The sequence below is a fragment of the Muscardinus avellanarius genome (genome assembly GCF_963383645.1).
Source record: "Muscardinus avellanarius genome assembly, chromosome: 10".
NCBI classification, from domain to species: domain Eukaryota; kingdom Metazoa; phylum Chordata; class Mammalia; order Rodentia; family Gliridae; genus Muscardinus; species Muscardinus avellanarius.
In genome coordinates this window covers 33,933,671-34,510,386 of record NC_137796.1, presented here as the reverse complement: position 1 = coordinate 34,510,386, position 576,716 = coordinate 33,933,671, and positions in this window count along the sequence as shown.

Sequence of the window (576,716 nt, the reverse complement as noted above, 5' to 3'; positions counted from 1 at the left end):
TGCACAGAAAAATATTGCAGAAAATATAAATCAGATGCTTCCCCTAATCAACAGGAAGAGGCTGAGCTATAGAAAGGGACCTATAGTGAAGCAACTAATGTGACCAATCAGAGGGTATGGAATAGTGGAGGATGGAGCCTCTTTAAAACGCAGGAGGTACATAAACAAATGTATCAAAGTTAATCACCAAACAAGCATGGGATCGAGGGAGGGGGAGGGAATGGGATGGGGGCTGGAGGAGGGCTAATTGGATGATGTGTGCTTGTATATCCTCTCAAGTCTTGTACTCCAGTGTGATTGATATATGACTACAATGCACCAATTAAAAAAATTATAAAAAAAAAGAAAATTCTCTTTCCCAACTTTTCTGTCTTTCAAACCCAGGTCATTTTTATTTGCCTGTTTGTTTTGGGCTGGATGTTTTTCTCTGCCTCTTCTCCATCTTCCTTCCTACCTTTGGTTGCCCATTCAGATGATTTATACAGCAGATGGCTCTGTTTCTGTTAGACACGTCTGCTTCCCAGCACAACCTTCCCTGGATGTAGGACAAGGCAATTTGAACTTTGAAATATGATGGTGGAAGTTTGGGAGGGACAGGATGACAGAAGGGGATCCCTTTCTCTACATTGAGAGAGATACTGGATCACCATGTCAGGAGCCCTAGTCTGGACCCTGGGCCCCATATGCTAAGGGTAGGGAATGATGCTAGGGAGCTGGAGAACTTCAGTTCATCACCACTGATGCTCCTCTCCCCACTTCTCCTCTGCTCACTTCAAATAGCGCATCACTCTCCAGGGCTCTGGAAGGAAGAAAGTGCCCCATCTTTGCAGGTGCCGTACATGAGAGTTCTGGACTCCAGGTCCCACTTCTACAGTTTATGCTTTAGGAGGGTCCTAAACACTTCTAGAAATGACTCAGATTCTCTGCTCCACTGAACGATTCCTTCCTCCTATTCCCCATACTCTTTGATTTTATTAGCATTTTCTCATTAGTATGGAGGGAGGAAAGGAAGATAAAAGCATGTGATTACTCCTCCATATTGAGCTGAAAATCTATCCACAGGTTTAAAAATGGCATCATATCCTTGGTTCTTAAGTATTAGGATTTCAGAAATCCAGTCTCAGATGGAACACTTTGTTATACATTTATATGAAGGACAGTGAAACTGTTGAAATTGTGCAGGCTAATAGTGAAATCGACATTTGGGCACTGAATTAAAGGTGGGGAATGCCCTGCAGCCTCCTTGGCAAGCTCAGGATGGATTCCTAGGAGGGGTGGACACATTTCCTTCCCTCAAGAGTCACCACATGATCACCAGAAAACAGGATGGGAGGCTAGGGCAGAAAGAACTGGCAGGCGGCAGGGAGCAGATCTGCAAAGAGTGGTTCCAAGGGCCCACGTTATAATTTTCCTACACTCTTCACAACCAGCCTGGAGGCACGCTGCCCTTTAAATTCTGGAACCTCTTGGATCTGGATCTACCCATTTGCTCCAGGGGCATTTGTGCACGTTCCATCTACGAGAGCGGCAGCCTTTCTGTCTCCCTTCTGTCTTCAGGGGTGATGTGGCTGAGGGAGCATTTTCTGTCCTCATATGGCCCTGGTAACCACTACCTTGTCTAAGGCAGCGGCAGAAGGCAATATCTGGGAAGTCCTACCGTGCAAATGGAGACCATCATCCAGGCCTTCTCCAAACACCAAAAGATAGAGACACGGCAGACTTCAAACCCAGGGATAGGAGGAGTTGACTCCTGGCCTCCAGCCTTATCCAGGAGCAGTGGCAAGTAAAGGCAGAATGGCATGTGGGCCTCAGAATATGAAGTGGGGTGCAGGGGATACCCTGTCATTGTCTCTTCAGTGTTTCATATTGTGTCTTAGATAATTATCCCTCTGGAGTGGGTTTTACTTCCAATCTTAGAATTGTACAGCAAGTAACCTTATCTTGACAAAGATATAAAATGACTTCATTCTTAGGAAAGCATTTGCTTTACTTATTTTCCCCTTCACATGTCCAGATTGCTCTCTGGCCCTCACTGTCTTCAGAGATCAACTGTTGACTTACATTGTCAGAGCCATTGTTGAAATTTCTAATCCACCTCAGCAACATTTGGAGACTCTTGGGCCTTCCTTAATTTTTTTCAAGTCATCTTCCTGAAAGGATTTATACTTTTTTAACATCATATAAATGAAAATAGAGGATGTCCCAGGCATCTTGGGAGGTACAATGACTGCTGGTGAAAGGAGGCCATTGCGAAGACTGGATGGTGACAGCTATCTGTGGGCAGGTAGAAGAATGTGCATTCTTGAGTTAGTGCTTTTGCAGGAAAATCTCGTTGATGATCCCCTTCCCTTAAAAAATCCAAAACCAATGAGATGCCATTTCAAGCATAAGTATTATGGGCGGCATTCTTTTAGTCAAGAAATGATGTGTCCTAGTTTCCTCATCACTACCTGTACGCCCCCTTTGCAATGTGACTTTGCTGCTCCCACAATCAAAAGGCCGAATCTATTTTTCCACTTTCTAGAGTCTGAAGTAGAGACTTGCTCTGATCAATAGGATGTGGAAGTTCTTATCATAGTCCTCAAGAGGAGTTACAACTTCTGATTTTGTGGTGGCTCAGATGGGAAAGCCTGCGCAAATCTAGTAGAAATTGAGAATATACAGAGCAGAGATGGGCTACTGCCTCTGAGAATACTGCTGTGGTTTGGATCTGGAATATTCTCCTCAAAGCTTATGCGTTGAAGAATTGGTCTCAGTGTGGCATGTTCAAAGGTGGGGCTTTTGAAAAGTAATTGGGTCATAAGGGCTCTGATTTTATCATTGATTGCTGAAGAGATGGCAGAGAAGTGGTGGAAACTATAGGCTGCTGAGCCCTGGTTGGAGGAAGTAAGTCACTGGGACTTTTAGGGTCAGTGCCCTTGGGGACTATAGCTTGTCCCTAGCTTCTCTCCCCCTGTCCCCCTTTCTCTACTTTCCAGCTGCCATGAGCCGAGCAGTTTTCCACTACTGTGCTCTTCTGCCCTCTGCCATGGTGTTCTGTCTCACCTCAGGCCCAGGGCAATGAAGCCAGCTGATCATGGACTGAAATCTCTGAAACTGTGAACCAAAATAGATCTTTTCTTCTTTAAGTTGTTCATCTCAGGATTTTGGTCACATTGATGAAAAGCTGACTAATACAGATCACTGGATCAACTAGCACTCCCATAGTACAGCATGGATCACAGCTTTAGAAGTGACTCAGGCAAAATAAGCAGAAGAATCACGCTGCTCAGCCCAACCCCAAAGCTGACCCAGAGAATGACGAACAACTAAGATGGTATTTGTTGTAAGTAACTAGGTTTTAGGGTGGTTTATTATAGGTACAGACAATTGGTAATTCATGCAAACATTTACTACTTTTCCAATTTGCCTTTGCTTGTCAGGCTAAGTAATATTGCAATAGCAAAAAACAAAAAACAAACAAATAAACAAAAAAACTCCAAAGTTTTAGCAGCTTAGAATACCAAAGTTAACATCCTGTGCTTTGATTGGAGTCACATAGGAACTTTATTTTCCTTTCTCCATTCTCTCACATATGGGTTGCTATATCATGTATTTCTGGATGCCACAACAGAGAAAATGGAGCTCTAAAGACACTTTCACTAGCAATTAAGTTTTCTAAATCAAAGGAACACATCATTTATATGCTTGTTGGTGGGAACTGGTCATGTGGCTTCACTCAACTATAGGAGACCAGGAAACATGGTCCTGCAATATGCACAGGAGGTGGAGAGCCAGGTATATTAGATGAACAACATCAATGATGACTTGTAAGTCAACCTTGAAAGAGTAAATGTCAATGGGAAGTTCCACGATGCAGAAGGTGTGGAACAAGTGACAGGTAGCATACTATCAGCAATATGGGGTCAAATATCCTGAATACACTTAATCTTTTATTTAAGAATTTTCAGAACTGGCATCTGGAGACTCAACTGGTCTTTTTCTCAGTTTGTTTCCAAGATGGGCAAACCTCTTTATTCTGAGCAATGCTGTATCTAATAGCTAAAATCAATCTGATAGAATGTGGTAGCATTTTCTATACTCTTCTGCAGGAAATGAAGTCTTCTTGAGATCTCATAAGGAGAGATCTCCTTGAACATTTCACTTTAAAAACGAGAGTGTTCATACTCTGAAAGCAACCAGAATGCAGTGTTATGGTTTCGATACAGCTCAAGTGTGTCCTCCAAGGGCTCAAGTGTTAGAAGCTTGGTCTCTGGTGTGGGCTATGCTGAGAGACAGTGGACCTAGTCCAAGGTGGTTAGATCTCTGGGAGTACTTCCCAGGACCACAGTTAGTTTTTGAGAGAGTAAGACGAGCCTACCCATTCTCTCTGGCTTCCTGTCTCACCATCTGATCTCTTTCTCTCACATGTGCTTTCACCATGTGATGTTATTCACCACAAAATTCTCACCAGAAAAATATGAATTTCCATGCCTTTTAACCTCCAGAACTGTGAGCTAAATAAGCCTCTTTTGTTTATACATTACCCAGTCTCAGGTATTTTGTCAGAGCAGTGGAAAACACACTAATGCACAAAAGGGAGTTGGTTCCATACTTTATAAAAGCACTTTCACATCTTGTATATAACTTCATTACATAGTTCCTAGGTAAGAAAAGAAAGAAACTAAGAAAATGTCTTCTTTTCAACATAAGTTCTGTATGACTATAACATTTCTAAATGTTCTGCTTCAAATTATTGTTTTATCTAACTCTTATATCAACTCTTGGGGAAGAGTGAAGGTAATAGCCATTGTCATAGATGAGGTAGGAGTCCAAAGGTCAGACAACTCCAATGACACAGACACAGTATGCACCCAGGTCTCTAAAAGCGCTTTATAGTTCTCTTTCTCAAAGACTCTGTTGCATGAATGCCATTCTTCCTAGGTAACAGGTAGGAGTTTACTCTTTAGATGTTTTCTATAATGAGATAGAAGAATTCTGAGAGCTTTACAAATTTTAAATCTAATTAATCAATCTATCTGATTGCTTACTTGTATTATATCAAAAGATTATGAGACAGCCATGATTTGATAGAAAGAGATTAGAATGAAATTTATTTATATAGTAATTCCTGTGATAATTGAACTCCAATACATGCTAAAAACTTGTTGTACCATGCCATAATAGGAAGACATGGGCTTTGGCTTTCCTTATGAAGCTGATGATCATATGACATGGGTTAGCATACCATCTATGCAGTTTAGAGGTATCAATATATTTGGGTTTCTATAACAAAAAGCCTTAGACTGGGTAATTTATAAACAGTAAAAAAAAAAAAAAGTTGATTGCTCACAATTCTAGAGGCTAGAAAATCCAAGATCAAGGTGCAAAAGATGTGGTATCTGGGGAGGGCTTGCTCTGAGACCCCGTTGCTGCACACTCATGGTAGAGGAGCAAGGTAGGCCCCTCAAGCCTTTTTTAAATAAGGGCACTAATCTCATTCATGAGGAAGAAGCCCTCAAGGCTTAATCACCCTTTCTTCATAATATTATCACACTGAGTATTAAGTTCTAACGTGTGATTTTTTCAGGGGACACAACATAGCAAGGGAAGAGAAATAAACTAACAGAAAATATATACATATGTGTAAGTAGTACATGCATGCACATTATTACTATAAACTGTGGTAAAGAGCTATTGCAATATCTGGTTTCTAGGCCTACATTACCAAATGGCTTGCTGTGGGCCTCAGGCAAGCATCCTTCCCTCCTTTAACTTGTTTTATCATATGAAGAAGAACATTGCCTTTTATAGGCTGTCCTACACATGTCTGAATTTTTGGCTTCAAGCATATATTACTTTAGCAATACAGAAGAAGAAAAAAGACAGTAAATACTAAGAAGACAAAAACCAAGAAAAAGTGGAGGAAGAGGAGAAAGTAAAATTCCAGCATGGATCTTCTGTGATTTGCATATCTGATGCTTTGCAGAATTTCTTGACAGTGGGATTTTGTGTATTATTTGATTTGTTCTCTTGGGGCCTAGGCCACTGAAAGTGTGTTCTCTCTAATATGCTTAATATTCATACACAACAAATCATGATCCCATGTCTGTTGGGCAACGGACTCAAGCAGAGACATAAGTGATTGTTCATCAATGAGGGAGTGACAGTTCAGGTGCCGATCTGGTTTGTCTTGGCTGGGAGTACTCCTCCACCCCTTTCTTCTGTTCTGTCAGAACTGTTTTTATCTCGGCATTAACCCCCTTGTGTTCAAATATCTTATTCTGACTTTCCTGGCTTTTGTGTTTTGGGCAAGTTGTTTGAACATCTTTTTTTGGTTTAAAATTCTTTAAAAATGCCATGTGATTTCACTGATCTTACCAGAAACCAATAAAAACACATTACTTTAAAAATAACTCTCATAAAACCTCTTACTTGTGAAAAGCTTTCATTCTAATAAAAGTGGAGCTAACCAAAACCTTTTAAAACTGCTCCCAGGCATACATGGGGCTTGGCATGTCCAGACTATACTACCTCAAGAGGTAATGAAGATACCAGACCCCTACCCTGTCTGTAAGAACATGGGTCCAAGGTAAATGAACTCACCTACTTTTGAAAAAAAAATCCAATATAAGAATGGTAACACTCAACAGAAAGCTGCTCATTCTGCATCGGGCCAACATAGCCACAGGGAATCTACCATCTTTTCCGATGTGTGTGAGGTTGTGGTTGGTTCCCCCCCCCCCTTTCCTTTTAGTTTCCTAAATATAGAATTAATGGGTTGTAGGGAAAGTCAATGATTGCCCTTACTTGGATCTGGAGAGTGGAAAGAAAATGTCCCTTTTTTGTAGGCTTCAAAATTTCTTTTGGGTTGGCTCCATCACGTGGCACTCCCATGTTTAGGTGAGATTTATGTCAACTGCTATGAAGTCTGTGATGACAAGGAGATAGAAGACAGTGTCATTGACACAGGGCAGAGGAGGGGCTCCCACATGTGGAGGTGGACTGTCCCAGATGCCCTGGAAGAAGACTTAAAAAAAATAGACTCAGCCAGGCCTGGTGGTGCACACTTGTAATCCCAGTACTTGTGAGGCTGAGACAGGAGGATCGTAGGTTTGCAAATTTCAAATGCCAGCGCTAGTCTCAAAATATTTGACGTCTTTAGAACAGATTTGTTAGTATTAATTATAGCAACCTTTAGAGTGCATTTATCTGCATGTTTTAACTATATCTCCTCCTAGTCAGGCGTGGTGGCGCACACTTGTAATCCCAATACTTGGAGGCTGAGACCGGAGGATCGCAGTTGGCAGACAGCCTCAGCTACTTACTGACCCCCTCGGCAACTTAGTGAGACCCCGTTTCAAAATAAAGAATAAAAAATAGGACTGGGGTGTAATTCAGGGTAGAATACCCCTGGATTCAATCCCCAGTATCACATACACAAAAAAAGAATGAAGAGGCTCATATGCTATTATCCAGAGAGGTCTGGGGAGGGGCTCTAGAATTACATTATTTTTTATTTTCTGAAAAGATGCTGAGATGGCTTGGAGGTACAGTCTGGCAACCAGAGATGTAAAAACAGAAGACAGCAACAATAAAAGATAATTAAATAATTTCTACGCAAGAACCTGGAAGGAGAAACAATTTGCTGATGGATCTTTGCTGCTTTCTCCAGCTCCCTCCAAGATGTATTCTTTGATTAGGAGACCTTGAAACACTTCTTCACAAAAGATATCTGTGGCCAAGTACATATGGGAAAGGCTCCAGGGTGCATCCCTGATTTTGAGATCCCCAGGCTCTTTAAAGAGAATATAAAAGGTATAAAGCAATATGCTTAGTGATATTTAACCGAGTGCTTCTCAAATGAACTTGACCACAGGATCATTTCTTAACTATATATTAACATATTTCAGGACTTGGGGGATGTATTTACCTGAGTCCCTACTGGACAGCAGGGGCAATGCTGTTCCCACAGGAAATGACCAGGGTTCTCTCTTGAGAGACTTCCAGAAAGCATCCTGAGGATAACTCTCACTCTGGCAGAGCCTGACTCTTCCTGTGTTTCAAGTGAGCACTCGAGGGGAGAGTTCTTTGTATTTCTCAATGAGAGGGAGGTGACTTTATTTTACTTTATAGATGAAGGGGTCTATCAAGGTATTTAAAAAAATGTCACCCCACAGCCTGGCGTGGTGGCTCATGCTTGTAATCCCAGCGCTTGGGAGGCTGAGACAGGAGGATCGCACAGGTTCGAAGCCAACCTCAGCTACTTAGTGAGGCTCTCAGCAACTTAGTGAGACCCTGTTTCCAAATAAAGTATAAAATAGGTCAGGGAGTGTAGCCCAGAGATAGAAAGGCCCCTGAGTTCCACCTTCAGTAACACACACACACACACACACACACACACACACACACACACACACACAGTCATCCCATCTCAAAACCATAATGTGCAGGAGACCAGGACAACATTGTTGAAACTGAAAATATTCATTTAGCTTTCCTTCAGCCCTTCCTGATTCCCGGACAGATGGGAACCGCTAGCATTGCTTCCATGAAGTTACAAGTCAGCTTGCGCTCTCTGTCTAGCAGCTAACAAGAATGACAGCTGATGCCAGTCACGATGGCTCACACCTGTAATCCCAGTACCTGGGAGGCCTGAGACAGAAGGATCTCAGGTTCAAGGCTAGCCTTACTTAGACTGTTGCAACCAAGTAATAGAATGAGCTGTTTGCTTCTATAATTGGGCTTTTGTTAAAAAAGAAAAGAAAAGAAAAGAAACCTCACAATGACCAGTTTTAATTGGTTACCCCCTGAAATGTTTCCCCGCCACTTTCCTTCTAAGTCCTTGGGCTTGCACTGAGGCCAGAGACAACTGTGAGGGTCAAGTCACTTTCCCTCACCTCTGGGATTTTATTTCAGTTTAGTTAAAGCCTTTTACTTTCCAAAAAATGTTCTACACGGTAAAGAGGATTGAGACAATTTGGGCTAACAGCACAGAGACCCTGTTCTTTGAATTCTTCCAAGCACCACATACACAATGGTGAGTTTGTTTAGTCTTGGCAAAGTGCAACAGCCAGCAAAGCATTGCAAATAAGTCCTCTTAACCCCATCCCACTACCTCTCCTTCCTCCTTATACATACTGGTAATGTTGCTAGTCATACCTTCACATATGGACATAATGTCATTGGGGTTAGGAGAGAACCACACAGAGATGTTGCATGCATATAAGAATGTATCACTTTGAATCTCACTAGATATATAATTATAGTGCACCAATAAATTTCCAAAAATGAAAACTCTTCATGTTGCTAGGGGCAGGGGGTCTCCTTTCAAGAACTTGTTCTTCTCTTGTTTCTACTTGGCCCAGTCCCAGCCCATCTTCACAACTGGGAAACATGATATTCCTCCAACACGCTGTCTCTTCCTCATTCTGGATGCTGGGACTCCATTTGGCTTGGATATAGGGTGGAGTCAACACCGGCCAGCAGGGTATCTGAGCTTTCTGAGGGTCAATGTCAGGAAGAGCAGAAGTGTAAGAACATTAGATGCCACATACTGATTAATGATCCTTGTATTTTTCTCTTCCTCTTAGCAAAGGGCAGTGGGTACCACAGGCTCTTTCTCAGGAATTGCAGTGTTGAGCATTGCTGTTCTTTTTGGGCTTTCCCATCGCCTATTGTTCATCCAGGTCCAGTTCTACCAGGGATAGTTCTGGAACTCATAAAGCTCTTTGGATACCTATTGTTGCTTTTTTTTAAAAAAACAAGTAGATATTTTCAAAATCCATTTTTTCTCATCTAAAAGTTATATTGAGTCAAAAGGAAAATGGACCTCTGATCATTGTTCCTGAGCAGAATGGACACCAACTAAAAATGTTGCAACTAAAAATGTCCTTTCAGCACAAAAAGTAGAGGCTCCATCAGTCCTCGTGATTAGAAAGAGACGTGGAGCCTCTGATCAAGGTCTTTCAGAAGGCTCTGCTCTGCCTCCCAAGGAGCCATCTGCCTGCATTGTGTCTCTGGCTGGCTGGCAGCAGGCAGCTTTTGCTTCTGAGGTCCTTCCTTGTTGACACCTGTCATTTTTGCCACCCAGAAGCTGACCAGCTGAGATCCTGTGCGGAGCGTGTGACAGCCTTCAGGATCCAGCGCGTCTTCCATGTTCCAATTCTCTTGTTAATACAAACCTCTAAGGCCTTAAAAAAAACACCAAATATATTTTGTGTTCTTGGCAAACAGCTTTTCAAATGACTGTATTATTCATTTGCATTACGTTCAAAGTGCAGAGTTTTGTGTTACTTGGAGAAATAAATGAAAGAAAAGCAATATTGCTCTAAATCCCCCGTTTACAGCTTTTGGGGAGCCTGGAACAGCTCTGCCATAAAGCTCTGTCCTGGGCCGGCCCCACATCTCCTCTCCCTGGGGGTCTCTCTCTTTATCACTCTATCTGCCTCGGATGCACCAACCTAGTCATTTTGTGGGCTCAGCAAATATCTTGATCTGTTTTTGTGAATGCTTTCAGCTCGGTTAAAACTTAAAACACATTTTCCCCAAGCACTTTTTCCTCTTAATTTTTAAACTCGTATATTTTAAGGAAAATTTAGCCCATGTGTTTCTCATTATTCCTGATTCATTTGCACTTAACTCATCAAAATGTTGCTTTGCAAAACTGGTTTGCTCTCCAAGAAGACTCCTGAAGTCCTCTTGGATAGCCATCCTGCCCCTTCTTTTCTCTCTCCTCTGCTTTCTTTTTCCCCCCAAAGGTAACATTTCTTAGAAGCAGGAATTTTTGCCCCCAGCAGCAGAAATATTGGCATATTGTAGGAGAGGTTGGCACAGGTGTAGATTCTGGCTTGAAAACTTATTGTGTTTTTCATTCCTTTGCAGTATCCAGGAGAAACGTGTGGTTCTGCAGTGTGGAACTGTGATTTTCTGATATCTCGAGGAGGAGACTCCTGTGTACCGGAGAGGAGTGATCCAGGACTCAAGCTCATTTTGGGTTTCTCTCCATATTGACCTCTGTGCCTTTCACTCTTCTCATCTGTGAAATGAGCGAGGCAGTAGGACCTGTGACACAGAGGTTAAGTGTCCACTCTGCACAAGGCAGAACAGTACATGAAAAGTATTGCTATAAGCAACCTGGCTGCCCCATGTGGTACTACACACACAGGCAAGTGCAGTTTTGCATGCGAGGCCCACTGCCACCCATAATCACACAGCGTTTCTCAATAAGATGCTCAGGGTTTCTTATTTAAGTAGCCCTGAAAGTAGACCCTGAGATCAGATTCAAGGACAAGTAGTTTGTTGAAAAGGTTATTCTAAGAAATCCCAGTAGAAGAATGAAGAAATGAAAAGGTGTATTAGATTAGTCAGGGGCTGTTAGAAAAAACAGAACCAATAGTGTGTGTGTGTGTGTGTGTGTGTGTGTGTGTGTGTACACACGTGTGTGTGACAAGAGATGTATTTTAAAGACTCACATGATTATGGAGGCTTGGTGAGTTCAAAATCTGGTGAGACTCGGAGAAGAGCTACGGCTCAAGTCCAAGGACAGTTTGCTGGAGAACCTGCAAGAGTAGAGGGAGCTGTGGATGAAGGCCAAAGGCGCTGTGCTGGAGAACTAACACTTGCTTGTGGGAAGTCATCCTTTTCTTCTCTTCAGACTGGCAACTGATTGGATGAGACCCATCCACCTGATGGAAGATGATCTGCTTTACTGTATTAGTGTACTGATTGAAAGAGAATTTACATCCACATACATCCTTTAACTTATCTCTCATAGAAACATCTGGAATACTGTTAGACTGATATCTGAGTATCATGGCTCAGCTAGGTCCACACGTAAAATTCGCCGTCGCAGGAAGTGAAACAGGGAAGGGAAGGGAGCAGCAGAGGGCCATGCCAAGCAGGTTGCCTCTGTGGGCAGCTCGAGTTTCATTGACTGGGCAGCTGAGGAGGTGGCGAGGACCACACCCCAGCTGGAGCTGTCCCACTCAGAAGCACCTGCCCAGGGCTGCCTCACATGGTGCTGTGCACACAGGCAGGTGGCTCTGGTCTTGGAGAGAGGGAGGGTGGATGCTGGGTGGGTGGTGAAGCATCTGGCGATTCCTGGACGACATGCGCAGGGAGATGGCGTCCCTCCGCCTCTGTGGTGGCAGGGCCTGGCTCTGCCACACAGCTTCAAAGTCAAATAGAAAACAAGCTCAGTTTTAACAGCAAGAGATCCAGAAATAGTCCCTTCGAGAGCTCTCTGGATGCGTTGTGGGTATTAAATTTACGCAGTGAGAGAGAACAGACTCAGGACCTAGTTAGGAAGCCTGGGTTTAGTTGGAGATGGCCAGGAGTGTGCCTTCCATTCACAGGTGTATTGGCCACATCGTTATTATTTCATTCCAAATTAGTGGGAAGAAAAAAACTTTAACTTAATTGGGCTTTTAAAACAATGGGCTACAGTTTCAATTTTAGTTTCCTTAATTTTGAAATGACTAAAAAAAAAAGACATAAAACTTGCTTTTCTCTGGAAGAAGTATATTAGTAATTTGTATTTTGAACTCAAACTTTGAAGTAGTACGACAAAGCCTATACTTTACCTGGGATTCACCCTCAGCTTTGCTCACTCTGAGGCAGTTCAGGGTTTCTTGTTTGTTTGTTTGTTTGTTTGTAAACTAGAATTCCTTGTAAATGGATTTTCTGTCTGTTCTGTCTTTTTTGTAAATGAAAGGTGAAATTGTATATATCTGTCATGTATGATATTTGGAATATTAGTTGGAATATGCACGCTCTATGGAATGGCTACATTGAACGAATTAACATACCCAGTACCTCATACTGTCCACTCTTTGTGGTGAGAACATTTAAGATCTGTTTTCCTGGCAACTTTAAAGAACATAATTCATTGATATTAACTATGGTCACTGCGTTGTACAATAGATCTCTATTTTTCAACCACTTTATTGTTTTAAGATATCCTTAATTTTTGTTTTGCAGAAGGAGGTCTGGGCAGAATGCTTACTATTTTACCTATTGGGAAACTGAAGCAATTGGAAATAAATAACCTGTCTGAATCTTAGAGCTAGGTTTTCTTGAGCCACAATAGATAAAATTTATTCGCTTATTCACAATTTATCAAGTACTTGCCATGCACCTACTATGCACTGTTCTAGGCATGCAATACTGAACAAGATAGGTCAGGTCTCTTTCTTTCCTAAGGATATTTGTGGTCAAGGGAGGGGGTAACAGTAATAAACAAGTGAATAATGAGCCAATTTTTCATAAAGACTAGGAGAAAATTAAGAGATATCAAGTTAATGATCAAAAGAAGTAACTGGTTTATACATTGGTTAAGAAATTTATTTTAAAACAGGTGACATTTGAGTTGATACGAAATGATAAGAAAATGAATTGTAGAATATGCAGAAAAAAAACCATGATTGCAAAGGCCAGCCATCTCAGGTAGCACTGGGACTTGATTCTATAACAGGAAATGCCAGGAGCTTTCTGGAGGAGCTTATATTGATAAATGATGCTGGAAGGGCCTTGAGGTAAGTGGTCTTTTATCATGACTCCCTGTGACGCCTGCCTGGTATATACCCTATGTAATTCCCTTCTGCCGAGTTGGGGTTGGGCCAGCTGACTTGCTATCGATGAACAGAATATAGCAATGTGATGTAGATCACAAAGATGATCACTTCTATCTCTCTCTCTTTTTTTTTTTTTTTTTGTATTGTTGTCTTGAGAGAGAGGGTTACTTGGCAAGGATCCAAGGGTGGCCTTTGGTTAGCAGCACACAAGGAACAGTCCTATCGCCACATAAGTAAGCTGGGAAGTAGATACTGTCAGCAATTTGGATGAGACTATAGTCTCAGCTAACACCTGCCTGTGGCTTTGTGAGAGGCTCTGAGTCAGAGGGCCCTGCTAAATTATGCCCAGATTTCTGGCTCATGGAAACTCTGAGATTATAAATGTTTCTGTTTTAAGTCACCAAGTTTTGGGGGTTATTTATCTAATTGCAACAATAAAAAACTACCTTTGATGAAGCATTGACAAGATGCGTGTAAGATTTACTAGCCAGGTAGGTAGAGTCAGGTCTCTCATCCTCCACCAAGAACTTATCATTGGTGATTGAAAGTGCCTGCAATCTTGTTAATAGGACATTACTTTGAAATAGGTAAAATTCACACTTTGGAACTGCCCTCAACATCTCTGTGCACCTCTATATTTTAGTCCCTAAAACTAATTGAGAAGAGAGATCTATGAAATGCCTGCTTTCTGAAAAAATGAAATCATAATGAAATACATTCATCATTCTGGGTTCATGGGGGTTAATTCCAGGACCTTCTGTGGATACTCAAAATCTGTGAGTGCTCAAGTTCCTTGTATAAAATAGTGTATTATTTGCATAGAAACTAGGCACATTCTCCTGTGTACTTTAAATAATCTCTAGATTACTTATAATACCTAATACAATGCAAATGCTATGTAGAGAGTTGTTATTCTGCATTTTTTAGGGAATAATGACAAGAAAAATAAGTCTGTACATGTTTACTACAGACGCAATTTTCCCTCCAAATATTTTCTACCTACTATTGGTTGAATCCATGGATGCAGAACCCATGGGTACAGAGAGCTAGCCGTGCTATTGAATATACACTTGAAATCACCAAAGAATGTTTTAAGGGGAAAATAATCTTTGTGGGAACAAAGAATCCTGTGTGCACGCATGTGTGTGTGTGTGTGTGTGTGTGTGTGTGTGTGTGTGTGTATTTGTGTGTGAGAGTGGATTTGTGTGTGCTCACATGCTTATGTGTATATCCAAGAGGCGTGTGTGTATGTAAGAATCTGTGTGCGCCTGAGAAATGAAATCTGAGAAGAAGAAATTGAGTCAGACTGCGTACTTCTGTTTTTCACTCAAACACACTTAGTTTGCCTTCCAACTGCCCTTTCTACCAGATGTTGACATGTTAATTCTGGCTGCAGAAATGAGAAGGCCAATGTGATACAGACAAATTTAGCCCAACCAGCCAGAGTCAAATTATCCAAAGTTAGAAGTGATCCAAAGGGATCTAAGTGCTACACTGCTATTTGCTGCGGGGCTGCCCAGGGAGCTAGTTTAGCTCGGCATCTAACAGGCATTTCTGGCATTAGTATTGTTTCAATTACTAGACCATTCACATCTCAGCTGACACATGCAATGAAGCTTGCTCCTTGCCTGGTACATAATTTAAGGTGAAAAGAAAAGAGGGTGTGTTTCATCATGGTCTATCATATCTTTGTCTTTTGTTCTGGGAGGTATTTGCATACCTAAAGGGAAATGGCCTCTTTAATTTCTTTCCCTTCTCCTAATCAGCTGAGGCCTATTAAGAAGCGCTCTGTATCCTGTAATCAGACAATTTATACAGCATGCACCCTTAGGCAACAGCTATTATAAACAAGCTGGAGAAATCCTTTACAATAAATGATTAGCATGGGAAGACACCATTCATAATTAATTTTTTTTCCTGTTTTTGTTGGCAGATGGTCTGAGCATCCAAGCATGGCCTATTGCCCGAGTCTTTATTCTGAATAGAGCAGGGCAGCCTTGGGAAAATGCTGGCTGCTTATCTAACTCACTTTAAAAAATAATATAACCCCTCCCCCTCCTCCAGTCGGTACTTCAGGCTTGAAGGGAGCTTTAGGGAGGTGTTAGTGCATCACCTGACTGTACCTACCTGTCCTTTCATTGCCTTGCTCATTATAAGGAGTTACAACCCTCCTGGTGAACTGATTGCATTAAGGGGCTGAGCTCTCTGCTCCCACCATTTGTCATGTAAGTTGGTCATGCTCTCTTGCTCTGACTCTGGGCTCTGCCGTGCAAGCTGCTCTGGCCAATGGGATGTTAACAGATGCCATGCACACACAGGCTTGAAAAGCACATGTGTAATTTGACTTATCAACCTTACCTTCTGTTGTCACCAAATGAACATGTCCAGGCGAGCCTGATGGTTCTATTTCTGAAGAGAGACACATGAAAGAGAACTGAGTCCATTCATCTCAGCTCAGATGTTTCTAGATGGATCAACAGCTAGCCACCCTCCTACTTGTGAGCCAACCCAGGCAATCTCAGTCATATCCATCCTGGATAACTGAACCCTACAGATTTGCTAGCTAAATGAATGTATTGTATCCAAAGAGGTTTCATGGGTTTTAATGCTGCAGCATTATTGTGGCAGTAGGCATTTGATTCAACTCCCAAATTGATAAGGAATCTCTTAGGGCACAGAGAAGCAGGATTCGGAAACCCAAAAGTCTAAGCCTTCATGTATTGTGGAGCAAGTATCTTGCTCACAAGAGACCTTAATCACAACTGTGAGGAGAGTTCAAGTGGTTTGGAACTAGTGGTCTGCACATGTACACACACATGCGCAGGCACTCAGGGTTCTTGAGGTCTCAGTAAAGGAAGTTGCTACAGTGTCACTGTGGGGTAGAACTGAAAGGGAAATGGTGTATTCCCATCCTCACCTAGCTCTCTACTATTGTAAGAAAACTCTCCTAAGTTCCAGCACCCATGTGTTCATTACCTTCTTTAATGCCTCGTCTTTCCTCCTTGGGGATACCCTTCCTCTCTCTCTTTTTTTTTTTTTCTTCTCCTGTCCATCATTATTCTCCTGGTGCTAATCCATTAGGAGGTTTTACCGTTTTCCTCTTCTCTGAACTCCTTTTAGGTTCTCAGCATCTGTGCTATATGCACTAGCCTTTGGTTTGATACAGTTTTATATCAGGCTGCAACTATTCTACATCTTAATCCTTTGTTAATCTATAATCTCCTAGGCAGAAGGCTGTGACACCAAATGCTTGTACAGTATGAATACAAAATAAATGCTTCTGACATATACTAAGTGTCTCAAATCCATGATTAAGTAGATCAGGAGGTGTGCTGATGAGATTTGACAAAGTACTACCAATTTCCTCCCTGTTTTAGATTTTTCAAAGTTTTGTTTTATTTTGAAGTTCAATTTATTTTTTAATTGACATGTGCATAATTGCACCCACTTATGAGCTTGATATGAATTGATACATATAGATATTGTGAAATGATCAAGTCAGAGCAATCAGCATATTCCTCACTTACATATTTGTCATTACTTTATTGAGGGAACATTTGAAATGATCTCTTCTAAACATTTTGAAATAGATAATACATTATCGTTAACTATATTCACCCTACTTTCAAATAAGCTGTCAAATTTATTTTTTGTGCAAAAGAACACCTGAACTCTTAGCTATAACCTTAAAACTAGAATATTCTTAAAGATTGGAAATGAAAATGTATGGTTAACACATTCAGTAACATATTGAAGTATAATTATGTTTTATTTTTTAAATTTTATTTATATGTGGAACATATTGAAAATGGTATACATTTAGACTGTGCTTGGTGCTCCCCCCACCACTTTCCCTTTCTCCCCCCAACAATGAATGTCCAGGTTAACCATGCTATAGTAATACTTTCACACATATTGGGATGTACCTCCTCCATTCATCAGTCTCAGCCTTCTTCATCTCCTACCCTTCCATTTCAGCTTTGCTGAGGTTTCCCCTCCATTATCTGGAATCCCTCTGGTATTCCTAATACTCCCTAGTTTGGGCATATTAGAGAAAATATATGTCCCTTCTCTTTTTGTGCTTGGCTGATCTCACTTAACATAATGTTCTCCAGGTCTTTCCATCTTCTTGCGAATAGCATGATTTTGTTCTTCTTTGTTGCTGAATAGAATTCCATTGCGTGTATTTCCCATAATTTTGTAATCCATTCATCTGTTGATGGGAGACCTAGATTGGTTCCATATTTTGGCTAATCCGAATTGTGCTGCTATGAACATAGGTATGCATATGTTAAGGTGCTAAGACTCATCATTGTCTGGGAATGTCTTTAAGAGCCTTGTTGCAGTTGTTTGCTGATCGAGGCTGGTCTAACTGTGTTCACACTTGGAGGTGTAGATGCCATTGTAATTCATTTAACAACCATTCCATTAACACTACATCCCTTCGGTGTGGAGGAAGTCCCTATTATCTCAGGATAAGTGGTAGAAGAAAAATATTCTTGAGGATAAATCCACTTAAAATGGGGGACCAAATTTTATAAGGATGAAGAAGGGTCTCATTGAGTCTATATACTGAAAAAAGAAATTACTTAATCTTACATCTAACAAAATGGTGCCTATAAACACAACAATTTGTTGTCTCTCAGAATAAACAAAGATAAATTTAAGATATTTAGGGCATATTTTTCAACAAAATTATCTACCTAAGTTTTAATTAAAATATCATTTTAAGAAGTAATATTTGGAGTGAAAATATTGGAGTGTGCTATCAGTTTCTATAATGACCTCTATTAATTCTTTAATACTTAAATTATGATTTGAAATGCTTTTCCTGATAGTTACTGATTTTCTCTTCTTTAATTTCTAAATAGTCAAACTTTGAAAAGTTCTTATGAACTTTGAAAAGTTGGTGGGTTTGAGTGTGCTCCTAGTAGGACCTCATCATCATTGTCATCAACATCCTGGAATCCCTTACAGTTCTTGAGTTAACTTTGGGCTCTGTGGTTTAGTCAAAAACTTGCTCCAAATTACTGATAACTGATAGGAGGGTATGGGGTGGTTGTTAGTACTAAGCAGCAAGAGATGTTCAAGTGGAGACTACATTAAATAGTTAGAAAATTGCTTTGGAATGCTTTGAGATTTTGATGTTAACAAAGTTCCCTATGGAACTTTGACTGCATGCACTTAGATAAATGTTATGGATATAAAGTGTCCCCCAGAGAGCTCATGTGTTAGCCAGGTTTGGAGCTGGGGCCCGGCTGTGGGAGGTAAGGTCATTCGGTTGCTAGGCTTGGCGACTGTTCCTGTCCTTCACCCCTTTCTCCTCTGATGGCTTCTCAGCCATATTCTTTTATCTCTTCTTCTGAGAGGCGCAAATTCTTGACACTAATCTAAACTTTTCTCCCTTGGAAGGTGAATATCCTGCCATCACTTGGAGTTCTATAATAAGTGGTATTGTGGGAAGCTTTTTAGTTTTAGCCGCTTCTATCAATTCTAAGTAGTCTTGACCCTTCAAGAGAACAGGCAAACTTTTAAAAGGTGGCATCTGAGGAAACTCCTAATTCACAGATTTAATTTTTGTTTTAAAGTCTTCAGATGGTTATATTCCTAAGCGAAATTCTCTCTCTAATCATCTCTGCCTTGGGATTTCAGGGACAAAAAATCCCCTGTTCTTGCTCCCCTCCCTCCAAGGCAATTATGACCCCCTGGAGAATTTGTTTGTAGAGTTTATAGGAAAGAACAGTATATCCCTTGCAAACATCAATGAGAAGAGAAAGACCTTATATTTACAAAACTCTTTAGAGCTTAGCTTGCTTTATTCTTACACTAGTTCTAGAGTATATGTAGTGTATGTTGGTTCATATTTGGCTTAAAAAAAACCAACTTATAATTACTTCAGCAAAAATATGAATGTGTAGGTAGAAATCATATGAGGGGGAAATAATGCAAGTTTCAAGACCCAGATTCATTCATTAAACTTTCCTTGGGACCATTCCAGATTTATAATCTCCCCTCTTTCTAGAAAATAGCTCCACTACTCCCAAGCTTCACATCCTCATAGAGCCAAGTTAAGTGGAGAAGGGTCTGTGTGCTCTCTGACCCTGCCTGAGGTATTTTCATGGGTGTGCCAGCGGTGTTCTGGGGTCAGCCCACTTAAGTTGGTTGTGTGGATCTCTTCTTAGCTCCAAGTTCAGGAATATCATGTTGGTAGCTCAAACTAAGCCATGGAGGAAGCGTTTAGGCTGCAAGAATGATTGCTACAAATCTGGGCTTTTATTATTCACAGAGGCAGTTGTTAAACATTTCCCAGAACACCTAGGTTTGTGCCCATCTTTTAAGGAATTACCAGAAGGATGAACTTAAGTCTTTAATATGTGGCTTAAGCCCTGGATGTGGGCTTCAATCTCACTCAAATTCTATACCTAAATATGAAGGAGAACGGTGAGCCCAACTATATCTGGAGCACACTTACCAAGAAAAGAATGTCAATGGAAGGGCACTACCCTCAAAATAGATGCTCTCTAGAAGCCAAAAATATTGTTTCTGTTTTTCACATGTGGAAGCTGAGATGTAATTGATGCTAAAAGTTTTACTGGAGAGTGTTAGGTCTGATAGTAGAACCCAACTCTTCTGTACATCAAGTTTAATATCTTTTTTCCTATGTATCATTGTTCTTTCCTGACCTAGGGTCTACCTAACCTAAAGACAGGTAAGCTTTGTGATAACATGTCAGTGTCTTATAAAATCCTTCACGAATGATGTCCCAACAGCACTGAGGTGCCACTGGTGAGTGATAGAATTCCTCTGCCTGAATTCTCTACTGACTCTGAATTCAGACAAACTTCCCTTCCCCTTCCATCTTTTTTGCGAGTTCTCTGTACATATATTTAGATAAGATATATTTGCTCTCCAGCAGGAGATCTGATTTGACATACTTGCACCAGACACCTGATTCCTAAGACTGGATTCCATTAGTGAACTGAATGTTGGCATTCTAGGAAGAGCCAACTTGTTTCTGGAAAATGTATGGTTTTTTTTCTTTTTCTTTTAATTGGCATTGGATTTATCTTTGGAATCTGAGTTTCTAAAGTACTCTGCTATTAAACCATTTTAAACTACAGAGCATCAATTGTCTATAGGAATGGACAATTTGGTGCACTTATTCCAAGAGTCACCTTTTTCTTGCCCTGACAAACAATGATAATCAATCTAGGCACTGAGCTGAGACTAGGACTAAGACTTTGAGAAGATTCTCCAGGCAACTACTAGCAACTGATTGAACCTGACATGAACTTAAAACCTACTCTGGCTCCTTTGCTTTTATGGTATATACTTAATGATGAGTTATTTGATATATTCCCCACCATCTGAGTTTTAGCATAATTTGATAATATAGTACTTTATTATACTGTAACACTATCCTCACTTTTGATTCATATATGTTAAATGTTGTTTCCTACCCACAAAGTTTAAAAAACCAGGGTGCCTGAACTGTATTTTATACCATTTTGTAACCTTTCCAATGTCAAGATAGGTACAGACTAGGTGCTCAATACATATTTGATTGATTAATTGCCTAAGAAATTAGGATTAATCACCTGAGAGATTCCTTGTTTGATTAGCCAAATGAATCCAATAGAGTGGAAATCTAGAGAAATTTTTGCTTACATGGAACTATCAAAATCTTGAACTGTAAATAGTATGGTCAACCTGCAAACCTTTATTACCTACTCAGAAAAGACCTTTGGTGTAGCAGTGGAGCATACTAATAATTAGACATAATCTTGACCCTCACGGAGTTTAGGGTTTCATATCAAGAACAAGACAGGTCTAGACAATTATCAGAAATGTGAAAATATAAAATACTGTGAAGAACTGAGATGGATGGACCAGACAAGGTTAACCACTGAACACAGTAGAAAGAGATAGTAAAATAGGAAGTTACATCCTTCTCCTGTCTGATCTACCCAGATCCCTTCTTCCCACCTTCCGGATCCACCCAGATTCCTTCTGATTAAATACTTACTCTGGCCATGAGACTACTTGTAAAAGCTCGGATCTTTGATAGGAACATGACCTGAGGGAGCTCCTTCAGGGCTGGCTGGAGCTCAGACTCCATCTGATTTATACCCACGCTTATGTTCCTGCTCTTCTATCTTCTACTTCCCCTATATTTCTAGCAGTTTCTGCTGGGAGCAATTCCTTAATCAATCACTTGTATACAGTCTCTGTTCCACAGTCTGCCTTTGGGAACTTCAACCTAACAAATATTTTTATTTTTTGAGGTACTGGGGATGGACCCAGGGGTACTCTACCTCCGAGCTACACCCCCAGCCCTATTTTTTATTCTTTTTATTTTGAAACAATGTCTCACTGAGTTGCTAAGGGCCTAAGTAGCTGAAGCTGTTGGCGAACCGCGATTCTCCCGTCTCAGCCTTCCAAATGTTGGGATTACAAGCATGCACCACTACATCTGGCACAAGTGATATTTTTTAAATGAGACCTGGAGTCTGAGATATTTCTTTTAATGACAGGATTTAGCTGGGCACAGTGCTATGCCTTTGTAGAAACAGCTACTTGGCAGACTGAGACAGGAGAATTACTTGAGTCCAAGAGTTAGAAGCCAGCCAGCCCAAGTAACACAGCAAGATAAAAAAAAAAAAAAAAAAAAAAAAAAAAAAAAAAAAAAAGCAGCCAGCTGTGGGCACATGCTTGTAATCCCAGTACTTGGGAGGCTAGATAGGAGGATTGCATGTGCAAAGCCAGCCTCAGCAACTTAGTGAGGCTCTCTGCAACTTAGTGAAACCCTGTTTCTAAATAAAATAATAAAATAGGTCTTGGGGTATAGCTTAGAGGTAGAATGACCCTAGGTTCCATCCCCAGTACCACCAAAAAAAAAGTGAACAGAGTATAAGTCCCCACCCCAAACCTTCTCAAATGGAATCTTAGAGGGCAGGCAAAGAATCTGCTTTTAGAACAAGGCCCTCAAGTGAGCCTGTACTTTGTCTTAAATATAAAATGATTAATTTAATATTAATCAAACATAGTTTTGTTCATTATAGAGTTGGTATTTGTTATGATTTGGATATAGGCTATCCCCTTAAAGCCTCATGTATTGGCAATGCAAAAATGTTCAGAGGTGAAATAACTGAATCATGGCTCTAATCTCAACAATGGATAAATCCACTGAAGTTTAATAATTTGAGTGAATGAATGGGGTGGTCATTTAGGCCCATGGGACTGGCTGGAAGAGGTGATAATTGGGGGTGTGGCCTTGGAGAATATAATCTTCCCGGGCTGCTTCCTGTGGCTCTCTCTGCTTCGGGCCACCATTGAGTTAAGCTCAGCTTTTCTTCACCCTTCGTGCTGCTGTGGCGTCTCTGCCCCAGCGTTGGCTGTCTGTGGACTGTAGTCCTGAAACTGTGAGCCAAAGAGACCTTTTCTTCTCTATGTTATTCATGTCAGGTATTTTGGATATAGCAATGGAAAAGCAGACCAAAACACTATGCTAAGCAAATATACATCAAATATTTGAGGATGGGAATTAATGAAGTGGAATATAAAAAAAAAAAAAAACACCCAAATTGGCCTTGCCTCAGGCTTTGTGAAAGGATAGAATAATTTGACTCTAGAATCACTCTGATGTTCTGTACTGATAGTGTGTGTAAATGTGTGTGTAATGTCTGGGCATGAATCTTAGAAACATTTTTACCTCTCCAAAAGTGATTTTTTTTTCATGAAATTTACTCTAGAAGCCAAGTTCAGTGTATACTATTTTATTTTTCAAAAGAGTTTAAGCAATGAAGCCCTTTAATTGGAGGCCTAAGCAAAAGTTCCTTGTAAAGCACCAAAGAAGTCCAGAGCTGTTCTATTTAACTCAGGAGGTAGGGGATCTTATCTGCTCTGACTCCTTCATTATGCCCATCCTTAAGCCACAGTAGGGAAACAGTTGGCAAGGTCCAAAGTTTGTTCTACAGGTGGAGAAACCAAAGCCCTAAGAAGTGGATAACTTGTTCAAGACCACAGAGCTAGTGCCAGATGGTACCTTGGTACCTGGTATTCAATGAGGTTTCCACATTCTCTGGTCAGAGCTGCTTTCCCTACCTCCAGTTAGTTATTGAAAGGAGATTGTTCTGTTATCACAGAGACCTCCTGCAGTTCTGTTTGAGTGGAAGAAAAAAAGGTAGACTTTCGCTAGGCATAGTGGTGCACACCTATGATCCCAGTACTTGGGAGGCTGAGACAGGAGTATCTCAGTTCCAGGGTAGCCTCGGCAACTTAGAGAAACCATGTTTCAAAATAAAAATGAAAAAGATCTGGGAGCGTAGCTCAGAAGTAGAATGCTGGAGCAATCCTCAGTATCAAAAAGGAAAAATAAGACATTTAAACTAGGTCATGTACTTCTGGGAACTCAACATCTTGGAAATAGAAAGTGGCCTCAGCCTTGTTTGATCTGTTTGCAAAAGTATCGAACTATTCTAAAAGTGTCTGCAAACTTTTTTTCTGGTGCAAGAGAAGATTGAATATAAACTTAGCCCTTAGATTTATATGAAAATAAAATCATCAAATGGGCCCAATACATGACACAGTCCATCTCAAGTTGCATAAGGAACTCTGAAAGACCTGAGTTGTACATCAAAGCGGCTGATTTCAGTCACTCTCGCCTGTTGTTTCTTGTTGACTAGCTTTTTCTCCTAGTGCCCTGGTAGGACGTGCCTCCATCCATTCCTCTCATTCTTTCCCTGCCTTCAACCACAGGGAAAAGTCGCTTTGGGTCAGCCCCAAAGACTGTCCCTGCTGATTCACTGTGGCTTTCTCTGATCATTTGCCAAACCAGGGGACTTTTCCCTTGCCACCAAGCTGCTAGAAGTTCAGATGTACAATGGCTTCATTCCTCAAGTAAACAAACAACCAAAGTGGGAACTTGAGGATAGAGGGACAGTGTTTCTGGGGGCTGACTTCCTAAGAGAGGTAGGGACCTGTCAATCAATGTCCCGTGGTAATCAATTGGGAAGCAGGTCTGGACCTAAGTTGCTCGCGGGTCTCAGTAGAAGAATTTGGCGCTCTCTCTTCAGCTCCCCAGATGTGCTACCCATGGGCCTAGCTTTCTCGTACTTTTGACCTAATCCTGGCTTCCTTTCTTCCTACCTATGTGTGCCTCCCTGCTTTGCTTTAACTCCTGTGGCTCACAGTCGTCAGCCTCCTGTAACTTTGTCTCATGCGTGGTTGTTAAGGACACAGCCTCAGCTTGCAGCGTTCAGTCCTTCATCCTACTTTCTGGAATAAAGTTCTATTTGAATGTAGAGGAGCCTATATATTGCAGAAGTTCTCAGTGAAGTAAAATGAAGAATCCAGACATTAATCTTTTTGTAGAGCTAATATGTGGCTCAGAGTAGGATACCTTATACTCTAGTGAGGTCATGGAAAAGACCAGAAGATGAAGATGAAAGTACCTGGGTGTAAGAAAAAAAAGAAAAGAAAGTATCTGGGTGTCCAGACAATTGGGCTGTAGGGGAGACACTTGAGTGTGTGTGTGGGGGGGTCTTCAATGAAGGAAGTAGTGGCTCAAGACAAAAATGCCCCAGAAAGATCCAGGAGACCTGAGCTATAAAGTCAATTTCTCTGGGTTTACTAAGCTATGAAGGTGCTACTCAGTGTCCCGCAGGAACACTGTGCCAAGAATGGAGGACGGTCTCCCACTCTCTCAGCCTTCTCTTTTCCCCACTCACTTTAAAATGATGAACCTTCTGGCCTATCACAGTACAAGAACAACTCTAGCATCTCTAACTCTACCAAATGAAAAAGAATTTCCACCCGATTACCCATTGGGTACCAAATGCCAATCACTTGGAAAGTCTCAGGCTAGGCATCCATCAGAGCAGACAGAGGCTGATTCATGGCTCTCAAAGAGTGTCCACCCACACAGGCAAGCTTTTTCTTTGGGAGAGATTCATTTAAAAGAAACACACACACACACACACACACACACACACACACACACACACACTGCAGCTATTTCATTGGCTTGAGATTTGATCTTTCTTTTTTTCACTGGGGCAAAAGTCCAAGGGGCAAGAGATCTAGAAATGACCCTCATTAGCCTCATCTCAGCCTCTGGATTTTGGCTGCCCAGCCCTAGAAGAACTTAGGTCTAATTCTGGGTTTGGTTTCACTCATCTTAGGACTGGAAGTTGAATAAAAGGAAAAGTTTCTTGGCATTCTTAAGAGGTGGATGGGGGGCTGATGCTACAAGCAGATTCCTCTGCAGGGAGTTTCAACCTAATATCAAGACTGAGGAAGAAAGAGTGTGGGGTCCATAGGACTCAGAATAGAGGAATGTGTTTCACATGTAGGGGACAAAACACCAACAGGCCTATGTGGGGAGGCTGACCAGGAAGCACTCTGTGGCTTTTGAATGCCTCCCACAAGTAGAGAGAGAAAAGCTCCTTCACCCTGGACAAGTGCCCACTGAGAGTGAGGAGGCCGACCTGAGACTCCATGCTTATCCAGCTCTGAGCAGAATAAATGAAAGAACATCACTGATGTAGTAGTCTTTAGGTGTCACTGTCTTGACTCCCTTATTTGACAGAAACAGAGTGAATGAAAAGGACATCTCTAAAGGCTTGCACACACCATGGTGAAGGCAGACCTAGAACTCCACAAGCTGCTTCCCACTGAAAGTGAGGTTTTATTGTAGATCCAAGGAGGATAAATCTCTGAAATAAGAACCCAGAGACAGCCAGGCTTGGTGGCACATGCCTGTAATCCCAGTTCTTGGGAGGCTGAGACAAGAGGATCATAGGTTCAAGGTCAGCAATAAATTAGCAAGACCCAGTTTCAAAATTAAAAATAAAAAGGGCGCTGGGCGTGGTAGTATATGCTTGTAATCTCAGCATTTGGGAGGCTGAGACAGGAGGATCGCGGTTTGCAGACAGTCTCAGCTACTTAGGCCCTTTGCAATTCAGTGAGACCCTGTTTCAAAATAAAAAATGAAAAAAATAGGGCTAGGAGTATAGCTCAGAGGTAGAATGCTCCTGGGTTCCGTTCCCAGTACCATCAAAAAACAAAACTAAAAGAAAACAAAAATTGGGAGTGTAGCTCTGACAATGCCCCTGGGTTGAACCCCCAGTAATAAATAAATAAACAAATAAATAAAATAAATAAATAAGGGAGTGAGACAAAACCAATGTTTAAGTCTAAAGAGAGACAAAACCAACCCCTCATGGCCAAGACTAAATCAAGCCCTAATGACTTAAGGGTACAAATGACACAGGAATTCCAAAGCCTTCCAGTCATGCTGTCTGATAGTCCCCTTGATCAGACCCAGTGATGTTGAGGCTGCCAAGACCTTTGCTGTCAGCATCTTTTGTTAGTCAGACAGGTAAAGTTTTAAAGTAATGTGAATGCCAAAAAAGTCAAATAAAATTATGTTCTCAATTTTCTATAATTTTAAATGGCACTAAAAATTGGGTAAGGCTCTAATCAGTTTCATTTGGTTTATGCAGCCAAACCATCGTAAAGGTCAGAGGCCAATTAGATGGATGGCTGACCATCAGAGATCGCATGGAGCAGCAGGGCAGCCTCCCAGCCACTTCTGCTGCTTTATTTTGTCAGAGCAGTTGTCCCATAGTCTCTGACACCTGCTAATCTCACATCTCTAGGCTTTATCACTGCAGATGTGAATTTCTTCCTTGATCTCCAAATGGAAAATTCTCAAGGGAGGGTGGCTCAACTTGGGTTAACTGCTCATGTCTCCTTGATGAGCTCTTCCATAAATCTTTGCCAGAGGATGGATACACATCTGGGGGCCTCCACTGTTTTCTCATATTGCCTTCTTGTTTTTATATTTCCAGTGCCCTTCCTGTCTGAAGATGGGTTCCTATTTAGGCATGAAGATGGGGATATGGAATAGATTTTCTTTCTTCTATCATCTGTTAGTCATGGCAACCACAGAGCTATCTTGAAGAATTCTGAGACCAGCAGGAGGCTCCGTGCAGCGATGGATTAGCAATGCCTTTCACAGGTGTGGGAAGGTGTGACAATGGTGTGCATGCCACACTTTGTCATCCATTTGCAAGGGGCCTTGAAGGCTTGGAAGGAACTAGTGGCACTTTGGTCTCTGCCATAAGAGTCAGGTGGAAGATATGACAGCTAAGAGGTGATTACAACAGGGTAACAAGAGCCAATGTTATTGATAAGTATAAGGAGCAGAAGTAACACAGATGAGAGGAAAGAGCAATTATTCTCGCAGAATTGATTAATTTTCATTATTTATACTCCTTGGGGAGGGGATCCAAAAAAATAACATTTATCTTAAAGTACATTATTCTATTTTTCTTCAACTTATTAATGTATGTAGTGATGATGTTCACAGATTAATTTAATAAAATGATATTGTGCTGCTTGCATACACCAACCAGACAAGATTTGGTCTGGAAGTCTTCCCTAAGAGGTGACACACGGCAGTGGCCTTTGACTGCTCTCTGTCAATGAGCCATTTGGAGTTTTTTTTTTTACAACTAATGCATACATTTCAAAGTTATATTTGAAATAACACTCTCACTTTGTGAGATAATAAGTTGAGGATAATAAGCCCATGGCATTATGGTGTAACAACTCAGCTCCTGCCTCCTCTGCCCCCGCTTCCCATCAGACGTGAGATGTGAGGCCTTGGACAAGTCCCTGAACTCTGCAGCCCGCGGGTGCTCATGGGGTAACCACTGTGATCAGGTGACTGAGGAGGATCAAGACTTTAAACAGTGCCTGGCAGATGGAGTTCTCAATAAAGGACAGCCATTAATGTCAAAAGTCATCCCTGCACCCATATATATGAGAGAAGGCTGTTAAACATCTGGAAGATATGGATCCCGAGGCCAGATGCTTGGTCTCGCAGTACATCCAGATAGGAAATCTATTGCTAAGCCTGGGTTTGATGCCTCCCTTGCACAGAATCTGTATTTTGTAAGCTCAGAGAAGAGACCTAGAAATTGGTTTCAGATTTTTAGCTATGATGGAGAGCCAATAGTCCATCACAGAGCAAATCTGCCCCTTCCTGTACTTTGGCCAGGTCATGAGAACAGATGAATTCTGGCTATAGGACAGCAAGGTATTGGGACCACCTCAGGGCACCACAGCTCCCTGCGCACACGCACGTATGGGAACCCAGGTGTGTGATACACAGAGCCCAGATCACCTCCCCCTGGGCTTGGCCCAAACCACAATGCATTTGGCCTTGGGCCTGTTCTCCCTTTAAAATTTTAAGCCCATGAGTGTTTCTAGTGGGAATTTAATCCACATGTTATTTTATTCATTTGCATTTAACTCATAAAAACGTTATTTCTGAAGAGGTGGTAGATGGCCAAGAACCACTTCTTTCTTTCTTCCTCTTTTGTCTTTGTCTTCATTGTTACCATACTTCTTCTCAGCCTCCCCCTCTTCCTCCTCCTCCTTTTCCTCCTCCTTGTAATTTCTCTTTCTCAGGAAAAGGAATGACTTTACACCCCTTTTTGCTTGTAAAATATCTAAGACCAAATGTCTGAGGTTGCTTGACAATTAGTATCCATTGATCTGAGTAAGAGCCACAGGACTTCTCCCAGCGTCAAACTCGAGGCATTATTTCTTATTTCTATTCAGTGTTTGCTCAGAGGCTGTCATCATGGAGTACATTTAAGATAATGCTACTTCTCACTGTGTAACATTAGTCACTATGATGACTCAGTGAGGGTGGGGGTACAGCAGGTGGCTAGAAGGATGCTCTTTAACAAAGAGGTTCTGGAAATTTTGGGCTGAAGTACATTATCTTCAGACTCTTGAGGGCCAAGAAAGCTCTCCTTCTAACAATCATTGCTTTGGACTCAAGGGCAAACCAGCACATCTGGCTGTCTCCTCAGTATGTGGCTTGGAATGGAAGACCACCCAGTGGCCAGGGCACTTGAGCATACTTCTGGAGAGAGAGAGGGGCAAGATGGTCCCCCAGGTCTACTACAGGGAGTGAAAGAGAAGGAAAGCCTGGGCAAGGTCTGATGGCTTTTTAACATGTGTCTGTACCCTCTAATACATGTCCCTTTGAGACTGCCTTACACAACTCCTCCTCCTTCCATGGAGGAGAATCTAGGAATCTAGGAAGGAGACACCACAATCTGAGCTCAGGAATATTCCTCAAAAGAAGATCTCTCTCTCTCTCTCAGGAATATTCCTCAAAAGAAGATCTCTCTCTCTCTCTCTCTCTCTCTCTCTCTCTCTCTCTCTCTCTCTCTCTCTCTCTCTCTCTCTCTCTTCCAGTGAAAACAAGACCATACTTATTTTTCTTTTCTATCCCTCAGAGCACAAAAATTAGAGTTTGATAAAGAATAGATAGGTTCTCCACTGAAATTTGGTGATACCAAATATCACTGTGCTCTGTTTCCTGGAATATATAGGTAGATACATGGGTTTGAGATTTGAGCAATAATTTTAAACCTGAGACTTGAGTTCTTTTCATGAGGTAAATGGATTTCCCTTAGGATGTTTTCAAGGCAAATCCCTCTCCCACTTTTAATACCATGAAATCAGGAAGAAATCTTGCACCAGGACTCAGGAAACCTAGGTGGGAAAACCGATGATGCCTGACTCTAGTTCAGTGAGCACACTATTTTACTTCATTGCCCTTGAACTCGTTGCCATCATTTTAAAAACAGGGACGTATCAGCAGGGCACAGTGGCACATATATACCTGTAATTCAAGCTACTCTGGAGGCTGAGGCAGGAGGATTACAAGTTCAAGGCCAGCCTCAGCAACTTAGTGAGACCCTGTTTCAAACTAAAGAATAAAAATAGGGCTAGGGGTATAGCTTGGAAAGAGAATGCTCCTGGGTTCAATCCTTAGTACTGCAAAAAAAAAAAAAAAAAATCTTTGACTTAACTCATTTTAAGCAAACTGATAAGCAAGCTGACCCATATTTAGACTACTTAGAAGCAGACATTTTAGTCCTTTAGGAAGGTAACAGGAAGAGCACATGGCCCCAGAATGCCTGGGTTCAAAGCTCTCAGATATTCAACCTATTCATCTGGGAAGCAACAATGGTACTTATCTCATAGGTTATTAAGAAGAGTTACTGCATGACAATATCTTGGAGCAGCCCTCTGTCCATGATAAGGGTCAGTGAGCATTAGTTTTTATTATTAACCTATGCAATGTGCCAACTACACCGGTGGATGGTAAAGCCCATCTTTGGAGGGCCACTATGCTAATGTTTTCAGCCCAGGCCACACACATCAGGTCCACATCATAGTCAATGTTTTTGCAGAGCTCTCTAGTACCATTCTGATGTGCAGCGGTGGCTGAGAATCACCACTCTGCATGCCATCACCAACCTTGAAGGGTACTTTCTTTGAAAATCAAGCATACTTTGAAAATTTTATTTGCAAAAAGCATCACTGACCACTTGGCAAGACCTTATTCCCTTTGTAGGGGCATAAGATGCTTTTCACTCTTATTCTTCTTTCAGAGATGTGAAAAATATTTTTCCCCTATTTTCTCCTTTTCTTGAGAGCCCCTGATGGGGGCTGTGCACAGCACATGGGACTTGTTTCAAAAGAACCAGAACAGCCCCCCACCCACCATCTCCCCCTTACTCCCCCGCCCCCAGGAAAGAAGCATCTGATCCCCGCAGTCATTATCATTTTAATGTACAAAATGACATTATGCCGAAAAGAAGGGGTTCATAAATTATATCTGATTTTAGAAAGTTTTCCAGCCATTGTATAAATGACAGATCTATAAAAGAAGACTGAAAATGAATTTCAAATTAAAAAAAATAATTCCATGTTTTTATGGCAAGCTTAAAAAAAAATTCTCAGAACAAAATGTTTTCAAGGAGGGTGATTCAGGAGCCTGTGGAACTGAGAAGTGCCTGGAGGGAGCCCGGAGACTCTCCAGTGGGGCGGGGGTGGTGGTGGTGGAGGGGAGCCTGGGATCTGTCAGAACTGAGTGACAGTCACCAAGCCAGCGGGCCGCACTCAGTCCCAGAGGTCCGTAGAGGAACAGCTTAATTATCTGGTTTGAGAACAGCGAATGTGGAGGGTGTGCTGGAAACAGAGGTTCAAGGTGCTTTGACAGGCCTGGAGACCTCCACGCGCTTGATTGTGTGTTCCACCCCGATGGGGCCTGGATACAACACAGTAAAACTGGGCAGTTTTCCTCTATTTGCACCTCACCCATTATGTAAGGTCAGAAAAGCTACTGAGATAAAAGTTACTCTGAACTGCCCTCTCCTCTCATGGTGGTTTTGTGTGGTCCCCAGCAAGGCCAGGCAGCAAACCAGCACAGAAACCCTGGAGAGAGCAGGGAAGGAGAAGGGGAAGGTGGCCTTCACCCCAAGCCTGAGGGTCGGAGCAAAGAGGCTGATGTATAGCCATCATAAGGGGGATACCTCTGTCAGTCCTGCCCCTCAGTGGGCTGAGGGCTTGAAAGGTAAGGGTGTCCTTTCCTGAAGCCAAGAGGCTTCTTGGTCCCTGGAGCAAATATGTTGCACCTGCATGAGGCCAAGAGAGTGGTGTGTAGGGAGCAGATACTCAGATTGTGGCTTCTTCTGCATCTCATGCAGTGTTTCAGGTGACCAAGTTCAGCAGGCTAGCCACCATGGGTGGCAGGTAGTGGCAAAAGTCATGGGGTGCTGTCTGGACAGATGCTGCAAAGCTGGCATCCCCCTGGCCAGGTGCTTGAGCACAGGCTCCCGGGCACATGGAAATGCCCCCTTAGGGGCATAGAAACAGTAATAAACTAGACTAGCGGTCCTGCTAAGTGAGTGGGAGAGGTGGAGAGGAGAGGGACCTGAAGCCTTGTAACTGGAGACTTAAAAAATGGCCAACATTACTGTGGTCCAGAGACTCATGGGTCCATCTTCCCAGTTTTCTTTTCCCACTCATTTCATTCATTCAACAAATCATTCAGCTCAGTCCTGTGACAGAAACACAAAGAGTAGGAAAGTCATGATAAGTTTCCTTACCTCCTCGCTGGGGTGGAGATGAGCTTCCTCACCTCCTAGTTGGATGGAGATGAGTTTCCTCATCTCCTAGTTGGGACAGTCCCAGATTCTGGCAGAAGCGCATGGGATGGCCCACCCTCCTCCAAGCCCACATTCCAGAACCCCACAAGGACACCTCCCTGACTGGCCTTCAGTTGCTTCCGGCCCATCTTGCATTACGCATCTGACGGGCATCCTTTGCTTCCAGGTGTCTTCCTTAAAAGTATTTTCAAGGGTACAGAGGTCCTAGAGGTTCTGTGTAAAGAAGGCTACAGGGCCAAAGATGTTTGGAAAAATCTCTTCTTGGAGTCCCTTAATAAATCCTGGCCACGTAAGGCTCCTAGATGCTCCAGAGTGATGGGGTCTGTTTACTTTTGTCCACTGAAGCACTCCCTAAATGTATATGGCCACAGGCAGTTCAACCCACGACACTTATTAATATCATTTTGCCTCCTCCTTTGCCATTACAATCCCTGTCTTCTTTTGATGATTTTTTCCCCTTAGAACCTAGAACTTTCCAAAATTCAGTCACAAATTCATTCATTCATTGAATATACTCAGTCATCTGTGTCTGTAGGTCCCTTATCCAAGGACTCGACCAATCATGGATTGAGAATATTTTCAAAAATAATGTCTCAGCCAGGAGGATTGAAGGTTCAAGGCTAATTTAGTGAGACCCTCAGCAACTTAGCAAGACCCTACTTCAAAATTAAAAAATAAAATAGAGCTGGCCATGGTGGTGGATGCCTGTAATTTCAGTATTTGAGAAGCCAAGACGCGAGGATCGCAGATTTGAGACCAGCCTCAGAAATTTAGCAAGACTCTCAGCAAACTAGTGAGGCCTTGTTTCAAAACAAACAAACAAACAAACAAACAAACAAAGCTGGGGATGTAGTCAGAGGTAGAATGCCCCTAGGTTCAATCCTCAGTACCACACAAAACAATTTAAAATGATGAATAAAATAAAATAGGCCTGGAGGTACAGCTTAAAGGTAGAATGCCTCTGGGTTCAATCTCAAGTACCAAATAATAATAATTATTATTATAATAATAATGCATCTGTACTGAACATGCATAGACTTTTTCTTGTTATTATTTTTAATCAATACAATGTAACAGTTATTAATATAGCACTTGCATTATGTTAAGTATTATAGGTAACCTAGAGATAATTTAAATACACAGGAAGATATACATGAGTTATATGTAAACACTATGCTGTGTTTCATAAGGGACTTGAATATCCATGGATTTTGTTATTCATGGTGTATATGTGGGGGGAGTCCTGGAACCCCTTCCCCACGAATACAGAGGCACCACTGTATTCTACCTTGTCATCCCTACACTCATTAGAATTTACCCTTTACGAAGGCAGGGACACAAACACACATGCACACACGCAGACACACATATACACAATGCAACCTCCACCCATATACATATGTACACAGTGCACGTGTATACATGCACACATGCCTAGAACATAGCTTGCAACGCTGTAGCTCCCCACTCAGTACATACATGTCGGAAGAACTTACCTCGCATGCTTCCATCTGCCTGTGACAGAGGATACCAGGAAGAAGTAAAGATAGGACACCTGCTCCTGGGAAACACCACAAATACCTTTCATGGCTCACTGCTTGACTTTAAAACTTGTTGTGTCTGTGACCGTGGAATAAAAGGGTTTGGAAACGTGAATCAGCGAAGCATCTTGGATTAGATCATTCTGGATTATCCAGGTGAGGCTCACTATACATCAGTCCCAAGCTGTTTTGTTATAAACTCTGCCTTGTTTCAACCATTTTTTTTTTTTTGCCTTATAATAATCACCTTGAAGTCACTCAGACCTGGCCCTAAAACCCTATAAATACTCACCTTGCTTGTCCCTGTGTTGAGATTCTATCAGGGCGGCATTCTCTGTTAGTGCACTTGGTCGGATAAACTTCGCTCTGCTCAGCCAACACTTTTTCTGGTTGTCTCTGCAAGGCTAGTGACTGACAATTCAATTAATGTAGATGTAGTATGAAAGAGACCTGTTAATTGCTAATACAAAGGACCAGCTTTGCTAAACAGGCTTTTTTATAGGCTGGGAACAAACTTTTCTTTTTTTACCTTTTCTTTATTTTCTTTCTTTCTTTCTTTCTCTTTTCTTTCTTTCTTTTTTCTTTCTTTCTTTCCTTCGGTGGTACTGGGGTTAGAACACAGGGGCTTTCTACCTCGGGGCTATATCCCGAGATCTATTTTATATTTTATTTGGAAACAGGGTCTCACTAAGTTGCTGAGAGCCTCACTAAGTAGCTGAGGCTGGCTTCGAACCTGTGCGATCCTCCTGTCTCAGCCTCCCAAGCGTGGGGATCACAAGCATGCGCCACCACGCTTGATGGGAACAAACTTTTCTTACAGACCTCACCCTAGAATTCAGGGTCCTTTCTGGTCACATTTTCTACCATCTGCTCAGTCCTGGAAACCTCAGACACTAAGACTTTGGCTTTCCTTACATGCCACTGCTCCTAGCAAATCCTGCCAGCCTCGACCTCTTAAGTCTCACTTCTCTAAGATGATTTCTTCTTCCGGCAGTTTGCTGGCTTATCCATCCATCCTCCAAATTGCTCATGAGTTCGTTGACTGCATGTAGGCCATGGCGATCTTCTGAGAAGATGCCTGGGTCCAAGTGGTCAGGGGATAGCACGTGGGGATGCACAGCTTCACATTTCTCATTGGCCACAAAAGAATTAGGACCCTTCTCCGCCCTCCTTAAAGATCTGCCTTATAATTTTTAAGTCTGCCAGAGTTGCCTTAACAAATTACTACAAAGTTAGTGACTTCAAACAGCAAATATGGGTTATCCCACTGTCTTGAAGGCCCACAGTCCAGAATGAAGGCATTGGCAGGCAGGGCTCCCTCCAGGTCTTCCAGGGGAGAATCCGTTTTTTCCTCTTTCAGCTTCTGGTGGCTGTAGGACTTCCTCAGTTTGTGGCTGATGAACCAGTTTTTGCTGAGATTGTCACATGACACCTCTTCTCCTAGTGTGTCTTTTATAAGGGCACTTTACAGGGTTGTTAGAATTAAATATAGTAATTCATAAAATGTGTTTTGGAAAGAAATAAATGCATTAAAAATATGGACCATCGAGCCAGGTGTGGTAGAACATGCCTCTAATCCCAGTACTTGGAAGGCTGAGACAGGAGGACCACAGGTTCCAGGCCATTCTCAACAACTTAGTAAGATACTCGGCAGCTTAGAAAAAACTCTGTTTCAAAATAAAAAATAGAGCCAGATGTGGTGGCGCATGCTTGTAATCCCAGCATTTGGGAGGTTGAGACAGGAGGATCGCGGTTTCGAGGACAGCCTCAGCTACTTAGTGAGATCCTCTGCAACTCAGTGAGACCCAGTTTCAAAATAAAGAATACAAAATAGGGTTTGGGGTGTATCTCAGAGGTAGAATGAACCTGGGTTCCATCCCTAGACTGCAAAAACAAACAAACAAACAAACAAACAAACAAATAAATAAATAAATATAAAGGCTGGGAGTATAGACTGCTCCTGGGTTCACTCTCTGATACCTACTTAAAAAAAAAGAGTAAATAAATAAATAGGGCTGGGAATGAAGAATGCCCCTGGCTTCACTCTCTGATACCTACTTAAAAAAAAAAAAAAAAAAAAAGAGTACTGTCCATGGTTTCCAAAGTAAAGATATGGAATGCCTTTTAAAGAATACTATCATACTATTCTATTCTTTATATATCATATCCTGTGTGACAGGATTTAGAAGTGTTTATCTCACTTTGGATTTCTGCCTCCAAAATCCTCTCCTTTTTCAGAACTCGCAAACACCTTCAGAACAAAGTATTGAAGGCCTGTCTGGACCGAGCACACCACACCATTGCTACTCCTCTCCCACCGAATCCCACCTGCCAAGGCGGCCATGACCCCTCCCTGCCACGCGCACATCTGATGGCCGGGCTTCTGCTGAAGGATGCCCATGACGCTCCCCATTCCCAGTCTCTGCTGCCTGCTCCATTGTAAGATTCAATTGCCTTCTAAAGCATCTGTAATGCTTTTCTGACTCTTACCTGTATCGCCAAGTGCACCTGAATTTATTTGCCAGGGCTGCCACTGAAAGTGCTGTAGACTGGTGGATTCCACAGCGGAGGTTACTTCTTCAGCGTCTGGGGGCTGGCTGGCAGGGCTGCTGATGCTGGGAAGCCTCAGGCTTGCTTGGCTCCTGCATGGCTGTCTTCTCCCTGAATCTTCCCATGGTCTTCCCTCTGTGCACACCTGTCCTGATTCCCTCTTCTTCTAAGGAAACCGGTGGTGCTGGATCAAAGCTCACTGACAGGAATTCCTTTTATGTGATCACTTCTAAAATCCCTGTATCCAAATATAGTCACAGGCTGAGTCACAGGGAGCTGGGAGTTCACCATATGATTTTTGGGGAAATGCTTCAGCCCATACCAATACCCTAGTTATTTGTACCTACATCAGTCCTTCTTACCAGATCAGTATCAGTGAGACAGAGCACTCATCTTTTTCTTTTCCTTTCTTTTTATTCTACCCCCTTTTCAGTGCTGGGGATTGGACCCAGGGCCTTGCACATGGTAGGCAAGTGCTCTAACACTGAGGTACGTCCCTCACCCACCCCACCCCACCCCACCCCACCCATTATTTATTCTTGGAAATTCTGAGACCTGGAACTTGCAATCCTCTTGCCTCAGCATCCCAAGTACCTGGGAATTCAGGCATGTGCTCCTGCGCCTACTTGGAACGCTCCTCTTTTCCTCCTCTTGTCTCCATTCTCACTTTTTCTCCTCTTTTCTCACCTCTGTATGTCCTCTTCTTCAGCCCTCTTTCCCTTCCCTTCTCCCTCTTCCTCCTCAGTTCTTTCTCGTTGACTTGTTCCTTCTTTATAACAAGGACCATTTTTCACCTGTAAGACTCTTAATTGCATCATCTCATTTACCCTAGATAACAACCTATCGCCATTTTACATAAGTTCAGGAGTCTGGGAGGCTCCTAGCCTCCTGAAACTGAAAAAAGTGTTTTAATGTGTTTTTTGGACAATGAGGGCAAAGTTCAAATTCCAACTTATTGGGTGCCAGAGCTTTTACTCTACATAAAGTGTAGCCCCAAAGACTTCCTACCACCAGGATCAGATGCTTTGCACACAGTGGTATTATACAGATGTGTACTAAATGAATGAATGAGTGTTGAATCATTGGGGCCATTTAAAATATTTTAAAAATAGCAGAGGAGGAAAAGAAAGTCAGATCGTTTGAGCCTAAGCTATTTGCGCATCTGACGATTGTGGCACAAGCATCTAAACAGCACGTTTGTTAGTGGTCTGTGGGTTAATTAGTAGGTGCATGCTTCCTTCTGTGGAATAAGACCTCATTATCCTGTCTTTTTTTATTTCAAGTCTGACATTTATGAAAGGTGAACAGATATCCTATCTGTAAGAGCAGCCAGCCACTGCGGTGCTCCTGCCTTGACAAAAATACTTCTCCAAGTGTTTGTTTTCCTGAGAGTCTACACTAGTCGCTTTTTTGGCAAGACTTTTTTAAAACATGAAACTTGGGATTGCAGATGGGAGGCAGCGATCTGGCAGCTCCATCAAAGCTTCAGAGGGAAGGGGTGGGAGATCTTTCTCTGGGCAGTGACCTCTCTCTTATGTCCCTCTCTGAGATCCTTGACCCACAGAGGAGCAGGATGCTGCAGGAAATTCTGGTGATCACTCCTATGCACACGCCTGGAGCTCCCAGACCTGGGGGCCGGAGTTGGCTGATCAGACCACAGGTGTTGTTCATCATCTGCTGCCCGGCTGGATCCAATAGTGTCTCCTGGTAGAGGCTGGCTATTTTCCTCCCCCAAATTGGAGCCACTATTTTTGTTCTGAGCATCTAGATACTCCCCAGTGAGTTATGTTGCTTGTTTCCCCTCCCTCCCTCCCTCCCTTCCTTTCTCCCTTCCTTCTTTCTTTTCCTCCCTCCTTCTCTCCTTCCTTCTTTATCCCTCCTCCTCCTCCTCCCCGTCGTCCTCACTATCATCCTCGTCCTCTTCCTCCTCGTCCTCCTCCTCCTCGTCCTCCTCCTCGTTCTCCTCCTCCTCCTCCTCCTCCTCCTCCTCCTCCTCCTCCTCCTCCTCCTCCTCCTCCTTCTTCTTCTTCTTCTTCTTCTTCTTCTTCTTCTTCTTCTTCTTCTTCTCTTTCTCTCATACTAGAAGTTAAACCCAAGGGCATTCTATCTGCAAGCTATAGCCCTAGCCCTCTTTTTTTTTTTTTTTAATTTTGAAACAGAGTCTTGCTAAGTTGCTGAGGGCCTCACTAAGTTGCTGAGGCTGGCCTCCAATCTTTGTTTCTTCTGTTTCCGTCTTCCTACCACTGGGATTACAGATGTGCACCACCACATCCAGCTAGTGAGTGACTTTTAATAGCTAATGTTAATGGTAAAAACAGCTCACATTCAGAACTTTTATATGGAGAAACAAAAGACCCAGAATAGCCAAAGAAATTCTCATCAATAAGAAACATGCAGAAGGTATCACAATTCCTGTCTTGGAATTATACTACAGAGGAATAATAATAAAAGCAGCATGGTATTGGCACAAAGTCAGACACATAGATCAATGGAATAGACTGGAAGATACAGAAACAAATTCATACACTTAAAGTCAATTGATTTTCTGCAAAGGTGCCAGACACATATGTTAGAGAAAAGACAGCCTTTTCAACAAATGGTATTGGGGAAACTGGTTATCCAGTTATAGAAAAATGTAATTAAATCCTTACCTCTCTCACCCTGGACAGGAGTCAACTCGAGATGGATCAAAGACCTGGAAGTTTGACCAAAGACTGAAGCTACTGGAGGAAGGCATAGGTTTAACACACCAACATATGGGCACAGGTAGAAATAAAATTGATTTAAAATTGGGGACAGTTACCTAGATGCCAAAAAGCCAGGAAATGCTCAACCAAAGAGAAAGGTGTGTCAGAAGAACACAGGAGCCAGTGCAAAGAAGCACTCAATAGGCAATTGAAGTAACGTGATAAATAATAGTACTGATGACAACCCGCAGAACAAAATATATATCCATGAGTTCATACTGATCTAAATAAATGATTGAATAAAGCCAATTGGAATTCCTGCCTCTGTACCGTTTGGATACACCTTGTCCTTTGCCTGGAATATCTTCTCTCTCTACCTAGGAAGTTTTTGTGTGTCTTTTAAGACCAAATAAAAGTGTTTCTTGCTCTAGAAAATCTTCCCCAATCCTGTTGTTGTTGTTGTTGTTGTTGTATGGATGTGTGGTACTGGGGATGGAACCCAGGGGTATTCTATCTCTTAGCTATACCCCCAACCCTTTTTATTTTTTGCTTTGAAATAATGCCTCACAAGGTTGCTGAGAGCCTCACTAAGTTACTGAGGCTGTTCTTGAACTTGCAATCTTCCTGTCTCAGCCTCCCATGTAATGAGATTATAGGCATATGCCACCATGTCCAGCTTCCCCAACTTTTGGGCATTGCTGGTCTCCTTTCCCTGTTACCTGCCCCTGTATTTTGTGTGCATTTGTTTCATATCCTTCTCACATTATATTGCAATTGTGTCTGTGTTCCTCTATAGCTAGCCTGTGAATGTCTGGGAGTAGGTACCATGTCTTAGTCATCCAAGCATGGACCAGAGCCAAAATCACAGATCTACTTGAGGACTTGACTTGCTGAGGTGGGTTTGTCCTTCTCAGACACTGGTCCCATCATCTGTCTAAGTGTTCCACCCAAGAACCAACCCTTCTTCCCTTGCCTGTTTTCTCTAGTTCAATCAGTCTAACCAATCCTGTCCCTTCTACTCCAAAAGCATTCTTGATTTAGGATTTTTGTGCCACCTGCCACACACCCAAGTGGAAGCCACTAAGTGTCTTAGGAAACTTTCTTACTCGGCCTCTGCACCCTGCTTTAATCTGTTCTCAGCAGAGCACAGCTACAGAGCTCCTTTGTAAGTGTGTTTTGGAGCAATGCCCTTGCTTCAGTCCTTCTATTTTCCCCATATCTCTCTGGTAAAGCACGGATTCCTCCATGGAGTCTGCAAGCTATTCACTGTCCTCTGCAATCTCAGCTCACTGTTTTCTCTGCTTCTTTCAGTGCCTCCAGCCCTCAGACATGCAATGTTTCTGTTCATACACTCGCCCTGTCCTTCCCCTCCCCACTCTATCCTGATATTCTGTCTGGTTTCCACTAATGATGCTTCTTTTAATGAGTCAACTCTGCTACCTAATTCTGGGTCAGGTCCTTGGTTGGAAGTATTCATGGTATCTTTCCCTTTCATTACACCTTTGACTTAGATGACCAGCCATTCTGGTTTGTCAGGATGGAGGGGATTCCCAGGATGCAGAACTTCAGTGCTAAAACTGGGTAATTCTGCACTGGGTGTGGTGACGCACGCTTGTTATCCCCGCGCTTGGGAGGCGGAGACAGGAGGATCACGCAGGTTCGAAGCCAGCCGCGCTGGCATAAGAGACCCTGTTTCAAAAAAAAAAAAAAAATAGGTCTGGGAGTGTAGCCCGGAGGTAGAAGGGCTTTCAGGAACCCCAGTACCACCAAAAAAAAAAAAAAAAAAAAAAAAAACCTGGGTAATTCTGGGTCAAACTGAATCAGGTTGGTCCTTATTTGTTTCATTGTTCTACCCCTGCCCACAAGATTAAGCACCATAAAGGCAAAGGCAAGTGTGTGTGTGTGTGTGTGTGTGTGTGTGTGTGTGTGTGTGTTGTGTGTTGTACTAGATTGAACGCAGGGACATTCTACCCAGGCCTTTCAATTTTGAAACAGAGTCCAGCTAAGCTGCTAAGGCTGACCTCCAACCTGTGATCCTCCTGCCTTAGCCTCCCAAGTACTGTGATGACAGGTAAACACTACCATACCCAGCTAAAGGTCCTTGTGTTTTATTCACGTGTCTGTTCCAAGGCATAGTACAGTGCTTGACATATACTAGATGTTTAGTAACTATTGCTTGAATGCACAAATAGTTAGATCTTAAAGGATCCTTCCACCTTTTTGGTCTAAGATTCAATAAAGGTAAAACTAAAAAAGATAGTAATGAGAACAGTCTTTGCAATGGTTCCTGGGACAACTGGAGGGTGGATTATACTTGTGAGAAAGAGAGAAATGAGAACAAAGAGTTGTTTCTAAAGAGGATGGCTCCATCCAAACATAAAGAAGAGGAAGCAAGTAGTAATGACCTTAGTAAAAAGCGTCTGCATCCCGCTTCTCATGCGTTCCTTTTTAGAATAACCCCACCCCCAGGCAGGCTCTGATGTTCATCTCTCTTGCAAGGGAGAAGGGTGAGGCAGGATGGCAAGGTCTAGCAACAAGTGTGAAGCCACTCTGGGTGCAGGTGCTGGGAATGAATGTGCCTCTTTGCCCATCCTAGATTCTCTGTGCTTCTCAGTCTCAGGGCACTAGTGAGAGGAGAGGGGATCATAGAAAAGGAGGGGGGCACATGGAGGGGAACAGGGTCTAGATTTGAAGAAGGAAGTGGAGAAAGGCGTCGGGTCATCCAAAGAGAAATCAAGTAACAGAGAAAGCATAGGGGAGACACAACCTAAGTATTAAGACATCGTAGCTAAATGACCTGGGATTCGAACTTGGAAATTGTCTTTCTTCACAGAAGAAGAGAATTGAGTTATTGACTGCATTTATTTTCTCATGACACAAAAGGTAAATTAATCCTTTTAGAGCCCAAAACATGTTTTTATTACATTCTGAGAAAAACATTTTTTTAGATTTAGTGGCAGTAAAACTAGATTCCCCCCACATCTTGGATGAGAATGTGTGTCATTATTCATGTATAATCTAATTCCAAATGATTCCTTGTTTACAGTTTGTTTTTTGTATTTCCTTATGTAAGCAAGAATTAATACACTCAGACATGAAAGAAATAAGTTAAATTATTTTTACTGCTTCTCTTTAGGACAAACAATATGTCTTCTTTAACTCTCAATGACATGCAAAAGAGTCAGAGAAAAACACAAATAAACACCTATAGAAACAAAGACAAACATGCCAAGGAGATATGTGCTCTGGGGAGCTTGCCTCCTCGGCTTCCCCAGCACCTGCTGGGGACTTGGGACCTGGCTTGCCCTTCTCCACACCTACTTGATGCTGGCTAACCTGGGCCTGCAGTCTTGGAGAGCCTCTCCAGTTGAAAGTAAGGTGAGTTTCCAGATGTGTATGCTTTCTGCATATCTGGGGCCCACAGCTCCTGGTACAAAGGCTGGTTTTTCCTACCCTTTATGTTTCCAACCTAGAAAACTTCCAGTAAACTCTAGTGGGCACAAACAATCTGAATCCTGCATCAGTGTGCTAATTTTTCAGCTGGTTTATCAAGAGAATTTCAAAGCCAATCTAGGGATTTTAAAAGCCTTGTTTATTCCAGCATCTTGGCTATTGTGAATAATGCTGTGATAAATATCTAGGTGATAATATCTGTTTGAGATACTGATTGCAATGCTTTTGGATAAATACCCAAAATTGAGATTGCTGGATCATATGTAATCCTGTTTTGAATTTTTTGAGGAACTTCCATGCTATTTTCCATAGTTGCTGCATCATTTTACATGCCTACCATCAGGGAATATGGGTTCCAACTTCTCCATATTCTCACCAACATTTGTCTTTTATATTTTGGACAGCAGCCATTTTTTTTAAATGGTACTGGGCAGTCTACCTCTGAGCTATACTCCCAGCCCTGTTTTATTTTTATTTTTAAACAGGATCTTACTAGGTTGATTAGAGTCTCACTCCTTGCTAAGGCTGTCCTCAAACTTGCAATCTTTCTGTCTCAACCTCTCAGGTACTGAGGTTTTGATCTGCATTTCACTGATGATTAGGGATGTTGAACATTCTTTCATATACCTAATGGCCCTTTGAATGTCATCTTTGGAGTTAGTCAAAACCCCCTAAAAGCTCCAAAATAGCTATTCAAAACAGAACCACTCAAGTCTATAACTCACTTTAAACCAGATTGGTTTAAAAATCTTATATGTTTTGGAAGTTAACTCCTCATTAGATACATGGTTTGCAAATATTTTCTCACACTCGGTGGATCGTCATTGCTCAGGGTTCTTTCACCACGCAGAAGCTGTTTGGTGCTGGATACTCCCACTGGTCAATTTTTTCTCTTGTTGCCTATGCTACTATTGCCATATGCATGAAATCATTGCCATGACCATGCCATGAAGCTTCCCCCCTACATTTTTTCTGCTTTGGCAGTTTCAGGTCTTATATTTAAATTTTTATCAAGTGATGAATGTAAACAGAAAATATGCAATATACACACAACAGACTATTATTTAGCCTTAAGAAGGAAATTCTGAAATATGCGACAATATGCTTTTTCCCCCCTTTTTTATTTTGAGACAGGGGGTCTTGATAATTTGCCCAAATGGGTCTCAAATTTATGATCATCCTGCCTCATTATCCCAAGTAGCTGAGATTATAGGCATGTGCCACTGCCCTTTACTAAAATATAAGAACATGTATGCATCATGAGAACATTCAGCTAAGTAAAATAAACTGATCACAGAAGGACAAGCACTGCAGGTTCCTTTATATAGATATCTAAAGTAGTCAAACTGATAGACTCGGAGAATAGTGCGGTAGTTACCAGACTCTAGGAGAGAAAGAAATGGGAAATTGCTAATCCAGGCAGGGGCATAAAGTTTCAGTCATTCAAAATAAATGGTTCTAGAAAAGTGATGAACAATGTTATGCCTATAGTCAACAATACTGCATAGAATATTTAAACATTTGTTGAGGGTAGACCTTCTCTTAAGTGATTTAGAAAAATTTAAAAGCCAAAAAGTAACAACAAAACAAACAAATAAACAAAAAACCTTATCAACACAAAGGATACCTGAGGGCTCTAACTGGAGTGAGAGAAGCAAGCACTACCAGCTCAGATTTAAGGAGGTGCCCATTCTCAGGTCTCCATCCTGTGTCTGCATCACCCAACGGGTGGGCATCTTTTTCAATTTGGAGCATCCCCTCTGGCCTTACCCTGGTTACAATGCAAAGATGCCTCTGAGCGTGCGATTGTAAATTCATTTTTATACTTCCTTCCTGGAACTCCTTTCCTGATAATCTAAGTCATTTACATTTCAGGAGTCAGCTTAGTACATGTGTTGTCTTTTTAGAAATATGTTTCTGCCTCTTTAGTTCTTGTGCCAGTATCGCTCTTTTGCAGCCTTCATTATAAGAAAACACAGAGACTTTTTTATTCTTTAATGTAGAGATGAAATAGATAGCATATCTTTGAGAAGGATTATCAAATGTGGCAGTAACAGAGCTGTAAAGTTTGACCTTATGAATCCAAAATACGATGGCCGCTGGGAGCTGGAGGCCTCCTGTCTCCCTGGGTCAGTCTCATCATTCCATCGCCCCTGAACTCTCTTTGAAGACATAAACCGCCTTTATTTTCTCTCCAATTCAAATAATGTTTATTCCTTGTCATCTGTTGGTAGGTTTTGGCTCAGGGGACAGTTGGACCTTACACAGCTAGGTACCACTGTGAAACTAAGGGAAAATAAGAGAACAACTTGCTCAGTATATCAGATGCCACAGCGTTCTAAACAATCACTTAACCTTCAGCCCCAATACCCATGACAGCCAGGCAACAGGAGCCCCTTCTGTGGGCTGCATTGCGTGTGCATGTGTGTGTACGTGTGTGTGCACATGTTCTATGGCCCTGCTCTGGTTCTTTGTTGACATTTCTCTCCATGGTGAGAAAACTCTGGCGTAAAGAATATATGTCCATCTGGAACTCAATGTCCCCTCTTCCAGAAAGCATTTGGGGTACTTAGGACCTTAGGAGTAGCCTGTGGCAGCATACTCCTCTTTCCTGGGCCTGTCCTCTTGAAGGGGTATGAGGATACAGTGAGTGCCCCAGGCCCAAAAGATGGTGCTATAGATTAGATCAGAATTTCCCCCAAAGGCTCTTATTTATTTGAGACAGGGGGTCTTGCTAAGTTTCTCAGGCTGCTGCCTCGGCAATATCTCAAAGGCTTAGGCTCTAACTTGACTCCACAGGGTGAAGTGGGGGAGACTTTCAGAGGTGGGGCCTAGTGGGAGGTCTTCCGGTCCTTGGGGGTGTGCTCTTGGGGGAAATAATGGGACCCAGCTCCTCCTCTTCCTGTTCTGTTTGTTCGTGGCTTTGCATGGGCTCCTCACTGTGATTTGCTGCCCCATGATGGTAACAATCCAAGTGACCAGGAACTGAACCTCCAGAACTGGGAGCCCAAATACATCTTTTCTTTCTATAGGGTGATCATCTTAGGTGAACAATCTTAGGTTGTTGTTACAGTAATGGAAAGCTGACTAGTGTAGGTAGTTATAACTGGCTATGGGTTGGTGTGGGGTGAAGAGGTGTCTGGAGCAGGGTGGATACATCTATCTTGCACCTGAGGTCTCTTTATACGCTTTTTCTTTAGCCCTGCAAATGTTAGAAATGCAACTGGTCACACAACCATTTGAGGTGTTTATTATTGTTATCATCATCATCATCTCCATAAAAAGAGAGATTCAGAGCCTGGTATAGTGGCCCACTCCTGTAATCCAAGTACTTGGGAGGTTGAGACAGGAGGATTGCAGGTTTGAAACCAGCCTCAGCAACTTAGCAAGACCTTCAGCAACTTAGTGAGACCCTGATTCAAACATTTTTAAAATTTTAGAAATAGCTTGGAGGTAAAAGATTCCTGGGTTCAATACCAAGCATTAATAAAGAAAGGTTTAATCCAGGGAGATTAGGCTGTTTATCATTGTAGTATAACCTGTCCTGTCCCATTTTGTTGGATACAACAACCAGGAAGAAAAAAATACATTGTCCTGGGTGTAGTGGTACATGCCTGTAATCCCAGTACTTGCAATGCTGAGACACTGAGACAGGAGAATCACAAGTTTGAAGCCAGCCTCAACAACTTAGCAAAACCCTGTTTCAAAATAAATTTTAAAAAAGGGTTAGGGGTAGAACTCAGAAGTAGAACACCTCTGGGTTTGATTCCCAGTATTAAAGAGGGGAATAAAAAGAAACTAAGATCTACAAAAGTAAAGTAACATCCCCAAATGCCTGCCTGTTTATAAATCTAATATTTGAGAGGTTGAGTTAGGAGGTTAGAGGCTAGCTTCATCTACTTAAGATCCTCAGCAACTTAGGGAGACCAAGACCCTGTTTTAACCCATAATTCAAATGCTAATCTCTTCTGGAATTACCCTTGTAGACTAGAAGTAATGTTTAACTAGCTATCTGGGCATCCTGTGGCCCAGCCAAGATGACACATAAAATTAGCCACCAAAACCAGTCAGAACAGCCTCAGCCTTGAGCAGTGTATTGGGGGTGTTCTTATGGGTCAGGAGCTAGTTCACTGATTATGGATTAATCCTAGGGTCAAGGGGGACTGCTCGGTAGCTACAAAGATCTGAGAAACAAGAGTGACTTCATCAAATCTGGGGCTTTTCTCTCCCTTCCTTTCTTTCTTTCTTTCTTTCTTTCTTTCTTTCTTTCTTTCTTTCTTTCTTTCTTTCCTTCTTTCTTTCCTTCTTTCTTTCTTTCTCTTTTGGTGGTACTGGGGTTCCTGGAAGCCCTTCTATCTCCAGGCTACACTCCCAGACCTATATATATATATTTTTTTTTATATTTTTATTTGAAAACAGGGTCTCTTAAACCAGCGAGGCTGGCTTCGAACCAGCACGATCCTCCTGTCTCCGCCTCCCAAGTGCGGGGATTACAAGCATGCGCCACCATACCCGGCAAGTCTGGGACTTTTAATCAGGTTAAACAATGAGATGAACTCAGGACATTCCCCTAGACCTGTGCTAGCCAATACAGTATCTACTAGATTTATTGGACTACATAAAATTAAATACATTACAACTAAATAAAGTTAAAATTCAACTCCCAATCAATATAGTCACATTTCTGAGCCGGGCATGGTGGTGCAGGCTTGCAATCCCAGCATTCGGGAGGCTGAGTCCAGAGGATCGCGGTTCGCAGACAGCCTCAGCTACTTAGTGAAGCCCTCTGCAACTTAGCGAGACCCTGTTTCAAAATAAAGAATAAAAAAAAAAGGGCAGAGGGTATAGCTCAGAGGTTGAATACCCCTGGGTTTCATCCCCAAACCCCCACACACACCAAAAAAAAATAGTCACAATTTCTAGTAAGCAGTAGCCACATGTGGCTGGCAGCTATCATATTAAGCAGCACAAAACATTTCGATTACTGCAAAACACTCTTTTGGGTGGCACCGCCTCAGGCAATCTTTGAGTGGCCTTTGCTACCATAATCAACATCAAAAAGACATGCTGGCAACATTTTTGCCTTATTTCCAAGCATCAGATAATTTTTCTCATGTATGAAAACAGGATTAAAGTTTGGTAGTCAATATATTTGAGAAGTCTTGGATTAAACAAGTTAAATTGTGCTCTTGATCTTTAAACTCTTTAATATTCTAATGTGCATTTTGGATGTCCAAGAGGAAATGAAGGCAAAGTTTTCCACCTTATTGAAGCTACACTATATTATTATTATTATTATTATTATTATTATTACTACTACTACTATCTTTTGGGTTTGTTGTTCCATCTATGAGGTGTTCCATTCAAATAGAAAGTGAATATAAAGCCAAACTTGTGGAGACTCCTTTCTTAGGAGAGAAGTCAGGTCCCCCCAGACCTGTGTGCTGGGAGGCCCCAAGTTTGCACCACAGTGAGTCTCACATTGATACGGTCACCCTTGCCAAAGCACCAGTCACAAGGCAAGTCGCCTTGGTCCCTTCAGACCACACCAGCCACCCATTTTATGCCCCTGTGTGACATCAGCTGATTTGCAGCTAAATTGCCGAGCCACAGGTCATCCAAATCTGTGACTTAAAGAATCTGGGAGATAACACAAAGTGGAATTGCTCTAAGCAACTAAGTTTTGAGTAATTTCTTATGTAGTAATAGTTGCCAGAACAGAATTTCTCCAACATGAAATTCACAAAGTTAACAAATCAGTCACTTATCCTTAACTTAGATTTTTTTTCTAAAAAATAAATAAATAAATAAATAACCCAAAATGTGGTGGAACATACCTGTAATACCAGTACTTGGGAGGCTGTGACAGGAAGATCACAGGTTTAAGGACAGTCTCAGCAATTTAGAGAGATCCTGTTTCAAAGTAAAATAGGACTGGGGGTGTAGCTCAGAGGTATAACATCCCTGAGTTCAATCCCCAGTACCACCAAAATAAAAACAAAAGCTGAATGCCAAAGCAAAATATGCCAGACACACTGATTGTTACAAAGATGGAAGGAACGTCTCAGACTTCAATTGATATAGAGCAAAGCAAAGCAAGTTAGGAGGGAAATCCTAACTATATTAGTTACCCATTGTTGTATACCAAATTACCCAAAATATATTGACTTAAAGGAACAAAATAATTTCCAGTTTCTGTGGGTCAGGAGTTGGAATGCAGCATAGCCAGTGTTCTGGCCCAGAGTCTCTGTCAGCTGGGACTGCAGTCCACTGAGGTTCCAGATGGGGAAGGGTCCATCACCAGGCATGCTCACGTGGTTGTTGGAGGACTCGGTTCCTTGCAGCCTCAGGTCCTCCCTAGCTGTTGTCTGGAGGCCTCCTTTGTTTCTAGCCATATGGAAATCTCTCTTGAGCAGTCTACAACACGGCAAGAGAACAAATGAGAGGACAAGAAGAGGTGAGCAAGTAGAAGTCACGAACTTTTGCAACCCAACCCCGGTAATGACACCTTGCAGTCCATTCCTTAGACGTGAGTGTCTAGGTCCAGCTCTCACTCAGGAGACAGGCATTGCACAACAACACAAATGGCAGGGGTGACTATCAGGAGCCGGCACAGAGGCTGCCTATAGCCTTGACCTTCCAAGTGGCTAATAGGGAAGAGGTTGTAGCTTTACCTGGTGGCCAGCAAAGTTCTCACAGTGACATAGCAGAAAAAAGTGATGGCATTGCATTATGGAGAAAGTATATTTTATAATATATATAACACAAAATTTGCCTTCCTCACATATCTATCCTCATTCGCCTGTCACTTCCCCTGCTGTTTGGCTTGTGGATCGTTCCTGCCAAGTTCATGCAGCATTGCTTTCAAGGCACTGGCACCTCAAGCCGGATTCCCGTGGGAGCTTCTAGTAGCTATGCTTTCTTGGACAACCTCATGGGATCTTGTGATCTTTCCGCCACCTGTGCTCGTGTCGATGGACCTGAGGGAGACAGTGAGAACCTACCGACCTGCTCCGTGTCCATTAAGGACCTGTCTAAGGAGCACAAAATCGACTTTATTTTATCTTATCAGCTGCTGTACTGCTCCTTCTAGATCATGGGAAGCAAAGGGAAGTATTTCTCCCAGCCCAGAAGAAGAGAAGATTCAACATGCACACTTGGGTGAACATAAATAATCTCTTTCATCACGTTTATGAGATAAGGTTATAAGATTCTAAGGTGTCAAGAGGATAGCTTCTTAGAGGCTAAAGTGAACACGAGAAGGTGAAAAACTAGTCTATATAGTCCAAATTAGCCCCAGAAAAATCCTCTTAACTTCAATGTTAAAATCTCCTTAACAAAACAATGTTTGTGTGTACCTTGCAGGCTCTCAAAAAAAAATCCATCACATTGACTTTTCTTTGTTCTGAATTAGAAAAGATTATTGTTTCTTCAGTTGAAGCCCAGATAAAGTGGTTGGCTTGGTTTACTGCCCTTGTCCTACCAAAATATGCTTATTTAGTTATTTATTGCCCAGCGTGTTTACTAGAGCTCATACAAGTTACAAGAGTGTATGATGTGGTTTTACTACTGTATTAGTCCATTTTCCATGACTATAAATGAACTACCTAAGGCTGGGTAATTTGTAGAGAAAGAGGCTTATTGAGCTTACAGTTTTGAAGGCTGAAAATCTAACTGCATAGTGCTATCTCTGGTGAGGGCCGCTGGCTTGGTCACCTCTTGGTGGATGACCTGGTGGTAGGAATGTATGCAAAAGGAAGGGGTCACTTGGTGAGACAGGAGGCTAGAAGTGAGACCAAAACCAGGCTTGATCTTTTATAACAATCCTCTTTAGAGAACTACCGAGAAGTCTTTAAAGGACAGTGCTCAATGATTCAGTCACCTTGCCCTAGTCCCGCCTCTTAAAGGTCTCACTATCTCCCAACATTGCCCCACTGAGAACCAAACTGCCAACACATGAGCCCTTGGGAACACATTCAAACCATAATAAAATCATAGCAACTGCCTATTTTTTTAAACATATTTTATCAGTAACAAGGTAAACAAAGAAAGAAGAAAAAACCTACATATGGACTCAGAAAATCTAGAGTAGCTCAGGGGCTAGTAAAGTCATTCTGTAAAGAAACAGATAGCAAATAATTTAGGCTGTGCAGTCCAAGTTTCCTTTGTAATAATACTTCCACTCTGTCTTAGATCATGAAAGTAGACAGAACATAAATGACTGGTCATGGTTATGTATTAATAAAACTAAGGTGGTGGGCCAGACTTGGGGTGTAGATCGTGGTGTAGTGGAGTGATTACTTGTCTAGCCTACTTGGTGTTGAATCTCTAAGATGACACCTCCACATGCCCATAAGGCCATCTGGTCATTCATCTGTCTGCTCTCTGAGGCAACACACATTTACAGGCTCTGTCCACGTGACGGGCCAGCATCCAGGTGACGCTGAGGCAGGTCCCCAGTCAGGACATACTCCGTTTCTCATCTAATTGCCTCCTACACCCACCTTCATTCCAAGCTGTCTCTTTTACTTCTTAATTCCTCCTTGAGCTACAAGGAAGAAAAACAAACAAATAAGCAAATCTCCTTAAAACTAGATCTAAAAACTCTTTGCCCAGACAAGGAGTATGAAGTGGTGAGATAAAGAGGCCCTTTGAAAGGTGCCCCTAAGCCCATCTGCAACTTCCAAAGCATCTCTGCTTTTCGAAGTCTGTGGAGATGAGAGGCTCCCTTTGGAACTCCTATTGTGTCCTGAGCCATATTGTAAGACCTTTTTCTTGAGGTGGGGGATACATTGAGGATTGAACCCAGGCACATTCTACCTCCGAGACACAACCCCAGCTCTTTTTAAATTAAATGATTATTATTTTTTCTGAAACAGGGTCTCCCTGAGCTGCTAAGGCTGACTTGAACCTATGATCCTCTTGCCTCAGCCTCCCAAGTACTGGGATTACAGGTCTATACTATGACACTTGGCTTGGAAAATCTTTTTTGTTGATTCAAAGCCTTCCAACTGTTGGCACTTGTTCTATCCAGGAAAGTGTCAAAAGCCTTTACCATGCCCAGAGTCGTCCTCAGGTCATTCGGTCTGGAAGAACTTCTAATGTCGTCCCAAAACCTCTAAAAATCACACGAATGGCAAATACCGAGAGCCCAGTGCTATACCAAACACTGGCGCTGCCCTAAACACTGTGGAATGAGTGATGGAGGGATGGGTGTGAACGATGGCTTAATGTCCGATGTGGTAGAGACAGATGGACTGATGTATGAGAATATTTTTATGGAAGTACTAGATCCATCTGTGGGACCTTCGACTTGTCTTCTACCTCTTCTAGGAGTTAAGACAGCAGGGTTACTGCACATGGGGCTTGAGTAGGCCACGATGGTTTCACTGTGAGTGGCCTCTCCAGTGCTGGCTTGGCCTTCTAATATGCGCACAGAGATTCGCAGGCCTTTGGTTTAAACAGGTGCTGAAAGCCAGGGAAAGCCAAAATATTGTGTTCTTTCTGGGTCATGAACTGTTTGCTGTTGAAAACATCTGTATGGACAGGCGTATGGGCTAAACATAACAGAAGTGCGGCACATGATGATAGCAGTCTCTGGGAGGGAGCCCCCTGAGGACCCCAATAAAGTTGAGCTCTTGAGCACAAGCCCCTTGCTTTGGGCTACAGTGACAGGCAATGAATTATCCACGTTGGCTAAAAGGGCAAGGTCGCCTCATAACAACATTGCCCATATGCTGCAGCTAAATCAAGCCTGTCCCCAAATATTATTTGGGAAAGGTGTGTGTGTGTATGTGTGTGTGTGTGTGTGTGTGTGCGCGCGCGCGTGTGTGTGCGAGCGTGTTCAGAGAGATGATGATGTAGGCCCGCTTTCAAAAGCAAAAATCACCATAATTAAAGGAAATGCTACAAGTTCATTTCCGCCAAAAAAAAAAAAAAAAAAAAAAAAAAGGCAAGTGAGAAAGAGAAGAAGCTTAAAGACTAGATGTTTAGACAGGCCTGCAAGCCCCCTTGTGACCTTGCTCTGATATTTAACAAAACATTAATCTTCTTGCCAGCAATTATAAAGGATACAGTGATGTCGCTGGCTCTCGGAGAGTGAGTAATAGTAATTCCATTGTTCCCCTTTATTTATGCCTTGGCTGTACCAGGCAGATGAGGTAAGTTGGGGCTTTGATATGTTATTATTCCGCACTGGCAATACATAAAGGATGCTTACACAAATATCTGTCTGTTTCAGAGGAACTGTTTCACACCTCCTTACAACTCCAGATCAAAGCGTCTCAACATTTTATTATGAAATCATGAAAATCCTCCTCTAGTTTGCATATGAATTATAGTCTTTTTTTAAACCACCAGTGTGCCCCAGTGACAGTGGCTTTTGAACCGCAAAAGGGAACAAGGTGTTAGATATTTATTCCTTGAAGGCTGTGACCAGCGGGATAATCTTACCGAATGCTGCATGCCAGGGTCCCGGCCAAGATCTCTAGCAAACACAAAAGCCTGGGGGTGGGGGACCCTCAGGGCTATGGGGAGGGCAATGGCTTCTCATTCTCTTGTCGGGGAAACAAAATTTGATGTGAAAGCTGGCTTTTAGGAGAGAAGGAGGAAGGAAAGATTACGCACCTTGTAATTTTAAGCCAAACACAAAAAGCCATCTTCGCCTTCCCAAGATAAAATCAAATCCTATCCAGCGCTGGTGCAGAGGCCGCGCTCACTTAAAGTGATGACTCCTAAGTTGTAACTCAGACTTCTTGCTCCCATGGATCTGGTGAGTGGAGGAGAAGCTTCTTTCCTGGGATTAGCATATAAACTGGGCATCTTCCTTTTCAGTGGGCCTCCTTCTCTGGGGACAATTAATAATCTCCTTTGGAATGTGGATGGTGGGAGGGAACTTGCCTGACGGTTTCGATGTCTCCGGGATACATGTGTGCCGGCTGTGTGGACTTGTTTACTTGGGGGTTTTGTTTCCTATGTGGATCTATAAAGAGGGTGCAGATGGCAAGAAATCAAAGCAACTATATTTTAGTGAAGGAAGCTTTGTTTGAGATGAGAAAGAAGCTCTTTGCAGTTCCAGAAAATACATTTTATTTTATTTCGTCCCACTTTTATTATTTTATTTTGCTGTGCCTGCATGGCATGCACTTTACCACTGAGCTACACCCTCAACCGTAGAAGATATGTTTTGAACTTAACAAAATTCTATAGCCCTATTGATAGGTCTCTGGCTCTGATTAGCACCTGTGGTTTAGGGCTATGGCAGGGACTTGTCATATTGAGCATGGGAGGGAAGGGAGCTGTTTCATGGGGAAGAGAGAACAGGGAGGGATGGGAAATGTATATCTATACTCATGCTACTCCCCGTTTCTTAAAAGGATGAAAGTGCTATTTTATGAACTAACTGTAAATGATTGGTAATGCCACAAAGGATGCCGTGTTGGGAAGGATTCTGAAGTCTCGGCTGGACTAAAGGGGGTTGGTGAAGAATGGCTTGATTGATTAGTGATTGTCAAAAGGGGAAATGAAGTAATCGCCTTCTCAGGTCCCCAGGGAGTCCCTCCTGTTCCATGGAACCTTCCCTATCCTCTTCCATGGCTGAGTACCAATATGGCCCCAACCAAGGATCTTGTATTGGTTACCCAAGAAGATGAGACTCTGGAAGAAAGGGCTTGTGTTCTTTTCCCTTATCAAACAGCCCAACCCAGGATGCACTGATGGTGCTCAGCATAAAATCCAGTGGTGGAGCTCAAGTAATTTCATAGTTTGCTACAAAAGGGGCCGAGGGCGGATCCTCTACCAATCCCCACTCCATGTGCTCAGTCTTTGGGGATGCAGTTTCCTGTGACACCTATACTGGCTACTTTTTAAAAGTCTAATGAATATCCAAAGTCTCAACAAGAAAGAAATGTACTGATGACCCCAAATCCACAAGGGATTATTCTAATATTTGGTAGGAAGATAATATACTGCCCTGCCCTGCTACTGGGTCTATTGGTAATTTAATAAATGATACAAGCCAGGTGCAGTGGTACACCCCTATAACCCTAGCTAATTGGTGAAAAATTTTTAGGGGAAGTCCTGGGGATTGAATTCAGGGGTGTTCTACCTCTGAACTACACCCCCAGCCCTTTTCATTTTTTATTTTGAAACAGAGTCTCACTAAGTTGTTGAGGGTCTTGCTAAATTGCTGAGGCTGGTCTTAAACCAGCAAGCCTCCTATCTCAGCCTCCCAAATTCTGGGATTAAAGGCATCCACCAGTGGACCCTGAGCTATGCAAAAATTTGAAGTAGGAGCTTTTTGAGGCCAGCCTGGGCAGCATAGTGTGTGTGTGTGTGGGGGGGGGAGACTAATGTATCACTTTACCTTTTTCTTCTTCCTTTGTACTATTAAAAAATGAGTTCTTTCCAGATTTCTAATACTCAACGATAAGGGATAGTTTAGACTTTGATTCTTTTTTCCCCCCCTCTCGTTTATTCCCTAAATATTGTCAAATTGGTGATGAGTTCTGTCTTGGGTCTCTGAATGGTCCATTATTAAATCAAAGCTACTTAGAGCTACATCAGCAAAAGGTGTGACTTTCTTATTGCTTCTTAAGCAAAAGAGAAGAAAAGAAATCATTACAATTAAGAATTTGATAAGGACTGTGTAAAAATAGCTATTGACCAAGAAAGAAAGAACCACCCATAAGAATTTGCACCTGGGACATTAACATGAGTAATGATGTTCCCAGATTGTTTGCATAAAGGGTGCTTTCTTCTTACCCTGAGACGTGATACTGGTCTCATAACAAAACCTCGGGAGCCGAGTTGAGAGAAGCCTTCAGCCCCGTGCAGCAGCATCCTCATCAAGTAATTGATTGTGGCATCAATTACAGAGTCTACATTTTCAGGTCATCTTTTCCCAGCCAGAAAACAAGCTTGTAAAGAATCCCTGAGCCCTGGCCCTTGGTAGGCACCTCACTGTACAAAAGAAGTATCAGAGGTGGCCCTTCCTATAAAACACCTGCTAAGAGGGAGGGTCCCGGGAGAGGAAGGAGAATAAAGTGTCAGAGGGCACATATTTCTGCTTTCACTACTTTTAATATTAATAAAAATGATAACAACTGCATACATTTTGAGGGCTATGTCCCAGATACTGTACTAAACTTTTTATAGATATTTCATCCTAGACCAATCATAAAACATGGATATTTTTCTTCAGTACTGGGGATTGAACCCAGGGACATTCTACTCCCAAGCCACACCTCGTCAGCTCTATTTTTTATTCTTTACTTTGAAGCAGTGTTTCACTAAGTTGCAGGCAGCCTTACTAAGTAGTTGAGGCTGGCTGCAAACCTGTGATCCTCCTGGCTCAGCCTTCCAAGTACTGGTATTCCAAGCATGTGCCACCACGTCCTCCAAAATGGGTACTTTTATTGACATTTTGTGTGTGTGTGTGTGTGTGTGTGTGTGTGTGTGTGTGTGTTACTGGGGGTGGAACCCAGGGGCTTTTCTACCTCCCGGCTATACTCCTAGACCTATTTTATATTTTATTTGGAAACAGGGTCTCACTAAGTTGCCAAGAGCCTCACTCAGAAGCTGAGGCTGGCTTGGAATCTGTGAGATTCTCCTGTCTCAGCCTCCCTAGCGCTGGGATTACAAGCGTGGGCCACCAAACCAAGCTCTTATTGACATTTTTTTTAAACAGGCAGGAACCTGAGGCATCAAAGAACAAAGGTCTAAGACTTGGAAGTGTGGGGACCAAGTTTGATCATCTACACCCTGGAGCGCTTTTGCCTTCTGCCTTTGAAGGAACAACGGGACTCTGGAAATTTTGAGATCTTTTTCCTTTTGCAAGGTATAATATTGATATTTAGAATATTTACATAAAAGTAGAATAACTGTCCCTTCTTGAGAGGGACTGAGATTGCATTCCTTAGTGCGAAGTGTTCCGGGAGCGGGTCGGGTCTCCCGCCAACAGGATGTCCCCATGGTCCCCCCTCCTCGGCCCCCAGCCCAGCTGACACGTGATTGGATGCGCACAAAGGGAGGCATTCCACAGGCTGGGTTCTGAGCTTGTTCATAATTTGTTACATTGTTCCCCCACTTTGCTGCACGTATGAGATATGTAAGACTCCCGCGGGCCGGGGGACCACTGCGGCGCCGGGCACAATGGGGCCGAGCCCGGGCTGAATGGCGCAGTAACCTAGGGTTCCTCTGCCTTTGTGACTGCAGATGGGACGCTTCCAGCCATGGGGCCGGCCTTTGTGAGCGCAATTAAGCCCCGGGAGGGGGCGAGGGAGCGGGCTCTCAGCGCACGCGGGCCGCAGTTCCTTAGCCGGTGTTTCTGGGGCCGGAGCCGGCAGCAGGTACTTGGAGCCCAGGACGGCCGGGCTTTGACTCAGGGCGGTCGGGTTAGCGCTTCCCACCTGCAGGCTCAGACCTCCACGAGCAGGCTGGAGGAATCTGGTTTATAGGAAGAGCAAGTAGCCCATGGGGTTTAGGGCTGGGGAAAGCTGATGGAGGTGTACCAAGCTACCCTTAGGCAGGAGTAAGAAGTTCTGCGTTTCTGTTCCACAGTAACGATAATGTACTGTATATTAAAAAAAAATCTAGAAGACTAGGAATGCTTTCACCACCAGGAAATAATGAGTCCTGTGCAGTGGCGCACAGCTGTAATCTTAAAACTTGGGAGACTGAAACTAGAGGATCACTGATTCGAGGCCAATCTCAGCTACATAGGGAGACTCTGTTTCAACACAAAACTAAAAAAGGGCTCTCTTAATATCCTAATAAATACGCACAATTCATGTTATTGTGTATCAGTTAAAATAAATTTAAATATAGAAAATTTATTTATTTTTATTTATTTATTTTTGTGGTACTTGGGGTGGAACCCAGAGGCTTTCTACCTCCAGGCTATACTCCCAGACCTATTTTATACTTTATTTGGAAACAGGGTCTCACTAAGTAGTTGAGAGCCTAAGTAGCTGAGGCTGGCTTCGAACCTGTGAGATCCTCCTGTCTCAGCCTCCCAAGTGCTGGGATTACAAGCGTGCACCACCACGCCCATCTTGTGTATTTTAAACATTATATAAAGAAGCCTCTAAAAAATATTTTTAAAAAATGCAGCTGAACCTTTTTTTTTTTTTTTTTTGGTACTGAGGATGGAACCCAGGGACATTCTACCTCCGAGCTACATCCTCAGCCCTATTTTTTTTTTGTTATTGTTCTTTATTTTGAAACAGGGTCTCACTGAGTTGTAAAGGGCCTCACTTAAGTAGCTGAGGCTGTCCTTGAACTGTGATCTTTCTGTCTCAGCGCCCAAATGCTTTCGGATTACAAGTGTGTGCCACCACACCCGCCTGCAGCTGACCACTTTAAAGATGACGCCCACTCCTGAGCCACAGTGGGGCTGTAGTCCCTGGCCCAAATGACCCCGTGCCCTGGAGGCAGAGCTCAGGGTCCTTGTGAAGCAGCCATCCCTCCCTGCCTTTCCCCACCTCACACCGGGTCCTTTTGTCGACCTCATCTAATACTGTGCTATGCTCCATCCAGCATGCAGCCCATGTTGAGTAGCTGAGGCTGTCTGCAAAACTGGATCCTCCTGTATTGGCCACCCAAATGCTGGGATTACAAGCGTACGCCACCGTGCCCGGCTCCTGTTTTAGCAATTTTAAACTAAGCTATGGCAAATATCATAGATCTGTCCTCTGCCATATGCATGGAAGAGTTTCTCTAGGTAGAGACAAGAGTCAGATGCTGAGGTCTCACTGGATGTAGCTTTCTGCCACATTGGTTTCTCGAAAGCGGCAGTTTCAATACTTCCACACTCGTGTTTGTTCCCACTGCTTCACATCCTCATCAGAAATTTCTGTTTCAGATTTTATTAACTTTTTGTCAATCTGTGATATAAAAATATATACTTTTTTTTTTTTTTTTTTTTTTTTTTTTTACCATGGTGCTAGTTTCTCTGTTTACCACTAAGGTGAAACACGTCCTTTCTCGGTTGACCATTCATATTTCCTCCTTTGTTATTATCCATGTATTTAGCCCATTTTCTAGTGAATTCCTTTTTTTTTTTTTTTACTTAATTTTCAAGAGCTCTTTAAATATTCTAAATACTAAAACTTCTCTTGATTAGGCGATACATTAATCCTAGTAGTGATGTTTTATTTTCAGCCTATGTTGTTGCTTTACAGTGAACTAAAGTTCCTCATTTTAGTGTGGTCATGTCTATTAAGCTTTTGTTCTGTGATTATTATTGTTTATTATTGTTATTATTAGTTATTGGCTTTACATTAAAATTATCCACACTATCTACACCCAGTGATCATGAAGACAATTTCCTTAAAAACTTGACTGTTTTTCCCTTTATATTTAAGTGATTAGTTTTCTTAGGAATTTTGGCGCATGGTATGAGTTAGGATTTTTATGGGGTGAGTGGGTATTTGGGATTGAATCCAGGGGTGTTCTAACACAGAACTATATTCTCAGACCTTTTTAATTTTTTTTTAAAACAGGGTCTTGCTAGGTTACTGGCTTAGAACCTGTGATCCTCCCATCTCAGCCTCCCAAGTACTCAGAGTTAGGGATTTAATTTTAATTTTTTTCCAGGTAGAAAATCACGTTTCCCAGCACCACTTAGTGAATAATCTGTTCTCTTGCAAGGTAATGGAGATGAGGCACAATCTACTAAGTCCATGAAGAAAAGAGAACACAGAACCGGGAAGTAGGTAGCACTTGATGCGGAATGGCTTCCTTGAACAGGTCACCTTTGAGCTGAGCTCAGAAGGAACTAATCACATAATAACTTGTAGTTAAAGATTTCAGAGGTAAAAGTGAACGAAGAGCCCTGAGATGAGAATGTGCATTACCTGAGAAAAGAACATGAGGTTCAGAGAGGCTGGAAGACAGCAGGCCAGGGGATGCTTCTATAAGATGAGCCCTGGCTCATGAGTATCACCTTGCATGGGGCATTGTATGAAGTTTATTTTGAGTATGGTGAGAAGTGATGGCAAACTTCCATTAGGGAGATGGTGTGATTTACTTCATACTTGTTAAAGATCATATGGGCTGGAAGCTGAAGGACGCATGAAAAGAACCAATAATTGATATAGATGATTACAAAGACCAAGTGAGAGATGATGATGGTTAAGATGAAGTTGTGTTTAGGCAGGATGAGAAATTGAGGCAAGCCTCCCTGCATTTACTCATCTGGCCAAACTGCTAATGGAGAACTTTCCTGGGATGATTCTCAGAATTTTTTTTTTTTTCTTTCTTCTCTGTGCTCTAAGTCACCTGTCCTTCTTCCGTGAGTGCCCTTCCCCACATTTGTCAGAATCCTATCCACTCCTCCAGGTCCTGGTCACATGCTTCCTCCTTTACTTTTCTGACTCGAAGTGGAATAAATCTTTCCATCTTCTGGGATTTGTTCTCTGCATCTGCCTGGTGTTTCTTAGCCCAGTCTCATTTGTATTAGGGTTACTTGTATGCATTAACCTCTAGTCTTTATCTTGTTGCCAACAAGCTGAGTAACCTTAAGCCAATCCCTTTCTCAACCTTGGCCTCAGTTTTTCCATCTCCAGACAAGGGAAATTGGGTTCAACCTTCTCAAAAAAAAAAAAAAAAAGAAAGAAAGAAAAGAAAAGAAAAGAAAAGAAAAGAAAGAAAAGAAAAGAAAAGAAAAGAAAAGAAAAGAAAAGAAAAGAAAAGGACCCTGTATCAGCTCTCCCCTGCCCATTAGACTAAGCCTTTTGGACCAGGGCACCATATTTTCATTTTTATCATTCCACCCAGACTCTTATTGAGTAAATATTGGCTATTATAATCTAAGTAATCATCATTTACCAATAAGCATTTACTCTGAGTTCTAGAAGGTATTTTATGTAGGCTATAAAAAAGGGGAAGGCAGGAAATTGAGAATGCAGGTTGATACTTCTGAGTTCCTCTGCTTGCTCTGCTTAAATCAAAATTTCTGTTGGGTCCTTCCTGGGCCCGATCATATGAGTGGCCGCAGACCCTGCCTAGTTTTATTTTATTTTTGGTCATGGTAGCAGTCAGCTATGTGACTGTGTCATGCTTGTATCTGTCCACCCAGATGGGTGCTGTTAAACTAGCATTGTCATTAGCTTGACTTGACAATTGGTCTCATGCCTGGTTATTATCTAGTTTTTGGGGGGTTGTTGTTGCAGGCTGATTTAACTTGATGGGTTCCGGAGATGCCAGCAAAGAGGGACAGCATCTCCTCCTTGCCTGGATCCCAGGAGGCAGCTGAACAGCTTGTGCACCGGCCCTCGACGCATCGTGACTGCTGGATGTTTCACCAAGGACGGGCACTCAAAGATGCCACAGGAAAGCGTCCCTCTTCTTTGTAGCACTCTGTGGGTCACAGAATGCTGTTGCTGGGTTAGGTTTCTCCAAGAGGAGCTTCTGCTTGAACCTTGCATTCTTACATATGAAAGCTACAATCTCTGCTCTGTGGAGCTTTTAAGAGTGAGGTCATCAGCTTTGCACTCAGAAATCGGACACCAACTTGACAAATGTCTAAAAGTGGTGTCCAGAGCACTGTGGCCATAGGGAACACAACCTGAAGCTATCAGCAAAGGTACGTTTGAACAGTTGGCATTTGAAATAGGTCCTAAAAATGGACTGACATTTACTAAATGGTGACTGGCATTCCAGAAGGGTAAGAGAATATACATCACTGTAAAGAGACTTCATACAAAGTAAGACTCCGGTGAGCCTAGAAGTAGGGTGGCAAGAAGGTGGAGGTGATGCTCTGACTTGAACCTTAAACAGTGGGCAGCAGATTGCCAGCCAATATTTTTAGGCAGAAAGATTTAGCGTGGGTGGCAGTGTCAAAATTAGAGAGTCCTGGGAGTGACTGGAGCAGGGAGCCAGTCCAGGAGAAGTTTAGGTGAGTGTTTATTGTGGCCATATTCACAATAGCCAAGTTATGTAATCAGCATAGATGTCTGTAGGCAAATGGATAGATAAAGTGTGGTGTGTGTAGCAAGACGCTCAACAACTTAGACTTTTTCAAAATACAAAATAAAAAGGGCTGGGAGTATATCTCAGAAGTAGAATGCCCCTGCATTCAACTGGTAGTACCAAAAAAGAAAAGAAAAGAAAAAAGAAAGAAAATGTGGTATATATACACAAAGAAGTATTACTCAACCATAAAGAAAAACACAATCATGTCATTTGCAGAAAAATGGATTGAACCAGCTATCATCATATTAAGTGAAATAAGCCAGACTCAGAAAGACAAGTATCTCATGTTTTTGCTCATATGTGGAATCTATGGGGGAAGTGTGACAGAAAAGTAGAAAGGGAAGGTGTAGCAGTAGAAGTAGTTTGCCGAAGAGGAACAGGTTTAGGGGGAGTGGGGAGAGAGGTAAAAGAAATAGGGAGAGTGGGTATAAAAAGTATATTGTTTGGATGTATGAAATTGTCATAAAGAAATCCACTATTGTCTATGACTAATGTGTACTGTTACTAATCATAATGATAAAGAGGTTTAGGTGAAAAAGGACCAAGGCATTGAAGATGTGATAAAAAGGGACTATTTGAGAGATATTTATGGGTGAGAATAGTCAAGGCTTGCTGTCTACCAGACAAGAAAGAGGGACCGAGGTTGCTAGACTGGGCCCCTATAGACTTCCTTAATCAACCTCAGCATGTTGGTTTTGGTTTAAATTATCTCATAGCAACCTCAAATTCCTCAACATGGTACTGTGGGTAGACACAGATACACTGAATTGAAACCTACCTGTTATACTTGCTGCATAGTAGGACTCTCTTCTAGTTTCTACTTTGCAAAGCACAGAAATATTAAAGGTGAGAGTGAAACTTCCTCTCTAGAGGCTTTGGACCCCACTCAGCCTGTCTACCAACAGACATCTAAAGGGAAATTCTTTTCCATTAGAAATGGTTCAGGCACCATTCCACATGAAGAGGCAGGAGAATGGACTCCATAATTCTGTGTGTGTGTGTGTGTCTATGTAGTAGTAATAGTAATAGTAGTATTACTAGTAATAGTAGTAGGGATTAAACTCAGGGTCATCCCCCTTTTAGTTATACCTCCGGCCCTATTCTAAAATTTTGACCCAAGGTTTTCTACGCGCTGAAGGTCTTGCTAAGTTACTGAGTCTAGTCTTGAACCTGCACTCCTCCTGTCTCAGCCTCTTTTTTTTTTTTTTTTTTGGTGGTACTGGGGATGGAACCCTTCTGCCTCCAGGCTACACTCCCAGACCTATTTTATATTTTATTTGAAAACAGGGTCTCTTAAGCCAGCGCGGCTCACTTCGAACCTGTGTGATCCTCCTGTCTCCGCCTCCCAAGCATGGGGATTACAAGCGTGCGCCACCACGCCTGGCCTGTCTCAGCCTTTTAAGTACCAGGATTACAGATGTGCACCACCATGCTCAGATTTTGAACTTCATAATCACCGAAGTCTTTTCCAGACCTGAGATCCTTTGATACTCAGAGGAATGGTATAAGGGAAGGAAGCAAGATCAGCAAGTACAGAAGCCATGCAAGATGAGGGGCCATAGGGGGATTTACTCTCTCACTTTATAAGCATCTATTGAGAACCTCTTATGGGTCAAGCACTCTTCCGGGCTTTGAGGATACAATGGTAAACAGAGAAGAATAATGTCCCAACATTACATTCATAAAATTTACTTTTGAATTTGAGGGGAAAATTATATGTATATGGTCCCCAATTTATGATGTTTGGCAATACAATTTTTTTGACTTTATGATGATACAAAAGTTATATGCATTCAGTAGAAGCCTTTCTTCAATTTTCGACGTTGATCTTTTTGTAGGCTGGTATATGTGACATCAGACTCCGGAAATGCTGTGTCTTGGCAGTGAACTGCAGGCCCAGTTAGCCACGTGCTCACAGGGGAAGCAACCAACACATCACAGTGTACCATGTTGCTAAGCAACACTGCTCAGCAGGTTAGGGGTAGTGAATGCATTTTTTTGTGTGTGTGAGTCTGGGGATGGAACCCAGGTACATTCAACCTCCGACCCATACTCCCTGACCTATTTTTTATTCTTTATTTTGAAACAGGGTCTCACTAAGTTGTGGAGGGCCTCACTAAGTAGCTGAGGCTGTCTGAGAACTGCGATCCTCCAGTCTGAACCTCCTGAATGCTGGGATTACAAGATGAGCCACCATACCTGGCATGAATGCATTTTTGATTTATGACATTTTCAACCTACAGTGGGTTTAACAGGACAAGGTTTCATTGTAAGCAGAGGAACATCTGTATATATATACACATACACACAGATATAGTATATGTGTATAAATACATACACATATGTGCATATATATGTATATTCATGTGTTTATACATACATGCACACACACACACACACACACACACACATCAAGTTAAAGCCATGATTCCAGGCAGTGATAAGTAATGTAAGACTAAAAATGGGGCAGAGAGATGTGGGATGAACAATACTCAATTAGGTGGTCAAGGCAGGTCTCTCAGAAGATGGCACCAAGCAAAGACCTAAATGACAAAAAGAGCAGTGTGAAGTCGTGTTGTGTACATCCCAGGAAGAGGGAGCAGCACATGAGGGTCTCCAGGCAGGAATTTGCTCCTGCCTCTGAGGAACCTGGGAGAAGCGAGCCTGGCTGCCGAGTTGGGCAGGGACGCCATGGTAATGTGGTGAGGGTCACATCATTTGGAGCTTCCTAGATCACTGTAAGGAGTTGGAATGTTTTTCAGATTGCAGTGGGAAAGCCTTAGAAGTTTTAAGCAATACAGAAATAGAATTTTGTTTTTACTTTTAAAGGTCTCCAGGGATGCTGAAGATGGACCACAAGGGAGCAGGGATGGAAGGGGAATATCCAGTTAGGAGAGAAAAAGAATGTTTGTCATAAGAAACAAGCACCACTTCTTACAGAGAGCTCTGGTGTCCCAACCTAGGAGGGCTGGCCATGGTTCTGTCCTCTTGCCTCCTGAAGCTTCACCGTCCTCCACATTGGCCTACAGCTGTAGTCAGTATGTTTGGGTTTTTGTATTTGTCTTCCAGATCTTTTGAGTTTAGTTCTGTGTTGTTAGTCCAGCTGGTAGCTTTTGTGATTTCTAGGAGGCTGGCTCATTGTCCATATTTCATCTTGATTTGGGCCAGTTTCCTCTTAAGACTGATGGAACATTCAAAAGGGCAACATGTGCCCATTTGCCATCATAAATTGTCTTGCATTGTTTGTGCCAGCAGAAAAATATTCAAGTCTCAAGTAGTTTCCCTGTTACCACAATTTTTTTACTTGTTCAGTGTAAATAGGTTGCTTTTAGCTATGAGTGTGCAATAACAATGGCTAATTTTTGTTTGACATTGTACAAGTTGCTATAAAAATCTGTGTATACTGTTTGTACATGTATTATCTTATTGGGTCCCATGACAAGATGAAAAATTGTTAATATTACCCCTTTTTAAATGAAGAAGCAGATTCAAAGAGGTTTCTCAGATTATTGGAAAGACCTTATATGTGATAAATTATTGTTCTTCATTTTTAGTTTTCCTTCTCAAGTATTTAAATTTTTTCAAATAGTCCTTTTTAGAATAGTCATTATCCGTAATCTTCTGAGAATAGTACTATAGTATGTTACAACTTCCTTTGTGAGTTGTGTACATTTGGAGACAGACATTGCCCTTAAATGTCCTTAGGTTCTGTGTAAATTTCCAGATGCAGTTTTTAGTGCACACCCACATTTGCCTTGACTGTGCTGAGCACCACAGGAATTATAAAGACGAATGAGGTGCAGCCTCCGTCCTGGAGGAGTGCCCCTTTGGTGGCAGGGAATTAAAACAGTCCCGCAGACATCAGGGCTCTGTTCACAAGAGCCAAAGACAAAGTAGCGTAGGGAAAATGGCAAAGTATCAGTTCATGTAACTGAAGATTCCAAGATGCACAGAAATGAGCATGGCAGGACGCAAGATGAGGTCAATTGTACTCCTTATTCCCCCCTTTTTTTTCTTTTTCTTTTTTTGGGGGGTTGGGGTGGGTCTAGGATTGGAATCCAGAGGCATTCAACCTTTGAGCTATACCCCTTGCCCTACTTTTTATTCTTTATTTTGAAACAGGGTCTCACTAAGTTGTAGAGGGCCTCACTAAGTAGCTGACGCTGTCCACAAACCACGATCCTTCGATCTCAGCCTCCCGAATGCTGGGATTACAAGCGTGCGCCACCACGCCCAGCTTATTTCCCCATTTTCCAACTCCAAGTTCCTCCCCTCTCCTCCCCTCCTCTCCTCTCCTCTTCTTTTTCTTCCCTTCCCTTCCTCTCCTCTTTTTTCTTTTTCTGTGTGAACATTATTTTCAACTAGATTTTCCCCTTGTAGTAGAAAAGATAGCCCTCATCAGTGCCATGAATATGTCACTCTAATAGTTAAGAACCCCAGTAATACTTTTCTTTCTTCCAAAGAGTATTCCAGTTAAGTCCAAGAAATGATCCATGTGCATAAAACTCTACCCCTGAACCTTAGTACTTTCTCCAGGCACATAATTGGCACTTAATAATTATAATATACTGTTTGTATTAAGAAAATGTTAGCCAGGCATGGTGGCACACACTTATAATCCTAGCACTTGGGAGGCTGCAACAGGAAGATAGCACAGGTTCAAAGCCAGCTCAGCTACTTAGTGAGGCTCTCAGCAACTTAGTGATACCCTCTTTCAAAATAAAGTATAAAATAGGTCTGGGAGTATAGCCTGGAGGTACAAAAGCCCCTGGGTTCTACCCTCAGTACCACAAAAAAAAAAAAAAAAAAGAAAGAAAGAAAGGGAGAAAGGAAGAGAAAGAAAGAAAGAAAATGCTAGCACTTAAATAATATTAGTAATATGCCTGGTATTGTGTTTTACAAGCATCATGCTACTGAGTTATTACCACATTTCCTAAGTTAGCGTATTGGTCACCTTAGGATAAGTTATGCTTATATAACAAACATCCCCAAATGTCAGTAATAACAACATTGGCTGGCTGTCTTTGCCACTTTTTAGTTTATAGCTGCCTTCCTTCAATCTCTGGCCTGTGTTGTCACCTGGCCTTCTTCCCTCTTTGTGTATCCTCACATAATATCCTCTTCTCTGTATGTCTGTGTCCAGATTCCCTCTTTTTATAGAGGCATCAGTCACTGGATTAGGATTATGGTAATGCAGCCAGGCATGGTGTGCACCTGTAATCCCTGTACTTGGGAGGTTGAAACAAAAGGACCAAAGGTTTAAGGACACCCTCAGTAATGTAGGGAGACTTTCAGCAACCTAGCAAGACCATTTTAAAAACAAAAAAACGGGCTGGGAGTATAGCTCAAAGGTAGAATGTGCCTGGGTTCAGTTCCCACTACCTTCTCCTCCTCCCCCAGAATGGAATACCTTAATGCCGAACAAATTCATGTTACCCAATTATATATACACAGACAGTACTTCCATATAATGTCATATCACAAGTACCTAGCAGTAGGATCTGAAATAACTTGAGGGGGGTCATAATTCAACCTATAATATTCCATTGTGAAAAATGAGGAAATCAGTGGAAAGGTCTGCTAAATGCCTTGCTTATGAATATACTATTAGTGGGTGGTAAAGTGGAATCAAACCTAAGCAGTCTGGCTCAGAGCCTGTGGTCCTAACCATTAAGCTGGATTGCTGAGATACAAAATTCTGAGTACTGAATTCACACTTCAACTCTACCTCTAATTGGTGGGGCAGATCTTGTTTCCTATGTTACTCAGATGAACATATATTACCCATCCTGTTTTCCAGGGTTGCTCCATGTACAAAACAGAGGGTGAGAAATCCATTTTTTTTTAATTTTATTTTATTGGTGCACTGTATTCATACATCATAGTGGGATACAAACTTTTGTAGACATACATGCACACATCGCCCAGTCAGCCCCCACCCGATCCCCACCCCATTCTCTCCCCATCCCTCCTTCCCATGCTTGGCTTAGTGGTTGACATCTAGTATTATAGCAATTTATCAAAAATTAAAAATGATAATCTCACATAACAGTTTCATTTGTCTGATACCAAGTGTTTGATGATTTAAAGATAGCATTTCAATATTTCTTTTTGCTTTCTTTCTTACTAGAGCATATTTTTTTCTGTTTTTTTAGGTGAAACTATCATAAATTTATATATTTATTTTTCAGAAAAAAATCTATCCTAATATGGAATATTAATTCTAGATACCCAAAATGATCTTGAAAAAGAACAAAGCTAGCAGATATATATTTTCTGATTTCAAACCATATAAAGCTACAATAATTGAAACAGTGTAGTACTGTTCTAAAGGCAGATATATAGACCATTGGAGTTAAATACGAGCCTAGAGCTAAATTCTTCCCTATATTGTCAAGTTATTTTTGACAAGGTTTCCACGAACATTTGGTGGTGGAAATAATAATCTTCTAACTAAATATTGTTGAAAAATAATAATTACATGGAAAAGAATAAAATTGGACCTTTACCTAATCCCATATACAAGTATTAACTCAAAATAGATAAAAGACCTAAATATAAATCTTAAGACTATAAACTTTTAGGAGAAAATCTGGGTCATAAAACCTCACAACATTGAAATTGGCAGTGATTTCTTGGATATGATTTCAATGGCACAGGCAACAGAAGAATATACAAACTCCCTAAAAAATAAAAGAAAATATTGTATATCCAAAGACAATGTAAACAGAGTTAAAAGTTACTAATAGAATTGGATAAAATATTTCCAATTGCTATATCTGAAGGTATATTAATATTCCAACTAGAAATCCTAAAAATTAACAACAATAAAGGCAAACAATACAACTTAGAGATAGGTAAAAGACTAACATAAATAATGAATCTCCACAGATAACCAATCTTAGTTGTCTGTTGGATGGAAACTTTTGTTTCTCTGGTTCTGGTGAGTGTTACCTATTTCTTCTTTGTAAGTTAATCTCTTTGAGTATTTTCTCTAGTGCTGGTTTTGAAGACATAAATTCCTTCAGTTTCTGTTTGTCATGGAAGCTTCTTATTTCTCCATCTAATTTGATAGAAAGTTTTGCTGGATAGGAAATTTTGGGCTGGAAGTTGTTTTCTTTCAGAGTTTGGAATATGTTACTCCAAGCCCGTCTGGCTCTCATGACTTGGTTTGGGAAGTCTGGAGTGATTCTAATTGGTTTGCCTCTGAATGTCAGTTGGCCCTTTGTTTTTGTTGCCTTTAAGATTCTCTGCTTGGCTTCCACATTGGTCATTTTGACAATTATATGGCGTGGGGATCCTCTTCTCCGATCCTGTCTAAAGGGAGTTCTATAAGTTTCCTGGATCTGTGTATCAACCTCTTGCTCTATATTTGGAAAATTTTCTGCTATTACTTCCTTGAAGAGATTGTTGATCCCTTTGGTATCACTTTCTTTTCCCTCCTCTATTCCAATTATTCTTAGGTTAGCTCTCTTAAGATGGGCCCATATTTCTTCAATGTCAGATTCCTGCTGTTGGATATTTTTTTCTAGATTAGAAACTATGCATTCATTTTTGGATTGCTCATCTTCTAAGAGCGAGATTCTGTTCTCCATGTGGTCTAATCGGTTGTTTGTGCTTTGAATTGAGGCCTTTACTTCATTAATTGCATCCTTTATCTCTTTTTGGCTCTCTCTGAGTTCTTTTCGAAGCACCTCTATTATTTCTACAGTTATTTTCCTGATTTGATCTTCTAGAAATCTCTGATTTTCTGTTTTATCAGGTTCTGATGTTGTGGGGTTGTGCACATTCATTACTCCAGTGTTATTCCTCTTTCCCATGATTTCGGAGGTTTGTGCCTTCTCTGGGTTCTTCCCTTGGGTCACTATGGCTTCACTTAAGGTGCTCTGGATATCGAGTCTGTATTATCTCAGACCCCACTACTCCTTTACTGGGTTGTATCACAGAGTCTCCGACCCAGGGAGTCGATAGAGGCTGCTTTAAACTATGGGGGGTGCCAGGTTGCACGTTCTCCTATGGTGTGATTATCTCTGCCACCACTACTCCCTCACTGGGTCAAGTCCCAGGAGGCCCAATACTGCGATTTCTCCTCTGTGGCCCGCAATTTGACTCACTGTTCTTGAGTACGCAGATGTAGCTGTACTGGACTCGGTGAATTCACTGCTGCTGCCGCCGCCGGTGGCAATATGGCGCCTCTGCCACGCCCTCGGCCATGAGGCTGGCGTATTTTTTCTTCTCTGGTTTTGATTTCCACTCTGAATCCCTGCAGCGTGTGCTGAGCTCAGCCACTGGGAGCTTTAAATGCTGTCTGCGCCGAAAGATCCCGCCTGGCTGTTCCGCAGCGGCTCACCTGGCTTGCTGTAGCCGTCCTTTGAGTTCGCCGCTGCCACCGGCAGTATGGCGCTGCTGCCGCGTCCTCGGGCTCGTGTGTCTCCTCTGTGGCCCTGAGCTCTGTTCTCAGTCCGCTTTCTCTCTGGAGCCTGGTGGTTTTTTTTGTTTTTCTGGTGATGGTGTTTACTGGCTATGAAAGGCGCTCTTTTTGTGGTAATGGAGATTGGTTGTTAGCGGGACTCTTAAGCCCCGCTTTTCTCGGTCGCCATCTTCCCGGAAGTCTTCGAGAAATCCATTTTGAAAAATAGCAAGTCCTTCACAATTGCAAGGCAATGTTATTAGTAAGTACAAAAATGAGTGACGCTCAGGGAGAAGATTTCTATAATCATCACCATAAATCTACTGCTTCTGAAGGGCAAAAATTACAATATTAGGGGAAGCAAAGAAATCAGGATCCAGCTTTCCCTTCCCAAGTGTCTCAGCAATAAGTACAAAACTGTAATATGTAATCAATATAAATTACATAAATATATATTTTAAAATTATATATAATTTATATAATATACTATATAAATTATACAAATATATAAATACATATATATTTATGGTACTGTGGATTAAACTCAGAGGCAGTCTACCTCCAAGCTGTACCCCCCAATCCTATTTTTTATTCTATAGTTTGAAACAGGGTGTCACTAAGTTGCAAAGGGCCTCACTAAATAGCTGAGGCTGCCCACAAACCTGCCATCCTCCTGTCTCAGCCAGATTACAAGTGTGCACCACCACGTCTGGCATATATACGTAGTTTTAAAATTTTTTTTGTGTGTGTGTGAGTAAAATCAGAGGATTGAATGGTTCCCAGATGCTATATAAACATGATTTCAATTCCTGGAGTAACTGCCTTTTTGTTGTTATTATTAAGTAAATTTAAATTGCATTTCTCTTATTTGCAACCCATAAAGTGCTTTGCAATAATAACAACTTTTTCTAAGATATGTTGGTATCCACTGCACAGCTTCAGCAAAGAGTTCTTACTTTTGGACCACTCCATGCTCTCTGTCCCCTATGGGACTATTTCACTGGCTACTAACCTGTGTGTCCTCTAATTCCATCTGTGTTTGCTCCTGTAGTGATGCTACTCACTTCCTTTCCGTGATCACCTGGACACGACACCTGGAAGACCAAGATGTTAAGAAGTGCCTGACCCCTCAGTGCTAGAGGACAGCATTGCCTGGGCTTCATTTTATTAATTCCCCTCAGCCTCTTGCTCTCATCACTAATTCTCATCTCGGAAGTCCAGGAGTGGGTGGTGAAGTATGGCAGGGTTGTCCTAGTATGGCACCAAAGGGTGCAATGCTAATGTCTTCTCTATAACCAGAGCTCAGTGGGCTCCTGTACACTGCTCTGTTTCTTCTTTGATTATTGCTTCTTGGAAACTATTAAAGTAGCAGTTAAAAATTAAAACAATACCCATCTCTCACTGTAGATGTAGCTCATGTTAAGGGTGGTATACATCCTTCCAGATCTGTGGAAACATGCTCGCATGCGTGTGGGCATCATCCCACATTCCAGCCTCTTTTCTCAGCCACTCTCATTCTTACTTTTGGTTTCTTTGGACCTTATTCCCCTTCTAATCCTTATGTTTTTGGTCTCCATAAAGATGGCGCATGGCATAGCACCGGGCTACTGCATATAGTTGTGTGCTGCACACTTCCAGGGGTTCCTATATATAAGACTTCTTGCGACTGCCTATTTTTGGAGTTCTTCCACAATAAGGCATTGTCAGTCTTGCATAAAACCTTTTAGAGAATTAATTTTCTGGAACATTTTATTTGACCTTCACAGCAATCTTAGGTGATAGACCAAGCAAATAAAATTGTTTTCCTCATGAACCAATGAGAAAGACTAGGAAGAACCAAGTTGCTCTAGCCTGGGTCTGGAATGTTTCTCAATGGTCCACGTGTTAAAGCCTTGGTCCCCAGCTTGATGCTATTGGAAGGTGGGAAATGCTTTAAGTGGAGGGCCTAATGGAGATCTTCAGGTCACTGTGTGTGTGACCTGGAAGAATACTGCAACTGTGGTCCCTTCCTCTTTCTTTCACTTGCTGACCATGAAGCAAGTGGCTTGTCTTTGCCATGTACTCCCCACCACGGTGCGCTGCCTTGCTGCAGGCCCCAGGGCACTCTGGCCAACAGACCATTAATTGAATCCAAATCGTGAGCCAAAATGCACATTTTATAAGTTGACTACCTCAGATACTTGTTACAGTAACAGAAAACTTACTAATACACAAGTGTGGCAACCCTTGGCCACACCCAGTGTCTATATTTTCCCAGACTACTTTCCAATGGGGAGAATGATGTTCATTTAGGGGGAGGGTCATAAATTAGCTTGAGAAAAACTAAAAAGACATGACCAGATATGGGAGAGAAACAATAAGAGGTAGATGAAAGAGCCATAAAGCTTCCATTAAAGTGAAAACTTAAGATACTGCAGATGGCTGGGCTTTATAAAGATGAACATGAAGACAGATGTATTATGATGGACATTTGGTGGATGGTCCGAGGCCAGGCCTCCTCTGCCAAGCCCAAGACTTGGGCATCTGATTATTTTAGGTGAAGGTTGCTGGTAAGAGGATACCGTGTGCTGGTATTTCCATTTTTCTAACACCCCAAATCCAGGTACTTCCAGCCAGGCTATAGTTAGTCTTTCCTAATTCATGCAAATGAGAATCTTGCATTTTTTGTGAACCCTGGAGTGTATTTGGTTCTCTAGTGCAGGAGATCATGTTATATTTTTAAATAAAAATTGTAATTGGATTATGCTCAATTGCATCTGTAATAGGATTGGCTCTGGGTATGGAATATGAATGAGGTCAACCTAAAGGAAGTAATTCATTCCTCTAATGACAACATCTTGGTCTATGAAATGAAAAAAAGATCAAAGCTCATTCAAAAAATAAATGGATTTAATGGAACAGTAGTTAAAGAAGTCTGTAGAATTCATTTTATGTTCATTGTATAATATCTGTTTCTCATAGAGTTGTCTTGTTCTTTAGTACTTTTTATTCTTACGACTGCGCATGGGTTTGATTAGCTTAATTAGAGTTAATGTCTTGGGAGCAGAATGTGGGACTGTGAAAGTTTGGGTTCTTGAAGACTTTGAAAAAAGAGAACAGTTGGCCTCGCTCTACATAAATTCAGAACCGAAAAAGTCTGATGATTATTATCATCTTAAAATAATTGAGGCACTGCTAAAAATAAAAACCAGAAGGAGAAAAATTGAACCCAAATAAAAGGAATGGAGTTATCCCAGATTTGGATACAATTCTTGCAGCAAATTGAGCTTAAATCTGAAGTCTTAGGTAATTTAAGAAGAATGCCAAAAAATTATTTTTTTTCCCTCTGAGCTGTTAACTGCTGTTTGCAGTTCCATAATATTTTCTTCTATTTTCCTCCTGTTATCTGTGGCACCACTTAAGATTGAGAGGAACTTTAAAGGAAAATGCCACTTCAGATTAAAGTCTTGTCAGATCTCATTTATTAACGTCTGGGAGCTCCGAGGTCTCGGAGAGCGTGTGCTGCGGCCTCCCTTGCAGGGACTGATGTGGCCAGGCTGTGACGTCCTCCTGAGGAAGCCACTTGTCCTGCCTTAGGCTGAGTTTGGAGCTATTCTTTCCAGCCGCCCTTGTAGGAGCAGGAGGGCAGCCACAGCACTTGAGGATGCGAGTGAGTTGAGGCTCAGAGGCACCTGCTTTGCAGTCCAGTGACTCAGGAGGCTGAGGAAGGAGGATTGCTCGAGCTCAGGAACATAGACAACTTGTCTCTACCACCACCACCATGCCCAAAAAACAAAAGAAAGAAAGAAAAGAAAAGGAGTGGGGACATGGGGAGATGGGGTGTGTTCTAAAATGTTTTGAATTTGAGGACCTACCTATGTTTTAAATTCTTTGTTTTATATGAAAACCTGCCTTAATCAATTGGCAAAAATGAGATTACATGAATTTTGACATTGAATAAATATAAGTAAAAATATTCCATATGTGTGTGTCTATACATGTCTCTTCCTCTTCCTTTCTTTTACTTGCTAGTCATGAAATGAATGGCTTTGCTTCTCCATGTGCACCCCACTGTGACTGGGGTGTGTGTGTGTGTGTGTGTGTGTGTGTGTGTGTGTGTGCAAGAGAGAGAGAAAGAGAGAGAGAACGAGCAAGAGAGAGAGAGAGAGAATAAGCAATTAAATAAGCAACAAATCTTTAATAGTGGTCAGTGCTAAAAAGAAAATAAAAAGACTAGTGACATGTAAGAAGTTATTTGCATTTGTTTCATTTAAATTTTTGTGTGTGGGTGGGTCTGGGATGGAACCCAGGGGCATTCGACCTCTGAGGTACAACCCCTGCCCTATTTTTTATTCTTTATTTTGAAACAAGGGTCTCACTAAGTTGCAAAGGGCCTCACTAAGTAACTGAGGCTGTCTGCAAACCCTGAACATCTGGCATCAGCCTCTCGAATGCTGGGATTACAAGCGTGCACCACCACTTTTTCATGGTGTTGGAATTGAACTGGGGCCTGGTGCGTGCCAGGCAAGCACTACCACTGAGCTACAGCCCGTTCCTCTGTTCTTTGTAACGACATGTTTGGTATTTAAAAAGTTAATGTATTTCAATTTTATTCTTGGGAGATAGGAAGAGGAAAATTCCATAATGTACATGATGTACATTCACAAACATCTCAAAGTCAGTCACTAAGCCAAACATGAGAAGGAGGGAGGGAGAGGGAATGGGTGGGAATTGGGAAGGGCTAAATGAGTGATGTGTGCATGTGTGCCTTAACCATCTTTTACCCCATTAAGATGTATGACTACAATGCACAGATAAAAAACTAATTTTTTTTCTTGAGTTTTTTTTTTTTTTTTTTTTTTTTTTTGGTGGTACTGGGGTTCCTGGAAACCCTTCTACCTCCGGGCTACGCTCCCAGACCTATTTTTACACTTTTAAAATTTGGAAACAGGCTCTCTTAAGCCCAAGCGGCTGGCTTCCAACCTGTGTAATCTTCCTGTCTCCGCCTCCCAAGTGTGGCGATTACAAGCATGCACCACCATGCCCGGCAGAGTTTTTTCTTACAAATAAGTATTAATTACCATCAATTATGTACATGTTGATCAAGTAAATATCTTACCAATTGAAAATATGTATCTAATGCCATTTCTGAACATTTATTTTAAATATTGTTTTTTCATGCCATTTCTGAACCCATGAGACTTTTATATTTTTTGTGTCATGTTAGTGTTCAATGTTTTTTTGTGTTCTGATTCTTTGAAAGTGGCCCTTCCTTATAGAGTGAGTCAGTCAGGGAGTGAAGGAAGAGCGGAGTGTGTGGACCCACACTTCTTTTCTCTTCTGCTCTATTGTGGTGTAATTGACAAATAAGAATTGTTCATGTTTAGGGAGTGCACCATGATGTTTTGATATATGTGTATGTTGTGAAGTGGTTACTGGGACAAAGCTAACTTACATATTCATCATCTCACATAGTTATCGTGTGTGTGTGTGTGTGTGTGTGTGTGTGTGTGTGTGTGAATAAGGACACTTAAGATCTACTCTCTTAGCAAATTTTTATGTATACAACACAGTACATTAGGTTTCCAGAACTTATTTGTCTTATAACCAAAAACTGGAAGTCTTTGACCAGCCTCTCCCCCTTTCCCTACCCACCCCCAGGCCTGATGATTACCCTTCCCTTTTGAGAACAAGCATTTACAGAATTTTACTAAGATCTTAAGTTTTCTAATCTATCCTAAAGGATATTTGCTGAGACTCATGCAGGTCCTTCTTGCCAGTTTATTTTCTTCACAATGTTCACTAGGAGTCTTACTACTGCTGTACAGCAAGTTACCCCCAAAGTACAGGATCTTCAGACAGTAACACTTATAATCTCACAGTGTGGGGGGTGGGGCTAAGAATCCAGATGCGGCTTAGCTCAGTGCCTCTGACTATGAGTGTCAAAGTTGGGCTTGATGGGAGGTCCACTCTGGCAGGCTGGAGCTCTGGCTGTTCGTTGCCCTTGGGACTTGGGACTCCATGGTCACTTGCAGAATGTCAGCTTGCATCCTCCAGAGCGAGGACTTCGAAGAAAGATACAGAGAGGTGTGGTAATCAAACGTTTTGTAACCTAATCCTGAGAACAACATGGGTCATTTTTGCTGTATTTGTATCCTTCTCTTCAGAAGCAGGTCATTACAGTCAGCTGTCACTCCAGAGGAGCGCACTGTATGATGTTATAAGTGGGAGCCATTTGAGAGGCTGCCCACTTTGAACCCTGACATTTTCTTTTCCTGGTATTTACTATATTGCCTGGCTCTAGGAAGTACGTGTGACGCTGGTGATGGAGATGCGGGTGACAGGAAGCTGCACCTTTACAGAGAAGCCTTCCCTCATGACTCCCTGTGGTGGGGTTTTGGTTCTTCTAGGGTAACTTGCACATCTCTATAGAACTAAACTCGAGTTGTCCGGCTGCTAATGATGTGTGAGTCCCACTCTGAAATATGGAAAGCTGGCATCCAGCCTTATTGAACTCTGTTTATCTAATACCTCCCACTCTCTCCTTGGCACACAGTATTCAACCATAATTTGCCAAATTGAAAGGAAGGGTGAATGAATTATTATGTCAAAAACAGACGATTAGTCTTTATCAGCCTTTATTGGCTCTTAAACAATATTCTCCTTTGATACTACGAGCATCTTGCACATGGTATCTTTCACCTCCTGAGATGCTGGTGTTTCCCAGATACACACACACCATAAGAATCCTGTTTGGCAGGGAGAATGTTGACAATTCTCTGCCAGTCAAGGGGATGTTCACAGTGTCCTTTGAGTGTCTTGTTCTGGGGAAGCATCAGTGCTGTCTTGCCTCTGGTCTACAATTACTACGAATATTCTTTTACACACTGGCTTCTCCTATTTTGATCTGCCTCCTCTACTGGTGAGGGGGGTGGTATCTCCTCCCCACCCACCACAGTTGAGAATTACTGCTCCAGGTTAATCTCTGAACCCTTTTACAACTCAAAATTCTGTGAGCCAGTTTCTTGCCAACATTTGGTCAGAAGATGAGTGGAGACGAGAAGGATTTAAAAAATATATTGGGCAGCTTTGTTCTTAAGCTGGTATTGGTGCCATTGTGTATCTGGAGAGGTTTTGTGGTCAGATTTTGATTATTTGCTAGTTTTGGCAACTGTTGAGATTTTAGATCTCATATTGTTTCTATCATTTTTTATAGTCTCTTGTTTAACTCTTTGTGGAACACTTTAGACACACAGCAAGACTCTGGAACTTGATTTAAAACAGAACTGGAAATGGTGTCTCCTTTTTCACTTGGGGCTCACCTGGCAAGCTCTGGGTCTAGGCTGTGGGGAGGTGCTATGTCTCCATTCTGTGGCAGTGAATTGGAGGAGACTGTGCATGGTCAGAGTGGCTTCAAAAAGAGAGACATTACTGAATGTCAAGAAGAGATTAAAACCCCTACAATTTGGGCCAATGTTGCTTGTAATATATGTATTATGCATAAATTGTATACATTTATTATAAACTTAGTCATGTCCAACACTTTGATGTTTCTTTTTGAGCAGTAATGGGGATTGAACCTGGGGCCTGTGTATGCTAGGCAAGTACTCTACCATTGAGCTACACTCAACCAGGCCAACATATATATATATAATTTTTTTTTTTTGTACTGGGGGTGGAACCCAGGGGCTTTCTACCTCCCGGCTATACTCCCAGACCTATTTTATACTATTTTCAGAAACAGGGTCTCACTAAGTTGCTTAGAGCCTCACTAAGTAGCTGAGGCTGGCTTCGAACCTGTGCGATCCTCCTGTCTCAGCCTTTCTAGCTCAGGGATTACAAGCATGCGCCACCATGCCTGGCATCAACCTATATATTTCTAAACTCTATTTTTAGCAACTTTTGCAGGGATGCTTACCTCCATACTTCCTGTCCCTCATTCCAAACACAGTTTTGAGTCTAGAAATAGGTGAAAACTTCTCTGTATTTGTTCAAGGCAGAGTTGCTGCTCTCTTGGCTGAATCGGGGGTAGCAGGCTATGTTCCCTATCAGCTCTTAACTGTGGGCCAATACTGACATTTTTATGACCACTTATTATAACTCTTGGTTTTTCAGTTCATAGCTTAAAATCATATTGATAAGAATATGACATGCAGGCACTGAGAAATTACTTCCAGTCCTGGATTCTTCACATGCCAATGCTGTCTATTCCATGCTTAGAGGGTTGTGCTAGGCACAATACATTAAACCACACAGGCTCCAGTTTGAATTGTTCATATTTTGTGCATAAAAACTTGGGGCAACATGGGCAAGAATCTGAGTAGCGGGGCCGTCTGAGTATTGTCACTACATTGCTTGACAGGTATTTGGGATAATCATGGTAGATGTCAGCCTACCTTGTTATCACACAAGCTAACATTTTTTCTATCCTTCCTATTTGCCTTTGCATGAGGAGTAGTTTGTTTGACAGAGAAAAACCAACAGCTCATTCACTTAGCACAACCAAAATATATTTCTTGGGTAAAATCCAGTTACAGGTAGTAGTTGCACAGTGGCTCGGTTCCAGGCAGTCATTCATGGACCCAAGCTGATTCACTCTGTGTCTCATTCTCCAGGGTTTTAGAATGTTCTCCATTTATCCTGTGAATGGGGAAAAGAGGGTGCCAACACCTGTGGGGGAGGCTTTCCCGTGCCAGTCCTCTAAGTAGCCATAACTCAGTGGAATGGCCCAGGAAGTTGGGAAATGTGGTCGAGCTATACACATGGTTCAGAAGGAAAGACTGGTGCTGCCCTTGGACCTGGCACAAAGGGATCCTGTCTTGAGCCCCCTCTTTAGAGCATTCTGCATATCACAAACACGTGCATGTGAACACACTCATTAAAGAACACATGGCCACTCAGAGATGTGGATCTGTTGCTTGGCCTTGGCACAGAGCATCTTGTAACCCAAACATCTGCTTCTGGGACTAAGAATGTCCAGGCCCCAAGCAAGCACTTCCTACCTCTCCAGGCTGGTTCCTCAAACCAATGGCAGCTGGGTGTGTGCGCCAGGAAGGTTTGAGATCACCTCGCTGTTGGAGAGTTAGAGAGGGCTGTGGAGGGGACAGGGATGCATGATGGCAGCTTTTAGGGAGGACAGGAAAACAAGTGTCAGTGTCTTTTCACCTTACCAGGAGACCAAGGTAGATTCAGGTGTGACAAAGGAGCATTCTCAGAAATGAGGGCCACCCCTTCCCTGCTTCTCCTTGTGCTCACGGGTGTGACGTTACAGACTCTCACCCTTCAGTTCTGTTGCCATCGAGGTACATTTGACAAGGTGAAAGTGGGGTTTTCAGATTTGGCAAGTAAAAGCTAAGATGTCTTTATTCTGTTAGCTTCACTGACGACTTTAAAGTATTTGCACACGTGGGTGGTGGGCTTTCCTTTATTCTCCTGCCCTGGAGGCCTGCAAATTTAGGGTGAGACAAGGCTCTATTTTATTTGAGATCTCCAGAATTTGGATGAATACTGTTTTTGTTTTGAGTTGTTTGTTTGCTACTGGAGATTAAACTGGGGATTGCTACTGGGGATTGGGTTGTTTTGTTTGTTTGCTACCGGGAGCATTTTACGGCCAAGCTATATCCCCAGCCCTTTCATTCATCCATGCACACATTCATTCACTTATTTGAAACAGGGTCTCACTAAGTTGCTGATGGTCTTGCTAAGTTACTAAGGCTGATCTCAAACCTCAGATCCTCCAATCTCAGCTTCCCAGATATTGGGGTTACAGGCGTGTGCCACCACACCTGGCTAAGTACCATTTTTCATTCCTGCCTCTTGGGGTGGAACGTGTGAAGCCCCCAGCACAAGTCGACTCTCCGTCCAAGAGGGGACTCAGCATCAAGCTGGCCCTGCTGGTGAGTCTTTAGACATCTGACATTTCTGAAGAATTAAAAATGAGTCACCTTTGGTTTTTCTGCCTAATTTTAACAGGAACATATAGACCAAGGAGCTATCAGCAGCCATTTATAAAGGAGCCATTTATAAAGACTCCCAGATTCAGCTTTGGCCAGGCTTCTCTGAGCCCTCTTCTCGACTAGACCCCATCCTCCTTTGGCCTGTTTTGGTAAGAAGCCCTCTGAGTCATCTTTCTACCCTTGATGTGTATCCTCATCCCTTGTTTTAATGCCTTTAGCCAGAATTTTGCTCTATCAGTATAATAAGGATCCTTTTTCTTTTTTCTTTTTTTTTTCTTTTTTTGGTGGTACTGGGGTTCCTGGAAGCCCTTCTACCTCCGGGCTACACTCCCAGACCTATTTTTACATTTTTATTTGGAAACAGGGTCTCCTAAGCCAGCACACGTGGCTGGCTTTGAACCTGCGAGATCCTCCTGTCTCTGCCTCCCAAGTGTGGGGATTACAAGCGTGCGCCACCATGCCCGGCTAATAAGGATCCTTTATCCTTACGCTTCCTCTTAGTAATTTTCTATTCACTGACTCCCTTACCCTGCTCCTTGACTATGATTCCCCTCCAGTCTTTGCTGTATTTGGAGTGGAGGCTGAACTTTGCCCTCCAGTTGCAGTACCCCAGTGGCTACAATATTGAGTATGTCTTCCTCACCTTCTTGAGTGACAGAATATTTTTTTCCTTTAACACCACCCTGAGGGTTGAACTAGTACAGAGAAGGTAGTGATGGGGCAATTTGAGTTGTGGTGATACTTGCCATGGAGAGATCCCTACAATGGGAATAACTAGTTAGGGATATTTATGGAGGATTCATCCAGATAGAATCCGCAGAACACTAGTAGAGTTAAAATGAAAAAGAAAAACCTAAGAGAGGTGAGAGATCCCAAAAGAGTCCTCAGAAGGAGACTGTTAAGCTTACAAGACTTAGGTGCTGAGCCACGGGAGGAAGGGGTAGCAGTAATTCTCACCAGTGTTCAGTGGGAGCTGATTTTGCATTAGATACAATTCTTTTCGTGTGTGTGTGTGTGTGTGTGTGTGTGTGTGTGTGTGTGTGTGTGGTACTGGGGATTGAAGCCAGGATTATCCTACCTACAAGTTATACCCCCAGCTCTATTTTTTTAATTTTTATTTTAAAGCAAGATCTTGTTAGGCTGATGAGAGTCTTAATACTTGCCGAGGCTGGCTTCAAATCTACAATCCTACTGTCTCAGCCTCCCAAGTACTGGGATTACAGGTGTGTGCCACTATGCCCAAATTGTATCATATACTATTCTAAACATTTTATGCATCATTTTATTTGTCCTCTTAATACTCTATATGGCGCACATTACTAAACTGGCTTTGGAGAGAAAAAAAACTAAAAACAGAGGGGTTAAGTAACTTGCTCAGTATCACACAGTTGGTCAGTAGAGGAGCTGAGACTTGAACCCAAGGAGTATGTGCTTTGAATCATCATGCTGCTCTAGAAGAGGTAACCTCTGAAAAGCTGGAAAATAGGATAAGGAATAGTAGAAATTAAAGATAATAAAGTATTTAGTCTGAAAATCAGGCATCTTATATTCCTACTTAGGTATGCTAAATGCCCTAGGGGGTGGAAGCTTTCTCCTTACTCTCCTGAGATCTCTGAACACAATGCCAAGGGGATGCCAGGTGTCTAACACATAGACAGTGTGCTCAGTATGGGACCTTAGAAGTAGCTGCCTAGCTGGAGAGGAAAGAGGCTGCCAATACCAAGTCAGGTACTGGTATTGGTATTGGTATTGTCAATACAATACCAAAATGGGATTGGGGCTCAGACAGGAGGCTAAAAAGTTAGAACTGTAATGTTCATATACTGTTATTGATTATATAAAATGGTGCAACCACTTTAGAAAACAATTTGGCAATTTGTCATATAATTCAGCAATCCTTCTTCTAAGGTATGTAGGTGAGGACTGAATCCATATAATCATACAATCCTTTGTTTATGAATAACATCTGTTTTTTTTTTTTTTGTCATGCTGCGGATTTAACCCAGGGGCATTCTACCTCTGAGTACACTCGTAGCCCCATTTTTTTATTTTCTGTTTTTGAAACAGGGTCTCACTAAGTTGCAGAGTGCCTCTCTAAATAGCTGAGGCTGGCCAGGAACCCGGATCCTCCTGTCTCAGTCTCCCAAGTACTGGGATTACAAGCATGCATCACCATGCCTGGCTTCACATTTTTATTCGTGCTAATTAAAAAAAAAATTGGTTGAGTGTGGTGATGCACGCTTGTAAGCCCAGCATTCAGGAGGCTGAAACCAGAGGATTGCAGTTTGCAGACAGCCTCAGCTACTTAGCAAGGCCCTTTGCAACTCAGTGAGACTCTGTTTCAGAAATAACAAAAACAAAAAAAAGACTAAAAAATAGGGCTGGGGACTTAGCTCAGAGGTAGAATGCCTCTGAGTTCCATTCCTAGTACTAAAAAAGAAAGAAAGAAAGAAAGAAAGAAAGAAAGAAAGAAAGAAAGAAAGAAAGAAAATACTAGGAACAACTCAAATATTCACCAGCAGCTGATTAGACAAATCATTCATACATTGGAATAAAACCACAATAACAATGAAACTATTGATGCATGTGGGAATATGGGTGAGGATGAAAATATTTAATGATGACTAAAGAAAGCCAGACAAAAAGAATGCACGATGTATGATTCATTCATATAAAATTATAGGAAATGTAAATTCATCTACAGTGACAGAATGTGCAATGTGTCTGCCTCGGACCCAAAAGAGGGAGGAGGATTAGAGGAAGTGATTATTAAAGGCCGAAAAATTTTTTCGTGATGATTATCATGACTCCTGGATATATACATTTATCATGACTTGCCAAATTTGCACTTTTACCTGTAGTTAAATGTACGTCATTGACATCTCAATAGGGTAGAGGGTAGAGGGAGGAAAGTAATCTTGGCAGTATCTCAGAACCTGGGTGGGTAAGACTCAAAAGTAGAAATGACTGTACAGCAGATGAGAATGCTGCTTCAGAGCAGAATAAAGGAAGCAGGTGGATTCCAGAGACATTTTTTTTTTTTTTTTTTTTTTGCGGGTCTGGGGATGGAACCCAGGAGCATTTGGCCTCCGAGCTACACCCCCTGCCCAATTTTTTTTATTCTTTATTTTGAAACAGGGTCTCACTGAGTTGCGAAGGGCCTTACTAAGTAGCTGAGGCTGTCCACGAACCGCGATCCTCTGGTCTCAGCCTCCCAAATGCTGGGATTACAAGCGTGCGCCACCACGCCCGGCTTCCAGAGACATTTTGAAGGCAGAGTCTGGGCCGGGCACAGTATCACTCACCTGTAATCCTTGTACATAGGAAGCTGAGATAGGAGAGTCCCAAGTTCAAAGCCGGCCTCAGCAATTTAGGAAGACTTTGTTTTAAAATAAAAGGGCTTGGGGTGTAGCTCAAAGGTAAAATGCCCATGAATTCAATCGTGGAAGAGGAGAAGGAGGAAAAAGAAGAGGAGGAGGAAGAAAAGGAGGAGGGAGGCAGCAGCATCTGCAGAAAGAATCAGAATGGCCCTAATGTTGTGGCTGGCGTAACTGGAAGGGTGGCGTGGCTGTTAGAGAGATGGAAGAGAAGTGGATGGAGAAAGCATAGATCTAAGGAGTTGACTTTTGAATGGATTGAATTGAGGACCCCAGAGGACATCCACAGATAAGCAATTGACATGACTAAAACTTTATTTCAGGCCTGATACCACATTATATGTGTTATGCACAGATTATGTGTGTGTGTATACAAATATATATATATATATATATATATATATGTGTGTGTGTGTGTGTGTATGTGTGTGTATTATATATATATAAAATAAATATATAATATAAAATAATAAAATATATGCAAAGATTATATATATATATATATATATATATATATTCCCAGTGAACGAAATAATGTGTTTACAGTAAGTTCTTTTTTATTTATTTTTATTTATTTATTTTTTTTCAGGGGAGAGCGCAAATGCAGTCCCTGACTACCACAAATTATGCAGTCGAGTTTCCCACATTTGGGGAAATCTCAAGGGTCAGCACATCTGGAGTGCAATGGATAAGCCTCGCCCTGGGAAAACCACCTTCATGATCATGGTATCTCCCCATGCCAGGTAAGTATTACAGTTAAGTTCTTTAAAAAGTCCTAGTTTAAAAAATATCCCAATAGCCAGACACTGTGGTGCAAACCTATAATCCCAATACTTGGGAGGCTGAGACAGGAGGATTGTAGGTTCAAGGCCACCTTTGGCAACTTAACGAGACCCTTGATAACTTAGACCTTGTTTTTTTAAAAAAAAAAAAAAAGCTGGGGTATAACTCAGAAGTAGAATGTCCCTGGGTTCAATCCCAGTATTAAAAAAAAATTCCCCAAGAATGGGTCAGCAGCTATGGGATAACGTTGCAAGGCATCCTGACCTGTTTTAAGCCTCCTTGGAAGCATTTGACAAAAGCCAGCAAGCGGGCTGGAAGAGCACCACATGGCTGACGCCTTCCAGCAGGGTTGTCGTGAAGGGGGTGTGCTGGGGTGAGATCTGCCTTTGGGGAATCTTGGAAGCCTGAGGAGTCTAAGATCTTTAAGGTGCATGGGCCATGGTTCAGTCGAATTCTCCATTTGATACTGGTTCGTCATTACCCTACAGACCTGCCTTGTTCTTAGACACAGTGTATACAGACTCATTCTGTGAGCCTGTGGACTTCTGAATTCCTGCACTTTTGGATTATGAATGTGCTAATGGGGGGGAAATGGGTTTGCTCTGACTTCAATAGGCTATTGATATCAAAGTGCATTCTCTAAGAACCTTCCTTCCACTCAATAGTACAGAGTGAGGGCTTCATCCCACCCACTTAAGACCTATTGCACACACTAGCCCCAGAAAGCATGCACGTGCTAAGTAAGGTATGTACTAAAGTATCTTCTGCCATACTGCTCTTCTCTAACACAAACACAGCCGGCATACCATCTGCTATGGTTTGACTGTGTCTGCCACAGTTTCAAGAGCTGGAAACTTAATCCCCAAATTCATATGCTGATGGCATTTGGGGGTGGGCCTTTGGGAGGTCATTAGGATTAGATACGGTTATGAAGATGGTACCCTTTGATGCTGTTGGTGGCTTTATAAGAAGAGGAAGAAACACACACACACACCAAGTAGCACACTTACTCTGTCATGTTATGATCTAGCGAGAAGGTCCTCATCAGATACCAAGTAGAGAGGCTGGCACCACACTCTCGGACTCTCAGACTGTGATCTAAATAAACCACGACTCTTTATACTACCCATTGTATGCATTCAGTTGTATCAAGAGAATATGGACTTCTATGCCCTATGATGCACCATAGGTAATTGCACCAGGGAGGAAGCTCATGAGGGGCCTGGCTCCGTGACTTATACTCTGTGATAACTGAACTTGTGTCTTTTTGAGTATGCATGCAAAGGAAGGGTGTCAGCTTGGCTTAAAAAGCCCCCAGGGATCACCGATTAAAAACCAACAACCCCTCACACCTTCATGTGACTTCCCACTTGCTCAGTGTCCCTGGCTCTTCATCATGCATTTTCTGAGGCAGCTGTCAGAGACTCGTTTTCTTCAAACTTTTGAATGGGTACACGTCAGTGAAACACCCACCCTGGACTCGATAAACACGACAGGAACCAGGGTCTTGTAGGAGTTTGTAAGCTCCCCCCTAGGGATGTGACTAGGCACAGTGAGCAGGCAGGACCACAAGTGCCCACTATATTAGGTAAAGATGATGAAAAAGCCCTGAGCAGGTGATTCAGAGCTGGGCAATGAAAGGATGATCGAGGACACTGCGCTGAACTGGAATACCCGGAGGAAAGATCTCTCAGACAGTGGAAAAAAGAAAAATGGCAGAAGAACAGCCAAGATGCAGCCTGGAGGGGTGAAGGGACAAGGCAGGGAGCGAGTTGGGAGGAAAGAATGTGAAAGGTGTTGAAGGAAGGTGGCTCAGAGGGTGAAAGGGTGGGCACCATAGCTGGGAAGTGCAAGGCAGGTCTGAGGAACCTGAGAGCTGAGGTTTCTGTACTGGGCACACAGATGTGCGCGTGGGAAGGGGCTGCTGTCAGGAGATGGGATTAAAAGGGAGATGGCACAAGGTTTCCACACTGGGGAAAGTGGTTTGGGATCTCTCCTGTGATGGATGGCCACTTAAGCATGTTAGGCAGAGTTGTGGTTAAGTAGGAGAAACCTTTCTTCCTTCTATTTCTCAAAGAGTTATCTATGGACTTCTAGACAGAAGAACTTAGAGAATGCCTGGAAAGGTACAGAGTGTTCTGGGGTTGGATCCTAGCTAAATCCACCAGTTTCTCTCTTTGGCAAAGCCACTGTCAGTCACTTCTCTGATCTTGTTTCTTCTTTTGTACAATTTTGTAAACGAGGATGCTAATAGTTGCTCTTCCCACTTTACAAAGTGTTTTTGTTTGTTTTTTTGTTTTGTTTTGTTTTTGTGGTACTGGGGTTCCTGGAAGCCCTTCTACCTCCAGGCTACACTCCCAGACCTATTTTATATTTTTTTATTTGGAAACAGGGTCTCTTAAGCCAGTGAGGCTGGCTCCGAACCAGCACATGATCCTCCTGTCTCCGCCTCCCAAGCGCGGGGATTACAAAGTGGTTTTGATTGTCACATGAAAGCACCTGGCAGAGCACAGAGCACAGTATCAACCTCGTTGGATTGATGCGGCATCCCATCCGTCTGGCCTGCTAAACTGTCATCTTACTGGTGATATCTGGATGTTTTCTTGCCATGAGAAGGAACACCATAAAGAGCACCAGAGACACAAATAAACATTATTCAGCCAAGGCCAGAATGGCCCCTTGTTTGAGAAAGTTGCCTCATTTTAGACTTCTAAGCTGCAGAAAATCAAAGTTTCTATGGTTGATTCATGCATTAAACACTTATTGAGCATCTCCTTTGCATTTAGCCTGCAGGCCAGGTATCTGGTGGACTGACAAGTAGGCTTATAAGCACCTTAAAATGCTACAGGATCAGTGAAAAGTTTCTGTACGAAGTGGCCTCGGGTACAAGGAAGAAAGTGGTCAGAGCCGGGCGTGGTGGTGCACACTTGTAATCCCAGCATTTGGGAGGCTGAGACTGGAGGATCGCAGTTCACAGTCTCAGCTACTTAGTGAGGCTCTTTGCAACTCAGGGAGACCCTGTTTCAAAAATAAAATACTAAAATATAGGGCTGGGGTCGTAGCTAGGAAGTAGAATGCCCCTGGATTCCATCCCCAGTATTGAAAAGAAAGAAAGAAAGACAGAAAGAAAGAAAGAAAGAAAGAAAGAAAGAAAGAAAGAAAGAAAGGAAGGAAGAAAGAGGTCATTTTCACCTGGTGGTCAGAGATGCTTCAGAGTAGGGGCCCCTTCTGAGCCTGAGCCCTCTTCCTTCACTCAACCCAAACATCTTTAGGAGGTTGGATCTTGGGGTTGTCATTGGACACTGAAAATAAAGCAAAGGAGGAGCAAAGAGAGCCCTGTCTTGAGGAACCTTCCATTCCAGAAGGAGAGACAGAAATCTATAAGCCAGGTCACACATTAGTAGCAGAATTGCAGACGGCGTCAAGTACCAGGGAGAGCACACAATGACGATGTGCGAGGGAGAAAGATCCAGAGAATGAGGAAAGGCCTAGTCCTTGGGAGTAGCCACGTTTTCAAAAGCAAAAAGAAATAACAGGTGGAGTTAATTCTGATAATGTGCTTTATTTGAGCTAATAAGCCCCAAATATCATCATTTCAACATGCAATCAATATAAGAATATGAAGGAGACATTTTGTCTCCTCTTTGTGCTCAGTCTTTGGGATGCTTTGGGGTGTGTTTCACAGTGAGCGCCCTCTCTGCACTCCAGCCATGTTGCCAGGGCTCCATAGCCACGCATGGCTGGCGGTCACTGTGGGCAGCTGCAAAGCTCTCTAATCTCTGGTGACCCAGGTACAGTCTCCTCCTTTCTTTATTGCATGAGTGTCTTACCCTTTTCCTAAACCCCCTAAAAGAGGATTTTTAATTTAAAGTTAATCTGCCCATGTAGAAATTACCAGCAATATGTTCTCATTAGTTCCTGTAAAGAAAGCCCAGTGTTTATAGGCTGGGCATGTTGGGAAAGACTGAGTCACAGCTGTGATAAGACGCGCCTCAGGAGGAGGTCATGGGGCAGAAGGGCCGAGGCACAGGGCTCTGAGCTACAGGGCTGGGCAGGAAGAGCCCTCTTGGGCTGAGACTGGAAAAGGGGGGGCTCACTTTTGTCCCCCGTGAGTCTCACCCCCGCAAGGAAGAGAATGAAAATGAACACTTTGAAATGCTAATTATTTCATCTCTGCCAACCTTGGCTGCTTCCAGGGGAGCCTCATGCTCATTTGTAAAATGAAACCATTTTAGGAAAAGGATCCAAGTCTGGAAGCCGGCCTGTTGGAGGACTGGGCAACCTTCCCCAGCTCATAGGCCCTCCGGCAGCTCCCACTGTCTCCCTGCAGACCTAGGTGGCTCTCTGGGCTCCTCCTAAGCATCCCTCAAAGGGACAGAAATGTTGCTGGCAGCATGCCACGCAGTCAAGAACACTGGTTTCAAGGGCAGAAAGGCCTGAGTGTTGAACACCGTGCCTGCACCTCCTTCCTGTGGGCCCAAGCGGCGGTGTCCACATCTCTAGCTCTGCTCCCTGGACTTGTTGTGGGGGCAGCAATGGCACGTGGCTGGTGCGGCCCTGGAGCTATTGGTTCAACAGTTTAGCTATTTTGGTCCTGTGTAGCCATACTTAGGTGTGTGTCACTGTTAAGAGCTTTCTTCCACTGTTTAGGCTGCTTTAACAAAATACCATAGACCAGGTGACCTTAAAAGCAGAAATTTCTTCCTCACAGTTCTGGAGGGCTCAGGGTGTCAAGGTAGTTAGGTGCTGCCAAGGCCCAGCTACTAGTTGCAGACTGCTGACTTCATGTTGTATCTGCATTTGGAAGAGGGCTGGTCAGCTCCCTGCCTTCTTTTTATAAGGGCGCTAATCTCCATCATGGGAGTCCTACCTGCCTTCATGAACTAATTGCTTTCCGGAGGCCCCACTTCCTAAGACCATCCCACTGAGATTAGGGATTCCACACAAAATTGGAGGATGGAAGGACACAAGAATTAAGTCCATCACAGGGGGTTGGCCACTGTGATCATCTCTGCCATATACTAGTTTCTCTTTGATTTTTAAGCTCAAGGATTTCCTAGTTGTAAGAAGAACTTTCTGATGAAAATTTTCTCTGTAACCCATATAAAGCTGTATTAGTATTCTCGGGCTGTAGAAACAAAATATCACAGACTGGATAGCCTAATAAGAAAAAAAAAAATTTTTTTCCCACTTACTTCTGAATGTTGGAAGCTCAAGATCAAGGTCTTAGATACTCCTTCCTCTCCGTGGTTTGCCAGTGGCCACCAGGTGTGGCCTTCCCCTGGTTAGAGATATCGCTGGTGCCTCTTCTCTTCTTCTCACAAGATAACTGGTCCTATTGAGTTAGGGCCCCACTTCGCTGAATCTTCACTACACCCTCTGGTCCCTGTCTCCCTCAGGTTCAGTCACTTTGGGGGTTAGAACTCCAGTGACATATAATGAATGCATTTTGGCATAGATACAATTAAATTCATGACAAAGCTCATAAAAAATCAAAGTTACATGAATAATACTGAATTAAAGAATCCCACTACAGTATGGTTGTCATGAGAATAGATGTATATTTGTGAACTCTCCCAATCTAATTACCTATATAGCAGTGTTTTTCAAACTTCAGTCATTTCTCTACAGTCTTCATGTTTTTACCACATCGATATGCCCTGTACTATAATTTACTTAGTATATTTCTTTACATGGACTCTGTATTTTATAAAACAAACATATTTTAAAAGAAAATTTAGATCATTACCAGGATATGAAAACTACCTGGGTATTTACAGTGATTACAAACTAAACCAATAAATAAAAAGAAATCTTATTGAATTTTTCCTAGATACTGTATTATTTGGCAAATGCATTGTCAACTCTATGCCAGATAGTACCTAAGCACTTTATAAATATAATCTTAACCTTGTAGATTCTTCATGACCTGTGAATAGGTAACCGTGTGTTATGAGTTGGATCTGGGGTGTCTCCTCAAACTCAGGTATTAGGAATGCAGGAGTGTCCAGAGGGAGCTTCTAGGAAACGATTGCATCAGGAGAGCTCTAACCTCATCAATGCACTCATGGGTCAACGATTCGAGTGGACGGATGATTGGGTGGGAACTTAGGCAGGCGAGTGTGCCTGGAGGAAGTAGGTCTCTGGGGGTGTGGCCTTGTGAACTATATCCCTGATGCTTTTCTTCCTTCCTTCCTTCCTTCCTTCCTTTCTTCCTTTCTTCCTTCCTTTTTTCTCTTCATCCCATCCTTTCTTCCCTCCCTTCCTTCTTTCCTCTTTCTCTCCCCCTTCCTCCATCATTCCAGGCTGCCATCAGCTGAGCAGCTTTCCTAGGCTACACCCTACCTCCATCATGTTCTGTCTCACCTCAGATCCACAACAATGCGGTCAGTTGACCATAAACTAAAACCCATGAAACCGTGAGCCAAATCAACTTTTCCTTCTTTAAGTTGTTTGTGTCAAATGATATTTCGGTCCCAGTGATGCAAAGCTTACTAACACACCTTATTTTTCTTATGTACAGAGGAATAAACTAAGGCCCAGAGATGTTCAATGAATGTCCAAATCACACAGCTAGGAAGCTAGGCAGTTTGATTCCAGAGCCTGCTAGTTAGCTTGGTAGAAAGGAGCAGGCCAGGGCAAACTTGGGATGTACCTGAAGGAACGCTAAGTGGGCCCTGGAGACTCCCCGCCTTGCTGTGATTAGAGAGCCTGGGTAAAGACTGCAAGCACATGTGAGGCTGAACCTGTCTGCACCGTAACCCTGCAGGGTTTCACTGAGGCGCCTTTAGAAAAGTTTTCAACTTTGTGAGAACAGCACACTAAGCTGTGGTTGAAAAAAGATAGTGACCTCCCCAAACGCCACCTATACAGAGGGGGGAGAGTTTTCCAGGCTGAAGAAAGCCTGCCACCTCTCCACCATTTTTCCACTCCAGAAAGCGGCCCATTCCAGACCCTTTCTTTGGATCATTCCCTTTCATTCTATGCTGTTTTCAACCCTAGAAGCGGCCACTTCCAGACCCTTTATTTGAAATGTAATCCTTTTATCATTACGTTCTCTTAGACTGGACCTCTTTTGCTCCCCTATTTGTGCTTTCCATTTTTTTTTTTTAAAGAACAGAGGAAGGGATATAACTGCTTCAAAACAATGTATTTCTAGGAGAGATTATCACCCTTGATGATTAAATTATATTTTCTGAAAGTCTTGTTTCTGTAAATTCAATGGTGCTTCTACAATTCTCTGGATGAAAATCTCATAGTATCCTTAAACAATATCAACTCAAATAAAATAATTTTTCATTCCAAAAAGAAGTCTAGTGTGGCTAACAGATGCTTGGGCTTCAAGAAACCATTTCAGCACTGGCTTTTCTGACTGGGAAACTCCAGGTACTCATGGCAGTTTTGCTTGGGAGGAAAGCATGCGACAGTTCTTAGAATCAGACAGAGCAGCTTTATCTGGCCTTGGGACTCCTCAGGGACTCTGCGCAGCAGGTGTCCTTCCCTTTCAGGTAGCAGGAAGCAGGAGGTTGGAAAGCTACTACTGAGAAGTAGGGGTTACTCAGCTGAGGTGACCCATGGCCCACAAGCCGAAGACAGGAGAATCACAGGTTCAAGGCTAGCCTCAGTAATTTAGAGAACTCTTAGCAATTTAGCAAGACCCTGTTTCAAAATAAACAATAGGAAGGTGTGTGGGGGAGTGTAGCTTGGAGGTATAATGCTCCTGGATTCAATCCTTAGTACCCCCCAAAACCCTCAAGAAATAAAAACATAGAAATGGGGTGAGGAGGGTAGCTCATATTTCTATTTTAGCGAGCCACAAAAGCTTGTTGTAGATAGCGGAAGCAATCGGTGATGGAGATGGCCATCTTCCAACGGCCCAGCCTGCCCAGCCCTCTGGAGCCATTATTAGAACCAGCCACCTTAGGGGCACCTGGAACTTTCCAAGGCTCCTGGTGTAACTCTCCTTCCAGAGAACTCATTTAGATAGATGGTTAATACTGCAGATGACTTGCAGGGTCTTCTGTGTGTGTATACACACACACACACACACACACATACACATTTGAATTTTACTTATATATAACTTATCTTCATGAGAATGCTTGAGACTTGGGTACATATATAAGAATTTTAGAAACATAAATAATTGTTTCTTTTTGTCACTGTGAATTTATTTTTGCCAAGATGCGTGAGATTGCGTGTCATTCACCCATCTTCTCTGTAGCCCTAATTCTACCCTAAGAGAAACAGGAAGACAGGGACTTTTCCTTTCCTCTTCTAGCTCAGCTAAGAACCCAGCTGGGAATGAAGTCCTGACTGTAGAGTGAAGAAAAGCAAGCCCACTCCAGGCCACAGCTAAGCCCACCACCAGTTCCACAATTCCAGGGAGAAAAACCACCCGGTGCCCTGTACAGTTGCACACGTCTGCAATCCCAGCATCTGGGAGGCTGAGACAGGAGGATCCCAGGTCAGCCAGCCTCAGCACTTTAGTGAGGCCCTCTGCAACTCAGTGAGATCCTGTTTCAAAATAAACAATAAAATAGGGCTTGGAGTATAGCTTGGAGGTAGAGTGCTTTGGGTTCAATCCCCAGTAAAACACACACATACATACACAAACACACTCAAAGAAAAATAAAAGAAGAAAGAAAAGCCCTCTCTCTCTCTCTCTCTCTCTCTCTCTCTCTCTCTCTCACACACACACACACACACACACACACACACACACACACAGCTCCTGCTCTGCTGTCTGGCAACTACTCTAGCAAGAGATCTTGGTGTTTAGCAGGGTGTGTTGGCCGCTTCTGTCGCTTCTGTGATCCCAGTACTTGAGAGGCTGAGACAGGAGGATCATAAGTTCGCAGCTGAGCCTCAGCAACTTAGTGATAAAGGGCTGGGGTGTGGCTCAGAGGTTGGGGTGGGGAGAGAGAGAGAGAGAGAGAGAGAGAGAGAGAGAGAGAGAGAGAGAGAGAGAGAGAGAAGAAGAAGAAGAAGAAGAAGAAGGAGGAGGAGGAGGAGGAGGAGGAGGAGGAGGAGGAGGAGGAGGAGGAGGAGGAGAGAAGGGAGAGGGGAGAGAGGAGAGAGGAGAGAGGAGGAGAGAGGAGAGAGGAAGGAAGAAAAGAAAGAAGAGAGAGAGATCTTGATGTCGGGTGTTTGACCTCTGAGCCAAGATCATTTTTCCAGACTCCACGCTTCTCCTTGCCACTCCTTCCCAGAAGGCTGCCTTGGAGGTCTGCCCTGGCATTCAGAGGCCGTTTGTACCTCGCAGGCTCAGGCAGTCGCAGGTTGCAGTCAGCAGGGGACTGGGCCTGTCAGCCTCAGGCCTTAGAAAGTAGTTTTGTGCAAATGAGCTCCTCTCAGCCCCCTCCCCTTTTCTTTCTCAGCCCCCCCAGTGCCCAGGATTTCCAGGCTCGGGAGAAAAGAAGCTGGTTGGATTTAAGCCTACAGAAGGCTTGGGAGCTGGGGGTGGGAGTGTGTTTATATTTTCTCTGCATCCATTAGGATGGGTGGCTGCAGAGTAGGGGGAAGGGGCGAAGGAGGGAGAAACTTCATTTATATGTTAATAGTTGCCAGCACCCAGGCTAAACTGACAGAACTATTTCATGGGAAACTGACAATTTTTGTCAGCCAGGCTGTGCCTCCACATCTCAATGGGCCAATAATCTTGATTAGCAAAACAATTGGGGGCCTCTGGTTCTCGAGCAGGTTACTCAGGGCCCTTGCGGGAAGGCCGGGCTCCTGGCTGGAACACTTTGTCAAAAGCTGCCGAGTTTAGGCAAATGAAGGGAACCGTTGGGCTGGGGGAGGGAGGTAATGGACAAAAGGGGTTAATTTGATTGACCGAATCTTCATCGTTTTATAACAATCATTTACTTAGCAAGTAATTCTGAAAGAAACCAGTGGCGCCAACAGGAAATTGGAGTGCTGTATCTGTTTGCCCCAGATGTGTGGGAATTTTAGCAGCCTCCTCCCTCCGCTTGCCAACCCTGGGGGGAAAAAATTCACAACCCCCTTAGGGCCCTAATTACCACATGCAGAATAAGTTGTTATCTAAAAATACACACACACCCAACACCCACAAACAGAGTCAGAGCAGGCCACTGCTGGCTTCTGCTCTCCTCTCCCGATCAGCTTTCATTTTTATTATTAGTTCATTATATTGCTAATTAAAGCTGGAACATTTTCCCTTCTAGGAACTCCATAGACGCGGAGAGCTCTGGTCTTTTTATTTTCAGTGCAACCGATTAGCCTTGTTTTCTGCTTGTGGACATAGACCTGGGAAGGGAAGCTGTGGTTTCCTCCTCTTCGGAGAGGCCAGGAGAACTGGGGAGCAGGAGGAGGTCCCCAAGAGAGCACGCAGGGCTCCACCCCTGCCTGCCACCTTCCAGGGCTCAGGCCTAGAGGAAAAACAACCATTCATGTGGTGCTATGCATTGATTTATTTGAAGGTTTTGATTTGAAATAGTCGTAGATGCCCCAGAAGCTGCTATTTATCTATTTATTGTTGTGTTCCCTTACTCCAAATGGAGACATCTTATGTAACTCTAGTGTATTGTCAACCAGGAAATTCTTAGGCACAATGCAATTCTATAGACCTTACTGGAATTTCACTTTTTTTTTTTTTTGCCTGTCTTTGTGTATCATTCTATGACTCATTCAGGTTTTATTTGTTGTTGTTATTTTGGGGAATTTTTTTGTGTGTGTGTGCTTTTGTTTTAAACCCAGAACATTCAACCTCCAAGCTACATCTCCTGCCCTTTTTAGTTTTTTAATTTTGAAATTGGGTCTCACTAAGTTGTTGAGGCTGGCCACAAACCTGTGATTTTCTTTTCTCAGCCTACCCAAGTACTAGGATTACTGGTGGGTATCACAGTGCCCAGCTTTAGTCAGTTTTTAATCTTAAATAAACCAGTCCTGAGATTTCGTAGTTGGAAAGGTCATGGCGATCACTGGATGCTCCTTTAATCTTGAGTTCCTTCTGAAAACAGCTTGCCTTTAGGAGATCATCTGGCCACTACTTACACATTCCACGTGACAGGAGTCTCATTATCTCTTGAGATAAGTGTTACGGATTGAGAGAATATGATTGTGGGGAAACTGTTCCCGGGGACCCCTGTTAGGGTCCCGAACACAATTTCCCTCAAACCACAACAAAAACCAAAACGACCAAAAACAGAAAAAAAAACCCGCGGGTTCTTGTCCTAAGCTAGGAATAAATATGCATAGCTTGGACAGTTGCTGAAGATTTAAAGAAGGTTATTAGAAAGATAGAAATACAGAAAATAGAAATACAGCCCCATGCCAGAGTGGCATGGAGGGGTGACTCAAATGAATACACCAAAGGGATCACAAGTGGACTCGACCTTTTTATACCCATGACCTCCATCTTGTTCACGTAATCTTGACAATCCTGATGTAGTAAACATCCCTGTAAGGTACCTCCCCTTAACCCTGTAAGGTACCTCCCCCAGCCAGGTGTGGCAATGTGTCTCCTTTCATGAAGGTCGACCCCTCCTACCATCTTAGCTAGCTTATCTAATCATGTAGATCTGTCTTTAGATAGAGAAAGGCCTAGTTCCCCTCTCCTATCAACTTGCTAATTACATGTAGCTAAGTCAATCTAAGTTTCAATAGCTGTTTGCTTCCTGACCAAACCCAAGCCTTTCTCTCTCCAGGTCTTCCGCCATTTTGACACAATTATTTTTGAAATATATTAATAATCATAGCTTTCTCAAATCTTTCTAGGCCATTCCCAATACTGGTACATAAGTGATTTTTTTGTTTGTTTGTTTGTTTGGAAGCTCATATAAAGAGACAAAATTTTCCTGGCTCTAGATAAAGTCAGTCTAATTCAGCAGTCATGAACATTGGGTATACCTTCAAAATCAGCTGCAGAATTTCTAAACATCTCAGTGACAAACTGAACCCTCAACTAATGAAATCAAAGTCTCTGGAGGTGGGACTTGGTATTGTTTTTAAGGTTTCTCAGATGTCTCCTACATGCAACTGAGGACAGGACTTGCCTCATGCCCATCCTTCCAGCAGTTAGACACATCCTGCAACCCGTAAAGGTAGAGTTGCCAAGATAAATATGGGAGATCCAGTAAAATTTAAATCTCAGATAAAAATAATAATAGTTTTCTAGTATTTCTCTACTGTTGCATGGGATATGCTTCTGCTAAAATATTTATTGTTTATCTGAAATTCACATTTAACTGAGCATCCCATATTTTTGTTTGCTTGATCTGGCAACCTAAGGCATGTGCATGCAGGTGCGCGTGTGCGCGTATGTGTGCGCGCACACACACACACACACACACACACACACACACACACTTGCTAAACTTTCTTTCTGTGGCACCCAACATGTTTTCAAAACCCTTTGCCAGTCTCTCATCTTCTTGTTCTTTAGATAATATTTCACTGTATTTTTCTGCTGATCTACGTCAGGGTGCATGGCTCAGCTATACAAATGTGCTTTCATCAGCTTCATCACTGCAACTCTAATACCTGACAAGAGCAATGTAGAGGAGGAAAGATTGACTCAGGCTCACTGTGTCACAGTTTCAGTCCATACTTGGCTCCAAGGCAGAAACCGAGCAGCAGGGTGTGGCTGAGAAAAGCCATTTTTAGTCATGGTGGCTAGAACAGAGAGACTGGAGGGGACTGGGGACACAAATAGTCCCCCAAGCCCCGCTCCCAGTGATTCACTTCCTCCAGCTAGGCCCCACCTTTCAACCTTCTTATAGTGAGGACCCTACTTTCAACACATGACCTTTGGGGGATATTCTACAACCAAACCATAATAGTGTGATTCATGGATAAGAATCATAAGTTATCACCTAGGGTCTTGTTAATATATGGGAGGGAAATTTTTTCCATTGTCTGGAGGGCTATGAATTAAACTATTAACAGATGAGCAAGAGAAGAGGGTACTAATTTTACCTACATGAGAAGAACACGCTCATGACACACATGGGGGAACTCAGTGACAAGCAGCTTAAAGGTGCTTAGTATTGGGGTGGGGGTCCACATACCAAATTAAGTAGAAGAAAAAGGAAAGGAAGAAAGTGTTAGGTTGAAAACAGAGTTAGGGGGTTTAGGAGGGAGGTAAAAACACCAACTGGGTTATCAGAGACCGCTGTTTTATTAAGACCCGGCACCCTCCGGAGAGTCAGCCGGCCATGGGGGAAGGGACGGACAGGCCACGTGTCTGGAGAGTTGCACATAGTCCTGATCTGCCGGCTGAGTCACGTGGCGGATCGGAGGCACTGCTGTTTTATAGGCATGCTGATTCTCTCGCGACATCTGTAGCATCGCGATGTTTGGAGTCTCAAGGCACCTGGAGTCTCACAATATCTCTGCTTCTGGCTACCGCTGCGAGATCATGTAGGGGAGGGGCCCAACTTATCAGAAAGAGCAAAAGTAAAGTGACTTTTTGCAGAGATAAACAGGCTCTTAAGAGAATAGATGATAAATACAACAGAAAATAGGTGTCTTAGTTTGTTCTGCTGTTATACTGTTATATCAGGATGTTGTTGCCTGAGTGTTTATAAATAATATACATTCATTTCTCAGTTCTGGAGGCTGGGAAAAAGCCCCTCCTTTTCAACACCGTTTTCTTGGGGTTTATTTATTTTTATTTTTTTGTGTTGTACTGGGAATTGAACAAGGAGGAGGCATTCTACCTATGAGCTTCACCTCCTGCCCTATTTTAATGTATGGAAATAGGATCTCACTAAGCTCATGAGAACCTCACAAAGTTGCTGAGTCTGGCCATGAACCTGTGATCCTCCTGTCTTGGCCTTCCAAGTACCGCGATTACAGGCAGGTACTACCATGCCCAGCCTCTTTTGAGGGTTTAAATTCTAAAGTATAAATTCTGGAAGAATGTGTATATCTAAACTGCAGCAGCAGCAGCAGCAACACAAGGGATAGATCTTGGGTGGGCAGAAGCAGGTATTCTGCTCTGTCTTTGGCTTTCAGGCTTTCATCTTGCAAATATGAATTTATTTATTTATTTATTTATTTATTTATTTATTTATTTATTTATTTTACCTCCAAGCAACACCCCCAGCCCTTTTTATTTTGGAAGAGCTGGAGGACAGACTAGTGAGCAGAGCACCGGGCCCCTCACCCAGGCCAGTGTGGACTGGGGATAGTGCCACACAAGGACAGCACCAGGCAAGTATGGCCCTCAAGCCTGACTCCCACACTCCATCCCCAGGGAAAGACACTTCCTTCACTTTCTAACGCTGAGAACTCGAGTTTTATTTTATTATGGAAGGTGGTAATTTCTGTAAGTCTCTTGAAAACTTTAAAGGTTAACTCCTTGGAGATAGGGACTTGGAGTCCTCTTTAATATTTCCCCAGAAGCTGAGTTCTGTTACAAGAAATAGGAAGGTCCCCACAGCATATTTGCATGTAATTTGCATTTATATTCTCTCTTCCTCCTGGCCTTAAGGTGGAGGAAATAGCAAATCGTTCCTTCCAAAATATATCCTTTGTCTTTTTCTAATTTCTAAAAGCCATAAAGCTCAGTTATTTCATATTTGAGGCTGAACACTACAAAATACAAGTTTTCACATAACATATTGATATATTAATTGAACCTAAGTTTTCCTTTCTTTGCTTTTCTTTGTTTCATACCTTATCAGATTCTGATTTTTTTTTGCCCTTTATAGATGTAATATTATTTTACTCATCCAAACACAGACTGAAAGTAATCTTCAACTGTTGGTCCACAAAGCTTACAAGAGCACAAACCTTGTTGAATGAATTAGGAAAATATCAATATCACAAAAAAGAGGCTCATGGGTTAAATTTCCATGAACAGAGTCATAATGTTGCTAAGGATTGTAAAGGTATTCATTTAAGAATGAATGCAGCTGGGCATGGTGGGCACACTTGTAATCCCAGCATTCCGGAGGCTGAGACCAGAGGATACAGTTTGCGGACAGCTTCAGGTACTTAGTGAGACCCTCCTCAACTTAGTGAGACCTTGTTTCAAAATAAAGAATAAAAAGAAGGGCAGGAGCTGTAGCTCAGAGGTTGAATGCCCCTGGGTTCCATCACCAGACCTGCAAATAAATAAATAAATAAATAAATAAATAAATAAATAAATAAAATAAAGAATGAATGCATTATATCCAGGATAGGTATAACATTCACAGGTCTATAATACCAGTACTGGGAGGCTGAGACAGGAAGATCACAGGTTCTGAATTCAGCCTCATCAACTATCAACTTAGTGAGACTCTGTTTCCAAAATTCCAAACACACACACACACACACACACACACACACACACACACACACACAGGCAGGGGGAGGACTGGAGGTATAGTTTGGAGGTTTAATACCTCTAGGTTCAATCTCTAGCACCTCCCAAAAAAGAAAGCATGAATTACAATGACTTTGTTTAATATGAAAAAATATATCCTGAATCTCAAACATCTGACTTGCATGCTACAAATCCCGAAGAAGAGAGGGCTAGATAAGAAAGATAAGAAAATATAAATAAAATAATACAAATCTATCCCCACTACTAGGAAATACAAATAAAATAATACAAATCTATCCCCACTGCTAGGAAAGCAGCTTAAAATGCAGGCCCTATGAGAAGCAGGTGAAAGAATGACTTATTTGGTCAGATTTTTAATGTAAGAAAACAAACTGCTATTTGTACATGTAACAAAGCTTAGGACTGTAGGGGACAAATTAATATGTTATCTCGACTCATCAATTAACTATCTTTTTATTTAATCAACTCATTTATTAATGAATCAGTCCTTTGAGAATAGAAATTTGTTTAACAAAGCTGGCTCCACACAGGCTGAAGGCACCCCCAGTCACTTCTGCACTGGGTTGGAAGCTATAGCAGAAACCAAAAGTATCTCTTCAATACCCTTTTACAATAAGAAAAGTTTTATTTTGCCACGTAATTGTCTACCTATAAACTACACTTCCCAGCTCCCCTTGAAGCTAGTGGTGGCCCTGCAACTAGACTCTGGTCAATGGTAAATGAGTGAAAGAGATGTGTGGAGGTCATAGGAGGGACCCTAAAAGGGGAGGAATATGTTCTCTCTCCTCCTGCAGGAGCTAGGATGGGAACCTGTTATGGTTTGGGGGAACTGTCCCTGGGGACCTTGGTTAGGTTCCCGGATATTATTCCCATAACCTTGGGTTCTTGTCCAGACTTAGGACAGATATACACTAGTCCGAACTCTTACTGAAGATTTAAATGAGTTTATTAGTACAAAGATAGAAATAAAAAATGGAGGTACAGCCCTATACTATTACAGAATAATATAGGGAGTGACTCGAAATGAAGTCACTGACATACAAAATACAAACCAGCTCTTATGGAAATCAAGTCCTCCATCTTGCTCTACTATGTAATTCTATGACATAGGTCTAAGTCCGCCCCTTAACTTTCCACCTGTTGGTCTCTGCCCAGCTTTCTTTGTTTAAACCAGAATGATTCAGGAGGTCAAGGTCCATTTGGTATCTGCTCTCCTTTGGAAGGTCAATCCCTTCCCCTGTCCTCTTGGGGAATCCTTAGTTAGATATCTTTTATTATGCAAACCTGTCTTTAGAATGTGAAAGTCCGAAGTGCACTCTCCCATCCACTTGCTAATTACTTTTAGCCAGGGTACTTTTCTTTATAACAGCTACCTGATTCCTAGCAGTACCCAAGCCCTACCAGCCCTTCCGTTTTATAGGTTTGCACTCTATTTTCTACAAACTGACATTTTTAATAACCAAAACTTCTTTTTGAATCATTTTATGTCATTCCTAATACTGGTACACACACACACACACACACGCACACACACACACACACACACACACACACACACACATATATATGTAGAGAGAGAGAGAGAGAGAGAGAGACAGACAGACAGACAGACAGACAGACAGACAGACAGACAGACAGACATCTGTGTCTTCCATACCATCCAGGTACCATATTAGTTCTGGATTATGCAGAGAAATTGCTCTCTTATTTAAGCCACTGCACTAGGCAAAAGCTGAACATGTGCTGGTCACTGTAGCTGAGGAGATTTGAGACATTCTTTTAGATGAGGGTCTTTTCAGGGTCTCTTCACACATTTGTAACATGTTCACACACTTCTAATAAATTGGATCATGATCAACTTACTTCTAGATTTTTATACCAAATGAGCTATGGGTTGAAACCTTAGCCCAACAGAAAGAATTGGGAGGCAACCTCCCCACTATCTCTAATCAGGTCATCTTAGCCCTTGGCTAGAGCATATTAGTGCACCCAGGACACTTAGACTGAAGTCTGAATTCCTCACACGGCTGTGAAGGCTGTGGTTTTGGCTCTGCTACCTCTCCGCCATCATCTCCTGCCATCTCCCCTTTCCTCCTCTCTGATCCAGCATGTGGCCCTTTGTTTCATTTCACCTCTAGGAGTGGGCAGCTCCTGTGTGGTCTTCTCCTTGTCTGGACCTTCAGTGGCTGGGTCTTTCTTCTCGTCAATGAATGAATTCAAATGCCAACTCTTTGGAGAATAATCCTTCCTGAGGACATGGCTAAAGGTCCTGAAGTAGCCTGTGCTCCTCTTCCCATTATGCTTTCATTTTAACCAAGAAGGTATGACCATTTGACACCACCTGATCAGTTGGTTTGCCTGTTGTCTCTTTCTTCTATGAGAGGGTCAGCTCATGGTAATGTAGGCAATAGCATCCCTGTGTGTATAAAAGCGCCAGACACATGGCTGGGGCTCAGTAAGTATCTACTGAATCATTCCAGAAGGAAGCTTCCGTGAAGTGTGTCCTACTGTCATCTAACATCTGGACAGATAAGCAAATGGGTTTCCAGAGCTCCTCTGGGGTGACATAGACCTCTCAGAGCCTTGAAGGACAGTGCCTATCCCTTGTGCATCCCTGCCAGGTAGGCACTGGGATCTTTCCTTCTAGACACTGACCTAGATTCCCTCCAGTTATCTGTTGATAGCTTGTCCATCTTCGTGAATGTCTATTAGTTTATAATGTGAATCTACTCAAAGAGCCATTGGACATCATAATACTCTCATATATGCAAATGTAAAGGCAGAGAACTATGGGCAGCATTTTTTTTTTCATTTATTTCTCTTTTTTTCTTTCTTTTGCATCTGAGTGTAAAAAACAAAAACTGTTTGTGAACTCTGTGCTTGAGTCAGACATGTTGACTGGTGATGAATGACAAAACAGTTCTGATCTTATCTAGAGAATTTGTCCATGAAATATAAAGAGAGAAAGAAGCCAGAATAAAGATTTGAAATAAATATATTGACAGAACTCAAAGAAAAGATAATAGATTTGGTCATGTTCCCAGCATCGTCAGCTGGGGAAAAGGCTTGTCTGGCCAGAACTGTGCTTGGTTATAGATTAATAATCTAAGGTACAAATGGTTCCGGACAAATTACAGAAAACATAAACTACAATATTCAACAAACCGGAGTTCAAAGGTTTCTGGAATTTGCTAAGCGTTCGTGGTCATACATTTTTTAAAACTGATGACACAATACAGAGTTTTTGAACTTTGTAACACAAATAGCAAGTAGATTTTTGCCTGAATCACATTTGAAAGTTGCACAACTATTATAAAAGGAGGCTGGGGTAAGAAGGAGAAAAACAAGTGGAAAAGTTAAAAAATGTGAATTTTCCAGTTCAGGCAATTGAAGAATAATCTAGTAATTTTGCTGTAAACACTGTGCTTTTAGTTTATATTCTGCACTGCATAATGGTTGAGAGTGTATATGGCCTTGGGCTTACTCTGCTGATCCCTATCTAACTATTACTGGCTTTATGGTCTGAGACAAGGAGTTAAGTTCAGTCTATAGATAGAGTGTTTAAGCTCTGCATGCTATGCTAAACACATATAACTTCTTCTTCCTGAATGCTTTTTTTTTTCTTTCCTTTTCTTTTCTCTCTTTTCTTCTCCTCTCTTCTCTCTTCCTTTTCTTTTCTTCCTTTATTTTTGTGTGTGGTACTGGGGATGATGAAACTCAGGGGTCTTCTACCTCTGGGTTACACCCCAAGCCCTATTTCATGTTTTTATTTGATAGCAGAGTCTCATTATGTTGCTGAGAGTCTCACTAAGTTGCTGAGGCTGGCTTTCAACCTGAGATCCTCCTGTGTCAGCCTCCCAAGTACTGGGATTATAGGCATGTACCACCACACATGGCTGGAAAATTCTCTTTTATTCATCTTTTTTTTTGGGGGGGGGGTGTGCTGATGATTGACCCCTCAGGCATTCTATCTCTGGGCTATGCTGTAGCTCTATTCTACTGATTAGTTTGAAACAGGGTCTCAGGAAGTCTCCAAGGGCCTCATTAAATTGCTGAGGCTGGCTGCGAACATGCCATCCTCCTATCTCAGCCTCTCAAGTACTGGGATTACAAGGGTGCGCCCCCGTGTCTGGCTTCTTTGATTCATCTTAATCACATGAACTCTTTGTGTTCCTCACTCTGGAGAGGGGGTACAAAGATGAGCTTTTCTAGGTTACAGATCTTGAAGATGGAGTTGGTCACACTGAACTCCATGGTTCAGGAAAAAGAAAGTATGATTGTACAAATGAAAAAGTAGAGTGCTACGGGCAACTGAAGAAATAGATCGGCATTGAAAAAAGTAGCAAACATCTAATATGGAGACTAGGCAGTGCCCATGAAAGGATTAGTGGCTCATCTCCTCCCTGTGGTCCTACCGTGGGAGTGCACTGAGCTCCATCATTGCTCCCATATGATGGGCTCTCGATGCAAATCACATCCCACAGTAAATGGCATTGTTTAGGGAGGTCTTGCTGAGAGTTGGGAAGCAGAAAGGTAAGGGAGTCATTTGGGAGAAAGCCAGTGGGGACATTCAGTCTTTTCTGCATTGAGCCGTGTATAAAACCAGAGTAATCATATTCTTCTCCTACCTCTGAATCCTCATAAAAGATAAGATAAACCCCATCAGAACAAAAGTGCCCCATTTTCTCAAGAGTAGGTTCTCAGGAAATAAACATACAAGGTAACTTATCAGCATTCACAAAAGAAATGCCAAGCATTATTTGAGAGTTGAGTATATCACCTATTAGCAGTGTGATACTGGGCTTATGCAGTAAATAGAGATGCAGTCCCTCCCTGTTTACTCCCATTTTTCAGTGATGGTACTTGGGCCATGGAAGGGAAGGGTTATGGCCTACAATGTATAAGAAACAGTCACTAGGTGGGGCTTATGAAGGTATAGCAGCCGCCTTATGATCAAAAAAAGCGATGCAAACTCCTAATCTTAAAACCAGAGGGACTTATTTGTTTGGGGTTTTGGTGTTGCAAGTTGGCTTAACTAGCTTTTAGGCCCAAACATATAGGTAATGGATAATGACTATCAGCATTACATATAATAAAACTGACCCACAAATCATCGGCTGGCCCTTTCATTTTCTCTAACAGATGGGAGCTTTCTTTGAGAGTAGAGTGATATTAATATTAAAATAAGCAAATGAATCCTGTCCCAATTCACATCCTCTAATTTTTCTTTTTTTTGTGTGTGTGTGTGGTACTGGGTATTGAACCCAGGGGCATTGTACCACCGATCTACACCCCCAGCACTATTTTCTTTTATTATGAAACAGGGTCTCACTAAGTTGCAGAGGACCTCACTAAGTATCTGAGGCTGTCTGCAAACCTGTGATCCTCCTTTCTCAGCCTCCCAAGTACTGTGATCACAAGTGTGTGCCACCACACCCCCATCACATTCTCTAATTTTGAAATAGGTTTTTTTTTAAGTGTATTATGACTGCTTGGGTCCAAAGTCTTTAAAAATATTTTATAATAATTTGATAAAAGTTCTTTAAATTTGTTGACTTTCTTGGAAGTTTGTTCACTTTGTTTTAGAAATTTAATCCAGCCCAGCTATATTAAACTACCTATAAGGAGATCCTGTTTGGTGTTTTCCTGAGCAATAATATGATTCTAGTTGCAATATCTTCACAGTTGAAGTCAGAAACTAAGAGTAATCTCTATTTCTAGTTGTAAACATTGTCTGTTTGCTGATATCCAGGTGGCCAGGGCGTCACTCAGCTCTGATGGGACTTAATCGAAAGTAACATAATAACGATCACCATCAACAAAACCTGAATGTACTCTGTGTGAGCAGAACTCAGAGCCTTCTGAGAGGTGATGCAGAGTGACCACATGTTGACCTCCATGGATTGTTCCATGGAGTTCTAAGTGGCGTTCTGGGGACAGCAGGACTCTGATTCCACCAAGAGGGCATAAATGAAGTAGACACTCCTCTCGTGTGTTAGTATTCTTCATGGAACACTGGCAGAAGGGACATCATTTCTGGGAGCAAGCAACTCATAGAACACCAAAAACTGATGGTAAGGAGCAACTTTAAAATCTCTCTAGTCCAAAGCTCTCCTTCATAGTAACAGTCCTGAAGCTCATAGAGTAGAACTGGCCTGCTCAAGGTCACAGAGCCAGTGATGGGGCTTGGACCAATACTCAGGTTTCTGAAATTTGCTGCTCTATAATCCTGTCTCAATGGCTGTGATCAAAGGACAGAGTTTCTCTCTCACATAAAGAAATAACTTGAAAAGTTGACCAAGTGACTAATGAACTATGTCTACCATGAAGTGAGCATCCCTAGTCAACCGCCAAGCTGTGTTCTTGCATATGCTTTCATTTCTGCGTGACAAGCCCTCATTTGAATGCATAAGTGAACACACATACCCCTGTGGAAAAATCATTAACTGAGCTGTGGTAAGGCCCACAGGCGGCCACACCATACGTTTGTGTGTTCACTGCTGGAAATGATGGTGATTATAAAATGCTCACTGCCTAACTTGGGATTGTATCCCAAATACACAAGCTCCCTTTCTTGGGTAGTGGCCCACCCATCTGAATTATAAAACAAAATTCATACTTACAGATTGATCAATATCTATCTATCATGTATCTGTCTATCTATCTATCATCTATCTAGTTTTCTATTTGTACATATATGTGCATGTGTGTAGACTATATATATATATATATATATATATATATTAAAGAGACACACATATATATTTATTTATCAGAAATCTTGCAAAAGAATACTCAGAAAATTTTTAACCTAGTTATGATCTTCAGTACCAAAGTTGAGTTTTGTAGGAGCTGGCAAACTACTGTTCATTCTATGAAATTAAACTGTAATGGACACAACAAAATATTTTAAAGAGGAAAAGAAGATATTAAAAGAAAATTTGTTGGACATTGGGGAAAAAAGAAAAAGCACTGATCCAACCCAATACTTGGGCCTCAAGCTTTTGTGTTTAATTGGTATGTTTTTGTGCAAGCTCAAATCGGTTTTCAGGTCCCCTTTTCACAGAATGGAGAGCCCTTCCCCATATGGGTCATTCCGATTCATGGTACTACAGAGTTGTACTGGTAGCATGGAAAAATTGGGCCCCAGCCACCAGGTTCTACTTAGGGGCTACTAAAAAAACAGAGCCAAGCTTAGAATTTTTCTTCAGATTCTTAAAGTTATAAAGGAACCAGGGCCACCACCCTAAAGCACATGTCTCCAAGTTCTCTTTGCTTGAATTTTGTACCAATATCAAACTCTTTAACCTTCTGAATTGTACAAAGAGGTTTTTATTTTAAATCCATGGAACAAATGACCTCTTCAAATTCATAATGAGGTATGCATTGAGCGGAACACAGCCCAAGGTGAGTCATTCATTAATCATAAACAAAACAGCCCCGATCAAGGACACATCAGCACGCACTGTAAAAAGAGGCTAGGTTGCCCAATCCCTTTATTTAATATTAACTACATTATGTTTTTCATGTGAGTTCTGAGAAGGTGATTTTCTCACTTTATTTGTAGCCAGTTCAGTGTGAATGGATAATTACTTCCCTTAATACTGTTTCCCTCCCAGGTTCGCCCTGTTCAACAAGACACTATCAAATCTTTTTCTCTCATGGGGGGAGGCCATTCAGAGGGGCCTTGCATCTGCAGCTGGGGACTGAACTAGAGTCCTTCAAGCATAAACATATTAACCAACAGAAATAGTACCGATGACATAAATAATATTTGTGATTAATAACAGCTAACCAGAAACTCACAATCCAAGAAGTACATGATTAGCTCATTACAGATATCTGATATGCTAATTATCTTCAAAAATTTCATTGCTGATGACTGTTCTGGCAGGAATTTGATCAGGGGGAGAGGAAATTTGAACTTTTATGTAAGTTGGAAACAAAGCATTTTGGGTGATTGGACTTTAGAAAACCTGAGAAAGGTATTTGGTATTTAATTCTGTTTGATGAGAAGGAAATTAAATAATGAGAATAGAAATCAGTGTGAAGATTGAAATTTGAGTGTAGAAAAATTTGTCCGTCATCATCAGAAGCTCTTCTTTACTTTTCTCGACAAAAGACTCCTGGCACTAAAATGGGCGTGTAATGTGATACAGTTTGGCAAGGTTTGCCTGGGGACCGGTACAGGGGTGTGTGCATCAGCTCACCTTAGACCCGCTCTTCCGGAAGGCTTTGCTTCTTGCTCCCAGGGAAGACCTATGCAATACCAGCTACTTTCCCATTTGCTCTGGCTTCTTCCAGTCCCAACAAGAAGCAGCACTAGATGTAATGTGGGTGAAACAGGCCTGGCCTCTGTCCTTGAGGCACCTGGAGCATGGTAACATGTGATAGGGACTCCAGGAGGTCCCCTGTCTACTTGCTGGTGGAGCCTAGAGTATGCCTCTTAGGATACCACAGAGAAGGTGATACCCAGAGAGAAAGCCAGCAAATACCCAAAGAGATGGAGAATTCTGGCTGTGGGAACAGGGAACTAATATCACTGGACCATTCTCATGACCCTAATATTCTCAGTCTTCCCTTCTAGAAATTGCAACCAAGAGAGACATTTCAATGTTGATAGCAAATTAAATGGGTTAAACATTCTTCAGCGGTACTGTGGATCAGGAAGATGGACTCTCTGAAGCGGATGTTCCCATCCTTAGCCCTACTTTTCTCAGCTTAATTGCTAGGATGATATCTCTCTCTCTCTCTCTCTCTCTCTCTCTCTCTCTCTCTCTCTCTCTCTCTCTCTCTCTCTCCTCTTCTCTTCTCTCTCCTTTCCTCCCCCTCTTCCTCCCTCCATCCCTTCTTCTAAAAGAGGATCAGATTGGCCGACTGGGTGTGATGGCTCACACTTGTATTTCCAGTATTTGGAAGGCTGAGACAGGAGGATTGCAGATTTATAGCCAGCCTCAGCTACTTAGTGAGGCTCTCCAAAACTTAGTCAGATTTCCTTTCAAAATAAGTAATTAAAAATAGGGCTAGAGCCAGGCGTGGTGGCGCACACTTATAATCCCAGCATTCGGGAGGCTGAGACCTGGAGGATCGCGGTTCGTAGACAGCCTCAGCTACTTAGTGAGGCCCTCTGCAACTCAGTGAGACTCGGTTTCAAAATAAAGAATAATAAATAGGGCAGGGGGTGTAGCTCGGAGGTCGAATGCCCCTGGGTTCCATTCCCAAACCCCTCCCCTCAAAAAAAAATAGGGCTAGAGATGTAACTTGGAGGTAGAGTGCCCTTGGGTTCAATTCCTATTACAAAAAAAAAAAAATCAGATTGTTTTAGATTCTGGAAGAAAAGCAGCAGGTCATATGGAGGGCAGCTTCTCGGGGGCAATGACTAAGATGACCTTACAACTCCCACACTGGGTGTAAGTAGCCTGAAGTTTGTGATGCTGCTCCTCAGAAAACCAGAGAATCTGCTTTCAGCAAAGGTCTGGAAAGCAATGAGTTTATCACAGTACACCAAGAATTCAGGCAGAGCAGTTCACCTACAACTGAAGCCTCATGAAGATTGAGACACTGGCTCCCTCATTTATTTCTTTATCCTGAGACCTAGATCTGGCCTTGATCAGCTCAGACAAATTTTTCAAAACAACAACTCATCTGAACATTTTTGTACACTTACTTTGGGCCAGGCTGCTAGACAACCAGGGCAGAGATAAAGCCACAGTCCTCTATGAGTTTCCAGCAAAACTGAAAGGAAAATTAGATGGGAAACCCAGTGAACTACTAGGTAAAAGAACACCCTTAAGCCACAGTGTCTGATTAGTTTCTTAACTTCCATTACTGGCTGTGTGACCTTGGATAAGCTGCATAACATCTTTAGGTTTACATTTCTCAACTGGAAGAGGTAGAGAATAATAATCTTTGCATACATAAAGGATCTTGTGTAGGCTAGAAAATCACAGGGCCAGGCCCATAGTGAGTGTTGGATATATATTAGCTATTATTATTACCATTACTGTTCCCTCCACTTTCCACTTTCTAGGTAAGCACTCTGATATTTGATACAAAAAAAAAAAAAAACTACATAGCTTCCTATTAAGAGATTGGGGTCCTATCAAAGGTATGTCAATCAACTCTTTCAAATGTTTCAAGAGCAGGAAAAGAAAACTGGTATTGTTCTTTTCCCCTCCTTTCAAATATGTAACCCCTGACTCAAACTACACATTGTAGGTGTGTTCTAGAAATTTCAGTAAACCCAAATGCATGCAAGACATTTCAGCTCAGAAACAAAGCTTCCTTCACCGGGTATTCACAGCAACAGAACTGAGGCCAAGGCTGAAGCCTTCCTTGAGGAAGGCAGCTTCATGGGGGGTGAGGAGGAGGTCGATACAGCCTTCTCCAGTTGTTGTTGGAGCTGGCGCCTGCACCAGCCTATGTGTTGGAGGCAGCTTTGATTGAAAAGTTAATCAGTAGGCTTGAGTTGCTATCAATAAAGAGGAGAAAGATTGATTTAAATACTTGATGAATTTTTTTTAAAAAAAGCCTTAAACCCCAAATATCTTTAAGTGTGGAGATAGTGAATCAAGAGACAATGAAAGATGAATAGTGGCAGGTTTTCGACAGAACAATAAAATTTTCAAGAAAAGTGGTCTCTGAAGCGGGAATTCAGTCTTGATATTGAAGGAAAAGAGATGGATAAAGAAACGAGATGCTGCTGATGGGTTTGGGTGGGCATCTGTGGGTGCAGGAAGGACCACAGCACTGCTGGACACGCCCAGGCTCCCTGTTCGCTCCCTGCCATCCCCATCCCACCCCACCACAATCTGAGAGTTTCGATGGTGTAAATGAGCTGGGCTTCTCCTTGGTCCAGCTCCGGGAAGAGTGAGCAGCATAGGAACTGACAGCACCACATTCCACGGAGGAGGGAGAGCCTTGTGGCTTGAAGAGATCTGGCAAGGCTTTCGGAGGAGGGGTTATTGCATGGCTCATTGAAAAACAGGTACTTTAAAGATAGCGATAGATAAAAGTCGTCCAGTCTAATCTTTCAGCTGATGATTTGGAAAGGGATCAACCTACCATGTGGTAGAGAGCAGACACAGGGATGCAGTTCCCACTGTGTCCTCAGAATGGTTACACCAGCCTTTGCTCAGTGGGGGATATGAGATAATGATTTTTTTTTTTTTTTTCTGTGCTCAACACAGGCAGGCGCTGTAATGGGTACACTTCAGGCAGTCCCTTCTTTGCTCTTTCCAAAACATCTTTCCAAAGGCAATGATGTGCCTGCAATTCACTTTATAAATGAGAAAACTGAGCTCCAGCAAGGGAGAGTAACTTGTCCAGGGTCACACAGAGCTGGAGTGCAGCTAGTATTGAAAGTGTATGCATTCACTTGCTGCCCAGCTTGAAGAATGTTTGGGCATGTTTCAAATCCAGTAAGAGGTAGAATAGTGTAAAGGGAAATCCCTGACAGATAAGGAGGTTTACTTACCGAATGGCATCAATTCATAACCAGTGCTTAGAGCAATGCCTAGTACAGCAAGTTCTTAATGCATCCCAAAGAGATCCCCTTTGTTAATACATAGATACTCAAAAAGGGCAGGAATTACTATCATTTCTGATAGTGTTGGCCTATGAGCTTTATTTCTCACTGCCTTCTACCTTTGGCTATTTCCCTACCATTGCTAGAACAAAATGCATCTGGGGGATTCTGTGCCTTTGACTGTGCTGTTTGCTCGGCCAGGGGTGCCAGCTCTTCTTTTTTGCCCATCAAAACTTTTATTTTGCAATGCCCACCTCAAAAATTGCTTTCCCATGGAGTTGATCCTGACCCTGTTTACTTCCTTGCCTACCCCTATAATCAGAATACTTTTATTTCTCCTTGGAAGGATCTAGGCTTTGATTGCACTTTGATTATCCCTTACTAATTTTTCTTGCATGATTCTGAGATGTAAACATGATCATTCCCCCCAGCTCTACTCCAAGGTCCATGAAGTCTGGGTGGTGCTTATTAATCTCCATACTTACTTACTCCCTCCTCATTCCATACACTGCCCAACAGCCTCTAATGCTGGGCTCAGCACCCAGTAGACACTAACCTGAATTGAAGATCATTTTGCGGGAATCCTACTTTAAAATTTAAAGGTTTCCTGCAAAGAGGTTGCTAGACACACTGCTAGAAGATACTGAATTTTTATCAGAGATGAACTGATCCAAGAATTCCATTTGCCCTTTTTGATGGTGCTGGGGTCAGATAGGTTTCAAAAGGGAATGAGTAACAGAAGGAGAGGAACCGGGGAAAGAAACACCGGTTGGGAATTGAGAGAAAATCTTTGGGTACCTGTAGACAGACTTTTTAAAGGATTTGCCCCAAAAGAACCATTACCATAGAAACTAGAACTGGGGATGAATAGGCACTTATCCAGCTAGTAGGATAGATATCCTGAGTGGGTCCTGGCTGGGTGCTGGCTTGGCAGCCCTGGACTGGACCATCCTTTGGTGAGTCTAATTCTGCTCCCCATCCTTAAGGGAGCTGTCAGCGTCACACATTCCATCAGACACTTAAGTAACCCCCAAATCGCTCCATTTCAAAAGCATCTTTTGAGTGATTCATCAGCTGCCCAATAGGAAAGACACAGCTGTTACAGTATGGGGAGCAGCGTTGAACCATGGGGACAAACTCAAGAGTGGGGAATTTGAGTTCTGGCAAGAAGAAAAAAGCCAAAAAAGAACTCTCCATTTAAACAACCCAGGGGGCTTGGCCCCTGACCTGGTTCATGGTCAGGAATGAAATGGAGTGTGAGGACAATTAGAGCAAATATTATTAATTTGTAATTAAAAGATCCTTATTGTGTACTTATCAAATCCTCAAAATAGCCCAATAGCTGGGGAGTATTACTTCCCCTTTACAGATGAGGAAAGAGAAGATCAGGCAAGGTAAGCCCTTTGCCTAAAGTGGGACAGCCAGGAGGTGTGATGAAGGGATTCACAGACAGATCTTTCTGACCCTAATGCATCATCGTCACTCAAACATTTTGATTTGCTCTGCAGGACATCTGTATAAAGAGAACTCAAGTTTGAGATGAAATTAAAACTTATCCAGTGAATACTGCTCTCAAAGTACAACCTTTTCCTTTTTTCCTCCCCAAATAAAGTACCTGCTCCTTTCTCTGTAGTTAAGCATGCAAATGACCATCTGCATAACATTCTGTCTCAAACTGTTAGGCGCTAGGTAATTACAGTTTACCCACTGGCCATATTTAATTTTTCCAATGTGTTTTTATTTATTTCCTCCCTTCTGGGACCTTTCTTGGGGTATATTTTTTCCAAAGTAGGAAAATTCTTAGTCATTAATCCAACACTAAAGTATTCAATTACTATTTTTGATATTATTTTTAACTGGGAAAAGATTTTCTCGGCATTAATGAAGGTTTAAAATAAAAATAAATTAATAGAGCACAAAATCTATCTATTCTGATATAGATTATTTCTTGCATTTTCTCTTGAACAATTTGATCGAAGACTTAGAGTTTAATGTAAGCATTAGGAACATATATACATATACATTGTATGCTTCCCCCTAGTATATGTAATTTTGATTTTTAATGTCTTACCGTGAATTCCACTATATTGACTTTCCCAATTTTCCAAATTATTCTCTATTTTCCTGGATATTTAGGTTGAGTCTACTTTTCAGATATTGTATAGCTAACACAGTGATAAATATCTTTCACAAACACTTCTCTTCAATTTCCTAAGGCAGTAATTTATTTTCCCAGACTACTTTGATGTATCCTTCCCTCCTAATTTTAAAGAGTTGGCAAAGGACACTTTAATTTGCTAACTTCAACTATTTTAAACCATTCTTTGATTCTTTTTTTTTTTTTTTTTTTCAGTACTGGGGATTGAACCCTGGGGCACTCTACCACTGAGCTACATCCCAGCCCTCTTTAGTTTTTACTTTGAGACAGGGTCACAGTAAGTTGTCCAGGCTGGCCTCAAACTTGTGATCTTCTTGCCTCAGCTTCCAGAGGAGCTGGGATTACAGATGTGTGCCACCACACCTGACTTCTTTGGTTCTTTTTACTAAGCTAAATACCACTGGGCACCAAGATAGTGTGATTATAAAGTCAATACTACTCTTGCTCACGAGCTGCAGAAGGCAGGAATCCCTGCTGGGCATTTCATAAGCCCTGCATGTCAATGAGGGGGTCCGACAGCTGTGTGTCTTTGCGGTGCTATAACCAAGCGCCTTACCTGGAAGCCTGCATGCACGAACCCTACACACAATAGGCCTGCAGTCAAGACTTGTCCTATATTTCATGTCTGATTGTATCTTTAGAACATCCCTAGAAATCATTCAAATGAGTAGTCCTATTTTAAAGATTAGAACATTAAGGCTTTGAGCTGTTGGGTAACTTTAAAAAGTCACATAGAGAGTGAGTGGTGAAGCTAATTTGATCTAGCTCTGCTTGATCCCAGAGCCTATCATCTTTTTCTTTTCTTTTTATTTTAAATATATAAATAAATAAATAAATAAATAAAGTAAAAATAAAAAGGAAGAACCATAGAAGAGGTATATTAAACTGCTTGGTGTGCCTCACCGTGAGAAATGCTGTGGGAGCTTCCATCTGTGCCAACCACAGGGTTAGGCATCAGGACACACACAGATGAGAGAGAGCTCATCGATGTCTCTTACTGAGGCAGAGCAGACTCAAACAAATAATCAGTCACCATTAATTACTGAGCACAAAGGGTACTCCAAAGAAAATAAACAGGGTGGATGAGAAGAAAGAGTGAGGGGGACTGAACTTTGATAGGTTGACCAGTTACTGCTTATCTGTCTTGCTGGGGTGGAATCCCTGTAGGACTCCCAGTCTGATTTTTGACATGTTAAAAGATGGCAGTAAACTTAGAGTGACAAGTGCTCTCTCAAGTATTCATAGAAACCTAATGCTGGCTCAAGACCTGACTTTTACCTTTGCTTTTAGATTACATCTTTTTTCTTTTTGGTAGTGGGGATAGAACCTTTTCCATTCTACCTTTGAGCTACACCCAGCCTTTTGTAATTTTGAAACAGGGTCTTACTATGTTGCTGAGACTCTTGCTAAGTTGCTGAGTCTTGCTAAGTTCCTTGAGCCCATGATCCTCCTGTTTTAGCTTTCCAAGTACCGGGATTACAGGCTCACACCACCAATCCTGGATTAGACTAGAATTTTTCAACCTCAATACTACTGACCTTTTGGGGACCAAAAACCTTCTTTGTGAGGGGTTGTCTTGTGTATGGTAGGGGTTTAGCATCATTTCTGGTCTTTACCCACAAGCACCCCTCCAACACACATGACAGAAGTGTCACCAGATGTTGCCACATGTGGCACTAGGAGCAAAATTGTCCCTGGTTGAAAACCACTGCTCTATGAGTGTCAATCATGCCATTTTTGATGTCATGGCTAATTTCCAAAATCTGGCAAAAATCCAGGACATTTATGAAAAGATTAACTGTAATTGCGTGTCACATGTTAAATGCTTTACAACCACCATCGTCTCATTTAATTTTTACATCATGTGAGAGAGGCATCACTGCTACTGTCCTGGGGCTCAGATCATACAGCCACGAGATGGCTGGGCTTGGGGGTAAATTGAGCTTCTGTGATCCACAACTGTGGATGCAGAGATCCAGCTGTGACTCTCCAGAGCCATGAATGGGTCTGTCATCATCAGACCATCTAAGGCTTTAGAGTACTGTAGATCACCTGGGGATCTTGATGAAACATCCGTTCTGATCCTGCATGTGTGTATTGGGGGTGGGGAGTCTGCATTTCCAGTGGGCTCCCAGGTGATGCACAGGCTGCTAGTCTGGGGACCACACACCAAGCACCCAAGGCTTAGAGTAGCAGTTCTTGCTTAAGCCTTTCTGGGTAAGCACAGCCAAGAACCTGATAAGTTATGGAACTCTGCCCAGGAAATGGCAATTTTTCACATATATCTCCTAAAAGTTCCAGTTAAGATCCCAGCTTTCTCCAGAATCCACCTTCCACATGGCTAGACAGATGGATCTCACCTGTTTCTGCAGATCTCTGATTAAGCTGAATTCCTGTTGCCACTTTGGCTTAGCTGGCAGTCTGAGACTTCTTGGAGTTTCTACCTGGGGTCTTCCTTGTAGTTTAAGTCCTTTATTTTCCTTATTGCCCTCAGTAAGGACAGAGATTAGCTGGTTATCCTTGTCAAAGCCTTGGCCTCCAATCCAACCCACCACTTTTAATTTTTCTCATCTTAGAAAATTCTTCAAGTCCTGCATGGCGTCTTTCCATAAAATACTTCTTCCCACCCAGTCTCCCCTTCCATTAACAATTATCTACGTAACGCATATGCCATGTGATACAGTTATCAGCAAGTGATGTTACCTGAACATACACATACAAAACAATATGAGAAGATACTTTTCTAAAAGAACAGATAACCTTAAACATTAATAAGTGGAAAATCTGTGAAATCAAAGCATTTTTTTCTTTTTTATATAATAGCCTTTCATTCTTTTTATGATTTTGTCTTTGAAAGCTTTTTCTGTGGATGACAGATGATATTGTTCTTCCATCCTGCTTCAGACAGAATTAAGAGAGGAAGGGGGGAAAAACTATTGTAGAGCCTCTCCACTCTGCAACACGATTTTTATAATTAATATATACAACCGAGCAGAGAAAGGTACGTTATAATGAAATGCAATTAAGAGGTGTTTGTTCTTTTCCCACACATGATGACTATAATTTCCTTGGCTGTTTAGAAGTCAACCATTATCATTACATTTTGCACATATCTTTTCTATTTTTTTGTTCCTGAATTTGTTTATTTTCAATGAAAAACAAACATAGGTTTAGAACATTTGATATTCAGATAACATCATCTTTTAATTATAGTCCTTGGTGATCATTAAATCTAACACCTTTTATGGAATTTCTTGCATTGGCATGGCTTCCAATTTTTAATTAATGGACCTTTAAAAATAGCTCCAAATAAAACTGTAATTTCAATTTACAAAAAGCTTGGGTCGGACGACAACATTATGTTTTCCTTCCATGTGGAAAGGAACCAATCTGATTTTATAGTTATCTGTCATCTTGGGCTTTAATTATAACTCTCCTGTACAACCTGACATTTACTCATGCATGCTGGCCTGCCCTCTCTTCATGGTCCCCATTTTCTTTCCTTTTTGTCCCGATCCTCCCCAACTTGAATGAAAAAATAAGTGTTGGGAGGATCCACCGGTCCCTGCACTGTGGGAGGTGAGAATGATGGGTAGATTCAGGAACCTATTCAGTTCCCACTTTTCACCCTCCCTGGCTGTTTTCATAGCTGAAAGAATCTGGCACATCCGCATCCGGCTGAAGGACAGACCACATTTGTAACTGCTGTTCAAGTTCTGAGAAATTCCCTCTCAACAGTGAAGACCCACCATCCCTGGTAGCCGTGCTCTATCATCTTGCACAAGAGATGCTTAATAAGAATGTGTGGCCCACATGAAGCCCCTGGCTTTATCGGGATGAACAGGAAGAGGCACAATTACAGAGCAGGGCCCCTGGCAATAAATGTTAGGGCTTAATTTTTACTCAACATCTTTTAAGTATTCTGGGACTTAAAGATAGGGATGGCATTGACTCTTATTTTCTGTATTTTATTTTGGGGACTGTCGAAAACACATTACAAAGAAGGGCTCTCGCCTCTAAAGAGCCATGCTTAATATTTCAGAAGCTAGTATCAGGGAAACAGCATTGCTAGCTAGTCCATGGATATGGCTTCTTTTTTTTTTTTTTTTTTTTTCTTTCTGATACGGACAATCAGGAGTTGTAGGAAGAACACACACACAAGGTAGTGAATGCTTCTTTTTATTCTCTATATATGTAATGTATTAAAATGACAACATTATACATGTTTTACGATGTTATATGTTTTATACTTTAAAATGCCTTTATAAACCTCTAATAGCTATTTTCATCTTACAAGTAGAAGTAAAAATGTCTGGAGAGCAAGGTTTATTTATTTATATTTATTTATTTATCAGTGTGCGGCACTGAGGATTGAACCTAGGGGTGTTCGCCCTCTGAATTATACTCCCAGCCTTATTTCAGTTTTTATTTTGAAACACGGTCTCACTAAATTGCTGTGGGTCTCGAAAGGTTGCTGATGCTGGCCTCCAACCTAGACTCCTTCTCTCAGCCTCCCAAGTACTAGGATTATAGGCATATGTCATCACCCTTGGCCAGTAAAGCAAGATTTGAAGACAGAAAAGTTGGATTGCAATTAGCACATCCCTCTACCAACTCAGCCATTGCCAGAAACTTCCTGAGATTCCTAGGTGTCAGGTAAGCACTAAGGAGCACAGAGATGTGTTAAACAATGATTCCTAATTTTGAGAAGCTCTTTGGAACCACAAAAGCAGATGAAAGTTCTGGCAAAAGAGCGGGAAAGCCTTCTCATACACTTGGTAGGTGCTGGAGCTCTGGGCTCAGGCCAAGCTGCTTCTTGTTTTGACTTTGTCTCTGTAAGTCTGGCTGGTTCTGACTAAGAAACAGCCCCATTCATGACACAGAGCTGTTGTGAATCCTGGGGTGGGAGATCCTCAAGCTCCTTTCCCTTATATCCTCTTTTTCCCCATGATCTTTCCTACCAGGGCAGAGGATGGAAAAAAGAAAAAAACATCATGCCAAAGTCAGCTGCACCAGGCACCCTTGCTTTGCACAGCTTTTGCTTCCAACCCTAGGATAATTTCTTTTCATCCAGGAACAAAGTCTTCTCAGCAACTAGGTTATGATTTAATTAACTTTTTCTTTATGCTTTTTAGCATGAAAAATTAGCATGAAACCACTTCTCTGCTCAACTCTGAACTTTTACAACCTATTTGAGACCAAGTCTTAAAAAAAAAAAAAAAATCTGGCTATTGCAAAACGCAGCTTGAACTTAAAGAGATTTTACAGGTATTTGTGTGGTGTTCTCTTTCCTCAGGCTTTTCAATTTGTTTTTCTTCATCTGTCCGCCTGACTCTACTTGTGGCCCACCAGAAAATGTGCGACATGTTCTTTTGGGGTCCTTGCCAGCACTGGGTTCTCCGTATGGCTGTGAATGCTCAGGGCTCCGGGGCCATGCCTTGCCTCCCACTTTGCTCAGCTGCAGATCCATGAATCAGGGTTGGGTTCAGATCTGACTCCCCTGCTAACTTTCCAAGTCTCAAAGAGACTCTACCACTCCTCTTGATTCTCCAGTGGGACAAATGACAACATCTTGTCCTAAAAAGAAAGCAAGACATTCTTTGCTTTCTTAAAAGAGAGTGTGAGCTGATGCCTAAGAATCCAGATCAGAACTCAGAATTTATTTTCTGTCTACTCAAGAGTTGTAGGTACTGGAGCCAGGTATAGCTCCCAAAATCTTAGCTCCCTCATATATATGTGGTATTAGAGATTGAATATTTAGGGGCTCGCCTTCAACTTGTGACCCTCCTGTCTCAGCCTCCCAAGTACTGAGATTACAGACACAGGCCCACCACACCTGGCTCCCTCATCTTTAAAATAGGGGAAAGAATGGTTCCTTCTTTATGAGGTGGTTATGAGGATCAAGTATAAGCTTTTAGAACTCAACCTATCACATAATAAGTGTCCAGTAAATGTTGGTAAGTAGTGTGTGTGTGTGTGTGTGTGTGTGTGTGTGTGTGTGTAATATGAAGTGACTTCTAGATTAAATGTCATATGATTAAATGTCATATGCTGAATATTGAGCCCTACCAGGCAACAGTATCTTAAAAATATAACCATGGAGTTCACACATGCAAATTCAAAGCCCCTCCTCTTAACAGACTTCTTTTCTTGATCAACAAACATATCATTGTTTAAAAAGTGCGTTTTGACTTTTCCTTACCAGTTGTTCCTGTAACATGAGCAGTATCTCTCTGTGGTTTGAATGGGGCCCGGGTTGCCTGATGCTGCCAATGCCAGGGATTGTCAGGTAGGGATCTACTCCAGAAGAAAAGAGCCTTCAAGGCAGGAGAGTGTGCAGTTGCACAACGCCCCACTCTCAGAGGACTCTGCATTTGGCTGATGCCCCTGCTGCTGCCGTCTTGAAGTCCTTCATTTTTGAACAAGGGGCTCTCTGTTTTCATTGTGCACCAGGCCCTGTATATTATGTAGTCACTCCTGTCTCTGGTCCACATAAGCCCAACTTTGGTTTTTGATGATGATGTAGCTCCTGAGAAAAACTTCATATTGGATGCTGTGCTTATTCTCCGAGTCTCCTTAAATCCCACGGCTGGAGTAGCTATTTACTTTCCAATCAAGTGAAGCTTAGAGAATTGATGGATTAGTGATCTCCTTTTGGAATCCTGTTGACAATTGTGTCACTGTTTTATCTCCATGGAAGCATTTCAGTGTCTACTTAATTAAGCCGATTCCATATACCCCTTTGCCCTCAATCAACATTCCTCTGCTGTTTGATATCAAAACCCACTGATGACAGAGACTACTGTGACATTACTGTGGGTGGGTAATCTGGCTCATGTCATTTCTTCCGGTCATGAGAGCTGCAGGCACATAGTGCCTTCTCAGACATTTAGGATCAATTTCTCTCCAGTTGGAGCATTAATGCTTATGACAGTCTCCCTTGAGAAAACATAGACCATGTCACCTTTGTTGAACTGCCCTGCGAAGGTCACCAGACCCCTTGAGCTCAGACATTCCTTCCTCCAGCTCTGCCCTCTCAGGATGCCTCCCACCAAGTCTACATCTGCCCTGAGTCATTTTCTCTCCTATGTCTCCTTTTAATGTCAGCCTATGCCCAGTGATTGACAATTATAATTATTCCCCAGAGAGCCTCATATTAATAACAGCCATTGACCTAACTCCAATGATTCTAATCATTTTTATTCCCTATCTGCAAATATGAGACTTTAGCTCCTCCAAGCTTGAATTCTGTAGCTTGCAAAGAAGAACTAAGACCAGGTTTCAAAATAATAGGTAACCTTCCTTTCCCTATCAGCCCCAATGCAGAGAGCCCCCTCTCCTCAATAGATTTTTTTCTCTTCTTGATCAACATATTATTATTTTAAAAAATCCATTTTGACTTTCTCTTGCCAGAAAAGGCTCTCCAACCCTCTGTTGCACAGCAGGAAGCTCTTTCAACCGTGCTCAGATTGGTGGGTGGAGGAGACCACAATTATACCCCCTTTCAATGACATGTCTGGGGCTGCAGTGACTCCAGACAAAGAAGCCGAAATGTATGAAAGTTTCTGTGTCTTCAAGACAGAACCTAAAAATACCTGCCCGAGATGCAGGTTGGGAGCTATTTCCAACAACAGGGCTCCAAGGTTTTCCTGCTGGGAGCTTGAGAGTCTCTGAATTCCTTTCAGAGGGCTGTCTAAGGAACCTGGTGATCAGCACGAGTGATGTACAAAGGCCAACAAGACTCCCCCAGCGTCACCTTATCCCCCTGCTCCCACCCTGCTGCGCCTGGCAACAGGCTCCTAACCCAGCTGATCCCAATAGCCAAAGACACAGCCAACACATAGGGCAGGCTCCTAGCGACTCGTGTTGTTGCCATCGGTCCTATTTCTAGGACATTACTCCGTCACTTGGAGATTAAAGAAGAGAGAAATATGACCAGGTAGAAAGGAAATTTACAGATTTTCAAGTCACTCCTTTGCCTGAGGCTTGAGTTATCTCTAACACGGTGCCTGTCCCCGTGAACACACATCTCCATGTGTTCTGTGGGGAGCTTATTACCTACAGAGGCATCACACCATTCTGCCTTGGGCCACCACCCTTCAATATACTATTTCTTGTTCTCCAGTCAAAAAAGTGATCTATATGTAGCATTTAATAGGCACAGAGAACTTATCTCATTCCTATGCTATATTTCAATACTGCAGATACTTGGAAACACTGCTCACATGTTCTACATGCTTGTCTTCCTTCGGGTTCTGTCTCTCTGTTTTCTTCTGTGGCTTTCATGTCCTTGGGTCTAGTTCCATGTGGTCCTACTCTTGGAAAATCTGCCTCTCAACTGTAGCATAAAGGTCAGAGCTTCTGATGTTGGCCTGTATGAGGACGCTCAGGGACAATTTAATGGAGGAGTGAGGCTGGGGTTTTGCGGAGACTCAGTGATGACTACTGCTTTCCACCTGAGTTCTCTGAGACAAAGGCCAAGCTGACTTGACCTGACTTTGGATTGCTAAACTTGCAATCCACCATGGTCAAGAGTATCTCAAGTCACTTTTCCCTCCCTCCCTCTTCGCTTTGACTTGCTGGGGATTGAACCTAGGGTCTTGTGCGCTCTATCACTCAGCTGTATCCCAAACCTCTTTTTAAATTTTATTATAAGACAGGGTCACACTACATTGCCCAGGCTAGCCTGGAACTGATGATATTCCTACCTCAGCTTCCTGAGTAGCTAGGATTGAATGTGACCACCAGCTTTTCTTAATGTGCCAGGTCAACTTCTTGCACATTAAGAAAATTGTTCCAGAAATCATCGGTCTATGATGGTAGTGATCTTCGAGAAGGGCAAGGAAGAAAACCTCTTTAGTTGTTTTAAAATTAATATTATTATTACTTTAAAGTGCTGGGAATGGGCCTCAAGCATGCTAGGCATACTTTTTTCCTGGGCTCTACCCCCAGCCCACAAAAAGAGCCTTTTGGTTCATAGAATTGCTTGAGAGAATGAACCACTTATTAAAGGGGAGAGCAGAGGAAATTATACTCATTAAGATAGAATCTTTCACTATTTCTTAAAAAAGATATAAAATACCTGCATGAGCCACACTGTAAAGAAGGGAAGGTAATTGTGCTAGGAAGCTTGGCTAAAGAGCTATTCAGTTTTGTGTAAGGATTGTTTTTTCCATTTTTTTTCTTTTTAAAAAAGTACCTGGTTTTGTAATTCATATTTTCAAATCCATAGGAAAGCTGAAAACATTGTATGATGAATAATCATGTAACTTTATCTAAATTCACCAAGTATTACCTTCTTACTACACAGTTTCCCCCACTCCCCCACACCACACTATTCCCAAATAGTTTGCAAGCGTGATGCTACACCCTCCACCCCATTAAACCCTTTAGCTGGCAGCATCCAAGAAGGACATGTTCCTCCTCAATCAGAACACTGTTATCATGTCTTAGGAAATTACTCACTTAATAACATCATCCAACGTATCATTCATATTCAGGTTTCAAATGGTGGCGCATGCTTGTAATTCCCGCACTTGGGAGGCTGAGACAGGAGGATCGTGCAGGTTCGAAGCCAGCCTCAACTGGCTTAAGAGACCCTGTTTCCAAATAAAATATAAAATAGGTCTGGGAGTGTAGCCCGAGGTAGAAGGCCCCTGGTTTCCATCCCCAGTATCACCAAAAAAAATAAATAAATAAATAAATAAATAAATAAATAAAATAAAAATTAAAAAATAAATAAATAAATAAAATTTTACATATCTTTGAGTTTTGTTGGAATCCAAAATTGGATTGAATTCTATGCATTTTAGTGATCATGACGTGTTTTCTTCTCCCTACTCCAGACAAGTCTCATCTTTTCCCTCCAATCTTTCTCACACCCAGAGTCCTAGGAACAAGCCATGTTCTGGATTTATCTGATCATTTATTCATAATTATATTCAGGCTAAGTAGTTCTTGCAAGAACACATGTCCTTCCCACGGTAGATTTTGGTGAGTGTGTATATAGGTAGTATTGTGGATTGAATCTAGGGGTGCTCTATCACTGAGCTACACCCCAAACCCTTTTTATTTTGAAACAATCTCAGTAAGTTGCTCATGCTGACCTCAAAACTGTGGCCCTCTGTCTTAGCCTCCCCAGTGGCGGGATCACAGGCGTGCCCCAATGCCATGCCAGGCTCTTGGCTTATGCTCATGTGTGTGAGTTGCTTTTTGTGTGTCTCTGAATGCTGACCCTTCCCTGTTCTATCTTTGAAACAGCAACAGCCACCACAACACCCACAACACAGCATTCACTCAGAGGTGGAGAAGAGGGTTCTGCAAGGGCAATTTCAACACAATCGAGAAAAGTGACAGGACGGTGACTTAGGTGACTTTAAATGGAGTGTACTATGAATTTATAGACAGAGTAACTGCAAATTATCTAGTCTGATTTTGACCATACTTGAGGGAACAGATAAGAGTGGACAGCGCTATTTTATGTATGACATCAAGATGGCTTATGAAAATCCAATAAGCCTGAGGGCTTGTAAGCAAAACTCAAGTGTTCTCATGGTTGACCAACATTTCCTCTATGACTGTCACAGCTGGCTGTCATTCAGCTCCTCGGCTTCCTCAACATCTCCCAGTTATTTGGGGGGGAATCACAAGAAAGGGGAGTCAGCCATTTGCACAGTAATGAGGCTACCTGTGGGCTTCTTACTGTGACGAGCCTCAGCCACAGCTGTTGCTCTGAGGAGCTGCTCTCCTGAAATTACTGCCCTCAGGATGTGCTCTGTGTAAATTATCTGAAAACAAAACAAAACAAAACAAAAAAAAACAGCCAATCATGGACCCCAAAAGGTCACTCAGGAAGACAGCTCTTGGCTGAAAGCATCTGAGGTCAAGATCAGCTCCTTGGCCTGTCGGTGGGGAGGGGTGGAGCTGGCGATGCCGCCTCCTGTTGCCCTCCTTCACGCACGGCCCTCACTCTCTAGCCAGAGGGTGCCCTATCCAGCCTTCCTTCTTTTTACTCTGGTATTTGATCTTTTCCCCAGCTCAGGTCTCCTATAAACATCAAATCGGGCTGTCACCTGCAGGGCAGTCTCAGCTGTGACTTGAGTTCAGCTTCCACAGTCTGCACAGTCTAACTAGACCCGCCTTGGTTACCTGTGCTGCATTAGAAGCCACTTTCAGGATGTGTCCATTTCTCTATAGATGCAAACATGGTAAACTATAGGTGGACATCAAAATATGTTTTAGTATACACATGTATGTTTTAGAGGTCTCTGGTCAGCTTCTGTGGAAACTGTTGCATTAATCATTTTAAACATGTTTTTGTTGTTGTCCTTGCAAAAGCGTTAGCAGAACAACGCGCATTGTGAATCTCTGAGAAAGGGTTATTGTTGCGGTGTTTCTACTAAAGGAGCATGGATCCTTTCTTCTTGGAGGAGTTTGTGGGATGACTTCACGCTAAGCCTGCTAGGGGAGGTAGAGAATCTCTGTGGGGAGCTCTTGATCACGACTCCTTGCTATGAACAGGTATGTTTTAGTGTTTTGTGCCAACTGATAGGTTTCTGAAGCCAAAGAGACATTTAGCGGGAGGATGAGTTGTCTGTTATATAGAATTCAAAACCAACTTCAGGGCTGTTACATAATAGGTTCTGCCCTACTCATTTGTAAAGAAAACTGTTTGTACTCAATAAATATTTTTATTTTGGTATCTTTCACCAAAGAGCCAAGGGAGATCTCTGTTGTCTCATCCAAGAGCTAATAAAGTCCAGCGCTGTTCTAGCCCTCATTCAACACTCTTTTATGGGTATTACCTATGTTAGAGCCGTAAAAACCCAGATCTATGGAGGCCACAAAGGGACACAAACTATTTTTGCTCCCTGCAATGTTATATGTGAAATATAAATAGAAATATAATTCAGAAATTATTACTTGTTTTTTTCTCATCAGTCAACATTCTTTAAGCATAACACTAGTATCATCGTAGAAGTGTTAAATCCTTCTTCTAAAGTCTCTCCCTGACAATATCTGGGAGGAGCTGAGAAAGTACAATAATATTCCAGCCATAGGCAAAGTTTGATCTCCAGGAAAACATGGAGCTGGTGGCTGAGCTCTCCATGGCACGCAGTCTAAACATTTCCTGCAGCCCTAATTAGCCAGTTTGCTTTGCTCTAGCTTCAGGCTGAGTCAGATCAGTTGTGGCCAAAGCCAGTTACCAGCCTGTGTGGTCATGTGGTGTGTGACTGTATCTTGGCCTATGAGAAATGATCATGTCTTTTGACCTTCAGGAATCTGAAACATTCCTTATAGTGTGTATTGAGTCATTACTACTGCATCTAACCAAAGTAAATGAATGTCTACTGCCACTGTTGAGAGAAAGATAGAAAGGGGAAAAAAAAAATAAGGAAGTTTATCTGCTTCCTGTGACCTTTCCTGGTCCAGGCAGGACAAACAGACCTGAGCTCTCGTAATGCTTTCGTAGACCTCTACGATGTGCGTCTACTGAATCAAATGTGTAAGATGGTGAAAGCAGACTGAGGACTGTGGTTCAAATGCTCCCACTCAAACTCCTTTTGAAACTTAATCTCCAGTGTGATATGTTAATGGTGTCTGGAGGTAGGACCTTTGGGACGTAATTAGGATTAGATGAGGTCATGAGGGTGCAGGCCCTGTGACCACAATAGTGGCTTTATAAGAAGAGGTTGACCCCAGCTAACAGCTTGCTCAGTCTCTTCCTGGGGTGCCCTCCACAGTGTTAGGGCACAGCTAGAAGGCCAGCCTACCCAATATATGGGTAATAATATAACAACAGAACACAGGTTGAGACACTGAGTTTGGATTCTGATTCAACCTAATCCACCAGCCTCCTGAGTTCTGGCTGAGATCTTGCTGGGCTGGGCTCCCCACGGTGACCCACTGAATCTTCCTACAACTGTATAGGCGAGGGCATCAGGAAGCCCATTTTCTAACCCAGGCCAAGTAACTTCCCCAGGGTTGATGGACGCATATCCTTGCGAGGGTGAAATGTGATAATCAGTATAAAGCTCTCAGCGTGGTGCTCGGTCCAGAGTAAGCATACTAAATTTTAATTTGATTATGTTTTATGAGACAGCTTACATAGCTTTATTCTCAATGTTTTATTTATTTATTTATTTTTGTGGGTCTGGGGATGGAACCCAGGGTCATTTGACCTCTGAGCTACACCTCTGCCCTATTATTTTATTCTTTATTTTGAAACAGGGTCTCACTAAGTTGTGGAGGGATCCGCTAAGTAGCTGAGGCTGTCTGCGAACCCTGATCCTCTGGTCTCAGCCTCCCGAATGCTGGGATTACAAGTGTGCACCACCATGCCCGGCTATTCTCAGTGTTTTAAACATACTAACTTAGTCAACTTTATGAAGCAGAGATAATTTTCACTCCCATTTATGATTATTTATTATTATTATTATTATTATTATTATTATTATTATTATTTTGGTGGTACTGAGGGTGGAACCCAGGGGCTTTTCTACCTCCGGGCTTTACTCCCAGACCTATTTTCTATTTTATTTGGAAACAGGGTCTCACTAAGTTGCTGGGAGCCTCACTAAGTAGTTGAGGCTGGCTTCGAACCTGTGTGATCCTCCTGTCTCAGCCTCCCAAGCATGGAGATTACAAGCGTGCACCACGCCCGGCTATTCACTCCCATTTAAAAGAGAAAGAAAGTACGGCACAGAGAGAGTCAATGGCCTGCCCAGCATCATACAGCTTTTTAACAGTAGAGTCTGAACTTGAACCCAGTCTGGCTCAGAGACCACACTCTAAACCTTTATATCAAACTATTACTGATGTTATTAGTTAGAACCACCGCATTTCCCCCACCCCCTTCACCATGACTGTTTTTCTTGAGGAAAAAAATAAAAATGATTTCACATTTTATTGGAGGTGTCTGCTTATTACCCTTCTTCCAACACACACTGTTTCCCAGAACTGAAGAATCTAGAATGATTTTTTTCTTTCTTTTTGTGAAAGTAGAGATTGAACCTCGGGATGTCCTATCTCTGAGCTATACCCCAACCCTATTTTATTTTATTATTTTGAAATAGGGTCTCACTAAGTTGCTGAGGCTGACCTAAAACCTGCAATCCTCCTTAGTCATCCTCTCAAGTACTGGGATTACAGACATGGGCCACATGGTATATTTGTTGAATGAAAGAATAAGCTAATATGTAACCTATGATTTGGTGGAGAAATAATTTAAAAACTTGTGGGGGGATAAATAAGAAACTTGCTTGTAGTGGAAATGAGATAGCAAGTCCAGGAAGCAGAGCTAAGCATGAATCCAGTGGTATGGCAACAATTCTAACTCTGAGTTAAAATTTTTCTGTGTGCAAGTGTTCCTGGGAAAAATAGGTACATAGTTTTGCTAAATCTTGGACAGAATATTTTCTTCCCCAACGAACAGAGGTCACTGAGCAGCTTGGCCTGATTATTACCAATAATGACCTTTTACCATTAGCCAGACACTAGCCTTTACTTGCGTTCTTAGATATTGTAGCTATCTACAATGTAACATATCTGTAATATGATATCTATGTGTGTGTGTGTGTGTGTATGTATACATATATATCAATGTATCTCTAATGTAAACATCTTGACAGCTGAGGAAGGCAGATCTAGTATTCTCTAGTATTCTCCTTTTACAGATAAGTAAACTGAGTCCCGGGCCAAGAGGCTAGTTAGGATTTGAATGCACATCTTCCGCAGTGAAGCTCTTTGAGCACACTGCCCTGTTTGGCTCCTGGGTCCTCCCAAGCAGGGCGAAGGGAGGAACTTATGATGCCTTTGGCTCCGGAGCACCTTCAAGGGCCCACTGGGTGTCCATTCTTTTCTATTTCTTCTTAGCTGTTGATGTTCAGGCCTGTGGTAGGCAAAGTGTAGCCAAAAAGGCAGTTCAGGGTGTAGATGGGTCCTAATGGCCAAGTATCGTTTATTTCTTGGAGCTGTTGCTAACTATGCTGTCTGTTGTCTGTGACAGAGTGCCTTTAGCGTTCATTACTGGCACGGACTGAGAAAGCTATGTATGTTTCCAGTACCCAAATCAGTTGTATGATTTTATTCTAAAATCCTGCATATTATAGATTTTCTTGGTTTCTCTTCAGCTTTTAGTGCTCAAAAATCTACCAGTGTGTTGAGATAGTCCTGCAGATCATGCCATAAAAATTGTCTTTGATGCCAACAGCAGACAGATATTGCTGCTTTTTATTGGCGGGGGAGGGAAAATTGGCATCAGCTAGGAAGTCGCTGTGTTCAGTCTCAAAGCTTAAGCCCCCTCTGGTTGGCTGCTTCACAAATCCCCGAGCTCCACAAAACAGCATCAGAGACAATAAAAGAAAAAATAATAATAAAAGAAAGCCCGGGACGATAAAAAGGCATCCCAAAGGATTTTCATAAATGCAACATACTTTTTTTTTTTAAAAAAAAAGCAATTCCACGTCTACTCCAGGTAGACACATAAAATCTTATGAACAAGTTCAAAGTCTCATTCATCAGGCTTTCATGAAGATTCTTTTAAAAATTTTAAAGGAAAGTCGAATGGGAAGAATGGGGAAAAGTGGGGATTTGGGAATGCGAGTTTGGAAATCAGGAAAAGGATTCCTGACATCTTCCCTCCTTGGAAGCATCAGGAGTCTTGAAGCTCCCCACCACAGTGGCGTCTAGACAGAGGTTCGCCTTGTCAGAGGTTCGCCTTGTCACGGGGCTCATTAGTATTCATCATTAATTCATATTTTCAAAGCAACAAAGGAGAAAACAGTAGTAGGAAGAATAAGGAAATGTCAAATCTTGGGAGTAACATTTCAATGCAGTGTTGCAACTGAGGTTAGCGGAGGTTGTGCTGTTTTAAAAGCCAATCTAAACACGGAGAAGAGAAGAAAGCACGTTCTCTTTTTTCCACTTCACACCACACATCCTCCTAGGCTCCAGCCTGCCCTGCTCGCTCTCTCTCTCTCTCTCTCTCTCTCTCTCTCTCCCTCCCTCCCTCCCTCCCTTCCTCTCTCCCTCCCTCCCTCTCTCCCTCCCTCTCTCCCTCTCTCTGTGGTGCTACAGATTGAACCAGAGACCAGAGGCATTTATCTCCAAGCTGCACTGCCAGCCCTGTTTTTTTTTATTTGGAAACAAGGTCTCAGTAAGTAGATGAGACCCTCACTCAGTTGCTGAAGCTGGCTTTGAAACTGTGATCCTCCTGTCTCAGCCTCCCAAGTACTGGCATTACAGGCCTGGGCCACCATGTCCAGCTTCAGCCTAACTCTTCTTATCTGTCAAGTTTCCTTTATCTCAGCATCACCAGCCAAGCCTGAGTGTCCTCTAGAAGCCTCTTTGATAGTAATATCAATGCACATTTACGAATATGTGACAGGTGCTGTGTTTAGATTTACAATGATTATCGCATTGCACTTCACAAAGACCCTATGAGGTCATGTCCACATTATTCTTATTATACAAGCAAGGTAACTGAAGACGAAGAGGGTAAGCGATAAGAGCTCAGGGTTACCCAGCTGCTGAATGGTGTGTGGATGCAAAGCCAGGTCACCTGTGCTTTAATGGGGTCATCTTCTGGAAACAGGACAGGTGTTTTGCAGCCACAATAGGCCCTACCCTCCAGAGACCCACTCACAGCCACAGTATCCATATTCTGCTTGAAGGAGGACACATGGCATCTTAGGGGAGCTCTACCACTGAGCTATACCCCTAGCTTTTATTTATATTTTTATTTTAAGACAGGATCTCACTAAGTTGTTGAGGCTGACCTTGGAATTGCCAGAACTCAGCCTCCAGAGTTGTGAATGTTTGGATTTATGATAATCAAAATGCAGGCTGAAAAAAGACCTTATATTTTGTGCTGGGTTTCACTGAGCATCCTATCCTGACCAAAGGAGTTGAAAAATAAACCTGGTGCTGCTTCTCTTCCTACAAAACTGGCAATTCTGAACTTCTCTTTGATGAATGGCAGTATATAAAGCAAATGCATAAGAAGTTGGCATATTCAATCACTTTTAAAATAATACATGTGTGTATTAATAGGACACATGTGTTCTTTATGTTTCTTTACTCTTTGGGGTACAACTAGCCATATACTAGTATGCATATACCAGTTTCAACCAATCTTTACGGTGCTGGGGATTGAACCCAGGGACATTCTACCTCAGAGCTAGACCCCTAGCCCAATGTTTTATTCTTTATTTTGAAACAGGGTCTCATTAAGTTGCGGAGGGCCTCACTAAGTAGCTGAGGCTGTCCGTGAACCCTGATCCCCCTGTCTCATCTTCACAAGTACTGGAATTACAAGCGTGCGCCACCATGCCCGGCTCCCCCCCACCCCCCCTTTCTCTCCTGTTCCATTCCCTTCCTCTCTATTTAGCAACTCACACAGAAAGCCTTGTCTGGCTTCCTATTCCGTGCTGGGCTCCAGGCTAAGACTTTTTGGGAGGTTACCAAATATGAAAATTGAAAATTACCCTAATAATAAAATACTACTAATAAAAATTATCCCCCAATAATAGCTGACATTTATTGATACTATTGGCCAACCTAAGCACATTTGGGACATGTCCATTCTTACTCCTTAGTTATTACTATCCCCATTTTATGATTGGAAAAACCAAGGCACAGAGAGATTAAATGAATTATTGCCCAGAGGACTCAGAGCTGGAATGGACACCAAGTCAGAAATGTTGCATCAGAGTCTGGGATCATAACCATTCGGAGTCAATTATACCCTGGGAAAAGGGCAGTGGGCTTCACATGCGTGGACTGAGCACAGATGAAGTTGCTGTCTGAACCGGGTCTTGAGGCATAAGCAGAAGTTAACCGGGCAGAGAAAATACTATATGCAGGTAGGGAAGGTTTTCTATGCAAGGGCACAGGGGTTGGCAAAACAATTTAGTTAAATAATTTACAGAGGTTGGATGAGAGAGTGGAAGGGGTGTGGCCTGTGAGACTTTCTGAGGTAAAGATCCTGGACAGAACATGCTGTGTGTCACACAGAAAAGTGCCAGGCTATTTTGTGGGTAATAGGGACTTTTGAAGGCCCCATGCAGGAATGTATTCTCCCTGAGCTAACTGGAGCATTCTCTCCAGGCTTTCAAATGCAAATGAAATAGAGGGTGTAGTTCCTTGCAGAGAATAATCTTAGTATTAGTTTTAACTCTACTCCTTCTTTACTTTCAGATATGTCTGAATCACTGGAAGTAAAGTGTGGTTGAAAAAAAGCAAAGGTTGTCAGTCTAAACAACATTTTGCGCTGTTCAGACCTGTAGGGGTGAGTGTGGCGAGTGCAGATGGAGTCAGAGTTGAGCCAGGCCTGGTGGTACGTGCCTGTAATCTCAGTACTTGCAAGGCTGAGACAGGAGGATCCCAGGTTCAAGGCTATTTGTTTGCTAACCCTATTTGTTCTGTGTAGCTTAGAAGGTTTAAAATACAGCAACTTAGTGATGTCTTGTTTCAACATTTAAAAAAGAAAACAGAAAAAGAAAAAGGTCTGAGGGCAGTGCTTGCTTGGTGATAGAATGCCCCTGGGTTCAGTTCCTAGTATTAAAAAAAAGAGTGGGAGAAAGACAGACAGACAGACAGACAGAGGTTCATTGTGATCTTACCACAGAAAATAGCCCTGCAAGGTTCTAAACCCCATTAATTCCTTGATAGGGTGTGTGTGTGGATTTTGTTTGTTTGTTTGTTTAATGTATCTCTTTCTCCTACAAATAAACAGCAGCCAAAAGAAAAATAAACCTGCTTAATTGAAGGAGGGCGGAGCCAGGATACAGTTGGCAAGGCCCCACTGGACCAACTGATGATACATTTGATGCTGTTGTTTCAAGGTTCTTTGTTTGCTGTCCATGTGGATCTGTTAGTTTCAGTTAAGGGTTTTCATCTGTGGAGCCAATGCTGATTGATCTGTGTGTGTTTGGGGAGTCATCTGAGGTCTAGAGGGGTCAGTGAGACAGACTGCCAGGCTCTACTAGCAATGTCTGCCGTGGTTGCCGGTAGGGTTAGTGGTAGTATATTTGCCAATTTCTATCTCTGGTCAGGGACTCTGTTACAAAATGGTCCATATTTGGTATTTTACTTTAACTGTGTACATCAAGAACTGGAGCTAAGGAAGAGGAAAAATGCTTGAGGTCATACGGATGGTCCCCTAACTGGGCCCCGATACAGAAAACCAGTCTGGCCCCTCTTCAACACACAGCGACACAATATAGTCACACTCAGAACTGTACCACACACATTAGTGCTGTGAACTAATAGACATAAATGACATGATTCCTATGCTTAAATGCAGGAACACATGGTTAAAACAATTCTGACTAGAAAGGATGATTTGTGAAACTTGTCTTTAAAAAAATCTAGTTTTAAGGAGAACTCTAGTTTCTGATAACCCTATTTATTCTGTGTAGCTTAGGTTTAAAATACATCTGCATCTAGAACAGGTGGCACTGTTAAAGAAAATTTCCTTAGGGCCATCACACACCCAGGGCTTTGCTGTGAGGAGCTGACAGGGATGGCTCCCATGTAGCTGAGTTGAGACATTGCTTTTTTATTGTGTCCTTACAACAAAGGCAGATACTCAGATGATGCTTGGATATAATGTGGAAAATCACTGAATCCAGGGACATTCTATCTCAGACCTACAAAGCCCCCTCTTTTTTTATTTGAAACAAGATTTCACTAAGTTGCTGAGAGTTTTGCTAAATTGCTGAGGCTGTCTGGGAGCCCGTGATCCTCCTGTCTCAGCCTCCCAAATACTGGGATTACAGACATGTACCACCGCACCAGTCTTGAATTTTTTAAGAGTCCAAGCAAATGAAAGACAATTTCTCCAATCATAGCAGTTGCTTTTCCCCCCACCCCATACTATCTTATAATATTTCCTCAGGAGAAGTCATGACTTATAAACCCTTTAAATACAGTACAGTAACATGATAACTATGTGTACTTTTTAAATAGTATATATAGTAACACGATTACTACCATATTCTTTTTCTTGAGATTTCCTATTGGAACGGTGATAAGAAAGCCAGACCTGTTACGCATGTGGATGCCTGCCTACCCTTAATGCCAGCTAACTCCGGAGGCTGGGGCAGGAGGACAGCAAATTCAAGGCTAGCCTGGGCAACTTGGTGAGATCCTGATTCAAAGTAAAACAAAAAAATTAAAATGGCCAGGGATATTGGAACAACATCCATAGATTAAGGCTCCAATACTGCTAAAATAAATAAATAAGTAAATAAACTAAACCTACAAATATACAGAAAACCCTTGGCCCTATGAGAAGTTTCAGGCAAAGGCAGAGGGGAGATTTCAAGGGAAAAGAACTGAGCAAGATATATCCTAAAATTAGAATCTAATAAGCAGGCGTTATCAATTCATACTTTGAGCTTAGTTTTTTATTTTTTTTTTGGAAAAATCCTGCCCAAGGCAAAATAAGAAAGAGAAAGAGACAGAGACAGACAACCAGAAGGATAGGGTAGGGAGGGGAGAAGAAGAAAAGTTTCTGGGAGAAAGGAGAGAGACGGAAAGGCAAGAAGGGAGAGAGGGAGAAAGAAGCTAAGTCCAAATGAGAAATGGTAAAAGCGTGTGATGAAGCCATCAACATCTGACCGACTTTCGCCTACATAAAGGACACTCTCATGCGATTCAGTATAACAGCTCTAAGTGGCTTCCAAGCAGCAAGATTCGGGACTTTTGTACCGACCCATGTGTGTTATCTGGTATAGGGTCCAAACCCTGCACAGCGCCAGCTTCTGAAGTCGTAGGACAATTGTTGTGCTGAGTACCTTTAAAACAGCTCCAGCTTCCTGGGGGCGGTTTCCCTGGGTGCCCGTGACCTCTACAGAGAAACAGAAATCACAGGCAGAGAAGTAGCTGTTTAAGCATCCTTTGATTCCCTCGTCATTTACTAAATGCATTAAATTAAGCTGCAGATGTTTTGCTGTCAACACAACGCTGTATTATGGTGTGTTATTTTCCTGATAGAAACATTTTATATACTGTAAATAAACACAGTTTTGTTAATTAGTTAATGAATTATTTTTTAATGCTTCATTAGGCTTTAGAAAAAAAATAGCACAAGCTATTGAAAGTTCTCATTTTTAATAAACAGACCTTGTAGTAAGCACAGAATGCCTAATATCTGCTGAAATAGTAGCTCTTGTAGGAATAATTATGACTCCAGCTCTGTTTTAAGGTATAATGTGCTGTGTGGAGTATTTTAGGTTTAGAGATTAAAGTTTATTAGAAATGGCCAGGGTTGGGGATGGTACATCTGAACAAAGCATGTTGAAGCGTGGGAGAGACGCTAGGGGATGGGTCACTTATTATATATTTGTTTTTCCTGCAACAGAGAGGTGCTTTACACAATTGGCAGAAAAACGGAATTGAGAATCTAAGTCACCCTTCAGAAATGCCAGAATTTTAGCCACCAAACAAACCCGCAGGCCTTCTCCATTCTTGAAACTCATGCTGCTTTTCTCCAAACAAGGTCGAAAGGCTCTTTGCTCCTGGGGTGTCTCAGCCCATCAGTAGACTGGAAAAATGTCCAAGCAGGGGACGCGAGTTCTCTCCCGGATGAGTTCATTTCAATAGTCACTGTGTCTCATCGGATGCAGCTGGTTACATTTTTAATAGGCAGATGGCTAATTTTACAGTTCCAAGCCAATCTCTCATTGGATAACATCCAGAAAGCCCGTGGTAGGGTAATGCCCGGCAGAAAGTTCAACAGGACACTTGGGGGGAACATATGCTAATGTCAGCCCTTTTCCTTCAACATCTTTAAAAAGAATATTCAATGCTAAGCGGAGGATTTTCATGGGTGTAAGCCTAACACCAGATGGGGGCCTAAGCAAGTGCTTAGATAACCCGTTAGAGAATCAAATAGCCTCAACCAGAAATCAGGCTGCGGAATGAACTCATAAAGCAACAAAGGTGGACACATTTGCAAAACCGACCCCACCAAGTAGAAAAGCCATTTCTCTTAACGGAAGCCCACGGTGTTAGTTGCCATCCGGGTCCTAAGATTACCTCCGTTTTAGGTGTCTATTCCCATCTGCCACTTACGGAGTTAGGAATGTCCATTTCCCTCCCTCCACACGATAGTCCCCTCCCTCTCGGGTCCAACAGGGCAGGATGTCTGTTGCAGTTAAACATTCTTATTTTCAAACTGTGTGGAAATCGCTCTCCAAAGAAATGGCTACTTAGACATCTTAATTAAAAGAGAATTTGGAATTATCTTCCGTTTTGCAGTGCATGTAATCAAGCATTTCTTATTCTCCGTGTTCTCCACAGAAGGACTTTGGTTCCCTCCTCACAAAAGGCTTTGAAATGTCCTAAAATGATCCCCTGCAGCTCAGAGTGGGGGCAGGGGCAGGGGCAGGGGCAGGGGCAGGAGGGAGTTAAAAAAAAAAAAAAAGCCCAAGCAAAAAAAAAAAAAAAAAAAAAAAAAACAACAAACATTTTCTGGGAGGTGATAAAAGTCTTGGATGCAAAGTATCCTTATTTTATCCCATGTGATGAATTGCCATAGGGAGACTGGAAAACGATTTAACCACAATGGCAAATGTTGTTGTTTAAATGAGGCAAATGTTGTTTACCTCTAAGCAAAATAAAAGATGAGGATCAGAAGAGAAGGGATCAAAAGAGCTTTCTCCAAACAGATTTATAAAAGAGAGTGATTTTTAAATGATTTCAACTCCTACTTTATAAAAATATTTTATGAGCCACTTTTCGGAAAATAACATGCTTCTGAAGAGTTTTCCTCCTCAAATCGCTTCCTGGAAATGGTGCATTACTTTTATCCAGTGCAATTGCCTACACAGAACCTTATTTAAAACAATGCAAAAGAAATCCAGCAAAGCCAGTAACTCCGGAGGCACAGGGAAACCGGGCTTTCTTTTTTTTTTTTTTTTGGCCAAGAAAATAACCTTCAAACCTCAAACTGAATCTGTAAATGCCTCTATCAAAATTTTCTTTCAAACCTGGAAAGCGGTTGGTTTTGTTTTACCGAGCAGGTTGTGAAAAGAGTTTTCTTGCAGAGTTTTTGTTTTATAATCAAAATAATTCAAGAGAAGTGACACGACTTTTCTTTTGAGATCCCCCCCCCCTCCCGGACAAAGTCTAGTAGAAGGAAAGAGAGAGAAAAAAATCTAACCAAATCCAAGACTTGCAGACAAAAGTTAAACACAATAGAAAAGCCTCAAAGATAGTTATAAATTATTCTGTCACTAAATTAAAGTATTGGTATGAGAAAAGTCTTAAAAATGTAAAATGAGTACTAGCCAAATACCTCCATAATTCACGGAATTAATGGAAACTGCTCTGGTGTGAATACCCCCAAATACATTTTAGCTTTTTATTTTTAAAACGTTGCTTAAGGAAACTTTATACTACTTACAACAACAAAAAATAACTTGAAAGGAAAAAAAGGCCAAAAGAAAAGCCAAAATTAGGACAGTTTTTAAACCACAAGCCAACTGTTTGCTCTACTTTGCTTTATTTATTAGTTCTCAAGGTATTTAAAACTTGAGCATTAAAACTGCAGAATAATTTGCAAATGAATGTAGTTGCAGTTGTGAAAATATAGCTCACAGCTGAATGTGGGTTATTCAGACAAATGGCTGCTTTGTTCGAGGAGGGGAAGTAAAGTTCTGTGTTAATTTATTACAAACTGCAGCATTTCATCCCTGATGTCCAGGCAACAATGTTTTTTATTTCAAGTAATTTATAAGCACTTCCCAGAGCACTTAGCGGTGATGTCCTTGGCTGTTTTGCTCCCAGAACGGAGTGTATATGTATTTACTGTGGGAATTTGTTTTTAATAAAACTGTTGTAAGGCATTTTTATTCCTTTGCTTTGTTACATTAAAAACATTCTCTGCATAAGTAATGTATTTTATTCCAACTTGAAAGGCAGCAGATCACAGCCGGCAACTGTATTGGGGGGTAGGATAATGATGGGAGAAGTAAATGTTTAAAGTGAACCAGACCATTTTCTGCTCTTCCGAGGAGGCTCCTCTCTGCCCAGGTGTCTCAGAGAAGCAGCGCTCGGAGGATGGAGGGCCCCGGAAGTCCCAGAATGCGAACACTTGAGACTAAAACTCATTTGAAAATTGAAGATAAGGGGAGAAGCTACAGTAAATGTATATTTGCATGTTCCTTTGGGTGTTTCTGTATGTAAACACATACAGGCATGTATGATTGATGGTCAGTGTTAGGAATTCTTCAAAAGTTTCATTAGCCCCCTAATTTCCTAGAATCAATTCACAACTCTACAGAAACCAAAATTGGCCTTTATTCCACTTATTAAGGAAACTTCACATTGTATTCACAGACATCTACAATTTTGATTCTTTTTGAGATGGTGCCCATCCTATAAAATTTTTTTAAAAGTTAGAATTAACTGGATTCTGCACAAAAAGATGAAACAATATTCTAAAAAAATAGGTTTTTTTTTTTTTTTTTTTTTTTTTTTTAGATGTGTTATCTTTTCAGTTTAGATGAAAGAATTGTGGAGTGATCTAAAAGTTACAATGATCTGTCCCCAAAGGTGGCCAGCTGCCCTGCTGGTGGCAAAAGTCTCTCAGGGCATCTCAGTTCTCCAGCGGCTTTTAATCCGTTCTCTTTCCCAAGAAGCGATGACTTAGTTGAAGTCATAAATAATCAATCTCTCCATCCATTTATCCATCACTCAAGCAATTTCATCATCCCTGAAACCTTAACTGGGAGGAAGAAATCTGTGCTGGTCCTAACAGCTGATGCTGTGGGAAGCCGATAGATAAATTCCACATGCATGTGTCTGTATCAGCAGAGATGCCATATATTTAACACGCATCTCGTGGTGCCTTGCACGTGAACACAGGCGACACAATCTTGGGCTCAATGGCAAAGAATCTAGCAGGCGTTGCAGCCTACTGAGATATAGGAGTTACATAAAATGCAGCCTCATAATTATCTAGACACATTTGAGAAGTTCTTTATAATTTGAAAATTGCTTTGACTTTTAAAAAGAAATTTGATGAGCAATTACTCTATAATAATAGATTTTTCAACTTATTATTTAAAAAAAATAATGAGAACTGTTTGAAGGAATTACTTTTAAGAGGATCTAGCCATTTTTCTTTTCCCTTTGGACATAAGCTTTTCCAGAAATGAGGAGTAAACTGAGATACAGATTACATTGTTAATTAGCTATACAAATAATGCTTATTATTTGTAAAGGATTCATGAAAATAAGCACTGGCAGGGAACTGAAATCAAGGGACAGGCCTACTATACTCAGACTTAAGTCCTTGCTGCAAACAGTATATCATTTCTTATTCAGTCACTGTCCCTAATGGAGAAGAACTGATGAACACTTTCTTCTATGTCTTCTGTTTCCTTATTAAAAATCAACTTAAGCCAGGCGTGGTGGCGCACGCTTGTAATCCCCGTGCTTGGGAGGCTGAGACAGGAGGATCGCGCAGGTTCGAAGCTAGCCTCAGCTACTGAGAGAGGCTCTCAGCAACTTAGTGAGACCCTGTTTCCAAATAAAACATAAAATAGGTCTGGGAGTATAGCCCAGAGGTAGAAAAGCCCCTGGATTCCACCCCCAGGACTAAAATAAATAAATAAAAATAAATAAAAATCAACTTTTAAAATACCAATTCCAGGAAGTTTTCCTGACTTTAATCTGTTTCTTCTAACTGCTAGCTCTTCTAGTCTGAGGAGCATATATATGTGTCTATATGTAAATTTTTAAGACTGCAAAGGACTTTGGGAATCAAAGGGCAGATTTTCCCTGGGCCTTGATTGTCTCACCTGGAAAGTGGGCAGATTACTGCAAAAGAGAAACAGTGGAGAGTAGAAATCCCTGCGGAAGCTAGGTGTTAAACAGGGCTTGGCTCTGGGTAGATGCAAGAGTGATGGAGATATTTGCATCTTGAAGCTCTCATGGGGCCCCCGTCTAGAGCCCTCCCTCTGGTGTTTCTAACAACTTAGGTCTCTTGGATAAAGAAAGGTGGCAGGGATTTTTCCCTTAGTGAAGAAATCAACTTAAGAACTGATCATAAGATAATAATGTTCAGGATTTTTTTTTTCTTTTTAAATGAGAGAGAAAGAAAGCAGAAAAGATAACACATCAATTTGTGATTTGGCAGCGACAGCTGAGCATATTTAGCTGATGTTAGAAACAATTATCTATCAATCAAATGATCCTCAATTTAAGATTTGTCCAAACAAATATTTACCATGTATAATGAATCTTAGTGCTTCTGGAGGAAGTCTGTTCATTTAGTCCTTTAAATGAATAGATTTCAAATATTATTTGTCTCTGCTGAGTTAACCCCATTTTAAGCATATCTTTAGCAAGCCATAATGGTGTTTCATGTACCTTAAGCAGAAGAGCCGGAAACACCCTTAGTTACCCCCAGAAATTGAAGCCGAGAGTTGAAATTGAAGCTGAGAGTCGCTCACAGACCGACATTCTGTTACCAACTTGAGCAGCCATTTAATAGCACCATTTTGCCTACTGAATATTAGTTGAGAAGAAAAAAAAATAAGTGAAAGGAGCTGTTTACCGGAGCATGGAAACTCTGGCTCTCTCCACCAGGCGTTTCATTGTAGATCCTCTGCAGCAGAGGCAGAGTCCTCTTGTGAACAGGGGCAAGACATGGAGGCTGACCACCTTCGGTCCCACCCCCAGGCACACCCCAGCCCCTGTGTGGCTTTACCCCGTCTATGCCTCTGTTTTCTTGTCCCCTTATAAAATTGGGATCATACTAATGCCACCTACCTCATGGGGATATCATGAAGATTAAATAGATTACATGGTATTTGTTGCATGTCAGCAGTTTGACATATAGCAAATGCCTTTGTATTATGTATCACTATTATTTCAAGGCAGAATCTGGGTTAATATGTCCATTGAATTGAGTAACATCCACAGCGAACCTTGACTGATGGTTTTATTTGATAGTAAGATACCGTCTCTGCTAACCAAGGTGGGCAAGCTCCCTTCTCCTATGCTGTGTCTCCCTGGATCTCTTGCTTTCTCTTTTTCTCTTTGTCTCTCCTTCCTGAGCCCATCTTTGTTTCTTTGAGTTATCTCTGGACAGTCTCATTACAGCTCTGTGGGACCCTTTCGTATCTGTCCATGAACATAGGTTTTACGTGTCTCCTTGTTAATAAGTATTAAAAAAGTTGAGGAGAGGTCACTGAGGCAGGACTGGGAGCTATCGAGGGGTTACAGGGAACTATTTAGTCTCTTCCAAATCAGAAAAATAGAGACTTCCTGGAGGAAATAGGGCTTTTCCAGATTCAGAGCTCTAAAGCAGGCCCCGTTCCCTCCTTGACAAATTCAGGGCCTCTGGCATTGCTCAAAGGGACAGAGGAAAGGGGCTCCCCTGTGGGGCTGGTACTTCTGCTCCTCCCACATCCTGGGGAGCTGGGGTGAAGGGTGAGTGTGGGCTCCGGCAGCTGGGCCCAGAGGTTTTTTCTTGGCAGTGCTGTCCTCTCAGCGTCTCTTGATCTTATTACAGTGTTCTCTCTTGGCCACCATTATCTGTACCTGTCAAATGGGTTTACACACTGGTCAAAAGACCTGACTCAGTTTAGTGCAGTATTTCCCTGAAGAAAATTTTTTTTTTAAAATAGGATTTAAAAGATTATCTCTTCTTCTTTGTCTAGAGTTCCCCCTATGATTCAGGGAGAGAGGAGAGAACGTGGTAGGAAGTGAGAAAGGGCTTAAATGAGTGATGTGTGCATGTATGCCTCTACCATCCTGTGTACCATTAAAATGCATAACTACGATGCACCAATACAAAAAGAAAAGATTGTCTCTAGATCGTAGGAGCAACAAACTGGCAGAATATGGGCTTTATTTGGTCCTTATATGGCTCTCTCTTTTATACTAGGCATTCTATCTCCAAGCTACAACCCCAGTCCTTTTTATTTTCAAACAGGTTTTCAGTAAATGGCAGAGCATCTCACTAAGACGCCGAGGCTGACCTTGAGCCCGCAATCCTCCTGTCTCAGCCTCCCAAATATTGGAATTATAGGCATGCACCACCATGCCCGGCCTCTTACATGTCTTTAGTTTCATCCATGGAATGATTCCCAAACATAAACTGATGTTAACCATTGGTCAAATTCCCATAAATGTCTGGTCTTTCTTGAAGGATCTAGGTCTACCCTCCATCTTCCTTCTCACTACATGCCATGCCAAGTGTGTTGCAGACCCAAGTCTGCAAGTGTTAACAAGTGTTCAATCTCAAGTGCTTATCATCTAAGGCCAGCCGGACTGAGGCCCACCAGCAGCCTAGAGCCTGAGGTCACCACAGAGGGGCAGACTGGTTCCAAATGACTCACTAGAGTCCATTCGTAATAGGTTCAGACTTTTCCTTTCCTATTTTTGTGTTTATCATACAATGTGTATTTGCATGTATTATTTAATGTACGAATGTTTAAGCAAATACACGCATTTTGGCATACATGCCCACACAGTGTTGACAGATGCTGTGCATGATCAGACATGGAGACCCTGGTTGCTACACTGTGGTGTCCTTTGGAACAGTTGTTAAGAGGGGAATGCATGCAAAACACATGTTAATTCATGAATAACAAATGAGCCAGATGGAGCTGTACCAAGGATGCCAGGAGACAGAGAGCTCAAGGAAACAGAGATAAGTACAGGAGTCAGAGGGTAAAGAGAAAAGAAAGGGAGGAAGGCAAAGCAAGGAAAGAAAAGAAAAACACCAAAATATGAACCTCAAAAAAACTAGATTCTATGTAACCAATTCTTTCAAACTCCCATCTTATAACACACATGGGACTCTGGATACATCAACGTGGAGCAGGGAGGGAGCTTAAAAATACTTATTCTCGTGCATCATTTCATGCAGTGGGGAAAAGTCAGCGTATGCAGCAACACAGTACGCCCTGGGTCTTGCCAGAGCAGCAAGTCTTTGCTTTATAGAAACTTATTTTCAGCAAGAAATTTACCTGAGTTTTGAAGAAAGAACCCTGGCCTTCCTTGTTGGTCTGTCTTCTCTCTTTCTCAGTTCTTCATTCTGTCACCCAGATAATTTGCTAGGAAAGGCCAAGGGTTCCCTCTGTGGCTCTGAAACCACCTCTGAAACACCAGCCAACTGCTGCTCTTTCTTGTTCGTCCTACCTTTGGGGGTCGCCGTCCCCTTGGAGGGGCAGGCTGGAAGCGCCCTCCCCCTCAAGCCCACGCCATCTTTGAGTATTGGTATCGTCCTCTGCACTCTGGTTCAGCTCTGGGCACTCTCAAGCAGTTTTCTCAGCCCTTTGCATGAAGGTCCACCAATGATGCTTTGCCAGCCCCCAGCCCGGCTTTGCTGAGTGATTTCCTTTATTTATTTTGGTACTGGGGATTGAACTCACTGATCTTCTACCTCGGGGTTACACCTCCAGCCCTTTTCATTTTTTTCATTTTTAAGTAGGGTCTCACTAAGTTGCTGAGGCTGGGCTTGAACCTGTGATTCTCCTGTCTCAGCCTCCCCAGTACTAGGATTATAGGCATGGCCTCTGTGCAGTCTTGAAGGTGCAAAGGAATGAGGCCAAAGATCGATGGTCAAGGAGGTCTGATGTGGAGGGCACCTTATCTCCCAGATCAAACCACACTGCAAAGAAAGAGAGGTCAGGATGGGCTATTGATGAGTGTGGGATTCAGCTGAGAAGCCAGTGCTGGGCCTAGAGTTTCCTGGCACCCGGCACCAACAGGTGCTGTCAGAGAAGCCAGGCTTCCTTCGCCATGCCATTCTAGGATGGACGACAGGCTCCTTTTCCTTAGCATGGCTCCCTTTATCAGTCTGCAATAGGAGCCTCCCAAACTCCATTAACTAGTAATCATTCAGGGCCAGTGAGGGCGCCTCCATCACCCCAGGAATATCCAATTAGCAAATCATGATCCAGCCTGCCAGTGAAAGAAGTCAGACCCATTATCTGTGATGTCCCCAATTAGAGTGTTTATTCACGAAAGACTGAGCTGAGCCGGCCTTCCTTCCCCACGCCCTGCCAGATCCAACATCTCTTCCCACCCCCACCTCAGCACCACCAGCCCCCCAGGCTGACCCTGCAGTCTACCCAAATCACCAGGAATTTGGCTAGCAGCAGATGGAAGCGTCAGATTCTTCAGGTTTGGTCATGCCTGACTTGACTTCCAAGTTTTGTGTTCCTTTGGGGGGTGGAAAAAGCCACGAGTTGCCCCCGAGCATGGCTGTGATTTAGTTAGTATGTATCCATCTCACTCTAGCAGTAAATCTGGCATTTATCAGACACTGAGAATGCCCCAGGTGCTGGGATCTCACTCCTTCCCTTCCTGCTTTCTCTCCTCACTTGCAATCAGTTATGTTATAACTGTGTAAAAATGTGGACCAAAAAATGATCTGCTTTTCGTGTTAAAATGATCCGTAGTGATTTGGTAGTTCAGCAGCCCCTGCCCTTCCAGTTTACAAATGAAGAAACATAATATTATTAGAGTTCGTTGTTTTACAAACCTCTCCATTTTTATATAGCTAAGAACACAGCCTCGCAGTATATATTAGAGCACTTTGATTTTTTTATTTTTATTTTTATTTTTTTGTGGGTCTGGGGATAGAACCCAGGGCATTTGACCTCCAAGCTATACCCTATTGTTTATTCTTTATTTTGAAACAGGGTCTCACTAAGTTGTGGAGGGCCTCACTAAGTAGCTGAGGCTGTCCATGAACCGAGATCCTCTGATCTCAGCCTCCTGAATCCTGAATGCCACCACGTCCGGCTTAGAACACTTAGAATGCTCTAATACATATTGTGATCATGTAACAGGAAAAATGAACCAACACTGCATTTGCTAGCGAAATGATCCTAGCAAGTCTTTTTATTATTCTAGAAAAATAGAATCAAGTGCTGGATGTGGTGGGGCATGCCTGAAATCCCAGTATTTGGGAAGCTGAAATAGGAGGATGACAGATTTGAGGCCAGCCTCACCAATTTAGAAAGACCCTCGGAAACTTAGCAAGACCGCTTTTTTTAAATTGTTTTTTTTTTTTTTTTTTGGTGGTACTAGGGGTGGAACCCAGAGGCTTTCTACCTCCGGGCTATACTCCCAGACCTATTTTATATTTTATTTGGAAACAGGGTCTCACTAAGTTGCTGAGAGCCTCACTAAGTAGCTGAAGCTGGCTTTGAACCTGTGTGATCCTCCTGTCTGAGCCTCCCAAGCGCAGGGATTACAAGTATGCGCTACCCCACCCAGCAGCAAGACCCCTTATTTATTTATTTATTTATTTATTTATTTATTTATTTATTTATGGTACTGGGGTTCCTGGAAGCCCTTCTACCTTTGGGCTACACTCCCAGACCTATCTTATACTTTTTTATTTTTGGAAACAGGGTCTCTTAAGCCAGTGCAGCTGGCTTCGAACCTGCGCGATCCTCCTGTCTCCGCCTCCCAAGCGCGGAGATTACAAGCGTGCGCCACCACGCCCGGTACAAGACCCCATTTTAAAAGTAAAAAGAAGGACTGGGGTATAGATCAGAGGTAGAAGGCCTTTGGGTTCTGTTAAAAAATAAAAAAGAACACACCAACCAACCTCTGCAACTTAGTGAGGCCCAATTTCAAAATGAAATTGGTTGCTGGTGAGACCATATCCCAGCTCCAAAGGCATTTTGGGGGCAGGACATTTTAGCATATGACATAGCATGAATTTCCTTCCGATATCGAGCCTGGGAAGTCAAATATTTTCCCACTGGAAGGAGATGGTATTTTTCACTCGTCTCCTTTGGACAAGTTGCTTGAGGGAATTCGGGAGCATCTCTCTGCATCAAGGCAGCGTCAGGCTGCTGAGAAAACACAATCTGTCTGTTTATATTTCTAGAGCCAAACACGGTGTTTTCTATAATTCTGATTAGCATCTATTAGGCCCTTTCCTTGAAGTATCCTCTGTGGAAGTGTTCCAGATAGCTCCTACAGTCGTGCTGTGTGTGGGAGCCGGCCTGTACCAGCTCCAGAGAGCTGATGATGGTGAAGACTGCTGGAATGCTGCACTCAAGATTTTAAACATGACTTCTGTAAAAATAAATTATATAAATCTACAATTGCCTGAATTATGTGAAAAACAAAGGTAATCATAGTCAAAAGCATCACATCCTAATCACCTCACTACCTCTTACTGGCTTTATATGCTCTTGAAGTTGTTGAAGTCTGTTGTCATGGAAGAAATACTGCGGAATGGTATGACAATGAGCATCTCTCCCAGCTCCACGTCTGCTGGTGTTCCACAGTAACACGAAAGCAACCTCCAAGGGAGAATTTACAACATAGAAATCAGAAGCCCTACAGGCTGGGGCCTCCTCCCTTGCCCTATCTCCAGCCCCTTAAACAATGCCCAACAGATTCTGGGTCCAGGACTGCCTGTTTGATCTTGCAACCTTCAAGAGATGCCTGAGTGTGAGCTTCACTCTGGAAACCCCTCATTTACCTGGCATTGCTGGGCAAACACCTGGTCCATATGAGCAAACGTTATACATAGACAGCGGAGCCACAGTCCTTTCAATATAAAATCTTGTTATTGTATTTTTGCCTATTTTTGTGGACATCTTTCTAGATCATATAACAAAAGTTACTGCCTTTTAAACAGCAATCCCGAGGCTATTGCATCATGCCCTTGAGCTGGGAGAAGCAGGTCCTCTATTAATGGTATCCTCAGTGTTGCAATCATTATATCATGAAGGCGCCTGCCCATTTCTCTTACACCGAATGACCAACGTAGCTAGGAAGTTTTAGCCAGTTTTTGACTTTGACTGCTTTTTGAGAGTCTTATGGATTACTGAAGAGATTTGTGTTTTGAATTATATAAATAATATAACAATACATATTCCTAGTAAGTAATTGATGAAAAAGAGGAAGTCCCTCTCAAGCCCTTTTCTGGCCTCTGCTCAGAAATAACACTGATTGCATCTTGTTATCGTTCCTTCATGATGTTTGAGTATACATCTATATACACATACATGCTATTATACAGTAATGAATAATTATATTACATGTACATGACTTTTACATAAAAGGGAATCACACTGTGGCAAGGTCTTTTTTTTTACTTACATCTTAAACTTTTCCCATGTAACTAGTATATGTGGATGTCTATCATCCTTTATAACTACAGGGTCTCAATGCCTTCATTAACCTTTCCTCTACTGATGGGTATCTAGGCTGTTCCCAAGCATTTTATGTTTATTACAATGTACCATTAAATATCCTTGTTCATATGTCATTGTACACATGCGTGTTTGTGTGCAGGACAACTATCATAAAGAATTTCTAATTCATCACTGTCATTTCTTGCTCCTTTGATTTTTCCTTATCATTGCAGTGAAGTTTATTAGCATTGTATCAATATAGTATAATATTATAGCTATCAGTAAAACTCTGATATGAATAAATAGTTGCCATTAGTGATATGATACCAGGATTGTAGTAGATATTTGAGCTGCTTGGCATCTGTGAGGAGGAAGCATGGTGCTCCTGGGGCCTGCAGGCACTGATGGCTCTGAAGGGGCCTACAGGCTCCTCTCACTTCCATCTTTCCCTTTGGCTTGCTCCAGCTGCCTTCCAACTGACCTTCTCCAGCCCTGCAAGACCTTCTCCAAAGCCTCAAAAAGCCCTTTGGCCTAGAAAGTGGGCCCAAAGTGTTGGGGAATCAATGCCCCTCAGAAACAGGTCTTGAACCATGATGGAGGAGGTGTGTAAACACCAGTCCCCACAGCCAGGATGCGGCCCTTCTGAATTCTGTGCTTTATCCCTCTCCTCGGAGCTTTCTTGAGGACTGAAACTCCAATTGCCACAATGGTAGTTGGCTGGAGAAAACTCCTTCCCTCTCCTCACTCACAACTCTCCTCCTCTACAAGGATTTTCTGCACCTCTCAGATAAATGATCTACACTTGAACCCATGTCTCTAGTTTGTTTCTGGAGAAGGCCACGCTATGATGGCTTGTCTTTTTGGTACAGTGGTTGTGGCAGTCTCAACCCAGACATAAGGTGCTGCTGAGCAAACAGAATGCTCTTCCTCACTTGTTTTGAGAGACTCTTTTTATGAACAAATCAGGTTATATCTGCCTGCCCTTATACAGAATTTTGGGACCTATGATTTGACCAGCAGAGTATGCTGATTAGGATGATAATATTTTGAATTTTAATAAACATTCTCTCATGGAGAAAGTACAAATGGCCTTCCATTGTCTTTCTGCCCACTGCACTTGACAAAGAAAGTTCACCGTGGCTCGCAAGCAATGGGTCTCCATTTGGAGGCTGGAGAATTGGAGTGAGGTTGGGTGAAACTGAATGAGTTACACATAAAAATGAGAAGCTTGAAGACTTTATTGGCCAGGAAGCCAAGAGCCAGGCAGGGTGAGCTTCCTCCAAGGCAATGTTCCTGAGGCTGAAGGCTGGCACAGAGCACATCACATCATCCTTATATCAAGTCAGGGTGTCCCAGACTGGTTCCCTGGATGTTAAGGGGACAGCTTGGGAGTTGTTCTAGAATACTTAGAGAAGCTGTGGCTTTCTGAGCTGAGAAAGCCTTTGGCTAAAGTTGTCACTTTTCCACCCCTGAGGTCTTCTCTATCATCCCACTCAGAATTCTTTATCTCATCTACCTACTTATTTCTCTTGCTTTAAACAGCCTTAGATGTCCCTGGCTAGTGGAACCTAAATTAGCCGTCATGATAATAGCAAACTTTTATCAAGTGTGGTACCAGATATCATGTTTTGTGACTTAGTTAATCACATTCAGATAAAGTGAATAAGATGGCCTATTATGCCATCTGTATGAGGAAACTGAGGCACACTGAGGTTTAGTGACGGGTCTGAAGCCACATAATCAGTAAGTGGCGAAGCTGGGAAGTTGTCCCAGGCTGTCAGACGTCAGAGCCCATGTTCTTAATTTGTTTAAGTGCTTAAACTTAGAGATCAGAGCCTTCTCGTATTAAAGGCTTATTTAGCTTATTTAGCTGTGTGACCCGGAGCAAGACATTTAAAGTCTCTGAACTTGTTTATCCAGTGAGGATGAGGATACCTCACTGGGTTTTAAGGATTATAGAGGTAGCCCAGCAGGAAGTAGAGGAGGCATCCTGCATCCTGCACAGCACAGTGGTTGTTATTACTATTGCTTTATGTCCTTTCCCCAATACTGTATGTTCCGGTTATAAGGACTGTTGCTCTTCCCTGGACCTGAACCTATGTACTCAGTCCTCGAACTGAACACTTGGTTCTTGCCTTCTCTCCCTGGTGACTTCTGACCACTCTTTTATATTTATTTATTTATTTATTTATTTATTTATTTATTTGCGGGTCTGGGAATGGAACCCAGGGGGCATTCAGCCTCTGAGCTGCACATTCCGTGCTCTATTTTTTATTATTTTTATTTTTTATTTTATTTTATTTTATTTTTTTTGCAGGTCTGGGGATGGAACCCAGGGGCATTTGACCTCCGAGCTACACCCCCTGCCCTATTTTTTATTCTTTATTTTGAAACCAGGTCTCACTGAGTTGCAAAGGGCCTCACTAAGTAGCTGAGACTGTCCGTGAACCGTGATCCTCCAGGTCTCAGCCTCCCGAATGCTGGGATTACAAGCGTGCACCACTACACCCGGCTCTATTCTTTATTTTGAAACAGGGTCTCACTAAGTTGCAGGGGACCTCACTGAGTAGCTGAGGCTGTCCACAAACCGCGATCCTCCTGTCTCAGTCTCCCGAATGCTGGGATTACAAGCGTGCGCCACCACGCCCGACTTTCTGACCGTTCTTTAAGGCCCAATGTAAATGTCACCCTCTCTGGGGAAACTGTAAATTACCATGAAGTCCCATCTTCATCAGTAAGTTCATCTATCAAGGGAGCTAGCTCGCCAGTTAACAGCCTAAGATCTGGAGACTGACCATTGAGTTTCCCGGAATGACTCCTCTTCTTCGTAGATATATGATGTAGAACAGACTTCTTGATCTGAAAAAATGAGAAAAATGATATTACTTCATAAGATTATTGGGAAAAATGTTACTATCTCATAAGACCAATGGGAGGCTTAAATGAGAGAAAGTAGGTAAAGCTTTACAAGGGGCTGGGGACATAATAAGTACTCAATAAATTTTATTTGTATTATTTTAGTACTAGGATCCTATCCGTTATATTATTTCATTTTTGTGTGTTTATGATGTTAGGGAATTGAACACAGGCTCATGTGTAGGCTGGACAAGCACTCTACTACTGAACTATATCCCCAGACCAGCTATATCATTTAATACTGGATATTATTATGCTAACTTATGATTTTTATTTCCAGAAGATTGAAAACTCCTTTAATATAAGAATAGTATTTGTTCTTTCTTTAGATGTTTGTGCCTACCTAACGCTTGGCGTATAATAGTTAACTTGATGCTGGACGGATAGATGGCAGAGTAGATGAATAAATGGTTAAATGGATAGTTGGATAACTGCTGCCTGATCCAGTGGATGGGTCTGTCACATCAGGAGAAAGACACATGAAGGGTCAAGAAGCAGGATTCTAAACATTTTAGTTTAAACAGAAGTGACAAAGAAGAAAACCAAACGAGAAGCCTTGGGCTCCACACTGGGTGAAAAGTTGGCTTCAGTTTTTTTTGGGATGCCCCTGCCTTCTAAACAGTTGTCTAGTCCACTCCTCATCTCTTGTCTAGTCCACTCCTCATCTCTAAGACATAACGTTACCAAAGCATCATTCAGAGATCCAGTCGTCCCTTCTGAGTGACCTGATCTGTCCATCTGAGTGGCTGGAATGTCCAGACAAATCTGGCTGACCTGAGTTCTATACCTAGGCAAGGAAAAAGGCCAAGTAGGATGTGGGCTTGGGGCTCTCTTCCTGATCTTTCTTAGTGAGGGGACTGTAGGCTAAGGATCTTATAGCTTTACAACTTGACAAGATCAGTTTTAGGGCTCTGCCTGGCATCCTGGTTGCTAGATTCTCTCACCAGGTATGGCCTATGTTCTTGGTGGCACCAGCTCCTTGGCACTCAGAGTCGGTGGGCAGACCTGCTCCCTATGCGCATACTATATATCAATGGCCCTTTCCCTTTGCCAGAAGCTAAGCAGGAGGAAAAGTATTCACACATACAAATGCAGCTGAGTGTATGTTGCCACTTTCCAAAGACACCATCTGTCCCCTGTCCTACCAACAAAGTTGTTTTTTGTCCTTTCCTTTCCTTTCCTTTCCTTTCCTTTCCTTTCCTTTCCTTTCCTTTCCTTTCCTTTCCTTTTCATGTACTGGAGATTGAACCCAGGGGCATTCTACCTTGAGCTAAGCCCTCAGCTCTATTTTACTCTTAATTTTTACAGGTCTCGCTAAGTTGCAGAAGGCCTCACTAAGTTGCTGATGCTGGCTTTCAACCTGTCATCCTCCCAACAGAGGTTTCTACTTACTTTTCTGTACAGTGCTCACAGTGAAAATTAAGTGCAGGAAATTTGCCTCTGATCAATTACCAAGTTTGTATTCAGTTCCAACTGGACTTATGTTTTGAACTTTAGCACTTTGGTAAGACAGAAGGGGGACTAGACTTTGAGCTGAGTCCAAAATAGGCACTCAGTTAACTTTTACAGGGAAAACATGGGGAGGGGGAGGGGAGGAGAAGAAAGGGAGTAGAATGAAGGAAAGTTCTTATTTTCTAAAATCTTATATTTCTAGCTGGGTGTGGTGCTCCACAGCTGTAATCCCAGTACTTGGGAGGCTGAGACAAGAGGATTATAGGCTTGAGGCCAGCCTCAGCAACTCGCAAGACCCTATTTCAAAATAGAAAATAAAAAGGGCCAGAAGTGTAGCTAGAAAGTAGAATGCTCCTCAATTCAATCCCCAATACCCAAAAAATAAAAAATAAAAAATAAAAAAATAAAAAGAATAGAAAAAAAAATCTCATACTTCACCCTGCTTAGCAAGACCAGCGCCATGGAATGATCAAAGACTGAAGGCAGTTTGTAATGAGATGCATGCTAGGTGACCCAGAGAAGTCAGTGCAAGAAAAGGAGACATCAGGATTGGTTAGAAGGCCTGGGAGATGCTCTTTGGGAATAAGACACTCATCTTTTACCAAATCTTTCTTTTCATAGTGAAGACACGTGGAGGTGTCGAGCAACTTGCCCCAAGTCCTTTAAACCATGGGGAAGAATAGCAGCCAGGACAGCAGGGCAGCTCTGCTAAGTCCACAGCAACTTCCACAAGCCAACAGCCCACCCCCTCCCTTGTTTCCTTCCTTTCTCCATTTGTTGTCCCACAAATACCCTGGTTAACAGAGTTATCACTCTGAGGCACTGGCTGCAATGTCAACACTGCCTGGTAAGAGGACAAGTGTGGGAGAGCTCTGTGCTACAGGCCTACAGCTCCGTGTCCTGGCAGTGACCTCATGAATCCGAAGGACTTCAAAGTATCTACCTTAGAGGGTTTTGTGAAGATCAAAATGAAATAATGAATAGAAAGCACATGCATGCGCATGGGTGTGCACACACACACACTGCAGGCTCTTAGGAAAGATGCACTACTATTATTAATTTATTATCACAAAATATCTAATAAAGCAAAATTGGCTGACCATATCTTTATCTTTTGTATTTCAAAGCATGCACTAGGGATCATCCTGACAAATTTCAGTTTTCATTGTTTTTAAAAAGTTCAAAAGGACCAAGAAATCAACATTTCTGCTTTAAAAAGACAAGCCCAGCATGGTGGCACACACTTGTAATCCCCATACTTGGGAGGCTGAGACAGGAGGATCACAGGTTCACGGCCAGCCTCAGCAACTTGTGAGGCCCTCTGCAAATAAGTGAGACTCTGTCTCCAAAAAAAAAGAATAAAATATGGTTGGTAATGTACCTCAGAGGTAGGATTCCCCTGGGTTCAATCCCCAGTAGCCGCCCCCCCCCACACACACACAGCTGCTAGGTACAGTGACACATACATACAATCCCAGTTCTTTGGGAGGCTGAAATAGGAGGAGTGTAGGTTTGAGGCTTCCCTCAACAGCTTTGCTAGGACCTCAGTAAGCTAATTAGACCCTGTTTCAAAATAAAAAATAAAAAAAACTCTGGCGGTATAGCTCAGAGGTAGAACACTCCTGGGTTCAATCCCCAGTACCTAAATAAATAAATAAATAAAATTGGGTTGGGGTATATAGCTCAGAGATAGAATGCCCCAGGTTCAATCTCCAGCATCTGCCATCACAATTTTTTTTCTTTTTTTCCTTTTATATTTATGGTATTGGGGATTGAACCAAGGGGCATTCTAACTCCAAGCTATACCCTCAGCCCTTTTTACTTTAAGACAGGGTCTTGCTAAGGTTGCCGAGCCTGGCCTTGAACTTATGATTCTCCTGTCTCACCCTCCCAAGTGCTAAGATGATATATTTTCATTAAAAATTTAAATTAGTACATCATAATTATATACAGTAGTGAAACTCATTGGGATATCTTCACACATGCATGTAACATGATTTGGTGAATTTCATTTCCCATTACCTCCCCTGGCCTCCCCTCCTCCCTCCTCCTGGTCCCTTCCTCTATTTTACTGGTTTCCCTTTTGTTTTCATGAGATACCCCGTTCTTCCTTCCCACTCTTTTCTCTCTAGCTTCCACACATGAGAGGAAACCTAAGACCCTTGGCTTTCTGAGTTTGGTGTATTCCGTCAAGCTTTAACTTTCTACAGGAGCCTGAGGGGCAGGGACTGAAAGCGAGGAGGGCAGAGATATCAGAATCCCAGGCTGGCGTGTCTGCGCAGGACAGGATGGCTCCCTGTTTGGTTCCTGGGTGACCTCCCTGCGTCTGGAAAGCCAAAGTTTCAGAAGTGCTGCTTTGAGAAAATGCCCCGGTTGGAACCCGAGATGAGGCCTCTCCTATGCCAGACATTATTTCTCATCTTGTTTTGGAGAGACAGTTCCATTGTGGGCATCTGATTTTCTAGGATGTCTTCTTCATGGTCTCTCCTCAAGGCCTGGTCTTTTGCCCTATCTAGAAGTTATTCTATGTGAATATCTAAACTGAGGTGATTTCGGCATTCTTGAAACATCACAGTTTTATTTTTCTGCCCTGACAATCCCCAGCCTTTCTTTCAAGCTAGAGGAGAACATGACACGTGGTTTTGTCGTTTTAACCTTGCAGCCCCCTAAAAGGCACTTTCTCTTTCACACACACTTGGGCTTGCTCTTACCTTGCACACTGGTAGAAACCAAGCGACTTTCTTTGTTTATTCTTTGGGGCAAACAGCATTTTGCCCAGTCCACCTGTTCCCTCCCTGTGGCCTCTGAGGTCTCAGAGTTTGGTGTCCCGTACACTTTGCCTTAGAGAACAAAAGACACACTTTATTGAAATGTCATATGTCAGCTGTGTCCTTACATTCTATTAAAACCTTTTCTTTTCTCTTTTTTCTTTAAAAAAAAAAAAACAACATTATGGGGAAACAAGAGAAAAGGAATTGGGGAGAGTAGCCCACAAAGCCCCCAGCAAACCCCAACCCACTTTGAGAAGTTGGAACATCTGCACTTTCTCAGCAGTTTGAAAGGAAACAAAAAATTGCCAAGTGGTATAAAATTTGAAGAAAAATTACCCAAAGGAGGAATGGACGTTAACCACGCTTCAATTCCCCACTATGGGTTGACATCTGAAGCACTTTCTTCTCTCCTCTTTCTTTCTGATTCACAGTGTGTCTAAAGAGGTGAATTGGGCGCACAAAACCCAACCTCCTCTTGCCAGGGTGGGTATGAAATATGAAGGCTGGACGATTGTCTGGGCTCAGTGCATTGGAATAACATTGGTTAAATTATGGATAGTTTTTGAATAGTGTCACTTTTTTTTTTCTCTGCAGATGGTTGTTCACACAAGGAGCCGGGTCTGCATAATTGTATCACTAATCAGCAGTAAGGCAATTAGTTGTGTAAGTGTGCTATAATCATTCTAACAGAAGAGATGACGAAAAGACAAAAAAAAGGAGGGGGGGACCAAAATGTCTTTTCTGAATCCATCAACTGACAGCCATAATTAGATATATATAATTGAAAATTCCACAGTAGGGGGGCCAGCTTATACAAATGAATTTTCTCTGCTGCCCTTAAGCATTTTTGTCTTTGGCTGAACATCCCCCTAGGAAAAGGCAGAAAACTCGTCATTCCAAAAGACTGCATACTGTACTGGGTATTCTTTCAGACCAATGATGTCAGAATAACATTTTTATTTTGGTAGGGGGGGAATGAGTTGAAGAACTGAAGGTTAGTCTGCTGTGAAGACGGGTGCTTAGCAAGGGCCAATGTGGACTGCCCTGTGTGAACATTTTATTTTTAATGACAAAAATAATAATATGGTCATCAGCATTATTATTTTTGAGCCTGTCCTTAGCTGGGCCAAATGTCCTTGTCTGGGTTCATAATGGAAAATTCTGGTCAGGGATGATTTGTTCATTAGGCACGGCAGACATGGTGTCTAGGAAGGATCATAATTTCAGAGGCCAAGGAAAATCTTTAAATTTTAATTTCTTTTTAAATCAAAAGAAAATAAAACAAGTAGAGCAAAAATGAATCCAACCTGTGTTATGACTATCTTCATACCAATGCATGTATTCGTATAATTTTAATCTATTTTTGTAGAGGAAGGGGCGCATGAAATAGAAGTGTCCGAGCCTACTGAAGTCCTAACGTGGCCCCAATTCTGGGCTAAGGTGGAGTTTTCTATGGAAGTGAGACATAGTGAGGTTCCAGGAGCTCCCTTACCAAAGATTTCATCCTCAGTTTTTATAGGAAAGAGGGGACTTTATTTAACCAAAGACTGTATTATCAAAACCTATAATAACATTTGGCTAAAAATTCTTAAGTGCCTATGAGTTTGTGGAAACTGTTGAAAAGCTGAGCATTGAATTAATCAGATGATGGGTCTCCAATCAGGCTAAAATTTTTCTTTTTAAATTGGAAGTGCATTCCCCCAAACTCTCTCTCCTTTTCAATTCACCAATTCTTCTATAATTTAATTGGACAAATCTTAACTGTGATTTTTTCCCCCTCCCAAAGAGGGGCACATTGCAGCCAAAGCTTGTTAATTAAGTTCTTTAAATGCCCCCAGCTGTGCAATAAGTTTTCAAAGCAACACAACTGCAAATTTATTTTTTTTAACATTTGGTGGCTAGTTTTCAATCATGTATTATTTCCCCCTCCTTGTTTTGAGGATGGGAAAAACAGGAATAATCTCTGGGAGAATTCCCATGCATTGTGGAATCTTGGACAGACAGTCAAATTGGAGGTGCCATTAAGTGGTGTCTAATTGGAACTTATTTAAGGAGGAGACTCACAAGGGACAATTCTTTGGGCTCACAGGCAGCGTGGGCATGCCACATACTCGTGCAGAAATAACTCGGAAGAGTCCCCAGGAGAGCAGAGCTCACACCAGGGTTTGTGGCAGGGCTTCTCCCTGTTGGCTGATGGCCTTGGGGAAAGTGGGCGGAGCCTGGTCCTGCAGGGAGAGTCAGGCTGACCAGATGGTCACAGAGGGTGTTTCTGTTTTCCTCTTCCCTGTAAGTATAACCCACATTTCTTGTCCTTACCCCTCAGCTTAACCGATAAAGAGGCTTTGGAGCAGAAGGAAAAATGGCGAAGTGTGTTCACAGTTCTCTTGACCCTACAAAGTAGGGTAGCTTTGATGCTTCATCCTGGATGCCATTTAAGAGGCTAAAGAAATAATATCTCCAAGGCCGGTACTGGGGCCTCCGAGGCCAGGATAAGAGCCTGCCAAGGGACTAGGCCGGTGCTGGGGCCAGCGAGGCCAGCATCGGAGCCTGCCTTGAGGCATGAACAGTGCTGGGGCCTCCGAGGCTGGGATCGGAGCCTGCCGAGGGGTTAGGCCGCTGCTGGGGCCAGCGAGGCCGGCATCGGAGCCTGCCGTGAGGCAAGGCCGGTACTGGGGCCTCCGAGGCCAGGATAAGAGCCTGCCGAGGGGTTAGGCCGCTGCTGGGGCCTGCGAGGCCGGCATCGGAGCCTGCCGTGAGGCAAGGCCGGTACTGGGGCCTCCGAGGCCAGGACAAGAGCCTGCCGAGGGGTTAGGCCGGTGCTGGGGCCAGCGAGGCCGGCATCGGAGCCTGCCGTGAGGCAAGGCCGGTACTGGAGCCTCCGAGGCCAGGATAAGAGCTTGCCGAGGGGTTAGGCCGGTGCTGGGGCCAACGAGGCCGGCAGCGGAGCCTGCCGTGAGGCATGACCAGTGCTGGGGCCTCCGAGGCCGGGATCGGAGCATGCCGAGGGGTTAGGCCGCTGCTGGGGCCAGTGAGGCCGGCATCGGAGCCTGCCGTGAGGCAAGGCCAGTACTGGGGCCTCCGAGGCCAGGATAAGAGCCTGCCAAGGGGTTAGGCCGGTGCTGGGGCCAGCGAGGCCGGCATCGGAGCCTGCCTTGAGGCATGACCAGTGCTGGGGCCTCCGAGGCCGGGATCGGAGCCTGCCGAGGGGTTAGGCCGCTGCTGGGGCCAGCGAAGCCGGCATCGGAGCCTGCCGTGAGGCAAGGCCGGTACTGGGGCCTCCGAGGCCAGGACAAGAGCCTGCCGAGGGGTTAGGCCGGTGCTGGGGCCAACGAGGCCGGCAGTGGAGCCTGCCGTGAGGCATGACCAGTGCTGGGGCCTCCGAGGCCGGGATCGGAGCCTGCCGAGGGGTTAGGCCGCTGCTGGGGCCAGCGAAGCCGGCATCGGAGCCTGCCGTGAGGCAAGGCCGGTACTGGGGCCTCCGAGGCCAGGACAAGAGCCTGCCGAGGGGTTAGGCCGGTGCTGGGGCCAGCGAGGCTGGCATCGGAGCCTGCCGTGAGGCAAGGCCGGTACTGGGGCCTCCGAGGCCAGGATAAGAGCTTGCCGAGGGGTTAGGCCGGTGCTGGGGCCAACGAGGCCGGCAGTGGAGCCTGTCGTGAGGCATGACCAGTGCTGGGGCCTCCGAGGCCGGGATCGGAGCATGCCGAGGGGTTAGGCCGGTGCTGGGGCCAGCGAGGCCGGCATCGGAGCCTGCCGTGAGGCAAGGCCGGTACTGGGGCCTCCGAGGCCAGGATAAGAGCCTGCCAAGGGGCTAGGCCGGTGCTGGGGCCAGCGAGGCCGGCATCGGAGCCTGCCTTGAGGCATGACCAGTGCGAGGCCGGGATCGGAGCCTGCCGAGGGGTTAGGCCGGTGCTGGGGCCAGCGAGGCCGGCATCGGAGCCTGCCGTGAGGCAAGGCCGGTACTGGGGCCTCCGAGGCCAGGATAAGAGCTTGCCGAGAGGTTAGGCCGGTGCTGGGGCCAACGAGGCCGGCAGCGGAGCCTGCCTTGAGGCATGACCAGTCCTGGGGTCTCCGAGGCCGGGATCGGAGCATGCCGAGGGGTTAGGCCGGTGCTGGGGCCAGCGAGGCCGGCATCGGAGCCTGCCGTTTGGCAAGGCCGGTACTGGGGCCTCCGAGGCCAGGATAAGAGCCTGCCAAGGGGCTAGGCCGGTGCTGGGGCCAGCGAGGCCGGCATCGGAGCCTGCCTTGAGGCATGACCAGTGCTGGGGCCTCCGAGGCCGGGATCGGAGCCTGCCGAGGGGTTAGGCCGCTGCTGGGGCCAGCGAGGCCGGCATCGGAGCCTGCCGTGAGGCAAGGCCGGTACTGGGGCCTCCGAGGCCAGGTTAAGAGCCTGCCGAGGGGTTAGGCTGGTGCTGGGGCCAGCGAGGCCGGCATCGGAGCCTGCCGTGAGGCAAGGCCGGTACTGGGGCCTCTGAGGCCAGGATAAGAGCCTGTCAAGGGGTTAGGCCGGTGCTGGGGCCAGTGAGGCCGGCATCGGAGCCTGCCGTGAGGCATTACCAGTGTTGGGGCCTCCGAGGCCGGGATTGGAATCCTGCCAAGGGGTTAGACCGGTGCAGGGGCCAATGGCCAGCATCGGAGCCTGGCGTGAGGCAAGTTCACTCCTGCGGCCTCCAAGGTCGGGACCAAAGCCAGCTTAGGGGTTTGACCGGTTCAGGGGCCAGTGAGACCAGAACTGGGTCCTCCCATGAGGCAAGGCCGCTGCGTGAGCCAGCGAGGTCTGGATCAGTCCACTGAGTAGCCAGGCCACTACTGGGACCATCAAGAGTGGGATTGGTACTTGCAACGCAGCATGCACAGAGAAATATCGCAGAAAATATAAATCAGACGCTTCTCTTAATCAGCAATAACTAGGAGGAAAAGGGCAACAGGAAGAGGTTGAGCTATAGAAAGGGCCCTATAGTGAAGCAACTAATGTGATCAATCAGAGGGTATGTAATACTGGAGGACGGAGCCTCTTTAAAATGCAGGAGGTACATAAACAAATGTATCAAAGTAAATCACCAAAGAAGTGTGGGATGGAGGGAGGGGGAGGGAATGGGACGGGGGCTGGAGGAGGGCTAATTGGATGATGTGTGCTTGTATATCCTCTCAAGTCTTGTACTCCAATGTGATTGATATATGACTACAATGCACCAATTTAAAAAATAAATTAATTAAAAAAAAAAAAAAGAAATAATATCTCATTTAAGGAACAGATGAATACAAGGGTGGGGACCTTTGCTAAAAAGTTCCTTCTTTCTTTCATTCACATTCCAATCCTTGCATTTTTATTTTTTGGTAACAGGAGTTAAAACCAGGGTCTTTCTCCCTTGAGCTACAGCGCCAGTCACTTATTACTTTTTATTTTGAAACAGGGACTCGCCAAGTTGCTGAGGGTCTTGCTAAATTGCTGAGGCTGGCCCTGAACCTGTGATTTTCCTGTCTCAGCCTCCCAAGTACTAGGGTTACAACAGAAGTATGCCACCTTGCCCAGCTTCTGATCCTTCCCAATTTTTAATTTTCTTTCTAACCACTTTATCCTTAAAATTGAGAGTGACCACTTTTGTTTAGGCCAGTGGTGTGTATGTGGAAATGATGCATGCCAAATGGTGGCTTTAAGAGCCACTGTATAGGCCAGTGGCTTATAAAAAACAAAAGGGGCTAGGGGTGTGGTTGGGAGGCAGAATACTCCAGAGTAATTCAATCCCAGGTGCAGAAGGAGGAGGGGTGGTGGTGGAGGAGGAGGGGGAGGAGAGCCATGTACTGCAATCCTGTGTAGAAGCGACTGTGTTGGTGAGGGAGGTACTCCTTCATCCTGGTCGCTGCCTTCCCAGGATGCTCAGAGCCCAAGCAGGTCCCACATCCCACCCTAGCTCCACCAACCCACTCTGGATGCAGAGCTTGAAAAAGAAAGCAACTTCCCCCGTGGGAGCAATGAGCTCTGCCGGCTGTCGCTGCTGCTGTGTAAGTGCACCTGACCGATGCAATCACGGAGAGCATGCATTTCCCACGGTGACCTGGGGCAGAGGAGGCCTGCAGAAATACTTCCTAAAATAAAGCTGGTGGTGCAATAAGGATCTGGCAGCAGTGGACTTGCACTCCTATGATATAGACCTAGTCACCTAGATCTAGGGTAGCACCGTGCAGCAGTCCCCATGGTGGGGTACCAGGGGGTCATTTACATCAGCTGCTACCACCCCCAAGATAAGATATTGTCCCACCAAGAGTGAGTCTGCGGTGTCCCCTTTTCTTTTCTTCTCCTGTATGCCATTGAAAGGCCACTGCTTTGGCTTCCTTTCCCAAGGGGTACATTGTGAGACACTCAAGTTCTGCAGTCCAGGGGCTGCAGATCTGAGTATTTGCAAGTCCTATGTATATGTACCGCCAAGTATGGCAGTGTCCACTGGGTGGAATGAACCTTGGAGGGACTCAGGCAGACCCAATGGACTGGTCACTTGCCAGCTGTCCCCTGTCACTCTTCCAATATAGGCACTAACGCCCCAAACCTGTCCTTCCCTTTTCCTCTCTTTAAAGCACCTTCCACCCTTTATCACATGTATAAATGGCGGTAGTCACTCATCTTTTTTCTTTTTCTTTTGGTACTGGAAATTGAAGGGATGTTCCACCTCTGGACACATCCCCAGCCCTATTTTCTTTTTAAATAGTGTTTTACCAAGTTGCTGAGGCTGTCCTCGAGTCTGCGATCCTCCTGTCTCAGCCTCCCATGTACTGGGATTACAGGTACATGTCACCATGCCCAGCTGTAGTCAGTCATTTTTAAAGCATGCCTTCTTATGCCAGATGTGGTGGTGCACATCTGTAATCACATCTGTAATCTAAGCACTTGAGAAGCTGAGGCAGGAGGATTAAAGGTTCAAGACCAGCTCCAGCCACTAAGTGAGACTCTCAATAACCTAGAAAACAAACAAGTTTCAAAAACAAACAGGTGTTAAAAGAACTGATGGTGAAGCTTGAGATAAAACTCCCCTGAATTCAATCCCCAGGACAAAAACAAAAAACAAAACAAACAAACAGAAAAAAAAATACAAACAAGAAAGCAAGTAAACATGCCTGCTCCGCTCTCCTCGGCTTCTGAGTATCCTTCCACCAGGACTAAGGTCTATTCGTTGCTTCTCTCTCATCTTCATGGCTCCCTGAAAAGGCACCGGCTTCACTGACATTTCAAGAATCTGAGCTGGGCCAAGGAGAAAGAGAGAAGCCAAAGGCGCTTATCTTACCAAAACCAGGGATAAAAACAAGTCGCTGAAGAGTGTGTCCACCCACAGGACCAGGCAGAGTGCCACCTGCCCTGTGCCCATCTGCAAGTATCTAACTTGATGGCGTTTACATACTGGACTCGCCTCCCTCTTTTTTGAGCACTGGCTACATGGCGGGTCTTCCATTCTCAGGACCCTCATTTGTCCATTTTCAAGATGTGGCACAAGCTTTGAGCAAAAATCCTAAGATTCTCTTTCCCAAAGCTTCTGTCTGGATGACCCCTCTCGTCCCAACTTCCTTACCCCACTCCCTTGACTGGGATGCTCGTTTGCTCCAGCTCTAGAGTGTCTAGAGTGGGCAAATCTGACTGTAGTTGTCTTTCCCAGCCCTCTCTGAAGTTTTTACTCCTTACTCTACCATGGCCCTCATGGTGCAGATGTATTTTCACGGCAGAGTTACTGCCAAAGAACTAGAAATGGTACTTGGTTTGTGGAAGTTGGTTTCCCCCTTGGAGATATTTTTTCTTCTATCTACTTCTATCTCCCTGAAACTCTCCCTTGCTGGGCTTGCCCCTGAGCTGTTGGACTTGGTCCAGCGTTTGTGCCAGTTCCCTGGAGGATTCTTTCAGCTCTGTCCTTCTGAGTTACCTTGTAGACTCCCCTGCTGAGCAGTGTGGATGCCTTCAGCCTGCCAAGGGCAGCTTGGGGTGGGTAGTTATGAGTACAAGGTCTGGGGCCAAAGTTTAAGGTTTTTCTTTGCTCTACCACTTCTTAGCCACATGACCTTGGGCAAGTGACTTATCCTAGTCTGTTTTGTGCTCCTACAACACTGTACTTGCATGTGGGTCATTTATAAAGAACAGAGATATATTTCTTACAAGTTTGGAGTCTAAAAAGCCCAAAGTCAAGGGGCTCGCAGCTGGTGACCGCCTTCTTTCTGTGATATTCCATGGTAGAAGGCACAGGGCAAAAGATCAGGTGCAAGAGGAAGCAAGAGAGGACTGAACTCACTTTAATAATAGACTCACTCTTGTAATCATGAACTCACTCCCATGATAATGAAGGCGGAGCTTGATGACCCAGTTGCCTCTTAAAGGTCCCACCTCACTACACTGTTGCCCTGGGGATTAAGTTTCCCATGCAGGAACTGGGGGACACATTCACATGGCACGAGTAAAGCTCTAGGTGCCCCCATTTCTTAATTTAAGGAATAAAGGCGATAACAGTACTGGCCTCTGAAAGATATACTGTCTTAGGTTTGTTAAGACATAGAAAACGCTTCAGACATTACCCAGCATTTTGGGGAGGTGCTTAATAAAAGTTAGCTACTTCTTTTTTTTTTTTTTTTTAATCTCAGCCTTCGATGGCTCTAGAGCCTTCTCCTTGCTTCTCTTACTCCTCAAGATCTGAGTTCCCAGACTTCTCGCAGTCACTCGGCATAGCTCTTCCTCCCCAACCCTGAATGTGGACATCCTCAGAGTGCAGACATTTCCTCTTCTCCCTGACACAAAGGACTCCTCTGAGTCTCCGATGATTACTCAAGAAATAGCTTTTTTTTTTTTTTTTTTTTTAAACTGGGCATGGTGGCACACACCTACAATCCCAGTAGTTGGGAGGTTGAGACAAGAGGATGACAGGTTCAAGACCAGCCTCAGCAATGTAGCAAGACTGTCAGCAACTTAGTGAGAACCTAAAATACAAAAACAAAAATACCCCCCAAAAAACAGGGTGAGGTTCAACCTCTAGTGCAAGAAGAAGGAGGAGAAGGAGGAAAGGAGGAAGGAAGAACAGGGGAAGGAATGAAAGGAGAAGAAAAGGAGTCTTCTAGCTTACTACTAGTGACTCCAGATTTTTCTTAGGATAGAGAGGGCTTTCTAAACTCCTTGCCCCCAAAATCATTTGGTACTATCTTCTTCAAGTTTCTCTTTATTGGAATATTCTGCTTCAGTTCTCCCATGCAAATGAGCCAGGAACTGAAGTCTCCATCATCTCCCAGAATCAAGCCTTTCTCGACCTGCCAGAGGTAGGAGCTGAGGCCTGGGAATTTCAAAACCCGTGTCTTCCCCTGCATCTTCAAGCTCCTCCATGTCATGCTGACTCCCGGCAGAGTCTCAGTCCTGGGCTTGTTTGGGAAGTGTTTGCGCTTTCATTAAGCCACACGCAGCATTCCCGCTTATGTAATCATCTGAGACTACAGGAGTGAGCCGAGCAGCCACTGACATGTTGCTTGTACTTATTAGCTTTGTAACTGATGGCCAGGCCTCCAGATAACGACAGTGTGGCTGCCCCCACCATCGCTCTGTTTAATGGAACAGATTTCTCAAAAAGCAAATGCGTCTGCTGGGTCTGTCTTTCTAAGTCACAGAGAGGGAGGCAAGAATGGGCTGAATTGTAGGATTGAAAGAACCAGTCAGGTGCCAGGGTGCAGTTCAGGTGTAGAGTGCTTTCCCAGCATGCACATGGCCCTGGGTTCAATGTCCAGCAACACACACACACACGTGTACACACACACACACACACACACACACACACACACACTTTAAACCTTTTTTTTTTTTTTTTTTTTTTTAGGGGGGAATGATATTTTCGAGTTGGCCAGAGTCTTTACCACTCTACTGTGTCTTCCATTTCATCTACTTCATTCATTCAAGTTAACCAGCTTAGTCCCTGGAAACGTTTGGTTCTGCAGTTAACAAACAGCATAAGTTCTTCCTCTGTAAGTATGAAAACTGTTCCCAGATGCACAGGACCATGGAGTGTGGAGCTGACCGGGAGTTTAATGATTTTTTGGTTGCAGCCCACATTTTCAAGAAGGGACAGTGAGATCCAGAGAAGACACAAGAAAGCACCCCTGACTCACTGGTCTCTGGTGGCAGCCAGACTCCTCTTCTATAATGCTAAATGAGATAATTCCTCTGAGAATATTTTGAGAAGCATAAAGACTACCTAACCATAACAATCCTGGTAGCATCGTTGATTAAAGATGTCAGTCCCTGATATACCAAACCCGCTTGGCAGCAGCTATGCAGAGAAACCTCGGCTTTGTCCCTTGCTGAAGTGGAGGGACTCCTCGGATCAGTGAATATCACAGGCTTTACTGAAGATCTTAGAATGGAGATGGAAGAAGGGTTTAGGAATAAGGTACCCAGTCTTTCTTTTAGGAACTCCCCAGAGCAAGATATTTTCCTCCTAGTCTCACTTCTCTGCCCACCATCTGTCAGTCCCTCTCCTAAGACCACTTTGTCCTGGCCTCTCCACCTCTCCAGCCTCCACCTCCACCTCCATCCCTCCACCTCCATCCCTCCTGCTGGGCTTTTCTGTCTTTGCCTCTGCTGAGCTTAAGGGCTCTCTGCCAGCTATCTCCTTATTCGACTTAGTACTATTTTCAAGTCAATGATAGAAATTCTGTTTGTATGCAGCAAAATAAAGATTCTTTAGTTCCCATGACCTACCTCCATAAATGGCAATGGAGGATTATAAATAACAGCAACAGACTATTTTTGTTCCTCTAAACACATAGACTCTCTAATCCTCTCTACAACATTTGCAATGAGATACGTATGACTTACACTCGAAGCCACAAGACCCGAGATCTGGGGGGGTCAACTCTCTTGCCCTAGGTCACACAGCTTATAAATGGTGCAGATAGAATGTACTCAAGCCTTGCCCAAATTCCTTCTTCTGTACCATGTGTGGTGGGCATTGGATGGCAGTAATAGGGCTTAGTTAATTGATTTGTTGACTTCAATTCTAGAATCTTCCTTTTAAATCCCATTGGGATCTAATAACTCTGAATTAGCAATTTTGGATGAATGCTCTCTTTTTATATTCTTTTTATATTTTTACAGAATTCAACTGCAGTATTCTTTTCTTTTTTGTTTTGTTACTGGGGATTGAACTCAGAGGCATTCTACCTCTGAGCTATACCCCCAGCCCTACTTTTAAAATTTTTATTTTGAAACTGTGTCTCGATAGGTTGAGAGTCTCCCTGTTTGCTGAAGCTGTCCAAGAACTTGTGATCCTCCCATCTCAGTCTCCCAAGTAGTGAGATTACAAGCATGTACCACCACGCTTGGCTACTGGATGATTTTCTACACTATACTTGGAAAGAAACGCCTAAGGATGGTAGAGATCCAATTTTACCTTCTCCTCCTCATCTGAGCCTTATTATAATTCAAGCCTATACATTGCAAGTAGCAGTGGTCTCTTTTTCTTACATCTTTAGTTAGTGCTATGATTTTTAATCCACTGGAAAGAGAAGGAGATTGAATGGCCCAAATCAGATAAGTTATTTTGGAACTCCAATTTACAAACTCAGAATTATATATGTATGAATATATATATATATATATATGCACAGAGCACAGGGCATTTGGATTTTTTTTTCCTTTGGGGGATAATTCAGTGTCATTTTTGGTTATCATGCACGAGATGTTTTTAAACTGAGTTGTCAGGTTGTTAAATGCCTTCAACATAGAGTGTTCCAGTAATCCCATCCCTCTGGATTGCTCTGAGAGTCTTAAATGTTTTGATTGTAAATACAGAAGGAAAACTGCCACCCTAAACAGTCTCCCCTGAAACCTTCTTATGGATAAATTTGCTGGGTGGCCTGAAATAGGTCAAAAGGTTTTGGCTCACAAGTAGAATTCTAGAAATAATCACCCTATAGACACTCTAAATCAATCATAATTAATGTACTTGCCTGGTCTTGTCAGCTGATTGCTGCTAGAGGGTGAAATAAAGAGACCCTTTCTAATACAATTTGAAAAGAGATCAAATCTGTCATTTCATCTAATAATTGAGCCAAATGAGAAAAGAGAGGGGTCAAAGTTCACTGTGTGACCTTATGTAAACCCAATAATGCATAATTCATTTCCTTTTTATGGAATTTATAAGCTGCTGTAAATGGATAAGACAGAACTCTCGGCCTTCCCTGGCTTTTACCAAACAGTCTTTGCTTATCCCATAATGCCTATAGAGCTGCCCAAACTTTTCAGTATTGCATTCTGACTGGATAATCTCTAAACCGTCAATATGGGCCAGCATTTAATTCGTTCTCCCAAGCGTGTGAAGTTAATAACTGAATAAATCACTGGCAGCTCTCTCTGAATGATATAAAACCTGTAATTTATTTATTGAGAGCTACAAATACAGTTAAAACATATTTTCATGCAAAATGCATTCTCTCTTTTTTAATATTACTAAAAGGGAGAACCCAGGTTCTCCCTTTGAGTTTAGGAAGTAGATGTGGCGTCTGATGTGGCGGTGTTGGGAAATGAGATCTTTTCCAGCTTCAAAACTATTTGAGATGAGGAGGGGTAGAAACAAAAGAAGTGTGTTTAAGGAAATCTTCCAGCAGGGTCTTTGGCTTCCCCAGCGTTTGTGGTCAAGGTTACTGGAACTCAGGACAAGTGGAACAAAGTACTCATGCTTGGATGGTTTTTGTCTCAAGAACCCTTCATAGTAGTTAGCTAGGTGCCTTTTGTTTTTAAAAAAGACCTGTTTCTTCAGATGGCACCATCAAGGCAGCATTTTCTCTCATTGTGGTGCCTGAGGGAGTCACGTGCTGCCCTGGTACAAAGGCTGCTGAGATGCCTTCAGAACCTCTAACAGCTATCCTGTGCTCCTGGGTGGTTGCTCCATTTGAGTATTTAACTGAAGCCCTTCAAACCAGCTGGAAAACACCACTGAGGCTGGGCTGCACGGTGCACATCTCTAATCCCAGTGACTCAGAAGGCTGAGGCAGGAGGAGCACAAGTTTGAGGCTAGCCTGGGAAAAAGAAAATACAAAAAGGGTTATGGAGATAGCTCAGTTATAGAATTTTCCTGGGTTCAATTCCTAGTATCACACACACACACACACACACACACACACACACACACACACACAATAGCCCCTCAATGTGCTATTTTTCATTTATAATATCCATAAAACATTTGCATGTTTGCTATCTGAGGCTCAGGTCTTCCAGAACACCACTTATTTCTTTGCTGCTCTCAGGAAATGTCTTGTTCTGCACCACCATGAGGATGAGCTTTCTAGCATATAGATGTGATCTTATTTTCTGAAAACTTTTCTGTATTGTGAGGAGGTGAGTATAAATTTGTTCAAACTTTCCAGATAATTTTACTTGCTCTTTGACTTCCAAAGTTCTACTTTTAATGACTTTTCTCTGTGATGGTTAATTATCTTAAATATATATTAATATATATGTATTTAGAATACACATGATATGTCATAATTTTAGAAGAATCAATAAATACATGTATTCTGAATACATATGATATATATCATAAGTTTAGAACAATCACTAATAAAGATCACTATATAATAAAATATAAAACTTCCAACATAAAGAAATCCTCTTCAGACACTAAAAATGAGGCTCTTAACCACATGGAAAGATATCTAAGACATATTATTAAATGAAAAACATGTTACAAAACAGCTTGAGAAGTATGATCTAATTTTGTGTTTAAAATATTCTTCTCAATAAGAAGAGAGGAGAAAAATGAGGACTTTGGAGTTTATCACAGTCCAGTGTGACACCACCAGAAAGGACACCAATCACTTTTTCCAGACTTTGGGCCTTAGGTGTAGGGCAACAAAGGTGCCATATCAGCCAGACTGAATCAAGAGGCCAGGGCACCACTTGATCACAGCCAAAAGCTGAGAATTTAATACTCTCTCTCCCAGAAGAGTTTGTACCTGGCATGCATGTAATCTACTGACTGGAAGTGCCTCATGTGACCATAGCAAGCAGATCTAGAGTGGTGTCCAGGGACATTAAAACTCAGCAGGCCAGCTCATAAGTTTAGGGCATAGCAATTGATGGCTTTTATGAGCTAAGCCCACTGGTCACAGAGGCTGGAAGTTAGCACTCTGCAGTATCACAGGCTTACAATCAGCAGAACAGCAGTAGTCTGTGGAGTGCATGAAGTCCCAACCAGCTGGATGCGGGCCTTGAATAAAGCATCATGGTCTCTGGCTCTGTAGAGTTTGGGCCGGGGCAGCAGAGTGATGTGCAGCTAATCAGAGACTACTACTTATCTACATTAAGAACATAGTTAGAGAGACTCTGGGGGGAAAATTCAAAAGTTTGAGTATTTGAGTCAAGATGGTAGGGGTGAACATTGGCTACAAGCATATATCTTATTATTAAGAGATAGCAAATAAACAGAACTCACACACAAAGAGAAAGATGACAAGACTTTGTAAACACAAACCCAAGAACTCTAAAAATATGAGAATGAGGAAAAATTAGGAAACAAAATCCCACAACTCAAAAATAAGAGAGATCATCAATATTGATAAACAAGAAATGCATAAAGGAGAATTCCAAATCTTGATCTTTAATATAATGAAAGGCCTCACAGTAAGTGTACAGGAAATGAAAGAGTAAATTGAGACCTTAGAAAGAATTAGAAAAAAGGCCTTGAAAAATATGAAGTGGTCAATAAATGAATTGAAGACAGCAATAGCAAACAATTCTGGAAGATTAGATGAAATAGAAAACAGAATATCACTGTTAGAAGACAGTTCATTCAAAATCAAAAGCACAGTCAACAGTATACAGAAGACATTGCAACAACAGAATCTAAACATCCAACAATTATGGGACAATACAAAAAGTTCTAATTTTCAGATATAGGGCATTGAAGAAGGAGTAGGGCACAGACCAATATATCCAGAATATCTTCAGGGAAATAATTTCAGATAATTTTTAAATATGAAAAAAGAGTTGGACATTCACATAGAGGAGACATCCAGGACACCAACAAGCAAGATCAAAGAAGAACCTGCCCACCACATAATAATCAAAATGACTAACATAGAGGCCAAGAAAAGAATCTTGAAAGCAGTGAGAACAAAAGGACATGTGACATTCAGAGGAAAAACAATAAAAATCACTCCAGACTTCACAACCCAAGTAATGAATGCCAGGAGGAACTGGTATAAAATACTCCAGACCCCGGAAGAAAATAATTTCTAACCAAGACTGATATCTCCAGTAAAGATATTGTTTAAAATTTATGGAGTAATAAAAACATTCTAAGATAAACAAAATCTCAAAAAAATTTACGACCAAATCAGCAATAGAAAAAATACTTAGAGAAATAAATCATTAAGAAGAAAAAAGAAAAAAATTACAGAATCAGAGAAGAGGCATTCTCCATCAGGTGAACAGCTAAGGAAAGAAGAAATAACACTACATCAAACAAATTACAGAACACAAAATGACGGGAAGTAAAAATAAAATTTTAATAATAACACTGTACATCAAACAGCTCAACTTCCCAATTAAAAGACATAAACTGGCAATGTGAATTAAAAAATATAATCCAACTATATGCTGCTTGCAAGAAACTCACTTATAGCTAAAAATATCTACAAGCTAAAGGTGAAAGAATGGAAAAGATATATTATGCAAATGAAGACCAAAAACAAGCAGGGGTGGCAACACTGATATTTAATAAAATAGACTTTAAACAGAAGAGACAAAGCAAGGCACTTTTAATTAATAAAAGCAACAATCCAGCAAAAAGATATAATGATAGTAAACATTTATGCCGCAAATGAGGGTGCACCCACATTTGTACAAAAAAAAAAAACAAAAAAACTCTTTGGGCCATCAGGCCTCAAGTTGACCCAAATACAATAATATTGGGAGTCTTCAACATACCACTCATGCCACTAGATTGATCATCAAGATAAAAGTTGAGTAAGGACTCTTCAGACCTAAGGAACACTAAAAACCAAATGTATCTAATATATATATATTAGATACATATACAGACCAGTACAACCAGTAACAGATAAATACACATTCTTCTCAGTTGCCCATGGATCCATTTCCAAAACAGACCACATCCTGGCCACAACGCAAGAGCCAGCAAATTCAAAAGATGTAATATGATTTTCTGAAATTTTCAGATCACAATGGAATGAAAGTAGAAATCAACAACAGGAAAACCAAAAAAAATTACATAAATACATGGATATTAAATGATATACTCTTGAACAGAAAATAGATTAGATCAGAAATAAAAGGAGAAAAAAATCCTGGAATTAAACAAAAATTAAGACTCAACATACCAAAATCTATAGGACATATTGAAGGCAGTGTTAAGAGGAAAATTTATAGCTCCTTGATGCCTCAGTTTCCTGCCTGTTGAAAAATGTCAATAAGAGTTGGGCGTGGTGGTGCACACTTGTAATCCTAGCGCTTGGAAGGCTGAGACAGGAGGATTGCACCGGTTTGAAGCCAGCCTCAACTACTTAGTGAGGCTCTCAGCAACTTAGTGAGACCCTGTTTCCAAATAACGTATAAAATAGGTCTGGAAGTATAGTCCAGAGGTAGAAAAGCCCCTGAGTTCCACTCCCAGTACCACAAAAAAGAAAAAAAAAAAAGAAAAAAGAAAGAAAAAAAAAAGAAAAATGGAATTAAATCCCTACCTCTGACCCTGTGAAGAGTTGACTTAAGATGAATCAAAAACATTAGAAAAGAGACTTTGAATTTACTAGATGAGGGTGTAGGATCACCATTCCAACATATAGGCACTGGTAGAAATTTCCTTAATAAGACCCCCAAAACTCATGAAATTAAAATAGGAATTAATAAACTGAATGACATTCAATTAAAAAGTTTCTATGTAGCAAAGAAAACTATCAAGAGTCTTAAAAGAGTGCTTACTGAATGGGAGAAGAACTTTGCCAGCTACTCCTCTGATAGAGGACTAATATCTAGACTAGGCAAAAAACTTAAAAGACTTAACACTTTTTAAAAAACAACTAAAGCAACAAATTGTCAGTTAGCTCGGCATAGTGGCACATGCTTGTAATCCCAGCATTTGAAAGACTGAGACAGGAGGATAGAGGTTAGAGGACAGCCTTAGCTACTTAGTGAGGCTCTCTGTAACTCAGTGAGATCCTGTTTCAAAATAAAGAATAAAAAATAGGGCAGGGGGTGTAGCTCGGAGGGAAAATGCCCCTGGGTTCTATCCCCAGACCTAAAAAAAAATTTGACAATTGAACTAAGTGAGTAGACACTACAAAAATAAGAAATATAAATGGCCAATAAATATGTGAAAAGATCTTCAATATCATTAACAATCAGGGAGATGCAAACCAAAATTACAGTGAGATTCCATCTAACCCAATTAGAATGGCAACCCTCAAGAATATAAACAACAGTAAATGTTGGTGAGGATGTGGAGAAATAGGAACTCATATATGTTGGTGTGATTGCAAATTAGTGCAGCTGCTATGGAGATCCTCAGAAATTTGGGAATGGATCTACCATACAATCCAGCTATGCCAATCCTGAGTGTCTTTTCAAAGGGATTCAAATCTGAATATTATAGTGATACATGCATATTCATGCTTACAGCAGCACAATTGCCAATAGTCAAATCCCTTCCATGTTACATTCAGTAGATGAATATATTACAAAATCATAGGATAGACACATGATGAAATTCTACTCAGTAATAGAGAATAAAATTATGTCATCTGCAGAAAAATGGATTATATATATTTTTCTTATATGTGGAAGTCAGGGAGTAATTGGTATATAAGAAGGACTTTAGGTAATGAAATAATATCCCTAGTGAAGCAATAAAGAGAGTCTGGAGAAGAATGATGGTGTTATGAATGCCAATGTCAATATCATGTATGGGGAAGGGGAGGTGGGGGGAAGCTTATAGACTACATTATGGTGTGAGATTATAATGCACCAATTAAAGTATACTAAATTTTTTTGGTGTCTATTATCTATTGATAGCATATTGAGATATAATGAACTTTGGTACCTTTATCTTATGTCCCGTGGTGTTTACATAGACCTTGTTATATTTGTTTATTAAATGTAGGAGTGGTTTTTTTTTTATAAAGTAATTGGCACCTTTTAGACAGACAATAATGTCATCTGAAAATTGGGACAGTTTTATTTCTTTCCTACATTCTTTTGTTTCCTTTCTTTGCCTTATTGCATTAACTGAAATACTAGCACTCTCCTGAATAAGAGTAACGTGAGTGAGCATGTTTGTTTTGTTCCCAATGGGAGGTTGCATTCATTTACAGTTAAGTAGTAATGGAACATGTAGGCTTTTTTCACATATTTTTTTTATCAGTTGAAGATGTTAAGAAATTCCCTCTATTTCTAGTTTATGTTTGTGTTTTAATTCAAAAATGGGTGCTAAATTTTGTTAAATACTTTTCCTTATTGACTGTTAAAATCACATTAGTCCTTTTCTTTGGCTTTATATTGTGGTGGATTGCACTGACTGATTTTAAAAAACTGAGCCAGGCTTGCTTCTGTGGAGTAATCCCCAATGGACATTATATATAATTATTTTTATTTATTTTTGAATTACATTTGTTAATATTCTTTTAAAAAATTTTGCATCTATATTAATGAGAGATATTTATCTATTATTTATACTGTCTTTGAATATCAGGTAATGCTAGCTACATAAGATGAATTAGAAAGTATTTGTTCCTCTTCTACGGAAATAGATTGGAAAAAATTAGTTTTAATTCTTCAAATATATGATAGAATTTTTCAATGTAACTATCAGGGACAGGGTATTTATTTTTAGCAAGCTTTAAAATGTTTGATTCAACTTCCTTAATAGCGATAAATCTACTCCAGTGATCAGTTTTATATTGCATGCCATGTGGTAGTATAAGTTTCTGAGAACTTGCTTCATTTTTTTCTAAGTTGTTAAGTTTGTGTGATAGAGATGTTTGTAGTATTTTCTTATTATCTCCTCGAGGTAAGCAGTCTGGATGATATTCTCTGTTTTACGTCTGATTTTGGTAATTTATGTCACACCTCTCTCTCTCTCTCTCTCTCTCTCTCTCTCTCTCTCTCTCTCTCTAGCTTTGCTAGAGTTTTATTAATCTCTTTAATGATTAATTAAATATGTTTTTAATGATTTTCAATATTTTTATGGCTAACTTCATTGATTTGACTATTATCTTTATTATTTAGTTTATTATGTTGCTTTATTAGATTTTTTCATCTCTTCAGGTTCTTGAGATACACACTTAGATTATGTTTTATTTTAGAGTTTCTCTTCTCTAATATTTCTCTCTCAACTATTTAGCTAGGCCTTTTGTAACTCAGTGATACCCTGTTTCAAAAATAATTTTAAAAAAGAGCTAGGCGTGGTGGCACAGGCTTGTAATCCCAGCACTTGGGAGGCTGAGAGAGGAGGGTCGCATAGGTTCAAAGCCAGCCTTAGCTACTTAGTGAGGCTCTCAGCAACTTAGTGAGACCCTGTTTCCAAATAAAATAGAAAATAGGTTTGGGAGTGTAGCCCAGAAGTAGAAAGCCTCTGGGTTCCATCCCCACAACCAAAACAACAACAACAACAACAACAACAACAACAACAACATGACAAAAAATAGGGCTGGGAGTGTAGCATGGAGGTAGAATGCCCCTGGGTTACATCCCCAGTACCCCCCCCCCACACACACCCCTGTAACCATTGGCCATTCCAGCTAGCTGGCATCTTTGGCTTTGATTCTGGGGCGCATGAAGCACAGAGAAGGACCAGGGAACTTGCTTGCTTCTATGTTGTTCCTCGGGTCCTGAAGTCTCTTACTAGTCTACTTCTTTTCTTTAACTTTTTATTTTTTATGTTCTTCTTTTGTTGGTTTTGTATGTGATGCCCAAGGCTTCTTTAGTTGTACTTTACAGAAGAAATAGGGAAAAACCCATCTACTCAATCTTCTTTGCAGGGAACACTTTACAAAGATGCATTTTAAATATTTTATAAATCAGAGCAAGTACTTACAAATGAACAACAATTTTAGGGAGTAGGAACATAATTCCATATGTAGGAAAGGCAGCAAATGTGATGGAAATGGGAAAGGAGGATCGGTGAGCGAGAGACAGGAAGGCGCATGGATGAGAAACTGGCAAGATAAGAACTGCCTACAGACACCTGGGTTTTGGAGACTTTGGGGATGGACATTATAGAAACATGTGCATCTCCTTGCCCTTTAGGATCTACTTTAACCTCTCTTCTCGCCCATTTGGAATAACATAAAATGACATTAATAGTTGAATCTTTTGTATTATTTGAGAGTGACTCCTGACCTAAAGGTCAAACCTTTTGCTTACTAGTCTGATTAGGACACTCCATATTTTTTGAAGAAACTCATCTCTAAGCCCTTTCCATTAATTAGACCAGCACTAGTAGATCCTCGAAGAGGAAAAATCCAGTGTTGAAGGCTCTCAAATCCCTCCTTGGTGATTAGGAAGTGAGATAAGGATGGGAAGCTTTTAACAACATGACAGTCATCTTGCAAGCCCCAGAGAGGCAGCTTTCTGCAATTTGAGAGGGGACCAGCTGCATGAGAAAAGCAAACAAACACGAATACCTCTGTGATGCTTGGATTTTATAAAGCCCTGATATCTGACTGTAAATCTGCCCGGCCTTGCCAAAAAGGACAGTGTTAAATTGCCTTCTATTCTTGGGCAACTTAACCTGTCATTGCTAAGCCTGCCTACATCAGTGTCTTTGAAATCAGAGCAGGATGTATAGGTCTTGGTCCTGGTTTGGTGAACTCTGAACCTGTGGAACCGTTGGTTAACCAGTGGCCTGAGGTTAAAAGAAATCTCCCCAGGCGATGCAAGCTCTAGAAACACCTACAAGCTGTCCCATGTAGGCAGAAGACTCTTCAAAGTCTATGGAGGTAAAGAATGTGGCATCTCCCAGACCTAAGCCCCTTCCACTTTTCACAGATTCATGGTAGCTAAGGTAGGAGACTGGCGAAGCACATGGCTTTTGTATGTACTCAAACTCTGCCAATGGCCAGCTGGGTGACAGTGGAGATGGAGAATGACTCTGTTGCTTCAGCTTCTATTTCCTTATAAGTTTATGGTAAAGATTACATAAGAGACTTAGTGCATTGTGCATGGGGAGTGTTTCAAGAACTGTAGTGGATATATATGTATATATTCTTGGTACTGAAGATTGAACCCAGGGGCATTCTACCTCTAAGCTACACCATCAGCCCTTATTTATTTATTTATTTATTTATTTTAATTTTTAAATTTTTAATTTTTTTGGTGTGTGGTACTGGGGGTGGAATCCAGAAGCTTTCCACCTCCGGGCTATCCTCCCAGACCTATTTTATACTTTATTTGGAAACAGGGTCTCACTAAGTCGCTGAGAGCCTCACTAAGTAGCTGAGGCTGGCTTCGAACCTGTGTGATCCTCCTGTCTCAGCCTCCCAAGCACAGGGATTACAAGTATGCACCACCACCCCCAGCAGGGTGACTGTCATTTTTAACAGTACAGTTCTAACAGAATGTTCATAGAGAACCAGAATGGACCTTTAAGATTTGAGTCCAGTCATTTTATTTTGTAGCTGTAGCTGATACTTAAAGATATTGTTCATAACCTCCCCGACCACACAATGATGACAATCCCTAAATTCTGTGGTTCTTTCCCTCTAAGTTTTCAACTTCCCCATCAAATCAAAGTTATAGTTTTCTCTTGATGAATATGTTTTGTGAATTTTGAAGAGTTTTTAAAAATATGCACCTCAAGACATTTACACTAAAGAGCAAAGCAAGAAATGAAATGGTCGCACTGAAGGAACATGGCCATTAAAAGGAGAGATTCAGATACAAGCACTAGAAGCTGTGTCCCACCAGAAAGTCGTGTGTCTTGTCATAATCACACTGTGCATAATACTGGCGTCTTCTCCATCTCCCAAGGTGAGTGATCCCAAGTGCATTCTAATGGATGTTTTATTTCTCCATTGATTTTAATTAAAAGGATATTGTCAAGGTTGCTAGGCATAAATATTGACTGATTTTGACACTACAGTTGTTCCAGAGGGTTAGGCTAGCTTGCTATTTCAAGGTTTGTGTATCTCTTTCAGTTCCTCACACTTCCTTTTTTGAGATGTTGGGAAGGTCAAAAATGAAACAACTAGGGACTAAGTTGGAACCCAGTAGGAAAAATAAAATAGTAACATTCTGGTGATTTGGAATAGTAACTCATAGATGCGATCTTGGGCCTTAACTTAGCCAGAATGGTTGTGTAAATGGTAAAATTTACTGAAGAATGATCTGATGTTTAATTAATTTGGACAATGTGTGTACACACACACACACACACACACACACACACACACACACTCCTCAACCTTTCTTTGCTTTATTAAAAGCATTATTCGCCAGGCGTGGTGGCGCATGCTTGTAATCCCAGCACTTGGGAGGTTGAGACAGGAGGATCATGCAGGTTCTAAGGCAGCCTCAGCTACTTAGTGAGGCTCTCAGCAATTTAGTGAGACCCTGTTTCCAAATAAAGTATAAAATAGGATAGGTCTGGGAGTATAGCCTAGAGGTAGAAAAGCCCCTGGGTTCTACCCCCAATACCAAAAAAAAAAGCATTATTTACATCCATTTTGGTTTTTGGAGATGAGAGAGAGAGAGAGAGAGAGAGAGAGAGAGAGAGAGAGAGAGAGAGAGAGAGAGAGAGAGAAAGAGAGAGAGAGAGTATATGTGTGTATGTGTGTTGCTGGGTACCAAACTTGGGGCCTCATGAATGCTAAGCAAGTTTCCTACCACAGTTAAATCTCCAGCCCCTAGATCTGATTTTTTTCTTTTTTGTTTGTGGTACTGGGGGTGGAACCCAGAGGCTTTCTACCTCCGGGCTATACTCCATATTTTATTTGGAAATGGGGTCTCACTAAGTTGCTGAGAGCCTCACTAAGTAGCTGAGACTGGCTTTGAACCTGTGCGATCCTCCTGTCTCAGCCTCCCAAACACTGGGATTACAAGCGTGCACCACCTTGACTGGCCCAGATCTGATATTTTAAAAAATATTTTTACTGAGAGATTCCTTTAAATCCAGGCATGGTGGCACACACTTGTAATGCCAGCATTTGGGAGGCTGAGACAGGAGGATCTGGGTTCATGGACAGCCTCAGCTACTTAGTGAGATCATTTGCAACTTAGACTGTTCAAAATAAAGAATAAAAATAGTGCTCAGAGGTAGAATTCCCCTGGGTTCCATCCGCAGTACTGCAAAAAAATTAATTAAACAATGAAATACAAAATTAAAAAGATTCCTATAGCCCATCACTCCCAATCGGCTCTGCCCAGGTCTGTGTCCCATTGTGATTTCTAGTGATCACAATTCTCAATTTAATCAGTTTATCAATTTAGTCATATCATTTTACGCCTTTTTCTATCAAGAAACTGAGACCCTTGAGATGGTGTTGATATTTCAGGGTTAATTCTAGCAGAATCCAAAGCAGCAGGGGGCTAAAGATCCCCTACCCTGTATCAGGAGGAGGCTGACTGCTGAGAATAAGTGGTGTGAAATGCATTATGAACATTCTCAGCACAGAGGAATTGTCTTTTGCTTGTTGATAGTAGAAAATCAATACTGTTGTTTTCTGTTCTGTTTTCAAGGGCACAAGTACCACTATTCCAGGTGCGAGAAAGTTCATAGGGTGGTTAACAAAATGTCACCGGTGACTGAGTAGTTCAAACAAAATTGACATCCTTGTGCTCTATGTCCACCCCTGGTGAGCTGGGAGCCACCGAGGAAGACAGTGTCCCAGGTCACCAGGAACAGGTAGGCTGACATGTAGGGCTGAAAAGGAATTGCTGGCTTATACTACAGGTAGAAAGAGGGACATGTTGTTATCCTCTTTGGTACAGGCAGGGCGACTGCCATGAGGAACAGAGAGTCTCTGACAGGTTGTGGAGATGCTCAGAATCCCATATGACATCAGATACCCTAAGACAGCCTGGCATGCTACTTTTCATTTCCCACCTTGCAGGTCTGGGTCTCTCTCTCTCTCTCTCTCTCTCTCTCTCTCTCTCTCTCTCTCTCTCTCTCTCTTTCTCTCCCCCCCCCCCTTTCCCACTAAGAATTAAACCCAGGGGTATTATATGTCCAATATATGTCCAAGCTATACCCCCAGCCCTATTAATGTTTTTATTTTCCAACAGGGTGTTGCTAAGTTTCTAATGGTCTCATAACATGTTGAGGCTGGCCTTGAGCCTATGATTCTCCTGTCTTAGCCTCCCAAGTTCTGGGATTAATGGCATGCAACCTGACTCAGTTTTTCTTCCCTTGGCACTGTTAAATTATTTTCTTTTCTCAGTCCCCTGGTCCTCTTTCTTAAGTAGCAGAAGACCATTTTCTAGTAGCTCTGATTGTTAAGTCAGAAAGTTGGTGCTTAAAATACTGGTTTGGAGCTGGGTGTGTTGGTGCACACTTGTAATACCTACATTCGGGAGGCTGAGATGGGAGGATTGTGGTTCGCGGACAGCTTCAGCTACTTAGTGAGGCCCTTTGCAACTCAGTGAAACCCTGTTTCAAAAATAAAGAATAGAAAATAGGGCTGAGAGTGTAGCTCAGAGGTAGAATGTCCCTGGGTTCCATCCCCAGTACCACAAAAACAAAACAAAACAAAATAAAACAAAACAACTGGTTTGGGCGTTTAGTGGAAAAGTCTCTTGAATATCTCCCCCAATCCATAATTTTGATATTTCTACAACTGTAAAAATCAGTAATAGTTTTCCCTGATCTTTTAAGAATGTTGTGAGAACTAAATGAGAGTATGCACAGAGTCTTTCACATGTAAATACTTTAAACTCTTATTTTCCATTTAGGGAGCCCTCCTGGTTCCATAAGTGCTCTAAATTTCCAAGAATACCTCTCTCATCCCTAGGAAGATAAGCTGATAGGTTAAGTAGACCTGGGAAAATAAACTGATAAGTAGGACTGAATACTTGAAGAGCACTTCCCTCCCCAAATCCCCTTCATTGGTCACAAAGTACTGTCACCAAGTTATGTAATATAACCATCCCACAGGACACAACTCTTTAGCACACGGAGGTGTTTCAGTACCAAGTTCCCTACTCCCAAGCAACAGCTCTAGTGATAGGGTGTTAGTGGACTCAACAGTCAGGTTAGGAAGATGCAAGGGACATAAGTCTTTCTGAGAGGCCTTCAGATCATTTCACACAACCGATGCTATACTGACTACCACAGTCAGGCTGGCTGTGGTTGGAAAACTGAAATTTAAAAATTTAAGCTGAAGATTAGGGCAATTGTCATTATATTGTACTAGTCAGGATGTACTCATTAATTGCCATATTCCACTCTACCTCCAAAACCCGTGTCCTGAATGCTAAGTGTACATTTTGTGTTAGAGTCACAGTCCCATGGAGATGGAGACAAGGCTCTGCCCCCTTGTAATCATTCAGAGACATGGTCTCCTCCTGGTCTCTTCTCCACTATATCCTTGCTGTGAGGTGGACAACGGTGGACGTTTGCAGTAGGTGGTTTTATTGGCCAGGTCTAAAAGTGGCATATTTATTTCTGCCCACATTGCATTAGGTAAGCCTCAGTTACAGGCTATCACTGATTGTGAAAAAGGCTGGGAAGCCAGTCTATCTAGATGCCTAGGAGAACCAAGTTTACTTTGGTGAATAACTGGCCAGTATCAAACACACCTAGGAGCAATATCAGTCTTAAATTTTCATTGGGGGATGTGGTAGACCCTAATTTTTAGGTAGAAACTTGAAAAGGCCAGAGAGTCATAGCTGAGGTTTTAGAGGTAGGACTAGGGTAACAAAAGCCAGGCACCTTGAATACAAAGTTTAGGGAGGTTCTTGCTCCTACTGGTCTTCTTAAAAATTTCCATACCCCGATTGCTTGTGATCTTTCTTTGGCATAAATTTTTACATTTTTGTCAAAACACATCCCCCAGTCTTGTGACTATTACGGACTTTCTTGTTCATTTAGTTTTCCTCTCCCTTCTTGCTATTAAAATATGAAAAGTTTTTTTTGTTCACCTTGATAGGTCAGGTCTCTTCCATTTCCCCCATGGGATTCTGCAGTGGGGACAAGAGGCAGAACCCCGGAAGCCAGAGTGGAGACGGGACAGACCCCAGAGGCTGTGAGACTTCAGATGTCACGAGAGGACCAGCATTCCCATGCCACTAGCCCCACCCCCAAGACCCCACGACATAAATACCCTCACTTCCTCTCTGTGGCATGCCTTTGCAGACCAAAACCCCCATTCCCAACCCACCTTCCCAAATATCAGTCTCCAGACCCCAACTGGGAGCAACATTCCTTTAATAAAGAGGCCTGGTCCCACGCTCCTTGGCTGAATTTATCTCTTTTGCAACCCCTGACTCAATTTCAACAATACACAATCCATTTGGCAATGAAAGGAAATTAGCACAAAACTAGCCACTCGAGAAGTACCCACAGAATGGGCTAAAATAAGGAGGAAGATGTAGTCCTTCCATGTCCAGATCACCTGATCATCTTTTGTTATAGTTCTCACGCACATGTGTATAGATGATGGGTCAACTAAATTTGCATGAACAGGGAAGATCATACATCTTGAGTACCTCTGTGATGGCTAGAAGTGCCAACAGTGCTATGGTTTTTAGTTCTCTAAATGTGATGGAGGCCACATTTTGCAGCAGCATGTTGCATATTCGGATGTATGTTTTTACAGAGAAGCATTCTTAAATTTCTACACGTTATTGATAGGTCGGGTCCCTCCCTTCCCCCATGGGACTGGCATTGGGGACAGGAGGCAGAACCCTGGAAGCCAGAAGCAGAGATGTCACAAGACTCCAGACATTGTGAGACTCCAAACATCATGAGGCAGACTCCAGATGCTGCGAGACTGTAGATGTCGTGAGAGGACCAGCCGCTATCCCCACCCCAAGATAAATACCCTGACTTCCTCTCTGCTGTGTGACTCTTCCGACTGACTGTGATTGCTGGCCGACTCTGCTGACCATGTGGCTCTGCTGCTAGGTCATCGATCCCTTTCTTCACAGGTGGCAGACCTCACCCGAAGGTGCCAGTTTGAACAAAGATGCCTGGTCTCAAAAAATAACTTGGCTGGTGTTTGCCTCTTTCACAACCCCCACTCCATTTCAACATTACAGTTATGAATTGGATGGTTAAGATTTTAATTCAAATTTGCATGGGGTCTAGATTCTCTGTACATCCATGTTTATAGCAGTACAATCTACAGTGGTCAAGTTAGGGAACTACCGTAGGTGTTTGTCAACAGATGAATGGATAACAAAAATGTGGTCTATCTACACAATGAAATTTTACTCAACCCCAAACCAACAAAACTATGTCATCTGCAGGAAAATGGATGGAACTAGAGAATATTATGCTATGTGAGATTATCCAGACTCAGAAACTCAAGCTTCATGTTTTTTCTCATATGTGGAAGCTGGAGAGGAAACAGGGAACAAAAGGGACCGGAGAAAATTAAGGAGAAAGACCAGTAGAATAGTGGAAAAGAACAGGGAAGGGATATAGGAAGGAGACAGGGAGGAACTGTTGAAAGAAATAGTTCAAATTATGCTATGTCCATGTATGAAGGCATTTCTACCAATCTGTTATGTATAGGAAGGGGTATATAATGGGGTGGGACCTGAAGGGTATCATACCAAGACTTGTGTGCATGTGCTTTTGTATAAATTTGAACCTCAATAAGGTGTATAATTATAATGTATCAATAAAAATATATAAAAAATATGGGATCTTATGGAAGACCTATCATTTGACCCCCTCCCCCACCATGGCATTTTGGAAAGGAGAAATAGATGGAAAAGACTAACCTCAAATTAAAATGAAGGCATCTTCAAGAAAGCAACCTAAAGCTTAATCTCATTGCTAGATCTCTTCTGATGTCTCCTCTTTTTACCAAGACATTGTAATTTAGTCAGCGAAGAAAACCCCTGAGCAGTTTCCCTAACTGTTCTGTGGCTAAGAAGCATTTCTTTTTTTTCTCCCTTCTTGCTGGGTGTGGGGAGAGAAAGGGTTTATCTTTGGCTTTTCTGCAAGCCCAATTTTCCATGACTAAGAAAAGGGACATCAAAGGGCTCATTGAAATAGATAAAATGCCCTACCAAATAGCTCTAATAAAACAGCATCTTGATGTTTTTTGAGAAGATGGATCAGAAGCATATGGACTCAATTTCCCCTGGAAAAATCTTTTGGGAAGAGGAAAACTAAGTGGTGTGGTAAAGTGTTTCAAGTATTTCATTTTATTTCCAATTCTAAATTGTAGCTCTCTTTGTCAATTATAAAAGTCCATTGCACGTTGATCCAGATTAGACTTCGATGCCCAAGAAGTCCAAGAATAAATTGGGAAACCCCCCCCCCCCAAATGCTAACCTCGCCACTTTATATCTTTATAGATCTCACTACATTTTAATCTCCAGACATAAGAAGTTAATCTTGGTGTGGGGAGGGCAGGTGGGGTGGAAAGCGGGGAAGTGTCTTAGAAAGCACTCAGACTCTCCAGCTTATACTCTGATGATCTAGGTAGACCTTCCATCTTGAAATATTATCACTTCTGAAATGATCACTAATCATCACTATATCTCTTGCAATTGTTGAGCATTCTTTTATTCAGGGTCAACTAGAGAAGAAAGAACTTTCAATAATTCAATAGTTCTGTATGAAAGGGCAACTCAACCGCACACAACTTATCCCCACAGTTATCAATTGTTTTTATGGAACGGCCGAGAGAAGATCGCTTGGCCATCCATCAGGGCTGAGATTCTTCTGAGTAAATGTTGAATTATGATTTAATTACCAAAAGGTTGGGTTCAAATACAAGGGAATGAGACTTGTTTGTAGAACGATGGCTTGTTTTCCTCGGTTACTAATCATGAGCTTAATTTTTAATGGTAGAGCATCGCCAGCATAATTAACGCCTAATTTACATGTGCATCCATAGAACCAATTAATTAAATTTTATTGATGTCTAGTTGCTCTTTAAAATGCTTTCCAAATGCCTCCAAATTGATTTTAAACTGTTGATAGTGGAAGCCAGTTTATACTTTTCTTGGGCTTATGAAATACTAACCTCTTCATTCATTAAAATATGCTTTGTGTACTAGAGGCATTCCATAATTTGCTAAAGATATTTTGCCTGGAGAGTACAGTGTGTTCTTATGGTTATGTCAGTTTGAACAGTGCTTGAAGCAAATGGCACAGTGTTTGGGAGCTACAGTTTGATGGCTGCGTGGATCTGAACATGAAGAAAGGAAGAGTGATCTTTGAACCCAGACCAAAGATAGTCCAAGTCACCTGAAAGAGACAGAGAAGCTTCCTGAATAGCAGAATGAGACTTCAGTTTGGTGGGAGTACTAACACATCTAAAAAGTGTTTGAATCCTATCAGGTTCAGCAACTATAACAGTATTTAAAAAGAGGATGTTTGAATGTCATTTATTTCTACAGAGACAGACTGTGGGGATCAACTGGTCATTTTGACTTTTCAGTTCCTTAGGAAAGGCAATCGTTACTGCAAATGAAAATCTGCAGCAGTCTTAAACCAATACCAATACAGGTGAAATTCATACAAGTCCTTGTCTTCTGCTCACCAACAACTCTACAAAATACCTGAAAGAGTCTACGTAGAATTGTACATACATTAGCAGAGAGGGAATGAACTGGTCATGCCAGGTGTTTTTTACTTTCTGTAATGGTCATTTTACATACTAAATTAATGAAAATATGTTTGGATTAATCAAAACACATTTAGCACCATTAGATGGAAAAATAACCAAATATCCTTGATGGATATCCTTAGAAGTATCCTTAAATATTACTCTTATCATGTGTTACCTGGGCTCCTACAGTAAATTCTTAAAAGTGGAACCTACTTCCAACCTGGAGACCTCCAATCTGGTTCTCTATACTTTGGTCATGTGTAAAATGGTCATGTGAACTGCAAATTATCCTTCCCCTGAAGTGCACAAATATGCACACATCCACATGCACAGACACTTCAAATTCCCAATGCTCTCAGGTTAAAGGCCACCTTTCTTACCACGCCAACATGGCCCCACAGGATTTGGGCACAGCATTTTGAGTTCCCTGTGCAGAACAATACCCCTATGGCTATAGGGCCTGCCAAACATACATTTTAAAAAGTTATGAACAAGGTTTTCCTCCAAATACGAAGAGAGCAGGTGAAATGATTTATTTAACTCATTAGTGAGGGAAACAACAAGACAGTAAAGCTGGTTCAAAGGGAGTTTATTTATCAGCATTGGAAAAGGAATGTTGGAATAAGATTGCTAGTTTAGATACAAAAGTGGTTAATGGGCAGAGCACAATGAAACTGTAACCTTGAGTAATTTTTCCTACCAGCAAAAATCATTTGCATCTCTCCCAGACAAAAACATCTCCAAGTTAACTGTAACTTTCCAGAGTCTGAGTCCTCATCGATAATTAAGAATATCACAAAGGTAGAGTCTCTAGAACAGGAGTTGGCAAACTATGACCCACAGGCTAAAAAAGTGTGTAATCTACTTTTATAGAGCTTGAGAGTAAACAATTACTTTTCTTCTCTTTCTTTTTATTTTCTTCCTTTTTTTGGTATAAGGATTGAACCTAGGGGTATTCTACCTCTGAGATATACCCTATCTATCTATCTATCTATCTATCTATCTATCTATCTATCTATCTATAAACAGAGTATCCCTGAATTGCTGAAGGTCTTGCTAAATTGCTGAGGTTGACCTGGAACCTTTAATCCTCCGGCCTTAGCCTCCCAAATGCTGGGATTACACACATGCACTACCACACTATTTTGAAAAAACAATTGTGGAAACCATCTCCCAAATAAAATAATATATGGTGGTACATGCTTGTAATCCCAGCATTTGGGAGGCTGAGGCAGGAGGAGCATGGATTGTGGACAGCCTTAGCTACTTAGAGAGGCCCTTTGTGACTCAGTGAGGCCCTGTTTCAAAATAAAGAATAAAAAAAAAATAGGGCTGGCTTGGAGGTAGAATGCCCCTGGGTTCTATCTATCCCCAGTACTGCAAAAAAAAAAAAAAAAAAAAAAAAAAAAAAAAAAAAGAAAGAAAGAAAGAAAGAAAGAAAGAAAGAAAGAAAGTTATATGTCCTAATTTTAAAATAAAACTTAATATATTTGGGCTTTTACAGAAAAATTGGTGGGCTTTCCTCTAGAAAAATAATCTCCAGCTGAGCCTTTTATACAGCACTCTAAAGAACTGTAATGTTAAAAGACAAATAGCTATCCTTTGCTTTATTTTCAAATTTTTGAATATTAAAAATAGGCTTTTCAGTTATAGTCTTTTGGCCGCGGATGCTCTTCTCCCTCTCTCTTTTCATGGAGTTAACTCTATCTGATTTCAGCTCCACAGTTGATCATTTCCTGACTGGACCATATTGCTGCATTACTGGACTCTTTGGGGACCAGGAGCCTTTCTGCAATGGCACATGTTTGTGACAGTTCTGTCTGGGGGTCTATTTAACTAATAGAGCATACTTCCTTCTTGAAGGTAGTGATGATGTCTATTTTGTTTTCTCTTATGTCACCCACACTTGGAGTGGTGCCTTGTTGGGAGTAGAAAGATACTCAATAAAATAGGTGTATAATAAACGGACAAATACGCGACATTCTCACGAAGCGAATCAGCATTCTGGTATGTAACTCAACTGTGTGTGTTAGTGATCACAAATCAGTTTCTCACCCTTAGATCCCTTAGACATTTATGAGTGTGATTTGTTGGATTTTTGAAATAGAAGATTCCATGCAAAGGATGCTGTGAAATAGTCGAGATATTACCCCATGAATTCTCACTCCATCCCAGCCATCGTCACACAGGCTTAGATGATTAGTAGCTTTCTCTTAAGAACTAGCGATGGCCATACATGTGTGATGTATGGGCTGGGGTCATGTCCAAGGAACTTTCATAGTATGATCATTGCTAATGCCTTATAAAAGAGGAATGATGCCCCATATTAAGCTGTGACTATAGAATATTATCCCATACATTAAGAAACCCTGGGGTTGAAATAAAAATAGCACATGTTAACATGGAGACTTCTATGAATTGTTAAACAACAAGGACAAGGGCATAATGTTTGGTCTCACTGAGTATAACGTTAATGCTTGTTCAAAGGGCATCACTCACTAGAAGATTCCTGGGAGTTTAGTGTAAAGCTATAGGAATGTGAATTGGTTTCCCTTGGCTTAGCACTAGGTATAGAGCTGAATTCACTAAATCTTTGGGGACTCAAGTGCTTCATGTGATATTATTTTTGGGAGGACAAAGACCAATGAAATTTGGTAAGCTCGTGGGATTTGGAGGTAAGAAGATTCCTGAGAAGTTCCGTGGCTTAAATAGTTTTCTCATTTTGAATATTGGAGGGAGATAGCATCACTAGGAACTTCTGCTCAAAGTGAAGTCATTGGGATGCTGGATAGAGATCCAGGAATCCCTTAAATATATCCCTATGGGGTGAGAGCATTTGCTTAGTTGAATGGGTGCCAAAGGCAGATAAAGCCCCAGAGCTTACATGACTCAGTTGCGGGTTTTAATCCAAAACACAAGACAACTTGTAGAACAAGATGGGAGAAACAAACAATTTGTAGCAGGATAGATCAGGTTTCATTACTGCTTCTTATGCTGCGATATTGAACAGAATATTTACTCTTTGAGCTTTGGTGTTATCATTTGTAAAACAGGTAATAGCGTCTCTATAGTATCATTGCTAATACTTATAGAGAAAAGGTGTGTAAGATATCTAGCAAAGTGCCTGGTCATTACAGAGTGCTCAGTGAGAGTAGGTACCTTTTATTCATCTCTTTTTATGTGTTTTATCTTGTATTTCTTAGGTTACAAAGTGAAAAACTGAAGTAGGAAATAAAAACAGTAATAGGACAAATAAGAAAATTATCCAATAGTGTTATAGACAGTACAATGGCAGAGTTGAAATTGAAACCTGTGTTTTTAAGCCTCCCTGTGTTTCTCACACAGCCCTTTAGGGGGATATCCGTGTTCTTCTTCACCACTCTAGCTTAAAGAGCAGCGGTGTGCTCTGCAGTGTGAGCCCTAGAGCCGGGCAGCTTGTCACTCCAAGTTTCTGTCTCATTTCTGGAAAGTTCCCAGGGATAATGCTTGAAGAAGCTGTGCCTTAGTGTGTAGTGGATTGGCAAGTGGGAAGAGCCTGGGCTCCTGAGTGACCAGGTGGAGCAAAGCCCAGGGAATAGATGTGATGCCTCCCTCAGGACTTCTGTGTGAGAGAATACATTTCTGTCTTCTTTAAGCTACCAAATTTGGGGAATTTTGCTCATATCATTTTTTCCAGTCTCCTGTTCCAGTTTTCTCAGATTTAAGACCCAGATTAAGTTCCACTCTTCCACTTGCTTCAAAGCTCTGGAATTTTCTCTCTGTTCAACTCCTAACACACTTGGGTTCTGTACTACAAGGGTCACCACTTTGTCCACCCACTGTTCTAAGAATGTTAATGGCACTCCTTTCTTAAATATAATATTTCTGGCCTGGTGTGGTGGTGCACGCTTGTAATCCCAGTGCTTCGGAGGCTGAGACAGGAGGATCGCACAGATTCGAAGCCAGCCTCAGCTACTGAGTGAGGCTCTCAGCAACTTAGTAAGATCCTGTTTCCAAATAAAGTATAAAATAGGTCTAGGAGTATAGCCCAGAGGTAGAAAAGACCTTGGGTTCCACCTCCAGTACCATAAAAAAAAGTATATATATATATATATATATATATATATATATATACTTTATATATATAAATATATATATATTATTTATATTTTTATTATATATATTTCTGTATCTTTCACTCTCTACAGCACAATTCTAAGTATATGATGATGGTCAATAAACAGCTGTCAATATCTTAATTGAGGATTTGCATATATACTTTGAACAAATATTTTTTAAGAAAAGTTTATAGAACACACACACCGAAACTATCTTGAAACATCATGTGAGATTCCTTTAATGACTCAGAGAAGAAAAAAAAAGTTGTATTATTATTATTTTACACAGCACACCTAATTTCTTATGTATTGCACTTATACCCCATAGACTGCTGGTGGTAACCCACTACAGGGTATGTATACAATGTGCCAATGTGCCTGTTTGGAAGACAACTGGCCTTGGAACAAAAAGATACAACTTTTACTAGTATGGATATCTCTCCACTATGATTTACCATGCATAGTTAAATGCTAAAGCAGCTACACATAGAATCTTGGTCTAACTATACTTAACTTCAAAGCCTCACATTGTTAGAGATGAAAAAAATAAACCTTAACATCTTATTTGAATTGTTCCAGATTTTAATCTACAGAACATCCCATTAATATAATGGAAGTTCCCGTTAGTACAATATCATCTCCTTCCCATAAGGGGTTAGGCATCATTATAAATATAAGCCTGCGACAAACTCACATTGATTTTCACTATAAAGGGTACAAATATAATTTTATAATAAAGTAAACATTGTAGATTAAATTAATTCTTTTAAATAGATCACAAATCAAGAACCTCAACTGAGAGCCAACAGACTGAGAGATTTTTGCCAACTACTTCTCTAATATCTAGAATATACAGAGAACTCAAGAAACTTAGCACTAATAAAACAAATAACCCAATAAAAAATGGGCAACTGAACTAAATAGACACTTCTCCGAAGGAAGAAATTCAAATGGCCAATAAATCATGAAAAAATACTCAACACCATCAGCAGAGAGATGCAAATCAAAACTACCCTGAGATTTCACCTAACTCCAACTAGAATGGCAATCATTCAAAACACAAACAACAACAGATGCTGGCGAGGATGTGGAGAAGTGGGAACTCTAATACATTGTTGGTGGGATTGCAAATTAGTGCAACCACTTTGAAAAACAGTGTGGAGGATCCTCAGAAGAATGGGAATGAACTTAACCATATGATCCAGCAGTGCCGCTTCTGAGTATTTACCCAAAAGAATGGAAACCAAACTACCAAACTAATGCATGCATATCTATGTTCATAGCTGCACAATTCATCATTGCTAAAGTATGGAACCAGCCAAAATGTTCATCAACAGATGAATGGATTACAAAACTATGGGATATGTACACAATGGAATTTTACTCAGCCATAGAGAAAAACACAATTACATCATTTACAGGGAAATGGATGGAACTGGAGGACATTATGCTAAGTGAGATTAGTCAGTCACAAGAAATAAGAAATCTAATGCTCTCCCTAATATATGGAAGCTAGGGAGAAAATGGGTCATAGGAGGAACTCTAGACGAAGAAGGAGATACTATAGATGAGCAAATAAGGCGACCTAACTGAGGGGATGGGAGGGGGGAAGAGGGAAATTCTCTAATGCACATGATGTACATTAACAAACATATAAATGTCAGTCACAAAGCCAAACATGAGAAAGAGGAAGGGGGAGGGAAGAGGTGGGAATTGGGTAAGGGCTAATTGGGTGATGTGTGCACGTGTGTCTCCACCATCGTGTACCCCATTAAGATGTATGACTTCAGTGCACCAATAAAAAATTAAAAAAATACATAGGTCACAAATTAAGTATTGACAATGAAAGATAAAAAGAGAGAAATAGCTTAAATTATTTTCTGCATGTGTTGATGAAAAAAGAAGTTTATTTCAATATACAAACTCTTATATATCCTAAGTGAAAGAAGATAATATATCTGGATAAGTGTATAATCACACACACATAAATACACAAAAATTTATTTGCAGAATGGGTGGATGGGGTAAAATAAAATTCAACAGAGGATTATATTGAGAATAAAAATTAAACTTCCATATGTGAGTAAAAAAAAAACTCAGTAAAACATAAAATAGAAAAAGACCTAAATTCTATTTGTAAATGCTTGGATGGGGCAAGCATTCTTAATTGTGAGGATATAAAATAACCAATAACAATACTGAACATCAGAGAAATGCAAATTAGGACCATAATGAGATATCACCATATAGTTACCAGTGTACTAAAACTAAACAAACCCTGACCACACCAAATGTTTGCATTATCGGTAGCACAAAATGGAAAGAGACAAGGCCGGCGGCGGACATGCGAGAAGAGGAGCAGAGAACTAAACGCGGATGTGCTGAGGACGGAGCTCCAGGTGGCAGAAAGAGCATGTTAACAGCATTGTTGGTCCTCTAAACCAACACCAGCTCCTGTCTATCCTGAGAACTCTCATTACGGACAAACAAAGAAATAAACAACCAAATAGGTAGACAGACAAACTTGAAAGATCTGTGGAGATGCTGTGTAGATTAGGAAAGAAAGTGAGCGGACAACAATGGATGGAATCTGCTTTAATCCAGCAAGGAGCCCCCACTTGGGAATGTGGGCCTTTCGTGGGAAGGGACCAGTCCCAATCCACTGGCAGAACCACCCAGCTTCCAGGGCAGAAGTACTTCTGTTTTAAGGCTGATATTTTGGGGGAACACCACTCCTCTCGCGATATCTGTAGTCTGCAGAGCAGACTCTCCACCTCCAGGGTTCCTTTTCCTGCCCCCGCTGCAAGATCACATGGGAGAGAGACCCAAATTATTAAAACTTCTGTTTAATTCACATAGCGTTGGATCAGGTTTTCCATTATTAGCAGCTGAATACGTTCCTAACTCATTCAGAGATGTTACTCATTGAGGATAAGTTGGGTCCCTCCCCTTCCCCATGTGATCTCTCAGCAGGAACAGGAGGCAGAACCCCGGAAGCCAGAAGCAGAGATATCGTGAGACTCCAGGTGCCTCAAGACTCCAAACATCGCGAGACAGAGTCCAGAGGTCGCGAGACTATAGATGTCGCGAGAGAATCAGCATGCCTATAAAACACTGGTGCCTCTGATCCACCACGTGACTCAGCCAGCTGATCGGGACTATGCGCAACTCTCCAGACGCGTGGTCCATCAGTCCCTTCCTTCACGGCCAGCTGACCTCCTGGAGGGTACTGGGGTTGGAGCCAAGTAAAGCAGCGGTCTCTGATAACCCGGTTGGTGTTTTTACCTCCCTCCTAAACTCCCTAACTCTATTTTAAACCTTTCAATTGATAATGGAAAGATTTCGCAGCTCTTTTTGTCTTGGATTTAGACTCCTAAATACAGCATCCTTTCTTGAAGTTCCTTGAACATCCCTACCTCACCTCTGCCCTTTCGGTGAACCCATGCAGGCCAATCTGAATTGGGGCCCCTTGTAACGTATTTGTGCTCCGTACTTTTATGATAATTTGGAGATTTATGGTACAATCCATATTATTTTCCACAGAAAATTGTGGGAAGAAAAAGAAACAAGGACAAGGGGAAAAGAAAAAAATGGGAAACCACTTCAATTCCTATCAACCAGAGGTTAGTGCTATTAACTTTGAGCTTTGTATATATTTCTCATAATTACTCAGTACATAGAAGTACATGTATTAAGGACAAGCACGTATGCTCTGATTGCTCTGCTCTTGAGGTACGCTCAGTACCAAGCACCGGGAGATGTGTTGCAGAAAGTGATAGGAGCCAGTGCAGATATTCACTGAACTGAACCAGGGTTTCTATCTTGCCTGTGACCTTGGATGAGTTTTCTTTGTTCTAGTTTCCTCATTTTATGTATATAATGCATCATGGTAATTGTACCTACCTCATGGAGTGATTGCAAGTAATAAATGAGTTAATATAAAAAGTTTTTTTTTTTTTTGCAGTATTGGAGATAGAACCCAGGGGCATTCTACCTCTGAGCTACATCCCCCAGCCCTATTTTTTATTTTTTATTTTGAACCAGTGTCTCTCTGAGTTGCAAAGGGCCTCACTAAGTAGCTGAGGCTGGCCACAAACCACGATCCTCCTGTCTCAGCCTTCCAAGCGCTGGGATTACAGGCCTGTTCCACCACACCCAGCTAAAAGCTTTTAAAATACTGTTTGGCATACATAAATGAGAGGTAGGAGTAAATACCAGAAAGTGAATGTTCATAGAATGAGTTAGCTATCGTCATTCATTTAATAATAAAACAGAAACAGGTAGGTCGATGAGGGGAGAGAACATTTTCCTCAGAGTTTTAGTGGCTGAGTGAACTGACCTTTCTTTAGTAAAGCCCTAGGGTTACCTACATGTGATTTATACCTTTCTCTCACTGTGATGGGTGGGCTGGAGAGGATGAAATGTGTGCATACACACATGCGCATGTGTGTGAAAAGAAGACCCTAAAATGGTGGCTGAAATATGAGAGGATGTCATTGTTTCCATGGGTTCATGGTGAATGCCTCATGACGACAAGCTGAGTTAAAGGGAGATTTGTAAGTCTCCCTTGATGCGGCTCCTCTGGGGTCCATCTTGCCAGTTGTCACTTTCCTCAGGAGTGCATGGGCAGCTCAAGGAACATATTGACCAGCCGGCCATGAGGAATACATCCAGATTTATCATCTTTCAGAGTAAAAATTGGCCCCAATTTAACCCCTATTAATATTTATTTCTCAGGTCAATAAATCTAGAATTTGTCTTAGCAAAAGTCAATATGAGTTGAATTCTGTCTACTCTTCTTAGGGGCAAAGAAGAGAGGGGAATTTGAAAATGTTATGAATAAAATAATAAAACCACATACTAAAATCTTCCTGGAGTGGAGGGTATAACACTTTTGCCATTTCTGATCTTGGAAAGCAATGGGGTATTTAATCTCAAACATAATTTGTCTTGATTCCTTAATGAACATCTCTGGTGGAATGGACAATCACTGACTGGAAGGAAAAGTCAGGGGACCCACGTTCTGAGCTCAGATGATCTTGGCTCCTCATTTTACTCTTCTGAGCCTGTTTCTTTAATCTCAAAAAAGTGTGTATGTGTGTTTCTGTACTTTTTGTTAATTATACATATTATATTAAAAATTTTAGCTTGGTATACAAGTAGTTATCTTTTCTTGATACACCTTTGGCCTTACTAAAAATAAAATTATTTCACTATATTATATTTAAAAAACATAAGATTTGGTATTAATTAAGGGTTGACAGTCAAATCCATCTCTTGTTCTTCGTTCACATTGCCTTCTGCCCCTAAGACTCTTCGTGTTGGAGGGGTGGCTGGATGTCAACCTTTGTTATGGTTTGTGTTTAGAATGTCTCACAAAAAGCTCCTGTGTTGAAAGCATGGTTCCCCACGCAGGAGAGCACAGAGATGGGGCAAAGCTAGAGGAGATAGGGCGCTAGGTGTGTGGCCTTGACAACTAAATGTGTCCTTGGCCACTTCTGTCTCTTTTTCTGCTTCCAGCCACCATTATATGAGGGCAGCATCCCTTTGCATGTCTTTCTGCTGTGGTCTCTGCCTTGGAGCTGGATGACTAGAGACTGAACCTCTAAAACTATGACCCCAACTAAATGTTTCTTCCTATAAGTTGTTCTTATTGGGTATTTTAGACACGCTGATGAGAAAAGAGTAATAAAACAACAACTATGGGTTTGACATATTAACTTTCAGACCTCTTGACCACTTACAAAATTCTCTTTACCTTTCATCTTTTATCTTATTTTCCTTATCTCCCACAAAGTAAATTTAGTCCCCTTATGTCTGTTTTGTGTTGCTGTAATATAATACTGGGTGCTGGGTAATGTATGAAGTAAAGAAGTCCAAAGAGTGTGGTGTCAGAATCTAATAAGAGCCTCCTGGTACATGACAACATGACAGATGGTATTGTATGATAGAAAAGAGAGAAAGATATGGAGGTGAGGAGAGAGAGGGAGAGGAGAGAGAGAGAGAGAGAGAGAGAGAGAGAGAGAGGAGAGAGAGAGAGAGAGAGAGAGAGAGAGAGAGAGAGAGAGAGAAAGAAGAAATCAAGAGACCAGGAAGGGGCCAGGCTTTTCCTATAACAACTTGCTTCCCTAGAAACTAAACTATACTGTAGGATCTACATTAATTTCTTCTGAGGGTGGTGCCCCATGACCTAATTATCTCCCTTAAAGGTTCTTCTACAATACTATTAGATTGAAGAATTCAGAATCGACATGATGTTGGTGGAAATGAACCACATTCAAAACTCTTCCCTCAGTTTGTCACAGTGCCCTCTACAACACCGAGGGCACAGGGTCCTCTATAACACATTTTGATATCTAATTTCTACCTAGCCTATTACCGAGAAACTCTTTGAGGATGAAATAATGAAATAGTTGGAAAAATACATTGTAAATAAAAGGCATCAGGTAACTAGGAAGGCTTTTATTACTTGGATTTTCTTGGATTAAACAATATATTTCAGATCTGAACTACAATAAAACAATGTTCAGCAAGGATTGGAGGTGTAGATACCATGACTTGGCTTTATATGAGGATTAGGAAGACAAATAGGGTGGGAATATGCTTCCCTGACCACTCTTTATAAATGTCCCTTCCCCGTCTTCCACCATCACATTATTGTTTATGGAATGTTCTTTATTTCTTTCATAGTGCTTATAATAATACCTATTGTTTTGCTAACTGACCTGTGTATTATAGTCCGATGTTCATGACAACAGGAATTTCATCTATCTTACACTCTTGGATTCCTTCTACTCAACACATAGTTTGTGCTTGTTTCGTATTTATTGAATAAGTGAAGATATAAGTGAATGAGCAAATAAATAAATGTATAAATAATTATTAAGAAGTAATAAATGTGGTAGATTGCATTAACAGTTCCAATAACTTCCCTTTCCCTCTGCTTTGGTTTGATCTGGAATGTCCCAAGGGTTCCTGTGTTGAAGGCTCCATGCCAGTGCAGCAGTGCTCGGAGGTGGGGTTTGAGGAAGCGATTGGATCATAAGGGCAAGAATCTTATTCAAGAATTTATCCATTGATAGGTTCATAATTAAAAGGACTATTGGGAGGTAATAGAAACTGAAGGAGGTGGGGCCTAATGAAGGACAAAAGTCACTGAGTGTGCCCTTGATGTATACATCTTGTCCTTGGCCCCTTCTCTCCCTCTTTGCTTCCTGTCCGCCATGAGGTGATAGCTCTGCTGCATCCCAGGCTCCCCACCATGAGGTGCTGCCTCACCACACACCCAGGTACAATGATGACAGGTGACCATGGACTGAAACCATGAACCAAATACATCTTTTCTTCCTTAAATTATTTTTCTCAGATATTTTGGCATAGTGACAAAAAGCTGACTGACACCCCTTCTCTGCACATGCTTTGCTGGATTGACTTTTAAGTTCATCTCATGCTAGAGGCAGAGTATGTTTTGGCACTCTTGGCTCTTGGTTTGGTCACGTGACTCACGCTGGGTGGTAGCATACGACGCGAGTCATGGTGTGCGAGGTTGAAGCCCAGGCCTTAAGAAGCCTCAGTGTTTCCACTTATTCCCTTTTGCATCAGCCACTTCTACAAGAAGCACATACCTGGGCCACACTGGTGGCAGGAGAGGAAGAGACACCCATGGAGTAGAGCTAAATGTAGCTCACTCATCTAAATCAGCTGACTCCCAGGCATGAGACTTGTAGCTTAATTTTAAGGAATTGAAGTTCCACTAATTTATTATATAGCAACACTAATGGTATAATAAATATGACAATAATGGTTTTCATGCTGTTATTGTTGACTTAGATCATCCACATGTCTGTAACCAGCCTGTTTGTCTGACTGCAGATCGAGAAGAGAGCTCTAAAATTGCGATTTTTGGATACCAGGCTTTCAAGACCATAGCTTGAGGGCACTGACTTAGGAAGTTGCAGAGGCGGATGGAGTGAGTGAGTCCTCACCACCATTCCCCTTTGGTTTCTCCCGTGCACACATATAGTTGCCTTCAGGATGAATACCATGCTAGCTGGATCCAGAAGCAGAGCATTTGATGGGTTCTGCATTACTCACGTCAGAAACCAGAATCTTTCCACAGAGTGGCTGAAGGAAAACAAATTGTGGTTTGCTATTTGCACTGTTGTTGCATTTCCCACCATTTATGAGATTGAGCAAAGTTAATCTGACAGACATTTATTCATCTTCTGTAATGAAATTGTAAAGGGTGGTGTGAATTTCCACCCGCAGGCTTCTGAGAGCATCATTTTCTAAATGTGTTTTTTTTTTTAATCACCTAAAATGTTTGTCTGCCCTGAGGTTTTGAGACAGAGGCCTTGGCACTCCGAAGCATCATGCAGAAAACCATAATAAATTCACTATTAATTGGAGCAGCAGGAAAGTCAATTACAGAAAAATATCCAATCTTTTTATCAACCTACTCCCATTTCTTATTTTCCTGCATCTAACATTTGTTACCCAAACACAAATAATGTTAGAACTTATGCATTCAATTTATTTTTTTTAGAATATCTTTTTTTTTGTTTGGTTTTTAGTGCATTTAAAATTTATTTCTGGTTACCATTTAAATAGATGACATTTAAAATTTTAGAACATCTCGACTTAACTAATGTTGCTATGACAATAGTGATGTTTCTGAAATGATTTTCTAATTTTCTTAGTTCAAGAGGTAAGGTTTTAGGAATGATGCTATACTAACAGTGATGTTAGTGTAGGTAAAGAGATGATAGGAAGGCCCTGAAAAAAGGGGCTAAGCTAAGCAGGACAAAAGAAAGGCTCTTGTCAGATAGTGTGTGATAAGAGCTAGCTACCAAGCTTTAACATGCCGTGCATGTGCAGAACGGCTTTTTTTCTGACTATTAAAAGCCTCAGGTCAGTGAGGCCAGGACCAGAGCCTACTCCACAGCGAGGCCGAGACGGGGCCTGCTGCAGAGCAAAGGGCCAGCGGGTCCCCGCAACTGTGAGGTCAGGAAGCACTTGAAGCTGCCGCTGCCTCACCTTGTCTCTCAGCAGATTCCCAGATCCAAGTGGCCTCTATTAAAAAAACTGTTTGTGAGTGGATCGTCTCGTCAAAGTTACTCATCCGGCTTTCAGAATTTCAGTAAGTGGGAATCAGTGCCGAAAATAAGAGAACTGCTAAGGCAGAAAGAAAGTGTAAGTGATGGGATGCAGAGAAGTAGAAACTCTAATACATTGTCGGTGGGATTGCAAATTGGTGCAACCACTTTGAAAAACAGTAGGGAAAATCCTCAGAAGAATGAATACGAGCTTACCATATGATCCAGCAATACCACTTCTGGGCATCTACCCAAAAGAATGAAAACCAAATTACCAAACTAATGCATGAGTATCTATGTTCATAACTGCACAATTCATCATTAGCAAACTACGGAACCAGCCAAGATGTCCATCAACAGATGAATGGATTACAAAACCGTGGGATAGGTACACGATGGAATTTTACTCAGTCATAAAGGAGAACACAATTAGGCACTTACAGGGAAATGGATGGAACTGGAGGACATTATGCTGAGATTAGTCAGTCACAAAAGAAGGAAATCGGATACTCTCCCTAATATGTGGAAGCAAGGGAGAAAATAGGAGAAACTCTAGACAAAGTAGGAGAAACTATAGATGAGCAAATAAGGTGACCTAACTGAGGGGGTGGGGGGAAAAATGTACGTGTTGTACATTAACAAACATAGCAAAGTTAATCACTAAGCCAAACATGAGAAGGAGGGCTGAGGGAGGAAGTGGGGTGGGAACTGGGTAAGGACTAAATGAGTGATGTGTGCATGTTGCCTCTACTATTTTATATTTTATTAAGATGTATGACTACAATGCACCAATAAAAAATATTAAAAAAATAAAAATAAAATTCTTTGAGTTCTCTGAAAAAAAAAAAAAAAGTCCCAGGCGTGGCTTTTATTGGCTTGTCTTAGCTCACATGCTCATCTTTGAGCCAATCCGAGTAAATAAGAAGATGAATTATAGTAATTGTCTAGTCCTGGGTTTCAGGTTTTATTTCCCTAGGTCAGCCCTTATGTTAATTATATGGAGAGAGGGGAAGTTTCCTAACAAGAAATTGATGTTATTACCAGGGCAGAAACACCTGCAAATAAAAAAAAAAATTTTCCTTCATTTTCTGAGTCTGCCAAAAATGACACAAACAAAAACTATATCACCATTTGAGTAATTCAGGCTCTCAGCGATAGATTTAACTATTGATCCTACTTCCTCGGTCCTCCATTCTATGGTCTAAATTTTTTGGTCCCCACAAAATTCTTCTGTTGTATCTTAACTTCCAGCATGCGGGGATGTTGAGATGTGATTCTGTCATGGGGGCAAAGCCTTCATGAATGGAATTTGTGCCCTTATAAAAGAGGTCTGAGAAAGACCACCTGTCCCTTCCACCACCTTAAGGCACAGAAAGAAGGTGTCCTCTAAGAACCCTCATTAGACACTGAATCTGCCTTGTTCTTAGCCATGGGCATGTTTCTGTTGTTTAGAAGCCAACAGCTTATGTTATTTTGTGCTGACAGCCAAATAAGTTAAGACTTTGACTATACAGATGAGTGTATCATGTTTGCTCCCATGATAGACAGAGTACACATCCCTGTTCCTTAACTTTGGTCTTGATCATGGGGTTTCCTTTGGCTAATGGGACACTGGTAGGCAGCATAGGGTGGAGGTTTAAACAGTACCAGTGTGTCTGGACTTGTTCTCTTGACTTCTGCCACAGCCGTGGGAAGAATGCATCATGGGATCTGCTGGCTCTGAAAGAGTGGCAGCCATGGGAAATTTACTGAACCTGACTTGTCACCCACATCCAGGTCCAGTTAGGTTCAGACATGTCAGCTGAATCTCAGTTGAATCACAGATGCATGAAAGAGTAATGATGCTCCCTGTTAAGTGCTAGTAAGATTTTGTGGCTGCCTGTTAAACAATACTAGGTCAAAAAGACACTTTTTCACTCAACTCTAGCTATATGCAGAAATGAGGACTGGGGACATACTCAATTGTTTTTGCCTGTTAGTGGCATGTCTCTTTTGTTAGTGTGAACCATGAAAAGAATAAAACATAATTTCAAATTTGGCTGAGTAATTTCTTGCCGTAATTCCCCTCAAATTAGATTTTATTTCCATAAACTGTGAGAGTTTATAATTCATGCCCCAAAGTATTTAGCATTAAACATTATGCTATAAATAACCCAACACTCTGAGCAAGTTCAATAAGAATTATAACACTATTATTATGACTACACTTAGGCGTTTACAAATTGGCCTTTAAATGGAGATTTATCAGGGTTTCAGCTGCTCAGTGATGGGACAATATTAATGTCTTCACTAGGACACGTGAGTTAACCCAATCCTTCTATATGCTTGGAGATGCTCACGATCTCAGTTTGGACAGCTGGGTTTCTACATACAGTATCTTCTCTGTTACATGGAAGGGCTGGGAGGATGGGCTGTTTTCATGTTTCTTTTTTGTGTTATTATGCAGGGCTTGAGATTGCAGAGAAAGAATTACTGAGATAGGCTTCCCATTCATCTTGGGGTACAGACAAAGAGGTATGAAACGAGGCAGAGGCGCGGTCCCTAAAGCAACATCATCTGGCCTATGGTTGTGGCCTGACAAAGTGGTGTTTTCTTTGGTGGGCTTATCAGCAAGGGCAGCAGAGTATTTGCCGAGTGGGCACAGGAGTCCAACCCATCTGGGTTTGAATCCTCCAAGCTCTAAGGACTTGGGCTTAAAAAATTATTTATACATTTGTTTTATTTACTGATCTATTTACTGTTTTTGGTCAAGAGCCATAGAAGAGCCTGTCAGAGAGATTAAGATGTCCTTGATTTATAGACGGAGGGGCTTTAGGGGAACCTTAAAAGGCAGTAGGAACACTGGGTAAGGAAGGGGAGAGAGACAAGCAGGGTGTGGTCTTATTAAGATCTGAAGTTGGCTTGGTCTGTGGTGAGTTCTGGAGCTCACGGCTTATCATGAAGACGCTTTTGCTTTGTGGCAAGTACTAGTCCTTGTTAAAATTTTGGTAAAATATATATTACATTAATTTATCACTTTAACCACTGAAGGTAAAATTCAGTAGCATTAAGTACGTTTAGTGTTGTGTAATCATTACTACTATCTAATTCCAGAATTTTCTCTTTATACCAAAAGGACACGCTGTTCCTATTGGTGGTCAAGCCCATTCTTCACTCACGCTGGCCCTGGTGACCACTGATCTGCCTTCTGTCTATGGATATATTGCACATAAATGGAATTAAATGCCCGGTGTGGTGGCGCATGCTTGTAATCCCAGCATTTGGGAGGCTGAGACCAGAGGATCATGGTTCATGAACAGCCTCAGCTACTTAGTGAGGCCCTTTGCAACTCAGTGAGACCCTGTTTCAAAAATTAAAAAAAAAAAAAACTAAAAAATAGGACTGAGGGCATAGCTCAGAAGTACAATGCCCCTGGGTTCAATCCCCAGTACCACACAAAATAAATAAATAAATAAATAAATAAATAAATAAATAAAGTAAAATAAAATAAATGGAATAACATAATATGTGGCCTTTGTGTATGTGTGTATATGTGGTACTGAGGATTGAACCCAGCTGCTTTTTACCTCTGAGCTATACTTCAAGCTCTATTTTATTTCTTGCTTTGAAACAGAATCTTGTTCAGTTGTTGAAGGTCTAATTAAATTGTGGAGGCTGGCCTTAAACCTGGAATCCTCTTGTCTTAGCCTCCCATGTGTTAGACCTGGCTAACATGTGGCCTCTTTTGTCTCCCCCCACACCCCCACTGGGAATAAATGTTTTAGACATTTATCCATGTTGTACTAGAACCTCCTTCCTTTCTGTGACTGAACAACATTGCCCTAAAATATATATATTACATTTTGTTTGTTAATTCATCTGTTGAGGAGCATTGGTTGTTTCTATTTTTTTGGCTCTTGAGAATAAATAGCACTTTTATGCATCTTTGTGCACAGGTTTTTGTTTGAATGCTTGTTTTTTAACTCTCTTGGGTAGGTACATAGGAGCAGAATTGCTGGTTCACCTGGGAATTCTATATCTAATCTTTTGAGAAACTGCCGAATTGTTTTCCGCAATGGCCGTACCATTTTCTCTCCCACAAGCCAACCCTGTGGGTCCAGATTTCTCCACATCCTTGCCAACACTTGTTATTGTCCTTTTGATTACAGCCCTCCCAGAAGGTGTGGAGTGGCGTTCGTTACTGGGCAGCAGCTTTTTGCACTCTCACTGACTGCAGGGTATGCTGCGGAATTCACTCTCCCAGCTCAGGGGGCTCCTGTTAGCCAAAGGCAAATCTCCAGAGAAGGCTGCAGCTGTGAGCCGTGAGCTGTGAGCAGGCCCCTCAGCACCCGCCAAATGTGTCATCAAGAGACATTCACTGAACATCTGCACTGCGCTGGCACTGTCTTACGATCAAGGGACGCCTACTACAGATTCTAGCTTAACGAAGCTAACATTCTACGGGGACATTTCAACATCCAGCAAATTTTTGCACAAAAGTCAAAATGTAACTTTGGCAAATGTAGGGAACAGATCTGATGTCAGTAGAACGGCGAGAGAAGTGTTGCATGCGGACTAATGACTGAGGTGTACTCTAGGCAGTGAGTGTGGGGGAACGCCGTGAATAAAGAAGGATCATTGTTCTTCCAGGTTGGAGGAGCAACGTGGGGCCGGGTCTTGCGGTAGAAGGGAGCCCAGGATTGTCTCAAATCCGAGAGAACCTGTGGCTGCAGGGGGGAGATGGAGTGGACAGATGTTCTCAAATATATCTAGAGAAGTAAGTAGGCCCCATACCTGTAGGGTGACTGAGGAAGTTCGTGTTTGTTCTAAGGGCAATTGGAAGCTAATGCAGGGAATTAAGCAGGGCTGGGTGTGGGAGGGACCTGATATATAGATATATACATATTTTTATACTGTGCATTGTAATAATAATAATAATAATAATAATAATCACATCATAATGTAGTTCTTGGTGATAGTGACATACATGCACACAGCACTCGGTGGGCTTTCCCCGCCTCCCTCCCCACTCCTCCCTTCCCCATGTTGAGATTGAGACTGGTATTCTCACCTATGTGCACAGTGTCAATGGAAGCGATCCCTTCAATGATTCTCTCCCCCTTCCCCTGGACCTCCTCCCTGGCTTCAGTGAAATTGCTCCTCTATTATCTGACATTCTTCTGATATACAGATTATTCCATAGCTTCTGCATATGAGAGGAAACATAGGAGCCTTCACTTTCTGTGACTAACTAATCTCACTTCATATAATGTTCCCCCAGTCCATCCATTTTTCTGCAAATGGGATATATACACCATGAAATTCTACTCAGCAATAAAGAACAAAAGTATGTCATTTGTTGAAAATTTCATTCTATGTGTGGAGAAATGGATTGGAATTATAGAAAATATGAATCTTCAGATTGAAGGAGGACATATGTCATATTTAGATTTTTCCATCCTCTCCTGTGATCACTCAAATGTTTTTATATTTTAAAACTCAGGATGAAATTTTATTGCCATTGTAACAGTCTTAAGAGGTGGGGCCTTTAAGAAGTGATTAAGCCATGAAACTCCACCCTTCTGGGTGGGGTTGGTACCATTAAAAAGGGTGGCTTTGTCCTCCCACCCCTCTTTTGCTCTTTTTCTCTTAGCCCTTTTGCCATGGGATGACATAGTAAGAAGGCCTCCCTTTCCAGATGCTGGGTGCCTTCTTATTTGGCTTCTCAAGAGAACTAAGAGCTAATAAATTTCTGCTCATTATAAATTTCCCAATCTGTGGTATTCTGTCACAGTAGCAGCACAAAATGGACTGAAACATCCCTAAAAACCATGAAAATAAAATTTCCCATTTGTAGCACAAGCTGACTCTCCCTCATGGTGGTTTGTTTTTTCATCGGCCAGGGCTTCATTCAAAGAACACTTTTAGCAGGTGTTATTATCCATGAAAGCACAAAAGGTCTTGGAGTTTGGAAATGGTTTTGTCGATGTGTATTTGTAAGCTCGATGTCTCTACATTGTATATGTAGGAATTTAAGGAGGGCACATTCTATTGATAAGAGCTCTCTTCCTGAGTGCAGAACCAATTGGCATAAACAGAGAAGTCATACAAAACTTTGCTGCCTAAAGTTGAGCTTAGATAGCATGGCAGATGCGCGAGGCTGCCTAATACCACACCTGAAAATTAGACAGCCACTAAGTCTTAAAGGATGGCAAGACAGTTAAAGCTCGTTTGTCCACATGTGTTGACCAGCCTATCACTGCTCAGCGGAAGGCAAGGCCAAGAAAAGGCAGACTGTGCTCTTAACAACAAGAGCTGAGTCCACAAGATCTAAAGCTAAAGTGTAAAATATCCTGGGATCAAAATGTCCTGGAAGGAAGGGAGATTTGAACTGAGCCTGAATGACAGGTTGTTTACTTAAAACATGTTAATTGTTTGGCATGTAGTAGGCTATGAATTGATAATGAGAAATGATGATGTACTATGATAAAGTTCTAGATTAAGCCAAAGGACAGAGGTACCAAAAGAAGTAGTACCAAATTACTTAATAAGCTTCTTAGGTACACTATCCATATGGTCTCTACACTCAGGATTCCTGATAAAGATGTCTTACTGGTGGCATTCCCCTGGGATGGGAAGACTTGGGCTAGTTAAGGGCAGATTAAAAGTGCTGGAAATTTATATATATTTATATATTGATACTGGAAACTGAATCTAGGAACCCTCTCAGCCCTTTTTATTTTTTATTTTGAAAACCAAGGTCTCACTAAGTTGCTAAGTGGCTTAAGCTGGCCTTGAACCAGTGGTCCTCCTGTCTCGGCCTCTCAAGTCCTGGGATTACAGGGATGCGGCATCACTCCTGGCTAGTGCTGGGCATTTAATTTCTCCAGTTCCAGTCCGCAGCTGGGTCAACTCTGAAACACGTTTTCCCACGTGGACATTGACTGCTATTGCCCATGGTGCTCCGCAATGCCCATGGATTGGCTTTTGTCATTCCCATCTTTTCTACTGGTATTCCAGAGACCACCTCTCAAATAAAAGACTTACCACTCACCCTTATCCATATCACAAGATCTTCTTCCAGGTGGTTCTCCTTTTATAAAGTCAGTCCATATTTATATGATTTAGATAAAATCTCAGTTAATTATGTACAAATATAATAAGATGGTTATTTAAAAATTTATTCTCAAATAGATATTCATTGGATCATTCATCTATGGATTCTAGTTGAATCTTTCTGTAAGCAATGTTCCTGTTCCTGCCCTCTCCCTGCCCCGGATCCACAAGTGGTGCTAGTGTTTGGTTGGGGTGTTTAATGCTGGTGGGCAGCAATAAAGGGTGGATCCACCCAGATGCCTGCGTCTCCAGGGTGCTGAGGGCAGCAGGAAAAAGTGGGAATGGACCTCTGGTGCATTTGTCTTCCCCTCCCCCTCTTCCCTGGGCTAAAGCACAATCCTCTCCCTGAAGACTGATGCGCCCTGCACCCCCACGCCCCTACTCATGCCCCCCACCTGCCTTGAGCCCTCCCACCATACCCTGGTTTTCTATGCTGTTTTGGTGCAAGTACAACTGTCTTAGTCATGGCTTGGGATGGGTTCTGTTTATTAAAATCCTATTGCTCCTAAAAAAAAAACAACAATATTGTTGAGCATTACTATTAAGCAATGTTGGGCATTAGGTTAAGCAAAAAAAAAAAATTATGTCAAACGACACATAAGAAAATCTGCTCACTGACTATTTGGTGACAATTTATGTCACTAGATTGACTGGAATAAGCTTTTTATTTTTAGTAGTCTTATTTTTTTCTATCACAACCAATCTGATGTGTTTATAATAACAATCAGATGCAATGTTGACTCAGCTGTCCTTCAAATGCCAAATACCTTCCAAATGTCATCACAGGATGCTCACCTTGAACCCAATTGTAAAGGTTACCCAATTATAGAAACCATATCAACTCAGTGTGACTACCCTTGCTGTTATGAGGTTAGGAATGAGGCAATCACTTGGGCAACTTAGTCAAGAGATCAGCCTACTTTTGAAGAACAGCTCAGGACTGGCAGCTTTGAGCAGGATCCCTTGGATGATGGTGCAGTCTCTGTTTTCATATTTTGTTATTCTCCTCGTCTCTGGAAACACACACGACAAAAGCTATTAACAGGTACTTTAAAAAATCCAAATTCCAAACACTCAATAATAACCCATTCTAACTCTTTCATATTTCTTTTTCGTCTTTGGCTACAGATTGATATCATTTTTATGTGCTTGTAATAAGATTTCTATATTTTATTACTTTCTCCCAACAGTATTCAACCAGCATTTTTTCTCCACAAAGGTTTGCCTAAAGCTTTTTAGATGTCAAGGATGGAATCTTTCCAGCTGGAATGAGTCTGTACTCTGTGCAGAAACTGCATTTGGGACTCAACGAAAGGGGTACTTTTAACCTCATGTGTTTTCTACTCTAAGTAATGAACTCCTGGCTGCTGCTTCTTTCAGGAATTAATGTGTTGGGATAATTGTCTCAAGAGGGAGCTTGCCACAAGAGAGCAGGTGTGGGGTCCTGGCGCTTGGCAGAGCCCTGTTCGTCATTTGTTCCCCCCCACACTCACTGGATATCAACCTGTCACTCGGCAGACAGTGGCTGTGTTGCTATCTGCAGGTGGGTGTTGGAGGCCAAAGGTAGGAATGACCAGGAAGAGGAAGATTCAAGAGCCGAGTGGTCCCTGGGGCTGAGTGTGGGGAGCCCAGGTGTGAGATGGCCCACACAAAACAGGGGACCAGGAAAGCAGATAAGAATGGAAGACACTAGGAGTGGCCGCCATCCTAGCTAGCTGACAAATAAGTGCTAGCGTGGCAGAATACAAATGTCTAGCAGACATTCCCACAGCAAAGCAGGGGATGGCCAAGATTAGGAACAAAGAGTGAAGGCATTAGTGACAGGGACAGACTCTGAAAGGGAGAGCAAGACCTGCCCTGGCCCATCCTGAGCGCTCACCCTGGGAAGGCAATGTACGCCGTGTGCTTTGTGTCTGCGATTCGGGGCTGAAGTCTCTGGGAGGGACCATGGACTTGAGCCAAGCCGCCTCGGTTTGAATGCCACGTGGAAGCTAAGCGACTTCAGGTAAGTTACTTAACCTCCCAGGGCCACAATTTCTAGATCCATAAAATGGTGATGACATATAAGTGCTTAGCTCATGGGGTTGTAATGAGGCCCTCATGAGTTCATACTTGTAAAGTGCTTAGAACAGTGCGTGGCACAAAGGAAATGCCTCTCTGAGAGTTATTAAGTAAAATTAATAGGGATTGGAGAAAGCATTGCTTGACAATGACTTAATGCTTTCCCGTATCCATAACCACTATCATTTTTAGATATTTACAAAGTCAAATGACATCAGGGTCTTTTCTCTCTCTTTACATGGTTCCAAGTATGGCTTCTTTCCCCACCAGAGCAACCAGCTTCCAACTACCTTCCCCCAACAACAGGTGTCTTTGCTGCATGGTCTGGCAGCAGGCAAGACAAGCTGCAACGTCTCGTAGGTGCAGGGCCAGGAACTCAACCCTCACACCTATCAGAGCTTGTCTTTTTGTCTGCCCTGGGTCCTGGAGTACCTCCCAGTCTTCCTAAAACTAACCAAACTTGTAACTAGTTACATGCCAGCCTGGTCTTTCTGGGAACTTCCTTCCCTTCAGAAATCCATATTACACACTCTTCTGGTAGTGTTGTAATGTTTTCATGCATATTTCTTCCCAGCTTCTTCACTACTCGGCAAGGGGGTTTGTGCCCTCCCTGCCAGAAGACCATCTTGCATGTTTTAGTTGGCATCCGTGTGTTGGTCAGAGACTGGAGGCATGTTTTGGAAAGAGCAATCGAGATCTCCCAGCCTTTTCTCAAATAGCAAGTCTGGGAAGTGTCGCCATGTGTGCCCCAGCTCCCGGGTTGAAGGCTTAACACCAGGAACGGTGCCATCGTTTCGGTGGTTAATAAACAAAACACAAAGATGGACTGCATGATTCGTGAGGCCCAGAAACAAAAATTGAGCCAGGACTAAGGAAGAGAGCACAGAGTCTACTTTCTTTCCTTTTCCTTTTCTTTTACAGAAAGACTCTTTGTTTTTGTCATTCTATGCACGAGCTAAGCAGATTACAGTAAAGAGAAATGGGGGCAGCCCCAGGTATCTAGGAGATGAGAGAGAATTTACATTCCAATTGTAGGACATGTCAACGGGCTATTTTTTCTGCCTAGATGGGAAGGTGCAGTCCAGTCTGGGGGGTATTTAAGCAAGTCAGCACCTCTTCCCTCCAATTTGAACTGGAGAAACTCCAAGAGTGGCTAAGGGAACTCTGGAAGGGAAAAGCTACCACTTTGTGAAGGTAGTTGGTTCCTTTCCCTACAGGGCCTTGAAGATTAAGAGAAGCTTATGCTGTATTCAAAAAGGAAGAGACAGTTGCAAAAAAAAAAAAAAAAGCTGCATATGTTAGTTGGCTTTTGGCAAAATAAAGCATTTGTGTGCACACTCACACACACGCACAGGCACAGGCTTACACTGATTGTGTGTGTGTGACTGCATTTGTGGCTAATGTCAGAAGTTTTTCTTTGAGGAGCAGGATGAAAAGAGGCTCGTTCTCTCCCCTCTTTACCAGCCAGCTCTGTCCAGGGGCGTCCCAGAAAGAATGCCCCTACTCATCACACAACCCCACAACCTTGTCCTAATCTGCCGCCTCCACAGGAAGCATTCACCTCGACCCATCATTTCTTCAAGAGGCTTCACGTAAAAGCAAAATATTCCTTGTTGGTTTGGAATAAATCTGAAAATCAAAGCTGCTTTTTCCTTTCCTTACTCCACCGCTTTCTCACACACACACACACACACACACACACACACACACACACACAGCAATCCACCTCCAGCTCTCTGTCTGCGTCGTCCCCTCTTCTGCCCCCTCCTCACAGACTTATTTCATAAAAACGTCAGCTATTAAGTTAACATTATTTAAGGGGCTTTGGGTTTTAGTTCCTGAATGCAACCTAAGCTGGATCTGTAAAGGCCTGACACGAAGCCCCGGCTGTATAAAACATGATCCACAGAGGTACTAAATAAATAACCTGGCTGTGGGCTTCCAGGCCTCTCTATTTATCACTGCAGTAATGATAAGGATCTGATTTAGAGTGAACCCTACTGAGGGTCGAACGGCACAAGCTGTAATATGATCTGCAGGGGAGGGCTGATAACCCGAAACAATGTGAAGAAACCCTGTCAGATAAATAAAACAAACTGTTTGTCCATTAAATAGCACTGTCAGGAAGCGAACAGGGAAGCCAAACAGAGCTAAATCCAATTCTTTTACAGCCGCACAAAGCCAGGAACACCTGAGCTGAGCTGGGGAAATCAGCTCATTTAGAAATAGGTTGGGGAGGAGGTGGTGGGTGGGGGCAGGAAATAGTAATCTGGTTTATTTATATATTTTGGTACTGGGTACTGAACCCAGAAGAGTTCTACCTTTGAGCTATACACCAGCCCTTTTTATTTTTTATTGTTTATTTTGAAATAGGGTCTCACTAAGTTTCTGAGGCTAACTTCAAACCTGTGATCCTCCTATCTCAGCCTCTCAAGTACTGGGATTATAGGTATGCATCACTGCACCCAGCTGTGGTCTGATTTAGTCCTCCTGGTAGGAAAAGTTGCTCTTTTATCCAGGGCAAATCTTGTGCCTGTCCTGGGTCTTGATTTTCCCATCTGTGCAGTGGGGACCATCTTGTTGGTCCTACCCACATCAATGGGTTATTGAGAAGGACTCATGCTAGAATTACAAAAAAGGGGTTCTGAAGAAGGGAATGACTACAGACTGTTCAGAGATGTGAATGCATGCAAAATTTAAGCTGGCTACAGAAGTGCACAAGGCAGATGCACTATAGCCAATGGGATGCAGTGGCGGAGGGGCTGCTGTCTAGAGGCCGGCCACTCGGAGCCACCGAGACTGCTGGGCTGAAGTATACACTGCTGTCAACAGAAGCTGAGTTGGGGATCTTAATGGGAAACCTCAAGAATTCAGAGTGCTGAAGGTCACTACCGGAATTTCTTAGAATTCTGTGTGTGTTTAGATGAGACCTGTGTGTTTGGTAAGGCCCATAGACTACAACCTTTAGACTTGAACAAAGCCAAGCAGAGTATTTTAGTGATAATCACATTGATACTGCTATTGATCCACCAGATAAGAGAACACAGAGGGAACAGAAATAACCATGTCCTTCCCCAAACCTGGTATGCCGCACACACATTTGTGTTAGTTCTTTCAACTTTTTGATGTGCTCTTTCTGAATCCATACCACGTATCACTACAGGACACAGAATCATTAGATAACAAAGATTCTCTTTTACTGAATGCTTTGCCACCTTTACAACTGTCCTCGGAGCTTTTTGCTCCCAGATAGAGAGCCCTGGTCTTTCCTGGGCCAGAATTTCTTAGGGGGAGCATCCCTGATGTTTTAGACTAAAATGTCAACAGCTTCCCCTTAGGCAGATCAATTAAAAAAAATGCTTTCACACTTTAACAATAGCAACAATAAAATCCTTGGATACTTCTTGTTTGTAGAAACCAGAGCATATCATTTTATGTTCTTGAAGAAGATCAAGCCAACCAATTCGGCCCTGTAGGTCACCAACATGGCCAGCCTGGGTTTCTACAATGGGCTTCCTGAGGCAGTCTGGAGTCTTCACTTAGTGAAGCCTGAGGTCCAGGAACAAGGGGTATTCTGGGGCATCATCTTTGAATCCCTGCACCGGTTTTCACCCACCGTGAAACCTGTTGAATTGGCACACTCCAGGGCCTTATCTTGGCAGGTGTGAGAGGATGGACCAGGGAAGTGTTATCCATTCATTCATTTATTCTATTCTATTCTATTCATTTATTTATTTGCTTATTTATTTATAATTTTTGGTACTGAGATTGAATTCCTACACCCCCAGCACTTTTTTTCTTTTTTATTCGGAAACAAGTTCTTGTTATTACACACTAGCCTCAAACCTGTGGTCCTCTGGTCTCAATTTCTCAAATACTGGGATTACAGGCATGTAACCACCACACTTGGCAGGATAGTTATTTTTATAGTGGAGATAGACTAGTTTTTGAGCCATTTGCTTAATAAAACTATCAATGCCTCCTTTTAAAGCATTTAAAACTTACTCATTTTTCACAATCGCCTAGAAAGTTTTACAAACTGTGGCTCCTCTGGAATCCATCTAGAAGGCAGATTTGGTTTGAATATTGGATTCAATTTTTACATAAGCCATGGACAGAGAGGTAGAGAAGGGGCTCTTTTATCTATTCTATGTATTTGGAGAAGTAGGGTTCTCATCCATACTTTATAGGTGGCAAAGCTGAGATATAGAAACAGAAAATCATTATGATCTCAGACCCAAGACTCCAATAAAATTCTTGACAATAAAATTCATTGCCTTGTCTTTCTCTTGAAGGTATTGCCATCAACTGCTTCAATAGAATCTGTAGCCTACTTTTTTTTTTTTTTTTTTTTTTTTTTGCGGGTCTGGGGATGGAACCCAGGGCCATTCGACCTCCGAGCTACACCCCCTGCCCTATTTTTTATTCTTTACTTTGAAACCAGGTCACACAAAGTTGCAAAGGGCCTCACTAAGTAGCTGAGGCTGGCTGCGAACCGCGATCCTCTGGTCTCAGCCTCCCACATGCTGGGATCACAAGCGTGCGCCACCACGCCTGGCTTGTAGCCTACTTTGTATGTTCAAGCCATTCATTGTTGGGCTGAAGTTAATTTTCGGAAGCAACTGCAGAGGGGGGTATTTCTTTGCCCTGAGTTATATTTTTTTCCTTACACTTCATATTTATTATTGAATCATTCTCTTCTCTCCATTTGGCAGAAAGTAGGTTCTATGTTTCCTTAGCTTTGAGATGGTTTGTTGCAGAGCTTTCTGGGTTTTGTTTCCCAAACCTTCTGCTTATCGAGGATGCTATGGTATGAGTTATCAAGGGATACTTCTAGACTAAAAAGGTTTTCCCAGAGATTTGGAGAGTAGATGGAAACTCAGAATAAAACTTAAAATGATTGACAATACAGATACGGGAAATATTTTGTTTAATAAATTTTTAGATAGAAAAGTGGTATAAAGCCGGGCGTGGTGGCGCACGCTTGTAATCCCCAGGCTTGGGAGGCGGAGACAGGAGGATTGCGCAGGTTCAAAGCCAGCTGTGCTGGCTTAAGAGACCCTGTTTCCAAATAAAAGAGTATGAGAAAATAGGTATTGGGAGTGTACCCTGGAGGTAGAAAGGTTTCCAGGAATCCCAGTACCACACACACACACAAAAAGAGTGGTATAAATAAAATATTGGCATTTTTAATTTAAATGAACTCAGAAAAGGAAGTTAACTTTATATAAGAAGATGAAATGATACAAATTAAAAATATTTCTTTTTAATATAAGGGATTCATTGAGTGAGTAAAATTCACTTAATTTTTGCAAGTGAATAAAAATACAACATAAAGAAGGTTAAGAAGAAAAAATAAAGATTATATTGATTTAAAGGGGTAGAAACATCAGTGATTCCAATGACTTCAGGTACCATCTAATGCAGAGCTTCAAGGGAAAAATTATTGCTTTAGTCCTCTGTGTCTCAATTTCTGTATTGGTTTTACTTCTGAGAAGTTTTTCCCACTTCTTACCCTACCAGCTGGGCAATTCTAGTGCAACCAGGACATCTCACTTCATCATTAGGAACAAGAAACAGAGCATGCTCATGGGCTGTCCTGGTTCCAGGAAGGTAGGAGCTGACCTACCTGGACAGACTGCAGAGATACGCAAAAAGAGGGGCATCAGGATTGTTAAAGAAAAAAGGGGAAAATGATCTACCTGGACAGACTGCAGAGATACGCAAAAAGAGGGGCATCAGGATTGTTAAAGAAAAAAGGGGAAAATGATCCTGGTCAAGAATGAACAACAGATGTTTTGTACAAAGGGAGACAAGATGGATGTAGGGAAAGAAACCAAGTCCATTTTCTCTTTTCTGTGTCCCATTAGCATTCATTAAACAAAAGCAGGAAGTCAAAACAGTGAAACAAACACCCACTGAGAATAAATTCAGGAAAGGGCCCTTTGTAATAACGAGAATTCTGACTTGATATCGTTTTCAAGAAAGCTCTGTGTGTGTGTGTGTGTGTGTGTGTGTGTGTCTTTTTTTTCTTTCTTTCTTTTAAGAACCTACAGTAACTCAGCTTGGCTAATAAAGTGTTTGCCTAGTGCATTATGGAAGTCTTTTGGGAGACTATTGAATCAATTAGAATGATTTGTAATTAGCACACCAACCTAATGACAGGGTGTCTCTAAATTGCTTGAAAATAGTTTGGTCTCTTAAGGGACTTGTATGCCCCTCTTATAAACTTATTTACATTAGTAACATGCTGACTAGATTTAAAAAAATTTTTTTTTCCAGAAAATAAATTTTGTCCAGGATTTCTACAAAACATCACAAAAATCTGAATCAAATAGTTTTGAACAAATGCTACGTGTTATATTAATTAAAAAGATCCCTCCCCTCAACCTGAACATTATCCACAAAAGCCTCTGAAACAGACTATCACAAAGCAGCATTTTTAAAAATTCTGATTGATAGGAAGAAATCTTGTCAGGCCCTGAAATCATGTCAAGCAGAAAAGAAGCTAGAAACAATAGAACTGTTATTACAAGGTGTCATTGCCTGTAATCCTAAGGATATTTACAAATTCATCAGAGTGTAAAATAAAGCCTTGTGGGGTTTTTCCTCCAAAAGTTTGAAGGGAAGTTGGGACTTAGCCGAACTGTTTAAAAGTTATTCAGACTTAAATGGATAGATGCCCATTCATAAAGTACAACTGTATTAGGAATTTCTAGAGTGCAGTTAGAGAACAGTGCCAAACCACATGTATATGGCTTTTGGGTCAAACGTGAGGGTTCTGAAGTCACCTAGAGCCTGAATTCACAACCCAGGTCCTTCCTCACAGATGTGGGATCTCAGGTAAGTTGCTTGACTATTCTGTTTCTAGTGTATTTGTCAGAAAAATGGGCATGAGTCTAATCAAATTTTATGGAAAAACTGAGGTGACAATAATATGTTTGGTGGGACTAAATAATCTGGAAGGTACACTAGAGTCTACTACTGTACAATGGGCAGTAGTAGATGTATGCTTTCAGTCATATAAATAAATAAAAGAGAAAATAAGAATGTCCTACCTCATAATTGTGGTTAAAATATATGCTTAACACAGAGCTTTGCTTATAATATAGATATGAATCAGTACAGATAATAATCTCAACCACTACTGCAATTATCATTGTGTGATTATGTTTTGTTTTGTTTTCCTTTTGATAGTACTAGAGATTGAACCCAGGGTTGTTCTACCTCCAAGCTACACCCCAGTCCTTTTATTTTTTATTTTGAAACAAGAAAGGTCTTGCTATTTTGCTAAGTGTCTTGCTGAATTGCTAAAGCTGGCCTCAAACTTGTGATCCTCCTGTCTCTGCCTCCGAAGTACTGGAATTATAGGCACACCCCACCTCTCCTGGCTTGTATTGTATTTTTAAGAACCATGATGTTGTTGGAAACATTCAAAAGAACTTGGGTCAGATCTGGGTCTGCTGATAATCTTGGACAATTCTCCAACCTCACTGAGTTTCCGTTTCCTCCTCTATTAAAAGAGTGTAGTGTCAGCGCCTGACTATAGGATAATTGTGCTTATGAAGTGACATACTCTGTACAGAGTGACAGGTGGCTCCCGGAGCGCGGTAAATGCTCACTAGTCACCACAGCCAATACATTACTGAGGCTTGTGTTATCATTTTAAGTTGACATGGTACTTTCATTCACACATTCTCATTTCATGTTCACAGCATGACAAAAGGGTCGTTAATATTAGTGTCATCATTATATCTATTTGTAAAACAAAGAGGGGGTTAGGAACTTGACTGAGACTTCAGGAGGGATGAAAAAGCGGGTCCTTTTTCCTATTAGGCACCACTAGTTTCACAAGTGATTTAGAAAGTGACCCTTCTGCCTGGAGAGCGCATCTCTCTTTAGTCATGTGTACAAGGGATTCCGAAATAGCCAGGACAGGACTCGGATGGCTATTTTGGCAGGGAGCTTAAGTTAAAAGACCAAGACATGACAAGCTGAGGGGAGGGCAAGGCCACTGCTGTCTTGAAGAAATTCCCCGTCCCTCTGCTTCAAGCTCAAATCAAAGACACACGACCATGTGACGCAATACTCAAAGAATCTTTCAGTTTTCTTCCAGAATCATTTAAGTCATAGCAACGAATAAGTGACGTTTAGTCTAAAACCAGAAGAATGGGGAGATATTTGTTAAGAGAAGAAAGTCGTATGGCAGTGTACACCTGTGATGCCGGTACTTGAGAGGCTGAGACAGGGGAGTTGCAGGTTTGAGGCCAGTCTCAACAACTTAGTGAGACTCTCAGCAACTTAGTAAGACCCTGTTTCAAAATTTTAAAAAATGGGATGGAGGTGTAGCTCATAGGTAGAATGCTCCTGGGTCTGAGGGAGAGAGAGAGAGAGAGAGAGAGAGAGAGAGAGAGAGAGAGAGAGAGAGAGAGAGAGACTAGAAAGAAGCTGGTTCCTATGGGTCGAGTATAGGCTCTACACTGTTGACAGCTGGGGGTAGGGTTGAGGATTAAAAATATGGTGCCTGATGGGAATTGGCTAGAAAGGCAAGAAGGGAGCTGAGATTTTTTTTTTGTTTTTAATGTAAGACACTGTTGTAGTAAGTTAAGCAGATATTTCTTATTCTCATTCCCTGCTGAGTACATGTAGTATGAACATTGTACCAAGCCAAGTTGATTTTCTGCTGTATTTTACTAAAGATGACTATATTTTATCTTCATTCCCCATAAGACTATAAAAAAGATTTCCAACTGTTTTCAACTCCTCTTGTGCCCTTGACCTGCTCTGGTCTCTGTTCAGCTCTCATTTACTTTTTTTCTAATTCTTTTCCCCTTGTACTTTCTTTTTATACCAAAATGCCCAATTTTCAACTGTCATTGAATAAGAATTAAGAACATGCTTTGTTTTAAAAAAAATAGCTTATCGGTAAATCAAACCTTCTGGCAAACATTAGGGTTGAGGTACCTAGTGTCATTTTCTTTTATATCTACCTAAGGAAACATTTTTCCCCTTTCTTACTGCTGACATATATTTTGAGAAATGCAGCCCTCGGGTTGTCATTCTGCAGTCTTTGAAGTCACTGCGAATTGAATAAAACTAGTTTGATGGCAAACTGCCATGAGAATTTAAACAACTTGTGTGAAGAGATATTGGTGTTTTTTTGTTTTTTTTCTTGTCATTTTAACTTCTCCAAGGCCATCCTGTGGAACAGTGGGAACAGGTACCGGTTGATGGTGACTGTCTGTAAGTGAGGATTCTCACACTCCCAGGTCCTGGTGTAAAATTTGTGAGAACCAAGACAATTCTTCCCTAGCCTAGCATCAGAACTTCATGGTCATCGTATTGACTGAATGACTTTGAAAGTAAGAGTTGGGGATAAATGAAGAAATTAATTATTGAAGAAACTGTCTCTCACTGTTGTCACCAAAGCAATACTTGTATTATGATGCCTAATGTGCAGTGTTCAGAGGGGTTATTTAAAGGGCATTCGATGCTTTGTTGACTTTATGATGTAAAATTACTTTTTTAAAATGCTGTCAACTTTCTTCTCTCCTATTTTTTTTTTTTTTTTTTGTTCTTGCTTTCTACTTTGGAAAACAGAACAAATCTCTACCTTAAGGAGTCTACATGTCCAAACATCTGCGCCCTTAGCACATGGCAGTGAGGTTTGTGTCCAGATGTCATTTCGCAGGGCAGCGTGATGTACATGTCTGTCTGCTTGCAGCATGGTGTGTTTTCCTGGTGAATCAGAGTTTGCATCTGGTCCCTTTGCCATGCCTCAACTTTCACATTTTTCTAAGATGGCCAATAAATCATTTCTTTCAGGATGAGTAAAAAAAATGGGCCGTGCCCTTTGGAAGTAGAAGACTTCAAGATAATTCCATGTTTGCACTATAAACTATACCAGTCAATTGTACATTCAGGTTTAGATTTAGGCCAGATTTATGCCCCTGAGAAAGTTCTATTTTTGCATGATTTAGACAAAAAAAATGTGTCTGAACAGCATTACCAAGCCTAATTTATATGAAACTGGGATTCTGCCACCTGGAGTTTCGGGTCTGCTCTGTGAGACGTGTCTGGTATGTGACTAAAGGGCCTAGCGAGGCGGAGGCGGTGCAGGGGAAAGAGAGACCACTTGAAAGGGAGACGGTCATCCCAGCCAACTGAATGGGGCGTGCACAACCAGCTGGGAGGGAGGCCCCTTCATTGTGTTTTTATTATTGGCTCTTGTGTACAACCAGAAAGGCGCCCCCCTCCTCGGGGCATGCTTGGTTGCTATGATCTGTTTCTGTGTGCATCCCAAATGCCAGTCCCCCTCCTTGCCAAACAGGCCTGGGATACTCAATTACCAAAGCCCATGGCTTGGTGATCCCAGACACTTCCGAGTCCCACCTGCACGTGACCAAGTGTGAGAAAGAGGCCAGGCTGAGCAGCCCTCCCTGTCATAGTCCTTGGGGAGCACCCACAGGACACTTCATTCCCCACTAGACTGATATTGCCATTCCTTGCCAGAGCAAGAGATGTCCAAGGTGTTCTGCTTGTACGTTTTTCACTGTCAAAAGAGTTCTCTTCTGAAGCTCCAGGTGTTCTTAGAGGGCCACACTCTGGGATCGGGCTGATGACTCTCTTCTCCTCCATGGCCTGGAAACTGATTTCCTGCATCTGCTCATTTCCAGGCTTTGGAGCATTGACTTTATGTCAGGCACTAGTCTGGGATACACTGCTGGGAGTGCAGTGAAGAACAAGGCAGATACAGTCTTTACTCCAAAGGGGCCTATAGTACAGAGGGAAAGAAAGCCCAGGATCTTATCATCACATACGTATGTAACTCACCTGAAGAGTGTCGTCTAGAATGGGGTTGGTTTTGCCTCCCTGGGTACTGAAGGGTTTCCCAAGGACAGTCCATTTGATTTGAGGACTGAGGGATGGACACAGAAGCCTGAAACAACAGTCTGGAAAAAATTAAAAAAAAAAAATAGGAAGGCCGGGAGTGGTGGCGCACGCTTGTAATCCCAGCATTCAGGAGGCTGAGACTGGAGGATTGCGGTTCGCGGACAGCCTCAGTTACTTAGTGAGACCCTCCGCAACTTAGTGAGACCCTGTTTCAAAATAAAGAATATAAAATAGGGCAGGGGGTGTAGCTCGGAGGTTAAATGCCTCTGGGTTCTATCCCCAGACCCACAAAACAAATATAAATATTTAAAAAAAATAAAACAGGAAGTTGCCTGAATCAGGAGGAGCACTTTATATCCAGACAAGGACAATGACTTGCTGGCTGCCTCAGCACACCAGGCACAGGGTTATAGTAAGACCCTCCATGCATGCGAGGACAGTGATTACACGTAGGTGCTCTGCATCGAAGGGGCTGGCCCTGGCATCCAATCTTCCTGCTCAGCAGCTCAGCAGCTCAGCTAGGTCTTTCTGAGTTTCCATTTCTTCTCCTGCAGAGTGGGGGATATAACAGCTGCTTCTAGACAGGGGCATTTTGAGATGTAATTGGGAAAAGTGTGCAATGTGTTCGGGCACAATAAATGTTAGTTATTACAATGATTTATTTTTATTTGTTCTTCCGAAGCAAGTCTATAGGATCAAAGGAAAAAGAAGTACTCCCAATAGCCACCCACAAATCTTTTATTATAAGCAGATGAAGAGGTATAGCATTTGCCCAATCATGCGTGAATGAGCTACTCAAAATATTTATTTATGACGTTCTTACTAGGGTAAAGGTATTATCCAAGGTGAAAAAGGACTGTGAAATAGGGTCCCTGACCTCAAGGTCAGATTACCCGTTTCTGGAGCACCCGGGCTCCAGAGAATGCCGTGTGAGGGCGGGAGGCGCTCTGGGACATCACCCGGGCCATCTTCTTGGCACAAGAGCAAGAAACAGGCTGGGTCAGAGCGTTGCCGTTTCCCTGCATCTTCTTCCTATAATTAATTACCAGCCAGAGACCTTGAGACTCAAAGCCTGTGTCCTGTCATTTTCTACTGACCTGCCTTGGCAGGGCTGTCCACAGATACTCATGGAGATCTGGAGAAAGCCCTCCACTCCACTTCTTCCAAGAAGAGCCGCAGAGGCTGAGCTCTTTCGGCATCCTCCAAAATCCTTTCGGTTCATCTCAGGTTGACACTACACAGGGAGCTGGTGGGTGGGTGCTTTTTAATGAAGGGTTTTCTTTATGGATGATGCTAAGTGCCTCCCAGCCTGCTTGTGTAGCTCAGGTGTCCTGTACCAGTTGCCAGCTCTCCCCCAACCTCGCAGAATGCGGTGGGTCTCTGGGCTTAATTATCACGAGTGGTTCTTGCACATGTGGGTACAATGCATGCTTTACTCTCTTAAAGGAGGAGCGATGCAAAGACCAAGCCGCTCTGGATCCATCCTGATGCAATCATTTAGAGTCATGCATCTGGAATCTCCCCAGGCAGACTTGATTTAGCTGATGGTTTGGGGTGCTTCTTATCTCTCCTGGGGGGGGAAATTTGCTAATTTTCCAAATACTTTTTTAAAAATGATTCGATACCTGATGAATCTCTAGAGGCTGAACTGAAGTGATAGGGATGCTGGATGAACCCCCAGGGGCATGATACTCCTCTGAGGGACCCACTTGGGGAGCACCCCACCCCCCACCTCTGGGACGGTGTTTGCAGATCCTGTTGAAATGGCAGAGAGCTGACTTCCGAGCCTGGGAGGCAGGGCTTGGCGCCCGAGTTGTTTTTCGGCAATTACTCTGGAAGTCCTTCCTGTAATTAACCCCAGCTTCACGGACACTGCTATTTGCACATCAGTCCCCTCCTAAACACGCCTCTTTGCCATTATTCCCTGGGAAGATGAGTCACTGAAGGAGATGCCTTATCTTGGTGCAGTTTTTAACTAGCTTTTGTCTCTCAGAGATATGTGTTGATGATACTTAGAATACTTCAAACCAGGCACTTCTTTCCCCCTTTCTTCAACTTTTTTTTTTTTTTTACATTTAATAACATTTTCTTCCTCTCTGCTTTTATATTTCTTCCTCTCCCTCCCATAGCCTTTCATGCATTCAGGATGTAAGAGAACCAGCATCAAAGCCAAGAGCCGGCTGAATCCTCCTCCCCTATAGTGAGCCTGCCCTTTCCCTGTCTGATCATTGACTCATAACCACAGCTTCCCAGGCAGAGGATGGGGAGAGGGAGGGCTCAATAAGTGGGACCACGGTCTGCAGCCCTGGAGGAGACAGAAGTTGAGGATTTGTTGAACAAGACCTCCCCCCCCTACTTTGGGGAATAATTGTTCAGGACAATCTAAGCTGACCTAGATCCAGGGAGGAGGTGAGGGGAAGCCAGCACCCCACCCCCACTCCAGCCACCAGGAACTCTAACTAACTGAAACTCTTCTGATCAGGCTCCAAAATCTCAAGGCCAGGCCCATCCTAAAACTGATCTGTAGGCACCACCAAGACTTCCAGTGGTATTATTTCATTTTCATGCATCTGAGCATATACATACCGGTGGCCTAATAAGTGCTAAATCTTGACTTGATAGGTGACAGCCATGTGCTTAAACCCTGTGGAAGTTAATGTCCTTGTCTTTCAAGATAGACTTCGCAGTCCCAAGACAGCTTGGCGCTCCCCCCACACCGCTGCCCAGCACCCTCCCCTCTTCTGTCTCTATTGTGGATGAATGGGTCACATCTGTTTCTTTTCTTGCAAGAAAGCAAGAGGCAAAGACCCTAAAATAGGGACAGACCAGCACACACCTGGGTGGTCTTTAAATTAGAAAAAGTTTCTTTTTTCCTCATTTGGGCCTGCAGTTTCAGGGTTCCTCACTGCTCTCTGCTTCTGTGGGTTGGGAGGAATGGGGTGGGTGGAGCAGGAACGCCAGGCCCTGTGTTGTCCTGTCCTCCTCCGGGTCCTGCTCCTCCCTGGACTCCCAGGAGATGGTCGGATTCACTAACCAAGCAAGGGGGTAGCCTGGGTGAGGGTGAGCAGATGGAGAAGCAGCCGTGTCAGTCTTTAGTGGATGTGTATAGTTTAGGTCTTCTTGAAAATTCAGTTGTCCATGTGATGGTTTGGTGTTATTTTTATTTGATTCTTAGGGTCTAGAGCCAGACTGAGTAGAAGTATCTGTTTTGTAGCCTCAGTTTCCTCATCTGTAAGATGGAGGTAATGCATGTTCTACCTCACAGGCTTGTTTGTGGAGGATAAAGAGTTGGTGTGTCAGGCTACATATTAGCTCTGGTCTGTTGCCGGTAACATCCTTTAATGACATGTGCCTTCTTGGCCCCCATCAGGGTTTGACTCATTGAGCAATCTGGACATCTATGACATCACTCATCACTCGCATTATTATTTAAAATTTCAAAGTAGGAAACAAGATTCCTAGAATCAGTACCTCTCTTGAAGTCTACAGGCGTAAACCTTTTCTGAGTAGGTTGTCAGAGAAGTGATAGGGATGGCCTAAATTTTGCCTAAGAACAGACTTACACTAAAATTTATTTGTTAATTTTCTGAAATTAAATTTAGCTCGATGCCCTGTGTTTTTGTATTTTTAATTGCTAGATCTAACAGCTTCACTCGGAATTTTCTTCGCTGGTGACCGGTCAGCTGCTCTGCCTCCTTACAGGGACACTGATGAAAACTCAAGCTTTCCTCATTTCTTATAAAGGTAGTAAAATAAAGTCATTCTCAAAGAAGTTGTCCATGGCTGTCTAAGAGGACAGCAGACAGCCTTCTGGAGGCTTTATGTTTTTGTTTGGTTTTCGTTGTCTTTTTTTTTTTTCTAAGACAAATGCAATACGAGAGAGAACATCAGGAGAACGGGGACCGTGAGAGTCATTCTGTACTTCTGAGCTGCCCTGATATGTCCCACGAACTCTGTGATGCATAACATATATGCTTTTCATTTTTGTATAAACAAAAACAGTGTCTAGCCAAATGATTAATATTTTGGTGCAATTCTCAGAAGCTTTCCAAGTTCTTTTTGCTTAGTTAACTTTTTCTGATTTACTGAAAGTTCTAATTAATTCATGAACAGGAGAGATGAAGTGGGGGAGGGATCCAGCGCGGGGCATGCTAGCATATTTGCTTTCAGAATTTGCCAAGGGAACTGTCCAGTGAGCCCGGCTAGGCTTTTGTGTTTGTATGTGAGGGTCGGCTGATAAGAGTTATTATTACTTGCTGTTGTAAAAGTGACTGTCTTATGGGAGATTTAAGAGTGTTCATTTTGTCAAAGATGCTTCCCACTGAGCCAAATTGTCATCACTGGGCTTTTAATATTAGTGAACATAGCTTGAGTAAGAAAGCTGTTTAGGAAGTGTGTGTGTGTGTGTGTGTGTGTGTGTGTGTGTGTGTCTTTTTCTTTTTTTTCTCCAATGAGAGTGATGAGAGAAATTAAGTCTCTGGACACAACAGTGGTGTGATTCAGATCCCAGTATTTGTAGAGGCAAATTAGCTGATACACCAGCATACTAATGTGGCAGACACCAGCCTGGAGGGGGATGGAAGGGGGCCTCTCTCCAGGACATGGTTAAAGGTCCCAGAGATCACAAGAGGGATCTTCAGAATGGAGCAGCTTCTGGACTACTAACCTAAGAAGAACGTTTTTGAGGTTCTTAGTGATTTCCAAATGTTCTTTTCTCTTCTATTTGCAAAACTAGAGAAATATATAGAAATAACTTTCCTATCTGTTATAGTCCTCATCCAAGTACTCACAATAAATAAGTATATAAAGATATAAATAAGTTAGGTCATAATTTTCTTATTACACTCTCTAGAGGAGAAGACTAGGAAATATTTCACTGAAATTAAAATTCCAATCTGTGTGTAGAGTTCCTGGATGATATTTCAGCTGCTGGGTGCCTAATCTTTTCTAAAGCAAGCATGAGCTCCTTTGCCTATTAATTCCACAGCTTCCTTTTAAAAAGAACAAGGGACTAAGTTGCAGGCTTAAGTTTGTGGCAGGCAGGAAATCAGCAACAAACTCTGGGAGATTAAAGGAGCTGGGACTTGAGGGTAAAAATCTAATGGAAGTCACTTTTTCACCCAAACTGTTTCCAACACATGTGCAGTGATAAAGGGCTAACAATAATATAATTTACATTTGAATTTACATTATAATTTACTTGCAAGAAAAGTTACTTTGTTTCCTCTCATTAATTAGATTGACAGTGCAATCCCATTGCAAATTATAAAGCAGTTTCTTTCACTCTAACTTTTTCTAGGATTTTTGGTCTCACCACCACCAGGAGTCAGTCCCCCCAGCCCAACTTCTGGGCATTGCACCAGATCACCTGCAGCATGGGGTGCCCCTCCCCTACACCATTTTAAGATTTTTATTTTTTAACTTAATTACAACAAGATGGGCCCTCCCTCTGTCAACAAGTTTGGTACCTGCTGGCTCACCCTTCCCCCTCTTACCCAGGGCCCATCCTTTTTCTTCTCAAATCCTATTTAATTTTTGCATTTCCTGATTTTTATCTTGGGAAAGCAAAAGCCAGCTGTAGTCAGTTAAGAACACAGCTGAGGGACACTGGCAGGTAGAGGCCTGGCAGGTTTCAGCCTCCCATTGAGACCTGAAATGCAGCGTGTCAGGTTGCAGGGACTTCTGTACCTCCCCAGCCCTTCTCCCTACACACACACACACACACACACACACACACACCCCTTTCTATCACCCCTGGCCCAGCGTCCCCCTCACTTTCTACAGCTGTATTTCTAATCAGTAGATGATACATCTTGCTTGGAGTCAACCCTCTTCTCTGTGTGCATTCTTAACCTTCTATCTTATGCATGGATCACTGGTTAGCTTAGAAATGCGCGGACACAAAGGGGAAGCTGACATGTGAGGTTTGACGGCCATAATGGCTGTTTATAAGCCTAATCCATCACGTTTAGTGGACACCTCCATTTTTGTCCCTCTGAAAAGGTATAAATAATAAAATGGGATAGCTCCAGCTCTGAGGTGCCTTGGTAAATATTTTAACTATTTACAAGATCGCGCCAATAACAAAAGAAGCATCTGTACATCCACAGAGGGGCCCCGTCATTAAGAGAGACCCAGATGGTTCCTACCATTCAACAACAATAACGTTTCTTGATGACAGAGCTTTTGTTAACACGGGTTACATTTTTTTCTCTCCATATCAAATTGTGATATTCTGAATCTGTTCTCTTTTTTTCTCTACTGTCCCCAGCAACCCTTCTAAAGAAACTCTCTCCAATAGCCTTTCCCCCAAGAAAACAATGAGGCATCAGAGGGACACGGCAAATGTCTGTTTCAAAGCTCAATTCAGAGATGAGTCTGAACAATTATAAGCTGGGCCTTCTCAAAGTCCAAATATTGACACGGGCCCATTCATTTCTGTGGCCCAGTTCAAGGTTTGCGGTGGGTAAACAGCCCAGTTAGACCCGAATATGCTGCTGTGCTACCGTGGTTGGTCTCACTCCGCCCTCCCCAGCCAGGCTAAGGAGATTGGATGGGGTGGGGAGCCCAGAACCCTAAGGCTGACTTTTGGAGCTGAAGCTATTTCTCCTTGGGGCCCAGTGCCTGATAATGGGATCCTCTCACAGACTGAGAGAGTGAAGGCAACATGTGGCTTTTGAAATTTGTTAGCCATTCACATTTCTTTTCTTGTTCTATGCATGGAGAAAATGAAGAATCTACAGCCCATGGTTGCATGAAAATTGAAGTTGTCTTTGAAGCACAGAAAACATTAAGATTTAACTTTCCAGAGGAAAAGGCAGGAGAGAGGTGCTTCAGGAGCCCAGGTCTTAGGGGCAGTGGTCAAGCCAGGGCTCCATCCAGACGGGCTGTGAACCTGGGCTCCATCTACACTGCTGACTCAGGGCTTCTTCACTGTATAACGTGTGTGTGTGTGTGTGTGTGTGTGTGTGTGTGTGTGTTTATTTGTGGTACTGGGGATCGAATGCAGGGGCATTCTACCTCCGAGCTACATTCCCAGCCCTACCTTTTATTCTTCATTTTGAAACAGGGTCTCACTAAGTTGCAGAGGGCCTCACTAAGTAGGTGAGGTTGTGATATCTCAGCCTCCAAATACTGGGATTTCAACCTTGGGCCATCACGCTCGACTAGGAGGACAAATATTTAATGCACACAGATAAATGCACTCTAAAGTTGGCTATAATTAATACTAACAAATCTGTCCTAAAGATATCAAGTCTTTTGAGACTAGCACTGGCATTTGAAGTTTCCTAGAGGGTAGGGAGGGAGACAAAACAAAAACAGGTGACTGCTTTCCAGGTCTTCAGAAACTAAGATGTTCATTTCTTTTCCAAAGGTTCTATTTAATTTCAGAGCTCCCATTTTCCAAATTCGGTCAATAAAATTAACAGCCTTCTTTTGAGTGGAACATCACACCTCCAAATGAGCCCAGGCTGGCTCTGGGATTGTCCTGCGGAATGTGAGGTTTACATTTCACAGCTCCTCGCCAAGGAATGAATGAATCTGAGCTCATAAACAAACGATCCTCACTCCCCTTGTTCTGTGGCCCCCAACGTGGGGGTGGGGAGTGCAGGGCCAAAGAAAAATATTTATCCTGTTTGTGTGGCGCTGGGTCCCTGAATGGCCCACCAATAAAACAACACCATAAAGGGCATTTCACAGCTGAGCTCGCAATTTAATAAACAGATGCAAAAAGAAGGCCTTGGAGGTCAACAATTAAAAATAAACCAGCATAGGGTTCTCTTTGGAATTCTCCTTCTCTATAAAGTGGAAAGGACCAGACCCCTGCAGCTGTGGCAGAGGAGGGTGAGGGGTGGGAAAGGTTTCCCAGCCCCTGGGAGCTCAGGGGATTGTACCTGTTCTAAGTGATTATTCCAGCATCCCCCTTGCTAGCAAGGGAGGGAAACTTGAAAGCAGATGAAGTACTCAAAGTGAGCCGGAAAAATCGTACAGCGACCTTGGTTGACAGTAAACGTCAATTTCTCTATTTTCTGCACTGAAAACATGACATCTCTCCCTGCCTCAGTTTCTCTTCTGTGACAAAGGGGTGATAATAGCAGGTCGCTGTTGGCTGACGTCCTGGTAAAGCTCTTGGGATAGGTTTGTCAACGGCAAGGTCTTCAGAATGTTGGTTTTTAGGAATAGCATCTGTGTAGTCTTAGAGGAGCAGGATTTGTGTGGGACTAAAGAGCCCTTAATCTCCCACATGCCTGCACAGCTAATCCCACAACCTCTGACATTCCTCTGCTGATAAGAGGGGGTATGAAGGATGGGTTTCAAGATAACCATTTGCTGGAGGGGTAGACCTCCTGCCCAGACCCAGCATCCTCTGGCAGGATTAGAAGGATCCATGGGTCTTGAGGCCATACACTACTCTCCACTCTTGGGTTAGTACCCCAGAGTTACCGGTGAGTGCCCAGTGTAAACCGCTGGCATGAATCTTGTTTATGCAGTGAGATGCTTCCCAGAGTGGCAGACACTGTGAGGTTGAGAAATCATCGAAACATTTGGTGTTAGGTGGACTTCCCCAAAATTTCACATCTCCACCACTGCCTGAGGCAGAAGGAACCCTGAGGAGAAAGTGCCAGGTGGGTCTCGGGGCACATGGTGTTTGTGCTCCTAATTGTAGAGTCTGGAGCTTGGGTCCTTCCACTGCTTTATTTCCCCTGGGGGAAAATGAGGAAATACAATCACCAAGATAGCAAACAAGATTCAAGATCACAGTCTCTGGGTTCTTCTGCATGTCAAAGATATATATATATATATTTTTTTTTTTTCTTGCAAGTAGTCTACTAATATTAAAAGAGATACCCTCCTAGGCACCGTTTTATCTACTCTTTGTTCAAACCTCATGGGGCTATTATCATCCTACCGTTACCAAAGAAGAAACAGATGTTCAGAGATGATGCAGCTCCCTCCCAATTATATATTTTTCACATGTAAATTTTATTCTATCTTTTCATTTTGATTTAGAGCTGATCTTAGTGTACGAATGAAGGTATCACTGAATCTCACTGTCATGTACAATAACAATGTGCCAATACAAAATTAATTCAAAAGTCAATGATACTGAAATAGAAACTTTATCCAGAAAAATTCCTAAATGCACATTGAAACAAATAATTACAAAACAACTTCCTGAGAAATCATAATCCAGGTCGAGATCTAGAAAGCCTCATCTCTCCGATTCTTTTCTGAATGGGACACCCAGAATAGATAAAGATAATATTGTGACTCTTCCAATAATCTTTTTCTTCATTCATTTTATGATTCTGCTCCCTATCTGAGTACCCATAACCTATATAGTTCTGTCTCTTTTTGGAACATCACAGCCGTAGATATATACTGTACTTCCTCATCTGGGATTTCCTCCGTTTTCTTAACCCTGGGCCTGTAAGATTGATCCCTGTTGCTGGGCCACGTCGTATTCATCTTCTTTATTGCTGCAATGTATTTCACTTTGGGACTGTACTCTATAGATTTCTCCACTCTAAGCCGGTTGACATCTGAGCTGTTTCCAGTTTTGCTTTGTGGGGAAGATTGTAGACATTCTTCACACCTCCCTCCATCCACACCCTCTGGCAAGTGGTTTAGTTTGGCTAATAAAAAGAAGCAATGGTATGCCAGGTGTGAGCCCAGGGCAAGAGGCTTCCTAGGTTTCTACCGATTCTCTTGCACCTCTGTCATCACGGAGAGAAGGACACGGGCAGGCTAGGCTGCGAGAGCAAGGATGAGGCTGAGCAACATAGAACCCAGAAAGCCCGAAGGACCACGGGCACGGCCGAGAAGACCCACCAGCCCCAGGAGTGCATAGGCGATAAATAATACTTGCAATATGAGGTTGATATCTCGTAGTTGACCATTACATATTATTTAGCAATAGATAAGTGATATGAGCTGCTACTAGCAATATGCTTATAAATATTTTTGTTAAAGTCATTTCAATTCATATTTCTCATGCTGCAAAGTTTGAGTTCTTTCCATTATATTGGATCTTAGCTTTTTTTTTTTAATAGTGTTAGTGAAAATGGCAATCAGAATTTAGAATCAGGCTTCTGGCATATGGTCTAAATGTAAATAAAACATTTCTGGCTGTTTTAGAGCTCTGTCTGTATCTTTAATTTGTTTAACTTGTTAAATTATTTATTTACTTATTTTACATTAGAAATTTTCAGCTCTTAAAAATCTCTTCTTTGAGTTATTGGGATTCATTATTGTGCTTTCTATTCTCTTGGTTTTTATTTCTGAATCCTGCAACAGAAATTGTGGAATGATCAAAGGTGTCCAGGAATCCAGAATAATCTCTTTGCTGGAACAAATGGAATCTAGGGGTCTCATTCCTGATGATTCCTAGGACAAATTTAATCCGCAGATATATTTTATTTAGTCTAAAATGTTTTAAAAATGCTTTTAGAGAACATGAAAACATCAAAGCAAAAGCAGGAATGTTACATTAAAAATCTAGATTTTTAAGCTTTTCTAGAACCATCAGAGTATTTCCTAACACTGGATCTGGTGAGTTCTGCGTGGTAAATAGTGAATGAATCTGAGAAATCATTGTCCTCTTGTGAGAGACCTATTGCCCCCTCTTCCCTATTCTCCCCAGTGCTGAGCCTGAGCCCGGGTTGCCATTTATAATAGCCCTTGTGATGCTATTTTCTGATGATAGAGAAATATTTCTCTAACAAAAATGGGACTATAAAGGAGAGTGAAAGGGAGTTCTAATTTATTTTTGTAGCCACTGAGGCTCTAATAAAAGTCTTTATTCAGTGACTAATGTGCGTGACACCTTGTCATTCGGTTCTCAGCTCCGAAACCTCCAAGGACTCCCCATTGTCTGTTGAATGAAGTCCAAATCCCTTAGCTTGGCATCTGATCCCTTCACAGTTTCATCCAAACTTCCTTTCCAGACATATTCCCAACCTCATGTATCTGTGAATTTTAGGTTCTTAGAAACGCTGCACACATGAAAATGTCTGGATCTTCTGGATGCCACGGATCATTTTATATCTCTTTATTTTGGCCCATGCGATTTTTTCTTCCTACGGTAGACCTTCCTTCCTTCCTCCCTCCCTTCCTCCTTTCTTTCCTCCCTCCCTGTCTTCTGGATCTCCATATGTTGCTCAGATTGGTCATAAACTCATGGGCTCAAGAGAACATCCTCTTAGCCTCCCAGTAGCTGGGAGTACAGTGCATGCCTGTACTTCTGTCTTTCTTAAATGCTACTAATCTGTTGTCCCTTCTATTAAAATGTCAGGATTAAATCAATTTCCTCTTCCACTGCAATGCCTTCTCTGGGTCCCATAGTCAGTGTTAATTGTCTGAGTTCTTTAGCATTTTTACTTTGTGTGTGTGTGTGGGGGGGGGGTACTGGGGATGGAACCCAGGGGCATTCTACCTCTGAGCTACACCCCCAGCCCTATTTTTTATTCTTTATTTGAAACAGGGTCTCACTGAGTTGGTCAACCGCGATCCTCCTGTCTCAGCCTCCCAAATGCTGGGATCACAAGGGTGCGCCACCACGCCCAGCTGCATCTTTACTTTTATGTATTGACATATCAAAACATAATTCCTTCTGCCCTTATTTATGACCAGGCAGAAAATCATAGCTAACATTGTGTAGAGTACTTATTCCATACCAGGCTCGGCTATAGGCTTCACCTGTGTTTCATTAAGCACCACAGCTGTTCCTTGAGATAGATTTGATCATTATCCCCATTTTGCAGATGAGGAGACTGTGATCAGAAGTCCAAGGTCATAGCTATCTAAATCATTTATCTGGGAGAGTCCTCTGACAATTTGGTCTCAGAACCCAAGTTTCTAATCACTATGACAAATTGCCTCTCTAGCCTCCCCTACCAGATTATCAGATAGGAATTGCATGCCATTTGTTTCTTTGTTCCAGTCTATTCTAGCATGACGCTCTAAACACATTAGACCTATGAAGAATTCCGAGTTGCAGAATCAGTAGCTTAGAAAACTGTGACTATCTGTTTAGCATCCCACTTTTCTCATGAGAAATATTACTTTATCACGCAAGCCTTTTTAGCCATGTGTGGGTGGACATCTGAGACAATATAGGCAATGGTCATTCTCTAATTTTCTAATAACACTGGGTAGCCCTGGCTTTCAGCAAGTGGTCTGAATTCAGCAGATCAGAAAGTCCTTCCCCGGAACTTTTTAATCTTTTAATCCACAATGATCAGCAGTCTGTCATCAGTGACCAGAACATCTGGCATGGTTATTGTTACTGTTCCTAAAAGTAGGCCTTGATCTTCCTCTAGTTTGAATGGTCAACCTTTCCTGGGATCCATGAGCCAATATTTTCCTTTCTGTGACTAAGCCAGTATGAACTGCATTTTTGTTACTTCCAAATATAACATCCCTACGCCAGACGTGGTGGCGCATGCTTGTAATCCCCGTGCTTGGGAGGCGGAGACAGGAGGATCGCGCAGGTTTGAAGCCAGCCATGCTGGCTTAAGAGACCCTGTTTCCAAATAAAAAAGTATAAAATAGGTCTGGGGGTGTAGCCCAGAGGTAGAAGGGTTTCCAGGAAACCCAGTACCACCAAAAACAACAACAACAACAACAACAACCACCATCACCACCAAAAAAACCCCCAAAATACAAATATAACATCCCTGATGATTATAGGCAGAAACAAAGTATGGATGCAAATATAAAGAAAATATATCATGTATTTATTTAAGGCCACAAATGCATGATGCTTAGATGTTAAAAAATAAACAATGCTATTGCATCAATGAATTCACAAATAAGATTTCTCTCTCTCTCTCTCTCTCTCTCTCTCTCTCTCTTTCTCTCTCTCTCTCTCTTTCTTTCTTTCTTTTTGCAGAACTGGGGATTGAATCCAGGGGCATTCTACTTCTGAGGTACACTCCCAGTCCTATTTTTTATTCTTTATTTTGAAACAGGATCTCATTAAGTTGCAGAGGGCCTCACTAAGTAGCTGAGGCTGGCCATGAATCTGCAATCCTCCTGTCTCAGCCTCCTAAGTACTGGGATTACAAACATGTACCACCATGCCAAGCTTAAAAATAAAATTTCTCGTTAGTTTCTGTAATGTCAGCACTTGGCCCCATGATAGACACAGTAATATTTCCTGTCTTTGTTGAATAATAAATAGATGAGGTACCCAGAATTATATAATCTAGTAAGATGTCATGAAGACATAGAGGAGGAGACTAAAATTTATGTTAAAGTGAAGAAGTGGTATATGTTTCCTGCATTTTTTTTTTTTTTTTGAGGGTCTGGGGATGGAACTCAGGGGCATTTGACCTTCGAGCTATATCCACTACCCTAGTTTTTATTCTTTATTTTGAAACATCCTCCTCTGGTTATCAGCAAGCTATTCTGAGTATATCTTTCTCATAATGATGGTAGATACTCAAGAGCACACAATTGAGTACACAAACATGTTTCTAGCCTCTGCACATCCTACACCCTAAGATCCAAGGTCTTACTACTTCGCAGAGGGCCTCATTAAGTAGTAGCTGATGCTGGCTGAGAACCATGATCCTCTGGTCTCATCCTGCATTTTTTTTTTTTTTTTTTTTTGGTACTGGGGGTGGAATCCAGGGGCTTTTCTACCTCCAGGCTATACTCCCAGACCTATTTTATATTTTACTTGGAAATGGGGTCTCATTAAGTTGCTGAGAGCCTCGCTAAGTAGCTGAGGCTGGTCTCGAACCTGTGCGATCCTCCTGTCTCAGCCACCAAGTGCTGGGATTACAAGCGTGCACCACCACGCCCGACTCCTGCATGGTTTTAATATATATATATATTTGAACTGAGTCATGAAGGGTGTGTAGATGTTAGTGGGTAGAAGAAGGAATGTGAGGTGAGAGTCCAGATGGAGGACGATGCTTATGCCAGGGATAGAGGCATAAGCGCATGGTGCATTCCAGAAACCAAAGCAGCCCATGAGGCTGACTGTGGTGTTAGAGAAGGCTGAAGGAAGAGGCAGGTGCAGTAGGCGAGGCTGAGTAATGCAAATAGGCAAGATTAAATATTTACATAAGCTCATTAGTGACACTGTGTGCATGTGACAAGTATGATTTAGTTTGAACCTCCAAGGTTTAAATACCCTAAGTGCAACTGTATCTTTTTGAAATTCATTACATGACATTAATAGGCTCTTTCTCAGCTTCTGTAGTGATCATGTTCAAGATTTACTTCCATCTCTCATCCCTGGCTACAGGGGCAGTCCACCCTGACCCCCATCCATCCTCTTACACCTGCCTCAGGAACTAATATTGGCTGCTAAAAGCTCTTGGGTCTCGTCTCCTATAAAGGGGAGCAATTTTGCTTCTAAAGTTTTGACAGGGGAATTTTCATTATTGTGAAGACCAGTAAAAAAATGGAATTCTGCATTACAAAGCTCTTTTCTTGATCATCCATTAACTACAATTCAGCAAGAATTCTTGAAGAACTAGTAAGGAACCCAATAATATGGTAGACATTTGCTAGGAATATCTAAGACTTTTATGAACTCAGAGAAAACCTGCTTTCCCTGAAGATCTCAAAACTATGTTGAGAAGGCAAGATTGATATTATTCAGTTTGACGAGCACTCGTTGCTGTAAAATGTTTATAAAATGTTCACAGATACAAAACATTTTTTACTATATCCTCATGTTTTACCTCATCTGCCCAGATGGTATTAGTGATTATTATTGTATATTAGGTAGTCACTGATAAAAAGCAATATTAGTTCAAATACTTAAATTGGTGTTTATTTACCTATCAGGTACAGGTTAAGTTTTGTTGCAATAACAAAAAGCCCTGAGATCTCAATGCTCTAAAAAAACAAAAGCTTCTCCCCTGTGCCTTGTGATTACTGATGGAAACTGTAGCTGCAAACTCTGTTTGTTACTGTTTGTTACTCATGTTCCAGGACTTGGGGTGATAGAACAACCCACCTTCTCAAGTTTTGTTCACATAGAGGGAAAGAGAGCTCACACTTGACTGTGGGTATGAATAATCACCTGGATTGTTTTAGCCAATGGGATCTTAGGGTGTAGGATGTGCAGAGGCTAGAAACATGTTTGTGTACTCAGTTGTGTGTTCTCGAGTATCTACCATCATTATGCGAAAGATATACTCAGAATAGCTTGCTGATACCAGAGGAGGATGAGATCAGCTGACCTCCAGCCCAGGTGCTGAATAAGTGCTTATTGCTCTATGCCACTGAGATTCTGTGATTGTGGGTTTATGTAGCTACAGAAAACTACTGGGGAGGTGTATGTCAGAACTGTCTCAGGGGCTGGGGAATCCCACCAAAATAAGACTGGATTGACTTTTCTATTTTGTTTTTAAGTAGCTGAGAGATTGGCCATAATTCCAGAATATTTTATTAAGAATTAAAAAAAGAAAAAAAAGGAAGAAAAGCCAATAGACTTAATGTCTAAAGAAAATTCTAATATTGTTTTTTTTTGACAACATATTGAGCAATACTATGTATTGGCCCCAGTGCTTGTGTTAGAGATGCCTTATTTCACGGAATTACAGTTTCTCCATTAATCCTTCCCGTGCCTCTGCTTGTTCAGAAAAACTACGAAGCCCAGCCGGGACCCATATGCAGACTGTGCATTTCTTGGTTCCTGTCTAGACCCTTCAACCCCAAACTGAAAATAGTTGAACTACACAAGAGCTGAGCTATAAGGAGCTAAAGTAGGGGAAAGGCGAGCCTGGGGAGGGGAAGGGGGCAGAAAACTTAAAAATAGTGGGAAGCACATTGCATAATGGCTTGGAGATAAACAATGTGGTAGTTTCAGCGTCTCTTCCCATGACTAAAATCACGGGCCTTGGGAGTGTGTGCTGGGTGCTTCTGAGTCAGGAAAAGGTGTTTTCTTTCCAGCATCCAGCATAGGTAAGAGTTCCTGCTAGGTATGGTGGTACATGTCTGTAATCTCAGGGCTTGGGAACTGAGATAGTATGATCACAAGTTCGAGACCAACTTCAGCAACTTAGTGAGACCCTGTTTCAAAATAAAAAATAAATAAGTAAAAGGAGTCGATGGTGTAGCTTAGAAGTAGAAAAGTCCTAGGTTCAGTAGAAAAGAGAGAGAAAGAGAAAGAGAGGAAGGGAAGGGAAGGGAAGGGAAGGGAAGGGAAGGGAAGGGAAGGGAAGGGAAGAGAAGGGAAGGAAGGAAGGAAGGAAGGAAGGGAGGACTCTGAGTGTGGGTCACCTGTTTTTATAGTGAGGGTCCTTGCTCTCTCTCTCTCTCTCTCTCTCTCTCTCTCTCTCTCTCTCTGTGGATTTCAGATTATATTTCACTAAAATGAGGGTCTGTATCTGACTCAGAACTAATTCAAAGTCCCCACAACTTACCAGGTACAGTGGCACATGCTTGTAATATCAGCATTTGGGAGGCTGAAACAGGAGGATAGTGTTTTGCAGAAGCTTCAGCTACTTAGTGAGGCCCTTGCAACTAAGTGAGACCCTGTTTCAAAATAAAGAATAAAAAATAGGGCAGGGGATGTTACTCAGAGGTAGAATGCTCTTAGGTTCCATCCCCAGTACTGCCAAAAAAAAAAAAAAAGTCCTTACACTCCATCTATCTGAGCTGGAGACTCATCCAATTTCTTGTTTGTTTGTTTTGTTTTGTTGTTAATATTGAGAATTAAATTCAGAGGCATTCTACCTCTAAGTTATACTCCCTGCCCCTATTTAATTTTAATTTTGAAACTGGATCTTGCTAAGTTGCTGAGGCTGGGCTTGAACCTGTGATTCCCCTGTCTCAGCCTCCCAAGTACTGAGATCACAGGCATGTGCCACCACCCAGGCCTCTTTTTGTTGTGTCATGCTGCCCCAGCCCCACCCTTGTCATTTCTAGAGTGTTACTCCTGGTTGGAGTTGATCCTGGGACTCTGCCATCCCAGGGGTTCTCTTATAAATGTCACTTTCTGGTTCTGAGAAGTGAGGGAAGAGATCCAAGGAACTAAATGTTTTTATTTATTTATTTATTTTTATTTTATTTATTTTGTGGTACTGGGGTTCCTGGAAGCCCTTCTACCTCCGGGCTACACTCCCAGACCTATTTTATATTTTTATTTAGAAACAGGGTCTCCTAAGCCAGCGCGCGCGGCTGGCTTCGAACCTGCGCGATCCTCCTGTCTCCGCCTCCCAAGCACGGGGATTACAAGCGTGCGCCACCACGCCCGGCTCGTAAATGTTTTTAAAACGGTCACTTTGTATTGTTTCCTAGCTTTGCCCCTCTTGGATTTCTTCTTTGAGGGGAGGTTGGAATAAGGCTCACACGTTACCTCCATTGAAGCAAATGCCAGATCTAGAAATAACAGGGATGTCTAGAGGTTTTTCTAGAGTCTGGAGTAAGCAATGAGAAAGAAACTCTTATAGAATGTTGTTTTTGGTCAGGAAAATTTGAAACATGTGTTTCCCCATGTCATTTCTGCTTCGTGTTTGTGAGCGCACGCGTTTGTGCTAGTGCTGTGACACCCCATTCACTGAAAGTGTGTTTTCTGAGTAGCTTCAATATGTATAAGTATTGACGAGATACCAAATGTATTAATATTTTTTCTGTTAGTGTAATGAGATACCAGAGGCTGGGTGGCTTATAAAGAAAAGAGGTTTTTTGAGCTCATGATTCCAGAGGATAAAGAGCATGCCACTGGCATTAACTTTGCTGTGGGAAGGGCTTCATGGCAGATGGCTCTACAGTTTCAGGAGCACATGGGAGAGCGATATCACATTGTGAGAAATGAAGCCATAGAGAGAGGTTCAGGGTCAGGCTGAGACTTCTGTAACAACTTGCTCTCACGAGAATTAACTCAGAGATTCTCTAAGAACTACCTTCATTGCTTCTGAGGGCCCCCCGCCCCGCCCCATGATCTAAGGACATCCTGCTAAATCCCACATCTTAAAGGCCCCACCTTCTCTTAACATCAACACTCTAGGGACCAAGGTTCCAGCACAGAAACCCTTGGGTGACAAATCATATCCAAACTATAAGCAGCAGCATGGTCCTTCTAAATACATTCGAGTCTGGATTCACTGAGGCTCTGTCCACAAGGAAGAGAATTGCTCTGACCAGCTCCAGCATAATGGAGATATTACTGAAAGGCTGCAGGGTATCTCCCAGAGTGCATCATGGTAGGACCCAGGACCTGGCAAGTCAGCCACAGAAGTGCTTCAATCTTTTCTTCCAGGGTATCTTGGGGTCTCATTTTTATTTCTTACTGTGATGCTCCTCTTGTCTTTCTGTAGGTTCTGTCAGTTTGTTCTTCACTGCAAGTGTGAGGCCATTTAGCTGCACCAGGAGGGCAGGATGCGCTTGCCATTTGTCATCCAGCCCAGGCTGGAACTAATTTGGGTCACCCTCATCATTAAGCAGTGGATGGTGGAGTCTGCAGCTTCTTCCCTGACATTTCCTAGCATTCCATTCTGTCCTGCCTCCTGCCAGCCCTTCTCAGGTGCCCAGGCAAGACAGAGGGCTAGAACAATTAGAATTGTGAGATGGGATGCTTCATTTCAGGAGAAAAGTTGATTTTATTATGAATAGGTTATTTAGAAAGTGACAGCTTTGCAGCTAGGAACTCTTTTTACTACTTTCCCATAATTTTAATAGCTAATGCTTTTTTGATTGCTTGCTCTGTGCTGGGTATGAGGCTAAGAGGTTCTCACATATCGGCTCATTTAATCCTCATCACAATCTGATGGGGCACTACAATTATGATCTCCATTTTACAACCCAAGAAATGAAATGAGGTTTAGGGAGCCTCTCCAGCTTGCCCAAGGTAGAGCTGTGTGTCAGCTAGCTTTCTCACTGCTAGGAACCAAGAGACTTGATGGCCACAACTTAGAGGAAGAAAGATATATTGGCTCACAGTTCTGGAGGTTTCAGTCCATGTGAATCTGAGTCATGTCATTGGAGCTCAGGGAAGGGGGACATGAAGGAGAGGGAGGGAGGCATGGGAGGAGAGAGAGGAAGAGGGAGAGGGAAAGAGGAATATATAATCTCCAAGCCACACCCATAGTGATCCACTTCCTCTAGCCATACCCTAACTGCCTAGGTTACCACCCAATAAATCCATAAATCCATCCATGGATTTATCCACTAATGAGATTAGAACCCTCATGATTCAATTATATCATCTCTGAACATTTTTTGACAATACATAAGCTCTTCCAGAGAATATTCTATTTCCAAACCATACCAGTTGAGATTGAACCTGGGCAGTCTTGCTCCAAAATCTGTGTTTTTAACCACTGTTCTAGTGAGGATTCTGGGATAATAGAGTATCAGCTATTTGCCTAGCATATGGTAGCACTTTGTACACATTATCTCATTAAAGATACACAGAAGCCATGACCTATAGTCAGAACCAAGCTCCAGATGTAGAAACTAAGGTTTAGTGAGGTGGGATGGCGGATTTCGAGTCTCAGAGCTAGGCATTTGGACTGCTGTGTACATGAACACAGGGTCTAGGGTGTTAGCCACCGGTCTCTGGTTTATAGCTTAATCCTAAAAAATTGAGATTAGAGTCATAGTAGATAATGTATCTAGGGAACAGACAGTGAGAAAAGAAAAAAAAATTGAGGCTTGAAAAGAGCAAAGCAACAAATATATTTGGAGCAATTTTTTTTTTTTTTGCATAGAAAAGAACTTAGAAACACATGAACACATGCACACATACACCAAACCTTCCAAATCCTTTATGACCTATCTGAAATGGATACATCAGAGAGGAAAAATCTGGTAGGTATTGAGCAAGTTACGTGTTCTGAACAGCTGAAAAGGCTTCAGCTTCAGACTGGTCACTGTCAAAAAAAGCAGCTACAAATTTGCGCTGGAGAAAAAGTAACTTTCAGAAAATCAGGAGGAGTAAGATGGACAGTAAGTTATGAACATAAAACTCTTTGTACCTGACCCAATTAACCCCAAGCCAAGGCAGCCCTGTGCCTCTAAGCTATTCATTTAAGGGTTTTACGAGTTCTAGGCAGCCTTTCTCAGGGGAGGTCCCGCCTGGCTCTGATTTCACGTCTCACGGCAGCACATGTGTGATCCTGCTGCGTCACAGCCACGCGATTTAGCCAAGGCCAGAAACGCACGTCTCACAGGATGGAGAGACCTGGGAGTCTTCAGGCAGCTCCACTTCCCTCCAAGTGGCGGGGAGGGCGATAGCAGGTGGTGCCCTAAAGCCTGCCTGTTTCCACACCCAAATAGGGGCTGGGCTCTGGGCTGCCTCACCCCTGCCTGGTCTTTTGTGAGCATCAGGCTCTGTGGAAGAGACTAGCATCTTCTAGCAGTTCTTCAGGCCCCGTGTCCCTGTGGGTAAAGAGGATCTGGCTAAGCAGAGGAGCGGAGGAAAGCGAGTTCTAGGGGGTGGCAAGTGAAGGCCTGGAGACCTAGCTGAGACCAGGCAGAGAAGAACCTGAGTAACTCAGTCTACGGCAGACCCCACCTGCCTGGTCCTGGTGGCAGATTGTGCTAAAAAGGGAGGTGGCAGTCCAAACATGGAAAACATCAGACATGATGGACTGGGCAAGAGGGAGCCATGGTAGGTGCTGGAGAAGAAAAGGGAGGCCAGCAAATTGAGGAGATGGATTTGCTGGGAGTATGTAATTCTGTCAAAGAAGCGAAGGGGTGGGCTGAGAGTTAGGAGAGGAAGATGATAATACGGTGCTGGAAACCAGGGTGCTGACTATTAGCTGCCATTAGAATGCAGAAGGGAAGGGTCTGGGACTTCCAGCTGTGAGAAACAGATGTCAGAGGAAAATTTCCAGGTTCCAGGTTCCAGGAAGAGCTGGGTGCTTAAGGAGGATATAAAAACAACTCAGATTTTCTGGCTAGAGATTTGGGGAAATCAGACCCTCAGGTTTTAGTCTCCCAGAACTTTGTCTGAATGAAATTACAGAGTCAAAATGGAAAGAAGAAAAGGATGGAAGGAGGAAGGAGAGAGTGGAGACAGATAGAAGGGGCGGGGAGCGTGGAGGGGGGCGAGGGAAGGGTGGAGGCTGCAAGTGGACAGTATGCCCGCAGCCACCTCCAGTCGATAAATCAGCCACACAGGAAGACTGCAGGGAACCCTGCCGTCCGCCCTCCTCCTGGTCATCATATAACACCCAGGCTCTGCTAGGAGATCACCTCCAAATGGCTTGGGCTGAAGACTAATCAGCCCGCGGGTATGAGTCTAGGCTTGTCAGGATCCATCTCACTCAGAACATTGGGCTTTCTCCCTGTTTTTTGGTGTTGCTGACTTCCTTCTCTCTGATATCTAATGCCAGGGATTCAACCTCATCTTCCTATCTTCTCCCTGCTATTGATTTTGCATCCTCCAGGCTAGCCTCCTAAAAAAAATTTATATATATATATATATATATATATATATATATATATATATATATATAACTTGGAAATAGCTCAATTGATGGTAATTTTAAGTGTCAACTTGACTAGACCATGGGGCAGCCGGACACTGGGTCAAATATGATTCTGTGTGTCTGAGAGGGTGTTTCTGGATGGGATTGACATTTGAATCAGTAGACCGAGTCAGGCAGATCGCCCTTCTTAGTAAGGGTGGGCCTTGTCCAATCAGTCAGAGGCCTAACTAAAACAGAAGAGCTGGGCAAGAGGAAGCTTCTCCTGCCAAACTTTTGAGTTGGGTCAAGGTCATCTCTGTATCAAAATGAAACATTGGCCCTCCTGGGCAGCCGGCTTGCTGACTGCAGGTCTCGGGTCTTCTCAGCTTCCATTATCAGATGAAACATGCAGACCCCTCCTATCATCGGGTTTCTTTGGAGGCCTCGGACTAATAATACTCAGAAAGCTCGTTCTGGAAAGGAAGGGGAATAGAATGAGGTGCTGAGAGTAGAGGAAGATTCAAAGCTATTAAGTGGGTGAAACTTGCAAAGAAGGGTCCGCAGCAGAGGGAGGAGCCCAGGGAAGCCTGGAGAGGAGAGGAATGGAGCTGATGGAGCTCCGACAGCTTTGCATGCCCCAGTAAAGAGAAGGGACAGTGGCATGAGACTGGCTGGAGGGCCACAGGTGCCAAACCTCGCCGGCCTTCTGTAGGATGGCATTGCTTTATCCTTTTCCCGGGACAGGTCTGGAGATAAAGGTGCTACCGGAAGCCAGGCAGGCACCTCAAGACCAGAACCATCCTGGGAAAAATGGGGCCCTGGCCTCCAGGCACTATTCAGGGTTTGGAATTTATGAGCACTGGGGGAATTGCTGAGACATCCAAGAAGAAATATGACATAATCCTGTTTGCATTTTAAAATCCATTGCGGCTGCTATGCGGAGAATGGACTGGAGAAGGTCAGGAATGGAAAAGGGCAGACAGAGGAGGAGGCATTCTGCTCGGGACTACGGCACTCAAACCCTGCCTGTTTCCAGCCTGTGGCTCCGAGAGCTATGGACTATTTCCTGGGTTCCCAGGCTGCTGCCCAACCTACAGGCTTCAGACTTTACAGCTTCATAAGGGAATGAGCTAATTCCTTCATCTGTCTCTCTCTCTCTCTCTCTCGTGTATACTATATTCCATATTGGTGTATACATCATATATTATAGATAGACAGATATATACTGCCAAATATTTTAGGTTTTTCTTTCTGTTTTCTGTCCCACATCTCCTGAAGCCCCTGGATTCTCTGGAGTGGGAAGAGCATGTTTTGTATGCCGATGGCTGGCAGCCCCTAGGTACCTTCAGGATAGGGACAGGTCACCAAAAAGACCAGGGCAGGATTAGAGGGTTGAGACTTTTAGTCTCACCTTTCTGTTTCTTGAAAAGGGGAAAGGGCTAAAGGCTGAGTTGATAACTAATAGCCAATGATTTAATGAATCATTCCTATTTAATGGAATCTTCATTAAACCCCCAAAGGGCAGGAATTGGAGAGTTGCCCAGTAGTAGTGGAGGTAAGTGGGCGGTAGTAGAGAAAGCATGGGAATTCCATGCCCCTTTCCACGTGCTGGGCCTTAGGCATGTCTTCTATTGTGCTATTTGTTTGTAGCAAAAGTGTACAGATTGAATATTCCTTATTCAAAATGCTTAGGACCAAAAGTGTTTCAGATTGCAGATTTTTCTCAGAGGCAGAAATATTTGCATTTATATAATGAGATGTCTTGGGTATGGGACCCAAGTCCAAACACAAAATTCATGTGTGTTCCTGTACATTGTATGCTCATAGACTGAAGAAAATTTTCTGCAGTGTTTTCTCTGTGCCTTTGTTTTGACCTGGACCATCAAATGAGGTCAGAGGCTTTCTACCATAGCACCACTGGTGATCAGAAAGTTTCAGATTTTGGAGCACCTTGGATTTTAGATCTTTTGGCTAGGGATATTCATCTTGTAATTTCCTTTATAGTAAGTGGGTAAACATAATTAAAGTGTGTCCCTGAGTTCTGTGAACTCCTCTCGCAAATGAATGGCACCCAGGAAGGAGGTTGTGACACCTGTATAGACAGCTGGTCAGAAGCACAGGTGAAGCAACCCGGGATGGGGATTGGCATCTGAAGCAGGACACACTGTTGTGGGATCGAGCCCTCGGCCTGTGGGATCTGATGCTATCTCCAGGTAAAAAGTTTCGAGTTGTATTGATGGGGAGGACACCTGGCAGGTGTCATTGCACAACTGCTTGGCATGTGTGGAAATGGCAGCCCTACACCTGATGTCAGAGCACCCTGTGTTATGCTTAGTGAATTTGAGGAAAATAGGAAAGAATGCCTTGGGTTTTGCCTATAACTCAAACTAATGTACATGTTAGAGTTCTCCAGAGAAATAGAACCAAGAGGATATAGATAGATAGATAGATAGATAGATAGATATAAACATACACACAGAATATATATATATATATATATATATATATATATATATATATATAGTGTGTGTGTGTGTGTGTGTGTGTGTGTGTGTGTGTGTGTGGTGTGTGTGATGGATACAGATGGTCCTAAACGTGGAGTGGTTATACTTAATTTTTTTTTACTTTAAAGTGGTACAAAGGCAATACATAATCAATATAAATTGTACTTTAAATTTTGATCTTCTTCTGAAATAAAATTAGGTATCTAGTTCTGTCTTGTGATGCCCAACTCTAGGCTAATGAAAGTGCTCTGAATGTGTCTGAAGGAGGTTAAAATATGATGTTCTGCAGGTTAGGTGTGCTCTGTCCCTTTTTAGCTTACAATATATTCAACTTAAGATGGCCCTTAATTTTATTGTAAGTCAAGGACCACCTGTACACATCTACCTACCTATCTACCCATTTCTGCTTTGCTTGACAATGGGAATATATTCTTACGAATGTGTCACTAGATGATTTCATTGTCATGTGAACACCACAGAGTGGATTTCCACAAGCTAGGATAGCTAATCTACCACTCATTAGGTGATAGAATCCTATAGAACCATTGTTGTATATATAATTTATTAAGTGATTCATCATTATGCAGTGCTTGGCTGTGTATATGTGTTTGTATGTGTGTGTGTAGAAGCATTTCATCCTTTGTATAACCAAACTTTCCTCAAATCTTCCAGATTTAACATAAGTCCACACATACAAATCTCTGGAGATTGACTTATACAGACTGATTTTGTGGCAACAGGGAGAATGTCATTTAATGGTTGGAGTTATGCTGCCAGGAGCCAATGTACTAGCAGCATGTTGGAGAGAGGCCTCAGACAGACCCTTCCCTAGCATCTTCAACAGTATGGATGGGTTTATGCATAGCTTAATTTGGACCTCCAGCCTCTAGAACTGAGACCACAAATTTCTATCATGCTGAGCCACCTAGCTTGCAGTGCTTCATAGCAGCACTGCTGAGATGGAAGCTTGGATGACAGGCTTCTCAGAAGATATGCAAAGAAGTGGGTGGATTGAAGTTAAACCTGGAAGGCTGGTGAAAGACCCAGAGACAATTACCAGGTTTCTGGTTTTCCTTGATCTGCTGCCTCTGAAACTCTGCCTTGTCCACCTCTATAAGCTGAACTGAATTCATACCCTGAGAATTATCTCTGTCTCAAGTAGTAAGTATTCCTGATTTTGTTATCTGCCCAAAGTGCTAGAATATTGAATTTGGGGGTTTGTGTATAGTTATTTGAGAACCCTCGCTATTTGGATATTTGGTCCTAATGTAGACATGGCCACAGGGACCTGGGTCTTTGCCCTGAAGTTCCCATGTGTTGGTAATCGGGTCCTGTTAGAAACTATTAGAGAAAGAGCAAAGAGTCAAGGTTCTCCGGTGATTGCAATGGGCCCTTTGCTTCTCCTGCTAAGACAGCCAGTCAATTATTTTCCATGTTTACTGCTGAGAACTACAACACAATCCGCTTGAACATTTTTTTGGTGCAATCACAATGGACCAGCTAATATTTGGTTGGCATGTCTTATAGACTTATTGCTGTGTTTAGCAGTTCATAAGAATTTAATCTCCATGGATAACTATGTATTGAGTCCACATATTACCTCTATTTTAGAAATGAGAAAATGCTGACTCTGTGAGCCCTGTTGACTTGATTAGGTTCACCCTGCCAGGACAGAGGATCTAGGCTTGGCATCCAGGTCTACCTAGCTACCTAGGGCCAGAGTAAGCTTCTAACTCATCCTACCTTTCCCTGTCTTTATCCTGCTCTCTCTCTTGTATACACACACACACACACACACACACACACACACACATACACACACACACACAGTCACAAACCCAAGGGAAGTGGTTCAGCCTTATGGTCTGGGGAATTTTCAAGATAGTGTGATTCCAAACATCCCTCCTGTCTCTGTTGACCTGAGGATAATTTCATTACCTTTACTGTTAGGCAAAGAAGGTGCTGTTAGGTACAGGACAGTTTCTGCATCTTTTCAGATGCCATCTCTAGGTTTGTGCCTTGGCCCGCTTCTGTCAGATCTTCCTGCTTCCTGCACACTTTTCTTGGATCTTCCTGCTAATGTAAGATTTGCACTGGATGTCCTGGGTTAGTTTTCTCAACTCCCATTCTCCACCCTGGACAGCTGGCTTTTCTTGGGTTATGGTTACCATGCTCCTTAGCACTCTCATTAGGGACGGGGAAGGGATTTTCATCACCACCACGGTGGGTTATAGATAACAAAGACTTATGTTTTTGAAATGTATATATGTATCCCCACACTTTCCTCCCACTTCTGACTCAGTATGAAAACCATTAGAGGTAGAACTAGAACTTTTGACACTCATTTCTTCTCTTCTGGGCTCTCATAGTCTATACTTTGTTTCGATGTCATCGGGTCCAGCCCCAGAGAACACGCACCATAGATGTTATTGATTTCAGTTGAGATTTCTCAGTTTCAGTACTAATTTAGAATGGCCAGATACTTCTTTGCTTTGGGGGGCATTGTAGTATATTTAGAAGCATCCTTGGCTTCTACCCACTAAATGCAATAGCACCATCCTAAGCTGTGAAAACATGCCTCTGGGGAGCAAACTCAGGCTGAGAAACCATGATCCAAGGCAGTCAGTACCACCTCTTTGCTTGTACAATTGCTTGTTAAGATTTCCTTAGATAGGCATGGTGGCACACACTTGTAATCCCAGTACTTTAGGGAGGCTGGGGTAGGTTTTCAGATTCAAGGCCAGTCTTGGCAATACAATGAGACCCTCAGCAATTTAGTGAGACCATATTTCAAAATAAAAAACAGACTTCCGGGAAGATGGCGACCGAGAAAAGTGGGGCTTAAGAGCCCCGCTAACAACCAATCTCCATTACCACAAAATCAGCGCCTTTCATAGCCAGAAAACACCATCACCAGAGAAACAAAAAAAATCACCAGGCTCCAGAGAGAAAGCGGTCTGAGAACAGAGCTCAGAGCCACAGAGGAGATACACCGGCCTCACGCCCGAGGACGCGGCAGCAGCGCCATACTGCCGGCGGCAGCGGCGAATTCACCGGACGGCTACAGCAAGCCGAGGTGAGCCGCTGCAGAACAGCCAGGCGGGATTTTTCAGGGCAAGGAACATCTAAAGCTCCCAGTGGCTGGGCTCAGCACACGCTGCAAGAACTCAAAGTGGAATTCAAAACCAAGAAGAAATAAGCCAGCCTCACGGCCGAGGGCGTGGCAGTGGCGCCATATTGCCACCGGCGGCAGTAGCAGCAGGGAATTCAACGAGTCCAATACAGCTACATCTGCGAACTCAAGAATAGTGAGTCAAATTGTGGGCCACAAAGGGGAAATCCCAGTACTGTACTTCCTGGGACTTGACCCAGTGGGGGAGTGGCGGTGGCAGAGATATCACACCATAGGAGAACGTGCAACCTGGCACCCCCCATAGTCTAAAGCAGCCTCTATTGACTCCCTGGGTCGGAGACTCTGTGATACAACCCAGTAAAGTAGTAGTGGGGTCTGAGATACTACAGACTCGAGATCCAGAGCACCTTAAGTGAAGTCATAGTGACCCAAGGGAAGAACCCAGAGAAGGCACAAACTTCCTAAATCATGGGAAAGAGGAATAACACTGGAGCAATGAATGCCCACAACCCCACAACATCAGAACCCGATAAAACAGAAAATCAGAGATTTCTAGAAGATCAAATCAGGAAAATAACTGTAAAAATAATAGAGGTGCTTCGAAAAGAACTCAGAGAGAGCCAAAAAGAGATAAAGGATGCAATTAATGAAGTAAAGGCCTCAATTCAAAGCACAAACAACCGATTAGACCACATGGAGAACAGAATATCGCTCTTAGAAGATGATCATTCCAAAAATGAACACATAGTTTCTAATCTAGAAAAAAATATCCGACAGCAGGAATCTGACATTGAAGAAATATGGGCCCATTTTAAGAGAGCTAACCTAAGAATAATTGGAATAGAGGAGGGAAAAGAAGGTGATACCAAAGGGATCAACAATCTCTTCAAGGAAGTAATAGCAGAAAATTTTCCAAACATAGAGCAAGAGGTTGATACACAGATCCAGGAAACTTATAGAACTCCCTTTAGACAGGATCTGAGAAGAGGATCCCCACGCCACATAATTGTCAAAATGACCACTGTGGAAGCCAAGCAGAGAATCTTAAAGGCAACAAAAACAAAGGGCCAAGTGACATTCAGAGGCAAACCAATTAGAATCACTCCAGACTTCCCAAACCAAGTCATGAGAGCCAGAAGGGCTTGGAGTAACATATTTCAAACTCTGAAAGAAAATAACTTCCAGCCAAAAATTTTCTACCCAGCAAAACTTTCTATCAAATTAGATGGAAAAATAAGAAGCTTCCATGACAAACAGAAACTGAAGGAATTTATGTCTTCAAAACCAGCACTAGAGAAAATACTCAAAGAGATTAACTACAAAGAAGAAATAGGTAACACACACCAGAACCAGAGAAACAAGAGTTTCCATCCAACAGACAACTAAGATTGGTTATCTGTGGAGATTCATTATTTATGTTAGTCTTTTACCTATCTCTAAATGGTATTGTTTGCCTTTATTGTTGTTAATTTTTAGGATTTCTAGTTGGAATATTAATATACCTTCAGATATAGCAATTGGAAATATTTTATCCAATTCTATCAGTAGCTTTTAACTCTGTTTACATAGTCTTTGGATATACAATATTTTTTATTTTTTAGGGAGTTTGTATACTCTTCTGTTGCCTGTGCCATTGAAATCATATCCAAGAAATCACTGCCAATTTCAATGTTGTGAGGCTTTATGACCCAGATTTTCTTCTAAAAGTTTATAGTCTTAAGACTTATATTTAGGTCTTTTATCTATTTTGAGTTAATACTTGTATATGGGATTAGGTAAGGGTCCAATTTTATTCTTTTCCATGTAATTATTATGTTTCAACAATATTTAGTTAAAAGATTATTATTTCCACCACCAAATGTTCGTGGAAACCTTGTCAAAAATAACTTGATAATATAGGAAAGAATTTAGCTCTAGGCTTGTATTTAACTCCAATGGTTTATATATCTGTCTTTAGAACAGTACTACACTGTTTCAATTATTGTAGCTTTATATGGTTTGAAATCAGAAAATATATATCTTCTAGCTTTGTTCTTTTTCAAGATCGTTTTGGGTATCTAGAATCCATATTCCATATTAGGATAGATTTTTTTCTGAAAAATAAATATATAAATATATGATAGTTTCACCTAAAAAATAGAAAAAAAATTCTCTGGTAAGAAAGAAAGCAAAAAGAAATATTGAAATGTTATCTTTAAGTCATCAAAAGCTTGGTATCAGACAAATGAAACTGTTATGTGAGATTATCATTTTTAATTTTGGATAAATTGCTATAATACTAGATGTCAACCACTAAGCCAAGCATGGGAAGGAGGGATGGGAGGGAATGGGGTGGGGATCGGGTGGGGGCTGACTGGGCGATGTGTGCATGTATGTCTACAAAAGTTTGTATCCCACTATGATGTATGAATACAGTGCACCAATAAAAAAAATTAAAAAAAAAGAAGTAGGTACTTGTATAGTCCTCCAAAATGAATGGTCATTAGTTACAAAGGGAAATATGGTAACTTTCCAGTGAAGAAAGTCACAGTGGCCCCTTCCCTTGTGATCAAGATGTGTTACAAGACACTTGCTGACACAGAGCATCCCCCCCCAAAAAAAAAAGAATAGCACAAGGCTAATCATGGAGGAAGATTCTAGTCTAAGATTGAACCACTATACAAAATAACTGGCCAGTTATTCAGACATTTCTATGTCACAAAAGACAAGAAAAGGCTAAGGTGCTATCACAGATTGGAGGAAATAAGAAAACACATAAATTATTTATTTATTTATTTATTTATTTATTTATTTAGTGGTACTGGGGGTGGAACCCAGAGGCTTTCTACCTCCGGGCTATACTCCCAGACCTTTTTTAAATATTTTATTTGGAAACAGGGTCTCACTAAGTTGCTGAGAGCCTAAGTAGCTGAGGCTGGCGTCGAACCTGTGAGATCCTCCTGTCTCAGCCTCCCAAGCACGAGGATTACAAGTGTGCGCCACCACGCTCGGCTCAAAAACACATAAATTAAATATACTGTAGGATCTAGTATTGGATTCCGAGATAGAAAAAGACAAAAAAAATTGAAAAACTCAAATATAGTCTGTACATTAACTACTTACCAACATTCCTTTCTCACATTTAACCTTGCTTCTGTAGATATTTCCAAGAAGGGCATATGGGAAATTCTGTTCTATGCTTGCAATGTTTCTGTTAGTCTCAAACAATCTGTTTTCTTAAGCTACTATGAGTTCATGTTTGTTGCTTTCAAAAGTATTTTGAAATTATACAAAGATCTATCTTGGAATATAAGGATACTGGCAAATATATCCAAACTACATCACTGCACATCGGAGACACAATTAGGAAAAGATAATCTGTGGGGGTCCCATAGGGTCAGTCAACACATTTCTTGTAGTGTGGCTTCAAACACTGCTTTACAGTGAAAATGGTCTTCTTCATGTTTTTCTGTCTCTAAGATCCTATGAGTCATTTGTTGTATTTTCAAATAAGCTTGTTTGCAGCCAACACCAACCACTGATTTTTTAAAAATGGATTGCAATCTATTCTAAGAGGTGGAAATGGTAAGCAGTGGAATATAAAATGCAAACCGATCTATAGTTCCCAAAGAGCTGAAGGAAGCTGCCAAAATTAAAGTTGGCAGAAAACAGTTTGCTAAATCTCTAAAGAAGGGGGGGAAAGGTTATATTACAAATCCCATAAATATTCCAAAAGTGGTAGGTAAAGCATGTTTAATACTGATGAACAAAGTTTTAACATGTATTGGAAAAACAGTTTCTAATATAAAATTACCGACGACTGGAAGATATCTGCAAAATTTTATACCTAAGTACTTATAGATGTAATTTATTTTTCTGACAGCACCGCCTGTGTAATGAAAGTTGCTTTTAATAAAACATGAATGCAGTTAGCTTTTGCCAATTAGGTTCAGAGGAGTTGTAATCAGTCTGATTCAAGTTGATATGTGGCTCCTTAAATTCAGTACTGACCTGTAGAATGGCTTCAGTATTTCTAAAGTGTTTGTGAGAGATGAACTCCCAAAGCTCTGAGTGCCCAGGCAGAAGGAGGTGACTGCGGCCAGCTCAGAGCACCCCTAGCCCCAAAGGGAATGTACTCGTGGTGGCTCTAATAGGCTCTGGGCTGAGTGTTAACAGAAAGGAAGCTTAGTCTCTATTTCATTTTATTCACGAAAGCATAGGCAAATATCTAATGTATCCAAGCATCTAATAGCAACAAATTGATTATCATTTATAAATCAATCAGCCAGAAGCCAAATCCTGGTTTCTACTATGCTAGCATGCTGCTTGGTGCTGTGTGGGGGGAGGGATTCAAAGATCATAAAAGACAGATCCTTTCCTCTGAGCACCTTACCAACAGATCATCAGAAAGAAAAAGAAAAAGGCAACACAGTGTACTTTTTTAGTGTAGGATGAGAACATCTGTATTTTGGACTTTTCGTTTGGGTGGCTGAAATTGTATATTCAACAAAATTTATTGAGTCCCCGTTATTTGCAAAACAGAGAAGACAAAGTAGTGGAAATATTATCGGACTCAGTCTGAAGACTTGTCTTCTTTTTACCAGTTGTTCCAGTTTTCACATTTAAAAATGGTGGCTATAAGTCTTGCCCTGCCTAACTCATTTAAAATGTTGATAGGAGCCAGGTGTGCTGTTGCATGCTTGTAATCCAAGTACATAGGAGGCTGAGACAGGAGGATCACAGGTTTGGAGCTAGCCTCTGCAACTTAGTGAGAATTTCAGCGACTTAGCAATAGCCTGTTTCCAAAGAAAATAAATAAATAAGATAGGTTCTCGGGGTGTAGCTTGGAGGTAGAAGTCCCTGGTTTCCATTCCCAGTACTACTACAAAAAAAAAAAAACACAATAAAATAAAATGTTAGTAGGAAAAAATAATTGTTTTAAGGCAAAGTGCTTTTAAACTGTAAATGTCCTATGCAAATACAATTTACTGCTAAGCTGAGGGGACAAAATAGAGGGCTGCTGTCTTAGAATCTTGTAAGTTGGTTTAGAAGGATGGCTGTTGCCTTCTCTTAGGTTTCAAATTCTCTGTGAAGTCACATTCTACAGGCATGATCTCATACCGGTCCTGCAAAGATAAGGAATGGGTCAGTTACTCAGGTAAGATCACTTAGCTAGTAAAAGTCGAGATGGGCTCTGAAACCAGATCTATTTAGCTCTGATGCTCGTCTGCTTCATCCCAGGACTTCACTGGGTTGAGAGGGTTTCTTAGGTATGGCTTGCTTGGCCTCAGAATGTTGTATTTTGGCTAAGAATTGAAGACTCTGGAAGGCAGAGATGCTGTACATGAATGAATGGTGCAGATAGCCGCTCCATGGGAGTGTCAAGGAGCCGTGGTTCAGAGCATACTTGGTCTGCTCTTGTTCGCAGGTTCCAGCCTGCGTAGAGTCAACAAAAAGAGCTAGTATTTTCTGGGTATCTGCAGCTGGTACTCCCCAGACAGGAACTGAAACATGCCTACTGGTGATTCATTCACTCCTAACCGAGTTTCTTCTTTGCGGTACCTTGGGGTACTTCCAGGTTCTGGCCCTGAAATGGAAATGGTCCTGTGAAATAGACCCAGAAAGCTATTTTGGTCTCTGCCAACTTGCCAATGTCCCCCTTCAAACCCATCTCCTCCCTCAAAGTGATGGGAGTTGCAAAGCAGAAGAATAAAGGAACATTTCACTTCTGAATCATAGTTCCAGCTCTTGGTTTGGCATTCAGAAACCTTAAGCAGATAATGAGGCCAAGGGATGGAGAAGGGTCAATTGTCTGCTCAACTGGAGACTACAAGCAGTAAATATATCTTATTGTCCTTCTGTTTAAGGCGCAAGCATCTTGAACCCTACTAGAATTAGAATGAAGCATTTGTCTAACTTGAAAAGCAATTTTTGTTGAATATATTTCTATAGATTTGAAAGTATAGTTCTTAACTGGGTATGGTGACACATGTCTATAATCTCAGTACTTGGAAGGCTGAGACAAGAGGATCACAGGTTTGAGTCCAGCCTCAGCACCTTAGGAAGAACCTTAGCACCGGAGTAAGACCTTATTTCAAAATTTAAAAAATGGGGCTGGGGGTCTAGCTCAGAGGCAGAGCATCTTTGTTCTGTCGCTTTTGGGAGACAGTATGAATAACAGGAGACAGATTATAGATGGCATAAATAGAAGGAGAGATGAAACTGGTACAAATCCAGTTAAAATTTTTAATGTTCTCTTCATTGTAGAGGGTTTTCTGCATTAATTTTGATTTTTAAAATTATTACACTTAAGTAGTGTTTTGGTACCCATTTAAATTTTGCATCAGAGGCAAATATTGACTTCTACCAAGTCCCAGGATTTGCATAAGATGTGCCACCACCCACCAGGGACCTGAGGGCTTCAGAAGGCCTTCTGGGGCTTCAGAAGGGAGTCACCTCAAAGGAGGCCCTGATCCAAAGAGTGGAACCTGGTCCCCTTTCTACAAAAAACAGTCTCTGCTTCAGTAACAGAGAACTGTTATTCTGCATGTCTTTTCTGTGTGTAGAGGATGCAACTCTGCAATATGAGCTTATTGCATGAAGCCAGTACTTTGCAACCTCAAGGTGGACACACGTTACCAAAGACCTTCTTAAAATGAAGACTGATGCAGCAAGTAAAATGCTTCAGACATAGTTGTGTTCATCCCCCCAATTTTATCCCTAGTGCAGCAATGGTACCTAATTATCAAGAGGTGATGTGAAATTTTTAAGAGGTGGGACTGAGCAAGAGGTGAATGGGTCATGCTGGCACTGCCCTTAGAAGGGATTAATGTGAACTCTAGGGAGAGGGTTATTGTCAGAGTATAAGACTGGCCCCTCCCGTTCTCTGATCATCTGTTTTGCTCTGCGACTGCTCTCTTTTGTGCATACCCCCACCACTGTGAAGTCTTCTGCTGTATTGTGGGGACTTGCTCTAGCCTGTACCATGTTGTCTGGACTTTCAGGCTCCAAAAGTGTAAGCTAACTAAACCTCTTTTCTTTGTAAGTCACCCAACCTTAGGTATTGTGTTATAGTAATGGGAAATGGGCAAAGAAAGCAAGTATGAAGTGGAGCCTCAGATTCTCCAATTCCAGCAAGTTTCCTGGTGATGGTGATATTGTTATACCCTGGACCTCACTCATCCTTTCTTCCTTCCTTCCTTCCTTCCTTCCTTCCTTCCTTCCTTCCTTTGTACTGGGGATCAAACCCAGGGGCATTCCACCTCTGAGCTACACCCCAGCCCTTTTTAATTTTTTTTTCTTTTTTTTTTTTGTGTGTGGGTCTGGGGATGGAACCCAGGGACATTCTACCTCCGAGCTACACCCCCTGCCCTATTTTTTTTATTATTTATTTTTAAACAGGGTCTCACTGAGTTGCAGAGGACCTCACTAAGTAGCTGAGGCTATCCGTGAACCTCGATCCTCCAGGCCTCAGCCTCCCGAATGCTGGGATTACAAGTGTGCACCACCATGCCCGGCTTTATTTCATTTTTAAATTTTGAAACAGGTTCTTAACTAATTTTCTGAGTGCCTCATTAAGTTTCTGAGGCTGTCCTGTCCTCAAACCTGCAATCATCCTGTCTCAGCCTCCCAAGTCCTGGCATTACAAGTATATACCACCATACTTGGTCTGAACCACAGTTTGAATAGCAAGGATTGGCTATTCAACATGGGCTGAATGTGTCTCGTAGAAGTGGTTTGCTTGGCCCCAGAGTTTAAATATTGGCCAAATTTTTACCTTAAAAACAATTCAGTATACTTGGTAAACTTGAACCACCATTCATGCATGGTAATTAAAGCCTAGAGAAAATTAGGAGCTGCTCCTTTAGGGAGGGAATGGGTCCTGCATTTCCTGACAATTTTTAATATACATGCAGGTGCCATATACACATACCTAAACCTTTCCACTTATTGAAAGGATTTTCCCTGATGTAGACTTTTGTTGTTGCAGCTATGTCTACTCTTTGGTTAGCCAATAACACTGACTAGCATTTACTACTTAGAAACTAGCTTACTGTTTCTCTATTGACTCGTATTCTGCAGCTGTTGGTCTATGTATTTTTGTGGGATTATTACCAACTTACAACATAACAAAAGGCTATGTTCAAAATTAGTCTTTGAACAAGAGGAAATAGCAGTAAAATTAACTCTCCTAAAGGCTCCAGACCCTAATGACTCTTGGATCTTAAAACCATTGGAAAATTTTATGTGTTGAGGACTGAAAAATTAATAGAAGCACCATCTACTAATTTATGTTTAAATTTGGCCAAGGTCTATTATAGCATTTGGAGCAGAAAGCCTGGGATTATTACTTGGACTTGCAGACTAAATATAAAAATTGTGCTCAAACTCATATAGTTTGAATGACAATTACCATGTAGATGACTTTTTGGACACACATCCCAAGTACTCTAGTTTTTACCCATCAGTAGCCGGATTGTTCCCCAGGTCCTGCTGATTCTATCCCCAAACCTGTTCCCATTCATTTCTTCTTCTTTCCCTCGCCCACCACTCTGACATCATCTGTCACATGGATCATTACAAGAGCTGTGTGTGTGTGTGTGTTTGTGTGTGTGTCCACTGAGGATTGAATACAGGAGTACCTACCACAGCATAACACTCCTAGTTTTCTTTTTTAAATTATTTTTTATTTTATTTTGAAATAAGACCTTACTAAGTTGCTGAGGCTAGCCTCGAAACTGTGATCCTCTTGCCTCAGTCTCTCAAGTACTGGAATTATAGTTATATAATTATATTATACGCTACCATACCCTGCTTGCAATGGCCTTTTAAATATCTTCTCAATTCTAGTATTATCTCTCTGCAAATGATCTACCTTGTACAGTAAAAAGCAAAAATGCATCAAGATCCTCTCTCCTTAGGCCTCTTCGGAGGCCACCCACAACACACAGGACAAAATTTAAAACTTTCAGCTGGCATATGAAGCAGCCTGTTCCCTCCTCTGGTCATTGTGCCACTCCCTCCCACACCACACAGACCTCATGATCCATCCATACTGCAGTCCTGACAGCCCTAGGCATTTCCACAGTGCAGCCAACCTCTGCTTTGTGCTTGCTGGTTCCCAGCTCAGTGGTCGCCCCATCGGGGTGTTCTCTCATTGCCCTCGTTATATACAGCGGGGTCCACATTAGACGGATGCAGTGGTTTAGACATGGTTCAAGTGTGCCCCCCAAAGGTGGACAAGTGTTGGAAGCGTGGTACCCCATACAGTGAGATTAAGAAGTGGTGGGACTTTTAAGGTGAGGCCTGGTGGGAGGTTGTAAAGTTGTTGATCTGAAGGCAGATCCTGAGTTAGCTCTTGTGAGAGGGTTGTTCTAAACAACAAGCCTGAGTAGAGTGCGGTGGCGCAAGCCTATAATCCTAGAATTTTGGAGGCTTAGACAGGAGGATTACGGGTTTGAAGCTGGCCTCAGCAACTGCAGCAAAATCCTCAGCAATTTAGCGAGACATGATTTAAAAAATAAAATAAAGTAAAATAAGAAGGGTTGGGGGTATAACTTTGCTCAGAGGTAGAAGGCCCTTGGGTTCAATCCCTCGTACAAAAAAAAAAAAAAAAAGAAAAAAGAAAAAATAAGAATAAATAGTTGTGGTCCTTTGCAGTCCCTCCAGCTTCCTGTTGTGTAATACGATCTCTCTCTCACACCTGTTACCACTGTGGTGCCATCGCCCTGAGGTCTTCACCAGAGCCAGTAGATGATGGAACATCCAGAACTAACAACTCAATGTACCATTTTTTCTTTTCTATTCTTTTTTTTTTTTTTTTTGAGGTACTAGGGATGGAAACCAGGGACATTCTACCTCTGAGCTTTACCCTCAGTCCTATGTTTTTAGTATATATATACACACACACATACATACATACATACATATATACATACATTGGTGGTACTGGGGTTCCTGGAAGCCCTTCTACCTCTGAGCTATACTCCCAGACCTATTTTATACTTTTTTTTAATTTTTGGAAACAGGGTCTCTTAAGCCAGAGTGGCTGGCTTCGAACCTGCACGATCCTCCTGTCTCCGCCTCCCAAGCGCGGGGATTACAAGCATGCGCCACCACGCCTGGCGTTAGTTTTCATATTTTTTGAAACAGGATCTCACTGAGTTGCGAACGGCCTCACTAAGTAGCTGAGGCTGTCCTCGAACTGTAATCCTCCGGTCTCTGCCTCCCGAATGCTGGGATTACAAGTGTGCTCCACCACACCTGGTTCATTTTTTCTATAACGTCTCCTGCCCCAGGTATTTTTTTTTATAGCAACAGAAAATGAATTAATACAGTTGGGCATTAAGCTCTAATATTAGAGTATATGGTCAAAATTACCTAGAAAATTGTTTATATCACCTACAACATAAAGACAGTATGGTTTACAAGAGCAGCAAAACGAGTGGTTCTCTATATGGGACAAAGAGCTATTTCTTCAACTGATTACTGATTGAAGTAGATGACATATTTAGAAATTCTAGAAGAACTTAATTTCTGTTGGGCCTTAATTTCCCTAACTATAGAATGAGAGAGTTAAACCAAGTATTCATTAAAATTTTTACTCAGACTTACTATTCCAGACTACACATAAAAAGTAAGTGTTCAGCCGGAAAAAAAAAAAATAGGTATTACTGTGCTTGGAGTACTTTGGAAGACTTACAAAAATATTTAAGTGTAGCAAGATGGAGACATTTTCATTTAGGAGAATGTAAAAGATCCAGGAGTCCTAGTCAGACTGGCTCAGAAGGCTTGTTCCCAAAAGAGAAATGGAAAAAAAGCAGAGGTACAAGCTATGCTTCTCAGCTGTGCGCCAGAGAAGGACGTGAGCAGAAAGTATCAGTGGGCTGAATTGTGCAGGGGACCCGGCTGTAGGAGGCCGGGCCTCTGTGTAGGGCAGCCTTCAGGGAAGTTATCCAGGCCTCCAGGTGGCTGGCGTTTCTGGAGATGGTGGCATATGGCTGATTGACGACTTAGGTCTAAATCCAGAGGGCAATGAGGCTGAAGAAATAATTCAGGAAAAGTCCTTTCGAAACTACTATGGTGGGAAAATGGCAAGGAATAAAAGAGGGAATGGGGGCTTATCCAAACTGCAGGGGTCCTATCAATCTGAGAACTTCTTTAGCCCTTGCTGAAAACTGCTTCTGAGACACATAAAGTGGGGGGGGGGGCACAAGTTGAAAGTCACGACTTTCTTGGGTCCTGATTAATTGAATTTTCAAAGTAGTGAGTTTCAATTCCCTCCAGACTATGTCCGAAGGGCTCTTTCTGTTCATGAAAGACTAGTGCCGCAGGAAACTCATTTTGACTCTTTTTCCCCCCACGGTTGTTACGACAGTTTCCATTTGTGAACTGTGGTGACCTTCCTTGTGTGAGGCATGCAGACCCCACTGTCCCTAATGCCTCTGTTTAGTTTCTGCTTTCTTGTTAGATAGACAGCCGTGGTCTGTATTGGGTTGTCCTGGGTGTGAACACATTCTAACTTTGAGCTCTGGAGAGCCGTCATTTAATCAATATCTATAAAATGCTTATCTTCCATTTTACACTGTGAGAGATACAGAGAAATATCCGGCACAATCTATGTCCTTATGTTTATTACTCTGGCAAACTTAATCATGTGTAGCAGTAAGCAAACAGATCATAGATCACAGCACTTCATAACTGTGAGGAAACTTTCAGATTATCTAGTGCAGCACTTATTTAAAGATATCATCTCAAGCAGAGTGAGTTTGGGGATTTGTTCTTAAGATTATATCCTGCCCCAAATGGGACCACCCCTCTCCCCTCTCCCCCCTTTCTCTCCCTGCCTTCTGAACCTGGCACTGTTTCTGCTAGATTACAAATAACACTGACCGAGCGCACCATTCCTTGATCTTGTTCATAGGCCGGGAGCTCCCAAGTTTTAATCTCCACAGATTTCAGGAAAAGGAAAATGGCTGAAATAGGATGTATTTCTGTAACTTGCCCACTCTATTACACAGCAAAAAGATTCCTCTTTATTTCCCACATCTGCCCCTAAACACGTGTCCCCATTTTTTCCTTGAAATAATTACTACTCTTCCAGGCCTATCTTTTATTTTTCCATTTTTATTTTTTATTTTTTTTGGTAGAGACGTGCACATTGAGAACGATTTCTTCATTAAAGAAAGAAAAACAGACTGGTCACATGACAAATGGCAGTTGTCTCCAGGCTCTGAGCCAGGGCCTGCATGGAAAGGCATAGACACAGAAATTGCAGTGTCTACGGGGACTACCAGGCCCCAGAGCTGCTGATAGCTGCTGCTGTGTTGGTGTGCCAGCGTGGACCAGCACCACGGGCTCTTCTGATTTTTCAAAAGCAGCTGGAAATTCGTAATGTTGGCAAAATTTGCCCGTATCTAAAGTGCTGATTGTTATCTTTGTGTGTGTGTGTGTGTGTGTGTGTGTGTGTGTGTGTGTGTGTTACTAGAGATTGAATCCAGGGACATTCTACCTCTGAGTGACACCCCCAGACCTATTTTTATTCTCTATTTTAAAACAGATTCTCATTAAGTTGTGGAGGGCCTCACTAAGTAGCTGAAGCTAGCTGTGAACCCACAATCCTGTCTCAGCCTCCCAAGTACAGGGGTTTTAAGTATGAACCACCACGCCTGGGCTCGTCGTCTGTTTTTACAGCCACCTGGGCCAAATGAAATGCACCTGCCTGAGCGGGGGAGCTGGAGCAAGCGGGCTTCGATGGGAGAGGGAAGAGCCAAGAGAAGAAAACATAGTCCCTGCAACGGGTACAGCTAGGTTTCGGTCTCGGCCATACCATTTCTGGGTTCTTTTGATCTCTTTTTGTGTCATTATCCCCACTAGGCTGAGCCTGGGATTTGTGTGTGCATCTGTTGGGGATCCTTTCAGGAGCAGAGTCTGTGAGGAGTGAGTGTACCAAGATCTGTAGAAAGGGAAGGGGGTCCTCTACTAAGCTATACAGAGCCCCTGGCTGACCCTAGGAAGCTCTGGAGCTGGCTGGTCTTTCAGAAATGCCCTGAATTTGGCCAGGGGCAGTCCTTTCCATCCTGTGCCAACCAGTCACAGGATTCAGCTCCATGGAAGAGGGAGAGCAGTTCCCTTTCCAATTACTGGGTGAGATGAAAGTGAAACCAGCCACCAGCCAGTATTCTCAGCAGCAGGAGAATGAAAGCTGTGGTCCTGAAAGGGGGCAGCCCTTGGCAGGGCACCTCAGCAATCACTGTGCTATCTGAGCCTCAGTTTCCTGCTTAGGGTAAAAATGCTTATCTTTTTTGGGCATCATAAAGATAAGGTCCTACTCAGGGCCTAGTGGTATACGCCTATAATCTCAGTACTTGGGAGGCTGAGACAGGAGGATAGGTTTGAGGCCAACCTCGGCAACTCAAGGAGATCCTGAGCAGTGAGACCTTGTGTTAAGGTCAGATACAGAATATCCCCCGAAGAGCTCAGGGTTGATATAACCAAGTCATGGGGTTGAGGGTTGTAATCTCGGTCGATAAATCCATTAAGATGGATAATGTAACAGATTTATCTGGGTGGTAACCTAGAACCATGGAGTGTGGCTGGGGAGGGTGGCTCCATGAGGATGTGGCCTTAGGAATCTGCTTGTGTCTTTGAATCTCCTTGCTCGCTGGCTCTCTTTTGCTTCCAGCCTCCACGAGGTGAGAGCAGAGCCTGGTTCTCTTCCTCTCTCTACTTTCAGCTGCATGCCCTGAGGCACACAGACTCCATCACATACAGATTGAGCCTGGAATCTCCTAGAAACTGTAAGTAAATAAATCCTCCATCCTCTAAGTTGTGAGGTCATGTCCTTTGCGTTATATCAGTGAGCATGTTCACAAAGACACCTTGTTTCAAAAGAAAAAAGAAAAAGGGCTGGAGGTATAGCTTGAAGATAGAATGCCCCTAAATTCAATCCTCAGTAATAATAAAACAAAAACACCCCCCCCCAATAAAACAACAAAAAAAATGAAAAAGTAAGATAAGTCACTATTCGCACAGTGACCAAAGCAATTTGATCATGAAGTTATTTCAAGGCCAGGGTCAGAAAATGGGAACAAAAGAAGCAGAGATAGGAGCTATTGTAGCAAAGGCAGTTGTCTATCAAGAGAGAACAGTCATGGGCTTAGCACAGTGCTCACTAGGTTATAGTGTACAACTGGCTGATCCTTGTTCTTCACATTTACACAAGGGGTCAGGACTGGTGCCATAGCAGTGAAGGTCAGAGGTGGGCGTGGCTTGTTGAAGGCAGGTCCATACTCAGGCTCAGAGTGCTTTTCTAATGAGCAGAAGGTGTCTAGTGAGCATCAGCCTCCCTGCCCTTTGCTTAATAAGTTATTAACTGCATGTAATTTAGGCTGGATACCAAGACAGACACAAAATGGATTACAGCAAGATGGTGATGCTGCACCTCAGGATGAGACATGATTCTAGACCCTGGATTGACTAGGAATATGCTGTTTTATTCAGTGATGTGCAGATGTAACTTGAAACTTGGAAAACTTGGACAGGTCCTCTTCCAGCCTACCTGGTTACCTGGGGGAGATCACTATATCCCACTATGTCCCTCAAGGGTACATAGGCTGGGGATGGGGATACTGCCTGCAGCAAAGCCCTTGGGGTTCTGGTGGAAGCAGAGAAGCTCAGTGTAGCCGGTTCTGCAAAAGTCCTGGGAGCAGTGTGTGGTGAAAAAGTGGCCAGCTTAGAGTATGACGATGTTCCCACAGTCAATTGAGAGCCGCAAATAAAGGTGCACTTTACTGTTTCCACCCCAGGACAAAACACACTTTGTTACTCAGGGCCAGCAGAGCTGTGGGCAGAATGGGCCAGGTCATGCTCAGCAGTGGCCGTGAGTATTTCTTGGCAAGAGAGGTCAGGTCAGAGTTCTATAAGAGCACAAGATTATACACAGAACCCATTTGCACTCAAGGAGAGGAGGCTTTGGAACCTCCAAACTGCAGCAACCTCTTTTTCTTTCACTTTTTACCTTTTAGAATCTGGGGCCGAAAAAGTATTGGCTTGGAAGAGCTGGACTACTTTGTACTCAAAGAATATTTTAACCTGAGGATCTGCCTGCTGTAAAGAACGTCTATGTAAAACCTGTGGGGACTTCACTGATCCCCATCTCCTTTTAGAAGCTCCTCCACTCATAATGGAGAAATATACTTTAAAATGTTCATTATAGACTACAGAATGGCTTGAATTATCTCTCTCTGCAGGGACTTCCATTTATTTGTACCATTCACCCTAATTAGCTGTATCTCCTAGTCAAGACTCAGGCTGATAGCCATGGGCAATCTTACTACATTAAAAAATACTTACAGCTCTTTAAACAAACCCCTAGAGAATATTTAGGTACTTCATATAGTTCGTTGAACAAATAAAGAAAATACTGATGAGGAATTACCCGGGGACTGCTAGGAATGGTATTTCAAACTAGCTTGGACAAATCTAGACAGTTAACCTAGATATTTCAGTGAGGAAATATGTAGATGTGTGTGTTTTAAGTCTTAAGTGGATATAGTCCAGCAAACACAGAAGCTGGGTATCATCTCGATATCTATCACAAGTGTGAAAATGCAAACACAGGTCAGAGCCTAAGCTTTGGGACAAGTGAGTTGTTTCTTTGACAAGTGTTAACCAGCTCACCAGGCAAGGAAACAGAAGCAAATGTTTTCACTCCCTTTACCGGATAGCCTGGGAAGATAACTATGCAGCAGGTAGTTACTTAAATGGAACTGCTGGTGTAGGGTTACCGGAGTCTTTTCCTTTTAGTGCCCCAGGGCAAAGAGCATTGTTAATGACACCCGCACCGGAAAGCAGGTTAAGAGGGTTGACACGGAGCTGCTGGCGGTATTACAGTTTAACACTCGGTGTCCTCTGACTCAATGTGTGGATGCCAATTTATGCTTTGTAGCTTCATGGACAACTGCAATGTAGACATCCGTGGGTGGGGGGAGTGGAATGGATGAATCATCCGTAGGAAAAATGAAATACATCTTTGTTTCTTTGAACTCAATAATACCCAGTGCCTGAAATGTGAATGTGTTAATTACAGAGATTTCAAAGCGAAACCATAGCCTGCAGAGGGTAAGCGTGATTTTACTCAGTGGGTGAACAATACCTTTAGACTAGGTGCTGCAATATTTTGAATAAAAGAATGTTTACGGAATCCAATGACAACAAGGTATGAGAAGCCAAATCATAATAAGCTTAATGAGAAAAACTCTCCTGGAATTCCTATAATTACATTGAATGAATTCTTCTCTCATCTGCTCCTTGATGAAGACGTTGTCATTTTCTCAGAGGAGCAAAAGTACAGCCTCCAAAACATATAGAACACTACATTCTACTGAAATGCATGATTAATTCTGAGCAGAAAGAGAACTTTGAATCCTGTTCTTTCCTATAATTAAGCGCATGTGTTGTTTTAAATACTGCTTGAACTATGCTAAGTTCCTTATGGATGTACAATGGTGTAATGGCTCAGAGTTAGGCTTGGGAACTCAAGAGCTTTCTTCTCACTTCTTATCTATATCCTTATTTGCAAAGAGGAATGAGAATCCTTACGTTAAAGCCTAAATAAGATAATGCTCACAAGCTATTTAGTCTAGTGCCTGATATAAGGTAAATGTCTCACAAATGTTAACATTTTAAGCACCCAGGTGAAAGGCTGGGCAAGTCCTAACAGAAAGAAGACAGATTTTCTGTTTTCCTACATTCCTACACAGGAGAATCCAAAAGAAGTCTTAAGCTCTTTACATCTCAAGATATGAAGGCCAGGACAGAGGAAAGGACTTGCTCAGAATCAGAGAGAATGGAACTTTCTGGAACCAGGACAGCCGTGTTGCTGGGGTAAGGGAGACCTTGAGTTTAGCTCATTCTAGCTAGTCACTTAGGGTGAGTGTTAGCATCATATATTTTACTAAAATCTTAAGACAGGTTCATTGCTTTAAAAGTTTCTTTGTTCACATACTTGAGTTAAGCATGTAAACCAATTTTAGGGTATATCATGACCATATGCCTGTCACATATTTTGATAGAAGGAACTACCCCATCCACAAGTGGAAGACAGTTGTCTTATTTTAAAACATTTGTCCTATATCACAGTTTCCCAAGTCCATGGTTCCATTGACTTTTATGAAATAAGATAGTCACTAAGAAGTTCATAGGATACCGACAGATATGTTCGAGGTAAGAATGATTTTTTCTTGAGTTTGTTGACTCTGCTAGCTGTGACTAGTACAAGCCAAGGAACTAAGGAAATAAAACAGAAATATCTGTACACAACACAGGGAGATGCTTCTAAATAGGGACGTTCTCCAGAGAGCAAATCTAAGGAAAAAAATTAAAACATTTGATACCAGACAAGTTCACTGAAGGTGGAAAGGAGCAGAAAAGGAGGGAAAATGGTGATCCCAAACACTGGCACATGTGGCAGAGGAAAGACTTAGTGAGGACGCCTAGAATCACACGTGAGCACTCATTGGCATGATCCCTTCACTCACCATGTACTTTACAAGAGCACACGCACACAATATGTTTAGAAAATCCAATGGTAGTTATCACAAATAGCCACAAATCCCATATTTGGGGGATTAACAAGATCATGCACAAATCCAGGCCATTTCTGAAGTCTCATCATATCTAAAGGAGAATTAGAAATGCATTTAGCTTAAAGCACTTAGCTTTAGATCTAACCATCTGAGGTGTAGTATCTCAGACTTAAAGACTGGCATGCCAAAGCTAAACAATGTCAGAGCCTTGGGTAGATTTCTGTAGAACTCTCTTAAACGGTCTCTTATGGCCTCAAGATGGTTGTCATGGCTCCAGATGTTGTTGTTGCTTTCAAGTGGGCAAGTGAGGCAGAGGGGAAAGACTCTGTCCTGGTAAGCCTCTATTTTTCTTTCTTGGAGGAGATTTTGCCTGCAAAGCTAGACTTCTCCTCGACGTTGTCTAGTTCTACCTGCAAGCGCACAAAAGGGAATACTGACCAAGGAGAAATGGGATGTCCAAAAAAACCTAGAAAAAATTATGTTTTACTCTGTAGAGCTGGAACCCAAACAAAATCAGGGTATGTTGCCAAGGAGAAAGTCCAGACAGGCCATTGGGGCCATCGGGCGTTCAGTGTTTTATATTTGCCTTCCCAGCTGTTGCTTAGAGCCTGGGTCAGAGGAAGACTGGAGGCCACTGGGGGTCCTTAAATCCAAATGGATTCAGACCGAGACAGAACAAGATATCCCTGCAAGTTAACTACCCGTGATCAGGGGGTAATTTCTACCTGACCAAAATGACAAATTTCTCCAGGAAGACAAACAAAATGCAGCCAGCGTTCTGTTCTCCCCTCGCCGATAGTGTTTCAGAGGGTGTGTTGAGTTTCAAGATCCTTTGCTGTAAAATGCATTGGTGAGCTGCCACCCCAGGAATTAATCTATGATTTGTAGGCCAACATGCTTTTCTGTGCAAAGCATTTCACTGAATCCTGCATGGTGGATTGAGGGAAGAGAACTAGGGCTCCTAATAATTTTGTGAATTTGGCAAAAGCTGATTGCATACTGAGGGCCAGAGGACTCTGCTACCATTGCAGGTGCTCTTAAGATGGTGCTACAATTAGAACTTAACAAATTTTTCATTTATGTTGGTAGCATTCTAATTATTAAAAATTAGGTAATGCTGAAAAGGAAAGATAAACAATACTCAGAGAAAAGTATTTTGACGTTTTTATTCATTTTTCTAGTCATATATTTCTAGATAAGTATATTTCAAAACGAAACCAACTCTATTCTATATAATGTGTTTTATTCTGGATAACTATTGAAAGTTATATTATAATAATTATTTCATTTTATTAAAATATTCCTAGAAAACAATGAATAGATGCCTGAATAGCATTTGAAAATCTTACTTATTTTAATTACTTTTGTATTTTGCAATATATTGGTGCTTTTTCTAAGTTTCATTCTTGTAGGCTACACCATAGGGAGCGTTTTTATATATAAATTTTAACTATACTTCATTAATTTTAGGATAATTCTGGCAATGGAATTACTGGATTAAAGGATATGAGCATTTTTATGATTTCAGAAATAATATAAATATTACAAACCTTTGCCATTAAAAAATTGAGCTATAATATACATTTAACAAAGTACAAAAATTTTTATATAGTTCAATGAGTATTTATATACATAGTCCTTTACTTATGGTGGATCAACTAATTATATGATGTTGCAAAAATGATACATATTCAGTAGACACAACACCTCAAAAACATATTTTTGGCACTATGGATTGAACCTGAGGCGTTCCATCACTGAGCTATACCATCAGCCCTAATAGTTTTATATTTTAAATTTTGAAACAGGGTATCACTAAATTGCTGAGGGTCTTGGTAAGTTGCTGAGGTGAGCCTTGAACCTGAGGTCCTCCTGTCTCATCTTTCCAACTCCTGGGACTATAAGGGGTGCACCCAGCACCAGAATTTAAACATTGATCTCTCCTTAGCTAGTGAGAGGCACTATGACACTCTCAGGTGATGCTGGGGTGCTGCAGGGAGCCGCAGTGTACTGTTGCCAGCTACAGCATTTGGTAGGTGTATGAAATATACTTTGTGATAAATTTTTTGGGACATAATCCCGCTGGTAAATGGAAGAGCATCTGTAGAGGTATTTGCCTGAGGTATGGATATTGTTAATGCTATGGATATTGTTAATTCTCAGTATTGATTTTGTATTGCAAATTGCACTCAGGAAAGCTGTATCGATGCACATTTCTTTTAGCAGGAGATATCATCTTCACTCTCATTGAAAGCTTGCAGGCCTTACCCAGCAACACATTAAACTAACAATTTGCCAGGCAAAAAGATTAGGTTTACTCAGGTGTCATTTTTTTCCTGAGTCATTTGTATTTCTAGTATTTATTATTCTTTGAGATAAAAAACTGAGAACGGGTACGGCAGCTTTGTGAGAGGCTTTTTTTATATTACAGGTTGAATTCAGGGGTATTCTCAGTTCCATCCCCAGACCTACTTTACTTTTTGTTTTGAAACAGGGTCTCACTAAGTTGCTGAGGTTGGCCTCAAACCTGCAGGTCCCGAGTACTAGGATTACAGGTGTATAACACCACGCCTAGCTGACCTAGCTGTAAGAATTCTTTAAATTAAGAATATTACCCCGTTGGAATTTATTTAAGTAAGCTCTTTAGTTTGTTTCTAATTATATTTGTATTGTTTACTGACAAAAAATTAAAAATTATCAGGTGAAAATTGAAAGATTTAAAGATTCTTAATCTTTTCTAGTTGAGAATCCCTTTTGAATTTTGAAATTATTGAATCCCTGCATTTTCTGTCAAGAAAGAAAATGTATGATCAATTAAATAATCCAAAGATTGCTTTTCAAAGTACTTATTTAGTTTTCCATTCGACCCTTTAATCCACCTGTAAATGATTTAGTAATGGAACTGAATGGTGCAGGTGCCTCAGGAAGCTGTCTTTCATCATGCACTAAGAATTTATAGACACTGAGGTCTATTTCAGGGCTTTCTCCATTCCTTTGAACTTGCCCACTTAAATTATTTTTGTTTTTAATGCATTTCAATATTTGGCGGGCAAGTCCCTTCTCACTGGTCTGATTTTTTATATTTTCCTACACTGATCTTGCCCTTTTATTCTTCTAGATGAAAACTTATATTTTTTTCCTAAAACTATAGATTATAATAAACATAGATAACAGTGTCTTCCCAAAGAGAGACATTTTGTACCTGGCTTCAGTGCCAAATCCAGTGTGGCGAGACACATAATGCTCACAAGACATTCATGTGGTTTTCTACATCCCAGCCCCTTAAGCAGTCGGCTTATGTCTAGGTAACTAATGCTGTCCAATGGTCTATAAGCACAGTAGCCTGGGGCCCTCAAGGACAAGAGAATTCAACCTGGAGCAGCCACCCCACTTGTTTTTGCAGGGACACTGGAAGCCATATGTGCTGAGATGGCAGTGTCACCTGGTAGAGAAGCCCTGGACCTCAAGATCAGTCCAAACCCATAGCCAGCTTCACCTGAATACAAAATAAACATTTGTTTTCTAACTATGGAGATAAGTTCGTCATTGTGTCACAGACTTCTTTATACTTCCCTCCCAGCCTGAGACGCCCCCTCTCTCACTCAGGCCCCAGGTCTAGTGTACTGCTAACTCCTGCATCTCATTCAAGCTCCTGGTCCTTCTCACCATTTTCGCTTGTACAATCATAGAGCAACGGACTTGAAACCAGGGTATTCAGCCGGGCGTGATGGCGCACGCTTGTACTCCCTGCTCTTGGGAGGTGGACACAGGAGTATCACGCTGGTTTGGAGTTGAGACCCTGTTTCTAAATAAAAAATATAAAAATAGGTCTGGGAGTGTAGCCTGGAGGTAGAAGGGCTTCCAGGAACCCCCGTACTATAAAAGAAAGAAAGAAAGAAAGAAAGAAAGAAAGAAAGAAAGAAAGAAAGAAAGAAAGAAAGAAAGAAAGAAAGAAAGAAAGAGAAAGAAAGAAAGAAAGAAAGGAAGGAAGCAGAAACCAGGGTATTTGCATCTGTGAGGTTACATGAACATTTTTATAGGGTCTGAGAAACAACTAACTTAAGATAATTCTAAATCCACATCTTCTTCTCTTTTCTTAAACACACCAGCCTTAGATAGATGTTATCCTGGTCTTTTTTCTGTTATAACACAATGCCTGAGTCTGAGTAATTTATAATAAAAGCTTATTTAGCTCACAGCTCTTTTTGTTTCATTTTGTTCAGTGCAGGGGATGAACCCAGGGCCTGGGGCATCCTAAACAAGCGCTCTACCACTGAGCTAAGTCTCCAGCCCTAGTTCACAGTTGTTGACATCCAAGAGGCTGGCTCTGGCATCTTCTTGGCTCCTGGTGAAGGACTTGTGCTACATCATATCTTGGTGGAGGATCAGAAAGGGGAAGTGATGCACAGTCATGATCCCTCCTAGAAATAAATGTTACAGGTGTGATCTCTCTTCCTCAGTTCTGGCTTCCTGAGAGAAAGATTTCAAATGGAAAACACAAACAGGGGAATATAAAAGGCTTGTTTAGGAAGCCGGGGATGATGGTGCACACTTGTAATCCTAACATTCAGGAGGCTGAGACAGGAGGATCGTGGATGGTGGACAGCCTCAGCTACTTAGTGAGGCCCTTTGCAACTCAGTGAGACCCTGTTTCAAAATAAAGAATAAAAAATAGGGCAGGGGGTGTAGCTCAGAGGTAGAATGGCCCTGGGTTCCATCCCCAGGCCTAAAAAAAAAAAAGAAAAGAAAAGAAAAGAAAGGCTTGTTTAGGGAAGTAGGGGTACAGTTTAGAAGAAGGCCATGGTAAAAGGTTGTATTTCAGAAGTGGAAAGTGGCAGTGAGCTCTCCACCTGGAGAGTTTTATTCAGTCTGGAAGGCTTCCCTGTCATGTATATAAATTTGGAGAAGGACTTATCTTTTCCAAGCCCAGCTTAGTACACCTGTGCTATTTCCACCACGTTGGAAACGACCCTGGCAAGGAAGAGTGTCTGCAGCTGGGGGGTGGAGTTCCTTATCTCTTCTCAAGGAAGCTGGCCGGATCTTCTGTTTCATTCCCTCCCATGCCCTGCTCATCTCTAACTACCTAACAAAGGAGCTGCCTGCATATGGCACAAGTGTGAGAGAGGCCAAGCGAGGGGCTAGGCTGGTTTCTAACCTGCTCCTCATCTCAGCACCAGAATTCCTTTGAGACTGCACTGCTTCCTCATGAAGGGGCGGGCATGACCCAAACACCTTTGACAGGTCCACCTCTCAACACTGCCACATTGAGGACAAACCTATCCAAGCTGTGGCAACACTGAGGTCCTTGCCACGCTTTGTGCATTTCCCCTCCCACTGTTGTGTTTACAGCTACCCTTCCCAGCGGCCACCACACCAGCAAGAAAAGCTCCCCCAGCATCTACTCCTGAGCTGACCTTGGCTCCTCCTGCCGAGGTAGAAAGCCCCTGGGCTTCCTCAGTGGAAGGAGTGGAAAGGAAATGTCTAAGGACTAGAGACCTTCCTCCAGCAGTCAGTTTGATTCCAGTTCTGTATGCTCAACAAAACTGAAGGGAGAACTAAGTAAGTGGATACATCACTGGAGCACATCCTGAAGAGAGATTAGCTTGTCATATTTTGGCATATAGCTCAGAAGGAGTTCAAAGTACTGACAGATCTTGCCACAATAAAACTCCTTTCGTTCTTCTTACATATTTTTGTGAAAAGTTTTCTCAGCACTTTACATCAACAAAAATAAAAATAGGGATACATTTGATACTGAGCCTTGTTGTATTCTACAAGTAAGACCCAGCTAAGTAAGACCCATCCAAGGGGAAAATAAACGCCATGCCTCATAAATCTCCTGAGGAGAGGAATTTCTAATAAACTATTTTTATGTCTAATCATTATTCGATAGCATTTCTAATGTGCTTATTTTGATCAATTGCATGTTAGTAATTAAGATTATAATTCAATCAGAAACAACTAGTTAGTTGTATAGCTCGCAGGAATTTTAAAAAATCTATTTTATACATATTTTAATGCAGAAAAGTATATAAGATTAATCAAGAAAGACCTTGAAACATTAAAATGTTATATTAAGACAGAATTCTGTGGGGAAAATGTGATGGAAATAAGAATTAAAAGATTTAAAAATAAAATAATTGGCTGTCATGAAAGAGCTCAATAATGTAGTTTAAAAAATGAATTCAGGCATTAAGTGATATTCAATAAGTTATTGAATATCATCTAATTCCAGATTCAATTGACTATCTTAAAAAGGAGTTTAATCTTAAAATGTCAATATTTACAATAAACAGAAATTTTTGTACCTACTTAGATTAGGAAATTTTAGATATCAACTCGAATTCATGTGAGAAAGGGCTCACGTTTCTTCAAAATCCTTGTAAGTGAACAAAACAAAAAGGTCTGCAGGCTACCATTTAGAAGGAACCTGGTCTGTCTTGCTCCCTCTACAGCTGCCCCATTGTTGCTTCCCAGGTTCTGAGCTTTTTGGTCCAGCTGTTGGTTGCAAAGCATCATCAGTGTCTCTGAAGACAATGTTTTGTTCATCCCAGTATTCATGGATACAGTTCCTAGTGAAGGATGAAGTCTGTACCACACAGTTTGTAGACGGGCAGGTACTCCTCAGGGTGTGCCCGTCCTCTGTTGATGGCTTTCTCAAGAGGTCTTTGATAGTTCATTTGGGTGCTGGTGCCCATCATCTATTGATGGCTTTCTCAAGGGGTCTTCGCTAGTTCATTTGGGTGTTTGTGCCTAGTGCTGGGCTGGAACACAGATGGCACATCATGTGATACCTCCTCAGCACACCCTTCTACTCTGTTGACTGCATTCCACTCCAGACATACCTGGAACCACCTGCTTTGCAGTGGGGGGATCTGACTTCCCCGGCATAGGTGTCCTGGGTATGGATCACACGAGCACCTCTGACTGCTTCAGGTTCACCTGCATGTTATCCGGGTAGCTCATTCTCAGGCATAGAAAAGAGACTTAGGATTGCTTGGAACAATCTTTGACCAATGGGAGATGGAAGCTTGGATAAATACTTCTTCTCCCCTACAATCCCCCAAGAAGACAAGGCTGAGAAATATTCCAGAAGCTCCTTAGAAGCTTCTAAGGGAATCAAACTCATAGCAGTAACTCCTCTGATAAGGCACTCTTACATCAACTTTCCTTCTCTCACGTGTCATTCTTTCCAAACCCTGAGATTTCCCAAGCTCACTTCGTATAATCAAGTACACACAAGCCCCTATCTCAAGCTCCTCTTTCTTGGGGAAACTGACTTAAAACAAAAGTCACTAAAGAAATGTTGAATAAATGAAGGAATCATACATAAAAACGAGGACTTGCAATTTCCTGTACTGTGGTCATTCCTTCCTCACAGGAAGCTGTGACTTTTTTTTTTTTTTTTTTTTTTTTTTTTTTTTTGCGGTACTGGGGATGGATCCTAGGGGCATTCAAACTCTGGCCCCACCAGCCCCAATTTTTATTCTTTATTTTGAAACAGGGTCTCATTGAGTTGCAAAGGGCCTCACTACGTAGCTGAGGCTTGATGGGTCCAGCCCGACAGCGGTGGGGTTGGCGAGATGATGAGTACCGACGGCCCAATCACCACACGGAGCTGGGAGATTTGTCAAGCAAGATCTTGTTTATTTTCCTTTAGGCAACCCAATTTAAAGCAAAAAAGGCAACGGGGGATTTTCCAGTCAGGAAACTATTCTAACCTATCAAACTAAAGGTAGCGGGTGCAAGAAGATGCCCCCTTGCATCCGCTCGGTGCTATTTGTTGCAGGTCTACTCATCGGAAGTTCCGGCGGTTGTGCAGACCTGTGATCGCTACATGTAGCCCATTCATCGGAAGTTTTGACAGGCGGCCAACGTGCTTGGCACTACCTGTCATCTGGCGGTTGAGCAGACCCCAACAGAGGCTGCCCAACAACCGCAATCCTCTGTCTCAGCTTCCCAAATGCTGGGATTACAAGCATGCGCCACCATGCCTGGCCTGTGGTTCTTGATAAATACATCAAGAAAACCTGGGATTATAATTCTACATTGCATACAGAAAAAACAGGCCTCTTTAGAACAGAATAGACTCCCAGCACTTCCAATGGACTCCCTCCCTGCAAGGCCCCCTCAGTGGTGAATAAGGGCTCTCCTAGGCCAGTGATAAGACCCAAGTCTCATCTCAGGTGCTGATTCCAGTAGGTGGATCATGGCTTCGGGAGACCTGGATGGAGGATTCTGGAGCTGCACATGGACATGAGGTGGGGAGGTGCTCTGAGCACACATGGACCACACAGGAGGTCATCTACTGACTTTCCTAACTGTTGTCCTTGACTGCGGTAAACACCCTCATTCAAAGCAGGGTCTAAACCTATTTTTATCAAATCATATCTTTTCGGCTCACTAAGGACAACTTAGGACCTGACCCGTCCTAGCATTTTGCCCTTCCCCACTATCATTTTGACATCTCCCCCAGTGCCATCTTGCTACATGAACCAGGTTTATTGTAAGCCCTAAAACAGTCTGCCGAGCTTGTAGAATTATAGTACTTGGTCCAAATAACCCAGGGAGATGCCACATGCATTTATGTGTTACAGAAACAGAGCCTCCTAGAATAGCATGCTTAGAAATTAGAGGTGGCAGACCTCTAACAGGTCATTGGCAGCCCTGTACAATTTGGTTAAATGCCTGGTATTTTTACAGAATTTCTTTGAATGTTCTCTATTTTACCAACTATTTCAGTCACACCTATTAGGAAACTCGCCTCGCATGCAGCTCCTACTCGGAGTTAGAAGGCCACTCTGTCATTTGAGCTCATGCCAGCTCCCTACCATCGTCTTTGCTCTCACAATATTTTCTAAAGCATCCTCAAGTTATTCTATTTGAACAGCAGTAACAACAATAACACTTGAATGCAAATATTTACCCAGAAGGTGGTTCACCGAAGCAGTTTACAATACACCAGAAAGCTGGAAGCAGTCTGAATGTCTAAAAACAAAGGATTGATTAAATAAGCTTTTGTACATTCATGACATGTAATACTAGGCCATCATTAAAAATGATGCAGATGCAAATTTATCAATTTCAAATAATGGCCACCATGAAGATTCAGAAGTGACGAAAGCACATCGCAGAATGGTATGCGCTACGTTTGGTATGCACTACATTGATTTTTTTTCAAGTTGGAAATGTTATTTGCCACAATTAACAGCTAATGCTGAGATTATGGATGCTTTTTATTTTAAAAGTTCTCCTAGAGATGCTTCCTAGTGTGTCTGTAATGAACATGTACTGTTTTCATAAACAGAAAAATATTCATTTTAATGAGAAAAAAACCCCTTACACCCTTCTTTCTTTGACACCTGGTAAAAAGGGGTCAATCTCCATTTCATTCATTCAGAGACAACCACTGAGATAGGAACTTTATAAATCAATATTTACCTTCCTGCTCACCCCAGCTTGTGCTAATTGACAACCCCTCTGAAGAATTTTCTGGAGCGGAATTGCAAAGGCCTCAGTGGGGGTCTTGCCTGCTCTAGGGAAAGTGCTTTCTGGTTTTGTTAATTCTGCCAGGTACATATTTTGACTCTTTCAAGCTCTGGAAAGTTTATTCTCATTTAAGCACCTTATATCCAAGTAAATAATTGTTTCCTGAAGTTCCCCAAATACAGGGCTGGGGTCTTTTGGCCACTAGCAAATGCAATCTCCCACTCCCTTAACCAAGGAGACAGCTTCCTCTGTTAAGCTGCTCTTTGGGATCATAGGATCCCTGTGTGTTCCCCTAAGCTCTGTTTATATTCCTGCAAACAAAGCCACAGAAAGCCACCCTGGCAGCACTGTGTCTCCCACCCTGAACTCTTCTCCAGGAGCAGCACACAGGCTGTATGAAATGTAACTCTTTCCCACCGCCTTGCCCCCCACTTAAAAACCCACCTGATTACAAGTGTTGTTGAAGGTTACTGAACTAGAAAAACAAACCGCGCCATGCTTGTTGCTTTCCTAATTACAGAGGGTAGTGCATTTGGAACAATTGTTTTGTACCTGGACATTTCTCTGAGGCCAGATCAGGAAGTGGGCGGTTTCTCTTTGGTCACTTTTAAAAAAGGATTACTGACAATTTAGAAACTGCTATCAGCTTTCTTTTCTATCCCGAACTAATATGAAACCATTTCTCAAGTATCAGCTTTTCCAGCACAAGTCTTTAGCGGCTGGCATTGCATCATCAGACAAACTCAACAGATTTGACCTAGAGGTGTGCGCATTCTTCCGATCATATTCCAGCTACGAGTGTTGCCTGTTGGTCAAAGCGAGGGCAGGATGGAAGGTGGGAGCCAGGGTTGTTGAGAATGTTCCCACTCCGAGGGGTATCCTGTAAGTTAAAACCGTTCACTCCTTGCCATCTCATTTTTCACTGTGCTTCTCATGATTAAAGAGCTTAGTGAGCTCTGCCTGTTAGGTCTGCAGCCATCTTTTAAGCTTGGCTTTTCTATTTGCAGGGCCGGGGCTTGAACCCAGCACCTCCAGAAAGCTAGGCACATGCTTACCACTGAGCTACATCCTTCACACTTCTAACTTTTTAAAAATGAATTTTCTTTAAAAAAAAAAAACACTTGGGTTGACACAATTCATAGTATGGTCCTTAGTGAGCTGAATCAGAAGTTACTTTTATTTCATAAGCTCTCTGCCTAACCTCCAGCACCAACAGAAACATGACCACCACTGCCTGGCCTTGCTATATCTAACAGTATCATTTTCTTTATGCATCAACCTCAATGACTTTAAAATATCAGGCCATGCTTTCTGGTTTTGTTAATTCTGCCAGGTACATATTCTGACTCTTTCAAGCTCTGGCAAGTTTATTCTCATTTAAGCACCTTATATCCAAGTAACTAATTGTCTCCTGAAGTTTCCCAAATACAGGGCTGAGATCTTTTGGTACTAGCCTCCCCTAACTGCTACAAGGAGGGGGGGAGAGAGAGAGAGAAAGAGAGGGAGAGAGAATGAATCCCACCATACTTTGACCCTCCCTAAAAGTACTTATGGAAAGCCGTCAAGCACCTGGCCTTGCTAGATATTTGCTGTGGAAACAATCTGTTCATATTTAACTAGAAATGACATCATGAAGCCTTTGCTGCCATCACATGTAATCTCTGGAGCCATGCTTTCTTGGATTTGAGTAGAACTTGAGAATTCAAAGAAGAAAACTTCTATACAAAAGACTATCAAACTTTGGGAAATAAAAATGACCCCCGGGATAGGATTTGGGACGATTGCATCTGGGCTATCTGACTGTTGTGCCAAGCCTCCATCTTCCCGAAATATTCCATCCCTGCCAGAGGGCCAAGTTACTATAAAATGCTTTAAAAACATTGTATTTTTAACAATGCCGAGCAGCAAAACGGTTTGCTTTTAATAGCCATCTGTATAAAGTCCCTTTTTATTTAGGAAAATCTATTTTAAATTAAATATCATAAGCCCACAAGCCATAGCAAACAATATTTTTGACCATATGCTCTGAATTAATATACCAAACATTGCAACCTCTATTTTCTTCATAAGAAGCTACCCTGCCCTGATGTGGGTAAGGTGAGCTGGAGGAAGGGAAATAGGAATTTTCAGTAAGACCCCTAGGGGCAGAAGGATGGCAAGGAACCCAAGAACCATGCTGCTCCAGAGCTGTTCCCTCTTATGCACTATCTCAATAGAGATCCATATACCTTTTAAAGAAATCCCCTTTGATCAGCTTTTCTCCTTTCTCTAGACATGTCACACCTAAGAGTCCGAGCAACAGTGGCCTCACTCTAGATGACTTTGGAAAGTTACTGTAATTCCTCTCACCTGTTGTTTGACACATTCATAGGTGATAGGGTTTGAAAGTACATTTCTTTCATTGGATACTGCGTAGAAGTGGAAAGTTGGTGTTGAGGCCTCAGTGTCCCCTGCCCTTGGCCGATCTGCTTCTTTCCCTCTCCTATAGGGTTCCATCGGCAGCTCCCTCTCTAGTGAGTCTCAAAGAGTGGCATAGAAATCCTGGAAGCAGGAGCCTCGGGGTGACCAGAGACTCAATGAGCTGTTGGTACTGGGTAAGGTTAAGGGATCACGGGGATTCATTTAGGGGTAGTCTGGCTGCCTTTGGTTTTGAAGAGAGGCCATGGGATGGTTTGGAGATGGTTTTGTGGAAGTTTCCAGTGCTCCTAGATTCCGATCATGAACACCTAATCCTTTGTAAGACCTTAGGACTTGGATACACATGGCTGGCATTTCTTGTGCAGGGATGATCACAGCAGGAGTTGCTTCAGGCTGTGGAATAGCTTTCTTCATGGAGACTCAAAAGTGATTCAGCATGAGACTTGGCTTTCTTTGTTCTTGTCTCATAGGGTCTCCCCGCCAGTTGTGTCCTCTCTCTTCCCTGTCTCCTGTTGGAACATGTTATCTAATTATTATTATTATTATTACTATTATTATTATTATTTATTATTATTTACCATTTTTTCTTCTCCCTTCTTTGTTTGAGTCTCTATGCAATCTTGGGTATTATTACTATTATTCTCAATGGTGAGAATTATCTATGCCAATTGTTACTTACTAAGTGCTATTTAATCTTTAAGCCTTATGACAGATTTGAGTATTATCATCTCTACTTTAGAGGTGAGGAAGTGGATTTTGAGGGAAGTCTGTCCATATGGTGCCAAAGCTAGAGTTCTTTCTCCTGTGCATTTCAAAGTCATGATCTATATCTGGATCTCATTTATTTCTTTTGTAAACAGGGCATATAATCTCATATTGCTATTGAATTTTTCTACCTGGGTGACTTAGTCATCCTTACATTTCTCCCTCATTGGTCTCTCCCATGTGGTCCTATTTGCCATACTTCATCTACTGGGCCATAGAAAGACAGGCTTTAGAGACGGAGCTGTGTCCAGTTTCAGAACAGCATTAAATAGCAACCCTTGAGCCTCAATTCCACTTTTCCTTACGTGAAGAGGCGTATGCGTGTGTGCCTAAAATAGGTCTCAACGTTTTCTTTTGATTTGAAGATGAATTAGATAGTATGCATTAAGTACTTTCACAAGTGTGGGACACAATTAGTACCCATTTTCTTTCCTCTCCAACCCTACCTTGACCCAAGGTCCACCTCATATCCTGGATTTTTTCCTGAACATGAATCCTCAGGTTCATTGTTCCCTCTATGTCTGCTGTTTCTCTCCCCATTCATTGGTAGGGCTATATATCAAGATTATTCAAGTAAAAGGAAACATTTTTGTTTAATTTAGATGAGAAAGAATTGATGGAGATAATACTACACAGTTTATAAAAATGAGAAGAGCCAGGGAACTGAACAGAAGAGAATCAAGACTGCTGTTCTAGGACCCAGAGTGGGTCATCAGTTGCCTCCCAACTTCATAGTGTTAAACAACAACAATAATTTGTTTTGTTTATCATGGTCAATTAGGACATATATCAGAGGGAACCAGAAGTCTCCATTCCATGTAGCATCTAGGTGTGGCCTGAAGGGGGCACTGGATGATCCCGTTTACATAGGATTCACTTACCTGGTATGCCATTTGGTGCTGGCTACCAGCTGGGAGCTCAAATGGAGCTGGGGAATAGAAAAGCCTTGGTTCTTTCCCATGGACTATTGGGCTTCTTTAAAGAAGAGCAAAGCTTTTGGCATCAGCCTTATTGCTACGAACCTGGAACCTTTGAGGGTTGTAGAACACAAGCAGCTAGATTCCATGGTGACTTGGTTCCAAGGATGAGTATTTGCAAAGAACCAGATGGAGTTCATATTGACTTGGTGAGGTAGCCTCAGAAGTCATAGAGCATCAGTGCCATCAGATTCTGACTCAAGAGCAAGGGGCACAGATGACATCTCAATGGGAATGAGAGTCAAAATCACACTGTAAAAACAGTAGATAGGATGGGAGATTCTACTATAGCAACCTTTGGATAATAACCTTCCACAGCTTCTCCGAGGAGGTTCTGTGGACAGCTCTGGGACATCATCCTAAGAGAACTAAGCATCTGCTGCCACCCGTGTATTTGCTTTGAAGTATGCTTTAAACTTAAATTCCAGAGGAAAAGAATCTGATTGGCCTAGATTGTGTCAAGTGACTTCACATGCCCAGAAGATTAGGGCACGTGGATGGCAACCCCTCTGGGACCACCCAAGGTGAAGCCAGTGAATTCCAAGAAGACAAGAGTGCTGAGCAGATCACAGCACCACATGTCCACCACCCTGCTTATGACTTGGCTGAAGTGCCACTTCTTCCCAGCAGCAGCCTCTGAATCCTGTTCCTTTGGTCCCATGGCTGTTTATTCATCACACACTCTTCTTTCATAGCACATATTTCTCTTTAAGGTTTAAATTGTGTTTATTTAATATCTCTTTTCTAATAACCCAACATCCTCATGGAAAAAGACCTTGTCCATCTTATCCTCATCTTTGATTGGATGTTTCTTAGTTACTACTTCAACATCCTCTCAGCCCTACTTCTCTCTGATCCTGGTTGGGGTAATAGGTCCATGCAGGCTTTGAGCAATTCCAGCAAACATGGACTATCTGTGGACCTTGTGCTTTGAGAGAAGAATAGCTGACTTTTTTTTTTTTTTCTGTACTGGAGTTTTTTTTTTTTTTGTGTGGTACTGGGGATGGAACCCAGGGGCTTTCTACCTCCGGGCTATACTCCCAGACCTATTTTTTATATTTTATTTGGAAATAGGGTCTCTTAAGCCAGCTGAGGCTGGCTTCGAACCTGCGCGATCCTCCTGTCTCAGTCTCCCAAGCGCGGGGATTATAAGTGTGCGCCACCACGCCCTGCTTTGTACTGGAGATTTAACTCAGGGGCATTCTACCTCTGAGCTATACCCCTAAACAAGATCTTGCTAAAGATGCTGAGACTGCCCTTGAACTTACAATCCTTCGGTCTCAGCCTTCCAAGTACTGGGATTGCAGACATGTTCCACAAAGAGAAAATCAGGAGAAGTTTCCCAGGTTTTTGGTATCAGTTGCTTTCCAGATGTTTTGGCTACTGGGAGATACTGATAGGAGATAGAAAGCTGGAGGAAGGGAGAAGGAGTAGTTCTTCCTTTTTTTCTCTACATCTGGTGGCATCCTGGCATCCATGGCAGCAACTGGGCAGATTCTATGATTGCAGCTCCTGCCCAGTACCTCCCTCCCTGGTCCCAGCTTCTACTAGACAGTAGGATTTAACCCATCCAGATAGCCTTGGCTTCTCTTTTAAAGCATGTCTGTAGTTGGTTGTATCTTATCTCCTAAAAAAGACAAGTTAAAGTCCAAACTCCCATGACCTTACTTGGTAATAGGATTTTGAGATGTAGTTAGTTAAGATGAGGTCATGGTGGAATAGGTGAGCCCTAATTCAATAGGACCAGTGGCCTCAGAGGAGAAGACACACAGGAGAGAATGGGACAGGATGTTGGAGGCAGAAGTTGAACTGATGCCTGAGCCAGCCAAGAAAAACCTAAGGCGGCTGACTACAGAAGCCAGGAGAGAGGCTGAGAGCACATTTTCCCTCAAAGCCCTTCAAAGCCACCGGCCTTGCTGGCCCTTTTGATTTCAAAATTCTAGCTTCCAAAACTGTGTGTTGTTCAAACCACCCCATTTGTGGTAACTTGTTAAAGCATCCCAAGGATACAAGTTCAACCTCCTCTTCCCTCTGTCTCTCCTACCTCAGGGTCAGTGTCAGGAGACCCTTGCCAGGTGTTAATCTCTAGGCTGCACCATGTTCCCTGTCTTTCCCCCAGACTTTCCATTCCCTGTAAACCTAGCCCTTGTGACAAGTTCTCTCTGTCTGAAATAGCTGGAGTCACTTCAGTTTCTCTGCTGGCTCTTTCAGTGACACTGTGATATAGCTGACATTCATAATATGCTTATTATATGCGAACCCAGTAGGAAGTATTTCACCTGCATTATTTATTTTAATCCTTATAACAACCTTTCAACAGAAGCACTATGTCTCCATGCCCTGGACAGGTGGAAAGGACAAGGAAAAGTGGTATCTGGTAAGGTCACTTAGCTAGAGACAGATGGAGGTTTGGATCCAGGACTGGTGGGTTGTGGAAGTCAAGCTCTTGAGCCAAAGTCGGCGGTTCCTGTGGGCATCCCTTTTGTGACCTATGGTTCCACATGTTCCCTCCGGTCCCCACAGCACTGACTCAGCTGGAATCGGCATGAGCCTTGCCCCACCGGCCTCTGATGGACCTTGGCTTAATTTTACATTCTTTTGAATCTTTCTTTACAGCATGATCCAGGATCCCAGCCTTCCAGCCAGTTCTTTTCTGTTCAAGAACTAAAAGTGAATCCTTATTCAAGAGTGAATCTTTGCTCAGAGTTGTCTTAGAAGAAAAAACATTATATATGGGACAACAGAATAATATCACAAACACCTATTTATTCATACATATCTTGGTCAACTTTAAGCCCTTTTTCATATTTGTTTTAGACGTTTCTTCCATTAAGAAAGAAAGTATTATAGATTAAGTTGAAACCCCTATGTGCTCCTCTCCAATCCCATTCTACCCTCCCCTTCTTTAGAGATGTGCTAGCCACATTTATATCACTATAACAAATACCTGAGATCATTTATTAAGAAAAACATGGCAATATATGAAGATATTGCTACCAGCCGCACTAACATATCCAGGCAGAAAGAGGAGGGAGGAGCAGGGTGGGATGGGGAGGGGAATCAATCTGTCAAGTGCTGTGTGCATGGACATTTGTATTATTTAGAACCTATGACATGATTCTAAATAATAGGATCAATCACTGCACTAAAAAAAGTTGAAAATTTTAAAAATTAAAAACAAAAGGTGTCTTTGGACTCACAGTTTTGGACATTTCAGAGCAGGACTGGGTGGACACCACTTTTTGGACATTTCAGAGCAGGACACCACTTTTCAGGCTGTGATAGGCGGCACCGCATTGGAATCCGGCAGTGGAGAGAAACTGCTGCCTGAAGGCCAGGAAGCGCAGAGGGCGGGCCCCGCTGCTGTGCTCCACCTCTTTACCAGCAGCTGGTTTTATCACAGATTCAAGTTTTTTGGCAAAAATTATTATGATTTAAATTTGTCTTTGATCTTTCTGATTATTCTGGTAGCTGGGCATCTTTTTACATATTTATTGGTTACTTAAGTTTCTTTCTCTGTTTATTGCCATAGAACACCTCTTGCTTCCTGTAAAACCTAGCCACCAATCCATGTTGGCCGTGGGCATTTGCAAGATCTTCTCATAGGCTGTACTTGTCTTTTCACATGGTTTCGTATAATCCCTCCCCCACGGAAGTTCAAATTTTAATGACGTCAAATTAATCACCCTTCTATTTTATGGCTTTTGCTTTGTGTAACTTGTTTAAGAAATTCTCCTTCTGAATCATTCTGTTCAACCATCAAAGTCTCCAACATCTAACCACTTTAACTTCCTAGCCAGTTTCGTTCCTAACCACACTCCATAAAAATATGCAAGCTCCCAGGGGATTCTCGTACGCATGGCTCCTTTTATGCGCACTCCTTCTTCCAGGGCCTACAACTCTTGGTATTTTCTCAGATCTCCCCTCAAAATCTCACCTAATATTCCCAAGGTGTATTTCTCAGGACTTAACTCTACAAAATATCTCATCATAAAAAGGATCTGTGGTCAATTAAGTTTGGGGAAAATTGCCTACTCTACAATGAATTTTTAGCATATTAAAAGCTCTGAGAGATCCTGCAAAAGAGAAACCTGTTTAACTTTACTCAATTTTATGTTGTTCATTTGACCTTAGCATCTTCTCTGGATAATTGGCACCTTGTAGAGCTAATATTTCCTTAAATAAATGTTCCTTGGATTAATATAATACGCCTTTGATTAATTTCTAGATTTCTGAGAAAGTTGATTTTGACACTCTGGCCGGTGTTCTCATTGCTTTTTTGAATGTACAGATCTGGGGATTTGCACCATTCTGGAAAACCTGTATCCTAAAAACAATATTTTAAGACATGCTTTGAACTAATACTGATTTCTTCTTGTCTGTGAAGCCATCCCCATCCACGCTGCTCTTTCTACTTCTTCCTTCCCTAAATCTCTGTATTTTGGGTGTCCCTTGGATTTCCTGAAATCCCAAGCAAGTTTTAAGCTTGGTCTGTGCATAAAACGGTGCTATAGAAAGGTTTTGTTCTTTTCTAATCATTTCATGAAGTTTAACTTTTCATTTAGAAGCCGGCATACACACAGCTTGTATGTACTAAGTGCTTTTTTGTTAATAAGTGAGTTATTGGACCTCAGGACAAATTTTCTTGTAGAAACAATGTTCTGCAACAGAGCTTATCAAACTTTAATGGGTGTGCAGATCTCCCGAGGCTCTTGATAAAATGTAGATTCCGACTCAGTGGTTCTGGGTTGGGCATGTGATTCTGCTTTCCTAGGCTCCCAGATAACTGCTGGGCTTATGGTCTACAAATCGCAATTTGGGTAACTGCTTCTCTGAGTCTTTTTGCCATGCAGAATGTTACCTCTAAGGGAAAAACATTAGATTCTAATTTGGGGAAAATATGTCCCTGAAACAGTAGATATAAAGATAGTGCGTGGTAAAAATTCTCCAGATTTCCATTGAAATTTCAAGGCATCCAGTCATCTAAAATGTAGATTAAGAAAGATTTGGTGGGTTGCTCTGTGCACCAACAACCCAGTATTAGCTTAAGCCAAGAAGTGTCAGCATTTGTAGCTAATATTTACGTTCAAGTAAGTACTGTCTTCATTTTGAGTCCTTCCATCTAGTAAGACCTATCTTCTCAATAGTAGTACCTAGTGAAATGTTAGGAGGGCTGGAATGTGGGATGCTTGTTTAATTTCTAAACTACAAAATATGCTTCTGGCTGGCATTCTGGTGTAGTCGGTTCTCTACTGACCTTAGTATAAAATTCCCTCCAGGATTTATTTACTCCCTCCAGGAGTGCCATACATTATGTGATCTGACCTCTCCTCTTGCCTGTGACTTTGTTCTCTACCACTCTAATAGTTGTTCATGGCAGTTGGCCCACCGGGGTCTTCTCTTGCTTTCTTAGATATGTAAAAATTGTCATCCTTAAAAAAAAACCACAAAACACCCACGAGTCATTTGCTTTGTTGTTTCTTCTATGTAGAAAGATTGTCCCAAATCTTCAGGGTGTTTCTTTTGCTTGTCAGAGAAGCATTTTATGATAGATGCATGTACTGTTAACCACCCTCTTTTATTTCATGCATAGAACTATCTCTAATTCAAAATATCCTGCATTTATGCATTCAGGAGAAGCTATGTGCCTGGCTTATGTGTCCATTTGCCAGCTGCTTCGAGTTTTGATGGCTAATGGCCCATATCTATACCCTTTTCCCAAGAATTCCTGGTAGCTGACAGGAGCCACATGGTCTAGGGACGTCTAGGAGGCACATACCTCCCTGACAGGAGGCTTCTATCCAATGACTGACTCATGACAACAAAAGCCCAGCCCCCAGTGTCCCAAGGGGGCTGAGCTCAGTAGGGACTTTCGGGATCCAGAGCTCCTCCTGAGAGCAGACCACGGCTTGACTCGGCTTGGCTTAGCTTTCTCCCACAGCTGCTTCTGCTGTCTAGGTATGCCTCCTTATAAAGCCCCTGTAAGACTTGTTTATTGAGTCTTCAATAAATCACCTCCATAAGAACTCTCATCTCAGACCATGTTTCCAGGGAACCTGGCTAGAAGAAGATGTCACTTAGCTTACTCGAGATCTATCCTCCCCACTAGAGTCTGCCACAGGAGCAGAGACTTTAGTCTCTCTTCACACTGTTTTCTTAGCACAATACCCATTGCATAGTATGTGCTCATTAAAGATGTGTTGAAAAAATAAATTTGAGTTTATATAATCACCCTAAGAGTAATGGTAGCTTAGTGTTATTAAAGTTAGAAACCACCAATCTACCCTATACCCTACAGACAGATGGTGGCTTGTGAGAAGCAAGTGTGTAGCCCTGTGCACAAAGTGAACAGCACATTTACTGCCCTTATTTTTTTCCTTATGAAATGCAAAACTATAAAAATCTGGGGGTGGGTAGGGATGTCAGATCCCACCCCACAATACGCCTCCTTCAAGTATCTGATTACACAAAGTCCTCAAAGAATATGATTAATGTAACTAAGCCATATTCACACTCTGACATTCTTCCCAGCCAAACACATATTTTAGCCTCACCCAGTCCCTTTCAACAAATAAGCTGTTTTGAAAATGATTTCCAGGGCGATGTCTGTTGCCATAGGAATGACATTAAATGAAAAGGACAGAAAATATAGAGGGTGATAAACTGCATGCTTGGATGACACACTTGACTTGGAAGCCTGTGTTCAAATGAGGCATACATGCCAAGATTTTTATGAAAGACAAAATTAAAATGTATCGCTATCAAGCTGTAACTGACAAGGTATTGTGTGGAGGCTGTTAACATACTGCTCCATATATTTATTGTTTGTCATTTTACTGGCCCTGACAAAGGTCTCTCAGTGCTGTAAATCACACCATTAAATCTGCCACGAGCAACAGAGGCTGCTGGAAAGAAGAGAAAACAAGCGTGGTGCTGGATCCTGGTTGCTGGTGCACGCTGGGCCAGCTATCTCCTTGTCCAAGCAGCCTTCTCCCTGTGAACTGACACTTTTACAAGCGTCAGAGTGTTGGCTTTTGACCCTTTGAAAAGAGGAAAATAACAAAACAAAAATAAAAACAAAAATAAATTCACGTACCCCTCCCCCACCCTGTTTGCAATTGCTCCAGATTTTGTTGCTGGGAAAGCTGCCCCCAAGAGGACCAGTCCCTTCTGTTCTGGTTTATGCTCTTTTTTTGGGCATTAGACCTCAGAGGCTCTGGGGTACCCTGTGGATGGTGTCCTGCATGAAATAGCTGTTGCTGTTCTTTTGAAGGTGTGCTGGGTTACCACGAGCCTCTTCTCTATACCAGCCGAGACCCGTCGGCCCTGGAGCTGGTGAATGTGTAGGGTCTATGCTCGTAGCTGCAGACCAAGGTGGGCCCGTGTCAGCTAGGTTCTGCCTCTCTGTCTGCATCTCTGCCTTGACTTCACAGTCTCCTTATCACTTCTTTTTCTGATGTTGGTGTGGTGAGGCTGCCTGGAAACTGATGGTTGCTGCGCTATTGAGGGAAGAACACGAAAAGGCGAGTTTAGATCTGGGTGGCTTCACTACAGTGAGATGTGTGATCTTTGGCAAGTTTTTAAACATGGATCACAGTTTCCTCATCTGCTTGGAACTAAAAGGGTGGTATTGGATTGCAATGACAGAGGGTCCTGAGTGTCTGATGGTTCAATTTATGATTTTTTGACTTTATGATTATAAAAAATAATGAATGGCACGTAGCAACTGTGCTCTGAATTTTGAACTTTGATCTTTTTCCAGGCTAGTGATGTGCTGCCAGATACTCCCTTGAGCTGCTCCAGCTCCAGCCAGCCATGTGATCACGAGAGGGAACCACTGGCCCTCAGCGTGTGCTGTGCTGCTCAGCTGTGATGAGTGGGAGGTTGGGTGTAGTGGGTGCATTTTCAACTTGTCATATCTTCAAGTGATGATGGGTTTCTCAGGACATAACCCACGGTAAGCCAAGCAGCACCTAAACTGCCTTCCGGTTCCAACTTCAAATGAAATTAGGGACTATAAATGGTTATCTCTGGCATTCTACTGCCTCTGGGGAAAGCTGCCTCTACTATATCTCAATCAAAGAAGAGTCTAAAGGCAGAACAATCAAGTATGTTGTTCTTTCAGTAGGAGAAAAGAAAAATCCACCACCTTCAGTGTCTAATTGGAGTGGGAAGATAATAATCTAATCACTGGGTTGGAGTGGGGACAGTGTTTTAGGAGTCATTAAAGATGGGAGGGTTCCCTGCCAATGCTTCTCTATACTGTCTGAATTTATTTTACAACACAAAGGGATGTTTTAGGCATCAGGGTTTAAAACAGAAGACAGCTTTCATATAAGACTTATGCATAAAGTCTCTTTTTACTGAAGCCTTGGATGCTGAGAACCAACCACCCTTGTCATTTTGGAAGATCTTTTTGTACCAAAAGGAAGAGGTGTGTTCTATAGACATTTTTTAAGGCATATCTCTTGTGTTTTAGGTCAGTTATCAGAATTCTGTACATTTGTGCTTCAGAATCAGCAACCTATATATTGAATTTGCAATAATCTTATAATTAGATTTGAAAGTTAAAATTGCTCATGATTGAGAAAGGCTGAGCAGTGAACCATGCTGTCCTTTAATCCACCCCCTGTAGAAATGAGCCCCACCCAGCCTCACAACTGCTGGGTGCTCTTGCGATAAAACCCAGCCAAGAGTAAAGTTCCAAGTTCATGTTTGGTGCTGACCTCCAAGTCTTGGTTCTAGAATTAATATAATTTTTTGTTTCGCCAGGGTGTTCCTCAAGGCCCATTAACTGAGCAAACTCTAAAGTCTCCCAGGCCTGGAGTCCTGGCTCTGCCATCTACTAACATGTGTCTACTCATGGCATGACCTGGAGGATTCCTTTCACGTCTCTGATCTTCACTTTCCTCTGCAAAACGTGCTTGTTACTACCCAAGGAGGTGAAGCACAATGGGCCTGACTTATTGACTAAGAGGTACATAATAAATCATAGATATTAATTATTATTGTTCACTGTGATTTTAGAAAAGTCATGTAAATCTCAAACCCTTAATTCTACCCATCTATTAAAATGATATTTATGAGACTTTTATCATAAGAATATATTACATCAATTGTGATAACATGCCTGAAGGTAACTTGAGACTTCAGAAGTATAAAGGTAAAAAGCGACGGCTGTTTTGATCTTTATCCTGTCTTGTGTTTCAGACCAGAAAATCTTTATGTAGAATATAAAGACAACTCCATTCATCACCAGGCTAATTAAAAACATTTTTAACAACATTTATATGTATTATGATTAAAAATAAACACATACTATTTGCAGTCCAATTAACAAAACATTGAACTTATAGTCTTTTTTCTTAATAATTTGAACAATTTATTAAAATTTAAAAATATTTAATTAAGATCTAAGAGCTATATTTATGTTCAAGATACACCACATGTCAAATTGAGATTACACATTGCGTAATCACAATCAAATTAACACAACCTTCACATCAAGATTTAAATGAAACCTTGCATGTTAAGAATGAAAAATATTACTAGATTCATCATATGATCTCATTTCTCACTAAGAGTGACTCTTTGATGTTTTATGTACTTTTATGTACTCCTATACACTTGCTTTGATATTAATTAATTTAGAATTTTCTTGAGGATAAAGTTACTTCCACAAGTAGAACTTGTTAATGGCAAGAATAATTTGTCTTATTTACACTTTAAGAAAAATAGAGAATTTTTTTGAAAATTTGCAATATTCTTTTGGGGACAAAGCTGGATTATATATTGAATCTCAGGGGGAAAAGATTAGAGAAAAAGTTGCGGTGCACCTTGAAACCTTGAAGGACTCTCCAAATATTATAATCTCTTCATTTTAGAGGGTAAACATAATCTAGGTTTTTGTTTTTGTTTTTGTTTTGGGTTTTTTTTTTTTTTTTTTTTTTTTTACTTATATAAAGTCCGACTAGTATGGGTGTGGAGTAGGAATGGGAAAGTCTGCTCCACACAGTGTCCAGGGGCCCAGGCTGATGCAAGCTCCAGCATCTTCACCAAGAGATCCAAAGGAAGCCAGTGTGCTGAACAGCCTGACACTCTCTGCTGCAGTCTCTATAGCACCTACACTTCGTTGAGCTATTATTTCTAAGGTATCTATGACATTTCAAGCATTCAAATTGGTTTCTTCACCACTAGGGGTTCCAGATGTTTTTTCCCAAAGTTTTCAGTGATTTCCATCATTTCATTCTTACTGATTTCTCCTTGGTCACATGTCCTTGTCATATGCATTTTATTAATGCATGTCTTAAGTTTTCCTTACTATCTGCCCTACCATTATAGGTACTCTCCACCAGGGTAGTAAACCTCACAGTGAGTTCCTTTGGAGAATACCTTCAGATCCTATATTTAGGCACATTCTGTGTGATTTCATTAGAACATCAGGGCACATTTGTTATATAGGCTTTGATAACCCTGAGGAACTGGCATAGAAGCAGTACATTAAACCACCAGGGCCATACAGTTAAGAATGGGCAGAAATGATAAATGAGCCTCAAACTTTCTAATTACAAACAATTTCTGCTCTACTCTTCTGCCTCTCAGTCTCTTTTCTTGTTCTATCTTCTAGAAAGTAGACAAGCCAAAGTGATGACCCCCCTCAAAGAGTGATTTTAAGGATTCATTCAGATAATGCATGCATTGAAAATGATAAGAGGGATGTAGAAGGAACTCCTTCTCTCAACATCACTCCCAAAGTCCTGCTTAGCTCCCCTTCTCCCCACCTTGTGTGAACTCCCCAATTCAGTTGGGACACCCCTGAAGGTGCGGTATCCTGCTGCTTCATCAGCTATGTTGTCAATCATTTTTGCTAGCTCTGGCCTCTCTCCTCAGCCTGAAAATGCGATTCAGTTCTGTAAAGTCTGTGATGTCCCCACTGCAATAGTTAATAGCTTTTATAAGTTCCTAAGATGTGCACGGCATTCCTTTAGATATTTTCTGGGTATTATCTGAATTAATCCTTAAAATCTCTCTGTGGAGAGAGATTTTCATTTTATAGATGGAAAACTGAAGTTGTATGAAGTGTCTTGGCCAAGGCGACCCAGCTTACATATCGCCAGCTAGTTTTGGAATCCAGGCCTTTGCTTCACAGCTGCTCCTTCTCAAGGTTTGGGTATTCTGCTGGGGCTAAGGTGAAGGTAGAATTATCCACGTGGAGTGAGAAGTGTCCATTGGTGCTGGTTGCTCAAAAGCAAACACAGTTTCTCTCTTGATTTTCTCTCAAAGTACTTCAAACAAACCCAGAGAGAACAGAACATCACATGATCTCTCGCTTTCATATGCAATTAAATGCTCATATTTGTTTAAAATTCTTTTTATGGAAAACTGTTTTCTGTATAGTATAATTTTCGATAGTTCTCAATGGAGTGGGGAAATTGGATCAGCATGTCACCTGCATTTATTTTCTTTTCCCAGGCAATTTTGAAAGGAGTGTAAAAGATCTTTTTTTTTTTCTTTTAATGTTAATCTTCAAAATTCTTCTGGGGCATATAATCCTAAAGTCAGCTTAAGTGCAACCAATACTGAGTTTTCATTTTTTTTTTCCAAGCAAACAAAAACAACCAGCAAAAAGATAATTTACCTGTGTAAATCCCCTTTTTACTGATCTCTTTTATATGTAGAAATATTTTTGGATGTTTTTCTCTTAGTCATATAGGGTTTTGAGAGCTCAGTTTTGAAGGCATGTGGGTTTTCTATAGAACATAAGAAGATTATGCAGAAGGGGGTGGGCAGCACCGGGCCATACGTACTAACTGTAATGTCACTTTGAGCGCTTACATTTCTAGGGCATGCACTTAAATATGGTGCACTGTAGGGCAACACTTGAAACTATCTATAGAAAAGAGTAAGCCTAATTACTTAATTTCTTTTTAAAAAAAAGAAGCTGTCAAATGAGCACATTAATATACCAACTTCTAAAAGGTGTCACTTCTTAAAGGTGTCTTGAAAGCTTGCATAACCTCTAGTATAAATATTACATAGATTTTTTTTATTAATTTAAACTAGCAAATTTGATACTATGCAAACTTCCCTGAGCTCACTTTTGTCTTCTAGTGACTGAAAAGGGAAAATTTAACTAGCAGTTCCGTAATCTTTCATCTCTATTATCTACATTCTTTACAAAGTTGTATGTAAAAGCAAACAAAAACTTTGAAAATATGTTTATTTATTTATTTATTTATTTATTTATTTATTGCTGGTCTGGGGATGGAACCCAGGAGCATTTGACCTCTGAGCTACACCCCCTGCCCTATTTTTTATTCTTTATTTTGAAACAGGGACTCACTAAGTTGTGGAGGGCCTCACTAAGTAGCTGAGGCTGTCCGCAAACCAGGATCCTCTGGTCTCAGCCTCCTGAATGCTGAGATTATAAGCGTGCGCCACCATGCCTGGCTTGAAAATATGTCTATTTAAAATAATCAGTAGCCACTTTGCTTAAAGATTCACTCAGAATCTTGATCAAAACATTAAGATTTGTATACCTTGGTTTTTTTTTTTGTTTGGCTTTGTTTTGTTTGTACAGATAATTTGTTTGCACTAGGGGCATTCTTCCTCCTGGATACACACCCAACTCTTTTAAAAATTAAGAAAAAAAATTTTTTGAAACAGGTTCTCACTAAGTTATAATCATCCTATCTCAGTCTCCCAAGTACTGCGATTATAGGTGTGTACCACCATGCCTGGTTAGTTTTTTAAGGAATTATATTCTTTATTTGACTAAAATCAATGGGGGGTGGACAGTTGTTATAAAATCTACCAAAAGAAATTAATGCTGAGCAAGTATTTTTGCCACAAACACAAATCTCTCATGTCAGAGAAGCACGTTGTGCCAATGTTCCTGCATATGAATCTTTCCCCTTTACCTTCTCATATCAGGAAGGACTTGCATAGCTACAAGGTATTTCTCTCCAGTTACAGGTAAGATTTCTTTATATGCTGGTCAGAGGCATTCCCTACCATCCTGGAAATTTATTATCCTCATTTATAATAAAATTAGTGTATCTGAATCTAGTAATTCGGTACCCACGCTTTTTACCTGATAGAAATTCTTTGGGACTTAAACATTTTGCAAGTTGATGTCTTAATGGTCATATCAAACAATGCAGCAAAGTAAGAATGCTAGAAGGATGGAGGTATTGAAATAAAAATAGAGGAAAACATCACTATCGCACAGTTGTTAATCCTTCATGTTCACCGATTATCATTTGTGACTATCTAAATCTGTCTTGGTCTAGATATATGTGATCATCATTTGTCACTCTAAGTACTACACTCCTTTCTAATGCTAGACGCTGCCAAAAGATCTGTTTTAACTCTGGGAACTTGCCAGTGGAAATCTCAATGGATAACGTTTCTCCTATAGAAGTAACCAGCTAGAAATGAGAACCTGGGAAGAAAGGAGAAATGCTGTGATGTCTGGCCACATGTGTCTGGGTGACAGTGTATCCCGAAACTAGTAATTTCATGGTTTTGAAAGGAAATCCTCTGGACTGGGACCGGGAAGACACTGTCACTGTTCTCACCTTCTCCCAGAGAACCTTGTGTCAAGCCCAAGAATGGCTGGACCCTCTGCCAAGGTTTAAGGAATCTCACCCCCTTTGTGTCTAATTGGATGCATCAGTAAAAGGCTGGGGGAGAGCTTTAAAAGTTGCAGAACAGGAATAGACTGCAGCTTCCTGGGAAGGCAGGTGTGAGGCCATTAAATATTTGCAGTATCCCAGAGGTTTTAATCCCTCCTACCAATTACCTGGAATTTAACTTGGAGCAAGTAACAGAAAATGAGATTCCTACTGAGCCTCTCTATATGTTTTAAATACAGATATGTATAGCATAATATAATTGGTCAAGAAAAGTAGTCTCTCTCATTGAAGATTTTTGAAGTGACCATACTTAACATACTGGAAAATGTTTCCATTAATAACTTCTTAGAAAATGGTAGCAAGATTCCAAGATTGGATGAAGATTTGTGCTGGAGGTGCAAATGTGTTTTCAATCCTAATTACTCAATGAGATTGTAAATCAAAGTACTTACGTGATTATTTTGCTAGAATTAATTGCTAGATCTTGTTTTTCTTTATACTACTTCGACCTTCAGTGCTTTTATAAAAATATGTAGAATGTATAAAAACTTGCATGATGGAAATCTAAATTTATAAGTGTCCATTTATACATCTACTACAGATTGACTATTTCTTATTCAACATACTTTAGACATGCAGTATTTCATATTTTGAATTTTGAGATATTTTTATATACATAATGAGATGTCTTGAGTGAGGATGAGACCCAAGACTAAATACACAATTCACTTAAGTCTCACTATACCTCATCCACCTAGCCTGAAGGTAGTTTTGTGTAATGTTTTCAGTGTATCTGTGTTTTGACAGTGACATGTTTCATGAGGTCAGGTGTGGAGTTTTCTACTGTTAGTATTCAAAAAGTCTTATTCTTTGAAAAATATCAGAGTTCAGATTTATAGGTTAGGAATGTTCATACTGTATATGCTTAAAATGTATTAGAAAGTAAGAATTATCCTGTGAAGAATAGAGTTTAATACTTGGTTTACATTCTTAAGGCATCTATGTGCTCATTTGAGAGACAAGATTAAGACCACTCACATGGAAAAGCTAATTAGAAGTAAGTACAAAACAGTATGTTATCAATTACTGAAATGAATAAAAGAGATGTTCAGTATTCTGAGAAGACAGAGTGATGTGCAAAATACCTACTCTGGAAAGCTTTAAAGGGGAGGAGTAACTTGTGAAATGCTGGGAGAATGGTTCTGTATATAAAGTTTGAGATGAATGGGAATGGGGATTCCTGAAAGAACAAATTGAGAACTGAAATTTCATTTCTGTCAGCAAAGGGGACAGGTTTATTTTCAAAGCCATGCTTGAGAACAAATAACTCACTGTAGCTTTTTCATCATAGAAAGAAAAAAATAGATACATGAAGGTAATGGCTCATTTCTCTCATCAGCAGGACTGCCATACGTTGTAAATCTTGGTAAAGTTTTAGGGAAGGGAAATATATATATTTGGAGACCTATGAATTCACTATAAAATGACTCTTGAAAGGACAAAAAAGAGAAGCCCATAGGAACTAGAAGTTGGCTGGAATTGCCTAGAGTATATCGTTTGCCCCCTGGGCCCACAGTGGGACCCAAAACAACTGAATGAATGTGCTCAGTGGAGACACAGGAACAAACTGGGGATACAGACATGGGTCCCCATAGAAGGACAGGTCTCCTTCCTAACTAATGATCCCTTTTTCCTTTCACTTCTCTGGAGATTCTGTTGTCGATGTAAAAGAAAGGGCAACAAGATAGAAACACGAGTAGACTATTGAGAACTTCCCTGACTTTTAAAAGGAGGTCACGAAGCTGACTAGCTTGGAAGAACAAGCCTGAAGACTATGAGAGAAATGACAGAAAACTTTGTGAGAATCTTTCCTCGAAAAAAAAAAAAATATACCCATCTACAAATACAAGCTTGCAGATGGGAGTTTTGGTTCTGCCACGGAGGTATATCTGAGGACTTCTGTAGCGAAGCTACTTTTTCTGGAATTCTTTCTGGAATTTTTGTTTGGCTTGCTCGTTAAGTGAGCAGTAGCAGGAGTCCATTGTCAACCACTGGGTCAGAAAGTATGGATTTTTGGAGTTTTGAAATATGGTTCTGAAGTGAAAATATTTATTGGATTCGGGGTTTTATATGTTTGCTCAAGGTGTTCATTGAATCTGATATCAAAAGGATAAGAGTTAAAAAGAATCAAATATTTCTAAAGGAAACGACAAACAGGAATTGGAGCTACCTAGCCAATGTTTACTTAACTTTGGACCAAAATAACCCAGAGCAAATTCAATTAAGATTTGAAATTCTCTACCCAAGGAGAGGAAGAATGCTCAGTCACTTGTAGGATTTAGACTGTGTCATAACTCCAACAAATGATTTTTGGTGAAAAGTAAAGATTACAATTTAGACATCACGTTGGCTAACATTTTGTGTACCTATAAAATCTCGACTTATACTGAGAGATGACCTAGTATATAAGATGAGTTTAGAAACTAGCCTCTTGACCAGAGATTCTAACTCAAACCAAGTCCAAGAAAAAAAAAAAATCTAGGCATGGCGACCCATACCTGTAATCCCAGTGTGTGAGAGGCAGAGATAGGTTCTAGGCCAGCCTCAGCAAATTAGGGAAACCCTGTTTCAAAATAAGCAAGAAAATAAGACTTGGGTGTCTTTCAGATGTGGAATAGCCCTGGGTTTCATCCCCAGTACCAAAAAAACAAACAAACAGACAAAAAATAAATATCCCAACAGAACTTTTAAAAACATGTTTTATGTTTAGCTTCATAATTATAGGTTTCTTTCTTTTTTTTTTTTTTGGTGGTACTGGGGGTTCCTGGAAACCCTTCTAACCTCTGGGCTACACTCCCAGACCTATTTTTACCTTTGTATTTGGAAACAGGGTCTCCTAAGCCAGCGCCAGCGCACGTGGCTGGCTTTGAACCTGCACGATCCTCCTGTCTCCGCCTCCCAAGGGCGGGGATTACAAGCGTGCGCCACCACGCCTGGCTAGGTTTCATGTTTTTGAGTGCCAAGTACAATTGTAAAAATTGGACTCGAGCATTATATAGTTTCTTACAAAAACACCTGAGCAGCAAACTATTATTATTCCCACTTTAAAAAGAAAGATGCTGAGGTGGAGGAAGGAGGCCAGGTCTTACCAAATAACCACAGAGGAGAGGGACAAGCTAGGTCCTCTCAGCTTTTGATTTGGTGACCAGGACAATGACCATCCTTTCCAGCTTCTTGATTCTTCCAATTTAGTTTTTACTAACCACTCTGATATCCTGCTCAGCTTCTTGATTCTAGTTTATGATTGAAAAACTAATTCTGCTAAGGGCAAGCAGCTAGAAGATTAACACAAATTCTAGAGGATATGCAGAGAGATGAGGTCATTTGAGATAAAGCAGAGTGAAGCAAAACAGAACAACATATACAATCACAACAAACAAAAAACAAATCTGTGTCCAGCTGACCTTGAAAGGAAATTTTAATTTTTCCAAATAATTGTGAACTTATGATAATAATATCTGTAATGTGATGGTTTAAATGGACTCTTGGAAAACACCATTCATCATCGGTTCCATGGCTGGGTTTGTTTGCATGGACCTGTATCTCTAATCAAGGAAAATTAGTTTGGGAATGAAGTATTCTTCAAAAATGCATTTTCTATCTGATTCATGTTGATCCATCTAAGTACAAATTCTAATCACATATGCTAAAAATGTTTTTAAAGTAGACTCCATACTATTATTGCCTTCTGAAAAAGATTGTGCTGGTATTATTTTTTACTACTTGTCATATTACTCAGGATTATCAGCTCTTGTCTTGGCTTGAACATCACAAGGATACACTCAGAGGCAGCTGAGTGTTATACCACTGGCCATATACCGCAGGCCCTACAGTGCCATGGTTTTTATTTCTTATGTTTGCCTTTTGGTAATTTTCTTATGTGTTTCTTTCCACCGTTTTTTTTTTTTTTTTTTTTTTTTTTTACTTCCCTACTGTATCCCTCCCTTTTCCTCTTCATCCCTTGTATTCTTTATTTATTCAAAGCTATGCATTGCTAGCCAAAGAGGGGCCAGCAAGGAGCTGAGCCATGCAGATGGGACCAGAAGCAAGCTGTAGTGGGTCTTTTAGAATACCACTGTCTTAAGCTTCCAGTCTTTCCTAGTTACTAGTTCCCTGACTGCTGCTAGATCAGCATCTCACATTTTGATTTTCTGTTTTAACCATATTTTATATACTTCTAACTAACATAAGGTAAATAGTCTCTATATGAAAGTTTGAAAGAATTATGGGGATTTTAGGAGCATTAGTTCTTTTTGAAGGTTTTTAGTATCTGTCATAACTGCATACTGGAACCAGTGCCATGTGGTAAACCGAATGTGGAGGTTTACACTGCTGTTTACCAACAGTATGAACTCAGAAAAGTAACTTCACTTTTTCAGGTCTCCATAGTATCATTTGCAAATTGGGGGTGTGGTGAGGATTTAATGGTAAAATAAACAATTTCCTCATCTGATGCCTGGCTCTTTTAGTCTCTTTTATATTCTTATAACAAAAGTTCTGAGTCTGAACACTTTATAAAAGAGAAAGGAGATTTGCCGGGTGTGGTGGCGCACGCTTGTAATCCCTGCACTTGGGAGGCAGAGACAGGAGGATCGTGCAGGTTCGAAGCCAGCTGTGGGTACTGGCTTAGGAGACCCTGTTTCAAAAAGAAAAGGTAAAAATAGGTCTGGGAGTGTAGCCCGGAGGTAGAAGGGCTTCCAGGAACCCCAGTACCATCACCACCAAAAAAAAAAAAAAAAAAAAAAAAAAAGAGAGAGAGAAAGGAGATTTATTTTTCTCACAATTGTGATGGCTGGGGAGTTCATCTTTAGGGCCCCCCGGCTGTCACAGCATAGTGAAAAAGGCTGGTCTCAAACTTGGGATCCTTCTTTCTCAGCCTTCTAAGTACTGGGATCACAGGTGTGCACCACCATGCCCATCTAAGGTGAAACATTTCTGACAGTTTTTCTATACATATCTATATTTTTCACATCAATAAAGCATACTATCTAGTCAATTCTGTTTCTTAGATTTATTGTGAATATATTTTAAATATATATGTGGTAAAATACCGATATCTTTCTCATTTCCAATGGGGTGATATTAATATTCTAAAAAACAAAAGCAGTAACCAAAAATCACCCTGATTTCTCATAGTTATTAATTAAAGTAGTACAAATAGTCCTAATGTGGCTGATTTCAAGCTACCAACACTTCAATAACAAGCTATGAAAATCTCTAAATATTTATGAAACTCACAAAAGCATATTACTACTGGCTGTGATCACTGTATTCTCTATATGCTCAGTATCAGGAGAGATATTTGTTATTTTGAGTTTTTTTTCCCCCCTAGTAGTTCCCTTATTATTTTAGGACCATACATAAAAGATAATTTTATTTAGTTATTTTGTAAAGCCTTTAATATGGGTTTCTCCATTTATTTTATATTGCATTACATGCTAGTATTTATTAGGATCTGTTTCTAAATGATCTGTTCTATTTTTTTTTCTATATCTCCATCCATTCTTTCAATTCCTTAAATTATTTTCTCCATATCAACTAGCAGGACTTTGAAAAGATAGCAATAATGTGTTTTATCCATGTAGCCCCTGGGTCAAAAGTGGTACTTTCTATGCTATGGATTCTCAGAAAATATATATTCTTGTTGGTTTTCATTCTTGGCAGAATGAGTCCTTCAGGATGCCTTGACATTCCAAGGCATGTACAAAGTACTTATTGGACTCCCTAAATTAGTAACTATTCTTTTTTTTTTTTTTTTTTTTTTGCGGTACTGGGAATGGAACCCAGAGGCATTCTACCTCTGAGCTATACCCCTAGCCCGCCCTTCCTTTCTTTCTTTCTTTCTTTCTTTCTTTCTTTCTTTCTTTCTTTCTTTCTTTCTTTCTTTTGTGGTACTGGGTATGGAACCCAGGGGCTTTCTTCCTCCGGGCTACACTCCCAGATCTATTTTATATTTTATTTGGAAACAGGGTTTCACAAAGTTGCTGAGAGCCTCGCTAAGTAGTTGAGGCTGTCTTCGAAGCTATGCGATCCTCCTGTCTCAGCCTCCCAAGTACTGGGATTGCAAGCGTGCGCCACCACGCCTGGCTTATTCTTTATCTGGAAACAGAGTTTCACTGAGTTGCAAAGGGCCTCACTAAATAGTACCTGAGGCTGTCTGAGAACTGTGATCCTCCCGTCTCAGCCTCCCAAATCCTGGGATTACAAGCGTGCACCACCACACTCGGCCTAGTAACTATTCTTTAGATTTTTTACCCTAAAATAAATTTGAGGTATCCGTATCAGCTATCCATTGCAGTATAACAAGCCACCCAACAGCTGAGAGGCTGGGAGTAACAGGATTTATTAATTCCTATGGTTCTTGAGTAGCTTGGACAGGTGGGCTCGCTGCATTAAGCTGCAGGATCAGTAGGCCTCTCTGGCCCCTTGGTCTCTAGTCTTCAATGAGGCTACCCCTGGCCATCTCACAAGGTGGCGGCAGCATTTTAAGAGGGCTATGCCTGAAATTGATCAGGTTTCTGCCTGCAACATATTTACTAAGGTCCCATTGGCTAAGGCAAGTCATGAGGCAAAGCCTAGTGTCCATGTGATAGGCGAGGCCTGGGGTTGTAGATACTAGAAGATGTAACTCTTTGATGGACAGAGACTTCAACATATCTTTCTACCACAACATTTCTTTCTGGTCAGGGTTGATCTCCACGTAAATGGAATAGTAAACACTGGCTTATCTGAAACTTCCAATGAGCTGATTATAAATGTTATTTTGTTAGGCAGATCAACCTTCTTATATGCTTGGCATACATGACTTTATGTACATGTGTTATTTATACACCAGTCCAAAAGGACTAGAGGCTGCTTGCAATGAAAAGCAGATATACAATTAAGCATTAAAAATACTCAAAACCCTTGAAGGCTAACTTTGTTGTTTTAATTGAATATTAAATTTAACATCGAGCTTCCTAGGAATCAAGGCAAAAAGGGGGAAACATGATAGGTCACGTGCTCTTTATTACTTGCTAAGAGAAAGCACACACTGTTTGTAGGAACGATCATCATTTTCTTGGCTCCAAAGCCATAGCGCATCGTAGGGGACCGTGTATTCAACAGAGCCTTACTGAGAGTGGAGGCACAGTCTCCATGCATCCTGTGATTAAAAATTCTCGGGCAGAGCTCTGCAGTGAGGGCCCCTGGAGATGCTACCTACACGGGATTAACTATGTGACACAGGCGTGCAGATTTCTCATAGATTACTGGCATGCAGATAGAGAACTTTGAGAGCCTGAAATTCTCCATGTACCCTTAGCCACAGGGACACCAGCAGAGATACTTGGGGACACTAGGTCTTCAAATACACCATACATGTCCCCATCTCAGAGCTCTCACGCTTTTTGTCTCTTTATTCTAGGATGCTTCTAGATATGTTTGCATGGGTTCACCCTCCTCATTTCACTCATGTCTCTATTTAACTGCCCCCCATCGGAGTCCTTTCTGGACCATTCAGTAAAATCACTGTCTCTCTCCAGGCCCTCACTGCCAGTCTTATCCCATTCATTCACCTGCTTTATTTTCTTTGTGGCTGGCTTCACCACTGGGCAACCACACATGTGACTGAGTGTTGCACTGTTGCAAGCCCTGCAGCACCACTGTCCCACCGTCACTGTCTCTAACTGGATATGTGACATCAGTTCTGTTGGTGCTCTGGTTGGGCACTTTCACAAAGGCATTGTATGAATGAAATTTAAAGCAAGGTAAAAGTGAGTCCAAATTTCTTTTCCGTAGAATAGCAGCTGCCTGTGTAGATTCTGTATGTGTTGAGGATAATCACATATAGTGAAGAAGGTCGGAAAGAAGCTATAATGCCTTGATTCCAGTCCCAGCTCTGATTACTAGATGTGTGACTTTTGGGAACCTCCTTCATCAATTTTCTCAGATGTAAAATGGGGTGGTTGTGGCTATTGAACATTTAGTAATATCACAAGTATAAACTGCACACATTGAGAATTTCTCTCTTGCCACACATATAGGAAAAAGGAAGAAGTTTACAAAAGAGAGATCTATCTAGCTGTTTTTTTCTCTGAAGGTAATTTATTGGACTACCACAGGGATGTTTATTTTCTTAACTAGAGGTCATGAGACACTAAGACCACTAATGAATGATATTGGTGATGGAGGGGAGGTGGGGGCTTTCCCCGTTTCTTCCAAGTCTCTTCTTAGACTGAAAAGAAAAAAAAAAACAACAACAAAATAGTCCCCTGTAAATTTTATGACTGCAGTGTCAAAAGTCTTCTATCCAAATCGCAGTAAATATTCTAATGAAGTCTGGAAAGAAAGCCATTTGTAATGGCTCGAGGCAGAGTATTAAGATAGCCTGTTTCTAGTTAGTCAGTCATTAGAGAGATCTAACATGCATGGGAAATGGTTTCCTGTTCTAAGTGCTTTAAAACCAAGTTTTAGGAAACCCCGTTTCCTGCCGGCTCATTTGGAGACAAGAATGTGCCAACTGGTCAGACTTTTCAGATGGCCAAATGGTTGCCTCCTCAGTTCCAATTTAGTTCAGCTGCTTCTACCAGGAGAAATGGGCTTCGCATCTCAGGGTTCCTGGCTGGGAGTCAACAGCTCATGATAGAAGGACATCTGGGCCCGAGCACAACTGGGGCCTGTCCCGTACCTTTGTTTTAAGTGCATTCAGATTGAGTGATCCTGGCATGAATCAAAAACAGCAGGAGAATCTTCCAGCGCAGAGCCCTGATGCCTTGGTCTAGGCTTAGATGGATGGGGCTGGTGAGAATATGGTGCATAAATGCCATGGTTTGGGAGGAGCAGGGCAGCTGCTGGGAAAGGAAATTCTTTTGGCTACCTGATGTGTGGCGCATTAAAATGGGATTTTCCAAAACAAGGAAGTCCCAGAGACTTCAATTAGGATGTAGATGAAAGTATTTGCTAATCAAATCCATTTGTTTCTTTTGGTGTGTGAGATGAGGGTCAATACTGTATTTGGAAGCAGGAAATTGATCAATCTAGGAAGACCACACATATCCTCACCTCCACAAGACACACCCTTTAGCAGCAACCCAAATCAAGCAGCCTTTATTACTCCTTTAGCCAGTCCAGGACCAGTGCCTACCCACCTCTAGGCACCTTACTATTCTAAGATGATGGAGCCGGTCACAAGCACTTTACACATATTTTCTTAACTACTCATCAGAAAGAACAATGCAATAAGAAACTGCTTTTTGTTATTCCTTATGTAAAATTGCATTTTGGGCCCAGTTCTTTACTCCTCACTTCTTTCCATAATCTCATTTGGTACAGAATTTCCTTCCTTATTCTTTTCCTTCAGGTTTGGCCATGCCCTTGTTTAGGCCAATGATACACAGCTAGAAGTGAAAGGGCCCAGGCATTAGGAGGCCCACGTGTTTCCACCAGCCTTCTTGCATCTCTGCACTCACCTAGGGAAAACCAGCTCATCTGATGGTCCCAGAAAGATGATGTGAACCAACTAGCAGAGTCAGCCCACCAACCCACATGCTGCAAAGAGAAACAAGGCCTCAGTGTCCAGCCTTTAGATGTGCTAGTTGCTGGGCAGGCCCTGGTGGGATAGCTTAAAGATGGCTCTGTAGATGAGGAGAATTTGGTGGAGGGTCAGGGTAACTGTGCTCCAGGTTCAACAGTGCTGCCAACTCACTGTCTCTCTGGACCCCAGAGGAGGGACTGTCAGGAAGGCATGGTCTTTTTGATCCACTCAGCATTACCACACTCTGACTCTCTGAGCACAAGGCCTGAGAAGATCCAGGAGGCATCGCAGACACTGAGCCTGAGTCAAGTCCCCCTTGCAGATCATCAGATCTGAACCTGTTATTTTCATGATGTGCTCTGAGAAACCCCAGATTTCATGTCACTGGGTAGAGCATAGATATAATTTGGAAGAGAAGAGGTTTCTCAAAAGTACAATACCAGTCCTCATTATTTATTTTTTCCCATCTTATTTAAATGAAGATTGTGCATTTAAAATTGTATTTGATTGAACAACTGTCCTTTTTTAAAAAAAATTTCCTTGACAAAAGCTATGAATTATTAATTTCTGTCATTGTATTCACCTAACAAATGTAATTGCAAGTAAATGTCTGAAGTTAATGAAAAAATTAAGAAAAAAGGATTTCTTTATACGAATTAATGAAACATTTCCACAAACCTCTTTGAAATCATGATTATGAATCCTTGCAACACTTCTTTGGAGCTGCATATCTGCAGCAGAGGGGTTTGAGCTCTCCCCTTTTGTTGGCATGAAGGATGAAAACATTTTATTAGGATTGTACCGGCTGTGGAAATTAACACATACAAAGACTCTAACCTTAGCTCTCTCAAGCCTTCCAGTTCAGTTTTCTCTGTCCTTAATGCCTTTTGAGTTGCTTTTCCTTTGTGGGGAGGCCACAAGAGCTTTCTCCCCTGTCATCTCAGCTGTCATCATGGCCAGGAATATTTTTATATTAACATAACACAGTACAAAGTTATGCTTTAATTTGTTGAAGAGAAAAAGACAAGACAAAGGTGCACAAGGATTGGAACTCTGAATGAGGCTGGCATTTAGCCTCAGAGCAGAGTGAGAACTAAAACAATTTTACGTGCCACTCCTCCAGTGTCCTATGAATAAGTCTCTACCGACATCTAGAAGGAACCAGAAATAGTCTTCCAACTCCATCTCATCCCTCACCTCTCTTGAGGAGATCACCTCCCTTTCCCACCCCAACTCTCCTGTCTACTTCTGTCTCTGGATTGCAATGGTAAAAACTGCCGATCCAACACCTGCATACCTGGTTCTGATTCCGATTCTGATCCAGGCCCTAGGCAAGTCCCTGCTCTACTGAGAACCTCACTTAAAAGTAAAGACCATAATTCTTGTCTCCTTGTTGGTCTGGTGAGAGGATTGAGTGAAATTAAGCCTATTGGCAATGATGAGATACAAGTGTGAAAAAGTGACTTTTTAATTTCAATTCCTTTTGTCTCTGGGGAAATTCCAGCAACTTTTAGACATCATGCTGCAGTTTTTGCATCAAGATGGAAGTTGGAGCCTAGTGTAGTGGTGCACACTTGTAATCCCAGCATCTGGGAGGCTGAGATGGGAGGATTGTGGTTTATGGCCATCCTCAGCTACTTAGTGAGGCCCTTTACAACTCGGTGAGGCCCCGTTTCAAAATAAATAATAAAAAATAGGGCTGGACATGGTGGCGCACGCTTGTAATCCCCGAGCTTGGGAAGCAGACACAGGAGGATTGCGAAGGTTTGAAGCCAGCGGCACTGCCTTAAGAGACCCTGTTTCCAAATTAAAAAGTATAAAAATAGGTCTGGAAGTATAACCCAGAGGTAGAAGGGTTTCCAGGAACCCCAGTACCACACAAAAAAATAGGGGTTGGAGTATTGCTCAGAGGTAGAATACCCCTGGGTTCCATCTCTGGTACCACATACACACAAAAAGAAGATGGAGGTTGGAAGCCAATCATCTTCCTGGGGTCACTGCTTCATGGCCTTTCCCAGAATCCCTTGCAATAAATAGAGGTACTTGCTCTATTAAGCTTTCTGTGTAGGTCACCTGGCATCTTTCTCCCCTCTTCATTTTACAGGTAGATGGAGATTATGGAGCACTCTAAGTCTTGGCAGAGGACAAGTCACAATTTGGATGAACACCACTGGGTGACAAATTCACAATATAGAGAAGTTCACTCTTGGACCATCCAATAGGGCTACAATTCAAGCAACAAATAACCTTCACCATGTTAAACAGCCCTGAGTCTTGGGACTGTTTATTATAGTAGACAGTGTAACTTACACTTACTAATTCACTATAAGAGTCTTGAATGCAAGTTACAAATATAAAAACAATGTATGATAAACTAAATGAGCTTCCCTCCTGCCCCCGAGATGATTTCACAATTGTTTTTCTGGGCTATCTGGCTCCCAATTTGTAAAATAGGAGGAGAAGTTCATGTTTGGATAAGTGTCCTGGTGGGATAATTTCTGTAATGGAGCAGATCCAACAGGAATTTCTTGATATGAAACTACCAGGGTGCCACAACTTTGGTCATCCCCGTAGCCGACACGAGTATATTGCCATCAAGAGATGCATGGACATGAAGAGAGACTGTGTGAGGTTTATGAATCTGAGTTTTGCAATGCAAGATCTCTTCTTTCCTCTTTAGTATTGCCAGAGAAGCATCACTGACCAAATAGGGGCAAAAAGGAGTCATATTTTGAGTTCTCTTGTGCTCTCTCTCCTCTCATGCATCCGCCTCCCAGATCTGAAGACTTTTTTGATCATAAAAAGAGATTACATGAGAAGGCATATTCCTATCATTTACTCAAACATGTGCATTGCAGTGTATGGCTAACAGAGGCTCCAAATTACCCCCAGACCAACACGCTATCCTTATTTAACAGATTTTCTTAACTCTTACCCTGAAGTCTCCATAAATCTGCCTGATATATAGATGTCAGGCATTTTCTGGCAGTTGAAACATGAAGCATGACATCAGCTGGGGATTAAGTTACAACTCATAAAGACCATGTTTATTTGCTGGTTCTGTTTAAAAATTTTTTTCCAACTATCATTTTACTCAAATGGCCTCCTATTTTATGAGAAATAAAGTTAGAACTAATAAAGAAAGTCCTTGCTTAGCTCAGCTAGACATGCAGACCATAGCTATGTTCATTGTAACCAAAATATTTAAATTATTTAGAGACAATTGTGAACTATTATTGTTCCATATGTTGACAAAATGGCACCGTGAGCTGACATGGACATTTATAATGCAAAAGTGAGAGAGCGAATCTGAGAATTAAAGAAAGGCATGTTCAGAGTTAGAAGGAGAAGCCAAAAATGCAGAGCTGCAGACCTGCCATGCACCTCCCTCAGCAACCTGTGCCTCTCAGAGGTGCTTTGAGTCATTCAAAGGAGCTGTGGATACACACAGAGAGAGTGCCACCACTGTACTGTCCATTGCCCTGTTGGAGTCACTGACAAGAATCTCTGTTCTCAAAGAGCAGCAGCTGATGTGATGTGAGAAAAAACTCTTGCTTAAGGGTTCTAGGGACAGGGATGGCCAAGATGAGAAACGTGGAGTGTATGTGTGTGTGTGGGGGGGGGAGGTATTAGGGATTAGGGATTGAACCCAAGGGCATTCTACCTCCAAGATACACCCTCAAGCCTATTTCATTTTTTTATTTTGAAATATAATCTCTCTAAATTGCTGAGGGTCTGGCTAAATTGCCGAGGCTGGCTTCCAACCTACGATCCTTCTATCTCAGCCTTTCAAGTACTGGGATTACAGGCATGTGCCACAGTGCCAAATGAAAACCTAGTTCTTTTAATTAGAAATTTTGGTAATGTGGTATTTATCCACCGCTATCAACTGTCTTTCAACACCTCCCACTCCCACATAAAGCATAAGGAAAAGCAATCCTCCCCCAAAACTCAGAATCCTAATTTCTTAAGACCTTTGTGTTCCCGGTGCTTCCCTCAAAGTAGGTGCTCAGTAAAATTTGCTCAATTAAATTTCACCTATTCTACAAATATGCCATATATGTGTGTGAGTCAGCTGCCTACAACATTGTGTCCTAGAGTCCAAACTTGACCCCTTCCTGTTTCTAGAAGATCCATGGGCTAAATCACATTATGCTAGAAATGTTTGGCAACCCCTTTCTGCTTTACTCCCAAATTTCTTCTTAGAATGTCTGCCCTTTATGACTTTTAATACAAGTATGCCTACCATTTTATTTTAGCAGCATTGGAAATTCTGCTTCTCAAAAGATGCCTTTCAGGAATTTCATCATGATTGTTGCCTTTTTTTTCTTCTTATGGTCTTCACTTTATTTGAAGTGTCTGTTTCAGTAAAAATGATCCTCTAAGAGATGTTAAAAGGCATTCTTAATATCCTGTAGTGAATCAAATGGATTTTCTCCCTGCCTGGATCGATTGGGCATTGCTCTAGCCCGGGGGCTTGATTGGGTCGGTGGGCAGTCTCAGAACTGGAAGATGAGCGCCGGCTCTAGGTTTCCCTCAGCCTCACAACACCTCGTGCTCTCCGCTCTGCCCACAGCATGTTTTCTAAGGGTGACACATCCTGCCAACCATGGAACACTGTCTCTAACATTGAGAAGAATTTTGTCTGTTTTCAGTAAGGTACTCTCTTCTCATGGATTTGGGGTTCTATCTCAGAGGTGAGCAAATTGTGTCCTAGAGTTCAAACTTGGCCCCCTCCTGTTTTTATAAGATCCATGAGCTGAAAACAGTTTTGATGTTTTTAAGTGATTGAAAAAGATATCAAAAGAAGAACACAGTTTTGTGCTATATGGTCATTCCATGAAATTCAAGTTCAGTGTCCATATAAAGGTTTACTTAGAAATTAGCCCGGTGCAATAATTTACGTAGTTTCTGTTTTTGCTTTCAGGATTCAACGGCAGAGCTCAATAGTTGCAACAAAGACCACACTGTAAGGCCTAAAATATTTATTATCTGGTTCTTTTACAGAAAAAAAAATTTACTAACCTTGTTATAACCGGGCATTTGATGGCTTAGGAGGTAAGGTGGCTGTGGCGTACTTGCATTTCTAATCTCTACTTACTGGTGCCAACTTTTTAAGCAACTCTTCTCCAGGCTGGTCACTTTTGTGTTTGTGTGTGGCGAAACATAAATAACATAAAATTTACTATTTGGTATTCCAACCATATTTAAGAGTACAATTCAGTGGTAAAATGTATGCTTCTTAGTCCATTTTCCATTCCTATCACTGAACACCACAGGTGGATAATTTATAATTTATTTGGCTCGTGGATATAAAGGTTGGCATCTGGTCCAGGCCTGCTGGCTGCACCATAACATGGTGCAGGGCCTTGTGTGGTAAGACGGAGGTTGGGTCATGCTTTCTTTTGGTGTAAAGCCACGAATGTGACATGAGAACGCCACCCTCAAACTTCCAAATACCATTAACATATGAATTTGGGTGTTAAGTCTCCAACACATAAATTTTGGGGACACATTTAAGCTATAGCAAGACATTTACAAAGTTGTATAATTGTCAACACTATGTTTCCAGAACATTTTCATCATTCCAAACAAACTCTCCCATTCCAACTTACCCTCAGCCCTGGCCACCATTATTCTAGTTTCTGCCTCTATAATTTGCCTGGTCTAGATCTATCATCTCAATAGATTCATTCACGTAGCCTTTGGTATCTGGTGTTCTTCACTTAGTATCATATTTTCCAGATACGGTGATTGTGTAGTCAGATCAGAATTTTGTTCTTTTTTAAGGCTGAATAATATTCCATTGTATATCGGTGCTGCATTGTTTGAAATATATACCTTCAGATTCATTCAGATATGTGGTGGCAGTGGAGATGCACATGCAAAAAGCCACTATCCTGAGAGGGACAAAAGGTGTTCTTTTCTGAATACGCACCTCCATTCATACCTGAATAAGACCATGTGGTCCAAGGAATTCTTTGGTCTAAGCATTCACTTCTGTGTGTGTTTGTAACACTTTTGGTAGTGAGCATTTTCTTAGGTTTAGACAAAACCTAAAGGGCTTAGAGATACTGCCTTTTTCACAGAAAAAGTATTTCTGTGAAATGCTTCAAATAGAGATGACTCTGCCAATTTCCTCCACCTAAGCTCTTTGAGCGTGTGTGAGAAAAGACACCCTCAGTTTGTGACAACGACTTGTGTATACAGGGGGTATATGTTATCAAGTTGTAATTCTTTAAATTAAAATGATCTAAACAAGGAAAGTGGTAACAAAAGCCACTGTTCTTTAAACAACGTCTACTAAGTACACTCGTCACTGTGGTAGCACTGAAGCTACAGAAAAAGACAAGATATGTTTCATGACGTCAAGAAACTTATGTATAGTCCCATGATTCAGAAATGGTTACTAAGGAACACAGGATGAGGCAGTGAGTTCTCGTGGGCACTATAGATTATTTTTAATTTCTGAGGAAAACATAGCAACGTTTGTCAGACGCTATGCAGACTACGTCCTTGAAGTAGTTCATAGTTTCAACGTTAGATCATAGTGCATTTTTTTTGATGATGTCCTATCTTTGGAAAAGTTGAGTTTTGGGGTGGCTGAGTTAAAAAGCAAGGACCTTAAGAAGATCAGTATGGAGTAGGAAAAGAAGGTGGCAGAGTCCAATCTAATTCCATTCTTAAGAAGTTTTCCAGAGCCTCATCGGCACAGTGAATAATTGTGAATATTGCAGAATAAAATAAGCAGATTTTTCTTGTTTTGTGTGGTACTGGGGATTGAACCCAGAGGCATTCTATCTTGGAGATAAACCCCCAGCCCTATTTTACTTTTTGTTTTTGAAACAGGGTCTCTCTCGGTTGCGGAGAGTCTTGCTACCTTGCCGAGGCTCTCTTTGAACCTTCGATCCTCCTGTCTCAGTCTCAGGAACCGGGGTTACAAGGGTGTGCCACCATGCCTGGCTCAGATGTTTCCTTTTTTTTTCAATTTATGTGTGATATTTAAAAGTGCCCACTAAGTTGTTAGAATAAAATATTTATGGAGTTGTTTGGGCCTGAATACTTAAAAAAGGGAATATTAGATAATTCTTTTGAACAAAGAATAATGTGAAAAAAATCAGCCAGACACCAAGGCACCGATGAATTAAGAACACTGATGATTCAGCCAGGCGTGGTGGTACATACCTGTAATCCCAGTATTTGGGAGGCCGAGACAGGAGGATCACAGATTTGAGAACAGCCTCATGAACTTAGCAAGAACTTCAGCAATTTAGTAAGACCCTATTTCAAAATAGGGCTGGAGGTGTAGTTCAGAAGCAGAACTCTCCTGAGTTCAATCCCCAGTACCACATATACACACACAAAAGATGATCTGATCTTGCAAATCAAGCATGCTACTCATAGTGAATATGAGCACTTTTTAAATCAAACAAAGCTAGAGTCAAAGGCTATATGGTACGTAAACAATTCAGCAACAAGCAATGTCGCTGCTGTTATAATTCAAGGGGAATCAATGTGATGCCATCGGCATTAATAACACAGAGTCGATATGCACAAACTTTTAATATAAGCCTAATTATGAGTGTCTCTTTGCATGAAACTGAAGATATTGAAAATGTTGACATTGGGGAGGTGCCCTTGGATCAAAACTCCGGAGGAAGTCAATAATCTATTATGATTTTCATTTTGCAGAAGTAGTGCTATGATTTCAAAAGGTCTCAGAAATCAATTGGGCATTCAGTATATCTGTGTAATAATGACATCCTAATTAAAAATCCCAATCTGAGTAGCACAAAGGATGATGTTTAATCTCTAATCAATGGACATCAAGTCCAGAAGTTATAGATGCAATAACCCTTTTTAATGAACTTTCCTACTTTTCTCAGATTTGGCCTGCTTTTCTCTCTACAGTTTGGGAAGCCTTTTTCTCCTAGAAACATTTCTGAGGAGGCAGAGACCGTTTGGTGTAACAAGCACATAAATTAAAGCAAGAAACATCAAAGCAAAACATCTTCAGAATTGTGTGGGTTTCTTTTTAATTGGAATTTATAATTGCTCCTAATTACAGGACATATTTTAACTGTTCTTTTGAGAGGCTGAGGGAGAGGGGTGGAGCCCTGTCCACTCCAGCCACATGAGCTATAACCTTGACATTTTAATTAGATATTATTTTGAAATATGTAAAAAAGGATTTACATACTCAGCGAAACGTATCATTGATTGTGCAGTTTGCTCAAGGAGACAAGATGATGCACAATTTAAAAATAATCAACTCCTCGAAGGAGCTGTAGAAATTGTTAGGCGGGCAGAGGGAGCAAAGCATGTCACCGTCCTGAGCACAGTCATGCTCTCTCTAGGCAAGATCCCTTCTTCCCAGCACCCTAGTGTCAGTGGCAACTAAGACTAGATGAAGGGGGGGGGTTGAGGTGATTTATGGGCACCATACACCCACCCTGCAGATAAAAAGGGAGGTCAGAGGAAGGTCAAGAATCTTCTCTTTGAAAGGCATTTCTGGTGCCCGATTACCTGGCTGCAGAATGGTGATTGAAACAATCCCTCCAGTCCTCTTCTCTGAGATGGCTTGCTCTTTTATGCTTTAATAAATTAACAATTTGGGAGAGAAGTTTTGGGACAGATGAGACAATCCTGTCTCCTAAACATTACCACCATAGAGAAGCTGGGAGCTTAGTGAGATAAAATATGTTGCTGATATTCATCCATCAGGACAATATATTTATGAGACTCTCAGAGAGTGAACACACAGGGTGGAGAAACCCATCATTCGCCCCCGAGGTGAAAAGTTGTAGCTGTTCAGAATCTTGGGCCCTATTCCAAATTCAGAAACATGGAAAAGGAATAAGGCTTCAAAATTAAATCCCAGTGAAGTTTGAGAAAAGGCTGGGTGGTAACCGAGGAGCTCTGACAACTTTAACACCCTGGGCAACAGACCCTGCCCCAGCTATGCTGAGCCTGGTGCTATGGAGCTACTGTACAAAGATGCCTGCTTGGGTGGACACATTTGGAGAGATTGCGCTGCTTGTCTGACTCCACTGTCCGTGTTTTCTTGCAGCAGAAGTCAGAATCTAAACTGCAGAATGTGGAGGCCACTGGAGCAGAAGACTGCCCGCGCCCCTCCGCTCAATCCCAGCAACCACACGCCCTTCAGCCTTGAGTGCTTGCCTGCTGTGGGGGAGGGCTCCTCTTCCCCAGCCGTGCCCCGGTGGCCAGGTGTCAGCCAGCCAATCCATTTCTGGGGCACTTGTGTTCATGGCGATCTCCAGCCCCAGACGTAGCCCCTCAGCTGTGTCACAGCATAGGGAGTGGTTATGGGTGGGGTGGTGCCCAGTAAGAGAAGAATAACAATCATGTGGGGAGCTGCTTAAGTGAACCTTACAAGAGATAGGACCCCATTCTCTTGACTTTGCATTGGTAAAGCAGATCAATACATTGGTATCAGAGCCAGACACTGCACTTCTGAAAAGCTGGGGTGCTGGTGGAGAGGAGGAGGAGAGAAGACTCCTTTCTGCATGCCCCCCTCACCTCTATATTGTCTTGTCCTTCCCAGTCCTTCCACATGGGGTATCACCTGAGGCAGGAGAAGAGAGAAGGGGAGGCCCTTAGGATGAGGGAGCGACTCTTCCAAGGACCACCAGAGCTGTTTCCTGCTTCTTGCTTTCAATTGCTCCAGTAGGTCAGACCCCTCTTCATCATGGATGGTCAGCAAGAATTGCTTCTGGCTGACTCCATGCCTGCTAGCCGTGGGTACCAGTTCCTTACACCAATCCCCATGAATGCCCCGCGAAGCATGCAGATTGTCCCTGGGAGAGAATAAAAAGCACAAAGCGGTAGTTGGGAGGAAGTGGTTGCCTGCCCATCTCACACATGGGAAGTTTTCTCTGTGGAGGACAGAGGAACTGGACGTACATTCCCAGTGGGACTGCAGGTGGGGGCACATCCCTTAAAAACCTACCCTGTTTCTAGGATGTGACTGTATTTCCTCCACGCACCTCAATTGAATTTCCTGCGGATTTCAGATCATCTTTTATTTCCAATTATGCTGCTGTTCACATTATCGATTTGGAGGATACAAATGTTGAATGACAAGAGAAGGGGAAGTGGAGGGGGAGGGGAGAAGAACTCCATTTTGCCTGAAGGATAAGATGCTCGAAACGCCACCCGCACAGCATCTCCGGAGCGTTCATCAGCGTGGCAGAGGCTGGCTCAATTATCTTTGTGTCAGATGATTATCTGAGAGCTTAATTTAATCTCCATTATCCTCCCCCGTCATATTTCAATTAAATCTGCTATCAGAGTGTTAACACATCTTTGAACCTGCTATTTCTTCAGTTAATTTTCCACTAAGAGGTGCTGGAGAGTAACAGATGTCATAATTATGCAATTATTAAGTGTATTTGACACTCGTTCTCTCAGGATTTTGTGGTTGGGGTAGGAGCGTTGGAAAATTAATCTGATGACAATATGCTTCCGTTGTGATCCGTAACACCACTGCAGGCTGGGGGCCTGTCCTGCTGTTTCCGAGGCTGCCGCCAAGAAAGATGAAGGATTAGCTGTGCGTCAGATTTGTTTCACTTTGGTACATCTGGTAAATCGGATGAGTTCATTAGGCAGGGCAGAAGTTCAGAGGCAGTTTGGATTTTTTTTTTTCTCAGCCTTTTTCAAGACTTGGGAAGTGCGGCAAGCACATCTCAGAGTTCAGTGTGAAGCAACAATTGTAGTGTTAAGGACAGATAATCTTGACTTTAAAATCTTGGACTTTGGTGGGGATTGGAGATCGAGTAATTGTGCGGCTTGGATGTTGTCAAACCTTCTCTTTGAGGTTTGATTCCAAAGCAAGCTGCCTTCCCTGTCTTCACTGCATGATTTTCCATGAAAATTATTACAAGCTATTGATTTTTTCTCTTTCTCCCTATGTGAATCCATATCACCTATACTTAGAGCTAAATACTGAAACGTGTTAATTTTGAGGTCTAAAAAATGTCACCGTCCCTTTTTGGGTCTTTAATAGTCATTAAGACCAATAGCTCAGTAGGGCATCAAATCCTGGTTCTGATATTTGCTAGTGGTGTGACCTCAGACAAATTGCTTACCCCCTCTGAGAATCAATTTCTTCCTATATTAAAATGAGAAGACGGCATGATGAGAGTTATTTCAATAGATTGTTGTGACGATCAAATAAAATATTCTATCAGAACCAGCACATTTCTATCCACAAATCTGGTTCATGTCTTGCAAAGGAGCTGAAAACACACAGGGAACTTGAGGTTAGGACTCTGTATGCAGACTGGATGACTATTGCTACCTTTAGAAGTTTCTTTCTGACATCACATAGGTCAAAATGTTTTGCCTGCTACTAAAGAACACTTACGTGCCCATGGAGACCCTTGCCATTGAGGGCCAAGTGGCACAAGGCCAGAGGGGACCTGCACACTTCCTGCTGGTGGAAGGACTGGGCCCCGCCCAGCTCCCCCTTCTTTCCCTCTTGCCTTTGGCCTATTAACCAATGGGGATCAGTGATAGGTGAGCACAGAGTCACTGGTGGGCCACATCCTTGTCCTACAGCTCATCAAAGCCTGCTCTTCTCCAGGGCTACTCGTCCCACCTCCAGCCACTGAAATGCCTTTGGTGGGTGCCAGGAACCCTTCACCTAGTGGATAGCATACTTAGCCATCTTGGAAATCTATAAGAAGAGGTCAAAATAAAAACACTGGTTAATGGGGGCTATGATCTCAGCACTTAGTGTCCCTGAGGGTTTCTGACATACCCTGGGCTCCTGTAGAAGACATCCAGAAACTATTATTCCAGGTCACAAGTTTACCTATGTAAATTTTGATTGTATGGATGAAGAAATTGCATCTGACAAATCCCTTTTTGTTGTGTACCTATATTGCTACTGATTTTTCTTCAAAAGGGTTATGAGAAATTCTGTATTTTATATAAATAGTTTCCTTTTATGTGGATAGGATCCTTGGCAGATTTTCTTTCTGGAAAGTTTTGCTTTCTTTCCCTTAGGGATGATAGTGAGATTGGATAGAAAGACTTTGTTGTGGATTCCTGTTTATCAGTGCCATGAAATTAAATAAAATATACTACCATTCTCTGGCATTTGGAAATAGGAGACTAAGCCAAAGAAGGAATTTGCTGGATTAAAAGCTGTGAATGCCAAGGACAGAAGTTTCAGGTATTGTTGGAGCAAGGGCTTAAATGATGTCATCGAGTTTATCACCTGGTGTCTGTCTGTGTGTCTGTGTGTCTGTCTGTCTGTCTGTCTCTCTCTCTGTCTTTCAGCATCTGGTGCTGACCTCATATACTACAGGTCACAGATGCTTTGCTACCATGGATTCAAGGAACGGACCAGCATCCGGTTTGATAACTTACAAAAAGAGTTTTATTTTATTTTGTTTTGTTTTAAACCTAATGTTTTGCTATCAACCTCCTCCTCTTCCTCCTTCTCTTCCTCTTTTAGGACTGGGGGTTGAACCCATGGGTATTCTACTTCTGAGAGACACCCCCAGCCTTTTGTATTTTTTATTTTGAAATAGGGTCTCACTAAGTTTCCCAGGCTAGTCTTCTGTCCAAGCTTCCCAAGTACTGGGATTCCAGGTGCACACCACCTCCACAGGCTTCACTCTATTCATACAGCCCATGTGATGTGAATATCTCTCTTTGGCTTGTACACATTTCTTCTCCATGTTTCCTCCCTTCTATGAACAGCTTCAGCCAGCCTCCCTTTTTCTCTGGCCTCTGACTGTATTTGGCCAATGAGAGGCTGTGCGAATTTCCCAGGACCCCCATGAAACAGAAACACAAACTGTGTGGCTAAAATAAACAGAAATCTATTTTTTGACAGTTCCAGAGGCCACAAGTCCAAAATCAAGGAGATAGCAGGAACATGCTCCCTTGGAAGCCTGTAGGGGATTCTTCCTTAATTTCTAGCCTCAGAAATTTGCAAACAATCCTTGGTGTGTAGACACCTCACTCCAATCTCTTGTCACGCAGCCGTCTTTTCCCGGTGTCCATCACGGTGTCTTTCCTCTTTTCTTGAGCATATTTATCATACAGGATCAAGGGCCCATCCTACTCTACTATCATGTTATATTAACTATGTCAGCAATGAATCTATTTTCTAATAAGGTCACATCTGAGGTACTGGGGGTTAGGACTTCCATGTATAGGATGCAGTTCCACCCATAACCTATAACAGCAGATAGAAAGAAGAGAAAGACCAGAGAAGCTACTTATTTTGGCTGAGTTGAAAATGTCTATGTTCTCTTGTTCTTCTGCCAAAGGCCATGGACTCTCCCTTACATCTTTGAGGATTCAGGTGACTTCTCTTTGCCCTGTCAGTCTTAAGGGTGGTAGAAACTTCCTAATTTTCTAGCCCCATCTCTTTTACCCTATTGATTTACTGTCATTCACCTTATTCCATTGTCCCGCCTCAGCGTACCATCTTCCATGTGTCAGAGGAAGAGCTTATCGTGTGATGTGGGCCTGTTACAGATTCCTAGAGCAGAGTGTCTCAAACTGTAGTGTGAATAAAAATCCCTTGAGTTTTTGTTAGTATGTGGAATCTATAAAAACAGGTTTGGGGTGGGGCAGAGCTCCCTTCATTTCTACTAAGCTCTAGGGCGATGGTGTTGATGCTCCCAGAAGGCAAAGAAGCAGCCTGAGGCCAAAGCGAGGAATTGGGAGCAAGGAAGGAGGAGAAGTCAGAGAACCCAGTGCACTGGAGGTGAACCAGGGCCTAGTTGCCCTGGGACAAGTAAGTGTATAATGTTTAGAGCCAGAGGCCTCGCCAGATCCCTGTTACAGAATAGCACACTGCTGAGTAAGGGAGTAAGAACTTAAAAAATGCTACAGCCAGGTGAGGTGATGTGCACCCACAGATCCAGGTTCCCAGGAGGCAGCAGCACGTCCTGAGTGCAGGAGTTAGAGACCAGCCCCGGCAACACAGCAGGACCCCTTCTCAAAACCAAAAATAAAACCAAAAAAATTCCACTCTTTCTTGCTTCCTCTAATATCATTTCACATAACCTTAACAGTATGTTTTAACCTTTATAAAAGGCACTACTTATTACCTTAAAAATGATTGCTTAGCTCTCTACAGCATCCCTGGCTATGTTTGAGGCCTGGCCTCCCCTCTGTCCTCAGACACAGCCAGCCCTGCCTAGAGGCTAAGTGGGCCCTTTTTTAAGCTGGGACCCCCAAAACAGTTATCTTTAGGGACCTCAGCTGCTCCTCAGGCCTGTGTCCTGGAGAAAGGATGTGACAGTTGCCATCCAATGTTACTGAGGTAGCCGGGCAGCCTCTCTTGGGAGGAGTCAGCCGAGCCACATCTCACGGCCCTGAGTCTAAAACAGAGTGGCCCTGTGCTCATTGCTGTGGTTTCCAGCCCACAATGAAGCAAGCTTGGAAATGAAGAGGAAGCATTGGCGCATTTCACATTTTTCTAGCAATCTTACCCTACTCTGATACCCTAAGTGCTGAGATTAAAAAAAGCAAAAGTCTGCAATCAACTAAAAAAAAAAAAAAAAAAAAAAAAAAAGGCACAAGCCTTGTTCTTCACAGAGATTTTGAGAAGCACCTTCTAAAAGGCCTCAGCCCAAGGAAAGATATCAGCAGCTCATGGGTCAGAGGAACTTGGAAGGGGCCAGGGTTTTCTTTGGCCTCTGAGGCTGGGCGGTGTGAGAACAGCCACTCTGCCTGTCTTTCCTGTGGGGACACTGAGTTGGGGGATCAGGGCCCTGTGTGCATCATCCATCTTTAAGCTCTCAAATTCTGCAGCCACTTACGGAAATCTATGATCTAGATGCACCGGCAACAAATGCACATTTATTTGGTGGTGGGCTTTCCTACTAAAATCCCACCAAAGAAAATCTGGCTCATCGTCATCATGAACATAGAATGCAGACAATCCCCTCCCACTCCATTTCGTAATTCCTTTTCCCTTTCCTAGTTTTATTCCCTCTTTCTCTTGCCTTTCTTTTCCACTCCTTCAGCCTTTTATTTTTTTTCCAAAGCAATCTAGTGAAAGACCGCCCCGTGGAAGGTTTCATATACAAGAAATTACTATTTTTATGCAGTCTCCCTTAGGGTATGCTCAAGCACAATCCATACTTTTGTGGGCATTTTTTCCTATAATATATTTGTAGCCAGAATGTGGAACCAGCTTCAAGAAAATTAAACAGAACAAGAGAAGCCATGTGCCCCACAATTAGAGAAAACACTCCAAGTAGCAATAGAAACCCAACAGGACGGCCTGCCTTGCCAAGCAGAAAATGTGCAGCTGGAAAACCTGCCAAGTGTCCCTGATTTGTAAAGATTTTTTTTTCCATATTTAGGTAAATTAATGTAATTATTTAATACCTCCTGCAATGGTAATAGGATTGTGTTTGGGCCCTTTCGACATATGGTGCTGGCACCGGTATCCTCTTTGAGGGAGAGAAAGGGTGGAGACATATCAAGGCCCAGACCGCATTTGCTGCTTTTAATGTTGGAGGTCTGCCTGGCCCTCAGCCGGCCTGGGGTGTGAGAGAATGGGGACAATTGATTAAGGTCCCTTTCACAAGCTGGCGGGCACAGCAGGCACACATGCCACCCACGGACACGGCCCCTGCGTCCTCTCCAACTGTCCTGTGTGCTCATTAGGGAAGCCTGGCCTTTGGATTGGTGACTGACCCATATGTAGTCTTTCCAATAAGGCTTCCAAAAGTTAGTAAGCGACCAGGAGACTGAGTTCCTTTACTTTCTTTTAGGTCCTTTTAGGTGACCTTGTTTTCAAAGACATCACCTATCTTAAGCTATTTTCTGTTGTTGTAACAGAATCCCTAAGACTGCGTAATTAATAAAGAAGAGAGGTTAACTTCAGCCCACAGATATGGAGGGTGGGAAATAGCAGAGCACGGCATCAGTATCTGATCCACAGCTGGTGCGAGCCTGCTTCCGCTTCAGCTCTTGGTGGAGAGCAGAAGAACAGGCAGGTGCGTGCAGAATAGAAGACAGGAGAGGTGGGCTTTATTCCTAACAATCTGGTTTCAAGATAACTGACTCCATCCTGAGAGAGTAAGAATTCACTCCTCGAGAAAGAGACTAATTTATCCATGAGAACTCTTCTGCTCCCATCACCCTAACACCTCCCAACACTGCTGCACTGAGGAATTAAAGTTCAAGAACAGGAGCCTTAGAGAAACACACTTAAATCATAGCATCCCATTTGAATTCCCTGACCTCTGTAGAGGGCCATCTTGGAAGGTTGTGCCAACTATACTTGTGCCCGTGGATGCCTTGTCTGTTTGAAGCACTACACAGTAAATGGTGAACCCATTTAAAACCAAATTTTGGACCATCTCCCTAGAATAAAGCATCTATGGGCTGAGGTCAAAGGTCTCATCCATTGCCCAAAAAACAAGAACAGCAACAACAGCAACATTTACTTTCTAAACAATCGACTCTTTAGGCATTCTAAGGGTATAGTACATTGCCTATTCTACTCAAGGCTTGTTGAACATAGAGGGGAGAGGAGATAAAGACACTTGACAGAAAGAGAAAGAAAGGAAGACACAATGAAGGGTGGGTATACATTCCTCTCCCGGGGCAGTGAGTTGAGGAGAAGACTGGACCGTGAGCCAAAGCTGAAGCTCACTTAGTGGAGTGGGTGGGGCTTTCTTAAAAGACAGAAAGGAAAGGTCCATTCAGATTGCTTTTGCAAAGTTTGAGAAGCAGAAATAAAAATGGTGCACTTAAGTGTTTATGAGGAAGTAGAATAAAGAGCACGTTTTGGGAGGAAGTAAAAATAAAGTTGGATAAGCAGTCTTAGAACAAATTTTGGAGGGAAAGCAAGTCTTGGAGTTAAAGTAAGTTTTTCAAAGACTTCTTAAAAGAAACGACAGCAACAAAGTACTATTTGTGCTTTAGTATCTCCACAATCTTATTCCTCTGTAACAATTAACCTTCACCTCATGATGCTACCTGCTCCTCCTGGGAAAATTCCTATTTCCCTCTAATGATGAGGCCAGGAGCTGACATTTATGCACTAGTAAACAAGGACTGAAGGAAAGACTCTAATGGTTCTTGATCTGGTGGTAAGAGCCTGGGATAGAGGTCAGACTCTGAACCAGAGCGCTCTAGTGTCAGTGAAAGTGATCAAGTGGCTGGTTCTTCCTACGACCATCCTGGGTCTACTCAAGTACTGTGATGATTTGTAGCTAGAAAAACTCACTTCTAAGAAAACAAATAACCCAATAAAAATGGACAAGTGAACTAAGTTCACTTCACAAAAAAAGAAATTCAAATGGCCAATCAATGTATGAAAAAAGTGTTTGACATCTGATTGCTAAATCAGAAAGATGCAAATCAAAACTACTCTGAGATTTCACCTAACTCCAACTAGAATGGCAATCATTAAAAACACAAACAACAACAAATGCTGTTGAGTCTGTGAAGAAGTGGGAACTCTTAATACATTGTTAGTAGGATTGCAAATGAGTGCAACCACTTTGGAAAACAGTATTGAGGATCCTGAGAAGAATGGAAATGAACTTACCAACACCACTTCTAGATATCTACCCAAAGGAATGGAAACCAAACTACCAAACTAAGCATATGTATCTATGTTCATAGCCACACAATTCACAATTGCCAAACTATGGAACCAGTCAAGATGTCCATCAACAGGTGAATGAATTATAAAACTATGGAATATGTACCCAGTGAAATTTTATTCAGCCATAAAAAGGAACAAAATTACATCATTTGCAGGGAAATGGCTGGAACTGGAGAACATTGTGCTAAGTAAGATTAGTCAGTCACAAAAAGTAAAAAGTCAGATGTTCTCCCTAATATGCGGAAACTAGGAAGAAAAATGAGTCATAGGAGGACCTCTAGACAAAGAAAGAGAAACCAAAGATGAGCAAAGAAGATATAACTGAGGGGAATGAGAGGGGGGAGAGAGAAATTCCCTAATGTACATGATGTACACTCATAAACATATCAAAGCTAATTACTAAGCCACACAGGAGAAGGAGGGAGAGGGAGGGAATGGGGTAGGAACTGGGGAAGGGGTAAATGAGTGATGTGTGCAAGTATGCCTCTACCATCTTGTACCCCACTAAGATGCATGACTACAAAACACACACACACACAAAAATGCTGAATTGTGATGTTTATGGATCCAAGCTCTGGACTGAAAGCTGTGTTTCTCAATTTATAAATATGAAGCCTAAGCTGAGGCACAGAGGAAGGCTTCCAGGCCCTTAGACACCCAATAGATACTGTCTAAATCTTTAATGTAGCCTGCCTGTCTATTTACTCCAGCCAAATTCCAGAATGAGCACATTTCTAAGAGTGGAGATGATTTCTTACCATATGCCATTTCTTCCACGCCTCTATCCATAATAGTCTGACAGAAAAGGAAAGGACAATGCTTCATAAAATACCGATTGAGAGGCTATCTTAGAAAGCTTGAGTCTGCACCATGGAAGCATGGCAGGATGATGTATTAAGCAGGGCCCAGTGAAACCTCGCTGAATGAATAACGTTTTAAGAGTCCTATCTGTGTTCTTGACCTGAGTTTAAGCTGTTAAGTCACCTCTTCTCTAGGAGTCTCTGTTCACCTATTAAATTTATTCCATTTTCTTTACCTAAATGATATGCAAAGGGGTGACAGTGCACAATTGAGGGACTGGGGTTGGTACTGTACAAAGAGAAGAGATTGTCATCATTATGACTGTTGTGACCTATTGTTGGAGGACTCCAGTCAAATACTCTGTCTGGCTGTGAGTTTCAATCTGCCATCTGAACAGTGAGGATTGTCCCGGTCATCTCCTCTAACACGGGATCTCCAAGCAGATATAAACAATTTGGTTTTATCTTTCTCTGAAGACAAGGCAAAGGAAAAAGGTGAGAGGTTGTCAGTGAACATAGCCCCACAATCCTGAGATGGCTTCCTGAGGTCATTAGGGGACTTACTACCTGCGTTGAATTATTCAGAAAAACTGTTTCTCTAAGTCTCCTGTTTTTAATATTTCCCTGGTTTATAGAAGGTTTTAAATATATCAAAATATGGTCTTGGTGGAATACCTATGCTTTCATTCATGCATTTATTTATTCATCAACCTTTTGAGCTGCAGCTATGCAAGAGATGTTTAAATCCTGTCTCAAGAAGCCTTAAGTCATGTGGGCATAGAAAGTATGTGTTATTTTGAGGGTCAATTTCAATAATTTCTGAAGCTAGAAAGGCTATCGTCAATTAGTGATATTTCCAGTGGACATAGTAAGGGAGAAAAGCAAAATGCTTGCAACGCTTTAATGAAGGTAAAAAGAATATACTATTCCCTAGTCCTAGGGCTTAATGTCACTGCATTGGCATAATATCAGATGTGTAAAATGTTTCCAAACTACAATGGCTTAAACATAATAGAAGCTGGGTGTGGTGGTGCACCTTTGTAATTGCAGCATTTGGGAGGCGGAGACTGGAGGATCACGATTCGTGGACAGCCTCAGCTACTTAGTGAGGCCCTTTGCAACTCAGTGAGACTCTGTTTCAAAAAATAAAAAAAAGACTAAGAAATAGGACCAGGGGTGTAGCTCAGAGGTAGAATGCCCCTGGGTTCCATTCCTAAATAATAATGATAATAGAAGTTTCCTTTGCTTTCAAAGTCCAAAATACATCTCTCTGTTAGCTCACCTGCAAGTAATGACAAAAAGACTCAGGTTCCTCCTACATTGTGGTCCTGTGGTCTTTAACATGGGGGTTTCAGGTAACTGTGTCTTTCTGCATAAAGCCAGTAGAAGGCAGGAGCTACAAGCACCCGCTTCTCAAGTTCCTGATCTGAAAGAATTGCCTGCGACTTCTGCTCATATTTTATTGGTGACATTCCATGCTACATCTAGATGCAAGGCAGACTGGGAAATGTAGTCCTGGCTGTGATGTAGCCTCCTAGCAACAGCTCCACAGTACCTTTGGTAAACAAGGAGTCACTCTTTAAGCAGATTCCTAATTTCTTCTAATTAAACCTGTGTCTTCCCTGCCTGGGCTTTTTAATCCAGTCTATTTCTGTATATGGTTGTCCCTGGGTGTCTTTGAGGGATTCATTTCAGAACTCTCTCAAATAAAATCTGGGGATACTCAAGTTCCATGTATAAAATACTGTATTTGCATCCTCCTTTACACTTCAGATAATCTCTAGATTACTTATAATGCCCATATGATGCAAAAGCTATCTAAGTAGTTGTTATACTGTATTGATCAGGGGATAAGGACAAGAATAAACAATGCTTGCACATGTTCAGTTCAGAGGAAACCATCACAGGCCTCACTACATAGCACATGAATTAGATTCAAGGCAAACTGCTCATGTAAGTAGTGCAGGAGAGGGGCGGGAAGCTGAGAGGTGGATGGGATGGTGACTGCCACAGGGCACACCTGTGCATCACCTCATTCCTATGAATTCACTGTAATGTCCAGCAAATCTGAATTTTGCTTTTTAAAATTTTTAGCAAAATAAAATCAATCTGCAGTTGGTTGAATCCCTGGATACAGAACTCACGGATATAGAAGATCAGTTGTATATACAACATACAGGGGTGATGCTCATCTAGGTTTTAGGTAAAAATGGTCATTTCCAATTCTCTTTCAACTAGCCCTGGAGTACAAAACCAGAGATACATCTCACTGTTCACATTCCTGGCTCTGGCTGTTTAGGGAAAAACACCAACAGAATGTGCAGCCATAAAGCTTGCTAGGACTTTGCCCCCGGGGAGAATTCAGGGACCTGAGCTTCTCTTCCTCATGTTTGTAGCTGATGCTTGGTCTTTACAACTCCATGTTAGAAGCCCGGGGACTGCCTTTTATAAACATGCCGTTCTAACAGCACCTGGCAGCCCAATATAAAATTAATTTTACTGTATCTTGCAAGCCATATAGAGCCTTTATGGTGGAGAGCAGCATTAGATCTTTTCATAAATATTAGCAAATAATTTTTATCTAATTTCATTGACTGTGGTTAAATGTTTTTTTCTTTATTTAACTCCTTTTGTTGCTAATTATGAGCCCCACCCCCACCCCCAGCTCCTCCATCCATTTCCATGAAGCGCATGGAGAAAACTCTGGCTGACTGAGTCATTCCTACTGGTTTCTCTAGAGTGTCTCTCTCTTGCAGTTGACTCTAGATTTCCCTGGAGTAGTCACAATGATAAAGACAGTTCTGCCTCCTTCTGCATAGACGTGCAGCCCAGACTCAGATGGGTACACAGACACCTTTCTCCGCATTCTCTTTCACAAGATTCCCCTCTCTGGAGAATGAGGCAGAATGACTAGGGAAAGAAGGAGGCAGGACTAGATCACACCCAAGCTCCTCTTTTACTTGCTGTGGGATCTTGGCTAAGTGTCAACTTCTCTGAATCTCGGTTTATTCACTTGTAAAACAGGAATAATAATTCCCCCTTTTAGGGTTGTTGTGAAGTTAGCATGGGATAATTATCAGAATTGTGGGACATACTGGGCTCAGGTATCTGTTAGGGTGGAGTGATGTATTTTTCTGTAGCAAGTGACCCTTCATCTCTGTGCCTTAAGACAATCTAAGTTTATTTCTTCATCAGAGTCCAGTGAGATTGTTTCTGATGGGATGGCTCTCCACAATGACTGTCGTGGGGTGACTTCAGGACCCAGCCTTCCTCCACCCTCTGACTATTTGGGGCCCTTTTATGTAGTCTTGAGGACTGTGGGAAAGAGACTGGTGGAGGCTTTCTGCACCATCCTGGAGGTGGTTTATCCATTGCTTCTCCTGTATTCCATGGATAGGACCAGCCACAGGCTCCCACTTAGATTCTACAAGAGAAGGAGAGGATATGAGAATGTGGTTTAGCTGTATAGAAGAAAGGAGAATCAGATATGAGTAAACACCAGTAGCCTCTACTCTGGCAATCAATACAGGTGGATGCTCCTCCCCTTCTGTCTCTGGACTCCAGTCTCCCCGAGTCGAGACACAAGCTTTGCATGTCTCCCCACATGCCAGCTCACTCTTGGCTTGTGTAAAGTGCACCAGGGCCACCTTCCTCCATCAGACTGGCACACACTAGTGCATCCTGGGGTGGAGGAGTCTCTGGGTGGCCACTGAGGAGCTAAATGTTATCACCTGGATGCACTGAATACTGACCGGTGGGAAAGGTAAGAAAGAGATAAGCAGAGGAGTCGCCTTCTTTCTCTCTTCCATGGGCTGCCTCAGCATGTAGTCACCTTGCAGCCTGCCATGTCACTTTATGGCACATTACCTAGTGAGGTAGTCACTGCACCAGCCCCTTGCACTGCAGCACTCCACATTTTCCTTGCATCACCATCTTAGATTCATACACCCCAATGACATGTTGTATCTCATTTCTAGCCATAGATCGTGTTTGCAAATGATCAAGGCAACTCATGCTGCCTTCCATCATTAATTGTCTATTCTATTATGACCTCTCTACTCTCAAGTTTCTAATTTCTGACTACACTGTCTATATTAGTCTATTTTCTGATGCTATAGCAAAAAATCCTCTAGAGATGCATACTTATAAAGAAGTTTATTTATATCATAGCTTTAGAGAATTAAGAATATGGTGCCAACATCTGATCAACTCAGCGAGGTTCACAACATGATAGAAAACTAGAAAAGCAAGTGGCTGCAGGCACATGGGAGGACCTCGCTTTATAGCAGCCCGCTCTCAGATAACTAACCAGGGATCCTTGAGTACTACATCAGTCCCCTCCAAGGACAGAACCTCAGGGGCCTAATGTCATTCAGCTAGGTATTACCCCTTAAAGGTTCCACCACCTTTCAACATCGCCACACTGGAGACCAAACTTACCTTTGGGGCACACACACCAACCATTCTGAACCGTAGTGCTCGTCAACTTTCAGATCCTAAAATGTGGCATTCCTTGCTTCCTGATATCTTGGGAACTCTACCCAGACTCTCTTGTCTTTAATCTAGAATGGATTCCTTCCTCTCTTCTTTAATTTATCTCAGGCCTCACACCAGGGGTTTCTTTCTCGGGGAAGTCTGACCTATCCTCACACTCAGGATTGCTGGAGCCTCTTGTACTTTTGTAACATCCCATTTTTTACCTCTCCAGCACATATCACAGACCATAATGATCTTCCTGTGAGAGTATTTGAATGATATCTATTTTCCCTGCAAGACTCGGAGCTTGACGATGCATAAAAAGTTATTCTATTTTGCTTTTCACTCTGTCTGTTAGTAAAACATGGTGTAGTTCCTGCTCAAGGCAGGAGCTCAGGTATGTGTTGTGTATCTCTAGCTTTTTCTCCCAAGTCTCATTTTCCGCTGAGATCCATGGTAACAGGAACTCTGAGGTGCTCTCTATACAGTGAGTGATTCTGTGCTTAGACATAAATTCATCAATTAGTTCATAGATGTGGTGAATTCAGATCTATATGCTTGCCTTTCAGAGACATTTGCTCTTTAAGCCTGATCATGGGGTACTGGGGACCAGATTTGAAAGAGTCCCATAGTAGCAATGCACATGCATCTTTTTCTTCTGCCTGAAATGAAAAAATAGGATTGTAATGAGAGTATTCAATCAGAACATTGCATGCTTTTTAGAGATGAGATGTCTATGTGTGTGTTGGGTGAGGGGTAGAACTTTTTAAAAGTCCAGGACAGGAATTTGCATTGTGGGAAATGATAACAACAGAGATATAGGGATCTTTAAGGCTTTAAGGCCAGAAAGATAATGGTGGAGAACACTGTTAGTCTGGATTCCAAAGATGTGCACAGCACTATAGCGCTGTAGACACCTTAGCAAATATTACTGTTAGCCTGTCGTTAGAAGACAGGAAAGGGGATAAAAGTGTTGAAACCAAAGAGCTCCAAGCAGAAATGGTGGCCTGGGAGGCACCGGGTGGCTGAGCAGCACTTCCAACAGCATTTGGCCCAAGCTTCCGGCAACATCTTACAACACCGACTGCTTCTCCAGTCCCAGTTCAAGACGGCCATCCTGTGACTTCCTTGTAGAAATAGGTTTCTCTTACTGGATGCTAAGCATCCAACGCAGTGCCTAGAACATAGCTGTAATTAAGTAGTTTTGTATATACATGGTTAATGTTACTATTCTCTTCTCCTACCTTCTCACCTAAGATCCTTTCAAAGGATCCTTCCAGTATCTGGCCATTTCTACACGTGTGATTCTATACTTAGAGTTAAGGCAAAAATAGCACTACTATTGCTAATAAAAAGAAATCACACTTGCTGTGTGTTGAAACCTCTGCTAGATATTTCACAGTGATTTATTGGCTTCCATATTCCTCCCCGTTGCCCCATATGGTGGATGGATAAGTAACAATGATTTGTTCAAGGTCAAAGCTAATGAGTGGCAAAGCTGGATTTGAACCCAGCATAGTGTGACTGCCAAGTCTATTTATTCTACTTCAGAATGTTGCCTCTATCTGAGCTCCTGAATGACCCGGTGGCAGCGTGAGCCACCACGCATGCCATGAAATCGTGCAGACAGTCGAAGCGAGTTTTTGCTGGCCAGTCTCTGATTTCTTGGGTGGTGACTGTCTGGTGGCGCTCCCGCTTCCTCATGGGAACAGGCTAACTTTCCTTCCCAGAATGGATCAGGATGCAAGATGGACTTCTCTCTCCCACACCCCCCCCCCCCCAATCAGCCTGTTCCTCCTGGGGCCATTCAGCTGACAGCTGTGGAAAGGACAGTGCCTGCTGAAAAAAACGGTCCCTAATTTCCCTCTGGCAGGAGACTGCGGTCCAACTTTGGAGAGGACAATTAGTGTGCTCTCGGCTGGAACAATGGGGAGTAGCAACAGATGCTTCTTGTCCCAGGGACGCTGCCTCCTGCTAATGGAGGCTTTCTTCTTTCTAGCGGAGGAAACCTGGCAGCCATGCCAGCAGCCGAGCGGAGTGGCTGGCTGTGGGCTGGTCGCAGAGCGGCACTCTGAGGCAATCCGGAGGAGCGAGGACCCATCGGAGCGGCCACCAACTCAGATGGCTGCGGTGCCACCTCACTTTCCTCCCAGAGAAAGAGGTGGTTGAAGAAAGCCATTCCCCTCTGGATCAGAGTTGGACAAACCCAGGAAATGTTGCTAAATAGTCAGGAGCCAGAAATCCAAAGTTGACTGATATAGGTCTGGCTAGTAATTGTCATTTATTAGCTGTAGCTTTTGGAAAAAAAATTTTTTAACATTCCAAAGCTTCAGTTTCTCCATTTCTAAGAAGAGAAAACAAGAATGTGCACTTCACAGCTTTATTTTGGAAGATGAAATCAAATAATATATGAAAACCCTTGCCTTACTAAAGTGAGCATATTGAAAAAGGTCTTTGGAGTGAAGCTCCAAGTCAGAAACATGCTAAGAGGCAGAGTGTGTGTCTCGCATGTGCAAGGCCCTGGCTTCAATCCCAGCAAAACACACACACACACACACACACACACACACACACACACACACACACACACAGGGGCCTGTGTCCTATAGTTACTTTGATCTCTGGGAACAAGCACATAATGCATGCTTAGTACACACATGTTCAGACTTAAGAGACATTTAGAAGCAGAAAGACCTAGACATCCTCTAGCTTAGCAATGTTGCAATTATTTTCTTGGAGGTATTACAGAGGATCTGAAAACTTTTTGGGGGGTATCTGCTTACTCATATTTTAAGAATTTTTTTAAAAAATTCTGCTTTTTGGCTAATAAAATATATATTTTGCTCAGAGGTGACTCCAAATATGCTAAATTCAGTTACAAGGTCAACTCAATTTGAAGACTTGGAATAAGACTGACTTTGCCATTTGGGTTATAACCAAAGATTTGTACATAATAAAATAAGAAGTGACTCAATTCAAGTGCTGATCTGAAATGTTCCTTGTTTTGCAAATGAAAATAAGAATAAAAAATAAGTGATAATAGTTGATAAAGATTTGCTATTTTCTCATATTATTCCATATTTCAATATTTGCTTTATATCAAGGCATATTACTATTCTTATTTATATAAATAAGTGTTCTATACTTACATATATTAATATACATAGATAACAATTCTGTTCTATGTATATATGATTTGTGTTTGAAGTTCCTGAAAGACTCTTCTGCTTAAAGACAAAGCCTGAATAGTGCTGATTTCCTCCATTCCCTAATTTTGAAGAAGAGTCCAGGTACAGAGAAGAAAAGATTTGCAAAAAATCTTGGGTGCAGAGCTGGGCATGGTGGCTCATGTGTATAATCTCAGCTTTTGGGAGGCAGAGACTGGAGGATCACAGTGGTTCATGGACAGCCTCTCAGCTACTTAGGCAATTCACAACTCAATGAGACCCTGTTTCAAAAATTTGTAAAGGCCTAAAAATAGGGCTGGGAGTGTAGCTTGGAGGTTCCATGCCCAGTACTGGAAAAAAAAAAAAAAAATCTTGGGTGCAAAACTGAAACCAGTATCCAGGAGACGCCTCCCCCCCACCCCTCTCTCTCTCTCATCTTCCTTCTTTTCCCTGTTCAAAATCAAAGTGGCCAATTTATCTCTGGCTTCTGGGATAAAACCCTAAATCATCACAACCATGTCTAGATTCCGTTTGAAGTTGAACTATGCTAAGTCAGCTCAGTGCTGTTTTTGGAGATTTTGGCCATCTTGTGGTGATATGGCAGCAGAGGAAAGAAAAAAAAAAAAAAAAAACCCCAGCTGTGGGGATCCAGAGCAGACTGCTCCTTAGCCCCTCTGACTACTCATGTCCAGATTTCAGGAGCCCCTGAAGCCTCTGAGGCTCATTCAGAGATTGGCAATAGATCTTTTCTTTCGCCTCCTTTCCTCTCTTCCTTGTACCAGGGCAACACCTACTGCAGCCAAGCACTGTTCTTGCTGTGATAGAATGTTCCACCAGATTCCTCTTCCTCATTCTACTGGGGAGATATATATACCACACAAATAAATAAATGCATACATAAATAGGCAATCATATGATGTATAAAGGCATTATAAATAAATTAAATTGCTCACACTTGCCTCTGCCCGGTGTATTCCTCTCTTGATGCCCCTCACACTGGGGAGAGGGGTCCTCCAAGTGGCTCAGTGGTGCTTTTGCCTCTCTGGAGGGCAGAGGAGCACTAGATGACAGGGGCCTGTTACTACTTCATGCCCCCGTTGGGAAGAATAGCAGTCTTGTCTCCATCTGAGGAACAGCTTCATGTGCTCAATACCCCACATGAACCCAGGGGCTGTTGTCTCAAAGCCCGCTTTCAGGCCTCCACCATGTAGGCTTTCTGAGGAGTTTTGACTCTGCCTTGGGGTAACCTCTTGATTCAAGTTTAGAGTTTCAAAGCCAGGAGAACAAAGGTGCATCTTTGCTTTGTCTCAGTGAGTGTGGACAGGGCCACAGGGCAGTTGCCCAGAGCCACTAACAGGTCTTTGGAGGTCTCTGGCACCAAGTTTCTGTTTCCAGTAAATTAGGGACAACTGAGTAGCTGCTCAAAATACTCCAGCAGATGCCACCTTTTGGCCACCCGGAGATTCATATTGGCGGATCAACTGCCTGGAGGAAAATGGCTGACTTGTCACAAGCGAATGCACGAAGGACCTAGGGATAAAACAGAGGGCATTTTGGATGAGACCCTTCTCGTCATGGGGCTTACTTCCCAGTGGGGAAGAGAGATGAAAAAGAAACTAATTTTGAGGGTCAGTTTTATGCATTAATCTGGCTAGGCTATGGTACCCATTATTCAACTAAACACTATTTTATAGATGCACTCGCATCTGCAGTCGGTTGATTTTATGATAAGAAAATTATTCTCCACAATCTGAGTGTGTTTCATCCAATTAGTTGAAAGACCTTATTGGCAAAACAGAGGTATTTCTAAGAGGAGACTCTGCCTGTGGCCTGCCTATGGCATTCCAGCTCTCTGGCCTACCCTGCAGCCCTGGACCAGCAGCCCCACAATCACATAAGCTAATTCCTTGGAATGGATACTTATTCTTATATATGTACATGATGTGTATATATACACACACATCTATATTCATACACATGTATACACATTTATGACAGCATATATACACACATACATGCATATATGCATGTATATATTTATATACACATACATGTGTGTATACACACACACATATATTTCTATTCTCTAGTAGAACTCTAACTGATTGGTCTATAGTTGCAACAAGAGCAGGAACAAGGCACGCTCACATGGCGGAGAGAGCTATAATGGAAGTAAAATGGATGACTGATGTGATCTGATGAGAGGATCTGCTCTGGGTAAGATTGCAAGGAAGATGCTCTGAGCAAGGGTGCTGAGTTGAGACCCGCAAGGTGAGGTAGAGGGAGGCAGGTGCAGACCAGGAGAGAAGAACACCATGACACGAACCCAGCTAGTGCCGGGGCAGGGATGAGCACAGGTCTACTTCTCCAGTGAGACTGGAGAAAGAGCCATGGTGGGAGGGGTGAGGCGCAGCTGGGCGGGGTCGGGAAGGGCCAAGCAGGCCTCCCCAAGTATGCAAATGACATTAGCCCTGGGAAAGTTTTTTTTTTTTTTTTTTTTTTTTTTTGTGTGGTACTGGGGTTCCTGGAAGCCCTTCTATGTCCGGGCTACACTCCCAGACCTATTTTATACTTTTTAAAATTTGGAAACAGGGTCTCTTAAGCCAGCGAGGCTGGCTCCGAACCTTCACGATCTTCCTGTCTCTGCCTCCCAAGCGCGGGGATTACAAGCGTGCGTCACCATGTGTCACCATGCCCGCTAGCCCTGGAAAAGTTTTAAGCAGAGACTTTAGGGAAACCCCTGGGACTCACTTTTTTTTATTTGTAAAAGTGAGATTTTTATTCCCTACCAGGTTCCTTTTCAGACCATCTGTGAGAATTACATGAAATGTGGTGTATAAAAATGTTAAAAAAAAAACCAAAAAAACATGTTTCTGCCCAGAGGTAAAGGAAGACTCCTAGTCAGCAGGGGAGACAACTAGTCTTGTCCGTGCGAGCTCAGTGCCTCTTGGATCAGTGTAATCTCCCACAAAGCTCCTGTGCTTTATTCCTCTGGATCCATCCACTTTGGACCTCGGTTTTGCTAGCTACACTGAGAGTGGTATTCCACAGCTCGGCTGAGAGTTCCTTTCTGGGAAGCCCCTCCGACTCTGACAATATCTGTCCCCTGGACATTCAAAACTTGTCTATCCCCACCATTAAATCAAGACAAAGTCAGTGAGAGGGGCCCTCACTTTCTCCATAGCACCAGGCCTCAGAACTATTAATTGGCTTCAAGTGGAATGGGAGGTGTTAGGATGTATTTGGGGGCAAGAAAACAATAGGAATGCTACTGATGGGAATAATTACAAAGTCCATTGTGATTTTGTGGTACTAGGGATGGAACCCAGGGGCATGCTACCTCCGAGCTATACCCCCAGCCCTTTTTTTTAATTCTTTACTTTGAAACAGGGTCTCAGTGAGTTGCAAAGAGCCTCACTAAGTAGCTGAGGCTGTCTGCGAACTGCCATCCTCCAGTCTCAGCCTCCCAAATGCTGGGATTACAAGTGTGCGCCACCACGCCCGGCTCCATTGTGATTTTAAAATGAATATATAGTTGGATCTAGAAGAACTAATCAGTGCTGTGCCATCAAAAATGTTTTTTCTATTTACCATGTCTTGGTTTTCTATTGTTATTTGGCTTCAGCTTCAGATATCTCTTCCCTTGCCATTGCAACATGGCCACAGATTGTCCCAACAACTCTGAAATAAAGTGCTCCCTTTCCCCCAATAGCTCCTATTCATCCTATTTTACTTGCCAGTGTATTTGTAATCCATTGGCAGGGTCTTCCATAGGGAACTAGAAATTGCCTGGTCCAGCCCACGAACCTTGGTCCATCTATGTTCCTCAGTATCTCTGCTGACTTGGTCTGTGCAGCATCCCCACTTCCCTCTCAATGCATCAAACGAAGCACCCAAGCTCCATCGTCAACTTAGAAGACTTGAAGGGAGTTGTGACATAAACAGGGTTGTCTTCAAGTCAAGAGACACCGAAGGAGGAGGGCTACATGGGGCACTATCAGTTTTGCAGAATTCCTTAATCTTGTCCCCATATAAGTGATATGTTTCATTATATCACTGACCTTTCCTGCCTCCAAGAATCCTCAGTATCCAGAACCACAACATTAGCTCAGTGCAGTAGAACCACAGAAGACCTTGAAAAAACCCTTTCTGTGTGTGGGATAGGTTTAAATCTGAACCACACAGAGTACCGATGTCTTTTATTTGTTTATTTTGATTTTATAAATCATGTGGAATGTATATAACAGCAGAGCTTCTGTGCAAAAAATAAATGGAAACCTTCCTAATAAATGCATAGTACTACTTTAAGATATTTTCTTTTCAATCCTGTTCTTCTCTTACCTTCACAGAGATAGACCCTGTTTACTAGGATACAGACTTCCAAGTCTTATACAATTTGCAAGTAGCAAAATTATTTATATGTATAGAAGAAATAGTATTGCTTTACGATCAATTCATTTAGCACATAGTGTGTTAGTTAGCTTTCCATCACTAAGAAAATATACAAGGCAGCTTTTAAAGAGAAAAGGTTTGTTTGGCTCAGTTTGGAGGTTCCAGTCCTTGCTCGCTTGGCCCCAGGGCTTCGAGCCTCTGGTGAGGCATCATATCGTGGTGGACGTGTATGGTAGAATAAAAGCACTCATCTCCTTGACAGGAAGCAATCAGAACAAGGAGGGGGCCAGGGATCCACAATCCCCTTCCAGGTCACACCCCAATGACCTAGAGATCTCCCATTAGGCCTTACCACTTAAAGGCTCTACCACCTCTTAATAGTCTCACCCTGAGGTGATATGGGCCTTGGGGAACATTCATGAAACAAAATATGGTCGTGTCCAGCTTTATATAGTACTCTTAAATTTTATTTCCTCCCTCTGCCCAGCTTCATGCCTAAAAAAGACCCATGTTGACAAACGGAGGTTCACTTCATTATATATAACTATTATATAGAGAGAATGGCTTATCTAATCATTCTTTTGTTGCTAGACACAATTCACTGCCTACATTTTGTCTATTACAAGCTACATTAAAACAAATGTCTCACACATGCTTTTGTGCGATTGGTTAGTTTTTAGGACACATAATGAGAAATGATTTCCTGGAATGTATAGTAATCTCATTTTTAATTTTAAAAGATGTATTTGAATTAATCACCTTTAACACACTCCTAGCAGTTTATCATTTCTTTAAAGAATTATTTCTCTCTATCTCAGCCTGTGTGGGTTTCCAGATTCTTACCCTTACGTGTTCTCTTGTTCAGTAGCTTCCAGTTGATGGTGTTGAAAGTACATGTTGGGTTTGCCAAGCAAACAAAGATGGTTTATTAAAGAAGCAGCCGCCGACAGGTTGGCCTCCATTGCACAGAATTTTAGGAGGCGCTTTACCTAAGGTCTCTTTTCTGGTGCAATGTAGCCTGCTCAGAATCTACCAGCTATTGACCAGGGTTTGAAAATGTTTTTGTTATGAAAAATTGGCATATATTTCTACCTGGATGTTCATAGTGTGTGTGTGTGTGTGTGTGTGTGTGTGTGTGTGTGTGTGTACTCATTTTTCTATTCTAGATTTTAAAAAAATTAAACAATAATAATTTTCTTAAAAAATAAGAGACTCAAATGAATCTTTATTTATCATGGATAAAATAAAAAAATAGGTGCTGATTTTCATAACCAACAGTAGAATGGGTCAGCTTTGTAGGTATTTCTTCTTTATGCCAACATTCAGTCCCTGCTTCATTTGTAGCTATAAAGAAACCACTAATAATCTTGCTCAATAGGCAGCAACACTGAAGAACTGATCTAAGAGAATCTTACATGTGATTTCTGGTACACATTTTCCTGTTAACTTTTAACATATGTAGCCTGCAGGCATGCTTCACACAAACCTCCACCATCCAAACGAACCAATGATCAGTCAGGGAAATGTGTAAAGATTTGAGAACATGCGCAATTTTCACTTTATATGTTGTCAGTGAGTAGCTATTCCAAAGGTACTTTTCTCACCACTTCTCTGTAAAAAAAATCTTTAATGCGGTGGCACTCTGACAAAGTTACACATTTAATGAACACACCACCCTAAGGAATATTTCTTCAAATTTGATAACTGCTTCTCTGGCATTCAAAGACATGCAAACTAGAGATCTTGAGATGAGTTGGAAATAATTCTGTAGCTTACAAATTATATAGAAAATCTCTAACAGTCTGTTCTCTAACATTTATTTGAGTATGAGCATGGGTGGAGTTTAACTGTGATCAATGGAGACAAAGTTTGGTAACAAAGTGTCAATCTAAGCAAGTATTCATTGAGATTGTTTACCTCACTCCTTTCTTTTTTTTTCCTGACCCTCCTACACAATTTACTGTAGGTCTTCTTCATTTGGACAGATTATAATACTGCATATTGTTATTATAGTCTTTTATCTCAAATTAGATGTTTTAAGAGAAAAGACTTATCTTTATCTTCTTTAATAACCTCTAAGAAGAGGAAGGGATGAGAGGGCAGGGAAAGGGAGGGTAATTGGGTAGGTGGATATGATCAAAGTATATTATATGAGTGTATGAATATAGCACAGTTAAAACTCATTATTTTGTATAATTAAGCTGAACTAATAAAAATATAAGTAAAACAAGAAGACTTGTATTATGGGGTTTTGGTTTAACAGGCATTTCATAAATGCTGGCTAGAATGTAGGAAACTTCATAAATGCCCATTTGTCACAATCACAATAAATATGCTAAATAGAAAATAGTCTTAATTCTTTAAGCAATTTTCAAAGTACACGAGAACACTTTTTAAAGCTCATTCCAAGTTATTTCCTATGCTTAAAAGTATTACCATGAATTACCCTAAAACTTATGACAGAAACGAGAGTAACTGAAAGCTAAGAGAGTGCTCTCAGCCTTTATACTACAGAGCCCCGCTACAAATGCATGGCATCACAACAACATCACAACTCAAACCAATGCAAAGAATAGGCAATTCCTCACTGCCAATAAAGGAAGTAGTGAAGGAGTGTGACTTTTTGAGTGGCCAGTTCAGTGACTGGACATCCCCGAGGGCCAACATTCTTGTTATTTTCAGCTGTGTCCTCCTTGGAGTTATTGACTTTGTCTTCTTGTACCTCCCTCATGGTCACAATGTGTCACGTCAGCAAGTTTAAATCAATTACTGACCAGTGATGGGGCTGGAACTGGATTTCCATGAAAAGGAGGGTAGAGACATCACTGGAGCTCTGTTATAAAGCAGAAAAAAAAAAAAAAAAAAAACACTAAGAAGGCAACTGCAGCCAGGCATGGTGGCACACACCTGAAATTCCAGCTACTCTGGAGGCTGAGACAGGAGAATTACAAGTTCAAGGCCAGTCTGGGCAACATGGTGAAAATCTATCTCAAGGAAGAAAACCAAAAGAAAGAAGGCAACTACGTATTATCTGCTACCTTACATACAATTGAAATAAGAAAATGCAGAAAGATATTACTGTATCCTGAAACAAGATCCTTATACCCATGGACTAGAAACAGAATACTCATACTCATAGACTAGAAACAGAATGAAATGCAGAGACTTGAGCAAGGCCCAATTCTTTGGAGTGCTATATACTCACTTTGACTTTTGTGAAATTTCTCACATGGTGTTGAAAACCAAACAGGCTTCACTTTTCACAACTAGGGACTCAGACAGGAGGATGTCCCTTTCTATAAAAGGAGATTGAAAAAGAAATTAATGATTTCTCTAGGGGCTGCAGTTTCAAAAACGAATTACTCAACTCCCAGGACTAAATAGCAGCTGGATCCATGACTGGATCTGTAAGTTCCCCAATATTCTCTGGCCAAGAGCTCTTAACTGAAGGTATGGGGTGGTGTCCTAGCCAACATCAATCTGTGGATTGTTTGTTACTGCTAGGCACTTCAACAAATTGAAAGTAAGCATCTATAACTTTTATAGAAATTTTTACCAGTTAGACAACAGGACACAATGAGAAGTTCCAGAAAACTCAGAAAAAGAGAGCCAAAAAACCCTGCCTATAATGAAGATTCAGAATTAGAAAAGATGCTGATTGAGATTTTCCTACATTTGAAGAAAGCCCTTAATTGCTAGAGAATAGTCTCGTTAAATTGCTAAGAGAACTAATAAAAGTCAAATGATTTCTAGAAAAACCATAGTGATATTTCGAAATTGCTGAAGAAAACAATTGAGTATCTAGATTTCTTTTTTTCACACTGGGGATTGAACCCAGGGACCTTCTACCTCTGAGTTACAGCCCTACCTCTTTTTATTTTTATTATGAAACAGAGTCTCACTAAGTTGCTGAGTGTAGTTATCTCAGCCTTCCAAGCACTGGGATTATAGGCAGGTACCACTACCCTAGCTGGCAGACTCTTTTATTTAACTAAATTATCTATATATAGAGAGAACAAAATTAAATAATTCTAGATGAACAAATAACTATCAAAGGATTACTTAACCAAGAAAAAAAAAATAAATCTGGCACAAAGGAATAAAATTACCAGAAAAAAATCCCAAAAAGTATTGATCAGTGTCATTAAATATTATATATATTCTAATATTCTGTCCTTTTCAAACTGGATTTAAAATTCTAGTCAACCGTGCAAAGGATGTCAGGAAGAGAAATAGACTTGTAGTTAATGAAGATATTTAGCTTCAATTGAAGAAGCATAGAACCACAGAATGACTGTTAATTTTGTTAGAAAATATGAAGGCTAAACACAGGAAAGTCACTGTAAGCATAAGAAGTGACTGTTAAATTCCAAAATAGCTGAGAAAATTTTTAAAAAGAACAAAGGTAATATTAATGCAACAGAAAACAGGAAAGTAGTAGGAGGAAGAAAGATGCATCATAAATATATAACAGAAATAGTTTGGTGAAAATTACTTCAATTATTTGTTAAACATAGTGAATTCATCTTATCCATTAAATATTAAAAGACATGAACCATAAACAGAATTTTAAAAACACAACTTAAAATGAAATGACATTAGAATGTTAAAAACATCAAGCAATGAAAAATACTCCAGACAAATATTAACTAAAAGAAAGCGGGTCAGAAATACAGAATTGGAGAAAAAAAATTATTCAGAAGAATAAGAAAAAGACATGAAAAGAACAATGTGATAACAGGCTATATAGTCTTCTACATTAGTATATTTGAAGCATATCTAGTCATAAAATATTAGAAAAATGTGGAATATAATGCGTTGAAAGAATATTATATCTAGGGCATAACTGTCAACATTTGAAAACATGTAACTAGAATTTATGTATGTATATATATGTTATATGCTTATTTGTTATTAACATCTTTTCATATCAAATCTTTTACATTATATTGATAATTAACATTCCTGAAGTATACTGTCAAATTGATATATCATAATTTATTTAACTAGTCTTTTATAATTACATACTTAGAATTCTTCAAAACTTTCTATATTATAAAGAATCCAGGAAATATTCAGGTGCAGAAAACACTTTCCCTTTCTCTGTTATAAATAGCTCAATAGTCATGCATATGGTCCGTCCATGGAGACATATCATTATGTCATCAATGAACACTTTTTCCAGTGGTGTGTGAGAATACACCTTTTGTTTTTCACTCATCAAAACTGGGCATTATCTTTCTTATGAACATAAGAATGCTTTTGATTTTTCAGCCTCTATAAACAAGAAAATAAGCCAGACATGGTGATACACACTTATAATCTCAGTACTTGAAAGGCTGAAACAGAAGATGAACCTGCCTTAGCTAGTGAGACACTTTGTAACTTAGTAAAATCCTGTCTCAAAAATAAAACATAGCTGGGACTGGTGGCGCACACTTGTAATCCTAGCATTTGGGAGGCTGAGACTGGAGGATCGTGGTTCGCGGACAGCCTCAGCTACTTAGTGAGGCCCTCAGCAATATAGTGAGACCCTGTTTCAAAATAAAGAATAAAAAATAGGGCAGGGGCCATAGCTCAGTGGTCAAATGCCCCTGTGTTCATTCCCCAGACCCACAAAATAAATCAATAAATCAATCATAAAAAATTGGGCTGAGGGTGTAGCTCAGAGGTAGAATGCCCCTGGATTCAATCCCCAATACCAAAAACAAACAAAAAATTTAAAAGATTCATCCATGTTACATTGTTTCAGCAACACATTTCTTTTTATTGCTGTACATATGTTTTAAAACTTTGCCTACTGTATTGGCAAAAGAGAAGATACACACACACACACACACACACACACACACACACACAAAGAATGTACATTCATTTGTTTACTAGTGAGATGAACTAATTCTTCATAAGTTTATTGGCCATTAGAATTCTTTCTAGAGTGAATCATGGTCTTCCTTTTAACTAGATCATGAGCCACGTTTCTCTCACCCTCTTTGTCACTGCCTGGCAATGATGAGGTTTTTCGGTTTAGTACTTGGAGGCTAAGTTAATCAAGATGTTTAGCCTCTGCTTGGGTATATAATGGCACCATCCTTGTGTGATGGAGGTTTGGGATACAACCTCTAACATATGAACTGTACATTGGGCCCTTGAGGATCATGTTGGTGGAAGCAAGAAGCTAATTCTCGTTCTTTCCACCTGAGAAATGGGGTGAAGATGGATGAGCTGGTTGACTGAAAGCTCACTCGTAATGCATTCTCTGCTCTTCTTCCTTGTACTCACGGTGAGAAGTGCGTTCTTGACACAGCTCATAACCAGCATGGTGAATACTAATGAGCTTGTGTCAATATGAGGCTAGGTTCAGGCAAACAAGCCATGCCCCCCAGGCAAAGTCCATCCACCTGCCAGCCTTAAGAAAGAAGGTCACTACCTTCCAGAAGTTTTAGTTGCATTTCTCTTTTGAGACTGTACATCCTTTGAATTAAGGGCAGATCAGAAAAATTGGCCGGTCCTGAGTTCAAATGAACCATCCCACAGGTGAATCTAGAGATCAGGAGTGTCCTTGTCTTTCTTCCCAACCAGAGCCAAGCAGGAGAAGAACAAGAGCAAATGGCCAAGTGCTCACCAGCATTAGAAAGTTGAGAGCTGTCTTTCCAATCATTCATGTCTAACGTGTTTCCTTGCACTATACTCTGAGTGATGTTCCATATGCAACAGTCCTTGATCTCACCGGGCCACCAGCTAGTACTGGCTGGAGTGTTCTCTCAACACTCGTCAGCTACCGTTGCCTTTCTGAATGAGGACTCCTTTTCATAGATCCATAAACTGGAGCAAAGAAACTCAACAGTGTATTAAATATAAGGTATGATAGGTCCCTCAACATGTGTGCTATAGGTGAAAAAATACGAACTTTGGAGTCTGAAGGACTAAATTTACTTCCTTTCCCTGAACCTCGGTTTTGTCATTTCTATCCTCAAAAAATTAGTATAAACATTAAATGGGAGCTAGGTGACATGTACCTGTAATCCCAGTACTTGGGAGGCTGAGATAGGAAGATCTCAGGTTCAGCAACTTGAGGAGACTTTCAGCAATCAACAAGGAAAAAAAAAAAAAACAACAAAAACAAATCAAAACAAAAAAAACAGGCGTGGTGTCACACCCTTGTAATCCCAGCATTTGGGAGGCTGAAACCAGAGGATCGCGTCAGCTCAGCTACTTAGTGAAGCCCTCCGCAACTTAGTGAGACCCTGTTTCAAAATAAAGAATAAAAAATAGAGCAGGGGTTGTAGCTCGGAGGTCAAATGCCTCTGGGTTCCATCCTCAGACCTACAAAAAAAATTACTAAAAGGGGGACTGGGGTATAGTTTGGAGGTAGAATATCCCTGGGTTTAATTACTAGTACTGTATACACACACACACACACACACACACACACACACACACACACACATTAAATGAGGGAAAACTCAGCCACAAACATTCTGTTGTCTTCTTTCTCTCTTTTCTATGATAACTTATCTTTTTGGCTCTGCCTCACATTATGGAGCTCAAAATCCAGCATCTCTCTTCTTTCTCTCCTCTTGTTTTTGCCCTGCTCTGAGACCAGAGTTACTAGTTAGATGAAGACACTGGATGCTGTGGATTATGGACTATCTGGGGCAAATATGCAATCAATTTTCCATGTTCAACTCGCTCAACTAAGTACAGTCTCGTTGCTAGTTTGCCAATTGCTCCTCGAGATGTTTCTTATTGGAGATGGTGACCTGCAAGGGACCTTCTCAAACCCTGCATACATACCCTTGAGTACCTTTCTGTAATGCCTTCATGGAACAGGATTGCTACACAGGGCCAAACAAGAGAGTTTCTATCAACCCATCTAGCATGGTAGCAGCAGCTCTTATTCCTACCAGGATACTGAGCTTTCTTTGGTGGTACCAGCCTATTTTTCCTGGCTCCCTGCTTAACACTGGAGGTGCCATCTTTGAAAGCAGCATGTGTTTTTTTCTGTTTGGCAACCAAAAGAGATTTAATTTTGCCATCAATCATATTTGATAGCATGTACTAATAACATAACTTTGTCATTGAAAATTTTCATTTCTATTCAATGGCTCCTGTAATACAATTATGGGTTTTTAAAAAGTACAAGTATGGATTCATTTGGACATGGTGGTGTATGCCTGTAAATCCCAGTATTTGGGAGGTTGAGACAGGAGGATCATAGATTCAAGGCTAGTCGCAGCAGTTTAGCATGACCCTGTTTTAAAATAAAAATTAAAATAGGCTGGGCTATAGATCAGAGGTAGAATGCCCTGAGTTCAATTCCAAATAACACACACACACACACACACACACACACACACACACACACTACATGCACAAAATCAGGTGTCACCTTTAACTAGAGAAATAGCAATTAATTATGGTCATCATAAATACAATATTACAAAATTTCCACTAAATAACAGCTGGCATGGCATTTCTTTGATTTATTTGGCGTCTTATAAAAGATTGTCTGCTAAGAGGATGACAGGAAAAGGTGTGGGGAAGGAAGCGTTGACATTTGGAACAGCTCTCCTTTGCTCAGAGCCAAGCTCAGCTCTACACTCTCGGGCTTGAGGTTTTAAGATCCACTCATTGCCCAAAGCAAGGCTGTTTGAATTCAGGGTTTTGACATTAACAACAAGGCCTCTGGGCTCCACACAAGCTCCTTCCAGAGCAAGAGCAGGAGCCTGAAACCGTTAGCAGCAAGTTTCCATTGTGAAACCCATATCTCTTTCATGGAATGTTTGACTTTTAGGTAGAAAAAAATATTAATGTGGGTTCTATGCTAAAAATGCTTCCTTAGAGGAAGTTCGTGGGTGGTGAGGATGGGTGGGAACAGAGATGCCTCAAATTCGACAGCAGCCTAGTCATATTTCAATGTCTGGAGCAAATTTGCTAAGCTCTTATCAAGAATTCAGATGGCTTGATTAATTTTTTAGTAAGAAAATTTGAAGACAGAAATGCATAAAATAGACTAAATAAATAAAATAGGACTTCTCCAAATTTACTCCAGAACTCTTTTGTGTTCTGATACAACTAAGAAATAGATTTTTTTCTTCTTTGGAAAAACTAATGGTCTCCATTTATGTTCCTTTATTGTTATGTTCTCTGGTCATTTGTGACTTGTCATTTAAAATCTGGAGATAGAGGCTGCTTTGTAACAGGAGAAGGTTTCAACTGGTCCCCTGGCCTCATTGCTGCAAACATATTGGCCGGAGAAGGATATAGAAAGGAACTACAGAAGGTGAATAACAACTCCTCCAACAATTTAGAATGTTTGAAGTTAATTATCCGACTCTGATGACTGGTTGTCTAGACATTTTAAGTATTTATTTTGTGGTGTCCCCTACAGTTCATAATTAAAGACCTAAAGGAAGGCTCCCGGAGGTTTTTACTGGCCAGACCAGAAATTACCCACACAACATACTGTGCATCGGCAAAACACAAGAAGTTGAATTCCTTTTTTTCATGCAGGCTGATCGGAGGCAGCCGCGGTATTGACGGTCTTTGAACCACAATTGCATTAATGAACCGGCCTACATCCGTGAGGCACAGCTCAGGATGCCAGCCTGGGACTCCTAAGTTTGTCAATGGCTCCTAAGAGCCAGGATGGGAGCAAATGAATCTGCTAGCATCCTGAGTTCCCTCATCTCCTGTGCCCTGACGTCATCCATGCCTCAGAGCCAAGGGCATGAAAGGAAAAAATGAACTCATTCAGGCAAAGGAAAATGTTTCACTCATTTTCTCATTCATTTGTTCTCCCATTCATTCAAAAAGTATCTGCTCAATGCTTGCTGTCAAAAGCATTGTGTTAATAATTCTGGGAAGAGCCTTGTGATCTGAGCTGGAATCTTGGTTTTACTGCTCATGAGACATATGACTTTGGGCAAGTTGCTGCACCTCTAAAACACACAGTTTGTCCATTTAAGTAAGGACAGCATCTATTCTTGCCTGGCTTTGGATGATGAAACAAGATGAAATAAAGAGTTCACTGGACTCAGTGTCTCGTGTACCGTCAAAGCTTGATCATCATGGATTTTTAACGTGTGCAGATATTTGATGATGGTATTATAGACACCCAAGGATGTGGAAGCTGCAGAGCTCTGTCCACTCATAGTGGTGTCTTGAGTTCTGTGCTTTCCAAAGGCATAGAGGTCTCCAAGATACATAGAAAAATTTTCAGTGAGGCCTTGTGTGCCAGGCCTTCCCTTTCCTCTATAGGCAACATGAATCCTTCAGAGGGAGTGAGATAGCACTGAAGAAGAGTCACACTAGGTGATGAAGCTTGAAGGCAGGTCAAGCTCTCAGGATGGTAGAAGGGCACAGCTTGGTTTGAAGAGGAGGCACCATGTGTGAAATATGCACCCAGATCCATCCAGAGGCCATATGCTCCTGTGATGTCCTCTGGCTAGGGCAGAGGCTGCTTTTCCTGGTTACTCTGACTTTCAGATGACCACGAGCACACACGTGCACATATGTGCGTGCATGCGCATGCGCACACACACACACTTGCATGTACTCACAGAAGCCAGGCCTGTTGGTGGTGCACACCTGTAATCCCAGTACTTGGGAAGCTAAGACAGGAGGATCACAGGTTCCAGTCTAGTCTCAAAACCTTAGTGAGAGCCTATTTTAAAATAAAAACTAGCTGGGCGTGGAGGTGCACGCTTGTAATCCCAGCATTCAGGAGGCTGAGACTGTAGGATTGAGGTTCGCAGACAGCCTCAGCTACTTAGTGAGGCCCTCCCCAACTTAGTGAGACTCTGTTTCAAAATAAAGAATAAAAAACAGGGCAGGGGGTGTATCTTGGAGGTTGAATGCCCCTGGGTTCCACCCACAAATAAGTAAATAAATAAATAAAAATAAAATAAAAACTACAAAGTGCTGGTGGTGTAGCCAGAGGTAGAATGCCCCTTGGTTCAATTCTTAGTATCCAAACCAACCAACCAATCAACCAACTAAACAAACAAACAAACAAACAAACAAACAACAAAAAGTTCACAGAACTTAGTGAAGCCTGGGGTAAAGTTGAAGTTTAGTTCTATTTAGTCACCAGCAAGTTCTCTTTCACTTCCGATTCCTCTCCAGTGCTTGCTTTTCTGGCTTCAGGGTTGGTAGAGCAGACGCCAGCTTCAGGGCCACATGCAGTGCTCGCAGCCACTCAGTTATATGCTTCTCTGCCCTCCAGGGGACTCCAGATGTCAGGAGTGGCGAGGTTACTTGTGAACTTAAAGTTCTTAACTCTTCACACTTTCTTAGAGCCAATGCCTGTCTTCCAGGGCTCTCTGCATTTGGGTGGAAAATGAAACCATTTTGAGAAATGTCTAGAGAAGTAAAAACTGACCCTGTCTCCCTCAGTCACATCTGTTCTGTCACAAGGATGTGTATGTATAGAGGCGACAAGGGCAGGCTGTGTTCTTAGAGGAGTGGAAGGGCAAGCTGCAAAAAGAGGGGTGAGTGGAGGTAAGGGCTATGTCTGGTCCCCCCAAATCAGCGTATGGGCATAGAGGGGACTAGAGATGGGGATGAAGACAATTGGATGGATGAATGAATAAATGAGAGATTAGAGTTCCTTTCTGAGCCAAAAAGACCCAATACATGGACTTGTGCTGGGACTCCTGGGAAAGAGAATCCACAGGAATTCATAGTAGAGAGGAGGTAAATTCAGAGTTAATGAGGCCCCCACATAAGAGAGCCTGCCTGAGTCCAGAAATGGAAAAACTAAGTAATGGAAAAAGAAGGGGGCAGAAAGAAGAAAGTAGAAGGGAAAGAAGAGAAAGAAAACAGAGGGCAAGAGAGAAGAGGAGAAGGGAAGGGAAGAGAGAGGAGAGGAGAGAAAAGAAAAGGAGATGGGAGGGCAGGGGACAGGATTGGAGGGAGGGGAGGAGAATGGAATCTCTCAACAGTGTCTGATCCACTGCTTCCTGCAATGCCTTGAGCCCATTTACACCTCTGGAATCTGAATCAATACACTTCCTTTTTTTCTTGAGCTTTTTTGATCATTTGAAAACAATACTTCTGACAGTGCAGTGATGGTGGTGGACATTATTTTTTTTTAATATAGCAGCTGATAAAGAAAAAAAAAAGGTAGGGAAAAGTGTGTTTGTATATATTTCATGGAAATTTGTATCCCATAGTAGATTTAAAGGGATTGGAGAGGTAATTAGACAACCAATGGTCTTGCCTTAAATTAGTAATCCCAGTATTTAGGAGGTGGTGACAGGAGGATTGCAAGGTAGAAGCCAGACTCATGATCTTAGCAAGACCTTCATCAACCTAGTGACACTCTTTTTCAAAATAAAAAAATTAAAATAAAACGCACACCTGGGCTCTGGATGTGAGAAGACCCTATCAGATGCAACAACACACATCTTTTTTTCTGATTGTCTTGTACCTCTTAGATTTGCAACTCATCAGCTGGGGGGTGTAGCTCAGGGGTAGAATGCCTCTGGGTTCAGTTCCCAGCAACACACACACACACACACACACACACACACACACACACATACACTTATGTCAAATTACTTTAAATGAGGTGGCTACCCTGGCTTAGCTCAAAGGTACCATGGTGGTGAAGGGGAAGTTAGTTGGGAAGGGGCAGGACTGGGATGCAGACAGGTGCGCCACTGCCACTTTTGTGGAGGAGGAGGGAGTCTGTTTTTTAATTCCTATCTAAGCAAAAGGGTAAATGGAATCTTGTCTTTCTTTTGAATGACCTCTCTGAAATGAATCTCCATCTCTCATTCTGATTTAGATATCGAAAAATCCTCTTTTAGATACAAGTTAATGGTTGACTATTAGAATATTCACCCCTCCTCCAACTTAGATCCAAACTATTCCTCCAGGTAGGCAATAGTGTACTTCAAAGAGCTCTGCTGTTTCCCTTTGTTTTATCAATATTGCCTCCTTGCAGTGTGGGGAGGCCAAATGGCTCTTGCTTCATCCCATGAATTAATGATTCTTCAAATCAATTTAATCTAGAGCCTAATAAATTTTCCTAATGACAAATCAATGTCAAAAATAATGAAAGGAGGAGTGATTCAATGTGTTTGTCCCCAATCTCTACTTCCCTAAGCAGAGATGTATTATCCGAAGGGCAGGTTTAGCATTTTCTCTTCCCACAAAATGCGTGACACTTTCCTATGCAGACTGAATTATCAGAATAAGAATACAGAGTTTTTTCTACCTTATACAGTGAGACACTAGAATCTACAACAATATCTTCTCATGCCTTTTGAAACCATGGGCACAGTGAGAATCAGGGGATTAAACTTGATGTTTCTTGTTCAGGAAAAGCAATACAAAAGGAGTGTGTGTGTGTGTGTGTGTGTGTGTGTGTGTGTGTGGAGAGAGAGAGAGAGAGAGAGAGAGAGAGAGAGAGAGAGAGAGAGAGAGAGAGAGAGTTGTTTCTGGAAATATTTTAAAACAGTGCTCTTAGGTTGAAAGGTAAAAGATGTACTATATTAATGTAATAAAGTCAGGAGATAGCCAGGAAACAAACAAGATAGCCCCTTGGTTTGTCCCTATTTAGCCTGTTTTCTATTGCTTGAGACAAATACACAACGATACTCTTACCCTAGCACTCTATCTCCAGATGTGTGGTTGATAGATCCAAAGAATTAATCAGTACTTGGCTAGAGCTTATTGTGTGCCCTGATTGAGTCAGGTGCTGCCCGTGTTTGGCAAGATTATGGTGCAACCTCATGAAACTTGCAACCAAGCTTATGAGTTGCAAATCTAAGAGGTACAAGACAATCAGAAAAAAAGATGTGTGTTGTTGCATCTGATAGGGTCTTCTCTTCTTACATCCAGAGCCCAGGTGTGAAGGAAAAGAGAAGGAGGAAAGTCATATTTAGGAAGATAAAATTCAAGGCTTAAGTAAGAGGGCATTAGGAACTGAGTGTGTGCTAAGGTAAGTGTAAGTATAAGGTTAAGAACCAAGAACCAGATAGACAAGATGGTGTTCTCGGAAGACGGCTCATTCTGCACACTGATTTGCTTTTGGGGGAGCCCTCTTTCATGCTGATTCCTGAAAATGTGCTGGGCTGGTGAAGGCTTTGCTCCAGGCTGCTCCATTTGTAAAGGGGAGTAGAGATGTGCTCTCTCTATATTTATCTTAATTCTCTAGACAACCTTTAAGTCGAAATAAAAAGACCAGACCAGATGACCTCAGGAAGATTTCTAGAGAAAAGTCTTCTGAAGTCTCACGGTTTAGTCTCAGGGTTTTTCTTTCAGGATCATGAAACACACCTCGTAAGTCCACCATAATGGATGTGTTTAATAATACCTATTTCTGCTCTGGGAAAAAGTTACAAAACAGTTTAACCTTTCCCCTTTCAGGGATAAACATAATCAAATATTTAAGGCTGAAACTCACCCTTGGCCATTGTTTAGGATGGGAATGGACAAGAAATCCTGGCCTAACTTTGGCCACTGTGATTTTTCTCTTAGACATTTAAGTAGAAATCTGTTAGATTTGTGGCAAAGTAGATCAAGTTCCTAGAACACAGGATCTTCATCTGACAACAAGACCCACTTTTATATACTATAAGCTATTAGAAAAGAATAATAAGTTTCTGTGGTACTGTTGATGGTTGACTTGTCCTTGGATCAAGATGGTACAGTAATGTTGCCAACCACTCTGTTGAAGAGTCCTATTAAGAGTAGTGAGTTTGCACAGGTTGAAGGTAGATTAGGACATAAATGGAAAATCACAAACAGAAAAACTACTCAGAATATTTTTTCCTACAACATCAGGTCTTAGAGTACCAATTTTAGTATTATTATTACTTATTAGATACTCATAATCATGTTTGCAGTATTGTCTGGTTTTATTTTTAAGTTCAACTGCCTGGTTTTTTGTTTGTTTGTTTGTTTGTTTGTTTTTTGGTGGTACTGGGGTTCCTGGAAACCCTTCTACCTCTGGGCTACACTCCCAGACCTATTTTTATACTTTTTTAAAATTTGGAAACAGGGTCTCTTAAGCCAGCACGGCTGGCTTCGAACCTGCGCCATCCTCCTGTCTCTGCCTCCCAAGCGCGGGGATTACAAGCGTGCGCCACCATACCTGGTTTTAATTTTAAGTTCAACTGAACTAGATTTTATTTTTATTTGAGATATTTGGATATGACTTGAGATATTTGTTTCAGGGTGAACTGCATTAAAAACTAAAGCTTGTGATGAAAGAAGAGAGGGCTTCTTTTCTGTTGTATGGTTGGTGGCCCTAACTCAGAAGCATCCTGTTGCTCAGAACAACAGTTGGGTATCACATTCTCTTTAAAGATTGAGCTACTCTGTGTGTTCCATGAGAGAAACGAGAGACATTTTATCTCCTCTAAATATTCTCAGTGTAATAATATATTACATGTTTTAAGGTGCCTTGTAGTGAAGAATTCTGGTCATTCAGTACATCACACATATGTGATAATGGGACATGTGTTTTATTCAGGTCACATCCTTTGACTTTCCTCTCTCTGGACCGCACTTTGTGAAACATGCCATTAGCCATGTCTTCATTCTTTGAATCTACTCACTCACCTCTAGCATCTTGCATAGTGCCCGGAATATAGCAGGTGCCCTCTGCATATCCAGGGATCCTGGATATGCACCCTGGCTTAATTTTTCCTCGAAACAAAAGTCTTTATTTTATAGACAAGGGGAATGAGAGACAAAGAAGTCTGGTGTCTTGGCAAGGAATCATACAACTGGAAGTGGTAGAATAAAGATCTTACTCTGTGTCTGCTCACACCAAAGCATTTGTGATTCTTTATTTCACCACTCCAGGAAGCAGCTCAGTATGGAGTATAAAGCTACTCCAGAGACAGAGGAACAGCAGCCACCTGTTCTCCAGGTCTCCACTTTCTCAGAATGCCTAGCATGAGTGTCTTTTTACTGGGCTTAGGCTTATCATCTTCTTGTACTCAAATCTGTAATCTAAGCAATGGATGTGCATATCAGTTGAATGGGGTATGTGATTCCCAGCCTGATTTTTCTTGTTTTGCATTTTTTATTGTTTGAAAGTATCATCTTCATATCTTCTTAGGAAAGATCTTTTCGTTGGGAAGGAGAGATTGGGAGTCTGACACCTGGCCCAGACAGAGATGGCTACAGGTGGCCTTCTGATGATTGTTACCTGGGAGACTTTATCTATATAAAGACGTCCTTTGTTTGGTGTGATCCCCCTCGCCCATCCATTACTTGCATCCCCACCACCTCCCAGAAGTCTCAATCCCTTATTTCTTTCTATAGCTTAAAATGCTTTTTAAGCTTCAACAACCTGGTCCTTTCATTGTGTCTCATAATTTGAATATGGTTTCTGCATTTCTGTACATTAATACACATTGCTTTATTCTATTACATCTGCCTGTTGCCAGTTTATTTTATAGACAAATATCATCAAAACTTCAGAGAAAATTTAAAACTTCCCAACACTAAACAGCAAGTTAGGTCCTTGGAGCAGGCTCGGGCTACATTAGAGCTGGGTTTTATCTGGCTGAGAGGCTAGTTAACGAGGTAGGATATGTAAGAATGGCAGAGAAATGGAACATGTTTCAGGGCCTACCAAGGAGAGAAATCTCTCAGCCCTTGAGGATTTGTGAGATGAGAAATCTGGACCAAGCCTTGGTGAGGCAAGAAGGCCAGAAGGCCCCAAAGGCATCCATGCTTTTAGTCTAGGCTAGTCCTGTCCACCTTGTCTGTACATGTGTCTTCCCCAAGGTGCTCTTAAACCATGACCTTTCCTAGTACAATAGCTGCTTCTAGCCCTCGGAGGCACACTCCATTCTCACATGACTTCCAAGCCCCACCCCTATGCCCTGGAAGATAGCACACATCTCTCTGTACACCTTACCCATCTGCCTGATATTACCTATTGCCTGATACTGATCCTCTCAGCACCCCATCTGTGGCCCCAGTACACCTACACCCAGAACTATGCGAGTGTTTAACATTGCTTTCTGGAATGCTTGGCTGGGGTCACTCTAACTCCTACTCATCCCTCAAAACCCATATCCAGCCCTACTTCCCTCACATGTTCTCTAATTCCAGCCCTGATTATTCGGATCCTGACTAAAGAATAGATTTTACTCTGGCTGCTGTGGGTACTCAGCCCTGAATTGTTACTCAGTGTTTTTTTGTGAGCATTTGGCCGGCCGCTGTGGGAAGAGGTGCTGAGAGCTTTGACAAAGGTCCCTGGAAGAGCAGCTCAGGATAGCACTGCACCCCTGCCTGTGGCTGGAACCCCTGTGGTTACCGCCCCTTCCTCCCAGCTCCCTCCTCCACCCAACCCTAGTCCTACCATTAATGAGAATCAGAAGGAGAGAGCATAGGGACTTGAAAGGGTAATTCCTTTCTTATTTATAGGTCTCCACCAGAAGACCAGAGGCGAGGAGTGTGGTCTCTCCCCTGGAGCAAGGAGCAAAGCTCTCACAGGGGGCTGGGTCCTGGCTGGGCTCGGCCTGTGACCCCTCGTGCCTTAATCTCCCCAGCTGTACAATTAGGTAAAAGTTGGGCTACAATGAAAACCAGATGTTCCATCAGGAGCGAAGTCTCCTGGGCAAACAAATTAAATAATAAATAAATGCTTTCGGTTTTACTAGCAACTGGCCATTCTCTCCCTCCTCCTAGGCTCCAATTAGAGTGCTCCTGTTGTCTCGCAGAGTTTTAAAACCCAAGTGTAAATAAGAAAGAGTCCTGGAAAGCCAAGCATGCTCACTAGTTTTGATTCTGATTTTTGCTGATTGTTGGCTTTGGTTTGGTTTCATGCAACGCTGAAAGCCCATTTTGGCAAGTCATCGTGAATTGAATTTCACATTGGAGTTTAAGGGAGGGGCGGAGGTAAACCAGGTTGCAACTGTGCTTTAGTAATTTGGGTACATCGATCCTGGAACATTCTAATGTGTGCAGTACTGTGAGGATTACAGAGACATAGTGTATATTTCTTTCGATCTGCCTAAAACCCAAACCAAACCCAAATGAAATTCAACTCTAGGCAAAGCAGTGCAGGGCTGGGATCTCTAACTGCAGCCATTCACCCGAGCATCTCCTACAATGTTTATGGCAGCTTCCTTGCCTGAGCTTGGTATTTACAGATAATCATATGTGAATGAGTAACGAACTGGAAAGACCTCAGGCACATTGCTTTCATTTATTCTGGGATTAGTGAGTTCATTCACTCAGTCAACAAACATTTGTTGGGCACCTGTTATGTGCTCACCACTGTTGCTGGCAGAGCGGGAGTGGCTGCAAAACAGCAGACGATGTCCCTGACCTAACAATCGAAGACAGAAAGAAAGAAAGAAATTCCAGTTTACAATCTGTGTTTGCCCGAAGGCTTGAGTCATCCCCATTTCACTTTTCTAAAACTTTAGAAAAGTCTATAATGATTGACCCAAAGGTGGTCCAATTAGTGACTGCCCCACGGCTGGCCATATTTGACCAAGATGGAGCTGAGCTTTCTGTGGACACTGGATGGCTTTCACTGAGTGAACCCCTCCTACGTGCCGGGCATGGGGTGGGCATTCCATATGGGTCACCTCTTTGGATACTCACTGCTAAGACTTGAGGAAACTGAGCCTGAGCATTTTCTACCCTGTGAAAACTCTGCCTTCCCTGTTACATGCCAGGAGACCCGAGGAGACGCTTAGGAGAAGTCAGAATGACGTCTACCTATGTTTTCAGAACTGCCCTTTGGCAGACATCGCGCTGGTGACTCTACCGGGTATCCTATTCCCTCCTCACAGTATTTCTTCAAGGGCGATACCACAATGCCTTCTTACAGCAAAAAACACAGCACCTCGTCAGGGCAAAGTCACTTGTCCCATGTCACACAGCTAGTGTCTGGACTAAAATCCTACTCAGGTCTCTCTGGTGTGCAAGTCAGCATTCTATTATGTCCCTGGAAGCTTCATGTATCATGAGGAAAAGAACGAAAGTTTGAAGGAGGGAAACCAGCCAGGATTCCCTTTGACTTGATTTTCACCGTTTCCCTTATAGGCTGATGACTTCTGTGATGGAGAGACGAGTGCGCTGAGGCCTGGAGTGGTCCTGCTTTTTGCAAAAGGAAGTGCAGCAAAGTCAAAGACAGAGATTTCTGGCTCTGTCATGGGTTGATTTTCATCAGAGACACCAAGTAGGAACACACTCTGGTGCAGCAATCTTCTGGATGGGCCAAGGGTAGGGAGCACTCAGGGGCAGTGCTCCATTAGGAAACCTGTATGTTCTTCCTTCTTCTGTCCTTGAGCCCTGCTCTAATCTCAGAGGCAAGTTGAGGTACATTAAGAATATGCCTGATTTCCCATCTCTTATGTTTCATCTTTGTTTTTTATGAGAAGGAACACCCCAACACACAGCAGTGGTTTGTTTTTGCCACACGCGTGCCCTCATGCACCCCCCATCTCCTCACCTTGTGCCCTTTTGCAGTCAAATGATGCTCCCACCTGGCACAGGTATTGGCCAATATCATTTCAGAATTCCCTTCCCTCTTTCTTCCTTTCCCTCTTTTTTATTTCCTTCTAGTTAGATAACATTTTTTTCTCGCATAAAAGTTAGTGGTAAAAGATTGCACATATTATTGACATACTTGGCAAAATAAAAAGCTCATGAAAGAGACTGAGATTAAGAGAGAAAATGTCATAGAGAGGAGAAGGTACTGGGGATAAGGACATACCGTGTTCTGTTCCCGAGATGGTGGACTCTGAGCTAAGGAATCTGACGTCCACAGCCAGGGATGACGAAGCAGGTGTCGGAAGTTGGTCCAGGTGACCTTACAGAGTGGCTGCTACTCTCTGAAGCCATTATGATCATCTATAAAGTAGACTGGTTTGGTGAAATTATTTCTGTGGCTTGATTCCTCCTCCAGCCAGGTTTGGATTAATTAGCATTGATTTCCCCAGAGCTTCTCAAGGTCTGAACTCCAGGCTAACATTTCCAGCCTAAAGCAAACACAGTTCTAAACATCAGGCTCCAAACAAGTTCTGTCTAAAGTTTCCTTCCACCTCTTTCTGGGAAGCAATCAAGAGCTCCCTTTTCTAGGAGACTGTAATTTGTTGAAAAGCATTTGATTGTTGTATTGAAAGGTTGCACTGTATGTGTAAAAAGGTGTTTATGAGGCTTCGTACAGTATAGTTAATAACCAACCAAGACCAGAGCCTTTATAACAGAGACTCTGGCTGCAAGTATCTTTGCTGTGCTTTGCTGAGGCCCGAGAAATGAATGATTATAGTGGCTGGTGGTCTGGAATATAAACCTGAGACTTTTGCTGCAGGCCTGCAGGTCAGTCCTCTCAGCGGATGGTAGCACTTACTGTACCTTTCTTCAGCTCAGCAGAAATAAGCCTCTTTACTTGTTCAGTCCAACTTTTGAACCCCTGCAGATTCAAAATAGCAGGCTGCAAGGTAGGCTGAGCAAGGTGCAGCTTTGGATGCACTGGAAACCAAGAGTCAGGCAGCAGCCAGTAACAAACCGGGGCTGGTGTTTATTCACTCCAAGCTAAAGGCACAAGTTCAGCCTGCGTCTACCGCTTGTTGGGAAGAGGGCACCAGCCTCTTACACTGTCTTCCAGTTTCTACTCTGTACCTATGTCCAGTCCATGCCTCACACAGCAGTAGAGTGGTCTCCTAAATATACAAGGCTAACCAGGTCTTTTCTTTCTTAACTTCTGAGGGTCTCCCATTTTCCTCTAGAACAAATGCCAATCCATCATGATGGCCCCGAAGGCCCCATGACATCTAACCTTGCTGCCTTCCCGGCCTCCCTGTGTATCACCCCGGGCCCCTGCTCGATGGTCCTATTTCTTACCAACTTCCTTTTGAGTCCCTTTTGCCTCCTATTCTCCATGCGAATTTGGATGTATGCTATTTCTTTGGCATGAAATAATCTCTTCTCTCTCCCATCCTCCCCCAAACCCCTGCCCTCCTGGTAAACTCTTGCTTATCCTTGCAACCCTAGATCAAATAGCACTTCTGGAAAGATTTCCCTGATCCCTTGGACCAGGTCAAATTCCTCTGCTTGGTTCACTTATCCTATATTTCAGAATTATACTTTTGAAGCATCTATTAGGCATCTGGAATTGAGCTATATGGTCCACAGGATACAATTTGCTCAGAAAGTATGAACTAAGAATAGCTTTATTTTACAAATGAGGAACTTAAAGTTCTGTGAGAGTGAGTACGTACTCAAAATGTGGGAAAGCTGGTAAATAACACGAACCAGAATGCACTGGCTCCATGCACAGCTCTTCATTATTATAGTTAGTCTACTACTGAGAAATGTTCAAGAGGTAGTTATAAAACCTGAATATGGGAAATATCTCCCCCTCCGGGGGAATAATAGGAATTAAGCCCAGGGACGTTCTACCTCTGAGCTATACCCCAAACCCTTTTTATTTCTTTATTTTAAAACAGGATCTTTCTAAGACGCTGAAAGCCTCACTGAGTTGTTGAGGCTGGCCTCCAGCCTGAGATTCTTCTGCACTGGGATTATAGTATGTGCCACCTCAGTGGGCTATATCTCCCTCTCTTTTGTGTGTGGTACTGGAAATGGAACCTATGACCTATACTCCCAGACCTATCATTTATATTTTACTTGGAAACAGGGTCTCACCAAGTTGCTGAGTGCCTCACTAAGTAGATGAGGCTGACTTTGAACCTGCATGATCCTCCTGTCTCAGCCTCCCAAGTGCTGGGATTACAAGCGTGTGCCACCACACCCAGCTTATATCTTCCTCTTAATTATTAAGAAATAAACATAGCAAGCCTCCAGTGTAAGATCCTACCTTGTAATGGCAGCTATTGCCTGGCAGTTGCTCTATGAGGGAATTTTTTAATCTTTCCTTTTAGTTTTTCTCCAGTTCCCTAATTTTCTATTATGATACCTATTTCTCTTAATATAGAAAGATGCCCAGCTTCAAAAGAAATTTAAAGAATTATCTAGACTTCTCACATAACTGTTGACATTTTTCTTTCTCTTCAACATCATTCTCAGGGCTTGAATTCAGAAATATTTGTAAAATGATTTAATACTGCCTAATATTTCAAATATGAATTAATCAAAATATTTCACCACTTTTTCAAATTATTGTTAACCCTAGTAATAAATGAAGCAGTAATATAAAAATAGAAATTTAAAGAAGCAAAATGTGTATTGCCTTGCCGGGCGTGGTGGCACACGCTTGTAATCTCTGCTCTTGGGAGGCGGAGACAGGAGGATTGCACAGGTTCGAAGCCAGCCGCGCTGGCTTAAGAGACCCTGTTTCCAAATAAAAATATAAAATAGGTCTGGGAGTGTAGCCCAGAGGTAGAAGGGTTTCCAGGAACCCCAGTACCACCAAAAAAAAAATGTGTATTGCCTTGAAAAGATATAACTGGCTTAGAATGATAAAAACAATTAGTTACCCATACTATCATGATACTAGGCAAACCAACTGTTCTCAATTTTGTGTTTGCCTCCCTGGGCTCATCTCTTAAACCTACTTCATTTCCACATAGCCATAATCATAGTGTGCATTCTATTTTGGTACTCTGTTCTTTTCAACAAATATTTCACCATTCTGATCATGTAAATAACACTACAATATTCCATGGAAGGATACCTCACCTATCATTCTACAGTCATTACCAGGATTCTGGCATTAGCAATTTTCTACAACTATCACAGTCTCCTCTGTTACTTCATCCTGCCTTGACATGCATTCTTCTATTCAGGAATTTAGCCACTCATTGTGTGTGTGTGTGTGTGTGTGTGTGTGTGTGTGTGTGTGTGTGTGTGTTTTACTGGGGATGGCATTCTACTTCTGAGCTATACCCTCAGCCCAATTTTATTTTCATTTTGAAATGGGAACAGGGTCTTGCTAGGTTGATGAGTCTCACTCACTGCTTGTTGAGGCTGCCTCTGAACTTCCTATCCTTCTGTCTCAGCCTCCCAAGTACTGGGATCACAGGTATGCTCCGCCATACCTGGCTTACAATTTTTTACATATTTGAAATATTTTTGTGCTTACTGTGTACTGGGTGGCTGATAGGTATGCTTTAACTTGCCTATGTTATATGACAGCTCCATCAGAAAGCAAATCGATTTATTTCTTAAGAAATATTTAATAGACAGTAGGAGATATCTAGAATTAATGAGTAAACATATAAAAAAAAAAGAATTTGGACCTTCAAGATTTTTGCCTTTCATTTGATGTAGTAAAGATGTAGAATTTTATAGAACTTTATGAATTGTAGGATTCTTTCGCATGCACTATCACTGTTAATTCTCTGGCATCTGGTAAATGGGAGGTTCTCTCCAAATGAGATGCTTGAGATCCCAGAAGGTTATTTGATTTGTTCAAAGTCTCTTTATCCATGAGAAATGAGCCACAACCAAGCTATGCTCTAACTTAATTTTCTTACTTATTAATACATCTTTGGGATAGTTCTCTATCAGAGCATCACTCTTTTTTCTAAACAGTTACAGATAATTCTACAGTGTGGGTGAACAATAACTGACTTACCTGTTGATAGAAATTTATGTTGTCTCATTTTTATTATTTCAAATCTACAATGAAAACTTCCTAAAATATGTGTTTGTGCGAGCAAGTATATTTTTGTTAAAGGCTTGTAAAAATGTACATGGGTCAAAATGATAAATTCGGACAGATGTTCCAATAAAGCTTCTCAATAATATTGCATAAAAAAGGATACTAACTTGCCAGCAACTATTTCTGCTCTTGAAATAATCAATCCTTTTATTTGCATTTAAGATAAAATTGTTTCTTAAAATGTTATGTATCATTTTAATATTGTAAGACCATGATGAAATCTCACTGTGGGTTCAGTCGACATTTTCTTGATCATCTTGAATTTGAGTACTTTTTAGTTTATAGCTAGGCTTTCTGTGTTTCATCTAGGAAGAACTTCCTACCATTTATGCAGAGGGTGCTAGGGCTGGGACAAGCTGGGGCAGGCTTTATTGAGAGAGCTCATTGGTCTCTACACTCACATCTAAAGGGCAAGTGGAAGTAAAAATGGAGACTAGGGGGCAAGGCCATGGTGAGATGGGGAGGAAGGGAAAGAGAGATAGATAGACAGAGGGGGTAAGCTGTAGGACACATCAAGTAGTTTGTGATCCAGTCCACGAGGCCAAGGCCAAACAAAGCTCTGGATACTCTTCTTTTTTATTTTTTATTTTTTCCTGTGGTTCCCATTCCATACCATGGAACAGATTTGTCACCATGGTTGAGAAACTATCTTCAGATGGAAGTCAGTGTCAGGAGAGCTCAAGCGGTTTGAGATACACAATAAAGTTCATAAGCTTGACTTTTAAGGACCTTAATTTGCACAGTAGTCCCCTCCCAAACCCTGGAGAGGGGCCCTAGTGTGAGTTCACATGGCCATGTTTCTGTAAAGTTGGCAAAATTAGTTATGTGAACTTCAGTAGATTAAAATGTTGTCTTTGTCCATTGCAACTTACTTCTCTTATACTATTCAAGTGCTGGGCATACATGAACATTTATAGGAACTGGCCAAAAGGATACAGAGTTAGAGACATATTTAGTTTGCACTTAGTGAAAAATATTTCCGTGGTTGATGGCAGCCTTGGGCAGTAAGTTACTGATAAGTTGTCCCAGTTGAGTGGGACTAACAATTCCCCTCTTTCCTAGTGGGTTAACTCATGAGAAGCATGCCATGGAGATGTGAGTCCAGATATTATATTGACATAAGAACATGTCCGGTGGTATTTGGTGCAAGGATTGGGAGGATGTAAGAGGAAAGTAGAAAAATATCTGAAAGATACAGTGTCAGAAGCTAAGCTTTGAAAAATTCTATATTCATCAGAAATGTACAATTATAAGCAGAAATTTCTGTTCAATTGATTCCTAGTCAAAATAGAAGTTCTTTCCTGTCAGAATATACTCAAGAAAGTAGCATTTTATTGACTATATAATTATAAGCCTACTATAATTTTATAAGAATCTCATGAAATATAATTGATCAGAAATATTATGTTTGAAGGGTACAAACCTGTATTCTTCAGTGAGTACATGTGTCTGTGAAGTTTGATGTTTTATAAATCCCAAGTATTATATTTTTATGACTTTGGATCAACTTTAGTAGAGAAAAAACTGGATTAATTTTCTCTTCTCTCTATAGAAATATTACAAACTCATAATCATAGGAAGATGCCAAATGTAACATCCAAACTGTAGGGGAAATATATTAGAGATTTGCCAAGCAGTTAATTCATTAAAATGTTATTTTATTTTTTTGAATATTATATTTATTTTTAAATTTTGTTAGCTATTTAAAATTAGCACATTTTAACACAATTACAGATTCTAAGTAAACATTATTTTGTGCCTAAGCTTGTGCCTTTCTATTCTTTTGCTTGCTAAAGGCTCTGAATTGGCATATGCTGCAAGCTCCGTAATCTACAAGAGATTGGAGGGTTTGAGGTTGGCCTCAGTGACCTTTTTAGTCCAAACTGCAAGCATAGGAAAGTGTAGGTTTACATCTTCTTCGGTTTAAATTTCTATCAACAATACATCTACAGTAGTCAGTGTGAAGTAGGGACTCAAACCTTGATGGCATACATAAATAACCCTTTTACTAGCTCTAAGATTTACTTCTAAGGTTCATTTGGTAAGTATGGTAGATCAGATTATTGCACAAAAAATTCATGAAATGCCCTGCTGTCACTGCGAGAGGAGGAGTATACTTTTGTACCCACTGGTAATAAACCTGGCAGCGATTTGCTTTGGCCTCCAAATGGGAGGAATACACTAGCCACTTCTGGGTTTAATCTGATGATCTAGGAGGATAGGAGGTATGTAGAATGAACCTGCACTCAACCTGCAGCCTTTGGACCTCTGAGTACAACTGAGACCTGACTCCAGGTGTGTTTCCTTGTTTTCATGTTTAATTTAAATCTAGCCAGGAAGCCAGGTGTGTGGTGCACACTTGTAATTCCAGCATTCGGAAGGCTGAACCAGGAGGATCATGGTTCGCAGACAGCCTCAGCTGCTTAGTAAGGCCCTTTGCAACTCAGTGAGACCCTGTTTCAAAATAAAGAATAAATAATAGGTCTGGAGATGTAGCTCGGAGGTAGAATGTCCCTGTATTCCATCCCCAGTACCACAAAAAATAAGTAAGTAAATAAAATAAAATCTAGCCAGGAGACCATACCCCTACTGGAACAGATGCATGATTAGGGGTAAAATGGACCAGCCAAAGTAAGAAGCTTGATAAAACAGCCTTGCAACACAACCACTTAGACAAAGTCAAATATAGATTTAACAACTAATTATAGGAGAAAGCTGCAAAGTGCGTTATAAAATCAAGTGTTTGCACAGAAACATTTTTGCTAGAAAGCAAAGTGGTAGCTCATTTGCATGTTTGGTATTGTTAGCGTACAAAGAAACTGAACTGCTAAAATTAAGATAGTGAGTTGTTTGAAAACCTCTTTTAAAATAGAATAAATCACGCCACAGACAGATGTTTAAGAGTGTGCCTGATGTGGAGCGAGCCGGCCTCCAGTGTGAGGCTTTCCAGGGATTGGGCATCATCATATCACCAAACTCTTCACTAAACTTCAGGGATAAGGGAGCAAGGATGTGGGAAATTCATGCTTTGTGGCTTCCAGGAGAAGTATCACGGTTGAGAGTTCACAGCCTGGGTCTGGGCCAGGAGAGGAAATGTGAATGCTGCCAGCCACTGGTGACCCAGCAGCCAGGCTGCAACAGGAAGAGCAAGAGCGGCTTCCAGGGTACATGTCAGCCTGCCTTTATTTTTTTAATGTACACCTATATTAGTTTCCTATTTTTACTGTAGCAAATTATCATTAATCAATAGCTTAAAACAATATGCATTTATTCTATTTATTTATTTATTTATTTATTTGGTGGTACTGGGATTCCTAGAAGCCCGTCTATCTCCGGGCTACACTCCCAGACCTATTTTATTTTTGGAAACGGGGTCTCCTAAGCCAGCGCGGCTGGCTTCGAACCTGCGCGATCCTCCTGTCTCCGCCTCCCAAGCGCGGGGATCACAAGCGTGCGCCACCACGCCCGGCAATATGCATTTATTCTAATACAGTTCTGGAAGTCAAAAGTCCAACATCAGAATCAGTGGGCTAGAGGCCCAGTGGCGACAGGAGGGACCAGAGGAGAATCTGTTCTCCTGCTTTTTTTCAGCCTCTAGTGGTTATTTACAAGTCTTGGCTCATGGCCCCTTCCTTTATTTTCAAACATCACACTGTGACTTTGAGTCCCCTTTCATCCCTCTTATGAGGATGCTTGTGATTGCACCGAACCCATCTAGATAATCCAGGACCCGCCTACTGCAAGAGTCTGAAATACATCACATTGGAAGTTGCTTTTGCCGTAGGTTCTGAGGATCAGGATGGAGAGAGTGGATAGGAGTCCATCATGCAGCCTATCTGATGAGCTCTCCAGTTTCTAACGACATGGACTTCTACAACTCAAACCTCCACAAGAACAGAGGCCCCCACCTAGGGTGACCAGGTGTCTTGACTTGCCTGACACTTTGCTGATATTTGCACCAAAATCCTATGTCCCTAGTCAGGAAGTATGGAAAACGCTTTTACCACTACATGTAGGTGCTTAGTGTAGATGGCCTCATGCTTCCCGAGTATAAAATTGATCCTTCCTCAGTGGCAGAAATGACTCTTCTTCCCTTCTCTAGACAATTCTATCCCCTTTCTCTCCTCTCTGTGGCCCAGGTCATCCCAGGATCTTATACCAATACTCAGCTTCACTTCATGATTTCTCTGTTCCTATGTACATAGCACACGGTATAAATTGTTCCATGCAAGTCAGTCCTGCTGTTCCACTTGACCTACTAAGATCATGAAACAAGACATTAATTTTTTTTAAATTTTAATCCTTTTTGGGACCTAAAATAGTCCTAAATCTTAACAAAATGCTTAGTAGGTATAAACTGCCTGGCCAGTAGCATTCACCCCAAGAAACTATCCTAGACTGCAGAGTGATGAAGTATTCAGTGGAGGTGGAGAAGTATACAAGGCATGAGACGCTTAATGGTGATATCTGGAAGTTTAAGTTCAAAGCCATTGCTTAGAGCAGAAGTTCCAAAACTTCAGGATTCTCATTATTTTTGAAATGTGGTGCCATCTCCACATATCAACTGTATTGTTATTTTCATATCTTTATAACCACTCAACTTTTTTGTGTGGTGCTGGGGATTAAAGGCAGGGGCATTCTACCCCTGAACTACATTCCCAGCCCTATTTTTATTCTTTATTTTGAAACAAGGTCTCACTAAGTTGCAGAGGGCTTCACTAAGTAGCTAAGGCTGGTTACTAACCTGTGATCCTCCTGTCTCAGCCTCCCAAGTACTGGGATTACAAGCGTGTGCCACCATGCCCTATAACAACTCAATTTTTAAAACTTAAGTACATTTAAGAAGAAATTGAAATATTTAGTAAACATATTTTTCTCATTGTGCATTATAATACACATGAGAGTCTTGGAATAAAATATTTATTCATATAAATATTCAACATCTCTTGCAATGTAACAAGTCATCACAAAACAGTGACTTAAGATAACACTAATCACTCTCTCCTCATTTCCATGGGGTGGGAATCCAGCTTCACACAGCTTCACTGAGTCCTCAGGCTCCAGGTTTCTCAGGAGAGTGCAGTGGGGTTTCTGGCTGGAACTGCTGTTGCCTGGAGGCTGAGGATCTACTGCTAAGCCCCCTCTGTGATCTTGGGCAGGTGTAAATTCTTTGTGGGATGCAGTAGTGAGGCCTCAGCTCCTCTCTGGCTGTGAGTAGCCACATGTAGGTCACCAAATGGCAGCTGTTGTCATTAAGTTGGACAAGTAAAAGAGTAAGACAGGGAATATTACAGGATGGATATCTCAGTTCCTCATAGCCAACCACATCATGTGTGTGTGTGTGTGTGTGTGTGTGTGTGTGTGGTATTTACTGGGGACTGACTAGGGTTTAAAGCTGGGAGCGGGTCTGCCTCTGAGGCACACCCCAGCCCTATTTTATATTTTTTATTTTGAAATAAATAGATTAGCTCTAAGTTACTGAGTCTGGTCTCTAACCTGATATCCTCCTTTATCAGCCTCCCAAGTACTGGGATTTCAGGTGTGTGTCACTACACTCAGCTTGTAGACAACCATATTTTGAAAATGACAACCTCTCACCTTGGAGACAAGTAACTTTGCCCTGTCCATAATTAAGGAGAGGGGAAAAAATCCACGAGTGTAACTATCAGGATCTAAGAATCATTGGAAGCCATCTTTTCAGTGTGTTGTTATGATCACATGCTTTCTGGAATCAACTTGCTTGATCTTTCTGGGGTGTGTATCCCCTTAACTGTGACAACCTTTCAAGTTAAGGGTGCAGTGAGTTTAAGTTAGTACCCGTTGCAGCTGGGAGTGTGGGTTGAGGATGTGGATTAGGGGAGAATCAGCCCAGCCACAGAGAGAGAACACAGCAAAGACAAGGATGTCTTCATAGAGAGAGGGTGAGAAGCTGCTCATAATTAATTAATCGAATGAACACACTAAAGAAAGCCAAAGTAGAGAGTTTTCCAAACTAGAAGAAAGATCCTAGTACCATTTAGCCAGTGTCCAACTTCTCATTCTACCTATGAGATCCTCCTCAGTAGGAAGTTAGTTGCAGGGATGCGGGTGTGTGTGAATTAGATAGATTTTTGACAAGTAACACTTAATAAAAATGGATTTAATATAAAAAAGTCTCCAGTCTTGGATGCAGATTCTCCAGATTATTCTTTCTTCTCTCCTTATGTTGGGAACTCCCCCAAGTCTTTGAGATTCAAGATCTTATCCAATTCTTTAAAGCAAACTCTAAGAGCCAGCCTGGCCAGGTGCCTGTTGGTTTATAGCCCAAGTGCTAAGAATGGTTTGTACATTTTGAAATGATTAGGTTAGTACTTTCAGAGTAGCTTTGATTCTGCCCTTTGAAGAGCAAGGCCTAAAATATTCATTATCTGACCCCTTGAAAAAAAGGTTGCTAACCCTTACTCTAGAGCTTCCAAAAGCTCCATCCTCAGAAGAGAATGCAAAATAAATGAGTTATGCTGTTTTAGAAAGAGAGGGGAGAAAAATATGGGAAGAAAGGAAGAAGAGGAGATCCCAGGATGTCCCATGCTCAGTGGGTCTAGAAATAACCCCTGTCTGTACACACTTTGTGCACACTAAAGCTGGTGCTGGAGACACCATTTCAAGATTTCAAGCTGGGCATGGTGGCGTACGCTTGTAATCCCAGCATTTAGGAGTCTGAGACAGGACGATCCAGGTTTGCAGCCAGCCTCAGCTACTTAGTGGGTCCTTTGCAACTCAGTGAGACCCTGTTTCAAAAATAGAGAATAAAATAATAGCTCTGGGGGTGTAGCTCTGAGATAGAATGCCCCTGGGTTCCATCCCCAGTACCCTACCCCTCCAAAAAAAAGATTTTACTCAACTCACCAATATCTCCCTGATGAGAAAGAAATAGAAATAGATTAAACAATTAAAATCATTTTAGAAACTATCTAAGCAGAAAAACAGAAACACCTCTGACTTCAAAATGTGTCACATTGTCAGAGTTATACAAATCTCAGCTTTCGCTGTGGAGAAGAAATGGGATTGCCTTCAACCAGCAACTTCAACATTCATTCTTCTACTGGCTAGTTGGGAGTGAGGAAGAGGGCAGTTCTCCATCTTTTCCTTTCCTTCTGAGACGCACATCTCGTCTCCCCTCAGGCCAGTTTTAACTTTATGGAGCTGCAGAACAACGGATACTTTCACTCCTAAGATTGGCTAGCCTACTGACTTGAGAGGTTTCCAGAACTGGAAAATGGTGTTCAGGGGGAGCCAAAGACACTCTGAGGGGAAGAAAGGAGAAGAGATTTCAGAGACTCAGGAGACACAGCAGAGAGTAAGGGAGAAGAGACGGCTGACACACACACAGAGATATCTGAAGGTCTGCAGAGTCCCCTAATATTAAAAACTTCTGCTTTGTAAAAAGACCATTAATAAAATAAAACATTAATACAATAAAACAAGCCACCAATAAAATATAAACATTAATAAAATAAAAACAAGCCATCAATTGGGAAAAAAATGTTTGTAAAATAAAATCCTGATCTAAACTATATAAAGAATTCTTAGAACTCAACAGTAAAAGAAGCAAACAACCAAACTGTAAAATGGACAAAAGAAAATCTGAATAAATACCTCACTACAGAAGATAAACAGAGGGCAAGTAAGCTCAAGAGAAAATACCACACATCGTTTGTCTCTAGGGAATTTCAAGTTAAAACAATGGGATATTGCATTTACATATTTATTAGAATGGCATATTGCTTATAATAAGGAAATTAATCTCCCAAACACAGAGAGACACCAGATTTTCACAAAGATGTGGATCGACAAACTCTTAGTTACTGCACTGGGAATGTAAAACTGTACAATTACTTTAGAAGAGAATTTCCCACAAAGCAAAGCATAATATTACTGGATAAGCCAACTGCACTTTTGGATATTTACCCAACTGAGCTGAAAACTCATCCAATATATATATATATATATATATATATATATATATATATATATATATGTGTGTGTGTGTGTGTGTGTGTGTGTGTGTGTGTGTGTATGTGTGTGTATGTGTATATGTGTATATATCTATGTATATGTATACATATATATGTGTGTTTTTAGCAGTTTTATTCACAATTATCAAAACCTACAAGAAACCAAGATATCCTTCAATGAGTGAAAAAATAAAGGGAGGAGACTTGTAGACTATATGCAAAAACTATCCATTTTATATAATGGACTTGAGCATACACAGATATTCATATACAAGAAACTCCTAGGACCAATCCCTCCAGATAGTGAGGGATGACCACATACAGCATTCTGGAAAAGACAGAACTAGAGGGAGAACAAAATGGTCAGGTATTTCCAGGAGTTTTGGGAGAGGAAAGAGGAATGAGAAGATCATTTCTAGAGCAGGGTATTCTGTATGATACTGTGAGGGTAGAATGTCACATCAAGAGTAAATCTTAATGTATAGAAACTTGAAAAAATAATTTAGGAGGTGTGGGATTCCAGGAAAGAATGTAGACTGTGATTAGAGAGACTCTAACTGAACCGGGCGTGGTGGCACACACTTGTAATCCCAGCACTTGGAAGACTGAAACAGGAGGATCGCACAGGTTCGAAGCCAGCCTTAGCTACTTAGTAAGGCTCTCAGCAACTTAGTGAGACCCTGTTTCCAAAGAAAATACAAAATAGGTCTGGGAGTATAGCCCGGGGGTAGAAAGTCCCTAGGTTTCATCCCCAGTAGCATGCTTGCACGCGCGCGTGCACACACACACACACACACACACACACACAAAAGAGACTCTAAGTGTAGTATAAATGTATGAAAGAGCAATCACTGAAGGGGCCCTGGGGTAAAAGATACTTACCTAAGTAATTTTAGAAATGAATGGGATCTGTAAGACAAAAGGCAAAAAAAAACTAATAGAAGCAGTGTACTAGGTTACTAATTCTAAAAATGCCGTACATGTATATTGTAGTGGGAATTTATATAAGAGAAAGATTATCAAATTATTCATGTGGTAATGGGTCAGAGTTGAAGACATTAGTGAGTCTTAGATATGTGCATATATGTAGGTTGGTATCTATATACATATTTCTTTTTTTTTTTCTGTCAGCTAACAGGGTCTATATCCCAGTAGTAAAAAGCATGCTCAGTATCCATCTCTTAGTTTCCAATACCATTTTCCAATAAAAATATTCGGGGTTTCTTAAAGTAATGCTGGATTCTAGCATTGGAGTAAGAATTAACAAGATGAGCTAATATCATTTTGCAGTGCTAGAAAATAAAGACCTGCTTAAACATAGCAATGCCACCCAGCTGAGGGGACACTACAGGGCACAGGAGCCCTGAAGGGTGCCCAGTGACCAAAGCAGAAACAATTTGAGCAACAAAATCAGTAAGGTAGCTTGAAGTATTAAACAGATCTCCATGATTACATACTGATGTACAGAAATAATTTAAAAAGGTAAAAAGTATGGGGGAGACTCAAATTCCTCATGCAGAAGAGTTCCAAAAAAATTCCATAGAAACTTCACCCTGGAGGAAGCACATGATTCGTGATCCATTAAAGGTGAGCTATGACCGTGAGTTTTCCACAGGTACAGTGTGGAATGGAGTTACTCCCAGGAAATGACTTTGCAGGAGAGAACATGACAGGCACTGTCAGAGTCAACATCAACAGTGATAAGTTCTGCTGCTGTGTGCACACAGTATAACTAAAGTGACACTGTGCATACAGTGTAACTAAAGTGATCCTTTCTTACCTTTGTGATCCTTTCTTCCAAATACCATATCTCGCCGGGCATGGTGGCGCACGCTTGTAATCCCCGCGCTTGGGAGGAGGAGACAGGAGGATTGCACTGGTTCGAAGCCAGCCGCGCTGGCTTAAGAGACCCTGTTTCCAAATAAAAATATAAAAATAGGTCTGGGAGTGTAGCCCAGAGGTAGAAGGGCTTCCAGGAACCCCAGTGCCACCAAAAACAAACAAACAAACAAACAAAAAACAAAATCTATATCTTCAATCTCATCATGAGCAAAACATTAGATAAATTCCAAAAGAGGCATAGCCTACAATATGTCTGACCAATACTCAGAACTGTCAAGGTCATCAAAACCAGGAAAGTATGACAAAAACTGTCAGAGCCAAGAGGGATCTAAGCAAACCTGACAATTAAATTTAACATGGTGTCCTGGTGAGACTAGTTAATACAAATCTAACAAAATTGGTTTATTAATTGTAGCAAAAACCCATGTAAATGTAAGATGTTAATAATAGTAGCAGTGTATGTGTGTAAGGAGGAAGAGAGGAATGGTCTGTACTTCCTGCTCCGTTTTTATGTAAATCTCAAGTTGTTCTAAAGATTAAAGTATATTAATTGAAAAGCAAAGACATTCAACTTGTGTGGTCTAGAGATGGGGCCCAATCCCCCTGGTGTCCAGACTCTAAAATCCAGGTCCTTCTCTTAGGTAGGTCCTTCTCTTAGGCAGAACCTGCCTTTAGTGACTAAGAGGTATAATATTCCAGTCTAGACCAGTATGCTTTGGAAAGCTGGATAAATCATTCAGTAACTCTGACCAGGGCCAATTTGGGGAATCCTTCCTGTGTCTCTCAATGGTTAACACTGCTCAGGGCAGAAGGAGTGGGGGCGGGCTGGGGAGGGTGAGGAGATAGGCTTACCTCCTACAGAGTTTATGGAAGCCCAGGAACCTACACTATATACAACTTAATCCTCATGTTTATGTCTGGGAATATATTAAATGCCATCTGCCTAACCATTTGCCGTGTTATAAATTAAGGCGACATCAACAATGCTGTAGCACCAAGGAGCTCTCTGCTGTCTTCCAGTTTGATATTAAATGGGTTTTGTTACCAAACTCTTCTTACAAACATGAAAAGAACAGTTGTGAGCCTTCTGGAAGAGCAGATGGTCTCAGAGGCTCCCCAGCTCAGGGTCCCTGTGAAAGTTACACGGCTTACGTTTTCTCTGCTGCAGCGAGTTGGCTGTGTTAGGGTTGCTATGGGGCAACGCAAGCGTTCTGTGGATGAAGTCAAACTCTGGCGCTGCCACTTTCATGCTTTTTTTTTTTTTTTGTCGACTCCTGAAGGTTAATTAACATCTTCAAATCTTAGTGTTCTTACCTATACAATGGGATTGACAGCATAGAATTATTATGAGATTTTAATGTGAAAATTCAGTCTCTAACTCTTCTTGACTTGTAGTAAGAAGTGTAGAAATGTATTTTATACTATGTCCTTGTGTAAAACAGTCTGCATTAAACAAAACTTGTGTGTGTGCTAGGGATAAAAACCAAGGGGCATTCTACCTCTGAGCTATACCCCCAGTAACTTTTATTATTATTTTTTTAAACAGGATCTCACTTAGTTCTTGAGGTTCTTGCCAAGTTGCCGAGGGTGTCACTATGCTGCTGAGGCTAGCCTGAAACCTGTGGTTCTCTTGTCTCAGCCTCCCAAGTACTGAGATTATAGGTGAGCCCCACTGCAGTGAGCTAAACAAAACTAATCCTTGTGAAGAATTATCTACTTTGATATCCTTCTCTCTAATGTAATCTATTGTATTCTATTCTGTTATGTGCTTTTCTAAAATTTCCTGGTGATCCAGTCAATAAATGTTAGGCCTATTAAAGCTCACAGCCTCCAGATTAAAAACCACCATAATATGCTTGACACATGAAAGATATACAATAAACGCTAGCTGCTAATGTGAGAATAGAACTAGAAATTTTCTATCAAAGAAATAGCCTGATTTGGGCTCCATTTTGTAAATCTGCCATTGTGTAACTTGATGTGTGTTTGCAGTTTTGTAAAGATAGCATTTCCCAGAAATTGTGAGTGCCAACCCCTCCCCGGGCATCCCCTTTAGCCAATGGCATAAAGATCCTTTTGTAATTGTGAGGCTTTGTTCCTACCAATAGAAACACAGTGCAGAAGCCTTGCTAAAATAAAATGGCCAGCAGTTTTCTGCCATGTTATTCCTGTGTGCCTGACTCATTGGTGGCAGAATACCCCCTTTTTTTTTCTGGTGGTACTGGGGTTCCTGGAAGTCCTTCTACCTCCGGGCTACACTCCCAGACCTATTTTATAGTTCTTTTTTATTTGGAAACAGGGTCTCTTAAGCCAGCGTGGCTGGCTTCGAACCTGTGTGATCCTCCTGTCTCAGCCTCCCAAGCGTGGGGATTACAAGCGTGCGCCACCACGCCTGGCTGGCAGAATCCCTTTTTGCAAAAAGTAAAATTCACTTTGCTGAGCTGCTTTCGAATATGTCTTTTTCCATATAAGCTTACTTCTAACAATTTGGTGGCCCATAGAGAATATAAATCGTCACCAGAGGGTCATGGGGTTTCCTTTCTGGGGAGAAGCATCCTGTCACCAAGTTGCTAGAGGCCCCAAGACAGTATATGTCACCATTCCCTGGATGACAGTGGACCCTGAACGGAAAGGAGAACACGTTGCAGGAGGGGCACCCTTGCTTGTCCCTGGCAGCCAGGTGACTGCTTCAGGCCAAGGGAAGAAAAGTATCACAGGAGATAACCAAGCATTTCCTTGGTGGTCAGGATATCCCAGGGTGAGGGGTATGGGAACACAGTGGGGATGTCTGAGGATGCCTAACACAGGTGGACCCTGAAGGTTAAGGCTTCCCTGCCAGGGGCCTGGCCACGGGGAGAAGTGACATCAGATTCAAGAAACTCCCAGAAAATAGGAGGGGTTGAGATTCCAATGGGAACACACTGTCAGTGATAAGGGGATGGTAAATGCAAGACACCTCTAGGTAGATGTTGAGTATCTACCATAAGTGTGTGTGTGTGTGTGTGTGTGTGTGTGTGTGTGTGTGTGTACCTACAATACAAGATTAAAGACAGAATTTCTTCTGAGAGTCCCTTAGGCCCAATGTTTCAATACTGGAGAGATAAATAGGCAGAATTACAAAATCATGGTAATTTGGTATCTATCCCTGAGAACTTATCCCTTGAGTATGTATTAGATAAATGAAAAGCAAATGATTTATTATTATTATTATTATTATTATTATTATTTTAGGGGGTAGTACTGAGGTTCCTGGAAACCTTTCTACCTCTGAGCTATGCTCCCAGACCTATTTTTATACTTTTTAAAATTTGGAAACAGGGTCTCTTAAGCCAGCGCGGGTGGCTTCGAACCTGCGCCATCCTCCTGTCTCTGCCTCCCAAGCGCGGGGATTACAAGTGTGTGCCACTATACCCAGCTCAAAAGCAAAGGATTTAGAGAAAGAAAAAAAGGAGGAAACTAGTTCTTTTTTTTTTTTAAATTACCTGGCTTGGTCCTAATTTAAATTAGACAATGGAGGCTTGTTTTGTAAATGAGCAGAAACTAAATATTTGGATTTTTTCCCCCTGAAGAATATACATGGTAATGTTTGATGCAGAACTGCTTCATGGTGACAGTGGCCACCCTGAAGCCTTTGTTTCAGTGTCATCCGTGATTGGTAGACCCTGCTGCAGACATCCCTTGCTGTGTGGACTTTCATGTTTGTGTCCTTTATTTTTAAAATCTGTTGCTCATTGTGTATAGGTTGTATTTTGATTTTGGGAACTCTAAATATGACTTTATCTTTTTAAAATATTTATAACTCTCTCATCCTCTATGCATGGGTATGCAGTGCCTGGCAAATTAAAGCTATAAGATAGGTGTTTGCTGTCCATTTTTTATGGATATTTATACCAATAAATATATTGTCTATGTCTATATGCTACCAAAATTGGCTTATAAGTGCTCATAAGTTGAAAAAAAGAAACCAAATACCTTTTAGTTCGTGTTACTTAATTTTTTTTTTTAACAAAAACAGGCTAGCCAACTAGGAATTATTTGCTTTAGTGTAATTTTGGAGGTATAGTATTCATTGTTAGGATTATTGTGAAACTTTGTATGAGCACAAATTTAGAGGTGATGGACTGATTAATAAAATGGGAGGAAAAAAATTCCAAGCAGCAAAATATTCAAACTGCTTTATGGATATTGATGCCTGCATTTAGTAAATTGTGTAACAAATTTCAAGGGTGAAAAACAAAGCACAGAGATGGTGCTGCCAAAGAAAGTAAGATGGCTAAAGAAGGCTTAATGCTTCAATTAGAAACAACAACAAAAAAGACTGGAAATAAGGCAGAGACCTTTGAATGAAAAAGGTCCATAGAATGAACAGTTGGTAGCCATGGCAGAAAGGGAAGTAATTTTATTTTATTTATTTACTTATTTATTTATTTTGTGCGTGTGGTACCGGGGATGGAACCCAGGGGCTTTTCTACCACCAGGATGCACTCCCAGACCTATTTTTTAAAAAAATATTTTATTTGGAAACAGGGTCTCACTGAGTTGCTGAGAGTCCCACTAAGTAGCTGAGGCTGGTTTTGAACCTGCGCGATCCTCCAGTCTCAGCCTCCCAAGTGCGGGGATTACAAGGGTGCACCACCACACCCGGCAAGGGCAGTAATTTTAAAGTAATGCACATTTCTTTTCTGGTGGCCATAGGCTCAGCCACCAGGGTGCTTCTAGGTTTCCTGCAGAAAATTAATGTTATAAAGTTCACCATATTGGCCTTTCCTCCATCCAGTTTACCTGCCCTGTTCACCTTTTAATGTCAGCAAGAGAAAATACATTTGCTTTATCAAATATATTTTATATTTTCATATACAAAGAACAGTTTAGGATTACTTCCTTTTGGATATTAATTAAATATTCTTACTAAAAAGAAGTATTTTGTCTAAGTAAAACATTTAATTCAAAGGATTGATTTAAATGTAAGAAAGCTCAGTAATTAAAAGGAAGCATTTATTGGTATAAAGAGATCTTAAGGGAGTTGTAAATGATTTGCAAGAGATAAAAATTATTAAGAAATTTTAAAGTCATATTTAATGTATTGGTTTCATGTTTAGAGCAATTATATTCTCTTAAGACATTAATCTGCTTTTTGTAAAAGTTTGCAAAACTAGCCGAGAGAGCAAGAGTTCATCATTTTTTTAAAAAGATAGTTCCCTATGTTCTTCATATTTAAAAATATGATTTTCTGCTCTTATTGTTTACTAAGAACTAACTTAATGTGTGTTTTATCAAGATAATCTCATGTTTACTGTCATTCTTAGGCCCTCGAGTACTTTGTAAGCTGATCTTAGCAAAATCAGGATTTAAATTTCTGTATTTTACACTTGCTTAATGATTATTTTTTAACTCAGGCTAAATGGGTAGCAATGACTTTGGGTTGCTATTTTTGATACTCTATATATCTGTGACAAAAGATGTGTAAACATCTGAAGACTGTGTATCTGAGGTTTATCTAAATGTTTTGTAAAAGCTTATACAGTTAAATGTGCTTGAACACATGGCATTCCAAATCATGCCACTCTGATGAAACATTGGGTATTAATAGGTACATATTATTTGTATATATAAAGATTGGGTATTAATAATATGTATATTTATATATTATGTAAAGTCAAATTGAAATGAGACTTTGTGTCAGATTTAAAGGACTATTTATGTCACTAAATATTATCAGAACTATTATACAAACTGGATTTGTTTTGCCCCTAATAGTTTTGTTTTTTATTTTCTTTATCTTTGTAATTGCTGTCTGTTAACATTACAAGTATACAGCTTTAACAAAATAACCTACACCATGTTTTAACAGCCATCACCTGGAAACAGGCTACAATATTGACCCCTATTTATTAGAAAGGACTGGTAAACTAACCTGTGTACTCAGTAACTAAAACCTGGAGAACAATCAGGAAATGGAAATGGCTAAGAAAGGACAGCCAATATTTCGGTCCTAGCCATGCAAAATGAAATAGGACCCAAGGGAAGACCTCACTAAGGCCCCTGCAATTCCAGTGAGTCATCTGACCTCCCAAATCAGGGGGATCATGAAGACCCCAGAGACTGGGAGCCACCAGCACATACTCTGCAGAAAAGGAGGTTCATTGAACATGAACTGTCCTCTAGGCTTCAAGGGGAGCAAATGGTCAGCAAGACCGTGACCCATCATGTAGAATGCACAATGGTAGAGGAAAAGCCTCACAGATTCCCTTGGAGTGACCCCGAGGAGCCTTGACTGACCTTAACAGTAAACAGTTTATAATTTACGTTTGCCCAGTATTGAGCTAACTACTTGCTCTTGAACACCCAGCTAGAAAGTAACCAAAAATGAGTGTTCTATTATGGGGTATAGAGAAAGACATACTCATGGAATCCTTATAACATGCTATGAAAATAAATCTGTCCCTTTTAAGGGTTTAAAGGTCTAGGACCACTGGGTATCTAAAAAAATAATACAAGATGCTTGATTGATAGACAGTTCTGCCAAATACGTAAAAACAAAAGCCAGATAGTTGTGGAAACCCTTATTATAAGCAAATTATTGATATTAATGGATAGGATAATAGTAGCTGATATGCTAAATTCTCTGCTGTTTGTTTTTGTTTGTAGGTTTTTGTTTTGTTTTATAGAGTAAATTATAATTAGCAGAGACTTGTCAACTATACCTACTTGAGATGCCATCAAGGGAGCAGCTAAACAACTAGATGCCACCAGTAAGATGACCTAGGAAAATCATTTAGCTCTAGGTATGAATTAGCTGAGGATGCTAAAGCTGATAACACCCTTGAGAGTAAAAGTTATCATATGATAATGGAATTTGAAGAAAAGAATATTAGTGTATAAAAAGAGGGGGTAATTGTAGGAATATAATTAGATTTTTTTCTATCAAAGGAATAGTTTGACTTGGATGCCATTTTGTAACTCTGCCATTCTGTAACCTTATGTGTGCTTGTATTTTTGTAAAAATAGCGTTTCCTGGAGATTGTGAGCGCCAACCCCTCTCCCACATCCCCTTTAGCCTAGGCATAAAGATTGTGAGGCTATGGTTCCTCCAACAGGGGCACCTCACAGACGCCCAGTGCTAGAAAATACACGTGCCAGAGTTTCCCGCCATGTTGCTTCTGTGTGCTGACTCACTGGGGACAGCATCCCTTTGTGCAAAAAGTAAAATTTGCCTTGATGAGCTGCTTTCAGATATGTCTTTTTCTATTACACCATATAAATTTACTCCTAACACTGATATTATTGTTACTTTAGGCGATAATATTAACTATAGCAAAGTGACATGAAAAGTTAGAATAACGAAAAACATCAATCTTCTCCCGCTGTCTTCCCAACCCAGCCCTAACCCTATGCATCATCCACTGACATAAGTGAGGCTTCCCTTATGCAGAGCCTGAGCTGCCATTCTTACTTATGAACCCTTGTGCTCATACAAGAATTTTCTTTTCTCCCTCAGCTCCTTCCTGCCTCTGGCAAGCTCAGCATCTCCAAGTCCCCAGCAGGACTGATTCCAGATACAGGCAGAGTGACCTGTTCATTAACGTGTGCTGTAGGGAACCCCTTTTATTCTCGGGGTCACTTCCTAATCCCTGCCAATGATTCCTGGAATCACCTCCAAAGCACACGCTTGCACTCACCTTCTGGTTTCTGTCTTAACTTCTACTCCCGCAGTACTTGCTAAGTTAGTTCACAACAGAGATGGTGGTGTTAAGCCCTAGAGGCCTATCAAAGTCTGTTACAAACACGTGGAGATGGTTCACAGACCCTCACATGAGTAGGATCCAGTCTTGAGGACCGTGATGCTCGGTTCCTTCATCCTCTTCCCCTGCTGTGGGGTAGCTTCTTGCTCCACCCAGGTTTGCCTGCTTAAGTGTTCTTCAAATTACACAGAACATCTAGTCTACCTGCCCATCTTTCTCATTTGTTTTCCAGCCAAACAAAGTGTTCTGATCTTAAACATGGAATAAATTTATTTGTTTATTTCCCTTAAAACATATCTAATATCCTGTGGGTCTAGAAGGGCCACCCTCGGTATCACTCACAGGAGCGCCCACAAAACCCACATTTTCTCCAGACAGAACACATCTTTTATTGGGCTTGTATCTGTGATAATGATGCAGGTGAATTTTATCATTCCTTTCACCCTACTAGTAATGAACAAATTCACTGCGTATTACTTTGGACTTGATCTCTGGCAAAACACTACTGGAACAAACAATTTGATTTGTCAACACCTTTACAAGGGCTCCTCAATCAATGTCACAAATCCAAATTTAAACAGCAAAGTACATTTGACTGCAAGACCCTGGGCTGATTAGAGCTCCGGGTTCAGAGAATTGCCTCAGACAGGGCAGCAATCAGATTATTAACTCCACTTGAAAATACTCTCTGCTGCCCAGGATTAGCATGCATATTTTGATATAGATCGATAAGCAATCTCCTTTCTATAAGAAATGCCTGCAACATTCATTTGGCTGATCAAAGGTAGATATCAGCTGGCTGTGACAGCTAGCTATTGTTTCCCCGCTTTCTTTACAGAAGAGCCTCTATTTAAAAAATTCTCTGGCTCTTTTTCAGCTAATAGTGGAAGCCAAGAGAGAGCCACAAGAATCTCATCTCCTTCTCCACACTGAAATACAATTAGTGCAGAGGGACTTGAGTCTTTTTTTGAGCTAACTTGACCCATTTCCACTGTGTTCACTGACTAGAAATGGCAACTTTCTTCTCCCTCCTTTGCCAATTTCCCTCCATTCTGACTTATTTTCCACCAGAGTGGTGGTCCTGATCTGGAACTGCTAGAAAGATGGTATCCATTCTGTAACATCTAGTCTTTCCCTAGTGAGGTCAAAGCTTCTACAGTAAGACCTTGATAGAGTTTTAATCTAGTTAGTTCAGGCTTGGATTGTTAGTATGGGTGTGCGTGGAATTGACTTATTGCTGTGAAAGCTATTTGGTCAACCCCCCCCTCACCTTTCTCTCTCTCATTCTAAAATGTCCATTTCCTTTTTGAAAATGTTTTGTTTTCATATTTTCTGCCTATTTTATCCATCTCAAGCTCTTTTCCCCTCATGTAACCTTCTCTAAACAACTCAGTAGGAAAACCAAATCTACACACTGATTCTTCTCTTCTGTCCAAAGAGCTTAATAAACAAGAATCCAGATGTGTTTATTCTCTCAGAAAATAGCCAGGTGAAAAATGCAAACTACCAAATAGTTTTCGCAGCATGATTCAGCATTTATTTAAAAACAGATGTATGTATGGGTATATATGCATTGAGTATGTATTTCCATATCCATTGTATATATATCGATATATATGCACATAAAACAGACATGCACAACATGCTGTATAGTTCTACAGTTGGTGTTTGTAGAAGAGTAAGCTAATGGAGAGCCTTTAGATTCAACTTACCTATTCCTTTTCTATTTGAATTAGGAAAATCTTTCTTTGTATTAATTCTGGAAAAAAATTGTTTTAAGAATGAGAACAAGAGACCTCTTCTGTAAATCCTCACTGTGTCACTGTACACATGTTCTGCTTTGTCCTTAAATGTCTGTCATGTCTGTTTTAGAGAGTAAGGTCCATGAAAGCCACGTTTTGATGTTTCCGTTTTGGTGTATACATCCCCAGGCTCTCCTCAAGAATTGCCGGAATTGCCGGGCACTCGGTACCTGCTAGGTGAGTAGTATTGTGCTCTTTAGGATTATTTTCTTTGTTTTAAAACCTCACTGATCTGAATTGATTGTAGGGGTATAGAGCATCGATTAGTGAAAACTCACATTATAGCATTGTTTAAAATAACGGTGACTGGAACCCAGTCCCCTAAAGTGTATCTGAAACCAGACAAAGGGAAAGTATCCAGATAGTTACCACTGAAGACTGTTATCCAAAGGTAGAAATATATAATGACTTCTAATTTTATAATACTTCAAGAATTTAAGTGCTTAAAATAATATTTCCTTAATGTATTTAATCTATTCTCTATCCAAAAAAAGGTTTGCTAAGCCTGGCCCTTATCCAAGTAACTCCAGATGCTTTGTAAATGGGATTTAGGATATTCTATGCATTTCTTATAGGTATTACTTATTTTATCCTACTCTTCCCAGCACAATGATAGGCTACGTGTTTTGTTCCCATTTTGCAGGTGAGAAAACTGAGATTCAAATTATTAAAATAATTGCCCAGGAATTTCAATTCATATCTAATTGTAATACTTGAAGAAGAAAGACTTAAATGGCATTGAAGTCATGTTATGGTCGAATGGTTTAAGAATACAACTGAGTTGCTGGGCGTGGTGGTGCACGCTTGTAATCCCAGCATTTGGGAGGCTGAGACCTGGAGGATAGCGGTTCGCGGACAGCCTCGGCTACTTAGTGAGTCCCTCTGCAACTCAGTGAGACCCAGTTTCAAAATAAAGAATAAAAAATAGGGCAGGGGGTGTAGTTTGGAGGTCAAATGCCCCTGGGTTCTATACTCAGACCCGCAAAAAAAAAAAAAAAAAAAAAAAAAAAAAAAAAAAGAATACAACTGAGTTAAAAAACTAGAGTCAATCTGGTCATTGTGGAGTGTGCTTGTAATCCCAGCACTTGGGAGACTGAGACAGAGGGATCGCAGTTTGTGGACAGCCTCAGTTACTACTTAGTGAGGTCCTTTGCAACTCAGTGAGACCCTGTTGCAAAATAAAGAATAAAAATTAGGGCTGGAGATGTATCTCAGAGGCAGAATGACCCTGGGTTCCATCCCCAGTACTGCAAAACAAACAAAACAAAACAAAACAATATCTCCGGATTGTGAAGTGGCTTTTATTTTCTTAGGAAAATAATGGAATTGATTCTAATAGTTGTTGTGGATGGACTTTTGCTCATGGGTCTCAAATTCTAACATGCTGACAGGCCCAGGGAATGATGCATCATCGATGGATCCTAATGATGGTGAGACAGACATTGAGCTCTAGTAATTAAATTGTGCAGAATCATGACTCACACTCAGAACATGCTTCCATCTCTTTCTGATTGGAAATTCTTTCTGGCTCAACTACCTACTAGTTCTGTAGCTCTGGTCAGATTTCTTAGCCTCTCTGTGTGTTTTGGTAAATCAAGAAAATAATAGCGTCCACCTTATAGTTTTAAATGGGAAGATATATATTTAAAATATTCACCTGTTCACCTAGAACATAGAAAATGCTTAATAGATAGTAATTATTACTAATAACAACAAAGACAACCATTATAAAAAGGTAGAAATATATGATAACTATTAATTTTATTGAAGTGCTTAAAATAATATTTTCTTAAAATATTTAACCTATTCTTTGTCCAGAAAAGTTTGTTAAACTTGACCTTTATCTAAGTAACTTAAGATGTTTTGTAAATGGAATTTAGTATATCCTATGTATTGCTTATGACAGATATCATTTATTTTATTTATCTTATTTATTTATTTATTTATTTATCTTATGATAGGATCAATGAGGCATTGAATTCCTCATCTATAATATAATAATCAATTATAAAATAAGTGAATTTTTTCTTTTTTAATGAATTAATCTATTTTAACATTTTCTTACTTATTAAAGCCTTTAGTTCTTCTTTGTTATGAAGATTAAAATCTTCAGCTGCAGAGATCCTAAAGGACAATGTTTTAAAATTTACATTATATACTTACAACCAAGCCCTGAAATCCACAGGTTTTTTGTTTGTTTTTGTTTTTGTTTTTTGGTGGTACTGGAGATTGAACCTAGGGGGGTTCACATGGGGTTTAATACCATTGATGTATGCCTTCAAGTCTTAAAAAAAACCCCACAACTTCTGTTATGAAACAGGGCCTCACTAAGTTACTGCACACGGGGCTCAAACCTGCGATTTTTCTGTCTTAGCTTACCAAGTAGTGGGATTAAAAGCATGAGCTGTCATGTCAGACTCACAAAGATCTTTAAATAGGTGAGAGGGAATGAGGAAAAGAGGAAGAAGAAAGGAAAGATGGAAGGAAGAAGGAAGGAAGGAAGAAAAGAAAGAAGGAAAGAAGGGAGGGAGGAAGGAAGGAAGGAAGCCAGTTATCTATAGTTGATGTTGGTTGACTATAACATCAAGCTTGAATTATAAATGAGAAAACAATTTGAGTATCACCTAATAAACAAAATTTGATTAGTATAAGGGACTTTCAAGTAGTCAGTCCCTGAAGAGACAAGCAAGAAGAAACCACGAGCGTGGCTTTGCCATTCCTGACTTTGATTTGTATAGTTCAGACTTGTTTCTATTTTGCTTATTCTCTCATAGTATTTTTTGTTTGAAACCTTAGTGCTCCATGTTCCTGGAGCCACCAGGTCTAGCTGCCTTAAGAACCATGAATTTACGAGGGAAAGTGTTTTCATAAGGCTTTGCCACACAGACCGTATTGAAGCCGGAATCGGCCTCATCAGTTGTATTAATGTGCCCTTGACTTCTCTGATGCCAATTTACATGTCATTTTTCTGGCTACATCAATGGCAAACCCTCATAGTGCTATCCCTAAGGAGCCAGGGTCGGTCCACAGTCTGGGAAGAAATGGCAAACTTCCTTTGCCATGCCAATTAAGTTTTGCCTTCTTGGTGTTGTGTAGTAACTGCCGCCCGGGGCATTTTCCTAAGCACCTTCTCACTACAATCTGTTATATATAATGATTTGGCAAACATTTTTTTTCCCCTGACTGGAGAAGAGAAATGGTTTTCATTTCTAGTCTAATAATCTAGGACTTCTGCAGCAGGAAAAGTGAATCAAACTTTCTGATCCACCCAGTCAAGCCAAAAAGGACATTATGATGGTGTTTCTAGGCAGCCTGGGCTAAATTTGATATCTAATCACTGCTTTCTTTCTTCTTGTGCGAATACTGTTGACAAGGAAGGATTCAAATGATTTAAGGATGTACTTGATGAAAAATCTGGTTTTTCTCCTTGGCTCAACACAGATAAATCAAGTGAAAGTTTGTGAAATGCACAGTGGGTACCGCTTTGCGAGGATGATTTCTCCTTCTGAAGTGAAAAAGTAATTGCAAGAGGCAATTCAGACTATTGAATGGCTGTAAGAATCAATTAATCAAAAATATTCCATGCTGAATGGGGTAATTTATTCTCATGCATGGAACAAGGGGGTCAGAGGATGGTTCTTGCTTCATTATCTCACACACTGGGAGACAGTTCTGACTGGGACCAACTGAAAGGGTGTCTCCACAAGCCCAGAGTCAAGTCCCTGACTTGATTTGGGATGGGAAACCTGATGAAAGACAGTAAAGAGCTCTAATTTTATCAATACCCAATAATTTCTTTATTATAGGGGAAAAATGTCATCCTTACGTTACCTGTTTTGAGAATTACAATGATTTCCTTATATGTTAAATAAATGTTATTTGGTAGACTCTAATCATCTTTCCCCTTTCAAATGTATTATAAAGGCAATGTGTTCCAATGTCTAACATATATTATAACTGCACAAATGTTTCTTAAAAGTGTCTGTATATTAAAAACTATAATGATATATGTTAATGAGTGAGAGATAACAAGCATTAACAAATGATAGCTATTGTTAATTAACTGTAGCATATGATTTTAATTTATAATAATGAAGTTTTTATCCTAACTTCTATTTTTATAATCTAGTTGGATAAATTTTAAAAAACACTATGTGGGCCGGGCATGGTGGCGCACGCTTGTAATCCCAGTACTTGGGAGGCTGAGGCAGGAGGATCACACAGGTCTGAAGGCAATCTCAGCTACTTAATGAGGTTTTCAGCAACTTAGTGAGACCCTGTTTCAAAATAAAATATAAAATAGGCCGGGCGTGGTGGCGCACACTTGTAATCCCCGCGCTTGGGAGGCGGAGACAGGAGGATCGCGCAGTTTCGAAGCCAGCCGTGCTGGCGTAAGAGACCCTGTTTCAAAAATATAAAATAGGTCTGGGAGTGTAGCCCGGAGGAAGGAGGGCTTCCAGGAACCACAGTACCACCAAAAAAAAAAAAAAAATATATATATATATATATATATATATATATATATATATATATATAATAGGTCAGGGATGTAGCCCAGAGGTAGAGGGCTCTGGGTTCCATCCCCAGGACCACACACACACAAAAATAAATAAAAAACACTATATATATGTATATAATATACATAGTATAATATATACCTGTATATATAGAGGCATATATTGTCTGTTCATTAAATATAAATGTTATAAACAAGGATGGATGAATGCACAAAGTATTCAGACAGAAAACAAAGAAATTTACTTGGGATTGTTGAAGAAGGCCTCATAAAAGAGGTAGTGGCTGAGTAGGATTTTGAAAGATAAACAGGAGTTAGCCAGTTAGTGGGGCAACCAGAAAATAGTGAAGTGTGTTCATGCCAAGGGGACACCATGCAAGACACAAAGCACACAATTTAGAGTTGTGCCAAGTTAAGAGTAGTTCAGCTTGGGAGAATATGGTGTGTAATAGTAAATATTCTATGTGTTCTTGAAAACAATGTGCATTCTGCTTTCATTGGGTAAAGTGTTCCATAAATGTCAATTAGATCAAGAGTTCATAGTTCTGTTAAAGTCACTAATAGCCTTAATAATTTTCTGTTTGTTCTATCAAGTACTAAATAAATTTTTGAAATCTCTAAATGTAATTGTGGATTTATGTATTTATTCTTGCAGCTTTATTGTTTTTTACATATATATTTTGAAGCTATACTATTTAAGTGCATAAATACTTAACACTGTTAGAATCTTTTGATAAAATTACTTCTTTGTCTCAAAAGTATTTTTTTTTCATGTTTGGGCATAACCTTTGCTATGAGATCTACTTTATTATCAACAAGGTCACTCCAGCTTGCTTTTGATCTGTGTTAGTGGCATATTTTCCTATTCAGTTGTTTTAGTCTACTATGTATGTCTGTTTATTTATTAGGATAAGTATAGAGGATTAATTAATTAATTAAAGTAAGTAAGACATCCTAAAAGAGGAGGTTGTTTTAGAAAAATAAAAGGATAGTACATCCGAGAGAAGCTGGGAGAGTAACTCTTTATATTTAAAGTGTATTTCTGCCGGGCGTGGGCACCCTTGTAATCCCTGCTCTTGAGAGGCGGAGACAGGAGGATCTCGCAGGTTCGAAGCCAGCCGCTCTGGCTTAAGAGACCCTGTTTCCAAATAAAAATAGAAAAATGGGTCTGGGAGTGTAGCCTGGAGGTAGAAAGGTTCCATCCCCAGTACCACACACACACACACACACACACACACACACACACACACACACAAATAATAATAATAATAATAATGATGATAATAAAGTGTATTTCTTGTAGGCAGCACAAAATTGTGTTAATGCTTATATATTCAAACTGATGATCTCTTACTTTTAACTGGAAGGTTTAGGCCATTCATATTTAATAAGGTTACTGATACAGTCATATGTAAATCGTTTTTGCTTTCTACGTGTTCCATTGACTCTTTATTTGCTTGTTCTTCCTTCCATGTTTATTGGATCAAACATTTTATATTATTCAATTTTTCCTCCTTTGTTGATTTATTAAGGGTAACTTTCATTATCTTAGTTTTTGACTTAGAGTTTATAGTACTATCTTTAATTTATAACTAGCTGCCCTCAGTTGACATTATGACAACTCATTAATTTATTATAAAATTTGCTATTATAATTTCATGTTTTCCTCCACATTTATTATGCTGTAGCTATCATTCTATTGAACATATGTTATAGACCTCATGCTACTAATTATTATTTTAAAATTAATTGTATTTTAGATATATTTATTTATTATATATTTATTTTATATTTATTTTATATTATTTATTTTATATTTGTTTATTTATTTATTTTTGCGGTACTGGGAATGGAACCATAGGGCATTCTACCTCCGAGCTACACTCCCAGCCCTATTTTTTTTATTTTTTTATTTTGAAACAGGGTCTCACTGAGTATTAAAGGGCCTCACTAAGTAATAGCTGAGGCTATCTGTGAATCACAATCCTCCTGTCTCAGCCTTCCAGATGCTGGATTACAAGCCTGTGCCACCACGCCCGGCTAAATATAGTTAAACAATAAGGAGAATCTTATACATCTGTATGGTTCTCATTTCTGGTGCTCTTCACTTTGTGTGTGTAGATCCATATTTCCCTTCTGCCTGAAGGACTTACTCTAATATTTCTTTGGTCCTTCTGTAAGCTCTTATATGTCTAAAAAAATGTTCATCTAGCCAAGCACGGTGACACACACCTGTAATCCCAGTACTTGGGAGGCTGAGACAAGACGATTGCAGATTCAAGGCCAGTCTCAGCTACTTAGGCCCTGTTTCAAACTATAGAATAAAAACTCAGGCTGGGGGTGCAGCTCAGAGGTAGAATGTTCCTGGGTTCAATCCACAGCACCACACACACAAAACACTTCATGCCTTTATTTAAATTAAACTTTGAATTAGATATACAGAAAAATTATAAAGCAAGTACAAAGTTCCCACACATTCCACGCCCAATTTTCCTCATTATTAACATCTTAAAAGATGTTAATATATTCATATTTATTTATTTGTTTGTTTATTTATTTATTTATTTATTTATTTGTTTATTTATTTATTTATTTATTTTTGGTAGTACTGAGGTTTCTGGAAACCTTTCTACCTCCGGGCTATACTCCCAGACCCATTTTATACTTTTTATTTGGAAACAGGGTCTCCTAAGCCAGCATGTCTGGCTTTGAACCTGCGCGATCCTCCTGTCTCTGCCTCCCAAGCGCGGGGATTACAAGTGTGCGCCACCATGCCCGGCTTCCTTTATTTTTAAAATATTTTTTCTAGATATAGAATTCTAGCATGACAATGGTTCTACTGTCTTCTTGCTTGTATTGTTTCTGATTAGGAATTGACTGATTTTTTTTTGTTTTTTCCGTAACATGTCTTATTGTCTCCAGCTGATTTAAGATTCTTCTTCTTCTTACTGTTTTTGAGCAATTTGTTGATGCTGTATCTTGGCATCGTTTCCATCCTGTTGTGTGTGCTTGGGTTTCACTGAGATTCTTAAATACGTGGATTTATAGTAATGAAATTTGGCGAGTCTTTCTGCTCTTGTTTCTTCAGACACTTTTATATGCTACCTTCTCTTTGTCTTCTCCTTCAGGGACTAATATTGTATCTACATTAGACCATTTTAAATTGTCTCACAGCTCTCTGATACTCTAGTCACTTTTTATTTTTTTCTTTTAATTAATTTTTATTGGTGCATTGTAGTCATGCATCTCAATGGGATGAAAAACTTTGGCGATATACATGCAAGCATCACCCAATCAGCTCCTGCCCAATCACTGACCCCTTCCCTCCCCCTCCCTCCTACCCATGCTTGGCTTTCTGATTGACTTTGATATATTTAAGTACATCATGTGCTTTAAAGAGTTTCCCTTGTCCTCCCTCTTTTCCCCTCAGATATGTCACCTTCATTGCTCCTCTATAGGGTCCCTTCTTCATCTAGAGTTCCTCCTGTTACCTATTCCTCTCTAATATTTTGCACATTAAGAAAAGCATCGGATTTCTTATTTTTTTGACATTGGTCATTTTTTGGATAATAATTTTTGTCCATGTGCTTTGTTTTTGGTACTTTCTATTGTTGTGTCTCCAAGTTAATTAACCTCTTTCTCTGTAATATCTAATATTCTCTAACTCTTACTTAGTGAATCTTTCATCTTCTAGATTGTACTTTTAATCCCCAAAAGTGTGACTGGGTCTTTTATTTATCATTTGTGTCTCTACTCACTTCTTGAAATACTATTAGTCATTTTAGTTCTTTTATATAATAATTCTAACATCTGTCAGCTTTATAACAGTTTTTATAAATTTATATTTTCTTTCATTTTGCATATAGTTTTCTTCTCTGTTACATACTTGGTAATTTTTCAATTGAATGTACATATTGTAGATTTTATCTAACCAGGGTCTGAAAATTTTTACATTTCTATAAATTTTATTTGACTTTGGGGGGTGATGAAGCTGAGTTACTTGGAAATAGTTTAATCTTTTTGGGTCTTCTTACATCAAGAAGTATGATTTTTATCTATAGCTAGTTTATTCTGAGGCAAGACTCTTTTGAGAACTTTCCAATGTCTTAAAATAACGTGCTTTTCATTCTGACTGATAGAAATAGAATAGACATTATTGTTAGTACTGTGTGAGTTCTCCGTGTTATTTCCTCTAGTTGGTCAGATAGCTTTTCACTTGACCCCAGGGAAAATTTTTATAAACATACATTGATTAATATTATGTTGAACAATCAATGAATAATATCTATAGTTTTCTAGAATTTTTCCCTCTCTGTGTACTTCTCTCTTCTGATACCTTGATCTGTGAATGATAGTTATCTTTTTCTTCTCTATAGATATTCTCAGCCCTAGCAACTCAGGATTCACTGGGCTCTACCTGTAAACCATTTTCCTGCATAAAAATCTGAAAACTTTCTGAAGGCAGTAAGCTGATACAACTGTAAGATTCACCTAATTAGTTTCTCATATTCCAAGGATTATTGTCTTTTATTGCTTTCTGGCCAATATCTTAAAAACTTTTTTATGGATTTTAATTTTATCTTGATTTCTAGTTGTTACAAGTGGTATATATATATATATATTTTGTTGTTGTTTTGTTTTGTACCAGGTATTGAACCTAGGATCATTCTACATCTGAGCTATATCCTCAGCCCTTTTTATTTTTTATTTTGAGATGGTATTATTGAGTTGCTGAGAATCTCACTAAGTTGTTAATATTGGCCTCTTATCTGTCATTTTCCTGCCTCAGTTTCCCAAGTACTGAGATAACATGCCTGGCTTTAAGTGGTAAATTATATTGAATCCCTATTTCTTCACCTTAGCTAGAAGCTGAAGTTTAAATTTTATCACATGTAGCATGTTAAACAAAGGCATTTCACCAGATTATTTGCTTTCTTTGAATATGTCTTTGGTGTGGTTTGGAGGATCAGTTTAGAAGGAGAGAAGAAAGAAGGGGGAAGAGAGAGAGAGAGAGAGAGAGAGAGAGAGAGGGGGGGGGGGATTGAGAGAACTGTACTTAGAGCTATAATAGCAGTAGTCCAGAAAATACATTTCAGACCAAGTGCATAGAAATGTCAGTGGGGCTGGAGGAAAAGTGAACTTACCATATGATCCAGCAATACTATTTCTGGGTATCTACCCAAAAGAATAGAAACCAAACTACCAAACTAATGCATGTTGCCAAACTATGAAACCAGCCAAGATGGCCATCAACAGATGAACAGATTACAAAACTATGGGATATGTAAACAATGGAATTCTACTCAGCCAGAAAGAAAAATACAATTATGTCATTTACTGGGAAATGGATGGAACGGAAGAACACTATTCTAAGTGACTATTTGTCAGTCACAAAAAATAAGAAAGTGGATGCTTTCCCTAATATGCAGAAGCTAGGGAGACAGTGGGTCATAGTAGGAACTCTAGACGAAGGAAGAGATACTATAGATGAGAAAATAAGGCGACCTAACTGAGAGGAAGAAGGGGAAAACAGGAAATTCTCTAATGCACATGATGTACTTTAACAAACATAGCAACATCAATCACAAAACCAAACATGAGAAGGAGAGAGGGGGAGGGAATGGGGCAGGAATTGGGTAAGGGCTAATTGGGTAATGCATGCATGTAAGCCTCCGCCATCTTGTATCCCATTAAGGTGCATGGAAAAAAAAAAAAAGAAGTATACGTGATAGAACTCTGTGAATTGGTGGCAAAATGGTTGTGGCACTGATGGACTGACTAATCTGTCTCACATTAGGAAAACAGAAGTTCATCTAGATTTTAAATTGAGAATTTAATTCAAGATATTGATCCAACAATTTTGAAATAGAATACAAACTGGGAAATTTATTTTGCCCAGAAACTAAGAACATATACTGCCTTTGGGATGGAACCCTTAAGCCAAATTCACTGTTCTTATTGCTAGAAGCACAAAATTAAGGTGCAAACCAGTGACTTATGCTGTTGACACTAATACTAGTAAAGCGGCCGCCAAGACATTTTTCGAAATCCAGATGTGACTACAAAGGTCTTACCTGAAGTAGCCAGGCTTCTAGCTTCTCTCTACCTTCTAATCTATCAAGAATGCTATGCTAGCAGAAACTTGCTGGAACCTGGCTAGCAAGGGAATGTGAATGAAAGAGTTCATTTGCTTTTAGCCCCAGGTGGCAGAGAATCTAAAGGGATGAGTGTGGGCCAAGAGCCTCAATACATATATGGCCCAGAGAGTAAAGAGGGAGCTGTCCCATGGCTTCTGATTATGCTGGAGAACAGGTTATTAGTAGGCTGGTCTTGGGACCTGCCAACCAATATCATGTTCTCTTAAGCTATTAGAAAGTCAAGATCATCCCTCTGCTCAAAGAAATAAAACAGTAACTGGCCTTGAGAAATATATGGTCCCTCATGGGTCAGGACTTCATTATGTTGTTTCCTATTGTAACAGCTCTGTCACTGTAATTAAAAAGTTGAGTAAATGAGAGGATAAGCTCCAAGAAGATAGAAACTTTTTTGTCAGGATTGCCTCTATATGCCCACTATTGAACCTAGAGTTAGCACGCAGTAAACACTTGTTGAATAAATGAACAAATAAGGTTGAACGACTCTTGATGGGAGAGTAGACAGACATGGAAAGCAAGTGAAATACAACCCTGAAATGAGCACAAGTTGGAAGAAATTGCAAACCTGTTGGGTGGTCAGGCAAATCTGAGGATGTGAGGATGTAGCAAGTTTGGGGAAACCAAAGATAACTGCAGAGGGCATGTTCATTTGGGGCTGGACTAGTTCTACCTTTCTTGAGAATTCTAATAAAGGAGAGACTATGAGGAGAACACCAGACCTCTTATTGTGCAAGGCTTTCTGCATTTTTGTCTCTGCCATCTAGAAGAAGAAAATTTTCTGCCTTCTGCTAGGAAATACAGAATTTCCTGAGACGAACGAGCTGAGGCTTTGGGGTAGACAGGAAGTCTTAAGCATGGAGACAATTATGGATATATAATAATAAAGATCATTTAAGAACTGATAATAAATGTTTATTTTTAAAGCACTAAAATGCGAAAGCCCCATGCTCCACTGGAGGAAAGAAAGCTTAATTAAAAGCAGAACCTTTCTAAAGGGCGATCAGACCTAGTATCCACATAAAACCCCCACACTGGCCATAGGAGCCACCAGCTACCCAAAGGCCAACAATAAATGCACCCTGTAAAACCAGAAATAAAATGAGCTCTGTCTGAGGCATGAGGCAAGGGGAGGGCCAGCCCCCATGGCTGTATAATTGTCCAGCTCTTACCTCATTTAGGCCAATTACCTTGGGAGGAATCAGGAACTGACCTGCAGGTGACCACTTGTGCTTAACGTGAAAGCCCAAAGTAGAGAGTTCACCCAAGAGATGGGGGCTGGAGGTATGATAAGACCTGATGCACGTACACTGAGGGTTTTTCTGCCCTTTCCTTCAGAGAAGAATGGTGGCTTTTCTGACTCAGGCAGTGAAGAAATGAACAATTCTGTCCTGTTGGCAGAGCCTTCTTGGTCAGACTGAAAGCTGGATTTAAGATTTCTAAGCCCAGGACAGAGACAGCATGAGAAAGCACACAGAATGCAGCCTCAAGAGGCAAAAGGGGGGAACCTGCCATTCCCCAGTGTGTGGTCCAGAGAGGCAGCCACAGTCTCACCAAGGAGATGGATAGAAACAGCTGAGACCCCTTCCAAACCTGCGGGAGCAAAATGGCATCCCAACAAGATCCCCGGGTGGTCTGTGAGCCCAATCAAGCTCAAAAGTGCCAGTGATAAGTCTGGGAGTTCCAAGAGCATTCCCATGCTGCAGTCAGCCTCTCCTCGAATACCAACATTCCTTTTGAAATCTGTGACATGGACACTCAGTCCCAATCTGCCCAATCTCCAGACGGAATACTGAAGAAATAAACAAGATGCACTGATCAGAATACACCTTCAAAAGATAAATATGTCAGATGTTTGGAAAAACAAAGACAAAGCTACCCCCTCTCTATAGAGAAAAGAGTTGCTACGGAGACCCAGGATAGCCCCTAACTCTCTGGAAAGCAAGTAGCCAAGGCAGATGTATTCATATGGAGACTCGCAGACTCCCCTGGGAATGTCAATGGCTGTTTTGTGGTCTTGAAAAAATTATATCCCCTCTCTGTGTCCCATTTTCTTTATCTGCAAAATGACGATATTATAAAATATTATTAGAGTTAAGACATAAAGCACTGGGAATTAAGCATGGTCTGGATGGAATGCTCTGGAAACGACAGCACTATGAGTATCTCATAGTATTGGTGTCTGGAGTATCAATGATGTGGGTCACCTGCAGAAACAACAGCTCTACATTACTCTCATTGAGTCATGAAGAGGATCCACACCTGGCACAAGGAAGTGATGGTGTTCATGGCAGTCCTTGCGGCTGCTGTTGCTGCTGCTGTTCCTGAGCCAGCTTGAAGACCACATCCACAAATCTACTGCAATCTGATCCACTGTGACCACACGCACCCCCAACTGCAGGCATGCAGATGGAGGCCCACCACAGCCCCTCATGAAGGACTGCCCCAGGAGCTCCTCACTCCACTCACACTAATGCTCAGGTCTGTGTCTGAGGAGCTCTGTGTGGGCAGGGATTCCATTTTTTCCCCATTGATATTGCCTTCTGCATTTAGCACAATGCTTAATACACAATAGGTTCTAGATTCTTTTATTATTTATTTCTAATGGTTATCTTCTTGAGAAACCATCATTTTTTTCCTTCCTTCTTCCTTCCTTCTTCCTTCCTTCCTTCCTTTCTTTCTTTTTTTTTTGGGGGGGGTACTGAGGATTGAACCCAGGGGCTTTCTACCTCAGAGCTATACCCTCTATTTTCTATATTATTTTCTATTTCCCAGAGGCTGCTCTCAAAACTGTAATCCTTCTGTCTTAGTCTTCCAAGTACTGGGATTATAGGTATGTGCCGCCAGCCATGGCCACCATGCTTGGTCACAAAAAGTTCTTAATCAATATCTGTATTGACTGACTAAAATAATGGACAATTCTTAAGCCAGATCATTTTACAAAGTGGAAAATCTTGAGATGGATCTCAGAAGAAAGCATAGCCGTGCAGTGACATTGAGCAGCATGGCACCCCTGCCTGTGGCTGGCAGCAGCCACCTCAGCAAGACCCCTGCTGATATGCCCCATTGCTCGCATAGTGTTGTTAATATTAACAATATCAGTGCCAGTGCCACACTGACAATGTTAGCTACTTTTGATTGAGCACAAGGTGCTCGGCTCTGAAATATGCATATTCTTTGTCTCATCTCGATTTCACAGCCACCATTTGCCATGATACTGTCCCCATTATGCCCATGAAGAAGCTGGATTTCTGAGAGGTAAAGAGTCAGAGGTGATGGAGGTAGTAAATGGCAGAGCTGCCACTTTAGCCCACGTCTGCATCATTCTAGGGTTGTTTTCTTTCCATTGTCCTGGGGGTTGCCATGACGGCTTTCCAATCACCCTCTATCAACCTCCATGAAACGTGGGACAAGTCCAGCAAATTGCTGTTGGGAAATGTTCCTTTCAGCAAGTGGCCTTCTAAGGACTCTGCAGTCTAATGGATGTAATTTGCAGGGCACAGGGGAGCAACACGCCCACCTTCTCACCTCCCAACTACCCAGCTATCCATCTATTACATAAACATTTGTTGACACTTCTGAAGTGCCGTGTGTGTGTGTGTGTGTGTGTGTGTGTGTGTGTGTGTGTGTGTGTAGTGTGAGAATGTGCTGTAGATAAGGGTTGGGCAGTAAGAAAGGCAATAAAGACAAAGTGGCCCCTGCCCCCCAAGGACCTTGCAGTCCATGGGGAAAGAGATAAACATAATTAACTGTGATAACACTGGGCAGAGTAGGAAAAGGGCCAAACAGGTCACCCCAGGGGAGGGGACTGTTAATTAACTCTCTCAAGGGCTGAAAGGAGAATTCCTGAAGGAGGCAATATCATTTGAATTGGAGCTTGGAGCACAATTCAGATTTTGGTTAAGTGTAAAGTGGAGAGAGAGAGAGAGAGAGAGAGAGAGAGAGAGAGAGAGAGAGAGAGAGAGAGAGAGAGAGAGAGAGAGGAGAGCCCTTGATAAGGACACATCAGGAAGGATGTGGCAAAGATAATGACTGTAAAGGCCTACTATGGGCTATGGTTCTCATGCTGGCCATCCTCAGTGTGTGAAACTGTTAGAAATGGTCCGTTCATGCTGCTAGCCTAATGTTAGGCCAGGATGCACTATCCAGACTTGAAAATATGTGGCCACTCCATTAAGGCTCTTCAAGGGATTGGGGAACTTAGGTGCTTTTTCAAGGTGGAGGGAAGAGAACAGCTCAGAAATGACAGCTTTATGCCATTCCTTTCCCCTAAAACCACAACACACATCACCAGTCAATAACAGCACTGCTGCAGGGTATGGTGGCACACGCCTGTAATCTCACTACTTGGAAGGCTGGGACAGGAAGATCAAAGGTTCGAGGACAGCTTGAGCATCTTAGAAAGACCCTCAGCAACTTACCAAGACCTTGTTTAAAAAAAGAAAGTGCTGGGGATGTACCTTGGAGGTAAAATGCCCCTGGGTTCAATTTCCAATACCCAATAACTAAAATAACAGCATTGCTTCAGAAGCCTTTCAACCCAATGCTTCCCCACTCACCAAAAGACAACAGATTAGAGTTTACAAATAAAATGTAACTGATTTGCACTCCTTGTCTTAGTGCCTAGGGCATGCCCAGCAGTCAGGTGACTTGGGTTTGAATCCCAGTCTCACTACTTTCGGCTAAGTCACTTTAGGCACTAGCCCCTATGAGCTATTACTTAGTCATCTGTAGATGATGAAGAAAGGAACTACTATTTGGGAATGCCATGACCCAGGCCATGCTACGTCTTCATTTTGTCCTACTTTCTTCTCTGCCAGAGCACAGCAAAGAAAGCTTCACTGCTGGCTCCTGTGCAGATAGGTTGGCTCATGTGACTGACTGGGCCTATGGAATACAGAAGGAAGGGATGAGTACGACTCCATCCAAGGGATGAGATGCTCCTCCGCATGCACTGCCCCATCCCCCTCCCACAGGTGCCCTGAGGCCTGAGGACACCCGAATAACTTGACAGAAACTTCCAGGGTTGCCGAGTCACTGGTGAAAGCCTGTCTTCCCATAAAAATCTCTACTGAAACTCCCATGAAGGAGAAATCAGCCCCTATTTCGTTACGCTACTAAGATCATGGGGCTCTCATGACAGTTTCCATCACCTATGCCAATCAGTGTAAATCAAAGACATGATTTTATGAAAATGCCCTTCTAGGAATGAACCATTCTCCCCAATATTGCTATTTTGCTGATGACAAACTTGAGGCTCGAGGTTAGATAACTTCATTAGAGTCCCACTTTGGGAAGGTAAAGGAATTTGAAAGACCCTTCTTCACCAAAGCCCATCTGCGGTGCAAGATTCTGGAGAGATTGGAAGGCTCAATGAGTTCTTGGAGGTGAATGGGTTATAAACAAGAAAAAAGACACACAGACCATCATAGTGATGGTGAAAGGGCCAGGCTGGAAACTTTGCCCTCTGGGGAAGCAACAGCTCAGGCCACCTACAAGGCCTGTATGCAGGAAGAGGCTAGGGCAGCCCTTTGTTGCTCCCCGGCAGGAAGCACAGGCAGCAGGACCTGGTACCTCTGAGATTCCGAGGATTTGGAGGGAGGCGGGTGGGGAGAGGGCAAGGAGAATGATTTTAATGGCATGGCTGTAAATGAGCACACTTTTAAATACCAGCCTGATTTACAGGTTCCACCCACTTAATTAATAAACTCTGCACGTTCCATACATCATGGCAAATCATTAAAGACAGATCCCTCGTGTAAAATATTAAAGGTGAATGGTCTTTCCAAGGGGCAGCCACCAGCATTTTCCTCTGTGGCCATGCCACTGGCCTTAGGTGGGGGAGCCGCGTCTCCCCAACTCTTAGGCTGCCTGGCCTGTGCTCAAGTCTGAGGGGACAGGAAGGAGACTCCCAGCCCTTTAGCAGCAGCCTTGGTTTCTAATTTTGGCCCCATTCCCATATTCCAAGATCAGTACACCCTCTAAAGTGGATGAGGCTTGCAAGTGAACTGTGTGTCCAGCACTGCAGTGGTGCAAGGGACCCACAAGGGATCATAGCTTGGTAGATAGAACTTTGTTGAGATAGTCAAAGATTTTAAAGATCACGATGAAAGATGATTTTTTGCTTACTTTAAAGACCCATAAAACCATCCCTCACATCTTGGTGTTGATTATTTGTGTATTGCAGACCATCAAGAAAAAGAAAAGTGGATATTTTGCTAAAAACTAGAGGATAGTATTGAACTCTGTTCTGTTATCAACTGATAATGAGTCTTTATTGACCATATATTATGTGCCCACTGCTTCCAAGGACTATGGAAAATAGAAGACATATACATGGTTTTAAGATGTTCTAAAACATGGAGGAAAAGGTAGAAAAATATGAGAGTATGCAGCATTTATTCATTCAACTGTTAAAGACCTACTGTGTGCTATGCGCTGTACTAGATGTGGGACAGATCTAGAAAGAGGTAGATGACTATGTAGTTATGGGTAGATACAATTACTGGGGCACTGGAAAATGTTTAACAATTTGTTCAAGTGGAAAAAAAAAGATCACCGGTTCGTTGTATTTACTATGTTGTCAATACTCCCAACATGGCTAATTTTGAGATACCAAAGTGGCATCATTAAGATTGGGAATTGGGAAGAGATTGCACATTAGATCCTCCTGCTAGCCGATGTGAACTGGTTCTTCCACACTGCTGACTATAATTACAGGCTAGATTGTGTTGTATGTGCAGTGAATGCCATGTTCTTCAGAGGAGACAGAAATAAGATCATACTATATCACTCTGGAAAGAGTTTCTCGAATAGAAGGATGTATACTAGGAGCCCTAGGGGACCAAGATAGGCAGAGAAAAAAGAAAGTAACCTCTATACCAAAGAGATCAACCAAAATAAAGGCAGGAGACAAAAATTAGTAAGGGATGCTTGTGTTCTTTGAGGCAGGTTGAATCAGGGAGCTGAAGCACTGTGAAGCCAGATAGCAGAGTCTTATAAATAAGTCCTTCTGTTTATCTTGGGCTAAGAAGGAGGCCTGGGCACATGGGAGGCCCATGGAGATCTCCACCCAGGTTATAGAATCAGAGCCTGCTCTGGTGCCAAGGATGAGCCCAGTGCCTCGATCAGCTCCAGAACAAGTAAGAGGCTCATCAAATGATAATTCTAATTATATAGCAAACATGTATTGAAGGCTAAGTGTACCATGCTAAAATAGCTTAATCATTTTCCATCTTCAGCTAATTTTCTCCACATAATTCAACACAGTGGTTAATGTTATTAAATCCATTTTACAGATGAAGAAACCAAGGCATTCAAACCTTAGGGAGTTCTGTGGACTCCCTTGTCTGGGATTAAACATGATAAAAATGAGCTTTGACCCTAGAGAGTTTGGCTCTGAACCTATTCTATAAATTCATCTATTATTCCTTTTTTGTCTTTTATTTTCCTTCTTGTATAATCCATTTTCCACTGCCATAATAAAAATGACATATCTGAGACTGGGTGACTTATTTTTTAATTGTTTTTTTGAGTTTTTTTATGTGGATTATATTGAAAATGGCATACATTCAGACTGTCCTTGGTACCCTATTCTCTCCAACTTCCCCTTATCCCCCTCCCAACAATGAGTGTCCAGACTGATCATGCTACAGTCATACTTTCACACATATTGGGATGTAGCTCCTCCATTAACCAACCTCAGCCTTCTTCATCTCCTACCCTTCCATTTCAGCTTTGCTGAGGTTTCCCCTCCATTCTCTGGAGTCTCTGTGGTATTTCTAATAGTCCTTAGTTTGGGTATGTTAGAGAAAACCTATGCCCCTTCTCTTTCTGTGCTTGGTTGATCTCACTTAACATAATGTTCTCCAGGTCTTTCCATCTTCTTGTGAATGACCTGATTTTGTTCTTCTTTATAGCTGAGTAGAATTCCATTGTGTGTATTTCCCATAATTTTACATTCCCTTCATCTGTTTATGGAGACCTAGGTTGGTTCCATATTTTGACTATTATAAATTATGCTGCTGTCAACATGGGTATGCATATGTTACTGTAGTTCTCTGATTTCAACCCCTTTGGGAAAATACCCAGGAGTGGTATAGCCAGATCATATGATGGATCTATTCCCAGTTTTCTAAGGAATCTCCACACTGATATCCATAATGACTGAACCAGTTTGCACTCCCACCAATAGTGTAAAAGAGTTCTTCTTTCCCCACATCCTCGCCAACATTTGTTGTTTGATTTCTTTATACTTGCCATTCTGATTGGGGTTAGATGGAATCTCAGAATAGTTTGGATTTGCATCTCCCTGATGGCTAATGATGTTGAACATCTTTTCATGTATCCATTGGCCATTTGTATCTCTTCTTTGGTGAAGTGTCTATTCAATACAGTTGCCTATTTCTTGATTGGTTATTTGTTTTGCTAATGTAGAGTATTTTGAGCTCTTTGTAAATTCTGGATATTAGCCCTTTATCAGAGTGGTAGCTGGTAAAGGTCTTCTCCCATTCTGTAGGCTTTCTAGTTGGGTTCTTGATGGTTTCCTTTGATGAGAAGAAACTTTTTAGTTTGATATCATCCCACTTGCTAGTTCTTGCTTTAATTTCCTGCGCTTTGGAGGTCTTGTTGAGGAAGTCACTGCCTGTGCCTATATGTTGGAGTGTTGATCCTATACCTTCCTCTAATAACTTCACAGTCTCTGGTCTAATTTCTAAGTCTTTGATCCATCTCGAGTTGATTCCTGTGCACGGTGAGAGGTAAGGATTTAGTTTCATCTTTCTACAAATGGAAAGCCAATTCTCCCAGCACCATTTATTGAAAAGGCTGTCTTTTCTCCAGTGTATGAGTTTGGCTCCTTTGTCAAAGATTAATTGACTATAGGTATTTGGGTTTGTTTCTGTTTCTTCTATTCTGTTCTACTGGTCAGTATGCCTTTTGTTGTGCCAATACCATGCTTCTTTTACTACTATTGCTCTATAGTATAATTTGAAGACACGGATTGTGATGCCTCCTGCCTGGTTCTTATTGCTGAGGATTGCTTTGGCTATTCTGGGTCTTTTCTTTCTCCATATAAAATTCATGACTGATTTTCCTAGGTCTATGAAGAATGTCATTGGTATTTTGATAGGAATTGCATTGAATCTGTAGATCACTTTTGGCAGAATGGCCATTTTGATTATATTTATTTTGCCTATCCATGAGCAATGGAGATCTTTCCATATTCCAAGGTCTTCTTCAATTTCTTTCTTTAGTGTTTTTAGTTTACATTGTCGAGGTCTTCTATGTTTTTATGTACATTTATTCTTAGGTATTTTATTGGTTTTGAGGTTATAGTGAATAGAATTGTTTTCTTTATTTCTTTCATTGTGGATTCATTGTTGGCATATAGAAAAGCAATTGATTTCTTTAGATTGATTTTGTATCCTGAAACTTTGCTGAATTGGTTAATCAGCTCCAGTAGTCTTTTGGTTGAGTTCTTTGGGTCTTCTAGGTAAAGGATTATGTCATCTGCATATAAGGATAGTTTTAATTCTTCTCTTCCTATTTTAATTTCTTTAATTTCCTTCTCTTGTCTTATTGATGTGGCAAGAGTCTTGAGGACTATATTGAAAAGGACTGGTGATAGTGGGCATCCTTGTCTTGTTCCTGATTTTAGAGAAAATTCTTGCAGTTTTTCTCCATTTAGTGTGATGTTGGCTTTGGGTTTATTTTATATTGCCTTAACGATGTTGAAATACATTCCTTCTATTCCAATTTTCTGCAGTGTTTTTTTTTTTTTTAAACATGAATGGGTATTGGATTTTGTCAAATGCTTTTTCAGCACCTATTGATATGATCATGTGATTTTTGTTCTAAGTTCTAATTATGTGGTGAATAACATGTATTGATTTGCATATGTTGAACCAGAGGCTGGGTGACTTGTAAGAAAGGAAGTTTATTTTGGCATAAGGGTAAGAGACTGCATCTGGTGGTGGCCTTGAGGTAGAGCAGGTCATCACATGGCAAGGGACAGGCTGTGTGGGTGGGAGGGGTTTCCTCTTTCTATCTTCTTAAAAACACAACAGTATCATCTGTAGGGGTTTCACCATGATGACTTTATCTAATCTAATAACTTTCCGAAGATCCCATCTTAAATCACCATCTTCAGACAAAGTTCCCAACCTCTTACTGCCTTATAATGAGAATTAAACTCCAACCTGAGTTTTGGAGGGGACAAACCATATTCAAACTATATTACTTTCTCTTCTCATTATTTCTAAACCTTTCCAAAATTTCAAACATATAAAATGGTTAGCTCAAATCTCTCAGCTTAGCAATCATCAGTTCATGCCAATCCCATTCTATCTATGCTCCTACTTTTTCCTGCTTTCCAGTGATTACTTAGCAAATCCCAAGAATATATAACTGCACCCATAAGTACCTCAATATGTATATCTCAAACATAAGGGCTCATTAAAAATATACACTTATCATTATTGCATTTTACATTAATCATAATTTTAATATCACTCAATATCCAATCAGTGGTCATAATTCCCTAATCATTTAATAAATGCAACATAGAAAAAGCAGCTGTTCAATTCAGGGTACATGCAACATTTACATATTGTATTTGATTGCTCTTTATGTCTCTTTAAATCCTCCTCATTTGTGTCATACAACTTATTTGTACAAGATGCAATATGGTCTGTCATATAATGTTTTCCATAATTTGCAGTTTTCTGTTTATGCATCCCTGCTGTTCCTCTGCTGTCTACATTTCTGGTAAGTTAGTTGTTATTTTCAGAAACTTGCTCAAATTAAATTAATTTTTCTTGGAGGGGGTCAAGATTACTTCATAGGAAATGTTGTATTCTTCCCATAGGAAGCACTTAAGGATCTTTTTTTAATGTGATTTTAGCAGCCACTGCCAACAAGCTTAGGCAAGCATAGCCTTCTTATAGGGATAAGCATGGCTAAGACAGGTATCTCTTGGTGGTTGGTTCCAGGACCCAAGAGGATATCAGACTCCAAGTTCTTTATATAAAGTGGTATAGTTCAGATGTTCCTTGATTTATGATGGAGGTGGAGAGGAGGTGTAACTACCATCACTAGATCAAGACATGGAAGGGAATTGCTGAGCGGAGCCTCAATCCATTTTTATATACCTGCCAGGTGTAAATTCTGTTAGACTCTGACAAGAGTCTCATTTCATTCATTCACTCAACAAACCATAGAATACAACTCATCCATCATGGGCAGAAGCAAAGGTTTGTTTGCTGTTTCTAATGTTTATGGTATAAAGTTTTGTGAAAGGATCAGAACTCCTACAATCCTAAGGAAGCATGGAACACACTGAAATTTGGAAACCAGTAGTTGAACCTCCTGCCAATACAAAAAGCAAAATTTCTGATAACTGGGCTCTAGAATTGGTTATTTCTGGGTGCCAAAATCAGTGTCTGTGAGGAAGCCAAGCAGGTACATTAGTGTTTGCAGTCAACCAACCTACACAACTGGCCTGTGCTTTAATCCCTTTTGGGAGGAGGGGTAGAGTTGGCTGCATGTGGAAAAAGGGTCCAATTTGTCAAGTCTTGAGATTTTTTTTAAAGAGAAAATCTTCACATAGTGGTTTTCATGTTCAGTAAAAAATCTGTCAACTATTTTGTAAACCTCAATTTTCATACAAAAATTTCAAAGTTTTAGGCATTGAAAATTTACATAATTTTTAAAAAATATTTTTTTCAATCCTGAATGTGGGCCTAAACCCAATTGAGAGCCAGACCTGGCACGGGGGTTGTCAGCTGAAAGCCCTGGCTCGATTACTTGAGAGAAGTGGAGGGTTTTGGCAGATGGAGAGCGAGAATCACTAGTGGCAAATCTTTCCTTGAAAAGAAAACAAATCAAAACAACAACAGGGCGGAGTCCCAGGCTCTGGGAAGGAAGCCATCCCCCTTCTCCTTTTGTTGGAGGAGGCTGCCAGCATGGCAGGGGAGCCCAGCTACACAGAGCCCCCTTCTTCACTTACCGTGCCATATAAATCAGCCATTTGCTCAGAGGCAAGAACCCTTCAAGCTATTTTGCCAATATGAATTTTGTCCAAGTGATTGTTGGGAAGAATACACAAACAGACTGCGATAAAATTAAAAATAACTTTTGAAGGAAATAGTATATTGGAAGGATTCATTACAGAAGTTCAAACAAGGGCCCATATGTTTCCCTCCTCTTTATGGTAGAATATACAGAGGGCCTGCAATAAAGTGAGGGCGGGGGAGGAACACTGGGATTTGCTTATTGAGGCAAAGGATAAGATCCAAACAGCAGATAAATAACCACGATATCTTTATGATTATATAGGCACTCGCCTCCTGAGCTCTCAAAAGTTTCCTTACTGATATACATTTGCAATGATGTTTTAATTAACACTGGCTGACTGTGATAAGAAATGAATCATTTGTCTGTCTCTATTTTTTCTGTCCATCTCACCAGCCCCTGCCCCCCTCTGGTCTTTAAGTAAACCTATGAATTTGGTCCCTCTGGATATATGTTTCTCTCTAACTTTATTGTTTAGAATCAAAATGTCCCTTGTGATTTCCAGGTTGACTGAAGGTTACATGGAATTGATACAAGAACCTACCCAGAAGTTATGGTTCCATATAATTTAAGAGAATTACATTTATTCTCAAAGTCTGTCCTAGGCTGTATACAATGTAAAATTTTATTTTATCTTTGAGATAATAAATTTTCCTATAAATCCCAGAACACATTAACTGTTTTAGACAAGTTTTTGAGTGTCTGAAGGGATAGAAGGAGGAGGAGGAGAATTTTCATTCTCTCTCTCCTGTCTCTCTCTCTCAAACACACACACACACACACACACACACACACACACACGGTGCCCTGTTTTAAGCTTCACTGCAATGTATATGTTAATGCTCTTTTCATTTATGCTTTGACCTACATGTCTCGATCTACTGGAGATAATGCCAAAAGTTTATAATACACAATTCAGGCTTATTGAGGGATAGAGGCTAAGGTAAACTGTACTCAGAAATATTAAAGAGTAAATATTAATTAATTTACTTGTATGGTGGAATCTATCTCTTTCTCCTTAATTTTATTTTCTGAGAAGTCCTGGATGGATTCCATATGAGATCCTGTTTAGCATGAGAGGCTGAAGAGTGCACAGAGTGGAGTATATGCATCTATAAAGAAGAGAAAGATAGGGAAAGAGAAAGGAAGGAAAAAAGAGAGGGAAAGACTGAAGGAGGGAAGAAAGAAGAAAAAAGAAAGAAAGGAGGAAGAGAGGAAAGAAAGGACTCTGCACTGTCCCTTCAGTGGGGAGAACTGTGATGCTACTAGGATCTTTCCTGGACCACCGTGCACACTTTCGTCCCTTTCCTTTGTTTCCTGGTTAAGCTTAAGTTTAAGCCCTAATAAAACCCAAATTTATGGGGATCAAGCTTGTCACCAGCCTTTCACTACTGTCAGTTTCTCTTCAATTTCGTCTAACTCAGTTTGAGGCAAGTAAGAATGTTTTATCACACCTGGTAGAGACATTTTGTGTAGCCACCAGCAAGCCAAATGATGACCATTTTGCAATAAGCCAAGACTGGAGACCGAGATCAGGCTCTTGGATAGCACTTTAGAGAGAAGGTCTTTGCGGGCCCCAGCTCTTCATGTTTTAATCAGGAAAGGCGGTGGCAGGTCACAAAGATTAGGTTTAACCTTCCTGATATACATCAGATCTCTTGCCCTTTTAACCTTCCAGCAGTGTGAGGAGGCATTCTTCTGAAACTCATAAATTAGAGACCAAGGTTTCCTTCCAAAGTATAATGACAAGATGACAGAATCCCCATGAAGCCTAACTCTTTTCCCTAGACATGAGATTTTTATTTATTTTCTTTGGAACGTTAAGCCATGATTGGTGGGTCAATGGGAGTTCTGCATTTTTTTTTTTAATGAAAAAAAAGTTCTTGTCATGAATGCATTCTGCTAAGATTTAAGACTAACAAACTCCTAAATGACTCTCTTCCCCACTTACATGCTTGTTTCAAAATCCACTAAGTAACTTATTTAGGTTCTGAAAGTTGTGTACAATGTAAATCCATCCAGGATGAAGTTAAAAAAAAAAAAAAACAGGAGGAGCTATAAAGCTGGTTTCTATATTGTTTGGACATAATGCTGTTCTCAAGTAAAGTCATAAGGGAATAGGGTACTTAAAATAGGGTGTCACATTTCAAGGTAATAAATAGCAGATTGATTCTACCTCCCAATTGATCCCGCAGTTTACTTATACATAAGATGGAAAATAAAGTACCAAAGCCACTGTGATTTACTTTGTAGAAATGAGACACTCCGTATTAGCTTAAGTGAATGCAAAGGCCAGCTCTGACAATTTATTACAGGCTCAGTTTAAATGCAGTTTGGATCATGTTGCACTATTGGCACACACTCACCACCATGCTTTTAGCATTTCTACAATTAAACACATTTTGGGTCTCTTTATTTCTTAATGTACATGCTCTTCAAACTAGCCCTGTCATCCAACAACAGAAGTTCTCTTCCCTTTTTTTGCTGAACATAGAATCCATTAAACAATGAGGCATCATCTTCTCCCACTCCATGAAGCAGTGGTTCCCACTTTTTGAAAACTGGGATGTTGCCTGGTTGTTTTTTCTTTTTCTTTTTCTTTTTCTTTTCTTTTCTTTTCTTTTTTTGTGTATTTTGCAAGTTCCTTTAATCCTTTTCTTGGTTCTGAGCACAGTGTCTCTTAATACAGTAATTTTGAATTATAGATTGAGAGCACTTTTCTTCTGAGGCATTTAGAGACTTTTCCAGCCTTCTAGGGGGACACACTTAATCAGTACTATAGGATTAGAAGAGTTAATTCCAGGTCATATTTTAAGGTGTGGTCTATCGCTTTATCCTGGACAGTTCTGAAACACAACAATTATGAAACAATATTTGGGGCTTCTCACAATATGTTATAAACTGTGCTAAGTGCCAGTGCTTGTCAGTTCTTACAGTGGTCTTTTGAAGAAGGAACTATCTAAATTTTTAAGATAGGAAACAGTGACTGAGAGGGTCAGGCGATGGAGCCAAGCCCTCACTCCCAGGCTGGTCTACTTTCAGAGATCTGGACCAATATTACATGATGTCTCCAAGAACAGCCCATCAATATTTTCCCACACCCAAATTACCAAAGACTTAAAGCTCATTGTGAAGCCACTGTTCTGAAACCCCATTAACATGTTTTATTGCACCAAATTACCTACCCTACACAGGAACCCGGTGTGAGGGTTTTTGATAGTGATTTGAAATTCCTATTCTCCTGGCTTGTTTTCCTTTTTGTTTATTTGATGCCACAATAGGACGTCTCAGTTTGTTTCCACCCAATATTTTCTTTTTGTCTGTCCTTTAAAAATAGGTTTACAGCTGTAAAATGAAAAAAAAACAGCTTATATGATCTCATAAAATTAAAAATGGACATGCTGCCTAAAATGTCTGAGAGTTTTTCTCCTATCTCATCAGACAATGGGACTACACAAGCATGCACCTATGAGGTAGAATAAAATAATTCAACTTTACACATGAAAATATTTTACATCATAGTGCAACAAATCTTTTCTCAAAAATGATTAGGGACTGCAGAGAAGAATAACAGTCTGAACAGTTTTCTGTTTCTGCAAGTACGCGAGATAGATTACCCACTCCATACACACACACACTTGCATACAACAAGCAAGCATGCTTCTACAAATTAGAAAACTGTTAAAAGGGGAGAAAGTATAATTTTCAATAAATTTCTGAGCTGTATTTCTTAAAGAATTCCCAGGGGAAAGAAGACCAAGGGAAAAGAGGAACCAAGGGGAGGAAAGTACGGCTTCTGCTCAAGATGGCTTTTGCCTTTTAAATGGCTACATAGGCATTAAAGTCAAATCATAGAAGCACTTCTTCCTTACTGTCAGGTAAAATAAAAGTACTCTGTACACACACACAATATCAGGAAGTATCAAGGGGATGACCCGACTGTCTCCACCTGGAGAACGGATGAAGAGAAATTTTAACAATGAAACTGTTCTCCTTAATTGCCCCCAAACCCTTCTACATATGAAATTATTAGGAAGCGATCCTAAGTTTAAGAAGTCCCCAGATAACTAGAATTCCAAGGTGTATCTGCTTATGGGGTTGAGGCCAGCCTCAGCAACTTAGCAAAGCCATGTTTTTTTTTGTCTGTCTGTTTGGTTTTTGTTTTAAAATGTAGCTCTAAGTAGAGTGTCTTTAGGTTCAACAATTAGTACCAAAAAAGGGGAGGAGAGAAGGAGAAAAGAACTTGAACAGGCATTTTTAAAAGAAGACATTCAATTGATTAACAGATTTATGAAAAAATGTTCAACATCATTAATCATTAAGAAAATACAAATTATTACAATGGAATATTACCTTATACCTGCTAAAATGGCTATTAGCAAAAAGACAGAAAATAAGTGTTGGTGAAGATGTGGAGAAAAAGTAGCCCTTCTACACTGTTGAGGGTGACTGTGAATCAGTAGAGTTATTATGGAAGAGAATTATGGAGATTTCTCAAAGAATTAAAAAATAGAACTAGCATATGACCTAGCAGTTCCACTTCTGACTATATACCCAAAGGAAATTAAGACAGTGTATAATAGCTGTGCTTCCATGTTCTCAGAATTATTCACACTAGCCAAGCTACAAAATCAATTTAAGTGTCCATCAACAGAGGAATAAATAAATAAATCGTAGTATACATATGTACAATGGAATATTATTCAGCCTTAAATCCAAAGTAAATCCTATCATTCAACAACATGGATGAAGCTGGAGGACATTAAACTAAGTGAAATAAGCAGGCACAGAAAGAAAAATATTGCATAATCTCACTTACATGTAGATTTAAAACAAATGTTGAAGTCAGAAGCCAAGAATAGCCGGGCGTGGTGGCTCACGCTTGTAATCCCCGCGCTTGGGAGGTGGAGACAGGAGTATCGCGCTAGTTCGAAGCCAGCCGCGCTGGCTTAGGAGACCCTGTTTCCAATTTTAAAAAAGTATAAAAATAGGTCTGGGAGTGTAGCCTGGAGGTAGAAGGGTTTCCAGGAACCCCAGTACCACCAAAAAAAAAAAAAAAAAAAAAGCCAAGAATAGAGAAGTGACTCTGAGGGGTCCAGGGAGGAGGGCAATGAAGAAATGTTTATGGAAAGTACATAATTTCAGTGAAGCAGGGAAAATAGTTCCAGGGATACATTTTTCACTATGGTGACTACAGTAAATAATAATATACTGTATTTGAAAATCGTTAAAAGAGTGGATTTTAAATGTTCTCACCGCCAAAAGTGATAAGTATGTGTGATGATAGCTATGTTAATTAGTTTTATTTAATTATTCATAATGAATACATATATAAAACATCAGATTGCACTCCATAAATATATGCAATTTTAAAAAGTAAAAAGACAACTCAGAGGGAAATATTGTTTGCAAATTTTGTATCTGTTAAAAAAAACTTGTACGCAGAAAATAAAAATGCTAATAAGGTGGCAATAAAATAATCCAGTTAATAAATGAATAAAGGATATGAACAAGCATTTTTCCCAATTTGGCAAATGCAAATTGCCAACAAGTATGTGAATAAATTCACATCAATAACTACCAAAAAACACAAACCAAGACCACATTGAGATATAACTCTGCATTCTCTACAATGGTCATAATCGAAAGAATGTTAATACTAAGTGTTGATCAAGGGTGGAACAATTGAAACCCTCACACACTGCTCAGAAGAATGTAAGTGGCCCAGCCTTTACAAAACAAAACCAGCCTGGCAACTCATTAACTGCTAAACATGCAGTTACTGTATGACCCAGCACTTCTGGTCCTAGAGATGCAAATTAGAATTGTCTTATAATCATTAAAGGAACTGAATTCATAGAGATCATTCCTCTAACATTTCTTTAGTTCCAGGTGATTTTCTAGTGAGTTTTACCAACTTTTTTTTTTGGGGGGGGGGAGTCAGGATGAAACCCAGGGGCATTCAACCTCCGAGCTACACCCTCTGGCCTATATTCTTTAATTTGAAACAGGGTCTCACTAAGTTGCAGAGGGCCTCACTAAGTAGCCGAGGCTGTCCGCGAACTGCAATCCTCCATTCTCAGCCTCCGGAATGCTGGGATTACAGGGGTGCGCCACTATACCAGGTTTACTAACTTTTAAAGAATAAATAATTCCTAGTGAATACAAAAGTTTCCAGAGATAAATAAGAAAAGAAATATTCCTTTTTTGGTATAAAATGTAATTTTTTCTTTTTTTTATTGGTGCATTATAATCAAACATCTTAATGGGGTGCAAGGTGGTGGAGGCATACATACACACATCACCCATTTAAGCCTTTCCCCACTTCTTGCATCATTCCATCCCCCCTCCCTCCTTCTCCTGTTTGGCTTAGTGATTAACTTTGATATGTTTGTGAATGTACATCGTGTACATTAGGGAACCCCCCCCCCCATTCTCATCAGTTAGGTCACCTTATTTGCTCATCTAAGGTTCTTTAGCACAGTCTATGAAACCAGCAAATTTTGATTCCAAAATCAGTTCAGGATAATTTGATAAAGACCAATCTCACTAATGAAAAATAAACAAATACCTTAAGCAAAATATTAGCAAAGAGAATCCAGTCATGTATAAAACAGATAATTCATCTTGACAAGTTGGATTTATCCCTATAATTCAAGCTTGAATTAACATTTGAAAATCAAGAATTTACTGTATTAAAAAAGTCAAAGAAAAGAAAATACAAGATCATCTTATAAGAAGCAGAAAAGCAGTGTTCAATATGTGTTACTATTTAGTAAAGGAGTGTTCTTCAAATTAGATTGAAAATGAAACTTCTTAAGTCGATAGCTTATATTAAAATAATATGGCAAGCATTTTACTAGATGTTGAAGTAATAAATTTTTTTGTATTTAAGATCACAAAGAAGATAAAGCTAGCCTCTGGCAATATTTCTTGTCAATGTTATACTGAAACCCATATAAAATAAAGACAAGAAAAAATAAAAAATAAGTGTAAATGAAAAAATGAAATAAAAATGTTCCTGCTGTGTGAATTAGAAAGTTTGTAGGTAAAAATCAAAATTATACACCAAAAATTTATGAAAACTAAAGAGTCTAGCAATGTTTCCACCTTAAAGATAGCAAAGATAAAGAGATCAGTGACCTTCATATTAAAAGGTAAAAACATTTTAAAATTCTTTTTCCAATATAAAATAAAATTTGTAGAAATACATCAAATAAAAGATGTATACGATCCTCAAAGGAAAAAATTATAAAATTGTATTGAAAGACATGTTTTAATTACATGGTGGATGGAAAGGATCTTAGGAATAAAATACAATTTACATCCAAATATTGTCTGTAGTTTCATTCAAAATTCTAATGAGCTGGGCATAATGGCGTACACCTGTTATCCTAGTACTTGAAAGGCTGAGACAGGAGGATTGTAGGTTCACAGCCAGCCTTAGAAGGCAGTGAGATTCTCATCAACCTATTGAGATTCTGTTTTAAAATAAAAATAAAATAGGGCTGGAGTTTGAATCAGAGTTAGAATGGCATTGGGTTCAATCCCCAGCACCCACCAAAAAGTTAAAATTGAAACTTAAAAAATTCTAATGGAAGTTGAATTTGACATTCAATTAAAGTATATATGCAGAAGAGTAAAAGGCCTAAAATACTCAGAACAGCCTTAAGGAATAATAAAAAGCAGATATTGCCCTAGCTGATGTTTGACTCCTTAGAAGCTCCAGAAATTAAGACGCTATAATATTAAAAAAAAGAAAAGATAGGCTAGTCAATGAATCAGAAGAGTAAACAGAGAAACTGATCCTCACTTGAATAAAATCTTGTTTTATCTCGGGAAATGACTGTCTATCAGTCAGGGTCTCCATTCACAAAAAAGAAAGAATTATGAAAACAGGCCTCTTTTTTACTCCTTCTACAAGATTGGTCCCAGGTGGATTAATAATTTAGATGCAAAATAAAATATTATAAATATTTTAGATGAAAATTTCTTGTTGCTTTGGAAAAAATTCAAACAAGATTTTGAAATGAAGCCCAAACCACTAAGAAAAGATTGATAAATTATGTTTATCAAAATACTCTGTGAAGAGAGTGAAAAGACAATAATAAATTTTAAGTGAGTAGTCTGATAAAAGCGTAGTACCCAAAATGTATAAGAAACTCTCACTAACTAGTGAGAAAAAAGACAAAAAACCTAACAGAAAAATAGAATTCTTGATAAGACTTTTCAAAACAGGAATCCTGAAGTTTCAGTAAATATAAAAAAAATGCTTGTGATTATTAGAAGCCAGAAAAATGTAAATTAGAGCCATCATGAGACATTATTTTATAAGGAATAAATTGGAAAAATATCTGTTTGCATTAAATTTTGGTGATAATATCACACACTTTGGTGATAATATAATGCACAGAAGTACCATATGCTTCTGGTGAGAATGTAAATTAATTCAACCATTTTGGAAACCCAGTTTGCATTTGTGACTTAGTAAAGTTAAAGAAAAAAAGCAAGTATCCGAGAAACAATATTTCACTCCTTAGATGTGCAACCTAGAAAACTTCTCACAGTAGACATTAACAAGACAACTTTAGCAACAAAGCTTACTTTATCAAAAGCAAACCAACTTTTTTGAAAACACACAAATATCTATAGACAGAAGAATAAAGATACAAAAATAGATGGCTACAACAAAAAAAGTTTTTTTGTTCAAAAGCTGTTTTTGAATAGCTTAACACTGATGGAGCTGAAGACATAATGCCAAAGAAATTAGTTCATAGCTGATTACCTAATGTAAGAGTCCTTTTGCTCAAAAACATACAAGAGTGAACAGATGAGAGCTATGAAAGAAAGCAAGGAAATCATCAGACACTTCGATAGGGAAGCATCAGATGCTGTTTCTTTTTTATTTTTTTTATCGGTGCATTATAGTCATACATCTTAATGGGGTACAAGGTGGTAGAAGCATCCATGCACACATCACCCAGCTAGCCCTTCCCTATTTTTCCTTTTCCTAACAACTCAGTATATTTATTTTGAATCATTTAATATAAGCAAATTTCATAGGTATTTTTTTTTAAAAAATAGACTGTTAGAAAGGACCTCAAAATAATTTTAGACTATTAGAAGTAAGAAAGGCCCTCAAAATAATTTTCTGCAATGATTCTGAAATTGTCCGCTAGTAGTCTGTTGAAATGATGAGGAGGAGGAGGCTGTGGATGATAATATTATTAGGCTACTGTATGATCCACTACTAAGAAGTTAATTATTCTTGATAATGATAGACCAATGTTGGAGAAAAGTTTACCTTCAAAAACTATCACTTAGAGCAGAATCGAGGTTCTTTATACTGTAATATCACTTTCACAGGGTGGCTACATCGTCTGCTGGGTTCAACAGGGAAGGGGTTCAAGAAGAAGCAGAGCCCATTTTGCTGTGCCTCACATTTTTCTGTGTGAGGTACTGGGGATGGAACCCAGGGGAGTTCTACCTTCTGGCTACATCCCCAGCCTTATTTTTTATTTTTTATTCTGAAACAGGGTCTCACTAAGTTGCAGAGGGCCTCACTATAGTAGCTGAGGCTGGCCTAGAACCCAATTCCTCCTGTCTCAGCCTCCAAAGTATTGAGATTACAAGTATGCACCACCACGCCTGGCCTGTGCCTCACTTTTAAGACCTACTCTTGCTGGGCATGGTGGCGCACGCTTGTAATCCCCGCACTTGGGAGGCAGAGACAGGAGGATCGCGCAGGTTCGAAGCCAGCCGCGCGCGCTCTGGCTTAGGAGACCCTGTTTCCAAATTAAAATGTAAAAATAGGTCTGGGAGTGTAGCCCGGAGGTAGAAGGGCTTCCAGGACCCATGTACCACCAAAAAAAAAAAAAAAAAAAAAAGACCTACTCTTACTGGCAAAAGTTCAACAAACAGAGGTGCTTATCCACATAGTTACATTTTGTTTTTCCTGAAATTAGTTTTTGGATTTTTCTTGTTTTGGAATCTGAATGCCTCTGTGAAAACATGTTAAAGTCGGGCGTGTTGGTGCATACTTGTAATCCCAGCATTTGAGAGGCTGAGACCTGAGGATTGCGGTTCCTGGACAGCCTCAGCTACTTAGTGAGACTCTCTGTAACTTAGTGAGACCCTGTTTCAAAAAATAAAGAATAAAAATAGGGCAGGGGCTGTAGCTCGGAGGTCGAATGCCCCTGGATTCCATGCCCAGACTAAAAACAAACAAACAAACAAACAAACAAAAAAAGTGGGGGAAGAATTGGAGGAGTCATTTAAGCCAGGTGTAGTGGCACACGTTTGTAATCCCCGCACTTGGGAGGCTGAGACAGGAGGATATCACAGGTTCGAATCCAGCCTCAGCTATTTATTGAGCCTCTCAGCAACTTAGTGAGACCCTGTTTTCAAAAAAAATATATAAAAATAGGTCTGCGAGTATAGCCCAGAGGTAAAAGGCCCCTGGTTCCATCCCCAGTAACACACACACACACACACACACACACACACACACACACACAAAGTTGCTATACAATCCACCTTTACATAACAATATTCACTGTGAAAGTGGTTAATGTTGATTGAATGTTGTGTGTTTGAGGCGACACACATTACATCATTTAATGCTTATGATAATGTAAAGAGGCAGATGTCGCTATTCTCTTTATTTTATTGATGAAGAAATACATTAAAAAACTTCACCTTTTCCTTGCCATCAAGTGACTGAGCTGGGTTTCAACCCAGCTGATTCTAGAGCCTGTCTGGTTCTCATCATATCTTTTCCTTTCTCAAAAGTTGAAAGACTCTGATCAAATATAACCTCGTTTATTTTAGAGGCATGGGCACGGAAATCCTAAAATGAACTAATTATGCAATCTGGATCCATTTAGGATGCCAAAATGGAGAACAATTGATCAGCAAGACAGGGAGAACTACTATATTAAACAGGGAAATAGCCAGGCGTGATGCATGCTTGTAATCTCATCATTTGGGAGGCTCAGACAGGAGGCTTGTGGTTCACGAACAGCCTTGGCTACTTAGCGAGGCCCTTTGTGACTCAGTGAGACCGTTTCAATATAAAGAATAGCAATAGGGCTGGGGGTTTAGCTCAAAGGTAGAATGCCCCTGGGTTCCATCCCCACTACCGCAAAAGAAAAACAACAACAACAACAACAACAAAAAAAGCCCCAAGGAAATACCATTTCAGCTGATTTGTCCTATTTCCATTTTTGTAAAGAAGGGAGGGACTTAGACTGCCAGTGCTCTTTCAGATCTTCAGGTCAGAGAGTCCCTTCCCAGAAGAATGTGCAAGTGTGTACAACCGTGCAAAATGTGTATGCACGGCCTGGCTTCTCTAGATCCTTGAACCCCATCCTCAAGTCCTGTGTGTAACTCCTAAATCCTACAGATGCCCCTTCCTGAGAAGCCCCTTCCAGCAGAATCCTTCAGTGATCGAAAACATTTCTTCAAATAGCTATAAAAGGGAGCCTTCTTTGCCTGCCCCAGGAAAAAGCTGGCGCCTTTGGTTGCAACCCCCGGCTATCTGCAAACTGAGAAACTCAGTGGGGCCTCTCCAATATTTTAGTGTCTACCAAGGAGGGCTTTGTGTCAGGCTCCTTGGCAGTAAAACAGGAAATGAGGACGGGGCATTAACAGCCTTTGTAAACAGCACCTCCAAGGTCTTCAATCACCAATTTGAGGGTGTTCACCACCGGGGTGGAAAAAAAAAAAAGAAAAAAGAAGAGGAAAAAGCCAAACAGGAAATGCAATGAAGGGAGATGAAAGCAGATCAATAAAGAGAGAAACATTTGGTTTGAAGTCTTGCCTTCACAATAATGGGAACTCTGGCCACCCCTTCCACAAAGTAATTTGGGGCATTACCGCAGGTCTGGCCCTTAGGTGGAATTGCCCTAGATTCCAGCCACCCAGAGGTTTAGAATTCCAGGGTAATTCCATTTGGGGATGTAGATTTATTGCCACCTCTTAAATAGACTTAAAAAAAAAAAAGATTTACCTAGCGTTTGAAAAAATACTGTGAGTTTTATTTTCCCCTTTTCTTTAAATTAAACAGAGGTAAAAGAATTTCTCTTTGATCATATGGTCAAAGGACAATGTGATGTGCATAGTAGAGATGCAGCAATTAGCCAAAACCCTGGAGTGAAGAGACATTCAGGTTTTCTAGGGCAAGGAATCCCTCTGAGCCTTGAGTGGGAGACTCTGGACCTGTGTTTCCCTAGGTCATTCGCAACAGAACAATTGGTATTTCCTTTGCCTAAAGTAACCAGAAGCATAGTACATAATACTCAACGATGTCAGGACTCTCAAAAAGTCAAGCAGTGTGGCCCTGAGGGAACACGGTGTTCTGGGAGTGCAGGAGGGAGACAGGAATTCATTGCATAGCAAGCCTTCTATCTTCCCTCAGCCATTCATTTTCTTTTTAAGATCTTGAACCAAGTACCAACATCATGATCACTTTTTTTTTTCTTTCTGTTTCCCAGAGATGTGGCCAGGGGGTTGAAGAGATTGTAGAAGGAAGGCAAAAAGATTGGAGGTTTAGCAGATAAGAAGACAGAAACACGATCGCAATTACAAGATGGAAGTGGCCATTATTTTGTGGCGTGAAAAGATGGACAATTCCAATCCCATCCCAAAATGGCCTTCTAACGTACACTTCCTGGAGAGCTTGCCCTTCTCTGTGACTGGGGAAGGCTGGAGGCAAGAGTGTGCAACTGATGAGAATCCCAGATGATTTTCCAGATTGTTATTTTGTTGATGGAATAGGACCAGATCGCCCTTTCTGCTAATTTTATAACACCAGCTGTGTTTAAAAGTAAACACCTGTCTTTTCTTATTACTCTTACTCAGCAAAAGGAAGAATGCCCATTATTTTAAGTATAGATTAATTTGCTCATTTATTTTTAAACATTTACTTTGGTTTGGTCTCTTTATGAAGAACTCAACAAATAGCGAGTGGATAATGCATGATCATTCTTTCCTCTTACCTTCCTTTTCTCCCTCTCCCTTCCTCTTCATAAAGGCAGAGTTTTTTGCAGAAAGTGAAGCCCTATGTCTTTAACCATCAGACTCTCAGTGCACAGTTGGGAGAGAGATGTCAATAAGCTTGAAGTGCAGGCAAATTTACTTTTATTCTCTGTTGGGATTTTTTTTAATTTTTTGGGGGGTGACAAATATTTTTAAATGGATGCTTTATGACATCTAAATTACTTATCCCACCTTCTAGATTCTAGTGATTTATGAGTCTTGATTTTGTAGGTATTTTTCAAAAGACTTTCTTACCCCTGAAACCTCAGCCTTGCCTCACATTTCATTGCTTGGGTCACAGTTTCTGTGTTCACCAAGTCACAGAGCCCTCACCACCACCATAAACCTTGAGATAGTCATCTCCCTTTGGGACCAACTTGAGAGAGGTGGGTTCTTCCATTGCTACACGTCACATCTGGGCATACGTGAGATAGTGAGATGGGAAAGAAGTTGTTAATAGGGTTATTTATGGAAATACTGTCCATGCTAAGATGCAAATGAAAATCTTAGTCTTAGAGACAAACCAATTCTTTGAACAAAAAATATACTCTCTTCCCTGGTTCCCTGAAGCCTGTATCAAACCCCAACTCCTCAAATATTGTGATGGAATTTTACAGCAACATAAGAATCCTTTCCTGCTGTGGCTCAGTGCCTGGGCTCTGCTGTGTCTGATAGCACCTTTGTAAGAAGTCCTCTTCTTTGTCAGCTTGCAATTAAATCTGTGCAAAGAGTCTTCCTGTTCAGAACACCTCTGTGTGGTGTTTTAAGAACTGATTGTTCGAGCTTTGTGGGAGTGGAAGAAGTCTGAGGTTTAATCATAGGAAATTTCACATGAAAGGCATTCAGCAAACTCATCAAGCTCTTCCTTCCTACAACTCTCTTCTTTATGCCAGGTGCAAAGTGGCTTTAACACTCAGAGGCAAAGTATCTCTTACACCATAAAACACTGTTCTGGATAAACATGAAGAGGTTTACTAGGGAGAGTGTAAACCTCCCAGAAAGATTAGATGCTGGTTCCTCAGCAGGTGCAGCTTCTGACATCTATGACCAAGGATGGGAAAGTCTGCCCGTGACCTGACTTAAACAGCAATCAGGAGGCCTCTCTGTGAATTAGAAAAGAAAGGGAGGGAGCTACCGGTCTGGATATAAATGTGGAATTTCACTTGATCCTGAGCTACCCTGCAAATCCTAAGACCAATTTAAATACTTAAAACTCTAAGATCATGATGACAAATGAATTTGCAAGTGAAAAGTACAACTGACACAGTTAATAACCATAAAAGAATAACATCCCCTGTAGCACTCTGGGGACTAGCAGGTTCTCAGAGCTGTGAAGGCGCAGAAAGTGGGAGAAGCTTATTGATACTTGCAAATGATGTGGCTCAACACTGCCAGACCTACGTGCATTGGTACTCTGGTGCATGAGGTAAGGAAAAATCCTGGCCTTTGCTTAAGTGTCTATGTTCTTTGAGTAGATTTCTGGGGTGCATGATACAACTACCAAACCCTCACAGTGTATAGAATCTCAAACAAAACTTCTGCTTAGGTGGAATGCCATCCTTCAGGACCACGAGGATTTAACCTAATAAAATAGTTATTCATAATGATTGCCCTCAACTATAATTAGTCCCTTACAATTTCCTTTAAGGTTTCAGGTGTGAGAAATGTGGTCCAAAAGGCAGAAGGAGAAAAGAAAGAATGCAAAATTCCTAGGTTCACAGAAAGACCCCTTCTTCAACCTAGGAACTACTACTGTTGCCATATTCGGGGCGTGTGTATGCGTGCGTGCGTGTGTGTGTGTGTGTGTGTGTGTGTGTGTGTGAATACTAGAGATTGAATACAGGGGCATTCTATCACTGAGCTTCACCCTCAATCCTTTTTACTTTTTTTTTTTGAAACAAGATCTCATAAAGTTGCTGAGGATAGCACTACGTTGCTGAGACTGGCTTCAAACCTGCAATTCTTCTGTCTCAGTCTGCTAAGTGCTGAGGTTACAGGCACGTGCCAACATATCCAGCTGCCATACTTGATTTTAATATGAGCAATGGGATAAATTAAAGGCAATTGGTACTAAAATTAACCTAAGATGCAGCCACACTTTGAGAAACTTGAAGGTCTGATTGTGTCACTGGGGGATCAATAGCCTATAAAATAATTGCTTACTCATCTAATAAATTTAATTAAAAATCTTAACCCCCAAGCTGGCTGTGATGATATATCCCTGTAGCCTGAGTACTTGGGATGCTGATATAAGAGGACAGCAGGTTAGAGGCTATCTTCAGGAACTTGGTGAGATCCTGTTTCAAAATAAAAATAATAACATAGGGCTGGGGATGTAGCCTAGAGGTTCAGTGGCCCTGGGTTTAATGCAGCAGAACTTGTCCAAGGATTCTGGGCCAATGAGGGTGGAAAGCTGTATTAAAGTCAGGCATATCAGACCCCCAAAAGTGTGGTCTGCCTAAAATCTTCCTTTTTTTCTTTTGTAGTACTAGGGATGGAATCCAGGGGCATTCTACCTTTGAGCCATACCCGCAGCCATATTTCATTCTTTGTTTGGAAACAGGAAACAGGGTCTCATGGAGTTGCAAAGGGACTCACTAAGTAGCTGAGGCTGTCCGGGAACCATGATCCTCCTGTTTCAGCCTCCCAAATGCTGGGATTACAAGTGTGTGCCACCACGTCCGGCTTCTGCTTAAAATCTTGAACAGCTGAACTCTTCAATTTTCCAAGGATAGCTTCCTGGCTCAAGGGGGCAAATAACTATGCAGCAGTGTCCCTGTAGTACATTTAGAAATAAGTCTGCCTGGGAAATATTTAGGGTGATAGGGACATTATGATAATTCAAACCAAATTATAATTCTTATCTTGGATTATGAAATACCATTCAGAGTGAAATTTCATAGATGAATCGAGTTTATTTATAATAAGTATGTCTAGTCAAAATAGTAGAACTACTTAACATTATAATTAAAACTGATACATATCTAGTTGAAAAGCTATCCAGTCCCTAAAATACTTCCACAGGAGATGGCTACATATTTTGGCACAAAATCCCCCTGCCCTTTCCAAAACATTTAATTTTTTTTTATTCTGAAGGGGGGATTGTACGTTTTCCCACAATATCATATCAAACAAGAGTGCAGCATTATGCATTCAGTAAGTCTCAGTATCCAAGCAGCAAATATACTTGTGTTGTAAGCCGAGACCCAAGGAAACATTTATTTATTTAAAATATTTTGCCCATAAGTTAGACAAACAGCAATATTTCATTTCACTGTGTTTTAAAACATCCCTGTAGACAGAAATCCTGCAGTCTACATCTATGATCATACTTACTTCTGTAGAAAGATTTAATTAATTTTTTTCTTTGAAGTCAGATGTCCACTGAGAATTTTGCATTTGAACCTAGTTCACTTGGAAATGGACTGTAGATACCAAGTATAGAAAACCATACGACTCTTTTTCATTATATTCTTTATTTTCTCTATGGATTTGGCCAAGAACTTGGCAGTTCCCTATGGATTCTGTCAGGGGCACAAAGAACCTTTTGAAAATGTTTTTATGAAGAATGTCTTTATAAAGCAAAATAGGCAGGACAGATGCAGGAGAGAGAGAGAGTGGGAGAGAGAGAGAGAGAGAGAGAGAGAGAGAGAGAGAGAGAGAGAGAGAGAGAGAATGAGAATATGAATATGAGTTTGAGACAGACCAGTGGGTAAGTGTGGCCTTTTAGACTCAGAATTATTAACATCACTTGGACATGAACCGAGTCAGGACCCCTGGGGCTAGCACTCAGCAGTCTGGGTTTCAGCAAGCAGCCCAATCCATTCTGACATGGGTTTAGCTTTGGGAACCATTGAGCTGGAAGATGACAACCTGAGTTGTGAGTTCTCTGGAGAAGTATTGAATTTCTGGTAAAGTCTTAGTTCCATCACAAGGAGAGATTCTACCTGGTATCAAAACAAGAGGCTTTGCCTTGGACAACAAGAAAGGTGTAGACTCTCACCCGCCCCCCCCCTTCACTGTTTTCCGTGGACTGGAAAAGCAGGCATATTTCAAAATAAAGGTGATCCAGGTGATTCCTTTATTGAAAAGAAAATATAGGCTGTAATTTTATCTAAATGTTGACATATTATTTCCTTCCCTTTCTGCACCTCAGTTTCCTTGTCTGTCCACTGAAGGTCTTGCCAACTGATGATGTCTTTTCTATGACAAGAATCTCTCCTTGGGGTTCCAGAGGCTTAACAGAGCATCCTGGAAGCTGAGACTGGCGATCCCCATGGAAGAGAGCCTAGGAGGAAAGAAGGCTTATTCAGTATCTGCTGTTGGTTTCAGTCTAGTTTACCTAGCACCAAACATGTGGGTGAACAGGAATACATTTAAACATCCTAGCCTCCCTCCTTCACCCAGGTGATTGGTATGAAAAACACCTTAATTCATGATGAATGTTTGCTGAGACCTAGGTGGTCCCCGGGCCATAGCACAGCAAGGCGGTGTGAGGCTCTCAATCCTTGGCATCCCCACATGGACTTGTGGTCTTCAAGATGTTCCCCACCTAGACATACTTTGTTGAGTACAGGGGCTCACTGTAGAGGGCACCCGAGGAAGGGGCCATACCTTCTGGCTTACTGAAGCCTTCATGAATTGAAGTTTAACTCCTTGTCTGTTAATAAATGTTTAACACATAGAGGCACTGTATGAATAGATTCTAAGTTCTCTGTTTTTAAGTTCTCTATTTTTAAAAAGTTCTTAAGTATTTTAAAGTAGCTGATAAAGTTGATAATAGTGATAAAAAAAATTAATGCTAGCCGGGCGTGGTGGCGCATGCTTGTAATCCCCGCGTTTGGGAGGCTGAGACAGGAGGATCAGGCAGGTTAGAAGCCAGCCGCACTGGCTTAAGAGACCCTATTTCCAAATAAAAATTACAAACAAAAATAGGTCTGGGAGTGTAGCCTGGAGGTAGAAGGGTTCCATCCCCAGTACCACCAAAAAAAAAAAAAAAGAGAAAAAAAGAAAATTAATGTTTGCAGAGGACCAATCAGTGCTATGTAGATTTATGCATTTTATTAACTCTTCATAACAAACCTCTGAGATGGATGCATTAAACAGGTGAGGAGACAAGAGCTCTGGAGGTTACAGAACTTATCTATACTCATGAAAGAGTAAGTAGATGCTGGGTGGAAGGTTTTATCTGCCTTGCCTGACTGAGCAACATTCTGCAGCAGGGCTCTCCACACTTCTCTGTACATTCCTGTTCAACATTTCAAAAGAATTACTACATGTCTGTAAATGTTTGTTTTCAGACTCTGTGCCAGCCCTGATGTTATAAAGATGGGTAAGATTCGCTTCCACTAGCAAAGACTTCAGAATCTTGTAGAGGGTACACATATGTAATTTGTCAATATATAATGTTTGTTCAGTTAGAATGGAAGTATGTACAGAAAGGAGGAAACTCTCAATTCTGCCTATATTATTTTACATGGTCCTCAGAAAAATTAGTGAAATAAGATAAGTGATCTTACATGGTTATCCTGTCTCAAAAAAGAGGATTAATGTTAGGTAGAGAAAGATAGGAATGCATATTACATATATATGTATATGTGACATCAAAACACAGTTACATAATATTGCATAAGTGAGCACATTTGCAATGTTTCCTAAAATTTCCTGATTGTAAAAACTTGCTAAAAATCTCAGAAAGCGTATGTATTTTTATCAGTTAGCACAGGCTTTTGTCTCTGGAAAAGTTGGAAATATGCATATTTGTATAATAAGCTTTGTATCTCTGCATTTCACATGTGCTTGTAATTTTTAGGCCATATTTTTTTAAGAAGTATAAAAGTCCTTTACTGAATTCAGTATTATTGAGAATCTCACATATTGCAGGTCAGAAAGAGGTGCTTGAAACAACTTCTTACATCTTACAGGTAAAAATCTTAATATAATTGGCTTATAATGAATATTTAAAACATCTTCTCTGATAACGCACATGCTCACATGCACACATGCACACATGCACAAACATACACATACACACACACACATACACACACACACATACACCATGACTAAGCATAAGTGTTCAAAACTTGTTTAAATGACTCAACAAGTATAGTTATTCTTAAGCTGGTCAATTATTCCTTAATATAAGCATTATAAAAATCATCAAAATTTTGCCAGGCGTGGTGGCGCACGCTTGTAATCCCTGCGCTTGGGAGGCAGATACAGGAGGATCGTGCTGGTTCGAAGCCAGCCTCTCTGGCTTAAGAGACCCTGTTTCCAAATAAAAAAAATATAAAAATAGCTCTGGGAGTGTAGCCCAGAGGTAGAAAGGTTTCCGGGAACCCCAGTACCACCAAAAAAAAAAAAAAATATATCATCAAAATTTCTATAATAAGCTATGCAAAATTATTGTCAAATATGACTTTATCACTTTACAGCAAAAGCATTAAGTGGAGTCCCTTTTCAACACTCAACAATTTGTGCTTATTGTTCATAATGTATTCATGGGTGATGCATATTTCAATGTTTATGTTCCATTCTGTGTTCTCTTTGCCTTTTGTGTATTTACCATTTATAAACATTTTTACAATGCAATTCAGGAAAGCTTTAAAAATCAAATATTTATAACTCTGTGGTTCTGATGTAGCTTTGTAGTAAAACCTAAGGTAAAACTCTTCTGGTAGTCAGCTCTACAAGGTCTTTATCCTCCCTATCAGGGGCTGACATGCCTCTGTGCCTCCTTTTTTCCAATAGCTAAAAGGACAGGAATAGAACCTTATCGTTGACAACAGAGTCTTCAGTGGCTGGGCCATTGATGTAGGTGAGTTTTCAAAATACTCTGCTGCAGCTACATCTAGTCAACAGTCTACTGTAACTGCAAAGGGTTGGGCATTTGATGAAAACCAGGCAAACTAGAGTAAGCAAGATTCAGTTCTGGATTTTTGGATTGAAGGAAATGTTCTTTCTTCTGTATTTACTGAAGGGTTGAATAATATTGGTATTATGTTATAGCTTTCTTGTTACAATGTCAGTTTGGAAATCTAACCCCATTTGATCTAAGTAGGTCATTTTGGCCTCATTTTTTTTCTATAAAAATTCAGAAAAGGTTGTTCCATGCAGTGACATAGGGGCTTAAAGGTTATCCCTTCATTAAATCTGGCAGAAAGATATTTCTCTTTACAACCAGAATTCCAAAGCTGAGTCTCACTGACTGGCTTGCCTAGCTTAGTCAAATTCTCAACCTTATCCAACTGCAGTGGGACAAGGTTAATATGACAAGCTGGCCAGGCCTGCTTCTCACATACAATCTACATGTGGGAGTACTTTTAGCCCCACTAGAAACAAAGGAAATAAAATGTGGGAAGGAGTATTTGCGATTATCAAAGAGTGAGAAAATGGAACGTAGGCAGAAAAAAAGGCCAAGAATAAGGGAATTTGTCCTTGTATAAATCTCTGAGAAGAAATGCCTACCCAGATGTTGTCATCAAACACTATGATTATAGCTTATTGCCTATTGCTAAAAAAATTTCCAAAAAAGGGTAAGTTCATGATATACAGTGAACACAGGTCAAATTTTTTAAGTCATTAAACAAAATGAGAGAACAGTGCAGATGTCACAACCAGTTCAAAGGAGTAGCCAAAGAACAGCTACACATTAGATCAGCAATACTGACACAAGCTTGAAAATAATTGCCAACTGCCTTTCACAGTGAGTTTTCTCCTCCAACATAACTGCAGGTCTGTGGAGGTACCATTTTCCTGGCCACCAGCTCTCTGTACCTTTCAACCCAAAGTCAGTGAAGATGGAATCAGAAAGCCTAGAAGGCTAGCCTCAAATACTATATCATTTTCAACTAGAGAGCCTCAATAGTCTTTCCTGCTTATTCCAGTTTCTTTTATATTCTCCTCTCAAAGAGAGATGATTCATGATCATGAAATAAGACTGTTTTCATTATCTCTGGCCTGATTATTAACAAAGGTGTAGGAAGAGTTTTAATTTCCCATGCATGTTTTCTTAAGTTTGCTTTGCTTGAAGTTTCTGTATGAAGTACTAGATTAGACTTTAAAAACCTCTGTTATTTGCTATCGTCAGGCTGGAAAGCCAAGCTGCATTCCCATACCCCCACACACTCCTCCAAAAGGCACTCACCATCAACACTTCACCTGCAGTACCTGTGTTTTATTGAATTCATCTCAGAAGTGTTCCAAAGTCCTCAGTGTACCAGAAAGTAGACTTCCTTAATATTGGGACCATATAAGCCAAAAAATGATTCCAGTTTTTCTGGGAGAGGTTTCTAAGTTTTGGTCTCATAAATTCAACCTTAGTTTTAGAAGTGATCATACTTGATTAAATGGGCATTCTTCCCACGAATGATATTATAGACAGATCCTTGATTGCATATTTTTCAGTTATATCCCGATAAAAGAATGACAAATTCTTGTGAACATATACAAAACACTATATTGCCATGAATAGTAAGGATACACAGTAAGATTTTTGATCTGAGAAAAGAGTATCAGTGAAAATAAGATAGTTTTCAAATGTTTCATTACAGTTTTCAAAAGCAAAGTTTACAAAGTTGTTTTATGCTACAGGCTATAATCTTTTTGGCAAGAAGGAGAAAGAGTCTACTTGTATATCCAGAAAAAAACAGTAAAATAACATCAATAATATTCTGAGCAAATAGTTATAGAAATTTTTTTTCCCATTCATCTCATTCTTCTTCCACTGGAACTTGAGTTATAAATCTCATGGAGCTTCTTAACTTTAAACAAATCTTTAAGCTTGACAAGCCCCTTCAATGTTTAGGAGAGACCCAGGTGAAAATAAAAATTTTCTAACTTACAGCTCCTAGAAGGTACAAGGCATGCCTGGAGGCCACATATGCACAAGAGATAGGGACACATGGGAGAGGAACATGTGGGTCAACACCTGTACCCAGTTTTTTCAAGGAGAGTTTTAATTGGCAGTTTGTATCCCAACATGAGTTCCAGGAGATCATGCTGTTACTGAGAGGTGGTCATGGGGTTTATCTACATGGTCTATGCAGGATGTGAGGGTCAACAGGAAGTCAAGTGGGCTAGATGTAGCTGTCCCACACGAGGTTGTCACCAGGGAGCAATATATAAGGCTGATGCCTGAGAAACCACACTGAAGAACTGAGAAAGGGTTGCACAAGTAGAAACAGTGACAAGGGTGACTACACCCTGCTTCAGATATGAGAAAGTTAAAATTATATTCAAACTGGATGTTGAGGGAGGGAATGGAGAAATATGAGGATTCACTACTCACCCTGCTGAAAGGGGCTGAAAGTTGTCTAAGCAGGTCCATGGGAATCCTGCACCTAGAAATCTACCCTTTTTTGTTTCCTGTTATCTCTCTAGCTTTCACATATCCCCTTCCATGAGAGAAAACATATGACCTTTGCCTTTCTGATTCCAGTTGATCTCATTAGCATAAAACTCTCTAGTCTCATCAATTTTTCTGCAAATGACATAATTTTGGTTTTCTTTATGGCTTAGTAAAATTCCATTGTGTATATATACCGCATTTTTATCCATTTATCTGTTGATGGACACCTAGGTTCGTTCTATAATTTGGCTATTGTGAATTTTGCTTCAATAAATATGGGTATGCATATATCACTATAGTATTCTAGCTTAAATTCCTTTGGAAAGATACTGAGAAGTGTTATAGTAATGGTACTTCCATTCCCAGTCTTTTGAGGCATCTAATACTGATCTTCATAGTGGTTTTAGTAATTTGCAATCTCACCAACAGTGTATGAGAGTTCCTATTCCCCACATCCTTGGCAGCATTTAATATTGCTTGTATTGTTGATGATTACATTCTAAATGGAGTTAGGGTAATGAGGAGAGAGATGAGTAGCATAGGAGAAGGGTACTGGGGAGAGCAGTGAGGAGGGAAAAAGGAGGGTTGAAAAGGAAATAGCTCAAATAATGTTATATTCGCACATGGAGGCTCACTATCAAGCTCATGAATGTGTACAAGGGAGGGAGGAGGGAACACGTGGGTTAAAGAAGAAAATACACCAAGTGCTGTGTGCATGTGTGTTTGCACCACTTTGAATCTCACTATGATGCATAATTAAATATGCCAATAAAAATATAAAGATAAAAGTTTTAAAAAGAGTCTATGTCTTCAAATTTCAATAGTTTGAAGTAACTGGTACAGTCTTTTCCCAAAGAGTTCTGAGATAGTCCATTTTATTTATTTTATTTTATTTTTGCTGTGTACTGGAGATTGAACCCAGAGCATTCTACCTCGGAGGTACATTCCCAGCCCTATTTTATTTTTTATTTTTTAATTTTTGAAGCAGGCTTCAAATTTTAAGTTTCTGAGGCTGGCTGAAAACCAGTGATCCTCCTGTCTTAGTCTTCCAAGTACTGGGATTACAAACATGCACCACCATGCCTGGCTGTGATGGTCTCCTTTTTATTTACATCCTTCTTTGGTGAAGACATAATTCTGGTCTGGAGCTGATTATAAAGTCTTTAGCAAGTGGAGTAAAAAAAAAGAAAAAAGAAAAAAGAAAAAACTATTCATAGACAAGGGCAACTTAAAATGGCTGTGGTTAATTTATCACTGATAATTTTCAAAAGAGAAATGTCTAATGAGAGTTTGTAACAAGAAGAAGGCAATCAACAAGGAAGTTTGGTTGTTTCTGTGTCAAGCAAAACAAGATAAAAAGGTCATTGTCTTTAAGAAAATGATCCAGCCTATTTTCAGAGAAGCCTGTGACTATTACATCTGACTTACAAAAATGGTGTGTTATCTTTCTATTGCTGTGGCAAAGTATACAAGATAAATCATCATAAAGGAGGGACGGGCCCTTTGCCTTATGGTTTCAGAGATTTCAGTCTTTGGTTGCTTGGCCCTTCTGTTTCTGGGCATATGGTAGCACAGTACATCATGGGTGGAGCATGTGGAGGAGGAAGTTGCTAACTTCATGGCAGCTGACAGGTGAAGAGGGAGAGAAAAGGCCAGGTCTTCATATCCCCTTCAAGGGTATGCCTCCCATGACCTAACTTCCTCTCATTAGGCCCCGCCTCCTGGAGGTCTCACTGCTTTTAATGGCATCACAGGTCAGTGACTGGGCCTTCAACACATGGCCTTTATGGGCATTTAAGATCCAAACCATAGCAAATGGAAAATAGAATTTTTAATAAATCTTTAACCATATGAAATAATAATTATGAGACATAGCTAAGTGTGTGTGTGTTTATGTGTGTGTGTATGTGTGTGAGAGAGAACCAGAGAGAGAACTAGAGAAAAAATGAGAGAATATAATAGAGCAAGAATAAACCAGACACTAAGAATATACCAAGTATATCAAGATATTCAGTGAGTATGGAGTATGGCCAAGATGGGTATGTTTATAAAACTTCATAGGTAAGTCTAAAGTGCATTTATCCTTACCCAGAAAAATGGTAGATTCAAGTTAAAGTAAGGTTATGACTATGAGAGAATTTTCAATAGCAGTCCAAATCATGACTGATAGCACTGCAGTTACTGCCTACACTATTCAAGATCTCGGTGAATAAAATAATATGCACAAGGAGGGAACTGACACCCCAGGAGCTTCCTACACAGCTTGGAATTTCTGAAATATGTGGGTTAGTAACATCTTACTTGCACAAATTTAACATAGAGGAGGCTAAGAATTTTTTCTGATTGGCTCATCTTTCCCATACAACTCACCAATAGCAACATTTCAAATAAACTTAGCCATTTCTAGCACTTTCCATTTATGAAGTGCAAGAACAAATCTCTGTGACCTTCTAGAGAGTTTTTGAGAAATCTCCATATAGCCGGGCGTGGTGATGCACGCTTGTAATCCCCATGCTTGGGAGGCTGAGACAAGAGGATCGCAAAGGCTCGAAGCCAGCCTCAGCTACTTACTTAGTGAGACCCTGCTTCCAAATACAAATATATATAAAATAGATCTGGGAATATAGCCTGGGGGTAGAAAGCCTCTGGGTTCCACCCCCAGTACCACAAAAAGACAAAAGAAAAGAAATCTCAATATAGTTTTAGGTGCAAAAGATAACTCAAAGTCTTTATATTATATTTAGTATATGATTTGGGGAAAAAATCATCAAAAGAGTTGTCAAAGGAGGTTTGGTCACTTGATTTCTGTAAAGTAACCAGTACCTAAAGCATTGTGTGTGTTTATCTACTTAATCAAAGATGATATAACAGTAAAAAATAAATGTTAGAGGAATACATTGTTATAAAAAACTGCTGCCCCCTTTATAAGTTAGGAATCGTTGTTTTCTCATTTAAGCAAGGACTTATTAAAATTTATCTGGCAAGACATAGAATTTGTGTTCTAGGCAGGTTGCAAACAGAAATATATTACTCTCTTGTAAAGTCACTAAACCAAGGGACATGGTCATCACAATTGTAAAAATCTTTGCTAAGATTTTAACATACTTCAAGGCTTTTCAGACTCAGATATCCTAAGCCAAGGTAAACGAAATTCACATTTTGAGTTTTGTTCTTGCTCTTTTAGTTTTTTTGGGAAAAGACACTTTAGGATAAAACCCAGAGGGTTTGTAAAGTCAGAATTAATTTCATAATAACATTAATCTATTGTGTATTATTAGCATAAAATGCCTATTGTTACCTTCAGATGAATCAGTAAATAAATACACTGTTATGTTCTTTTGTTGTTTATTTGTTTTTTTTTGTTTTGTTTTGTTTTGTTTTGTTTTGTTTTGTTTTTGGTGGTACTGGGGTTCCTGGAAACCCTTCTACCTCTGGACTACATTCCCAGACCTATTTTATATTTTTATTTAAAAGCGGGGTCTCTTAAGCCAGCAAGGCTGGCTTTGAACCTGCGCGATCCTCCTGTCTCCTCCTCCCAAGCACGGGGATTATAAGCGTGCGCCACCACGCCCCGCACACACTGTTATGTTTTTATATATAATTTTGGAAGCAAAATTATATATAAAAATAGTTATAGAAGTTATAACCTACAAAAAAAAAACTCCACAAAGCTCTTTGAAGTATAAAGAAGTTTTAAGAAAATAAAGTGGGCTGGAGAGAGAAACAAAACTGAGAAATGTGACTTGAAAAAAAAAAACAGAATTTTTGTAAATGTTCAAAAACTAGAAGCATGCTGTCTTAGAGCATTTTTGTTACTATACAAAAATACCTGAAGCAGAATCATTTATAAAGAAATTAATTCTATTTATTTCATAGTAAAGAGGTCCACAAACACAGTGCTGGCATTTACTTGGCTGTGGTGGGAGCACGCAAGGCGGTAGGGATTGCACAGTGAGACAGACTGAGAAGCTTTGGGGGCCAAACTCACTGTTGTTATGACAACCTACTCTCTGAAGAACTAACTGAGGTCCTATGAGAGCTCATTCGTCTCTTCTCAGGGTGGCCCACCATTGACCTCATTTCTTTTCACTGCCCCCAACTTTGTAAAGTTCCACCACTGCCCAGCACCAGTGCATCAGAGACCAAGGTCCTAGCGTTATCTTTGGGGGATACATCAAACCATGTTTGGACCATAGCTGAGGTGCATAGCTGTATGTCTTTGTTACTATCACTCCTAAATACAATGTCGAATAGTTATATTAATTAAATTTGTAATCAAGGTAACTTCTAACTCAGAAAAAACTGAAGGTGGATAATTAAAAACTCACACACTGACATTCGATAGCATTAATTATTTATAGAAATTCCCTAAATGGCAAAACAAACTACCTACAAAGCATCTATGTAACACATAAAAACAAACAAAAACATATAAACTCAAATTTATGCTTAATAATCAATATATTTTTAAAACAGCTTTGTTGAGATATAATTTCCATATCATAAAATTCTTCCATTTAAAGTATACAATCTGGGATAGGTATGGTGGCACATGCTTGTAATCCCAGTACTTGGGAGGCTGAGATGGGAGAATTGTAGGTTCTAGGACAGTCTTAGCTACTTAGTGAGGCACTTCACAATTTAGCAGGATCCTGTTTCAAAATTAAGAATAAAAATAGGACTGGAGATGTATCTTGGTGGTAGAATGTCCCTGGGTCCCATCCCTGGTACTGCAAAATAAATAAATAAACAAATAAATAAATAAATAAATTAGTTAATATACACAATACAATGTTTTCTTAAAATATGTTTACAGAGTTGCACAGCCATTATCAGAATCAGTTCTAGAACATTTTCATCACATACAAAAGAAACTGGAAGCAGCAGTGGTCATTTCCCATTTCTTGTGGTCTATGCTACCTGTCCTCCCCCACAATCCTCTCCTGCCCTGGCCCAGGTAATCATGATATCTACTTGCTATCTCTCTCTACCTATGTGTTCTGGATATATATTTTAAATATTCCTCTTATTTAACTATAATCATATATCCTTTGACTGACATCTCACCATCCCTCTCTCCCCTCTCCAACCTTGTAGTAACCACAATTTTTCTCTGTACTTCTAAATGATAATGTTTTTGCATTTCACATAAGAATGAGATCATGCGGTATTTTTTTTCTATACACTGCTTATTTCACTTAGCATAATGTTTTCCAGATAAATAATGGTATGATATAGTTTTCCATGCAAATAACAATGTTTGCTGAGAAAGATAAAACTTTGTCTCTTTTTTATGTCGGAAGAATATTCTATTAAGTTATATGCCACATTTTCTTTATATATCTGTTTATAGACACTTAGGTTAGCTTAATAAGTATTTTGGATAGTGCCACAATAAACATGAGAATACAAATATCTCTTCAAGATACTGATTTCATTTCCTTTGGATATATACCCAGTAGTGGGATTACTGGGTCATATGGCTATTTTAAATATTTTAAAGGGCCTCCATACTGTTTTCCATATTGGGCATATTAATTTACATTCCTTCTAATAGTGTATAAGAAGCTTTTTTTCTCCACATTCTTACCAAAATTTATTACTTTTTGCCTTTTTGATAATAGCCATTTTAACAGTTGTGCTCAATAAGATTATGTTTAATTTGCTACATCAAAGTTTATCATCAGTTATTTTTTGCTCTGTAACAAAGCACCCAAGTGTGGCTTAAGCAAAAATATTTCATAAATATATGAGTTGGTTGAGAGTTTCTTCTGGTACAGGTTAGGTTCAGGAAACTTCAGCTAGAATTGTTCATGGATAACAATCCTAACTTTTATCCTGTAAGCATGCACCTGAAAAGTTACTGTGAATTAAGACCTTCCTATTTCCAATTCCCAGGTGAGTGCTGGGACTGCAATAACTTAGTAGATCAGTTGGGGACTAGCCTGTCTAGGATGGCCTCCCCGGGACTTCTCCTTCAACAGATAAATATGGGCTTGCTCACATGGTATCACTGGCAGAGTACAAAGAGATCACTAAAAATGTAAGCAGCAAGACTTTGTAAGCAAGTGCCAAGACCATTCCAGATTTGAGGGGTGGAGGAAGAGGCTCCACTCTTGATATGAGGAACATATTGCCAGGACATAGATACAGGAGGAGATCCATTCATTAATGCAATTAATTTACCACTGACCCTTGACTTGTGACTTTTCCCTCTCTAGGGCAGGCGGGAAGGAACCATGACATAAATACCTGTCTCGCAAAGTAGACTGTGATAGATGCTACCCTAGAGGCACATGCTACCAACATCTCCTGGAAGAAAAGGAAATAGGAGTTTGGAGGATCTGGGAAATCTACATAGGTGTGTGACTGGAGCCTAGTTATGAAGGGTAGGCAGGAAGTGCCCGCATGAGGACTGAGAAGGGGAATTGGAGGTGACCCAGGCGAGGCCATAGACCCAGCACCTGAAACAGGAAGTCTGTAGCCACACTCACATTGTGTAGGCACATTTACAGAATAAACCCATGGTTGCACCCACAGAAAATAGTGTGAGATGGTTAAAAAAAAAAAAAAAACAAAAAACAACTGGCCGGGCGCGGTGGCACACGCTTGTAATCCCAGCATTCGGGAGGCTGAGAACGGAGGATCATGGTTCACGGGCAGCCTCAGCTACTTAGTGAGGCCCTCTGCAACTTGGTGAGACCCTGTTTCAAAATAAAAAGAATAAAAAATAGGGTTGGGGATGTAGCTCGGAGGTAGAATGCCCTTAGGTTCCATCTCCAATACCACAAAAACAAGATATCTATTTTGATTGAAATTATATTTCACTAAAATGCTTACATTAACTGCCTTTTTATGACACATACATACATACATGTACACACACTGCATATGTTCATGCATATGTATATGTGTATGTAAGTATACACATGCATGGATGTATATTTATTCATAAGAATATTAATCCAATATTGTTCACAATAAGAGAAATCTGAAGGCATCCTAAATGTCTCTAATCGAATCAAACTTTTATATACCACTTGAAGAACATACACAATAAGTTATTGAAGGGGAAAAAGCAGGCTGCAAAAAATACATATTTGTATCATAGCATGATATGTATGCCATATAAAAAAAATCATGCCCTGCCTCCTTCAAAGACTAATGCCAAAATGAGACAACAGAGGTTAAAGCACTTTGTAAACTATAAAGTTTTATAAATGTTATTAAAGTAAGGCACATCTTAACTCAGCTCTAAAAAAAAATGTGAATTTATTTTAAAACTCCACGGCTTCACTTAAGATCTGCATTTGATTTTCCCTTGGAGATAAAGAAATTATATAATAAGAGTCTTGGCAAGCCAATTTAGGGGCCAGCAGAAATGCAAAGCCAACAGCCCCAAATGGGGCCTGCACAATTTTTCCTTAAGGGAGATATTCATTCAGCAAAGACAATGTTTTTTCTATTTTCTCTCAGCCTTTCTCTTCTCTGAACAAATGGTTAAACTGGGTAACAAACTAATAAAAAATAATTTGGAATCTGAGGCATGATTATGGCCACGAAAGATGCTGATGATCACTTCATGTGATCAGAGAAAACCCTAAAATAGAGCACTCTTCAATTACCATAATTTCTACTGTCATTGCAATTTCTGTACATAAAAGCATTTGGTCTGAGGCACAACAAATTTATCTGTAAATTACACAATAAGGGATGGGGAATGGACTTTCCTTTAAAAGAACAAACAGAATCAGTCATTTATGGGGACATCTTTATCTTAATCGACATGTGAATGCAACCCAATGCACACTCCATTATTGTATAAAGTTCTGAAGACTGTCACCCAAGCCCACACCCACCCTCTCCCAAGTTTAATTAAACCAGTATCACACTGAGACTGCAAGGAAAACACAATGATACAACAATAAACAAACATTAATCATGATCATTACATACATTTTATTACATGAAATAAATAATACTGTAGAGCTTTCACCAGCCGATAAAGTTCTTCCTCTTGGATAACATCCTAAGGCAATTGAGGGGTAAAATAATACTAATAATGATAATAATAATTAGTATGAAAAGAGGAAAAAAGGGCTTATCACCACATAAAGCAGAAACCGTATCCTCCTTCATTTATATTAATCTCATATTTGCTCATTTCTTCTTCTTAAAGTCTAATAAGGGCTTCTTCTCACTGAGATAAATGGGAAATAATTTATTTGCAGCCTCGCTTTAGTGTACACAATCCTACTCTAATTGCCCCAGGGTGAGGAGATACGAAGAGATTCTGAGATTGTGTCAATATTCAATCCCTATGTATGAAATTCTACCAGGAAATACGGGCGGGGATTCTAAGCCCTCAGGCTGCTGGGCTGGGGGGGGGGGAGACAGAGACAGAGACAGAGACAGAGACAGAGACAGAGACAGAGACAGGAGGGAAAGTCATTTAGCAAGATTGGAGATGGTGGCTTTTGTATTTGCTTGAGAGAGACCAGGGCCCCATCTCCCTCTGTTCAAGCCATTCTCGGGAGGGAACTGAAGATCCCCCTGGTTAGTTTCTGAATCAGGAATGAGCCCCCATGGAGGAATGTTATTTTGTTTTTCTTTCCAGAGGGCCTCCCGACATTCTTTAGTATAAAGACCATGTTGGGAATCACCAATAAACATATAACACGGCTGTCCAGCCCTATTGTACCATCTCCACGTGGGAATGACAAGAAATAGGTCCTCTCCTGCAGAGCTGCCCATTTAAGGGCCACTTCACCAGTCAAACGAGAATCCCAGTCTGTAGCCTCACTAATTGCCAGTCCTGAGGTGATTGTGCTGTGTGCTATCCGTGACCCATCTTAGGGAGTCTCATTTGATGGACAGATGACCCACCCTGCCCTAGCAGGCCCCATGCTGGGAAAACAGGTATGCATTTAGGAGATGACTTTGTCCCGGGTTTAAGACACCCGTCAGGAGATTTCTCAGAAAGGTGCTAGAAGAGTCCACTCCAGGCTTCTCTGGGAATTCTAGGGGAGGGATCCTCCTCAGCTCTGGTTTAAAAGAAGAAAGAAATGATGACAAAGTGACGGTCGTTTTTCTCTGGCTGTTCCACAGCTAACTTCTCCTGCTGGAAAGAACCCGAATTTGGATAGTTGATAGCTCAGAAGGGCCCAGCTTCTGGGTTTAAAATGGTGGCTCTAGCCGGGCGTGGTGGCGCATGCTTGTAATCCCCGCGCTTGGGAGGCGGAGACAGGAGGATCGCGCAGGTTCGAAGCCAGCCGCGCTGGCTTAAGAGACCCCGTTTCCAAAAATAAAAATAGGTCTAGGAGTGTAGCCCGGAGGTAGAAGGACTTCCAGGAACCCCAGTACCACCAAAAAATGAATAAATAAACAAATAAATAAATAAAAAATAAAATAAAAAATAAAATAAAATAAAATGGTGGCTCTGGATTACCAGTTGCAGATGGACTCTCCACAGGCCCTGGGACTCTGGCCTCCTGGGCACTTGGTAAGGTTGGCTCTCAATCCTGCTAGGAAACGAGAAAAGCAGTCATAATGGGGCACCGTCCTTCTCAGCCCAAGATACCTCTCCCTCCCGCGTGAAGCCCATGGAGAAGCCACTTGGGAGTCTCTGCAGCTGTCCAGTGGGTGCGTTTGACACTCAGCGACAGAAGACTCAAAGTGTGACCGGGTTGGCATCTTGTGTATCGGGTCCTTTCTCCTGAGGATTAATCAAGGTGTGGCCAGGTATAAAGAGGCTGCTAGAGTTCTTGCTCTTCCCCCACACAGACACTTTCAGTCAAGAAAACAGGGAAGGAAGAGGTGAGCGGCTGCACCCCACAGCCTCCTCCCCGACAGACAGTCCCTCAGGGAACGTCCCCTGCCCTCTGCCAATGAATTTCTAGAGCTGCCCTGATCATAAATACTCTGATTAAAATGTAAATTTAGCCAACCTATCAGCTTCCCATTAAGGAAACTCTTTAAAAACGCCGTTAATCAGCGGAAAGATATGTAGTGAAATACCACTCATCAATTGTAACTGCTTATGACAGTTAACAAAGCTTTATATTTGCCCCAAACATGTGCTGATCTATCCATTATGCCAAGGTTTCCTCTCACGCTAATTGTACATTTTCTTCTCTAATGCATTTTTGCTGTTATCACATAGGCTAATGAAAGCCAGGAAATCAATAAATATAAATTATACATGCAAAGAAGGACTGCTGCGAACATAAAGTTTCTAATTAATTGCACTTGATTAATTTATATCCTTTAATTATCTTGCTAAGCCACAAACAACATAAATATCTTTGCAATCTGGTTATTGCTATGTCAGTCATAAAAAAGCAGACACAGTAAATCTATGAAATCTAGCAAACTGCATTGCCAGAAAACATGGAATGGCATAACCCATAAATATTATCGAACTTACTCAAGACACCGATGAATAATTTCAGTGTGACAAATTAACACTAAATATGTTGTATGGTTATTTGACGAAGGTTATAGTGATGTTCTGAGTTTAAATGGTACATATGGAGTAAGCAAAAAGGTGGATTTTTTTTTTTTTTTTTTTTTTTTTTTTTTTTTTTTTTACAGTCAGGCTTATAAAAATCTGCTCAAGCTAGGAAGGCGTAGCGTGGGTAAGGACCCACATGCAAATATCCCATGTGATTCTGCAAATGGAAGTGTTCTTTTCTGGCCCAGTTGAAAGGCACATTGTTAGCTATTTTGTTTCTGAGTTTCCCTTTGATAAGCTTGATCAACAAAGAATAATCTCGTCTCTTCTTCTGTAAAAGCAAAAATAAAATGCATATTGGAAAGAGAAATTTAAATCCAGGAACTGAACACCAGGTTGGGAAGAGAGCTGGATGTTACATTCTTCCATTGTCTTAAAGGATACAACTTTTACATGGAAAGTGGTTTCTTTTTATCTACCCCCCTCCCCACCTTTTAATTTTATCTGACTCTGCTAAGCCAGCCATCTGTCACTGATCTGAAATCTAATCCTCTCTGTCCACCAAGCTTGCTCTTTGTCCTAGGCCATAGCATATTACCAAGCATCTATATCTACAACTTTCATAAATGTGTAAAAAGAAACTGTATCTGTCCTCAGCTACACTCAGACAAAGACCATCTGTCAGCAACTGGGGCTATTCTTAAAAAAAAAAAAAAATGCATCCAAAGGGATTTGCCCTTTACCAAGTAAACCCACTTAACCCTTCCAATAAGATTAACTGTTATTTGTTTCCATTAAATAAAAATGACCATACTAATATACATTTAATAGTTGTGTAACAGTTGCAGAAAGATCAGCTCTCATGTGGATATCTTTTATAGATAAAACATATGTGCATATAAATACAGAAATTATGACAGCAATTAGATAACCTCTGAGGCAGGGGGATGTTTTCATTTCCTTCCTCCGGTCTGGAGCTATGAAAGAGAAGTCAACATAAAATATAGACGCCAGAAAGTGTCATACTCTCTCGGTCTTCAATTTTACAGTAAATAGCACTTCTAGATATAAAGTATGGCTAAATACACACGATTATTAAGATTCAGAGGCCACCCTCTGACTTCTGCCTTCTTATCACTGTACATTCTTGTAGACAGTTTTATGGCTCTTAGGCTATACAGTTTAAAGTCTAGATACATATGGTTTATAAATAGACCTTCAATAAGCATCGCTGTAATTATGGGAAATTTGTTGGGAGAGGGGAATAACTGCCATTTAGGGACGCTAATGGAGAACTAGAGTAACATTTTTGGAATTCTGTCTCCCATTTTCATCCCAAAGATTGCCTACGTTGTTTGATTTAGCACTTCAGAAGCAAAGTAAATAATGCTTTTGCTTAGATGGAAAAGCCTGGGCGAATCTTTCAAATGTTTATCTGTTCTTTGGATGTTTCTGGGCAGATTACTACCCCCAAAATTGTGATTTTAATGTCACATGCTCTCACTGAAAAGGCTGAGTTCTGCCCACAGGGCAGGTGAAGTGTGGGCAGAAACTCAGTTTATTACCAACTCCTGCAGCTTTCAGGCCTTCATGTGCTCAGAACTTTCTGTTTTTCCACTTAGAAATTGACAGCAGACAAGGGCAGATGTTGTGTAGGTAAAGAGGGTGGGAGATGTGTCAGTGGATATGAAGCAGGGCACAGAGAAGATGCTGCCCAATGCCAGTGTCTGCTGAGGACCAAGACACATTAGTGTCTGGAAGGGGTTTGTGTGGAGGGGGTTTCCAGGCAGATGAAATGATATTGTTTTTTTTCTCCCTTCTCTGAAAGCCTAATTTTTTGCCCTTAAAATATTTTTGTTTAAAATGTTTGTGACAATTATGTTATATTCTTTATTTTCTACAGACAATTACAAAGCAACATTTTTGAAGAGGTACTTCACTAGGGGCATGGAAACTGGAGTATCTATGATTTCCTCAGCTTACTAACACTGTGATCTTGGGTGATCCACTAAATATTTTTTAGTCCCCAGTTGCTAATCTCTAATTTGAGGTAATATCTTATTTGCCAATCATCAAATATAGTAGATATCTATATTTTCTAAACATTTTTTCTAGAAATACAAATGTTCCCTAAAATATTTTAGGAAGTACCAATTACTCAGTTTCAAGGGAAAAGCCAACGAAAAGATTCCCCAACCCATCAGGGCATGGTGGCTAATGCCTGTAATCCCGGTACCTTGGACAGGAGGATCACCGGTTCAAGGCCAGCCTCAGCAATTTAGTGAAACCCTGTTTTAAAATAAATTTTAAAAAGAATAAAAAGGCTGGGGTGGGGGGAGCTCGGAGGTAGAATGCCCCTGGATTCAATCCCCAGTAATAAACAAACAAACAAACAAACAAAAATTCCCCTACACAAGAAAATGCATCTGGTGTTGGTCAGTCCAGGTCTGCTTTTCTGCTTTTTATTTCAGAAGTTTAGGTGGGGGCTGCAGTGTCACCCTCTCCTTAGCCTACCCTCAGTCTGGCTGAGTCCTCTGCACTGAGGGGTGTACCCCTCAACTGTGAGCCTCCCTCCTGGGGGTGGGGAGAGTTCCACTCCAGACCCCAGACTCCCAGCTTCATGCCCAGCAGGTGGCCAAACTGCCCGGCAAGCCTGGTGTCTTAGGAGGGGAGAAGCAGCCCCAAGCTGCGTTCCCTGCATGAGAGAGCGTCGCAGTCACTAAGGAGACAGGTACATCTCCTGGTGCTGAAACGAGATTGGCCAGGAGGATCTGCTCCGGATGCAACTCCCCGCCTTGGGCTCCTTCCTCTCCTCCAAGGTAATGGAAGAGCCAGGGAAGGGAAGGCTGACTGTGACAAGCATGGCTCCTGGGTGTTCTTCTGGCTGATGGTTGGAAAAATACCAAGGTGTCCAGCGGGGAGGAAGTACGGATCTCCCAGTGCAGTTCACCAGATTTGTCATTTTCGATTTAATGCACCTAGGTAGCAAGCCGACTCACTAGGTTTGACTGCAATTACCTTATCTTTCCTATTTTTAGTGACAGGACCAGATTATTTTAAGTGCATTTTATAGAAAACCCTTCTTTACTGAAGTATAAAGACTGTAATAAAGACAATACAATGTTTTGAAACTGTTTTAAATCCTTCACTCAGCGTTGCTTCTACAGATTTAACATGTAGGGGTTCTAATCTTACTGCTACTAATTAGAGCTTTAGTGTAATTGTGCCAACAGGGTGCTTGGCATAATAATTACTATTGAGAGATTCTGGTGGTGCAGTTACATGCCTACATAATGCAGATATGTCTAGTATTACAGTGCAGTCACCTTTGTATGTTGACTCAAGTTGGATTTTAACCAAGTAAGGGGTTATTTTGCCTTTATAATAAAGCTTAAAAGGCATATACATATGTATGATTTAGGTATCCATTTTTCCTCTTTGAGCCTTTTGAATATTAATTAGCAGGAATCTCAGAAGGCAACAGGGACACATTTTGTTTCAGATACCTCACAATTTGGGGCAATTCACTCTGTGAGCGGGATTGTCTCTGATTTTGTAGCAGAGTCTATTTGGATGCAACAGTGCAAGGCTCCTCCATAACTCCCTGGGGTGGGGGAGTCTTTTCCACCAGAAATCCTGCTCAGCTGTGACAAGCAGAGTAGGATTTGGGGAATTCTATGTGACCAGAAGCTGCATCTCTATGAAACAGTACCTTGTTTACAGGAGGAATCTATAAATACGTTTTCTCAGAAATGATTTGGCACAGACAGTTTTGGGAAACATAACCAAGGGGGAAAGTCTGTTTCTACCAGGTACTAAGTATTCCAGTGATAAGGATCCAGGCTTCCTGTTACTACATAAAGGGGTGGTCTAAAGAAAGCTGTCCAGATATGGCCTGTGGGAAGTATTTACGTATGTGTGTGTGTGTGTGGGGGGGCAGGTGATCACTGTAGTATTTCTCCATTTGAAACAAGTTCCCAAATGAGGCAGGTGGCCTCACAGGCTCCTCTGGGTTTCTCAGGCAACTGGTAAGGGCCACGAGTGTTGGTTTCACTTTCAGAAGCTTCTGGGCAGAGCTGGCTGGAGGTGAGGCTCCTTCCCCGTGTGGCTTGGGGGCTTCCTGCAGCTCATCCAGGGGTGCAGGAGCAGGCAGAAACACAGTGTACTGCTACTGGCACGTCTTTTTGCACAGATGTGCCGTGTGTGTGTGTGTGTGTGTGTGTGTGTGTGTGTGTGTGTGATGTTGTTTTTTGTGTATTTTTGGCTCAAGTGACAGAGTTTCCACAAAACTGATTTCACAGAGCAGTAAGTCACTGAAAAGGGTGTCACCAGCCATGTAAAGTGCACTACAGAGGTTTTTTTTAATGTAATAAATACATTGGAAAGGTAGTGTGTAACGGCCCAGAGCCTGAACTATAGCTCCATTTAGCTCAGACAGCCTTGTTTTTACTGCCCCTTAGTGCTTCCTTTTAAAGTGACAGGAAACCAATTTCTGATTACAAATCAATGGGTTGGGATGTCACCTCCGGACAGCGAATGTAGCCGTAAATTCAAGGAGTCACCCATGATGCTAGGGAATTGGGGATCGGGGTGTGAAGACGACTGCTTTACACAGGGAGAATGGGAACACATGTGTTAGCACAAGGCTCTATGTCTCTATCTCTGGAGGATGCCCCGGCAGCTCTAGCCTGCCACGCACCCCTCCTCAGTGAGCCAGAGGCCAGCACGGTGTTTACCGCGAGCTTCAACGCAGCCAAGCATCTTTCATTTGTAGAGACTGCAGGGTTGGTTCGCCCAGGCTGAGGAGCGAGGAGAAGCGCTTTCCCCCTGGACCGAACAGCTCTTTTGCCACATCAAGTTAGCCCAAACTCTCCACGTTCCTGTCATCTAGGATACCTTTTGATGAGGCCCCTTTTTTCTTTAAGCTTTTAAGATAATCTTAGAGAAATCATCAAGCTATAAAAAGAAATCAATAAAAACAGAAAAGGTTCCCATCACCCCGAAAAAAATCCATAACTTTTGCATTTTAATAGAGACACTACCGGGCCACAGCCGTCATTTTCTTTCTGATGTGCGCCTTTGATTTCCCTCGTATCTCACAGGGCTCTTGACTTCCTTGAGAAAGGGATTATTGAACTGTGTGTCTCCCTCAGATGTACTTGATCACTCAAGTATCTGTACTTAAGAATGTTAGAGTCTGTTCAGCTGTTGCCTCTCTGGGAGCTCATCGTGGCTTGTCATCTTAATATTAATTGGGTTTTGTGTAGGAATCTCAAGTCCCACATTGAGTGGCTTTCAAGAGAGAAGATTATGCCCAAAGCCAGATACAAAGACAAACATATTTAGCACAACAATTATCATAATTGCAGAAACATTCTGTCCTGAAATAAGCAGATCTGATTAAGAGCCCTTCTACATTATCAAATATTAATCTGGTGTCTTCCATCTAACCTGGTTCCAGCATAAGAGGCTTCTTATGGTTTTGTGTATTAGCTGATTTGTAAAGCTGAATATATAGAGACAAGTCGTATGAGACAGCCCAGCCAGGATAGTAAAAAGATCTTTGCTGAATGTAATCCACTTAAATTTAAATTAGACACAGATAAAAATCATAAACTTCAAGTCAAAATTAAAACCCTCCTAGTGAGATGCTTTTGTGCAATTCCAGCCACATGGTCACTCTGAGATATCTTGTAGAAAAGAATTATTAGTACTTCCTTTTGTTTAAAAAATGATGTCAATATATCTGTGGTCATTATCAGAGTAAAATGTACAGTCACTTGAGTCTTTCTCAGCTTTCTTGATATCCACATGGACTGGCTAGATATTGGAAGTAATAATGTTATTGCTAAGCTGGAGAGTTAATGCTATTTGTAATTTTCAGCTGCTTTTAGTTTAATTGCACAGTTTCCTCAATTATTAAAGTTCGTTCTGCATACTTAGGTTCATTACCTATTGCCAAGTGGGCAAATAACTTTGCAATTTTAATATAGTATTTGTTGATAATTTCAAGATCCAGGGACATTACTTTTTTATGAATATCTTTTTTCCGTTTGTGATTTTTAACCAGGTAGGGCTTTTCTGTTTTTTAACTTAGGAGGAAAAGAATTGGAACAGATGTCAATACTGACGATAGTGTGGTAGTTGTGCCTAAACACATATGAAGACGTATGCAAGATGGCGAGGTTTCTTTTATGATGTGTGATATAATCTGAATAATCAACAAATCAAATGTTCTTTCAGTTTCTATGCTATAAAAGTTTTTTAGTCACTTTGCTAACATTACACTATCTATGCCAATATATTATATATGTGCATATATGTCTACACATATATGAATACTTTAAGTTTTCCACAGTGAGGGATTCCATGGTGCATGTAACTGCTGGCACTAGAAGAGCAAATCAATCTCTCTCTCTCTCTCTCTCTCTCTCTCTCTCTCTCTCCCCCCTTCCCTCCCACTGTACAAGGAGCAATTTAATGCATGTGTGTAGACTATATTTAAACACACACACATGCCCTTGTCACAATGCCACTTTCCATTTGTGTTGTCCCGTGCAGTTATGAAGCACCTTCCCCCTCCCATTATCTCATTTGACTAATGATTACACACTTGCTTCCCTTTGTAGATGCACAGTGTACGGCCCCATCCTCTGGGGAGGTAAGTCCTGAAATTTATCAGTATTGCTACTATAAAAACAAATGTGCCCAACCTGCTGCTGTGCTGTCTGTCTGTCCTTGTGTACACGGACTCACTCCAATCTGTCTGGGTGCAAAGAGCTTGAACCTGGAGGACAGATCCCTGCCAGCATGGCTTATCTCCCCAATAATTAGGTTTGTGTTTCTGCTTTATTAACTCTGATACAACAGTGCCCTGCCCTCTGTCACCAAGGGGACTAATAGATGATAGTCACTTTGATTTGGAAACCATACAAATTAAATGACTGAAGTGAGAAGAAGTGAAGTTAAGGCAAATTGTGTCAAGATAAGCCAGTCAGTCATTTACATACTCTTTTTCAGGGAGTTTTTGATTTTACATTTGCAGATGTAAAACTGATAAGATAAATAAACCCAGTTCTTTTTTTTTTTTTTTTTTGTTTGTTTGTTAAACCTCAATGGTGCGGGAATTCTTAAATGATGTTAAGAATGATCGTGCATATTTAAAGCCAGGGTAACTTTTTCTTCTCCTGAAGTCCCACATTTTGTTTCTTTCGCCAAGAAGGATTTTCTTCTATTAAATATGGGTGTGAACCCACTTGCTTATTTTCCCAGAAATATTTTCAACAGGTCTCTATCTTCAACACTTATAGGTCAGATTCGCTTTTACATTTTTTTAAAGTCATGTCCTTACCTTTCTAGGAAAATCAATTACATACCTCATGTACAATTAAAATTACTGAAGGATAGAAAATAAATTCAAATGATGGAAAGGGCGGGGGTCCATCCAGCAAGCTGATTTCTATCAATCAGCGGCAGGACCTAAAACCATTTGTTTAGCAATATGATTTAACAAGAAACATTAGCTCTGAGGACGTCGCTGCATCGCTGCGGGCTTTGGAGGAGGCTGATGAGATGTGATTATCTCCGTGCAGAAATATCAGGGTGGTTGAAAGATAATTTGGAATGAGGTTAAAAATGAACCGACACTAAGCTCCACTCATTTGTGTCAAAACAGTCACATCTTCTCTTTTCTCTCCCTTTCACTCCGATGACATTTGCTCATATTGGAGGTGGAGACATTCCTCATTGCAAACTGTAATCCTTGGCTAATTTTAAATTTCATGTGGCTCTGATGAAAGACAGCTCTAAATTTTGATGCAAAAATCAGCTTCTGAGTATTGCAGATAGCATTTGCAATGTTTGTAGTATTCAGTAAGCCTTAAACATTGCTATTACCCACGGAACTAAAGTTTCATATTACTACATTGACAATATTCACACACAAATAGCAAGCATTGGCATTATAAATGACACTGAGTTAGAAAAAATGGCTTTGATCTTTACCTTAAAAACGAAAACAGGTGATAAAAAACTGCATGGAATGTTTAAAAACATATGCCAGTAAATTAATATACCCTATTATACTACTTGATCATATTAAATATAGTTACTGTTTCAAATGATTGAGTTTCAAAGCTTGAAAATATTTCTTACTTTGAGAGATGTATTTCAGTACTAAATATATGCGTTCATTATCTAAGAAAATTAAATGCACATAGCTGTAATTCTTGATTTATAAAATAAATGGAGAGTGGGTAAGAAAGTTACGTATTATTTCTATGTATATGAAGAGATGCAATAATTGGATTGCTCGCCGAAAACATTTTAAAAGTATAGAACTAGATTTCAAATTTTGTCCTTCTGTATGAAAGATGTTTGGGTCGGTCTTACCAGTTTCAAAAAATGCAATCAATGTTTAAGAAAAGAAGCCCAGTTCTACCCTGCAGAGGACAGAACAGCTGTGTACTCTCTGCAGGACTGTGATACACGGTCAAATTTAAGCAATGAAATGCCTTGAAATTCTAAAAATCTAAAAAGCTATATGCACCTCAGTGCCTAAGGAAAGGCTGAGCCCTTGTTCTTCCTCCCCGGCTTCATCAATCAGTTATGAATCAATTCCACGGTGACTCACGGCCCCCAGGCCCCTGCCCCCCTCCCCCATCTCCTCCCGGTCTTCAGTGCTAGAGATGTTTACACGGATAGGAGGAGATGACAATTAGTCATATTTATTCGCACTGGGTCCATTTAATCCCCACTGTTTTTACTCGTGTCAAATCCATTATCCCAAACAAAGCTGCATACATCTTGTCGGAGATGCACACTGGCTCGCCTTGTTTACTTTGAGAAGGCGGATTTTATGGCTACATTAAATACATACCGAGCCCTGACTAATGGAGGCGCTTGGCGTGGAGAAGCAATCGCACCCTGACCTGTCGTCCTTGGACTCTGTTCTGACCCACAGCCTTCTGGTTGTGCAAAGGGTGCCCCACGCCTTTCCTAAAATTTCTCCACAATTATACGTTTCTGATCACTGCACCTAAGTGCTTCCAGCAATCACCAAGTCACAAAGGCACCCCTGCCTCCCAGCAGCCGGCCACTTTTCCGGGAATGCTTGGGTTTCCCAACCACTTTCAGGCTTGATTTTTTTGCGCCTGATAAGAGAAACCCCTCCCACTCCCTTGTTTGTTTAGGAAAAAAAAAAAAAAAATCTTAGGTGCTCTCTTTACTTACATGTCCCAGCACTTCGTTGTCTTCCAAACCATTTTAGCTCTTAGCATGGAAGTTTTACGAGTTATTTTTTATCAGAAAATGCAGACCTTTGCTAGATGACAAACAGTAGAGGGGAAGCGTGCTTGGAAACTCCTGATTTCACCAGAAAAAGGCACTTTGTGGCATATGTTAACATCTAGGCCTGAAAACGCAGCCAGTAATAGTGGCGCAGACTAAAGGAAATCACTACTTAATTCCACAAACATTTGTTTCAGGCCAGAAATGGCACTAGAAACTTTGAGCAGCCGGGATTCCCAGCGCCTGCCGGCGGGCACCCGAGAGTCCATAACGTGCGGCACAGCGCCATCTGCTGGCCGCCCGAGTCTGGAGCCCAAACCGTCCTCGTTGGCCCGCGACAGGCCGACTTTAAATCCACATGTGCTGGGGTCTCCAACTTCCTCCCCGAGGGCACCCCGCTGCTGGGGAGCTCTGACTGCACCGAAAAGGCAAGAGAGATGGAGACTGTGCTGGAGAGGAAAAACAGAGATGGGAAAACTCTTTCCAAAGACCTATTAACGTGTAAAGGGAGGAAGATGGATACCTCTGGAGCAGTCTCCAAACATGTGCCAAAAGCATAGGTTTTCAGCATTCAAGGGAAAGCTGAGTTTGTGTCTAAAGCCAAGAGTTGTTTCTCCTTTTTTATTTTTTTTTTTCCATCTGTAAAAATGGTCTCCACATCATATTGTCTCAACATTTCTGCTCTGCCTGCTTCTTTATGAAACCTAGGACGTGAGGCACAACTCATGGAACCTGTCTGGGGGTCTGGGTTAATTCATTTCCTGCCAGCAATGTAGGGGCCCTGGTGGGAGGATTCAGAAGGGTTTTAGAGACACTGGGGCTCTGTTTGCCCATCCGATCTGGGAATACGTGGAAGGAAGCCCCTCTCGAGGGCCGAATCCGAGGATTGTGAAAATGCTCTCAACACACTTCCGCTCTCACATCACGCTGCCTGGAGCAGGGCCCCACACTTCCAGGAACTCCTTGCTGGTAAATTGCAGAAGACCTAAACCAAACGGTCAGCCATGATTCCTATGGGAGGGACCTCGCTGTGTTACATCAGAAAGTCTTCTCTGAAACTGTTGAAAGGTTGTGTTGAAAATGTTTACAAAACATTAATAAAAATCTTAATATTTCACCCTGCTTCAATGACTGGATTTTGTGCTAACTGCGCTGAATATCCCAGCATCTTCCTCCGTTCTTTATTGCCAACATACTCTACTCCGTGGACCCCTGGGTTGAAATGGGCTGCCTTCACTCACTCAGAAGAAGGAGGAGGCCCAGGTCCATTTCTGGGATCCACTCAGGATGGTTACTTTAGTGGACACCTGGGTTGAAATGGGCTGCCTTCACTCACTCAGAAGAAGGGGGAGGCCCAGGTCCATTTCTGGGATCCACTCAGGATGGTTACTTTAGTGGACACCTGGGTTGAAATGGGCTGCCTTCACTCACTCAGAAGAAGGAGGAGGCCCAGGTCCATTTCTGGGATCCACTCAGGATGGTTACTTTAGGCTCCAGTTGTGGGATTTTCCGGTCTTCAGAACACCAAAGGCACAGGATGGTGGGTAATTGCAATTATTTCTGTATGGAAGGGATAGACATAATTTCCCTCCACCCTGCTCTCTGTAGGGCACCCAGTACAACACTGTCTTCTGTTGAGAAAGTCTGCACCAAAAAGGGTTCTGGCTCTCAGAACAGTCAGGAGGGGGCCTGTATCTTCAGCAAAAGGTCCTGCTTTCTTGGGGGGGGGGGTATCTAAATCTCAGAGGAATTTTCTAAAACTGCATACCTCTAATGCTGTGAGCTGTCCTTAAAAGACTGGAAATCTATGAAAGACCATATCAGTGTCCTCTCTCTCTCTCTCTCTCTCTCTCTCTCTCTCTCTCTCTCTCTTTCCCTTGTATGTTTCTAGGAACAAATACTAGTCATATATGTTCATTATATCATCTGGGCTTTTTTTTTTTTGGTGGTACTGGGGATGGAACCCTTCTACCTCTGGGCTACACTCTCATACCTACTTTTTTATATTTTATTTGGAAACAGGGTTTCTTAAGCCAGCAAAGCTGGCTTTGACCCTGCGTGATCCTCCTGACTCTGCCTCCCAAGCACGAGGATTACAATCCCGTACCACCACGGCCCACCCTTTTTCTCCCCTCCTCCTCCTCCTCCTCCTCCTCCTCCTCCTCCTCCTCCTCCTCCTCCTCCTCCTCCTTCTTCTTCTTCTTCTTCTTCTTCTTTCTCTCTTTCTCTCTCTCTCTCTCTCTCTTTCTCTCTCTCTCTCTCCCCCCCCCTCTCTCTCTCGCTTCTAAATCTGGTACTCTATAAGGGACCACCTAGCATGAGTAGTTAGAGAAAAGTAAAATGGACAGAGGCAAAGTAATTTGCCTTGTTATACCACTGGTTTGAGGCAGAACCATGGCCAGAAATGACTAGAAATTTGGTTTGGGTCCTTTTGATCAACTACTTACCTCTTCTTCCTCCAGGATAAGGAACCGAGATAGACATGCCAAGGATTAATACAATTTCTTTATTTAATCACTTCAGAAGGACCGTGCATGCTGCATAGAACCATAAAGTAAACTGCTCTCATTTGGAAATGCCACTAGCGTATAATGTGTGAGCTTTCCTGCAGATGTGGAACTCTACCTGGCAGCCCTGTGTGGGCAAGTCTTCCACGTCCAGCTCTGTGGCCATTGTCCCTGATTGTTCCGAGGTCCCTGTGTTACCGAGTGATTTCAAACACTCAAGCACGCACACAAGTGAACACTATGCTAATTACCCCCTTTCCCCAGGAGCCAAAGTTCTGCTGCCATTTTTGTGGGCAGAATACTATTTATCTGAATTTAAAAACACAGTAGATCATCTTAATGTAGCCTAATGTGTAACATTTTGCAAACTTACAGTAGTTTGTGTCTTGAGATTGTGTGCAAGACTGGTGGCAAGGCTGTTATAATATGCTATAATATATAATACGTTATAATATATAATATGTTATAATATGGCAAATCCCAGAGGCAGATGTGACTTATATTCTGCGTGTCTGTGAACAAGTGACGTTGGACATATCCTTTATTAGATCTGAGCCTCTCCACATTTTTTCAACCAAGGGATTAATTCTTATACTTCCTCCAATCTGATTTGGATCTAATACACTAGACTTCTAAAAATCAGATGTTTACTCTGTTGATGTCATTTGTTTTATAAAGTTCTAAAGGCAATCTAGTAGTAAAAACTACATCTAAGTCTTGGTGAGCACACCCCCCACCCCACTCTGCCCAGTACAATGTCCAGGTAACTGATAGTTCACAAAGCAATCTGGTCACCAACACCCAATTGCAAAAGCATCCGCCCAAGAAGGAAAGCACAAGGTGCTAATGAAACTGGCTGTCAGGCCAAGAAAGGCCCTAGGCTTCCCCAAGCAGAGACAGAGTCGGTTTGGCTAGAAGGACTTCAGGTGAAGCAGGGACAGAATGTTCCTTCTTCCTGCACATTCCCTCGAGCTGAGCAAAACAACCAGAGGGACTCATGGTGGGCTTGAGAAACTTAAAGTCATGGGGCAGAGGGTCTGCAACTTTTAGAGAGAAGTACAGCCCAATAGTGAACCTCCTGAGTTTTTCTTTTATGGGGGTTACTGGGGATCAAACCTGAAACCCAGGGGCATTCCACCTCCGAGCTACACCCCTATTTTTTATTCTTCATTTTGAAGCAGGGTCTCACTGAGTCACCAACGGCCTCACTAAGTAGCTGAGGCTGTCCACAAACCATGATCCTCCTGTCTCAGCCTCTCAAATGCTAGGATTACAAGTGTGCGCCACCAGGGTCAGCTCCCTTCTGAGCATTTCCCAGGCTCTTTATGCTTAACAGGAAGGAAGGTAGAAAGAAGGGACACAGAAAGAAAATGGCATGGCAAAGGTTGATAAAATCCTGTTTTGTCTGGGAATTCTCTCATTTCACACTTTAAGTTCATATGTTTGTGAAAAAACAGTCAATGAGACCAGGTGGTAATAGAAGAGTCAAAGTTTTTCTCCCTCCCTCTTTCTCTCCCTTTCTTCTATTATTCTTTACTTCCTCATTTTACTTTTATTAGGCATAACCATCACTCCTGCAGAGCCGAGTGTGGGAGTGTGCACCTGTGATCCCAGTACCTGGGAGACTGAGACAGGAGGATCGCAGGTTCGAAGCCAGCCTCAGCAACTCAGTGAGACTCTATTTCAAAACAAAAGGTAAAAAAGGCTGGGAGCTGGGCATGGTGGCTCACAGGTTGTAACCCAGCATTTGGGAGGCTGAGACAAGAGGATCGCAGTTTGCAGCCAGCCTCAGCTACCTACTGAGGCCATTTGCAACTCAGTGAGACCCTGTTTCAAAAATAAAGAATAAAAAATAAGGCTGGGGGTGTAGCTCGGTGGTAGAATGCCCCTGGATTCTACCCCCAGTACTGCAAAACAAAAAAAGGGCTGGGGGTGTACCTCAAAGATAGAACATCCCTAAGTTCAATCTCTAGTACCCTCCCCCAAAAAAGAGTTTCTGCAGAGAAGCCATTTGGCAAGGATGAGGATGGACCAGAGCCAGGATGCCAGAAAGCTGTGGTCTGTCTTCACTTAGGTCCTTGAGCCAAGTAGGTTTTTGTGCTGTAAAATGTGGTGTCCACTGAGGAGGTATGGCTCCTATTCACAGTAATGACAGACTTGTTCTCCCACAGACGGACATGAACATTTTCTTGAAAACATGAAACCCTCAAGTACTTTGCCTGGTTGTTGAATGGGACCCATGCAGGTGCTGCTCTGCGATGCGGGTGGATGATTTCCACTGAAGGGCTTTTCTATCATGGCTCCTCATCTCTGGGATATCCCCTCTCAAGACAAGCTATGGCTTTGCAAGCTCCATTTCTAGAATAGAGTGTATACTCTCAGGACTTTAGTAGCCAGGCGTAGACTTAACCAGAAACCCAGGCATGCTCTGCTGGGAAGGATGTTAACCAATGACTAAGAAATTAAGTGTCCCCTTGGAGAGGAAAGGGAGACTTAACAATGGCTAGGCAGACACTTGGGGATGTGACCCATTTGTAGAGGCTGGAAAACTCTCATGTTTACTGCTAATAACAAATATAAGGGCTTACTATTATGAGAAGTCCTCTGCATTTGATCCCCATGGAGAGGTCCTGCTATCCCCATTTTATGGATGAGTAAACTGAGGTTTAGGGAAGTTTATACACTTTGATAACATCGCATTTCTATTAACTAAAAATGAATAAAAACTGTCCATGTTCTCAGTGACTTCTGATGCATAACTTAAACTGAGTACCTGCTAAAGGCTAAGCATTATTGTGAACACTTTTTGCTTTTTGTGAGGTGATGGTGCTGGGGAACAAATTCAGGATCCTGTACATATTAAGCAAGCCCTCTGTCACTAAGCTATAACCCCAACTTCACTTTCTGCATATTATCTCAGTAACCATCCCCCAGGACATCACGAGGCAAATATAACTATTAAACCCTTTTGTGGATGAAAATCATGAGGCACAGAGATTGAGTGAAGGGTTGGTGACTTTAGCTTCTGACAAGTATCACCCTGCTGGATCATGAAGCCTGCTGGCCCCTTCTAATCAAATTCACACTAAAGTCTCATGAAATAGGCAAAAGGCAAAATGAAACAGAAAAAAATAACCAGAAACCAACAGCAACACTTAGCCCTCCTCCTCAACCCCACAACTACACAGCTGTTGGTCTCCCCACGAAGTTTCTCCTTGTTTTTCTTCCTGGATAAAAGACAGACTTGGAGGCCAGGTCAGCCCTTGACTTACGAACGCTCCTCTTCAGGTAATGGAAAGTTTGCTCTTTAAACAATTGGACAGTCTTTATCTATCTACCTTACTCTCTTTGCCTCCCTCTTGTACCTATGGGACACACACACACACACACACACACACACACACACACACACGCTTCCTCTTTAACCCGAAGATCCTGAAACAGCAATTTCTGGAACTTCCTGTCGATTCTTCATTTAAGCTCCAGCTTGCCAGTGTGGGAAGGAGCCACTGAGCCCATCAGCTGCTGTGAGGGGCTGGGGGGTGTCTCAGCTCCAAGCCCCAGGCATTAACCTGTGGCTGGCCGGCCAAGTTGCAACCCCAAGGAAGCCCGCAGTTTTATTTTCCTAGTAAATCTTTTCTGATGACTGTAAACACTGTGTAATACTCCACCTGTAGGTACTGTAATTAAGGCGCATCAGAACCACAATCAGCACAGTGACAGGCAGAGAGAAAATTATTGACCTCCTGCGGATTTTTTAAGTCAGCACATTTACTACTGTGAAAATCACCAAGTCATTAGCAGAGGGTTTAAAAAAATTAATGAAAGAAGTCCACTCACACTACAGCTATTTGTTTGCTAGTCTCTTTCTCTTCATTTTTTTTCTGATGGAAGGTGAAATGTCCCCTCAGTCATCTCATCAGGGCCACCACAGACGGAGGGGCACTGGCCTTGGGAGGAGGTGAAAGTTCTCCAGGAGTAAATGGTCTCTCTGCATGGTACCCAACACAGGGATACCAGGACAAGGCCTCTGAGCATCCTTCTCCTGTGTGTAAAGAGCATGGTGACAGCTAATGTCTTGCTGGGCTTCCATGTGGCCTCAGAACTCAAATCTTGACACAAAATTCATCTCTATAGACTTGAGAGCTTGATGGCCGAGTCTGCCAGGCTCTGCTCTCGGTATTCAGCGCACAGGCTTGGAGGTAGACGGGCCCTCCATCTCCCCAGGTCCTGCGGCCACAGTACCTTCTGGAAATCATTCCTGGATGGCCACCTTCTCTTATCAGAGCCATGTGTGATGCAGCTTGGGGTGATGCTGAGAAGCAGGGGAGCACCCTGCCATCTGAATCCAGTTATTAGCCAGAAGCTTCCTGCCCCAAGGCAAGGGTGCCTACTTCTTCACTTGGTGGGAGGTGGGCAGGGGTGGTGAAGCGTGTGTGCCTTGGAGTTCATTCCCAAGGCTTCTTATAGATCCTCTCTGTGTAAGCCTCCTCACCTAGAAAATGGGAGTGATGGCACGTGGGCAGCTCAGGATATTGGGGAACTGTAAAGGGATCATCCCCAACAGTCCTGTCCATGGCCTGACACATTGTAAGTCAGGGGTCGGTTAGTGAACTCTTGTGGAAAAGTCCATGCTGAAATATTTTAGGCGTTGTGGACTACCTGGCTTCTGTCACAGCTACATAACTCTCACTGGGACCCAGAAGTGGCCACAGGCCACAGGCAAATAAATGAATGTGACTTTGGTCCAATAAAACTTTATTTATAGGAATGAATAGCAGAAGAGATTTGGCTCTTGGGTCAGAAATATGTTGTCCTTGTTGATGTGAAAAATGAATACATGTCAGTAGCAATTATTATATGTAATATGCTAATCCTGTGTTGTATATAAGGAGCTGTTTGTGAATTAAGAAGACACAGTCTCTGTTCTTTTATATCTTCTCATTGGTATTAGTGGAGGGGAGGTGTTTAATTGACAGGTATTTAATTAAGAGCCTTCTTGGATCCAAGAAGAATATTAAAAGTAGCTATTATACAAAGCTGAAAAAAATATGTGTGTTTGAAATGATTAGTTTTTATTTTGCAAAAACCCACCCCACCTTGTTCAAACAAATTAGAAATATTTTAAATTTTCCTTAAAGTTGTATTACATTAAGGTACAAAGTTGTTGTTTTTTTTTAAGGAAAAAATAAAAATTAAATGTGCAAGAGCATCATTGTATGAGGCTCTAAACAAGCTGTTTGTTTCTTTAGATACAATCAGCAGAGAGGAAAACTGTTGAGGCTTAGTTTCCTTCCACAGCCAGTTTGCCCAAGTCAATAGAAAGACAGTCAAAAAAGTCAGCTCAAAATTTTTTAATTGAATGGACTTATGTATTTAACTAGGGACCTCCAGGTGGAGAAGTCTTAGCGAGCACAATTTTTAGGGGAGAAATGGAACTGAATGTGTCCATCTTCAACGTACACCCAAAGATGTTCCCTGCCAACATCTTGGGTAGGAGAGAGATGCCAAATGCCATATAGTATCTATTTAACCATCACTCATCTCTTTTTTTAGACATTTTTTAAGGTACACTAGTCGATGATACACAGGCAGATAAGCTATTGCCTCACACAGCTACTCTTAATGTGAAAGTAAACAAGTCTAGTTTGAATAAGAGGCCAAGCTCACATTTTCTACATGATAGACCATGTATCTGTTCACCCATTCATTTATTAATTTACTTGTTTTTATTTATTTATTTAGTTTGGTACTAGGAGTTGAACCCAGGGACTCTACCTTCAACCTACACCCACCCCCAATCCCTCTTTTTTTTTTTATTGGTGCACTGTATTCATACATCATAGTAGGATACATACTTTTGTAGACATACATGACTTTTCCCAGTCAGCCCCCACCCAATCCCCACCCCATTCTCTCCCTATCCCTCCCTCCCATGCTTGGCTTAGTAGTTGACATCTAGTATTATGGCAATTTATCTAAAATTAAAAATGATAATCTCACATAACAGTTTCATTTGTCTGATACCAAGCTTTTGATGACTTAAAGATAACATTTCCATATTTCCTTTTGCTTTCTTTCTTACCAGAGAAAATTTTTTTACTATATTTTAGGTGAAACTATCATATATTTATATATTTATTTTTCAGAAAAAAATCTATCCTAATATGGAATATGGACTCTAGGTACCCAAAACGATCTTGAAAAAGAACAAAGCTAGAAGATATATATTTTCTGATTTCAAACCATATAAAGCTACAATAATTGAAACAGTGTAGTACTATTCTAAAGGCAGATATATAAACCATTGGAGTTAAATAAAAGCCTAGAGCTAAATTCTTCCCTATATTATCAAGTTATTATCACCCAATCCCTCTTTATTTTTTATTTTTGAAACAGGGTCTTACTAAATTGTTGAGGCTGTAATCCTCCACTCTCAGTCTCCCAACTATTACAACCATGTCTGGCTTTCATTCACTTATTTTACAAATATTGTTGAGAGCACACTGTATCCATTGCTTAGAGCTGGATGTCCCAAGGAATGCAAACAGGAGTTAAGGGTAGAACTTAAGCTCCCATTAAAGGGATACTCGATGGAGAGGCTCAGGGTGACCAGTTGTTTGAGAAAGCATCTGCACAACACCTCTGCGCTCAAAAGTCTCTGGCCTGATGTGGCTTTGGCCAAGCTCAAGTCTCTCTTCCAAAGGAAGTTAGCATTCAACTGGACGGAAGAGTCTGTGTCGCCTGCCTGTGTGCCAGGGCACCCCTGGAATGAGAACATAAGCTCAGTAGAGGACTCACCAGTCCCTGCCTCCTCTTTCCCCTGCGCAGGACCCTGCTACTTCTCCATAAAAAGTCATTGAGTTGGCTGTTACTTTCCTGACCCACCTGTGTGTTTCTAAGTACTATGTCTTCTCTATACTATTAGCTTTTCTTTCATTTTTTCTCTATTAGCAGGATCTTAAAACGCAGCTACTCTCTGCACCTCTCTTTACCCCCCAAACTCCCATCCCACCTATAACCTGGTTAAAAAGAATAATTGAGGTCTTATGCACCCACAAACCAACCTCCTTCCTCTCCTGATATGAGGATATATCTCAGGGTCATATGGTAAAAATTTTAGCCATATGCCGGCATCTAAGAAGTGAGGGCTTGAGGGCTCCACAGTTCTAAGCTCCGGCCCAAAGTTGGCCAGGGCGCTCATTTTCAAAGGCAACCACAAGATGAATATCAAAGAATTTGCAGAATCCACATTGGGAAACCTGTCAGAAAATTGTTGGGAAAATAAAGTGAATCAATAGAATGTCAAGAGACTCAAATGGAAAAAATATTGAATATTCATTTTCTCCGTTTCACAGGGTAGGGGATTTACTAGGACCAAGGCAGCTGGTGGGATTTTCGGCTTTCCTTGGAATGGTTCAAATAATTTTTGTGCTGTGCATTGGATTAGTATTCAATTAACTCCTTTAAAATTATAATGTGCAACTTCAACACACTTGTTAACGAGTCTACAGCACAATTAGAGCAGTTAATAGCCACCAGGTACAACAAATGAAGGCTGTATTTCTATAAACAGAGAAGTCTAAAACAAATTCAGAGACTGTATTTCTCATTTGCATGTCTATTCCACTTTCAGACCAGTGATCTCTGTGAACACCAGAGAAAAATTTTAGAGAGGTCTTTTTTCTCCCATACATTTATCCACGAAATCTGATGTAGGATTCACGTAGAAAAAAATTTTTTTTCCTAACGCAGTCACAGTCCAGGAAATCTGATGTGCTACCACAACCTACTCTTACTGGGGAAATGCAATGGGGTGGTTTGTTACTTGGGTTACAAACACATCACTATGGTTGCCAAATTGTTTCAAACATAACCACTCCATGGCTCTTATAAGGACACTTTCCAAGATTTCAGAAAACAAAAGAGGATCATGTGGATGCTATATCAGACTTAATTATTAGATTGAAAAAATTACATGATGTACGTTCCTGGCATTTTGTGAATATTTTATACACTCAGACATCTAATGTCTCTCAGAGAAACAGAGTGGGAAGAAACATGGAGAACAGGGCTGGGAATTACGAGACAGAGCCCAAGGAGAATCTGTCCCTATGTTGGTCTATAAAATGTGTAAAAAGAAATGTATTAAAATTCTATTATTATGGTAAAATCAAGGCTCCAACTTTCGGTACATTTCTAAATTTTCTTAATCTGGACAAACGAAAGACATTTCAAGAACTTTCAGCATTGTTTCTATGCAAAAGCAAGCTTCCTTGGTTGTGGAAATTTGCACCTTAACTTGAGATATATATATATAATAGCTGTGAAAAATGGATGTGAGTCTTGAAATCTTCAAACTCCATCATTTCATGCCTCAAGTGCTCTGTGTGACTTTTAAGAATAGACTTTGACAATCTGATATAATGCTGCCACGTGATACATCCCTATCCATCCTCAGGAGGCTTCCCCACGCTCCTGCCAGGTCAAGCCCACTTTACCCCCTCTCCTTTCCACACACATCCACACAGTTATGAACGTGTCATGCTACGATTTAAATAAATTAACGTCTTCTGATACTTTGCAGAAGAAACGCTACATCTCTCTTCCACACAACTGTAAAACTTTCTCACCATACTTAAGTAACAGCTTAAAAAAATAAAATCTAAAGGAAAAAAATACAGTTTAATTTGGTTTTTTAGAACTATTGCTTCTCTAGCCTTAGAAGATTAGTTTTCAAAGCAATGGTAAAATCATTGATGTATGTCTTTTCAAGTTAAAAGAAAAAAAAAAAAAGCCTCCTAAATACCAAACATTTGCTCTTTGGAGCATAGCAAGAAGAAAGAAAGAGAGCCAGACAGCCACGGCCCAAGAACAAAGTATTGTTCAGGTAGCTGTCGGCTAGAATGGGATCTCTTTCCAGGTCTTTTTATTAAAGTTTTTTTTTTCTTAAATAAAACTTCATTTTCTCTCCCTAATCTTTCCAGTGGGTATCTGCTGCTGCTTCTGCATCACTTGCTATATAAAAACTTTTTTTCTATAACAAGGAGAATCCAAAACTAGTAGAGTTTTGTGTTCATAGTTCCTCTGACATTAAAAAACACTGGGAAGATATTTATTTTCTGTATCAAAAGTCCAACACATTTGATTTTGGATAAAAATACTACCCTTCTTCCAGAATCATGGAAAAAGAATTTATACTCTCTTCAAATTAGACCACAAATAAATCTTGATTTTCATTTTTTTAATTCATAAGAGAATCCCAAAGTTTATGAGGAAGAATTGATATATAATAATAATGGAGACTGTTTGGGAAAGAAGATTAATAAAGAGCACTTTTTTCTACCACCAGTTAGAATATTTTACAGATTTAAAGCAGTATAGTACTGGTATCAGGTCAATAAAACAGAAAGTAAGTCTTAGAAACACTTTCAATAAATATAAGAAAAATAATAAAAGTATATTTAAAATCAGAGGAAGATGCGATTGATGTAATTCAATAATTTTGGTATGCCTGGCAAAAAATGGCAATAATAATAAAATAGTAAATTTTGCCATATAAATGCTTAAAATGTCTGCGTCAAAGCATATCAAAATTACTGAGATGAAAGGACAGACCAGGTGGTGTACACATCCCCCCACAGTAAACAAAGGGTTAACATATTCAGTACTCAATATGCAAATAGTTTTAACAATTCAATAATAAAAAAGATTAACACAAAAAAATTTACAAAAGAAAAAGACAAAGACAAAAATTTACGTGCCCAAAGGCATTTGAAAAATGTGACTAGTTAGTGATAGTGAAGGTGTGGGAAGATGGGAGTTATCATCTACTGCTGATTGGAATATTAATGAATACAATCTCTTGGAGATAATAGCTTAGATTTGGACATGCTTGTTAGTCCAGAAATGCTACTTTTAGAAGTTTTTGCTAAAAAAAAAAAATCATGGTTATAAATAAAATTTAACTACAAAGATGTTTATAAGGTATTTCTTGGAATACTAAGAAGAGTTAAAAGATAAACAAATAAAACAAAACCTAAAGCCTCTGTGTATATAAGAATAGAGGAATAAGTAATTATCTAAAATGTTTGAAGAAAATAATGTTTAATAACAATTAGTATATTTAACCAAATAAAAAATAGTTTCAAACTACATATGTGGTATAGGACACCATTTTGTTAAAAAGGTAAAAAATAAAATATAAGATTATGTAAACCATGAAAGCAAAATAAAAAGTTTACTATTTGAAGTTGGTAATTTCGCTAATGATTTTAATCTATCCTTTCTTGCTTCTATTCCTCCAATATTTTGTGTGTGTGTGTGTGTGTTCCCATGCACTTAGGGTATGTCCTCTACTCTGGTGACACTCGGCTTTTCTTTACTTCGCCCAAGGTTTTCAGAGGCTCTAATTCCCTGATGGTGTCCCTTTCCACTCCTTTCAAGTAGGAGAGGACACCCTTCTGAGTTGTCATTTAACAGACGTGAAGAAACTTCTCTGTTCCTCTTTCTTGTTGTTCTTGGTTGCTTTTAGAGATGGCACCAGATCTTGGTGTCTTTTCTCTGCCCTCATTCTTGTTCTTGCTGTTTCATTTTTACTTTTTGAATAAATTTAAGAAATTGCTGAGGTTTTTGGTAACACATCAAAACAGAATTATGTAAAGCAGAAACTTCTCCCCACCTAGTGACATCTTTTAGGGATGACTTATGTGAAGGCAAAAGTGTGACATGTCTCTTTTCTGGTCTTTCCCTATGCTTATTTATAAGTATTTTAGTGATTCAATCCATCGCAATTTGTAGGTGCATGTCTTTAAAGTGAAAAAGAATTGTCGACTTTTCATTTGTGAGCGCTAGGAGTAGCCTCTATACGATATCTCTTCTTTATTCTTTTTTAGGCTAAACACAAAAAATCAGGATGAAAATGTATGAAAAAGTTTTTTTTCTGTGTATAATTTAAGATTTCAAAAGCCCATTCTCTCTGATGAAGTAATTTTAAATGTTCTTTTGCCTTTTTAAAGAACTAAGACTGAAAGTCAAGAGTTGTGAATCCAAAACCTTAGTTTCCAGCAGGCAATATGAATGAGAATTGTGGGCATGACAGAGACTGGGGAAATCTGAGGAGTTCATGCTCTAGGTAAATGGAGTAACTGATCCTAGCTCCTTGCCTCATGTTCGTGACTGAAAGAAGGTGAAATTAGTTCTAAAATTCTAAATCTAGACAGAATCCTGAAATCTGACTACTTTATATAAAGTACCTAATTTTATGTGTTGGTAACTAATATAGAATGAATAAACTTCAATAAGGGAACTTATAGAAGGGAAATTATTTTGAAATATGTTAAATAAATTAAGGTATAGCTTTTGAAAATATGGAGAATCTCTGAGTTCTAAACGGTTGTGGATAAGATTACAACAGGCTGTCTGGGAAGAACTTTTGAGTTTAAGCCACTCAGCCAATGGAGTTGAGGTACTGTCCATGGCGGAATTCAGCAAGACCAACATCATCAACCTTGTCCACTTCTCTCTGACATCAAGAATGAGGTAACTTTGGCAAGAGAAGCTTCTCTATGAAACAAAACCGTGATCATAAATGTTTGGATCTTCATTATTAGTTAAGCATGATGCTAAGCACATTCTTTTCTACAATATATTCTTCCGTAACCCTATAAAAATCCTACACCTAGATACTGTTATAATCATTTTAGAGCTGGTGAAACTGAGGCTTATCAATAACATATATACCACCACCATGCACACTGATTGATAGGAGGGATTTCTAGAGTGAGAACTTTCTACCCACTCCATCCTGTCTGCAGTCCTTTCCAGAAGACTCTAAGATTCTCCCCGGGAAGCCTATTTTTCTTACTGATGGCTCATTTTCCATAGGCACTGCAAGTAGTTACAGGTAAGGACGGTACCTAAATGAGTCTCATTCAAATCCAGATCATGCATCTGCCCATGAGTCAGGTGAGTTGGGATGAGGTATTTCACTTTTCAGCAGTCTCTTTTCCTATTGTAGAGGGCAGGAAATCACAACCCAGGAGGCAGCAGTGGGGATGAACTGAGATCTAAAGCACATCTATCTACCTGCTGTGAGATGCAGGATTAGTAAATACCGGTTCCTTTCCCTTCCTCTTGATCAGACTTTGCTACATATTGTTTATGTCATTCAACCACTATCCTAAGGGGTCTATGAAAATATGCAACTCAACTACCTCTGCAATCTACCTGTATGAGTCAAAGAGAGTTTGCAAGGAGAAAGAGAAAGACAAAGGCAAGGACTCGCTGCTGTCATCTCCCAGCGCTCATTTTCTCTGTAGCCTAATTGTGCTCACCTGCAGCAGCCACTGTCCTCTGGAATGTCAGTAACAATGCTCTGATTAAGGTTCTTAGTAGTGAATGACTACAAATCTGAACTCACTGCCCTTCCCCCAATCTACCTGGTTTATTAAGGTAGAAAGGTAGCCATAGGAGAAGGTGAAAACAATTCACCAGTAAATAAAATGATCCCCAAGGCCCTGTTTGATCAGCAACGCCATATCCACACAGTACTGCTCTTCTCTCCCTTCTCTGTTTGGAGTCCTTGAATGGATTTCAGGACGTCTATCATCCTCACAAGATGGGCAACTTCTGTGTGAATGCCCCGTGTGCTTCTCATGGACACAGCTAGCTTTCTAAAATTCTCAAAGGATTCTCTGACCCCAAAGGAGTCTCTGACTCCAAGCACCTAGGCCCCCAAGTCTAGAGGCGTACTATCTGAGTCATAGCAAGACCCAGTTATGTAGTGGCATGCTGATAGAAACTGAGGCAGAGAGCGGTCATGGATAAGAATATGTGTATGGTTAGGAGAAGCAGGGACAATGATTTGCCCCAACAGGTGCGCACATTTTGCTGAGAAGGTTTCATTGTGAGATCCTAGTCTTAAAGAAAATAAACCTTCCTTCTTCAATTATAATCTTTTCCAGTACTTTCTCTGCAACCCCAAACCACCGAACATTTACATCAAAGAGGAGGAAATAAACTACCAGCTAATTGAAACTGTGTCAGTGATGCATCCATTTTTCTATTTAACACCCTTCTCTCTCACTTTCACTTTTCATTTCTTGCCTGGGTTCACATGGCCCATTCCTCATCTTTTTAAATAACTGGCCAAATTATTACTATTAGTAATTTGGGGAGGAGGGAGAGAAACATAAATAAGGGAGATGAGTTTCCATGGCAACCATCATCAGGTGAAATCGTTCTGAACATCCTTTTTATGACTATTTTGTTAGCACTCTCTGGAGAATCCGAATCCCCATTAACCCACTTATAGACTATTTGTTCTTTAGTAGATACCTCTCAGATTGCTCACTTAGTGTTTGAGATGCCAGTTGATGGTTTTCAAAGGATACATGAGTTCCGTGACCACAGCAACTGGTACCTGTATATCTAACTCCTGCTTAGAGTATGCTCTGTGTCTACAGCATCCCTCAGTGTTCCACAAACAAGGACAAATCATATTTTATTAAAGAAGAAATGAGTTAACATTTTCAAAAGCAAGGTCCTCATAATGACAGTGTTTACTTCCTCTAAATTCCGTTCCCTTGGGAGGAGGCAAATGCAGGAGCCAGTATAAGTGAGGAGGAAGTGCTGTGGTAACAAGCAGTCCCTGTGATGGTTAATTTTATGCATCAACTTGAGTAGGCTGTGAAGCTGTTGTTTGGTCAAACCCTAGCTCCATAATGTAGGCAGGTTCCATCCAGTCAGAAGAAATGGTCTTTTAAGAGAAAGGTGCTTGATCTCTTGCAAAGACAGTAATTCTGCATACATATTGCCTTTGGACTAGAGACTGTATTATATTGTACTGGAATTTCCAGTCTATTGGTCGGCCTGACAAATTTCAGACCTGCCAGTCCCCATAATTGCATGGGCCAATTCCTTAAAATAAACCTCTCTTTCTCTCTGTCTCCCTCCCAACCAAAATGTGTTTCTCCTTCCTGTTTCATGTCCAGGACAATTTAGCAGAGCATTCAAGCCACATTAATCATATCGATCTCTCAGGGATACCAGGCAAGGGAGGCTCCACCTCCAGATGCACTCCCAGAATCACAGTGACAGGGGAAAAGGGGACGGCAAACCCCATCATGACTCAAAGCTTCTGTCCACAAGTGATTCCTGCTACTTTCAACTGCATTTCACTGGTAAAAGCAAATCTCATGACCATCCTAGCTTCAAAAAAAGGCAAAGACATATATTCCTGCCCAGCTCCTGGAGGGAAAAAGACATATTTGGTGAAAGGCACTTATAATGACCATTCATGGATGTTCTGCCATTGCTGACTGAGTGACCTTGCAAAGTTACCCATCACTTCTGTGTTTCAGTTCTCTTTATATAAATATGGCGAACAAAAAGCCGGGCCTTGTGGCACACACTTGTAATCTCAGCATTTGGGAGGCTAAGTCAGGAGGATCATGGTTAGTGGCCAGCCTCATCTACTTAGGGAGGCCCTTTGCAACTCAGTGAGACCCTGTTTCAAAAATAAAGAATAAGATCCGGGCGTGGTGGCGCACATTTGTAATCCCCGCACTTGGGAGGCAGAGACAGAAGGATCATGCAGTTTGGCTTAAGAGACCCTGTTTCCAAATAAAAAAATATAAAATAGGTTTGGGAGTATAGCCCAGAGGTAGAAGGGTTTCCAGGAACCCCAGTACCACCAAAATAGAAAGGGGGGGGAGGGAGGGAGGGAGGGAGGGAGAAAGGGCTGGGGGTGTAGCTCAGAGGTAGAATACCTCTGAGTTATGGCAACAATCATAGTACTCATTTCATGGGGTTATTACAAACTAATACATAGAGCACTTATAATGTTGCCCGGTATGCTAAACATTATATGTGTTTGTTTGTTATTTCTATTTTTAATGAACATTTTTTCCACTTGCCAGTATATCTATAGTTTCAAATACAAAATTGGACACATAATAATTAATAATTATTTGTTGATAAATATACTCAGGTAATGAAGAAGTAAATCTCATGATTGTTGGAGGAAGCTTCTAATTTAGCGTCCTTGAGTTTCCATCACTGAGTTAAGCTGGACCTTCCTAGTAATTTTCTTCTTACAAATAAAATTCAGCCAAAGTGATGGAATGTCACCCCCGAGATCTTTGTCTCCCGTCTCTTCCCCTTCTGTCTTTCCTACTCGCTGACTCTGCTGAAGCAAGCTGTCACATGTGTCCTGCCCTGTAGAGAGGCCCATTTGATGAGGAACTGAAGGCATCCCTCCGTCCAGCAGCCGGTGGGAAACTGAGCCTGCCAACAACCACCAAGCGAGGCAGGCGTGACAGCCCTGCTGAAACTGCAAAGGGCGGCTTGCGCCAGGACTCAGCGAAGCTGCCCTTCATTCCCCACCATGGAAACTGGATTCAACTAGTGAATGTTATTTTACATTGCTGAGTTCTGCAACTGTCATTTCTTATGCAGCAAATGATAACTAACACAGGGACTGAGATGACTGCATGATACAATACTTTGCATAGTCAGGAAGATATTTTTAATTTTATTTTTTGGTACTGGGGATTGAACCCAGGGATATTTTATCTCCAAGCTATATCCAGAGCCCCCCTCCCTTTTTAAATTTTTTAAACAGAGTCTCACTAAATTGCTGAGGATGTCTCTAAATTGCTGAGAATCCTCAAACCTGAGATCCTCCTGTCTCAGACTCTCTAGTACTGGGATTACAGGAGTGCACCACCATGCCTGTCTGAGACTTTTTAAAATAGAGGAATTGTTTCCCTGTGCTCATGGATAATTAGTACTCCCAGAATCATCTTCTTTTTTATGTATATCTTCCAATTAGAAGGCAAGGCAGGAAAAAAAAAAAAGGAAAAAAAAAGAACTAAAAACTTGACTCTTGTTTTATTAGCTGTGCAAACATGGCCAATTCACCATATGGCTCTGGACAACTCTCACCATTAATAAAGTGGAGATAAAGCAATACAATTCTTGTGAGGGTTGCAGTGGTGAAACCCTCTATTAAACGCCCCATGGAATATCTGCAACATAGCAGGTATGGAGCAAATTTGAGTCCTCTCTCTGATAACTACAAGTGACTGCTTTGCTTCATTTTTTAAACTTAATTTCCGATCAATATCCTGTTTAGAATTCAATAGAGTACAAGCATCTTCCCCATGAAGGCGAGTCCCAGCATCATGCATTATCAGTCAGGCAGGGAAAAAATAATTCATCTTTGAACTCTTGTAGTTTGGCAAGTTATTCACAGTGTTCAGGGGCAGCAAAATCTAGACAATGTGAAGAGTATTTTAAAAAAAAGGTCAAGCAAAGCTAACAGTTCACCAAGAAACAGGCTGCTTCTGAGGACTGACTCGTGACCCTCACACCTTCCCATCTTTCTGCTTTCACCCAACACACACACACTTGTTGCAGGCTATTGTGGGATGCAGAACGCAAACAGTGCCCTGGAGACAAACCGTGAGTGTGTGTGTGTGTGTGTGTGTGTGTGTGTGTGTGTGTACACAATAGGGGCTGGAGAGAAGCCCATAAAGTCTGTGCCTCTGCTCTGCGAGGAGGGTGAGGTCGGAGGGCTCAACAGTTCCAACACTAGAACTTAGGTCATTAGGGAAACCAAGGGAAGGCAAACATTTTCATTTACAACTTGAAAGCTTGCCTTTCCTGGACATCAAATACCACAATTAAGAGTTTGCTTCTTAATAAACACAGCCTTGCGTTGGTGAGGGCCAAAGCATCGTTCACAAACCATTTCCTGTACCACTCAGCTCATATTAGCAGACTTAGGAAAGCATCAACCACAAACATGTTGCTGATAGAAATTTCCTAATGCAAGCGGTCTTTATAGATTTCTGCTATTTCAGTGTAGGTCTCCGAGGACCATTTGAATCCATATTAATTTCCTTTCTGGCAGTTATGCCGCTGAGTATGAACTGCACTATTTCACTTTTAATCTGTCAGTAATTTAGTAATGTGTAAACTAATTATGCACAGATATTAATGTAATCAGTTTGGGGAGCTATAAAATCAATGTGTTTTTACAGACTGTATTAAAGAGAATTGTGGTATTATAATCACATGTCAGATACAGATAACGTTATGGAATTAAAAAGTGGATGCCATCGCATGCTTTAGAGAGTACCCACTAAGTCCACCAAATAATAAAAGCATGGCCTTCACATTTTGTGGTAGGGAAAGAAAAATGTTAATACCATGGCTAAACCACCCTGCTAGGATGGTGATAACCACATCATTACCACACCTCTTCTGCATTGCTTCCCTTCTTTTATTTTAAATAAAAACTTGCCATTCAGAATCTCAAAGAGTGGTGTCACAGATCAGCCTTTTAGAAACCATGCCCATGTCTCCTGGCATTGACGCCCTGGATGAAGTATGCACCGGTACCAGTAAGAAGATCACTGAGCAGGAGAAGACAGGTTAGCATGGACTTAGTCATTAAGAGGGGATACCACAGCCTCTGCACAGTGTTCTGAGCAGACCTTTGATATTACAGACTAGTCAAAGACAATGGCAAATCTTTCCAAGGGGCCAAATGTAAGCATGTGGATGCATATAGAGCTTCCACTTGAAACAGAAAGAAATCCATCACTCTATGATAGGCCTTGAAATTCAGACACTGAACTTGTCCAATCAGGAAATTTGAGAAATGTACCTGTATTGGGTGGACCACCCCTCCCCATCCCTCCACCCCGAGAGTTTGTCCCTAATTCTTTGACTCTCTTTAAAGACTCAGGCAATCCTCTTTAATAGCCCTAAATACAAGTGAAGTATTTGGTAGAGCATGGCATTGCTTCCCTCTGACAGTACTGGAGAGGTCCTGGGCTGAGCCTAGCCCCTTAGGGCTGAGATGGGAGACTGAGTTTCAGCTCTAGAATCACCTTGTGGGCATGCTGGGATGGTGACGATTCCATTTTCTAGATGTGTTGTTGCCTTATTACTTTGAATTTATTTTCCTCACTTGTTGAATAGGATGATAATACAATCCTGCATGTCACAGAGGATAAAATGAAAACTGCACTTTTCATGGGTCATAGAAAGTACTCAATAAACCTAAGTAGAAGTTGCAATAATGGTCATTTGACTCCTGGATCTTGTCACTTTCTTACTGTAAACTAAGAGGTAGTTAGGTACGGTGGTGTGTGCCTATCATCTCAGTACTTGGGGAGCTGAGACAGAAGGAGCTCAGGTTCAAGACCAGCCTCAGAACCCTCTACAACTTGGTGGAGCTTTGTTCCAAAATAAAAAAAGTAAAAAGATCTGGGGTGTAGCTCAGTGGTAGAATGTCCCTGGCTTCAATCCTCTGTAGCAACAACAATAACAACAGAAACAAAACAAAAAAATAGTATACCTTGATAGCCTGTGAGAGGCTCTGGGTTCAATCATTAGTTGCAAATAATATAAAAATAAAAATAAAAACAGAGGTGGCTTACCTAAGATCTGGAAAGCAGTGATTGAATTAAGAAATAATTTTTAAAATATTTATAAAATGAATGAAAACTACTCAGTTTAGGTGATAAGAAGCCCCTTTTAAGGTAGCCAGGCATGATGGTGCATGCCTATAACACCAGTATTTGTGAGGCTGAGACAGGAGAGTTGCAGGTTCAAGACCAGCCTCACCAACTTACTTAGGCCCTGTTTCAAAATAAAAAGGGTAGGGGTATAAGGTTGGAGGTAGAATGCCTCTAGGTTCAATCCCCAGTTATCCCCCCCTGGGGATGGAACCCAGGGGCATTATACCTCAAGCTACACCCCCCAGCCCTAGTCTTTAGTCTTTTTATTTTTGAAACAGGGTCTTACCAAATTGTGAAGGGTCTCAGTAAGTAGCAGAGGCTGTTTGCGAACCGCAATCCTCTGATCTCAGCCTCTCAAATGCTGGGATTACAAGCGTGCTCCACTACCACACCCAGATTAGCTAGATAATTTCTACAGCCTCTTCTCACTAGTAAATCTTGGTTCCCAAGGTGATGCAACTGGCCACACAGAGGATGCATTGTGAAGAGGATCATTAGGTAGAAGAAGGTTTCTTGGCCTAGTGTTCAAGGCTCCCTCCCCTGTAAGGCCTTCCCATGCAACTGCTCTCATTCCCACCCACACATTCTCCCATTATTATCACTGCCCATCACTCTGCATACCTTCATGGTTTGGCTTCTATTTAAAATTTTCCTTCCGCTGACCCTGTAGAGCATTCTATGTAATCCACTTAATGGGATCACCCACTCATTCAGTCCCCAAATGTCTTTTAATAACTATTAGGAAGAGAAAGATCTTTAAGAAATGTTGAATATATCAAATAAGGCTCTAGCTTTCTTATAAATAATTATCTATTGGCAAGATAAGAGAAGTCTACAATAAATACAATTTATTATTGACATTTTCCAAATCCCTCTTTGCATTGATGGAAAACATTTGCTTTAGTGTCCTCTCCAAAGGAGGCTCCCTACAAAGGTTGCTCCTTTCACTAGCTCATGCCCTGAGCGGCCACAGTTTTATATATAATATTTTCCCACTCTGTGTAATATTTCTCATGTCAACTCCACATACTCCATTTCCCCCTATTCTATGAATTATGTGACAATCTCCAAAACTCACTTAAGGGGTAATATGTTTAGAGCTGAATGCAAATGTTTTTCCAGCCATCCCATCCCCTCTCATCATCCCCTGCAATTTCAAGCCTGTTTAGCAGTCTCACTTGTCTTTGGGCCTCTCCATGTCTCAATGACAATGAAGGTCAATCATAAGCAAGGAGGGCCAACTACTAGCCCATAACATTGCTCACCACTGAATGAGGTAATGCCTGCCAACGGCAAAGAACAGTGCTGGACACATGATTAGCATTCATCACTGTCAGCACCAATCCAGGAGCTGCAGCTTTGTGTCTCAGTGTGATCGCTCTCATGTCCACCAAGAACTTGTTGACAGGCTATTTCTGAGGGATAGTCTTTGGGACAGCATTTATCTCTTATCCTAAAATCTGAAGAAAGAATTTCAAAAGGATATTACTATCCATAATACATAACATCCCCTTAAAGAAATTGACCACTACTCACAGAGTCAAGAAAACATTAGAGTTCTATCATTCATACACTTAACTTTTTTGAAATAAAATGAGATACTAGGATAAAGTTTTTAAAAGAAAGAAAAAATAATTCATTACAGATATTGTCATGGTATATTTTGCAAGGCAATCTTTGTTTTACATGTAAATATATATTAATTATTTGTATACATATAATTTTATACAGGGATATAAATGCAAACTATGAAAATGTTTTTATGAGACAGTTAAGAGATTTTCAAGGGTAATTTTGATCATAACCAACTATTTCTGCTAGCTTTAGAATCAGACTCATGTGAAAGATGCTGTTACATCATAATTAATTTTAAGAGGTTTTTTTAAGCATATTAGTGGATGCAAAAAGAGACCTTGGTCAATCAGAAGCTGGCATTATTTTATTCGAGGCCTTCTTGTTCTGCAAGGATCTCAGTGAATCATGGTACTCAATTGACTTCATTGCTTTTTATCAGATACTTTCTGTTTTGGGACCCTACCAGTCATCAAGGATGTGCTGAGAGATGTCACTAACCCGAGATGACTCATTGCCTCTCTCTTTCCCTACCCTAGTTTTTTTCAGGTAAAACTGAAGGTCCATTTGTGCCCAATCCTGACTCCTCAGTCCTCTTTTCCACCCATGCTCGTGGCTGCTTAAAGGCTGATGCTATAAAGCTGGCACATAATTTTTCTTCTTCACAATAATCACTCAAGGCTAGTCCTGAAACAATTATCAATAATAAATGCATACAGTTAGTGGTCTTCAGATCTTGCACTAAAGGAAATTAGGGCAATGGGCTTTTCATCTTCTCATCAAGAATATCTCCCAGGATAGATTATTCTGCGCCAAGATAGTAAGAAATCAGCCCGGAGAGTTCTGTGTTATGATTGTCAGGACACGGATTATTGAGAAAGGAATTAGAATCATCAACTCTGGCAGAGGAAATTTGAGAGGCTGAGGGGATCTACGGGCAATGAGGACTGTTATGGTGAGTGATTTGGGTTGTAGCTTCAGCAATTTTTCTCTGCTTCGCTGGTGGAGTTATGAACCTCGTATTTTTATCAAGGGGAACTCATGCGCTACTAAAATAATGCACAGCCGATTCTCCTATATGGAGAAGTATTGGCAATTCAGACATTTGAAGACCGTAGTGAGTTTCTCTTGGGCAAACCCTGGATACTACACTGGATATAAAATCAGAAGACCTGGTTTCATGACCCTCCTGTCATTTTATAGATATCAACCTGTTCTCTCTAATATGGTAGCCATCAGTCATATGGGACCTTTTATATTTAAATTTAAGTTGGTTAAAATTTAATACAAGCTGGATGTGGTGGTATACGCTTGTAATCCCAGTATTTGGAAGGCTGCCACAGGAGGATCACAGGTTCATGGCCTGCCTCAGCTACTTAGTAAAGTCCTTTACAACTTAGTGAGACCCTGTTTCAAAATTAAAAATAAAATGAAATAGGGCTAGAGGTGTAACTTGGAGATACAATGCTCCCGAGTTCAATCCACAGTACTTCAAAAAATTGAATACAATTAAAGTCATATTTCAATTGCTTGATAGTCCTGCATGTCTTGGTGTTACTGTTTTTATAGTGTAGCTATAGGCTGAAGAGAAGGTTCTACAAATCCCAGTTTCCTCTTCTTTAAAAAAAGAAAAAAGTCCTTTTACCTTCCAAGAGTGGTATAAGATAATATGAAAATACCTAAGTCAAGTGTCCTGTATTATTACCAAATAGTAATTTGGTGCCCTGAGCTTCTCTAGGTAAAGGAAAAAAAAGCATATTTCTATTTAAATTACTTTGGAGATTAGTAAGATTAATGTGTTTATCTATCTATTTCAAGGTATTCTCATCAGAAAAATAGGAATGGGTTAAACTGGGTCTCTACTATCTGTTCATGATGTCTTGGCCTGCAAAAGATAAGCATCCTAGTATTTCTGCGGGCTTTTAATTATAAACTGTTTCACATGTTATATGTGGCACAGGCAGTGAATGATGTGGGTGAAGCTAGACTGGTAATGAATTGTACAGAGGACACATTGGTGGCTCATGTCCATGCGAGTACTAGCAGGGCAGTGGTATTCCTTGGCCTATCTCTAATTACTAAGGGGACAATGGGAGCTCAGCTAGACTTGAGGTTTAGTTTACCTTCCACATTTACTCACAAAATATGCCTTATTCTTCTGCATTTGAAAATGTCTGTCTGAATTCTGTGAACAAGAAATAGATCTTCAATTTTTTTAATTTTATTTCCTTCATGGATACCAGAAACTAAAAGAGTAACTGACTTTAAGAAGTGGGTGTAGGGAGAATAAAAGTGTTAGAAATATTTCTGGGGAAAGGTTTGGAAAATGTTGCCAAGAATTGACAGCCATCACAAAATAACAAATAAAAATCTCTAATTGTAAGAGGCATTCAGTTTTCTCTAGCCAAAGGAAAACTGGGAGAGCAAGTATGATTGTCATCACTGTGTAAAAATGGGTCTTCAGCACCATCATCATCATCATCATCATCAGATCAACCACTAATAATGGACTAGTATGTTTGAAAATGCTTTCATGTACATAGAAGCACCCTGCACTGCTGGCCTGACAGCCATGTCTCCTTATTCTGGTAACCACACTCATTTGCTCTGGAAAACCACCTCTCTCAATTTCAGTCTATACATTCCAAGTGAGGTTCACTCCACCCTGAGTCCAAGCACCAATACTCTCCCCAGACCCTGACTGGTCATTATATTACACCTCAACAGCAATGACTGGCTAGAAAGAAGTATATGAACCAAGTCTGTCTGATAAAACAATCTTGGGACTTTAGTTGAGGCTATTACAAAAGAAACATATTTTTCCAATGGGGTCCTTAAGCTTGGAGGTAAAGCCTGAAGATTCTAGGGCTTTGCTTAAGTGAGAAGATATCTGAGAATAAAGCTTCCATTGAGGAAAATACAGCCTAATGCTGGAGGAAGAATAAGGCAGGATCCCACAGGCATGCTTGAATCCTGCAGATTCAAATAACCAGGAGCCACTGCTAAACATTTTTACTGGGGCAAACCTGTGCTGGAATTTTGTCACTTGAAGAGATCTGGCTAATGTAGCTGGAAGGAAGACAAGAATACCCATTTTTCATAGATTGAAAACTGAGGATTGACAGCATCCATTGAAAACACAAGTTGGACCATTCTATTGTCTCTGAACATGGGATTTCCAAAGTATTTTTGAAGCCATTCATCAAGGACGGCAAGGAAAGGGTTGGCGGCTGCAGCTACAAAGAATGTTTAGGGTCTCATTAAAAAGAAAGTGAAATGAGAAAGAACAGAGCCATGCTTATGGCATTACAGGTCCTCTGGGAGAGTAGAAATGCTGAAGTTTACAAATGCATATGAGACAGCAGATAACTAGAGTTGTATTTACTAAAGAAATGGCATTTGAAAATAGAGTGGAGTTTAGCAGTGGTGGAGTACGCATTCTCTGTGGGGAGGGAACTGCCACACTTATTTATTCCAATTATTTTATATCAAAATATACAAAAATACTCCTGATATCCGAACACAGTTGGTGTGTATAAAATCTCCAACACAGCATCCATGTAGTGAGCAATCTGGTGGGGAAAGTTCATGCATTTAGGTGTTTGTTCTCAGAGTTTCATCCTCAAACCACCAGCAGCATCATATGGTAAGTACTGAAGTCCAACCCTGGACCTAGTGAATCAGAAATGCTGGGTGGTCTCAGCAGCAGGGTCGAACAAGCTCTTTAGGTGATTTCAGTGCCTGATAAAGCATGGGAATCACTACAGTGAAGGCTTCCTGAATATGTCTATGTATGTATATGTATGCATGTAACCTTTTTTATTTTAATTTTTTATAAGTGAAACATATTGAGAGTGGTGTACATTTACATTGTGCTTCATGCCCTTCCCCCTCCATTTCCCTTCCCCCTCCCAATAGAGAGTGTCCAGGTTGTATTTATGCTATTACACATATTCATATGTAGCTCCTTCATTGAACAACCTCAGCTTTCTTTCTCTCCTATCCTTCCGTTCAAGCTTTGCTGAGATTTCCCCTCAATCATCTGGAATCCGTCTGGTATTACCACTACTCCCTAGCTTGGACATATTAGAGAAAACATGTCCCTTCTCTTTCTGTGCTTGACTAACCTCACTTAACATAATGTTCTCTAGTTCCTTCCATCTTCTTGCAAATGCTATTATTTTATTTTTCTTTATAGCTGAATAGAATTCCATTGTGTGTATTTCCCATAATTTTGCAATCCATTATCTGTTGATGGAGATCTAGGTTGGTTCCATATTTTGGCTATTACAAACTGTGCTGCTATGAACATGGGTATGCATATGTTAACGTAGTTCTCAGATTTCAACCACTTTGGAATGTACAACTTTTAAAAATGCGTATCAACTTCCTAGTCTGGAAACCTTGATAGGAAGGTAGAATGTCACCTGCCTAAATCCATCTCAGAAAGAGGGAAATGTCTTTCTGTTTTGAGGGGTACTTCACAGTCATGAAGCCAAGAGCACTCAGTATAATTTGTAATGTGACTGATCTATTTTTTATCTTCTATCCCAATTATAACATTTTTTTGTAAGCAGAATTCAAAAGCTATTCCCCCACCAAGATCCCCATCGCCTGGATCTTACACTAATCTAAGTACTACTCTGAAGAGATTTTTGAATTTGTCATCACAGTTCCAAATAGCTAACCTTAGGGTAGGGAGATTATCTGTAGTAAGTGCAATCATGTGAGCTTCTTAAGAGCCTTTTTTCCTTTGGTGGTAGAAGGACACGATATTTTGAAGAAGGACTCAACATGTCATTTCTGACTTTGAAGATGGAGAGAGCCATATCAGAAAGAATGTGGACAGCCTGGAGGCTGAGAACATCCCCAGGATAACAGCCAGCAAAAAAACTGGTCCTCGCTACTATGTCTACAAGAAACTGAATTCTTACAACAGCCTCAATGAGTTTGGAATTCTCTTGAGTCTAAAGGTGAAAACACTCAGCTTAACTGATGCCTTGATCTCAGGCTCCTAACTCTGAGCAGAGCACCAAGCCACAGGTGCGTTTTGCAGCTACTCAGTGCAGGCACAGGAAGTACCTCTATCAGAGCTGGCAAAGATCTTCTCCCATTCTGTAGGATCTCTCTTTAGATTCTTGATGTATTTTTTTTCCTGCTGCACAGAAACTTCAATTTAATGCCTTCCCATTGATTAATTCTCATTTTTATTTCCCTGAGTTTTGAGGAAGGGGTCTAAAAAACCAAATAATCCAATCAATAAATAGGCAATTGAATTAAATAGATACTTAAGAAAAGAATAAAAAGAATAAATACAAATAGAAAATAAATATTTGAAAAATGCTTAACATCATTAGCAATCAGAGAGATGTGAATCAAAACTACATTGAAATTCCATCTAACTCCAATTAAAATGGCAATCATCAAGAATACAAATAACAATATATTCTGGCAAGGATGTGGAAAAATAGGATCTCTTATACACTGTTGGTTAAGATTGAAAATTAGTACAACCATTATGGACATCAGTATGGAGTTTTATCAAAAGACTAGGACTGGAACCGCCATATAACCAAGTTATCCTACTCCTTGGTATCATTCCAAAAGAATTAAAATTAGAATATGATAGTGGTATATGCTTATTCATGTTTGTAGGAGCACAATTCACAATAGCCAAATCATGGAACCAAACTCTGTGTCACACATCAACAGATGAACAGATTAGAAAATTATAGGATATACATATGATGGAATCCTATTCAACAATAGAGAACGAAACTATGTCACTTTCTTGAAAATAGATGGACCTGGAGAACATTATGTTAAGTGAGATTAGCCAGTCACAGAAAGCAAAGGGTCGTATATTTTCTCTCATTTGTGAAAGCCAAGGAGTAATCAGGATAGAGGGACTTTAGATCATGGAGGAGAAATTCCAGTGAAACAAGGCAGGTGGTTTTGGGGAAGGGGGAGAGGAAGAATTAGTGAAGGTAACATTTCCACTGGCTTGTGTACACATGTGAGGAGACCAATGACAATCTCAGTATCGTGTACAGGGAAGGAGAGGAGGGAGCCAGGGGGAAGCTCCCCAAGGGCTGTGTGTGTGTATGTCCCCATCAATCAGAACTACATTATGATGTAGTGATGGGACTACAATGAACAAATAAGAGTGTATTAAAAGCTAAAACCAATGCAACTTGAAAGAGAATGTGACCGCGAGAATATGGAATCTAAGCATTAGGGTGACATGGGATTCAGTCATTTAGAAGCTCATTAATGAGATATTTAAAGTGGAGACCCCGGCGTGGTGGCGCACGCTTGTAATCCCCGCGCTTGGGAGGCGGTGACAGGAGGATCGCGCAGGTTCGAAGTCAGCCGCGCTGGTGTAAGAGACCCTGTTTCAAAAATATAAAATAGGTCTTGGAGTGTAGCCCGGAGGTAGAAGGGCTTCCAGGAACCCCAGTACCACCAATAAATAAATAAATAAATAAATAAATAAATAAATAAATAAATAAAGTGGAGATCGTGGGGAGACCTCTAAGGGGAAATGCAGCTGGGTGGAGAAGAAAAACACTAGAAAAAGAAGGAAACTTGATCATTTATAACTGGGTGAGACCAAGGAAGACAATGAAAACCAAAGTGAAGAAGCCTGGGTGGTGCATGCCTGTAATTCCAGTTACTGAGGCAGGAAGATCCCGAATTTGAGGTCATCCTGGGCAACTTAGCAATATTTTGTCTCAAAAAAATAAAAAGGACTGGGATGTAGCTCAGTAGTAGCACATTGCTGGTTTTAATCGTCCATACAGAAAAAACAAAATAAAACAAATAAACGAAAAATCCAGAAAAACAGTCAGGCATGATGGCACATACTTGTATCAGTAGTTGGGAGGCTCAGATAGGAGAATCTCACCTCAGCAACGTAATGAAACTCTCAGCAATCCAGTGAGACCCTGTTTCAAAATAAAAAAAATAAAAAAGGCTGGGGTTGTAGCTTGGAAGTAAAATGTTTCTGGATTGGTACACACAAAAAAGCACACACACACACACACACACACACACACACACACACACACAAAACGAAGGTGCTAATTCCACTGGGGGACAGAGGAGAGAGGTCGGAGGGGTTTTGCCGAAGAGATCCATGTTACTGTGAGGAGATTACATGGAAAGGTGATTTTACTCAAGAACATTTTTATACACAATCTCATAATTCAAAGGCATCACAGAGAACATATAATTTAACTGTCTCATAGGCATTTAACATAGGACCAAGTTTAGAGTGCTAGTTATTATCTGGGTCAGGACAGGAACGCAGGTCGTCTGGTTCTCTTTCTATGCTATAGAACTCTTGCAGCCTTGAGCCAGCCTGTCCCTAAGAGAGGAGCTGTTGGGTATAGTCACCCAGCACAGAGCAGAGTCCGGTGGAAAACAGGCGGCATGTGGTACTCCAGCCTTGCCTGATGCATCCACACTAAAATGTGATGCTCTTCTTCCTGGCTATCCGTGGTTTGTGTCACAAAGGTAAATGCAATTAGTACACAGGGCACGCTTTTCTAGGGAGCCTCAAACCTGATTAAGAGGTTAGAAAATAGAGCCCGTGGAATAAGATAGATGATACTGGGCAGCTTATGCCTGGCAATAAAGAGGCTAAAGTGTGGCCAGGTGGGAGGAGGGGCGGCAGAAAGAGGGCTGGGAAGTGCACAGACTGAGCTTTCTGTCCTCCCCACCCGTGCATGCGTGAGCTCTTGCACACACACGGATGCACGCAAGGTTTGAGCCTGCTCAACTACTCCTTTTCTATGCAGGTTTGTTTATTAAATAAATGATTGGTTTATAAACTTCAAAAGCCCTCCCCCCAGTAAATGAAACAGAATATTAGTCTGTGCAAAAGCTCCTTTTGCTCAGATGGGAAGAGCAGTTACCCATGGGCTGGTATCTGTTTCTGTGGAAACCAAAAATAAATATTGATACTGCGTTAATGGTCTGTGTCTCACTTAAGCTCCATTAAACTTTGAGCACTTGCAAGAAAACAGCCCATTGATGTCCCAGCTGAGGGAGACGGAAGGGGCTGTATAAAAAGCAACAGTGTGGAAGGCACATGGGGTGCAAGCGAGACTTCTGAGGGCATCTCAACCAGGAAGCTCTTTACTCAATTCTTCCCACCAAGGAGACACGCTTACGGGTGCACAAAGGTGATGGTGAAGACGCTAGTCCCTGGTTGAATGGAATTTTGTGGACCTGTCTTTTTATGAAAACTTGTTGTGTGTTTTTGGAAAGCTTATCTGTAAACAATGACGTTTTCCAGGAATGCATGCTCAGAACACAGTGAACAGATTAATTGAGCATCCAAATTAGGATATTTCTTTCTATACCACTTTCCCCAAAGCAATTCAAGTGCAGACACTGAGGTCAGTATTGTTGCCTTTTATATTTATAATCCTGCTTTTAGGAGCAAAGTATTTGATTTATTGCATGAAAGTATTTTACAGCTTTAAGTACTGCTACTCCTCGGAATAAGGAACATCACAGCCTGCTTAATTTACACAGGGGATGTTAGGACTATTTAATGGCATGTAAACATTTTATAAGGCAAGTTCAAATTGCAGGCGTTATTTAATATACGTTAGCAAAATGGACCACAAATGGATTCTAGTTCTTATTTATTGGCCCAATCTTTCTTATGGCATCAAAAGTGAATCGAGTTTTAAAAGGTGTTAAGAGTTTTCAGTACAGTTCGTGACACTGGGCACAATAGGTAAGTCTGCATTAAAAAGCAGCATGCGAATTAATTCCAGAGCCAGAGAAACTGGGAGCCTCCAAATTAGACTTTATCACAGGGTTTCTCGGCTCCGTCGATCAGGAGGAGCTCCTGTGTCTTCAACCCAAGCAGAGCTCAAAGCCCAAAAAGCCGCTTGGATAAATACTAGAAAAGAATGTGGTTTAAGAAGTGTCATTTCTTGCCATGAAAACCTAATGGGGAAAGCCTTCACTAGGAAGTGGAGATTTAGGGAAAATCCCTAGGCTAGATCTGAGGGTTCTTGCTTCTCAGGAGAGAGCGAAAGAATATGTGTGGTGGATATCGAGGTATTCTGACCTCTCCAGAATGCCACTGGGAGCACCACTCACCCCACCTCTTACCAGGACCCTTGTCCTAAGCCCTGACTCCAGGCCTGAGCTGGACCTGAACATTCTGGGTAACAGGGACACAGAGAAGGCTAGGGATGGCTAGGGCCCATGCTGTTTCAGGAATGTCACCGCCCTCTGTGGTTCTGGGGAAGGAGGCCAAGGGAGCAGCCACTTGCCACTTCCTGTGGGAAAAAATTCAGTCAACTCAGAGGGTAGCAGGAGAGAGAGAGAGAGAGAGAGAGAGAGAGAGAGAGAGAGAGAGAAGAATCTCAAGTCACAAGGACCTACCTACCTGTTGTTGGAAACCTGGATTTGGTATTCCTGGTCTCTCTGAGTTCTATAGCTCATTAAATCCCATTTTGCACAGTTAAACACTGTGTTAGTTAGGAGTCACCAGGTATCATGTGGACTTCTAGACAATCCTACAGCCAGCCAGGGGGAAGAAGGATGGAACCTCATTGCAGGAGAGGCCATACATACCTAGCCCCTATATATCTATCAATTTTTATTTCCCTGATAGCTCAGGTTTCTTCTTGGACCTTCTTCTGGAGTCCATGGCTGCCTCAGACACTGATCTTGAGCTAATCAGTTCGTTTGTTTGAGCTGTTGTCACTACTATAATAAACTTTATACCAGCTAATATCACTTATATTTTTCCCTGAAACTTTTAATATTCATATTTCCTATTATCCCCATGAAGGAAGTAATGGTATCACCAAAAACAAAGTGAGCCTCCTAGAGCCACATCCCTCGTAGGTGATGGGGTAGATTCTGAAGCCTCCTTCTCAATCCCCAACCCTGTTTGAAGATATTCCACTAACCAGTGTGCCTGGCACCTACCTGCTTTCTTGCCTGGAAATATGAATCATCTTTCAGTGCAGGGTGTCCACACTGTATATGCTACCCGCCCACCAGTTGCTTAGTAGCCATCTTAGTTGTTAGATTGATCACTGTGTTTATGCTCACATAATTCTTACATACTGACCTAACACTACATCATCCCCTCACTTCATTTCATCATGTGGGCATTGCATGACCTCATATCATCCCAGGGAGAAGAAAGATGAATGGAGTGCAAAAAGACATTTTGAGGGAGAGAGAGAGCACGTTCACATCCTTTATTATTGCATATTGTTATAACTGGTCTAGTTTATTATTAGTTACTATCACTTATTTATGCCATCACTTACTAGTTATTATGACATACTTGCCTGATTTATAAATTAAGCTTGAGCCAAAGAAAGAGAGACAGAGAGACAGCATGTGTGTGCTTGGTACTATCCAAGGTCTCAGGCATCCACTGGGGCTCTGGGAACACATCTCTTATGGATGAAGGGGTCTCCTGTAGGGCCATACAGAAGCAAAGAGCATGGCCAAAGGTGTGTGTTACGGGAGGACAGGTGCTAAAAAAAAAAAAAGGTCAGAAAAGGCCAAGCCAAGGAAGTGATATGTAAGGTAAGACTCAGAGATTGACTGCATCAAATCCAAGAGAAAAGGTTCTAGGGGGCCTTCTATATATGTGTTCTTTTCTGGTTTAATTTTAAAACTTGAAATAATTTTGTACATTTATTCTTTACCCCATTTGGGGATTCTTCTTATATTTGCTCCTGACTTTGGCTTTAGGAAAGCTTTTGATGTATGGCTCCAAGGGCCCTGGGAGAGGGGGGCGCTCTGTTTCAGGCATGACCATATTTCATCCAAAACGGAGATTCAAAATAGAAGACCGTTGCCAGTCATGTAATTAACACTGCTGAAGACATACTGCTTATGAAAAGGAAAATGCGAGTGCTGATTATGAAATTTATGAGGTGCTTACGTCTCGTGGATTGGAGTGAATTATCTAGTTCCACTGATGCTCTGACCCATTTAGAATGAGAACAGAGAAGGGCAATCTGTCTGCCTCTCAACACCCTCCACCAGGAAGGAAAAGGGGATAATTTATACCTGTGTATCTGGCCACTTATTCAGTCTAGAACGAGATAATGAGTTTGTATTTACGCCTTTAACCCTCTCCCAGCCAGGAGATGATACACCACGAAGAAGCAGGGGGATTTTTATATACACCCTCTCTCTGGGTGCCTCCGTCTACGGAGAAAAGTCATTTTGCTCAAGAAGAGCCTGTGTGATGTTGGGTGTGGACAGCTGTGGGGAGCCAGTGCTTCTTCCCATGGGCCTCATCTGGCATGAAAAGCCACTGGAGCCGAGGAACACACCTCCTGGAACAGGCTTATGAGGCTGGTAGACTTTTATCATTTCCAGCTCTGCATAAGATTCTCTCCAGAATCATTAACATGTAAGGAGCATATTTCCTGGCTTTGCTATTTTTAAAAGGTCTTTTCATTACCAAATGCCTCTGCATTCCAAAGTTGAATCAGGCCTTAAGCCTCGACACTCAGTTCATTTATTAAAGGAATCAAAAAAATTTAGAAAACATCTAAAAACCAAATGCTGCTGGAGACACTGGGAAAATTCTCCCTATTGTTCTGTGACATCAGGAAAAGTTTTTATTACTCCTAAGTGAGGAACTTCACTAGAGCTGTGTTTTTCAAGTGTGGTGATATTTGCACTAGTAGAGATATTTGGCAACAACTGAGGATATGTTTCTTTTTGTTTTATTTATTTTCTTTTTTGGCATTGGGAATTGAACCCAGGAGCCCTCTACCTCTGGGCTGCCCCATCTAGCCCTTTTTATCTTTTATTTTAGAGCATGGCCTCACCAAGTTATTTTACACTAGCCTCAAACCTGAAATCTTTTTGTATTAGCTTACCAAATATTGGGATTATAGGTGCACATCACCATGCCTAGGTGGGGATGTGTTTGATTGTTATAACTGGAAGATGCTACTGGTAACTGGTGAGTAGAGGTCAGGGATGCCATTAAATATTTTACAATGGGCAGGATGGTCATTGCCACTGCAGAGAATGATCTGGTCCAAAATATTTGGTAGTATCAATGGGGAGAAACCCTGCATTAGAAGTGGACAAAAGCTGGGCGTGGTGGCGCACGCTTGTAATCCCTGCTCTTGGGAGGCAGAGACAGGAGGATCACGCAGGTTTGAAGCCAGACACGCTGGCTTAAGAGACCCTGTTTCCAAATAAAAATATAAAAATGGGTCTGGGAGTGTAGCCCGGAGGTAGAAGGGCTTCCAGGAACCCCAGTACCACCAAAAAAAAAAAAAAAAAAAAAAAAAAAAAGAAAAAAGAAAAAAGAAAAAAAAGAAGAAAAGAAAGAAGTGGACAAAAAAAGAATGTTCCTTTCTTTTAGAGACTTGGATTCTAATGGAGCTTGCATCAGCAAAATAAATAGTATTTCCAAAGAATCAATAACATTTTAATCATTAAGAGAGGTCCAACCTAACAATAGCTACAGGACCCAAGAACAGGGAAGCATCGCTGGGGTTTTGGGTGATTTCTTCAGGGCCAATGAGACTGAGAGGTGGCCCCTAAGCATCATGCTAAAAGCCCTAGTGAGAGCTGGGTGTGGTGGTGCACACTTGTAATCCCCGTGCTTGGGAGGCGGAGACAGGAGGATAGGGCAGGTTCGAAGTCAGCCGCGCTGCCTTAAGAGACCCTGTTTCTAAATAAAAATATAAAATGGGTCTGGGAGTGTAGCCTAGAGGTAGAATAGTTTCTAGGAACCCCAGTACCACAAAAAAAAAAAAAGAAAGAAAGAAAGAAAGAAAAGAAAAGCCCTAGTGAGTTTTTATGTTTTTATGACCATTTTCAGTGGACAAAAGGAGCAGACACCAGTGTGAAATGGCCTGAATGTAGAATCAGACAGGAGGCTCTTAGTATTTCTCAAGACCTGGCCAACAACACAAAATGTATTTCCTATATTTTGTATATGTATTGTTCATCTAATCAGTAGTGTATAACATAGGCAACACAACATGTAATATGAATTGAGTACTATCATTTATCAAGTCAGAAACTATGATGTGGGCTTCATACTGAATCCTCAGCACAGTTTTATTATTGCCCCATTTTGCAGATAAGGAACCTGAGACATGAAAATTGTGGTAGGATCCATGCTACTCCAAACCAGGCTTGCTGGTTAAAATAAATCAAAACAAGACGAAACAAAAAAAAAAAATGAAACAAAAACCATGTTCTTATCGATTCCCTTATACTTTCTTTCTGTAAGTAAAGTGCATTTGTATAGAACAAGGAAAACTATATCTAGGCTGGGTTGTTTTTTTTTTTTTTACTCCAAGGCATTAAGGCTCTGACATGTGCCACTGCTCTTGTTACTGCCATAGTTACCAGAGGCCTAAAGCAATACAGCTTCCTGATCTTGGACTCGAACCTCCAAAACTGTGGACCAAATAAACCTTTCATCTTTATAAAGTTAATTTCTTCAAGTATTTTGTAGTAATGCAAAACTAACTAAGGCATTTGTGGCATATTATTTATCTCAATTTACAGATGATAAGTAAAAGGCTCAGTAAAAGCCACAAAGAAAAGGTAAGAAAAATGACATTTTCTGGGGATGTGGCATAGTATGCCTGAGGCCCTGGGTTTGATCCCTAGTATCACAAGAGTAGAAAAAAAGAGGAAAAGAAAATGATCCAACTCAGTAGGCCAGTTTTCTAGACCTAAAAGAAGTTGAGCTAGAGACCACAGAGATAGGTAATTCTTCATCCATTACTCAAGCCTCTAAATCTTCTTCCCTTGAACTTTGGACTTTAGATTTCTACTCTGAGTGTCCATCTAAGGATCAATTTTTTTTTTTTGGTCTTATTTCTTCACATTGAGGGTAAATTCAGGGCAAGTCTGAAAAAAATAAGTATAAAAGAGAATTAGCAAAGTCTAAAGCTGAATACAATCAAAATTTAAAGTAATTTGAAGTTAGCCTGGAGCTCTGACCACAGCACTGATTGTACGCTGAACATGTTCTAGTACTTTGGCTCTCATTTTGTAGATGAAGAATTGGAGATGATGGTTGGTTAAGAGAACTGTTCCAGGCCATAGGCAGGGCCAGGAAGGAGTCAGAAGGCAAGACATCGGACCCCAAATTAATTGAGGTTTCTTCTACCACATTCCTGCCTCTTATTAAATTTATATCTCTTCATTTAATCCATCAAATAACAAGGCCACTGTATCCAGCCTTATGGGATCAGGTTTAGAAACAAACAAACAAAAAAGAGCTGAAGGAAAGTATTATGAATTTCCCAGTATGCCTGAAGCCCTGAATTTCATCAATATCTTCAGGAATATGGATCCCGAAGTTCACAGGACTTGGACTTGTGCTTAAACCCTGAACTTATCATCATCTATGTGGAAGTCACCACGCAGCAAGTTATATTGACTGAGTCTTTTACTTATCATCTGTAAATTAAGATAAATAATATGCCACAAATGCCTTAGATAGTTTTGCATTACTACAAAATACTTGAAGAAATTAACTTTATAAAGATGAGAGGTTTATTTGGTTCACAGTTTTGGAGGTTTGAGTCCAAGATCAGGAAGCTGTATTGCTTTAGGCCTCTAGTGACTATGGCAGTAACAATAGCAGTGGCACATGTCAGAGCCAGTTGTCATATCTAGATCTAGGATTCAAAGAATAAGAGAAAGTGAGACAGGAGGAGACCAGGGTCCCACAATCCCCTTTGAGGAACCACCTCTAATGATCTAGTGACTTTCCACTGGGTTCCACTTCTTGTAGGTCCATAGAACCTCCCAATATCATCACTCTGGGGACTAAGCACTTACATATGCAACTTTGGGGGACATCCATCCAAACCATAGCAACAAAGTTGATGCACATATGAAATCGGATAAGGGTGGTATGTGAAAATTTATTACTACTATGCTTGCTATAAAGGAAAAATTCATGATGGGTCTGGAATTATTGCAGCTTGAGTGTCCCTTATTCAAAATATTTAGAACTCGACCCTTTGGCGACCCCCTCGCCACCTGGAAGGACCTGGAAGGCCTCTGGCCCCGACCCTGGGCGGGTGGGCAGGCGCTGGCGGGGCACCCTTTGGCAACCCCCTCTCCACCCGGAAGGACCCTGTGGTCCAGGCCTCTGGCCACAACCCTGGGCAGGTGGGCAGGCACTGGCGGGGCACCCCTAGGCGACCCCCTTTCCACCCGGAAGGACCCTGTAAAAAAGGAAAAGAAAAAGAAAAAAGGAAAACATCGGAGAGGGGTCAAGGAGGCCGTGGCAGATGCCAGGATACTGGAGATGCAGACAAAACTTATCCAAATGAACTGGAATTATTGGAAAAATTCCCTGCTAAGGAGGACTGCTTCTTCTCTACATTGTTAAGAATCTTGGACATCACCTGTAAGGAGAGAGACTTTAGCAGAGACCAAGGAGAAAGGTGGTGCTGAATGCGGTCTCTGCGTTGGTGGTGGAGACTTGTATCTAAGAGAAGCAGAAGTTGGAGCCTACCAACCTTATTATTGTTATTTATTTATTTTTTTTTGGAGAAATTACACCAAAGGTCGAATGCTACTGTCGCGCGTGCTTAGGAACACTGGACAACATTCAGAGTGGAAAAAGAGCTTGGGAAAGATTTGAAATGGTGGAGACAGTGGCAATGGCAGTGGCCAGTACTCAGGGGAGGCAGAGATCTGATGCATTACACCTGGAACCTTTGAAGTAATGACACCAGAGGCAGAAGGCTACCACGACGCACCCTCGAGAATGTGGGACAAATGGTTGGGCGAAGAAGGTGCTCAGATTAGAGCCTGCCGAGGGGTGAGGCCGGTGACGGACACAGCAAAGCTGGGATTGGAGCCTGTTGGAAGGCAAGGCCGGTACTGAAGCCTCCGAGGCCGGGATTGGAGCCTGCCGAGTGGTTAGGCCAGTGCTGAGGCCAGTGAAGCCAGGATCAGATCATGCTGTGAGGCAAGGCCGGTGCTGGGGCCTTTGAGGCCAGGATCGGAGCCTGCTGAGGGGTTAGGCCAGTGCCAGGGCCAACAAGGCTGGGATTGCAGCCTGCCATGAGGCAAGGCTGGTTCTGGGGCCTCCGAGGCCGGGATTGGAGCCTGCTGAGGGGTTAGGCTGGTGTTAAGGCCAGCGAGGCTGGGATCGGAGCCTGCCGTGAGGCAAGGCCGGTGCTGGGGCCTCCGAGGCTGGGATCAGAGCCTGCTGAGGGGTTAGGCCAGTGCTGGGGCCAGTGGCCGGCATTGGAGCCTTCCGTGAGGCAAGGCCGCTATTGAGGCCTCCGCAGCTGGGATCGGAACCTGCTGAGGGGTCAGGCCAGTGCCAGGGCCAGTGTGGCCGGGATCAGAGCCTGCTGAGGGGTTAGGCCAGTGCCAGGGCCAGCGCGTGTCCAGGATCGGAGCCTGCCGTGAGGCAAGGACGGTGCTGGGGCCTCCGACGCTGGGATCAGAGCCTGCTGAGGGGTTAGGCTGGTGCCGGGGCCAGCGGCCGGCATCGGAGCCTTCCGTGAGGCAAGGCCACTATTGAGGCCTCTGAGGCCGGGATTGGAGCCTGCCGAGGGGTTAGTCCTGTGCCGGGGCCAGCAGCCGGCATCAGAGCCTTCCGTGAAGCAAGGTCGCTATTGAGGCCTCCGAGGCCTGGATCGGAGCCTACCGAGGGGTTAGGTCTATGCCAGGGCCATCAGCTAGCATCGGAGCCTGCCAGGAGGAAGGCCAGTGCTGGGGCCTCTGAGGCTGGGATCAGAGCCAGCTGAGAGGTTAGGCCAGTGTCAGGGCCAGCGAGACCAGAATCAGGGCCTCCCATGAGGCAAGGCCGCTGCTTGAGCCAGCGGGGTCTGGATCAGTCCACCGGGTAGCCAGGCTATAACTTGGGCTGTCAAGAGTGGGATCGGTATTTTCAACGCGGCATGCACAGAGAAATATCGCAGAAAATTAAAACCAGATGCTTCTCCTAATCAGCAATAACTAGGAGGAAAGGGGCTACAAGAAGTGGTCGAGCTATAGAAAGGGCCCTATAGTGAATCAATTAAGGTGACCAATCAGAGGGTATGGAATAGGGGAGGATGGAGCCTCTTTAAAAAGCAGGAGGTACATAAACACATGTATCAAAGTTAATCACCAAACAAGCATGGGATGGAGGAAGGGGGAGGGAATGGGATGGGGACTGGATGAGGGCTAATTGGATGTGTACTTGTATATCCTCTCAAGTCTTGTATTCCAATGTGATATATGATTACAATGCACCAATAAAAATAAATTTAAAAAATTAAAAAATAACTAAATAAAAATTCATTAACTGAAAAAAACCCAAAATATTTAGAACTCGAAGTATTCAGGTTTTTCTTTAAATTTTGTAATATTTACATGTGTGTGTGCATATATATATATATATATATATAGAGAGAGAGAGAGAGAGAGAGAGAGAGGGAGGGAGATATCTTGGGAATAAGACTCAAGTCTAAACACAAATGCATTTATGTTAAAAGTTAACATTTCTTATACTCATAAGCCAAGGATAATATTTTGTATAAAACTTTTAGTGTATTTTTATTTTTACTACAACCTGTCATTGGAGGTAAGATGTAGAATTTTCCACTTGCAGTGTAATGTGGGTGCTCAAAAACTTTCAGATTTCTGAGCATTTCAGATTTTAGAATTTTTGGAGTAGGGATGCTCAGCCTGTATTATTATAAATTGTTCAACATAACCATTTTGTCCAGAGTCTGAATACTCAGATGAGCCACAGGAGCTGGGTATAAAACATAAATGATTGAGGCAGGCCCAGAGTGATTCAGTAGAGATTCATGGTTATTATGGTGGAATGAAAAAGACACACATTGTCAAAGAGCCATAAAGTAATATAATAATAACAATAATAAGATGAGTCTAGCTATATACACTATAACTATGTGTTGTATGGTACACAGGCTCACACTTTATGCTACTATTCAAATTCAATTTTCATTGTAATAATGAGAAATGAATAGAGTTGATGATGTTATCTATGTTAGACTGAATACCAGTTCCCAATATCTTTCTGCTGCTATCTGATAAAATTATGAAATCTCAGTTGTTAGCTTATATTTTCTCTTTAAAACCAGAGGAGGGCAAAATCTATATAATCAACCCAGGGAAATAAATAAAATTGATGGGAACAATCAGGCAGAATCATAAGAAGTTAAGTTTTATGAAACATTTAATTTTTCTTTTTTAGGGAATGTTTTTCTGTTCCCAGTGGGTGTGAATGTCATCAAAGATTAGAAGACAAAAACCCCATTAATGGCCTTGCTGACATTAAAAGTGAAGAGGGAATAAAATACATAATTTCAAAATCATAAGAACAGATGGTTTCATTAGTGCCATATTCAGGGGGTTCTCACCTATGTCTCAAAAGAGCAAGATATTGATCTCACTATGAATCTGCAGCAATAACACAATGCTCTATTCACTGCCCCTGCAGGGTCCCCTAATATTATTTATTGAAGTAAGTTGAATAGCAGAAGGAAAGCACTGGCCCAGTAATAAGTGGTAATTGCCGGGAAGTGAGGCATTGCAGTTCTCATTGACCCCTGCATCCTGATATTTTGATGGATTCTATGTAACTCCATTAGGATTGGCATTGTAATATTACACCAGCTCAGCTGTAGAACAACAGACCTCCATTTGGATCATTGATTTTTGATTATACAGCTCCTCAGCATACCCTGTAAGCAATTCCCATTGCTGGGGCTGGGATATTGGAGCCGATCAGGGAACAGATGTAGAGTCCCTACCTTCAGTCATCTCCACAGTGCTCTAAAAGAACTCCGCCCCCAGGAGCCTGAACCAGGAAGGACACGCACAGCACCCATTGCTTGATTTTGAATGTAGTTTGTCCCCTTCAAGGCTCATGGTTTGGTAACTTGATCTCCAAGGTGGCATGATTGGGGGACAGTGTAAAAGTTTTAGGAGATGGGGCCTAGAGGAAGGTGCCTAAGCCAGTTGGAGGTGTGCCTTCTAAAAGAATTAAGGCAATTCTCCTAGGACTCGGGTTAGTTCTCTTAAGAGGACCACTCCAATCCAAGTACTAACCAGTCCCGACCCTGCTTAGCTTCCGAGATCAGATGAGATAGGGTGTGGTGGATGCATACCTATGTTCATAGCAGCACAATACATAATAGCCAAAATATGGAACCAACCCAGATCCCCATCAACAGATAAATGGAATGCAAAATTATGGAAAATACACACAATGGGATTCTATTCAGCTATAAAGAACAAAACCATGTCATTCTCAAGAAGATGGAAAGTCCTAGAGAACATTATGTTAAGTGAGATCAGCCAAGCACGGAAAGAGAAGGGACATATCTTTCTTCTAATATGCCCAAACTGGGGAGTATCGGGGATACCAGAGGGACTCCAGATAATGGAAAGGAAATCTCAGCCAAGTTTGGGTAGAAGGATAGGAGAGGAAGAAGGCCGAGGTTGATTAATGAGGGGCTACATCCGAACATGTGTAAAAGTCTGAATGTAGCATGGTTACCCTGGACAATCATTGTTGGGAGGGGGGAAGGGAAAATGGGGGTGGAGGGAAGAGGGCACCAAGTACAGTTTAAATGTATACCATTTATTTTCAATTAAAAAAATATAAAAAAAGAGGACCACTCAATTTTAGGTATAAGAGTTAGGAAGGCAAAGAGGGAGGATCAAAGAAGGAAACAGTTCAAATTATACAATTTCAATATGTGAAGATATTATAATCAATCTCACTAACTCATGTAGGAAGGAAGGAGGGGACAATGGGTTGAGATGTGGAGGGAAATACTCAAAGAGGTGTGTGTGTGTGTGTGTGTGTGTGTGTGTGTGTGTGTGTTTAACACACTGAACCTCACTATGATGCCCAATTGCAATGCACCAACAAAATAAAATAAAAAATAATTTACAAACAAACAAGAAAAGAGAATCGCTCCAAAGCGCTGAGCCTGGCTCTGCCCACCCCATCTCTGTTTTTTTCCTATTTTATATAATTTCTCTCTTCTGCGCCTTTTTTTATCATTGCAGTCCACTATGATGTGGCCAAGGGAAGGCCCTCACTGGAGACTGTGCCACGCCATTTGGACTTTTAAAACTGTAAATATCTTTTCTTTATAAAGTAGTCTGCCTGACAGTAATAAAACGCAGGCTGATCTACTCAGCTTGTCAGTGGGCAAGGATTAAGAAGGATGTATAGTTGTGTGCACAATGAGCATGGCAAAACTTGAGGAATGTTTTTGGAAACTTAATGTCCTAAGATACAGGTTGAAACTGGCTGAATATAAGGAATGGATTGAAGTTGGCTGAATAGGCATGCTTTGTCTAGAAAACATGGGTGAGATATTTGGCATCTCTGTGATAATTTCACTTGTATTCTTTAGAAATTTGTGTCTAAAGGAGGTGCTTTCATGTGTGCTGTCTCATTCATTCTTTGACTCTTTTGTTTTGTTTTTTTTTCAAAATGGTAAAATTGAATTTAATACTAATAGGTCAAATATCTTGTACACTGCCATAGAGCTGCTGAATGGCAGATACAAAATTCAAACACAATTTGTCTGGTTTCAGAGCCCTTACTTTTGACCACTATGTTATACCTCTTCTGATGAAAATATGTCACTATGATTTCTTAAAAATTAAAAAAATGTTCTAACATAATACATATATACTCTTATCTATTGATTTTTTTTAATTAAGAGATTTTTATCCTGTTTTTCATACATTCTTTAATTGGTAAGCAAAGATATTTCCCATGCGTCATTTTCTTCTTTGACTCTTTTGAACAGTGCTATGTATCAGTGCTTCTACTGGTTTGCCTTTCCTGGAAGAGAGGGCTATCAAATGAGATCTTGAAACCCATTTAGTGACTGTGGAACTCTAGTTAGCCCCCTTTTTTAGGGGGTGCGATTTTGACCGTGTGATTATGCAAACACTGTAATTAGCTGTACAAATGAAAACATGAAGTCATGCACAGTGGTGCACACCTGTCATCCCAGTAGTTGGGAGACTGAAACAGATTGCAGGTTGGAGACTCAACAACTTAACAGGAGCCAATTAGCAAGACCCTGCTTTAAAATAAGAACAATAAAAGTAAAAAAGGGCTGAGGATGTCAAGTGTAGAATGCTCCTGGATTCAATCCTTTGTACCAAAAATGGAAGTAAGTTAGTTGATGTGAGGGGAACCTCCAGGGAGAAGTCTCAGAATAAAAGCTGTAGGATTCCCAGCACTGATGATCTGTTGCGGATATCCCTCAGTCCAAGAGGCCCACAGATGTTTCCACATCTCATGAACATATTGCCAGACTTCCATGCTCCAGTGGAACCGTGGCATTCCACAGTGTATCATAGCTGATTGTTGAGGACTCTGTCGTGCATTTATAGTAATTCCCAAGAAGCAGTCCTCTTTACTTCCTCAAACTAAGGGCAAGGTTGGGCACAGAGTAAGGTCTTATGAACCATGTTTTTCTTTTTGCAGGGCGTGGTGGCTCACACTTGTAATCCCAGTATTTGGGAGGCTGAGACCAGAGGATCGCACAGGTTCGAAGCCAGCTCAGCTCCTTAATGAGGCTCTCAGCAGCTTAGTGAGACCCTGTTTCTAAATAAAATATAAAAAATAGGGCTGGGAATGTATCCCCGAGGTAGAGAGCCCCTGGGTTTCACCTCCAGTATCACAATAAATAAATAAATAAATAAATAAATAAATAAATAACCATGTTTTGTTTTTCTTGGGCAAAAAACTTAGGACTTGGGTGTTTTGAAATCTCGCATTTAACCTTGTCTAACTCTAGAATCTTTAAAGAATGACACAATATAGGTAAGAGCAGGCTGGATATTACTCTGAGGAAGGTCCAACTGGGTGTCTGTGGGGAAGGCTCACAACAACAGAACAGAAAGGTGGGGACACCTCTCACATCCTTCCAGCCCCAGGGAGGCCCCGATTGCCACATGGACGATTTTCCTGCTTCTCTGACTTTGCTCCTGTACATCCTCCTCCTGGGATATCCTCCTTTCTCTAGAAAGATGCTTATCTGTCAGTGCTCAAAAGTTTCTTGCTCCTTATTAGGGAAAATATTTGTTTCACTCAGTCTTATTCATGAATCTTTTTGCTGGTGGATGCATCTAATTCAAATGGTTTAGGCTTTAAAGACACCTAGTGAAGGTTCACCTGATTTTGTTCCTAATGACGATTTTTCTGTAGGGAGGAAACGTGCTGAGAGGCATCCTCGAGGGTATCTAGCTGGCTCAGTAGTTACTTCCCACTATGACTCAATAAGCATTAGTCCAGCATTCATTTTTTATTCTCTAAGTTTGGTTAATATGATACCTTCTCTAAGAGACTAATCCATGTCATGTATGTTAGGGCTCAGAACCACTTGGTAATATTCAGCCTTGTATCCCACTACAGCTGCAATTACCTGATTCTTTCCAAAGAAGTCTGTTTATGGATTCCATTTGTGGATTTGCTGCAGGCCACATGTGGCCATGAGCAAAAGGGCTTCTCTGAGCCAACACTGAAGCGTCTTCTATGATTGCTGAAAACAATTGGCAAAGTGGGGGGGTGTGGCTAAAGAATGAACTCTGCAGTGATTCTTAGAAAAGGTTATGGAGGAGAACTCAGGATAAGATGAGACTTTCTAGTAAATGGGGGCAGGTGAGAACTGGGAGTTATGGCAGTTTGCTCCCCACTTGGGTAGGACAGGATGTGTAATCACAACCCTACAACTGCAGAAGAGACCAGCTGCATGGCTGCTCATCCAGACGCCTGAGCTGGGTCACCCTCTCCATCGCCCAGTACTTGTAGGACACAGCCAGTAGGAGATCACTGCACTTCCTTTGCAGTTTCCTTACTCTTGAAAGACAAAGAATATATATATATATTACATTACTAGGGATTGAACCCAGGGGCATTCCACCTCTGAGCTCTACTCACCCTCCCCAAGCTTGTTGTTTTGAAATAGGATCTCACAAGGTTGCTGACAGCCTCACTAAGTTGCTGAGGCTATCCTTGAACCTGCAATCCTCCTATCTCAGCTCCCAAAGTACTAAGATTACAGGCGTGCACCACCTTGCCCAGTTAACCTAGCCTCTCTTTATCCATGTTAATAGATTGCCCAATGTCTTTGCTTTGTTTAGTTTTTTTTTAATATTTTTGTTTTATTTTTAAATATATTAGTTCTGCGAGGAACTCACAACCAAGTTATCTGTGGACAAATCATGTGTAGGAAACGAGGCACACTCTTGCTCCCTTCTGGAGACTCCCAATGAGTGTATTATAAGTTCTGAAACTCTCCCTTGGCAGAAAGCTTTTATACAATTATTTTACATTATTTTAATGCATTATCTATAATTTATTTGATTGCAGATATTTTTCCAACTAAGTAACCCCTCCAGTCACAGAAATAGCAATCTACAGATCTACAGAAGGCACTTCAGGAAACATTTACTCAGGAATTAGAGTCAGATCTTGCCTGGGAGGCATCCTGTCCCTTTAAGATAATTTCATCTTTTCTCATCATATTCAAATGTTTATTGTTATGTTTTAGCCTGACCCCCTTATTTCCAGGCATTTCCTAAGGTACCTCACTGTTCTCCCTTGTGCCACCTGGGCTATTGGATTTTCTAATGTCCTAAATTACCGCCCCAAATAAATGCGTATTGCCACATGTCAGGCCCTTTAATGTGACTAAGGTAGCCTTGTTCCTATATACTTTCTCCTAAATGCATTTTGCTAAAGGGCATTTAAAAACAGGCATATTAAATTTTATGATGACTTTAACAAACAAGTCGGTGATCATGATTTCAGTATGAGCAGTTAAGGAGAAAGGTCAGCCTAGCCACGGCGTATAGAGTTTCTGCTTAGAGATGGCTGACTTTCTCTCTGTGGCAAATGGACATCGGCTGACTCCCTTGTACCAATAGTTAAAGCATAGGTTCTAAATAGTCAAGCTAATGACTCCAAAATTAAAATAGTCCTGGCCTCTAGATGCAGCTAGTAATTAACTTTTAATTTTATATGGAAGCACATCATGCTTTTGACCCTTGACTTTGTTTAGTTCTCTCCTGGCATTTGAAAAGCACGCTCTGCTAAATAAGGTTGTTAAAATCAGTATCATAGAGAGAGCGATTGCTGCAAATATGCATATGGAAATTGTAGCCGGAGGGCGCCGCACAGAGAGGCTGCCTCCGTGAACTTGAGTCTGTGCTAAGTGCTGCTGTGATATTATTCAAAATTATAAACTAGACTATTACCAAATGGAATTATGGGAGACCTACAGGAGCAAAACAATTATTGTCTCAGAGCCATGGACTGTTATAGTTGAAAGAGAGTTTATGGAATACCTATCAAGATTACCCTCTTTCTTGGCATTTGGAGAAAATGAGGCTGAGGGAGGGATCCTTTATTACCTAACTAATGTTATACTATTAGTAAGAGGAGTCTCTTTGAGCAACTTAGAGAATAGTGCCTGATGATGGGACATTTTAATTCTTATTTTGTGGTTTTTTTTTTTTTTAAAAAGCAGATGAAAGTTTTTTTAAAAAAAACAAAAACTTTAGCCGGGCATGGTGGCGCATGCTTGTAATCCCCGTGCTTGGGAGGCAGAGACAGGAGGATCACGCAGGTTCGAAGCCAGCCTCACGCGCTGGCTTAGGAGACCCTGTTTCCAAATAAAAATGTAAAAATAGGTCTGGGAGTATAGCCCGGAGGTAGAAGGGCTTCCAGGAACCCCAGTACCACCAAAAAAAAAAAAAAACCAAAAAAAAAACACTTTAATCTGCTCTTTACTCTTAAAAGGTAGAAAAAGAATCACAATTTCAAGTATAAATAGAATATGGACATAGGCCAGACAAGGACATAAATGCCCTGTTACCCACTAAGAATTTTGCAATATACATTAATTTAATATTGCTATAACAAAATGTCTATGACAATTACTTATATAAAATGAAAATGTTTAGATTAGGGTTCTGGAGATTCCAGTCCAGGATGAAAGTAGTGGTGAAGCACATGCATTAGAGGAAGCCATTTACATCAGGATTCAGAAAAACAGAGATACTGAGAGCTCAGAATCCTACAGCCACTTTGAAGGGCACACTTCCAATTAATCAAGAACTTTCCCACTCTTAAAGGCCCACGGCACCTCCCAATCTCACCATCCTAGAGACCACCCTTTTTTACATATGGATCCTTGGGAGACACTACCAATATTCAAACCATAGACTATGATCTTAACTCAGGATGTCCTAACAAAATACTACAGATTGGATGACAAATATACAAAAAAATATTTAAAAGATAGAAGCCAAGTTTGAAGTTCATCAGGGTTGTTTTCTGGTGAGACCTCTCTTCCTGGATTGAAATTCATTGAACCCAGGGGCATCCTACCTTCGAGCTACACCTACAGGCTGATTTTTTTTTTATTCTTTATTTTTTGAAACAGGATCTCACTAGTTGTGGAGAGCCTCACTAATAACTGAGGCTGGTTGTGAACCTGGATCCTCCTGTCTCAGCCTCCCAAGCACTGGGATTACAAGCGCGTGCCACCACACCCAGATTTTTTCCTTTTCTTATAAGAAACCCTGGACCCATCAGAATCTTGCTCTTAGGACCTTGTTACCTTCCTAAAGACCCTATCTCTAAATCCATTAATTATCAGAGATTAAAAATCCAACATAATAATTTCTAGGGGACACAATCCAATCAACAATATTCCACCTCCATCTCCTCAAATTCTCACATGCAAGGTACATTTACTCCATCCCAATAGCACTCCGTACTTTAACTCACTTCAGTAGCACCCCAAATTTAAGTCTCATCTTAATGTCTAAACCAAGTATGAGTGAAACATGAGGTTTGATTCATCCCGGAGCAAGATTCCTCTCCGCCTGTGAAATAAGATGAGCTATTTGCTCCTGGGACACAATGAAGAGGCAGGCTCAGATAGATCTTCCCGTTTCAAAAAGGAAAAATTCAAAGAAGAAAGGGGCATTAAGTACCAAGCAAGTCTCAAACCTAGCAAGACATATTCCATGAAATCTTCAGATCCTAGAATTATCCTCTGGCTCAGCTCTGCCTTCCATGGCCAACACAGCTCCGGTATCCTCAAAGGCCCTCAGATGCAGCTCTGTTCCCCTGGCTAACTCTGAGGCTGGGAGGATGCTCTTGGAGCTGAGGAGGTGGCCCTACTCTCCAACACCAAGGAGGAAACAGAGCGGTAGCCCTATAATCTCCGAGCCACCCTTGGAGCCATTCTTTCTTTTTCCTGCAGGATATGCAGGTTTAAGACTAGATAGCCCTACTCTCTAGTCCATAGATTCCCAAATTTATTGGATTCACTCCACCTGAATCATTCCACTGTTCCCCTTGGGGTAGTATCACAGAATTTTGGCATCTGTAGTAGTACAGAATCCCTGTAGTCCATTAGCTTTCCTTTATTTCTGCACATTATCTCTGTCTTCTTTTGTTTAAATTAGCAGTGTGTTTGTGGCAGAACTCCATCCCTATCCCTGGCTTCTGCTCAGATGTCTGATTAAAATCCTGGGTGATTGCTTTGTGAAATGATCGTCCAGCCACACCTTTGGCATTCTGTCCCACAACAGGCTGGGAATTTTTCCAATCTTCAATTCTGGTTCTTTTGCCTAATGACTCCTTTCATTTATCTGTTGCATCTTACTATAAGCAGTAAAGCAAAGATAGGATGTACCTTCCACACTTTATGTATAGATTTCCTCAGCTAAATAAGTCTCATGGCTCATGAGGTCCATCTACCTTCCACAAAACTTTTGGACACATATCAATCAAATACTTGCCCCTTTATCACGAAACTTTCTTTCTTCACTCTCTGATAACACTGTCTTCACTTTTGTCTGTTACTTCACTAGAATCATCTCTACTCTCATGTTGCTATCAACAGTACCTTTAAGATAATCTAGGTTTTTTTTTTTTTTTTTCTGTACTAGGGATGGAACCCAGGGGGCATTCTTCCTTTGAGCTACATGCCCAGCCTTTTTTTTTTTTTTTTTTTTATTCTTTATTTTGAAACAGGATCTCACTGAGTTTCAAAGGGCCTCATTAAGTAGTTGAAGCTATCTGCAAACCATGATCCTCCTGTCTCAGCCTCCCAAATGCTGGGATTGCAGGCATGTGCCACCATGCCTGGCTAGGCTTTTTCTAATATGCACCTCCCAACTCTTCTAGCTTCTATTCATTACCCAGTCCCAAAGCCACTCTATTTTTGTGTATATTTGTTATAACAGAACCCTCCTATGAATATAAAAATCTTTATTAGTCAAATAAGGATTCCATAACAAATTCTATAACAAAATACCACAGACTGGGTGGCTTAAACCAAAGAAATTAATTTTTTTATGGTTATTGAGGCTGCATGTCTAAGAGCAAGGCACTGTCTGAGTTGGTTTCCAGGGAGGTCTCTCTTCTGGGGGGGGGGCTTTAGGTGCTCTCTCTCTCCCTCTCTCTCTCTCTCTCTCTCTCTCTCTCTCTCTCTCTCTCTCTCTGTAGCGAGACCTAGTGTTGTATCTTTCTTTGATTATATGGACATCAGTCCTATCAGATTAGGGCTCACCTTCATGACCTTTTGAAATCCTAATTTCCTTTCTACAAGCCTTATGCCCTTAACAGTCACCTTTGGGCATTAGGGATTCAACATATGAATTTTGGAGGGACATAATTTAGTCTATAACAGTATGTTCACAATGTGTCACTCTTTTGAGAAGGAGTTCAGGATTGAGAGAAGAGTTTGGGAAAAGCAGGAAATCTTGTGATTATTGTTTTCTCCTATTGTCTCAAAGCTTGCTTCCAAGATATACACTTTGCCATATCAGAAAGCTTGACGCTGGAACTCCTGCTGTGAAAACTTTGAGCCCCAAAGCTGTAACGGTGGGTTCCTCCTGCCTTTGACAGAGCGGGGTCTCACCCATGGGAAAGTGCTAGGCTCAGCTGGATCCCTTGTCAGCTGAGTGAGCTGTATTCCACCTGGCCCTCAGCCCAATAGGTTTCACTTCCCTGGTACCCTGTGAAACTACTCAAATGAGTGAATCACATCCTCCTGGGAGAATCAGAGAGCCCCTTCCCCTCTTGCTCCTGCAAAGCCCACCTCCCAGCCCCGTGGCTTCATTCTGATGCTGTCTTCAGCACTGTGACCTTGCATAACATGAGGTGTTCTCTTTCCTTATGTTGGGTGTCATTTGGGTATGGATTTCCTCCTATACCAATTGTGTGTCTATGAAGTCATCAGAACACCCACTCAGGAGCACAGAAGCACCATTAACAAGATCCTGCATCTCTGGAATTCTCTGATTGCTCTGGTCTGCACTGTGAGGGTCCACATCACACCCCATTCCTTGCAACTTTTCTATATGAGTCTGGATAAACACAGTTTCCCCCATCTGCTGACATTTGCAGTGATGTTTTATCTGCTTGTATTGATTGGCACTCTGAGAATCTTGTCTTAATTGGCTGTGTGTGTGTGTGTGTGTGTTAAAAAAAAAAGAAGTTGGATATTAGAAGAGCCTATATCAGCAGCCAGGCTGTTGTAATCCACAAACTAATACATTGAGGATAAGGGTAACAGTCTGTCCTACAGAAGAAGAAAGCTAAACCATAGAAATAAAGGTAGCATCCTGCAAGATTTGCTTTTGAATAGCTTTTGAATAAACCTGAATTCTATACTTCTATCTTAGAAAAAACAATTTCATCTACCTTTAAATCTCCTGTTCCATATAGATAATCTCAGCTTTCAAAAGACAAAGTATATCTCAAAGTTTCCTGCCTATGTTAATTTAGAGATGGCCTTGGGAAGCACTAGTCCCATGGATCAGTGTTAGAAATGGTATTTACATTCACAGAGTAGGGCTGAAAGTCCCTTAACCAAGTATTTTCACACATGGAAAAGGATATCTGCCATGAGTTATAGTGAAAAAATTTAAAACCAAACAAACATTAAGAGACTGTGCCACCCAAAATAAATGTCTCTTTCATCTAGGCCTCAATATGCAGATAAAGAAATATCATGTGTCCTTCTCAGCTTGACCAAGTATATGATTATGAAATACATTATAAAATCTAAACTTCAAACTCAAGAGGACATAATAAGTATGCTTATTTCTTCTTTTTCCCAACACCTCATGAGATGACAAGAACGGAATCAACAAGGAAAGGACTGTACAAAGAGAACAGAGACCATTAGCAGCTGAGAGATTTTAACAACAAAAATGTGAGAGAAAGAGACATTAAGAAGTGGGGTTTCCACCAAGTAGACTCAGAATCATGCAAATGGGAATTTGAAAAGAAAAAAACAGAAGTCAAAGAGAACTATGTGAGAGAAAACTATTAAAAAATTACCGAGCTGAAGAAAGCAACGTCTTAAACAGTGAAAAAAAGATTTATACTCAAACATCACTGTGAAATTTTATATCAATAGGGACATACGAAAAATATTAGAAGCTTACATACACAGAGGAAAAAATACAAGAATACCTCCAAAGAATTTGAATTTGAAAGCACCCAACTTTTTGTCACTGATTATGAACCGTAAATGGCAATAGAGAAATATTTTCAAAGTTCAGATATAAATAATTTTTAAGCAACAATTTTCTATCTAGATAATCTATAATTGCAATAGAAGAAGCAAACAGTGTTTTCAATGATTCACGAAATAGTAGGTTTATCACAAACACATCCATTCAGAGAGAGACATTCTATGGAAATAAATCTCAAGGATGTCAGCTGTGCTAGAAATGATAGGGTTCAGATCAAATCCTTATGCTCTGAGAAAAAAGTAAGAAAAAGAGTAGAAAGGATCTATACAATAGATGCAAAGAGTAAGAAATTAAGATACATTGTGACATAGTGAAGAAATGAACATGTTAAACATATGGATACTATTGGCCAAGTTGACTGGGCATGGTGGTGCACACCTATACTCCCAGTATTTAGAAGGCTGAGAGAATACTATCGCTGCTGCTGCTGCTGCTGCTGCTGCTGCTGCTGCTGCTGCTGCTGCTGCTGCTGCTGCTGCTGTTGCTGCTACTGAAAAGAATTGAACATGTTTAAATATACATTTCTTATATAAGAAATTAAAGGCCTGGATGGTAGAGCCACTTTTGGGGTAATCCATTATTCTGGTGTTTTATTTGATTTTAAATACTCAAAACACTATTTTCTACTATGACCTATGGCAAATATTTTCTTTAAGTGGTGAAATAATTTGGTTAAAAGAGTGTCCTCGGGTGTAATGTATGAACTTTTACACCATTTCTAACATGAAATGTGGAGGGGATACTTTTGAAAGGCACCAACTAAAATGGGAGTAATTCAAAACTCAAAGAAGCAAACAACAGCAATAACAAAAAGAACAAAACTAAGCTTGAGAGTGTGTATATGCAACTTCAAGGAGAGAATAATGCTGTGCAATTGGAGACAACAACAACAAAATACGACTTGCCTTTGATATTAAGACCATTCTCCTCTGAGTGGCAAAAAGCTACAGCACTAAACCCTGAGAAAATAATATAATTCAGGTCTCCTGCTTTGCTCTGCAGGAAGCAATATTTACATTGCTTTATTTCCAAATGTCACAATTCTGACTTTAGAGTAAAGTCATAGACAATTCTTGAAAAAAATTATGACGAACAAAATACACAGATAATACAGCTCAGAGATTTGAAAGGTACTGTCTCAAGTACCTTTCAAACAAGCCGGGCGTGGTGGCGCACGCTTGTAATCCCAGCATTCGGGAGGCTGAAACCTGGAGGATCGCGGTTCGCGGACAGCCTCAGCTACTCAGTGAGGCCCTCTGCAACTCAGTGAGACCCGGTTTCAAAATAAAGAATAAAAAATAGGGCAGGGGGTGTAGCTCGGAGGTAGAATGCCCCTGGGTTCCATCTGCAGACCCGCAAAAATAAATAAATAAATAAAGTTTCTGAAACAAGAAATAGAAATGCCAAGTATTTTGTTTAATATCCCAGAAGAACTAAGAATACTGATATCACTTAGAAAGGACATGAGTGGTGCTATGCGTGAGCTAGATTTGTATCTACCATGCTAGATGCAAATAAATAAAATTCAACCAATGACTAATACTCAAAATGGACTCACCATGAAAGAATGATTGCCACATAGGCTTCCAAGTTGCAAAGATAAAAGGATAACTAAAATCAGAACTACTAAAAGTTGCTATATTTGAGCAGTGGAATGGGGAGTGGAATGGAGGAGACATAGGGAAGGGTTTCTTTTTTTTTTATTGGTGCTTTATAGATCAAAATGAAAGTCAGAGTGCTTCCAGATCCCACCCTGCCCCTCCCTCTCCCAGGACATAATAATGAAATTGGTACCGATAGCTTTGTGTCCACATGAACACAGCATTGTTTGATCCGTTCCCTGCACTAAGTCTCCCCTTTCACCTCTCCCCTCCCCAAGTCCCCTCCCACTGCTATCTCCCCTCACTTATGTGAAGTCCCTTTTGTTTCCCGTCTCTTCTAGCTTCCACATATGAGTTGGAAACATACAGCCCTTTGCTTTCTCAGACTGGCTAATCTCCTTTCGCATGATATCTAGTTCATCCATTTTCCTGGAAATGTCATAATTCTGTTCTTTTTATGACTGAATAAAATTCCATTGTATATGTAGATCATAGTTTTGTAATCCTTTCACCTGTTGATGGAAACCAAGGCTGGTTCCATAGTTTGGCTGGTTCTTTCTATCATAAGCTGCCATCTACCACTGTTTGCTTTTGGTATTATCATTGTTCCATATATATATATATATATATATATATATATATATATCCATACATATTTATGTGCATATCTGTATGTTATCTTTAATGCTAAAGCATAGCACACAGGATCTTTTGAGACTATTATGCAAGAGTTTTGTTATGATCTTAATTTCTCTTACCAATATTATTTTCTTTTTCTTCAGAAAGATAAGCTTCATTGGACATTGGCCTGTTAGATTCTCTGTGATTTGCCTTCCTCCTTTTACCTAAATCTCTCTCTCTCTTCTTCTTCTTCTCTCCACTTTGGAAACCTCAATATTCATGTGCCACCTCAGGGTCTTTTTATTTTTTCTTCCCTACCCCTTGGAAAACTCTCAGTCCTTCCGGAGACAAGTCTTTTTTTTTTTTTTTTAAGTACTAGGGATGGAACCCAGGGGCATTCTACCTCCGAGCTACACTCCCAACTTTTTTTGGGTCTCACTGAGTTACAAAGGGCCTCACTAAGTAGCTAAGGCTGGCTGCAAACCATAACCCTCCTGTCTTAGTCTCCCAAATACTGGGATTACAAGTGTGAGCTATCATGCCTGGCTTTCGAGACAAGTCTTTCTATACCATTTGGGCCTCCATGTCACTTCCTCAGGGGACCTCTCTAAGTAAACTGCACTCTTGGACTTCTAAGAAAAAAATTTTCTATTAAATATACTATACTCATATAAAAGAGTATATTCATTACAAATATATACACTTTAAATAATTAACTAAGTTGGAATGAACTCAGTGCCTCCCAAATTCAGCAGATGGGTAAAACATCATCAGATCTGGGAAGGCCTGGAGGGTCTCTCACCAATCTTTTCTCCTCTTTCCTCCTCAGATTTAGCCAACTGCTATACTTCATATTAAAAGTGACTTTGCTTTTCTTTACCATAGGCGTATGTATTCTTGAACATTTCATTGTTTAATTCTGCTGACTTTTGAATTTTGCATAAATAGAATCAATCTTGTCATGTCTTCTAAATACAGTAAAACATCAATTTACATTATATTAGGCATTATATGTAATCTAAAATGGTATAAATAATGTAAGAAGATATGTTTATGTTTTGTGAAAATATAGGTTCATTTTTATGGGGACCTTGAGCATCCAATGGTTTTAATATCCACAAAAGGCATGGAAACAATCCCACATCCATGCTAGGGATGGCTAAGAAAAATGAAATGGGAGGGAAGGCTATATAATGACAGTTCTTTGCCTCAGTCACCAGGTGGCAGGATGGGTGCAGGACAGTGGAGTTGCTTTTCTGATTTTTCTGTTCTTTTGTTTGTTGTTTTGCTGGGGCAAGGCTGTAAGAAACACCCAAGGTAGTTTTAAATAATTCATGGGTGTTTTTAGGTGGGGAATGGAGGCCAAAATTAACACATGGATACCTCTGTAAATTAAGTGCTCATAATTTGGAAACCGTAGCTAAACTATCCCCTTTAGTGAATCTTCATTAAAGGTGACCTGCATATTGAAATATTAGTTGGCAAAAATAGTGATATGGATGAATTTTATTGGAATTCTTCTCGGTTTAGTTCTCAACAACAATCAAACGTTAGGTACTTCATGATTTTGTTGATACCAATATACATATTCAAAATAAAATATGCAGTTATTTATTCTTTGCTAACCATAAGACTTCATCTCTGTGGCTGTTAAACAAAATCTTTTTCAAATACACTTTTAAAGGAGCAGTTGATAGGTTTTGAATCTGACTTACTGTTCGCTGAATTTGATGAAGAGTTGAATACTATTTGCTTAAGCTGCGATCAAATAAATCAGCTGCCCACAGTCCTCACTAGCAACATGCAGGTAATTAACTTTCCAAAAGTTGAGAGCAGTGGCGTGACTTGGCTGACGGGATGAATGAAGGATTCCTTGTGCCAAGTTTGGTACCTAATCAAACTTCACGGCCTGGGAGAGGTGAACAGGACTTTAGCCCATCTGACTTAAGTCTATTTACCTTTGATAAAACACCACTTCCTCTTTCTAATGAAGAATAAACAAATGATGTTTCAACTTTTTTTTCCTCTGAAGAAAAAGAAAGATTGTGAAATAGGTTATAGAAGTTAAATGCTTCTTCCTGAACAACTTAACACATACATAGGTCAAACAAATAATTAAAAGAAAAAAAAATGGGGAGTAACCATCATGAGAGATAAAGTCTGAGCAGTTTAGGAAATTGTTTTGGAGAAGTCAAGAAGCTAAAGAAAGGGACAGGAAAAAGCAGCAATGCTGACTTTGTCTTTCTCTGAATTGTTCTGGGAAAGTGTTGGAGAATTTCAAAGGAATTTTCACTCACTGTCTCTCCAAGGTCAAGCATTTGAATGGGTTGTGAGAAGGTGGATTTCTCCAGTCCATGGAGATTCTACTCCATCACCTCATCTGTTTTCTGTTCATCTGAATTTTGTTCACTCAGGGGTGAAATAGACACCTGCACCAGCTTCATGCTCCACAGCTGTCCTTCTATTCTCTGATTGATCAGGCTGGGGGAAGTTTGGGGCATCCTCAAAATCAACCCCTTTCCCTCTCTCTCCCCATCGTAGCTGGAGAGAACCATGAGTGATTTCAGATCCAATCTATTTCTTGTTCACCCAGATCACTGATCTCAATGGACATTTACTTAGGGTAGAAAGTCTTAGGCCTACAAGTGTTTTCTTAACTCATACCTAGTGCACCTCTGATCCCAAGGGGCCAGAAAAGTTCGGTAATTACGCAGAAATGCAATGCTTGGAGTGTTTTATTGCAGTTACAAAATGAAATGTAAAATAAAAATTAGGAGACCCCTTAGATGCGATATATTTACTAGGCATTATGGGCATACTGGTCGTGGCCGTGATGTCACCCAATGCCAGTCAGAAGTTTCTTGGCAATCCGATTCTAATCACAATTCATAACTAGTCCCTATTTCAGGGACAGCTTTTATCACAAAAATAAAATTGTTCGTAAAACAAAATGAAGACCTATGATATACATTGTTTATCTGATCTGTTTATATTTCATCTCATTCTCCAGGATTTTCTTCTCAAAACATGACATTCTTTTTGAAGAAAGAGATGACTTTACTATAAACACTAAAAATATTTTAAACTGCATCCTAGAGTAATTCTAAACTCTAAGAGTTTAAGGAGCTAGAGGAAGCAATAATTTCCCAGAGAAAAGTGTAATGCTCCTGAACAGTACTATGCATAGTAATAATGTGGATTTTATTATCATAATGCACATTATAAAAGTTGGTTGTTCATAAACCTCTATAATATGAAATAATGTTAGTATGTGAGTTATTGGATTTCTGACCATAGAATAAAATTATTAAGTTAGCAAATGTGACAAATGTGATATAACAAGTTCTACATCTAGGAAAATAGGAACAGTATAGATTGCATGAAAAACTAGTGACTTTACTCCCAATATTGATTTTCATCCTTCACCCATTATGACTTACCTAAGATGTGCCAACATTTAAAATACACCTTTTCTTAATTATTATGTATTTTTGAGAATTTTTAAAAATCCTTTAAATTTTTTAAAGGGGGTCTTACTGTTTATCCTGAAATTTTAAAAGTTTATCCTGAAATTTTAAAAGTTTTTTTTTAATTGGGGCATCATACACATGTGAAAAAATATGACATAGTATTAAGCATATACTTTCTGAATTTCCTAAAAGGTTCCAGTTTTTTTTTCTTTGAGTTCAAACATCCAAATTTGATGTTAGCTCATGACACATCTTAATTTAACTTCATTATAAGATATCTAAAATGTCACTTAATATAAAAAGTTCTGCCAGCTTCAAATATTAATTTCTCACCATTTCCCTCTCGGCTTTGGCATTGGAAGAGGACTAAAGTACCAACAGCTAGTTGCCAAATAAATATCCATTCTTTCTCTGTTGCTCAGCCTCATTTTTCGTTTCCCTGAAGCTCAGCTTTCCATTCATCCTGGTAGAGGAGTTCGGCCACGTGACTGAGTTCAGCCAATGAGATGTCAAAGAAAATGCGCTAGAAACTTTTTTTTTAATTTATTTTTTTATTGGTGCATTATATTCATACAACTTATTGGGGTAAAAAACTTGTGTGTATAAACATGTACTCATCGCTGATTTAACCCCTACCCAAATACCACCCCATTCCCTCCCCGTCCCTCCCTTCCTTGCTTGGCTTAGTGATTGACTTCGATATGTTTAAGTACATTGTGTGCTTTAGAGATTTTTCTCTTCCCCCTCCTTTCTCTTCCTTTAGGTTATCTTGTTTGCTCCTCTTTTCTCCCTAACTCTCACATATTAGGGAAGGCATCTGATTTCTTATTTTTTGTGCCTGACTAATCTCACTTAGCATAATGTCCTCCAGTTCCATCCATTTCCCTGGAAATGATGTAATTGAGTTTTTTTTGATGGCTGAGTAAAATTCCATTGTGTACATATCCCACAGTTTTGTAATCCATTCATCTGTTGATGGACATCTTGGCTGGTTCCATAGTTTGGCTATGGTGAATTGTGCAGCTATGAACATAGATACACATGCATTAGTTTGGTAGTTTGGTTTCTTTTCTTTTGGGTAGATACCCAACAGTGGTATTGCTGGATCAAATGGTAGGTGTGTTCCCATTCTGCTGAGGATTCTCCATACTGTTTTCCAAAGTGGTTGCACTAATTTGCAATCCCACCAACAATGTCTTAGAGTTCCCACTTCTCCACATCCTCGCCAGCATCTGTTGTTGTTTGTGTTTTGAATGATTTCCATTCTAGTTGGAGTTAGGTGAAATCTCAGGGTAGTTTTGATTTGCATCTCTCTGATTGCCAGTGATGTTGAGCATTTTTTCATGCATTTATTGGCCATTTGAATTTCTTCTTTTGTGAAGTGTCTATTTAGTTCATTTGCCCATTTTGTTATTGGATGCTTTGTTTTCTTAGTGTTGAGTTTCTGGAATTCTCTGTATATTCTAGATATTAGTCCTCTATCGGAGGGATAGGTGGCAAAAATCTTCTCCCATTCTGTTGGCTCTCGATTGAGGTTCTTGATAGTTTCCTTTGCTGAACAGAAGCTCTTCAGTTTCATGCAATCCCATGTATTGATTCTCCTTTTAATTTGTTGTGCCTTTGGGGTCTTATTGAGGAAATGTTTGTCTGTGTCTATGTGTTGTAGTGTTGGACCTATGCCCTCTTCAAGGAGCATCAAAGTCTCTGGTTTAATTTCCAAGTCTTTGATCCATCATGAGTTGACTTTTGTACAGGGTGAAAAAGTGGGATTAACATCCAATTTTCTGCATATGGTTAACCAGTTTTGCCAACACCATTTGTTGAAGAGGCTATCTTTTTTCCAGTGTATGTTTTTGGTTCCTTTGTCAAAAATCAATTGGCTGAAAGTGTGTGGGCTTGTTTCTGGGTCTTCTATTCTGCTTCATTGGTCTATATATCTGTTCTTTTGCCAGTACCATGCTGTTTTTATTACAATGGCTTTGTAGTATAGTTTAAAGTCAGGTATTGTGATTCCTCCTGCGTGGTTTTTGTTACTGAGAACTACCTTGGCTATTCTGGGCTTTTTGTTATTCCAGATAAATTTAAGGACTGATTTTTCTTTGTCTGTGAGGAATGATCTTGGTAGTTTAATGGGCATTGCATTAAATCTGTAGATCACTTTTGGGAGGATGGCCATTTTAATGATATTTATTCTGCCAATCCATGAACATGGAAGATCTTTCCATCTTCTAAGATCTTCTTCGATTTCTTTTTTCAGTGTTTTATAATTCCAGGAACGTTTCTTCTTAAGTCAGCCCCCATCCATGTCCAGAGGTGCAGAAAAACCATGACGCCAGCTCTAGGGAGCTGACACATATTTCCTACGGAGAAATCAATACGTATTAGTTAAAGCTTGTGCTAGTTAGTGGTTTTCTTCTATATATATATCCAAACAATTTTAAATTATGCTTAGATTAAGCCAGGCTTGCAATCCCAGCATTCAGGAGGCTGAGACCAGAGGATCTCAGTTACGGGACAGCCTCAGCTACTTAGTGAGGTCCTCTGCAACTCAGTGAGACCCGGTTTCAAATCTGATATTGAAGAAATATGGGCCCATTTTAAGAGAGCTAACCTAAGAATAATTGGAATAGAGGAGGGAAAAGAAAGTGAAACCAAAGGGATCAACAATCTCTTCAAGGAAGTAATAGCAGAAAATTTTCCAAACATAGAGCAAGAGGTTGATACACAGGTCCAGGAAACTTATAGAACTCCCTTTAGACAGGATCGGAGAAGAGGATCCCCACGCCACATCATTGTCAAAATGACCAATGTGGAAGCCAAGCAGAGAATCTTAAAGGCAACAAAAACAAAGGGCCAAGTGACATTCAGAGGCAAACCAATCAGAATCACTCCAGACTTCCCAAACCAAGTCATGAGAGCCAGAAGGGCTTGGAGTAACATATTCCAAACTCTGAAAGAAAACAACTTCCAGCCAAAAATTTCCTACCCAGCAAAACTTTCTATCAAATTAGATGGAGAAATAAGAAGCTTCCATGACAAACAGAAACTGAAGGAATTTATGTCTTCAAAACCAGCACTAGAGAAAATACTCAAAGAGATTAACTACAAAGAAGAAATAGGTAACACACACCAGAACCAGAGAAACAAGAGTTTCCATCCAACAGTCAACTAAGATTGGTTATCTGTGGAGATTCATTACTTATGTTAGTCTTTTACCTATCTCTAAATGGTATTGTTTGCCTTTATTGTTGTTAATTTTTAGGATTTCTAGTTGGAATATTAATATACCTTCAGATATAGAATTTGGAAATATTTTATCCCATTCTATTAGTAACGGTTAACTCTGTTTACATTGTCTTTGGATATACAATATATTTTTTTTATTTTTTAGGGAGTTTGTATACTCTTCTGTTGCCTGTGCCATTGAAATCATATTCAAGAAATCACTGCCAATTTCAATGTTGTGAGGTTTTATGGCCCAGATTTTCTCCTAAAAGTTTATAGTCTTAAGATTTATATTTAGGTCTTTTATCTATTTTGAGTTAATATTTGTATATGGGATTAGGTAAGGGTCCAACTTTATTCTTTTCCATGTAATTATTATGTTTCAACAATATTTAGTTGAAAGATTATTATTTCCACCACCAAATGTTCGTGGAAACCTTATCAAAAATAACTTGACAATATAGGGAAGAATTTAGCTCTAGGCTTTTATTTAACTCCAATGGTTTATATATCTGCCTTTAGAATAGTACTACACTGTTTCAATTATTGTAGCTTTATATGGTTTGAAATCAGAAAATATATATCTTCTAGCTTTGTTCTTTTTCAAGATTGTTTTGGGTATCTAGAGTCCATATTCCATATTAGAATAGATTTTTTTTCTGAAAAATAAATATATAAATACAGGATAGTTTCACCTAAAAAAAAAATAGAAAAAAATATTCTCTGGTAAGAAAGAAAGTAAAAAGAAATATTGAAATGTTATCTTTAAGTCATCAAAAGCTTGGTATCAGACAAATGAAACTGTTATGTGAGATTATCATTTTTAATTCTGGATAAATTACTATAATACTAGATGTCAACCACTAAGCCAAGCATGGGAGGGAGGGATGGGGAGAGAATGGGGTGGGGATCGGGTGGGGGCTGACTGGGCGATGTGTGCATGTATGTCTACAAAAGTTTGTATCCCACTATGATGTATGAATACAGTGCACCAATAAAAAAAATATAAAAAAAATTAAAAAAGAATAAAAGCTGGGCGTGGTGGTGCACATTTGCAATTCCTACCCTTGGGAGGCAGAGACAGGAGGATCTTGCAGGTTTGAAGTCAGCCGTGCTGGCTTAAGAGATCCTGTTTCCAAATTTAAGAAGTGTATAAAAATAGGTCTGGGAGTATAGACCGGAGGTAGAAGGGTTTCCAGAAACCCCAGTACCACACACACACACACACACACACACACACACACACACACACACACAAAATAAATAAATAAAAGGAAAGAAAGAAAGAATAAAAAATAGGGCAGGAGGTATAGCTCAGAGGTCGAATGCCCCTGGGTTCCACTCCCAGACCCCCACACAAAAAAAATATGCTTAGAATAAGTTATCTGTGTTTTTTATCCTTTAGAAGTTCCTTGGGACATTTCCAGGAAAAAGCTATCGTTCCTCAGGTAGATAGCAACTTTACAGCTATTTACAAATCAAGTACTCCTTTTTACTTAAGAGGTACTTTCTGTGTTTTATCTCATTTAATTCTCCAGAGGTAGGTATCATTGTGTGAATTTTATAGACAAGTTAACTGATGGTACCAGAGAGAAAGAGAATATTCCTCTGAACAAATAGTACATATTTGGCTTGATTGGGTTTACTGTCAAGTCTGTCTGTGAACAGACAGGGTCTGTCTCTGCCATACAGACCCTCATCCCAGATCTCATCCTCAAAAGGCAGAGGGCCCACCGGGCCCAGGAGTCCTGCTGAGAGGCGATTGACGAACACAGTCTGAGCATTTTTCATGCTGTATATAAGGCACTGTTCATAATGACCTGGAGCTCAATCATGCAGGGAGAGAAGGCAGTGGCCTTCTCTAACAGAAGCCAGGCTTCCAGCAGTGTCAGTGAGGGGAGGCATGTGGTCTCCGGAGTCCTCGTCAAAGCCTCTTCTCTTTTTGGAAGAGGATCTACAAACTTCTTGCTCAGCAAACAGCTTCTTTTCTTCATGTCTTTTATTAACTTTTTGTAGTGAGGTCACATTAATTCGGATAACTGCAAATGTTTTATTGTCTTACCTCATGTAAAAGGGAACATAAAGAAATCTATTAATAAACGCTATATGATATTTGAATTTTTTTTCGGTAGAAAAACAGCAAATGATCATATTCACATTTAGAAGTAAGTGCACAGAAATGTTGGTGTTCGTGTAAGAGGGATTGTGGAGTGCGGGGCAGTATGAGAGACTGTCAGACAGAATAATTTGGGAAAAATAAGATCTTGCTGTTCATCCACAGGTACTGAGCCAGCTGTTTCCCAAGGGTTTCTGTTGGCTTGTCTTGTTTCATGCTCTGCCTCACAGGTTCATTGTTGAATTAGATACTTCTAGTTTGTAAGTTCTTTTTTCTCAGCTAGCATCCTCTGGTCTATGAAACTGCCCAAGAAGTTGCACTAGACTTCTCAGTGTTTAGCACTGTGCCAATGGGGAAGTAGTCAATTGTTGAGCAATTGATTAATAAATTGTAAAGGGAGAAAAACTAAGAGGTTAAGCACACATTATAGCCACTGGGCTGGGTATTTTTACTGATTCCTGGTACATTTAAAATGTATGGTATTGCTGGGCATGGTGATACACACCTGTAATTCTAGCACTTGGGAAGTTGAGACAGGAGGATCTCAGGTTCAAGGACAGCCTCAGCAATGTAGTGAGCCTCACAACAACCTATTGAGACCTTGTTTCAAAGCAAAAAATAAAAAGGCCTGGAGATATAGACTAGGGATAAAATGCCCCTGATTTAAATCCCTAGTACCACCCCTTCCACACACACAGATGTATAGTCTTGCTTAAGATGCCCGATCTCAGTGAACCTCAGTAAAATGGACGTGACATCAACCCTTCCATGAAGAACTGATGAGAGCGTTCGACGGTGCTTATAATAGACCTTAAAGGCAGCCCTGTTTCCTTCCAAAGGCTGCTTACTGGCTGTTGCCTCAGAGCAGCCTATCAGAAGGGGGCACTGTCGAACCAGCCAGACCTTCTAGGAAACATGGAACTGATTTTAACCCTTGAAAATATTTAACCTACTCTTATTTTGTTCCCTTTTTCCCTCCTCCTTCTATGAGACATGAGAGAGATGTCTTTCAAAGCATTCTGTACAACTCTGGGACAAAAAATTCAGAATGCCCCACCCCTACTGTCAGTAGGACAGTGTCCCCGAGGACCAGTGCAGTCACTGGAAGGGGGCAGCCTGGCCAGACGTGCTTGGAGCTTCACCTTTAGCCTCAATGTGGCTCAATTTCTGTTTTTATATGAAACATGTACATGAACACTTAGAACCTCATGGATATGAAACATGTACATGAATGCTTAGAACCTCATGGCTACTCAGTATGTATTTGTTGAATAAAGATAATGGAAGAAATGAGCTAAGCAAACCACCTAATTTATCCAAGTATCCACTTTACCTCTGTCAATTCTGCCCTTGCCTGGAATCAGCAGGAACTTATAATGGGATACTCTCACCACAAAAACCAGTTTTACTATGAGGTATAAGAAGCTTCCAGCTTCCCAGCCGGATTATTATCAAACCTTCCTAATGACGTGGAGAAAGAAAAAGTAGCACGGAAGAAGAAAGGTAAAGCTTTCTTCTTTACCTTTGAAGCTCACTTGGCTGCTGGGCAGAGGCATCCCTGAACTGGCCAAGAGCCTCACCTGGACTAAGGGAGGGCTTCTGCTGTAGTGAGGGTGTTGAGTGTCTCCTGCCCACCCCTGTGTGAAAGGCTTGGTCTCAGAGTGCTGCCATCGGGGTGGGGAGCCTAGTGGAGAGGTCCTTAGGTCCCTGAGGGCATGCTCTTTTGAAGACTGTGGGACCCCAACCCCTCCCTCTTTCCCTTTCAGTTCCATCCTTGTTATCCAGCATCTCACCAGAGGCCCCAGAGCAGCAGGTCAGTCTGATCATGGACTGGAACCTCTACAACTTTGGGCCAATACAAACCTTTTCTATTCATACATGAATTACCTCAGATATTCTGATATAGTGACGGAAAGCTGACTAGCACAGCCTCCTAGCATGTAAGGGTGATGTTGCAAAAGCTTGGGCTTCCTATCTCCTGCATTCTAAGGCAGAGGATGCTCAGCTGATTCCTTCTATTCAAGCTCTTCGGTGCACAGTGACTCCCCACCACATCAGAACCCCACTATGAATCACTGATGCTTTCCGAGGTGACATTTTGTCATTTAGTGCAGGAGGGGGCAAAAAGCACAAACACAATTCAGCTTCTTGAAGCTGTGGCCTGGGTTTCTTCAGTCTACTCTTTTTAGACTCAGTGAATAATATAAGCAAGTGGCCTTTGGAGTAGAATTTTCAAAGACGACTGAGGCTTTTTGTCTCTGCCCCCTCCTCTCTAACTTCCGAATGGTCTTTACCCCTGTGTCCCTCCCAGCCCAGACCACTGTGACATGGGTGGCCATTAATACGTTATTTCCCTTTCCTGTTATCACAATATAAAGGACTTTAGCGTTGACCTTCCTATCAAAACATCCTTTGTTTAGAATGAAAAGCTATTCACGGTTAGAGCCTTATCTATAGGGTTTAACCAGAGGATCAAATCCAAAGAGCAGAATTCGTTTACTTTGTATTAAATGAGCTCAGTTAAGAAGTCTCAATTTTGGCAGAAAGGTGCATTAATCACAAGGAAAAGAACAGATCTCTCTTTTCACAGCTTCTGGTTTACTTTCAATACAGTCACACAGTGAAGCTTTTGTTCCTGAAAAGTAGCACTGTATTTAAATACAGTAAATATAACAAAATTGCCTTCTTAAAATTACACAAGAGTTCCTCCAGCCCAGGATGCCCAATAATGACTTCAGTGTTGCAGGACTAACTTTATGGCTTCAAAAAGGCTCTAAATTAGTTTGGACAGATGGGTTTTATCCCGAGGAAATCAATGAGTTTTTGTGAGTTTGACTTAATTTTTATGCAGCGAGCACTTTGAGATGAAATTAAAATATGTATGAAAAACATATTAAAGTTTCCCTTGGGCCCATAGTTGTTTGTACATTTACAAGGTGTTAAAGAGATGATTTAAAAACTAACTCTATAAGGGATCAATGCAAGCGGACTATGATTTATGGTCTTTCATGACATTTTTGACACTTTGGGCCTAATGTCTTGTGCGTGTTGAACCGCTAATTATCTTTTAATTCATAAGGGCTTCGTGGCATTTTATAAGTGTAATATAATATATAGGGCTGGATCACATAGAAAAGCTCAGGGAACAGCATGCTTTACACGTTTGGTTGAGTGGGTAACACGTGTAAGCAAATTTGGGCCGAACCTGCCTGAAAAGGCTTCTTCACCACGCTGTTAAACAGAGGCTCGGCTTCTACCTGCCCGGGCCTAGGAAAGTTGAAGGGTTGCTTTTTAAAGGTATGTGCAGGCCTTAGTGGATTAGAAATTATATTCTTAATACAAACCAAAAATGGGAAACAGTGACTGCAATATAATAGGTGCCCAGTAAATACTGGCCAATTGAATAAATGATTGAGATTGAATGGCAACTAAACCAAAAGTGTATTTGATTCCAGCTCTCCTCTTGCCTTTCAAATCGGATCATGCAACAAGGCTCACTTGGCAACATAATAACTACCTACCAAGCACCCCTTCCCTGCTAGTAGGTGTTGGCAGGTTTGGCGGGAACACAAAAGGTGTGGCCCAGCCATCAACAGCGAGCTCACTGCCTGGACCACACATGTGCCACAGCACCACTACCCCAGAAAAGGACCCCGACAAAGAGGAAGCCAGAGACACAGCAGGGGTGGTATTATGTTTTACTTCTGTTTTACAGATGAGAAAACTGAGGCTCAATGACATGAGATAGCTTGTGAGAAAGTATAAGCCTTCAAGAGCTGGCTGTCAGGTGGGCGTCCCTAACTGAGCAGCACTGCTTACAAAGCTGGCGAGAGGTGAGGCCGGAAGGCGGACGGTAAGCCCTGTTCTTAGCAGCACAATTGCCCGGCCTTCAACATCCTCCTTGGGCTTCGCAGGCACAGCCTGGGCTGGACCTCAGAGCATCAGGAAGAGCAGCCCACAGGTCTCAGGTCTCAGGAACCAGCAGCCTCTCTGGGGAAGTCAAGCTGTGCCCTAACATGGCACAGGATGGGTGGTGCTAAGCACCATAAAGTAGGGGCAGATAAAGTGCCACTGATCCAAAGGGGACACCGTCCCAGTAGGTGAAGTGTAAGATCCCCAGAGGAGCTGGTTTATAGAGCCATGTATCTGGAAGGTGTTCAGATGAAATCACACTAACTCCAGCTGATACAGGTATAAACCTGAGCTATGTTTGATGTTAACCTGTCTCCAAACTTGAGAAAGTTTAACCAATAACAAGCTCCTTTCACAGAGAGCTGTACTCTAGCAGTGAGGCATAAACAAATTCTAACCTAGGTAAAAGTATACCTTGTAACCAAACCTATCACACCAGTCAAACTTCAACCAATCAGAGTTTTCCAACTGTTCAGGACCTGTCCATATATAAGACAAATGCAGAGTGCCACAACCAATCAGGTTGTTATTCTACGGCACTTCCTTTACTCTGGCCTATAAATATAACTTGCACAGGAAGCAGGGTGGGACATTCTGAATCAACTTTGGTCCGGAATGCTGTCCTCTTCTAGAAACATTTTTCTCACTTCAGTAAACTTTGTTAAATTCAAAGCTCTAGGGGGTGGCTTGGAGGTAAAATGCCTTTGGGTTCAATTCCCAGTACTAACCAATAAGCCAAACAAACAAACAAACAAACAAATGCCTTTCCTGTTAATTTTTTTTTTTTTTTTTTTTACCATTGCTTGTATCTTGTCATGTAGGAAAAAATTACTTGCTGAGTGCTGACATAAACATACACCCATGAAACCACTGTCACGGTGAAGACGATGCCGGTTCTACTACTCCTGCACTTCTATCCTGCCCCTTTCTTTTCTATTCCCACCTCTACCCTTACCTCCAGGCAATCTCTGAGCTGCTTTCTGCAACTGTGCATTCAATTGCATTTTTTTAGAATTCTTAAAATTCATCTATATTGTAGCATAAGTCAATAATTTGTTTTTATTGCTTAATGGTATCGGTATTGTTTATCCATTTACCTGTTCATGAGTTACTTTTCTGTTCCATTACAAATGAATTGCTATGAGAATTAACATGCATTTTTTTTTGTAGTAGTATTGGGAATGGAACACAGGGGCTTTTCTACCTATGAGCTATCCTCCTAGACCTATTGTATACTTTATTTGGAAACAGGTTCTCACTAAGTTGCTTAGAGCCTCACCAAGTAGCTGAGGCTGGCTTCTAACCTGCACGATCCTCCTGTCTCAGCCTCCCAAGCACAGGGATTACAAGCGTGCGCCACCACGCCCGGCTATGTGCAAATATTTGGATGGACATGGTCCTTCATTTCTCTTGGATACATACCTAGAACTAGAATGACTGGATCAGATGATAAATTCATGCTTAAGTTTTAAAGAACTGGCACACCACTTTCTGAAGCTGTGCCATTTAACATCCTCACTGGCAGTGTGTATGAGGTGCAGTTGCTCCAGATCCTCTCCAGACTTGGGGTGTTTATATTTTTTAATTTTAGTTATTCTAATGGGTGAGTAGGGGTTTCTCATTGTAGTTTTAATTTAAAATTTACTGAAAATGAATGATGTTGAACACGTTTTCTTATGATTATGACTATTTTTATGTCTTCTTTATGAAGTGTCTGTAACTACTTGCCTATATTTTAAAAATTAGATTGTTTGTGTTCTTATCATTAAGTTGGATGAATTATTTATATATTCTGATATATGCCCTTTGTCTGAAATATGTGTTGCAAATATTTCTCCTAGTTGATGGCTTGTCAATTTCTCTTCATTTAACAGTGCCTTTGACAGAGCACTTTAAAAAAAATGAAATCCCACTCATTAACTTTTTCTTCTTTGATTTTAGTTTATTGTGTTCTAAAATATTCTAAAATATTCAGGTCTACCTCAAGGCTTTAAATATTTTCTCCTAGAAAATTTACAGTTGTAGGTTTTAAATTCATGATCAAAGCTAATTTTTGTCAGTAGTGTGAAGAAAAGGTTGATTTTTTCAAATAAGATTCAATAAGCCAGCAAAATATACTGGAAAATATTTTTCTTTCTTCATTGAAGGGCCTTAAAATCTTTGATGAAAATCAATTGGATACATTTGTGTTTATTTATAAAATGTCTATTCTTTTTTGTTGATCTCTATGTCTGTATACTTGCTAATGTCAAACTTCTTAATTATGACATCTGCATAGTAAGTCTTGGAATCCAATAAAGTAAGTTGTCCAAATCATCTTTCATTGTTTCACGTTTTTGAATTTTCACATAAATTTTAGAATTAGCTCGTCAATTATTTCTTCAAAAAGTCTGCTGGAACTCTAATTGGGGTTATCGTTAGTTTATGGATCAGTATTGAGAAAAATGTTTAGTAATATTGAGTCTACTAATCTAATCTATGATCCGAGTATAGCTTTCCATTGATTTAGATACATCTTCTTTTTTTTTAACAATTTTTTTATTGAACATAAATAGTATACATTTACACTATATTTGGTGCCCTTTCACCCCACCACCCCCGTTTTCTCTTCCCCCCTCCCACCAATGGTTGTCCAGGTTAACCATGTCTTATTCATAATTTTACACATGTTCAGGTGTAGACCCTCATTAATCAAGATCGGCCTTTCTCCTCTCCTATCTTTCCATTAAAACTTAGCTAGTATTTCCCCTCTAATATCTGGAGTCCCACTGGTATCCTTTGTGTTTTCTAGTTTGGGCATATTAGAGGAAACATGTGTATCTTCTCCTTCTGTGCTTGGCTGATCTCACTTAACATGATGCTCTCCAGGGCTTTCCATCTTCTTGCAAATGATATAATTTTGTTCTTCTTTATGGCTGAATAGAATTCCATTGTGTGTATTTCCCACAGTTTTGCTATCCATTCATCTGTTGACGGTGATCTGGCTTGGTTCCATATTTTGGCTATTACAAATTGTGCTGCTATGAACATAGGTATGCATATGTTGCTGTATTTCTCTGAATTCAACCCCTTTGGAAAGATACCCAGGAGTGGTATAGCTGGATCATATGGTGGATCTATTCCCACCTTTCTTAGGAATCTCCACACAGATCTCCATAGTGGTTGAACTAGTTTGCATTCCCACCAACAGTGTAAAAGAGTTCCTCTTTCCCCACATCCTCGCCAGCATTTGTTGTTGTTTGATTTCTTTATGCTTGCTACTCTGACTGGGGTTAGATGGAATCTCGGTGTAGTTTTGATTTGCATATCCCTGATGGCCAGTGATGAAGAACATCTTTTCATGTATCTATTAGCCCTTTGTATCTCTTCTTTTGTGAAGTGTCTATTTAGTTCATTTGCCCATTTCTTGATTGGGTTGTTTGTTTTGCTAGTGTAGAGTCTTTTGAGCTCTTTGTATACTCTGGATATTAGCCCCCTATCAGAATGGTAGCTGGTAAAGATCCCTTCCCATTCTGTAGGCTTCCTCTTTAGGTTATTGATAGTTTCCTTTGATGAGAAGAAACTTTTTAGTTTGATGTTATCCCACTTATTTATTCTTGCTTTAATTTCCTGAGCTTTGGAGGTTTTGTTGAGAAAGTTACTGCCTGTGCCAATATGTTGTAGCGTTGAACCTATGTTCTCCTCTACTAACTTCACAGTCTCAGGTCTAATTTCTAAGTCTTTGATCCATCTTGAGTTGATTCCTGTGCATGGTGAGATATAGGGGTTTAGATTCATCATTTTACAAATGGTTAGCCAGTTCTCCCAGCACCACTTGTTGAAAAGGCTGTCTTTTCTCCAGCGTATGTATTTGGCCCCTTTGTCAAAGATTAATTGACTAAAGATGTGTGGGTTTGTTTCTGTATCTTCTATTCTAATCCACTGGTCAGTATATCTGTTTTTGTGCCAGTACCATGCTGTTTTTACTACTATTGCTCTATAGTATAGTTTGAAGTCTGGGATTGTAATGCCTCCTGCGTGTTTCTTGTTATTGAGAATTGCTTTGGCTATTCTAGGTCTTTTCTTTCTCCATATGAAGTTCATGATTGATTTTTCTAGGTCTCTGAAGAATGTCACTGGTATTTTAATGGGAATTGCATTGAACCTATAGATCAGTTTTGGCAGAATGGTCATTTTGATGATATTTATTCTGCCTATCCATGAGCACGGGAGATCTTTCCATCTTCCAAGGTCTTCTATTTCTTTCTTTAATGTTTTATAGTTTTTGTTGTAGAGGTCTTTTACATCTTGGGTTAGGTTTATTCCTAGGTATTTTATTGGTTTTGAGGTTATAGTGAATGGAATTGTTGTTTTTGTTTCTTTCATTGTGGATTCGTTGTTGGCATAAAGAAAGGCCACTGATTTCTTTAGGTTGATTTTGTAACCTGCGACTTTGCTGAATTTGTCAATCAGCTCCAGAAGTCTTTTGGTTGAGTTCTTTGGGTCTTCCAGATAAAGGATCATGTCATCTGCGAATAAGGATAATTTTACTTCCTCTCTTCCTATGTGGATTCCTTTGATTTCCTTCTCTTGTCTGATTGCTGCAGCAAGAGTCTCAAGGACTATATTGAAAAGGAGTGGTGATAGTGGGCATCCTTGTCTTGTTCCTGACTGCAGCGGAAATTCTTGTAGTTTTTCCCCATTCAATATAATGTTGGCTTTGGGTTTGCAGTATATTGCCTTGATGATGTTGAAGTACTTTCTTTCTATCCCAATTTTTTTCAGTGTTTTTAACATAAATGGGTGTTGGATTTTGTCGAATGCTTTTTCAGCATCTATTGCTATGATGATGTGGTTTTTGTTCTTGGTTCTATTTATGTGGTGAATAACATGTATTGATTTGCATATGTTGAACCAGCCTTGTTTTTCTGGGATGAAACCGACTTGGTCATGGTGTATTATTCTCTTGATATAGTTTTGAATGCGTATAGCTAGTATTTTGTTTAGAATTTTTGCATCTATGTTCATTAAGGATATTGGTCTGTAGTTTTCCTTTCTTGAGGTATCTTTATTTGGTTTTGGGATTAATGTGATACTGGCCTCATAGAAGGAATTTGGAAGAGTTCCATCTCTTTCAATTTCCCGGAACATGTTATGAAGTATTGGTATTAGTTGTTCACTGAAGGTTTTGTTTTTTTTTGTTTTTTTTTTTTTTTTTTTTTTTGGTGGTACTGGGGTTCCTGGAAGCCCTTCTACCTCCGGGCTACACTCCCAGACCTATTTTTACATTTTTTTAAATTTGGAAACAGGGTCTCCTAAGCCAGCGTGTACGGCTGGCTTCGAACCTGCGCGATCCTCCTGTCTCTACCTCCCAAGTGCGGGGATTACAAGCGTGCGCCACCACGCCTGGCATTCACTGAAGGTTTTGTAGAATTCAGCTGGGAACCCATCTGGGCCTGGGCTTTTCTTTGGTGGAAGAATTTTTATTGCTGTTTCTATTTCTTTGGTTGTTATTGGTTGGTTTAGGCTTGCTATGTCCTCTTGGCTGAGTGTAGGAAGGTTAACTGTGCTTAGAAATCTGTCAATTTCATCCAGGTTTTCAAATCTATTGGAGTATAAATTTTTAAAGTAGTTTCTGATAATCTTTTGAATTTCTTCACTATCTGTGGTGATATCTCCTTTTTCATTTCTAATTTTGATAATTTGAGTTGATTCTCTTTTTCTTTTGGTTAGGTTGGCCAGGGGTTTATCAATTCTATTAATCTTTTCAAAGAACCAACTTTTTGTTTTATTGATTCTTTGAATTATTTTTTTTGTTCTCTATTTCATTTATTTCTGCTCTAATTTTGATGATTTCTTGTCTTCTGCTGGCTTTGGGAATAGACTGTTGCAGAATTTCTAGATCCTTGAGTTGTGTCATTAGGTTCTTTACTTGGTGGTTCTCCGTCCTTTTTATGTGGGCACTCAATGCAATAAACTTTCCTCTTAGTACTGCCTTCATGGTGTCCCATAGGTTTTGGTAGGTTGTGTCTGTTTTCGTTTATTTCCATAAATTTCTTTATTTCTTCCCTAATTTCTGCTCTTACCCATTCGTCATTCAATAGTGTATCATTCATTCTCCATGAATTTGAATACTTTCTTTCAAGTTTCCTGTTGTTGATTTCTACTTTTATTCCATTGTGGTCTGAAAAGATGCATGGAATTATATTACATTTTTTAAATTTACTGGTATTTTCTTTGTGTCCCAGGATGTGATCTATTTTGGAGAAGGTTTCATGGGCTATTGAGAAGAAAGTGTATTCTGTATTTCCTGGTTGAAATACTCTGAAAATGTCTATTAGGTCCATTTGGTTTATGGTTTCCTTTAGTTCTAAAGCGTCTTTACTCATCTTTTGCCTTGAAGATCGATCCAGTGGTGTGAGTGGCGTATTAAAGTCTCCCAGAATTATTGTATTTGGGTCTACTTGGGATCTTATGTCCAGAAGGGTTTGTTTTACAAATGCGGTTGCACCCATATTTGGGGCATAAATATTTACTATCATTATATCTTCTTGGTGTATTGTACCTTTTAATAAAAGGAAGTGCCCTGATTTGTCTCTTTTGATGTGTTTTAGTTTAAAGTCTGTTTTGTTGGATATCAGGGTTGCCACCCTGCTCTTTTTTGGTCACTGGTGGCATGGTATATCTTTTTCCATCCTTTCACGTTCAGCCTGTGAATGTCTTTGGCTGTGAGGTGAGTTTCTTGCAGACAGCATATATTTGGATTATGTTTCCTAATCCACATTGCCAGTCTATGTCTTTTGATTGGTGAGTTAAGTCCTTTGACATTAAGAGATATTATTGAAATATGATTTTTGTTTTCTGCTATTTTGTGTTCTGTCTACTCTTGGGTGGTGTGATCTTTCTTCTTTACTTAAATGGCCCACTTATTAACTTCCTCTCTTCTCTGATTCTGAAGTCTGCTTCTTTTTTCTTCCTTATGGTTTATTTCTTTAAGAATTTTCTCTAGTGTTGGCTTTGAATTCATGAATTTTTTGAGATTCTGTTTATCCTGAAAGACTTCGACTTCCCCATTGATCTTGAATAGTAGTTTTGCTGGATAGATGAGCCTTGGCTGGAAGTTATTTTCTTCCAGGGTCTGAATCACGTCGTACCAGTCTCTCCTAGCATTCCTGACCTGGATTGTAGTCTGGGGTGATTCTTATTGTTTTGCCTCTATATGTCACCCGTCCTTTTGTTCTCACTGCTTTTAAGATTCCTTCCTTGGCCTCTATGCTGGTCAATTTGGTTATTATGTGGCGTGGAGTGGTTTTTCTTTGGTCCTGTCTCAGTGGAGTTCTGTATGCCTCCTGGACTTGAAGATTCAAGTCTCTTTCCACATTTGGAAAATTCTCTGAGATTATTTCCTTGAAGATATTACAGATGCCCTTGGTCTGTACCGCTATCCCTTCCTCAATGCCTATTATCCGTAAATTAGGGCGCTTCATATTATCCCATAATTGCTGGATGTTTAGGTTTTGTTGCTGTAAAGATTTCTGTATATCGCTGACTGTGTTTTCGGTTTGGGATGTACTGTCTTCTAATATTGATATTCTGTTTTCCATTTCATCTAATCTTCCAGAATTTCTTTCTATTGCTGTCTTCATTTCACTTATTGCCTCTTTCATTTCATTCCAGACCTCTTTCTGATTCTTTTTTAGTGTTTCTAATTCACCTTTAACCTCCTCTATACTTGTTTTAAATCCTTTCATCATATTGAACATCAAGATTCTGAACTTCCCTTCTTGCATTTCTAGTAGGTCAGTGTTCGTGATTTCTGCTATCTCTTCATAATTCCTGGTTCTCATATTTATAGTATTCTCTGTCCTGTTTTTCTGATTTCTACCCATCGTTCGTGAGTAATGTGCTTAGTCAAATCTTAATATTAGGAGTTTAGGGCTATTGGCTAGTCAGCAGAGCCTTTCCAGTTTTGAGGGCAGGTGATGTGTGAGGAGCTGGGGTGATTGGTAAAGGAGTCGGATTAGGTAGAGGATATGTTAGGTTGAGAAAGACTTTAAGTATGGTAAGGTAATAACTTTCTAGGAATGAGAGAGAGTTAACTACTAGGACTCTTGTCGTTAGTAGAGTAATTATGGATATAAGAAATATTTTGAGTATTAAACCAGGAGGTATATTATGGGGAAAAGTTTTGGGGGAGAAAAGTATGTAGGTTAGTGTGGGAAGGTTTGTAAATAGGGATGATGGGAGGAGCAGACAGACATAAAAAAAAAGAATCCACACAAGATACCAAGACTATTATGTAATCCAAAAAAAAGGAAGGAAAACCAATCAAAGGAGGAGAACGAAAAAAAAAAGGAAGAAAAGAGAAAGAAAGAGGAAAAAAGAACAAGAATAAAATAAAAGGAACTAGCAGCTGTGTGAAATAAAAAAATAAGGCAAACTATCCAATGTATGTATGTATATGTGTATATATATATATATATATATATATATATATATATATAACAACAAGTTAAAGTAAAAGAAGTGTGGGTTAAAAGAAAAAAATAAAATAAAACAGCAATAACCATACCAAAACAAAAGCACTGTAAAAGCAAAATAAAACAAAACATCCACATTAAAAGTAAAACAAACAGTCCTCCTTATTTACGCATATGGGGTCAGGTCCATATAATATGTGCGTATCTGATTGCTTTGGTAGCTTTCAAAATACCATCCAATGTCTCTTAGTTTTCTTTGTACTCTATTTTTATCTTCTTAGGTCACTCTGGGTGTTTGGACACCTTTCTCTCCTTTAGCTGCTTTAGGTTTATGTGTCTGGATGTCTGGTTTCACTGTTATTTGATTCTGTACAATTCACAGGTTCTGCGAAATTCTAACCTGTGGTCAGCACCATTGCACTCACCACCCTAGCCTCCAGCCTGTGCTTCCCTACAGCAGGGGTGGAGAATGACCAAAGTATAATTGGAACCTCCCCCTGAGGTCCTATGCAGATATTGTGGCCCGATGGATTTTCTTGTGTCTCTGGAAATTCCAGCTGGGCTAGCCGGTGTGGTCCCAAGATGTACCCTGGGCAAATGGATACTGGTTCCTGGGTGCCCACACTTACTGCCAGAGCTCTGCCTATTCCGAGAGTGCAGGCTGGATGCGCTGCTAATACTGGACCCAAGTGAGAGTGGATGCAGCTGTCTATTGCTGCTGGTATGCTCTTCCAAGGTGTATTGAGCTGTGTTCTTGCTTAGAATTAAGCATCTGGCTACCAGGAGGGTGGGAACACCCAGCGGTGGGCCAGGGGTGCAGGGTAAGTGCTCAAGGGTCCAGTGCGCGGTGTCCAGAAATGGTCTCTGCCTCCCGTGGGACGTAGAAGTTGGGGGTGCCCCAAGGAGATTTCCGGGTCACACAGGGCTTTCGCAGCCTGGAAGGCAGGCTCTGGCAAGGTGGCAGGGGATGGACACACAGGCAGGCTCCAATTTAGAGGTGGCAGTGGTACAGGCACTGACTACTAGCAGGGGACCATGGCGCAGGCAAGGTGCGCGAGGAGAGTGCTCGGTTCTGAGGCTTGGGCCCATGCTGGGGGGTTGAGGCTGCGCACACGCTAGGACCCCAACTTACCAGGGTGTCCTTAGGTACCTGACTTGGTGCAGGAATCCGTGGGAGTCTCTATGCAGTTGTGATCCAGTCGCTGGTGAGCACACAGAATTCTGATGTGGTGCTGCTCGCTGCTTAAGATGCGGTCCTAAGTCCGTTTTTAGTCCCAGATTATCTTGCCGCGGTAATATCGGGCTGGCAGCTCCTCAGGCAGCTGCAAAAGCAGCCCGCCGATCGGCGTTCCGATCAGCGTTCCGATTGTATCTGCAGCAGGTCCCATGTCCGATCTTTGTTCTTCTTCAAGTTCAGGGTTCCGCCGAGGTACCTGGATGTGTTTTGGTTCCTGGTATGTATTTATTTTGTTGATTAAGACACTGCTTTCTAAGTATTTAAACTTTATTTGCTTCAGCTACTGAGAAGTGCTGCGTCCCTCAGTCGCCATTTTGAAGAAAAAAAAACGATTTAGATACATTTTCTACATCAGTGATATTCGCTAATTTTTAGAGTAAGAGGTCTTAGATATCTTAGTGTAGTCCCAAGTATGTTAGATTACGGACAAATTTTCAACAGCAGATGATAGAGGATATTTAACCAGTGAACAAGAGAGTCAATTAGAGAAAGATAATATAAAAAAATTACTGGAGAATACTGCATTTGTCCATATGGGATGTCTAGCTGAAGAAATAAATGGACATCCAGTGAAAATAAACACCTCTCTAAAACCTGTTTTGGAAGATAACACGACAGAGGATGCTGTCTTAGAGTCATCAGGAAGGCAAAGAACTGGTAGTGTACAGAACTACGGGATCTTCCAGGGAAGCAGAGTGAAGAGTATTGGATGACGCTGACTTCTGTATCCAACTCCCATCAGAATGGTCTCAGTGGTCCAAACAAATGGCTTCTTAAAGGCTGCTCCCTCACTCTTCAGCAAAGGTGGCCCTTTCTCCCTAATAACCACTGATAACACACTTGAGCAGAGCACTCCTAAATCTGAATCAAGGATTTCTGAGCCATCAGACGCCTTGAAGACCACACATGTCACCATTTTCAATTTCCAGTTGGGAAATGGAATCCTTGGCTTACTTATAAAATCCAATTTCCCATCTAAGAAATATAGATATTATAGATAGGTAGAAATATAGATATTAATAGGCATATTTTTAGATAAATATATATACTAATAAACAGATTAACATATTATTAGGTGGCTATGTATATGTACAAATAAAAACATGTGTATTTGTTGCATCTAAGAATATACATACTCATATGTATATAAATATCCATAGCTCTAGAAGGATGTATATTGCACTGGTGTGCACATTAATATACATATTTTAGGCAAATAAGTATATATGCTAACGTATTAATGTACATCTTGTGACATGTACATATATGCCATTTTAGATTATAATCAAAATGAATTTGAACTATTCATGCTTCTAGAAGGAGAGAGGGAGGTAAACTTTGAGAGAAAAATTAATATTTATTTAGCATCTATTGTATGCAGGACACTGCTTATTAGTCTCATCATAATACAAGAGAGTTCTTTGATTTTTTCTTTTTCTTTTTTTTCCTTTTTCTTTTTGCAGTACTGGGGATGGAACCCAGGGACATTCGATCTCTAAGTGACACCCCCAGCCCTATTTTTTTATTCTTTATTTTGAAACAGGGTCTCACTGAGTTGCAAAGGGTCTCACTAAGTAGTAACTGAGGCTGTCCTCGAACTGCAATCCTCCTGTCTCAGCCTCCCAAATCCTGGGATTAAAAGTGTGTACCACCATGCCTGGCTGAGGTCTTTGATTTTGAATGACGGTGTGATTCAGTTACATAGATAGGAATATTTTTTAACAGATGAGAAAACAAAATCTGTTAAATTAAATCACTACGTTAAGCTCTTAGTAAACCTTGTGACAGCCTAATCTATGCAGTATCCCCTCTGCCTTGCTGAAACTGAGCACCAGTGAGCACCGCATGGAAAATCACCATGGCTTCATATTTTATAAAAAAAAAAAAATCCCAGTGACAAGTTCATCCATCCAATATCACACCTAGGGAATTTTAATTTTTATTCACCCACATGGAAAAAGATGCAAATGAGTAGCATACCTGCATTTATATTTGATTACTTTCTAGTTAAAGCAAGCTGTTAAACTGTTTACTCACATTTATGAGGCCAGGATTTGAATTTTTATGTATTCCAGTTAGACAGAGAGCATTCTCCTCATTTTGTGGGCTCAGCGGCAGTGATCTGAAGATCACCACATTCAGCCAAGGTAAGGAACAGACTCTCACACATTCATTTCTGCCAGTGTCACCAACTGTGCCTGGTTCTGTGCCACCAGCACTAATACAGGAGGCCTTGCTCCTTTATTCACCAAGCAAAGCTGTCTGACAAACCATAGACACATACTGGTCACAAAGTTTTCCCCAAGGTGAAATCAATCGCCCCTCCCCTAGTCTGTGGCAGTAATAATATTCCTGAGAGATATTATGTTTTGAGTCCTTTTATATATCAGGGGTCCTGCTGGGCACTTTACACATAGGATCTATAGATTTCTTTCCTTAAAACGAGCCTCTTTCCTCTATCCAGAACATTTTGCTTCCTAGGCGTATCTCCCAGTGCCCGTTGTTCAGCTCACACTTCCTCAGGAAACCTTCCTTAACCTCAGACTAAAGATCCTTACACTCTCTTTGGCCATAACTGCTCACGAGTCCCCTGTTGCAGTGTTTTCCTATCCCTGCCTTCAGTTCGCCTTACAATAATCGCATACTCATCTGTCTTTACTTCCCACTAGGCTGGAGATTCTGTGAGATCAGAGATTGGATTTGTGTTACTAAAAGGTTGTTTATAAAACAAATTGCTTATCCCAATACCTATGTCCATCTCCAAGCTGACCACTTGGTAGGTGCTTAGAGTTCATAAGTTGAATACAGTGGGCATAATGACTGTTTCCATTTTATAGATTGAAAAAACAACAAAGATGCAAAATGCTAGATGACCTGAGTAATGTCCAGTTACTAAAAGTCAGAGATAGAATTGGAAAACAGCTACATCTAAAAACTCTTCAGTGTCTCGAGGATTGCCAGACCCTCTCTTCAGATATGATTTGGCTCCATACCTAATTTCTTCTTATGAATATATATATTTTATATGAATATTATTATGAATATATATATTACACATGTATATGTGTGTGTACACACATAGACAGTTTTCAAGTACTTCTTGTTTTTCAGGTAGTATACAAAAGATTAACCTTTTTTCCCTTCAATCCACCAGAAAAAAAAATTGTTCTGTTTTTGGCTCTCTTTTCAAGCATCACAAGAGTTTAATGTAGAAGAGATTCATATATTCTAGTTCCTGGTTCAGGAAGAAAAATAATGTCTTAAAGCTCTTCTAGTCTCTTAGCCCATATTTTATATCATCTCACTTGGTAACCAGCTAATCTATTCAGAGCTAAGATGAAAGTGGGGTGTGTGTATGTGTGTGTGTGTGTGTGTGTGTGTGTGTGTGTGTGTGTGTGTGTAAGGGGTGCTGCTGCTCTTCTTTGAATGAAGGGAAAAAATCAGGAGTGGTGGGAGATGGGGCACATCTCTCTCATGAGATGGTCCATGGTCCTGGATTTACTGTTTACTCATTCTATCTCACCCTTTAGGGATGCCATCTTCTTCCCCCCTTTAGCACTCTTTCAAGTCTGGTCCAAGTGCACTATACCACCAAGGCCACTCTTAATTTCTCCAGTGAGAGTGACTTTCCTCACTTGGGCTCTCCCTCCACTTCAAGTCCTGTTACAAGCCTGCTTTGTGTTCGAGTTATATATTTAGGACTCTCTCATAACTAGGATCACCGGAAGGACTAGGACTTTGGAATCAACTTCTAGATTCTCCACATAGTTGGAACTCCATCAATGAGCTCAACACAGCTGCCCACCTGATGGGAAAGTTGCCAGATCTTCCCAGCTCTTACAAACAGAGTTCAAAACAGAATCCATGACAAATTATGGGAAGGCAAAAGGACATTTTTGAAAGGTGCCTCATTATAGTCACTGAGGTCAGTAGTCCACACATCATGAAGGTGCTAAAGTAAGGTACCAGAAAGGGCACAAACCAGGAAACGTGAGCTGAGAAATGGACTGGGGAAGAAAACATTTTTGAGTATTTCCTAATTATTTCTTCTCTACTTTGACTTCTGCCAAGATGCTCTGAGGGGGGGGGCAGCTTAGTGTTTGGTCAGCGTCTTCTTATTCCTACTATTTTGGGATGGCAGGCTGTAGCTGAAACTGAGGAGTCAGCATGTTGAGTACAAAGACTATGACCTGACTTTTTCTGTATCCACAATCAAATCTAGGCAGAGTTCTGCTGCTAAGCCCATACACCAGCAAGTCAAAGCAGGAGACCCCAAGCATAGGCCGCCCTGAAGTCACCCTTCAACTGAGTGAAGCAGACCCAGACTCCAAACCAGAACGAAGATGCTTGGGGCAGTACATATCCTCCAGGAAAGGAACTCTGGTTTTCTTATGAGAGTTTCTTAGATTTATTTAACACTGATTTCTATAGAAAATTTGAGACTTTTCTCACTCTACCCACAAATCATTTGCTATTTATTTATTTATCTATTTTTATTTTTTGTGTGTGGTACTGGGGATTGAACCAAGGCACATTCTACTTCCAAGCTATACCCCCAGACTTCTTTAATTTAATTAATTAATTAATTTATTTATTTATTTTTTTGGTGGTACTGGGGTTCCTGGAAGCCCTTCTACCTCTGGGCTACACTCCCAGACCTATTTTTATATTTTTATTTAGAAACAGGGTCTCCTAAACCAGCACGCGTGGCTGGCTTTGAACCTGCGCGATCCTCCTGTCTCCGCCTCCCAAGCACGGGGATTACAAGCGTGCGCCACCACGCCCGGCATATTAATTTATTTATTTACTTATTTGCAGAACTGGGGATGGAACCCAGGGGCAATCTACCTCCGAACTACACTCTCAGCCCTATTTTTTGTCCTTTTTTTTTTTTTGAAACAGGGTCTCACTGAGTTGTGAAAGGCCTCACTAAGTAGCTGAGGCTGTCTGCGAACCACGATCCTCCAGTGTCAGCCTCCTGAATGCTTGGATTAAAAGTGTGTGCCACCACACCCAGCTCTTTTTATTTATTTATTTTTAAACAAGGCCTCACTAAGTTGCTGAGGACCTGCCTAGTTGCTGAGGCTGGCTGTGAACCTGCAATTCTTCTGTCTCAGTCTCCCAAGTTCTGGGAGTACAGGTATGTGCCACTATGCCTGATTCAACTATCTACTCTTAAGTAAATGAGAGATTCTGGAAACAATAAGGTAGTGGAAAGAATTGAATTATACAGACGGATGGCATCCAAGATCACTGTGCTTTGAACAGTAAGTATCAAAAAGAACGAGCTATCTCTTTGTGGGAAGTCAGCCTTACCAGTATAAATGACACTTTTCCCCAATCCTCTGTTTCCTGTAGGATACACATGCTAGTTTGAAACACAGAAAGTTCTATGCCTTCCTCGATGACACTCAACCACACTGACTTTCTTCAGTTGCTTGGAAACACCCATGTGTCCTTCTGCCTCAGGACCTTTGCATGTGATCTCTGTTCTTGAAATGCGCTTAACTTGTTGCCTCTCTCAATCTCTTTTTCCCAGTTGGTTTCTCCTCATTTATTGGATTATAAGTCTTGTTAAAATATCACAGAGTTTGCTGTGAAATATCACCAACTCCCCTGTTGCATTCGATTCTGCCTTAGTGTAAGCACTTCTGCATCCTCCCCTACTTTTAGTGCCAAGCCCTTGTCGTGGTTATAGATGTATTCATGTGAATATCTGATGATTATCTCTTTTCTTGAGAAAACAGGCAGGGCATATCTTGCTTAAAATTCCATTCCCGAGGCACCCTGGTACCTGCTACACACATGAGCACTCAACAGTGGTCTATTGAAGGAAGTTTTAAATCACTGTTGAGGCCTGTCAGTGTTGAGAGGGATCCTGGGTGAATTGACTCATAAAACTCTTTCCAAAACCTTAACAGATAATTGGTAGAGTTGCACCTCACATAGTGAGTTCTCATAACCCGAGTCTGGACTTCCTCGGGACCCCAGATTAGCTGGTATGTGGTCAGCCTCTCATTTCCTTCAGTGACTTAGGCCAGAGCATGCTTTGTGGTTTAATTTCCTCTTCTGCTAGCAGGTACTGTAAGAAAATAGAAAGGGCCATGGCCAGGCTCGAGCACCGCCAGCCCATCCTGGGAAGCCTGGCCAACAGACATCAGGAGATTATTAACACAATAAACCATAATTCTGCAAATTTGTACTCAGGGACCTTTTTATTGCCTGGTTGGGGCCTATTTAATCTATGGCTTGATTCTTTGGTTACTGGATTACTTGGTTACTAAGTAACCAGGTAATTGACACATGAACCACAAGGTTTACAAAAGATGCTGTGTCCAATATTATATTTTATGAACTTAGTAAAAACTCCAGTTACATATTTAGAGTTTTTAATAAAGTTTATGGCATTTTAATATGCACATTCCATATCATAACCAATTTCCTAACGGGTTTGGGTTTCCTTGTAACATTGGCTCTGAGAAAAGCTTTTTTTAAAAAATTTTCACCTTTATTGATAATTTTTTAAAAGCTCCCTGTCACCACATAAATGATTCTAAAATTCAAAGACCTGAGAATGTTTCCGTGGAGCACATGTCTATTCTGGGCCTTGTTCTCCTGTTAATTTTTTCATCTATATGATGAGAAAGAGACTCGGAGATCTGTGCTTAATTGCTGCCTTATTACTGGCTATGACCTGCCCTGTCATGCAGTGTCTGAGCCTCAATTTCCTCTTGTGATAATCATTCCTTAATTTATGGGGAATACTGTGAATGAAGTTAAATAATATATGAAGGAATTTTATAACCTGTAAAATACCATGCAAATGTTTTATTATTAATAATAATATTATAGAAACATTCTGCTCTTCTTATTAATGCATTTTCACATTTTTGTCTTTGATTTTATATATTCTATGATTTCTTTAACATCCTTATTACTACTTTAGTGTAATTTTATTTTTTGGTGGTACTGGAAATTGAACCCAGGGGGGCATTCTACCTCTTGAGTTACATGCCCAGCCCTATTTTTATTCTTTATTTTAAAATAGGGTCTCACTAATTTGCGGGGTGCCTCACTAAGTAGCTGAGGCTGGATTTGAACCTGTGATTCTCTTGTCTCCATCTCCCAAGTACTGAAGTTACAAGCGTGTGCCACCATACCCAGCTTTAATGTAAATTTAAATTTCTCTTGCTGGGCGTGGTGGCGTACGCTTGCAATCCCCACGCTCGGGAGGCGGAGACAGGAGGATCGCGCAGGTTCAAAGCCAGCCATGCTGGCTTAAGAGACCCTGTTTCCACATAAAAAGGTAAAAAATAGGTCTGGGAGTGTAGCCCGTGGGAGTGTATCCCGGAGGTAGAAGGGCTTCCAGGAACCCCAGTAGCACCAAAAATAAATAAATAAATAAATAAATCTCTTAATTTTTTTTTTTTTTTTTGGTGCATGGTACCAGGGATGGAACCAAGAGGCATTCTACCTTCGAGCTACCACCTCGCCCTAAGTTTTAGTCCTTTTTATTTTTGAAACAGGGTTTCACTGAGTTGCAAAGGGCCTTGCTAAGTAGCTGAGGTTGTCCGCAAATTGCCATTCTCCTGTCTCTGCCTCCGGAATGCTGGCATTACAAGCATGAGCTACCACACCCAGCTTTAAATCTCTTAAAATTTGATTTTGTTCAAATCCTTTCAAGCTCTAATATGGAGCCCGATAGGAGGGACGGCGCCACTCTTCCTGGCCAGACTGAGCCTTAGGTCCCAACTTCTTACCATTCTGTGGAGCCTCCTCACTCCCTCACACAGGTGGGCGGTGAGCAGCCTTCACTCTCCTATGGTAGATACAGAGATGGGGGTCACTCACTCCAGGATTGCTATTTTGTTTTGTTTTTATTTTTGTAGTACTGAGAATTGAACCCAGGGACATTCTACCTCTGAGCTATGTCCCCAGCCTGATTTATTTATGATTTATTTATTTATTTATTTATTTATTTATTTATTTATGTTTTGAAACCAGGTGTCACTACGTTGTTGAGAGTCTCCTCGCTTAGTGGCTGAGGCTGGTCCAGAACCTGCAATACTCCTATCTCAGCCTCCCGAGTACTGGGATTTACAGGCATGTACCACCATGCCTGGCAGAATTGCTCCTTTGCCATTGCTGGGACAAAATCCTCTGGGGGCGAGAGTCACTGTATAGAGATCCCAATAACCCAGCATCACAGGCCTCCCCTTGCCATCTCATTGGTTCTCAGGGGACACAGGACATCTGTCATTGGGGATGGGGGAAAAGGAGGCCTGGCTGTGAGCAGCCCTGGCTCACCCTAAGCTCCTGTTCATACTTAAATGCTGGAATTTTTATTGAGGTCAGTGTTAAATTCATACTTTTCTCTCCCTAGTAGAGGTGGAAATTAAGCGATGTGACCCTCCAGTATCTCCAGTAAACGGCACATTCAGAGGTGAGAGGCCTCTCTGTAGGCTCTGCCAGCTCTCAGCATCCTGAATGATTCCTCATCTGAGGACCCGCAAGGGAAGCAAACCCTCTCCAATTGAAAGTCCCCCATGAATTTCAAAGAACAAATAAGAACTGATCCTTAGAGGGCACAAATTTCTTTGGAAGGTACTGTGCATTTATTTTATTTCATTCTCTTCTAATAGTCCCTAAAGAGAGATATGATGATCTAGATAAGAAATTGGGACGTTCAGAGAGGTTAAGCTGATGAGCTAATTCCCTCGGCCAGGTGTGAGTGCAGCAGGGACCTCCACTCGGTCCTTCAGGGGATCTTCTTAGCCCCGTACCACCTGCACGTGTCCATTATGCTAACAGCCTGTCCAGTGCATTTCAGTTCAGTGTCACAGTCCTTCCAGATGGAACCTTTTTGCAACATGCATTTGAGATATTTTTTCCTTCTTCCAAATCTAATTGAAAATATCTTTCTAAAACCTAGCTGCCACCTAATTTGCGATGTGCCCCAGCTGTCTTTCCTCTGTCTCCTTTCTTAGATGACAAAGGAGCTTCAGAAAATAAAGCATATTTTCCAAATGAAGTCATCCCACCAGGGCGATGATGCCTCCCGAGCAACCCCACAGCAGAATTAGACTCTATCGATGTTTCACATCCATCCTACTATTTTAGAAGTTTATATAATGCCAGAGCAACCCGTCCTCTCGGGGAAAGCTCAGTGAAAGAATGGGGTTTTAAGTTAGGAGAGAAAAGCAGAAACAAAGTTCTTTGAGACACGTCTTAGTTCTAATAGCAATGACATCGCCGTTGGCACAGGAAGTCAGAGCGGTCTGACTTGGCCATTTGCTTCTTAAAAACTGATTTAAAAAATTACCAGAGGAGCAGCACGCAGCAAGAATACCCTTTAGCAGAGCTTTTATAACCGTGCATCTTTTTTACCTTCTGCACCTCCTCCTCTGTCTGCTGCACATTATTAATACCTTTAGAAAAATGTGGAACATTATGGGAATGAAAAGCAGAGGAAAGAGAATGAGATGCCTCTGATCCACATGGGCTCTTTGTGAGGAATAAATGCCCATCCTTGTGCAAAGCGCAGAGCAGTGCTTGGACCCAAATCTCCAGTTAAACAGCTTTCCTGGGGCAGGGAGAAAAGCAAGGCCCCCCAGAAAAAGCCCTCGGAAGAACCCAGGACCACAAAGCCCAAGCCCACATGAGAGCTTTGGGTCCTTTGAGCTAACAGCCCTGACAGGCCACCATGGGTACCAAGGTCCATGCCCCTTGGGCAACATTAAGTACAGATGAGCTAAATAATCCCTGATATTTTTAAGATTTTCCACAATTTATAAACTGCTTTTACACTGTCCTCACATAGGAGGACAGAGAGGGGGAGAGGGAGGCCAGGCACTTCCTGACCCCTGAAGATTCAAGAGTATTGAAAAATGCATAGATTTTAAAACAGGTTTAATTATTGCAACCTTTCTTTGGTTTACAGTAAAAAAAAAAATAAGGGCTTTAATAAACACACACACACACACACACACACACACACACACACACACCGCAAATGTCATTCTGTCTATGCTAAAAGATACAGATGATTAAAATGGTCATTTATAAGGCATTATAGACAGTATGGTACAGTAACATGGCACACATGTACTGTTGTAAGCTGATTGACGTTTTCTTTCCAGTCCGTTAGCATATTATATCTCGGTGACCACAGGCATAAACGTGAGAATCTCCTAAAATGTGAGGCCATGTATGACCAAAGGATCCTCTTGTCCCCAGAGAAATACTCCGGTTTCAAGATGCTCCCACTCCTTCCACGGTTCCAGGAGGAACTTCTTGCTCTGCTAAACTTCACAGGACATCTTCATGGTCTAATATTCTTAAATACATAGCCTCATACTTAGATAGAAAGAAATATATTCTTCCAAATGCAGTCTGCTATGAGTAGCTTAATAGTCTCTTTCATGGAGGAATGGGAAGGATGCAGTGGAAAGATCTAATGTTGTGTGCTGTTTTCAGAGACACCCTGACACCCTGGCCTCTGCATAGCATTCCATATGAATGGGCCATAGGGATGTAAATTGATAAACAGCACTGATACTCTTAAACTTTCCCTGCTAAGATGATCACCTTTCAGATTTAAATCTTCTATTGTGGATTGAGGCCTCAAATAATCCAAGTGGCGATCAGAGTCAATTTTCTCTCTCAAAGACAGACACAATGTAATAAAATGGCCTACTTTATGACTGTCTGAGATCATTTCTCTTCAAGGAGTGAAGAATTCTGAAGTTCCTACAGAATTCAGAGCACTGGCTATTTTATTGGTTACTGTAGTTCAACTGTGATTCAAAGAGATCCTTTTTCAAATTATCTTAAAAAATGAAATTTGTGATCAAATTTAATAGGATCCAAGAGGTAAAGTTTCATGGTAGGACAATTAGGGCTCTGCCTCTGTTCCTAGCCCCTTTCCTTTGTTCTGCATTCTTCTGCAACCAGCAGGCCTGTCTCACATGTCTGTACATCTTGTAAGCAGAAAAACTGACAGATTTTGTCTTGGATTATGTTTTCAAGAATGTTTGTACAGCAAATAGTCTAGAACATATGATGCCTCCCTCTGGAACACAGGGCAAGTGTGATAGCTATCTTTCATAAAATATATGGCTTCCCTAAGTTGAGGATTTCTGGTAAGTGTGCAGTTATGGGTACAAATATGGCTAAGGCCATGCTCTTTGCTGTGTCATGAGTAACAAAGTCTTTTGTCTCTGACAAATATATCTCATATCTTCTGGCAGCATTCACAAAATGGGCAGCCTAGTTTTTAGTTTGCAAATGGGATAAAATTTCAAATCGTTCTATCTTCCAGGTAGATATCAACATGGACATAATATGGCTGTGATTAGCACTGGGGCAACGGGCTATTTCTGTTTAAGGTTTGTAGGACAGAGAGAAAAGTATCTCCTTCAATCATAAATATTTGCCTTAGCATTCATCTTCAACATAGGTCATGAGCCTATCCAAGAACAAAACGCTGGCTGAGAGAAATGCAAGAGCTCACTGCTTAAGCCTGGATTTCTGTCACTGACAAATGGGATGAAACCAGCTTTTCCTGAGTCTCATCGGATGAGGTGGAACTGTGTGGATATCTGAACAAAAGCTGAGTCCTGTTAGGTAGACGTAAAGGGTAATGGATGTTAGATAGGCTCTACTTCTCATTTGAAATATCCCTTGTTTCAGTCAGCATTCTCACTGCTGTGTCCCAAAATACCTGATGACCACAACTCAGATGAAGGAGTATTTATTTGCTCATAGTTTTGTAGGTTTTAGTCCATGTTAGGCCAAGACACATTCATGGAGCTCAGGGAATGGCAGTAGGAAGCAGAAAGACAGAGCAAGCACAAGGGCTCTGCTCTCATATCAAGGAGGCTGGGAGCAGAGAGCAAGAGGAGACATTATATATAGACCCCAAGGGCACACCTGTTGGGAGCCATTAAGGCCTTTCCCTAGATTGGTGTCTGACTCAGCTGACTGTCCTTCGCCCAGAGTCAACAAGGTTTGGGGTTATGGAAAGTTCAAAAAGGTCTGAGAGAGGATCAGGTGGTGATGACACGAGGGTACCGATAGGCCTATCTGTAATAAGTGTTTTGTATTGGTCTTTCTTGTATTCTGGTGGTGGTAGCACGAGAATGTTGAAAACAAACCTGTCAGCGGCATCGGCGCAATAAAAACGAGATTGACCCAGAAGCTGCGTTGGCCAGGAGTGTCCGCGCGATAGGGAATACTGACCCAGGCATAGTCGTCGACCTGTAGGAAATATTGACCCATGAACAGGGGTCGACCAGTAGAGATAGTAGGCTGGCAGCTCCCCCACGTTAGAGTTAAAAACTCTTCATCCTCACGCCTCACTTCAGAACCCCTACTCTTGCAGGCTGGCTCCGGCACACACCCCGGGGAGTCCTCCTCAAACCACCAAGCCCTGCCTCCAACAGGGCTGCCCTATGAAGTCTGGGGGACATTCTAAATCCAAATTGATGTATTCTCTAGGAAATCTCTACACACAAGTGCTCTCCTGCAGTATCACACGGGGCCATGCCATTTGTGCTTTCCAGACGCTCATATTTCAAGTCAATAGTTATGAGTTTAGGCATTAAGGGATCTGGTTCAGATAATAAATGTTATACAAATCAACCCATCTGGATTAAATGCTGCCACCGTCTGTAACTGCTAAACAAGGGTCATGATTTCAGTCTGGTTAATAGACTCTAACACACTCAATGGTTCTATGAAATCCTAGTTCTGGGCATTCATCATAAGTGTGAAATTTTATATGGTCTTGTGGAAAAGCAGCAAATCACACAGGACTCTGCTTTCTGTCCATATAGGAAGAGTGGAATGCAAACTGAAATTCTGGGGTCATGCTTCTGGAGGAAAAGACTGTACTGAACTTTGATGGAACCAAGTTACGTCACACAAGATCTCAACCCCTCCAGTTACAATTCTTTACCCATTTTGAGGATTGGCTCATGTTTAATCCCTGAATATCGAACAATAGCTGAAGTGTACTAGAGTAAGATTGTTTATAATCCAGCCTCCACATTGGACTTTGGGAAGAAAAATATGGTTCCAGAAGCCCAAGTCCTACTTTACATATTGGCCAGTTAACTTAAAAAGGCATTCTCTCTGCCACAGGGTTGGAATAAAACTTGAAAAATGGACCTTACTATCTAGAAACACCCTAGCTAGTTTATCTCCCCATTAGGGGACCATGGGAATGTTACTTTCCTTCTATGAGCGTATACTGCCCTTGTTCCTTATAAATAATCTTTCATATTCCATAGGTAGCTGTGAAGATGAGCTAAGGCAGAAAAAATCAAAGGAAAAATATCTCATGAAACAATGGCTAGACCCCATTAGCTACTATTTAATTAAACTCAGGAGTATACTAATAGGAAAGATAGCTTTGTAATTAAAAAATTAGTATCCTTAGCCAGGCGTGGTGGCACATGCTTGTAATCCCAGCATTTGGGAGGCTGAGACAGGAGGTTCACGGTTCGCGGACAGCCTCGGCTACTTAGTGAGGCACTGACAGTGAGACCCTGTTTCAAAAGAACACAGGGTTGGGGGTATAGCTCGGAGGAAGAATGCCCCTGGCTTCCATCCCCATTCCTCCCCCCAAAAAAAATCAGTATCCTGTCTTCTTAAAGTTTAGATAGTATAAAACACACCCTTCAGAGAAATGGCTACTTCAAGTTATTTTGTCATCCTAAAAAGGTCTTCATCTGTTTTGGTATCTGGAGAGTCACTTCATTATAATAAGTGGATTAAGCACATACCATGTGTGATAGACAGAATGATGGAAGAGAAAAGATGTCTTCTTCCTAATTCCTGAAACCTGGGGCTATGTTACCTTAATGGCAAAAGGGACTTTGCAGTGTGCTCAGGTTAAGGACCTTGAAATGGTAAGATTAAACTGGATTATCCAAGTAGGCTCAATTTAATGCAGTGGACTGTTTAAATGGTATCTTGTCCGAGGTATAGTCAGAGGGAGATGGGAGAATGGTTTATGGGAATAACTTGATTACTCTGAAGACAAAGGAAGGCAGTTATAAGTGAAGGAATGTGATCACTGGAAGTTAAAAAAGGTAAGGAAAAAGTTTTTTTTCCCTAGAGATGACAGAAGAAAATACAGCCCTGCCAACACCTTCATTCAAGCCCAGTAGCAATTTTTTAACCTCTGGAACTATAGAATAATACATTTGCGCTGCTTTAAGCCACTAAATTCTCGATCATCTGTTACAGCAGAAGAAAACAAATCCATCATCAGGCAGGTGGTGTTCTAAATGCTTAACACACCAAACTCTTCAAGGTAAGAACTCCACAAAAAGTAAAGGTCAGAGAGGTCACATATCTTATCCAAGGTCTCACAGCTAAATCAGACTGGAGCTGACTCCCAAGTTGGCATTTTGATTCCATGTTCTCTTCTCTACTATTTAATCCCTCACACATCTCAGTGGTTAAAAATAAATTCAATAAATAAGTAAAAAATTTACATCAACTGAATCATGAAGGTTCCTCTGTACTATTTTTACTTCCCACGAAAAGAACTTCCTGGTTTTGCCTGGAGCTGTTGGCGGTGTCCATTTCCCCTCTTTTTTTTTTTTTCTTTTTCCTTTTTACATGAGACCTACAGCAGCTGTAGTGGGGTTTCACTAGTTATTGTTGGCCAGTTCTCTTAACGGGACACTTTAATGAGGAGACTCTCACCTTAAAGAGAGGGCACAGCTGTGGAGGTGCTTGGCGCTGTGCTTCCGCTTCCAGTCATCTAAGGACCTGCAGGGCCATCCCAGCATGCATCCACCCTGGCTCCTAAAACTCCTGGGAGCATTTAACAAGGTCCCCCAAGTTCCTCAAATTCCCAGGCATCCATGAGACCTATGCTGCCTTTTATGGTTGTTGTTTACATTTTTAGGTTTTAGTTTTCATTTAGTTTAGTCATTTTTTGGGGGGGAGGGGGTTAGTTTTTTTTTTTTTTTTCTTCTAAATCCTTTGTTCCTTAAAGCGATTACCCTGGAAGGTATCCAGCCTTCTCCACAACTAGCCAAAAATATTTCTCCTGTCTCCTGTCTCATCTTCACTGGGGAAATCACCTGGGCTTTCATCCATTCAGTTGAAAGTTAACTACTGCTGCCGTTTTGCTCTCTTCAATCTTCAATCTATCTCTTATTCCTTCCTTTCTCTCATTCCTTCCTTCTTTCCTATACATTGATTAGCACATTTTAATTATATATCACAGTGAGGTTCAAAGTCATACAAACAAACACGCACACCCATCTTGGTATGCTACCCTTCAAGTTCTACCCACTTCCTATCCCTCCCCATACATAATAGGGAAATTGGCACTGATGCCTTCATCCATGGGCATAGCATAATTTGAACTGTTTCTTTCATCAGTTCTTTCTTTTCTCCTCCCCACCTCCCTCTCCCAAGCCCCTTCCACAATTCTACTGGCCTCTCCCCCAGATTATTTAAAATTCTTTTGTTTTCTATTTAGCTTTCACATGTGAAAGAACACATTGGACCCTTGACTTTCTGAGACTGGCTGACTTCATTTAGTATAATTCAGTTCTATTTTCTTGCAAATTACATAATTTCATTGTTCCTTATGAATGAGTAAAATTCCATTGAGTATATATCACATTTCATTATCCATTCATCTGTTAACAGACACCTAGTTTGATTCCATAACGTGGCAATTGTAAATTGTGATTCGATAAACATGGACATGCATGTGTTACTATAGTATTCTGACTTTAATTCTTGTGGAAAAACTCCAAATTAGTACAACCATTTTGAAGATCAGCAGGGAGATTCCTCAAAAGCCCAGAAAGAAATAACCCAGCTATGCCATTTCTTAAGTTCTTTCTCTCTCTGTCTTTTCCTCCCTTCCCTCTTTCTTTCTGCCATTCTTTATCTCATATTTTGGGGCTGAATTAAAACTCATTTAAAAACAAATAGCCAGGTGTGGTGGCACACACTTGTAATCTCAGTATTAGAGAGGCTGAGACAGGAGGATCGCAGTTCACGGACAGCCTCGGCTACTTAGTGAGGCCCTCTGCAACTTAGTGAGACCCTGTTTCATAATAAAGAATAAAAATAGGGATGGAGGTGTAACTCAGAGGAAGAATGCCCCTAGGTTCCATCCCCAAACTGGCAAAAAAAAAAAAAAAATCTTTCAATCCTCCCACTGCTACTTTCTCTCTCTTCTCCTTCCATCCTTTTTCTTTCTTCCTTTCTTTATTCCTTCCTTCCTTTTTTCCTTCCTTTCTCTCTTTTTTTCCTCCCTAAAAAAGTAAGATTCCTAAGAGCAGGAATGAGAGTGTGCTGGACAAAGCCGAGGGCAATATGGGTCAAATAGCAGATGACCAATTTTACACTTGTATTAGGTAGAAAGTGACCATGTAGACAAATCATATAATCACAGAAAATGGAGAATGATCCCAGAGATAATAGAATCCCAAGTCTCCAAATTAAACTTAAAGATTGGAGGCCAAGAAGGAAATACATAGCAGATTTGGGATTTTTAGGGGATTCTTCTCCTTCCACCCTCAGGCCCACCCACCACACTGTGTGGTTAAATATATCCCGGTAGCCGTGTGGTCAGGCTTTCCACACTTCATACCTCCATATTTTTAATCACTCTTAAATTTTTTCAGCACATGCCCTTTCCATCTGCTGGTTTTCCAGTATTATGACTTTTTCAGGAGCCCCTGCCCAAATACTCAAGCAAGACCCAAGTGGAGTTTTGCATACCCTGAGTGAGTTGAGAATAGCAAAATGTTTGTTTTGTAAAATAGAGACTTTGTTGAACTTCATGTTGACTTCCTCACCCATCCATCATTTTTCTCTTGGCAAGAATGTTATGGGAGGAATGTGATTTGGTCATACACAAAGGTGATTAAGTCTCTGAGCCTCTAGACTTCATTGGGGGATCTTGTTCTGGCAAATGCTTACTTAATGACTGATTTGTTTCTTGTTTTTCAACCACTTTGGCCTCAATGTCACCACTAGTGAAGGCATTGCCCACGTGGGTCACTGGGCTGAAGTGGAGACTTGTCAAAGAGAAGAGCAGGAGGGAGAAAAGGAAATGAAGGAGAGACAGAGGGAGAAGATGAAGAAACAAAGGGGTGGAAAAAGGTTCAGAAAGATGGAAAATTACAAAAAAAAAGAATGAGAGAAGGAGAGAGAAAAAGGGAAGGGGGAGGAAGGAGTAGGAGCAAAATATAGACATGATTAGAACAAGGAGAGGCAGAGACAGAATGACTGGGGAGGAAGGAATGAAGAAGCGCCATGCAAGGGAGTACAGTACCAGTGGAGAAAGTAACAGAACTTCAACAGAGAACTGACAGAATGGGAGAAAAAAATTGTCAACTACTCCTCTGATAGAGCACTTAATTGTCTATAATATACAGAGAACTAAAATAACTCACCACTAAAAAAACAAATAACCCAATCAAAAAATGGGCAAGTGAACTAAATAGACACTTCACAAAAGAAGAAATTCAAATGGACAATAAATGTATAAAAAATGTTAAACATCATTAGCAGTCAGAGAGATGCAAATCAAAACTACCCTGAGATTTCACCTAACTCCAATTAGAATGGCAATCATTCAAAACACAAACAACAACAAATGCTGGTGAGGATGTGGAGAAGTGGGAATTCTAATACATTGCTGGTGGGATTGCAAATTAGTGCAACCACTTTGGAAAACAGTATAGAGGCTTTTCAGAAGAATGGAAATGAACCTATCCTATCATATGATCTGGCAATACCATTCTGAATATCTACCCAAAATAAAAGAGATAAAACTACCAAACTAATGCATGTATCTATGTTCACAGTCACACAATTCACAATTGCCAAACTGTGGAACCAGCCAAGGTGTCCATGGATTAAAAAGCTATGAGATATGTACACAGTGGAATTTTATCCAGCCATAAAGAACAAAATTACATCATTTGCAAGGAAATGGATGGAACTGAAGAACATTGTGCCAAGGGATATTAATCAGTTACAAAAAGTAAAAAATCAGATCCTCTCCCTAATATGCAGAAGCTAGGGAGAAAATGGGTCATAGGAGGAACTCTAGACAAAGAAGGAGAAACCACAGATGAACAAATAAGGTGACCTGATTGAGGGGGATGAAAGAGAGGAAGAGGGAAATTTCCTAATCTATATGATATACATTCATAAACATATCAAAGTCAATCATTAAGCCAAACATAAAAAGAAGGGAGGGGGAGGGGATGGGGTGGGAAGCCAAGAAGGGCTAAATGAGTGATGTGTGCCTGTGTGCCTCCACCATCTTGAACCCTATTAAGATGTATGACTACAATGCACCCCCCCCCCCAAAAAAAAAAGACAGCTTTCACCTTCTGCTGGTGTAAAAGCTATCTATGCACATTCAGTAGAAACTGTACAGGCTTTGAATTTGAAATCTGCTCTTTTACTGAGCTAGAAATATGGGGCACAACACTCTCTTGATTCTGACAAAGGCAGAGCTGCGGCTCTCTGTCAATCAAGTGATAATAGGTAATAACCTCAACACTGCAGCTTACTACTGTGTCGGTAGGCTCTGGTGTTCCATAGATGACATGTATTCAGTACATTTTAGATTTAATATATTTTTTACTAGCTGGGTTAAGTGGCACATACCCGAAATACCAGGAAATACTTGGGAGGCTGAGAAAGGTTCAAGGCCAGTGTCAGTAACTAAGCCAGGCCCTATCCCCAAATAAATAATTATTAAAAAGATCTGGGGTGTATCTCAGTGGTAGAATTTCCTTGATTTCAGTTCCCAGTACTATTTTTTAATTCCAAAGAGTTTATTTGGAGGTAAATTCATAAAGTTTCACACCTGTATATTTTTTTACACAATTATCCCTTAGGATAATCCCTTTCTTATCCACATGTCATTCTACAAGGTCTAAGGTACTGGAGAAGTAGAGACAATGTTAGGATACTGCAGGTCAAGTTGGACTTGAAGAAAAATAGTCTAGCATAAAATCATAAATGCAAAAACCAATTTAAATAATCACACAGTCTCTTGAAGAGAAGTTGAGCAAACTGCATTGCACAGTGTCTACCAGCACAGGGCCCTGGGATCACTCTTTACTCCCCATCTTACCACAGGCCACTGAGCCTAGCAGGACTCTTGGTCCTCTTCCTCCACGTTCTCCAAATGAGTCTCAGCCCTGAACTCCACCTCCTCCTGGACTTACCACACCTCTCCCTGGCTCCATGTTCTACTATGGGCATCAATAAGCCTCTGAGTAGCCTTAAACTGTCACCTGCTCTCTTTATCCATGTGCAGATGGTTGATAAAGGACTAGAACTTAATGGACCAAAGCCCTCACATCCTGAAGCTTGGGGCCCAGGGAGTCAGGAGGTCAGGGAGTCAGCTGAGTGACAGGATGGTACCCAAGGTTGGACTAGGGCTTTTATTTTGTGCTCTGAGTTATAGTGGGAGGGTCCTGTTGACTCATCACCTTTATCACAAAGGCTCCTAACACCTCTGAGCATTTTGATCTTAAAAACAACCTTTTGCTAAATAAATACTCTCTCTCCTCTAAGAGGTGTCTTCCTCTGGAATTCTGGATCATGGAGCCACAGGCCCCAACAGAAAGAGTCCTGGAAGCTGGTGGGGTGTTGGGCAGTGGGGCTGGGGAAGGAGTGAGTGGTTTCAGATGATAGGGGAGCGTGGACACCCCTGTCCCCAAAGCATGCTGAAGAAAAGCTGGGGAAATAGTCCTCCCAGCAGCTCAGTGTTGATGCCACACCCAGGTGGGTTGTGGAAAGGGTTTGGGGTGGCTGCTTGGGACAAGCCCAGTACTGGGCGCTGCACAGGCATAGCCAGTGGAGGTCCTCTAGGAGGCCAGGTGAGCACACTCCTGCCCGCAAGGCACATTCTTAGCTTACTTAATGAAGAACAAGAGTGGCGGGGACCCAGGAAATGTCATCCGTCCCAGGGAAAGAGAGGTCTCAGATTTTATGCTTTCAAATATGGGTGCTCCTTGGAGCTTGAGAAAGCAGTGTGTGCCCCAAGCAGGTAGTGCAGGCTATGAGCTCACCCGATTTAAGGTCAGGCAGACATGAGTGTCTGTGCATTGGAAAGATAACTTAGCTTCTGGCTGCCTCAGTTTCCACATTAGAAAAATGGACCATCATCCAATATAGAGGTCTGCCACATGGGTCAAATGAGATGCTACACATAGAGTGTAAGGCATGCTAGTCATTACTAATAAGCACCCACTACGGGCCAGGTGCTATTACTGTCATTAGTATTAGGAAGCCGAGTTGGAGCATCTTCACGTAGCGCCCTGGTTGTCTGTACATTTCCCCTTATGCTTTCTGAACTCTCTTTGTGGCCGCCCCTCCAAGCATAACTAGCTCTTGTTCTATTTTTTCCCTCTCTCTTTGTATTTCTTCTTTTTTCCTCTTGGCTTTCTTTAGTCTTTCATCTCTTCATTTCCCCCTTTAACTCTTTCCTTCCTTCCCCTTCTCCTTCTTATCTTTTAAATCTATATACCTAACACTGACAACCTTAAAGTCAAGCCTTAAACTATTAGCAATCCAAATGAAAGGATTTGAGGAGTGGCGACCCTCCCAGCACACCACACCAGGCATTATTGAGCACCTACTGTGTGTAGGCCTCAGTGCTGTGGGCAGGGTTTGAACCCTCGGTAACTAAGTGAGAAGACCGATACTGGACATGGGGTGAGAAGTGAGGTCAGAGAGGACTGCAGGAGTTGAGGAGGCAGGAAAGCTCTCTGCAAGATCAGCTGATCACTCAGTCACAGACTATTCAGACTGGAAAGTACCACAAAGAACTTTCAGCATTTCCCAGAGTGGCCTCTGCAGAGCATCAACAAGAAATCCACAAAAATAATTATTGTCAGATACAATGGGGAAACATTCGACTAAGAAAAATTAATAGCTCTTTGCTCAAGAATTCTGAGCTTTAAACCTGCTAAGAATTGCTAATGAAGTTCTGTTCTCAGAGAGAGTGTCTCAGACTCATGTACTCTGGAAGATGGCTTGAGAACTTCAGATTTGGTCAGAATCACTCATTGTACAAGCAGGAGACTAAGATCAAGAAATGAGAAGTGGACTGCTCCAGCTCACACATCTACTACTTGTGGGGGTAATATTACTCAGGGCATTCTACCTCTGAGCTCCACCACCAGTCCTTTTTATGTTTTGTTTGGAAACAGGGTCTTGTTAAGTTACCATGCATTGGCCTTGGATCCACGATCCTCCAATTTCAGCCTCTCAAGTAAGATCACAGGTATGTGCCACTATGCCTGGCTTACCACTCTTACTTATCTGAAGATCCCAGGAAGCCACAGTCTTCCTGCATGATGGAGCATATGTAAAATACAGAAGGTGAGGGGAAATGGCAAGAACTCCCAAAGCATCCCCAGAAATGTGTAACCTGTGGATGATGCAGTCAGTTTCTATTTCCTTGAGGCCGGCAGTCCATGTCCGCTCTATTACGGATTCTCAAATCAAGTGAAGCTGGGAGTGAATCAGCGTGTGTTCATAACATACTCACCTGATGGAGACTCAAGTGTTCCAACCAGAGGACGGCACAGCCTGTGTGCAGTGGGAATTCTCTACTAGGACCTGTAACTTTAAAACCAAATCAGCCGGGCGTGGTGGCGCACGCTTGTAATCCCCGCGCTTGGGAGGCGGAGACAGGAGGATCGCGCAGGTTCGAAGCCAGCTGCGCTGGCTTATGAGACCCTGTTTCAAAATACAAAATAGGTCTGGGAGTGTAGCCCGGAGGTAGAAGGGCTTCCAGGAACCCCAGTACCACCAAAAATAAAATAAAAAATAAATAAATAAAACCAAACCAAATAGAAGCTGGTAAGAAAGTAAGCACACACTCACCAATTTATGTATTTTTTTAAAAAGATGCCTAAATCACTTAAGTCAGCAATTCCACTTCTAGCAATTTATTTTTCAAGTGTATTTACAAAGATATATGAATGATACAGTTCATTCTTAGCATCATATGTAATAAACAAAATAAAAACTGAATATGGCCTAATGTTAATCTGATTAAACGTTTTATCATCTTAAGAAGAATGAGGAAACAGTTTGGTCTAAAATGGAAAGATCTCCAAGATCTCTCAAGAAGTAACATGAAAAGTGCACAGTTTTCACACACATGCACACACACACATGCTCATACATTTGCTTATATATAGAGAGAAAAGAAATTGAAGCCAGGCTTAGTGGTGCACGCTTGTAATCCCAGAACTGGGAGGCTGAGACAGAAAGATCTCAGGTTCAAAGCCAGTCTCAGCTACTCAGTGAGGCCCTCTACAACTTAGTAAGACTCTGTTTCAAAATAAAAAATAAAAAACAAGGCTGGGGGTGTAGCTTAGAGATAGAATACCCCTGGGTTCAATCCACAGTTCTGCCAAAAAAAAAAAAAAAGGCTTAGAAATAAATCTATGGTATGATATGTTGTGATATCATATGATCTGTCCTGACATGAGACGGGGGGAGGGAATGCTGGGGTAGACACGGGGTCTGGGGGGAGAAGGGGCGAGCTGCCTTTGTTGGATGCCTGTTGCACAGTCTGACTGTGTGGTAAACCTGTCCATGCCTGAGAGGCCAGGTTCTCAACACCAGCAGTACATCAAAAGTGCCTTAAGTCGATCAATTTAGGAATCGTTCACTTTTCCCCAATCTCTGGCTTAAAAAAGGAGAATCCTTTCTTTGGACACATTTTTGGAAACTCTCAAAACTAGTTTAAAAAGCAATAGAAATGGAGGCGAGACCGGGCCCAGGCTCTTGCCTGTGCAGGGCATGGGGGCCGAGGTCTCCAACATCGCACAGTTATTTCAGCTGTCCTGCCCGGTTCCGCACGCTCCACTAAGCATGGCGACAATTTGGCCCAGAATAATAGCCGCAGATTCAAGACCCATGGGAGTGGGTAGGGGGGGGGAGTAAAAGTAAGCTTTGGAGAGCTATTTTCTTCCTGCACTGTAAAAACTCCAATGCCAGGGGCCGGGGGAGGGCAGAGACACAAAACAACACCTTTGTCTCAAATCATCAGTGCATCAAGGAGAGGTTTTCAAGCCTGCTCACACTGCCGATGCATTTTAAGCCTTTACATTCTGGCGTTCAGCACACATAATATACAAACAAAAAGAATTGGAAGTTTAATTTAGAATTCAGACAAAAGGCCCAGACACATGTGTCTCTATGAGAATGTTTGGGAGGGGGCAGGCGGCAAGTGACAGCACATGTCACTGGCCGGGGCCTACGGGCTGTTTTTGGACTTTGATTGAGGGGACTTGTTCTGATCTTAACAAGTTTGCCAAGAAGACCTTCAGCTGGGCTGCATATGAGGCCCTGCTATTTTTAATATAAATGTAATGTTTTTAAATCCATCGACGGTGTCCTGAACCAGATTTGGTCGTAAGCAGCTGTGCTGAAATTGTAAAATCTCACCCTTGTGTCTGGTTTCACATCTGGTAACTCACAGCTAACAGTTACAACTCTCCAATAGTAATTAAATGTTTTCTTTAAAAGAAAAAAAAAAAAACACCCACAATCATATATGGCAGAATGCATTATTAAAAGAGTATTTTGATTCACAACAACCACCACCAGGAAGGATCCAGCGAGAATTTTATAGGTAGCTGTGTACTTTGAGGTACTTTTTCTAAAGGTGTTGGTCAACATAAGTACATGTTACAACAAGCAAAGGCAGCTTGCGATTGGGTGGATGCTGAGCTACATTAAGCAGCCGTAATTGCTGGTGAGGAGAATTGCCTCCTCTTTGATGTCAACGGTGGCTTTTCTTTTTTTTGTTTTAGAAAGGAAGAAACTTCAAAAGCCGTAATTTCAGGACAATAAAGCGCTCATGTTAATATAGGTAGCAACTTAACTGAAGCTCAGTCAAAAGTTTCAGGGTGAGATCGTGTTGGGGAGGAGAGAAAATTCAAATATTTCTAGATTTTCCCCACTGGCAATACAGAACCTAAAAATAACTTTTAGCAGGACTTCTGAATGTCAGGAGGTGGCAGAGATGGGGCTCATCCTGCAGATTTTTGAAGTGTCTGATTTCGTTTTGTGCTTTTAAAATCAGTTGATGGGCTTCATTATATCACTGGATTCTCTTAATAGTTTTAAAATTCTGGAATAGCTGGAAGGCCACTGGAGACACACACCATAAATCCACCTTTTCTTCCTCCCGAGACTGTGTAATACGGTGTGATTTTAATAAGATATCAAGTTCTTGATCAGTCTTTCATTCTTCTTCCATCGTGTTAGCCTGGCGTAATTTTAGCAAAGTATAAAATACAAATCTGAGCCTTCCAATGCTCTTCTAGAAAATTTTTTTCTCTCATAAGCTGTTTTACTAAAGTATAACAGAAAGTAAAAGTTTGCCAATCATTATTGTCTATAGCTTGATGAATTTTTCAAAATTACTTATTTTTCATTCACTTTAAGAATTTCACGTAGTGATTCCTAATTGATTTTCCAGGTTGTATGGTCACTACACAATCCAGTTTTCGAAGCTAATGATATTTTTATACTAATACCTCAGAGGAAAAGAGTACAAAAAATTCGGAAAACTTCTGAAATGCAGTAATGCTTTGTCACACTGGGTGGGTTATTTCTTCCGCTGGCACAGAGAAACTAAATGGAATTTCCATAGACACAAGAGGCATCTCATTAGAAGGCTGGAAATTATCCCCCGGAGGAGTCGACCTTCATCACTCTGGTCCCTACTCTACTTTTTCCTCTTTTAAGGGGTGAGGTGGGGAGCCTGGAAATTGAACCCAGAGACACTCTACCACTGAGTTACATCCCCAGTCCTTTTTATTGTTTTATTTTCAGACAGGGTCTCACTAAGTTGCCCAGGCTAGCCTCAAAACTGAGATCTTCCTGTCCCGGCCTCCCAAGTACTAGGATTACAGGTGTGCCCCATCCTGCTCAGTGTTTTTACACATTTTCTTTGGTGTGAATAGTAAGAAGGCTTTTGGCATCCTAGTAGCCTAGGAGGATAGAAATGCTAGACCAAAATTGGGGGGGGGAGGCGCCCGGCTCAGAAGTCTGACTCCTGGCATATGACTGAGGGGGTGTTAATTATTGCAAAGTAAAACCAGCGAGGCTGGGCAGTAAACAAGGCAGATGCCCTGTGAGTCCAAAGGATTCAGAAAAACCCGCCCTTGGAGAGAAGCAAAGTGCCAGCCTATGGAGCAGAAGAGCAGTGTCCCTGAAGAAGTGGGGGTGCTTTCCAGCCTGGGCCCCCTTTCCAGGGTCCTGCCGTGGCTGCTTTCAACTGAAGTAAAGGGCAGGCCGGAGCAGGCTCCTGAATCGATTGAGGGGGAGGGGACAAGGGCTGCAGAGAAAGCAAGAAAAAGCTGAAACAATGAAATGCGCTGCTTTAAGCTATAAAAAAAGCTTCCCACACAAAGGCCAGCCAGTGCCCCCGGGGAGAGGGCCTGCGGGGAGAGTCAGGACACTGGATTATGTACCTGCTTCTCTAATTGTAGATCTAAAATGGCATTTGCCGACACACTGTGCCGTGCCGCACCATCCTGAAAGCCAAGTACATGCCCGGGTTCCTTTTACTTCTGTTGTCTCCCTGGGGACCTTTTACAAGGTGCAGATGGAAAAGCCCTGAAGGGTGAACTGAGACCAGGTAGAGGTCCTTATCTAATAAGGGTAATTGAGCATCCCCACACATCACCTGGCTTCGATAGAATCAAAATAAAATGCCCTCTCTGGTGCACGGATGGATCAGACAGGCGCTGCCAAGAGCCCTGGTATACACATGAGATCTGGTATATCCCTCAAGGGTTGACTACTTCCTTTCTGGGGGTATTACCTGGACATTCTATGACTCCCACATTTGTAAAAGGCCCAGGAATCCAGCCAATGATCAGCAATGAAACAAATTTCCTACCTACTCGGGGTCAGTGAAATATTGTAGATCCATCTGTCCTTCCAAAAAGAAAACACATCCAGGGCTGGGCAGGCAGCTTGTGGTGTCTGGTTTGTAATTTTTTTCTGAGATGCTCTGCCCATATCTCAGTTCCAAGACGGACGGAGGGAAGGAAAGCAGCAGCTCTCCTGCTGAGCAGAAAGGACCCCTTCCGCCCCAACCCCACATCCTTAACTGTGGCTCCATTCAGACCCAGCCGTCGTCCTTTGAACCCTGCAATAAGAAGACAATTGCCATGGAGTGGTCATTTAATTCTCCTTCTCTCTTTCTGATGGCAAACATTAGCTGCTGGCTACAACAGGACCACCTGCAATGTGTTAGTCATTAAAAAGGTCACCGTTACTAAACATTTTAAACTGTGAATAGCATTGGATTAAATTAGGTGTAAAAAAAGTCATTTCCTCCCTGTGATAAACTCAGACACCTGCATAGGGCTCAAGTTTACCAGGGACATAAAGGGTCTCTCTCCCACTCACAGACCATTTGGGGATTAAAAAAAAAAAAAGCACAAAGCCCCATTTTTTTCCCAGCTATCTCTCTGCCCTGGTAATAGGATTCCTTGAGTTTAATGATCACGTGCACAGCTTATTGAGATGGGTTATAATTGGATAGACAGGAAACAAAACTTACATTTGTTTTTGCCTCACCGAAGCGACTTTAACATGTGGATAGGAATAGAAGACTATCCTATCATTTTTTCTTTAACCACCTGTGTTTTTATTTCATTTGAACCCACTGGAGTGTTCAACACCCTATCATCCTATCACAATTACCCCAGTTTGCTTGCTGTTTCCAAGCCAGCCAAGGCCAGGGCAAGCAGAGGCAGCAGTTGATTGGCACGGAGCACTGCAGGTCAGCAACGTGCGAGGCATCTGCTTACAGCTGCTTACAGCGAGGCCATCCCTCGCACCAGCCTCTGAGAGTGATACCCAGTCTCCAGGTCAACGGAGAAACTCGGGCTTCGACAGGGGAAGTTCTCTGTCTTCTGACACCTGGCGGAGGTGGCCATCCTCTCTTACCTCTCATTCTTGCTCTTCCATTTACACTTCCATGTAAATATCAGTATGTGATTTTGAAGACTTGAGTTGCATTATGTCACCTGCTTAGAAACTTCCCATGGACTCTCAGTTAAAACAAACAAACAAACAAACAACAACAACAAAAAAAACATTTCCAGTCTCTACTGATCTCCTTTGTACCCCTCTTCTCTTCCCTCCCTACATTCTGGCCAACCATCTGGCTTTCTTGGGGGGGGCTGGAACACTGCAGCTGCTCCCTTTGCTCTGAGGCTGTCCTTTTGTGTGTGCGTGCATGCGTGTGTGCATGCGTGGGTGTGTACAAACACGCATGGGTGTACACATGCGCACATGAGTGTGGCCACACCTTCTCCTCATTAAGGTATCAGCTGAAATGCCAGGAGCAGCTGTGTGTGCATGCTTGCGTGCATGAGGGAATGTATATAAACACGCACGCGTGTGCACATGCGCACGTGAGTATGGCCGCGCCTCATCAAGGTATCAGCTGAAATGCCAGGAGCAGCCTGTCCCTTCCTTCCTCTGACTCTCTCCGTCACATCACCTGCTTGGTACTTTGCTCTTGCAGATATCTTGCTTGCTGTTGGTTTTCTTCCACTCAGTTATACAATCTGTCTAGTGGGAACATTGTTTTGTTCTCTGCCGTGTCCATTGTGTCTGTACAGTGCCTTGCCTAAAGAATAAATGAGCAAATGCATCACAGAGTTGAATTCAGCCTTTGGTGGCTCCAGAGCTCGTGTTATTTCTGTAGCATAATAGAGATGACTGGAATATAACTAGACGTGGATGCCTGGCATTTAAGGAGGAAACACACCTAGTGTCACAGATGGCTTTCTATCTCTGTCCTTTCCTTTTATCTCCACATGCTTTAGAAAAACAACAACAACAAATGTGTGAGACTCTTTGTTTGGGTATTTGAAATAATTTATGTAAGCCAGGATGTAGTGGCGCACGCTTGTAATCCCAGCATTTGGGAGGCTGACATAGGAGGATCATGGTTTGAGGACAGCCTCAGCTACTATTTAGTGAGGCCCTTTGCAACTCAGTGAGACCCTGTTTCAAAATAAAGAATAAAAAATAGGGCTGGGGTTGTAGCTCAGAGGTAGAATGCCCCTGGGTTCCATCCCCAGTACTGCAAAACTCCAACATTTGCTTTAATAGTTTGGTAGAAATATTATTCGTATAGAAAAATTGAATTTTAATTAATTAGAAAATGGCCGAATAAAACATGACACGTCCCTACTATGTAATACTATGTAGTTCTTATAATGAATGAGCTAATTCTTTACTTATCAACCCAAAAGGATTTCCACAATGTATTCTTAAGCACAAAAACTAAATAAAGCAGGGCCTGGTGGTGCACGCTTGTAATCCCTGCGCTTGGGAGGTGGAGACAGGAGGGTCGTGTAGGTTCGAAGCCAGCCCCGCTGGCGTAAGAGACCCTGTTTCCAAAAATAAAATAGGTCTGGGAGTGTAGCCCTGAGGTGGAAGGGCTTCCAGGAACCCCAGTACCACCAAAAAATAAAAATAAAAAAATAAAAACCAAATAAAATCTAATCTATTGTGTAATATATATATATATATATATATATATGCATATATATATAAGCTTATTTGTATAGAAACATATGTTTGCAGGTGTGCATTTATTTGCATAAGCATGGAAAACGTATGGAAGGATACACACTAGGGTGTTAAAAATCTATCATTTGGTAGAAGAACTAGAATTGTGGTAAATGATGTCATTAACTTTTCCAGTATGCATACTTATATTGCTTCTTTTTATGTTTTGAATAAAAATATATTCGAAAAGAAACACTAAAGCAAAGTGCACAGGTTTTCCCTGAAGAAGACCTTTATTCCAGCTAGATGATCATTTCTAGTGTCTTCAGTGACTAGTGAGTTAACTCCTCTTGCTCCATGTCCCCTGGTGAGCTCATCTCTGGCTCACAAATCCAGTTATTAAGAATAGATGGCCGGCTGCTGGGAACTGACCCTAAGGAAAGAGTGCAGAGAGAGAGCTCAGAGAAAGCTCCCTCTTTGGAGTTATTTATCACGTTACTATTTTGTGGGACTGTAATATTGGCTACAACATAAATGCTATAATAAGAGAAAAATGAAATATGATATATTTGCTTAGAAATATTAGGAGCTACTAAGGGCGAAGTATCTCATACTTCACAATACCCAGGAAAATGCTTAAATTGAAATGTTAGTTGAAAAGCACAATATAAATCAACTGCTCATGAGTACAAGAATATGAAAATGATCAGGAAAAGACAAAATATAAAAAAGATACAACCGACAGACTGAAACACCTTACAGAGAGACTTAAAACTCCCCAACCTCAGAAACTCTAGTTACTATAGAATATCCAGCAGTTTCTCTAATTGAATGAATCACTGGGGATGTCAGTCCTAAAGTTCCACGTCCAAGCTTCAAATCATTTCAGAGGACACTGTCTTGGCCAGTATTTTTAAATAACCCAAGAGCACCACCATCATTTTTTTTGTTTGTCTCTTTCTGTCAATTACATCGCAAGAAAGAGCTGCATGTATCTTGAGAAATAAGGAAAAAATGGAACACTATTTGTTTAATTTGTAAACTTGGTCAGTATCTTGTTAGATCTCAGGGGAAATGATTTTTATTAGTCTTATACGTCATGGGGTAATGTTAAATCTATTCCATTTGTTGAAAACCCCAAGAGAAAAATAATCTAAGGGTCACCCAAAGAAGTTGGTCTATAGAAAATGGTGGGCACTGAACTAGGAGTCACAAGGTCTTTTATATCCATCCATTTATTTAGTCATCGGTATATTCCTATTGCGTGCAACACACTCTGCTGGGCTGTGAATTTGTTAAAACCATATGCCCGGCCGGGCGTGGTGGAGCACACTTGTAATCCCCGCGCTTGGGAGGCGGAGACAGGAGGATCGCGCAGGTTCAAAGCCAGCCGTGTTGGCGTAAGAGACCCTGTTTCAAAAATATAAAATAGGTCTGGGAGTGTAGCCCGGAGATAGAAGGGCTTCCAGGAACCCCAGTACCACCAAAACAAAACAAACAAACAAAAAACAACAACAAAAAAAACCCATATGCCCCACGGAGTCAGGTGCAGTGTATTAAGAAGAGTGGTTTTAAAAAGGAAGGAAGATGTCTCTGAGAATAGATTTGATCCTAAAACAGAAACACTCCTAAAGTAACTGGCCCCCAGACTGCTGGCTATTAGAAGGCAGTGGTTAAGAACATGACTTGGGTGGAAGCCTGAAGACCCAGCTCCCACAGCAAGTGTGTGACTTTGGGCTAGTTCTTTGACATCTATAGGAACGATTTCCTTGACTATAAAAGGAGATCGCAGCATTACACACCTCATAAGACAAGAATTGAGAAGTGGTTCATGCAGGTTTGAACTTGGGACCTGACTTCAGCTAAATAAGCTAAACAGTAGCTACAGTATTTTTCTCCCCTTTGGTGGTACCAGGGGTGGAACCCAGGGGCTTTTCTACCTCCGGACTATACTACAAGACCTATCTGTATACTTTATTTGGAAACAGGGTCTAAGTTGCTGAGAGCCTCACTGTCGCTGAGGCTGGCTTTGAACCTGTGCGATCCTCCTGTCTCAGGCTCCCAAGCGCTGAGATTACAAGTGTGTGTCACCACGCCCGGCTTATAGTATTATTATTCTTTATTTTGAAACAGGGTCTCACTGAGTTGAGGAGGGCCTCATTAAGTAGCTGAGGCTGTCTGCAAACCGCGATCCTCCAGTCTCAGCCTCCTGAAGGCTGAGATTACAAGCGTGCGCCACCACACCCGGCGCTTACAGTATTATTAAATAGCTTCTCTGTCTCAGTTATTTTAGCCACAGCAAGGTGGGCCTTATTATTGTTGCTATGGAACACGACTCATTTCCTACTTTGGACACTGATTTTGCTCTGCTGGGTGTGAAGCTAGGTTCTAAAATATTCCAACCTGTTACTATTAATCATTTCCCTTAGAACCGTTTCCGGAGCGGGCTTCCTGAGTGAACTGTCAATGGGCTATGGGTTTGGGAGCAGAAGGGATCTTTCTGTGGGAGCCGCTCTGCCCTTCCCTGGTGTGATACAAATTAGGGGGAGGCAGTGGGGCTGTCTTCTGCTCCCAGGGGCCCCTTTGCCAAGGGCTTCTCGACAGCTTTGTGGTTTGGGTTGTCATCACGACTAACCACTCATTTCTCAGCTGACGCCCTGTGTCACGGCACATCCCAGCAGGGCTGTGGGAAAGGCACCCGCAGAGCAGTCAGAGGCAGGAAGACACGCCGCCCGCCCTGGGGGGGATGAAGAGAGGCTCAGCTGGGCTGCGGGGCTGGGCTCAGGAACTGGGGAAAATCAGACGCTGTTGACGACAGTCACCTAACATGAACACTCAGACTTTGCCTTTGCTTTCAGGATCAGCATGAAACTGCTGCAGCTGTTTTGCATTATTACATGGAGCTATGTTGCAAAGCAACTTCTGAATTATTGTGGACACTAGAGCATCATTCCAATCCAAGGGCCAAATATGTGCCTGATGGGAATGAAGGTCTATCTTCATGGAGTTCTAAATTTCTTGTAGAAATTACTGATTTTTGTCAAATACCATTAATATATTCATTTCATAAACGAGGAAGCTGAGATGAGGAGAAATTCAGGGCTTTATGCAAGCTTGCACAGGTGGCAAGAGGTGGAACCAGGGTTCAGTCCTGGTGGGCTGCCAGTGAAGATGGCCCTGTGCTGCCTCCTACTCAGCACACTCTGAGTGAGCGCTTCTTGGGGACCTCCCAGGCCGGGCCAGGCAAGACTCTCAAGGCTCAGGTTTAGCCAAGACATTTCCTAGAAGACTCTAATTTAAACTCTTTTCAGCTTTCGCTACATAGCATGGTATGAATTCATAGGTTCCTGTTCTTGCCAAGCAAAAGGGAATTAGGATAAGTGGGTGGGAAATGTTTTTTGTTCTCTTGAAAGAAAGAGGCTTTGGAGAGATGGGACTTCCCATAATTCTGGAGAGTGGATTAGAGCACAGAGGACCGAGACAAAGGCTCTTAGAGAAGGAAGATGTAGAGACTAAGATGTCCCAATGCACCTTCAAATACATTTTTGTTTGAACATTCTCAAGGTCAGTGGGATAGCAGGTCTCAGGGCTTAATAAACTATTTAGGTAAAGCTTTGGCCTCTGACAATATCAAAGTCAAAGCCATCTCTGGGAGTACTGGGTCCAGCCCAGTCCAAGAATATGAGAATTTACTGGTCACCTAGGTGGCTGTAGCTCCTGACTTTTGGGATGGGGTGGGAGGGGAGAAATAAATAGGTTAAAAATGCCTAAGTGATCCCAGCTACTAGAAGGATGATATCAGTACTTCTACCAACAGGTGACTGTTGGACCATTTCAGTTGAAATAGTTAACCTTTGGTGAGATGAAAGTGGGCCTGAAAAGGAACAAATTAAAAAAAAAAAAAAACTAAGTTGGGGAGGGGAGGGTAGTAGAGAAAGAGAAAGGAAGAGACCTAATATAATGAAGAAAGAGTAACCTGGCTGGAAGATGGGAATAAAAGAGGCAAGAGAGACATGTACCTGTAGCCAAAGGACACTGAGGAACTGGAATGCCTAACAGTTAGCTTTAGTTTTTTACTGGCTTGAGGGAAATGTGCTGCATCCAGTTATACTGTGTGAATAGCATTTGGAGGAAATCAGAACAATGGGGCCCAACTACTTGTTTGGATTTCCAAGAAGCAAAGACTTTGGGAATGGCTACCAGAGGGAGATAGGAGACACTGACAACAAGCAGATACAGGAACTCAGAGTGAGGTCTGGCCAGGCAAGTCCCCAACACCAATCCCTGGAGCAGCGGGACTTTAGCACATCAGAACCACCTGGGTGTCCTCTTGCAACACCTTTGGCTCAACTCCATCTCCAGAGTTTGGCTCAGTCTGGTGTGGGATGAGGCCTGCGAATTTGCCCTTTGAACAGATGCTTAGGTAAAGCTGATGCTGCTGGTTCCACATGGAGGAACCCTAGAGATATTTTGAAGGATGCTGAGTGTCCTTCTAACTGTGGGTAAGGAAATTGCTCAGTTTTTGTCTGAATCTCAAAAGAAAGTCTGATTTCTAGGTTGTATAAGGAGTAGCATACCAAGAGCCACCAGTGAGTTCCAAGAGAGTAGCTTGGAATTTCAAATAAAAGAATGCATGTAAACCCTTTGCATGTCATGCTAAATAGGTACTGCCAGGCTCCCTGTGGGGTTAGAAGTGTGACAACTTCTCCTAGTTTATTGTAAAAGGATCTAATTAGGGATCAGGAAACCTTAGTTTGAATCTGAGCTCAAACTCTCACCATCTGTGTGGTCGTGAGGTACAATTCTTTAACCTCTGTGACCCCGTTTTTCTACCTTTCACTAAGAGAATTTTCACTGATTATTGCTATTACCACCGTGCTAGCTTCCTGGTCCACATGTGGTCCTTGACTCACTGTAGCATACTTGAGAAGAGACTTGGTGTGTCTGTGTTCAGGTTCCTTAGAAACAGTCTGAGATAGAGATCTTCACGCAGGAAGTTTCTTGGGAAACTGTACAGTTTGGATCGTAAATGTCCCCCAAACCTCATGTGTTAAATAATTGGTCCCCAGGTGGTGGCACTATTGGGAGGGGATGGAAACTTTAGGAGATGCGACCTAATTGGGGGAAGTAGGTCATCAGAGCATGCCCATATGGGGGCTCTGGCTCCCTCCTCCCTAGTCCTTTCTCCTCTTCTCTTCTCTCCTCTCTTCTCCTCTCCTCTCTCTCTTTCCTTCCCTCTTCTTCTCACTCTCTTTCTCCTTTCTCACTGCTTCTATCTTTCATGAGGTGAGCAATTTTACTCTGCCCCTAGCTCCACACCCTGAGGTTCTGTCTTGTCATAGGCTCCAAACCAATGTGCCCAGTGGCGTATGAATTCAAACCTCTGAGATCATGAGCCCAAATAAACTTTTCTTTCTAATAAGTTGTTTGGGGCTGGTATTTTGTTACAGTGACAAAATACTTACAGAAGTGCCAGGTAGTGAGCAACACTTATAAATGAATGTTGAACATGGATTTAGGCAAAAAAAAAAAGATGTCGGAGTTAAATAAAGTTGCAACAGAGGTCTCAGCCTACCTCATGGAGAACTCTGGAGCTTGGTGACTCTTCTTAGTTGTTCTACTTGGAGACAAGGGAACTGGGCTTTTTATTCTCAAAATCTACCTTGTATTGCACAGCCCTCTGAGAAGAGAGTACAAGCATGGTAAGACAGCTAGCTTTGGATAAAAGCAAGACTTTAACTCTGATCTATTCTTCGCCAACACTCCCAAGGATGAGAGAATGAGTGCTTCTGTCCTTAAGTAGAAAGCAGGACCTGCTATGTAAGTTGCAGGACACCTTGATGAAAATTATTGAGAACTTCAAGGTGGTGCCACCCCCAGGAAGCTGGTGCCAGGGTTAGATCCAGGTAGTCTAGTGTAGTGTCCACTTCAGTGTTATAAAAAGGAAATGAACACAGAGAGCAACCACCAACTGGTATACTGCCTTACGACAGCACCTCCTTTGAAGCTTAAGGCCAATTACCAGGTGCTGCCAACACAGATGTTGAAGCAAAGGCTTGTATTTTAGGCATCCTCGGGTCCCTAGAAACTCCTTGAGGCAGATCCATAGACCAAGAGGCATTCTCTGGACTATGATTCTAGGGCCACGGGGATTTGATTCTCAGTCACACTACCTTCCCCTTGCTGGGTGACAGTAGCAATGCTACTCCTTTCTGGAAAAACCTTCCCTACCCCTGGCCTATGCCCGTGCCCCACAGACAGTGCTGAGTCCTCATCTTGCAGCACACACTCGTCCAGAGGTGCACGCTGAAGGAACAGAGGACGTTTCTCTCCAGCATCTTCTCATTCTTTTTCTGCACCTCAATACCCAGCTCGCCCAGGCGAGGCTGCCTCCTGCTGTGGCTGCTGACCTACTTCTCAGCCTCAGCATCATGGAAGTACCTTGAAATGAGTGAAAATAAATGTTTTGTTTGATTATTTTTTCACCAGCCAAACCCCAGGGTTTCTGGACCCTGTCTTTCAGTTCTTTCAAATAAAACTTGAAGCAAAGAATAATCCCCTCTACACAGTCTATCAGAGTTTCATTTTCTCTCCCTTTTTAAAATGTGTTCCAACTCCAATTCGGGAGCCTCCAGAGCCTATTAAACTGGCTCAATAAGATGCAGTGTTTGCCCCACACAGGCCTTCTATTCCAGCTCACAGGCGTGTCTGCCCCCAACTCCTTCCCCTCTTTATTCCACTTTCAGAATGTTGGAGAGGTGATTGAATTTCCCTTTTATTTTCTTTTACCTATCCAATGATTTAAGTGTTTTCTATTTCTCCTTAGGCAGTGGATAAGACGCAGCCTTCCCTTCACATCCACCCTTTCCTCACCTGGGAATGTGTCTTTGCCGGGTGTGTGAGACAGGAATGAGGCTCAGATCCTCTCTTATTCCTTCACCCCCAGGCCCTGAAGATAAAAACGGGGACTGGGGTTGTTCTCTGAATTCTAACCACAAAGAAAGAAAGAAAGAAAGAAAGAAAGAAAGAAAGAAAGAAAGAAAGAAAGAAAGAAAGAAAGCTGGTTATTTTTAGCCCTTGTTTGTTGAGTCACCAATACACGATCCACATATTATAATAGTTATATAAGCTTACAAAACATTTTTACACAGGAAACCTTTCAAGTGATTATATATATATATATATATATATATGCATACTGTATATGTATTGTATATGCATCATGTATGCATATTATATAGAACTACTCAGAAGGCAGATATATAGATGAATATATAGTATATTTGAATATATATCATTTGTATACATATATATGTATATTGTATATTCACTTACTTTTTAAACAACCTTATGAGACAGCTCTTGTAATTTTACATATATGACACTTTTCTATAAATGTTATACTATATTACATATAAAAACCTTTAGGATGTTTGTATATCAGTCAACAAACACATTTTTATTTAGTTTATCAAAATCTTATGAGATAGATATTTCTATTCCCATGTCTTAGATGAAACACCGAGGCGGAGAACAAGGCTCTGTAACTTTTCGAGGTCCCTCAGCTGGTGGGGAGCAGAGCCCAGGTGATTCAGCTCCAGAGTCTGGGCCTCTAACCACTGCCTACCGTCTCTGAATGGAAATGGGAAGTGTCAGAGCGCAAGGTCTCTAATCAGTGTAAACTAGATCTAATCTCTGGGCAGGAGAATATGATTATGCATTTGTAAAAGTATAATATGATTATACCCTGGTGCACGTGTTGCAAATGTAAAACACAAGTGTACTTTTGTATGCTTCTCAGTGTGCTGCATTGCGCCTGCAGAGAAACTTGGAAAAACAGAAGGGGGTGGCAGCTTTGGCAGCAGGAAGGAGGAAACTCGGAAGGGCAGAATCTGCCTGTGTGCTCCTTGCCTCTCTAGGAGACACACCAATTTGCAGGCACGCACAGATTCGGACGATCTCTTGCTTCTCTCCAACAGGGGCCTCAGCGTGGCTTCGAGAGCTTATTTCTCCCTTGGCTCACATTAATGACTCATCACACTTCCCAGGGATCCTGACTCTGGGCAAAGAGCTGTGCAAGTGGCACCTGCAGTTTTATGCCTGGAATCCCTCTTCTCCACTGTCCACCAGGAAGTTGTCTGGTGGGTTCATAGAAATGCGTTTCTCATTCATTTGCCTGACATAAGATACAATCGGACGCTACATGGGGTTTTCGACCTTGAAGCTGGGATTGCATTGCTACATCTTCTATTTCATGCTTTATTCCTGGCTGACACTCCGATTGCTGAGCTCCTCTGGGCAGCACTGTGGACTCACAGTGCCACCTTGCCTACCACCTCTTCTTCATAAGTCTTTCTGCAGCCTGGGCCATGTCATCGCAGTATGAATTGCAACCTCTTCTTAAATTCTACAAACTTACAGGTCATGAGAACATTTCTGCAAATAGTAGGCATCACTAAATTTGGGAGGAAGGGAGAAAAAAATATTTCTATCATAATAAACCACAGTTTAAATGGATTGTTAGACATCATAGAAAGTTCTAACTGCCTCAAACCACCATGTGTGTGTGTGTGTGGGGGGGTGTACTGGGGGGTTGAGCCCAGGGGAGTTCTACCTCCAAACTACACCCCCAATCCTATTTTTTATTCTCTATTTTGAAACAGGGTCTCACTAAGTAGCTGAGGCTGTCTGCAAACCTGCAATCCTCCTGTCTCAGCCTCCCAAGTGCTGGGATTACAAGCCTGGGCCACCACGCCAGGTTCATCCACCACATCTTTAGACTGGTCACTTCCCACCACCTCACCAGCTTCCAGCTTTCTCTGCTCCCTTCACAGGAGACAAAGAGGACCTTCTCTCTAAGCACACACCAGCTCCCTGATAATACATGCATTTACCTTTTATAAAGGATTATTTTAAACAAATACAATAAGTTCTTTCCCCTAAAAGCATTCCAATTCCACAAATTTGAGGGCATAAAAGTCTAGTAACATAGATAATATATCAAAGCAACTCACAGAGGCAGAGTGATAAATGTAAAACACTAGATGAGATCTTAAAAGTCCTTTGCTCTTTTCAGATGCACTCACAATAGTATGAGGCCCCTTTTGGGGGCCTCCAGGAGGCACACAGGCATCCCCTGCTATTCTTCAACCTGATTGGCTTCTGTTCTCTTCCCGTCTGGTCCCTTTTCTAAACTTCCCTGTGCTGTCCCCGTGTCAAGAGTCTGTGCTTGCGATTCCGTATTTCAATAACATTTTTTTCCAGGCTGTGCCCAGGGCAGGATCCTCCTCTTTCTTCAAGCCTCAACTGGATATGCCTCCTCAGAGACGTTTCTCTGACCCCGTCCATCACACGAGTGAGCTCCTCCCTTCCCCTGCAGTTACTGTTTCCTATCAGCTGTGTTTCCCAAACTGAAAACATATTTAAAAAAATTTTTTATTGGTGCATTATAGTTGTCCTTTTTTTTTTTGGTGGTACTGGGGGTGGAACCCAGGGGCCTTCTACCTCCGGGCTGTACTCCCAGACCAATTTTATATTTTATTTGGAAACAGGGTCTCTTACACCGGCTGAGGCTGGCTTTGAACCTGCGCGATCCTCCTGTCTCAGCCGCCCAAGTGCGGGGATTACAAGCGTGCACCACCACGCCTGGCTCGTTGTACTGTTGTACTTCTTAATGGAGTACAAGATGGTGGAGGCATACATGCACACATCACCCAATTAGCCCTCACTCGATTCCCACCCCATTCCCTCCCTCCTTCTCATGCTTGGCTTAGTGATTGACTTTGATATGTTTGTTAATGTGCATCATGGACTTTAGGGTGGAAACCTATTCTTGGGGCACTTGTGCACTGGCTCTGCCCTCTTCCCCGGCCAGCACATGGACACTCGGAGGTCGGCCCTGTCTGTCTTATTCACCACTCTGTACTCCGCCCTAGAAATAGCACCGGCCCAGGGGCCATTCACAAGTGTGTGTTGCACTAGTGAGTGAAAGGGTGGATGGGCAACCAGTAAACACTGACTCCCTCCCCCCATGTGAGTGTGAAGGTGTACACACCCATGCACACTCAGCTGCTCTTTCATGTACATCCCACGTCTCTTATTCTGACCATCTGAATAGTTATATGGGCAAATGTTCTTATTGTTAGCATTTTAAAGTTAAAGAAATTGAGCACATAAATGATCGATTAGGTTACTAAACCTCCAAGTCATTTAGGTAACTCAGAGCTGCATGTGTGTATATAAGTGTGCACACACACACACACACACACACACACACACACACACACAGAGAGCCTTGTGTATCTTCTTGCTTTGCACAGATCAAACTAAAGTTTTGGGGTTTTTTTTTGAGGGGGGAGTAACCAGCATACCTCATTTTAATTTTCTTTTATTTTTCTCTTTATTATTAGTGTGTGTGTGTGTGTGTGTGTGTGTGTGTGTTTCATGTTTGTGTATGTATGTACCTGGGAATTGAACCCAGGGGCAATCTATTTCCAAAGTATACCCCCAGCCATTTTTTGTTTTGAAACAGGGTCCCACTAAGTTGCAGAGTCTGGCCTGGAACCTGCAACCCTCCTGTGTCAGCCTCCCAAGTACCGAGGTTACAGGTACTTGCCACATTGTTCAGCTTTTTTTTTTTTTTTCATTTTAATTGCCCTACATTGTATATACAGTATTATTGTGCATTTTACATCCGCATCAATACCCCCAGATGTCAAACAATATCTTGCTACTTCCAAAGTCTCCTGCCTGCCCCCTCCTGTCCCAAAAGATGCTTACTCTTCTGCCCTTCGTCACCATGGAGCAGCTTCCTTTGTTTTTCTTTTTTTGCATTTCATTTGGGTACTCTTTATGGTCACTTTTTGTTAGTTTGGTGATCTCATTCTTTGTTATATCTGGAGACTCACTCTGGTGGTACAAACTTTTCATGATGGTGCAGCATTCTAGTACATGTATGCACTGCATTTTATTTATTCCATTGTGAATTGTATATACCTTATGTCTAACTGAGATATCCCATGCCTACTGTCGCTTTGAGCCACTTTACACAGGTCTTGCTGAGTACATATTCTTAATGCTATTGCAATGTACCTACAAGTGAAAATGCTGAGTCAATAATAAAGTATATTTTTGGCTGTAGTTCATATTACTATTGTTTTCCAAAGTCTTTATGCCCAAAATTACAGCCCCAGCCTGCAACCTATGAGAGCCTGGTGTTTGCTTTATCCTAATCATACAGGTATGTCAGGGGCTTTAAAGATGAAGACGAGCTGGAATAGAGTAAACTACTACTGCCACCACATGACACGGGGCCTGCGGAGGCCCAGGCCAGCAGCTCGGGCTTGGAGTGAGGGGGTGTTCCACTGCTCCCTCCCATTACTGAGACTTTTATTTTTTTTTAAATTTTAAAATGTATTTATTTATTTGTTTTTCTAAATCACATTTTAAAAAATTTTATGTGGATCATATTGAAATGGCACACATTCAGGCAGTGCTTGGTGCCCTCCCTTCCCGCCCCGCTTCCCTTTTCCCTCCCTCCTAACAATGAGCCTCCCGGTTGACATGCTACATTCATGCTTTTACACATATTCGAATGGAGGAGCTACTGAGACTTTTAGATAGCTAAGCAAGCCCGGAGGAAAGAGTAAACAATTTTCGAATTGGTGAAACCCATTATTTTAAAAAATGTTAACCTTCTCTCTTCTGGGTAGAAATAGCTCCTTCTGTCAGAGGGGCGCCTAGTTTAAAGAACTCTGTGGTTTTAAAGAACCTTTAAAGTTCCAAAGAGCCCGAGACCCCATTCATCTGCACCATAGGACCTTTTTTTGCATTATTTGACCTCACCTAAGTCTTCAAGACTAGTCATGGAGGAGAGATTCCATACCAGACAGGTCTCTCTTTCTCTGTTTTCCATACATACAAGAAAAAGATGATTCTTAAGTTAATTGGGAGAGTACTCTCTCTATACCTCACTCTACTTCACAAATCACCCAACTTTTTCACGCAGTTTTCCAAGAAACTCCACTTTCATCCAAAGACACAGAGAGAGTAGGTTCTCAAAGTTCTTTGGTCAATTTTCAGCAAAGACATTCCAGTTGGAGCTACACATCTGGAGCCTTATCCTCATAAGCTGACTTTTAACTTCAGTAAGGATCACAGCCTTCAATTAACCTCTGTGCTTATCATTAGCGCTGTTTGCCACCGGCAGGGCTGCTGCTCATGGGAATCAGGCCATAGGACTAATTCTGGACAACGAGTTGTGGGTAGAAGTGACGTGGGCCGCATATGGACAACCCCGCCCCCAGGGACTGATCCCAGGGCCTTGGACAAGTATGCACGCACTCTGCCACTGAGCTGCACTCCAACCCCTCGAGGGGGGGTTCAGTTTGTGTTCTCAGGCCCCTCAAAATGCATTCATACCCTTCGGATGGTACCAGCAACTTACACATTGGCATCTTCTCTGATTACACGGAACAGAGCCTTTCTTGTTTTCTGTCAACGAGATTTTGTGATTATTTTTCATAGCATCGTAGCCAAGTCTATTCTAGTTCATAGAGTGTCCCTTGTTCAGCTTACCACCTCATTAAAATATGCGCTAATTTGCTTCGTTTCAGTCTCTTAAAAAACTATAGCCTCCTCATAGGCTTTCTTTGAGAATGACACTACTCTGTTATTTAAACAATTAGCAATATGTATTTGTGAAATCAACAGTCACGTCAGGAAATGGAGAGAAAACATGAGGGGAAATTAGGAATGATAAAAGGAACTTTACTCCCTCTGGAGATGCTCACGATGATGGAGCGCTGCCTTGGGCGCTTCGGGCAGCCTCCATGTGCAGTTGTGCGGAGTGTTGGGGAGGTGGATTCGGTTATCCAGGCTGGTCCTACAAGAAGACTGCTCACTCACTCACTCTTTTACAAACAAAATACCTTTGGGGGTTGTGGGAGGGCAGGCGTGCAGGAGGGAACGAGCACCCTCAAATGAACCTTCGCACCCTAGGGAGTTTGGGGGCACACACTTCTGTACTCAGAAGAGGAGACACAACCCATCGGTTAGGCTTGTTTTATTTTAAGTCACCTTTGAAAGCCAAGTAGGTCACATATAAGTGACTCACTCTGGGTGCTGAATCGATTTCTGTCTTGCTCACTGTTGTCATCTTGGTGCTTAATGTAATACTCGGCACAAAGGAGGAGCTTGGAGGGGTAGAAAAGTGAATGGATAGGAGGTGGTGTGTGCATGTGGAAAATTGACAGCAAAACAACCCTCATTTCAGGACTAAAGTAATTTTCTCTCTCTCTCTCTCTCTCTCTCTCTCTCTCTCTCTCTCTCTCTCTCTCTCTCTCTCTCTCTTTTCAGTACTGGGAATGGAACCCAGGGGAATTCTACCTCCAAGCTACACCTCGGAACTACTTTTATTCTTTATTTTGAAACAGGGTCTCATTGAGTTGCAGAGGGCCTCACTATGTAGATGAGGCTTCCTGCAAACTGCGATCCTCCTGTCTCAGCCTCCGGAATGCTGGGATTGAAGCATGCGCCACCACACCCAGCTCATATTTTTCTTTCTTATTCCAAAACTTTGTAAAAGGACCATCATGACCATTTTTTTCTACTGACAGAACAGTGCAGTTCTTGGGAAGCCAAAGTGTGTGATATGCCTACCCACCCCCCTGGACAGGGTCATTTAACCTAATGGTGTCTATTGGTCTGATACGGAGAAGCGGCTATTCAGTGGAGCAGTGATGTTGCTGCTGCTGCTGCAGGAGCCCACAGATCAGTCACCAAGACCCACCTCTGCCTGCGACCTCCTGTGAACACACGGGCATCAGAAGGAGTGCCTGAAGTGTAGGCACCGGCTGCCCAAATTCAAGTCCCAGCTTTACTCCTCAACCTCAAAACAAGGTTGATCAGGTCAGCGACTGTGCACTGGGAACCACCAGGAGCTTTGTACACATGCATAATCCTAAATGACACTCCTAGAGCATCTGATCCCTGAGCTCTGAGCTGGGACCTGGGACCCTGTTTTTCATAGGCCTCTCAGAAGATTACGGTATGGCTGATTTCTAAAACTACACTTTTGGCATTGTCAAAACAGGGGCACTTTTCGTTGCTTACAAAATCTAATCTTTGATGGCTCAATCAAAACAACTTTGTAGCTGGTTGGGGTGGTGCACGCTTGTAATCTCTGCGCTTGGGAAGCATCGCACAGGTTCGAAGTCAGCCATGCTGGCTTAAGAGACCCTGTTTCCAAATTTAAAAAAAGTATAAAAATAGGAGTGTAGCCCAGAGGTAAAAGGGTTTCCAGGAACCCCAGTACCACCAAAAAAAAAATTGTAAATATCTGATTCTCTACGAGAAGATATTTTTAGGTGTAAAATAAATAAATAAATCCCTGCCAGGATGAGATTACTTTTGAGTAGCCAAGCGTCCTAACCCTTAAAAACACCACTCCCCGCTCCCCTGCCAGCCCTGCGTGAGGTTCTTTCTGTATCAGCATTTCACCATGAGCATTTTCTGAAGAAGTGGTTTCCTTTCATCTGTTCAGTTCCTCCTCACATGTCCTTACCATCAACGTAATAAGGCTGGTGTGGGGATTTCATTAAGTAAGCCAACTCCTTAAAATTGTTTTGAGATATAGCCCCAAATTCCTTTGGTGTGTTTGTTAGACTCAAAAGCAATATTCTTTGGCTCTTGTCAAGCTCTGCACTCAAACACTTAGGGGCTTCCGAGAGAGAGACGCCATATGCACAGTTCAGTCCAGCCCCCATTTTGAACAAGAATGCCCAGGGTGTATGGTAGATTGGGAATGTGATAAATCCTTGCCCAAAATTGAATAAATCCCCAAGGACAGCATGAGTGTTCACTTTCAGAAAGACAGAGAAAGACTTGTGACACAATTATTTTCTCCATTCCAATTGCATAGGCTTCAGCAGACTCTAAGATCCCACATCTTTTCCTTCTCAGTGTTGCCTAGGAGCTGATTCCAGAGTTATCTTGCTCCCCAGACAATATCAATCATTTGTATTCCTAGGAGTCTTACTCAGGGAAGTCTGGGGTTAATCATATAAAGGATCTAGATTTTAATCCCAGAATTCCACTTCCCTGCCTGAGGCTCCTGATGGGCACCATGCCCACCCAGTACCCCGAGCAAGGGTGGCGCGCAAACAAGATATGCAGCGTGAGGTCATGCCCCAGTGACATCCGGGATGGACCCTTCTGGAAATTTTCATCAAATTCATGAGCAACTGTCATCAGATACAAAGGGAGACGAAGCTGAAAACCTAGAGTTTGTGGCGTCCTGTTTGGATAGCGTTCTTCTCCCTGTGACTTGTAGGAGACTACCTGTATCATCTTCTTTTCTGACTTAGTTCCACTTTCTTCCATTCAAATATTGATATTTCGCAGCTGCTTCCACTGTAACAATGACTATAGTTCAATTATGTTCTTGCATGTGTCAGGTATAGTACGGTCTAATTTAATCTTCATTACACATGGCCATATTGCAATTATACATGCTACCGAGTGTTAACACATATTTAAACCTGCTATTCCTTTGTCACTGATTTACAAAGAGGTACCTGAAAGGAAGCAGATGTCATAATTACACGCTTATTCAGCTCATTTTAAACTAAGTCTCCAAGTAAATTACAGATGAGCCAGGCATGTCTTGAAATTAATGTAGTGATAGGACACTAATGCCGCGATTCATTATGGTTTGTCAATGTGCCGTACTTCTGGAATGTGCGATAAAATTATATTAATACTCTGCTAATGAGATTAATGAATATGAACACGCAGGAGAAGAATAGGGCCCTTTGTTCAACTATTGAAAAAATAACATATAGGTAATTAAAAAGAATTAATCAAACCATGTACAGCCTCATTTATATTAAATTAATTTGTCTGGTTTCATTTCTAATAATTAATCACTTTTTGCAAATTACAAAGCACTTCAGGCTGACGGAGGCACGAGTGTAGGAGTTGTGATTCAGAATATTTAGAACGATCAAGGTGGTCCCTGTGGGTTCATATTAATTAAGGTTTAACAGTTTGGAAAATTGTAGCAATATTTTATGATTCATGTAATTAAACTCTGTAACAAAATGTCACAACTGCTAGTTACTTCTGCGCCTGTGATTTATATCTTCCCCCTTTTGGAAAGGAAGCAGGAGAAATGAAGTCTTAAACGTGCAGACACAGTCCATGGGAAGGCAAGCTGGTGGGCTCAGCGCAACGTAAAACACCTCGCTGGGGCGCGGTGCACCCTTCCAATCTCAAATTCCACCATGGGGGTATGCAAATGAGGGGGTGTCATATGATGTGACATATGGTGAAGTCTTGAGGGTCTCTTCTAGCATGTTTGCTTGGATAAAAACAAAAGAGCGAGAGTTATGAGTCTCCTTCCTAAATTGACTGACGGGGGTGCATTATAACTCCCATGAATGGGACTCCCAGGCTTCTGCACCCTTGCTCCCGGGAAGAAAGGTGCTGGTACCTGGACACCATGCCACCTGGTTTCTATGGCCAGGACACCTACTAGAGACCGTTCCCCCAGTTTCAGTCCTAGGAGGACTGAAATGGCTCTCCTCGGAAGTGCCTCCTTCATGCGGCAGCTAGGAAAGCTCTTTGTGCCCCTGGCCCAGGTAAGCTCTCGCCCTGGCTGTGGAGGCACAGCGGGCAGAGTCTGGTTTGGAGGTTGCGCGGTCAGTCTCACTCCGCGCTCTGCAACAGAAGCAGCTGGAATTTCTTCCCCTAATGCAGATGTGCTGGCCCTCTCCTCCTTGTTTCTTCACACTCACCCTCTCCTCTTCCTGGTCTGTGTTCCAGGAGTCTGAGCCCTGGAGATTGGGATTCTCAGCTCTCTTGACACAGGGCAATGGCTGAATCCAGGGAACATGCCAGCTGGGGGTGACCAGGCACCTGCCTGGGTGCTGCGTCCCTTCCAGACACGTGGTCCCTCGCTCATTCCCGGTCCCCTTGGCAGCTGTTCCTCCAAAGACACTACTTTCCTCAGCTCCATGGGGCTGGTGGCGCCTCACTACTTCTAGCTTTGACATCTCCTGTTTGGTCCCTTTACGGTTTTCTTTTCTGTATGCAAAGGATTTCTTAAAGCTTCTTTATTTGAAATATCTAATGGTAAATTCACAATTGGGCTCCACCCTCAGAGACTCTCATTCAGGTGGTGTGGGATGGGGCCTGGTGTCTGCATTTTGTTTCCATCACTTCTGGTAAATTTGGAGGGCTGTAAAGCAGAGAACCCTGCACTAGAGGGAGGCTGGAGAGCGTTGGTGCTGCTAATGTCCTACTTATTATAGGCCAGGTTCTAAGTACTTTAATTGATATATTTTATTCTCAGAGCAACTCTAAAAAACAGGGTTGCTAATTATTCCCCTTTATTGATGAGTAGTTGAGGCAGAGAGAGAGCAAGCAGGTAGCCAAGTTCACACCGCTCATAGCAAGCACTCTGCTGTACTAACATGAGTCTTGGTGATCTAGTCTAGGGAACTGAACCACAAAGAACCTGCTTATTTATTCACACTCACTTTGAATTACATATTTATCCACTCATCCATCTATTCTCAAACACTCTAATGAATAGCTATTACCTCTCAGTCATCGATGGGACTATATTTTACTTATCAAGAATAGAGGAAAAAACTGACACATAAAAAATAAATAAACATGTGAAGAGATGAATTGGAAATATTGCATGGTAAGTTGGATTTATTGTGTTGCAGGACACCTGCAAAGCAAAAAACCTTTTCAACTAGGAGCAGGAACAAGTCTTCAGGGGAAAGGAGATATCTGAGATGGTCCACAAAGGAAATAATGTCATCATCATTAGAAAATGTGGCATGTGACAAGATTCACCATAGTATCTTATCTCTTGGAGGACCTGCTGGTTTTTATGGCAGCGGTGGCTGGGCCAACCAAGGGATGTAATGAGATTAAGTGTCATTCATCCCAGTACATTGGGATGCAATTCTATCTATGAAACAGAGAAGAACCAAAATCAGTTTTATTTTTATTTATTGTATTTGGAGGGGTACCAGGGATTGATTCAAGGGGTACTCTCCCTTCAAGCTACACCCCAGCCCTATTTTGTTTTCTTTGAAACAGAATCCCTCTAAGATGCTGAGGGTCTTATACCACCACACCCAGCCCAAAATTGCTTTGAAATGAGAGAATGACATTGTCCTATCGGGCCTTCGAGAGACCACTTAATCAACATTGTGGAAAGTGACTCTAGGGTCGGTGGCAGCCATCAGGAGTCTTGAAATTCAAGGGGAGATGATGACTCCGGAGGAAGGCCTCCAGGTGTGGAGGAAGAACGGCTGTTGCTGAGGAATTGCACAGGCATGGGTTTTTCTCCTCCCTGGTCCACAGCAAGGAGTCTGGCTATTAAACAGCCCGTGTGTGGTCTGGTAACGATGCTGTGCTGAGCTGCCTAGTGCTGCCAGACCATTTGGGAAGCTCTGGTCCCTCTCAGTCTACACTCAAATTGGATTAACTTGGAAATGAGAAAGACCATGCTTTTTTAATGCCTGTGAGCAGATGCTAGAAATTTTGGGACTCCCATGGGGAAGGAACACCCTCCCCCGTCAGCAGTCACGGTGGTGCACGTCTGTAAATAACACTAATTGCTACCATTTTATTTTGTTTTGTTTTCTTTATAGCGTGTAGGACCCCATTGTTTCACTCAAGTATGAAATCCATCCTGGGCTTCCTTTGTAGGTAGCAACTTTTTTCTGAGCGTGCCATGTTGGAGGTGTTACTAATAGGATGAGAAGCGAAAGCCTGTTCATAGACAAATGATGATAAAGTGAAACCTTTAAGAAATCATCAAAAAAATGAGGCAGAGCCATGTGAGCTGTCTCTCCAAAATGACAGGGCTAAAGAAGCTGCCAGACCACCAGCTCGAGGCGCCGGAGCACATTTATGATTTAATTCCCATTTTGACATCAATCAACACATATTAATAACTTCAGCCAGAGAACGTAAGGTCCTGGGTGTGCGTTTACACTGATGTGCCTGCATCGAGGAGGCAGATTTTTGATTGCCAATTAAACCCCCAACAAGCTCAACCCCTTCCACTCATCCCACCCCATAACTTTGCATCATATCTCAAAGAGCACTGTGGGGCCACTGTCATAACTGTAGTTTGCTATATTCCCTGAAAAACTGACACCCGTTTTATTAACCCAAATCTGGCCTATGAAATTGTAAAATCTGTTGGTTGGAAGTAGGGACCTCGCAGATCATGGAGTCGCACATCCTACCTGAGGCAGGATTTCCTCCTGTTCCACTCAGTGGCTATGTGTCCACTTGAATCAATAACTCGAATCTGGAAAAGCCTCCATCACAAGAAAGCTTTGTGATTTTCCAAAGTATATATGGATTTTAATTCAGAATCCTGGCTCTATCTTCAGCTAGCCATGATGTGTATTAATTTATTTATATGTATGTATATATATGGATGTGTATATAGTCATATATTAATATGTATATAGTCATATATTACATGTATATGTATATGTATATGTATATGTATATGTATATGTATATGTATTCAATGGTTCTCACCTGAGGGCAGTTTTGCCTCCCAGGAGATTTTTTGAAAAGACTGGATATATTTTCAATTGTGACAATTGAGTTGGGTCAGCATTTTTTACTGGCATCTAATGGGTAGAGAGCAGGGGATGATGCTAAACATCTCACAATGGACAAAACAGCTCCCACAGCAAAAAAGAAAACAAAAGAAGAAAAAAAAAGAAAAAAGAACTAGCCCTCAAATGCCAATAGTGATGAAGCTGAAACATAATGATCTATACATACAGAAAATAACAAACACTAACATATCCAAATACTGCAATGCCAGGCACAATTCCTTTAAGCCTAATTGATAGGAATGTTATTTTTCTATTGAACTCAAATCTATCCGTTGTAGTCTTAGACCTGCACTTTGGGAAGCGTAGGTCAGAGATTCCCAAACTTATTTATAGAAAAAATTACTCGCCTCCCCTGCACCCCGAAATCTTCCTTTTTTAAGTAAATAAAAGAAAGATGCAGTGGCAAATTTGCATGCTTTTTTATATCTGTATTTCCTTCCAGCGCCCCCTGGGGGCGGTATCGCCCACTTTGGGGATTTACAGTCTAGAGTAAGCTTAATTAATTCCTCTTCTAATGCCAGCACACAAATATGAAGCCAATATGTGAAGACATTTCCAAAGTTATAATTTCTCCAAACCAAGTATTCTTAGCGGCTTTCCTTGTTCTCCTGTAGGTCAGGGATTCCAATCCATTCTTTATGATCTCAATGGAGAATCACAAAATTACAATGCCCAGTTAAAGAAGATGGAGGAAACAATGAGAAGGGATAATGTAGGGAGAAGGAACTTGTTGGGAAAATACTGACGTATCCTAGAATCCAAGGGAATACCAAGACCATCTGGCCCTCGGGGAGAGAACATGAAACTCTAATCTAGATGTGGGTCTAGGTTTATTTTAACTAATTATCAAAGCCTCAAGGCCTAACACAGCAGCTGGAAATTTGTAGGCACTGAATAATTACATGTTGGAAGGAGGAGAAAAGGAAGAGAGGAAGGGAAGAAGGGAGAGAGGGAGGGAGGAAGGGAGGAAGGAAGGAAAGAAGGAAGGAAGAAAGGGAGGGAAGGAAATTCTCATAAAAAGGGAATTAAGAACAATAGGTAACCTCCAGAAATGTTCACTGTCCCTTTTGGGAGCCACTGCTCTACAAAGAAACAAGGAAACTGTCAGCAAAAATAAGCACCCGACACATGTGTGAAGCACTGACTCCTACCCTTTAAAGATCTCTTCGCTTTGATTCTTTGACTTCTGTTTGTGATGCTAAATTTCTCTCTGCCTCTTTAAGCTTACAACATGTTTGGGGGCTTTGCAACATGCAAGTCTGTTATTAGAGATTCTGTTGAATTATTCAGGGCTAAATCAAGATGCGAAGACACCTTTTTTTGAGACAGAAAATTGGCAAACACTCTCTAAGATGCCTTACAGCCAAAAAAAAAAAAAAGAAGAAGAAGAAAGAAAATCTACAAATTCTGCTGCAGCTGTTGTATTTACCATAAAACTGATAATGATAAAAAAAATTGTTACCTGCATAAGAATGATGTGTTCCTTGAGAAGTTCTTTTGTCTCCAGCATCAGTATTAGCTTTGGTCAGCCACAGACTCACAGAGATGTACCTGATCTGAGACCCAAGGGGTTAATTCTCTCCTTTGTAGCTTCAGAGACACAAACGGGATAATGTACCATCAATATTAGAAATCAACATTAAGTAGAAAGTCCCCCCCTCCCTTTGACTTTCATTATAGGCCCGAGAATATTGAAAACCACAGTGACTCTAGGGATTGTGTCAAAATACACTTGATACACATCAAAAGGAATTGCATCAGCAAGGCTGAAAGGATCAATTGTCTTTGCCTCCAAAATGCTGACCCAAAAGCTAAGTGCAGGGAAATTTCCTAGAAAGACTGGGAATGCAGTCTTGGCATGGCACCCAGCAATAATTCCTTGCAGTAAAAACAGAAAAGCATCCTGGTAGTGTTCAACAATCAGGGTGCATTCCATTCATCAATAAACTGTGAGAGAAAATAGAAAAGGACCAAGTAGACAGAGGAGAGCTGAGATACCTAAAGGTTACTGACCACCGGTGGTATGGCTCCTGGGCAAAGACAGCGTACGAGCCTTGAGCATCTGGGCTCTGGGTCCTAAGTGCTCACTCACATCCCTCAAGTTCCCGGCGAAGCTGACGTGACTGCCCAGAGTGCTACCGCTGTGGCTTAGCTGCGGTCAGGAGGAGGAATGTGACATCTTTCATTTTTTTTCTGAGAAATTCTTTTGGACTAGACTCCTTTCAGGTACTTTCTACCTGGCTTTTAATGTCACCAGCCCCTGAATCAGGCCTCTTCCACTTTGGCCTGAATGACCACATGGCCTCAAGATGCCCCACGTGGTAATCCTAACCCCTTTTTGAGATGCAATTTTTGTCCTAAGAGCTCTGTCCCTGTGACTAAGGTCCTCAGAAAGGGAATTCAATAGAACTCTCTCACCTTCTCCCATCTGAGGACACCAAAGAGAAGCCATCTCTACACCAGGATGCAGGAAGTCCTCGGGTAGCGAACCTGGTCTGAGATGTCCAGCCTCCAGATCTATGAGAAATAAATTTCTGTTGTTTAAATGTCACTTGGTCTATGATATTTTGCTAGAGCAGCTCAGGTGGACCCAGACACTCCCCCATTCTCATGACAGATGAAATTCAGTTGCACACTTAAGTTCTGAGAATTAAGTATCATGCCAACAGTTCACCAACCAGCTCATGTCTGCCAGGCCCTTTGTAGATTTCCCTATTGCTGACCCCCGGCAAAAGCTTCTCTTAAATGATCATTGAGGCCTTTATGTAATGTAGAGGTGTTAAATGGTGTTTCTCAAGGAAGGAGAAGGTAATCTGCTGTAGGGTTGTGATTGTCTTTATCCTCCAAAGCAGGCATACACACACTTACTCTTATACACATCATTTTTTATTTAATAATTCCCCCTAATTCATTATGGGTCAGATATTTAAAAAGACAGTATGTTTGTCAACAGTTCAGCCTAACTGACTTTGTGACTAGATATTTCTTGAGTTTCTTCGCTAGCTCGAAGAAGTAAACTATTGCAATGTGACATTTCTAGAAATAAGTCAGGACCTGTGCTCACCCTTAGCTCCCATCTGAATTTAATGCACCATTCTCTCAGACTTGGTAAACAATTCAGTGACCACAGATCATTTTTTAAACAATTCAGGGACGGGATTGCCAGGTAACTGCTACATTGTTTTTCTGTGGTCTTAGAGAGTGTGGCTATTGAGACCTCAGGATTATGAATGTAGTGGCATTTTTTATAGACTCAGAAAGTATTTATTAGGCACTAAAATTTTAAACCATGACCCTGTTATTCTGATCATATTTATAATTTATTAGTACTATACTGAGTTGCATGTAATAGGAAACCCTATTATATTAAGTGAAACAATAAGCCTATTTATTCATGTAATAAGTTCAGAGGTAAATAGTCCAGAGCTAGGACTGAAAACCAATAATATCGGGAGAAACCAAGCTTCTTCTATCTTCTTGCTTCCATTTTAGCACGTGGCTCTTAACCTCGTGCCCCATTTGAGCCGCTGTACTTCCAGAAACTGTGATAGCATCCCAGGTTGGAAAGAAAGTTAAAAAGTCAAGAGACAAAGAGAAAAGGGGCTTTTCATTTCATTTGGGAAAGGATATTTTCTCCAGTCACTTTTTCCTGTGTCTCCTTGGCCAGAACTTTGTCACAGGTCAGTTCTATCTGCAAGGGAAAGCAAAGAAGGGATTTAAAACAACAACAACAACAAATCAGGTATATTGTTGCTCTAAAGGTAATACAGATTCTAATATAAGAAAATGGAAATGCATGTTGGAAAACTAACATCAGTTGCCATGAGAGGTTGGTGATACACTCCCTCATCCACAGCCCCCTTTTTTAGGTTCCATGAAGCCTAGAACCGTTCCTGTACTGCCGACCAGTGTGTTCTCTGTAGCCTTCCCAGCAGGTGGCATAACTCAAAAGAAAGGAAGAACAAAAAGGAGAGGAAAAGGAAGAGTGTGGGGGAAGAAAGAAAGAAGAAAATAGGGGAGGAGGATGAAAGAAAAAAGAAAATTAACACAGAACATGAAATTATTAAATCAAGAGAGCGCTCACTATAGACCCAATTCTTCCCACCACTTGACTTATAATCAAAGTTTTATTGCAACACAGCCATGCCTACTGGTTTATGTAAAGTCTACACTAGTTTCATATTTACAAGAGAAGAGTTGTGACAGAGACTAGGTGACCCACAAAGCCTAAAGTATTCAGCATCAGGCCCTTTACATTTGCAACTATTGGACTTAATGATACTTTATGTTCCTTAGGACACAGGTCTTACAAAATTCCTGCTTCAAATAAGTAAATGGCATGGCTACATGGAGGGGAGAGAGGAGAGGGGCCGAGCCCCTTCCCCTGCCCACGTTTCCTGTGCCTTCCTGCACCTGGGCTTTCCCACTGCCTCGGTGACTCGCAGGCATACCAGAGTGCAGGCACTGGGATTATCTAATGTCAAGTGTCCTCCAGGTACCCTGAGGAGCCTCCCACCTGCCCAGGACCCCGTCTTGCCAGGTGGCTCCAAAAACAAGACGACTGAGTTTGTCTGTGTTCATCACTGTTCCTGGCTAATACTGGCAGACTAAAGAGGCATCCCAGACAACGTCAGGGAGCCAGAGGCTCTGGGACTGAGGAGCACATTCCTTGCTTTGCCCTTGAGGATGAAACAGGGGTGTTGCTGGATCTGGCCCGCAGCCCTGTGTTCTCTGGTCCCTTGGCTGGGCGGCCTACATAGGTTGACTGGAGGTCTCAGCAGCTGTGGGTCTCCAGGGAACTCGGGGTAGGGGAAGTTACTAAGGCCCAGGCTGCCTTCTTCCCACCAAGCTGGGGTGCCCCAGGCAGACTCCAGGCCCCACCCAGGCACGCAGAGCTCTTAATGACCTCTCCCCTCCTCCGCAGTTTATAAGACTGTCACCCAGCCTCGATGGGAATGTTCCTGCACGCTCAGTCCCAGCCTCAGCCCCTACCCTCCCTCTGTGTGTCCTCAGAATGAAGGCCAGATATTTATTTCCCCTCCCTGGTTCCTTTAAATTCAGATAACTTTTAATCAGGACACAGATGGCAACAAGAAACACGGGCAGGGCCCCTTCCCCCAGCAAACCTGAAAGTCTGACTTTCCTGGCCCGCCTGGGGTTGCCGATCCCCCCACTCCCCTCCCCAAGGGGCAAAGGCCAGGCTGAACAAAATGCCAAACCAGCGTTTTACAAATAAACCTGTGCCCAAACTGCCACCATAAAACTTTGAAAACCACTCTGATTGAGACATTTGGACTAATTACCAGGGAGCAGCAGCTATGGCTCTGTTCTAATGCTGTTTATTACATTCCCTCGTTACAGGGACTCCCTGGGGTTGGTTTCTGAAATAAAGATTTAATTTGAGGGTAAATCAGAACAACAAAAAATGTAGCTCATTGTAAACAATAGTATCCCTAGCCCAGCTGAGTCCATCAATATAAAAACAGAAGTCCTCCTCATCCTCTGCGTACTGTAAACACGTTAAATGCTATTTATTGTGACTACATGTGTGTGGCCCGGCATGAGTGAGATTGGGAGCGTTTTCGTGACTGAGAGACATAAACATCAAACACAGCTTCCATCATTCTTCCAGTTTTAAAGTTATAAAATCTAAATATTAATTTTAATAGAAAGGTTAGGAAATTGGAAACTACGGTGCCCACTGAAGTCATTGGAATAACAGCGGCTCATGGAGGGACCGCCCGCATTCCCAAGAGATTAAGGAGGCAGGTGGGGTCCAGACGTAGTCCATGAAAAATGACATGTGTCATAAACAGAGGCTTATCCCTCATGGATCACTACCAACCCCAAGCCCTGCCCAGCCTCTGTCTTGTAACTCAAGGCATGATGTACAGATATAATGAGCAAGGGAGGGAAGAAACACTCAAACTGCTACCCATAAGGTCACCTTGACCATCTTTAACCCTGGGCCTGGAAAGAAGGTAATTTTCACATCATCAGCTGTGAATCCAAAATCCTCAACCTCCTGAATGGCCATGGATGACCCATGAAGAAGCATTCAGGGCTTGGCTGTTCATGTACAGGTAGTGCTAATTCTAGAAGAAACCAGAATGCACACATCACAAGCTCCACACCTCACCTTCCAAGATGCATTCATATGGGCCTCCTCTAGCTTTAGAAATGAAGATGTCTCTTCCCACTTTTCCTCTTGCTTCTGGATGCAAAAGACACAGGACTTGGCCAAAACTGCCCATGAGATGCTTGTTGTCGCTGGAGCAAATAGCTTAGCACCGGGCGGCGGTCAGAAGATCTAGGTTCTCATCTCCACCATATAGCTAACTCTAAGCTTGACCTTCACAAAGTTGTTTATGATTTATCATACTTTGCTCAATGGCTTTGTGAACCTCCCTACTTTATGGGTGTCAGAACTGAAAAGCACATCAAGCATGCATGAAGGAAGCAACATTGCTTCAATAGGGAGCAATCTGATTCCCTTCTCTAGGACATTTGGCAGTGTCGAGAGCCGGTTCTGTTGTCACGACACTGGGCAAGCACTGGCACTCAGTGGGTAGAGGTGTGGGATGCTGCTAAACATAGTACAATTCCCAGAAGACCCCCACACACTAACTTATCAGTTCCAAATGTCAGTAGTGCTCAGGTTAAGAAATACTGCATTGGGGTCTAAGAATCTCACATAGTCATTAACTTATTTAGCCATTTTTAGCCTGTCATATGCATGCAACTGTATTTGATATTATTATTCGAAATAAATATTTATTCTGGTTATCATTATGTTCCCTAAACAGAGACATAAGTTCTCAAGTTCAAGAATTTGTTCCACTATGTAAAACGCAATAGAGAAAATGTTCAGTGTTACAAAGACTTCTATTCTAGACAAGTTAACTAATCTAAATTTCTTAGTTTAGAAGGGCAGAACACTTTTGAAGGTTTAATAATATTTTATCCAAAAAAAGCACAGATCAAAAACAGAATCAGGTGTCTGGCTTCTGGACTTTATGTGCCGTAAGTGAGGTAACCTGCAGACAAGGCTGGGGCATGGGCCATGCAAGGACACCTCGGTGGGACCCCTGTTATATCTATTGTAGACACCCAGGACAAAAATGTGTAAATGAACATAAGATTTTCATGGAACAATAAAATAGCAGTCTAAGCATAGGACATGTGAAATGCAGCATGGAATCAGGCACATCTAGGTTGCAGGAAGGAGACGTGGACATACTTTTAAAGGCTTTTGTGGAAGAGAACATGCCCTAAGGTAGGACTCCCATCCTACTATAATATATTTGGAATGTGACCTACTCGGTGATTTGATTGCTTTGTTCTGTCTGATTTTATTGCTGCCATCCATCTACATTCTACAACGAGCCTTTCCAGTGAGCTGAGGCTTCAAATAAAAAGAAACATGTTCAAGTCGCTTTTTCCTTCCTTGCACTTTATCCACTCTTCTTCTGGATAAACTAAATGTGAGTTCTCAGGGTTACAAGAAATGAGACAGATATGGGATATGATAATGTCTAATATTTGCAGGCTGCAAGAGGAAATGAGTCATTGGAATAATATAAGCAATGATAACTAAGCTAAATATGACTAAGATGTTAAAAATAAGGTGTGTTTACAAGTGAATAAACTTCTTAATGGCTCTGCTGCTCTCCAGAGAGATGAGGACAGAACAGGCAAAGGTCCTTGGCGTTCCATGAGTTTCGATCCATTTTCCACTAGTGACATGTGGTCATGGTAAATTGCTCCTGGTGGCCTCTCATTGTCTGTTGGTACCAAACTGAAGGACATGTTCACTGCTGTGGAATGCTTTGGGGACCCTTCATGATATGTCCATTCGGGGGCCCTTAGTTCTTGTTATTTTTATAGATTTCTGAAGATGGAAACTAGCCTTTCTTGGTGATCAAGATGTTGTTTAAATTCATTACCATTTTATTCTCCTTTCTCTGCCCATTGCCCTGAGATTACTGAACTCAAGACCCTGAAAGTAATTCCTTATTTCATTAGGTTCTGATAACTGCTCAATGCAAATCTATAAAAGTATTTCGAACGTGAGTGATAGTAGCATATCATGACTAAATATTTCTCCCACTAAAAAAATGCCAATAACTTTTCCAGGACTTTTTTCTCTTGAAACTTTGAATGGTAGATTATGAGGATAAAATCATTAGAAGAATAATTTTTTTTTGCCATACTGGGGATGAAACCCAGGGACATTCTAACTTCGAGCAACACCTCCAGCCCTATTTTTTATTCTTTATTTTGAAACACGATCTCACTGAGTTGCAAAGGGCTTCACTAAATAGTAGCTGAGGCTGTCCTCAAACCACGTTCCTCCTGTCTTAGCCTACCAAATGCTGGGATTACAAGCGTGCGCTACCATGCCCAGGTTAGAATAATTTGAGGTAAGAAACTCTGTCTATCCAGATATTAGATAACTTTAAAAATATTGTCTATCGTTCTTTAGCATATATTCTTATGCCTTGCCCTATCCACTTCTATAACACAGAAGCTGGTAAGACAAACATACTTTCCCGAGGCCAAGCTGAAGCCAGAGCTCTCAATGTAACTTGAGTTTAGTGAGTGAGACACATACTGTGAAATTTGGAAGGCAGAAAGTAGACAGAGATCTTTCTTCAGTGAGACTGATAACAAGCAGCCTACACTGGAGATGTGTGTCTATAGTTACCCCAGTGCATGTTTTAGTGCCTGAAACTGGATTTATGGGTGTGAGACAGCTGCTGGAACCAATGGTTTGATGATTTTGAAGCCAAAACATCAATGACATTTAATATCCGTACATTATAGTTCAATACATGTTCAAATTAGGAAAAATGCCAATATCCATTCCTTGACTTTTGACCCAACCATTTTTCCAATAATTTGGGAAGTAGCCAATTCCCTATATTAAATACTTTTCTGATTATAATGCCTACAGTGCTTTTTGTGTCCTGCACAGATATTTGACCAATAAACTAACTTTCTTATTCATTTCTGAAGACTAGTCATAAGCAACCAATTTTCAGTTTGGTTGATGAAGTTGTCGGAGAGTGAAATGGATCTTAATGATGAGTAGTGAGTTTGCTTTCAGAGAAGATAGTTCAAGAAGAGCCTGGACAAACCATATGAATGGGACTTTGTTAAAGGGATTTGAGATAGTAACAGTTAGGCTTTATAATTTTTAATATACAACATAACAGATTCTCTGATTTGGGGACAGTGGATTCCTTTTGAACATCGCCTCTGTGAGACTATTGCAAGAATCACATCCAGCCCCTCAAAAGAACACTGTAGCCTCAACGAACATCAACGGATCAGTCACACATATATTCAGGTTCCTGTCGGCCCTTTTTTGGCCCTGAGTTTGAGTAAGACATCAACGGAACTGTGTCAAAATAAGAAAGAGGTTGCTTCTAGCTTCAAATAGTGAATGCATAGAAAAAGAAAGGATTTCAACAAAGAGAATGTAGACGAAATTCCTACAGCACAAAGACTCTGTAGGATGACTGAAGAATCCAAGTATAGAAAGATTTCTCATTTGTCTTTACTGCCTGTCAGTGGCTCAGAATTCCAAGGACTTCACAACAGAAAAATTCTGTACCTTCACTTAAATTAGTATTTGCAGTGGGAACAGCCAGAGTTGTGGTTCTTTCATAAGCTCTTATGAATGCCTTTCCTTTGATCTTCACTCATCTACTATCGCTCCTGGAGGATATCGGTTATAAAAGGGGATCAAAGATTAGAAGTGATCTACTGAACCCAAGCAGCAGCCACGGTAAAGAGAGGGTAGGACCATTTGGGATAATAATAATTCATGCATCCCTTCTACTCAAAGCATCACAATGCTCTACAGCAAAGGTAGAAAAAGATTCAAGTAGGCTTAGCCAAGGCACATAAAATCTGCTAAGTGGTGAGCACATCACCAGTATGGGAAGAAAAATGAGCCAAGGAGAAAAATCTAAACAATCTGTTTCCATACTCAGGATACAGATAGGTTTCTTCTCAGTTGGGAAAAAGTCTCTTTTTTCATTTACTATATAATCTATCTTAAAAATAGATAAACACACAAAAGGTCAATATGTTTTGGTAATATAGGTAACATATTTTCTATTTTTATATGTTTTCCATATTTAAAATGGTATTTTACATTAAGAATTATCTTTGAACTGGGCATGGTGGTGCATGCCTATAATACCAGTATTTGGAAGGCTGAGATAAGAGAATTGCAGGTTCAAGACCAGTCTCAACAACTTAGTGAGACCCTCAGCAACATAGAGAGAACCTCATTCAAAATAAAAAATAAAATAAAATAGGGTTTGGGGTCTGACTCAGAAGTAGAATGCCCCTGTGTTCAAATCCCAGTACCTCCCAAAAAGAAAATTATCTTGAAAGTAAAAGACACATTCTCATATATAATCAATTCTATCATTATTGTTTTGAAAACACAAGTTTCTTTTTTTCTCAGTGTGATTGATCTATTAAGGAACAATTTGAACCACATTTCCTTCCTTCCTTCCTTCCTTCCTTCCTTCCTTCCTTCCTTCCTTCCCATCTTCTTTCCTTCCCTTTCTTCTTCCCTTCCTTCCTTTTTTTTGTACTAGAGATTGAATCCAGAGGAATTCTACCTATGAACTACATTCCCAGTCCTATTTTTTTTTTTTTTTGAAAATTCGAAACAGAATATCACTAAGTTGCTAAGGCCGGCTACAAACCTGTGATCTTCCTGTCTCAGCCTTCCAAGTAGTGGGATTACAAGTGCACCACTATGCCTGGCCTATGCCCTCTGTCTTTCTCAAGAAATACTAATTTAACATAGAAAGATAAAACCATCTGATAGAGGTGTGCAGGAACAAAAAATGACATATACATGCACATAACAACATCTACCAGCATCCACAGTTCACCTTGTATTATGAGCTACAATCATCCAAATCTGGCATTTAAGCTTTCCATTAGATATCAGTTAACCCTCCTTTTATAGCATTACAGAAAGCACAGGCCATCACCCTTCCGACATTCATTTCTACAGGCAAAGGCCAGGGTTTTTAAGGAAAAGTGTCATTCTTCTTGTTGTATTTATTTCCTAACCACTTAACATATGCCGAGCTCTTCTGCTTTTTAAAAAAAATTAGATTCCTATGGTGTCACTGGTGCATTTGCAGGCTGTACTCCTACATTTTTTTTTTATTCCATAAGGCCTTCTATTTTCAGTTGTGTGAGTTTGCATAGCGTAGCGGTCTTTACAGACACATATGCTGAATCATAGTAGGTCCCTAGGATAACTCCAAGAGACAGCATGAGATACCAGCCCTTGAGATGCCACCTGGGAGCCAGAAACATCAGAGAAATGTTTTTCACTACATTTTCTTTCGTTATGTGTTTTTGAAAAGAAATATACTTTAGAAATAAAGTGACACTAACAAAGCACAGTGACAAAAGAACCCAGATTTTATACTTTCTATTTTTATGAAAATGCAACTCTGATGAACCTCTGGAACACAACTGGGTGGGGAATTGGAAGAGACAGACCAGTTTCAACTGGAACAAGAATTCGCCTGCTTCTCCGTCTTCCGTCTCTCCAGTCAGATATTGATTAAAAAAAAAAAAAGACTTAGAAAGGTACACTGAAAATGCACAATCAAAGATGAATTCATAAAATAAAATGAAATATATGTATGTGTGGGTGGGTGGTACTTAGGGAAGGAGGCATTAAGATCCCTGATGGTCTGAAGGCAAATCTTAGGCGAACACCGACATTTTCATGATAAACAAGCCGAAAGCACAGGTGAAAACTAGCCATGACTACAGCCTTTTCTCTCACTAGGCACCAGAGCCTTCTAATTATCGTTGCTATCTCCCAAGCTGTAAAATATTTTATCGGTTGAGCCACTTTGCAGCACTTGGTCGAAAGCTCTTAACTGTCATAAATGCACCCAACTGTCTGCCAATGTGGAATAATAAATAAGTATTATGTGAGTGACTGATTCACTTTGAAAAAACATGAAAGGCCTCTAAACCTGGAGTTTCCTGCCCCACATAATGTGCATGAAAGAAATGAGCATCAGTAATCACTGTCAACAGTCTCTTGTAACTAAGAATTGAATCATTTATCTGTCCAGCATGTGTAAATTATCATCATCGTCTATTCCACAGGAAGGCCTCACGGCAATGTATGTTATAAAAATAATAAGATATGAGGGTTTACTAGAAATCACTTCTTGTTGTTCTACTTGGGGACACAGGGCTCTGGCGTCAGCAAGAATCACCTACCCTACAAATCCAGGCATACCGTCCAGCTGTTTATAGTTAACTTCCTTATTTATATATTTTCTTCCTACCTTGTCTAACCAAACTTAGAGCAAAGAGCTTGCTTATTATATTTATGAGATGACCTTTCTCTACCAGCTTCAAGGATACTTCCCTTTATAACCAACAAAGATAATGCCAAGAAGCAAATGAGCTCTAAGCATGAATAATTGTAAATGTTCTGACATCCTCTGAAAATATTATCAGAGCTCGAAGTTGCTACATATCCATCATGTCTTTTCTAGGAGAGCTTTTCTCCCCCTAAACTCAACTGATTTTAACTTAAAGTGCACCAATTTTCTTAATTTACTTGACCTTGAAGATGTGTAGAGTCCTTTGGATATCTCTGGGAAAGGGCTTCGGGAAGGAGATAAGTATTTTTGAAAGCTCTTAAGGTGTGATGGGGATTATTCTCTTTGTCTTTTGGGATAATCATTCATGGTGAAATATTCTGAGGATATAGTATCTATTCTATGCAGAAGAGAAAAATAATTTTGATTGCCTAATGGTAGAAACTTTTTACTTTATGTTCTAGAGAGTTTCCTGGAATAAGCTCTGCATGCCGGCTGGAATGCGAGACCGGCCCTATACTAATGCTGTAGGATTGGTCTGAAGCACTGTGGAAGTGGGTTCACTTACGGGAAGAGTAATAAGCCATGCTCAAACCATTCTGCCCATTGCTCTGTGATGCTGTATCCCAAACATTTGCGAGGCTCCGGAAGTCCAAAGATATCTAACATTTAGTCCTAACTTGTAAGATATTTAATCTAGATGATGACAGAAATAGGTACAAGATGATACTTTCTTCCGATATAACATTGCTACTTTTAAGAATTTTTCATTTTGCACATATATGCAAAAATATCTGCGAATAGCATCTTTTCAACTATAGAGTGGAAATAACCCAATAATCCCTGAGCTTGGGAAGCGGAGACAGCAGGATCTCGCAGGTTCGAAGCCAGCCGTGCTGGCTTAAGAGACCCTGTTTCCAAATAAAAAAATACATATATATAAAATAGGTCTGGGAGTGTAACCCGGAGGTAGAAGGGCTTCCAGGAACCCCATTACCACAAAAAAAATGTATTATAATATACCATATGCTTAGAACATTATGTTACAGTTATAAAAAGATCATTTACACATAAAACAGCTACAACTCTTCCTCTCTAGCTACCATTTTATTTAGAATTTCAGCCCCATTTCCCAACATTCCATATATATACATAGATATAAAATTCCTAACCTAGAAAATTATATATAAGCATAAATAATTTTCCTTTGTAATGCTTTAAATTTTCAACCAAAATTTATCAATCAGCATAATCAATTTGTAAATCAAAACACATAGGAAGAATCACTGAGGGTGGTGGTTGTGTCTGTCTGCTCAGCACTGCATCACTAGAGGCTAGAGAAGGGCTAGTATGTAATAAGCATTCAATAAACATTTTTGATGAATTAATAAATGCACTGATGTAGAATAATCCTATAGATATATTCTCAATATATAATCTTTTTAAGTTATATTTCAAGTGATAAAAGAAGAAAAGTCTTTCACAATCCACATTTTTGGAGGCATGGTTATAGAGAAATACATTTTTTAAAGCCAAGGTAAGGTGTGGTGGCACATGCTTGTAATCCCAGTAGTTGGGAGACTGAGACAGAAGGATTGCAGGTTTGAAGCCAGCTTCAGCAATTTAGAGAGGCCCTCAGCAACTTAGTAAGCCCTTGTTTCAAAAATTGTTTTAAAAGCTCTTGTTCTAAAAATTTTTTAAAGCTGGTTGTGCAGCTAAGAGGTAGAATATCCCTGGGTTCAATCCCCTGTAACACCACACACACACACACACACACACACACACACACACACACACACAGCCGAGAATGCCATGATAAAACATTCTTACTTGTAGTTTTCAGAAGGCAAACATCCGGCCTACTAGAGGGCAGACTCAACTCAACTTTAGTTTGTGATTAAGCAACGTTGCCAGATCTTCTAAAATTAATTTTAAAAGAAACTAAAAATTCAAAATTTCATGGAAAAGCTACAACATTAAAAATATTGACAACCAAGCAGAGGTTCACCACAGAGCTAAAACCGAGTTCAGCCCTCAAAAATCAATCACGTAATTTCTCACATTATATATCAATAGATGCAGGAAACACATTTTACAAAGTTCAACATTCATTCATGGTAAAAACTCTCAGAAAACTAGGAATAGGAGGAAACTTAATAAAAGGTATCTATAAAGAAACACAAAGAAACACAAAGCCTACAGGATACTGGGTGTTTTCTCCATAAGACCAAGAACTAACCCAGGATGTCACCCCTCATCACTCCTATCTAATTTTGTACTGGCTGCCCTAGCAAATTCAGTAAGTCTAGAAAAAGAAGTAAAAGACATTCAAAATGGAAAGAAAAATAGAACTATATCTCTTCACAGACAATATGATTCTCTACATAGAAAACCACAGGAATCTATATTAAAGCTCCTAGACCAACAACTGAATTTGGCAAACGTGCAAAATAAAAAAGATCAATATACAGAAATCAATTGTATTCCTATGTACCAGAGGTAAGCAAACAACTGTAAATAAAATATTTTAAAATGGTACCAATTATAATAACTCCTACGAATGAAATCATAGCTATACATCTAAAAATATGTTCCAAATTTTTGTGCTGAAAACTGTATAATGCTGAATGAGATTTATAAAGATCTAAATAAATATACTGTTTCTATGGAGTGTATCTCACATTGTTAAGACAGAGTTCAGATTCAATTTTCCCCAAAATGATGGATAGTTTTAAAGCAATGTCAATCAAATACCAAATACCAGCAACTTTGCACATACACATTGACTGATTCTAAAATTTCATGGAAAAATTAAGGAACTAAAATAGTTTAAACAATTTTAAAAAGAAACAAAGTTGGAGGACTCCATCCTATTTTGAGATGTACTATGAAGCTAC